A 565,391-nucleotide genomic window follows, 5' to 3' on the forward strand; every position below is an offset into this window, starting at 1 on the left:
TCACAGAGAGAGAAAGAAAGACTCCTTTTCCCTGACCAGATAAGTGATTCCTCCTCTTCAGCTTTATATTTGGGGCTTCCTGAATGTAGGCTCCCCACCTCAGGGCAATGATAGGAGCTTTCCATTTCTCTGGAAGTGGCCACTCATAGTACTGAGTTTAGTTTTTGTTTTTGGATGAGAGGGAGAACAGGAGACTTGCAATATCTTTGTGACATTTCCTTTATTTACAAATATACAAGCATGCAAGTGGAAGCAAATGGGCACTCCAACTGCAGGTAGAATATCTTTCGGAGAGCAACTGGAGCAGTTCTCCAAAATGGCTTTCCTAGATTTCAGCTCACTCCACATAAAAATCCTCAGAGCTCCCTGGAGCCATTCAGATGTAACACAAAATCATGGCTTGCTGTTACACGATGACCATGCCCTGAGTAATTTTAAGTTTGCAGTCTCTTCTCCTTCTCTCGCTTACCTATGTACAGCTATGCTTTTGATCTTTGCTGTGGCAAACCCCCTCCTCTGAAAGTGTAGTTTACATTGGGAGGAAATCCCCCATTGGTGCTAACATGGGGAGGTTTTCTCCAAATATTAGCTTTAGAGGACAGCAGCAGGGAATGAAAAAATTAAACTCCCCCTCTGTGTCTGCTGGAATCCCAATACCGTAATTTCTCCCTGCCCACCAACCAAGACTTGAAATCCTGCATTTTAAATGCAAAGGCACATTTAACATCACACCTAGTTTGGATCTAATTGCTTCGCTTACACACCCACCACCACATACATGCTTTTCAGGGTACTGGTCTAAGACCACCACCTCTCTATGTGAATTGTCTAGGAAATACCCACAGCCATCAAAACAGGAATGGAGAGCCTGCTGCCCTCCAGATGTTGTTGAACTACAAATCCCATCAGCCCCAGCCATCATGGCCGAATGGTCGAGGATGTTGGGAGTTGTAGTCTAGCAACAGCTAGAGGGCTGCAGGTTGTCTCCACCTCTTCTTTAACAAGCATTAGGATCCTTTTGTTTAAAATACCTGACTGTCATTGGGTGTCTTTATGCAAAACCATAGTAGTAGACCAGTTCACAGCCATTGAGACCAGGTAAACCTGGTTACCTTATCATTGCTAAAGGAGGCTTTTCTTTATGTCACTTCTCCTCCCATCCCCCACCCCCACTGCAAAGCCCAATTTAGCTTGCTAAGAAGTGTACCAAGTATACGGACAGTTCATCGTTGTGCTGGATGTTCCTGGTGTGGAAACGATCCACACCCGTCACGATTGATTTTGATTTGTGTGTTGCTTATTTTACCGTTTATAAATAGCTTTTCCGAGAAATGCTCAGTCTAGGCGATGTACAACAATCATAACATTTTTTTAAAAAAAGAAGTTTCAATAAACAATGAAGAACAGTAATATTCACAGCAATTTTAAAAACATTGCGACCAATATATTAGCAGATAATCACAGCACTAATTGCACGCAGAAGCCTGGTAGAGAGGCAGGGCAAGAAGAGTCGCCATGCAGAAGTATAAAGTCACATGTAGACTTTAGCTCTTAGTTGAAACCCATAAGAGAGGGATCATAATGAATGTACAGGGTTGACACCAACTAGATGTCAGAAAGAGGAATATGGCTGCCTCTCTCCCAAGCCACATCTCCCTGTTTGCTGGGGTAGGAGGGTGAAGAGGACTCTGATGATGGGGATCTAGATCTTTCTCTCCAAAGCAAGGGCACTCAACATGGTGCCCTCTGAGTGTTAGGCCCCAACTCCCACCATCCCCAGCCATTGGCCATGTTGGCTGAGGAGATGGGAGCTGATGTCTAACAACTTCTGGAAGGCCATGTGTTGGCTACCGCTGCTCCAGAAGCCAAAAGCAGAAGTGGGCCTACCTGGGGGGCAAACACTCTCAAAAGACCCATCCAAGTACTTAAGGTTAAAGCTTATACTGCTCCCCCACCCCATGTTGGCAAGTCAAATGGAATGTATTTTCCAGAGAATCTGTGAAGAAGGAACAATGGTGGCTAATTCTTACCCAATTAAACACCAGAGAGATGTGGATGGGCTAGATCATGTCAGGCTTAGATTAATGTAGTTGTGAGGGGATAGGGGCAGGTGTAACTGCCATTATCAGTCCCCCTAAGGAACAAAAAAAAGAGAGAGAGCATTGTGGTAACATCCCCATTTGTGATCCATCTGTTCATCAAACAGTGCTATGGCAGTTCATCAAGGAAAGCCTCAGCGTCCTGTTCTCTTCAGTCAAGTCACTCTTGCACCCCATCTGCAGGTTGGTGGCAATCCAAGTCTCCCTTCAGCTCCAGGCTTCCTGGCAACTTCACCCCGGTTTTCCGATCTACACACCAACATTTCCCTCGTTGCCCATCCAACGCTGGATGACACTGAAAGGGCAGAGGAATAAAGAATTGACAGTTCTTTATTAGGATTTAAAAGTACCTGATCCACCTGTGTCCACCTAGAGCCACAGGGAGGAATGTATTCTCAAGCAACATTTCTCTGATGAAAATAGTGACATCCTATTCAATAATAATAATAATAATAATAATAATAATAATAATAATAATAATAATTCTATTGTTTATCATCTACCCATCTGACTGGGTTGCCCCAGCCACTTTGGGTGGCTTCCAACATAATAAAACATTAAACATGCCTTCAGATGTCTTCTAAAGGTTGTATAGTTACTTATATCCTTGGCTCAGAGGTTGCATACCTCCATACCCTCCAACATTTCTCCGATGAAAATAGGAACGTCCTAAGGAAAAGCAAGGGACGTGAGTGGCACTGTGGGTTAAACCACAAAGCCTAGGACTTGCCGATCAGAAGGTCAGCGGTTTGAATCCCTGTGACGGGGTGAGCTCCCATTGCTCAGTCCCTGCTCCTGCCAACCTAGCAGTTTGAAAGCACGTCAAAGTGCAAGTAGATAAATAGGTGGTGGGAAGGTAAACGGTGTTTCCGTGCGCTGCTCTGGTTCGCCAGAAGCGGCTTAGTCATGCTGGCCACATGACTCGAAAGCTATATGCCAGCTCCCTCGGCCAATAAAGCGAGATGAGCGCTGCAACCCCTGAGTCGGTCACGACTGGACCTAATGGTCAGGGGTCTCTTTACCTTTAAGGAAAAGCGGGGCATTCCAAGATCAAATCAGAAACCGGGATGGCTTCTGTAAATCCAGGACTGTCCCTGGAAAATAGGGACCCTTATAGGGTCTGGCATTCTCTGTGGCAGTCCCTAAGTTGTGGAATTCTCTCCCCACAGAGGTGCATCTGATGCCTTCACTAAACAGCTTTCAGCAATTGCTGAAGATGCACTTCTATACTTTTGGCTTTGCAAGACTTGTTATGTTTTTAAGCAGGAGTTGCATACTTGGGCTCACTTAACACAGCCTGGTTATGTCTTAACTAGTAAATGCATAGCATATGCTCATGATTTATACACTAAATGATGCTGGTGAATCAAAGGGCAGACAACACAAAACTGAGGTCCACCCATCTTTCAGCCAATGCTCCAGTATTACCTGTTTGGGGTGGAAGTTCCCATTGTGGTCACAGTTGGGAATGGGGATTATGTACAGGTCCTCGTGGGTTCTGGTTTGGGAAGCTGCTAATCTCTCCAGCGCTCTGTGAAGTTCACTCTGACATGAGCCTTGGACCTGTTGGCAAAACAGTAGGAGGCACCGGAGTCAGAATGTGGACGGCAAGAAGTGGGGAAGGCGTGGGAGCCCCAAGCAGAAGCACCACTGTGCTTGCAGCCTCCTTGTTGGAAAGGATGGAAATATCTCCAGGGCTGAACTGTATTCCCCTTTTTTCCAGTATAGGACAATATATAGCTGCTATGCAGCAAAAATGCCCTGCTCTATCTTTGCAGCTCTATCTTAAACATAAACTGGGGTTGTGAATTACCGTAAATGAATCAAATGAAGGCAATTGCTTTGTGAGAGTGGCCTTGATTTGGAGAAAGGCTGGTGGGGATCTACAGAAGCAGTGATCCACAAAGCTGAACACAGCCTACCAGGCGTGTATGGTCACATATCAGTGGCTTGATAAACCCGTTTTGCTGCCTTACCTGGAATTGTAACCATGTACTGTAAACATGGTTGGTGGGCTGTGTTCTGCTTAGTAGGTCACATAAGCTGTGCTGCACATATGTAAACCAAATCACGGTGCTGTGTTGCAAAAGGCTGGAAAGCTAAGGCCGCCCAATGACATTTTTTTAATCAGCCACGTTCTCTCTTGCACAGCCTTTCTTGGATCTCTGCTACTGAATTGTTCAATGGGATATGGTGATGAAAACTTGAGATTCATAGACCTGCTTGTAGAACTACTTCCTGTTTGTGGTACAAATATGCACAAGTGACATACTCATTCTGATTTAACTTAGAATTTTCTGGGTTGACCTCTTGGCCTGCACATCCTATTTTAGCAACAGCTGTAAGAAAAACACTGGGGCCTAATTTGAATAGTAGAGTGCTTGGTATCTGGTGGGAGGGGCTTGTGTGTTCTGCTCCGGAATTGGCCCCTCCCTTCAGTGTGTGTTCCGTTAAGAATGTCAGTTAAGAGGGACTAACTGCCTCTTCTTGTTTCTTGCCTCACACTTTCCTCATGATGTTGTATTTAGTTTCTCTCAGACATTATGTTATTTTGTTACAGTTTTCTCTCAGTTTATTATTAAAGCTTGTTTACATTTACGTGAGCCACTTATTTTGTTCAAAGAAAAAGAAACTGCTGAAGAATGGTGGAATATCCTAAACTTGGGTGAATGAGGGGATATTCCTAGTTTGCCAGGAGGATTGATTTTGTAAATCACCCCACCTCCACAACAACTTGTACATTTCTACAGAACCATGCTCCTCGCTTTTAACATTAACACGTGATTTAGAAAATTCCATGGCTTTATTCAAAGCACACTGGAGTTTTCTTGGATTATTATTACTTAGAAATACACACACACACACACACACACACACACACACACACACACACACACCCTACTTGCCATACGTTCGGGTTTCCCTCAGACATTTTGCCAATTCAGCAAAAATCCACCTGGATGCCATTTTGCTGCCCGATTCCCGGATGTGTCCAAGAATACCCGAACGTTTGGCAGCCTTAGTTGAAGCAAGTTGGATGATGCCTTTATTAAAGCCACTGAGAGGAAGAAATGTTGCTTTACTTAGCTTGCTGTGAAATAAGGAACATGTGGCCCTTCAGATGCATTTGGACTACAATTCCCAACCTCCTTGACCACTGGCTATGCTGTCAGGAGCCAATGGTAGTTGGGGTGCTTCCATTTCTGTGTGGAATTCAATCATATACTGGCAAATTCAGGTTGCACAGTTGAAGTTGATTCAGAGCTCTTGCACAACAAACCCTGCACCCACCCCCAAATAGGAACTTTTTGCAATAAGGAAAGAGATGGGGAAATGTAGGACAACACTTGCTTGTGGCAACACTATATAACCTCCCCTCAAGCAAATCAGAAAAATGCTCAGTAAAGAGCCATTGCCATTTCACCTCCCCACCAAACTCTGGCCATAATCCTGATCTGAAAGCACACCAAAGTGCTCACAAAATCAGGACAAAATGTTCATAAAATGGCTCATTTGGAAGCAACCTTGGAGTCCAACATCTGGAGGGCCAAAGGTTTAAAGGAACAGCAAAGTCGGGCAACAGAAGTGGAGGTACCTAATCTGCTCAGATGGTGGCTTTTCGTTCCCCCACCCCTGAAGAGAAACCAGGACACCTCACCACTGGCCGGGTGTCCTCCCGGATGGGCAGGTTCCCACTGGTCCTCATTTTGACAACAGTGTTTATCCGCTCGCGGTTCCTTGCTTGCTGCTTCTGACGGCATTTTCTGTCTTGGATGCTGCAGGGGCTGAAGTTGATGGTGGGCGGGAGGTCAACCTCCTCGGGATCTAAATAGGAATGAAGTCACAGCGGCATGAAAATAATTGCCAGAGGGGATTTGTTTTAGGGGCTGGAGCTTGCAAAGAGCAGTCTCAACACATTTTTGAGGACACCCCCCCCAACAGTTAGCCGCCACGTTGGTTGCTTTACAGGGAATGTCAGTGTGGGGGCTTCCTGAGTTCCCAAAAGATTCTGCTCTTTCCCTGCAGTTCTCACTGTGAGGAAGCCAGGCACATTGACTACGCAGCTCATGCTGACCATTGTCGGATGTGTGGACCAGCTGGTCCTGCATGTTTGAAACAAGGCAATATGTTCAAGCAGATTGGTGCAGCTCCTAAGAAGAAATATATCTCAGGTTCAAGGCCTGTGACCGAGAAACCTTGTCCTGTTCACCTACCATTGCAAATCTGTCTGGGGCGCAAAGGAAATTATCCCTGCATGTTCCTAGCACTGAAAGCAGGTTCCATAGCTAATCCCCGGCTGAGGTTTTGCTCAAAAGCAAGCACTCCTGGAGTGGTGAGGCAGAGGCATTCTGCACATGCTCAGAGGCTAATACTTCACATATTCCAGCGATGGCAATCAAAAGAGGAGCTGGGCCTGTGTCTTGGCAGAAATCAAGTCTTAGAGAGGATGTGTGGCTAGCAAACTGGGCCACGAAAAGTATTTTTTTGCCAACCCTGCTCTAAGTTGGCCCACATACAAGCCTTTCATGGATTGCCTCAGCCTCCCTCCCCTCCATCCTTTCTCTCTTCTAAAGCCTGCCCAGTTGGCTTCATCTGAGTTTCCAAAGTATGGCTGTTCTCCCTTTAATCCCTCTTTTCCAAATGGGCCGCATCCAAGTTTCCATTCATTTATGTGCAACTTTGGATCAATTTCTCGTCAGCTAACAAACACTGGAGATGCGGCTTTGCTTGCCTGTAGAGCAAGGGGACAGGGTTTTTCCTGTAGGTAAGATCTCTGCTGTTCCCTTCCAAAAAAAACCCTTAGGAGGCAAACTTCACGAGAGGCTGAAGAAATAGGATAGAAGTCTATTTTACAAAAAGTCTCCTGTTTTCAGTTATTACACCTAACCTGTTTTGAGTGCCAACTTCGTCAGATTCAGTAGTCTCCTTATGAGGGGTTCCTCTATAGAGAACTCACATTGAACTCACATCATGTTCAATGTGAACTCACATCATGCTAAACTATGGTTTAGTCATGCTAGTTCAACACATTGAACTCACATCATGCTAAACTATGGTTTAGTCATGCTAAACTATGGTTTGGCACAGGACAGGGGACCTTTCGCCTTTCAAGTGTTGCTAAACTACATCTCCTATCTTCCCCAGCCAGCATGACAGTGGGGGTTATAGTGCAACAGCAACTGGAGGGCCAAATGTTTCCAACCCCTGGTATATCATGGCATGCAGAAGCAAGACCTTTAGCTCTTCATCTGAACCCTCTTTTGGGTGCCCCTTCTGAGGGAGGCCTGAAGGATGGTGGCAAGGGGGGAGGGCCTTTGCAGTTGTAGGTCTTTGTCTGTTGAATTCTCTCCCCAGTTAGGTCCACCTGGTGCCATCATTAACTTATTTTTGGTGCCAAGTTAAACAAAAAACTCCCTCCTCCCAGGCATTTGATAGATAATGGTGGTTTTGCTATATGAATACAGTATATGTTTTTGCTGCTGTTTTATTGGCTCCCTTCTCTGGATTATTGCATGTCTTTTATGGTAATAGATGGTTCTTTTTTTCTAATGTTATTATTATTATTTATTACCAACCCAAAGTCTCAAGTCAGGTCATAAGCATTTACAATACATTAAAAACATTTTAAAACAAATCACCATCGCAATAATAGAGTAGATCTTACAACTATACCTCTCAAGTGCCAAACGCCAGAGTAAATAAGGCTGGGCAATATCTGGTTTTCAATGTTGTGATATATCACCAGCTAAACATCACTATAGAATGGTTCCAAATGGGATCCGTTCTGGAGCTCTGGTCGGATCCCGAGGAATTCACAACCGGAGGTGCAGCTTCTGCACATGCGCACCGAAACCCAGAAAAATATTTCCAGGTTTGCCGCATACGTATCCTGAAGGATACGTTACCGGAGGTGGACGTAAGTAGAGGTACCACTGTATACCAATATATCACAATGTTTGAAATAAGGATGGACCTACATAGAGGCATTGGCTGGCTTCACGGTTTTCCCCACATTGTGCTTTTTGCATAGCGCACGCACACACACACACATCCACACACATCATGAATCATAACATATTGCCAGGTCAAAAATTATGAAACCAATATCACGATATGGACTTCAAACCAGTTTTGTTTGATATATTGTGCAGCCCTACTCTTCCACATTCACCAAAAACTGAATAGTGAAGCTGCCAGTTGCACCTCTGTGGAGAGGGAGTTCCACAGTTCTGGGGCTGCCACAGAAATGACCTCCCCCAAGCAACATTTCCCCCCAGCATCTGAGGGCGTCAGACCCCCCCCCCAAGTGGGCCCCCTCTCCTTTCTTAACACACAAGAGGCTCTGTAGGGAAGGAGGTGGTCTTTCAGATATCTGGAGCTTACCTTCAAATTTTGTAAGTCACTTAATGCCTCTTATGCAGCAAGCAACTAATAAATGTAATACTAATGTGTTCTGTTCCTGCTGTACAGCCGAGGGAAAGATCTTATGAGCTTTCTCTTCCACTTTTTTTATGTCATTGGGACCCAGAATTGCAGTTACCATCAACGGTGGTTAAATTCAACCAGTCAGCCTCAGAAACCACAGTTTGAAGTTGGCTTGTTTGAAACTAACCATAGTTAATAGAAACTGGAGATGTCCTTCCAAGTGACATAACCTATCCAAATCAAAAGCTCCTGAGCTCCTTCCTTTTGTTGCACAGGCAGAGGAAAGAGGATGAGGATGAGCCCAAGGCTTGCTGTGGCTCGTTCCTGCTTGTACACCTCCACAAAGATGCAGCTGCTATGCCCTTCCTTGTTCCCCCTCAACCTTATAACCTCCAAAGCCACTTAGTTGGGATGCATTGTATGATCCCAGCCTCCCACTGAAGACAGCCAGAGAAGGCCTGTTCAGAATCGCTATCCATCATCTACGGGGGCAAATTTGATGAGACATTCATCCTTTTTTCTAATATATGCTGAGCTTTCAAATTCTTAAAATTCTGCTGTTCAGGAGCCAGACTGCGTACGCATAACTAGCAGAAAATGCAGTGAGGTTGTTTCCTCCTGCCGTGTTTCAAATTGCATTTGCACGTGACTGCGCACATCAGTGTAGCTGAATGTGTTTCCAAGCCACCTGCTGTCTGTCCAGACCAGCGGGTGGTGATGGGGCTTGAATGTCTTTGCATGGCTTTTTGTTTTCAAATCAGATTAAAGCTGGTTTGAGAGGAAATGCATCAATACACAGTATTTCTCAAGAAACTACAGGATAGATGTGGATTGTGGCCAACTTTGCAAACCAGCAATGGGAGTGCACTGAATGCAGGGTAAATGAGAGTGTGTACACAGCCTTTATGTTGCACCAGGGAGGATAGTCATTTGTATTTGCTAAATTAACAGATACATACTTTTTAGGCACTAGGCAAAGGTGTAAGTTGAAGTGTGTGTTTTCATGAGGAAATGGGTCACATGTGTGAGTGTTTAATGAGACACGCCAACTCAGCCACCAAAGCCTCATGAAAGTTAGTTTTCTCTGCTCTCTTCTGTTGTGAGGGGCTATTATTTTGCCTCATGTTAAACAGGTATATCTAATATAACCTGAGTGAGACAGACCAGGATTAAGGGTATGAGGAGCCTAAGGCAAATAGGAATGAAGAAGCTAAGTTACACTACTTCATACATTCCCTCTTCTACAAAACTATTGAAGGTAAATTATCATTGCAAATTTGGTTACCCTTGCTCTGGGCCCTGGAGGTGCTACTTGGGTAACATTACACCAACACCAATTGAAGCACATAGCCTTTGGGGGGGGGCACAGATCCTCACGTTCTGAGTGAAATGGTTGAGGAAGTGCCATTAGCTAGAAATCAGCACCTGAGGAGCCAGTGAGGAGGAGGAGGAGGAGGAGGAGGAGGAGGAGGAGGAGGAGGAGGAGGAGAAGAAGAAGAAGAAGAAGAAGAAGAAGAAGAAGAAGAAGAAGAAGAAGAAGAATAGTAGTTTGGATTTGATATCCCACTTTATCACTACCCTAAGGAGTCTCAAAGCGGCTAACAATCTCCTTTCCTTTCCTCCCCCACAACAAACACTCTGTAAGGTGAGTTTGGATTTGGATTTGATATCCCGCCTTTCACTCCCTTTAAGGAGTCTCAAAGCGGCTAACATTCTCCTTTCCTTTCCTCCCCCACAACAAACACTCTGTGAGGTGAGTGGGGCTGAGAGACTTCAAAGAAGTGTGACTAGCCCAAGGTCACCCAGCAGATGCATGTGGAGGAGTGGGGAATTGAACCCCGTTCCCCAGATTACGAGTCCACTGCTCTTAACCACTACACCACACTGGAAAGGAGATTGTTGCCTTTCATTTTCCACTAGTGCTGGGTGCTTGCAAGTGCTTGCAAGCCCAAGCTGGCCTGGAGAGGGGATGAAAGGGGCCAGAGTAATGTGGGCATTGTAAGTGGCTTATGGGCTGTAAGTCGGCCATCTCAAATATATGCCACTAGGCTCCAATAAGCAGCAGTGGCTGCAGGTTTACTTTGGCTCCTCCCATTGCTGTTACCTGTGCTGCCATTATCTGCCCTCCTGCCCCTCTTCAACGGCACGTCCAGCTCAGTCTTCCTGACTGTAGATCTACCCACTCCCACCCCAGGCCCAAAGAGAGAAGCCGTGTTGGCTGGGATCAGACTGACAATGGAGAAAGAAAGAGTGCTGGCAGCCTGGCAGGATAGTGCACGTTTGAAATGTCTGCATGCTCAGTATCTGCTTTCTCTTACTCTCCTTGGGGCAGCCCAGCTCATTTCGCCACCTGAGGCAAAACAGGAATTGCTGCCTCCTGGCACACTCTGCCCCAGCTCTCGCCAAATCCAGCAGGAACTGGGGCACTTCTCAAAGTGTTGCTGCTGGCTTGGCTTCTCAGCTCTGCCTCTCCTCCAGCCCCTAGTGAGACCAGCATTGATTGTTATCAACCCTAAGCAAAACATGGAGGTAGGTGAGTCAGCTCTATATTAGGAATCTGTTTTACCTACCACCTGCAGGGTGGGTTAAAAAATAAATAAAGGATTTCCTTGCAACAGCAATGTACCTAGGATTATCAGCAGATAGTCCTGACAATCCCAGGCAATTTGGGACAGAGAGCAGGACTCTGCAAAGCACTATTCACGTCGATGGCGCTGGAAATAATGGTGGTGGCGACAGCAGCACCTTGAACATCTTAGCTTTTGTTGAAAAATAAGCTAGCCCATATGACTAAGGGAGAAAAACAGTTGCTGATAGGAAGTGGGTATGGGGGAGCAGGACTTTCAGTGGACATAGAATAGATTGTCACTCAACTACATAGCTTCTGGATGCTGGCTTCTCTACTAGCAGCACACCTACTGACAATCTTCAGACCACCCCACTTCCTCCGTTTCGCCCCAGTCTCCAAAATCTTTGAAAGCCTGGCTCTGGGAGCCAAAATAAATGGTACAAAGTAAGAAAACATAAACCACATGCAGAGTTTATTCTGCAGGATCTAAGCCTCTTTGGTGTAGCGCTTGACTTCCATTAGTGCCAAATGTTAGGGATCCTAAAACTGTCTCTTAGGTGATAAAGCCCAAGCTGTGTCTCTCTGGAAAGACTCAGGGTTTCCTAAGGTGCTCTGACTTTACAGCAAGGAAGCGTGTATTGATAATGCCTCTGGCTAAGATTACATGTAAACACTGTCTGTTCACGCAGAGCCCATCTTTGGTTTTCTGTTGGTGCTAGTTGCATTTAAATGCTTGTGACTGGGTGCAAGACAAGCAGGAAGGAAAGTAGGGAAGCAGCAAACCTATTTTAAAGTGGGGGGGGGGAGTGTATGGAAGTGGGCCATAATACCCCACATCAAAAACCTGATATCAGCAGTACAGTTTAACAAACAATACACTCGTTCTCAGACTGAAATAATAACTAAAATACGGTAAGTCATCCGGAAGAAAAAGAAATGTATTTTGAGCCAGTGACTGATGAAGGGCATTAATAATAAGGTTTCCGTTAAGTGAGGAGAAATAAATCTGAATCTGTCAGGAGTGCATGTATATTGCCTTCTTGGGCTGCCAGAAAAGTGGGAAATGCAACCCACAGCTCATAAAAAGGAATCAGATTCCTCCCTGTCCCCTCATTCTTCAAACCTGGCAAGTTAACCAGCATAATTATTATATCCCGTAATCCATCTACCGGTTCGGGGTAGAGGAAGTAACCACTTCCCTTACAAGCTAAATCCACTTTGACTGCCAACAAAATACTGAAAAATAGAGCTTTATGTGGAAGCAGTGGGCTCTCAGATGGCAACAAATGAAACAGAACGATGTTGGGATATTTCTCTGTTGGCCTATGTAGAATAAAGCCGCGTGTTTGTAAAATCTGTTCCCAATAAGTCTGTTTCAGTGGGTGCTCTCACCAAAAACAGTGAAAAATCTCCAACAACCCACACATTTTCCAACTACCGGTGATATAATGAAGTTGAATTAGATGCAGCTTGAAAAGTCTTGCATACCAGCAACTAATAATATTACATTCTAGGCTCCTGTTGCTATTTTATTAGTGGGATTCAAGCGGATACAGGCAAATTCAAGTTATGAAATTAAAGTGGATTTTGCACTTTTGCACAACAAACCCACTTCTTATTTTAAACAAAAATAAACAAAAAAACCACAGACTTTCTGCAATAAGGAAAGTGATGAAAAAATGCACAGGAAATTATAGGATGGCAATTGCTTGACATGACAAAACAAAACAAAACAAAACACAGAGAATACAGAGAGAAGTTTGGAGGGAAGGCGAGCTGGATCTGGAACTTGCCTTAATATTGACAGATGTCTTCTGATGAAATTTAAGTACACCAAAGTCAGGAAAAAGAACAGGAAGTAGTCCAGGAAATCGTTATTGTTTATGTGCAAAATATGATAGATATTGGTACATTAGCAGGCTTTGATTAAACACTTGCAATTAGTAGTGATGGGGATAAAATTAGAAGGGGAAAAAATAGTTAAGCATAGATGTGGAATGCATGCACGTGCAGTGAAATGCATGAATCCCGGTAAAATACTTCCGGGTATGCCGCGCGCGCATCCCGAAGTTGACGTAAACAGAGGGTTATGCAAATGGACAAAAGTACAAAGATTCACAAAATGTTTAGGGGTATGCGTACCCCTGCGTACCCCTCCCAGAAAAAAGCACTGAACTTTGATCATGTCACCTCTTCCTCGCCTTTTCCCTAAACTAAAAAGTCTCAAACATGACAGCTTTTCCTCATACGGGGAATTGCTCCACCCCCTTGATCATTTGGGTTGCCTTTTTCTGAATCTCCAGTAATCTTTTTGAGGTGAGCTGACCCAAACTGTACATAGTATTCAAAATGCAGTTGCACCATCGATTTGTATAACAGCATGATATTGGCAGTTTTATTTTCAACTCCTTTCCTAATGATCCCTAGTATGGAATTTGACTTCTCTGCAGCTGCTGCATACCAGATCCATGTCTTCACTGAGCTAACTACTATGACCTCCAGGTCTTGAACATAGATGTGAAATTAAATATATATTTTGCTATTACATGCCTAACTTCACACTTATTACATTGAATTGCATTTGTTATTTTACCACCCATTCTCTGGGTTTGGAAATGTCTTTTTGGAGTGCTTCACAATTTCTCTTTGTTTCGGTAACCCTGAACAATTTATTATCAGCAGCAAACTTGGCCACCATGCTGCTCATTCCTAACTCTAGATGGTTTATGAACAAGTTAAAAAGCACAGGTTCCAATACTGATCCTCGGGGGACTCCACTTTCTACATCTCTTCATTTGGAGAACTGTCCATTTATTCCTATACTTTACTTCCTGCAACTTAACCAATTCCTGATCCACAAGAGGACTTCTCATCTTATTCCTTGACTACTAAACATCCGATATCAACCTGTCAGGGAAGGAGGGAGAGAGCAAGCTCCAGAGGGATCCCAGAGAGCGTCCCGGGATTGGGAGAGGCAGCCCATCTTCTGGGGAAGGGAATCAGCGTAGCACCAGTGGAGAAGGGGAGCAGATGGGGGAATCGGCGAGGCGGTCCCATTACTCCTTGCCGGGGACCAGCAGGGAGAGTAAGGGTCCTCTGCTGCCTACACCCTCCTTGCGCAGAAGGCTTCCGCGCAGGGAGAGTAGGAGGAGACTGGGCGTCAAAGAGCTTCTTTGCTGGAAGAAGTTTAAGAAACGCCCACTGACGGATTCTGCCAGCGATTGAGACAGCCACGGGTGAGTGGCTGTCCGGACAGGAAAGGTTCACTCAGGCAACCCAGCCAGGTGTTGGCACAGGCTTACGCACGAGCAACCCCTAGAACCACTACACAACCCATTCGCCTTATGTGCTTCAAATTCTCAAAGAACTTTAATAAGTTTGTGAAACAGGACTTGCCCTTTCAGAAACCATGCTGGCTGTGCTTCAACAAGGCTTGTTCTTCTGTATGCTTGTGTATTTTATATTTCCACCAGTTTTCCTGGGACAAACGTTAAACTAACTCTCCTGTAATTTCCAGGATTCCCCCCCTGGATCCCTTTTTTAAAAAAATGGGTTATATTGGCTACTTTTCAATGCTCAGGGATGGAGGCTGATCTGAGGGACAAGTTACATATTTTGTTAGAAGACTATCAATTTCACATTGCAGTTCTTTGAGAAAGCTCAGGTGGATGCCATCCAGCTCTGGTGATTTGCCAGTTTTAAATTTTAGGCCTAGAACTTCATCTCTCGTCATCACTGTCTGCCTTAATTCCTCTGACTTGCCTCCTACAAAGATGAGGAGTCTTCAGGGTTCTCCTAACAACTTTCAGCAGCCTTATATAACTACAGTTCCCAGGATTCTTTGGAGGACGCCATGACTGTACAAAGTGGTATGACACTGCTTTAAATGTATAGTGCAGATGAAACCTATGGAGAGGTGGTGGAGTGACATTTTGGGAGGCCAGGCTCTGGCACCATGCCTCTTCACCTCCACACCTGGATGAACCTTCATTTCCCTCCACACCAAAGGTGGGAAACCTTTTTCAAAACAAAGACTGCATTCCTTTCTTAGGCAGCCTTTCTGGGGCAACATGCCAATGGCAGCCAGATGCAAAAGAAGGCAAAGCAATGAAGGTGAATTTTACTGTTGTATAGTAGGCTGCTTTCTGCAGGCACTCGAACCTCTCTCTTTGTCATCCAACCGGGCAAGCAAGAAGCATTATCTGAATTCAAGGACACATTTCAGGCCAGCAAAAACACTCCAGGAGGGTGGGAAGCAGGCATAGGCGCCGACTCCATGGGGCCTGAGGGGGCTCGAGCCCCCTCAAAAAATTTTTTGGGGGGGGCTCAGCCCCCCCAATAATCTCGGGCGCCCTTCCAGCAGAGCGCCGCCGCCGTCCCCGCCTCCTCCCCACCTGCTCCCTCGCCAGCCAGCCAGCCAGCCGCGCGCCCTAATCGGAGAGCCCCGGCCGTCCCCCGCAAGATTAGGGAATCCCCGGGGGCGGGGGCTCCTGCCTCGCTGCTTCGCAGCACCACCGCCACTGCCAAGGCACTGCCGGAAATCCCGCGAGAACAGGGGAATCCCGACTGGCCACACCTCCCAGCCAGCCAATCGGCTGGCTGGGGGCGTGGCTTGCCCTATTTAGGGCCGGAGCCACTTTATTTGCATATTCATGAGCTTATTTATTATTCATGAGCTTTCCCGGGCCCCCCCCCCCAATATTTTTTATAAGTCCGCGTCCCTGGAAGCAGGACCGGTGAGGGGTGATAGCCTAGGGAAAGGCACAGTGGCTGGTGAGGGTCCCAAGGGCCAGATTGAGAAGCCTGGCCACCTTGAACCCTCTGAGCTCTATCCTTGGCCATTTTAGCACAATAGTCTGTGTCTCTGTTTACACAAAACCATCTATCTTAAATTAAAGCATCATCATCTGCACTATTTCAACTAAGGATGAAAAAGCAGCCAAAGAGTTAAGATTCCCAGCAGAAGCTGAAGAGTTAACAACACAGGCGACAGGCTTTCATAAACATTATTGTTGGCTTGGTGCCCCCCCTACATCCCGCTGTTGGCGGGTGAGTCCATATGTGCTCGCGGTGGTGTCCATATGTGTTTGCGGTGGTGTCCTTCCCTCCCTGCCTGATTTCTTCCTGCCCGCTGACCCAGGGCTATGGCTACCCCCCCCCCGTCTCTCCAGACACCCTGCAATGTTTTTAAAAGGCAGCTTTTAGGGAGCTGGGGTCATGGTGGGGGGAATGAGGCGAGGCACCCGCTGAGTGGGTCTTGGCACCGTTTGAAGAGCACAGTGGGCTGGTGCTGTCAGCATCGCCCTTGAGCCAGTGCCACTAACTGGACTCATACACTTCAGCCCCGACTGGGCTAGGCGAGCTAGGTAGCACTTCCAGAGACCACCTTCTGCACAGGAACAGGTTAAAGTGCTGTGGACTCACAGCTTAGAGTTGTGAGCACCGGATTCACTCCAACAAGAAGACAGTCGTTGTACAGCAGAGTACAGCAGAGTATAGCAGAGCATAAACGACTCGGAGAGCAGCTCTGTAGAATATCTTCTTTTATTCTATCTACAACTATAATACACAACTATGTACAGAGCTAAATGAGGTCTAAGCGAAAATGCTGAACTGCACTGAGTGTCTGCAGCTGCTTATCTATACACACGATAGAGAGATCTCTTTGATGTGAGGCTGGAGCGGAATAAGTAGAGAGCAGAAACCGCCCCCTCCTCTCTGGAGAATCAGCAGAGAACATCAGCAGAACATCAGCAGATTCTTGGATATGGGAGGGGTGAAATCTCCTCAGGTGCCATGCACACACACACACACACACACACACACACACACCCTCGAGGCCGCTGGTACCAGACCATGGAATAGGTGTTCATCGAGGTGGACGTGCTGCAGGGCACCCGCTCAAGGAGTGTCGAGGATAAAGCAACATGTACACTAGAGGACCAGGAACTGATACGAATCACCTTGGGGGAAAAACACACAAATTCTTTGCTTGAGAATGGGTATGCTGCTGATCCTTGGGTCCAGAACCAGATGCAGAGGAAGCTGATGCTAAAAAGGTTCCAGCAAGAGAACCCTGGATTTGACTTCATTGGGGTATAAATTTCTGGAAGCTACAGCAAAGGAGGGCCATATATCTCTAGTCTTGGAAGACAGCTGTCTGTTTTTCAATTGTAATCCCTTGAACTCAAGCAAAAATGTTGTGGAATTGGCCAAAGAACTCACCTGTGAGAACTAGGCTTAAGAATAGTTCACTGCTTCTTCTAGACAGCTTTTAGATCACTGAACGATAATAAAAAATGGGGGGGGGAGGCAGCTTTTAATTGGCACTCATGCAATGTGGTGAAATTGCTCAAATTTAAGAGCAAAATTAAAAACGCTAAATATAGGAAGTGGTAAAAGCATTTAAGAGGGGAGGGGTAAGGAAGCAACATCCTAAAACAACTTGAGGAATGCATCAATTACACTTAGCGGCGGCTGCTTTGGACGCTTTGGGAGAAGTGGAGGCGTGGAGGGAGAGGAAACATCGTGTTAAAGCTGATTTAGGCTTAACCAGGCAGCAGGATCAGCCCAAGACATGCTTCTGCCTGGGACTAAGGACAGGGTGGCGCCCCACAAACCCACACCCCAAATTTCACACACGGAAGCCAGCTGGAGCAGCAGTTGAACCTTACTTCAACGCTGCCAGCAGGGCAACAACAGGCCTGAGAGCAACAGACTGAGCTTACGGGGCAAACACACATAACCTTGTCTTCTAAGTCATCATTGCTACTCCCTATCCCAAACGTTCCTTGACTGAGGCAGCTGCTTCACTCTGCTCAATGATGGGGTCGGCCCTGCCAACCAGTCCCTTTATTCTCATAGCCAAGAGGTACGAACACCTTTCCCAACAGGCTGTAGGTCAAGGGTGCTCAGCAGCTACCCCAGAAAAAGCTTGGTAACTGTTGTAAAAGCCATCACCCACTTCCCTCCGTCCCCTACTTCTATTTATGTGCCTCTTAAACCATAGCAATCAGAAGGCACTGTGCCAGGGAAACAGCTGCTTGAAGTTTAAAGGAGGCTGCGGTCTCCCACCAAGGCCCTGAAGAAGAGCCCTGTTGAGTGGAGATTGGCATGTGGTGCTTGCAGGCTGCCTGGGGGCATAGAAGGCTTACATCCCTGCAGTGCCACAGATTTCCTTGTGTGGATTTGGGCAGATCAGCTTAGCCTATCTGTCCCTAACCTTTCCTCTTTTTTTATTGGGTTGATTTAATTCAGATTAATTCAGAAACTGTTAAGGAACCCTGATGTCCTTTGGAAACGTTTGTCATATGAGCAGGGGCGGTGGAGAAGTTTTTCTAAAAGACACCTTGCCTGAAATTTAAGAGTTTTCCTTTATTTTGTTATTTGTTCTTCACATTTATATCCCAAGGGAGCTCAAGGTGGTGTACTCTTATCATTTATGCCCACTTATTCACTTTGATCTGCAGAACAGGCACTATTACAGGTGCCACAGAGTGCCTGTTCCATAGTCGTGGCCAGGTGGGGATCTGAACCAACAGTCTAACCACTACACCACACTGTCTCTCTCCGAGTTGAGTGGATTCTAGAGCACAGTGCTAGTCTTACAGAGGATAGATCTCTCAAGGGCTGTCTGATGTAAAATAACCCTAAGAAGAGAGAGCAGAGCTCTTGAAGTTGCCCATCAACAGTTGGCACCTAGATAGAGCTTGGTCACAGTTCCCCCTCCTCCAGCTATGTGTTGCATTTCTGTTTAAATTAGTTATTTTTCAATTTGCATTTATACATATGAATCACTGCATGCAAATTTTATGTAAATTGCTATCCTCTTTTGACTTCTTTTTTTGGTGACGCATTTCCTCTTCTGCTGCTGATGTGTATGTGGCCACCGTATGGGGCACTATTGTGACCTACTATTGCCTGATCAAGACTTTACTGAGCTGCATGTACGCCTGTCCTCTCCTTAGTGTCCTGCACTAAGCCATTAGGTGGCTTAGTATGATGACCTGTTGCATGACGCTGCAGAATCAATGTGGAAATCAATGTGGAAAATGTTTCCCGAAGGCAGAATGTTTGAAAACCACTGGTTTGATTATTCATCCTGAACGTTTAAGTAATGCAATGTAACTGGAAAGTGGCCAGAGTTAACAGCAGTCTGTTTGTTTTTTAAGCGTTTGCGGGTATTTAAAGAAATAACAGACCTGCCTGTCCACAGTAAATTTGTGGAAAGCATTACAAATAAGGCTAGAATTGTTAAACAAACAGGGAAAAAGCCATAAAAACAGAGGAGAACCTCCTTATATGGAAGCAGTATAGTTCCAATTACCAGGTGCTGGGGGGGGGAGCAGGACTCCGTGGAAAGGGAACACACAGCAGCAAATTTCAGTGACTTATCCCCCCCCCCCAAAAAAGCAGGGGCATGGCATTATCTGTGTGAACATCAGGGCAATTGATGGGCCCTCCTTACTCTGTCAAGGGAATGAGGTGATAATGGGGCTTTCAGGTCTGTTGTGGCCGGTTAGCACAGATGAAATGGGAATGAATGGATGAATCTTTATTTGTGTCAGCCATCGGCCATAGCAATAAAACAGCAATACGATATACAAAGAATAGAAATACCAATAAAAGGTTGATAATGAAATGGGAGAATGAGGATGATAATCAAGGAAAGGCAAGATACCAGTACTTCTTTCCTTTTACAGGGATCCTACTTCGCACTAGCCGTTTAAAATAGCAGCACTGCTTTGCAAGAGAGTTTGCACTTCTAATTGAAAGCTAAAGCTTGCATTCAACTGGCTGGAGACCTTTTGCCAAAGCTTGAAGTATCTTGCAGGCTGAATTTATGCAGTCAGAAGTAAACACAACAGAGTTCAGTGCAGCTTACTCCCAGGAAACTATTCACTCAGCATGGCAGTCATGCTAATCCTAATAAATTTGATTTTTTGCAATGTAAAGGTAAAGTAAAAGGGACCCCTGACCATTAGGTCCAGTTGCAGACGACTCTGGGGTTGCGGCGCCTATCTCGCTTTACAGGTCTGGGTCATGTGGCCAGCATGACTAAGCCGCTTCTGGCGAACCAGAGCACGGAAACGATGTTTACCTTCCCGCCGGAGCAGTACCTATCTATCTGCTTGCACTTTTGACATACTTTCAAGCTGCTAGGTTGGCAGAAGCTGGGACTGAGCAACGGGAGCTCACCCCGTCGCGGGGATTCGAACCACCGACCTTCTGATCGGCAGGCCCTAGACTCAGTGGTTTAGATCACAGCGCCACCCACGTCCCGCAACCCGCGTTATGCAATGTACTGCTACTTTGGGGTGAGTATATGCATGTGTGTGTACACACACACCCCAATACACACACAGGCAGAAAGACAGATGTATCTTGACCAACTCTGCTGCCTGCATTTTTTGACTGTCCTTGGGCACTGTCTCTGTGTGATTCCCGTTGTCAGATTGGTAGCTTCACTTCCCTTATATGACGTTTCTTCACCAATCAAATTTTCAGAGAGCCAGGATAGGATGTTTCCACATTCAGTAGCCAGGTTATAGATCATAGAATCATAAAGCTGGAAGGGACCATGAGGATCATCTAGTACAACCCACTGCAATGCAGAAATATTCCACCCAATGTGGGGCTTAGACCCACGGCCCTCAGATTAAGCGTCCCATGCTCTACCAACTGAGCTATCCCTCCTGTGTGCCCTGGTCTCCTGGATGGCCAGGCTGCCTGGCCATTGAAGAGATCCAGCATTGCACCACAGTCTGAACAGGTAAGCGTCAAGGAACCCCATGCTTAGCCTGGCAAGTTGCAAACTGTAGCTTGTTTGACAACATGAAAGGGGAGCTGGGTGGGAGGGGGAAAGGCCAAAAGCGAAATTCAGCCGCGTAGAGTCTTGGCAATAAGCTTTCTGGGTTAAATGTGATTCCAGCGGTGGAATAACCAGATGTTGGCAGACGGGGAGGCGAGTGTCAAGAGAGCACATCTGCTTAGTTTGACATTTCTTGAAAGGGGAAGCAAGCCCAGGATGCTGTGAAGCCAGGGCATTTAAAGCTTCATATTTTGGTACAGTAAACATTATTTCTCCCCAATGTGCGTGTGTGTGCGTGTGTGTTCTCCTTTGCTCTTCTTGCTGAACTTATCCGCAGCTGCAAGGTCGAGATGTCATGCCGCGTAGCGCACGCTCCCACGCCCGCTGCGGTCTGCATCGAATTATCGATCTCTGCGAACGAAAAGAGTTCCGTGGCGCTTTTGCTTTGAGGATGAGCAACCCTGGCAGACTGAAACAAAACTGTCTGCCAGAAGAACCCCAGGCTCTTGCCAGCTCTTTTGAATGAAACTGAACAGGGACCCCTCTGTGGAAGCCTTTGAACGTTACAGGACATGTTTTAGCACTGTCAGAGTGAGGTAGGCTAGCTCTGCAGAGGGTAGGCCTGAAATATTGCTTCTACAAGCCGTTGGAAGAAAAACACAGCTGACGACCCTCGATTATCCAGGGATGGGTATCCCATTTTGTCCTGAAGATTTCAGTGTGGAGCAAATGGAAACTGAGAAGGAAAAGAAAGATATACCAAGAACAGGGGTGTCCACAAAGGATACTGAAGGCTCCTCAGGCAACTGAGCTCTGGTTGTGCCTTGAATTTATGTTTCTTCTTATCAAATAGAAACCTTGGAAGAACAGAAGAGGCTAACTTTGGGAGAGACTGATTGTTGCCTTCTACTAAGCCGGCCAAAACTAAGTGTGGGATTCCATTCTGGGTTAAACACAATTCCAGAAGTGGGATGTAACTAGTTTATTGGTTAGGTGTGAAGTAAGCTTGGTGTCTTTCCCTGGGCACACAATCTGGCTCAGCCTAGCCTTTCCCAACCTGGTGCCCTCCAGATGTTTTGGCTGACAAGGGCTATACCGCAGTAGCAGAGCATCAGCTTTGCATGCAGAATGATCCCTGGCATCTCTGGGTGGGGCTGGGAAACCCTGGAGAGCTACTGCCTGTCAGTGTAAACAATACTGAGCTAGATGGAACAGTATAACTGTAAAGTTGTGGGTGAACATATCAGACGACACAGCAATTCTTCAAACAGCTCTTGTTTATTCACAGGCCAGAACAGAACTGAACTGAAGGGTTCAGCCAGCCTACTTATATAGAGCTCCACTACAATGCAACAGTAACCACTTTCTGTAACTATCCAATCACTGAACGTCACTTTCAATCCCTTATTTGCATATGTGGACCTGAGTGAAAACTATAGTATCCCCCTGCTGACCCAGGGTGAAAACTTCAGTACATAACAATAACCCACTATGGCCATCAGGTTGGAGAAGGCCAATCTAGCATGAAACTGTCTACACAGTCTTTCTTTCTCAGGTTAAAGACATTCTCAACTCTACTACCTCAGGCCCGGTTTTTACAGACATGAAGCAACAAGGGGAAATCCTGATTTAATGTTTAAAAAGTATGGTTTGGCGTTTGAGGACAACAATGCCATGTGGACTCTGAAACAGAAAACACTTGTGGGCATGAGCAACACAAGATTTCCTATCTGGAAACAACCCCAGTCTTGCTTGAAGCTGTGGCTTTTCTTAGAGAAGTAGTCATTGCTGAAGAGATAATGTGAGGTGAAACTGAAATGCTGGCCATGTCTGTGGTAAATTAATTTCCCTGTTCTGAGATGCACTGAAAGATGCACAGGACTGCCCTGCTGCAGCCCGCTTCCCCTCAGAGTTAAAGTCTGGTACCAGTAGCTGGTAAAATTTCTTTTGCTGTTTCCTTTCTCAGCCTGCCCTCCCCCTTCTGTTCATTGTTTCCCATGGAAAGGAATCTTCAAAAGGGCTGCCCTCCAGAATACCAGCCAAGAGGCCTGTCAAGGCCTACACTTGCAAATGTCAAATGATCTAAAGGTCCCTCCCTCCTTCTGAAACATGAAAGCTCCCTCAGTATTTTGCGGCATTTTTGGTTGGTTCTAAAAAATGCTGTTTCCTAGCTGTGGATTTTGGAGTTTTTTGGACCAGCATGGCTGCCTTTCCTTTTTATGTCCTTCTGCCTAGACACACCTGGGAATAATAGCTCCAAAAGCCAGGCTAAGGGTTTCTCAATAACTCCTCTGCTTCATGTGTATACAACTACTACCAGGGGCCTCTCAGGGAAGCCACAGTGTCCCCTGTTCTGAGGAAAAGCAGGATATTCCAGGATCAAATCAGAAACTGGGACAGCGTCTGTAAATCTGGGGCTGTCCCTGAAAAATAGGGATACTTGGAGGGTCTGCCTTAGCAGCTGAAACAACTCCAGGCCTGGTTAAATCCATGTGGTGGCTTTTGACATGCTGGAGGACAGAAGTTAGTCTTAGAAGTTAGCCTGAGTTTAGCTTGTTGCTGAACTTCTTTTACACTACAAAACTTGTCAGGCTGCAGAAATAGTGGGTAGGTTAAAAAGAGTGGCTACATACCTTGTGGGATTGTGGGATAAGCTTCAAATGCACCCCCCCCCCAAACCCCAGCCTGACCAAACTGCGTAACATGCAGAAATGTTTGCGTTTCTGGTGCCCATTGCGGAAACTGCTTGGGGCAGAGGAAGTGGTCTTGGCCTGTTCTGCAAAAATTGAAGTTTCTCCCTTTCTCTCTCGATCTCCAAGAGTGTTGAATTTAAATGGGAGCAAATAAAAACATTTTGAATGAAGCCAGATACAAACAGAACCTTTTTAAAATAAGGTCACTGGAACGTGGAAAGGAGGAGGAGGTAGGGAGGAATTGGCCACAATTGGGAAAGGAAATTTGATCACAGATGCAGATCTGGAAGGAAAAGCTGGCCCTAATTTCCTATATTGCACCATGACAAAGGCCTGATTCCCAATTTGTCAGTGTTCCTCATGCGGCAAAAGTCAGCAGTCTCACATCCCAATTCCTTAAGCAAGGTTATTTGGATTCAAGAGCAGAAATAGCAGTTTTCTGGCTTGGCGTCACAGAACCAATCTGCCTAGGTGGGATGTAGGTATGAGCTTAAAAAGAACTAGTCACTAGAGTGTGTGTGTCCCTTATTTTAATCCTCATAGACCAAAAGTATAAAGTCTAGTGGTTTCAGAAAAGTCTCCCAATGGAGTCACCAAGTTACATAGGACAATTTTTAAAAAGCCAAAATACCATATTTTTTTGCTTTATAAGACTCACTTTTTCCCTCCTAAAAAGTAAGGGGAAATGTGTGTGAGTCTTATGGAGTGAATGCAGGCTGCGCAGCTATCCCAGAAGCCAGAACAGCAAGAGGGATCGCTGCTTTCGCTGCGCAGCGATCTCTCTTGTTGTTCTGGTTTCTGAGATTCAGAATATTTTTTTTCTTGTTTTCCTCCTCCAAAAACTAGGTTCGTCCTATGGTCTGGTGCGTCTTATAGAGCAAAAAATACAGTACTTCATATTTATAACAGGGCCTTTTCCCTTCATATAAATACATATTGCATGAAGGTGGCTGACACCAAATCATGCCATATGTCTGTTAAGCCCAGTACTTTGTACTCCAGTTATCAGTGACTCGCCATATTTTTAACTGCTGTAACAGAATATACTGCTTTGCCATTTATTGTCTGAATATTTAGCGTTTCCGCCTTTTCTCCCCTCACACAGCTCTTTTCCCTTTAACAGATGGAAAATGTAAATTCACCAAATGAAATTTCTCCCGGCATGCAGATGCACTTGAGGGGGCAAAGCTGCACCAGCTAATGGTTTGCTTCTCATTACAGGCACAGAAGCCCTTGTCAGCAACAAAACAAAGTTGGCAATGCTATGAATGAGGCCTCTTCGGAATTTGCATGCTTCTTTACCAGCAAAGACAGGAGGAGGTCCGCATGAAGATGCTGCCTTTAGCATGGTTTTTCCATGCTGAGTTTCAGAAACTCAAGATTCTGCTTTCTAATAAAATACCAAAGTCATACCCTCCAACATTTCTCCAATGAAAATTGGGATGTCCTAAGGAAAAATAGGACATTCCGGGATCAAATCAGAAACTGGGACGGCTTCTCTAAATCACAGACATCCCTGGAAAACAGGGACACTTGGAGGGTCTGCAAAGTGTGGTTCCCAAGCAGGAAGCTATCTACGCTCTGCTAATTAATCTCCAGAATGTGGCAGTGTAGAGATGGCCAACTTTTCAGCAAAAGGACTCATGTATTTTAGGAGGAGGGAATTGGCAAAAACGTATTTTCAAACCCTGGCAGCATTGAGACATGTCAAACTGGCACCGCATGATATTCCCTCAACAACTATCAGATGTGCAAGATCTCAAATGGTGGGCCATTCCTGTCAGAGACATACTACTGGCAAGTGGCTCAGTTGTCTTTGCACATTCCAAAGGTGCACACTTGGCCCTTTTACAGTGTCAGCAGAAAATCTGAACGTCATACTCAAGTTTCTTCTATGACAATGCAAAAAAATCCCATGGCCAACCTCAGATGACATTTATGGCTACATTTATACAGCCACCCCACCCAGAATCATCTCCCTAAACAACTGCTGCTTGAGTAGTAGACTCCTTGCTAGTAGACTGTCCATCTGGTTTGGATGGCTAAGCACCACCAGCACACCTGCCCTTCATTAGTTATCTAGTAGTTTGTTTTTCAAAAGCCTTATTATTATCATCAATAATAATAATTCATCACATTTTGGCCTGGGCAGATTTGGCTAATATTCACTGGGGAAACAAAGGCCTCAGCCTTTGATTATGAAAGTGGAGGCAGAGTAGAGAGAAAGTCGATCCAGAACACGTCAGTAGTTGTTTCATCAAAGCCAGCAAGGGAGACCATGCCTGATTGAGGGGGAAGGACAAAGGGAAATTAAAACATATTTGGGGCTGTAGAGAGACAGTATTTGTGAAAAAGCACAGAACCAAATTGGTAATACAGGTATCCAAACCATGAAAAAGACAAAATTCAGTGCCTTCTACTACATCAAGGGTGGAAACCTGCAGCCCTCTAAGTGTTGCTGGACTACAATTCCTATCACCCCATGTCATTGACCATAATGGTTGGGGCTGAGGTAAGCATGAGTTTTATCATCTGGAGGGCCGCTAGTTCCTCAGCCCTGCATTAAAGAAGCAACCCTAATATCTGATAATACTTACAATGGTTAGTAACTACCACAAGAGGGGGACACAGTTAGCTGTAGACTGTTGCCTGGCAACTAAAATGAATGGAGCACTGCATCCTGGGGCTTCCTTTTCTTATTTTTTTACTTAGCAAACCATAAGATGGGGAGAGAAGCATTTTGGCTTTTCTGTTGCCTAGCAACCAAGTTCCCAGGTATGAGGCGAAGATTGCATTTTGTCCCATCCTTCATAATTTTCAAATGTCTTCTTCCGTCACCATCATCAATACTCATTTAAAGGCATGTTTTTAATCTTAATTGGTTGCCTTTGCTTACTGCTAAAGAAAGTGACACAAAGTACTTTTCCCTTTACATCAGACTCGGTCAGCAACAGGTAGACAAAGAACCTTCTTCCCAAAACACGGGCCTTTAAAAAAAAATTCCTAGAAAAACAACCCTCTTGCCAACTTGTGCCTTTAAACCACCTTTGCTCCTTCCCTCCCCCGGCACCCTCCTCCTTTCCTATCTCTGCCTCCTTCCTCACCACCACTGCCAAGGGCATCGATTACCCTTTGTCACCCTACAAAGGACAGAGCCAAAAATAACAATTTCAGGAGATTCTGTTCCTGGTAGTGAGGAGACACACGAGGCAAAAATGTTTACTCTCTGGGCTACACATTAACCCACTCACCCAGCAGTGTCTGCTGGGTAGAAAATACAAGCAAGAAATCAGCAGTTTGGTCCAGGAGGATTCCACTCATCCATGTAAAGTTCAGGCATGGCATTCTAGATCAGCACACTGTCTTGTGTGGCAGCCGGACATCCTAGGGATGTTCATCGCAGGAAATGTCTGCAAATCTCTCTTGTTGTTAGACTCTAGAATACAATCTTTTGGCTCTCAAAGGTAGGAGCCACCAATAGACCTATCCCCTCACATATGTATGTATCAAGGAAAGAAGGAAGGAAGGAGAGAGAGAGAAATTATGGTAGCTGCCAACCCTGTTACAATGATTTCTCCACAGAAATCTTTAGTAGAAGGCAAAAGATTTATGTGATCTAAAGAGAAACCAGGGTACCTTGGTTTCTCCTCAGATCATTACAATGATTTGAAAATAAAACTGGCATTATATCAATCTATGGTGCACCACATTTAGAATACTGTGTACAGTACTGCTCACCTCACCTCAAAATGTTTTTTAAATAAAAATAATATTATCCAGTTTGAAGATCTTAATTAGACCTTACATCTTAAGCTCGTTACATTACTCAGTTTAGAGGACAAACTGGAAGGGAAGCAAGCACACAACTTTATTTATTTAGAAAGTTTTATCATATCCTTCATCTTTCCTGAGCCTAGGGCAGATTGCAGATTATACACGCACAAATACTAATTATTGTTCCATGTTATTATTATTATTGATTTGTTATTTTAAATAATAAGATAATGATAATGCAACACTTAGCGCAAAAGAAATAGGTAAAACTGGCAGTCAAATCAGTTAAAATGAACAAAATCAAGGTTTGCTCCTAGCTCTCGTCAAGTCTTTGGCAAGAAATCACAAGTAATGATTTGCACACAATGCTAAGACAACACTGGCTTGTTTTCAGCTTAGGGAAATGAGAAGCATGGCAGGTGCACGTATGCATGAGCACAGTTGCACGTTCATGGTAAGCCACTTTGACATACCACAATGTACAGTCAAGGTCACTTCTCAATCCCAACAAGTGATGGGAAAGTTTTTCCTGTCCGCTGATGGAGGAAGCCTTTCCGCAGCCTTCATTCTCAAAAACTGGTCCTATGATGCCTCAGCTGTTTCCTGGATGCCTTGTATTCCCAGTTTCCACTGGACGCAGGGAAGCCAGTTTCCTGCTGCAATTTCCAGGGTTGTATCCTTTGGGATGCCATGATTCGAACCAAACAAAACCTTCATGATAACTCAAGTCTGAGAAGCAGCTGGGCTTCTGCTCTCTTCGAGCCAAACATCAGGAAGATATGTGCCCACACACTATCCAGCATGGGGAAAACAGTGCCATCAAGAAAAGTCATGGGGGGGGGGAGAACCAACAGAGGCCTTCACAATGCCTGCATTATAAGAAGAAAAAAATCTCCCATTCCTAGTCAGGACTTCTGCATCTTTTAAGATGAGGTGATTTCAGGTGCTAGGCCAAATTATTTGAGCTTCTGGCAAGATAGCATCTTCGACAAGGCAAACCTGTGCCAAACTGACCCTACGTTTGTGACTTGCATGAAGTGTGTTAGCTAAGCAAATGTCCGTGCATTTCTTATCCTATCATCTGGTGTAGAGCATGGCGTGGTTCTGAAGCCCCATGCCTAGACTAGCAGAAATCGCATCCAGAAACCACCCCCGTTTCTGTGATGCCACCAGGCATTGCCCACATACGTTCAAGACTCTGAGCAACTAGAAAGCCAAAAGTCGATTCTCAGGATGCCAACTTCTGCACTCTCCTGTATGTTTTCAACTCCCTGGATCCTTAATCCATGAAGACTTTTTGAAAGCCCTTGATCACACATTTCCGCACTCAAGGGTACTTAAAGGCAGCCATTTAAGTTATATATTTTTTCTCAAAGGAAGAAGTTGATTTATTGCGTTGAATGATTGGGGTTGTGTAGAAGACTTGCAGCCCTCTGGCCAGTTGCCAGTAAAGATTCAGAGGCAAACAGCACATTTCCTTTCGTGTGGTGTAATGTGTGTTAGCAAGTAAGAGGGGCTGAAGCTAGCGCAAAATGGTCATGAGGTTCCCCCCCCCCATCGTGCATCCTCAGTTCACCGGGACACACATTAAAAGCCATCCGTGGAAGCAAAAAGGAGACAACATAAATCATCAGGAGGTCACACTAATACTCCAATACAAAACTTATTAACTCAGAAGTAATTCTAATTTCAGTAGGCTTCATAAGCTTATACGTTGGTGAACATTATTTTTTTCATTTAAAAATCCCAGTTGCAGTCTCTAGGTGTGCTTTCAATGCAATGTTAGGTTTCCCCCTGTCTAGAGAACAATGCCAGGAAGCATTCTTGGTCACTCTTAAATAATTGCATGCCTTTAAGAAGACGTTTTTCCCTGATGGAAATGAAGTTATGGGAAATGTCACCTCTTGAACTCTGCTTGTCATCCTGCTCTTAAAAGATGCAGAAGTCCTGGCTAAGAATGGGGGGTTTTATTTTTTTATTAAAACAATTTAGATGCCTTAAGTAAATGAGCCAGTCAACATATTTCTGAATGGTGCTACAAGTGAAGATACATAAGGGTAACATGGAAGGTAGAAGACAGAAGAGGAGGGTTAAATATGTATTTAAAATCATGGGAAGATCCACTGATGTACAAGATCCCATCTTTTTCTTCCATCTTCAGTTAACTACCACATTAGAGAGTCACATTCCCTAGTCAGTTCTGACTGTTGAAATGTCCCATGGTGGTTAGGCCACTTCTGGATCCAGCCCTCTGGTTTAAATCTTTTAGGATCATCAGTTGCCCTGAAGAGTTTGAGGCTCTTCAGCATTTCAATCTAGAAGTAAAGGTACCACAAAAGTACGCTTAAGTGAGAGAAAGGCTCTCAAACTAGAGTTGCAATGGAGGAGACCATTGCTGGAATCCCAGCTTGCGTCTGGAATAGTATGACCTCAATGATGCCCAAGGTAAACCTACCTAATTCACACTTTGCGAAACAATATGTGAACCAAAACTCAGGAATCCTTCAAAATTCGCCCTTCTCTGAATTTTGCAGTGCAGTTCTCCAACCAAACATTGCTTGGAAAAATGTTTGTATTAGGGGAAAGTGTGGATAAAATGCATACATAGAAAATGTGTTACATAGGGGGAAAGTCCTTGCAAAAGTGTGTACCTTACTGAAAACTGCATACAAAAACCTGTTTATTAGGTGAAGTTCACACTAATACGTTGACAAATTTTCGTGATGATTTTTTTATAAATCAAAAATTGCTGCAGAAGTGTGGATAACTGAATTTAACATTGGAAAAATGAGAGAGAGAGAGAGAGAGAGAGAGAACCAAAATTGACAGATCTATCCATCCCTACATTCCACACGAGACTGGCCCTACTGTTAGGCAGAGTGGGGCAGCTGCCTTGGGTAGGAAAGGCAATGAGATGTTGAAGGAGAGCTCTCTCTGTTACACAGAGCCCCCTAAGTGAGCCTCCTTCCCTCAGGTGTGCCATCCCATCACCAGTGTTGAACTAAGAATCAATTGCTGCTCTAAGCTACTTCTCTACATGGAATGGGAGGTGCCATTTTGTCCGCCTCAGGCAGCAAGATGTCTTGAGCCAGCCCTGACTTCACCTCTCTAGGCTCAAATTAATCCAGGACCCTGATGTAGACATTTAAGTTCTTTAACTAATTACATCCAATGAAACTAAATGTTGGGAGATTCAGGACAAGCGACACCTTCTACACTGTTTAGGTCTGTGCCCGTATATATATATAAATAATATAATATATATAATTTCTGCAGGTTCAGGCTGTTGCTAGAAGCATACCAACAGGACCAGCCCTCCCATAAAGTAGAGTGAAGCAGCCACCTTGGTTGGCTGATGCTGCAGAGCAGAGTTGGCAGTGGCAAGGCTTTGGAGAAGAGAGGTGCATGCCGTGTGGCCTGCCCTTTGTCCCCTGAGGCCTATCGCCCTCAAGTGGATAGAAGATGTTGTCATGTTGCCAGTGCTGGAATTCAAATTCAAGTGGCTGGCATCTGTATAGGGAGGGTTGGTGGCACCACCTTGTCTCTTGCCTCACACAGCCAAATATCTTGGGCTGACTCTGAGGCGTAGATACACACCCCAGAAAGTGGTAACCCTCACCCTCGTATTTCACAAATGAACACAGAGCGCCTCCTGTGTATTTGTAACTAAAACTGCTGTGCACACATTGCTGGCTTAAACACAGCAAGGTGGCTCAATTCTCAATTCGGTTCGAAGCCGGTTTGAGGTGGGAATGCATCAAAAGGCGGCATTTCCTGAAGAAGTGACAGGATGGGTGTGAAGTGTGGCTAATGTGCAAAACTGTGGTTGGGAGCGTGCCAGATGCAGAGTAAAGGGTACACAGCCTCACACCAAGAATCACTGCCTGAGAGACCGCACAAATCACCAGCAGGAGAGCCAGTGTGGTGTAGTGGTTAAGAGCGGTAGTCATGTAATCTGGGAAACCGGGTTCGTGTCTCCGCTCCTCCACATGCAGCTGCTGGGTGACCTTGGGCCAGTCACACTTCTGTGAAGTCTCTCAGCCCCACTCACCTCACAGAGTGTTTGTTGTGGGGGAGGAAGGGAAAGGAGAATGTTAGCCGCTTTGAGACTCCTGAAGGGGAGTGAAAGGCGGGATATCAAATCCAAACTCTTCTTCTTCTTCTTCTTCAGTTCGGATGAAAGCCTTCCCATATGCTGTGCTATTTATTTTACCCTGAGGGTGCTTCCAAACCACCTGTTTACCGAGTATTTATCACGATCTGTTTTGCAAGGAGGGCGGTTAGATGACGTTGTGTCAAAGCAAGTGCTAGCCAAGGGCATTTCCCCATCATTTGCCTTTTGGCAAAAGTCTGATCGCTGAGGGAAATGGGTTTGCTGAGCAAGACTTCACCATCAGCTATCATGGCAGAGCCTGAATTTGTTGGTAGGTCCCACCCCCAAGAGCAAAAGCCTGGAAGCGCCCTGAATCTACAATAGCCCATTCCCTCCGAAATTCCTCAAATGAAAATAGGGACATATCTCACTCCGCAACTGACCCTCCTCAAACCGCCCCCCCCCCATTTTTTGCCGTCCCCCCACCAAGAATTTCCTGTCAGAAGAAGGGTGAATGCAATAGCACTACATCAACGGGACAGAGCACACATGCCTTCAACTGTCCTGAGGAAACCCCTTAATCCTGATTTTATTATTCGTAGATTTACCAAAAGAAAAACACACCATAAATACATTTTAGAAAGGGGTAAGATTAGACGCAAAGCATTAAAAATAATAATTCAAGATTCCTTGTGCTCCGCTCCTCTCCCCCTTTCTTCACGCCCTACTCTCTGTTTCCATCGCAGAGCTGGGCCTTGGGGGCAGCAGCCATATCTACTACGAGCTGCCCAAGGGAGGAGGCCATCAGCTGTGGCCATGGAGGGGCAATGGGATGCTCCCTTTCTGCCACTCAGGACAAGGGCCAGTTCATCCTCCTTCCTGAGCTCAATGGCGACAGCACTGGCAGGGGAAATGGCGACATTTCAGAAGCAAATCAGAAGCCCGGATGGCTTTCATAATTCTGGAACGGTCCCTGGAAAATCGGGACACTTGGAAAGGTATGATAGCCGCTGCATCTGAAGCAGTTTGTGTTAATTAGCTGGCCATAGGGGTCAAGGCTGGGGCTGGGGTTGGAGCTGTGAGAGCTTAAAGTTTAATATAATGTTCCACCCTGCCATGGATCGGATGGTACTCACCGCAGAATCAAAACACATTCAGCAACCTTAACACTCTTGGATGTGTTGGCGGAAACTAAGATAGTGTACATGTGAGCACTCTACCAGCACGTTCTTTTAAAGGTATCCCTTCCCCCAAGGCATAACAGAGAGACAGCTATTTGCCAGGGACAAGTACCAGGAAATATGGAATGATGTTGATAAAATGCAGGCAGTAGGAGCATCTAGCAACCTCCTGTTGTCAATCCCTCCCTAATCTCCTTGCATCCTGATTGATAATGGATGGCCCTTACACCAGGCAGTTCATGCTAAAGGGGAAAGTGATCTCAGTTACTTGATTCCCAGGCCACACATAGGGAATAAGTTGCATTTCCTACCCAAAGGCTCATATACAAATCTGCCTTGCAAACAAGGGCTCTTATCTTTGCCACGGTCTGCTTTTTGATTTATACTAGAATGGTAGAGTTGGGAAAGAACCACGAGGGTCATCTCCGATCTTGATTTGGTTTGGTATTTGCATTTCACTTTTCCAACAACAAGGTTGAACTCAAGGTGGTTTTCCAAGGAGCTCAAGATGTTAAATACAGGAAGGCCTCAACTTACGCACGTTTAACTTCAGCTTTATGCACTTGGCAAAATAAATAAATAAAAGGGGTTGGAAAGGAGGTGGGTGTCTGGGGTGGGGAGACTTTGGCATTCCCACCCACTGGAGTGGACAGGACATGGTGAGAACAACCCTGAAATGAATGCAATTCATTCTGTGGTATGTAAGGTGCACTGCAATTACAGCATACAGACAATTTCGTCTGATTTCCCATTAGCCTACTAAGTTTTATTATTTTTTGCTGCTTGTGTGTATGTTTCCATCAGTGGTGCACAGCCAGAGTCTAAGCTTACATACCGTCCAACATTTCTCTGATGAAAATAGGGATGGCCTCCCATTCCGTAATGATAACTTTACTATTTATACCCCACATATCTTACTGGGTTGCCCCAGCCACTCTGTGCAGCTTCCAACATATATAAAAAGACAATAAAACCTTTTTTTAAAAAGCTTCCCTATACAGGATTGCCTTCAGACGGCTCGGGGGTTGGATAACTCCATATCCTCCAACAATGCTACAAAGAAAATAGGGACATCCTAAGGCACAAAGGAGGGACGCGGGTGGCACTGTGGGTTAAACCACAGAGCCTAGGACTTGCTGATCAGAAGGTCGGCAGTTTGAATCCCCGCGATGGGGTGAGCTCCCGTTGCTTGGTCCCTGCTCCTGCCAACCTAGCGGTTCAAAAGCACGTCAAAGTGCAAGTAGATAAATAGGTACCGCTCCGGCGGGAAGGTAAATGGCGTTTCCGTGCACTGCTCTGGTTTGCCAGAAGCGGCTTAGTCATGCTGGCCACATGACCCGGAAGCTGTACGCCGGCTCCCTCGGCCAGTAAAGCGAGATGAGCACTGCAACCCCAGAGTCAGTCACGACTAGACCTAATGGTCAGAGGTCCCTTTACCATTAAGGCACAAAGTGAAACATTCAAGGATCAGATTAGAAACCGGGATGGCTTCTTTAAATCAGGAAAGGTACTGGAAAATAGAAACTCTTGGAGGATCTGAGCTTAATGGTATTTTGAGAGGAGCTAGACGGCCATGCATATTCTCCTCCATTTGCAAGGCACACAGCTGAACACTTCCTCCGCTGCCAAACTGTGCCTTATGTCCATGGCGAGTAAAAACCAAAACCAAAACTTAACTAGAGAGCCAGTTTGCCAACAGTGATTAAAAAAAAGGAGTATTCTGAGTGGGATGTATGCATTATCAATTAAACATCTAGTATGTGGCCCCTTAAAAAGAAACCGCTGTGACCCAGGAAGCCAGTTCCTGGAGAGCAGCTAACTCAGGGGTGTGGCCTGGCTGGGTTAGTTACTGCTGGGTGCAGGCTCCCAAGCCTCATCAAGAATAAAGTTTAAATTTGCATTAACTAAGCTTGTGGAGAGTTCATACAGGAGGCACATGGTGCCAGAAGTTTGGTGGACCGTGGCCTTCACACAGAGCAACACAACAAACCTACCACCTGTGATTTTCGAGACTGAAAGCACAGCAGAGAACCAGACAAGATGGAAAGAGTTAATGGATCTGGTATTTGCAGGCCCAGAGGCAGGTAGGTGGTCTGCATTCTGGCCCCCCGCCCCAGTCAAGCTTATTATTTGCTTATATGTGTTGGGCCAAAGGGATATCTGTACAGCATAGATTTCCAGCAGCCAGCTTACAGAAATTGAAGTTCAGACATTTGAGCCAACTCCTAGGGTCGAGGTCCCTTTGCCCCCCCAAAAAATATCTGAGGGGGCCAGAGACCCCCAAAGTTGATGGGAATTGCCATTCAAATAGTGTGCATGTGTGGTCTTGTGATTGGAGGGACACAGGTGGCGCTGTGGTCTAAACCACTGAGCCTCTTGGGCTTGCCATTCAGAAGGCTGGCGGTTCAAATCCCAGTGATGGGGTGAGCTCCCGTTGCTCGGTCCCAGCTCCTGCCAACCTAGCAGTTCGAAAACATGCCAGTGCAAGTAGATAAATAGGTACCGCTGCTGCGGGAAGGTAAACGGCATTTCTGTGTGCTCTGGTTTCCGTCATGGTGTTCTGTTGTGCCAGAAGTGGCTCAGTCATGCTGGCCACCTGACCTGGAAAGCTGTCTGTGGACAAACGCCGGCGCCCTCGACCTGAAAGCGAGATGAGCAGTGCATCCCATAGTCGCCTTTGACTGAACTTAACCATCCAGGGGTCCTTTACCTTTACCTTGTGATTGATTATGCAGTTTGGGGCTTACCTAGGACCCACAATATTTTATTCAAGTTGGTACCCCTGTGTTCCGACATTTTGCACGGTGATTTTTTTAATAGAAACACTGTGGGTTTTTGAAAAACACACAGAACCATAGAAGTGTAGAGTTGGGAAGGAACTAAAAGGTCATTGTTCACCCCCTGAAGGAATTACTGATGTCCATCTGCTCTCCGTTTAGAAACCTCCAATGAAGGAGAGTCCGCCACCTTCCAAGGTAGCCCATTCCACTGTCTTAACAGCTCTGTCAGAAAGTTATTCCTGGTGTTTAGTCAGACACTCCTTTCGTGTAATTTGAATCCATTGGTTTGGGTCCTACCCTCTGGGGCAGCGGAAAACAAGCTTGTGCCATCTTCCGTGCAACAGGTATTTGAAGAAAGCTGTCATATGCCTTTCAGTCTCCTCTTTCCCAGGCTAAACATACCCAACTCCCTCAACCGTTCCTCATAAGGCTTGGTTTCCACCTTGGTCCCCTCCTCTGCACACGTTCTATCTTGTCAATAGCCTTCTTAAACTGTGGTGCCCAGAACTGGACACAGGACTCCAGGGGTACACGAGATCCCTTAGTATGGTATTTCTTTGTATGTCACTGAAAATGTAGCACACTTAAAGGTACCCCTGACCGTTAGGTCCAGTCGCGGACAACTCTGGGGTTGCGGCTCTCATCTTGCTTTCCTGGCCGAAGGAGCCGGCGTACAGCTTCCGTGTCATGTGGCCAGCATGACTAAGCCGCTTCTCGCGAACCAGAACAGCGCACAAAAATGCTGTTTACCTTCCCCCCGGAGTGGTACCTATTTATCTACTTGCACTGGCATGCTTTCAAACTGCTAGGCTGGGAGAAGCTGGGACCGAGCAACGGGAGCTCACTCCGTTGTGGGGATTTGAAGCGCCGACCTTCTGATCGGCAAGCCCTAGGCTTAGGTTTAGACCACAATGCCACCCGCATACATTAAATGTCGCACATTTAAAGCCCATTAAATAATCCAAGGTTGCCAACTGACTCTCATGTCAGCCCTGTAGCTGTGCCTTTTAGCGGATGGATCAGTCGCAATTAGGAGATGATATTCTCCCTCTCTACGCTGTGGAAGTATCACTTGCCAGTGACTGCCTGTCAAGCTTCTGGCTGCTCGTAAAGGGAGAATAGCTGGCCAGGTGAATTAGGCCAGGGCACTTTTAGCCATGCATGTTCTTAGAATACCAGCCAATGGTTGCTTCCAGACAGGAGCCTTCCAGCACTAACCAGTCTCTTATTTCCCAGTATTTGCTGGATGCTGCAATCGCAATGTGCCTTGCACAGCATATAATGAATCACATCCTTTCAGTGCCTTCTCCACCCCAAACATCTCACCACTGTGCCCTGTCCACTCCTGTTGGTGGAGAGTCAGGCTTCACCTCGATTGCCTCTCCTCTCTTCCCACCCCCCTCCAAAGTGGGTTTTTTTTAACTTTCTGGGCATACGCAGACATAGGAACCAACTCATAGGAGCCGAGGGGTCTTCAACTCCCCTCTAAAATATTTGATGGGCATTGCCATTCAAATGGTGTGCATGCACCGCATCATGTGATCGATTATGAAGTGGGGCTTACTTGCACCCCCCAAAAAATATTTTATTCAACTTGGCACCCCTGTATGTAGGTGTGGGTACACCTTTCTGTACCAGTATGTGCACTGGTTATTTTTTTTCCTACAGCATGATGGCACAATAGTGAAACATTTAGATATCACTCACATTACTTCTAGGGACGCGGGTGGCGCTGTGGGTTAAACCACTGAGCCTAGGACTTGCAGATCAGAAGGTTGGCGGTTCGAATCCCCGTGACAGGGTGAGCTCCTGTTGCTCGGTCCCTGCTCCTGCCAACCTAGCAGTTCAAAGGCACGTCAAAGTGCAAGTAGATAAATAGGTACCACTCTGGCGGGAAGGTAAACGGCGTTTCCGTGCGCTGCTCTGGTTCGCCAGAAGCGGCTTAGTCATGCTGGCCACATGACCCGGAAGCTGTACACCGGCTCCCTCAGCCAATAAAGCGAGATGAGCGCCGCAACCCCAGAGTCGGTCACGACTGGACCTAATGGTCAGGGATCCCTTTACCTTTTTTACACATTACTTCTAACACCATTCTTTGTGCATCTCGAAGGTTTGTGCATTTCTTCTCAAAAAATATGGGTATGGGAGTTATGGGGTGGCAAAGAGGGAATACAAACCAAATTTCTTCACTGAAATTTCTTTCCTCCCAGTTTCAAAGGAAGAAAAAAACATCATTCGTCACTTTATCTCCAAGATCGACCTTCCATTCTCTCTCTCTTTAAGGATGTGGCTCTATGCAGCAGAAATAGGTGGTCCTGATTGACACTAGCACTCCAAGACATTCCGGGTCAGAGGCACTGAACAGTCATGGCTGAACACTATTTACATGCCCTTGACGCGTGTGGTCTGCAACTTCTTGGCACAGCCTACGCTCGAGAAAGGTTTTGTATTGGCATGTTTGCATATCGGATCAGTGCACTGAAACAGTTGTTACTGGGGCAATTAGACGTGAAGGACTTATGCTAACACTGAAGTAGAGATGTTTTGTGTGGAAATAAAAAAAACAAAAAAACCACTGGGATTTTCTTTTTTTAAAAAAAAGAAAAGAAAACCTCCCACATAGAATCATGGAACTGTAGAGTTGAAACAGGTCCCAAGAGTCATTTGGTCCAACCTGCTGCTCCAAGGCTGCAGCCTCAGTTACCCCTTATGTACTTTAGGCTGCAATCCTCTGTACATGCAAATCACCTGGGAACCTGTTCCCACTGAATTTGAGTGTGTCCGAGTTAGATGTGTGCAAGATTTCCCTGCACACCTCCCTTTCGTAGCTGAAAGGAAAAGGAAGCTGAAATCTACACAGGCGCATCTGATCTCCATTAAGAGATCTTTAGGAAACAACTTCAAATAAAGTGACAAATCACCTTCTTATCCAATACTGGAGGGAGTGGATGCACTGGCGGAGGAAGAGGAGTGGGGGGGGAGCGCACCGCCCCTGGCAGCGCGATCCCGGCCCTGCCCCCGCCTGCTCTCCGCCCCCCTGGTGCCAGAACATGAAGCTCTGCCACTGGGTGGATGGCTAGGGAGGCTGGAAAAGCCTCCTGTTAGATATTGTGGGGTTCAGTGCTCTTTGTACCCGCAAGTTTTTCCACAGTGTCTATGCGTGGCGGTCAGCATCAAAACGCCATATATATTTTCAAATACTTTTTATTAGTAAGTAATGAACACTACCTAAAAACGAACAGTGAAAAAACTAAACAAGAGAGGTGCAAGCCATTGCTTAAACAGTCATGTCTTGCTGTAGTCAAAGAATCATAGAATTATAGAGATGGAAGGGACCCTGAGGATCATCTAGTCCAACCACAAGGAATGGAGGGATCTTTTGCCCAACATGGGGCTTGAACCCAGGACCCTGAGATTAAGAGTCTCATGTTCTAATGACTGAGCTATAAGCAGACAGGCTGTATTAATATTTGTTTTTCTTTCCCCATCCCAAGTTTGACCAGCATCACGTCTATGCAGTTCACGTTTGAAGTGCGTACAATCCAGTAAGTTAAAACGAAAAGGGGGGGACCACCGCCACATGTTGCCAACACCCCATTTGCCATATCTGAAGGGCACTCGTTTGCAATAGTAAGCTCCTGTCTGGAACCGCCCTGCTTCTCCCATGTGCCAAAACCTATGCCGAGAGAGCTTTGGAGATAAACAAAAGGAACTCGAAATACCAGTTATTTTCAGCCCCATTCTATCCCCCGACTATTCACGCATAGGAAAAGGACTACGCAAGCCATGCAGCGCTAACAGTAGAACATACGAAATACATGTTCAAATCTTTCACCACAGAGCAGATGATCTCCCCACCACCACTGTCCGCACATGTGAGCACACTTCCCTTGCCACAGAGGACAATGCACTTGGAAACTGCAGCCCTTGGAAACTCGACCTGCGACAAGTATTTTTTTTTGCCACTTGTCGTTTTGAACATGCGCACAGGTTATTTTTGTGTTACAAGTTGGCAGCCAAGAAGCGTATTGTGAGCCTGACATGCAGCACAAAGCTCTCTCAAGGGTCCCAAGAGAGAGCGTGAAGTTGTTAAATCTAGCATCGGTCAAGGGTGCAGCGATGGTCAATGTGGCGTCAGTTTCCTTCCAGGTACTGGCCAATAGCTATGGTTGTGCAGGTTTTCAAAGCTGGCAACTTGAAGACTGTGAATGCAAGCCGTTACCCACAAAGGTACCCCCAGACAAATCCACCCTTCCCCACATCCAAACCATAGTTCAGCATTTCCTCTGCGCCACAACTGGAGCAGCCAGTAGACCTGCCTGCCAGACTTATGTGCCTGAGAGCCTGATGCCCCTCTTACCTGTGGACTGCATGCTCTCTTGAATTGCTTCCACTTCAGCCAGCTCCATGCAGACCCCTTGGCCGTGCATGAGTGTGTGCAGAGGCTTCTCCACTCCCTGCGGCGGGTAGCATCGCAGCCCGGAACCGCAACGCGGCGTGTAGACCCCGCAGGGCATTCCTTTGGCCAAGGCGCAAGTGGCGCAGCACCCGCAGCCGGGCTCTTGCACCAGCTCCTCGCAGCCGGTGGGCGCCCTGCAGCGCGCCAGCTTCTCCTCGGAGCATGGCGGGCACTGGATGGCGTCGAGGCTCACGGAAAAGCCCACCTGTACCAGGAGCAGCAGAGTGATGGGCGCAGTCCCCGAGTGCATGGCAGGCAGGCAGGTGTTACAGGGCAGCAAGGGAGCGGCAAGCAAGGCGATTGCAAAAGTAAAAATAAAAATAAAATAACTGTGTTGCTGGCAGAGCAGAGAATCTGATCTCCAGTAGAAAGGGGGACTCTGTACTGAAGGGGGGAGAAGCTCTTTCTTTGGACTTTATACCACTCTCTGGCCACACCTCCCTGTTGGAGGGAGAGGCAAAGGAGAACAGCAGCAGCAACCAAGGCAGCTTGCCCCACAGCTGAGAAAAGACCTCATTTGCCCTGAGGAAGGAAGCACAAAGAGCTTGCAGCTGCTGCAAAGACGGAAACCTGTGCCGGGACTGGAAAATAGCAGCAGCCCTCCAGCCATGCTTCTCCTATTACTTTGGTAAGTTACGAGTGCGCCTTGCCAGTGCCTGTTTGGTTTCTCTGTGAAAGGGAGGGTGGAGAGGCTGGGCTGGGGGGTGGGGGGGGGAGAGAGAAAGAATAATGCCACAATTATATTATGCATGCCTCGTCTGAGGTTGTGGCCACACAGGCGTTGCATTGATTAGGCTCAGAACATGAGAATGGTCACGCTGGGTCCGGTGTTGTGGTTAGGTAATTTTAGATTTTGGATTTTAATGGGACTCTGAGAAGAGGAAGGGGGCTGTAAATTTGTTCTGTTTTGCTTATTTAAAAATGTGGTGGGCCACTTCCACTGGGCTTGGGGAACCTCCCGATCATTCTGCTGAGTGGGGCCTTCAACGCCTGCCCTAAAGTCCTGTCCCAATGGCACCACTGCCTGTGTGATATGATGGATCCATCTAGTCCAGGCATAGGCAAACTCCGGCCCTCCAGATGTTTGGGACTACAGTTCCCATCATCCCTAGCTAACAGGACCAGTGGTCAGGGATGATGGGAATTGTAGTCCCAAATATCTGGAGGGCCGGAGTTTGCCTATGCCTGATCTAGTCTCTTAAGAGTAGCCAGCTCACAAGCAGGCTCTAAAAGGGACGGCCAGTTCCTGTTGTTTATTCCCATTATCCAGGAATAAGAGGTATACTGCACTTGGCTGTGGAAGTTCCATTCTTAGCAGCTGTGGTGTCTTGTGATTGATAGATGTATATTCCATGAACTTGTCTAGGCTTATATATATATATATAAACACCTCTGCTAGTGGCCATTGCCAGATATTGCAGAACATGGATTCCTGTTTTTGCAGGTTACCTGGACAAGAGAAAAAGGGAATTCACAAATAAAGTATCCATTGGTTTTCCTTGCTTCCACATGAGGCGTGTGCAGGTGGGGACCTTGTGCATCTCCTGCATTCTAGCAGAAAACGGGGAACCAGATGGGCAGATCTACTACACACGTGCTTTGCTTCCTTTGCGAGAATGTCTGAAGCCGCTCTAAGGCAATTATATATCTGTAAGGTCCTTAACCTGTCCTTCAGCATAAGGTCCCAGAGTGGGTTACAACAATGCAATACACAGTTCAAAAAAAAAACAAAAGCCCTCCCACTGGAAGAGAAGAGTCGAAATTCGGCAAAAGAGGTGGGTCCCATGGAGCAAATACAGTGGCACCTTGGTTTACAAACTTAATCCGTTCCGGAAGTCCGTTCTTAAACCAAAGCGTTCTTAAACCAAGGCATGCTTTCCCATCGCAGCGGGGGACTCAGTTTACAAATGGAGCACACTCAACAGGAAGCTAAACATGTTCTGCTTCCAAGGCAAAGTTCACAAACCAAAACACCTACTTCCGGGTTTGCAGCATTCTTAAGCTGTTCTTAAACCAAGGTACCACTGTACCTTAAGTGCCAAAGATCTGGGTAAAGAGTACATCTTCAGCATACAGAAAAAGCTATACAACAAAGACACTAGATGCACCTCTGTGGGGAGGGTGGGTGCAACATTTAGGGGCTACCACAAAGGAAGCCACAATTCCCTTCGCTTCTGAGGGTTCGCCTCTGCTGAACTTAACCCCCAAGAAGATCAATAGGGATGGAGTTGGAGGTATTTGGGAGCCAGTAAATCACTGAAGGAGGGATGCGGGTGGCGCTGTGGGTTAAACCACAGAGCCTAGGGCTTGCCGATCAGAAGGGTGGTGGTTCGAATCCCCGCGACGGGGTGAGCTCCCGTTGTTCAGTCCCAGCTCCTGCCCACCTAACAGTTCGAAAGCCCGCCAGTGCAAGTAGATAAATAGGTACCGCTCCAGCGGGAAGGTAAACGGCGTTTCTGTGCGCTGCTCTGGTTCTCCAGAAGCAGCTTAGTCATGCTGGCCACATGACCCGGAAGCTGTATGCCAGCTCCCTCGGCCAATAAAGCGAGATGAGCGCCGCAATCCCAGAGTCGGTCATGACTGGACCTAATGGTCAGGGGTCCCTTTACCTTTCAAATCACTGAAGACCATATTCCCCAAACTTGGGTCTCCAGCTGTTTGGGGACTACAGTTCCCATAAGCCCTGACCGCTGGTCTTGCTAGCTAAGGATGATGGGAGTTGTAGTCCAAAAGCAGCTGGAGACCCAAGTTTGGGAAACACTGCTTTAAACACTAAAGCAAGCACCATTTCCTTTTGTTTGTCCACTGGATCAGTGTTTTTCAACCACTGTTCCGCGGCACACTAGTGTGCCACGAGATGTTGCCTGGTGTGCCGTGGGAAAAATTGAAAAATTCGAAAGATTTTTTAAAAAGTCAAATTTTCGCCCACTAGGCGGGCGCCGGACTGTGTCCACCCTATTTTCCATCCATCCTGGGTGGGGATCAGATCGGATGGGATCGGATGAGAGCGGACCGCCTGTCCGCTCTCATCCGATTCCCCATAGAGAGCAGCGGGGCTCTGACATCTCCCTCTCCGCACACAGTGGCGGTGTGCCTCGTGATTTTTTTCATGAAACAAGTGTGCCTTTGCCCAAAAAAGGTTGAAAAACACTGCACTGGATAATTCCAGAGAAGAGAGGATATTCACTCTTTCCATCTTTTCCCTCATTGTGCAAACTTGTTGTGTGTTTGTACCTCCCATTTAGGGCAAACACACACATTTCCAAGCCACAGTAGTCCAAGGATAGGGGCCTGTGGCTGCTCAGATGTTGCTGGACCCCAACTCCCATCAGCCACAGCCATCAAAGCCAATGGTTGGGGATGATGGGAGTTGGAGTCCAATAATGTCTGGAGGCTCCCAGGTTACCTATCCCTGCTACATCTTGATGGGGTTATTTTCCAGCTTGGGACAAGAATAAAGAAAGGTGAGAAGTAGTAACGGAACAACTGAGGAATGGCTCAGTTGGTAGAGCGTGAGACTCTTAATCTCAGGCTTGTGGGTTTGAGCCCCATGCTGGGTGAAAGATTCCTCCATTGGAGGGATTTGGAGTAGACATGATCCCTTCCAACTCTACAAGTCTATCAATTCTTTTCAAGTCCACTGTTTCCCTACTCTGAACTGCACCAGCCTGTGGGGTCTTCAGACATGTTTGTGTGATTTGAACTTTAGATATATAGATAAGCTAAAAAAAAATTATCTCTCATACTGACAATACTTCATTTAGAAATAAAACGCATTGTTCCCTGGGGCTCAAACTTGCCTCAGAGTTATGTCTCTGACCTAAGTGACCTTAGTGCAATTTCAGATGCATAGAAACTGGTTGTGGGCACTTGGTGATGATCAAGGAGAGGCATGCTGCTCAAGATTCAAAAGTCAGCTGTTCTGTGTTACTACTTCACTTGTTCTGGCTTTGAAAATAAATTCCAGGACCAAAACCTGGTGAGACCTGATTTATAGACCACCGTAGGTTTCTACAGGTGTATGTGAGCTTCTGACTTTAGCAGAGCTCCTCTGTCCAGCACAGAGTTCTTTGTTCCCTTTCATATGTTTCATAAACAAGAGCAGTGTGTTGTTACACCCACCCACACAGCAACACATGCCAAGCTTACCTGCTGAACACATGACTTCCTGCCTCTGTAGTCAAATTAGGCACTCTCATTGTGGGTCCGTTCTCAGAATTTCTCTTGTTAGAATATGTGTAGCTGACTGACACTTTCCTAAGTGCAGTGAGTGTTCCACACACTTATTTGTTCCACTGTTATTTCTTTGAGTTGTCTACTGTCATTTCTCAAAAGCTAATAAACACTTTAAAAAAAATAACCAAAGCTTGCATACGCCTTTCATAACTTAAATTGATCCAACTAGGAAATGATACCATGCCCACTTTTATCAAGAGTATGTAACAGGTTGAAAACGCATAATCATAATGTTAAACAGACTGATCTCGTGCATATTTACTCAGAATATATTCAAAGGAGTTTACTCTCTGATCAAACATACATAAGAGTGTCACTGTCAAAGTTTCCTTCCTTCCTTCCTTCCTTCCTTCCTTCCTTCCTTCCTTCCTTCCTTCCTTCCTTCCACCACCCTGTTTTGTTAAACTAGACAATTTAAGACCTAGAATCACAGAGGGATAACCTGGAATTCAAATGCTTCAAAGCTGAAGGGCAGCCATTGACAGTGTCTTCATGCATAAGGCTTAAAGTAGCTTTTCCTTTGTGAACTAAATGTATATCCTGCATTGTCCAAAATGCACATTTGCATCACAAATGACTCTCCTCTACTTTACCTTCTTTAGGGACAAAGGAAGCATAATGTCAACTTCAGCCTCATATGAAAAGAACCTGTGATCGATCACCTTGCCTGCCTTTGCTGCTAAATCAGAGTTGGAATATGGAAGAAACCAGCGAGAGTTATTTAGGCTGTGTACACCTTACCGTATCCTCTGGGTCCAGTGCATTCCCACAGCTGGTATTTGAACATGGTGTTGCCCACAACCCTGTAGTTTCTTGAGAAAATACTGCTATTTGGTGCATTTCCCCTCAAACCAGCTGAAAGGAAAACCTAAGCCACACTCACTTTGCAATTGAGCTTTTACATCCTGCTTTTTCTTAAAAGACTGTTTAAGCTTTTTTTGTGAAGGGGGAGAGATTAAAGTCACTTTAAAATAACTTCTTTCCCCTCTGCCAAGTTTACATTCCTCCCCTCCTCAGTTTAATAACTTGTGGCAACCCTCCTTATGACCTTCCATTAATACAAAATATTCTCCAGTAATTTCCCTTTCTTCTTTGCTTGATCAAGCCAAATCTGATATGGTACCTCAAGCCAGCAGTCTATCCAATTGGCAGGCACAACGGGGAAGACAACTCACGCCTGGTATCTGTGTGATAACATGCTTTTCATGTATCGTGTATTTACACACTGCCAGCCTTCAAGTCTTCGTGAATGGCGCCCTCATGAGGTTTTAAAGATTACTCCTTATTTTGGGTACAGATGTGAGCAGGCCCCACTAGCTCAGCAATCTCCAGATGTGCCTGCAATTAATCAGGGTGTCCCTGATAAATTCAGAGCCTCCAAGTGTCCCTGTTTTCCAGGGACAGTCCCAGATTTACAGAAGCCATCCTGGTTTTGGATTTGATCCTGGAATGTCCCGCTATTCCTTAAGGTAAAGGTAAAGGGACCCCTGACCATTAGGTCCAGTCATGACCGACTCTGGGGTTGCGGCGCTCATCTCACTCTATGGGCCGAGGGAGCCGGCGTTTGTCCGCAGACAGCTTCCGGGTCATGTGGCCAGCATGACTAAGCCGCTTCTGGCGAACCAGAGCAGCGCACGGAAATGCCGTTTACCTTCCCGCCGGAGCGGTACCTATTTATCTACTTGCACTTTGACGTGCTTTCGAACTGCTAGGTTGGCAGGAGCTGGGACCGAGGAACGGGAGCTCACCCCGTCACAGGGATTCGAACCGCCGACCTTCTGATCGGCAAGTCCTAGGCTCTGTGGTTTAACCCACAGCGCCACCTGCGTCCCTATTCCTATTCCTTAGGACGTCCCTATTTTCATCAGAGAAATGTTGGAGGGTATGGAGTAAAGCGACCACCAAGCCAAGAAAATAAGTATCTTTATAACCTTTAGAAGGCAGCCCTGTAAAGGGAAGGTTGTTTAATAATGTTGAATGTTTCATTATGTTTTTATGTGTTGGTAGCCACCCAGAGTGGCTGGGGCAACCTAGTCAGATGAGCAGGGTATAAATAATAAAATGATAATGGTGGAATAGAGTGCCTCTATTTTAACCGGAGAAATGTTGGAGGGTATGTTCATTTCCCCATTTTTTCCTTCAAGATGAATAGTTTTGCCAGGGGTCAGCAAGGCTTACCAGCCATGGGCCGGATCACTCCCGTGGAGATTGTCCGTGGGCCGGACTGGCACAGCGCAACACCGGAAATGGCGTCTGCGCATGTCCACAGCGCCGGAAATCACTTCTGTGCATTCCCAGACGCCGGAAATCGCACCTGCGCAGAAGCGATTTTCAGCATCTGGGAATGCGCAGAAGCGATTTCTGATATCTGCGCGTGTGCAGACGTGATTTCCGGTGCCGGTCGGTAAGTCCCCGTGCCGCACTGCGCCAGTTTAGCGCAGCATGCGGGGAACTCGCTGAGTGGGTGGCTCAATTCAGGGGCGGCTCGAGGGCTGGTAAAACGGTCTTCGTGGGCCGGATCCAGCCCATGGGTCGCACGTTGCCGATGCCTGAGTTATGCAGTCCAAAAGCTTAAAAATCATAAAGCATCTCAATCCAGTAAGCCATTCATATTCCAGAGTCTGTGTTACTTAAAAGGTTTCCATTCAGTTATTCCTAATATAACGAAATGTAAGAGTCAGTGTGCTGTAGTGGTTAGTGGGTTGCACTCAGACTTGGGAGAACAGGGCTCAGATTCCCACTTGCCCATGAAGCTCAATGGGTGACCTTGGGCCAGTCACTCGCTCTCAGCCTAGCCTACCTCACTGGGTTCTTGTGAGGATAAAATGGGGAGGGGGGAGAACTATGTATGTCTCCTTGAGATACATAGATAGAACTACGTAGGACGACAAAAAGACTTCCAGTGCCTCTTGCACTGTGGCCGAAACACATCCCTCAGCATTAGAGAGAAATTATGTATTGCAATAGCCTAACATATAGAAATGTGTTAGAGAAAAATTAACAAAAGACTTTTTTGGCAGGCTGAGAATGCAGCAGGTTGACTGCAAGCTTCAGAAACGGCATCCAAATGAAAAGGAAGCCAGCCGGGCTGGGCTAACATCTGTGCACCAGAGGCATGGTGGTTTTGAATCCTGTAACCAGATAGGAAGCGAAGCTTAAAAAGAGGCTCAGATAATTGTTTTCATCCAGAGATTCCCAGAGCTGAGTCGAGCAAGCACTTTGCGCAAGCACAGAAGATTATAAAATGACCAGATGCAACAACATGCTTTAAAGGGACAACTCCCTACCACAAGGGAGTGTTAATATCATTTTCGGTCCTTCTCTGGCTACTTTAAGCAGCCAGAATGGACAAGGGTCAAGTGCACACAGATGGTCAGCTGTATACTTCTAAAGAATTCTGACCACATCTGCAGGCCTCACAAATGGAGGAAAAAATATCCACAGAAGTTGGACAAGCAGATGTGAATGATGTCTCCACTGGTGTTCCATTCAATGTAAAATCAAGGCAGGGTGCAAGCAATTTTATTTGGAAAGAGTCTCACAGTGGGCAGAGGAGGACTTCTCCAGGAGGCCAGAAGGTAACAAATGGAAACCACTCCAAACGGCAGGTGCAATGGTGGCAGTTGTCTCCACAAAATAGGTCCTAAAATGTGCTTTAGTCTGTGTTTAGTCAGATTCAGTTCTTTTCTCCGCCATCTCTCCAGCAGCATTTGCTGCCGTTTCACTTAGGTAAGCATGCTTTGGAAATCTGTGAAGCACTGCACTTATTCTAAGCGGCGATATCTAAATATGCCCCAAGATTGCTAACTCTCCTTCAAAACAAGCTATTTGTTAATACACTTCAGGGATGCTATGGACTGACAGAACAGAAGGTGAGGTCTGGGAATATCCCAGGGGCATAGCTGTCAACTTACAGATTTGAAAATAAGGGGCCAGCAGCCTTGAAAATAAGGGACCAGCATTCAAAATAAGGGACCTGCAGCCTCATCTGTTCCAGGCACACCAGTCTTCCTGTCCTCCTGCAGTCTGGTCAAACTCATGCTGGTAGATTTGAGAACACTGTCCAACCAACTTTGTAACCAGAGGTTCAACTGAATAGAATCTGAATCACATGCACCACAAGGCCTATGCAGCCTCAACTTAAGATGGCTCCCCAGCCTGGCTTTGCACTGCAAAGTTTGCAGCAGCACGTGCAACAAAATGGCGTCCAGTATTCAAAAAACCCCTCAGCTTGCATTAACTAGCCACACACAAGGCATGCAAGCTCCACCCCCCAGTCGTTCTTAGACTTCTTATTGGGTGAGCAACATAGCCAAGCAACACAGTTGGAGCCTCCCTCCTCCCTGGCCGGCAGGGAGGGAGGGAGGGAGAGGAGCTGCTTCCTTTGAAATTTAAGGGACATCATTTAAGGGACATCCATCAATAAGGGACAGCAGTGGGACATGGCGCTGGAATAAGGGACTGTCCCTTCAAATAAGGGGCACTTGACAGCTATGCCCAGGGGTGAGCTAGACCCCTCTGGGTATTGGACAAACACACTTTCTGCATTTCTGTTTCCTGCATTTTCACCGATGTCCACCTGAGGGCACCAAAGCAGAGAGGGAAAGTGAAAAGAAATGGCAGCAGTAAATCATAGAATCATAGAATCATAGAATCATAGAGTTGGAAGAGACCACAAGGGCCATCGAATCCAACCCCCTGCCAAGCAGGAAACACCATCAGAGCACTCCTGACATATGGTTGTCAAGCCTCTGCTTAAAGACCTCCAAAGTAGGAGACTCCACCACACTCCTTGGCAGCAAATTCCACTGTCGAACAGCTCTTACTGTCAGGAAGTTCTTCCTAATGTTTAGGTGGAATCTTCTTTCTTGTAGTTTGGATCCATTGCTCCGTGTCCGCTTCTCTGGAGCAGCAGAAAACAACCTTTCTCCCTCCTCTATGTGACATCCTTTTATATATTTGAACATGGCTATCATATCACCCCTTAACCTCCTCTTCTCCAGGCTAAACATGCCCAGCTCCCTTAGCCGTTCCTCATAAGGCATCGTTTCCAGGCCTTTGACCATTTTGGTTGCCCTCCTCTGGACACGTTCCAGTTTGTCAGTGTCCTTCTTGAACTGTGGTGCCCAGAACTGGACACAGTACTCCAGGTGAGGTCTGACCAGAGCAGAATACAGTGGCACTATTACTTCCCTTGATCTAGATGCTATACTCCTATTGATGCAGCCCAGAATTGCATTGGCTTTTTTAGCTGCTGCGTCACACTGTTGGCTCATGTCAAGTTTGTGGTCAACCAAGACTCCTAGATCCTTTTCACATGTACTGCTCTCAAGCCAGGTGTCACCCATCTTGTATTTGTGCCTCTCATTTTTTTTTGCCCAAGTGCAATACTTTACATTTCTCCCTGTTAAAATTCATCTTGTTTGTTTTTGCCCAGTTCTCTAATCTGTCAAGGTCGTTTTGAAGTGTGATCCTGTCCTCTGGGGTTTTAGCCACCCCTCCCAGTTTGGTGTCATCTGCAAATTTGATCAGGATGCCCTTGAGTCCATCATCCAAGTCGTTGATAAAGATGTTGAATAAGACCGGGCCCAAGACAGAACCCTGTGGCACCCCACTAGTCACTCTTCTCCAGGATGAAGAGGAACCATTGATGAGCACCCTTTGGGTTCGGTCAGTCAGCCAGTTACAAATCCACTGAGTGGTAGCATAGTCAAGACCGCATTTTACCAGCTTCTTTACAAGAATATCATGGGGCACCTTGTCAAATGCCTTGCTGAAATCAAGGTAGGCTACATCCACTGCGTTCCCTTCATCTACCAGGCTTGTAATTCTGTCAAAAAACGAGATCAGGTTAGTCTGACATGACTTATTTTTCAGAAATCCATGCTGACTATTGGTGATCACAGCATTCCTTTCTAGGTGCTCACAGACTGTTTGCTTAATGATTTGCTCCAGAATCTTCCCTGGTATTGATGTCAGACTGACTGGGCGGTAATTATTTGGGTCCTCTCTTTTCCCCTTTTTGAAAATAGGGACAACATTTGCCCTCCTCCAGTCTGCCGGGACTTCGCCTGTTCTCCAGGAATTCTCAAAAAATAGTTGTTATTGTTGATGGTATTGTTGTTCTATTTATACCCCACCCATCTGGCTGGGTTTCCCCAGCCGCTCTGGACGGCTTACAGCATATATAAAAAATTGTAACACATCAGACATTAAAAATTTCACAATACAGGGCAGCCTTCAGATGTCTTCTAAAAGTCAGATAGTCGTTTATTTCCTTGATTTGGGGAGGGGGTGCATTCCACAGGGTGGGTGCAGATCGTAGGAGTTTTCTGCTTGCCCACACTTTGTAGGCACAGATCTGGGTGGTTTTGCCTTTGCCCTGCCTCTTTGCCCCAGAAAACCTGCTCTTTAGCACTAAATCGGAATGAGCAAAGCAATCTGGAAAAACCTGATTGCCAGTTGTTCTAATTCAGCACTAAAGACTGGGTTTCTTCTGGGTTTCCTTGGCAGGGCAAACAGAGAGGTGTGGATAAGTTAATAGTGACAGACCGCAGGTCAACCAGCAAACTGCAAGGCACAACAAGTCTGCCACTCACAGCCCCCCCCCCCGACTGTTGAGGTTATTTTCTGCAGTGCAGACTGGTCCATTAGAGCATTAAAGGAAGATGAACTACCCTGCCCTCAGCCCTCCTCTGGTCAGTTGGCAGGGATCTCTTTCTCTGCAGGAAAAAGCTCCTGTTTGGGCTTCTTGACCACTCTTGCGGTTGTTTTGTGTGCTTTTGGCCTCTTTGTCTCTTCCTTCTCCTTGTTGTTGTCTTTCCTTCACTGAAACATAAGACATTTTAAAATCCCCAATGAAACGCCTGTGGGTGTGGAACTTTTCATCAGGCTGGATGTTAAGCGGTGAGTGGGAAGAGAGAAAGCTGGCTTGATGCTGAAGCCACAAAGTCTGCATTTTGCCGCACTCTTAAAAAATGGAGTGGAGGCGGGAGATAGCAGATGAGACTGGGACGAGGCTGTCGTAGGTGCTAGGCAGATTTCACATTGCACTGGGGGACATAAGCTTTCTGTGCCTTGGATTCAACCAGAGATCAGGCATGGCTCTGTCTCTCTGGCTTCCCAGCTTGCTTCCTCCTGCTTCTAGCTTTCCACTCTGGCCTTTTGTCTTTCTAACTGCCAGAAAGTTGAGGGAGAAGAGCCCACCCATGTGTTCTCTAGCACAGAGCCACTTCCTTTGTTACCTTAATGACTCATACCATGCCTGGCTATTTCCGCAGTTGAATCCCGGTTGGGTCCAGGAACTCAAGCATACAGCCTACCCCTTCCCCACCCCAAATCGCTATGTTGGCATTATGCCTCCCTTGACCTCCTTAAGATGTTTCAAGGAGATGCTAGAAAACATTGGATTTATTTTCAACTGCTAACAAATGAAGACGCATTATGCCTTACAGAAAAAAGAGATTGCCATCAAACATGTGTTTGTTGTTGTTGTTTTGTCGTTTAGTCGTGTCCGACTCTTCGTGACCCGATGGACCAGAGCACGCCAGGCACTCCTGTCTTCCACTGCCTCATGCTGGTTGCTTCAAGAACGCTGTCCAACCATCTCGTCCTCTGTCGTCCCCTTCTCCTTGTGCCCTCAATCTTTCCCAACATCAGGGTCTTTTCCAGGGAGTCTTCTCTTCTCACGAGGTGGCCAAAGTATTGGAGCCTCAGCTTCACGATCTGTCCTTCCAGTGAGCGCTCAGGGCTGATTTCCTTCAGAATGGAGAGGTTTGATCTTCTTGCAGTCCATGGGACTCTCAAGAGTCTCCTCCAGCACCATAATTCAAAAGCATCAATTCTTCGGCGATCAGCCTTCTTTATGGTCCAGCTCTCACTTCCATACATCACTACTGGGAAAACCATAGCTTTAACTATACAGACCTTTGTCAGCAAGGTGATGTCTCTGCTTTTTAAGATGCTGTCTAGGTTTGTCATTGTTTTTCTCCTAATAAGCAGGCGTATTTTAATTTCATGACTGCTGTCACCATCTGCAGTGATCATGAAACCCAAGAAAGTAAAATCTCTCACTGCCTCCATTTCTTCCCCTTCTGTTTGCCAGGAGGTGATGGGACCAGTGGCCATGATCTTAGTTTTTTTAATGTTGAGCTTCAGACCATATTTTGCGCTCTCCTCTTTCACCCTCCTTAAAAGGTTCTTTGATTCTTCCTCACTTTCTGCCATCAAGGTCATGTCATCTGCATATCTGAGGTTGTTGATATTTCTTCCGGCAATCTTAATTCCGGCTTGGGATTCCCCTGCCCCCCTCTTCCTCTGCCAGTGTTGCCATGCACTGAAGAAACTTCCACAAAAGAAATATGTTCTTCCTTAAACAGTTATTGGAGTGAACTCTTCCCCAGTTCCTCTGCCCTTCCTCTCGGAAGACAGAAGAGTTCGTCAGGCAGCCTTGAGCTGTTTGCAAAAAACCCAAACAGGCACCCTCACTGCATCAGAACTTTATCACCCACTGGCATGGTGTTTAGTCTCTAGGGTAACATGCTCATTGACAGAGGCAAAGGGCAGGGAGATGAACTTTTGGGGGACTAAATATTAGAACCATAGAAATGTAGAGTTGGAAGGGACACCAGTGGACATCTAGTCCAACCCCCTGAAATGCAGGAAACTCAGCTAAAGCATCCATGATGGATGGCCACCCCCTTCCTGGTTCTAACCTGCTATTCATCCATCACTGATACCATTCCACACTGCTTCTTTTTCTCTTGCCCCAACCCCAAATATTGCATTGCTTCTTGAACTTTTGTGAGACAGAAATCCACATCATGATTCCCACCCACCCCCCAAGCCTCAAACAGACCCTTTAATGTGAGTGACCCTTCTCTCTGTTAAATCAGCCCTTTATGAAGAACAGTGAGGACTGGAATTTTCACTCTGAATTTTCACTCCATACATGGCTTGCATGCAATAGGTCCCCAGATCATTCCGGTTCTCCAAGTAGGGTTGGAAAAGACCCTTGCCTTGCCTGAAACCCTGGAGAGCTTTCTCTCTGGGTTTCCCAAACTTTGGACTCCAATTGTTTTTGGACTACAGTTCCCAAGACTAGTGATGAGGGATGATTGGAATTGTAGTCCAAAAGCAGCTAGAGACCCCAGTTTGAGGAACCCTGATGTAGACAGTAGTGAGCTGGATGGACAATTGTTCTGACTTAGTATAAGGAAGATTCCTAGGGATGCGGGTAGCCCTGTGGTCTAAACCACTGAGCCTCTTGGGCTTGCCAATCAGAAGGTCTGCGGTTCGAATCCCCACTTTGGGGTGAGCTTCTGTTGCTCTGTCCCAGCTCCTGCCAACCTAGCTGTTCAAAAGCATGCCAGTGCAAGTAGATAAATAGGTACCACTGTGGCGGGAAGGTAAACAACGTTTCTGTGTGCTCTGGTTTCCGTCACAGTGTTCCATTGCACCAGAAGTGGTTTAGTCATGCTGGCCACATGACCCAGAAAGCTGTCTGTGGGCAAATGCCAGCTCCCTCAGCCTGAAAGCGAGATGAGCACCGCAACCCCATAGTCGCCTTTGACTGGACTTCACCATCCAGGGGTCCTTTACCTTTTTACCTACCTGGGTACCAGGGAAGCAGTTAAGGCTCCCCTTTAATTCTGTGTTTTATTAAACCCATGACTTAGAGCAGCTTGCCAAACAATGATTGATATTTCAGGGTTTTTTTAAAAAAAAATAGCAATCATGCAATGCAGCCTTCACCGTCCTGGCCTCCTCCAGATGTTGTGGACTCTTATTTATTTTATATCTGTACACCACATTCTCATAAAATATCAAGCTGGGATACAGCAATATAAGCTTTTGCTGGGTGGGGCTGCTGGGAGTTGTAGTCCAGTACATCTGGGGGGTACTGGGTTGGCAAAAGTTGATGCAATGTGTGGAAACTCATCTAACACAAATGTCCACAAAGCCTTAAGCACTGGTGGACTAGTAGGAAACGTGTGCTTTTCCGGCTTCTGGTGGACTGGTGTTTAAAGGCACATCGACCCCTGTTTATGACATCTGCCTGGATAGCTCAGTTGGTTAGAGCGTGGTGCTGATAATGCCAGGCTTGCAGGTTCGATCCCTGCAAGGGACAGCTGCATATTCCTCCTTAGCAGGGGGTTCAGCTAGATGCTTGTCAGGGTCCCTTCCAATTCTTCTATGATTCTACAGATTGTTGTAGGGATTAAATGAGGAGGGGGAGAACCATGTAGGCCACCTTAAGTCCCTGGGTGGGTGGGTGTGAGGAGAGGTGGGATATAAATGCAACACATAACTAAAACTCAAGAGCAGCAACTGAGCACAGAGCCCTCTACCCTCCTGCTATTTCCAACAACTGGTGTTCAGAACTGTTACTGCCTTTGTGGACGCAGAGCCTAGGCATCATGCTGATGGAGAGAGCTGACGTTCCCATGTTGACGTTTTGCCTGCCTTTTCCCCCAGAAAAGGAGACGGCTTTGTATCTGTGGCCACCGATTCCTCTACGCGGTGCCTTCAGCAGCACCAAGCAGTGCTGTGGTGTGAGGTGCCAGCTGATTGGCAGAGAGCGCCTGGTGGGCGGGCATCCTAAGCAGATAAGAGCTTGGATCAGAAGTGCCAAAGGTTGGTCTGGGGAGAGAGAGAGGAGAGTGTGCTTGGGTTTGGGAAGCGCTGGGAAGGACACAGACAGAATCGCAGGGTCATAGAACTGCAGAGTTGCAATGGGCGCTCTCGGGGCAGCCCCGTCTTGGCGATGGCTCTGCATCGTCCTGGTGCTTGTGGGGCTGGCTCCCCTCACTGCTGCTCAGTACTGGTGGTCTTGGGGTCGACAAGAACCCACAACTGTGATGATGCCAACAACCCCCAAAGGTAGGTGCAAAAGGCTTTCCATTGCTCTTCTATGCGGTGAAGGGGTTGGAAATGTAGGAGGCTCCAGAAAGGTTAATCTCAGATGTTTGGAGCAGAGAGGGCTTAGAGTCAGTTATTGCTGCTTGGTTGGGTTGTAAACAGAGCAAGATGGTACAGATGGAGGAAAGGGGCTAGGAGTTTGCAACGGGAGGTATTCGGACTGCAGCTATTTGAGGTTAGAGCGACCGCCATATAGCTGTGTGGCAGGCAGGATTTCAACAGGTGCTGCTTTCCCCTGTGTGGAGATGCAGTGTGATGCACAGCTTTCGCTCCCAAAAGTTGCACAGCATCTGTGCACATGGGGTCTGCCTGTTGAACTGCTGCCTTTTCTGCTGCTATGAGAGCTACAGAAGCCTTGCCAGGGGAAAGTTGGGGAGAGTGCTGTGTGGTGGATAGCACGCTAAACTCTGACAGGGGAGACTTGGGTTCAAATTTCTGCTTAGCCCTGATGCTTCAAGAGCAGTATTGGCCAGGTTGGTCTCTGGCCTGAACTACCTCACAAGGCTGTTGTCAGCCCTACCCTGAGCACAGAAGGAGGAAGAATTGCAGAAGGAGGAAGAATGTACGATGAGAAAAGTTAGGAAATATGATTTGACTGTGATGTGGTTCAATGAAATAATGATATTGGAAACCGCTACATATAACTACTAAGAAATTCAGATGCAAAGAGATTTGAGGAAGTCAAATAACATGTTTATGAAGATGGATTTTAATTAATTAATTAAGTGTTATTGTAGTGATGATTTGTTTTATTTTATGTTCCATATTCTTTTTTCTTTTTCCTATTTCTCTCTTCTTCTTTTTTAGTATTGTTAATTTTTTTCTTTTTGTTATGTTTATGTATGAAAAATAATAAATATTATTGGGGGGGGGGGAGGAGGAAGAATTGGATGTACTTACTTTTACTTACTTACTAAATTTGTACGCCGCCATATACCTGTAGGTCTCAGGGTGGTTTACAATTGGATGCAGCAATAAGAAATAAAACAAACATGGCATTTTCCTAACTTTGGCTTTTCTTTCCTGATAGCTCAGATGGTAGAGCATGATACATTTAATCTCAGAGCTATGGGTTCGAGTTCCATGTTGGGTATATTGCGGGGGGTTGGACTTAGATGATCTTTGTGATCCCTCCCAGCTCTTATGATTCCGTGATTCCGCTGCTCTGGAAAATGAGCGTCAGAAACGGAGCGGTTTCCTTTTACATTTAGGATGCTCTGATGTGGTGGTAGCCCCTAACATGGTTTTGTTTTGCCTTCCCAGCCACGGAAGCAGATGTGGAAGACCCCACTGAGAAAATGGTCCTGAGCACCCCCACCCTTTGGGACACACCGGGGACATTTACAGAGGAGGTGGCTGTCTCCTCTGAAGCAACAACACCAGACCTGGTAAGCAGTTGCTGTGGGATGGCTGGGTAAGGCCAGGGCATGCCTAGCACCCATGTTCGTGGCGAATCATCTAGCAAATTTAGCAGAACTCTAGAACTGGAGGGAGCTTTGTAGGCCATCAAACTGGTACAGCAGGCATGGGGAATCTGTGGCGCTCCAGGTGTTGCTGCACTACAACTCCCAACACCCCTGGAGATACTGGATGGGGATCCTGGGAATTGGAGTCCAACAACATCCAGGCAAGCCACAGGTTCCTTGTCCCCTGTCCCTGCACTCACTACAGCATGAGAAACCTCTGGCCCTCCAGATGTTGTCCGGCACTAGTTCAGATCAGCCTCAGTCAGTGGCTAAGAATGACAAGAGTTATGCAGTGGTTCTCAACCTGTGGGTCCCCAGATGTTGTTGGACTACAACTCCCGTCATCCCTGAGCTCTGGCCTTGCTAGCTAGGGGTGATGGGAGTTGTAGTTCAAAAACATCTGGAGACTCACAGGTTAAGAAAGGCTGCTTCCGGAGGGTCACAGGCTCCCCCCCCCCCTGATCTGGTGTAACCCTTTGCTTCATGCAAGTGAGCAGGGTTGGGGTTTTTTCATCTGAGAAGGCTCCTATGCCTTTAAGAGCAGTGTGGCAAGCAGAGAGTTGACTATACTTCTATAGCCATCACTATATTTCTATACAGAATAAAGCTTTCACCTCCTAGATTTATGGCTTCCTCACAGCTTCCTAATAAAGCAAGGGTTTGACAGTGTGACAACATGCCTGTGACGGATATGTAAAATCAATTTGAAGGGAGAGCGCAGCTGCAAAGGCATGTGTTGGTAACTGGGTGCATATTTGTTTTATTTTACTTCTATTTATTGTGTTTCTATCCCACCTTTTGTATTCCAAGGAGCTCAAGGTGCCACAAAATATTCTCCCCTCATTTAATCCCCACAACAACCCTGTGAGGTAGGTTAAGCTGAGAGGCAGTGACTAGCCCAAGGTCAACCAGAGAGCTTCATAGTCGAGTGGGGATTTTGAACACCTTAAATCACTTTACAAAATAACACTTCGCGTTTATGTAGTGTGTTCAAATCACTCATAGCATTTTGCATGATTTCCGTAATCTTTTGTTTAGTTAGCCACCACTATCACCTCCCCCCTCAGTAATATAGGTTGTCGGAAGAGGACTATGGTTATCAAGTTGTATGCTCTCTGTGCGCACACACATGGAATCCTGGGAACTGTAATTTGTTAAGGGCGCAGGCGATGCTTTTTTTCTGGGGGTACGCCGGGGTAGGCATACCCCTAAACATTTTGTGAATCTTTGTAGTTTTGTCCATTTACTGTATTTATTTTTCCCAATTTGAACTATAAAATGGTGATTTTATTGAGTCAAAATGAGAGTAAACATTTTTGTAGAGGGAAAAAAAGCCCTGGGCGCAGGGAATTGTAGCTCTGTGAGGGGTAAACGACACTTCCCAGCAGTGGCGTAGCGTGGGGGTGCGGGGGGGGCCGGCCACACAGGGCGCAACATCTGGGGGTTAGGGTTAGGGGGTGCAAATCCACGGGTTGGGGGCGCAAATCCACGGGTTAGGGGCGCAAATTACTTGCCTTGCCCCGGGTGCTGACAACCCACGCTACACCACTGCTTCCCAGGGCTTGGGGTGGGTGCGCTTTAAATGTGTGGTGTGTGTGTGTTCATGTCCGTAGCTCAATTTGAACTGAGGACTTTCAGGCCAATAGCCATGTTCTGCACTAGCCAGAGGTGATATGTCTGACTTTGCATGTGAAATAAGTTTGTTTTTGAATCTGGATGAGTGAATTCACAAGTGAGTGGGTGAGTGTGTAGCAGAAATAAGAACAAAATTGTACCCAGAGAGGTCACCCAGCGTATGTTCTGGCCTCTGGAAGGGCATAAATAAGCTTTTTCTAAAAGAACAACCCAGAATCAGGACCAACAACCCTATCTTTTTCATTTTCAAACACTTGTGTAAGAACTTGTCTAGTATCCAAAGTCTGTTTGGGGGCCTAATCCGGCCCGCCAGTCGGTTTAATCTGGCCCGTGTGGCAGTTTATTTGCTGGGGTAAAATCCCAAAAAACCCTCAACAACTTCGGCCCCCACGGCCCTTCACTTCATCAAATCTGGCCCTCTTTGCAAAAAGTTTGGACACCACGGGTCTAGTGCAATATTAAATGTTCCATAATTATGGATATGCTTCATGTTCACACTTCACGTGCAAGAATGGGAGATTATATTGGGGGTTGGAAAAAGAGAGAGAAGATTCATCCTTTTGCAACTCCTTTACTCCCTGAGCAGAAAAGGTTTTAGAAGTATATCCATGAACACTATTCAGTGATCGGTGACCAGAAAGCTGCATTCCTTTGAGTGAAGCTGCAGCTTTCAGCACATGTCGTCTCATTACTACCTGAGAAGGGGCGTATATACAAGATTGCAATCCTGTATGTAATAATTAATCTGTAGGAGCAACCACCTCCTCATTCCATTCAGTTATAAAAGGGGAGGGGAGCCCTTGGCCGTGAGCAATGAAGAAAACATGAAGGACACGCAGCAATCAAACAGTTCCTCTGTTAAGTTCACTGGCGGAACTGGCATAGAAATAAGGAACTGGAAAGTGATAACCCACTGCAGTGTAACATGGAGATTCTGCTCTCCATGTAAGACCATTGATTCATCTGGCTGAGTATTATCTCCCCCAGGGAGAGGACCTATAGTCTAACAACATCTGGAGGACCACAGGCTCCCCATCCTTGGTCTATATCTGGTGTGGGGAACCTATGACCGTCCAGATGTTGCTGACTACAACTTCCACCATTCCTGTTTGCTGAGGCTGGTGGGCATTGTCATTCATCAACATCTGGAAGGTCAGGGTTCCCCATCTTTGATCTACACTGGCAGTAACCGTCCAGGGCTTCAGAAATAAGTCTTTCACCATCTTTACCTGGAGATCACCAGCAATTGAATCAGCAATGGATAGCTCAGTTGGTTAGAGAGTAGTGCTGATAACGCCAAGGTGGCAGATTTTATCCCTGTATGGGACAGCTGCATATTCCTACTGCCGTTGGACTAGATGATGCTCAGGTCCCTTCCAACTCTAAAGTCCTATGATTCTGTGATTGAACCTGAGATCTTCTCATACAAAGCATGTGTTTTACCTCTGAGCTATGGTCTCTCTGCCCTGCCACCCGGTAGTCTGAGGAAATGGGGAATGTTTACATGCACACCTTTAAGGTAAAGGTAAAGGGACTCCTGACCATTAGGTCCAGTTGTGGCTGACTCTGGGGTTGCGGTGCTCATCTCGCTTTATTGGCCGAGGGAGCCGGTGTACAGCTTCCGGGTCATGTGGCCAGCATGACTAAGCCGCTTCTGGCAAACCAGAGCAGCGCACGGAAACGCCGTTTACCTTCCTGCCGGAGCGGTACCTACTTGCACTTTGACGTGCTTTCAAACTGCTAGGTTGGCAGGAGCAGGGAGTGAGCAACGGGAGCTCACCCCGTCACGTGGATTCGAACCGCCAACCTTCTGATCAGCAAGTCCTAGTCTCTGTGGTTTAACCCACAGCGCCACCCACGTCCCACTGCGCACCTGTAACGCAGCACATAAACAGACTGATCAGTTATCCTTTAACCACCATGTTGTACTCATAGCCAAAGTGCTTCAAGAGAGGCATCTGCCTGCAAAGAGAATGCAAGACGAGACGGACCTTTGGTCTAATCCAACAAGGCAATTCTTGTGTTCTAGGGGGTTGTGAGCGGCAGCACAGGAACATACGTGTGGCTGTGTTTCCACGCACACACCCTGTAAAGTACACCGTCCTCCTTTGCACTCCCACACCCTGCAGGTTAGGTGCACTTGCTGCCCCACAGCCTTTCAGCCTCCTTACCCCCTTGGCATCTCAGCATGAAAGGCTTATGGCAATTCAGGCCAGACGGCTGCTCATCTGAGCATGCTCCTGATGTGGGAGATGCAGACCAAAGTCCCAAGGCCAGCTCCCCCACCCTGAGACACACAATCACTTGCTTTTCTCTCTTGGTTCCTTTCTCTCCACTTTATCAGCAACCAAGGTCCTGTCAGACACAACAAATCCTTGGATTCAGTACATGTACAGGGCTTAATTGGCCAAAGGGAAATGGCTAGAAAGGGACCAGCCCAAGCAAGCGTTGTGTGTCCTGCTTTTACAGAGGAGAGTCCTCTGTTTTGAAAGGCTGTCAGGAGATGCTCCTCTGTTTGATGGTGTCTTCCATTGGAAGGTGCCCTTCCTCTTCCTAATTTTTAAACAATACTTTTGTAAGTGTAGGTTTTTGCCTTTATTTGGGCTGCTTGGTTGGGATGGCGTTGCCTGTTTGGGCAGCGACGATGACAAATGTTTCCTGCTGGGGTTTTTTAGCTCTAGATTATTTGTTTGGGGGAAGTGTGGTGCTTTGCCTGTTTTGGATGGTGGTGGTTCTGAGCATTGCCCTTTTTTATCCTGCCAAATGGGTAGTTTCTGGTGCCCCCCAAGAGTTGGTGTAGAATACAATGGCCAGACTGAGAGCTTCCACCTGAGAACATGTGACACCATTGTTAAAACAGCTGCCCTGGCTGCCCACTTGCTACTGAGAGAGGTTCGAGCTTGTTGTGTTAATTTACAAAGCCCAGGGTACCGCAGGGTACACCTTGTGTTATATCCCAGTAGAGGTTTAGGGTTTGTGTGTGTGGTTTTTTTGTAAAAGAAAAAAAATTGGAATTTTTATGAAAGTGATACAAAACAGTACCAAGAACAAGGCAAAAAAATTAAAAAAATACAGAATAATCAAACCAGATGTTCCTGATCCCAGTCACTGAGATCATCTGCAAGAGCATCGTCGGTCATTCCCTAAGTTGGTGAGGCTTGTTTGACAAGATACTGAGCCTTTAGTGTCATCTGTGATGTTTCTACGTTTTTAGAACTGGGATTTTTGTATGCTGCTACATTTGCTATAGAATTACTGTTCTATTATTGCTGCTATTATTAAATTATTCTTGCAATCTGTTGGTTTGGTGATGCCTTGCCCTGATTGTCACTTTCAGCATAATTTTGTGTGTATGTGAAAAGGTGTCATACAGATAAATCGATTGTGATTTGGATTTTTTTGCTTGCTTTGCGGTTAATATTAGTTAGGCATAAGCCCAGTTCTAGGGATGCGGGTGGCGCTGTGGGTTAAACCACAGAGCTTAGGACTTGCTGATCAGAAGGTCAGCGGTTCGAATCCCCGTGACGGGGTGAGCTCCCGTTGCTCGGTCTCTGCTCCTGCCAACCTAGCAGTTTGAAAGCACGTCAAGTGCAAGTAGATAAATAGGTAAGGTAGCGGGAAGGTAAACGGCGTTTTCGTGCGCTGCTCTGGTTTGCCAGAAGCGGCTTAGTCATGCTGGCCACATGACCCGGAAGCTGTACGCCGGCTCCCTCGGCCAATAAAGCGAGATGAGCGCCGCAACCCCAGAGTCGGCCACGACTCGACCTAATGGTCAGGGGTCCCTTTACCTTTACCTAAGCCCAGTTCTGGTGTCTCTCTCCTCTCCCAATCCCATGTTATTAACGTTGTATGAATAGGAAAGTGGGGGGAGCACTCTCACTGCCACCCCTCACTGCCTCTCATTGCCATCGCTGCTCCCACAGCCCCTCACATGCCGAGAGGACTGAACCTCTGCCACGGGGAGCCTTTTTTCTACCCCATAGGCTCTCTAGATCTTCCACTGCAGGAGTGGTTCGAGTTCAACAACAAACTTTTATTCTCAGCTATAATTGATCTCGCAGGTGAAGAATGCTTTCATTTTTATAAATCTTTATTATCTGTACAGTGAATCTTTGTATGAGTGAATGCTTTGTTATCCAGTTGTAGCTGTGCTGGGTCTTTGTACTTTTGTCCTTCCAGACCGTAAAGCTTTATAGTTTACATTTCTGGTTCTTCTTTTTCCCATCCTTTTTTGTTATGCTTACCCTTTGTTTGCTAATAAAAAATAAAATTAAAAAACAAAACAATCAGGGTGCTAGGGAACACGGCCCTTATTCCCTCTCACATGATAATTGTGGGGGGGGGGGACCTGAAGAGGACTATAGGGATTCAAAATTCATATCTATGGTCTTAACCCCTTCATGCATTAATTAGACCAGGGTTTCCCAAACTTGGGTCTCCAGCTGTTTTCGGACTACAGTTCCCATCATCCCTGACCACTGATCCTGCTAGCTAATAATAATAATAAATTTTATTTATATCCCGCCCTCCCCAGCCGAAGCCGGGCTCAGGGCGGCTAACAACAATCAAATAATCAAACAGTCAAATAGTCACACAATCTAAAAATATTTCATTATAAAAATTAATTAAATCAAATTGATGGCAACCAATTAAGCAAAATTCTGTGCAGGTTGCCAGAGGAGGGAGTCAGGCTGCGCCCTGACCAAAGGCCTGGCGGAACAACTCTGTCTTGCAGGCCCTGCGGAAAGATGTCAAGTCCTGCAGGGCCCTTGTCTCTTGTGACAGAGCATTCCACCAGTTTGGAGCCACAGCCGAGAAGGCCCTGGCTCTAGTTGAGGCCAGCCTAACCTCTCTGAGGCCTGGGACCTTGAGGATGTTATTATTTGCAGACCGTAGGTTTCTCTGTGGGGCGTACCAGGAGAGGCGGTCCCGTAGGTACGAGGGTCCTAGGCCGTATAGGGCTTTAAAGGTTAAAACCAGCACCTTAAACCTGATCCTGTACTCCACCGGGAGCCAGTGCAGCTGGTATAGTACCGGATGAATGTGATCTCGCAGCGAAGACCCCATAAGGAGCTAGAGATGATGGGGGTTGTAGTCCAAAAACAACTGGAAATCCAAGTTTGGGAAACATTGAATTAGACTGAAGCATGTTGGTTATATGAGACTTGTTATCCCACAAACATTATGTCAGGCTGTGGTGTGCCCACAAATTCAATTTTTCCCCCTCCCAGGCTACCTCTGCAGCTGACAAGGAGGAAGTGTTTCCTGGCATGGATTTTCCCTTTCAAAACATCATTGAAGGCAGCACTGAGGATGAAGATGATGAATTTTTACACAGCCTAGTAACATCACCAGGGAAGGAGGTGTCAACTGAGCTGGTACACTTCTGTTATTTTCTGTAGCAAGTGGGTTGTTGTAATCTAGATATCTTCATCTGCCCCTGAAGGCTGGCTCACACGGCAGCTGCTGCCTACCTAGTTTTAGGGCTTATCCACATCTCTGCTCTTCCCAGGCATGGTCCATGCTTTAGAAAAGCTCAGTGTTCAAGCGCCTTCCTTTTTTCTTTTTTTCTTTTGTTCCAGATGTTTCTCCATGGAAACCTGTTCTTTAAAGTTCAGTTGAAACAAATAATAATAATAATAATAATAATAATAATAATAATAATAATAATAATTTATTATGTATACCCCGCCCATCTGGCTGGGCCTCCCCAGCCACTCTGGGCGGCTTCCATAAAAACAAAAAATACAATAAAATATCACACGTTAAAAACTTCCCTGAACAGGGCTGCCTTAAGATGTCTCCTGAATGTCAGGTAGTTGTTTATCGCTTTGACATCTGCTGGAAGGGCGTTCCACAGGGCGGGCGCCACTACCTAGAAGGCCCTCTGCCTGGTTCCCTGTAGCTTTGCTTCTCGCAATGAGGGAACCGCCAGAAGGCCCTCGGCGCTGGACCTCAGCGTCCGGGCAGAATGATGGGGGTGGAGACGCTCCTTCAGGTATACTGGACCGAGGCCGTTTAGGGCTTTAAAGGTCAGCACCAACACTTTGAATTGTGCTCAGAAACGTACTGGGAGCCAATGCAGGTCTTTCAAGACCGGTGTTATATGGTCTCGGCGGCCGCTCCCAGTCACCAGTCTAGCTGCCGCATTCTGGATTAGTTGTAGTTTCCGAGTCACCTTCAAAGGTAGCCCCACGTAGAGTGCATTGCAGTAGTCCAAGCGGGAGATAACCAGAGCATGCACCACTCTGGCGAGACAGTCCGCAGGCAGATAGGGTCTCAGCCTACGTACCAGATGGAGCTGGTAAACAGCTGCCCTGGACACAGATTTGACCTGTGCCTCCATGGACAGCTGTGAGTCCAAAATGACTCCCAGGCTGCGCACCTGGTCCTTCAGGGGCACAGTTACCCCATTCAGGACCAGGGAATCCCCCACACCCGCCCGCCTCCTGTCCCCCAAAAACAGTACTTCTGTCTTGTCAGGATTCAACCTCAATCTGTTAGCCGCCATCCATCCTCCAACCGCCTCCAGACACTCACACAGGACCTTCACCGCCTTCACTGGTTCTGATTTAAAAGAGAGGTAGAGCTGGGTATCATCCGCATACTGATGAACACCCAGCCCAAACCTCCTGATGATCTCTCCCAGCGGCCGCATGTAAATGTTGAAAAGCATGGGGGAGAGGACAGAACCCTGAGGCACCCCACAAGTGAGAGCCCAGGGGTCTGAACACTCATCCCCCACCACCACTTTCTGAACACGGCCCAGGAGGAAGGAGCGGAACCACTGTATAACAGTGCCCCCAGCTCCCAGCCCCTCAAGACGGTCCAGAAGGATGCTATGGTCGATGGTATCAAACGCCGCTGAGAGATCCAGCAGAACTAGGAAACAGCTCTCACCTTTGTCCCTAGCCCGCCGGAGATCATCAACCAGTGCGACCAAGGCAGTTTCAGTCCCATGATGAGGCCTGAATCCCGACTGGAAGGGATCCAAATGGTCCGCTTCTTCCAGGCGTGTCTGGAGTTGTTCGGCAACCGCTCGCTCAATCACCTTGCCCAGGAATGGAAGATTTGAGACTGGGCGATAGTTGGCCATCGTGGCTGCATCTAAAGATGGTTTTTTAAGAAGCGGTTTAATAACCGCCTCTTTCAGCGGGTCTGGGAAGGCTCCCTCACGGAGGGAAGCATTCACCACCCCACGAAGCCCATTGCCCAGTCCTTCCCGGCTAGCTTTTATAAGCCAAGATGGGCAAGGATCCAGGAGACAGGTGGTTGGTTTCACTCGTCCAAGCAGCCTGTCCACATCCTCGGAGGTAACAGATTGGAATTGATCCCACTCAACTTGACTAGACAGAACTCTAGCACTCTCCCGCCCCGGCCCTGCTCCCACGGTGGAGTCTACTTCTTCCCGAATCTGAGCGATTTTATCTGCAAAAAACTTTGCAAAATCATTGCAGGAGAACATGTGGCCCGTACTGGGCCCCGATGTTGCAGGTGGTTCCACTAAATTGTGAACCACCTGAAAAAGTCTCCTGCTGCTGTTTTCTGCAGATGCAATAGAGGTGGTGAAGAAATTCTTCTTCGCCGTCGCTATCGCCACTTGGTAGGCTCGACGTTGAGCTCTAACCTGTGTCCGGTTCAGATTCGGAATGAGTTATCCGCCACCGGCGCTCTAGCCGTCTCAACGATTGTTTCATTGCCCTCAGATCCATGGAAAACCACGGGGCTGTCCGGGCTCCATGCAATCGGAGAGGGCGCTTCGGAGCCAAACAGTCAATAGCCCTGGTTAACTCCACATTCCAGCGGGCCACCAGGGAATCAGCTGAAAGGCCATCAACATGGGATAAAGCATCCCCTACCACTCTCTGGAAACCATTTGGATCCATTAAGTGGCGGGGGCGGACCATCCGAATTGGTCCCACCTCCCTGCAGAGGGGATGGGTCGCAGAGAAGCCCAGTTGCACCAGGAAGTGATCTGACCATGGCACTTCTTTCGTTTCGCTTTTACTTAGTGTCAGATCACCAACATCCATAGAGGTAAACACCAGGTCCAAGGCATGTCCACGGCTATGGGTTGGGCCAGACTTATTCAGGGACAGCCCCATGGAGGCCATGCTTTCCACGAAGTCCCGAGCGGCCCCTTGTAAGGTCGTGTCGGCATGGATGTTAAAATCCCCTAGGACGACCAAGCTAGGTGTCTCCAGGAGAACATCCGCCACGACCTGAAGCAGCTCGGGCAGGGAATCCTTGGTGCAGCGGGGAGGTCGGTACACCAAAAGGAATCCTGTACTGCCCCTATTGCCCAACTTCCAGAACATGCACTCAGAAAACTGGGTCTTCCCAATAGGACGCCTGGTGCAAACTAATGACTTCCTAAAAATCACTGCAACCCCCCCTCCCCGCCCACATGACCTGGGTTGCTGTGCGTAAGAGAAACCTGGTGGACAAGCAGCGGCAAGGACAGGCCCATCTGCTTCATCCAACCAAGTCTCTGTTACACATGCCAGGTCAAATCCTCCATCCATGATCAAGTCATGGATGGCAGTGGTCTTATGAATCATTGACCTGGCATTGCACAGCAGCACCTTCAGGTCATGTGGGTATCCCTTGCTGATTCTAGTATCCATCCGGTCAGGACCAGACCCGGAGGCAGGGATAGTCCTCAGACAACGACTAAACCTGCCTCCTCTGTAATGACATGGTCTGGTCTTAGCGTAACTCCTCCTCCTACCCGTGATCACCGAGATCGGTTGTCCCAGTGCATCCCCCCCTGTGGAACATGCCCCAGCCATTTTATGGGCTGGGGCCCACTCCCCGGCAGCCCTGAACCCTCCCCCTAAAAACAAAATAACACCTTAAACAAACAAACAAAACCAATAAAACAATACAAACAAAAAATGTAAAAATTACAAAAACATCAAAATAACATCAAATGGCATTCCATGGAAAAACCTCTGCAAATGACTAAGCAAAGGGAGTGAAGAAAGCAACAAATTAAAGAATCAGCTACCATTTTGAAAAACAGAGAGATGTGTGCGTTGTGTAGCTCCTGGGTCTTCCTACACCATTAGAAGATAGCAGCACTTTGCTTTTGGAGGCCTGCTCAGTGGCAGGGAGGAGGAGACTTGGCGTCTTAGTTGGCATCTTACAAAATATGATTTCCTAACTGTTATCATCTTGTCATCTCAGGAAGATGCAAAACCTTCAATGTCTTCAGTTCACCAAACCACAATCCGGGGAGATTCTGAGACTAAAGAGGTACATTTGGGATTCTGTTCTGGAAAAAAACAGTGCTACATTGAAAGAAAGGAATGTGGGGGGGGGGAGTTAAAGGGATAGTAACCAGAAGAAGCAAGTCCTTTATTCAATGGAACTTATTTCTGAGTAAACATACATTAGTTTATTGCCTTCTGGTGTGTGTGTGGGGGGGGGGGTTTGCTATAGTGAATATAGCACTAAAGCAGTGTTTCCCAACCTTTTTTGGGCAAAGGCACACTTGTTTGATGAAAAAAATCTCGAGGCACACCACCATTACAGCCCCGTGACGTCAGCGCATAGCGTCACGCCGGGAGGGACGCACGAAAGTGTAAGTTTCAATTTTTTTTTCTCCCCCTTGCCGGGGAACCTCCAAGCTTTGGGGGTGGGGGGGGAGGAGGCAGCAAAGCGAGGCAGGAAGGAGAGCGCAGCTTGGCTGGGTGAGCTTTGGCAGGGGCAGGGAATGAGAGCCGCGAGGCGGGCGCTGCGGACGGAGGCGCTGCCCGCCGAGCTTGCAGGCAGCCAGGCAGGCAGACGGCGAGAGCCCCGCGCTGGGCGGCCTCTCCTCGCCACCGCCGCCCCGCCTCTCGCCACCCGACTCGCCCGCCTCCCTCCAGGCAACATCTCGCGGCACACCAGGCAACATCTCGCGGCACACTAGTGTGCCGCGGAACAGTGGTTGGGAAACACTGCACTAAAGGGCCATGTGGAACCACCATTTTAATTCCCGCTCCCCCCCCTTTTTTTTCCTTTTTGCTGAGGTGCTGAAAATTCTCTGTTAGGTAATCCTTGCTTTGCTTCAGAGATCTACAATTCCCAAGGTTCCTTTTGGAGACAGAGTGAATTACTGTTAAGCCACTTTTAACCTGCAGTATGGATAGAATCAAAGTGGCTGGTCTTGAATAGCAACCATCATCAGAGATGCACTGTTTAGAGAATTCTCAGTTTGTTCATTTCGCCCAGTTAGAAAACACTTTTCTTTAAACCTCCCAGAATGTCTACTAATGACTCCTTTGCACACCTTTCATGCAAAGCCTGTGACTGAAAAATCTTGGTGGCCTCCGGCGAATGTTACAAAGGAGACCCCTCAGAAGGCTGAAGTGAGTCAATACAGGGTTTTGGTAGCCATGGGGTTTGGTAATCCATGCCATATTTTTGTGAGGCATCATCACCAATACAGTTAATCTCAGCCACTCCTCTGTAGGTATATTGCCCAGGACTTTTTGAAATATTTCAGGACCTCCCTGGGGATTTAGGAAGATACACTGAAAGACATTGTACTGGTTATTTGGAAGGCCCGCCCACCCACATGACACAGTCATTGACACTGAGACATTGACAGACACAGCTTTGCTCAAAAACAATATGGCGTATTTTTCAGGATTCTACGAGTGGTTAATTTCTAGAGAGTGAAATGCCAGGCTTTGACTCTCTGACCATGCTCCATGACCTCTGACTGACACTTCCCTCATCAAATCCCAGATTGATATGAATGGTTATCTTGATAGGTCTTATTACATTTTCATTACAAAGGTGCACCTTAACAATGTAAACAGGCAGGGAGGTTATCTGATTTTTGTCATTGTCTTGTGTCTCAGGAGGACCCACATGTCTCAACTCCTGATGTTCACCAAACCGTGGGCAGGGGAGACTCTGTGGCAAAAGAGGTATGTAGGGAGTTCGCTATCGAGAAGCCAATGCCACTATGGAAGAAGGGGGAAAGGGGGAAACAACTCAAGGGACAGTAACCAGGATAAGCAGAACCGTCATGTTTGCTATACCAACTTCCTGGAAAGTATATGTGTATGTTTTGCAGGTAAGGTTTACTGGTAGGTTTGGTTCACATTTTAACACAAACTCTACCTAACCTTCACTTTGCAAAGCAATACACTCAAGATGGCGGGGGTGGCAGCTTTCAGCCTGAGGGCTGCATTCCCTTCTGGGCAAACTTCTGAAGGAGTCATGGCCTCCCCAAAGAATTCCAGGGACTGTAGGAGATCCCTATTCCCCTCAGAGAGCTACCAATCCCAAAGTGGTTTAACAATCAGCCCTTCTTCCTAGGGAACTATGGGATTTCTAGCTCCATGAAGGGAACAAGTCTCCCAACAACTCTCAATACCCTTAACAAACTACAGTTCCCAGAATTCTCTGAGGGGAAGCCATGACTGTTTAAAGTGCTATAATACTGCTTTAAACGTACACTGCAGATGGAGCCTTGTTTTTGTCAGCTACTGTCCCTTCCAGATCTGCAGTTACATGGAAAGTAACAATGCACCTTAGCAATGTAAAATGGCAGGGAGGTTATTCGATTTCCTAACTGTTGTCATCTTGTATCTCAGGAGGAACCGCAACTCTTGACTCCTTCTGTTCACCAGACCATGGTCAGGGGGGACTCTGTGGCAAAAGAGGTATGTAGGCAGTTCACGATCAAGAAGTCCATGTCGCTGTGGAAGAAGAATTATGGCAGCCTGACAGAGAGGCCTGGAATGGCAGCACTATTTCTTTTAAATCAGTACACTATTGTGACATTTATATCCTACTTCTCTTCCGCAAAGTTCAAGACAGCATATGTGGTTCTCCTACTCATTTTTTTAATCCTCACAACAATCCTGTGAAGTAGGTCAGGCTGACCATGTAACTTGGCCCAAGGTCACCCAGTAAGATAAAATACTGTCAGATAAAATATTGTCCTTCCAGTTCTACAGTTACATGGAAAGAGGGAAAGAAGGAAGTTTTTTTAAAGTCTGGAATAATCAGGTGGAAATGACCCAGAAGGAAGGAACTCTGATGGGATGAAATAATAGGGTAGATTTAGAAAGGTGGGGGTGAGCGCTCTCTCTCTCTCTCTCTCTCTCTCTCTCTCTCTCTCTCTCTCACACACACACACACACACACACACAGAGAGAGAGAGAGAGAGGGGGGGGGTGGTTTAAAGTCTCTGATATGGCCATGGAGGGCCTTGAGGTATGTCTATATTAGGGTTGTCATATTTCAAGTAAAAATCTGGACACAAAAATTGGTTAAACTTTTTTAGGGCAATCACCTCATAGCATCTCCACCACTGCCAAGCCTAAACCAGAGCCTGGGTTTCCACAACCTGAGCCTGAAGCAGAACCACCCAAGCACATTTTTTTAATAAAACAAAAATCCAGGACATTTGCTTCAAAATGTAAAATTCTCCCCAGATGGGCATGTAGGACCCGCAGAAGAGGACATGTCCAGGACTTCCTGGACGTATGGCAACCCTAGATTCCTGACCTGCTGAAAAAAAGTTTTAAATGTGTAATTTATTTATTTTTTTGGCTTTTTGACAGGTGGTTACGAAAGAGGAAACCTCATCCATTTCCCCTCCCAAGACAGCCGCTGCCTCCATTATTGGGGTAAAAAAGGGGGAAGTTGATGTTTGGGACTACAATTCCCATCATCCCTGACCACTGGTCCTGTTAGCTAGGGATGATGGGAATTGTAGTCCCAAACATCTGGAGGGCCGGAGTTTGCCTATGCCTGCTCTATGGGTTATGACCTTCCTCTCTGTGTTCCATTGGTGAGAGGTGATCTATCGCTAACTACTTTTTCTGTTTTTCTTAGATGCATAATCTTTCCCAGTGTGTCTGTCCGGCAACACCAGGCCCTCGTGGTGCAAAGGTGCGCATCTAAGCTTTCTCCCCCTGGGTTGGGTTGCTATGGTAATGGCAAGTCCAGGCCAGTCTGCAGCTGAGGGTGTGTCTAGTCTACAAAAGGCAGTTTCAAACACCATCTTAAAGAACATGCATAAGGCAAATGAAAACCCATTGGGTTTCCCCAGCCATAAAGAAGGCCACATCTATACTACTATGGTTGCTAGCTGTGCAAAGAAGCTGTGCCTTTTGAGGGTGGCACAATAACCAGGCATCCAAAAGCTGCAACTGTCCCCCATCTCTGTATCTCCTTGCTGAGAAGCATTCATGCTGTTGAGCTGTACTGATCTATTGTTTTGGAGCTGTTAGTCCAGCCTTCCCTAAGGGGCATCCTGGCGCTGGGACTGATGGGAGTTGTAGTCCAAAACATCTGGAGGGCAGCACCTGGTTGGCCGAATGCTGTGTTACTATGGAGACTCTAGCTACTAGACAAATAAATCTCAAGTGGGAAGGATGCTATTGCACTTAGGTCCTGCTTGTGGGCTCCTCCTAGGCACCTGCCTGGCCACTGTGAGAAGAAGATGCTAGACTAGATGGGCCATTGACCTGGTCCAGCAGCTCTCTCCTTATGCTCTTTGCCTACAGTGAGCTGAGAAATATTTCACTCTGTATGGAAGAATCATAGAATCGCAGAGTTGGAAGGGAACCTGAGGGTCATCTAGTCCAACCCCCTGCAATGCAGGAATCTCAGCTAAAGCTTCCATGACAGATGGCCATCCAACCTCTGCTTAAATACCTCCAAGAGTCCTATGGAATCCAGTTAAGATGACTTTAAAGCCCTAAACGGCCTCGGTCCAGTATACCTGAAGGAGTGTCTCCACCCCCATCATTCTGCCCGGACACTGAGGTCCAGTGCCAAGGGCCTTCTGGCGGTTCCCTCGCTGCGAGAAGCCAAGTTACAGGGAACCAGGCAGAGGGCCTTCTCGGTAGTGGCACCTGCCCTGTGGAACGGCCTCCCACCAGATGTCAAAGAGGGGGTGGGAAACTGCCAGACTTTTAGAAGACATCTGAAGGCAGCCCTGTTCAGGGAAGCTTTTAATGTTTAATAGGTTTTTGTATTTTAATATTCTGTTGGAAGCCTCCCAGAGTAGATGAGGAAACCATTATTATTATTATTATTATTATTATTATTATTATTATTATTATTATTACTTGTCCCTAAAGGAACAATCCTGGCCCCATCTCCAGCCATACATTTAAGTTCCCCCAAAATATGTGTGCATAAGCTTCTCCCAGAAGCCATTCAAAATAAGTGTGCCCAAAAGTAGACCATGAGTTGCCTGCTGGCATTGGCTCCAGTCTGCCTGTCTAAACAAGTCCAAGACTCCAGAGGTTTCTAAGAGAGAAGGGAAGCGCTTTGCACAGCAGGAGATTGAGCACAGACCTTTGCTGTAGATATTGACTGCTGCCTGAATCCACAGCGCACGCCTCTCATCCCATGTTCTTTCCTATGGCAGGGAGACAAAGGTGACCAGGGTCCTCCAGGAGAAAGAGGACTTCCTGGGGAAAGAGGGCTAGCAGGCAACCCAGGCCAACCTGGACCTGCAGGACCCCCGGGACCCCCAGGCCAGCCCCTTCCAGGAGCTCCAGAATGTGGTGGTGCCAATGGTGGAAATGAAAAGGTGAGACTGGGCCAGCGGGAGAGAACTGAGGTCACTTCCTGATGAGTTGTTTGTTGAGCATTCATCCCGATTGGCTTCCACAAAGTTTGTGGAGAGGTTAGACAGCTCTGAGCACTCATTTTGATTTATTTGGGGGGTGGGGGTTATGACGTCACATCAAGAAGCTATCAACACACACCTTCCTGTGTGTTTCCCCATCACTTTGGTTATCACAAAAAGAAAAGACTGCTTTGTGGAGGGAGTGTGTGTGTTGTGCAACAGCACCAAGTCAACTTTAATTGGGCAACCGGAATGTGCCAATATGTGATTGATCCACAGCGGAAGATAGCAACACTTTGGAAGCACAGAGGCCAGGCGGGTTTCCAGGCTCTGTGCGTTAAAATCTTTTTCCAGCGCTTTGAAGTATCATCAACTTTATGAGCAAATGTTTTCAGGCTTTCAAGGAGGTTTCTAACACTTGGGCCCATGCTACAGTCCCAATCTGGATTGGCAGAGGCAGCACCGGTTATTTGCATGGAAAGAAAAGTTTCCATTTGTGTTAACTGAAGCTTTTCTTCCAGGCATAGGAGAGATGTCCAATCCAGATTGGGACTGCAGCAGGGGGAAAGTATTCAAGTCCTCCCTGCCAGGTTCCCAATGCCTGCCGTTTATTTATTTTTTAAAAGCCATTCATGCAGTTGCTATTTTTTGGGAACAGCTTCTCTTCTGCTTTGGCCCTAAGACACTCACACATGCATTATATCAGCACAAGGTAGACATGGAATTGCAGCCCTGTCATGTCTTGTTTATCTTTTAAACCTAGTTCTTACTGAAGCGATAAGCTTTTATCAGGACTACGGATGGTGGGTAGGAGCTTGCATGGTTGAATGCAAAGAAATTCCCTGCACACTGCGCCACTCTTCTCCCTTACATGCTAGCTTTCTGCAATTGGGGTTTTTTTGTGGAGGGAAATATTATTGCGTTGCTCCCACCTCCCATCTGAAGTGATCCAACTCAGACCCAGGTTTATACTCTCAGGAAAAACTAGATCTTAGCTTTGGTTTCCTATGAAGTCAGAAATCTTGACAAATGCATTAGCAACTTCCCAAAGACGCTGAACGATATTTTTTCTGCCTCTTAAAAGATCAACAATACACCTCGTGCCTCTTTTGTCATTTTTCCTAGGGGGTCAGCATCATGGAAGGGCCCCCTGGTCCAATGGGCTACCCAGGTCTTCCTGGACCTCCAGGATACCCTGGTCAGGAAGGACCCCAAGGGCCCCCTGGCCTTCCAGGGCACGAAGGTCAGCAAGGTACGCCAGGCCTCCCTGGCACACCCGGCCAGCCTGGCCCTCCAGGATCCACAGGGCCTGCAGGCATGCCGGGGCCAGTGGGGGCAGAGGGAATTCCCGGAGCCATGGGCCCTGAAGGGCATCCAGGACTTCCAGGCCACATGGGGCCACCAGGACCACCAGGCACCCCTGGGCAGAAGGGGCCTCCAGGACGAGAAGGGCTTCCAGGGAAGGACGGGCCAAAGGTAAGCAGTGCTGAAAGTGGGGTCATGGGTGAACTGTCAGAGGTGCAGTGGCGTAGCGTGGGGGGTGCAGGGGGGGCCAGCCACACCGGGCGCAACATCTGGGGGTTAGGGTTAGGGGGCGCAAATCCACGGGTTAGGGGGCGCAAATTACTTGCCTTGCCCCAGGTGCTGACAACCCACGCTACGCCACTGCAGAGGTGGGCGGCCTAATAGCAGGAAGGCAGGATAGAAGGGAGAGGAAAGCTAAATAAGACGGGCAGGAACAGGGTCACAAACTTGCAGGCCTCCTCCTACCTACGCCCTGTAACAATGACAGGTGTTTTGCTAGCTGGTAGATAAATGCCTGAATTTCCAAAGCAATTTGGGTGGGTCTCTGCTTGCCTTGAAGAAGAGTGGGTGGGTGGGCGTGAATCAGAGGCGAGGAACACCAAGCCTACATTTCTCTAATAATAATAATAATAGTAATGTTGGTGCAGTGGTACCTCGGTTGTCAAACGTCATCTGTTCCGGAAGACCATTCGACTTCCAAAACATTCGACAACCGAGGCGCAAAGGGCCGCCTGCAATTTCCATTGAGAAAACTGAAAAACACACCGCAGAAGCCGTTTAGCTTCTGAGGTGTGTTCGAAAACGGAAGCAATTACTCCTGAGTTTTCGGCGTTTGAAAAATGAAACATTCGGCTTCTGAGATGCTCAGAAACCGAGTTACCACTATACTTACAAACCTTGGGTTTCTGTTTTAGGACTTGTGATAATGTTTGTGGTTTATTCTTGCAGGGTGAGAAGGGTGAGGTTGGTCTACAGGGTCCTCCTGGCAATCCGGGTGTGAAAGGTGAAATGGGGCCTCAGGGTGCACCTGGGCCCATGGGTCCTCCTGGTGAGAATCAGGTGAGTGGAAATGCGCTTTGCTCTGAGCTAGCATGCTCTCTGATACCCATCTGGGATTGCTTACTTATGGCACACTAAGGCCATGTACACATTTCCGCTTACTCTGCATCCAGTGCTCTCCCACCGCTGGTTTGTGAAGACATATACACACGACACTAACCACAATCCACACCTGTCCTGTAGTGTCTTGAGGAAGGTTGCATTCTGACGTGTTTTTCTCCCACAAACCAGCTTCCATCTGATCATGAGAGCCATATGAAAGCATGAGGGTTGCCTGACCTCCAGGTCTGACCCGAAGTCCTCAGGTTTGCCTGCCCTCCATCCAGGTGGCAGGAGGAGGGTTTGAATGTCCAGGTGGATGGGAGTGCCTTTAATAGTAAAAATTATTATTATTAACAGAACTGTGCATTCAGCTTGAAGGCTCTAGCCCAGCAGGAGCTGGCTGCAAATTATAGCATAGACACTGTGGGAGATCTGCCTTCCTTCTCCTCTCTCCTCTCCCCTCTCCCAATTAACTTCCGTCTCCATGATCCACCAGGGGCCTCCCTCAGAACATCAAATAAATAAATAAAAAGGAGTATTCCATGGATGCCTAGATCCAGGTTTAGGGCAAGTACTCTTTGGCTAGAGGAACCCCAGCAGAGATTTAAAATCTCAAAATATGCAGCAAAGTAAAGAGTGGAAATATAGGCTATTAGATCTTAAAAATAATCCCTTCTAAGTTGCTTCCAAAATTCCCCTCAGTGGCAGACTTTGGGCTCTCAAATTTCAGTAGCACTATATGCAACACTAAAATTCTGCACACACCCTGCCTCTTGCACTCCATTCGAAAGCATTGTTTTAGTGCCCCCTGCAATGCGGGGCCCAGTGTGACCATACCGGTCATGCTACCCTTAAACCGCTTCTGTTCCCTCTTCCCTTAGCATAGAAAGAGACCACATGTAAGTGGTTTACTTACAATCTCTTCAACAGTCATATTCATGTGTTTTTCCATACATCGGCAAGAAAACACAGGCAGTAAAACTTAGGTTCCAAAGTGGTGAATGCTTCTAAATTATTTATATAGAAACACAAAGATAGCTTGCTTAAGCCACACAGCCTTAGCTTGAAGCATCCAACTTAGACCTCCTTACAGGTAGGGTTCACATGATAATCCTTCCACCCAAGGTAAGGAGGAGTGACCTGGCCAAGCCTGGCAAGACAGCTTGCTCTGTGGTCTTAAAGCCTTCATGCATTAATTAGACTTAAGCATGCTGGTTATATGAGGCTGCTTATCCCACAGAAGTGGGGTAAGATGGCCCCAAAGGCAAGCTAGTGTATAACTTTCATCAAAACTTTCAAGACATTATGACCACAGACACGAGCCTGCCAAAGCATAGGGTGATCCTGGTTACATTTTAGAAGCTAAATGGAACCTGGAATTGTGATAGTTACGAGGCTTCCGTTGCTTCCTATTGATCCTTGGGCCCTTGCCCCTCCATGCGGGACTGCTTTTTATTCTTCCTTGCCCCTTCCATTTCCGCCTTCCACTCCCCCAGTTGTTGCAAAAAAGAGAGGAGAAAATCCTTTTTTCCCCCCTTAAGATGAACGGACGTTGAAAATTATACATATAAATATAAATGTATAATATATAATATAAATATATAAATATAAACAGGTATGTGCAAAAATTGTTCTTAATTGGCACATAAACACCAAAGTCTGCCAAGAACACAGGTCCGAAGGATCTGTCACATGCATGGGCAGTTGTTGGGGGGGTCTTCCTTATGGGTTGCATCAATGCCCTTCTCTTCTCTCTTTGTAGTGCAACACTCGTGCAAGAGTTCCTGGGCCTCCAGGTCCTAAGGTGAGTATGAAGCCTATCAAGCAACATGGCAGAGATGGGGGGGAAGCAGTGGCCTTCCAGATGTTCTTGGGCTCCAGCTCCCTTCAGTCCCAGCCAGCAATGTCAATGGTGAGGGATGATGGGGGTTGTAACCTGACATCTGCAGGGCTGCAGGTTCCCCAGCCCTACTTGTACTGGCATGCTTTCAAACTGCTAGGTTGGCAGGAGCTGGGACAGAGCAACAGGAGCTGACCCCGTCGCGGGGATTCGAACCGCTGACCTTCCGATCAGCAAGCCCAAGAGGCTCAGTGGTTTAGACCACAGCGCCACCCTTTCCCCCATCCCTGTCATACCAGCAGGAGAAACAAGGTGGTGCAGGCAGGGCATCCAAAATCTCTGTGTGTGGGCTACCACCGCAAAGACAACGGTGTGTAGTTAGGTTGTGGACTAGAGCTGACTTTGGATACCCTGGAAATTCTTTTTCTTCCTCACTTTCACCACCCCTGCCTCCAGTTACAAGGGGAAGAGTGGAGAGATGGGTGGTGGGCTGCCTCTCCTTCCTTTCTCTTTGGGTGATGCCCCTTCTTCAGAAGGATGCAATAGGAGCCCTCGCTCACGGAGCCCACCTCAAAGTTTTCATCGTGAGCTGAAAGGATGCAAAAAGTGGAAAACCCAGAAAACCCATGATCGCGAATTCTATTCATCCTTGTTCGTATCTGTGTTTATTTTTGCTCATATCCTCTCGTGATATGTGTCTCTTCCTCCCGGGGGAAAAAAATCCTTTTGCGTGTCTCTTCAGCATTCTTGCCATCTTATCTTCTCCCTGCTTCTCTGGTCTCTGTTTTGCCTTGTATCAAAAGCAGAGCGGCTGTGAGTCAGAGTTGAGGGACTCCAAGCATACATTTTTCTTTAAAAATAAAAAATTAGTACTTACAAACTTTGGATTTCTGTCCAGCTCTCTCTCCCTTTCCCTCCACCTTCCTCTGCTTCTGCCTTGCCGCTTGCGTATGTTCGCATCAGTGCTTTAAAACACAGCAAGGTTTGCTCCAATGCAGCTGTAAAATGGGAAAGTGCCGGGACAAAAAAAAATCCCTGCTCCTACGTGGAGTTCTGAAGCACGGACCTGTGCCTGCAGAGTGCAGTGCAAAAGGATGTATAGCTAAGCCCTTAGTTTCATGCTCACAGGGGGCCTGTCTAATCAGTTAATCGTGGATTAATCCTGGAATTGTAGAGCTGGAAGGGACCCTGAGGGTCATCTAGTCCAACCCCCTGCAATGCAGGAATCTCAGCTAAAGCAGACATGCAAGGAGGCCATCCAACATCTGCTTAAAAACCTCCAAGGAAGGAGAGTTCTCTCCTTGCAAAGAGCAGTGCAAAATAGCCAATTCTAAGAACTTTTGGGTATCAGCATGAATTTGTGTGTGTGTTTGACTACAAGGCCACAGACTTCCTGAGTTCATACTTTAAAGTGCAGGGAAGTTGCCTGCAACTTTAGATCTGCTTTGCTGGGTTGTGGCAAAAGCCCATTTACTACTCCAGCCATGTATTCCCCTGCAATCTTTTCAGAAGCAAAGAGCTGCAACGAAACCTAGGGGATGAAGCAGCAGTTAATAACCCGGTTAGCCTCATCACACCCCGAACAGAATTAGCAGCGCAAGTTTGTACGCTGGGCAGGGGAAGCTGCTGTGAAAAAAGGCCTGTTTTGAACCTAGAGACTCTAAATACGGGGTGATTTAGAGTCCTCACGAACCATCAGCTTCAGGCAGTGCTGCTCACATGTTCATTGAAGTGTCCTTTGAGTTGGCGAGCCACCCTGTCTTCTTCCCGAAATTGGGTGTGTGGCGGGGGAAGGACCATCCCCAGGAATGTCATTCTCTAACTTGAGAGCTCCTGATCCTGGTTGTATCATAAGCTTATGAATAGGCTTGTCGCTGTGTCCCTGGCTGTACCTATAAGTGTGTCATGGTGATTTGACCTCCCGTTTGGTTTCTTTTCTTCCCCCTTGCAGGGTGAAAAAGGAGAACCTGGAGAACGGGTATGTAGTTGTGCAAAGAGGACCCACATCTTCAAAGCACTGTGATTCCTTCTTCTTCTTCTTCTTCTTCTTCTTCTTCTTCTTCTTCTTCAACTTGTTCTAAGGCCCTTCATTGTGTTTTCTTACCCAGGATTGCTGCAACTGCCCTGAAGCAACAAAAGCTGACTTGGACTCCTGGACATCTTTTACCTACCAAGAGGTACACTGAAATATGTTTTCCCCCACCCTGCCATTTAGGATTGGTGGTCTTAACGCTGAGTGCACGGGGCAGTGTTTCCTCCAAGGATCAGCTAAGGGGAAACTTGCGTTTGGTGTCTGCTACAAGCCTTTGTCTGTGGAGCAACAAAAAAACAAAAGCAGAAGCCAATGTAGGGCGAAAGGTATTTTAGTGGGCTTTCAGTGCAAGCCTGAATTGTCATGAGCCCGGGGTCAGCAAACTTTATCAGCAGGGGGCCGGTCCACTGTCCCTCAGACCTTGTGGGGGGCCGGACTATATTTGGGGGGGGGGGAATGAACGAATTCCTATACCCCACAAATAACCCAGAGATGCATTTTAAATAAAAGCACACATTCTACTCATGTAAAAACATGCTGATTCCCGGACCATCCGCAGGCCGGATTTAGAAGGCGATTGGGCCACATCCGGCCCCTGGGCCTTAGTTTGCCTACCCATGTCATGGGCCATATTGGAGGAGGCGTTTCCCCAGTATCTCCTCTTAGGGTGCACACAGGTTGTAGAAAAAACACCCCCAAAAATCAACCAACAATTCTTGAACGTGTCCCACTACTTCTCCTCATCCCCAAGAGTTCCATCTTATTGATACACGCATGTTCCAAAGCGATGCCAATATTAATATTTAGGAATGGCTTAGTAAAAAGAAATAATGTTGCCACCGTTCCTGGCCTATTTATTTATTTACTGTAATGGGATGATTAGCTGCTTGTGCGTAAAATCATGCTCCCTCAGAGTTTGTGCGGCTCCACAAACCTCTGTGTGTGACAGAGCTCCTCAAACATGTCTGCTCTAGTCACTCGTAGAGTCTGACAGTGGCTGTCTGCGGAAGCGCTTCCAGCAAAGAAGCTCCTTAACGGAAACGCGTCTCCTGGACTCACGGCGTGACAGTTTCCGGCGAGGCGTGGGTCTCCCTATGGGAGACTCAGATACCTCCCCACTGTTCTCGCTGGAAGCGTCTCTGAGCCCTCCCTCCTGCTCGCATTCCCTCAGAGATCCACTCCTCCCCCTGCTGGTTCCTGCTTCAGCTGTTGAGTCTCTTTCTTCCTCCCTGAGCCCCTCCACCACCTGTTGCTCCGATGGCAGTTCCCTGACATTTACTATTTCATGTCACAAGATTTATACGCCGGTTGACTGTAACAAAGCCTCAAAGCAGTTTATAAAAAGAGCCAAAACTGCAGTGTCAGGAGACTCTCCCAGCCTTTGCTAACGGTGGTTGTGTTCCAAAGGGTGCCCTGCCATGGGTGTAAACATCCTGAATTTCTGCAGTCAATAGGAAAGGAGGCAGGGGTGTGTGTGGATTATGTATTAAGTAAAAATGACATGGGTGGGCAAGATGTGCCCGTGAGCAATACCAGGACATTAAGTTGGCGTCTTTTTCTTCTCCTCCTCCTCCAGAATGGCAAAGGAGACCTTGAGATATATGGCTCGATTGCCAGCCGTGTAAGCCAGCCTTTCATCTTCTCCAACAAACCTTGGTTTGGTTTTGGTTGTTTTTTTGAAAAAATTGTATCTTGCCTTCAGAATGTGCTGTCTTCCCAATCTTGGCCTTTTCCTTTAAAAAAAAAAAAACCAGAACAGAACAGATAAAAAGAAGCACTTTTGCCTAAATTGGGAGTAGGGAACCTTTTTCAGTCTGAGGGCTGTCTTCCCTCGTGGCAGCCTTATGGGGTCCATGTGGTGGGGTGGCCAGAGGCAAAAGTAGGTGGAACAATGGATGCAACTCCTACCTTTGAATAGGAGGATACATTCCAGCCACGCAAAAGTCACAAGTTTCAGACACGCATACAAACCATCCCTCCATCCAGGCTAGCAGGCAGGGCCAGCCCAGGCACTAGAGGCAAAACACAAATTGCTGCCCTTGTCCCCTCTGCTGCATGCTTGCATGCTGCTGTTCACCCACCACACACCTGCCTGGCATGCACCCGCTGTCGCATGCACGCATGGGCATGCAGCTGAGAGTGTACGGTGGGGGGGAGAGAAGATCATGAGCGGTGTGCTCATCAGAGGCCAGATCTGCTGCCCCTCCCAGCTGTCCAGAGCTTGCTGCCCTGAGACTGCTTCATCTTGCCTCATGGGTAGGCTGGTCTTGCTAGCAGGAGGCGTAATCACAGTTCAAGGCACAGTCCAGCCAGGCGAAAGCACTCGAGAAGGGCTTGGTGATGGGATGCAGGTAGAGAGCCCCAGAGGGCTCTGCATTTGACCTCTTGACCCCAGTTTCCACCCACCACCCCAGACTAAATGAGCATTGTATGGAACCAAAGATCCCAGGCTGACTTCCTGAGAGCACTGGAGTCCACCTGAGTCTTGCACGAGAAACAGCTGTGCAAGCAGGCAAGCTATTCGCCAGCCCATTCAGACGTCAAGGTGTGAAATGTAATGGTGTTTGCAAAGTCCGGTTTCAGAATGCAGATAACACCCAGTGTCTCTGTTCCCTTCTCTGCTTCTTCTAGGGTCCTCCAGGCCCCGCAGGAAATCCTGGCATGCCCGGGCCCCCAGGCCCTCCTGGACCACCGGGAATTATTTACCTTAATGTAAGTGATCCTCATCCCCCACCCAAAAAAACCCCACCTCAATATTAGGGGAGATGGAGCAGCCACATGGTATTTAGAAGACTGACTTGTGGAAAGCTAGGGATCTGTCTCTTCAGCTGTTTTTTAAACATCACATACATGGGATTGGCTTTTTCTTGCTTTGTGGGATTTTGTATCTAATACTGAAAGCTATCCCCCTTTCCTCTTTAACCTGTATTTTTTCCTTCCCCCACCTCCCATCTGTCTATTTCCAGAGGGTGATCCCTATCCCACCCAGGAGGCATTGCAAGCAACCGGTGAGTTGGCAGGGCCAAATGGCGGCTTTTTCGCTGCTCTCTAATACGTCTTGCAAAGACAAGTAGCGCCAGGCACCACCAAAAGCATTGTTCAGCAATCCAAGCCTCTGTTGCATGAGAGGACAGGCCAAAGGAATATTTCCTGTGCGGAACAAACAGAAATGTTTGCTTCTGGTGTAGCAGCGGCCTTGGCTGAAATATTAGTAGTGGTGGTGGTGGTATTTATTACATAATTGGCAAATACATTTCATTAATTAATTCCTCTTTACAAAATAAAAAAGGTCTCAAAGCAACTTGCAATAATTTAAAATACAAAGTACCATAAGATGAACCACAACCAAAATTTACAGAAATGGTTGGGTACAACAGACGGTGTGTAAGCAGGCAGTGCTAGTCTGCAGACAAAATTAATGCTGCTGGCCCCTGAACTTGGTAGAAGCTCCCCACACATAAGACGCAGCCCTGTGGGTTAAGGGTCCCTTGCTCAGCAAGGAGACCGATTTAAAAATCTTTTGATTCCATTTTTCACTGAGTCCCACCCCAAACTGGGCATGGTGTTTTCTGCACACCCCATTCGTCTCTATAACTTGGCTAATGTGGTGCTCATCTCTGTGCTCTTTGTTTTCTTCCAGTTGAGCCAGGACCCATCTTTGGATTCAGGTGCGAGTCGTTTTCTCTCTGGCTAATAATGTGCGACTTCTCTTGTGTATCTGCTCTACTGCGGTTTGATGTGGCTTGCATATCTATCCAGCATACGGCCAATCGGCAGCCACTTTGGGAGGGCGCAAGGATATAGTCTGCAGAGGGTTTTTCTCTGACTCTGCAATCTGTTGTTCCACCCGTTCTTTGATGAATGCAGCCTGTGGATGACACAATATTAGCCCAGGACTTGCATATACACTTCTAGTAGACGTTTAGCCCTAGCCAGTCCCTTCTTCACCACCTTTACAAGGGAAGAGAAACTTGTGGAAATGCATGCAATGTGCCCTGTTTGGGTGTTTTCCCACAGTCTTCCTTGCCACCACTGGCAGTATACTGGTCTTGGAATTTGAACTGTGAGTGTGTTGCCAAGTCAGTAAGTAAGGAAGAATTGTTGTCTGCCATTAGAACCATTAATAAGCAGCGCTTCAGGATGTTGTTTACAGACTCTCCTCTTTTGGGGTGGGGAGCTTTTTCTTGTACAGTTGATGGAATATTTGCTTCCTGCCACAAAGGGATGGATGGTGGCTGGTTTGTTCATTCTGTCGTTTTTCTGCTGTGCAGATGATGGGCTGTCTTTGAAGGATTCTTCCAATGAAAACCAGTATGGGTTTAAGGTATGTCACCTTCATTCTTCTCCTTTCTGATACTCCCTCCAATAGTTAGTCCAAGGTAAAGAGCTGAACAAGTTCAAGTAGAGGGAACCAGGCAAAGGGCCTTCTCAGTGGTGGCGCCCGCCCTGTGGAATGCCCTCCCATCAGATGTCAAGGAAATAAACAACTACCTGACTTTTGGAATACATCTGAAGGCAGCCCTGTTTAGGGAAGTTTTTAATGTTTGATGTTTTATTCTGTTTTTTCTGTTGGGAGCCACCTGGAGTGGCTGGGGAAAACCAGCCAGATGGGTGGGGTATGTTGTTGTTGTTGTTGTTGTTGTTGTTGTTGTTGTTGTTGTTGTTGTTATCCTCCACCACCAGCTCCTCTACACATGAGATTTAGAAATTCACTTCAAATAATCTGGATTTCTTCACACCCTCAATGAAATCTCCTTCAGCTATCTCATTTCTCGGTTATCAGAGAAATGTTTTTCTCTGTCCTGAGACAACATGCTTCTTATATGAAAGCCAGGGGTTGCAGGTGGAACAAAAGTTATAAATTCTGTTCAAACAATACACAGCTACTAAGTCAAAATAAAAAAAGTTCCTTCCTGTAGCACCTTAAAGACCAACTAAGTTAGTTCTTGGTATAAGCTTTCGTGTGCACACGAAAGCTTATACCAAGAACTAACTTAGTTGGTCTTTAAGGTGCTACAGGAAGGAACTTTTTTTATTTTGACTATGGCAGACCAACACGGCTACCTATCTGTAACAGCTACTAAGTGTTAGGTTAGTAGCCACTAGATTCTACAATAATAATCTAAGGATCACTGAAGCGGCTCGGGAGTACCCCTTTCGTTAAGGTGAGTAGCAAAAACCAAACAAATACATTTTGCTAGTATAAACCTAAAACTTCTGTAACTTATCAAAATGACAATAGTTGAACTAAAAATGTAAAGCATGGCATAAATCATCCCCCTGATGAAGTCTAGTCTTGTGCCAAATTTCAAAATGATCCACTGAAAATTGCCAACGATACAGTAAGTTAAAAAGTGCTGAAAATTGACACATTGACCCTTTTTACTCCAGTTTTTATACAATCTTGTCATATATTTGTTTCCAATTTGAGTGGGAAGCTATGGAGTAATTCAAGCTCCTTGAAGACATGTTTTCATTGGTTTCATGACGTTCTGAGGAGCACTTCAAACGTTATTATGGTTTTATTGCCCCATTAAGGCCTATAATAGCCACTGTTGGCAAAATAATATGATGTGTGTGCCATATAAATACTGAAGCAATATTCATGGACCGTTCTTCAGTGTTTGCAGAGGGAGCCACCTAGCGAATAGGATGTGTAATGCCTGTTGTTTTAGTTGTGGGACCGACCAGGAGACACCAGCCGTGGGGCTGTGGTCACATTTGGAAGCCTGATAAGTTACTGTGGGCACTACACAGATCCCCCAAGAACATGATGTGCACATTCCACAGCCACACACACCCTAAAACACACACACATTGCTACCCCACACATCCCAGCACATACACAGAAACACGCACACCACAGACACTCCACCCAGGCATAAACAGTTTACTCACTGAAGGATTCCTGTAGCAATACAGCAAGGCTCAGGTGTTTCATAAGTCATTACAGGGCCAAAACAATGTGGAGCATCTTTGCAGGTCCAGGCACTTCACTGAGGCCTGAGAGACCAAAGAAAAATTTGCACGGATGGCAAATTTTAAGCAAGCCCAGCTTGTGATGTGGCACAACTGTTGTCGCATAATGTTTCTCAAAGCATCAGCCTTAGCATCCTATTTCCTGGCTTTGTGGACCTTGAGAGGCAGCCTAAGATAGCCTTAACTCTGGTCAGCCTTAACCGAAAGGTCTCTTGATCGCTGAATTGCAAAGCCTTCCACCAGTTGAGGATAAGTGTGCTTTTAATAAAGGCACCTGCTCTTCCTTTACTTTCCAGCACTCCACGTGGATCTTCAAGTCAAAAGAGCTGATGTTCAAATCGGCCTCCTCCATTCCTGAAGGCAGCTTGGTCTACGTCAGTGAAGGGAATGAAGCTTTCTTCCGAACCCCCAAGGGATGGAGCAGGCTTCTGGTAGGAAAACATTGGGACACTGATGTGCATGACTCTGTAGATGTGCAGCACTCAGACTCGCTCAATATCTGATACACAAGCATCTGGTTGGCCACTATATGAAACAGGAGAATGGACAGCCACTTACCAGGGATGATGTTGTAGTGGGTTTATTGCATAAGCAGGAGGTAGGACTGCTCTACGATTCCCTGGACTGTTTAGACCCTTTGCCCTGATCCAAGAGGGCTGCTCAGCTGCTCTCTTTATTTTTAAAAATCAGAATGAGATTAAGTTATGCTTTTGTGGCTTGCTTGCTTGCTTGAGCTACCTGGGCAATGCTTGCCCTGATGGCATTTTAAAAAAAACTTTTCGCGCATGAGAATGCTCGTTTTTTTACACATTTTGGTCCAGCCTTATCCCTGTTGTGTTTCTATTGTCTCTTGATCAGCTGGAGGATTCAGAGTCTTTACTGGTTGGAGATGACCCTTCAGTGTCTACAGACAGAAATCAGGTGTGGACTTCTTCCAGCTTGTAATGCTTTGCCATTGCCTGTTCAGCAGGTCTCCTGGGTTTTGCTGTGGCTTAAGTTAAAGGGCTGAAAGTGGGGAGAGCAAAGAAACCGAAAGCCCATAAAATATTACACCCATTTGGGTGGCGCACTTGCAGAAGAACATAGTTAACTGCTGGATAAAGTAATGATGAAATTAAGTGATATAAACCCCTTTGAGTAATAAATTTCATCTATTTGTAAAGCACCTCGTCTACACTCCAACAACTCCTTACTCCAGCCTCAGCAGGCCTATTTAATTCTTCTCAACAACTGCCCCACCACAGCTACGGACAGGCAGAAAACTCTTACTGGGAACAGGCTGCATGCACTGCTGCTGCTAGCGCCTTCATCACCTTCCTAGTTCTCTTGCACTCCGTGCATAGCTAGTAGGAGGGGCAGATGGTGTCTGGGGGTGGCAATATTTGCTGCAGTTTATGTGTGCATGCAGTATTTGAGTTTAAGCTGAGTCACATTAAAAAATGGTTTTGTTTCACCGTGTATCCTGTCTTCCTAGGTCCAAAACGACAAGAGCCAAGCAACCGTCCAGACTGTACCACCTAGCATCCCCCAGAGGATCCCTTCAGTAAGTTCAACAGGAGAGGAGTGTAAGGCAGTCAAGCTGCTGGCACAACAACTTGCCTTTTCTTCTTCTTTTTGAGTGTTGTCTCAGGCAAAGAATTTAGCAGCAGTGGGTGGGACACGGGTGGCGCTGTGGTCAAAACCACTGAGCCTCTTGGGCTTGCTGATCAGAAGGTCAAGAGTTCAAATACCCACTACGGGGTGAGCTCCCGTTGCTCTGTCCCAGCTCCTGCCAACCTAGCAGTTTGAAGGCATACAAGTGCAAGTACAGTGGGACCTTGGTTCTCAAACTTAATCTGTTCCGGAAGTCTGTTTGACTCCCGAAACCATTCGAAAACCAAGGCGCGGCTTCTCATTGGCTGCAGGAGCTTCCTGCACTCAATTGGAAGCCGTGTCAGACGTTTGGCTTCCGAAAAAAGTTCACAAACCGGAACACTCACTTCCAGGTTTGCAGCATTCGGGAGCTGATTTGTTTGGGGGCCAAGCCGTTTAACAGCAAGGGACCACTATAGATATATAGGTACTTCTGCAGTGGGAAGGTAAACGGCATTTCCGTGCACTCTGGTTTCCTAGTTTCTGTCATGGTGTTCCGTTGCGCCAGAAGCAGTTTAGTCATGCTGGCCACATGACCCGGAAAGCTGTCTGTGGACAAACGCCAGCTCCCTCGGCCTGAAAAGCAAGATGAGCATAGTTGCCTTTAACTGGACTTAACCATCCAGGGGTCCTTTACCTTTACCTTTTTTAATAGACCTTGCTGTACCAACCTCTTCTTTCTGGAGGCCCCCTTGAAGATAATGGTGCAAAACCTGGCAAGGCCATAACAAGAACCTGACTGGTTAATTGACACCACTCCTCTGGTTGATCTACTCCACCCTGTTGTCCTCCTTAGGTGTCAGGTGTTTAACTAAAATCCCTCAATTTTTCTAGCTCCGCCTAGTGGCCCTCAACATCCCCCTGACTGGTAACATGAATGGGATTGGTGGCGTTGACCTGCGGTGCTATCGGCAGTCACAGGAGGCGAAGCTGCGTGGAACTTTCCGGGCCTTCCTGTCATCATCCACTCAAAGCCTAGTCTCCATCGTGAAGAGAACTGACAGGAACCTGCCTATTGTCAACCTTAAGGCTAGTAGCAACATCCTGTTGAATTCTTGATTTGATGCAGACATCTTTTCTGAGGAAAGCACTGGTACCTGATGAAGAAGGCATGTGGTGCTTGCCTAGCAACTGCCCAACTAATTCTCATGATAAGTGTTGACCCTAGCAGGCACTCCTATGTTTTTGGGAAGGGCAGGATTCTTGTACCGTCCGCTGCTATGGCTGAGGCACTTGGGTTGTAGAATAATTTTGTGGGGCCTACAGCCTCTGTTGACTGTTTTCTAACTTGAAAAGCATTGTTTCTGTTGCAGGGCCAGCTGCTGGCAAAGAGTTGGAATTCCCTCTTCAGTAGTGCTGCTCGTTTCAATTCCCCAAAGTCCCCCATCTACACATTCAGTGGGCGCAATGTCATGACAGATCCTATGTGGTGAGTAACATGTGGGGAAAGAAAGCATCTGTAGGGATATGTGACCATATGGGAGGTACACGCAGAGCATCCCAAACTATATTCACCAGTTCCCCCATAAGTGGGACTGTACCTAATTGGGGAATATCTAGGTGAGGAAAATATTCAGGAGGCCCAGAAGGGGCAAATTAATGGGTAATGAGGTCCAGCATATTAGATTTCTGGGGAAGGTTTTTGAAGCACACAGGTGAGGAGTTCAGAACCTACATCTTGCCTATTGCATACCTCCCCTGCTCCACAGCTTGTCTCTCCATGTGCTTTTCTTCTCCACTTACCACGAGTAATGGAAGGAACCATGACCATGGACTCAGCTATACAGCTGCAAATAAAACGTTTTAAGTGTGCTGTAAAGTACAATACACAAATGTGACACTAGATGGCGACCATGAGCTATGGCACATTCAATATATTTTTCAAAACTTTTTTTTTTTAAAAAAAGCATTTTCACAGCGATTTTTTTTAATATGTGTGTAGATTCCACCTATCTGTGAAAAACACCTGGGCAGAGGAGCTGCTGGGAGGTGTAAATGGAATCTGCAGGAAACACTGGGCTGTGCTTCCCGTTTGCTGTTAAATTCAGATCCAACCTCTTTCTGTGCTATTGGGATGATAGTTCCACATTTAAACACATGCAGCCACAGCCACTGTGTCTAGTTTGGCCCTTGGGAATAATGGATTGAGACAAGATAGGATGGGTACTTTTTTGTGCCATGCAGTTGACTTCAGCTATCCACTTTTTGTATGTCCCTGCTGTTTGTATGTTCAGGAGACAAAAGGCAGTCTGGCATGGTGTCAAACAACTGGGAGTCCAGGCCGAAAATCAAGACTGTCAGGAGTGGCGAACAGCCTCCAGCCAGTCCAAAGGCCTTGCCTCACCTCCAGCCGGAGGCAAGTTCCTCACAGCGGACACACATAGCTGCTCAGACTTCCTGATTGTTCTGTGCGTGGAAAATGCCTTCTGAGATGAGTGCAGCTTCAGATCAGCAAGGAACAGCAGAAGGAGCCAGTTGCTACAAAGGCTGGATCAGGATGAATGAAGTAAGCCTTTGACCCTTAAGACACATGAGGTGGAAAATGCAGGTACCCATCCTTCCACCCCAGCTGGGAAAGAATGTTTGAGAGGAAAGAAAACCATGCATCGCCTGCACCTCAGCAAGCTGTCATGTGTGCTGATGTGTAGAATCAGCAGCTCACACAGGCAGGTGCAAAAGGGGCTTCTGCTTTGTTACAATGTGTGTACCTGGACTTACATGTGCACCACCAGCACTCATGTACAGTATGCTCATATACACACTGCTGAGAGGTTTAGGAACTTTTGCTGGAGTTATGACGTCTGCTTGTTATGGATGTGTGTTAACCCTTATGCCCACAAGAAGCTCTCACATGAAGAAACAAAGAAAGCTTGGTTTATTATACAAGGTGTGACCGGAATATTCGGTGAATGGTCACAGAAATCGGACAGCGAGAAATATTCAAACATACATACCTTACAGGCCTTCAAAGTAGGCCCCCTCTGATAGAATGCACCATTGACAACATTAGTAGAGTAGAACTGTTGGAAACGTCTGGAGAAGTCATCTTTTCGTACTGCTTTCGGTTCCCTTGCACCTTGGAAGTGTGAAATGTTGAAAAATCTGTGCCCTTTCAGTGCAAATTTCAGTTTTGGAAAAAGAAAGAAATCTGGTGGGACAAGATTAGGAGAATATGGAGGATGGGACAACTCAGTAACCTCAGTAATGATTTCACACAGAATATGCAATTCTTCCACCATCATTCAGACGGACAAACGCCAATCCCACATCAATAACGCACGAACTTTGTCGACATTTGCCGCCGTTCTGCTCGTTGACAATCTGCCACACCGAGGGTCATCTTCGATGGTTGGCCGCCCTTCACGGAAACACTTAAACCACTCATACACTGTCTTTCGAGTTACCGCTTCATATCCGTACACAATTGTGAGCATTTTGTGGGTTTCCGATGCTGATTTACCCAGTTTGAAACAGAATTTCATATTGACTCTCTGCTCCATTTTTAATCACAATGCACTGCACTATTAACAGCTACTAAACGCTACCACATGAACGTAAGCCTGTTAACAAATGCCGAGACATGTGCACATATGTTAGCTGAAATACGGATGAATGCCTCCCACATGTCTCCGCGAATCCAGCAGTTCCCATTATTGCAAACAGGGGTGATTCACCTTACTTTCTGGTCACACCTTGTATAAAACAGGAGCAACAGAATATATAAAAAAGCTGCTTTAGACGGCAAAGTTACAGTCTAAGCAGGTAGCAAATTACAATACATACACACTTTGATTAGAGATTCCCTAACTATTCTAAAGGCCTACAGAAGCATGGGCATGACAATTTTGTCATAAACCCACACTAGAAGGGGGGCGGGGAGGAAAGCATACCTGTCTCTAAAGCAAAGCAGATGTGTGCAGAGTCCTAAATATCTCTGGGTTAAGTGCTGTCCTGTTGGAGCTGTGAAAGCTAACAGGCCTTTGAATCTAGGTTTTTTAAATACCTTTATGCCATGATCTACGGAGATAAACCACACCATAAATTCAGATTCCCACACCCCTCTTTACAGCTTCGGCACATCTCTCAGAAGATATGTGTGTGTGCATGCATTTGTGTGCACGCACTCACAGAGATACGTGTGCGTGCACATAGATTTACCTGTTCTCTGTTTAGCAAAAAAAGGTGGCAGAAGGGATGTATTGTGCACAGGAATTTTTATGGAATGTTGTGGCTTTTTCCCCACAGTGTTCCTGCATGGGTAAACATAGATCTCACAAAGAAAAGGCAGCATCTAGGTTGCAGACACATTTACATTTTTGGAACTATTGAATTCTACAGCAGGGAGGTGTTAACATCTGTGGGACAGCTCCTGCACACTCCTGCACTAGCAAAATGACCAGCAACCAAAGCATTTCTGGCAGGTCGAGCATCCTCTTGAAAACAGCCCAAAGAACTGCAACAGCGACCTTTCTAGGCAGCTTGATCTGTTCCTATACTGTGTTTATAAGGCTGATACTACACTGTTACATATCACAAATACTAGTAAGGAAAACCCATACAGTAAGGTTGTCATACATCAAGGAAAACCTGGACATGCCAATCCAGGCAGATTTTTAAATTTTAAAGGAAATGTCTGAGTTGGGGGGGGGGGTCTCAGGCTCAGGCAGCTTGGACTCAAGCTGCTCTGCACACCACAGCCACTGCTAGCCCAAACCGGGCAAAGAGGCACACAGGGAGCAGCAGAGGCCTTGTGCACCCATGTGTCTCTTTCCCTGGCTCAGGCTGGCAGCGGCTCGGGCTGCCCTCTTTTTGGCTCTTCAATATATGGCAACCCTATCATACAGTCACCTTCACACATGACATTAGAAGTTCTTGCACTTCTTGATCTGAAATGTTGCAAGAGTGTTCTTTTAATGTCAAAATGCTGCCCCCCATGGGAGAAAGTTTGGTTGCTTGTTTCTTTTTAAAAACTGATTCCAGTTTAATAAACATGCTATTTAGCTTTCCCTAAACCTAACAAAATTGGTTGATTTGAGCATATGGAACATCAGTTATGACAATGATAAAGAAATGAATGAGAAGCTCTTTATGATCTACTGGGATCAGATAGCCCAGCTAAACCCAAAATACTCCCAAGAGTGACAAGAGGATCAATATATGTAGAAAATTCCCTAATTGCTACAAGGTTCTCATTCTAGCAATGTGGAATTCATTTGTCCTGCACTCTGAACACCACCAGTGGAATCTGGAATCATTCCATTACATCTATTAAACTTAACTGGTGAAAGGTGCCATTCATGTAACACTTTAATCCCCCCTTTGATTAGTTGCAATGCAGTTACTTATTTTATTATGAAAAACAGATCCTCATTGTCCTATAATTTCCTCCCTACAATCCTATTTCCTCTCACCTTCAACTTTTGAATCTATTCCTTGTTTCCTCGCTCCTGTATTAAGTCATTTTACTGACTGTACATTTGTTTACAATATATCAAAATAAATTAATTTATGTTAGCACAATATATTTTTCAACAAGTTTTTTTTTTTAAAGGATAGCTTAGTTGGTTAGAGGGGGTTTTAATCCCATCCATCTTTTGACATGTTTCTTCACACTGTAATAAGGCTCCATGATGGAGAAGGTCCAATGTGAAATAAAAATTGTTTGTCATTCTCTTTTGCTTCTGTGTCATGTCTTTTCAACTGTCAGCATCCAACTACTTGTGGACTTTTATAGCGCACAATAAACAAAGCTAATCAGCATAACACAACCATAAAACAGCATAAAAATACTGTTCAATGGAGTCTCACAGATGGGTCTCTCCTGGAAATTTGTGGTAGCCCAGAGATTATTGTGGGGTGTGCATACCACCAGTTTCTTATTCTTTATTTTCTATCTATTTTAGAAATTATTGGCATGAAGTAGCCATGCTTGGCAATGGGCTTGTCCACACTTTCCTTGGGAAAACCCACTCTTTACTGCTGAATCAGAGCACACATCAGTTGGGCTTTTCGTACATTGATGTATCCTCTGATTCAACGATAAAGAGTGAGTTTTCCCAGGGGAAGTGGTGGGGCAAACAGAAAACCACTTGGTCTCGTGCTTTCTAGGCGTGAGACAAGCAAAGTGTGGATAAGTCCAGTGTCTTACACCAAAAGGAAGGAAACATTGGGCAAGACACAAATCTCCTAGAGCAGTGGTCTTGAACTGGTGGGTCAGGACCACCCAATATTAGGCATGATCTAAGGTGGGTCACAACAGCAGTGTTACCATCATGCAAATATATGGCCAAAAAAAGCTGTAAGAAATGGGTCCTCAAATGCACGTTTGGCTTGAAGGGGGGTCCTGAATTCGAACAGGTTGAAGGCAACTTAGAGGACGCTTTCCTGATGCATGTGCATTTGTGATGACCCAAAGCTTAGCATACCCAGAGTTACTCATTTTTTGGTCACCACACATTAATGAGCGTTTCCAAAACGAAAACTACAGTGGTTTTGAACGGAGAGGATTCCTTCGTTGAAGTCAACAGGGCAGCTTCCCAGTCACCAAGACAAATCATACAAAGCTAATTTTGGGGTGCACCTTTAGTTTCCTACCAAGTTTAACAATGAGGCTGCTTCAAACTTTACTGGTGAATAAGGAGCTGGAAAAAACAGTAACTGACTTCAGAACGGCATGAAAACGTCCATCATGACATAAGTCATGATGATGGTGGGAATGATTTGCCTTAAGTTTATATGTATGGTGTTCAGGAAGTTAGGCCAAAAGGCAATAACAGGGGCCAGGGCCGACCCACCCATGAGGCAAGGTGAGGCGACTGCCTCAGACAGCAGGATCCACAGGGGCACCAGAGCCAGCCTCCAAGAAATGCATCACCCACTGCTGCTGTGGCGCACACATTGAAGGCCAGATTTGCTCCCCCTCCATGCCGCCTCTACAGTTCCCTTTTGATCAATAGGAGGCACTGTTCGTCTCCTCCCTCCGTTTTCCGCCTTCCCCCCTTCTTCCTTTGAGGTGGGGGGGGGGAGGGCGGTGGGCGCCATTTTGTGGTTCGCTTCAGGTAACTGTGGCCCAAGTCAGGTTCCATGTCCACTACGCCACACTGACTTTAAATGCATGAGGGAGAAAAGGGGAAAAATCGTTGCACTGTTACATGCTGAGTGCCAGCAAACATCCAACAAACGATTAACGAAGAAGAACGATAACATTTAACAAGCGCCTACAAAACAAAACGTGCAATTCAATCCCGCGCTGGCGTCGGGTTCATTGGCCCAGCACCACGCCCATCAACGCCATTCCTCACGTCTATTGGTGGAACTGAGCGGTGCGCCCGCCCTCGCTTTTAAACCTGGGAGATAACAGTTTGTGCTTTTGAAGAGCGGTGTGCTGTTTTTCGGCTTCTTTTTTTTTTGTTCATTTGTTCGAACGCTCAGACTTTCGTTCCGATTGGCTGCGCGAACTCTCCTTCCCCGCCTCCTTAACCCGTATTTCCCTGTGCCGAACGGCGATTGGCCCGGCAGCTAAAGCAGGCCGGCGGGGATTGGTCGCGGCCGTTTGAGCGGGCTGAGGCGACGCTTTTCGAAAGCGCTCTCTCTCTCTCTCTGAAGCGTTTCCTGCCGCCTTTGTCCGGCCTCATTCGCAGCCGCTTGGCTGAGGGAAGGTGGTTGGCTCTGTTCACAGCGCTCGGTGACTGCAAGTCTGAGGCACTAGGCCGCTGCTCCCCTCTCAACGGCCGCTTCCCACCCCCACAATCCCCGCTAGCTCTGTTGTTTCCTCTACACCTCTCGCTCCGACCGGGTCCACCATGGACTTAGAAGACTCCTTTTCCCCGCTCAAGGTGAGTCTCCCCCCCAAAACCCCCCCACACACCGTTATTTCACACACCCGCCTTCTTACCGTCTTCCCAGCCCCACGTAACTCAATATCGACTGAGGGGTTTTCATTCAGGACAGCGCCATTGAAATTAAACGGGCCCTAATTAGTGGCGGCCTTTAATCTCTGCCCTCGAGCGTTGGACCCTTCTAATTCATTCTTAATCCCAGCCATCTTACTACTTCTCTATCTTTAAAAAAAAAACCCACCGTCCGCATAGATGCCTCCAATTCCCTTGTTTCCTGGTTTTTTTAAAAAAAATTGTTTATTTTAGCTTAATATGTGTTACAACAATCCTATCATGACCCGCAGTTCCTTCTTATCTCTCAAAAAAAAACCCCTCAAAAAATACGTACTGGTTTGGAGGTCTATGCTACAGAGACATTACGATGGGGACAGGCTTCTCATGGGAGGGGGTGCAGAACCTCAATTCATTGAGGTTCATGGAGCTTTTCAATAATTTTTGTGGATCTAGGAGGGCAAATTCCTACCCAAATTCACAACAACGTTTGATTGTGGGTGTTTTGTAGCTTCAGTATATTGCTGATGCTGGACGTAATAGGTTTTCTTTCTAGACAGAAAATATAAACTCGTTTGAATGTGGGGATTAGCATCCCAAAACGTAAAACTGTTAATGGCTCTGCTGGATTACATCAGAGATCCATCTATTCTAGCTTCATCTTTTTAAGAGTGGCCAGCCAAATGTCGCAGGCGTGACATGGCGACAACTTCTTTGTCTAAACAGTCTGACGTTCAGAGATAGATGACTTGAATCTCAGGCTTTTGTCTGTAAAAGGCGAGCACAATCTTTTATCCCCTTTCTCATCTCAGTTTCAGGTGTATGGGATGTTAGGAGAGGGCTTGCACCTTTGGTGGGCTGGCTAAACTAGGTGAGGGGGACTTTCCCTGCATGTAGACAGGCTCAGGAGGAAGATGGTTTCTGCATGTGCTGTAGAAGGAAGTGAGGGGTAGATGGGGCTTCTCAGCGTGGGAATGAGGCCCCTCTAGGAGACGGAAAACTGATCCTAAACCTCTGCTGCCTTGCGGGATATTTTGGGGAGACAAAAAGGCTAAGGAGTAAACCCTGCACAAGTCCCCAAGGAATCTGGATGGTGCCTTGTCTGCCTCCTTCCAGCAACTCCTGCAGCCAAGCAGGTGTTTTCCTTTGGACCACATCAGCAAGACCAAGAGGGGTCTAGTCATATTTTTATGTGGAAATTGTTCGGTTTGGTTATGTAGTTTTTAATGTGTTTTATTTATTTTTATGACTACTTTGCTTTATTTGAAATTATGTAAATCTTTTCATATCGTAAGCCGCCTCGAGCATTGTTTTAACTGTGGAAAGGCAGCATACAAATAAAATGGTGATGGTGATCTGGGCAGCCCAGGACCTCCATAAACACTGACCAGATTTGCTCCCTGCAGAGGTCACTTCAGTGCTTCTAACTCAGCAGCTTGACTTCACCCCCCAAATGTGCAGTCCATTGTCTCTTGAGACAGATGCCTACAGTATCTGATGTATTCCTTCTTTCAAAACTAGCTTGGTGGTAAATTCATGTCTTGTGTGTTTTTATTTCCATCCTAGCATTGTTGTTACAGAAACCCACAAAGTTAGCTCATTTATGCAGTGACTTATGATGTTTTCATTTTGCTTCCATTCAGCCAGTAGATGCAAACCCTAAAGTGGGTAAGATCACGGATGGAGATTCAAAAAAGAGGCTATCTGTTGAAAGAATATACCAGAAGAAAAGCCAGCTGGAGCATATATTGCTTCGGCCTGATACCTACATTGGCTCTGTGGAACAAGTGACTCAGGTAAAAAGCTTTTTGTTTGGGGAGTTAAGGTAGGGATTGAATGAGAGGAAGCTTTTCTGATTCCTTTGTTTTGCTAATTGCAAATAAAGTTCTAGTATCACAAAGCAGAGCTTAGACTGTTCTAATTTGGGAAGTTGAGAGGGTGATTTTTTCCACAACTGTATTCCAAGGTCATGGCATCTTAGGACACTTCCAGTCAGGCCACATGGCTTATGGGAATCACTGGACAATGCTGACCTTGTGCTCACTGAATGAGCAGAGTAAAAGTGTCTGCTTTTTACTGAATATCTTCTTATTTTTAATTAACTTTTCAGCAAATGTGGGTGTTTGATGAAGATGTTGGACTGAACTGCAGGGATGTTACCTTCGTACCTGGCCTTTATAAAATATTTGACGAAATCCTAGGTATGGTGAGAGCAACATCTTTTAGTCCCAGTGGATTGAATTACAGAGGAATTGCAATTGATGTTAAATTGGCTTGGGGAATTTTCTGGCTTATCCACAAGCTCAGTACTTCAGCAAGTTGCTACCATAGCCATAAAATGGGAATTGCAGTACTGTAGTGAATGGCACAATGACAAATGCATTTAACTTGTGATTACTGGCACTGGTTCTTAATGCCAAGGTAAGAAATATCATTAAGTACTTCATTTTTTACTAATAAGCTTTGTTTGTGTTTTCATTTTTTTCCAGTCAATGCTGCTGATAACAAGCAGAGAGATAAGAACATGTCATGTATCAAAGTTATGATTGACCCGTAAGTCCTATTCAAAACCTTTGTAGTAAACTATTTTAAGAATTGCAGGCTTAGATTGCCCCCTGTTGTCTGTTGCTCATTTTTGCAGAATTTGTATATAAATATGACTTTCATGTCAGTTATATATGATGGGCTTAGTTTTGAATTCTGTATTTGTAAACAAACCCAATAGTGGGTTTGCAGCTGAAAATCATAAGGTGAATAAGAATCTTGTCTTTAGAGATGAGAAATTTCTGGAGCAGTGGACAGGCAGTCATTGCTTACTAACACTTGTGTAGAATAGGGAGCTAATTCCATTAACGGAGGTTTTTTTGTGTTCCTGTTTCATAAAGAGTTGGGTTTCTTTTTCTAGAGAGAATAACACAATCTCTGTGTGGAACAACGGAAAAGGGATTCCTGTTGTAGAGCACAAAGTAGAGAAAGTCTATGTGCCGGCTCTTATTTTTGGACAGCTTTTGACCTCCAGCAATTACGATGATGATGAGAAGAAAGTCACAGGTAGAGGAAAACCTTAATAGAAAATATTAACCAGCTGGGAAATTATGTCTTAAGGGACTAGCCCTTTTGAAAAACCTGTCTCTTCACTACAGCTTTGTCTCTCATTAAGTGCAGAAGAGTGGTTGAAGGGTAAAGAAGAGTTGATTTAATATGCATTATTTAAAAATATGTAACCCATGTTTTATAGTTCCCCTGTTTCCTGAAATCAGTATACTGGACAAGTTATGCTAACTTCCTACTGTTGAGCTAAAGGCAAGAGTTGAGGTATAGATGAGGGAACTGAAGTTTCAAAGTGCCTCATGGTACCAACCCTTACCGGCATAGAACAATACTGATATTACAGGGAAGGATATAGAAATGGGCCACATATGTGGGCTTTCTTGTTGGAAGATGGGAACACTCCATTTAAGGTTTGAATGCTGAGTTTTAATCCCACTTGAAACAACAAGCAAATCTTCAAGATTGCAGCCTTGTGTATACCTGCTTGGGAGTAAGCGTCTAGTGCCCTCATTGGGACTTATTTCTGAGTAAACATGCCTAGGATTGGGCTGTATACCTCCTAAACTCTGCAAAGCTTCATGGTGTGTAAGTAACTTGATTTGTTTTATACATTGTTTTAGGTGGCCGAAATGGTTATGGAGCAAAACTCTGCAACATCTTCAGTACCAAATTTACTGTGGAAACTGCATGCAGAGAATATAAGAAGCACTTTAAGCAGGTACATGGAACCTTGTAATGATAGGTATTGTGCGCTTTTAAGATCCTGGGCCCAAATGTTATTTGGGTACATACATGGACACATGCGCAAGTGCACATTGAACCAACTTCTAAATTTACTCCACATACAGTGGTACCTTGGGTTACATATGCTTCAGGTTACAGACTCCTCTAACCCAGAAATAGTACCTCGGGTTAAGAACTTTGCTTCAGGATGAGAACAGAAATCGGGCTCCGGCGGTGCAGCAGCAGGAGGCCTCATTAGCTAAAGTGGTGCTTCAGGTTAAGAACGGACCTCCGGAACGAATTAAGTCCTTAACCCGAGGTACCACTGTATTGTAAAGGTTCAGGCATCAGCTGGTCAGCATTTTTAACTGTTGTGCTTGTACATCTTCAGTACCTATCTGAAAATTGCAAAAGTGACTAAGCTAAAAGTAGAGCCCACAAAAAAATATATGCTGTTCTTTGATTAGGAACTATCAGCTGTAGCTAAAGAAATTCATCTAGTTGTTTCTGTACATAAAATTGTAAACTGTTTTCTTCCTCAGACTTGGACTAATAATATGTCTATGGCTGGAGAGATGAAATTGAAGCACTTTAATGGTGAGGACTTCACATGCATCACCTTCCAGCCCGATCTGTCAAAATTTAAAATGACCACACTGGACAAAGATATTGTGGCTCTAATGTCTCGGAGAGCTTATGATATTGCAGGATCAAGTAAAGGTGTCAAAGTTTTCTTGAATGGAAAGAATCTACTCGTGAGTGAATGACTTTCACTGTTTTTCTTCCCCTTTTTGGCAATGAGGTGTTGGATTGGGATTAAAATGTTTTAGAGTTAATTGGATGGCTATACCCATCTTCACCTAACACGTTAACAAATGAGGTAAAAGCTTTCTGCAAACATTGCAACATACCTCTCTCATTTACAGATCAATGGATTCCGCAGTTATGTAGATCTGTATATAAAGGACAAGGTGGATGAAACTGGCAATCTACTGAAAGTAGTCCATGAAGAAGTGAATGATCGGTGGGAAGTCTGTGTAACAATGAGTGAAAAGGGCTTCCAGCAAGTCAGCTTCGTCAATAGCATTGCTACAACAAAGGTAACCAGCTACAGCTCTGTAGTCTGAATATGTTTAATCTGTCTTGTTTATGGCGAAACAGTTACAGTATTGCTAAATTATAGGAAAACAAATCATCCGTTTAAGGGGGGAGAAAATCTAATATGGTAGCTATTGGATTTGGAAATGAGACCTTAAACCTAACAAGTCTCCTTGATTTATTATAGAAGCATTGTAAATGTTTTTACTGTATTACATAATACAGTAAATACATAATATTATTGGGGCCATCAGCTTACAGGCCAGATCCATTCTTGAAGCTAGTTTGGAGCTTTTATTCCTCAGCCTATCGGCCAGATCCATTCTTGAAGCTAGTTTGGAGCTTTTATTCCTCAGCCAATCTACCTCTATCTAATTAAATACTAGATATAGCAGGGGTGGAGAACCTGTGGACCAGATCCTGAGCTTCCCCCTTAGGCCATTTTGACAAGTTAACGAGGCAGTCCGCTTGTCAGTCACGTGACTGTTGCATGGCCATGAAGTCAGATGAGTGACCTTCAAAGGAAAGGATTTGGAGTATGTTCCAATCATTTCCTTCTTTTGCAGTCCAGCTTGAACTCAAGTCAGGCTGATCAACAGGAATTGGCTCCATCCAGGAGCTCTAATTTCAAAGGTGCTGAATACAAATCCTGCTTGCCAAGGCACACACTCTAAGACTCCCAAACTCATGATATGTTGTGGTAGGCTCTCCTTGAAACTTTTATTAATTCTTGGATTTTCTTTTCGTTATAGGGTGGTAGACACGTAGACTATGTTGCTGACCAGCTTATCACCAAACTCATTGATATGGTAAAGAAAAAGAACAAACTTGGAGTGTCAGTGAAGCCTTTCCAGGTATAAATCTCAGATTTCCCCGTTTAGGCTTCTTAGACCTCATTTCGAAAGTTTGCCTCTTTGTTGTCTTACAGCACCCTACAATTCTAGTTGCAGATTAGACAATAGTTTTAACAGAAAAATTCCTTAAATAAAAGCATGACTAGATGCTAAGGTAAATGGGCCTCTTATACCTTTAATTATTATATAGAAAATGGAATATTGTTATATAAAAGTTGCCTGATACCGCTTTTGTTACCTGTGCCTGAGAAGCTCAACTTGGTAAAAATGCTGCTTCCTACATGCTAGTTATTTCTGTCATGTTCTCCCATCTTGTTTGAAGGCATCTTGCTTCACACACCCCTCCCCACCATCACTTTTTAAATAAACTTGATTATCCTTCTTTTGGAAAACAATTTCCATAACCTGGGAATAGATTCTACTAAATGTCAAGTTAGTCAACTTAATTAACAACATGGGTACATATCACATTTGCAGCTGGGGAAGTTTGAGAGATGAGGTTGTCCAATAAACTAAACATTAGTAGTTTATAACACCTCTCTTTAATTCTAGGTGAAGAATCACATGTGGGTCTTTGTAAACTGCTTGATTGAAAATCCAACTTTTGACTCCCAAACAAAGGAGAACATGACCCTTCAAGCAAAGAGTTTTGGCTCAACATGCAAGTTGAGCGAAAGGTTTATCAAGGGGGTAAGTGCTGTAGGGTGCATTGTGTTGTCATTGTTTAATTGTTTTGGAGTTGTCTTGAGCTGGAACTGGGTGCAAAACAAACTGAGAAGCAAAAAAGACTCAAGCCTTATGTTCTGTATCATATTTGCTTCTACAGACAGCTTTTTCTTTCTTTCTAGGTAAGCAGTTGTGGCATAGTGGATAACATTTTGAACTGGGTCAGATTTAAAGCCCAGGCTCAGCTGAACAAGAAATGTTCTTCTGTAAAATACAGCAGAATTAAAGGGATACCTAAACTAGATGATGCCAATGATGCTGGTATGTATCGCAGTATGGTTACAAACATAAAAGCCTTTTGATACTTTTTAGAAGTTAAATACCCTTCTGTACAGGAACCCAGATTCCTGACCAGTGGTAGCAACTGGCCTGATTGATGATTAAGGACATAGAGAGAGAAAGGACTAACAGTTTTGCTTATACATAAGCTGCAGTTTGGAAAAGAGCTAAATCCTTTCTTCTGTGCATATAGAGCTTTCTTTCATCATGGGTAAAGCTGCTGTCTGTTGTCTTGCCCAATACTCTATGCTTTTGCTAATTGTGCCTGACTGAAACATGAGACAGATCTACTCTTGCAATCAGAAACTTGACAGCCAGTCCTGATTAAACAGGATGAGCATGTAGGTAAATGGAGTTGTCTGGATTAAGGTGCTCAATTTTCATTCCAGGGAGCAAGAATTCTACCAGCTGTACCCTTATTCTGACAGAAGGTGATTCAGCTAAAACTCTAGCTGTTTCTGGTCTTGGAGTTGTGGGCAGGGACAAATTTGGAGTGTTTCCTCTGCGTGGAAAGCTGCTGAATGTTCGGGAAGCCTCCCACAAACAGGTGAGTTGGCAGTACTTTGCAAACTCCATCATGGATCTTACTTGGCCTTGATTTGCTTTAGGTATTGTGTATAAAAGCTGTCAACTGTTTTCTAAATTGTAACAGGAAAGAGATTGCGTTTCCAAGCCTTGTCACAATGGAAGCTGTTGACAAGGACAACTTCTGCTCTGCTCAGTGGATACTCAATGGGCTGTGAGGTGCAAAATCTGCTTGGTTAAAGTGCTTTTAAGATGTGTTAAGCACTTTGAGGCTAATAACCCATGGCAGTCTAGACCAGGTATCTCCAACCATTTCAGACTCAGGACCCACTTTTAAACTAAACATACATTTGGGGGCCCATTTTTTAAATATTTTACTATATATTTGCCTGGTAATGGTGCTCCTATTACAACCCACTAGTGGATCCCAACTTGCCCGTTGTAGATCAGTCTTCTAGACCAGTGTTTCCCAACCGGTGTTCCGCGGCACACTACTGTGCCGTGAGACACCGGCTGGTGTGCCGTGGGAGGGAGGCGGGTGAGAGGCGGCGGCGAGAGGCGGCGGCGGCGAGGATCCGCGTCGAGCCGGGGGCGGCTCCGCGGTGGTGGTGCCGAGCGGCGGGGCAGCGCGCGCAAAAGGGAGGAGCGCGAGACAGCGGAGGAGGAGGAGGCCGGCATGTCCGGGCAGCAACAGCAGCAGCAGCAACTCCCGGCGACGGCTCCTCCTCCGCCCGCTATCGCAGCCGCCGCCGCCTCAGCTGCCCTCGCTCTGCTGCCTCCTCCCACCCCGGCAAGGGGGAGGGAAAAAACGTTCACTTTTGTGCGTCCCTCCCGGCGTGACGCTGCGCGCTGACGTCACGGGGCGGGGCTTTAATGGTGGTGTGCCGCGAGATTTTTTTCCGGTAAGCAGGTGTGCCGTTGCCCAAAAACGTTTGGGAAACACTGTTCTAGACAAAAAGGGGTTGAGCCAAGTTTAAAAGCAAGATATCAATATCTGTCTAAATAGGCAGAATCCATAAGTTGATAGTTTGTACACTGAATCTTAGGGACGTGGGTGGCGCTGTGGTCTAAATCACTGAGCCTCTTGGGCTTGCCGATCGGAAGGTCGGCAGTTCGAATCCCCGCAATGGGGTGAGCTCCTGTTGCTCGGTCCCAGCTCCTGCCAACATAGCAGTTCGAAAGCACACCAAAAAGATAAATAGGTACCACTCTGGCAGGAAGGTAAACAGTGTTTCTGTGCACTGCTCTGGCTTCGGTGTTCCGTTGCACCACAAGCGGCTTAGTCATGCTGGCCACATGACCTGGAATAACACTGAATCTTAAAGAGAAAAACTGATCATTTTCAGATAATGGAGAATGCTGAAATCAACAACATTATCAAGATAGTTGGCCTGCAATATAAGAAGAGCTATGATGATGAAGAATCACTAAAGACTCTGCGTTATGGGAGAATAATGATAATGACAGATCAGGTCAGTCTTTTTCTCATGGGCAAGTGTATCTCCTGCCAACAGTAACAGTACTGGTGGGGGACATGTCGTGCTCCTCCTGGGGTAGTTTTGTCCACCTTTGGTCCCTACCCTGCACTCAGCTTCTAAGAACCACAGGTGAAAGCTATCAGCATGGAACAGTACTTATCTTTAGTTACCACACCTCTGTATTGCTTTGTAACTCAAAATTTCTGAATAAAACAAATTTTAATTGTTAATTTTATTATGAAAATTAAAAAATGAAGCAACAATAAATGCACACTTCTAGTTACATCCCAAATGTCTGATGGAGCACCTTTAAAAGAAACCTAAAGAAAGACTGGAGGTGGGCCCTTTAAGGAAGTGTTTTGAACACCTATCAATGGAGTTGTTCCATCATGTAGCCCACCTTTTGCTATGTTGGACCTGCTATCCTTTATTTAATCATTTCCATGTACAGATCCAACTGAATATGTAAGAAGGTCCCTTGACTAAACCATAGTAAGTTAGAACTAGTCTAGGGCCAAGTGTTTGATCATACTGGTATCGTAATGAGTTGTTGGCTAGCATTGGTCACTGAAAAGATGGGTGCTGCATGCTCTTGAGTTCTACTTTCACATTGCCAGTGGCTAAAATTTGTCTTCTGAAACACTTTAGGATCAAGATGGTTCTCACATCAAAGGCTTGCTTATTAACTTCATACACCATAATTGGCCATCTCTTTTGAGACACCGTTTCCTGGAAGAGTTCATTACTCCCATTGTAAAGGTAAGCTTGCTCTTCCTCCACCCCCTTCCTGAGTGACCACTTGAGCCAGTTGAGAACATTTCCCCTTAATTCCACTGTTTAGAATCTTAGGTCTTAAAATGCTTTCCCGTTGTTACTTTTTACTTCAAACTAGGTTTCCAAAAACAAAGAGGAGATTTCTTTCTATAGCATTCCTGAATATGAAGAATGGAAAGCCGGCACTCCTAACCACAAAAACTGGAAGATCAAGTACTACAAAGGTTTGGTTAAAACTATTTTTAACACAGCTAACTTGGATCATATGAGAACTGTTGGGTGTCTGCTAGATAGTTAAGACTAGTAAACAGCCTCCGAGGAAACATTAAATATTCCATGTAAACTCTGGCAGAAAAAGCAGTTGAAGGGCTTTATCTATAACCACATTTCCAGTTTCTATGTAGAAAAGACAGAGAATGTGAAAGGGATATCTTGGAGCACTTAACTTACCCTAAGCAACCTCAAGGTCAGCTGAAAGTACTCTTGGCAATACCTTTGCTATACAGGCAGTGACCATTTTGCGAGGGGGTTCCCCCACATGTCAGCCAAGCACACATACGCCTGCCCCATTTCGCCCTCCATTTTGTCCAAAAGGACCCGCACATTGCTGGTCATGCAACAATTGGATTCATCCAAAATAGTCTCCGCCTGTAGCAACATAAACAGTTGGTGTTCTGTTTGGAACTCCCTTATCCTGGGGGTGGGGGTCTACCAGAAACCTAATATATTTTTATATATTATATGGACTGGCATTTTGATTGCCAAAGTTTCAACAAATAAGGTACTTACCTAACACTTTTGTGTCTGCTGGAGAGAGCTATGATAAGCTTGCACTAGACATACCTGAATAAGGAATCCCGCTATTGTACTTTAACCACTTTCCCTGCTGCAATTCTTTCGAAACAGCTTTCTTCTTCCTCTTTGTAGTGTTCCATATTGGGTTGATGCACTGTTTTAATATTGGACCTGGACTGCAGTTGTAGATGATACAAAGAAAATAAACTGCATAGCATGGCACCTAATAGCTATGGGATACTAACTCTGCAGCCTTTGGTTTGGTTTTTTATCTCAGGGGTGGCTAACCTGTCATCCTCCAAATGATGTTGGTTTCCCATCAACCCAAACCAGCATTGCTCAGGATGATGTGAGTTTGGAATCCAACAATATGTGCAAAAGGTTAGCCACCCCAGATTTATGTAAATGTGCTTTGCTTCAAGATATATATATATAGAGAGAGACTTGTACACGCAGTGGAGAATATCTTAAGTTGCCTAGGTTTTATTTGTGGATCTTAGTGGTGTTATCTGTCCTTAATCTCTCTAGGTCTGGGTACCAGCACAGCAAAGGAAGCGAAAGAGTACTTTGCAGAGATGACAAGGCACCGAATACCTTTCAAGTATTCTGGCCCTGAAGATGATGCTGCGATTACTCTGGTAACAAAATTGCTTCTATCCTCTGTTGCTTGGGGATTACACCTGCAAAATAGTTAGGCAGTAATCATTATCTGCTTTTAAAATGTTGAGTGATCCTACCAGAAATAAGCCTTTCTCTTTTTTAAAGTTGGAACTATCTGATATATCCATAAATGTCCCTGGACAAATGTATCAAGAATTCTGCTCAATATTGATCCAGAGCAGATTCTAACATATAGTTAGAGTAAAAAAAGACTTAGACACGTTGCAGGATTTCAAAAAGAAGAAAAAAGACGAGGGGCAATTAATATTTCATCCATCAGAGCTTTCCTGCTACTGAAGGCAAATGTGCATAATGGTCACAAATCAGATACATCTGGATTAGCACTATCCATAAGATAAGTTGCAGCAGGTTTAACTTAAACTTACTTACAATAACTTATAATAAAACTAAAACCTTAGCACTAAGCATGCTATGTAAAGAACACCACACCAGAAGAAAAGAGAAAGGGCGAAACCTGGGCTCCTTCTGGCCTATTACTATAGTCAGCATGACCTTGAGTGAATAACAGAACGAGTTTAAACCAGCTGTTCAGCTTCTCTGAAGGAATATCGCAAACATCAGGAGCCTTCTGCTTGTTTCTAGGCAGAATAGAAACTTGCATGTCAACTAGAAGAGTTCTCATGCAGAGAAGCTTGCAGAGTCAATTAGAAGAAACAACAGCACTACACTTTAAATAGCCTGGAAACAAATGTTCAGAAACTTCTGGTAGCTGAATCTGGCCATTTCCCATCATTAAACACCAGCAAAGCTTGGTGGTGCTTGACTTAACAAAGTTTGGATAATGTCTTTCTGGCATGTGATAGCCCAGCATTTGGGGGGGGGGGCAGGGGGTCGACTTCAAGATTATATGGCAGTTAAATTGACAGTGAAGTGAGGGGAAACCCCATCAATTACCACAGCTGTACATATTTGCATTATGGTTGGCTGCAATGTAGATAAGCCCTCTAACTCAACAGCCTTCCAGGGTGTCTGACTGTATTTGTCCATATTCCTGAATTCCTGATCTTGAATGTCTCTTGATTTAAGCTGGATCCAGTCATTAATTTGACTTTACTAACTTCTCTTAGTGGACTTTGGTACTGTCCAGTTCTGAGAGAGAGTTCTAGATTGGCAGCCTAAGCCTGTGGGTAATTTAGTGGAAACTGAGAAGAATTTAAACAGCTTCAGTAAGTGTCAATTTTTTTCTCACTCCATCCCAGACTAATCTGAGTTAATCATTTTTTTAATGTCCTAGGCCTTTAGCAAAAAAAAGGTTGATGACCGAAAGGAGTGGCTGACAAACTTCATGCAAGATCGAAGGGAGAGGAAGCTTCATGGCCTTCCAGACGTGAGTTCCCATTAGAGCAGCATGGGATTCTCACTACATGGTTTGGGGAAGGACTAGTTCAATGGCAAAACACATGCTTCACATGCAGAAGGTCCAGGATGAATCCCTAGCATTGGCAGGTTGCAGGAAACTTGAGAGAGATTTCTGCCTGGATCCCTGGAGAGCTGCTGCTAGTTAGAGGGAACAGACCAGATATAAGGCACCTTCTTAAAAGGCTAAGGTTTTTGACAGTCAAGCATTATTTCAGTAGTTGGCCAGGGGGTTAATGCATTGTGGGTAAAATGCAGGACAATAGAGCAGTCATTTTTCCCCCACTGCTTTGGAGCTAATGAAAGTTTGCTTCCAAACGCAAATAACAGTGGGGGGGTGATTTTCCTTAAGATTGCAGCTGGTTAAAGGGACGGAGGGTTAAATTATGTCACCATAGCCCTGATCAGATCCATCTGTGTTTTTGCTTTAAAAACTATCACATTTAACACCATGTGTTGCTTTGCCCCTCCGTGAAACGGTAAGGAGGAAGAAGCTTGTTTTATGGTGTGGTAATGGATTAGAATGAAAGTAAAGGAGGAAGAGCTAAAGTGTCACTAGCATATAACAATTGAAGTTTCCTGCAATTTCTTCCTGTGCCCTCTTGAGCTCAGAGTTTGTTGCATGCATGTTCATCACTGTACAACAACAAATACTCAGTTGCTAGGGCTAAACACAGACCAAGCTTTTCACAGCGGTTGTCATATTAAACATAAGACCTCAATGCAGGCAGTTAACATTTTCACTTGGCATTCAGCAGTGATGAGCTCAAATGATGACTGCATTTCTGGATATGCCCTTTGCTAGCAGTTCTCAGTACCTATATATGTTTGCATCAGAGTATATTGTTTCCTTTGTGCTATGATGGGGATGACACTTGAAGGATACTATAGTAGAGGCAGCAGTTTGGAAGGTTTGATAACTTAATCTTGCTTTGTCACTCGTAGGTTTACTTATATGGCAAAAGTACAAATTACCTGACCTACAATGATTTTATCAACAAAGAACTTGTCCTCTTCTCAAATTCTGACAATGAGCGATCCATCCCTTCACTAGTTGATGGTAAGTTATCTGTTATACTTCATAATCTAGATCAAGTTTCCTGTTATTTCAGACATAGTTCCCCTTATAAACATAGCTGTCATTATTTTATTAGCAGACCCAGGCAACAAGGGCAGGTTGGGCAGGTGGGGACATTATAATAACAGCAGGTGTAAAAGTATAATAATTTTATTTTGAACACTTCTGCTTGAAGCAGAATTCAGAGTACAGTATTTGAAAATGTACCGTATTTTTCGCCCTATAGGACGCACCGGCCCATAGGACGCACCTAGATTTTTTGGGGGGAGGATAAAGGGGAAAAAAATTATCCCCCCCCCCCCGGCGTGGGGCTGGGGCGGGAGAAGCCCGAGCTTCCCCTGACCCCAGCCCCCAGAACAGGAGCCAGAGTGGCTCCCGGAGCTTGCGGGGCTGGGGGTGGGGGAAGCCTGAGCTTCCCCCAGCCCCCAGAAAGGGTCCCAGAGCGATGGCGAAGGTGAGCGCACCTTTGCCATTGCTCTCGGAGCTTGCAGGGGCTGGGGGTGGTGGAAGCCCGAGCTTCCCCCGCCCCCGGAGCAGGTCCAAGAGTGCTGGCGAAGGTGAGCGCACCTTCGCCATCACTCCCAGAGCTTCCCCCGACCCCAGCCACGCAAGGTCCTGTTCGCGGGGCTGGGGTCGGGGGAAGCTCCGGCATCCCCCGACCCCAGCCGCGCAAGCTCTGGGAGTGATGGCGAAGGTGCGCTCACCTTTGCCATTGCTCCCGGAGCTTGCAGGGGCTGGGGGTGGTGGAAGCCCGAGCTTCCCCAGTCCCCAGAGCAGGTCGGAGAGCGCTGGCGAAGGTGAGCGCACCTTCGCCATCACTCCCAGAGCTTGCGGGGCCCGGGGGGGGGGAGCCGGAGTTTCCCCAGCCCCGTGAACGGGTCGGAGAGCAATGGCGAAGGTGCGCGCACCTTCGGCATCGCTCTGGGACCTTGCGCGGCTGGGGGGATAGCTTCCTGAAGCCTGGAGAGCAAGAGGGGTCGGTGCGCACCGACCCCTCTCGCTCTCCAGGCTTCAGCGAAAGCCTGCATTCGCCCCATAGGACGCACCCAGATTTCCCCTTCATTTTTGGCGGGGGAAAAGTGCGTCCTATAGGGCGAAAAATACGGTAAACTACTTTAATTATTTGCTGTGATATAAGGTGGGTGGGTGTATAGAAAACCAGTGGTAAGAGAACAAAAATAGCTTATTGCACTTCTGTTTGCACCTAAGTATTCAAAGTGATGCAGCATTGGAGGGAGTTTGGGGTTTTTTATCCTACTTTTCTACTAATTTATCCAAGCAGCCTGTACAGTAAAAAACAAAATTCATCATAGGAATAAAAACAAAATTTAAAAATATATATCAATAACCACTAAAATGTGGGAGCAGCATTTGTCTATAGGCACCAAACTATCAAGAAAGTTTCCAGGGAATCTGTTGAGTGCTGAACTGGCATCCTTGCCTTAACTGAGAGGTGCTGGTTATCGAAGGAAAGAAGCCTATTGCTTGACTTGAAGCAACCTGCTTGTCGTTCTTTTCAGGACTGAAACCAGGTCAGAGGAAAGTTCTGTTCACATGCTTCAAACGAAATGACAAGCGGGAAGTGAAGGTTGCCCAGTTGGCTGGATCAATAGCTGAGATGTCGTCTTACCACCATGGAGAGGTAGTTAAAATGTGGGTGGGGATTGGGCAAGTAATGACCATGAGCTGCCAAGGAAGCAGTACTACTGCTCAAACAGTGTTTACATAATCAAACTTGTATTTGTTGTTGCTTTATAGTTATAATGATATTGATGTTATTAAATGTCAACCCTGCTCTGTCCCAAATGGTCTGAGCAGCACAAATTCTTAAAGTGTCTGTCAGTTTCTGTTCTTCTGGCCGATGTTTGTGCCCAATGTAATCTTGCCTTTGCAGCACTATTTATTCAGTCCCAGGATGGTGGCCTTGTCCCTCTTTTAAAAGGAGATGCTTTCAGCTTCAGTTTGTTATGTTTTGGTTTCAGAACTCACTGATGATGACCATCATCAATTTGGCTCAGAATTTTGTGGGCAGCAACAATCTCAATCTGCTTCAGCCCATTGGCCAGTTTGGCACCAGGCTGCATGGTGGGAAAGATTCTGCCAGCCCTCGATACATCTTCACAATGCTCAGGTTAGCAACTCACTGTCCAACTTCTGCTTTCTTGGCTTTGGCTGGGTTGTTTTGAAACATATAATGGTGGTTTTAACATGTTCCTAAATCTAATCACTATGATAATCTTGATGTAGCATGCCCTACAGCAGGAGGTTTAGCAAGATGGTCCTCTATCCTTCCCAAGATGGCACTTTTCCTGTTTCCAGGATTCCTATCTCAGAACTGTTTTAAGCACAAGCCACTTTCTTTTCTAGCTCATTGGCACGTTTGGCTTTCCCACCAGCGGATGACAGTGTGCTGAAATTTCTGTATGATGACAACCAACGGGTTGAGCCGGAATGGTACATTCCAATCATTCCCATGGTGCTAATCAATGGTGCTGAGGGCATTGGAACTGGCTGGTCATGCAAGATTCCCAACTATGATGTCCGAGAAGTGGTGAATAACATTCGGCGCATGCTAGATGGAGATGAGCCACTTCCAATGGTAATGCAAATGTATTGATGGCTAAGTGAAATAGGACTGATCATAAGAGAAATGCTAATTGGCATGTGGGAGGGGGGGGCAAGGGCAGATTGCTGCTTTCTAGCATGATACTTCAGCACCTCAATTTGTGGGCCATGAGATTTCAGCCCTTGCAAGTTGACAGTGAATGTTTACTCCTTTTGATGAAAGTTTTAGTGACACAGTCTTGAACATTATAAAATGCATTCTGAAGACATCCCTCTTGTTCATTAAAATCCAGTGCCTGCTCTTTTCTCCCTACAGAGTGGTACCTCCAGTTGCAAACAGGATCCGTTCCGGAAGTGGCTGCATCCCAAGGAATTTGCAACTGGAGGACCGCTTCTGCACATGCGCAAGCAGCGAAACCTGGAAAAATACTTCCAGGTTTGCCGCTTTCACAACCAACCCAAGCCCGAGTGTCCACTGTACAAGTACAACCCTCCAGCAGCAATTCTGCTCTTATCTGCTTTTCCTACAACACTGCTCTTGTCTGGCCAAATTTGCAAAGGAGTTGAGCTGGTCTTGCTGAATTGGAGTCGGAGCACACTGTATAAACTGCAAAATTGAGTGCTGTTTGGCTTACTCTGTTACAATTTCCTCTCTTTTTTTAAAGCTTCCAAGTTACAAAAATTTCAAGGGGACAATAGATGCGCTGGGACAAAACCAGTACCTTGTCAACGGGGAGGTGTCTATTCTTGATTCGACCACCATTGAAATTTCTGAACTTCCTGTTCGGACATGGACCCAGGTGAGATGTTTAATTTTCTACTATGCTCCTAGAGCCTTCCTGGTGAGGTGGGGGAAAGGTACAAACAAAGTACTGACCTCTTGCTTGCTTTCCCCACCCTTAGGTATATAAAGAACAGGTTCTGGAGCCTATGCTGAATGGCACAGAGAAGACTCCCCCCCTAATAACAGACTACAAAGAGTATCACACCGATACCACAGTCAAATTCATTGTAAAAATGAGTGAGAAGAATCTGGTGGAGGCAGAGGCTGCTGGTCTACACAAGGTCTTCAAACTTCAGACTTCTCTTTCCTGCAACAACATGGTATGTGATAAGTGGGTAGGGAAGTGCAAGTATCAAAGGGGCTCCATGCAGCCTTCTGAGCCATGATCCATATAGGTTTGCAGGTTACAGACTTCTGGGTTTTTGCTATTTGCTCCAGGTACTCTTTGACCACGTTGGGTGCCTGAAGAAATATGAGACTGCAGAGGATATTCTGCGGGAATTCTATGAGCTCAGGCTGCGCTATTACGGCTTAAGGAAAGACTGGCTTGTTGGGATGTTGAGTGCAGAATCTGCAAAACTGAACAACCAGGCTCGCTTTATCCTCGAAAAAATAGAAGGCCAAATAGTGATTGGTAAGTAGGTATTGCCAGAGCTTACCATGAGCAGCTTCTTATCTTGAAGATGGTAGGGCAGCTGGTTCCTCTTCTGAGGCTGGGGCAGGCAAACGCAAATTTATTTTCACTGGAGGAAAAGGCTCTCCTTCCAGAATTCAAACCTGCTTCAGATAGAGAGGCAAGCTTCATTTTCTAAAGATGCACCTTGAAGTAAACCGTATACTAATGTTTATTTGTGGACCACCACCACCCCCCATAAAAAAATGAAATAAAACCAAATTAATCCTGAAGTGATAAAACATGAACTATGCCTTGAGAATAAGGCAGTTGAAAATGGGACAGGAGAATGAAGTTAAGTCAATTTGATTTTGATTTTCTCTACGTGGTGTGCAAATTGACCTTGCTCCTTCCTAATAGAGTGCCCAGATTGCTAAATTGATATACCCATTGATTTTTGGTTGCTTGTTCAACTGGTTTCATTCCATGTGGTGACCTGAAAATGTGTGTGTGGTTTTTTTTCTAGAGAATAAACCCAAGAAAGAATTGATACAGGTCCTTATCCAGAGGGGTTATGATTCTGATCCAGTAAAGAAATGGAAAGAGTCTCAACAGAAGGTAGTGTATCTTCAGTCTCTTCCTTTTAATTTAGCTCTTCTCCAGATTCTATGTCCTTTGAAGGGGATTCCACCAACCCTACTGCCATGGCAGGTGCTGCAGCACAAAAATAATGAGAGTATTATTAATTTTTTGCGCTGCTCTTCAGCCAAAGATCACAGGGCAGATTACAGTAAAAATCCCAAATTTACAATATTGAGTCATAAAAGGCAATATTTTATTCAGGATTTTAATATCTATTGATGTTTATAGTTATGTGTGATGTTTTTCCCCTGTTGCGTATTGCCCTGGGTGCTTTATAAATATCCGAAATAAATCTTCATCCTGAATTTCACACTGTCTTAAGAATGACTGGCCTTTTTAAGGCAGAAAGGCAGCCCTATTGCAGTAGACATGGCTGATGTAGTGGCAGGTAATTCTATCTTTGCCCGGGGGGTGGGGGCTATTGAGTTCAGGATCCCCTTCAGAGAGCAGGCAATTACTGCTGCTTTCCTCAGTCCAAAATAAAGTGTTGGGCAAGAGGTACATTGCCATGGATAGCGAGCAGTCTCAGCAAACAAATCAACTTTCTCCATTCTAGAGCAATGAAGAGATTGATGAAGAAGAGGGAGACAGTGATAAGGAAACTGCATCTGCTGCAGCCTCTGGACCAGATTTTAACTACCTTCTGAACATGCCTCTCTGGTACCTGACGAAGGAAAAAAAGGATGAGCTCTGCAAGCAAAGGGGTGACAAAGTAGGTGAAAGAGCTGTTAGGGAGAAACTTGAGAGATGACATTGTTGAAGACTCAAACACGCATTCAGCTGTTTCTCCTAAATATTTCTTCCTCCTCACTGGTTCTTATTAGGAAATGGAGCTGGAAAACCTGAAACGAAAGGCTCCTAATGACTTATGGAGAGAAGATCTTGCTGCCTTTGTTGAAGCTCTTGAAGTAAGTAACTCTGGGGGAAGAGTAGCTGGCCAGTTATTCAGTTTGCAGCCTGTTTTGATCCATCATAGCAGTAATCTCTCTTAAGGGTGGGAAGAATGTAAGCATTCAGCAGAGTTCTGCCATCTCAAAGAATCTGAAACCCCACAAGTAAGAATGTTGCTGAGGCTGACGGTGGCCAAGTGCTGCCCCAGTGGCAGTTGCCCTCTGGCCTATGCTGATATGAGCAATTTTGCTTGCTTGCTTCCTTTGGGGGGTGGACTGGGCTTTGGTTACACCAAGATTTAAAATCCCCATGCTGCCCATTCTTGCTTCTAGTTCTTTATCCCACTTTCTTTCTACCTACCTACCCCGTCTAGGAGCAAGAAAACAAGGAAAAGCAGGATGAGATGGCTGGAACTGCAGGCAAGGCCGCCAAAGGGAAAGGAGGAAGGCTGAAAGTACAGAAGCAGCAGCTGCAGGAGATTATGCCCTCTCCACATGGCAGGAGGGTCATCCCCCGTGTGACTGAGGAGATGAAAGCAGGTGCAGAGAAGAAAGTAAAAAGGAAAATCAAGGTAACATAATATTAGCCTCTGTTAAGGGGTATGTGTGTGTGCGCACACTATTAAAGTGTATTATGCATATGTATATATTCCCACTTTCTTTGATGCCTTTGTCCTGTCATCCATTGTATGTATAGTGACCAATTTCCCCCTTTGCTTACCTGTAGAGTGAAACAACTGAGCCTAATGGGATTCAAGAAGAAGATGGATCAGCATGCGATAAGGAACCATTGACTCTTAAACAAAGATTGGCAAAGAAATTTAAAACAGAACCAGGTAACACCTGCTCACAAGTGCCATTCATTTTCTTTGGTAGCTTTTCTTTAGTAGATTAAGCTTCATTTAGGTTTTAAAGATTGTTTGGATGTTTGTATTGAGCAAAAAATAATGTGCATAGGTGTAGATGCATTGTCTAAGTGCTCAATACTTTTTTCTTTTGGACAGAGCATGCATTGTCTTAAAATTTAGCCAATTTGTTTAACTTAAGGTACCAAGAAACAATCCACACTGCCATTCAAGCCAGTAAAAGAAACAAAGAAAAACTCTGGATCTGACTCGGAATCAGACAACAGTGGTGGTGGTGGTGGTGATATGGAGGTTGTGCTGTCTCCTGAAAACATGTCAAGCTGCCCAGCAAAAGGTAGGTTTATGGTTAAAAATGATGTGGAAACTTTTGCTTGCTGCTGTACTCTTGGTATAATTAAATTGCCTTTGTTAAATATCCTTGGTTTAATTGTATTTTTTTGAAAAAAGGAAAGTTTGGAGCTTTGGAAAAGCGATTAAGAATGTTGATTCTACTTGACAGCATTTTCTAAGGCTACAGTCCTACACACATTTATCTAGTAGTAAGTCCCGCCAAACTCCGCAGCATGTACTGAGCTGGCATGTGTAAGGTTGCAGCCTAATTTTCTGCCGTTTCTTTCAGCAAAAGCAAAGTGTGTGTCAGATTCAAACCTCAGTGACACTGGTGGTGACATCCAAGAATTGGTTGAGAATGCTGCATCTGATGAACAGAATACTATTTCCATGTGAGTGAAGTACACACAAATACACACAAAATGTAACTCTTGTTAAAGGTAAAGGACTCCTGACAGTTCAGTCGCGGACAACTCTGGGGTTGCACTTTACTGGCCAAGGGAGCTGATGTTTTTCTGGGTCGTGTGGCCAGCATGACTAAGCCGCTTTTGACAAAACCAGAGCAGTGCATGGAAACGCCATTTACCTGGGTTGGCAGGACCTGGGACCGAGCAACAGGAGCTCACCCTGTCGCCAGGGTTTCCAATTGGCAAGCCCTAGGTTCAGTGGTTTAGACCACAGCGCCACCCACTTCCCATCTCGTTAGGTTATAATAGAAAATATACAAAAAAGGTGGCAAGCTACTTGCACTAACCTCATGTTACTACAAAGCTCTTCATAATGGGGTGAAGCAAACAGAAATGAAAAAGTGAGAGGTGTCTGGTGTGTAGCGTTTGTTGTCACTTCAATACCAAGAACACAGTCCATGCTATTTGTCCATTCAGTCCTATATAGTCTATTTCTGTACCGTAGGGAGCAAACACATTGAAATGGGGAGAATTTGCTCCATAGTATGTATTATGTGTTCTAGGAAAGCCAAGGGACGTAAAGGCAAAGAAGCCATCAAACCACAAGGGGTACAGAGCACCATCTCCAGTAAGTACCACTCAAGTTTAACATCTATTGTTAACGCAGCCAGGCATCGGTCTTTATTAAAAAATTAATGTTCTGGTGCATAAAAGTAACAAGATCATACCATAGCTGCATGTGATTAAATCGGTGTTACCATGACTACCAGCAATATGGGACTGCCGTTAAGTGACTTTCTCATTTTTGTATCTCCACCCCCAGCTGAAAGTAGATAGTTTACTGCAGGGGTCAGCAAACTTTTTCAGCAGGGGGCTGGTCCACTGTCCCTCAGACCTTGTGGGAGGGCGGATTGTATTTTTTTTGGGGGGTGAACGAATTCCTATGCCCCACAAATAACCCAGAGATGCATTTAAAACATAAGGACACATTCTACTCATGTAAAAACATGCTGATTCCCGGACTGTCTGCGGGCTGGCTTTAGAAGGCGATTGAGCTGGATCCGGCCCCCGGGCCTTACTTTGACTACCCATGGTTTACTGTTCCTCACTTCATGCAAAAAGCATCTGCTGGCCAATTCCTGCAAGATTTTTTAAAAGCCTCAAATTGTATAGAATAAAAGTGCGGAATCACCAGAATTTGAAAAAAGCATACTTTTTATTTTTAGTTTTAATGGGATTTTGTAGTGTATGAAGCTGCCAAAATCACTGCAGTCCTAGGTTAAGAGCAGCGGTCATTATTGTAATATGACAGATTGCAAGGGCTTAAAAAATGAGAAGGAAATCCCATCTGCATACAAAAGAACTACCTAATACATTCATATTTATGTTTGTGCTGATATTTCCCTGCATGGTCCCTTTTCTTTGCAAGTTCTGTAAACAAAAGGATTTTGAAGCCTTGAGGTATATCTTGCTACATTGTTTTGGAACATTTGGTAGTTTTGCTTACTCCAGAGCTTTCCAAACTGTTTATCATGACACCTTAGTATGTTGGCTGCAGTGTGTAGGTGTGTCACACACTTGTCCTGGGGCTTGAAAGGGGTTTAATAACTTCTAGTTTGCTAGTAAGACTGAATTACTGTGTCATGAAATGAGGCATGTCTAAAAAGTGTATCACCAACATGAAAAGTTTGGAAAGCTCTGGCTTACTCCCTTGTAAGGAAGCAGTGAATATGTTCATCTACATGTTCATCTTAAATCACTCTGAGGGCTACTTTTACATTTTTATTAACTCAAGAGGACCATATTTCTGCAGAGGGGCCATTTTTGTTACCATTTTAACTGCCATTTTCTATAGTGCACCTGCTTTTAACTGCTATACTTCTAGCTGGCAGATACTTTTTTCTCTGCTTCCATCATTATATTAGCATGAGATTTTTATATTGGTGCATTGCCGTGGACTACAATATTTGTATCCAACAGTGTGGCTGTAATTGGAATTCCCTTAGGGAGGTGCAGAGATAGCAAGAGGACATGGGTCAGTCCATGGGTCTTATGCTGTGCAGGCCTGGCATTGGGATCATGTTACAATGTTTGCATTGTCTTTCCCCTTCCCTGTTTCAGAGCTAAAGAGATTCATATCCTTGCCCGTGGATGTTTGCAATCTTAAAAGTGGCTTGGTTTGTTCTCTGTGCAAAAAAATTCTATACTGAATTTTTCAGTATAGAATTCACGATGTTTAGTACATGTTAGCTTAGTGGGGACTTTCTTTATTCAAGTTCACGTGGAGGACTATGATGCAGGCAACCCAGTTGCAGCAGCCTCTTCTCTGCCTGCTACCCTTGATGTGCCAGCCAAGCCTGCTCCCAAAAAGAGAGCTCCAGCCAAGAAAACAGCAAAGGTAGCTGAAGGTAAGATTACTACTGATGGTCTGTATGTTAAAAGGTGAGTATTCAGTGACATTACTATAAGTGCCCCAAAAGGTGTTTTGTTCTGGCTTACACTACATAGGTGGAAGCAGAAACTGCATGATGGAGGTTCACAGTTTCACTGATAAGCTTAGAAATTAAGGGTTTGGAAAATAGAAAGTCAAATCAATTACTCTAGTTCTGTAGTTGGTTCTCCTGCCCACCTAGCAGTTCGAAAGCACGTCAAAGTGCAAGTAGATAAATAGGTACCACTCTGGTGGGAAGGTAAACGGCGTTTCCGTGCGCTGCTCTGGTTCGCCATGCTGGCCAGATGACCCGGAAGCTGTCTGTGGACAAACGCCAGCTCCCTTGGCCAGTAAAGCAAGATGAGCACTCAACTCCAGAGTCGTCCATAGACTGGACCTAATGGTCAAGGGTACCTTTACCTACCTTTATCTATGGTTAATTCTCATGAAATAAATGAAGTAGTAACTGTTACCTTGAAAAGGGATATTCTGAAATCCATCAAATCTCTATTGAACATTTCTTCTGCCCCTGGAAGTTAACACATCAAATGTGAACAAGCCAAGATTCCATAGGTTTTTTAGTAGAGCCTGTTCCATTGTGGAGTTGCTCACACAATTAAATAGCCGTGTTTCTTTCCTGTCGTTGAAGCACATAGTTGTTTCCAGCCTCGACTGACATTTGAAAATGGTGTTGGCAATTAACACTGTCTTAACAGTTACCGGAATGGGTTTCTGAAGCAATGGCTTGAAAACGTTGTGGTAGATCCAGGTTTTTGTGGGAAAGAAACAGCAGAGATTTCACTGATTCTTTTGCTCTTAGGCAATCAGCCTTCTATTATGGATGCTTTCTCTAAGAAGAAGGCAACCGCAAAACCCAGGAAGGCAACAGCAGCTAAGAGTTCGGAGTCCAGCACAGATGAAGCAGCCTCCCAAAAGTGTGCACCTCCCAAGTTGAAAAAAACTGCCAAAAGGAAGGTTTCTAGCTCTGACGACTCTGATTCTGACTTTGGCCCAGCTCTTAAAAAAACTACAGCAATTAAGGTTTGTTTGCCCCCATTTTTGTTCTCCATCTTTTTTGTTAAGTATAGAAGGATAGTGTCTTTAAGGCATACCTAAAGGCCAGAATTGAAAGAGCAACGGGGGTGGAGTGCCATAGTTTTAGGGCGCCACTGAGGTCGATTTTGGCATATGGGCAGATATGGGTGTTCTCCATAACCTATAACAAATTCTAAACATTCTTATCAACCATACATGGGCCTCGCACCATCTTGTTCACCTTGAAGTCCTAGCTAAAAGTGCATCTGTATATGTTGGTAACTGGTTATGAGTGCCCTAAACAAGTTAACATGGGGCAAGCCTGCAGTGCTCTGCAAGGAAACCACGCCCTTAATAAAATATGTAGCGTTTTATTTCTGGTGTGCTGTGGAATGAAGTGCCCTAGGGCCTGTGGCTGAAGTGGTTTCTCCTACATAAACCAGGAATATCACTCTATCCGTCAGAGTGCTTGTAGAGCACTTAAAAGTTTTTCTTCCCCACAACTGATGCATTAATGCATCCATGTTCCATAAGGAGGGGCTAGTTGTGGCCATTCCTGAGCCCACATAATACCTATGAGAGCTTACCAGGCCCACTTTTTTTTTTCCTTTGCAGAAATCCAAGAATGTTGATGAGTCATTTTCCCTTGAAATAAGCTCAGGTGAGGATTCACCTTTTCCAACTGTCGCACGTGAAAGGTTGGGTCGACCCAGGAAAGTTGTCCAGTACCTTGAGGAATCGGACGACGAGCTACTGTGAACTGAAAGCACCTTGTTCAAAAATGGGGTGTCTGCCTTTTGATGTTTTAACATGTCTGTCCCTGTAAATATTTGACACTGTTCACTATCATTTTCATCTTAATAAACATTTTATTTCTGTTGGAAGTCGTTACTTAGAAATTCTGCTGCTTCTGAATCACCATGTTTTTTGTGTGTGCTAAAGAAAAATACATTGTGGGGAGGTGGAGTGCACAAATTCACCGTAGCATGTTCTTGTAACACTAAGCCAGAGATGGGATCCCATGACTCTAGAATTGTTAGACTACAACTCCCATTATCCCCAGTCCAAGCAGGGATGCAGAGACTTCAGGCCAGCGACTGTATTTCCCCAGTGCAAAAGGTTCATGTATGCAAAAGTGCCCCATGTTCTAGTTTTGCCCATTTGGGTCAGGGCCTTAATGCACATTATTAAACATGAGGCAGTCACTTCTGATGGTATTTACCTAGATCCATATTAAAGCTGAACATTCTTCCCTTGGTATTTAAGGTGTATTGTGTTTTCAATAGAAATTAGGTTGTGCTGCATTCTGGCACTTCCTGCATTCCAAAAAAAAATATGGAATTTTGTTGTAGAAACTTTGTCATCCTTTGCTCCAGACCAGGGACATTTTTGAAATCCTTGTCAGGAGAGCCCTCAAATGTTACCCTAATTGTGCCAAAGAGTTTCAGGACCTCAAATGTGTCTTCTCTTGTGTCAGAAATCTCTAAGGGAGCCAAGTCTTGTCTTGGATTTTTGCAATTTAGCTTATTGCAGCCAATATTGATTCATAATAGCACATCAAGGGAAACAGATGCCTGAGCATCTCTTTCTGGAAAACTGCCACTTCAGCTTTCTAAGGTAACATTCCTTAGGACAGTGGTTTGCAATAAGCTACACTTATTGGTAGCCTGAGCTGAGCTTATTAACAAGATCCTTATCCAAGTATTTTACTCCTATTTTTCTAATGGGAAAATGATGTGGTATAGAGCAAGAATTGCGAGCGTGCTGCCCATGGGCACAATACTCTCAATATTTCCTCCTGGCACCCACTTAGCTTCTGAGCTCTCACTGCCCCTTACGGGTGACTCCGATCTAGACTATTGAATGTTCCGCTTGCCACAAAGGCTTCAATGAGGAAGCCCCTCCCTGGGGGGAAGTGACACTGTTCCTTTGTCCTGTTGTCCAAGAAAGGGGGTTCCCAGTAACTGAGGCTGCCTTGCTCCCGACTAGGAACAGAACATTGCAGGTAGGACGACAAAACTTCTCTGGCTTTTGCTTGGTGTCCTGGGAATGAGGAAGAGGAGGTGTCTGTGGCCTTGCACAATTAACCCTCCATGTCACTATGGAAGCAGGACTTTCCTGCTCCTAAGCCGAGTAGTAATGACTCAAGTTGCTTGCAGGGGTGCTCCTTGTGCAGACATAGCACTGCTGTAGGCTAATTACTTTTGGCCTAGGCCATGAGACACCCCCTGCCAAATGCCAGGTGAAGGGAGCTTAACAATCAAGCCAGGTGAAGGGAGCTTAACAATCAAACCAGGTGAAGGGAGCTCATCAATTAAGCCTCATGACTGGGGCAGACAAAAGCCATAGGGCTTAAGCAAGGGATGGGGGATCTTTGATGCAGGCCTAAACTGATGTAGGTGTTGCATAGCCTGGCCAGAATGAGGTCAACTGAGGTGCTACTGTATCCCTGGGGGTCCCAGCAGCTGGAAGAAGAAACATTTGCCAGGTATGTTCTGTCCTTGTTTAAAGAAGGGATTTTTTGCCTGGTATCCTTGTGTAAAAAGGAGGGCCTGGTATGTTAGTCTGTCCTATTCCTGTGTCCTGCTTTATTCCACTGCTTCTCAGTTGGCTAAGTACTGCAAACCCCCTGTTTTTCAAAAGCCAAACCATGGACCCCCTACTTTTGAAACCTTTGGTATCTGGTAGTTTTTATTATGTGAATGGTGCCACCAATTGACAGTGCTTTTTTATAGAAAGAAGGTGTCAGTACTCACCATGAAGGTGTTGCAGTAAGTGCCACACTTTTTAGCATTTTTTTTGGGGGGGGGGAGAACTGTGCACCCCAAGGAAAAAAGCACTGCCCACTGGGAACCACTGGTCTATTCTATTGTGTTTACTCTTGTGTAAAGGAGTGGTTCTCTATCCTTGTATATGAGAAGTCTGCTGCTGAATAAATTCCAGGCTTTTTTCACTTACTAGTGTTTCAATCCTTAACAAAGAACCCCTTTGCCTTTGTTTGGCAAAGCACTTGGCTCCAGTTCTCCAGGGTGGAAAAGGGAAGGTGTCGAGGAAGGAATACCGTACTTGTATGTTGCTTTTTCTGGTTCCTTGCAACACGGTTTGAGAGTCATTCTAGTTCTGGAATATCAGATTTTGACAATAAAATCCTGGGAGTAGCAGGGTGAACTGGCAAAATGAAAGATATACAGTAATGAAAGTGGACTCTAGGTGTGGAAGTTAATATACCTCTCCAAGTATGTATGGAAACACCTTTGGAAGATCAGCCATACTCTTTCTTCATGCATGGTAATTAAGAGAAAATGTGTCAAAATGCTTTATCAGGTGCTCTGTTAGTCCACTACTGATAAGTGTAACATAAATAAAAGTGTTTTGTTCAAACTGCTGGAAATGTCAGGCCATAAAAAGTGTTTTTTTTACTGTCTGTGGTAGAGTTGCTCGTGAGCCAACAAATACTGGAAAAAGAGATATAAAATGGAAACGTTACTGTACAATTCGACTCTAGAGATGATAGTTCTCTAACTTTTAATAGGCGTGCCAGATATGAGTGACAAATGCAAAAATCAGAGGGTGTCTCAAGGAAAAGCAATGTATTTAGAAATAATTGGACACTTTTATTTTTGTAATACCAACAAACAAGTTGAATAGCCATGTGAACAAACTTGCTTTTATTTGATCTATTGTGATGGGCAGTTAAAATTAAACCAAACAATAGTTCTCCAAATTTTCCCTCTCTGTGTGGCTGGCTGAAAATGTAAAATGTATTTGAAGTGCACGTTTCCTTACTGTTATCTGCAGTGATTTTATTAAGTATGGCATCTTCCTAGAGGTCCTAGAATAGACAGAGAAAGAGGAGTGCTTTGAATAAGGTCTTTGGTGGGAAAGATCACAGAAGAAATAGTGTGGGATACACAAAACCTGCCGCTCCAGAACTATTATCTGTAGGTGAATTCCATGCTCCACTGTCAAGCGATAGCCTTGCCATTCGCATCTACTTTAAGCAGTTGCTTCCCAAATGTCTGATAGACACGCTTCACATTTTTCGCTCTCAAAAAATTAATCCTTTGAGGGGAACGTTAGATGTTGACTTACACTGAGTCATTTGTTCCTCTGTTGTCTACACATGTCTGTCCATGACACTCCAGAACTTCACAACAATCTCACCCAGTCCTTTCTGGAGGTTCTGGCAACTGAAGCCGGGATCTTGTAGATGCAAAAACAAATGCTCTGCCACTGAGCTACAAGTCTTTCATACCTCTCATATGAAAGAGGGTTACCTGTTTGCAGAACAGTCTTTCTGCCCCTCTCCTGCCCATGTGTAAATTGCACTTGTAAGCGTGCCTCCTGATTAGAAGCAAGCTAGCTCAGAGCAGGGACACAGCAGGCAGCTCTTGATGGTACAAAGCTCTACAGTCTGCACTGGGACTGATTGATCGTACCCGACGCTAAAAATTGGCACAGTTACTACCAGTGCTTTTTTTTTCTACTCAAGGATACGCAGTACTGGCACCTATTTTTGTTATAGAATAAAACTACAGTGGTACCTCGGGTTAAGAACTTTCTTCGTTCTTCGTAATTCATTCTGGAGGTCCATTCTTAACCTGAAACCATTCTTAACCTGAGGTACCACTTTAGCTAATGGGGCCTCCCGCTGCCGCCGCACAATTTTTGTTCTCATTCTGAGGTAAAGTTCTTAACCCGAGGTACTATTTCTGGGTTAGCGGAATCTTTAACCTGAAGCGTCTGTAACCTGAGGTACCACTGTATGGGTTACTACCCACCTTCTGTGGAAGCAAGTTGGAAGGAACAAGGGCAGACCAAGGAAGTATGCAGAGACATAGTAAGGAGACTCCCTTCACATGCAAATATTAATGTACATCATTCACAGCACGTAGTAAAGGAATAATGGGGCTGGAATATGTCTCCATTGGGAATAGGGGAAGGAAAAGCTCTTGCTCTTCTCTTGTGTGGGTGCCTTTGGGGAAAGAGGAAGGGCCTGCACTTTTACTGTAGATATACTTTGATTTCTCTTTGGCTTACATGGATATTTCACCATTTTAGAGTGTGTGGCTTTAGAGTGTTGATGCTTTCTGACAAGGCCAGTTGGTGTGGCCCCCTTGCCCTCCGCCCAGCGCCAAACATCAAAATGACATTCCAGGGCCCCGTATCAGTTAGACCAAAGTGTTTATTGGAAAGCAGTCAAGTGTCGAAAGAGCTGTCAGATTTTCCACTGGGGTGGGGATGGAGATGGGGGACTCTGCACAGACTCAGCCAACACTTTATACTCTTGTGTGCTGTGCTATTTAAAGGCTGTTACTACCAAAAAAAAAAAAAAAAAAGCCTAGTGGATGAGTCTGTCTGAGCTATGAATGCAACGTACAAAACTGGAAGTTGAGAAAGTGCTCTGTGTTGTTGTCATTGTTGTTAATTTTATATACTGCCCTATACCTGCAGGCCTCATGATGGTTCGCAGCATAAAATCACAATACTGTATAGAAACACAAACTGGGTTGCCTCAGCTACTCTGGGCGGCTTCCAACAATTTATAAAACTACAGCAAAACATCAAACATTAAAGGCTTTCCTATACAGGGCGGCCTTCAGATGTATTCTAAAAGTCAGGTCGTCGTTTATTTCTTTGACTTCTGACAGGAGGGCGTTCCACAGGGCGGGTGCCACTGCCAAGAAGGTCTTATGCCTGGTTCCCCTTAGCTTTGACCTGGAGCATTTAGCTGTTCAGTTGAACTGTAAATAAATTGGGATTATTATATTGATAAATTTGAAACCTTTGTGTGTGTGTTTTAAAAAACTGGGTGTGTCAAATGACTGCAGGCCTCCCCCTTGTCCCTTACGCCTGAACCACTGCCTTTGCCCCCAGCTTCTCCTCAGAGAGCCAGTGGGATTGGGTAGGCCTCTCTCTCTCTCTCCCCTGAGCCCTGGGAGGGGGATCCTGGCACAGAAGTAGGCAGGGCAGGCCTGTCGCTTTAAAAGCTTCCCGGCTGAGCTACAGGGGGAAGCCCTGCCTCTCCCTCCCTCTGTCCCTATGCCCCTCTCCTAGGCAGAGCTGAAGCCAGCCCAGTCCAGGGAGGAGAGCAGAGCGAGGGGATGCCAGCTAAGCTGCCTTAGAAGAGCAGGAGGAGAGGTAGGCGTCATTACAGGTGGCAGGAGGAGGTGATGTCTCTGGGCCCTGCAGGAGGAGTGGGGACCCAAAATATGAGGTAGACGGCTGCAGGAGGGACAACCTGTTGAAAATGCACCTACCTAAAAGTCAGGGGTGGATTTGCATGGTGTTTATTTTTTATTTTTTATTTTAATAGTCTTTATTGAAAAAGAAAAAGTAGATAATTACAGGTGCACAGAGTAAGAGAAGACACAAAGGAGGAGGAGAAAATGCATGTTAAATTATGCCTATGCTCGGAAGAAGAGAGGGGAGCTGCGATGGAGAGTCTGTAGGCAGTGCACTACCTTGGGGTAAGGAGCATCTCTCCACCTGGACTGTGACCCTCCATGCGCTCACCTGGGCGCATAGGTGTTACTAGGCCTGTGGCCCCTTCTGCATCTTCCTCCCTGACGGAGATTATCGGAGGCACAGCTAAGGATAGCAAAGGAGACCTGGGGGGAAGGGCCATAGCTCAGGGACGGAACACCTGCCTTGCAGGTAGAAGGTCCCAAGAAGGCCAATTCCTGCATTTCCAGGAAGGGCTGCGAGAGAGTCCTGCCTGGAACCTTGGAGAGCAGCTGCTGGTCAGTGTGGGCAGAACTGAATCAGGTGGACTTGGCTGTAAGGCAGCTTGCTAGCGTCCAATCCCATTCTGCTGCCCACACAATGGATTTCGGGCAATTGTTTATTCCATGGCCTCAGGGGAGCTTCCCTTGCCCTGTTCTGCAGCCTCTGGCATTGGCAGGGTAGACAAATAAGGGACCGGGGAACTATCCAGAGGAAGGGAACATCTGGTGCTGGGGCTGGAGAGACTGGAACCCTGTGGGGAGGTTAGCTTCTAAGAGACTGAGCGCTGCATGGGGAAGGGGGCTAGCTAAATAGGAAAATAACTGCAAAATATGTGCTGTGCAAATGAGTAAGAATCAATGTGTATAATGATCACCACCTTCATATAAGTTTACACACTTAAATGAGGTTTCTGATGGAAACCTCTAATAAACAAAAACAAAACCCCGTAGCTTTTCTGTTGTTGTTTTTTGCTGTATAATTTTTTTATTACATTTTCCAAACATTTTCACAATCCTATGGAATTATTACATTGTTTCGTAAGCTGACTTCCCAACTCCACGGCATTTCTACTCAGATCTTTTCTATCCCTACCTATCTCTACCTATCACAAAAAAAGTTTCTGTTATTTTATAATTTTTTCTAACGCTGCTTTTATCTTGAACCCTGCCTGCGATTTCATTTGACTAAAGTATTTTTTTCAAATAGTCCACGAGAGGCCTCCATTCTTTGCCTTTCTGTTTTTTTATTTTAATATAAAAAAACAGTAAATATTTAATTATTCCAGAATTTCTAATAATAATGTTTTTGCCTAAGAAGATAAGGCGGTTTGTGACTTTTCATGAATGTTAATGCATGCTGTGATCTAAAGTAGCTTAGCTGTATCATGATATATCCACTAGGCCTGCCAGCTATTGTAAGATTTTAAAGCTGCAGTCAGCTGACAGTGAGTTCTGCAGAACTAAGGGAGACTTGCTTCTGCATAAGCAGTCAACTGCTAGCTGACTAATCATTTGCCTTACAGGGCAAACTGACACTTGTCTCCTTAGTGAAATAATAGTGTGGATTTGATGAAACGTACTTCCGTGTACAGGTGTGATTGCAGCCTTAATGAATCGGTAGTTAAAGTCAGATTAACTGCCCTTTTCTAGCCCCACAGAAGGGCATCCTTCATAGTATGCAATAATATGCAATTTAATGAACAAAAGAAGGAATGGTGTGTGCCTTTAATCCGTTTAAGAATCTTGGATGTGAAACATCTCCTATTAGAGCAGGCATAGGCAAACTCGGCTCTCCAGATGTTTTGGGACTACAACTCCCATCATCCCTAGCTAACAGGACCAGGGATGATGGGAATTGTAATCTCAAAACATCTGGAGGGCCGAGTTTGCCTATGCCTGTATTTGAGTAGCAAAGCAGAGCAACAGGCCTTTAAAGTTTTAGTAGGGTGAGATGCTTAAGATCAAGGTTTAAAATATATATATATGCGCACTGATTTTGGCTGACTGCCATCCCCTTTTTGCGGTCAGTGATTTTGATTGCAAGAAGGGAAACTAGTTGGTACCTAGAATCATAGAATCATAGAGTTGGAAGAGACCACAAGGGCCATCGAGTCCAACCCCCTGCCAAGCAGGAAACACCATCAGAGCACTCCTGACATATGGTTGTCAAGCCTCTGCTTAAAGACCTCCAAAGTAGGAGACTCCACCACACTCCTTGGCAGCAAATTCCACTGTCAAACAGCTCTTACTGTCAGGAAGTTCTTCCTAATGTTTAGGTGGAATCTTCTTTCTTGTAGTTTGGATCCATTGCTCCGTGTCTGCTTCTCTGGAGCAGCAGAAAACAACCTTTCTCCCTCCTCTATCTGACATCCTTTTATATATTTGAACATGGCTATCATATCAGCCCTTAACCTCCTCTTCTCCAGGCTAAACATGCCCAGCTCCCTTAGCCGTTCCTCATAAGGCATCGTTTCCAGGCCTTTGACCATTTTGGTTGCCCTCCTCTTGACACGTTCCAGTTTGTCAGTGTCCTTCTTGAATTGTGGTGCCCAGAACTGGACACAGTACTCCAGGTGAGGTACCTGCCTGCCTGCCTGATTTTACTATCCCACCTCCATGGTTCTTCCCCTTCCGGGTTTATGACCTAGTTTATCTTTGCAACAAGGATGCCAATGATAGCTCAGTCGCTAGAGCAGGGGTCAGCAACCTTTTCCAGCCATGGGCTGGTCCACCGTCCCTCAGACCATGTGGTGGGCCGGACTATATTTTGAAAATAAAAATTAAAAAATGCATGAATTCCTCTGCCCCACAAATAACCCAGAGATGCATTTTAAATAAAAGGACACATTCTACTCATGTAAAAACAGCTGATTCCCAGACCATCCACAGGCCGGATTGAGAAGGCAATTGGACTGCATCCGGCCCCTGGGACTTAGGTTGCCTACCCCTGCACTAGAGCATCTTAATCTCAGGGTTGTGGGTTCAAGACCCAGCTTGGGCAAAAAATTCTTGCATTGGAGGGGTTGGATGAGATGACACCCCCCCTCCCATGATCCCTTGCAACTCTATATAGGCTAGACTCAGACATAGTGACTTGGTCCAAGGTCCCTCAGTGAGTTTCGTGGCTAAATAGGGATTTGAATATAGGTATTGGAGCCATCTTTATAAAGTATTGGGTTGTTTGTTGTTGTAGTAGTGGGGGAGAATGATGTAAAATTGGTACTGGGAAGGGGAACAGTTTGTGCAGCCTGCGCCACTAAGTATTAGTGTCAGTGGTGGGTTTTAATCTGCAACAAGGATTTTTAATTGACTAGTACTGATTTTAAATTAGTAAAGTTGCAGCCTTGGTTCTGTAAAGTATTATGGGGTGTTTGGGGGGGAATCAAGAGAAGGAAGGTGGTAGGAATCTAGAATGCATTTCTTATTTCTATCAAGGAAGGGGAAAGAAATTTGCAAGAGAATGTTCACCTTCCCTCTCCCTTTAAAAACAAGACAACAGCTGACAATTCAACACATGGAGCTTTCTTGATCGTTGCATCTCAGTGCTGGGGAAGAGCATAGATCTGTTGAGTTTCTGCGTGTCAAATAGCTATTAAAAAACCAGCAGTGCAACCAGAAAGTGGCAACTTTCTCTTCCCCTACACACACACACACACACACACACACACACTCGCTTGCTTGCTCGCTCACATACACACTTCCCCCATCCATGCAACTATGGCATTTCCCCTATTTCCAAAACAGATTAATTAATAAAATAGATGCTGTACTGTACTTAGTCCTGTATCAGCAGTTCCCAAACGGTGTGCCAAGATCACTGTTGCATCTCTGGTGTTTGGTTTGTTAGGTGGCAGTGGATAATTTCCCTGCTTCCCTACAACAGATCATGTGCTATGCAGAGACATAGCAGAGTCACCCGCTTTCAGAGGAGGCTGCCTGTTTTATCTCTGAATGAGTTACTGTTCCCTGTATGGCTCATTCCAAACAGGTGGCATACTCACGCAGAAACACAATCTTCCAAGAGCGGTGCAATTTTTACATGGTTCTAAAAGCAAGTCATCCCAGGTCCTTAAGTTATTAGGCATTTGACAAATATTACAAGATAGTATATTCATTTTCTTTAAGGGCTGTGTCTTTCTTCCCAATCCCCAGCGGAAAGGACCTTCCCCGGCTGGTATACCAATCTGTCGCCCTAGAAGTCTGCACACTCCAGCTGGCCTGGACCAGTTTGAGCTGTCTGGTTTTATCTTCTCCCCTCTCCAGATAACTTGGCAACAGACATAAAACATCCACCAGCAAACCCCCAAGCTCTCTCGGTGTTGCCAAGGTCATACCCCTTTCACAGAATTAAAATAGCCTTGCTTTGATACATGGGGGCAGGGGGACCTCTCCAGTATAGATGCTCTGCACTTGCTGATTGAGGCTCAGTGCGCCATAGGAAGAAAAGTCACCATGGGGACAGCCTTGTGCTGAGTCAAACCACTGCTCCATCCACCATGGTAATTGTTGGACTCGAACTCCCATCGGTCCCAGAGATCATGGCCAGCAGTCAGGGGTGATGGAAGTTGTAGTCTGCCAACACCCAGAGGACCACAGCTTTGGTCTGCACAGACTGGCAGCAGCTCTCCAGGATTTCAGACAGTGGTCCGGTCTGGATATGTTCGGGATTGTGCACGGGGCTTTCTGCATGCCAAGTAGGTGCTCTGGATAGCTCAGTCAGTTGCAGTGTGGTACTGATAACACCAAGGTTGCAGGTTTGATCCTCTATCTGAAACTCTGGAGACCTGTTTGCAGTCAGCGTCAACTTTACTGAGCCAGATGGACTGATGATTTGGAGTTTTTCTAAAGAGAGGTTGAGTGGCTATCTCTCAGGGATTCTTTAGTTGTTATTTCTGCATTGCAGAGGGTTTTACTAGATGATCAAAGCTTCCAATCATTGGCCTGTCTAGCTTAGTACTGTTTCGTTGACTGCAAACAGGTTTCAGTCAGAGGGGACAGCCTTATATTATACAGAGATGTTGGGGGATGAACCTGAAACCTTTTGCATTCAAAGCAGATGTTCTACCACTGAGCTATGGACCAACCTTCCTGGTTCTTCCCCAACTTTGTTCTTTCCCTATCTTGTTCCAGCAGCTGCCCTTTGACAGCCAGGCTTCCCAATCGTCCCCCGCTTAGCGGCTGGCCTTTAAAAGTGAACGCTTTCGTCACCTCCCCAGACTCATGGAGTAGCTGCATGTGTCAACCCTTAGCAAGATCACCAGTCCCGGGAAGGCTCTCCAGTGAAGCTGACCTCTCGATTTATTTCCCTTCCTCTCCTCCCTGCTGCAGCAGCCATGGGTGAGTGGGGGTTCTTGAGCTCCCTTCTGGACGCGGTGCAGGAGCACTCTCCCATGGTGGGCCGCTTCTGGCTGGTGGTGATGCTCATCTTCCGCATCCTGATCCTGGCCACGGTGGGCAGCGACGTCTTCGACGACGAGCAGGAGGAGTTTGAGTGCAACACGCGGCAGGTTGGCTGCAAGCAGATCTGCTACGACTTGGCCTTCCCCATCTCCCACTACCGCTTCTGGGTCTTCCACATTGTGGTGCTCTCTGCCCCGGCGGTCCTCTTTGTCATCTACTCCATGCACCAGACCACGAAGATCAACCAGAAGGAGATGGAAACGGGAGAGGAGGAAGCCAGCCGGGCGGGGGGAAAGGCCCCTGCAAAATTCGGGCCTCAGCCCAGCCAGCGCAGCCAAAACATCAAGACCTTCTACATTGTCAACGTGGTGGTGAGGATCTTGGCCGAGATGGGCTTCCTGGTCGGACAGTGGATGTTGTACGGCTTCCAGGTGGGGTATCAGTACATCTGCAAGCATCACCTGTGCCCTCACCTCATCGACTGCTTTGTCTCTCGGCCAACCGAGAAGACCATCTTCATCCAGTTCTACTTCATGGTGGGGCTGGTTTCAGCCTTGCTCAGCCTGGTGGAGCTGGCCCACCTCTTGTTCAAGAACCGCTGCAGGAGGCGCCGCACGATTGCCCCGCCCACCACTGCCTCTTACGAACAGCAGGACAACTGGTCCAATCAGAAGCAAGAGAAGAAATCGCAGCACTTCCTGGCCCCGGCAGAGGGAGGCGCCAATGGGATGCCTTCTCATGGCGGGATTCCCAGTCACTATGAGCCCAAGGCTCACTTCCACCATAAGAGTTCCACGAAGAGCAGCCGGTCCTCTCGCTCTTCTTCTGCCAGAGCTGACTTGACCGTGTGAGACCAGGGAGCTCCCTCTTTCCTCTGCCTCGCTGGTTGTTCCCTGGATGAGCTGGACTCCTCCGGCTGGAATAATCGCACCCGTGAACTGTGTTTGCAGCCTGGCCCAAATTAATAGCACTGATATCGGATCATCTGGTCTAGCTTGTAAAGGAGACCTGCTGCAATCCTTGGGGATTCATGCTTTGCTTTCATGTATGTTTGGGGGAATTGGGGTGGGCTGGGCTGGCATCTTTCATTTATACAGTGGATGCTCGGGTTGTGAATGTGATCCATGCGGGAGGCACGTTCGCAACCCACAGCGCCTCATCTGCGCACACATGGGTTGCGATTTGGCGCTTCTGCGCATGCACAAAGAACGATCTAGTGCTTCTGCGCATGCGCGACTGCCGAAACCCAGAAGTAACCCATTCCGGTACTTCCAGGTTTCAGCGCGTCCATAACCCAAAAAAACGCAACCTGAACTGTCTGTTACCTGAGGTATGACTGTAGTGTGTTCCAAAGAATGCATAGGCTTGAAACCCCTAAGAAATGAGTCAGGAAGCAACATGCATCGGAAGGAGTGGAAGTGGGGAGACAATGACTTTTCCAACAATGCACAAAACTCTTGTCCAGATGAGCAACTCCTGCTTGAATGGGCTAAAGATTTGGCAGCAAACCGGCTATACAGAAGTGTGATGTCAAATGCAATTGGGAATGCTGTGATTGTTGGCAGTGGGGAAATTGCAATAAAAGGGGATTCCTTTTTCTTGTTAAGATGGTGTACCATCGAGCCACTGTGTGTTCTGAAAGAGAGAAAAGAACTTGGTTTTAGTTAGTTGAAAACAATTAGATGAACGCCAGGTACATTGATTTGGCTGGGATGCAGCTCTTGAGGCCAGGAGGGTCTGTAAACCTCTTTGTAGGAAGAATTGATCCGTTCAGGAGACTGTCCCCAGGGCATTCTGTTGAAGCAAGAGGTGGGATAGCTGGCATTTTTACGGTTGCTCACACAGGGTGGGGATAAGAAAAATTCCTTCCAGTAGCACCTTAAAGACCAACTAAGTTAGTTCTTGGTATGAGCTTTCGTGTGCATGCACACTTCTTCAGATACACTGAAACAGAAGTTGCCAGATCCTTCTATATAGTGAGAAGGTGGGGAGGGGTGTTACTCAGAAGGGTGGTGGGAATGGGAGATAGGCAGATAGCTGGGAGAGCCTAACAGGGTGGGGATGTTATGCCTTCCAGGAAAGAGGCAGTCGTCAGGTGGTGGGTCCTTTGCTGTGCCAGAGCAAAAGGTGGGATAGTCATGTAACTTAAGAACCGTACCTCCATAAGTCGTGCTTCCGTCTTCCAGGAGCTTGCCAGTGTCTTTAGCATTAAATAACTTTCCATCCCATTTGGCCAGGCAGAATGAGCTATCCCAACAGAACCAGACATCAGAAAGATAGAAAAGTGTGGTCTAAAATTGGGGGTGGGGAACCCTCCAAGTCTCTCCACCTGGCCCTTGAGTTTCTTCCCAGGCCACACCTCCTCCCCAGGCACATCCCTCATTGGCCCTGATTCACACCCTCCTTGGGTGTTTTTTTTTTTTGCCTGGCTGGAATGTGCCCTTGATCTCTGTTAATGCCTCTTGCTTGCCTGGGCAGGGGATAGAGAGGCATGGTGTACAGAAGCTATACTACTGTACAAAGGTAAAATTTACATTCATTGCTCCACCCACCCTTGCCTCTGGCCCCGCCCACCATTGACATGTGTCACCAAGAAAGCTGCCCAGAAGAGAACACGACCCTCGGCTGAAAAGGTTCTGCCCTGCTGCCCTGCAAAGTATAGTGTCAAATGGATATTTATATCCTGCTAGCAGGCTTTCCTCCTGCCAACCTAGCAGTTCGAAAGCACATCAAAGTGCAAGTAGATAAATAGGTACCACTCCGGCAGGAAGGTAAACGGCGTTTCCATGCGCTGCTCTGGTTCGCCAGAAGCAGCTTAGTCATGCTGGCCACATGACCTGGAAGCTGTACGCCGGCTCCCTCGGACATTAAAGCGAGATGAGTGCCGCAACCCCAGAGTCGGCCACGACTGGACCTAATGGTCAGGGGTCCCTTTACCTTTATCTAGCAGGCTTTCACATAAAGCATAGCTGTCAACGTTTCCCTTTTTTAAGGGAAATTCCCTTATTCCGAATAGGATTCCTCGCAAGAAAAGGGAAAAGTTGACAGCTATGACATAAAGTGTTAATGTTACCAGAAGTAAGTATGGCTCCCACCAGACAGGGAGATGTCCCTGGAGCCAAAACCCTTGGGTGTGTTGCATCAAAACCCTCTCCCTGCCCGGAAAGATTTTTATCCAGACTATTTTTAACATTTCCCATGGCAAATGCTCCTCCTCCTCCTCCTCTCTTGGGACCATATTTCCCTGTCCAATTGTTTTTGAAGTAGAGAATTCCCCCGTTATAACAGTAACTCCACCACTGGAGATTCAATATAGTTTCCTCTGTCTGAGACCCAAGTCTCAGCCTGTGCAGTCTCCAGGAACTCGGGGTCTCTGAGCACCCCAGGAACCCTCTCTGAAGCCTTTAAACTCTCAGGTGCATGAAGGCATCAAGCTTGTCTTAGAGCTTAGTTTGCTGCTGTCCTTTGGGCGAGGAATCCACTGCCTCTTTTTAAAAAAAACAAAAAAACAACAACCCACGAAATGATGTGGATGAGTGAAGGAAGAGAGGAAAATTTCAATTCAGTTCATATTTAGACCTGAATCTTGTGAACAAAACCATTACTGTGGATTTTGCCATGCAGTTCTCTAGCCAAGTAAGGTGTGCAAAACTGCATATACTAGGGTAAAGTGTGCTTAAAAATGCATATAACTGTGAAAATATCACACACAACAACACTGTATTAGTGGGGATTACTTTGCAATAATGTGTATATTGTGCACATTAGGAGAAGTTTGAATCTTCATGAGGACTTTAAAACATGCAAACCTATGTGGAAAGGTAGAGAAGTGGACACAAAACTGGGAAAATAAAGAATCGGAGAGAAACCAGAATGATAAAGATCCATCAGTTCCTAGAGGGGCTTAACCTTATCAGGATGCTTCTTGGAAAGGCATTAATAAAACAGATATCCCTCCCTCCCAAACAACCCCAGGGCGGCAAACACTTATATGACCAAAACTGCAGTTAAAAATAAATCAAAAAAGGATTTAAAACATTTTAAAACTGGAAAAAAACCACACAGCTGAAAACGTTAAAATGCTCAAAGCAAATTTAAGACCAGATGTAATCAAATGGCGTGTCCGGATGGGCTCAACTGAAACAGAAATGTTTTCATCAGGTGTCAAAACGGAGGCAGCGACGGCACCTGAGGAGAAAGTCTCTTGGGGAGCCATGTTGCACTTGCTCAGAGGCTGCAGTGTCTTACGGCCTGCTCTTGGGATGTCTGAGCCCTTGAAAATATTAAGCCCTAGCTGACTGATGAGGGGAAAGAGCTGTCTGTTGCAGGATAGCTAGGTAAAAGTAAAGGACCCCTGGACGGTTAAATCCAGTCAAAGGTGACTGTGGGGTACAGCGCTCATCTCACTTTCAGACCAAGGGAGCTGGCGTTTGTCCACAGACAGCTTTCAGGGTTGTGTGACCAGCATGACTAAACCGCTTCTGGCGCAATGGAACACCGTGACGGAAACCAGAGCGCACGGAAACGCCGTTTACCTTCCCGTCACAGCAGTACCTATTTATCTACTTGCACTGGCATGCTTTTGAACTGCTAGGTTGGCAGTGGCTGGGACAGAGCAGCGGGAGCTCACCATTGTCTTGGGGATTTGAACCGCGAACCTTCCGATTGGCAAGCGCAAGAGGCTCAGTGGTTTAGACCACAGCACCACCCGCGTCCCTTTATAGTTGCAGGATGACGTCATATGGCACCTATCACTGTTAAGTGGATTGTTTCTACCCATTAACGGGATGCGTTGCAAATGGTTGCAAAGTTGATATAGTCTCTTGGATATAAACCTTGGATCTTGTAGCTTGTTTCACTGTTTCAACAGGCAAAAGGATGAGTTGGAGAGATTGCAGACCAAGAGGTTGGGTGGCTCTCAAGCGGCAAAGGGAGCAGCTTAGTTTCTCTAGTAAGAAATAATTCCTCTTCTTTCTCTCTCTCCTTACACTTTGGGCTCTGCTCAGATGGGATCTGCCCAGGGGCTTGCAGTGGCGTCCACTCTAGTGTGGTGGGGGAGAGGCTGGTGGCCTGGGGCCAAGAATGCTTGTTATCACCTGCTTCCTGCTGCGGATGGGATGGGACCCTGGCCACAGAGGGGGCTGGAAAAAAGAGGAGAGAAAGAAAAACAAAAACAGGGAGGGACGTGGAGCCTCTTCCCATTCTCCTTCCACCTCTCCCGATTAACCCCTTCTTTCTTGCCCTCGAGGCTTTGTGTAGACACAGGGGTCTATTGGCAAATTGAGAAGCTCAGGGTACCTTCGTGAAAGTCACAGCCACGGCCCCTCACTGCCACGTCCCTTCTCAAATTATACAATCCTATAGGATAATATGGTAATCTTATAATACAGTAATAATAATCAGGGATGTATTGCAGCTATCTGTGTCCATGTGTGCCTTTCAGCTAGATCTATTTTCCATGCACATAGACGGGCAAATGATCTGGACTGCATCTTTCGTGGTTCATAGAATCATAGAAATGTAGAGTTGGAAGGGACCCTGAGGGTCATCTAGTCCAACCCCCTGCAATACAGGAATGCAGGAATCTCAGCTAAATCATCCATGACAGATGGCCATTTGGTCTCTGCTTAAAAACCTCCAAGGAAGGAGAGTCCACCACCTCCTGAAAGAGTCAAACAACTCTTACAATCAGACAGTTTCTCCTGATGTTTAGTCGCAATCTCAATTGGTGTTTACCATGAAGTTCCATTGTACTTAACAGAACTTGCCCCCGTTTTTTGGTGTGTGTTTTTTAAAACAGAAGCACCGTGTGTTTTCAGTTTTGCTAAATGCTTTGCTTTAGAGGCTGCAGTGGCTAAAAAGCTTCCCTTTTGCACTGATTGGGCAGTTCTAGGATGTGGAAGATAAGGACCTTTCTGTGGAAGGAGCAAGGCATCTTCAACCTACCCTCAACCCCAGGCCACTAAACCACTGACTATACCTTCAAGGCACATTTGAAGCACATTCTTTCCCTCACACAATTCTGGGCATTGAAGTGTGCCCCCCCCCACAGTTACCATTCTCAGAAAACCCCTAACAGGGCCCATAATTCCTTAAGGCTGGAGGGGGATGCATTTAGAATGTGCTTTAATGGTATAGCATGCACACACCCCAAGAGAAAATGTGATTTGCAGATGAAATTAGGGGTGATTTGGCACCCAGCCAGCCTGCAACCCGAGATGTGATAAGTTTCTTTATGGATTTCTGTCAGACCAATCTTCTTTCCTTTTGGGCCTACATGCTCCCTCAGTGGTCTGTTCTAGGACCTGTCTTTTTACCTCTCAATCCCATTTACTTAAACACATATCCCCGATTGCTCTGAACATAAGACTGTAAGAAGAGCTGTAAGTGTATGTTGAGGTTTCTTAATTGATGCTGCCATCACCCTTTGATCATCAGCCCATGCCATCCTAGTTCCCTGCCTCGTTGTTTTGTCTTGTTTTTTACCTGCACTACCTTCAGGTATCTGTTTCTCAGTCTATTGCCTACACCTCATCCTTCTTTCAGCCTCATTGCCTCTGAGCACTCTGTCCCTTCAACCACCACCCCGGCACTTCTTCTTGTTCCTCAGCAATCCTCTATAGGGGATCTCAACCCAACTGACACTTTCCCCTTCCCTCATAGGAAATGTGGTGATTGCCCCTCTTTTATTACTTATTGCAAATGCATGGTTTGCAGCTGGCCCTCTGCTGACACCTGGTGGCCAGAACTGAAAGTTTCTGCCTCAAAGAAAGCCTTTCCTATTACAGTACTTTGTAATACTTGCATGCACACAAATGGCAGTGTATCTTAAATGCACTTCACATGTCTGCTTCAAAAAACAACAACATGCAACTAACTTCCAATGAGTAGTGTGTGAAAGGCTAACAAGAAGGAAGCTTAGTGGTGCAAGTAGCATCTTCAAAAACGAATTGTGGTAGCAGAATGTCAAAAGACTCTGCACTTTCAACTGTGGGGAGGGCTGTAGTTTAGTGATAGAGCATCCGCTTTGCAGGCAGAAGATCCTGGGTTCAATCCCCAGGATCTCTAGGTAGGGCTGGGAATGCTGCCCCTCACCCCTCAAAAATTGGAAAGCTGCTGTCAGTCATGGTGGACAGGGTGGACAATATAAGAGCTTGCTGTGCATTGCTAGACCAGTACAGACGGACTGAAAATAAAGTGGATTCATAAGTCTTCCAGATGTTGTGGCCTGCAGCTCCCAGCAGTCCCGGCCAATGTGGCCACTGGTCAGGGGTGATATGGGGGTTGTCGTCCAAAACCTCTCCGAGTAGGAGAAGTGCGGAATGGTTTGCCCCACTACCTGGACTGGTAAGGTCAAGAAAGCCCCTCCTTCTATAGCGGACAGAAGGTTGGTGAGCTGGTGATAGGAGTTAGGGGGCAGGAGTTAGGGGACATCCACCAGCCACAATGGAAAAGGTAAAGGACCCCTGGACGGTTAAGTCCAGTAAAAGGAGATTATGGAGTGTGGCGCTCATCTCGCTTTCAGGCCGAGGGAGCCAGTGTTTGTCCACAGACAACTTTCCTGGTCATGTGGCCAGCATGACTAAACCGCTTCTGGTGCAATGGGACACAATGACAAGTGCCAGAGTGCAAAGAAACACTGTTTACCTTCTCACTGCAGCGGTACCTGTTTATCTGGTATGCTTTCGAACTGCTAGGTTGGGAGAAGCTGGGACAGAGCAACGGGAGCTCACCCCATCGCGGGGATTTGAACCGCCAACCTTCCGATCGGCAAACCCAAGAGGCTCACTGGTTTAGACCACAGCACCATCTGCGTCCCTGTTACCAGCCACAATATATATATGATAATAGTATTAGGGTGAACCACCTTGAGCAATTTGGTTGGAAAGGCAGCAGAGTTTTGTTTCTCTGTTGTTAAGCCTAGTAAATTCATAGTCAGCCAAGGTTCTGTTTGCTAAAGTCTAGCGCAGGCTTCCTCAACCTCGGCCCTCCAGATGTTTTTGGCCTGCAACTCCCATGATCCCTAGCTAGCAGGACCAGTGGTCAGGGATGATGGGAATTGTAGTCTCAAAAAAATCTGGAGGGCCGAGTTAGAGGAAGCCTGGTCTAGCGCCTCCTTTGCCAATGCATAAAGTGTAAAGTAGGTAGGAACAGGGCTTTTTTTGCAGCTGGAACTCAGTTCTGGCGCCTCTCGGGTTGCCATTATGTATTTCACACTCACTCTCAAAAGAGAGAGTTGTTTGGGACACATGTTATAGGATGCATCCTCAAACAATATAACATATAGTTAGCCACATTGGTTGCCCAATGTTCTGCTGTATGGATGCTTGCAGGCTGGTGCCAGCAAGTAAGGCATGATTTATTTATTTTTGATTGGTGGGGGGACTTCAACTTACTGGGATCATTCACTGGCTGTGCACTGGCACAGAGAATGCTTAGGCACAACACATTTGAATGCAAGAGTCAGCTAGTGTAGCTGATCCCGAGGAAGCCCTTGATTCAAATCTTGCCCCAGTCGCCACTTTCCCAGATTGCTTTGCATCTTTCATGACGTTTATGAAAATTCAGGTCACAGGTTAATGTGTTCGTCCTTTAAAGTGCCCCTGAGCTCTTCTGCTGCCTTCTGGTGAGGCTGTGAAGGGCTTCTTGATCTCTTCTCCTTACTAATGGGATAAATCTGCTCAGCATCCTTACAGCCAGATCCAATTAGCCGGGGTAAACAGTGTCAGCTCTGGTCCTCTATAACTTCATGAGCCACCTCACCTTTTCCAAGGTGAACTGTGGTGCCCAGAACAAGGTGAACCTCATCCTGTCCCCTTTCTAGACTACCTCCACCCCACAGGCTTTTCATTCCTCTCCAGTGGTGAAGACCTCTGAAGTGGCAGAGTGTCCTACTTTGAAATAGAGGACTTCTTCAAACAGATTTGGAAAGGACAAAGAACTCTTAAGAAGGGAGAGCAGGGGCTTTACCTATTTGTACCTGGGCAGCAGACTGAGCTGGCGAACAGGCCACCTGGTTGCAGTCTTCCCGGTGATGGCAAGAGTTGTATCGGACTGCCTTTCCAAGGGTGAGGAAGCTGTAGCCTTCTGTATGCCGTTGCCACATGATAACCACCCTCATCCTTGATTGTGGTCTGTGCTGGCCAAGGCTGATGGAAGCTGGAGACCAGCAACACCTAGCGGGGTGTCCAAACTTTTTTCAGAGAGGGCCAGGTTTGATGAAGTGAACATGTGTGAGGGCCGACCAAAGTTGTTGAGCTTTTTTTGTTTAGCTTTTTTTACAATTTTACCCCAAAGTTGTTGAGCTTTCTTAGAATTTATGTTTACCTCAAAGTTGTTTAGCTTTTTTAAGGATTTAATCCCCAATTCTTTTAGGATTTTACCCCAGGACATATACTGCCACCGGGGCAGGGTTAAATTGATGGGCCCCCGAAACAGACTTTGGACATGCCTGATCTAGTGCCACAGCTCTACCACCCCTGACTTATTACAATAATTATTACAAAAAATTACATCTGTACATAACAATACTCACAGACCATTTAATGCAAATCTGTGTCCTCCTTTCTTGGCAATGCATAATCAGCCACCCTCCACCCTTACTCATCCCACTTTTCCTTTTTGCCTCCCTCTAACTGGATTCGTCCCATCCAGCCCTTTTGCTCAGGCTCCTCTGCCTAGATCGGCCTCCCTCTTTCTCACCTGTCAGTCCACTTCGCCTGGAGCCATCACTGCTCTGCTCTTCCTTCTTTGCTCAATGCTCCACTTGGGGGCAGAATTCACTTTAGGCAAATGGGTGCCATTGCAGAGGAAATCTTCCATAGGATCGCAGTCAGTCAGTTTGTAATGCAACAGTGAGGAGTTGTGTCAAGGAACACTAGCCAGGGTGCTTTCAGGCTGTTATCTATTTTGGGGTGGGATTCAGTCACATATCGGCAGATTCAGGTTTCATTGTGCGCTTACTTACACATGATCTGGTGCTCTCCTGCAGCGAAATCTGCTTCTTCCCTTAAGGAGATGCACTGGAAAGCAACAATTGCTTGATGCATTGGCTAACCTCCCTGCAAAGTGATCTGCATGCTGGTTAACTAGCTGACTAACCTCCTTGCAAGCTTTGTGCAAACAACTCGGGATGAACACTCTATTAAAAACTCAGCGGGCAGTGACCCAGTGTCTAGTATTTGGGGCTGGATGTGTGTAAAGCAGAGTGGGACGTCAGCATTCCCAAGTGGACCTAATGCAATTCCCAGGGGGCTGGGACACAGAACTCAGGTTGTATGGGAGCTAAAATATTTATACCGTATTGGCCCGAATATAAGTTGCACCTTTTAAAATTCAAGGGCGGGGGGAGAGGGAAAAAAGACAATACCCGAATATAAGCCACTCCCTTAAAATTCCACAGGCACTCACACCTGTCTGTCTGTTTCAGCAGTGATATCGTGTTGTCAGGGTGTTTCTTCCAACAGCACCTTTCCCTCCACATACACAGATGGAAGGACTTGAGGCCTGTTTTCTTGAGACTGCAAAGTCTACATAATAGTAACTTCCGTTTGGCAACATACAATTTTTCTTTCGGGGGGGGGGCGGTCTCGTGCGCCCTCGGTATTTGTTAGATGGGAGCAGATGTCTAACAGCAACCTGGAGGGGTCCAGCTTCCCTAGCACACTTAATTTGTTGTTGTTGTCATCTCTTTATATATTTTCTCGTTTCCCGTCTTGCCAACATCTTTCCTGAATTGAGCTGAACCGCACACAGCATTCCAGATGTGGCCATACTAGGGATAGAACAAGGCTTTTGGAGGATGCAAAAATTGTGTTGTGGGCTCACATCAAGTTTAGTCCAGTGTTGTTTTTACAGATTCTTCTGAAAGTTCGTAAGCAAGGCCTGAAGCTTTCCACACCCCATACCCCCTGTTAATTGTCCCTGGCAGCTGTCATTCAGAGATACGCTGGTTCAGTGTATGGAGCTTCTACTGAACAACCATAATTAATTTGACGGCCTTAGCTAACCCCCACCTTTTTTATTATAAAAAAGGCCATTTAAGCATTGGCTGAGCATTACTTAATTGACTTTCAGAAAACAGCTATCTGTTTAAATAAATAAACAAAATAATTCGGTTTCTTTCTCACACACTTACCACTGCCCCCCCAACCAAATGCAGAAATTTTGGGAGGATTTAAGCTCACAGGTATCTTTTTTTATATATGAAATAACAGCTTTATATACATATCTGAGAGGTGTGCAGCACATGTCCTTTGAACTGAGGAAGGAGCACTGGGGTGTTTTCTTGCTTCAACCTTCACCCCGATTTTGTTTATGTTTGTAGATTCAAAGACACAAAAATCAATAATAATTTTGTGTGTGGGCCCTTCTTTGATCCCCCACCCAAATCCCTCATCCTTACCCCAGTACATGGAGCCAGTCACATTTTTGGTGGCGATTTGTGTTTTGAATCTACAGATAAATCGGGAGTTTTCCTTGCTGTTCGTCTTAAACTTCTTGGCCAGGATCCAGAGCAGCTTGGAACTAGTTCTACAAACCCCAAAGGTCTGAGGGCTGCCATTCTGTACCCGGTGACCTGGGTTCAAGTCCAGCTCAACCCAGTAGGACTTAATTCTGAGCAGCAGGTCACCTGTTCTTTTAGATAGCTGTCCTATACACATCTACTCAGAAATAAGTGTGACTGAGCCCAATGGGGCTCGATTCCAGGTATATAGAACAACAGCCTTACAGTACAATGCTGTGTCTACTCAAAGGTAAATCCCACCGAGTCCAATGGGAGCTAACCCTGGGCATAGCATGGCAGAATTAGGGCTGCTCTTCTTAAAAAGCAGCCCACATCCACCCTGCCTTTGCCCAGGTGTGATGGCAAGTGGTTTGTGATATGGCACAAGGGTAAAGCCGGTTTAAAAGGAGAGGGGAAAGGACCCACACTTTTCATTGGGATTGGCTCTAGAATTGGCTCGTTAAAGTCCCAACTGGCTTTTATCCCTCCTGCCCTTAAAAAAAAGGGGGGGCGGGCAAAAACTATTCTTACCAGAAAAGAACAAAGTGAAAAGAGCCCAAGGAACTGAGAGGTATTTCCTCTCACAAAACGCTTTGTGACAATACTTATAAAAGAGAGTCTTAAGATTTAAGGGGGGATTGTTGTTGGGATGGTTCTTTTTGGTTAGTGAAAACGTGAAACAGTGCACAATGCTGGGTTTGGGTTTTTTTGACACCCCTACCTCAGAGGGCTTTTGCTCAAAAGAACTTCTATCACAGCACTCATAACCCAGTCTTGTTCTCCCCCCACAAATCTTTTCAGTGCCTTCGTGAAGACACATTCTGTCCATTGATAGAAGAAGCCCATAGCCAAACAACACAAACCCAGCCAAAGTTAAGTACCTTTTATCTCACACTGATTTTAAAAGTGCTCAACTGTGGCTAGATAATACGGGTTAGCATTTTAAAAGAAAATTGTGACCCAGCCGGTAGGAGAATCTGTGTCCCAACCACCCTGATTTTCTCCTTGCCACACCCTCCTCCTAGAAATCTTCCAAATTCCAAACTTTTACAAAGTTTTCTTTTAAAATGTATTTATATATATATATTTTATATATATTTATATATATAATATTTCTTCTTTCTTAAATGAATGAATCCTTCTCTCCCTCCTCCTTTCTATGTGTAGAAGAAAAACCCTGAAGAACTAATTTTACTTCTCTCTCTCTTTCTTTTTTAATTATTTGCTGGTGTCGGATTTTTTTTTTTTTTAGGCATGTGGGGGGTGGGGTGGACAAGGAGTGGGGAAAGGCAGGGTAAAGAGAGAAAGGTTAACTTTGGGTGGTCAAGTCGAGGATGGAAACGGAGCAATAAAATAAAAAAACAGGAAACAGAAAACAAGAAAACATTACACCCTTTCTCCTGAAACATCTGAAATGCAAACTCAACCGGGAAGAAAAGAAAAAACACCACTTCATTTTCACTGCAACAAGAAGCAGGCAACTCCTTAGTGAAGGTGTATAATGTGTGCACGACAAGGGTGAGAGTGTGTGTGTCGAGGGGGGAGGGGATGCGTGCCACATAGGAGGTGAATTTTTCTGTAATCAGTTGGGTTTTCTTTTAATATATATATATATAGATATATATATGTATGTAAAGTCTCGCTCCTAGATTTTGAGCTTCTGTCCTTCAGATTGGTTCGTCGATCTTTATCCGCAGAGTCCAGAACTTCCTGGATCAGATGATCTGTGCCTCTCCAAGGGGGGGGGGGAATGTCCCGCAAATAGGGGGGTGTCTTCATTGCAAAAGTGGAACCCTGTTTTGCTGGAACCGTTGAACAAAGGGTAGCGTGCTGGCATGGAACAGTACGTGTAAGCCCACCCCCCTCGGGCCCAACAGCAGCCCACACAGTGCTGTGGAGGGGGAGGGCGGAGAGAACACTTGCAGCGGCCTGCTGTCCCATGGCTCCCTGCCCCCTTGCCCCAACCCTGCTCCTCAGACGTTTGTCCAGGCAGGCCCCAGGGAGCAAAAAGACCAAAGTGTGCAGCAGGCAGCCGGGAGGGTGGGGGTCAAGCAGCTTGTCCCGGTGGCCGCTGCGGTCACGGCGAATGTGTGGCAGGACTGCTTCTGTTGGAACTGGGGGAGAGGCTGGGGCTGCAGCTTCCCGGAGGGGGGGCGAGGCTTCCTATGCGCGACGGGGCTCCCGCCGAGGCCCCCAAAGTGTCCATGCCTTCCGAGTTCTCCAGCATCTCCTGGATCAGCGGCGGCATCGATCCAGGGATCTCCATCTTCAGCGTGATCACTCTTTCAGCACCTGCGGGGGGAGTGAGGCAGACAGGCGACTTAATGCCAAAGGTAGGTGCCAAGTCAGTAATAACTCACAAGGCGCCAGCGAAGTTAACTCTTTATTCAAAGAGCAGCTCAGCAGACTAGGCCTAGCGAGCACAGAAACTCTTCTCTGTAGGTCTTGCCCAAGGGAGGCAGTTGCGAGGACTGAAGGTCCCTGTCTTCCCACAGCTCTCTAAGACTCCTCCCCGCCCCGGGTCCTTCCCAAGCAATCTGAGATTCTGACGCCTTGTCTGTCTTTGCTCTGCTCTCTTCATACCTTTTCTGGTTGGGGAGGAGGGGAGCTGGGTACTTGCAGGAGGGGAAGACGCCCTGGCTTCTTCAGCAGCCTGTCTCCAGCCTGCTCTCTGCCACAGCCTCTTCTGCTGCCAACATCTCCTCCTCCCAGTCTGACCCCTCTTCTCCCTCTGGCTACTCATAGTCACCCCACCACCCTGGTTCTGAGCTCCTTCCTCTGGGGATTCACCTTAGGGGTTCCCCAGCTGGTGCCTCCCCATTCCTGCACTCCTCTGCATCCAGCCAGTCCATGACTGGGTGGGTGGAGAGCATAACTCACATCACCTCTTTGCTGAGCCTCCCCTCCTCGCCCTGCACTGGACAGCCCAATAATGGGATGATCCTTGGCAACAAATCCAAGCTTTGCCCCCGGGTCACATACTCTTGTCAGGGAGCTGCAAGGAATCTCAAGCAGATGCTTTTGAATACCTGCCTGCTGCATTCACGCTTGGGAGTTTTTAGGCATTTTAGGCACGTTTCAAGTCTCCAGTGCGCATCTCAAAATGAAGAGAGAGACTCCCTGTGCAGAACCCGGAGCCCCGCCCTCACCCTTTGCGCTGATGCTTCTCAGGTCCGTGATCTTCATCAGCATCTTGGGGAACATGTGGGGCTTGCTAGGCCTCCTCTTCCTCACGTAGATTTTCAGGGCTTCCAGCAGTGGCTCCTGCAACTTGTCCACGCGGTCCGGCTGCTCCAGGTCTTGCCGATCTGGGGAGAGGGAGGGGAGGGGAGGCACTTAGAAAAACAACAGGCACAAAATACATCTGCACAACACTCAGAATACAAAAAATAAGAGAAAAATGCACCTAGTAAGAGCCATTGTCTACGAACCTAACAGGGAATTTGTGTTGCATTTATTGATGCATGCATCACAATAATAATAATAATAATAATAATAATAATAATAATAATAATAATAATAATAATAAAATTATTTATACCCCGCCCATCTGGCTGAGCTTCCCCAGCCACTCTGGGCGGCCCCCAATCAAGTATTAAAAACAATACTCAATATCCAATACAACAATATCCAATACATGGATACACCCCCCCACCCATGGCCACTTCTAAGACTATGAGAGGTATTATTCCCTCCCCCTCCCAATTGCTTTGCATTTTTAAAAGATGCACAACAGGCAGATGTTGCACAGCTGCAGTTTCTTCTTTCACACCTGTGGAAAAGAAGCACACACCCCATGATCACGAGAGCATTTGTGAGCAGGTGGGAACCACTGCGTTCCAGACAAGCCTAGAAAATGTCTAGCGGATGGAATCATGCAAATGCAGAATTCACACAAGATGCTGCGTTTCGAGACCCCGGTTTCCCTTTGTTTTCAATGTCCTTCTCTTGTTCTAAGCCCCAGGCTCCACAAATGGATTTGCCTTCATTTAGGGTATGGGTTACGTCTCACACTTGTTTCCTACACCCAAATCACTTAAAAAACCCCACAACCACCCACAAAAAAACCACCACACCTGTTGCTTGCTGCATGTGATGATAGCACCATAGGTCTGTTTTGCAAAGGGCGCATCTGCTAGCGAAAGTTGTGACTTTCCAGTGCCTGCACACAGCAAGATTGCCATGGTGTGCAACTGGCGCATGCTTAAAAGCTACAGATCGCAACTGCGCATGTGGTTTTCGCACTCTTCCTTACACAGTAAAAGTCAGTGCATGTGGGTTCCATGACAGCATTGTCACCAATGTGGGGAACAAGCTTCCTCTAACCTTTCAGTCATTAGCATTGGTGTTTGAAAATATTCTGAACCTCATAGCGCATGAAGGCAACACCACCTCTACTCCCCGCTGCAGACCTTGCAAACATCTTCTCTTGTTCATCAAAAGCTTTATATATATAAAAGGGCATTGTTTCATGCCTCCCACCAAAATAACTTCCTGCCACCAGATGGTGCTGTTGGACAGGGATGTCCCCTACTGAAAAGGCCCTGGCAAAATATAAGACATGCAAGGGTTTGCGATAATTCACAGATCGTAGTCAACAAAACTGTTTCTAAAGGAACAATATGGGGTGAAGAAAGGCTCAAGAACTATCTCAAGGCAACAAGTGATCCTGTTATGGCCCTTCCCCCTCCCCTTGCTTCAGAGGTACCTTGGAAACATTATTTTTTGTTGCAAAGGCACAGGGGGTCTCAATTCTCAGCACCTTCAGAAAGTAACAATTGCTCGGACCGACCGGGGAGAAGGCAGGTCAATCCAACAAGTGGTTCAGGTTTCCAGAGCAGACATGATTGGGTTTCTGGAGTTCTTTTGGAGGGGTTTGCACCCAAATACTTTGCTCTAAAATAAATATAACATCACTCATAGACCTCCTGTGGAGGAGAGCAGGCTTACAACCATCCTCGTTCATGTGAATATAATTTTGCCTTGGGAGACTCAAAGCCCCATGGCTGAGTCTCAAGTTTAAGAGTTTTAACATTCAGGAGCTGCAAATGGCAAATGATTTCCTGGTCTTTTAACCCTACTTCAGGCTGCAATATGATGAGGGAGTTAAATACTTGAGTGCTCTCTTGGCAAAATAAAATTCAACAAAAATCCCTGCACGTGAATAAACAGCTTATCAGGGAGAGAACGAGACCAAACTCTTGACACGTTTGGTCTACGTACTAAGGAGTTACTTTGTTTTGCTTTAAAGGAAGATGGGAGATAAAGTCACAGAAATTTAGATGGAATGGTTCAGGGAAATGTTTGCTACAGGATTCCAATGACTGTTATAAACTTGCTTTTTTATTAGGTCTTCCTTAAGCGATTCTCATTTCAAGCAAACAGTTTTGGACTGCTTCCATCACTACAAATATTCACTTCTGGGAACACTCGCCCAAGGGAAACAACAAAAACCAACACTGGGGAACTGGACTTAACACTTCCGAGTGCAAGGAGAATCCTAGAATCTGAATTCTAGGAGAATCTGGCCCGTTCCCTCCCCAGGGCCCCATCGGCACTCAATGTTTCAAGCAACATCATGCCACTTCAAGGAAATGTAGTTTGTTAAGGCTGCTGAGACCATTATTTCCCTCACAGAGCTACAAATCTCATGAGTGGTTTAACAATCCATGTGTCTTCTGAGGGAACTTGGGGGGGGCACAGGTGAAGAAGCTCTGGCTTTGCAAAACTTTAGTTTTGTCTGATTTATCAGGGTTTGAGGGAAAATACACACACATACAGAGAGAGCCAGTGTGGTGTAGTGGTTAAGAGCAGTAGTCTTGCAATCTGGGGAACCGGGTTCGCTTCTCCGCTCCTCCACATGCAGCTGCTGGGTGACCTTGGGCCAGTCACACTTCTCTGAAGTCTCTCAGCCCCACTCACCTCACAGAGTGTTTGTTGTGGGGGAGGAAGGGAAAGGAGATTGTTAGCCGCTTCAAGACTCCTTAAAGGGAGTGAAAGGCGGGATATCAAATCCAAACTCTTCTTCTTCTTTTACAACATACACAGTGCAGAGCTATGATTATGACTATATGCATTCTCTGACCAAACCCTGAGAATGGAGGACTTCGGTCCTGCTCTCAGTCCCAGTAATGGTGCTTACCCCCGCATATGAGGCAGATAGCGCTGAGGAGCCCTGTCTCGGCGTCATCCATCTCGAGTGGCAGCAGCTGGTTGGCGAAGGCGAAGACCAGGTCTGTGAGGGGCCCAAAGCCTGCGTTGTGCATCTGAGTGCGGTTGAGCGTCAGGCCGTCCGAGAACGTCATGGTGTCCTGCTCCGGGGTGTAGCGCGTGCATATCCGTAGGATCTAGGAAGGAGCATGCGGGAGAGAGGCATGCATCACACACAGGCTCCCAATGCCTTCCACATTCCACAATGCTATTACTGTGGTACCTCTGGTTACGTACTTAATTCGTTCTGGAGGTCCGTTCTTAACCTGAAGCACCACTTTAGATGATGGGGCCTCCTGCTGCTGCCGCGCCGCCAGAGCATGATTTCTGTTCTCATCCTGAAGCAAAGTTCTTAACCCGGGGTACTATTTCTGGGTTAGCGGAGTCTGTAACCTGAAGCGTATGTAACCCAAGGTACCACTGTAATAGGTTACTATGAGGTGGTGGATACGGGTTCATTTGTGTGCTTTTTTTAAGAGACGAGAACCAGAGTATGGAGCAAGCTTGTTTTCTGCTGCTCCAGAGGGTAGGAGGAACCAAACCAATCAATTCAAACTACAGTGGTACCTCAGGTTACAGACGCTTCAGGTTACAGACGCTTCAGGTTACAGACTCCACTAACCCAGAAGTAGTACCTCGGGTTAAGAACTTTGCTTCAGGATGAGAACAGAAATTGCATGGCGGCGGCATGGTGGCAGCAGGAGGCCCCATTAGCTAAAGTGGTACCTCAGGTTAAGAACAGTTTCAGGTTAAGATTGGACCTCCGGAACAAATTAAGTTCTTAACGTGAGGTACCACTGTACAATCGTATCTCAGAAGTCGAATGGAATCCGTTCCAGAAGCCCATTCGACTTTCAAAATGTTCAGAAACCAAAGCGCGGCTTCCGATTGGCTGCAGGAAGCTTTTTGATGGTGAGAGCTGTTCCAAGAGTGGAATGGATTGTGGACTTTCCTTACAGAGGGGTTTTTAAGCAGTGGTTGGATAGCTTACCTGCCAAGGATTCTTCAGCTGTGATTCCTACATTGCAGCGTTGGACTAAATGACCCTTTGAAAGCACTTCCAACTCCACAATTCTCATGTGAGTACATGGCTCCCCTACCCCCTAGAGCATAGATGCTTCGACTAGTCCAGGGTTTCCCTAACTTGGGATCTCCAGCTGTTTTTGGACTACATACCCATCATCCCTGACCACTGGTCCTGCTAAGCTAGGGGTGATGGGAGTTGTAGTCAAGCAACAGCTGGAGACTCAAGTTTGGGAGACATTGCACTAATGCGTTGGGGACCCACTACTGGACCATGGGCTGATCTAGGGTGGAGAGCAATGGCAGCAGGGCCACCCTAATGATAAAAAGAAAAGGGTTCCCCAACGCATGGTCTTAGGTTCTGAAGAGGCTGAAGATGTCTGCCCTATAGGTTCAAGGATTCGAATGACTTGCCCCTGTTTGAAGGAGGGGTGGGACTCACCAGGATGTCTAGACAGGCGGCTTTCAGGAGCGTGATCTGGTCGGCGATGGTGAGTGTGGTGAAGCCCGGCAACTGCTTGGCGAATTCGACTGTCTTGATGATACACTTTGTGGACAACTCACTGAACTTGTCCCACAGGTCGATGTCGAGAGAGACCCGCTGGTCCGAACTGTTGTTCTGTAGAGCAGGGAAAAGAGACCAGAAAGTCAGCATGGAAAGACTGAGAGGAAAAGAAAAGAGGAGAGCTGAATGCATTTGAGATGGGAGCAAAAAAAAAGGGGGGGGGGTTAGATTCCAGTCCCACCCCCATACACACACACAAACACTTGAATTGGAAGATTAAGAAGAAAATGATTCTCCGGCTACACTGTCTGACCACCTTGCCTTCCCGTGAAGTACATGACTTGATCACGTTTTAAATTTTTTTTCTTTAAAAACGTTTTTATTTTAACAAACAAATAATATTCCAATATAACATATACAGAATGAACACCTCTAAACAGTGCATGACTATACAACAATGCATGAAAACATAAAATCCAGGCACAGGTGAGGAGAATAATTTATTATATTTTTGTGTTTCTCTGTCATTTGGGGGACCGTATTTTTCGCTCTATAACACGCACCCCACCATAGCACGCATGTAGTTTTTAGAGGAGGAAAATCCGTAGGCATGCCACCCGTAGGCATTTCCTCCATAACACGCACAGACATTTCCCCTTACTTTCTAGGAGGAAAAAAGTGAGTGTTATGGTGCAAAAAATACGGTATCTTTAAAAGTAACATCTTCCAACTAAGGACAGCTGTTACAAATGCGAATGAACATTTCATGACTGCCACATCTGCACATATCGGGCTGGGACTTGTGTCTCGCCATCTTTCTGAACTGCTGGCCTAACTAAGCAGCTCCTCTTGAGAGACTCCGCTTTCACCTGAGCAGTGCTGGAAGCTGCCTTGTGTAGGCACTGTAATAAAAGACGGGATGTATTTATAAAACAACACAAGCAGGTTCCTTGCCCTTGTGGCTGGATAGAGGAGCCTAAGTAATGTGGCAAGAGCCCAGGGGAAGCTCAGAAGCAAGGAGAATGGGGCTGCATAGTCCAGCTAGCGGAAGGGCCATTGCAAATATCTCAGATTCCATCCCTGGTTAAAAGGACCACGAAGGAAGTGATGCGGAAAAACCTTTTCTCTGCCTCAGATTCTGAAGAGCTGCTCCATGTGGATTGAACGGACAATTAGTCTGGACTCTGCAAAAGGCAGTTTCAGAGGGAAAGCAATGGAAAAGCAAACCAGCAAGGACCATGGTGCTCAACTAGCAAAACTGATCAAGGTTGCAGAGTTTTTGTAGCGGAATTTCAGGGAGTTGTCCAGCTCAGTCAGTAGAGCACGAGACTCTTAATCTCAGGATCATGGGTTTGAGCTCCACACTGGGCAGGTCCATCCTGCAGGGGGTTGGACTACATGAGACCCTCCCGGTCCCTTTCCAACTCTCATAGCCCCAGCTGGGGTTCCCCACCCCATACCAGCTGACTGCCTGTGGATCCCACCTTCCCGCCAACTGCACCAATCAACACGTCCAGCTCACGCTTCCTCCTTCCCTCCCACTGCCTCCCTCGGGCTGCCACTCACCGTGGTGTACTTGCCCAGCTGGCAGAGGGCAGGGAAGGTCTCCTGGTGGGCTTTGCGCACTTTCTCTATGAGGTCCTCCACCTCAGGCGTGATGATGTAGCTCTCCGAACATTCCTGCTTGGGGGCGTCTTTCTTCTTCTTGTTCCTGTCGTTCCGGACGGCTGGAGAGGAAGGCAAGCAAAGAAGAGAGGATCGCAAAAGTGAGGATAGGTGCTTTCCGAGAGAGTGAGAAATCAAGAAGAGCCCTAAAGGGAGAACCAACCCACCCTTCCTCATCTTTGGCCACGGCCATTATTTGTGATTCATTATATAACAACAACAACAACGATAAATGGAAAAAGAAAAAGAAATGCACTTAAATGGAAACCAAAGGAGATGCCTGATACTGAGTCACACCACTGGTCCATCGAGCTCAGTTACTGTCAACACAACCTCAAGGATTTAAGGCAGGCAGGGGGTATTCCCAGCCCTACCTGTGGGTGCCAGGGATTGAATCAAAGAGTTGGAAGTGACCCCCAACCCATGGCAATGCAGGAATCTCAACTAAAGCATCTAAGACAGATGGCCATTGAACCCGGGGCCTTCTACAAATGAAGGGTGCTCCCCCCCCCCGCAAGGGAGGCATCCAAGAAACAAAGCCACACAAATACAACAAAAATGCCTCGGCTGATTGTCGCCTCTCAGCATCCTTCTACTGGCTGTCCACCCTGCCCTAGCTCCACGGACAGATCAGCCTTCCCAATCCAGGCCACTGTGTGTTACACTGGAGAGCGAGAGTGCAAACTGAAAGCGGGCCCGCAGATCGAATAGCTCCTGAAGTCTCAAGAAAGTGATCACAACAGCGTTCGGAATTTGCCAGGTGCATTTGGCACCTGGCCACCGGCCACTTGCTGTGACCAAGTGAAGGTGCCTGGCTGCCAGGAGGGTGCCTGACGCCTCCACCATCTGGAGGTTCATGCCTGGGGATCCTTGGATCTTGACTGTTTCAACACACTAGCTGAACACATCCTGTAGAATTCTATCCATGATCTTTTATCTGCACAATCAGAATGGGATTTCAGGAACCAAAAAGTTGTATTGAAAAATACGACTTTCGAGCTGTCTGGACATTCCGTTTTGGTGACTGTAACCCTGGTTTAAAGAGGCATTCGGCACCTAGCTTATATAGCTGAGTTTCTAACACTGGTTGGCAACTAGATGTTGCAGGAGAGGAGGGAGACACCTCCCCTACCTGCCCCTATAGTAAACTGGATCCGTTCCCAATCTTACCTCAGTCAGTCCTGGAATGCAAGCAGAATGTATTCATTCACCAGATCATTTACTTGGTGCCACAACATGCCACAAGGCATCTTGTTCACTATGTGGCAGCTTTTCATGCCCCTGGGAAGCTAGGAAAACACAACCTGGCCTCATGACGGATGTGTGTGCATGCAATATGTGCAAAGGAGCATGTGTGTGGGCCCACATACATGTGCGTCCTTTCCAGACCTCAGTGACTGGCAGCTGCAGCAACAGAAACCATGCATTTATCCAGCTAAGTGCGGTTTTCTTTGCTCCCATAAATATTTAACCATTATATTCTTACTTCCAATCTCAGTCTGTTTGTTTAGTTCAGCACTTCTATACCTTTTTCCCCTTGGTGCAAAAAAAAGCAGCACCTGAGATCACATTCAATCATCACAGTTTTTTTAAGCCATTTCCAAAAAAATCACATAGATGCTTAGAAATAGTTATCAAAGAACAAAGAGAAAAGAGAGAAACGTGCTTAGTATAAAAATGACCAGCCACCGTTAAGAAAGAGCCTTCTTCACAATCAATGAAACTTTAACCAGCAGCTGAAATGTCAAGAAGCAAACAGTTTGAGGTGCCTGCTCTGGAGGCACATATTCCAGAGCTTGAGAATCACCACTGAGAAGGCCCTGCACATGCGTACGCATGCGCACACAAAAATCTATCTACCCATCAGAAAAGAAAGGTCCAGGCGAACATGAGATTGCAAGCATTTTCCTTCAGGGGGAGTGCAACCCCATCAAGGGAAGGGAGAACAGGCAACCCTCCAGACCTAAGCAAGCCTGCCATCCTAACCCGTGCCTTGTTTGACCTGCTCCACTTTCAGCCATTAGTTCCTGAAATGTCTTCCTTCCCTACATTAGTGATCCCAAAGACCTACCAGGGGCGTCGTCCTCATGAGGACCATCCACTCAGCAAACTAAGAGCGGAATTCTCTTCCACTGGAAACTCGCCAACATCCAAATCTCTTAAGGAAGTGTTTAAAACCTTCTCTGCGCAAGCTGTTTATAGGCACATTGGGGGGGGGGAGGGGAGAAAGCTAGCAAAGGGAGCGGAGCTCTAAACGTTTGCTGTGTTGTGCCAGGGTATCTGAAATGGGATGTTTCCTATATGTCTTCCCCGTGAGCAGCTCTCTCTCTCTCTCTCTCTCTCTCTCTCTCTCTCTCTCTCTCACCTGCCAGGAACCCTAAACATGAGAAGGGGCTAGAAATTCAAGCAGACAAAAGAAAGTCAAACCAGAGCCTCTTAACTAATTTAATTAACCTACATAGAACAAAAAACTGTTCGCAAATTACAGAACTAAGACCCAGGGGCTGCTAAACAAGACGTGGCCACATGCATCAGATTTGTGGCGTTGCCTCTGCGTGGAAGGGATTTATCAAGGCAAGCACAAAGCTTTGTGTATGTTTCTCCCCCCCCCCTCTCTCTTGTGGTATTATATCCTTGCACAGGACTCCAAAGTAGGATAATTCCTGGAGGAAGTCATGTGGGAATGCATGGTTGGTGTGTGCCCTTTTGGGGTTTAATATTTCCTTAAAAACACACTCACACACTTATATCTATATATTAATAAAATAAATACGGCAACGCCAGATGAGTCTTTCGCTCACAGTGGGCTGGTACATTTCACCGCCCTGCCTGAGGGAGGAGGTGGGGGCGGGAGGGAGGGGGATAATTCGGAAATCAGTCATGTCTGCTTGGCAAATTCAATAAAGCACAGTCCAGACAAGCAGTTGGGGCGGGGGGGAAATACTGCATCCATCATCACATAGGGGCTGGGGGGAGAAAAAGCAGCTGGCACAAGGAGAAGTGTGTATGTGTGTGTGTTGTTGGCGCATCTTAAAAGCAGATTTGGGAAAGGTGCCCCCGCATTTCTCATTTTCTGCGCCCGCTCCCTAACAAACATTTCAGTTTGGTTTGTACTTGAATTCCCTTCCTCCCTGGAAAAAAAGAGTGGCTCTACGTCTCAGGAAGACATCAGTTCCTGCCCTGCCTTAGCTCTGTACCTGAATTCAACGAGAGTCGTCCTCCCGCTAGCTATTATTTGGTCAGCAAAGTCATCTTTCTCTCCCTTAGAACATCTTCAGGGCCGACAGATGGACTGTGGTCATTAAAAAGGGACTCCAGGATTATATATTGCTACTCAGCAAAAATGGGTGGAGAGCAAGGCCGGGACTAGGCCAGAATAATGTCTGCCCCACCCCACCCCTTCCTGATTGCCCTATTTCTTCATTATCCTGTTTCTCACCTAAAAGGCAAAAGGGGTTGGGGAGGGCAGGACCGCCGATGTCCCAGATCATCCACCGATTCCCCACCCATCCAGCCCTCCCTTTCGACTGGATCAATCTGCTATTTCCCCACCCCAAGGGTTTATTAATCTCACCCTTGGAGTTGTCATGGCGAAGTGGGGTTCCCTCCGCCCCCGCCCCCATTACAGTCGGGAGCCATGACAACTAGGCACTGCAGACGCCAGGAGGGCCCTGTCTGCGTCATTTATCTCTGACATCATCAATCACCGGTTGCCCGGGAAACACCCTCAAAATTAGCACAAAGCAGAGGGGCGAGCTCCACGCACCATCTCTTTGGGGTGAAAGCTGGAAAAACCCCTCCATCTCAATGGCAGCTGTTTTGGGGGAGGTTGGAGGAGGGCAAGAGCAGTCATGGTGATCTCCCCCCTCCAAGAACCAGCAAGAATGGGGAAGCCTTCCCCTTTCCCCCAAAAATATGTGAAACTGGACGTAATGTCCTACATATCCACACAACTGCAATATCCTATATTTGCACTGGTCAATTTGACGATTGATTGATTTTTAAAATGCAAACACTGCATTATTATTATTTCCACAAGAGATGTCGTGCGGGAGGAAAGATACGGCCGAGGGGGAAGTAGAGAGCGCATTGGCAGGGAAGCCATAACCATGCCTTGAAACCTCAAGGAAGGCCTAGCGATCATGCACGGCCCAGACATTCTGGGTAGCAGCCAATGCAAACCCTGCTCAGAACAGACCCCTTAAGTTAAGGGACATGACTAACTTGGAGTCACCGATTTCGATTGAGTCTCCTCTGAGTACAACTAGCATTGGGTACAACCATCTCTTTGCTAACCCCTAGAAGTTTCACCAACACAACCATGAACTTTGAAACGTACCTCCGTAATCCTGAGGACTAGAAATCTGACTTTTGAAAACGAACATCTCTTGGCTCTCTCATCTCCCTTGCCTTTCTTTACTTTTCTTTTGCTCTCCCGCTGCTCAATGGCCCTTGTGAGTTTTGAATGTGGAAAGGTATTCAGGGTGGGGGTGAGGACCTGCTACTTTAAGACAGTGGTGGGCAAACTTGGCCCTCCAGCTGTTTTTGGACCACAACTCCCATCATCCCTAGCTAACAGGACCAGTGGTCAGGGATGATGGGAATTGTAGTCTAAAAACAGCTGGAGGGCCAAGTTTGCCCACCACTGCTTTAAGAGGATACATAGCAGCTTTTCCCTTCCTCCCCCACTTACACTCCTTGGACATGCCAACTTCGAAGCACTTCTGCAGGCGGCAGTATTGACAGCGGTTCCGCGTCACTTTGTTGATGATGCAGTTCTTGTCGCGGTGACAGGTATACACCATGTTCTTCTGGATGCTGCGGCGGAAAAAGCCCTGTAAGGGGGCGGGGGAGAAGAGGGGGAAAGCAAGGCATGAGACCAAGGCAGACCCTTCCTTCCCTCACTTTCAGCCCCCCAACTGGAGTGGGCTCTGCCAATGTTGCTGCTGTGTGAGACCGGATGGTGTGTGTGTGTCCTTCCCCACCACCACCCTGCTTCTATGTCCTGTCTTTTTATATCATAAGTCTGAAGGAAGGGGCTGTGTTATTCTTATTGATTTGTAAGGACGCTCTGGGAGCGAGCTTTCCTGGCTCAAGAGCAGGGTATGAATGCTTTCGAGTGAGTAAATAAATAAACAATGCACATGCTAAAAAAAAGTACTACAGCAGGGGTTGGAAACCTGAAGCCCTGCCCCCTCAGATGCCGCTGCCTACAACTCCCATCATCCTTGACCACTGGCTGGGGCTGATGGGACTTGCAGTCCCAACATCCTCTAGAGGGCCCCAGAGGCTCTTCCTTTTCTGCTGTCAAAATGTTAAGAGCTGCCCAGGGCACAGTAGAGGGGTAGGAGAGCTGAAGATAATGCCAATATATTTCACATCTGGCAACCAATGTGCCCCTTTGGTTTCTGATAGCACATGGGTTGACGAGTCTAAAAAGCCCAGGACACATATTTTCACGTTCCTCTAGACTAGAGGCGAATGGTGGCTCATTTACCAGAAGTAATGTATTCAGCACTTACTCTGGAAGTGTATACTTGATTCTGACCAAACTAAGCCTTCTGGTGTCTATTATATGCAACTACATCCACAGGGATGGGCCTTACAAAAAAAGGCTTTGCCTACCCTTGTACTACTGCTGCCCCCACCTCAAAAAAATCCAGGAAGCCTGATTTACACTCTCAGAACTAAGCAAATTGAATATATTTGATGTTACAATAAGTTGGGGCTTCAGAGAATGTAGGCCTTTAGTAATGACGGAAGAGTAAGAGGGAAGGGCAAACGTTGTTCTACACATGAGGGCTAGAAACCCGAGACTCTCAGGATTGCCGCCTCCTCTCTGAAACTACACTGGGGTGCAGAATATAAACAGCCCGATGTTGCACATTCTCAAGAGAACCAAATGTCAGAGGCTCTCTTAAGTGCTAAACCAAAAAGAAAAGGGCCGGCCCTGCAAGCAACTGGGACAGGCACACAGTCAGAAGTTGAGGCCCATTGCTTTGGGGGTGGCCATGGCAGAGGCCTGGCTACTCAATGGCAGAGGGGAGCGAAGACAACATTGCCACGTCCCTCTAATGAGATTAGGAGACTCCTGGCGGGGAAGGAGAAAGGCCTTTCTTCCAGGCTACCAGAGGCACAAAGGGCCTCGTGTTAATGAGCCAGAGGGAAGGGATTTGCTGCTGGGGACTGAGCACATAGCACAGCGCCTGCCCGCTCAGGCTGATCTCTGCCAGTCAGATCTACAGGGTCACACTGCCAAGCCCGGTGCAAGTGAGGGCATGTGTGTGTGTGTGCACAGGTGGAGCAACTGGAGCTCATCCTCTTAGCAGAAAGACAAGAGCAATAAACGGGAATTTTGAAAAAGAAGAGTGAACACAACTCTTGTGAATACACTAAAACATACCCTTGTGCCCACGCCAGCTATCCTCATTTTTCAAACAGAACCAGAACTATCGATAATTAGGGTTGGCATGTGTCCTCTTTTTCCAGGACATGTCCTCTTTTTCATGGGTTTGTAAAGTGAAAGTCATCCTAGCAATCCATCGTTAAAAACAGAAGTCGACTAGTGTGTCCTCTTTTTTTCACTCTCTTCAAAATATGGCAATCCTACAGGCACAACAACGGAATATCTATTCGCCAGGGGGTTGGACTAGATGACCCTGGGGGTCCCTTCAAAACACTACAATCCTATGACCTCAACTACATTGCTGGACTGTTGCTTGCTCTTACAACAATTCGCTTGTCTCAGTCTGCAAGAAGGGAAAACGCATACAGTGGAAATGGCCTTAACTATGGAATAAGGCAGAGGTTTTTAAACTGTGGTTGTCAACCTGGTGCCCAGAAATCTCCACTGCTGAAGACATGCCTCTTGATACTTCTGTATTATTTTCAGGACTCAGCTTGTTGTTGTTTTTTTGTAATTTTAAGTTGTCTTGCACTATTTTTAATATTGTGCTTTAATATCAATGAGGCTTTTAAAATTGTAAGCCACCCTGGGACCTTATTAGCAATGACAATGACATATTAGCAATGACAATGATAGTGATAATAATTCCTCCTAGTGTGGAAGGGTGCAGAGCTTGGCTTCTAAGCTCTGCGTGAACACTGCTCTGTCCCCCTAAACCCATGGGATAGGGGCAAAACCTAAACTTAGTGGCTTCATATTATTATGGGACACGGCATCACGGTACCGGCCCTAATAGCTGGGGAGCAGGTGGTAGCAACAGGGAAACGGGGTGTTTGTGTGACTTTCAATGGGGCCTAGCAACAAGGCCTCTGTGCGGGGGGAAACACGCCAGCCAGAAGGAGTGAACGTGTGGTGTGCTTCACTTTTTATCGTCCCCACTACATCGCAGTACCTCTCTCAAGAGTTCCATGTTCATGGCCCCTCTTTTGTAATTGCCTGTGGTCTGTTTTGGCGGCTAAAAAACTGTACTGCAACTCGCATACCCAACCTATTGGCACTCCCCCCCCCCATGTCTTTCCCCTGCAGTGTAGGTGTCCTCCTTTTCCAGCTGCCCTTTCCGTTCTCACCTTGCATCCTTCACAGGCGCTGACCCCATAGTGATAGCCAGAAGACTTATCCTGGCACACAAAGCAGGGCTTGTAGATTCGGGGCAGTGGGGGCGGTGAAGGGGGGCTGGGCACAATCTCTTCCGAGCTGGTACTCTGAGTTTCAATGGCTGCAGAAAAAAAGAGAAAGATAAATCAGGTGAGCTTCTCAGGGCCTATATACGCAAACAGAAGAGGCTGCATTTGGGGTGAGGGGTGGGGAGTCTGCCTAGAACCTACATGATGAAATCACCCGACCAATTCACTTTCATAATGCCACTTATGGGCCTTGTGTTCATACATCACTTGTCTCCCCTATGTTTGAGGACTGAATGCTTGGCTGGAGCTGAATGTGTGAACCGTTTCCACGGAAAAAACATTGCATGCAAGGTGATGTGAGGAGAAATGAAAGCTGTGTCCATGGCGTTTGATCTGTGACATGGTCCATTCACACATTTGATCTGTGATGGGAAATAGACGCAAGACAAGGAAGGAGCAAGGATATGTGCTCTTGAGACATTTGCACACAAAAATATCTTACTTGGTCCTGCCTACTATTAACTGCCCTAAAGAAAAAGAAAAACCCTTCCAAATTCTCTGCAGGGATACTAATGCAGGATGCAAGGAAGATTACATTCTAAAACTATTGCTGTTTGGTTATCAATTTGTATCCTTTGCACTGAATTTGGGGTTTTGTCTTGACTGAACTTAGAAAAGTGGGATGGAGTGGGCCCCCCGCAGATCATGCAACGGCTGCTAATCAGAGGCAAATCCAAGTACAGTGGTACCTCGGGTTACATACGCTTCAGGTTACAGACACTTCAGGTTACAGACTCTGCTAACCCAGAAATAGTACCTCAGGTTAAGAACTTTGCTTCAGGGTGAGAACAGAAATCGTGCTCCGGTGGTGCAACAGCAGCGGGAGGCCCCATTAGCTAAAGTGGTACTTCAGGTTAAGAACAGTTTCAGGTTAAGAACGGACCTCCAGAACAAATAAAGTTCTTAACCCGAGGTACCACTGTACAAATGTCAGCTGGCCTCCTGGGAAAACCACTCTGTGGTTTCAACAGCAGGATTGGAGCCTGAGCTGCCCCAGCGCTCTGTCCTGGAGGGATGCTGCTCAGCTGCTCATATTTTAGCAGGCAGATTCTGCAACCGTAAAGCCTTTACGTAAGATACCCTCCCCGAGAAACACTGAGAAGTGGGAACAGGACAGCCCAGTAGGGAAGAGTAACCCTAAACAGGGATGCCCGAAGGCCTGGAAGCTTTGGAAGCCGCCTCCAGCATGCTCTCTGCAAGGGTGGGATGGCACCGCAGCGATATACGATTTGACATTTTCAGGCCAGAGTAATAAGATGTGGGATTGAGCCAGACACAGCCAATCCCAGGAGCTTTACATGCTTGGCACAGAAGCTCAACAGAACAGGGCGGGGTGGTGGGGAGGGGGAAAGGGAGGCAGTGCAGTAGTGACTTGACACTGCTGGATTCCTGGATCCGGAAGGGAAAGGGTTTGCTTTCGGGAAGGAGGACGATAAAACAATCCGGACACTTGTCTTAAAATCAACAACAAAACCTGCAATTTAATGCCAGAAACACACACACAGAGACACACACACACAGAGAGAGAGAGACACATACACACACACTGTTATTGTACAGACCAAAGTGCCTCTGTGCTTTCACAGAGTGCATATATGCTTAGCAAGGGAGTTTAGCAAAATAACCGGGGTTCTTCTAGGGCAAAAGGGGTGTGAATAGTTGTTGCGTGGTTGCTCCAAGTTAATTAACACTGACTACAAGAGTGCAATCTTGTGTCTGTGATATGAGGCAGGGAATCCCCTATAAAGTATGTCACATTTCTCTATGGGTGGGGAGAGATAATGCAGTTGCGACAAACGAGACCTTCGGTGCTGGTTAGAAATGGTGCAGAAGTGTGACGGAAGGTAGAAAAGGGGTTTTAGAAGACATTTAAAATGCAATATATCCTACGGATGATCCCTAGAGGAAGAAAAGCCTGGGAATCTGGACTCCTAGCCACCGATGCAGAAGGAAGCAGGTCTAGGCTGGTTATAACAGGATGCAGCTAAAAGCCTGGATATTATTCCCATCTCAGAGAAGGAAGCAGGGGTCTGAGATGGGTTACAGCAAATGGGATGGGAAGCCAAGATTCTGAGGGGCCAACTTGCAGGATTAGTTAAGGAGGGAGCTCCCTCCTGCCAAAAAAGAGCAGAACAAGGTGAGCTTAATTTTACTGAATCAATAATCTGTTGGCATAAAAAGCACACAAGCTCTGGAGTTATACAGAGCTTTCAGCAGGCAAAATGAAAAAGGTGCCTAAAGGAAGCTGAGGACAGGAGGTGGCAAAACAATGCAAGGCGAGACAGAGGTGCTGCTGGCCAGCAGGGAAGCTGATCTAAGGGTGGGTATTTATCCTGTTCCGGATGGGATGATCCTCCTTCTCAAGAGTCTGGCACATGGTTTTGGGATTATCCTGTGCTCCTGGATGCTCAAGTGGTGGCTGTAGCCGGAAGTACTTTTGCACAGCTCGGGCAGGTGGGCCAGGCTGGTGTAGTGGATGGGTAGGCAAACTAAGGCCCGGGGTCCAGATCCAGCCCAATCACCTTCTAATCCGGCCCATGGACGGTCCGGTAATCAGTGTGTTTTTACATGAGTAGAATGTGTGCTTTTATTTAAAATGCATCTCTAGGTTATTTGTGGGGCATAGGAATTCGTTCATATTTTTTTTCCAAATTATACTCCGGCCCCCCACAAGGTCTGAGGGACAGTGGACCAGCCCCCTGCTGAAAAAGTTTGCTGACCCCTGGTATTGGTTAGAGCGCTGGACCTGGGTCACAAATCTCTACTTAGCCATGAAGCTTCCTGAGTGACAGAACAGTCAGACTCCCTCCCTCCCTCCCTCTTCTCTCCCAGTCTAATGTAAACATGCCCTAAGTTTATGGAAGTGAAGGTGGGATAAAAATGCCTCAATTAAAAAAACCACCCCAAAACAAACCAACATCACAGCCCTTCCTGAAGAAGACAGCCACTATCACTCATGCTTTGGTCACATCTAAGGTTGGTCTAGTAAGGTCTACATGGAAGTATGTCTGGAAACTACAACTGGTGCCAAGTGCTTTTTCCTGGGGTCCACCACGTGGAAGCCACTGCTTTTCTATTTTTGAACTACTCTGGCTCCCAGTTTGTTTCAAATTCCAAAGCAACTTGGACTTCTTGTTTCCAAAGGAGGTTGCTAGACCATTGAGATATTTGCAGGCTTTTTTGCTCCATGTCCTGCCATTGTACAAAGGACGATGAGCCTTCTCCATGGTGGCTCCAAGGCTGTGGAACCTCCTTCCCTTCCCTCCACTCCTCCCAATGGATGTTGAAGGCCATCTTACCATCTGGAGTTTTACGAGGACAACTTGTGTTCATTGCGCGAGGGCCCCTGATTTCATCCTGCTTCTGTTTCTCTAAGATGTTATCAGGACTCACTATTGTTTTTCCCCCTCTCTCGATAAGTCTTGTTTGTTAATTGGTGTTTTATTGTTTTATTTTGCACTTTTAACTTGCATGTGCAGCCTTGGGGCTGTCCTAGCTGGAAAGCAGCATAAAAACTAACTGTAATCCAGTGTAACATGACGGCAGGCCCTGAGATGCACCCCCATCCGATCTGTTCAACTTGTATGCCACAAAATGGAGCCGCATGGAATCTTTTAAGGAAAATCTGACCTAGCAGAGAGGTGGACTCAAGAGGGAAACCTCCCTCCAAGCTTCTAGGCTCCAGTCCCATGAAATGCTCTGTGTGTGTGTATACGCACGTGCGCGCGCGCACACACACACACACACACACACACACACAAAAGTATACTGATCTCACCTCCACCCTGGCACAATCTTGTTCAAATGTTTTGGTTCCCACGACTCCTGGATTCAAGACAGCTCACCAGAGGGGGTGTGGTGGCATGTGCAAGACATGGGGTCAAGACCAGCCATGGAAGGAAGACTGGGAACCAAATGCTGGGTTCTTTACTCTTCTTTTTTTGCCACAGTTGTCAAAAGGCAAGACAGGTCAGAGCAGCTTGTCAATAAAAACAGACGAGAAGCTGTGGCCGTGCAAATGCGCGGACTTGCATGGTCATAGTCGCAAAACAAGGGCAGCAATGAAAAGAAACACAGCCTGCACATGTGCGATGCGTTTTCCGCTCCCCCAGGCATGAAAAGGTTAAGGCGCTTGGCTGCACACCCACAGCCCCTTTCCTGTAGGATGTCTGCCGATGTTTTTCTTCAAGCCGGAGTCCGGAGTAAACCAGTCAGACAGGATATTAAAAGGCCTGGCCCTGCGCAGGGTGAGCAGGCCTTCAGATGGGAAAGGCCTCCAGGCCAGTCCCCCAAGGATGGGTTTGATTAGCTCCCCCCTTCTTAACCACTTTTTTTAAAAAATAAAAAGCCCCTTACACACACACACACACACAAACCTTGCAGGGAATAGAGCCAGGATGTGGCCTGCCAAACAAAAGGGCTGGCGCATGCCAGGAGATTAGACATGAAAGGGGTTTCGTTTGAGTGGGGCCTCTGCGCAGGAAGAGGCTCACAGCTGGGGAATGCACCCTGAGGACTTTGCACCAACTCACGGCCCATGACGTCCTCACCCTGATGGCCCCAAATGCAAGGTCTCACAAGGCCAATTCCCCCTCCCATCCTTACCCCAACATGCGCGCACACACACCCTAGTGTGGCCCAAAGCCAACCACAGGGGAGACACAGAGGCACATGGCTTTCTGAGCAACTAAGATGCTGGATTCTATTCCTAATTCTGAGAAAGGTTGAGAGCCCAGCAGGTTGGAGCCAGTGCTGAATTGCAAAAGGGAGAGACTGTCTCTCCTGGAAGCCCTTTACAGTGGACGCACGGGTTGTGAACGTGATCTGTGTGGGAAGCACATTCGCAACCTGCAGCGCCGCGCCTGCACAAACGTGGGTCGCAATTTGGCGCTTCTGCGCATGTGCAAAGCACGATTTAGCACTTCTGTGCATGCGCCGAAACCCGGAAGTAACCCTTCCAGTACTTCCGGGTTCGGCGCGGTGTGCAATCTGAAATCGTGCAACCCGAAGCGTCTGTAACCTGAGGTATGACTGTATTCATAATCCCAGATACATAGGGGACTGGTTGTGGTTAAGCCAGTGTTGAGAGAGGGGCACTCTACAGATGCTCAGAAACACCCTTTGTTATTTCATTTGTTCCACTGCTGAACAGAAAACAGGTCTGAGACGAAGCCCTGACTCAAAATTGCTCATTTATCACAATTGTCATTATAGCTAGTGTAAACTGGACTCCTGGGTTGTTTCCTCAAGTCTGCAAAGAGTCTGTTGGGTTGGGCTCATGAGTAAAACAAGGAACCAGGCAGGAAGCCAAGACGGGATTGTAACGAGGGCCAAGTACCGTATTTTTCGCTCTATAACACGCACCAGACCATAACACGCACATAGTTTTTAGAGGAAGAAAACAAGAAAAAAAATATTCTAAATGAAATAGTGGATATATGATTTTTGTGGTCCATGCTGTGGCCACAGACATGTGATCTGACAGTGAGTTTGACAGTGAGTTTGGAGTAGCCCAATGCAAAAATCCTGAGGATCCATGCTTTGTAACCACAGAGGAGGGAAGGAAGGGGAACCATGGATCCTCTGCTCACGACTGCAGCAGATTCCCCCCGCCACCCGCAGGCATTCGCTCCATAAGACGCACAGACATTTCCCCTTACTTTCTAGGAGGAAAAAACTGAGTGTTATGGTGCAAAAAATACGGTAATACATTTAGCAGAATCAAATCATCAAGCTTTTCCTGGACTGTACAACTTCAGGAGGAAGTGTGTGAGAGTGTGTGGGGTATATTAGAATGCTCACTCCCGGCACACAGAAAGGCAGCGCATCAGGGAACAGGGCAAGCTGAAACATATTTACTTCCCCTTTCATGCTTATTTTGTACATGTAAGGTTTCCAGTTTTGTTTGTTTTCTTTAGGATGCAATTACCTCATCTTCAGTCTGAAGTGGTACCGTCCAGGAAAAGATATTTACCACATGAATATGCCTGAAGGTATAAATTAGCATTCAGTTGGAAGCAGGGGTTTGGGGCCTGCTTCTGACGTTGGGAAAGGGAGCTGGTTTGCTGCGAGGAGAGGAAGGGCTCTTTTCGGAGGGCAATGGAGTCTTAAGAAGAAGGGAAAAGCAGAACATTTTGGAGCAAAGGCGTTTCTAGCTATGGAAAAATAGAGTCGAGTCTAGGAAGATACAGTGGAAGGGGAACATTTAAGCTCTGAGAGCCCTATTAATTTCTCTCCGGCTACCCAGCTCTCTTAAACCTGGAGAATAAACCCAGGAAACCTGAAGGAGACACACTGCATTCTGAGGTATTAACTGTCAGGACTGATAGCTCAGTGTGGTGCTGATAATGCCAAGGTTGCAGGTTCAATCCCCGTAAGGGTCAGCTGCACCTTCCTGCATTGCAGGGGGTTGGACTAGATGATCCAACTCTTATGATTCAAGGGTGGCAACGGTTTAGATTTATTCCGTATAGCCCTATTCAGAAATCAACCATTTCCGACCTTTAGCATTATCAGACCTCTTTGTTCTGCTTAGAAAAGTCAGCGGTGGCGCCCTGCTTGCCTCCAATTTCCTGTTCGGCCATGACACCTATTGATGTCTCCCAGCGCACGACGCCTCTACATTTAAACAAGTTTAAGCACTGCCTGCCCTCGGTGGTCTCTTATGCAACCAATATGGACTCCAACTCCCAGGATGGCCAATGGTGGTGGTGGTGGTGGGGTTGATGGGAGTTGGGAGTCCCAATGGCATCTAGAGGTCCCCGTGCTGCTTTTTGCATCCTAGACCACTGGTGGGTTGAGACCCAGAACTGGGCCTGGCCACAACAGCAGCACCACCAGCACACACTATGACAAATTAAGAAATGGGTCCCCAGATGCACACATGGGGTTAAAAGGTGCATCCATGCTCTGAACATGTTGAAGGCTACTATCTGAAGTCACCAGGAATGTCCCAACTTGAATATATATATATATACCCTTTGTTGTTGTTTAGTCGTCTGAGTCGTGTTCGACTCTCCATGACCCCATGAACCAGAACGAAAGAAATTTTATTAATTTGGTCACAGACCAGTTCCAGCCCACATACAATATCAACGAAGTCATAAAACACGATAGGGATACATTTGAATTTGCAATTAGGTATAACAGGGACAATACAGATATAGCAACAGTTTAAAAATATATAAATTAAAACTTAGTCACTAACAAATAATCTAAAATTATCATTTAAAACCTTAATCCTTATGATAGCACAGCTTGTTCCCTAAGTTTTATGGCAATCACACAGAATTTGGCTACCCTTAATGTGGTCTCAGGATCCTTGTCCTCTACCAGGGATTTTAGACATTGCCTTGGAAACAAGCTACACTTTTTCAAAGCAGGGGTCTGAATGAGGCCCCCTTTGCCTCTCCATCCCGTCCTAGGGAGTCTCCCCAGGCCACCCCCTTTACTGTGCTGAAACATCTCCTTGACCTGTGATAATAATGCCTCTTGCCTGACAGGAATGCAGCCTCCTGTACAAAGATAGAGGAGTCACATCTGTTGCCTTGAATAAGTTTCCCCACCCTTGCATTATAACATCTGCAGTTTTGCCACACATCCTGCGCCGGTGCTACCAAGATAATCGTGAAACACTTTTAGACACTGCCAAGTTTTGTTTTTTCCTGCAGCTTTGGTTTTCTTAAATGGGATAATATATGGGGTAATATATATTTATTCAAAGCAATAAAAAAAATATCCTGCAAGCTGTAATGTCCCTTCTACAGGAATGCATGATTATTCGCCTCTGTGTGAAAGACAGTGTGGTATAGTGGTTAGTGTGTCGGACCAGAGCCTGGGAGAGCGGGGTTCACATCCCCACTCAGCCATGAAGCTCACTGAGTGACCTAACCTACCTCACACGGTTGTTGTGGGGATTAAATGAGGGACGACAACGACCCATGTATGCCACCTTGGAGGAAAAGGTGGGAAATAAATGCAAATAAATAATATGCTTTTACCTCAGCACTCTCCTGTTCTACAGAATGGTCCCAAGCCCTGCAAGAGTTTCATGGAAGAGATATTCTCATTCCTAGCAACTCCCTTTTGCTATGCAAACTGACCATCATCTCACAGCCTACTATAAAGTTTCAGTCCATTTCAGGCTTTCGTAGAAAGTTTTGATGTCCTTCACTGTCAAGATATTTTGCCCCCAGTCACCCAGCTTGTCCTAAATCCCTTATTCGTCAAAATGGGGCAGTCGCCATAAGGGTTTGTGAGGGGGGTGGGACACCTCCTGCAAAGCAGGCCGAGGCCCCAGAACAGGGAATGTACAGTTCACAATGGATTGTTCCCAGCCCCCCATCGCCTGGGGCAAAGACAAAAGGGAAAGCCAGTAGCTAGAACAACGAGATGACTGTTCCCCTTGCCAACAGGACGGCTGTCGGGTCACCCAATTATGCCCACGGAGGCGCAAATTAACTGCTCTCCGACATGCCCTTGCTGGGCCAGAGCCAAGGGTGCCCACCTCCCACCCAAAGGCAGCAAACAGAGGTCGTATTCTTTGGTGAAAACTGCAGGTGCGGAGGGGAGGTCAGGGCTTCTGGAATCTCTCTCAAAAGACGGGGAGCCCTGCTGCCCCCTTCCCCTGTCACAGCCCCTGGCAACCCCTCCCAATTTAGCCAGCAGAATATTTTCTTTTTGGGGGGGATGTTTGCAAGAAAACCTGTCACAATTCCCCAGGCCACACTGCAAAAAAAGAGAGAGCTGTTACCATGTGTGCAGAGCCACTATTTTAGGGTCAGAAAAGTCTCCCCCATCTTTTCCAGCGTACTGCAGTAGGCGGGGGCCGTGGGGCAAGTAGAAGCAATTTCTTGCATGCCCTATTTATCTTGAACCCGCACAGCCCTACCCCTCTTCGTTCAGCAACATTTATTTAGCAGCACCTCCTCTCATCCTAGTCCCTGGGCCCCTTTTTAGGTACTAGTTAATAAAAGAGTGCTTCTGTGTATGTATGAAATGCCCTCTCCTCACCTCTGAAGTCTGATCCCATCTCCTTAAAGAGTTAAGGGCCAGGACTTCCTTTTAGAGCAGCTCTGCTCTAAATTAAGCAGTACCCACAACTCCCTTGAGAGAACTCAGTCCAAAATGGCTTTTGAATTTTTTAAAAGCTTAGATATTCCGCACCACTGTAAAAACTTAGGCTGGGCTTCCAGAATGTGCCAACAGATAGAGACAATGCTCTCCCCACCCACCCACCCACCCCTCACAAAATAAACCTGCCTTAGAGGTGACTTTGGGGGCAGGACAATGGGCTGACACAACCGCAAAAGGTGCAGGACTCCTACTCTATTTTCACCTGGCCACCCTCCATTGGAAGCGTAAAAAGATCAGCTCCCCATCAGCTGTGGTTTCAAAAATCCAGCTGAACCAGCATTCAGATGAGACAACACACAGCTTCCTGGATCCGTCCTGACTATATTATAGGTCTTCCGGGAAACAAAGAACTGAGGTTTAGCTGCAGCTGCTTTTCCCATTTCCTCAATGCAGAGTTTGTATTTGTAAGTCAGGCCAAGACACAAAACGTAGGGAAGGAAGGAGGAGCTGGGGCAGATGAAGAACAGCCAACTCAGAAAGTTTCTGCCGGAGCAGAACCCTGACTGCAACAGCCCGTGATAGAGTTGTACCCTCCATGAATGTCTCTCGCTCTCTAATCCTCTCGGAAAAAGCCACTTTAAGCCAGTGGACACCACATCATTCTGCCAGTTAATTATGCACTGTGTAAAGGAGGACAACTCTGGAACGTAATGGAGGGACATTCCTCCCTCTTCCCAGACGGACGGACGGTGGGGACGTGATCTCCCCTGACTTGCCCCCTGGAAAACAGCCGGGACTAGACTGTGATGAGGGAGGTGGAGGTAATCAGCAGAGCTGCCTGGAGGCCAAGAGGAGGGGAAGCGAGGCATTAAAAAGGGCACTTGACAAAAGAGGCAAGCTACCAGCCGCACAAAGGCAGCCATTGTGGGGCCAGAGAGGGCCATGGCACTCGACAATGGACACGCCAGAGGAGGGGGGTGGGTCATGGCAGAGGAGTCAAGGGGAGTGCTGGGGGGGGGGGTGCGGATCTGGCAGGACCTATTATCTCCCTGGGCCAGAAAGGCCCGATAATGCAGAAATGGGCTAGTCTCGCCCATACACTGGTACAGATCTGAACCACATACGCAGATGGCTTTGTAGCACACACCTCACAGAAAAAGAGCACAAACACACACCCAATCTGCTCCAGCATATGCATACACACACAAAATAATTTTTCAACGCACTTTCACTACAGAAATATCCAGTACAGTGGACACTCGGGTTGCGAACGTGATCCGTGCGGGATGCGTGTTCGCAACCCGCAGCGCTGCATCTGCACACTCGCAGGTTGCGATTAGGTGCATCTGTGCATGTGCAAAGCGCGATTTAGTGCTTCTGCGCATGCGCGACTGCCAAAACCCAGAAGTAACCCGTTCCGGTACTTCCGGGTTTTGGCGGTCCGCAACCCAAAAAAACGCAACCTGAAGCATCTGTAACCCGAGGTATGACTGTACAATTCTTTTTGAAGAAAAGTTGCATTTGGTTTCATGTGCTATAGGAGGGTGGTAGGATTCTGCAAGATTTTTAACAGAATGAATCTGACACACTAATATTAATGATAAGGATGATGATTTTATTATTTACATGCTACCCCATCTGACTGGGATGCCCCAGGCACTCTGGGCGGTTCCCAACAAAATACAGGGAACCAGGCAGAGGCCTTTTTGGTAGTGGCGCCCACTCTGTGGAACGCCCTCCCATCAGATGAGTAAGTGTATAACCTTTAGAAGGTATCTAGAGGCCACCCTGTATAGGGAAGCTTTTGAAAGTTTAATGCAGGCATCCCCGAACTCTGCCCTCCAGCTGTTTTGGGACTGCAACTCCCATCATCCCTAGCTAACAGGACCAGTGGTCTGGGATGATGGGAGTTGCAGTCCCAAAACAGCTGGAGGGCTGAGTTCGGGGATGCCTGGTTTAATGTTTTATTACATTTTTATATATGTTGGAAGCCGCCTAGAGTGGCTGAGGCAACCCAGTAAGATGGATGGACTACAAACAAACAACAACAACAACAACAATAATAATACCCAATAAAACATCAACCATTAAAAACTTCCCTGTACAGGGCTGCCTTCTAAAGGTCATATAGTTATTTACCAGTTTGACATCTGATATGAGGGTGTTCCATAGGGCGGGTACCACTACCGAGAAGGCCCTTTACCTGGTTCAGTGATCTAGTCCACAAGGAACACAGTACTTGTACCTGGAAGAATCCAGAGAGCGCATACCAGAGCTCTGTTTCGCTCTTCCACCCACTGTGCAAACAAAGATTGCGTGGGAATGAGAGGCTTGGGCACACCTCCCATGTCGGAGCTCATGTTTCTTGATGGAGCAGAAAGTGCCCCCTTTCCAGAATTGACCTGGCATGCTGACTGCCCATGTGCGGATACCAAGGAGGGAGAAACTAGGCTCTGCTGTGGCCACCTCTGAGCCATCCCTTCCTTGCACTGGGATGGTGCCTGTGATGGACGGAGTGCAGCCCAGCATTTTTACTTATGTCACATTCCAGCAAAACCTTCTCTAATGCATCCCTTGTTAAATTTCAACAGGACTCCCACATGATAATTTCACAGTGGTTGTACTCTTTAATATTTTAATTCCCCACCTTTTTAGACCAAGCTCAAGACAGTTTATCACAAGAATGTACTAAGATATCTCCATTAAAACACCCCTCAGAAAATCTAACACCTGTTCCAGGTCAGACTAGTTGTCTCTCTAACCCAGCGCTGTCTCTTTCCTCCTTCCTGATTCTTTCAGGGAGATGCCAGGAAATAAACCCGACATCTTCCATTTGCGAGACATGGGTTTTGCCAATGCTGTTCAAAAGCCTGTTAATGTTCCCAACATATTCTATTGGTTTGTTGGGTAATACTAGTTTTTTATCTGCTTTGCAGAAAAAAAATATAATGTATCACATTTGAGATAATTTTCTCTTCCGCTCTCTAAATCCCCAATTACAAAATATTGGAAAAACAGTAAAATACTTCATTAGCATAGGGGCTGGCGAAACATTGGTCATTGTCAGATTATCCAAAAATAAGTAAATGTCTAAAACATTTGTTTAAGGTGAATTGGTCAGAACTGGAGCGTGTTTTGAATTTCGGGCTTTTTATGGTCCTTGGCTTAAATGGCGGCTTGTTTGTAATCTCAAATGAAGACTAGAAGTAAGTGTATATAGTTGGACACAAAAAAAGGCAGATGACTCCTCTATCACATGTGTATACTACAAACATATATTTCATATACACAGTGTGGACATGATGTAATCTGCCTCATGGTACAGTATGCCATATCCTAACCCAATTTATATTTACAGCCTAATCCTAAGCATGATTTGGGGAAGGGCCGTTACTAGCACTGTTGAGTGTAATTATTTGAATGCAGAAGGTGCCTGGTTCAGTCCCCAGCATAGGACTAGGAAAAATTCCCTGCCGAACAAACCTCTGGCATGGATCAGTGGTCTGATTCAGTACAGCCATACCTCATGCTATGTTTGCTTCATGTTACGTTTTTTCGGATTGTGTCCCGCGGCGACCCGGAAATACTGGAAAGGGTTACTTCCGGGTTTCGCCACTTGCGCTAAATTGCGCATCGCCAAATCACGCCGCGCACCTGCGCAGATACGGCGCTTCAGGTTGTGGGCTTTTCACATTGTGAACGGGCCTCCGGAACGGATCCCGTTCACAACCAGAGGTACCACTGTATAAGGCAGCTTCCTATGTTCTTCTGGTTATTTGGGATCCGGCCCTCCAGAACTCATGGTACCTGATTTCCTACCATCTGTGTTTAGGACTGCAGCCTTAGCCCCACCAAACTAGTAAGCATGTCACAGAAAAACACATATTCCACAAAAACACTAACAAAATAATATGCCTACTCTGTTACCAGCACTGTGGAATGTAATTCTTCGATAACTGTAGGTTCTCTTGCATATAAAGTTTGCTTTATGGTGTGTTTCTCTGATCCATCTGCTGATACATTTTGGGGGAAACTGACTCAGAATGATGCATGACCATCCAATACATATGTGTGCACGTGCATGCACACTCCACAAATCTACGACCTGATGCCCTTTTAATGTGGAAAGGGGGGGGGTTATTGGGCTGTCTTTGTTTTTATTTTTTGAATGTATTCTGTGTTTTATGTTGTAAACTGCCCCAACATTGATGGGCATAGGGTGGCATACAAATTTAATAAATAATAATGCCCACATGGATAAATAAAAATACAGGACATAAAAAAATCCCTCTCTCCAGCTTGATACCCACAGACTAACACACACACACACACACACACACACACACACACACACACACACAGCTGACTCAAGCTGGCACAATCAAGCAAACTCCTACACAAGGGTGCCCCACCACAAGCAAATCCACAAAGCACATCTTCTTTTACACACCCCAAATCTGGACAAAGCGTTCCAGAGGGGTAGTGGTACAACTAGCTTGTTGTAACAAAAATGGTGGCACCTTAAAAGACTGACACAAGTTTACGGAAGCTAGATATTTAAGTAGGGGAGCAATGGATGTCAAGTGGAGACTCAACCATTCCCTTTCCTCTAAGCAAATACGAACCATGAGCGCAAGCGCCGTGTCCCTTTCCTTCTCAACCTCCAATACCCGCTCCCCCAATCAAAACTCAGCCCGTGCGTCTCAATATTCACCTGCATGCCTTGCTATAACAGACAGACTGAGCAAAGTGTCAACTGCGTAGATAGAAAACACAAAAGGCTACACACTTGCCAGTCAAGTCCCTCTCTTTTAAGGCAAAATCCTTCACACACCACACAACAGGCTTGTGCACACTCCCTCTTCTCCCAGCTTTAGCGCTCAATTGGAGCAAACAGCAATTTGGGTTTTCCCCCTGGATTGGCATTTGTTCCGATCTGTTGCTAAAGAGTGGGTCCTCCCTTGGAAAGCAGTGGGGGCGAGGGGAAAACTGCATGGCTCCATGCCTAGAAAGTGCAGATCAAGCAGAAAACTGCCCAGATGCATACTTTCTAGGCCACGGCACAAGCAGAAGTGTGGAGGAACCCTAAATTCCAGGGACTCACAGGAAGAAACTGGCTGGCTCAGACAGATGCTGGTGGTGTAATGGTGATCGTGCCTCTTCGAGGCATATGATGTAGGCAGGACCTGAAGTGTCTTCTTCTGAGTCAGAAACTGCTGTTCACGTTATTTTTGCTTTGGAAAAATCCTTGGTGTTTGCTGATGTTCACAAACATTTAAATTATATTCCTCTAATGTGGGAGCAAACAACTAAAGTTAATCCTGAGAGCCCTTATGTGTGCAGAAAGACTGGAAGGATAAGCAACCCCCATCCATTACTGCCCTTTCTACAAATATATTGTAATCAATCTTGTTTGGATATCCATTTGGACATACCGACTGCCTATATTAATATACATGTTCAAATTAGGATTGATGGATTTTTCTTTACTGTTTATGTGAGCTGACGTTGCTTCTATCTTTTTTCCTTCTGTTATACTTGCAATAAAGTTTTGGGGGTTTTTTTGGAAAGTCACATCACAACAGCCCTCCAAGATTAAAACCAGCTCACCTGGATTCCTCCTTGTACAATAAACAGAAGTGAACAAGAAACAAATGAACAAGAAAATGAGTTCTATGCAAGCTTCAACTTTGATGGTGGCATGTTGAAGAGAAGTCAAGGCAATAATATGACGGCATTTCCTAACTCAATATGTGCCTCTCAGATCTGCTGAGAACATCCTCTGAATTAATACATTTTCACAGCATATTTGGACAAAAAGGGCATACGGAAAGAGATCCTCAATCGCCCCCACCTCTGCCCTACAACTCTGTAACCTGGTCACCCTGTGGAGAAACACTGACTCCCAAACCCCGTTTAAGAACAATCAGAGTCTTGTGGCACCTTAAAGACCACCATTTGTATAATGTCATGGATTCAGGCGCACCTCATATGATGAAAGCTTATGCCATTATACGTTTTGCAGCCCCCTGAAGCTCTTGGTTTGCTTTTGCTGCAAGATAAAATCGCAGTTGCCCCTCTGGAAACCTTTAAAATCTTTCCCTGCTTGAATCAGCTTTCGTTGGCCATGGGTAAACCTAAGCGGCTGATTATTACTTTTTTAACAGCTTCGTTTTCAATGTGCTTTTATATGGGGTGTGGGGACACTAAAAAGCCTGATGAATAAAAGAGGTCATAGATCCTTGTTGTCATGAAGCAAAATCCACCGGCTGAGAAAGAGCAATAATGCGATGAAGGGGAGACTTTAAGGGCACCTGCCCCAGGTACAATCTAGGCAGGGCTGCAAAACATGTAATATACCGAGAGCATTCTGTAATTGCCAAGAGTGTCGGACCAGGACTGGGAAGACCTGGGCTCATATGCCCACTTATCCATGAAGCTCATTGGGGAGAATTATGCATGGCACTTTTAAGCTCCTTGAAGGAATCACAGAACTGCAGAGTTGGAAGGGACCATGAGGGTCATCTAGTCCAACCCCTTGCAATGCAGGAATCTTTTTGCCCAATGTGGGGCTCAAACCCACGACCCTGAGATTAAGGCGCCTCATGCTCTACCAACTGAGAAAGGCAGGATATAAATAGAATAAATAAAACATATGAGTAAACTAGTGAACTGTATAATCCTTTCTTTTTCACCATGGGAATAAGAATGTGTTCTAGGTGGTAGACGAAAACCATGGCTTAACATCAAGCTGTTGGGAAAGGTTTGCACATAACTATGGCTTGCTTGTGGGACGGGGGTGGCGCTGTGGGTAAAACCGCAGCGCCTAGGACTTGCCAAACACATGGTCGGCGGTTTGAATCCCCGCGGCAGGGTGCGCTCCCGTCGTTTGGTCCCAGCGCCTGCCAACCTAGCAGTTCGAAAGCACCCCCGGGTGCAAGTAGATAAATAGGGACCGCTTACCAGCAGGAAGGTAAACGGCGTTCCGTGTGCTGCGCTGGCTCGCCAGATGCAGCTTGTCACGCTGGCCACGTGACCCGGAAGTGTCTGCGGACAGCGCTGGCTCCCGGCCTATAGAGTGAGATGAGCGCACAACCCTAGAGTCTGGCAAGACTGGCCCGTACGGGCAGGGGTACCTTTACCTTTACCTTATGGCTTGCTTGCTGTCAACAAACCACAGTATGAAGCCATGGTCTGTTGTTGGTTTATGAACCTCGGCTTATGAACCTATGGCTTGGTGTGTCTTATGAACCCAGCACCCTTCCTTAGCTACGGTTTGTTTGGCCACCCCACCCCTGACACTCATCAAACTGCAAAGGCAGGAGGCAAGAGAAGATGGAAAACAAATGAAACTTTGGGGAAACCATTTGTTTGCACGTCCGGGTTCACCTGTGTTTTGTTAAACAAACCAAGACTTAAGTGTTATTGGCAAACCAGACCAGAGTGGCCCTGTCTTATAGCTCCTCACTGGCCCTAGGTCAGCAGCCTTACCTAGTTCATTGCATTCCACCACTGAATAGCTCTGGTATGGGGAAAGAAATTACACTAACACTGGACAGCAAGGGCTGGCAGGTTTTTGTTCCTGCTCAAGAGCACTAAGTAAATCTATTCTTAACTAGTCCAGGTGCCACAACATGCAATGCACCTTTAAAGCACATAACTTCTCCCAAAGAATCCTGGGAACTATAGTTTGTTCAGGTTACTGTGAATTGTAGCTCTGTTAGGAGGAAACTTGAGCTCCCAGAATTCTTTTTTTTTGGGGGGGGGGGGAGAGAGAAGGGAAGTCAAGGTGTGTTTGATGTGCTTTAATGTTGTGATGTGGACCTGCCCTAGAAACGACTAGTTACAGCACTGGTACCAAGCACCCCCAGGTGAAAATGGAAGGGAAGAAGAAGTGTTTTAACCCAGACGTACAGAACATGCTTTCCTTGCAAAAGACAGGGCTGGAAAAGTTGCTTGCCTGAAATCACCTGACTCGGTAGGTTCCTAAGTTTCTAAAGGCATTTGTTCTTCCAGGAGCTTAAATGAGAAATGCTGTCTGTTAGGGAATAACAGAAATAGAGTTTCCCAGCTCTGCCTTTTGTTTTCTTGCATACCTGCTCTCAAGTCAGATGTCCATCCCTTGCTCCCAAGTCTCTACTTTCCTTGATTTCGGGAGGGCAAAGCTCAGGCCGAAACCAGGGAGGAGGTGACTCTCCCCCCCCCCGCCTCCCCACTCTCTCCACAAAGGATCCTGGGAGGCCTCAAATAGGGCATTTTACCTTTGTGTTTATAGAGCACACCTTTGTTTGACAAAGTGAGTCAATAGGGATTCTTCCCCACAGTTGTTTGGCCACCACCTCACACTGAGGAATGAAATATAAAAATTGGTGGGAGATGGGAGGAGCTTTTTTTAAAAAAAAGAAAGAAAAAGTCAAGGCAATGAAGTGTTTTTACAGGGCAAAGCTCTCGCTTGTAGACTTAGCATATACTTGTTGGTTTTTAGGACTGTTTTCCCAAGGCGTTCAGTAGGGTCACGACGCTTTCTTTCCTCAAAGGCTCCAGGCCTCTGCTCTGCCAGTGCTCCTCAAGTGTTGTATTTGCACACACTTCAACGTTTGGCAGAGGAAAATAGGAGCTCACTCATGATACCATTGTGGCTGGGAGAAACAAATCTGCTTCTCCAAGGGCATGCCGAAAGTTTTCTGAAATATCAGAGAAGAGGCTGTCAACCGATGACAAGGAATTACTTTAGCTGATTAATAATGTGCCACTTTATAAATGAATCGATTAGATCCATTAATTAAGTGCAGTTGCATAGGACCAAAAAAAAGCATCAATGGAAGTTCCTTTGTAAGATACTGGAGGGAGTGTGGGAGAGCTTGCAATTCAACCAAAGTGGCCACCCACTGTTACACAAGGGAGAGCTGCCTTTAATATTTCTCCGTTCCCTATTACAGGCACACAGCAGACCCAAAACAGCATCCAAAGGGTGCCCTTTATTCGCAGTCCCATTAAAATTTGCTTTCATAGATCAAAACTGGCCCCCCACAACAGAAGCCTTTGTGGATTAATCTTTCAATTAGAGCCCTACTACAATACCCAGGATTCCTAATACCCAGGATTCACACGTGTGAGGCCACAGGTTTTCCTATGACTGCTGGCCATTCAGCCACTGATTCCTTTTTAACATAAGGGATACTGTGAAAAGTTATGGGAGGTGGCTGCTGTTATTCAAAAAAGATCTCTTCCTCTTCTCCTCTTAGTCATTGCTTCACATGGTCCAAGGATCAGCCACGCCTCTCGTTAGCAACTGTTGGGTGGTAACCTGATGTTCTTAATGTTAACATGTGAAAATGACCCCCAAAGGTCAACACATACTACCCCAAAGATTCAAAATGCGAGGGAGAAATAGGCATGTGAAGAGGAAAGATCTCTCCAGAGGGCAGGATATAAACCACACAAAACCAAGGGAAAAAATAATCCTCCCCTTATCTGCTGGCTCTCCCCTGCAAATGCACCCCACATGCCAGAAATAGCTCTGAAATTAAGCAGTTAAGAAATGGATATCTGGGGGGGGGGCATGTGCAAAGGATGATTGATAAAATGCAGGAAAAATAAAACACATTCCCTTCTCACCCATCGATTCTCCCCTGCAAATGTTACCAAAGCAAATACAGTGGTACCTCGGGTTACAGACGCTTCAGGTTACAGATTCCGCTAACCCAGAAATTGTACCTCGGGTTAAAAACTTTACCTCAGGATGAGAACAGAAATCGCATGGAGGCAGCGGGAGGCCCCATTAGCTAAAGTGGTACCTCAGGTTAAGAACAGTTTCAGGTTAAGAACGGACCTCCATAACGAATTAGGTTCTTAACCTGAGGTACCACTGTACAGGCTTGGAAACACACCTGCAGACAAATAGAAAAGGAGCACAAGGCACCCTCTGAACAACCAAGGTTGCCATTTCAACACAACACACCTCCAGCTACCTCTCCTGTCTGTCAGGTAAGGGGGCTGGGAAAGATCCTTCCTGAAACCCTTAAGAGTCGACTCCAAAACTCACAGGCCTTTGGGGTTGAAAATATCGGTTTGCATCCTCACATCCCAAAACTGTAGTTTTCCAGCTGTGTCCCAGGGGTTCTTCATTTGGAAACTTCATCAGGGGGTTCTCCAAGGAGAAAACTGGACAAGAGAGAGTTTCACCCAACCCCTACTGAATGCTTTAACCTGCCTTTAGCAGAGCCACCTGCCCAAATTACCAGGGGGAGGCCTATCAGGTACACAAACCATTTGGATGGCAGCTGTGCTCCCTGGATAGGGGTTGGGATGAGCCATTTTCAATGCTCAGCAAAGCCCGGCATGTAGTAGAGGCTCGCTTTGAACACCCTCCCCCTCCTCCAGCCCTGTACACTGAATAAATCACAGCTCCCATTTGAGGAAGCGGATCCATTAAAGTGACGGAGAGAGAGGTGTCAATAATTTATCGCCTCTTTTATATAATTTAAGAACTTCCTTGGCAGAGAGCAAGCACCGGCAAAGTATGGATTTGACAAGATTCTGATGCGCAGTGGCATGTCGCTGGAGGTGGGGTGAGGAGGAGGAAGGACCTTCTTCCCTCCTTTCCCCAACACACACATATTTCAAAAATTAAAAAAAATGGAACGAGCGTTTTGGTTGTATACTTAAGCGTGGCTGCTGGCAGGTAGGAGAGGGGTGCTGGGACAGCCTCTCCTGCCAAAGAGAGCAAAACAAAGAGGTTTTGCGAAACGCCACTCATCTGCAGGCCAAGTATGGTGTGCTGCGGAATGTGGGCAAGAGCTTCTTCCAGACGGGTGGCTCCTGGCGCTAATCAATCATTGCTCTCCCACCGCAAGCAAAACTGCAATCGACTTCCCACACTATAGGGGATATGGCACTTTTCCTAGAAGTTCATCCTGCTATGTTCCATCTACAGTCATGCACGTGACATAGCTGTGATCCAATTCAGTTGAGCACCCTTTTGGGGGGGGGAGAGGGAAGAATACATCCGAGTGAACCATAAAAATAACAACAGTAATAATAAACATCAAGTATTCATTTAGCACCAACCACTTATCCATTTTAGGATGATTGCTCATGATTGCCCCCAAAGTTCCATGCAGGTGTTTGCCTGAAAAATGCAAGGGTTTCAGGATCTACAGATGTCCAATTTTTATTTGTGATTATTTGTGCTCATGATGGTATCAGGGTAGTTATATGCAATCCTGCTTTCAGTATTGTTTGTGCCTGCTAAAAGTTTTGGGGAAGTCATACTGCTTTGTTTCCAATCAGTACATGTCCCGTACCTTTCTATCAAAGGTACTTTTCATACCATAAATGTTCTTGAGGGAAGGGTCTCACTTTTGTTGACTGTAGCATTAAGGATGCCCCCTCCAGATGGCAATTGTGCAGTAACACAATGCAGAACAACCAATAAAGTGGAAAGGTGTGTGGACCATCCTGTATAAATCCACCACTAATGAATCATTATTGTGTAGCAGGAACCCCCACCAATCTGGAGGGGCCATCAAAATTTGGGTGGGGGACACTGACATCAGTGGGAGTTCAGAATTGAACGTGTTTACAATGAAGAGCTGAAGGGGGTTTCGAAGCAGAGTCCATTGATAACAGACTATTGGCCATAATAACTTAATATGTCTATTTCAACATCATGTTGGCCCCACTGCTTTATTTCTTCTGTAAGCAAGTTAAATGCATTTTTGTACATCGCCTTATGATGTTTACAGGAAGGGCTGTAGAGAAATAGTTTTGATAAAGAAACCAACCAGCAAAACAAACACACTTGGGAAGCTTCCTGTAGTCAGGAACCCTGAGACGAAAAGGGTTCCCAATCCAATGCACTTGGAAAAAGGGCAATCTACAAATGCAACAAGTTAAATAAAATTGTGCATTATGTGGAAATCAGTTGTCTTGGAGGATTCTCCACATTCTCTGCTCTGCTTCAACCCACTAGCCCTCTGCTCTTTCCTCCCAACATATAAAAAAGCATGGAAAGAGAAAGCTCAGCTGCAAATCTGTTTCTGGTGCAGCTTCTAAGGGAACCTTCCCTTCCTTCTTCCAAGGGGAATGGCCACCTCACTCAGCAGCCTGGAATCCACATGGCTTTGCTTTCCTTGAGCCCTTTGCACAGGAAACCCGGTCAGACACACCCCAGACATCCCCACTGGAGGGGGGGGGGCTCCTGCTGACCTGCACTCACTCTCTCTCTCTCTCTCTCTCTCTCTCTCACACACACACACACACACACACACACACACACACAACCCCACCTCTGAGCCAGCAGGATGCCACTGAATAAATAGGAACCTTGTCCCTGCCGGAACTCCACATCTCCCAGCTGGGTCAACAGATGCCTCTCTGGGCACAGCAGTCCCTGCACAGCCCGTCTCAACTTGCCGTCCCCGCACTTAATCCATAACCCAGTGGCAGGCTTGGAGCCGAGCCAGAGAGAAAGCAAAACTGGCTTGCTTAGACCCGGTGCTTTACTTTAAATGATAGTCATTATTAATTAAGCACCTATAAATTAAGTGCTGTACAGAACAAGAAAATCCTGCCCACAGGCTTACGATCTCAAAGAACAACCCCCACCACAACCCCCCCAAAAAGATAAAGAACAAATAGCAGGATACAGAAAGGAAGGGGGACTTTTCAGGGCAGATTATATTAAGAGTTTTGTCCTTGTGCCTCCCCACCCCAAAAAAAACAAAATTTGATGAGCATTGCCATTCAAATAATTGTCTTGTGATCAATTATGCCGGGCAGGGCTTACCTGGGGCCCCCAGTATTTTGTTCAAGTGGGCACCCCTGCCATGAACCTCTGCTAATCATAGATTGATAAACATTTTCGGTTTCCAAAAGGAATCAAGGTATCACCATTCCACCCGCACCCCCCATTTCCTCTCCCAACAATTCTGTAAGACAGGACCCTGTTTACAGTGGTACCTTGGGTTACAGACGCTTCAGGTTACAGACTCTGCTAACCCAGAAATAGTACCTCGGGTGAAGAACTTTGCTTCAGGATGAGAACAGAAATCGTGCGGCGCCAGCGGGAGGCCCCATTAGCTAAAGTGGTACCTCAGGTTAAGAGAATGGACATCCAGAACGAATTAAGTTCTTAACCTGAGGTACCACTGTACATGCTTATGAGGAGAATTTGTATCTTGCTATTCAACAGAAGTCCTCGCAATAGTTCGTAAAACCAAGAAACAACAAGAAGCAGTGGATATATTAAAAGCCATCCAATTAAAAACAAAACACTGTGACTTCCATTCTGTGTTTAAAGAGCTGTGACTGAAACACGGCAGCAAAAGGTGGGACTTGGAAGATAGCTCTGTGTGTCCCATTCCCCCTGGGAACGACACTAAAATTCCTTTCCAAAGAATGCAGTAGGGAGAAGAGAGTCAGGAAAGGAAAGCCAGAGGCAGATGACCCAAGCCCTTGTGTTTTGGATCAGTCTCTAGGAAGGCAGGGCTCCCGGGGGTCTCTCTCTCTCTCTCTCTCTCTCTCTCTCTCTCTCTCTCTCTCTCTCTCTCCTCCTTTCGGGCTCCTGTCAGCTACATCTCAGGGCGTGGCTGGGAGGCAACGACTGTGTGCAGCTTCCTGAAGATAAGATCTCCAGCAGCGAAGGGCCCCTGCATGCTTTGAATTCCTTCGCTGGCTGGAAAGAGACAGAGTGCTCTCTTCGACAAACAGCAGCTAGCAGATAACACAAGCAGAGGAAAGGTCTTTGGACTCCATGCCTTTATAAGCCACCCTTCACAGGATCAAGTACCGTATTTTTCGCCCTATAGGACGCACTTTTTCCCCTCCAAAAATGAAGGGGAAATGTGTGTGCGTCCTATGGGGCGAATGCAGGCTTTCGCTGAAGCCTGGAGAGTGAGAGGGGTCGTTTTGCACCGACCCCTCTCGCTCTCCAGGCTTCAGGAAGCCATCCGCAAGCCGTGGGAGCCCGCGGGAGTTCCCCCTGGGCTCCCCCGGCTTGCGCAGAGCTGCCTCTTATCCCGAAGCCCCGGCGCGCTCAGCAGTCACGCCGGGGCTTCGGGTAGCTCTGCGCAAGCCGCGGGAGGGCTCCCACGGCTTGCGTAGAGCAGCCTGTTCTGGGGGCTGGGGTCGGAGGAAGCTCGGGCTTCCCCCACCCCAGCCTAGCGCCTTGGGGGGGGGATAATTTTTTTCCTTTATTTCCCCCCCAAAAAACTAGGTGCGTCTTATGGGCCGGTGCGCCCTATGGGGCGAAAAATACGGTACTGCCCTGGCTAGGGCTTGAGTCTTTAGCAGAAGGCTCAGCCCTGGAATTTATTTTCAGTGCTTGGTCTTCAAATTCTTGGGAGCAAGTGCCTCTGAGCAAGTACAGATGGCCCTTGCAGCTTTGGCAGGGATAACATCCAAGTCTATAGCTGGGCCTTCCAGCCAACCCACCCTCTCTTTTAATTTACGTTTTTTTAAAAATCATTTACACGCAAGACATGCAATGCCATAAAACGAGAATCAAAACAAAACAACAGCATATGCTCTCTTTTGAAAAATCAATGGATCTACCCTGTGGTAAAGGATCGTCACCAATGTCTCCGCAACTCACCCCCAACACCAGTTGTATTTATAAAAAATAATAATTTGTCTTGTTTGTTTGTATTCTTGCTTAATGAGCATGCCTGAACTGCAGCTCAAAATCCTCATTTTGAGCATTTTCATAGGGACATAGGAAGTTGGGCTTACATAGAGTCAGACCACTGGCCCACCTTGGGACAGTATATAAGCAACTCAGACCAGTTTCCAGGGTTGCAGACAGGAGTCTGTCCTATCTGGAGATGCAGAGTTCTTCCATCTTATTAGCCAACAGATGGAGAAGACTGCTCTAGATCACTGCTTTTCAGTGCTTTGGAGCACCTTGTCAACACCAACTTATCTGCCAAAGAGCTTGTGCACACATGCAAGTTGTAGAGGATTATGCTGAGTGTTCTTGAGTCCATGCACTGGCCAGGCCTATTAAGCTTCACCACTGCCCTGTACAAATAGTGTATGTGCTAGACTGAGCACACCCAGTCTAGCAGGGAAAGACAGGCAGTGGTGGGCAAGTTTAGCGCCATTACTGAAAACCCCCTGGTCAAGAGTCATAGCGGCTTTCAAGAACTTCCAGGACACAATTTAACCATCTGCCCATGATATGGGGAGAGCTGCGCATGCCCCACACTAGAAAGGCGACACCCACACCATGCACTTAAAGCACTACGATACCACTGTAAACAGCCACGGGTTTCCTCAAAGAATTATGGGAGCTATTGTTTATTAAGGGGTCAGAAGACCCCTATTCCCCTCAAAGAGCTGCAATTCCCTGTGAGGAGGGACTGACTGTTGAACCATTCTAGGAATTGTAGCTCTGTGAGGGGAATGGGGGTCTCAGCACCCTTAACAAATGACAGCTCCCAGAATTCTTTCAAGGAAGGCATGACTGTTGACAGTGGAATTTTTTTCTTTAAACCTATGGTGTGAATGTGGCCAAACCTTTGGCAGGTGCTCCATAACTATGGAACACGTTTCTGCTGCCAGGGTTTTAATTTTCCATTTGGGTGGACAGCCGAATTGGGAAGCCTTATTTAAAACGGACCTCATTTCATTTAATAGTGTTCTTAAAACAGAGGAATAGCACTACTTGATTATTTCAAGAAACAGTTATTTCATTGCACACACTGCTATTTTATAAGAAGCTCAGTCAGCGACATATGTCCTTTTCTTAAACCAATAAATTACACAAAAGATTCCCAAACAAACCAGAGATGCAGTAATGTGGGATGGAATTTCCTCCCCTGTTTCATAAGCTCATTAGTAACAGCGAACAGATGCCACTTGCTAATGCAATATTAGGCAAGTTTGGCAGTTTCAAAACTGTTAAGCTTTGTTTACTAAATACAAGTAAAGCAGACATGCTAAATTAGGTATCTCAGTCCAGGGCATCAGAATTCCCCCCCCCCCCAGTTTTTCTGATGCAAACTGCCCCATGCAAATTATTCCAATTCAAAATTTTCTGGCAAACATACTGCACTAGAAACAAGGGAGATCTAAAAATGAACACTTCCACCAAGAGAGGATAGCAGTCTAATGCCTCAAATCCTAAACTTGGGAGTCATTCCTAACTGAACTAAGTTTTGCTTTCTTCTGCATAAGCATGGCTATAACTGGGCTGAAAATGTTTTAAAAAACTAAACAAACCAGGGCAATTGGTATGAACCTGAACAGGGGAGTGGGGATTGGGGAGACCAGCGGCGGAGGAAGCCACTCGGGCGTCTGGGGTGGTGCGCCCAGGGTCGGGGGCAAGCCACCCATAGGGGCGGGGCCACCGCGAGGCTTCCGGAGTCTACCTGTCTCCTCCCACTCAGCCGCCCTACAGCGGGGGGGGGGGGGAGAGGCAGTGTGGAGCCTGTGTGCACCCAAGCCACTGCGTCTCTCCCAGAAGAGGCGCGTAGCTCCGGTGTGCTGCAGACCCCGTGGTGAGTGCCGCCCGGCATTTTGTCACCCCCCCTCAGTGGTGACACCCGGGGCAGCCCACACCCACCGCACCCCCGTTCCTCTGCCCCTGCGGGAGACAGTAAATGAGAGAGAGAGGAGGGTTCCACTATGCTACTATATGAGCAACGCAAAAGTGATTAACTCCCCACCCTCCCCAACACATGCACACTACAAGATGATAGGATTTGGGGATACCTCTAGAACTGCTTACTCTCTTAAGCTCTAAATCAGCTGTCCAACAGCTTCCAAACTGATGAAGCTTCATCACACCAGATTTCCCACCACACACCTAAGGGGGTGTGGAGGGCAGACACCAGCAACCTTATTACATCCCATCAATTTGGTGAAGCGCCTCCTCGCACTTCCCCACAGAGCCATCCAACATGCAAACAAGCTGCCTTTCTTTAATAGCCAGCCCACAGGTCCCAAAGAGAGAATTTGCTCCCTTACAAATAGCGCTTTTAATTTCCTCGTAATGAAACGGTGCGGGGACTTTTCGCCTGGTCACCATCCACCTAAAAGCATTTGAAAAACGGAGCAGTCCTCACTTTTGCATTTCAGTGCAGACAGCTGTCAAGGTGCTCACCCCAGAGAAGCATATTGCACTGGGTGGTACTCTGTCGACATGCAGAAATGAACCTGTGGATTGTGGACATTCAAAAATACTGTGTGTGTGTGTGTGTGTGTATGTGTGTGCAAATACACAGGCAATTGCTACATTTGCACATGGCAATAAGTCAAATGCTGTCCAATCACTCCCACTTTGCTTCTCCCCTTGTTAAGAGAGGCTAGCTCACTTGGTAGAGCATGAAACTATTAATCTCTGTGTTGTGGGTTCCAGTCCCATGTTGGGCAAAACATGGGTTGCTGGGAGTTGGAATAGACAGATGGCCTTCGGGGTCCCTTCCAACTTCTGTTAATCTACGAATCTATTCTATGAGTGAGATGAAAAAGCCTTGGCTTCCCATTACATTCAAACTAGGGGCTGCTGTTTGTTTCTCCTGAAGTTAAAATAGTTTCTACGGCTAGATGACGATGACAATGATAATGTTATTATTTGTACCCCGCCCATCTAACTGGGTTACACCCCCCCAGCCACTTTGGGGAGCTTCCAGCATATACAAAAACATAATAAAACAAACATTAATAACTTTCCTATACAGGGCTGCCTTCAGATGTCTTCCACAGGGAGGGTGCCACTACTGAGAAGGCCCTCTTCTGCCTAGTTCCCTGTAACTTCAATTCTCACAGTGAGGGAACCGCCAGAAGGTCCCCCTACATGTTCATACATAATTGTAGAGTAGCCCCCGCCCCCCCAAAAAAACCTAACACACATACAAGCAGCCACAACAGCTCTAGATTTCAATAGAGAAGATGGAACAACCATCCAGCTTTCACACTGGCATTTGACCAAGCAGCCATAGGTTTAAATTGTATGGGGCAAGGTGGAACAGACTTAAGGCTAAACTGTGAAGTGAAAAATATATAAGAGTAATCCAGTGCTGGAGCAAAACACTTGCAGAGGGAAGGAATGGTCAGGAGTGTTTCAGATGTAAGAAGTTCTCCAGATTTCGCAGGCAAGCTAGACAGACCCAGAAGGCCCTTCCCTTTGCAACCTGGCTGCGTTTTGCATACCAGCCTCCTACCAAAAAGAGTTCCTCTCAGAGCAACATGTGTGTTGTTTCTTTTCATCTTCACATGAACCTTGTGAACTAGTGTTTACTTCCCGAAGGCCTAGTGGAGCCATGACCCAAAAGCGGGGGGGGGGGGGGAGAGCAGGGAGGATTTGACTCTCAGCCTTTAGTTCTTACTGTGGTGATAAATCTGTGTGATCTGAATCATTTCAAGATGGCATCTGGTGGCATCTGGGGTGAATGTGTGTGGGGTGCCCACCCACAACATCCCCATGAACGCTGGCTCTGCGTCAGACTTTCCTGCTTTGAGAGTGAAGATCCGAAAGGAGATTCGAAGTGCATTTTGCTTAGTATGTGCCTGCCAGATCTTCCCCCTCAACGCAGGGAAACTCTGAAACAGACACACACAGGCGTATTGAGGACCTTTAGCACATGCGAACTCATGTAAATGCCTGAACAGGGCCAGGATTTCAGTCAGAAGGTTTCTAGCCTAGACTGACAGACTACTTTTCTACATGCGGGGAATCCTTTTCATGGAACGCTACTAGGGAATGGGAGCTCCCATACCTGAAGCCTGAAGTGGTACAACTCAAGGCCAAGCGTTACCTGTGTAATAGTTAGAACAAGGTTTTGTTTTATTACACTCTAGTCAACTGTACCCTTCCAGTCCTACCTGCCAGCACTGGTGACCACAGGATTTTTAAAAAAAAATAGGATTTATTTTTGTGGCATGAGAAGTGAAGTAAAACACTGAAATGTAGGAGCAGGCAACTTTATCACAGAAACATGAGAGCAATATGTTGCTTTAAATGTGCATTTTATATTTGACTTCACTTAGCAACGGAAAGCTGAAAATCTGGGTTCAGCTGCAGGGGACAACTGCCACCCCACACCTGGAGGGCACCCAAGTTTGCCCAGCCTTCTTGCCACCCCCACCTCTGTAGAAGCCCTCCTAACTTTGATTTTAAAACCCCATAATCTATCACACCCCTACTGACCATTTCTCACAGACCCTCCCTTTGCAAGAAAACAGCTAAAAGATCACCCACCCACCCCAAAGTCCTTAATTACTTCAAAGCTGCTGGGGAGAATTCCCTTTTGCTTCCCACACCAGTCCTCAAGTATGGTAGTTAAAACATTTCATGGAGGCGGAAGGGGTTCGAAGCACTAACCAAAGCTCACGTTCTCACCCCCAAAACTTTCTGAAGTCTTCAAGTTATTAAAACAAACCACCTTGGCCACTGATCTAATCAAACCGCAGGAGGATAAGAGCAAAAAATTAACTCCAGAGACAATGAGCTTTGTTTGTTATCAAAGTGAGGATTTGTTTTAGGTTACAGAAGATGGCCTTGAGGGATAGGATGCTGCTAGGAAGGACTTCCTGCCATTTGCAAACTTTCTACTTTCAGCCCAACGGGGACCTTTCCACGTGGATTTGCCTGCAGAGGAATTCCTATCATGGCAGAGAATTCTGGGAAAAGAGCACAAATTGCCAGAGCCAATATTCTTGGGAGCATTCTGGTGCAGTGAGATAAAGCCCAGCACTCTCCTGCAACTCTGGACTGTGATAAATGATTGTCAGTACAGTGGTACCTCGGGTTACAAACACTTCGGGTTACAGACTCCACTAACCCGGAAGTAGTATCTCGGGTTAAGAACTTTGCACCAGGATGAGAACAGAAATCGTGTGCTGGCAGTGCGGCGGTAGCGGAAGGCCCCATTAGCTAAAGTGGTACCTCAGGTTAAGAATGGTTTCAGGTTAAGAACGGACCTCCGGAACGAATTAAGTTCGTAACCAGAGGTACCACTGTATGGGAACTGCCAGACCATGTGAAAACCACTAGACGTGGAAGGGACGCTTGCCTTGCTTTTTACATAAACAACAGGGGTAGCCTATATGGTACTTTCCAGATATACTGGACTACAGCTCCCATCATCCCTGACCACATGGCCAAGCTTTCTGGCAATCTGCCATGACTGGAGGACAGGCTATTCCTAGCACAAACCATTTCTGCAAATTATGTTATTTTAGCCTGTCTTGGGTTGACTTGCAACCCAACTGTCCTGCGAAAAGCTGCACCAGGGAGCCTCCTCTATTACTAGAGTTAAGAGTGAAGACTATGGAAGGGCCTCCTTAGTCCTGTATGGTAATGTGATTTTGTCTGATGGTATAACTTTTGCAGTGGGTACCTTGCAAATCAGATGGATTCCTTTACTTGTATATGGTCTGATGCCGACTAAGATCAAGGCCCTGGATAAAAATGTCCATTCCACCTTATCCAAGGCCTTTTCTCAGCACCAGTGAAATGTAACGCAGCTTTATTGTTATTGCCATCTGTAAATAATAATGTTCAAAACCTTCTGCTATGGGCTAGTTTCCTCCCCTTCAAAAAGCCTGATTGGTTTCTATGTCTATACTTAAGATATAAATCCACTGAGCAGTTTTAACATGGACATCAACATTTTATAAAATCAACAGTGGTGTAGTGGAGCAGGAATGAGGAGGAGCACAACTCCAGTTGTTTTTTTCACATGAGGAGCAATGACATCATCTACTGGAGCAGTATTTGACAGTGCTGTAAGCTTGGGGAATTGGAGGACGGGTCTGGCCTTGCATATGATCCCATTGTTAGGTATGTGAGGCTCAGACAGTGAGTGTCCTGAGATCACCCAACTCTCCCGAGGCTGAATAATTGGACTCTCCTTAGGGGTGTAGCTATGGGAGTTGACACGATGAGTTCCTGCACTTCAAAACGTACCACTAAACCACTGTATGATATTGAGCAAGGATGTAAGTTGACGTGACTCATCTGATTAAGGTTTTCCCCCAGAATTAAGAAAAACACAAACTCTACCATATGTTCAATATCCTGTCCTTTGTAGTATATTCTGGGAAAACATCAGTTAATTGGCAGGCTAATATATTATAAATCTTTCTGCGTTATTCTGAAGTGACGCAAGATCTGGTGCCTTATTAATTTTCAACATCTTAACAGCTTCAATTGCTTCTTGTTCAGAAACTGGAAGATCCAGTTCTTGTTTATCATCTTCTCATATTTCTGGCAATTCCGTTTTACTCAAAAGTTCATCTATATCCTCAATAGAACAATTTACCTGCTGTAATAAATTATAATAACATTCTACAACTTGATGTAAAGTTTATTTGCCCAACTATATTTCTTCTTCTTTTATATCTGTGTTGGACAGCTATTTTTTAAAAAAATCTATAATAGTATCATGTTTTAATTTTTCTCAGAAATGCTCGACTTACATGGCGCCCTCTCAAATATGCTTTGGAAGTTTCCCACACTGATAAAAATCAATTAGCTGAGCTAGATTGGCTTTGAAAACAATTGCCACATGTTCAAACCTACAGTCAAAAGGCAACCATATCTGGTTTGGACAGAACAATAAGCCAGGAATTGTGGTTTGTTGATCCCACTTCCATCAGGAAAGGAGTGGGAGCAATCACTACATTCACAGCAAACCATTAACTATGGTTTACTGTGACATGTGAACTAGGTCACTCTTCGATCCCTGCATTGTAATAGCCACACAGAGCTAGTAAGGTATTATCCTGAATACATTTCTTTGTTTTTTTAAGGCTATTTATTTCCTTGGTAGTTGATCTTTAATTTTGTATTATTGTGGCTTATATTGTGCTGTTTCTAAAAAACAGGTGATAAAAAGAATTAAATAAATTATTATTATTATTATTATTATTATTATTATTAATTATTATTATTACCACTACAGTGGATCTTCTGGATACGAATTAAATTTTGCAACCCGAAAAGTCCGTAGGCAGAGACGCCGCTTCTGCGCATGCACGTGGCGTGATTGAGTGATTCCGCGAATGCGTGTGCAGCGAAACCTGGAAGTATACACTTCTGGGTTTGCCGCGTTCATAACCTGAAAGTTACATATCCAGAGTGGTACGTAACTAGAGGATCCACTGTATTATTATTATTATTATTATTAAGTCATTATGCATAAGTCAATTCTGCTGAAAGGAACAGGGTTTACTCCTATTACAATTTCCATTTGCAGTTTTTATCTTAGTCCATCTCTCACAACAATCCTATGAAGTGGTTATTTAATGCGCCCATTTTTCATGGCTGAAGGAACTGAGGCTGAGATAATTATACCTTATGAGGAATGCAAATGAAACATTTTGCCAGAACTCCATAATCTTCCCTTGAAACTCCATAGTTGTTTGACTCTGCCCAATTCTACCACTGATGATATGTCATCGCTCTCTCTTTGCTTTCATAGCTCAGCTATGATTTCAGTTCAAGACTCCTGGTCATATTGTCACAGCTCACCCAGTAAGTGCTGGCTGGAGAATCAATTGCTTGTTAGACAGACAAACTAATTCCATTTAGTCCCAACCCCTCAGTAACCACAAAAATTAACGCCCTTTGGGAAAAGATGATTATCTGACTCCCTCCTTACAGACCAAGTTACTAGCAAGAGCGCAGCAAGTCTGTATCTGAGAAAGGATTTGAACCCATATCTTCAAAATCTGAACTGTAACTGTAGTCAATGTGTTTTATTTCATCATCGAAGACATGGGCTTACTCAAAAAACACACATAAATTATAGAACCTGAGATATGGGACTAGATTTAACAACTAAATTCTAGTCCTCATGACTTTGGAAATAAGTTTGAAGATGTGCAGTAAAATTTCAGAACACAGGGCTGAAAGAATCATAGACTCAGAGTTGGAAGGGACCCTGTGATTCATCTAGTCCAACCCCCTGCAATGCAGGAATATGTAGCTGTCCCATACAGGGATCGAACCTGCAACCTTGGCGTTATCAGCACCACGCTCTAACCAACTAAGCTATCCAAGAATCTATGCTTTGGTTACCTGTGCACTTCCTTTGCCCTATTACTGACATTACAACAGCCCTATATCTCCATGCCTTCCAGCCCTATTGATGATTGGTTCATGCCTCGCAATTTCATCTCTGTAAACATTATGCCGAATCTGCTTAAAGCACAAAGCTTATTTCAGTTGTGGAATTCTGGTCTCCTTGAAGTAAGACTTGGGCTACCTTCTGGGACTGTTTTGTTCATTCTAGGCACGGTTCTGTTTCTAGGATATCCAGATCTAATTGGGGGGGGGGGGGCTTCCCACTGAGCTACGAACATGTATGAAGTGGTGGGTAGGGAGGATGGCAAAAGCTGCATGTCTGTAAACTCTGGACCATGGCCTCATCTGAACTCATCTGTACCTGTGGGGCTATGGTGTATGTGTGGTTGTGGTCTATAAAGTTATGTGGAACTGCATAAATGAATGTCTTTCCTATTCAAATGTTGGGGTGATGAACTGGTCTGGTAAAAACCCCGGAGTCTTAAACTGCCTGTACGCAGGGGGAAATGGGTGCTGTCTCTTTAAAAATCTGGCATATTTTCTAGCCCTTGGTGGACGTGCTTTTAAACATAAGGTGCCCTCTTGCAAACAAAAAAAAGGGGGGGGTGGAGAAAAGGAAAGGAAAACCAGGGCCAGCCTGGAAAACAAGTCCGCAAGGCTTCCGAAGGAGTCCGCCGCCTCTTTTGGTGGTGCAGAACGCCCTCTCCCATTTAAATCTACGCCAAAAGGATTTCCCTTGCGAGCCATACGGAATTGCCAGAGATTTCCCTTCTGCGCCACTCAAAGCTCCAGGAAAGCCAGCCTCAGCTATAAATAACCCCTTTGCAGACATCCCTGACTTCCGGTTCTGCAGCTCTCCCCTGCTGCCGATCCCATCCCCCCCCCCCTCCAGAAGGCAGGAACCAGAAAAGAAAAAGGATGAAAGCCAAGCATGCAGATTTCCAAAAGGAAGCAGCCAGCTGGGTTTTGGAGGGAGGGCTGGGGATGAAGGTATCAACACAACACACCTCGACAAGCCTGACATTCTACATGGGCACCCCTAGAACGTATTCGGACACAAACACCTTATAATACCGGAGATTCTGAAAGCTGTTTTCGTTGTATGTGGTTTCCCCCCCCCCCATTCCAAAACAAACAGCAGGCGGGGGTGCCAGGACATGGAAACAGCAAAGCAAATTATCCCCAAGAGGGGGGAAACCCTCCTGGTCCGCCAGGAGAAGGTAAGAAGGACATTACAAGCAGCGGAGAGAAGAGACTTAACAACCCAGGAAACAAACCAAAATCTGAAGAAATGTGGGGAGGAAAGAGAACTTCCCAACCAAGTGAAAGGTGGATGCACTGATTGGGGGGGGGTCCCCAAGGTGTGTGGGGGGGGGGGAGAGCAGCTACTCACAAAGTAACTCCTAAAAGCTTTAATGAGCCCCCATGAGGATTGAAGGCAAAATATTGCTCACAGGGAACACCCCAGGAAGCAACTGAGCTGCAGGAGCCCAGTGGATGTCAGGTTTGCTTGAAATACAGGTAGACCAGGTTGTGCGATGGATGTGGCCAAGTCCCTTTGGAAAACAACAGGAGGAGGGAGGGAGGGAGGGTGTGTCTTTTGAGAAAAAGGTGGGGGGCGGGAGGGGAGAGAAAAGCCAGCTAGGAATTTCAGACATTGATGGTAAGCAGCAGCCGGATATTGGCCCTTAAATTCCTCTTTCCTGCCTCTCTTCCCCCCTCCATCACCACACACACACACACAGCTATTCTGTGCATCTGCATTTTCTCTTGTCCTGTGCCCTCTGTGTTTAAAGGAAAGGGATACAGCAGTGTAGAGCTTTCGTGTGTGTGTGTGGGGGGGGGAGATGCAACATTAGCCATGTATTTACTTTGTGTTGAATCATCACGGCAGAAATGTGACTATGTTTGAGCGTGTTGGATTCTGCATTTTATTGTGGCTGCCATTCTCCGCTTAGCTGCTTTGCAAGCTGCTCGAGGGTGTGGCTTTTCAGCTATATGTTCTTATCCAGACATATGTTCCTCTGTTTGCACATTCCTCATTTTGTGTGTGTGTGTGTGTTTCTGCTCCTTGGTTTCTTTGTGTGTGTGCTCCTGTTATTCTCTTGGTGTGCATGCATGCACATTTGCTCCAGTTTGCTCTCAGCTCCAGGCGAGCCTATCCACATCGAAGTTTTGAAAATGGTGGTTGGAAATAAAAGGGACTTGGAAGCGCAGAACGGAGCCATGGAGGGCCTCCGTTTCTTCTATGGCGTGGCACCAACCTGGAATCGGAAGGATGGGCCTTTTCAAGCATGGAACTGCCCTTAAAGACAGGGCAACTACAGTGCAAGGGTTCTCAACACAAGACATGCGGACGTAGGAGCAGAGCGAAGCCACTTCCGAGATTAAACCCCCATCTTCTCAACTTTGCAGTGGGGCAGGAAACAGCGCATGGACTGATCTCTCAGTGTAAGCATGAGAGACAGTGGTTAGTCTGATGGGCTTGGTTCCTGAAGGAACCTGAGCTCAGGTTCCACCTTGGCCAAAGGCTCACCTGTATCCTTCCCTATGTTGCTGGACTATACAGTGGTACCTCGGGTTAAGTACTTAATTCGTTCTGGAGCTCTGTACTTAACCTGAAACTGTTCTTAACCTGAAGACCGCTTTAGCTAATGGGGCCTCCTGCTGCTGCCGCGCCGCCGGAACACAATTTCTGTTCTCATCCTGAAGCAAAGTTCTTAACCTGAAGCACAATTTCTGGGTTAGCGGAGTCTGTAACCTGAAGCGTATGTGACCTGAAGCGCACGTAACCCGAGGTACCACTGTAACTCCCTTTAGCCCCGAGTATTGGCCATACTGGCTGGAGTTGTTAGGGTTGGAGACCCACAAAATCTGGAGGGCTTGTGCCCCAGAGAGGAGGCACTCGACTGTCTCTCAAGACAGGCAGATGCCAAGAACAGATTCCTTGTCCCTGCATTATAGTGAAGCTGATCCTTAGCTGTGCCCCAGTTCTTCATTTATAAAACAGGAACAGAGTAAGGTAAGACTAAGATACACACACACACACACACACACACACACACACACACACACACGAAGTCTTATCTTACTCTGCACACTTGCCCTTGTGTACTTTTTATTTTTCAATCAAGAAATACAAAATATGCATAAAACAGGAACAGAGGCTTTCCTATGTGATGAAAGGGGAGGATGGCTGCAAATGTTATTTATTATCTGCATTTGTACCCTGCCCTTCCACCAAGGTCTTCTGGGTGGCTCACGGGGGATTATTCCGTTTTATCCTCATATCAACCTTGTTATGAGTCTGTGTTATCTAACACACTCAAACACAATCACATCTCCGCCTCAGTGATTCAATACAAACACAGCTCATGGCGCAAACACACAAACAGAGATAAATAGGATAGCCTAGGAGGAAGAGGGACAGTGACCTGGGCCTGCAGCTGTGCAGAGATGTGAACCCTAACCTCCCAATCCCATAATTCTGTCCACAGGCCACCAAGTCACGCTGGAAGTGGGCTCCAAACCACGTCCTCTCGCTGGAAGGAGCAATTCCCTAACTACCATTTGTCCATGGCGACGGCAGCAGCAGCAGCAACATAAAGACCATGCAAACTAAAAATACTGCACACAGTTAGCTACTGGAATATTCATCCTTATCCAATATTCATCCAATATCTCAGGGCAAGTTCAAACGATGACCGCTCTCTACACCCCCACAGCACAACACAAAAAGGCACTCTTCCCTGCGACAGCACCCTATGCAGAAACTGGTAATTTCTCCACACTCTTTTCTGCGTGCATCTACCCAGACACGGGCCACATCTGCAAGCCAGCAGCCCCCAGGAAAGTGCAGAGCTGCCCTGGGAGCTCTGCGTGTCTTTCACCAGAGTTGGCAAGAAGCTTTGTGATGTCGCTGCACGGAATATTACCGTGGGGAAGAGACCTGGCAATAAATGTTTTGAGCAGAGTCAATATTCATATGGCATGCAACATACAGGCTAGGTACATACAGACTTGCATTGGCTAACTGTGCTGAGGAGGGGCAATGGAAATCTTTGGATTTCGCTCAGGAGATTCCTTTCTTAGAGATATTAACTCAGCCACCAACAGATCTAATCAGTGTAGTTCTTTCCTGTTTCCATTGGGCCTTGTAGGATTTGCTAACCACATTGTACCCATTCAGAGAATCAAAGAATTGTAGAGTTGGAAAGGATTACAAGGGTCATCTACTCCAACCTCCTGCAACGCAGGAATCTTTTGCCCAACATAGGGCTCGAGCCCACAACTCTGAGATTAAGAGTCTCATTCTTGTTTTGCCTTGATCTGTGTTTGCAAGAACAGGTGTATAAATGCAAAACAATGTCACTAGCATTCATGTGGGTGGTTCTCTCACTGTGAGAAGTGTAGTTGCAGGGAACCAGGCAGAGGGGCCTTCTCGGTAGTGGCACCTGCCCTGTGGAATGTCCTCCCATCAGATGTCAAGGGAATATATAACCTACACAACTTTCTGAAGACATCCCTGTATCAGGAAGTTTTTTTATGTCTGGTGTTTGCTGTGTTTTTATTGGGTTGGAAGCTGCCCAAAGTAGCTGGAGAACCCAGTGAGATGGGCAAGGTATAAATAATAAAATCATTATTAGTATTTTACACCACTGTGTCCCACATCAATTGCTGGGGTTGTCCCTAGTTCAAATCTCACCTGAGCCCTGAACTCATGGGTGGCAAGCGTCTATCTCTTAGCTTTAGGCCTTGCATCTGTAAAATGGGGATAATAATGTTGGCCTGCGTTTCAGGGCTGCTGCGTATGAACTACTGGGAGCTGGTTGAAAAAGACAGCAGAATCAAGCAGCCCATGTTCCCTTGGGACTGTTCCACCACAAGCAGAGGAGGTGCATACCTGAATGATCTCCATTAGAGCACAACCAGTGGAATCCCTCTTCCCTCCCATAGTAAAAGAGCATGGCACTGAGAATGCTAAGGTAGAAGCCTTCTCTCTCTCACAAGTGGATTTTCTGTATGCAGAAAGACCCCTTCTTCCCTGCCCCCCAAGGAAGCATTAAGAAACGGAACCTCCCCCCCCCCCCTTAGCATGATTTGGCACAGGCCAGTAAAACCTTTACCTTTCCTGTTGATTGCAATCACTGATGCCAAAAGAATGTACGTAAATGCCCAAAGCTCTTATTATTTATACCTGTTGTTTATGTGCATACCACACCACACTTTTGAGGAGGAGCAAATTCTTGTCTCTGCCCAGATTGCATGAAGATGAAGGCAACTAGAGTGAGCCTGGCCCCCACCCTATTAATAATGCCCACCTAAGATCCTAGTCCTTCTTTGCTCTAACTCCTCTCCAGATAAGAGAGCAGAAGAGAAGTTAAAAGTGAGTTAAGGGTTAAATCAAAGTCACCATTTTTGCAAAAAGTGAGGGGAGTCATGAGAAAGTTTGAAAAGTTTGTCTGTTCAGGCCCAGGCAGCCATCTCTGAAGTTTGGGTTTCAAACCGACAGGACAGTATATCTAAGTAGTATGCAGTTTGGGGTTAAAAAAATAATGATAATCACTGCAAATTTCACCCTCTGCACTGTTTCCCAGATGGGAGTGCACAATGGTCCAGCCCCCTCCCCACAATTCTTTGCAACAGAAACTACAGTTTCAAAAGCAACCCTACCCTATCCTACACATAATTTTCTGGGAAATAACTAAAGGGAGAGAAATTGGAAGGGAGGAAGGGAACGCATATAACTCAAATCCAAATCACAGACAGATTAGAAACCCACACACTCCAGGAAGGGCCTGGGATAGCAATTAGAGAGAGGTTTAGGAAGAACAATAAGGTTTACTTGGACAAGAAAGAGATTTGGGGAGGGGGGGGAGAGGACACAGGGAATTGAGGATTTTTGCAGAGAATGAACTGTGGTTACAGTAACGCTTGTCCATTCTGGGGGGATGTGAAGATGGAACACTTTTTTTAAAAAAAAGGCATCACTCTGCAAAAGGTCCTGAATTATCCACGCCCCAAATTCAATCTATTTTCCATGCCACCATTCTCTCTCTCCCCCCCCCCTCTGTTCGCTCACCCACCCACTCACTCACCCACAGAGAGGCCGTTCGCATATGTATATATAGAAAGATTAAAAAGGCTTGGTGTACTATTTAGTTAATTGGATTTTGTCAGAGACCTTATCAGGAGCTGGGAACTGAACACCCAGCTGGAGGGGTGGGGTGTGGAGGGGAGGGAAGGGGAGGGAGGAGAAGGGGGGGGATTACTTGACACAGCAAACCTCTGCTGTGTTTCCTTCCACTTCAGAAACTGGCTCAAATTTACAGAAACAAAATCACAAAAACAAAAACACCCCTCCCCATCCAAATGCGATTCCCAACTGTTACCTAGAAACAGTGGCTTAACAACAGATAGAAGAAATTAAATAGGCCATGGGACTGTGTTATCCACCGCTGGGGAATATGGCGGGGGGGGGGGGGAGAAGAAAGAGAGAGAGAGAGAAGAAAGCAAGCGAAAATGTTTATGTGGAGCAGAGACAGATTAGAAGTTTTTGCCTTGTTCCGAACACGGATGACAATATTTCCGATCTGGGTGATCGAGAGTTTCCCGAAAGTAAGGGAGGAGCCCCCAACAAACGCTTGGTGGGGTGAAACCCACCAGCACTCTTTTTTTATAAAAAAAAAGTGGTGGGGGGAGTCCCCTTGCCCAAGCGCAAAACTCTCACTGTGTGGGGGGGGGATTTTTCTTATGGGCAATGACGGCTTTCCTTTCCTTTGCACAGAACCGGCACACACAATCAACCAGCCAACGTAGAGCTAGCTATATTTACCAACACCCACAGATTAAGCGGAAACCCAAAGGCGAAAACCTGAAAGCATTCAAGGGAGTACGTGGAAGGGGAAGCCCCAGGTCTTAGAAGAACCTGGCTCCCTCAAAAAACACATATTAAAAAAAAGATATCAACATGCAATGTAAAGCAGCAGCACAGCAGCACATACACATTAGACGCACACTGCAGTCCCAGCTTTTGATCCTAAAGCCCCCCCCCAATCCTCTATCACAACAGGGTGGGGGTTGACACAGTCTACAAACAAACCAAGGCTTTCAAATTTCAAAGGTGACATAGAGTCCATGTTACCCAGCTACCCACTACCACTCGCGGTATAGCTTCTGATCTTTCTTAATAAGATCAAAAGCTGACCAACAGGGGGGAGAAGGGCAATGGACGGGGGGGGGCGGTTTGTCACCCCAGCTGGTTCAGGCCCTGGAGAGATCTCGTAATACGTACAGTGGTTGGAACTGTTCCAATGCTGGTTTCGGACAGGGGTGCTGTAAGGGTTGTTTGGATTCCCGGGTCCTTTGTCCTGGATCAAGCACGCACGGTTCTGGTTGTAAAAATCCATCATGAAGAAGGGGTTAGGACTGCTGTTTAAACCAGCTACATCCACACTTTCGTACATCTTCTCCAGGCGGAAGAAGAGGGTAAGAGGGTTGGGGGCTGGTGGGGGAACGGGAAGGAGGGAAGCAAGAGGAAAAGTTTGGTTTACGAAAGACCAAAGAGCAAAATCCTACAGTGGTGATGATGATGAATCCAGAGGGATGAAGGGAGGTTTGTCTGGTTGTTTTCTGTTTTCTAATCTCTCTCTCTCTCCCTTTCTCTCTCTCTCGATCCCTAGTGGGGAGGTATTTAGGGAATCCAAAAGCGGCTGGGGAATCCGCCAAACAGGCTGAGTTGGCCACCAGTGTTTTTGCTTAAAGTTTTTTTAAAAAAAACTAAACAAAACACACGCATACACACTCACACCAAAAGATAATATTCAAGTCTTCAATCTTCTATTCCAAGCATATCCCTTGGGAAACAAGCCGGCCAATCCAGTCTGAAATGCTTCTCCCGTTTCAAGACCGAAACATATTTATAAATCCAAAAACAGAAAAGAAAAAGAAAAACGGAATTCTTACTTTCAAAAAAAGACAACAATAAAATCCAAGCCTTTCCAAAAGCAGTATTCTTTGAAGAAGTCGGTTCCCTGGTCTTAGAGAGCATTTTGGTCACAAATCCTCCTCCTGTTCAGTTCCATGATTCTCTCTCTCTCCCCCTCTCCTTCTCCAGAACTAACCAGAGGAGAAAAGGAGGGGGGGCGTTATTCTTTTGCAGCAACTCCTTCCAGAAAAAGGGTAGAAAAAGTTACACACTCGCGCGCTAGAAAAACAACCACCCAAGTAAAATAAAATAAAAATAAGACTTCCTGCTTAGGATTCAATAGCTTTTCCTGTCTGGCAAGAGGACTGAAGACAATGCACAGAAACTGTGCTCATGGGTTTTATATATATATATACATATATTAAAATTCCACCTCTGTCCTCCCGCCCCCCCCTCCACGGAAAGAGGGTGGAGGGGGAAGAAAAATAAGAAGAACTGAATTGTACAAATGTGTTGCCAGGTTCTCAATGCCTGGGGAGATTCCAGAGGCCTGGAACCCTCGAGTCTCCTCGGATGGAAGAAGATTTTTCTCCAGCTGCTTGCTCGGGCTCTTCTCTCCCCGGGAAAAAGAGAGAGAGAGAAAGAAAGAGAAAGAGAGAGGGGGGCGCCGTGTGCGTGTGCGCACGTCGCGTGGTGTGTGTGATGTACAGGACTGATAGATTAAAGGCAGCGCACAATCTTCCCTGACACGAAAAGTCGCCTCTCAGCTGGCTTAACTCTTTCCTTACCTGCCGCGGTCTGTGTCTTGCGCAGCCCCAGCCAACTGCGGAAAAGCGCAGGCTGGGGGAGGAGGGGGAGGGGGAGGGGAGGAGGAGAGAGTAAAATGAATGAATGAAATCAAGGAAGGGGGGGAGGAGGAGGAGGAGGAGAAGGGGGAGGAGGAGGAGGGATGGAAGCGGGTGGGAAATGACAGGCATAGAAAAATGCCTCTCCGGCAGCTGTCTCCAGCTACAAAGGCGCGGCGGCCACGGCATCCTCCTCGTGTGCCTTCTCCATCCCTGGAGTGGAGGGCAAGCCGGAGGAGAGCCCCCTCTTTCCCGGTTGCTGTGGCTCGGCAGCGGCCAGGGCGGCCCCTTCTGCCTGCATCACCCCTCTGCGAAAGGGAGGTTTCTGCTGCTCCTCCAGCCGCCCCTCATTTGCGTAATGTTATGCAGCTGAACTCCGCCTGAACTCTCCTTGCAAAAAAGCTTCACCTCCAAATGACCCACTCGCAGGCCTTCTCCTTCCCAGTGACATCACGGGGGCGCTCCCCTCCTCCTCCTCCTCCTCCTCTTCTCCTCCTGCCAAGGGCTGCCACCGGCATGCCGCCGCCGCCGCCGCCGCCACACCGCACAGCCAAAAGCCAGACCCACCAGCAACAAGGCAGGCGGAGATGCCCGGTTTTCCAGGGGGCTGTGGAGAAGGGGCCAGCCCAGAGAGACAGGGGAAGAAAAGCCTGCTTACATACCCATTAGAAAGGCAGGAAGAAATAAAAGGAATAAAAGATGAACACACACACCAGACCTGCCAAAGGCTGCGAGTTCAAATTCCACCTGGCCCCAGAGCACCTGCCAGCTAACTAGGCGCTGGAGAAACTAGGAGGTGCTGGGGAAATGTCGATGCTGAAAATGTTTTGAATAATGAAACAGGATAGAAAGCCGCCTCGGTCGGGCCACTCTGAGCCCTGCAAAGTGGGAAATGAAAAATAAGGGAGGGCAACAATTGCCTTTAGGTAGGCCAGCCAGGGTTTGAAATGTAGGCAGCAAGCTTTTAAGTCACACTGGTCTCTTTGCCAGGCTGGTGTTTGAGGAGAAAGGGGGGGTTAATACACTTGCAAAAAGGATTTATGTAATTGTTTTTATGTGCTCCAAACTATTTACATACAGTGACTCGCTAACAACCATTCTGTAACCTAGGCCAGAATGTTTATCCCCACAGTACAGAATAGTAGTCTGCTTTTGCCTAAGGACACCTAGTGGATTTAGAGCTGAGCAGAGATTAAAACTGGTGAATTTCCAGCTCACAGTGCATGCTTCTGACCACTATGCGACATCAGTTCACCTGTTTCATTGGCAATGGCTTCTGATTTTAGAAAGTGCAAGACTTCAAAAATGAGAACTCCCAGAATGAAAGGAAAGCGAAATAGCGAAAAGGAATTTTTAAGTCTGCATGAGAGAGAGAGCAGGGATGCAGAATGTGGCCTCTAGCATAGATTCTAGCAGCCCCTATGGAAAATCACAATCTCATTTAAAAGAAGTAGCAAGTTTCTACTCCTTGCAGCTTTGGAGTTGTATAGACATGTTTGCGACTTTGCGGGCAGAGGACAGCAAAATGTTTGCTCTCCACAGAGCAACATCACGTTCAAGAACACATGCGAGAACAGAAAACCTGCAACATTTCACTAATGCATGCACATTCATGCGATCACTTATTCTCACACCAGTGAATGCTGCCAGATCGACACACAACCATTACATATTTCCAAAAGTCCTCCTCTGCCTGCTGTATGCTATTCAATTATTTCTTAATAGCTAGGTTTCTGACACCAGGCTGGGGAATTGATGAACCGACTTTTTTCCACTGAAACAAAACTAAAACTTGAAAGCTTCCTAGAAATGTTTAATCTCACAGATCTGCTTGTGCCCCAAATAGAACTGCTACAGCTCAGACGAACCGAGCAACCTTTGGGATCTTGATAGGCAGTTACCAAGAGGGGAAGCGGTTCGCAGTAATCTGGTGTTTGGGCAACCAAGAAAGAATTTTCCCTACTGACAGCTTGGATCCGGTCGTGTGATTTTCAAAAGGGTGGTGTTCCAGAAAAGCGCAACTGTCCCCATAATGTTATCATCTGCTTGCTGCACACTCTTCCAAAAGAAGCAGCCTGCGAAATGCAGGCTGCGTTCTAGAGGAGCCATAGTGTTCGCGCACGTGCATTTATGTGCATGCACACTGAGGGCCTGACTGCTTCCCTTCTATGATCTGAGTTGATTCACTTCCAGGGCTCCCGCAAGGGTTTCCCTGGAGCCCGCAGGGTCCCCACCCCCCTACCCAAACTGGCTTGGAAGAAGCATCCTTCTGCAGTCCATAGAAAAAGTGTGAGGTGTGTGCTTGGTTTCAGCAGCCGGGGTGGGGGGGTGGGGGTAGGATGGTACCCATGCAAATATGCCCACTGGGACAAAGAAGTTGGCGACCCTTGTTCTAGGAACTGGGTGGAAGGTGTGTGTCTGTCAAAGGTTCTCTAGGGTGTATGAACTTAAATAAATACATTTGAGACAGTCCCAAAATCTTCCCCAAAGGGAAAGATGAAAACAGTGGCTTAGCTCAGGGACATAGGAAGCTGCATGATGCCAAGTCACATCACTGATGCATCTAGCTCACTATCACCATGGAATAGCTCAGTTGGTGGAGCATGAGAATCGTAATCTTAGGGTTGTGGGTTCGAGCCCCATGTTGGGCAAAATATTCCTGCATTGCAGGAGGGGTTGGACTAGATGACCCTTGTGGTCCCTTCCAACTCTACAATTCCATGATTCCATTATCTACACCAGCAGAGGCTCTCCGGGGCATTTTTCAGCTTTACCAGTGCTCTATCCCTGAGCCACAGCCTGCCCCTCTTTACAGGGGACAGACACAATAGATAGATAGATAGATAGATAGATAGATAGATAGATAGATAGATAGACAGACAGACAGACAGACAGACAGATGGCATATGAGAAGATTACAGCAGAATTTAAAGCCACAGCTATACCTATTTTGCAATTCTGCATGGGGTAGAATTTGGTACTGGTCAGGACCTGAGATTCTCCAATTTGATAAAAGCAAGAGCACACAATTCGAGAAGACTTGAAGTTCTCTAGGGTGTATGAACTTAAATAAATACATTTGAGACAGTCCCAAAATCTTTCCCAAAGGGAAAGATGAAAACAGTGGCTTAGCTCAGGGACATGGGAAGCTGCATGATGCCAAGTCACATCACTGATGCATCTAGTCCACGAGCAACGCTTGGTAGCAGTCAGCAGACAAGACATCAGTCTCATCCTGCATGCTCCTTGCTCCCACCCACGACTAGCTTAAGGAAAATAAATTATTCAAAGTAAGAAATTAAAATAATAATGTGCTTAATATGAGCAATTTAGATGGGTTGTCTAAGAATTCAAATTTGAACCACACATTATCAAACATTATCATTGTCATAGAATTCAGATATTCACAGCAAAGGGTTTTTGCAGCCCTGTGTATTTATTATTGGCATGGATTTTGAGAGAAGATTTGTCCACAGAACTAGGCACTGATCTGGTCTTCTCTAGAAAAAGAAGAATGCATATCAAGTTTGCATTCCAGGATCACAGATGAATTGTACAAACAAGAGTGGTCTGAGCAGGAGGAGAAAGCCTTCTGGAGTTAAATTAGTGCAACACTTTTGCTCTGTATATATTACACTTTCTACCCACCCAGTACTTTACTCCTCAGCTTCTACACAAATATTCACCTGTTCAGAAATGTCCCAGATACCTTAAAACACAAATTTCCTTTGCTTACTGCTTGCAAGACAGGATCTTTCACAAATCAGGTACATAATTCAGATGACACAGGAAGAGGTGTGGAACGCTCAAGCAAACACAGAAAGCAAAATAGTCCCAGGTGCCTTGAGGAAGTGAGCCAAGCACTGTGTTTTGGACAACTTTCCTCTCCCCATCAGGTTTTCTTAGCCAATATGATCCACAGAGCAACTCCTTTCCAATGCTAAATGGTATCATCAGGCCCTGAACAGAAGCTGGAACGACAGCATCCTCCCATAGAAAGTTTTCAGAGGTATATATATATCTAGGCCACCAAACATCACATATCCAATTATAGCCCCAATGTTTTCCACACAGATTCCTGCATTGCCTTGCACATATTTAAAGATGTGTTCAGAAATTCATCTCCTTCACTCTAGATTTCCATGCATATGGAGGGAACAGAACAAGATCTAAATTTGTCTCTTTTTATTCTATTGTAGTTTTGTTTTTACAGAGTAATAGAATTGCAGATTTGAATGGGACCATGAGGATCATCTAACCCAGTGGTTCCCAAACTTGGGTCTCCCAATGGTTGTTGAACTACAACTCCCATCAACCCTAGTTAGCAGGGCCAGTGGTCAAGGATGATGGGAACTGTAGTTCAGAAACAGCTGGGGAGCCAAGTATTGGGAAACACTGATCATTTTAATTTTATTATATTTTACGGTTGGCCTTAATTGTTGTCAGCTGCCGTGGGTAAGCACCAGAAGGTCAGGGTATAAATTTCCATATAAATAAAATATGCTGCTATATATATTTTTTTAAAATGCTTGCAGATTCAGAGGGACAGAGGAAGCTGTTTTATACCCAGTCAGAGTACAGCGGTACCTCAGGTTAAGTACTTAATTCGTTCCAGAGGTCCGTACTCCAGGATTCCAGACAGTTCTCTCCCAGCCTTACTTGGGAGATGCTGGGGACTGAATCTGGGACCTTCTCAATGCAAAGCAGACGCTCTCCCACTAAACAGTCCTTCCCCAAATCATGACAGGGACTAAGTCACATGATGGTACCCTGAATGGTCCACCATTATGGTAGCCCATTCAGGTTCTCAGCATGTGACTTAGTCCCTGCCATTTGGTTCATGTATATATCTAAAACGTCCCACAAATGTTTGACTATGTATCTCTGGGTAGTGCTATATGCAGGCCTTGATATGTGCCATGCTCAACAAGGCTCAGCCCTGTTTTAAATGCCAAGGTGAAACCCAGGATCATAGGAGAACAGAATAGATGAAAACGCCACTCAGCGCACGCAGAGTACACCTTCCTCAACAATAACAAGAGAACGCCCACGAATCAGGGAAACAGAGGGGTGGCTAAATTTGAGAATGGCTTTCAAGGATAGAAGCATACATTTCCCCTAGAAATTAAGCACTGGGTTTATATAGGATGATGGGCAGCTGTTAAGCCATCCTGTCAAGAACTCAGGGATTCGCATCAAGAGGCAAGCTGGATAGAAGAGGATCACACTTTCTTATCACTTTCAAATTCAAAAGAAACCCAAGTTGGATGTTTAAACAACAACAAAAACACAGCTAGAAAATAACAGCCATTCCTCATCACTGATAAGGAGACTCCCCAGGGCTTTCTGTCAAAAGCTACTTGATGCAATGTGGAAGCACTTATAAAACAGCCCTACAAATGTGCGGCAAGCGCACCCACACACAAACACAACCCCCCCCAAACTCTTTCTAATCAAACCTTCAAGGCTTGAGATCTCCCCCCCTCCAACACATTCCCCTACCCCCCAACCCCAATCTTCTTTCAAGAGAGAAGTGCTTGCATGAGATATACAACCCGGGTTTGGGGGGGGGGGTTGCTGCTGTTTATGGTAAGCACTGTTAAGAAAATGCCTGGGAAGAGGGCACTTTGGTGCTATTTTCTGTCTCTGACAGGACAATGCCATTCTGGTAAAACAGTAACAGGTAAATAAATAGGGAGCAATTCAGGCCTTTGAAAGCCCTGTCATTCCTTCTCAAAAAAGACCCTTAAAAAGGTGATAAGGTCAGGGATCAACCCCCACCCACTATAAAATACATTCAAAACCATCCCCGCCCCGCCCCAGCTCTGGCTTTCACCCCCTGGATGTTTTGAAAGGGCTCCTTACCCATATTTTTTTAGCACTGGAAACACTGAAATAAGCCTGCATTTTGAGCCCCAAATGCATCTCTACTCAAAGGAGTCTGAATGGTTCCACTGGACCTTGGACTTCCAAATCAGCACATTAATTTCAGGTTAGGGACCGAGGCCGTGTTCACTGCAAAGGGGGCGATGGTGGGATATTTCTGCTTAATAAATGCTTTAACAGCACCCCACCCCACAAAGTAAGGTGAAGGAACAGCAGGCATACAAGGTCTTCTTTGGTGTGTGGGGGGCGTATCCCCACCCCCTCACCAAAAGAACCTTCCCTTTTATATTTAAAATTACAGTGGGGGGGGGGAACATTCTAAAGAACAAAATTTTTTGCAGAATTGGAGCTCACAATATCTGTTTAAATCCAGTACCAAAAAAATGAGAGAAAGAGAGTGGGGAAAGGGGGGGGGGACTAATAAGGTTGATTACATTAATCAAATTAATGATAATATACGCAATTCTACAATATGATTTAGAAATCTATTATACTAGTATATTAAAAAAGGTTCTTAGCTGTCATAAAAAAGTCATTAGTTTAAACTCTTAATGTAGACAATTAAAATACTTCAATTTGTTCATTTCCATCACAAATTCTATTGAGCCATGGAATAATTGGCTTTTACACACACACACACACACACACACTTGATTAACATGGGGTTCTGCTTAAAGTGGAATATGCACCTGCTCTCTTTAATCGTGCATCATGGGAACGCAGAGTAAGGCCCATCCTGGCTTGTAAACCTCTAAAAATCAGAGGACAGGGAGAAAACTTACACTTGCAAGACTTAACTAAATGCAATCTCTCTCCCTCTCTCTCTCTCTCTCTCTGTATTCCTGTACTTACAGCATGTGTGAACGGAGCAACAGCAAGAGTGTTGCCCTTAAATAACCTCAATGGAAATACCCCACCAGGAATGTGTAGATGCAGCCTAAGGTCAATAATGAGCTCAGCTGGTACAGCATGTGACACTTAATCTCAGGGTCCTGGGTTTGAGCCCCACATAGACAAAAGATTCCTACATTGCAGGAGATTGGACTAGATGACCCTCGTGGTCCTTGCTAACCCTACAATTCTATGATTCTATACGGGCGCCAAGAGTGCAGATTTTTAAAGGATAAATGAATAAACCCTATCTAATATGTGCTCTTCTCTGGTCCTTCAAAATGTGTAGAGTCTGATGCGCAATTTGATGGAGACTGAAATCTTATTTTCAGAGATTGAGTTTTCAAACCTGCCTCCCACCCTGCCAGAAATTGGTGGTTTGCATGTGCATGTGTGCGCTCCATGCGCTCCAGAGAAAAAAGCTCAGTGGGGCCTGTTTAAATAATAATAGAAAGTCAGAGGCTCTGCTTAGCCAGCAGCTTTTCGAACAAAAGCCCCCAGTACTTCCTGTAGGGAACATGACAAATGTCTGTTTTGACTCATTTAGTAAGAGACTGTGATGAAAGAGAAAGGGAGGGAAAAGACAAAGAAAGAAAAAGAGCATAAGAAAGAGGGGGGAAAGATCACAAGTCAGAGAGAGAGAGAGAGAGAGATTAAATATGGGAGGAGAGCGAAGATACGCATGAGAAAAGAACAACACAGAGATATGTATGAGAAGGGGGGGGCACATAAATAAAAAAAGAGAAAGGAAGAGGAAGAGGAGAAGAGCAAAACAAGAGCAGAGAAAAGTAGATGTGAGAAGAGGAGAAATAATAGAATATACCAAAACGAAGAGGGGTGTGGGTGCTGATTATACGAAAGGAGAAGGAACAATGAGAAAAGATGAGACAACAGATAAATAGGAGAGAAAATAAATAAAACGAGCAATGCTGAGAAACCTACTAACTGCTAGCCCTGCTGTTAAAACGATGGGCAAAGTCCAGCCAAAGTTAAGCACTTTTAAGGCCCCTTGTTTACAATGGAAGAGAACTACGCTCACGCTTAAATTTCCCCACTGAAATGAGTAGGAATTCAGGGTCTTAACTACGGCTTCCAACACAGCCATCTTCCCAGGAAGGACGAATACCAAGTGCCTCGCTTGGAAGTCCATTTCAGCTACCGGTTCCCCCACCCCCAGCCCAGTGCTTCCATCCAGCACCACCTTCAAGAGCCAGCAAGACAAAGACAGCTTGCACGCAAATTGCATCCTCCCCTATGTGTGAGACTGTGAAGACATATGAATTTGTGGGTCTGTCCGTCCCGCCCCCCCCCCCGCATGCATCCAGGGACGCACTGGTAGATGCATTAAGTAATCATAACACCAACCAGCAATGAGGAGAGGATGGAGAGTGGTGCTTGACTTGGCTTCAATCTTGGACTGTGTCTAGTCTTGGCTGCCCTCGTATTAAACAGGCATGAGGACAAACGAGGAGGTACGGTACACACAAGCGAAAACACGTAGAGAGCATTCTCTTCTAATTACTATCCCTTCTGCAGTTGTCATCAGGGCAGCTAATACAGGAGTGCATCAAGGGGTGTACTTGGTCGCCTGAGCTGAGTAGCAATTGCCTCTGGTTAACTGAGCAAGCGGAGGGTAAAATTTTGGATTGGGGACAGGGAATACAGTTGTACCTTGGTTCTCAAACTTAGTCCGTTCTGGAAGTCCGTTCCAAAACCAAAGCATTCCAAAACCAAGGTGTGCTTTCGCATAGAAAGTAATGCAAAAAGAATTAATCCGTTCCAGACTTTTAAAAACAATCCCTAAAACAGCAATTTAACAAGAATTTTACTATCTAACAAAACCATTAATCCATAAAATGAAAGCAATAATCAATGTACTGTACTATAAAATAAATAAGACAGTATTGTAAATGATTAAAATTATATACTGATTATATAATTATATACTGTGTTATATACTGAAAGAAAATTACCTTAAAATGCAACATAGATGGTATTTAACACCTGAAAGAATAGCAAAAATGAATAAAAACTGTAGCGATATCTGCTGGCGATGCAACACGGGAAAAGGTACTATGATACATATATGGTGGAATTGTTTAAACATCAAACAATTTTGGGAAATAATATATAATGAAATGAAAAAAAATGTTTAGATACTCATTTAGGAAAACGCCAGAAGGTTTTCTATTGGGAATAGTACCAGGAAGCCTAAAGGAAGAAGAAAAAACCTTATATTTATACGCAACAGTAGCAGCAAGGCTATTGATTGCGAAAAACTGGAAAAGTGGTATAATACCGACAAAAACAGAGTGGCTTGCCAAATTATTGGAGTATTACAATATATCCAAAACAATGGAAGAAATTGGAAGGATTTCAAAAGAAAAGATAGATAGGGACTGGAAGGTGTTTAAAATATACTTGCAAAATCATATCGAAAAATCAGAACTCCTATTAGAATAAACAAGTTCCGTTTCAAATACTGAAATATCAAATAAGATGGAAAACAATGTGTAATAGAAAAAGAAGAAGGAAATTAGGGTAAAGGTATGTGAAAGAAAGTAATAGAAGTGGAAAGAAATTGTAATTGAGTAGATTGGAAGTCAAACACAAAGGTGGAGTGAAGGGTTGGTGGATGGTGATGGGGAAAGGAACTATTTGTGGGATTGAGTGTAAATATGTTTGAACATTTTTAAGGATTGTATGAAATGTATGTTTGTATGCTTGTATATGTGTATTAATGATGAATTTAAATTAAATAAAGAAAAAAAATAAAAAAGAAGCTTTCTCCGGTAAAAAAAAATATATATATATTTTTCTTACCTGCACTGATGATAGTCATTATTTGGATGGGAGACTTTTATCCATTTCTGCGGTCACACAATCAATCAATCAATCAATCAATCAGTAGCTGAACTAGGTTCCACACAGTCACAAAAACTAATTAATTGAAAAAGCCTCAAAAACAAAAACACAAAATAAATAGCAAAAACAAAAGCACCAAACTTAATCAGTTCCAGAAGTCCATTTGACTTCTGAAACATTCAAAAACCAAGGCACAGCTTCTGATTGGTGCAGGTGCCCCGGAAACAATAGCTGACATTGGATGTTCAGCTTCCGAAAAACATTCGAAAACCGCAACACTTACTTCTGGGTTTTCTGAGTTTGAGAACCAAAGAGTTTGAGAACCAAGGCGTTTGAGAACCAAGGTACCACTGTACTGGGTTGGAATAATAATAATAATAATAATAATAATAATAATAATAATAATAATAAATTTTATTTATATCCCGCCCTCCCGAGCCGAAGCCGGGCTCAGGGCGGCTAACAATAAAACAGTACAACAGTACAAGAGCAAGTCAGTCACTGAAATCCATGGAACAAGAGTCATGACTGACCTAAGCCTTGGCGCTTTCAGTGGAACTAGAACATGGCTAGCTTGCTCTGAATCCAGTCTACTGTATTTAGGAAATGGGTTAATGACCTGGAGCAGGCATCCCCAAACTCAGTCCTCCAGATGTTTTGGGACTACAATTCCCATCTTCCCACTGGTCCTGTCAGCTAGGGATGATGGAGGATGTGGACTTTCGCCTTGGGACCAAGGTCCGTTCCTCGAACAAAAGCTAGGAATCTGAACCATAGCAGGCAAAAGGTACTAATCTATTGGCAAAGCAAGGGCAGAAAGCCTTTATACCTGACCTGTCCAATTCAGTGGTCTCATACCACCTACCCAACTACGGGGTGGGGGGTGGGATTTTGAACAGTCTTATAAAAAAAATCATTCCTTCTGTGCATGAAGCTTGAGCATGCGCAGTTACTGGAAGCTGAACTTGGCAGAGCCTTGCAAGCGTGAAATTAGCAAAGCAGGAAGAAGGCTAGACTAGAAACACTCTCCCTGGCGTGTTAGCTTTCTACTTGCGGGGAGTTAATTATCATATGGCACTTTAGCCTTCACTGCAAGCCAAAGTGGTGCAGTTCCCTCTACTGCATCACTCTGCTACACATGTACAGCAGATCACACTCAGGTTGAGGAAAGTGGCACAATGTGGTTGCATCAGCACCGCAACATCCATATAACTCAGGTCAGCAAGACGGTTGTGACACTGCTGCAGCTGTGTCTCCTAGACAGACATGTCCCACAAATGGCTGGTTCCAACTCACTGCTCAAGGTGGGTTGAGGGGGCTCGTTGAGTAGAAGATAGAAGCCTTGGGTTTAGGACCTTGAAAAGCCCACTACAAACCCCACCTTAATTGTAAGATACATAGGGCAGCCCTATGGACAAGCAACAAACCCTTAGCCTAACCTACTGCACAGGGTGAATACAAAACTAAGAATTATATATGGAAAGGGTTATAGAAATTATGATGATGGAGTTGGACAATTATTGCAAAAGTTTCCCAAATGAGAAGGGACAACGGGACTGCTTCCACACAAGGGCTCACATTAATCTAAGGAGAGGTACTTCAAGGGCATTTTAGCGCACGACAGTGAATGGCACCTCTGAGCCTCTCTCGTGCTATTTGTGAGGATGTGTGAATATTTTTAACACCAAGTAGAAAAACGTGGGAGACAGGCATTTTCAGATCATGTGTATCTCCGAGCCAATGTGGGTATTAGTATCAACTTTATGGTTGCAGGAAATGCAAGAAGAATAATTTATTTTTTTGCAGGGTGGGGACGAAATCCTAACTCTTGTGCTGTGTTCACCAAGTGAGGAGTCCAAATGATGCCAGAGTAGAAATATCCCTATTCCTACACAGGTTCATAGGCGCCGACTCCATGGGGCTTGAGGGGGCCCGAGCCCCCTCAAAAATTCGTTTGGGGGGGCTCCGCCCCCCCAATAATCTCCGGCGCCCCTCCAGCAGAGCGCCATCGCCGCCCCTCCCCCAGCCCAAAATGCACAGGATCGGGCTGCATGCCTCCTGCCCTCCCTCCCGAGCAAAAGCTCCCCCCAATTTCCGCTCCGGAGCTGATTAATAGGCGCTATTCGCTCACGAGGAGGCGGCGCCACTTTATTTGCATATTCATGAGCTTATTTATTATTCATGAGCTTTCCCGGGCCCCCCCAATATTTTTTATAAGTCCGCGTCCGTGCACAGGTTGTTGTTGGTACACAGTTGGTACTAGAGGACAAAACCAAGAAGCAGAACCAATGAGCTACAGCAACGTCCCAGAGGCTCAGGAAGACTATGTTGCTCAAGCAAAGCTCAATGGAAAAGGGAAGCCTTTCTGCCCAATAAGATCCAATGGCCAGTGTGCAGCAGGCCAGCAGGCTGCCTCTAAGAATTCCATGATCCACCACATGGGGCAGTCACACACAGCTTCAACAGTTGCTGACCAGGAGCAGCAATCACAACCACCACCATCTTGCTATGGTAGCATGAGGGAGAGGGCTCCATGCTACCTGAGAGAAAGGGACGGTGGCCATCACCGCTCATTCACTGGGGGCACCTGCCAGAGGATATCTTGCTAAGGGTCTCCGTCAAACTTGGGAGTCAGATCTGCTCTGAGTCAAAAGAAAGGGTTGCATGCATTTATTTAAAAAAAAACTTTCCAAAAACAGTCATTCACGGTTAGCAATAGGATGTAGAGATCACAGAACTGAATTCTTGGTGCAGAATTCCTACTTGTTTATTTAAAGCAGAGAGCACAACACACATCAGTCAGGGCTTCGCCATTCCCTCAAAAAACACCTTGTCCAATACATTCAAATAGCCTGACTCCTTTTTCTTTTTTAAACAAAAAACCAAAAAACCCCTGCTCTCTGGGGGTCTCATAACACTAATCCCTCTAAAAGCATCTTTATAGGTCACATCTTAGGGAGTGAAAAATAAACTGAGCCCCCTATTATTGAGGAAAACAATATAAGGATGAAAATGGGTGGGTGGGGGGCTAAGCATGAAGAGAATACTGTGCTCTGGATAACTTTTTGATCTTGCCAATTTCAAAGCTAATTTTTTAGAGGAGAACCAAAGTCTCCTACTCACAACGGATAAAACAAACCCATGCTTAGCCAACACCAGGTGTGACTGCAGAATATTATAATTGTTTTTACAGTCAGCTAATAAATGCCAGGAAACGGATAAGTTAAAATAAAAGGGCCTGCCGCACACTGACGTTTCAGCAGGGTACCAACACCAACTTCAGCCCTTAAGATCCGAGAGCAGAGATTATATTCTCTATGCCCCAAGCCCACATCATGAGGGAGGATTAAGGAAATCAGGAGCAATTTAACAGCTTCCTATGGGGGAGGTAAGAGACTGTAGCCTCCAGCCATGCAAGTCCACCATTAGTGCTCACCTGGTCTAGGCTATGGCTATACCTGAATCCAGACACAGAAGGGATTTTCTCTGAGCCAGGATCCCCAAGATTGCTTGTTGAGAGTCTGAAGTACATCACACAGAAGGTACTGTTCTGTTGACCAAGCAAGAGGAAGCTCGGTCTTCCAGTGTTTACACCAGACTCTGCAGATCCAGAAGCCTCAAATTACCTGTTTAGCACAGAGGCAGGTGTTGCACACCTCTGTATTCTCTTTGGTGCTTGACATAGAGTCCCCCATTAGGCCAGCATCAAGCTCTAGAATCCCTGATCCAGCCATTGGGGCATTTATGAGCCACTGTGGGGGGAAAGGTGGGCAAGAGGAGACATTGCCACCCCTCATAGGTTGAGAGAGCACATGAGGGTGTGGCAGGGCCTGTGAGAAGGGGACAATACACATGGGGGTCTTTTTTTCCAGCTGGATTTCAGTTCCCGCACCTCTTGGATGGGCGCCATTGCCATTCTAATAGTACAAGGGAGACATTCATGGTGGGTTCCTTCCAGCACCTCTTTTTCTAGAAAAAACAGCACTGCCTACAGGTGTGTGTCGTTATGTGCCTACAGACCCTTCACACAGCTGCCGAAATGTGCAGACAGCAGGACGCATGTCTGGTGTGCATGTCAGCAATGGCTTGCCCCATCCTATTATGTGGTTTCAGTGTATGCAGAGGGTCATCTGATGCTTCCTAATGGAAGGCTTTATGCATGGTCACAGGTTACTGCTGGCAAGTCTTCCATGGAGATACAAGCATGGAAGGTAACCTCTTAAAGGGCTCCTGCATGAATTCCAGTCATCTGAATCCATCCGTAGAGAAAACACTCTCAGCAGCTAAGAGACTTTGATTGGGTTGGCTAAGCAGGAACGAGAAAGTCATGCAATGGGCATTGCTTTTAACTGGGTGTACTGGACCACTGGTGGCGTTGTTCAGGTCTGAGGTCTCTAGCTAGGGCATTTACGTAATAGCAAAAGATGGGCGTATTTCTCAATAGATTGTGCTAACAGAAGACTCGGGAGTTGGGATGCTTTAACCTTTCATTCCCCAGAAAAGGTGGTGGTGTCTTTAAGTCAGAGAAAGTGCCCACTTTGCGTGCTCAGGGGCACTCTCGCCCTCCAGAGAACAATGAGGGTAAAATAGGCACATTATGGAGGAATGGCTATTTCAAGACTTTAAAAGCACTGGGTCATGTGTATCTCTCCCGAGCATCTTACCCAAATACTATCCCCATCCCTTCTGGGACTAAAAATTATTCTAACTAACTTCCCGACCCCCTCCCCGACCCAAAATGAAATCAGAAAATTCATGAGTGCCTGGCTACTGGTTTGCAACTGGGGGAACTGGGGAATCCCTTCAGTTTCACTAATCTCCCATCAGCTAGATTACCACAAAACCCTGTAATGCTCAGCTAAGCCGAGCTGCAGGAGTTCAGTTCCCAGGATCTCAGCTGCCCTACATCTGCTCAGAACCCCCTTTTCATGTTGTCATTTAATCACTCTGGAATCCATATAAAGCGTCTGGAGGAATTTGTATGCTTCCTCCCCCCCAACCTATAAAGCTTGGGAACCTGAAGAGGGGAGGCAAGGGAGGGGATCTGTTCAGTCCCACCACTCTCCTCCTCTCCTTGCTGCAAAAAAACACAACACACACAAACACACCGAACAAGCCTTCAACAACTCTCCCCCCCCCACCAAAGATAAAAGTATTTCGAGCTTTCCATTTAAGATTTAAAACTAGGGCAAAGTCAAAATCCTGACCCCGGATGTGTGAAACGCAGGAGGGGAAGCTTCCCTCCAATTCGCTCTGGGCTTTTAGTCAACCAAGGTCGTTGCAGCAAAAAAATATATACAGAAAATAAAAAAGCATGAAAGGAGAGAATGGCTGGGTGGAGGCAGTTGGAGCTGGAGCAGCAGTGTGGGGTGGGGGGGAGGAAGAAGAGCATGAGAGAGAGAGAGAGAGAGAGAGAGAGAGAGAGAGAGAGAGAGAGAGGCAGGGAGATCTCTCTCTCTTTCATATAAGTGCCTAGCAATCATACAAGCTAAGCTCGTATTGCCAGTTCAGAGCCAAAGATCTCAATCTGTTGTCGGTGCTCTGTGTCCTAAAGCTCGCATGTTGGGAGGAAAGGCAGCGGCAACAGGAGCCAACAACAGATAGGCGAAATTTGTTTTCTAGAGATCAGCCGGCCAGGTGAGGGTTCCATGCTGAATGAGTGGCAATCAAGGTGCCATCGCCATGGCCTGCAAACAGTGGCGTAGCGTGGGTTGTCAGCACCCGGGGCAAGGCAAGTAATTTGCGCCCCCTAACCCATGGATTTGTGCCCCCTAACCCATGGATTGGCGCCCCCTAACCCTAACCCCCAGATGTTGCGCCCGGTGCGGCCGGCCCCCCCTGCACCCCCCACGCTACGCCACTGCCTGCAAAGCTTGGGAGACGCTGAAATCTACAGGCTGGCTCGTACACATGCATTTGTTGCTTGGTGGCTGTCAATATCAAGCAATGACCTGCACATGCATGTCTTCTGACACAGGCCTAATACGCACCAGAAAGAAGTTTGTACAGAAAGAAGTTCCATACCATCTCCAAACACAATGCTTTTCAGCCGGGTCCATTCACACATTCAGCTGTTAGTCACCAAGCGTGTGAACCCAGCTTGGGAATCCGTCAACTTTTTTTTTATAAAAAGATGCCAAATCTCTTTAGAATCAATGTCTCTCCGGCCCCCCCTCACCCCAGTGCATCTCCAAGGTATGTGTTTGATTTAGATGCCTCCAATTTAAAATCCCTTTGGAGATGGCCTCTTTCCCTCCATCTCATGAAAATGTTTCCCCAAATTGCCTAAGAAACACTCTCTTGAACAATACCATCTGTTGGGAGAGATGAGCGGTGTAGAAAAAAATTCTCTGCTGCGTCTCACTTCCCCAAATGATGGTGGGCAAATTTCGGACCCTTGTGTTAAAACTCCATTTTTTTACAGATCTGGAGCAAGCAATGGGCCTGGAAAAGAGGCAGGATACAACTCATTTGCACTCAATGTGCATGTTATCCATTAACCTTTGTGCCCACTGAGACTTACACACTACAGTGGTACCTCGGGTTAAGAACTTAATTCGTTCTGGAGGTCCGTTCTTAACCTGAAACTGTTCTTAACCTGAGGTACCAATTTAGCTAATGGGGCCTCCTGCTGCCGCGTGATTTCTGTTCTCCTCCTGAAGCAAAGTTCTTAACCCGAGGTACTATTTCTGGCTTAGCAGAGTCTGTAACCTGAAGCGTCTGTAACCTGAAGCGTCTGTAACCCGAGGTACCACTGTATTCCCAATTGAATTGTATATATAGAACTTAAAAATGCAAAAACTGCTTTTCTGTCCACCCGTCCCTGCAGTTCTGGTGGGCTACCGATACCCTGCACTCCCTCACAATCAGAGATTAGCCCACACTATCAAGACAGATACAGTGGTACCTTGGGTTACATACGCTTCAGGTTACATATGCTTCAGGTTACAGACTCCGCTAACCCAGAAATTGTGCTTCAGGTTAAGAACTTTGCTTCAGGATGAGAACAGAAATTGTGCTCTGGCGGCGCAGCAGCAGCAAGAGGCCCCATTAGCTAAAGTGGTCTTCAAGTTAAGAACAGTTTCAGGTTAAGTACGGACCTCCGGAATGAATTAAGTACTTAACCCAAGGTGCCACTGTAAATACATGCAGATGAACAAGCTGCACAAGTCCTACCCAAGCATTTACAAAGTACATCGGATCTCTTGAGTCATTGGTAGGATCACCATTCCCATTTTACACATGGAGGAACTGAAACAGAGACTTGTGGCTGCACTAAGTTAATGCTCAGGGAGAATATCGAGCACGCTCTACTTAAGAATGCAGAAATACCTAAAACAGAGGGCAGGCAGGAATTGCAATTGCTCCTTGGATACTTCCACTGGGTTTGGACGTTTCTCCAGATTCAGGGAAGGGATGCAGCTCAGTGCTAGAGCATGTGCTTTGCATGCATGCATGAGGTCTAAGGTTCAATCCCTGGCATTTCCAAGTGGGACTAAGAACGACTCCTGCCTGAAACCCTGGAGAACCACAACCAGTCCATGTAGACAGTACTGAACCAGATGGATGAACCATCCAATTCTGTATAAAACACACAGCTTCCCGTTTTTATAAAGACACTCTGGTGTGTTTTTTAATTGTTCTAAACATTGTACCACCACCAAAAATGTCTCAATAAAGCCCTCAGAGGGCCTTGAGATGTCCTGTGTCTCAGACCTGAACCTCCATCCAGCCCAGAAGAGTGGTGTTGACACCAAGGATTCCAGACACTTTCCCCCAAGGAATATTCACACCGCTCCAACGAGAGCAAAAGAAAACTCCAGTCGGCATTTATCACAACGAAAACAGCTAACTTCGCAAAAGCAAAGGCTTCAGTCACCACAATTCACCCCCGATAAGAGGCCGTTCCAATGATTTCATACACCAAGAGGGAAAATAAAGGACAGCGATTCTCTTTGTGCAGATCTAAAGGAAATGTTCCTCATCCGGATAGATCCATCCTTGCTACACACCCTGCCTGGGATAAATATTTAACTAAAAGTAGGACCTGGTCAGCAAATGCATGGTGGTACCTCTTCAAGCAATGCATTGTGGGGGCTATTGTCATGTACAATTCATCTCCTCCTCTTTCTTTTCCCTATGCATTTTTTTTTTTTAGAAGAAGAAGAAAACCCAGAATGGTCTGATGAAATATTTTGGCTTTTGTTCCAGGGACTCTCCCCTCCTGCCGCTTCCGTCAGCCTCCCCTCTCTCCCTCCCCCTTATTCCACCCCACCCCACACACAAAAAAGAGAGAAACTCATTTATCCAATTCGGCAAGCCCCCCTTTTTAAAAAGGCGAACGAATTCCAAGCTGAGAATCGCGAGGTCGTCCTGTACCACCAGCCGCTGACAGAATGATAAAAAGCTACCCTTCTATTAATGGGTATTTCCCATCCGCTCAGCAACCCAGCTGGGGAAGACCAGCTATAATTAATCTTTAACTCTGCGTCAAAAGGGAGAAAAGCAGGTGAAGGGGGGGGGTGGCAGAGGAGAAAAGGGTGGAAATCAAGAGCAGAGGGAAACCTACCACCGATTTGCACCCGCTCTAGGGGAAAGTTAAGGGAAAAAATGCGGAATGTGGTTTTGCAATACTAAGGCAGAACGACTGGGTATGTACGTGTTTTTTCCCTCAAGGTTTTTTTTTAAAGTCTATATACTTCAGTACCAATTCGCAAGCAAATTAGCTAATCAGAGGGTCTTTAAGAATAAGCCCCTATTTCAGATGGCAGAAATCCAAGGCTTAGGAATATACAAAACTAAGGCCACTTTTGTACAAGGACACACACAAAAGACAAATAAATGGCTTTTCTAACTTTCGGTGCCTACGCTGACATCGCATCACTGCAAGTGCAAATGTTAATTCTCTCTGAGAAGCGTCAACTTTTAAAGTGCCTGCAATGTTGTGCGTCATTTATCTCCCCCACCCCTGTGCAAGACGAGCGTGGACACCATATTCTTCCATGGCAAAGGTTGCCATTGTCAATGGATGATGCTCACCTTTAAGCCTGCATCGCTTCACAGAACAAGGAAAACACGCTGCCACTGAATCATTTGGATTAAAACAGCCGCTTTCCAAGAAATGAATCACCCCGCTTCAAAATGGCCATTCTCCTGAGTCATGAACCCCTTCAGCTATACTGGAATAGTTTACCTAGGGAGGCTCACTGGAGTCAGAACCTTGGAAGCTTTTTAAAAGGATCCAAGCTAAAAAGTATTTGTTGTCATTTTTACTTGGCTGACTGGCTCTAAGACTTCATGGTTCGAGGCTGCAATTTGACAAGTTAAGAATATGTTTTTACTTACTGCTAATAAGGTTTGTTATTGCTAGCATTTTTATTATTATTATGTATGAGCTTAGTTGCCTTGGATTTCAAAAGGAGCAGAGTATATAGAATTTTTAAGAGCCGGCAAATCTTGCGGATTTCAAGATAATGATCCTCACCCCTGGCTGTGTTCCGTGCAGGACTTGTAAACACAACCCCATTGCCACATATCCCAGGGGACCGTAGGTAAGATGGAAAGGGAAGCACCTGAGCATCTCCAACATTATGCAAACATTGTTTCAGGTAAGAGGACTAAACGTTGTGTTTTTAAAAAATAAGAATAAATGTCATGTTTCTGAGACCACTGAGGTCTGCCACAGACAATCATGTTCACATAACTGACTGCCAGGATTCCCAAAGAGGGTTTGGTTGTGATGACCAGTTTGAGTCATGTGTGCAACCAAGAGTCTTCTGTTCCCTCCAAGAAAGTATAAAGGTAATTGTCAGGGGCCTGGAACCCTAAAAGCCCGATCTATGCCACTCCACAGAAATGGAGAAGGACCTGGGACAGCTGGGAGGAGGTCGAGAGTGGCCGAGGGTTGCACTGGTGAAGAATCACTACATCTGGAGAGCTACGAAAGATCTAAGAGCAGGTACAGAATGCCTGCAAAACTAGTCAAGCTCTGTTGGGTTTAGCCGACTAGCAACCTTAGAGTCCGCTACACTTTCACTCTTGCTTCTTCCTTCCATTGTTGGGTTGGGGAGATAGCGGCTGGCACCACTGCAGCTTCCAGGGGATTTTGCAAGTGCTATAAGTGTGAAATGAAGAGAATGGAGGGTGTTGACAGCAAAAAAAGAAATCAGGGGTGCGGACAGAAAGCGTTAATGGACTGTGCTACAAATGACCCCCAAGGAAAAGGGGGGGGGAGTGTTGATGGGGTGGGTGGGCACAAAAGGAAAGCAGACTGCTAGAAATGTTTTATTTGCCTTCTTTTCTTCCTAGTCTTCTATTTTGGAGGGAAAAGATGTAAGGAGCCAAACAAATGCCCAGGGTTACATATGCTGTGATTCTACCATTGCATGGAATTTGTGTGCAAAAGCCAGCACACTGAGAATCTCAGCTTTCATTCCCGTGTTTTCTGTTTCTTGCTTTTCTTTCTTTTAAAAAAAGAAGCAGCTATATAGCCTTGGTGTAAATCAAGGGCTACCAGCCGTGATGAAAGCTATGGTGTACCTCCATGGATGGTGGCAGCATTGCTTCTGAATACCAGCAGCAGCTGAAAGCCAGAAGCGGAGCGAGCTCTTGCACTCGGATCCTGCTTACGGCTTTCCCACAGGCACCTAAGCTGGCCACAGTGAGAACAGGATGCTGGACTAGATGGGCCACTGGCCTGATCCAGCAGCCTCTTCTTATAAAGGTAAAGGGACCCCTGACCATTAGGTCCAGTCGTGACCGACTCTGGGGTTGCGGCGCTCATCTCGCTTTATTGGCCGAAGGAGCTGGCGTACAGCTTCCGGGTCATGTGGCCAGCATGACTAAGCCGCTTTTTTTATATATATAAAATTTTTTATTGGTTTTACAAAATTTTTAAAACAGTACAAACATATAAAAAGACATACAAACACGTATAGTTTCATAACCTTTTTTTCATAAGCCTTGTTTCTCAGACTCCCCCATATCTCCCCTTTCTGCATCCCAATGTCCAAAGTTTTTTAGCAACTTCTAGATATTTCTGTCAAGCCTCTGTCCTCTTAATCTTTCCTTCAGTCTAATCTTATATCGCTGTAACCCTTTCTTTCTCAAAACCTCGACATTCTAACATTCATCAAGTTTATAATAGTCCTTAAGATAGATTTTAAATTTCTTCCATTCTTCTTCCGCCGTCTCCTTTCCCTGATCGCGGATTCTGCCAGTCATGACTAAGCCGCTTCTGGCGAACCAGAGCAGCGCACGGAAACGCCGTTTACCTTCCCGCCAGAGCAGTACCTATTTATCTACTTGCACTTGACGTGCTTTTGAACTGCTAGGTTGGCAGGAGCAGGGACTGAGCAATGGGAGCTCACCCTGTCGCAGGGATTCGAACCGCCAACCTTCTGATTGGCAAGTCCTAGGCTCTGTGGTTTAACCCACAGCGCCACCCGCGTCCCTTATCTTCTTATGGTGTCCTCCAAATGCTTTGATACAGGCTGGGTACTTGTAGTCCAAAACATGGAGTGAGTAGCAAATTGAGGGAGGCTGTTCTAGTATTCAAAGGGAAGGGAGGAAGTGGTTCAGCATCACCTGGAGAGAATCTCAGAAGCCAGAGGCAGGGTCTGAGCTGGAGTTCTGGTGGGTCAGAGTGCAGCAGGGAATGCTTCTAGCTGCCACCATAAAACCAATATGCAGAACACGTACTAATCCTTTGAGGGGGCAAGCAGCAGCTGGCTAGCCTGCCCCACAATTTAAACCAGTGTTTTTCAACCACTGTTCCGCGGCACACTAGTGTGCCGCGAGATGTTGCCTGGTGTGCCGTGGGAAAAATTGAAAAATTCGAAAGATTTTTTTTTATTAAAAAAGTCAAATTTTCACCCACTAGGCGGGCGCTGGACTGTGTCCACCCTATTTTCCATCCATCCTGGGTGGGGATCAGATTGGATGGGATCGGATGAGAGCGGACAGGCGGTCCGCTCTCATCCGATTCCCCATAGAGAGCAGCGGGGCTCTGACATCTCCCTCTCCGCACACAGTGGTGGTGTGCCTCGTGATTTTTTTTCATGAAACAAGTGTGCCTTTGCCCAAAAAAGGTTGAAAAACACTGATTTAGACCACTAGTAAACGCACATCTCTATGGTAATGGTGTGCATGTGCCCGTACACAGGTAATAGAACCACGAGACAAAGTTTATGTTCTCACCATCTTTCCCCACAGTCTGTTCCTGCAGAAGTGGAGCATGATGCTGTAGGGTTCCTGAAAACCAGCTGCTGGGGTTCGTGAGCAGAAGAGTGCTGTGGGTTTCACAGAGGGATCCGGTTGATCGCTATGAATGCTGGACTAGCTGGGCATTTATCTGATCCAGCAGGGCTCTTATGTTCTCTCATCCCTCTCCCTCCTTTCTAGAATCAGACATCACTGTCAATAGGAGAACTGAAGATTCTGAGACCTCCACTTTCCCCCTTTTTAAGCAGGGATGTAGCCAGAAATATTGGTTTTATAAACATATGCTGGAATTTAGTCCTCTCCTTTCTCTTGGACCAGGGATGGCCAAACTTGGCCCTCCAGATGTTTTGGGACTGCAATTCCCATCACCCCTGACCGCTGGTCCTGTTAGCTGGGGATGACGGGAGTTGTAGTCCACAAACAGCTGGGGGGCCAAGTTTGGCCATCACTGTCTTGTCTGAAGTCTGAAGTCGCCAGCTGGATAGCTCAGAGCATGGTGCTGATAACGCCACGGTTGCAGGTTTGATCCCTGTGTAGGACAGCTGCATAATTCTGCATTGCAGGGGGTTGGACTAGATGATCCTCAGGGTCCCTTCCAACTCTGCAATTCTATGATTGTCAAGTGTCAAACTCCCTGGTGTTTAACCCTTGTACCTTTAATGTGGGAAGGAGAAGATGGTCAGGGACTTTGCAATAAGCGCAACACAAAACCGGACTTTGTCAGCATACGGCCGGCTACAGCCTTGCATCTAACCACTAGTTCCAGCTCCTCCACCGGTTATTTGAACAAGAGTGTGTGAAGGGAATTCTATGTACACTTCGGTTCTGCCAGGCTGCACCCAGAAGCCAGTGTGGCTCTAGAAATGCCTCCTTTGCTCCCCCTACAAGATGGTTCCACAAATGCTCCCCGTGCATCTCTCGCCCAATTCCATCCTTAATTAAGAGGCAAACATTTCCCCCCCTACCCCCTTTTCATTTCTCTTTGCCCAGCAACAATCATGCAATGCATGGGAGGTCCTGAATAATGGACGCTCAGTTCACGGCACTCTCTAAGCCATGTAAGAGAGTGAGAGAGATGAATATTTTATCGGCCACGCTTGGCTGGACCCCTTCTGCTGTGGCAAGAAAACAGCCGTGGCAGGGAACAGAGGAGGGAGGCAGGCTGGCTGGCTTGGAGGGGGGAAGGTGGGGAGAGAACTACACGTAATTCAGTTGATGGAGGAAGGCATGGTGCCCACTCACTTAGCAGAAATGGGAAGGATTTGGGGCTTGACACACCCAGGGCCGGCTCTACCGTTAAGCGGGGCCAGATGTCTTGCCTCAAGAGGCGGATCTTAAGAATGCAGAACGAGCCTTCTGGATTTGACCACAAGATCCACTTAGTCCAGGATGCAACCAGGTTTGCCTGAGACGTTGACAAAAAGGCGACAGATTTGTCAGCTATTTAAAAAGCAATATATTTTTACTGCTGGAAATGGGGAAAGGTACCCTTTGATTTTCTGCCCTGCACCCAGAATGAGGTTAGATGCAGTTAGTGTGATAGAGCAAAGGATCTGGGTAGCTCAAGAAATCCTGAATTCAAACACCAGAACTAGAAGGTGATTAGATTTCGGGGGGTGGGGGGTTATTCACTGCATGCCACCTTTCTGCCAAGGCACCCAAGATGGTTTACAACTGTAAACTTAACAAATAAATGGTATAAAATGTAGAGCAGCAGAGCCCTCTCTCAAGGTGACCAATGGTCTCCTGAAATTCTCCACTCTTTATTTCTTGGCTGAGAAGTTGGCGAAGGAAACCATTCCCCTAAATTTATCCAAGGAGAGGATAAATTCTCTGACAGCTTCTCAGGGGCAGGGCTCACCATTAGGAGTACAGTGGTACCTCGGTTCTCGAACCTAAACCATACCTGGAGTCCGTTCGACTCCCGAAACCATTTGAAAACGAAGGCGCAGCTTCCGACTGGCTGCAGGAGCTTCCTGCACTCAATCGGAAGCCGTGTTGGATGTTCAGCTTCCGAAAAACGTTCACAAACATTTACTTCCGGGTTTGTGGCATTTGGGAGCTGATTTGTTCGACAACTAAGCTGCTCTGGAACCAAGGTACCACTGTATTTGCAACGAGACTTTCTTTCCCGCCTAAGCCACACAGAGACATTCATATCAACTGGTGGCAGCAGTAACTGCGTTGAGAGCCTGGCCATCGTTTTGCCACCATTATTTTCCACTAAGGGGAAACAGAGGCTGCTGCAAAGAAGTGAGACCAGTCCACTGTTTAGTTGAGAGGCTTGAAAAGGCCTTTTCTCTCGTCTTCACCAACTTTACTTTCAAAGGGCCTAAGAAACTAATGCCAGGTCTTCAGCGGGTTCATCCAGCCAGTTGCCAGGGGGGCCTTTCAGTGGATGGGGCTTTTGCTTTTGAAAAAAATAAAGGGAGAGAAATTAAAAACAATAAAAAGTGAGTAATAAGAAGAGAGGGGAGACTGTTCCCTCCCTCCCTATAAAAGCTCAAGAACTATAAAGCAGCCAATGCTGTTGTTGTTTGCGGAGATGGGGACCGTACTACCAGGGCAATGAGAGAGGAGACTTGTGGGTGAGCCTTAGAAACTTGCCCACAGTTCAAAAGGCGCCAACCCCATCTGCCGCTTTGGCCTCTGGCCCCGCCCATGACTCACATGTGGCCCCCTGAAGGTTGCTCAGAAAGGAATTTGGCCCTCTGGCTGAATAAGTGTCCCTGGCCTAAACCGTGCGGCCCTTAGCTCACAAAAAAGGCAGGGAATGACTGCAAAGGATGGGTAGGCCTCAATTTCTGGATATCCAGCAGACTGAGGAGCAGCACATGCCGCCCCGACAGCAAGGAAGGGGGACTGCATGCCTTCTTCCATAAAATGGGCAGCTGTGGTTCCTTGCGTAGCCTTGGGATGGGCACTCTAGTTGCTATGAATACACAGACCCTCTAAAGACAACAACACATCGCCGTTCTCACTGAAATTTAAGTATTTCAAATCAAGTTACGTTAGATAACCTCAAATCTAAGCCACGTTCTCCTGCATTTAGAGGGATTTACAGTGTCGTGTTTTAAAGTTCTGGGGAGGGTGGGGTTGAGAGGCAAACCCCCCTCCCAAGATCCCTTGTCATATTTTTGCCCTCCGAAATCTCCCCACCTCCTCGCATTCCAAGCCGCTGTTTTCCACCGACTCTACCGCAGCCTGATAAGCTCTTGACCTACTTTCCCATGCCAGAGCTGCGCCACGCTCTCCCTTCCTCCCCATTGGGTGGCTGTTGTGTCGACATTCCTCTAAGCCCCCCCCCAAAAAAAAACAAACCACCTTCTTCAGGCTGGTGGAAAAAGCAGCTCTACCAAGATATCCAGAGTGATTTACGCTGGGGGGTGGGACTTCCAATCTCCGTCCACATCCCTGGCCACGCAACATAGACCCTTGTCCAGGCTTTGCTAAGGCTCATCCCTTAAAAGTAACAAGTTGCAGCAATCTCTCTCAAATCCGACCCGTCCGGTAACTTCTCAATTTTGGGAAGTGCAAAGCTGAGCTTCCAAGTCCCTTCCCTCAGCAACTGGAAACTCACAAAAGTGTGAGGAGGTGCAAATTGTGAATGGGGGGGGGGGCAAGATGGGAGCAGGCAGAAAAATCAGAGTGACTTGATATAGAATCATAGAATTCTAGGGTGGGAAGGGTACCCCCACCCTAAGGGTCATCTAGTCCAACCCCCTGCAACACAGGAATTACAGCTAATATGACTTAACATGTACATGCAGGGTAAGAATTTAGAATGACCCACGTCTCCTCTTTCCTCCCATCTCAGGGATAGGGAACCGAGGACCATATTTCCTTCTGGACAACTTTCCAGGGGCTATATGCCAATCAATACTGGGCCGGGCCAACAATTATTAATACCCTTGTACAGTAGGCTCGTTTCTGCACACATTCACACACCCCTCTCTACCCAGGCATTGTGTGAGTTCAAGGAGACATTTCAGCCACACACAAAAACACTTGAGGAGGATGCAACATAAGGCGTGTGGCTTGGGGAGAAGAACCCCAAAAGCCTGCAAGGCCACATTTGGCCCTTGCCCTGAGGTTTCCCCACCCCTGGAGTAGGTTATAAGCTCTGCGGACGAAGCATGGATCACTTGTGGAATTCCTTAACACAAGATGACAGCTAGCTTACATGGCTTAGCCACCTCCCCCCCCCCCCCGACTAGACAAATTCACAGAGAACAAGTATATAAATAGCTCTTAACTGCAATACAGGCCCTCCCTGTTCAGAGAAAGCATACGTCTGAATACCAGACAAGCAGGGGACGGCTGCTGCTTTCAAACCCCTCTTAGGAGCTTCCCCGAGACAGCTAGCAGGCTGGTTTTCAGAAGAATGCTAGACCTAATGAACCTTTTGGTCACTTCTTATGTTCTTATTCCCCCCCAGTCCCAGGCACAGCATTAATGATGCTGAGTAACTCGATGGAGGAGTAGGAATACGTTGCCCTGGGGGAGAGTCTTGTGCTCCTTCTGATCTGTCTGCATTTACCCCTCCACCCCACATGGAGAAGTGGGGAGAGGTGGCGGGGGGGGGGGGAGAGAGAGAGAGAAGAGAGATTCAGGTTGCGGGCATTTAGGAAACTCACACGCTGCCAACAGGCCAGTTTTTCTGGCTGTTGCCCAGGGGGAAGCGAGATAAAAATAGAGCCAGCTGCCAATGCCCTTCCCATCCACACATACATACTGCCGCCTGTCTGCTGCACACGCACCCCCTCCCTGCTTTTCCACCGCCCCCGCACATTCCCATACAGCCCCCACAGCCTGTCCGGCACAAGGGATTCACTAATAACGCCCCCTGAATGCAGCTGACAGCTTGGATCACGTCAGATGTTCAACTGGCGACGCTTTAAGTGTCGCTGACCTGGAAGGGCGGATGGAACCAGAGAACTAACTCAATTCTAGGCCCAGAGGGTGGAGGGGGAGACGGGACGGCAAGGGGGTGAGCTAAGAGGACGGCGGGGGTAAAGAGTAGGGCTGCAAGGATTTGCTGGCCGAGTTTTTCTCCGCTGAGTTCCTGCAAATTAAAGAGTTCCCCCGCCCAGCAAAGTCTATGGACCTAGATGGTCATGTCACCCACCCACCCACCCCCAGCCCAAACAGACAGAACGGTGACACCAGAGACCGCTGTCTCACCAGCACGGTATCTTCCCCTCAAAGCCTCATACTTCCATCACATGCACCCGCCCTTACGTCTCCCATCTAAGCCCCAAATCCCCCAGATTAGAAAGGCGCGCGCACACACACACACACACACACAAAACCTTGACCCTGTGTCTGTCAAGAGTATAACCTCAACTTTGCTCTCAAAGCCTTGTTCTCTCTGGGACAGTAACACTGCTACCCCTTCCTCACCAACTACCGAACTCATACTCACTGTCCCAACCCAAAAACCCCACAAGAGATGCATGGGGGCGAAGCCGACACAGTCACGGCAATTATTTAATAAGCCGTTTTCTGTGTGTTTCGAGTATCTTGTCTTCGTTAGGGGAATCTACAAGAGACGAACACATGCACAATAAATGTTTAGTAGCACCTTAGAAACCAACTACCATAAGTTTGTTCTTGGTATAAGCTTTTGTGGTCATGCACACTTCTTCAGATATATTTCAGATGTATATTTCATATATTTCAACTGCGTCAGACCAACACGGCTACCTACCTGAATAAATGTTTGCTCGTCTTATACCCAAGTATATCCCCAACAATTTTTTTTAATCAAATCATGAGCGGAATCAACAAACAAAGACTAAAAATGGTGCTTGTTCCTGTGTCATAGTACAATCATAGGATAGTCCTAAAAAGTCTTTAACGGTGAGAATTTTTTTATCCTGTGTGAGAATGGCTGCTGATGGGAAAGGGGTGGGCGTTCCCTGCAATTGTCTGACTTGGATCACCTGCTTGACTTGCCTGGAGACACCTAAAGTGTAAAGCAGTAAAGGTTTGCTCCTGGTTTCTGTCCATGGCGCAAGGTGGTATGGGTCTGATATCGGGGAGTGCAAGTCCTTACATTTCCTTCTGATTAGCGTGTGTGTATGTGTGTGTCCCATGCACAAACTCTCGAACACACACCACCCAGAGATACTTCACACCCAAGCACGTATCTAACCTACAAATGCATGTCTGTTTTACATCACTTTAATTGCCATGGCTTCTCCCAAAGACTCCTGGGAAATTATTGTTCATAACGTGGCTTTGCTTTTGTTTAGTTTTTTTTTAAATGTTAAACCCTAAGAATTGATACCATACAAAGTTATTTGCCTGCTGGTGACCTCTAGCTCCCTAGTTTCCAGGTTCCTCCGGGGAGAGGGAATGACTGCTAAACCAGTTTATAACTGTGATGTAGAAATGCCCTTAGAGGTCAGTCTGACACTTGGTTTTTTTCCATTGCACTGTCTACTCAAGTTTACATGTGCTGGGCAGCCACAATCAACTGAGGCTTCTCAATGTTTGTCAACACCCTTCTGCAAGGTATTCTGATGTAATGATCTGTACACATCAGTTACCACTGTGTGGATATGTCTTCCATACAGGGATTTTATAACATGTGCAGTAGCCCACAGTAGTTGTGATAGACCTGGTGATTAAAGGCTTAATCAATTAAATAGCATGCAATTATTTGATCAATTAATTACAGGTAAATGGTGAAGGCAGTTTCTCTTGCAGCTGTTTAAGACTATCAACATAGTTTTTTCTGAACCTAATACCACAAGTAGCTCATTCTTTAGATGAACTGTGTGAAACCCAGAAATGTCCATAATTTGCAAACAGGGATCTATCTTCATGTTTCCATCGTTTTTGTTTGAGAGACACAACAATCTTCATCAAGCATGATGCACATGGAATATATTAAATTACTTTTTTTTAAAAAAAGTTAAGAATCTGGGAATGTACAGAGGGCCATTCCTTCAAGTAATAGATGAAATGATAGAGTCTGAACAGGGGAAACTGAAATCAAACTCCCACTCAGCCATTTAGCTCACTAGCTGGTCTTGGGGCCAAGCCAAACTCACAGGATTCTTACAGTGATAAAATGGATAACACTCTAAGTATGATGCCTTAAGACTGAGGGAAGGGAGGCACTGAGTATGAAAATTTTTCTCTGCCCACCCACCCCATTTACAAAGATTCATTCTACACATCATGAAGAAAGTAAGTCCCACTGGCCAGGTTTGTACATAATGTTACACTAGTAAACCATGGCTTGGTATGAATGAGTCAACATGCAGGAAGAGACTGCAGCCACTTGATTTCTCTACCCATTGTTTTGCTGCTGCACTGTGCTGAGCTAATCCATGGTTTGGCTTAGTGTGTTGTCTGAACGTCAACCTATGGTTTAGCTCTCCCCACACAAAACTGTAACTGAAGTCTTTCCTACAGTTGACAGTTATTGGTTCATCTGGAGAGAGAAAAACCACAAACCTGGGTTTAGGCAATATCTAAGCCAAACCATGGCAGCTGGAGAGGACCAAAGCAGTCCTGATCTCCTTTCCAGTACGTTAGTCCACACTTTTGCCTGTTCGCGCCAAGTCATGGTTTGGCTCAGCAAATGAAGGCAAGGACTAAACTACTCACAAGTTCTATCCAACCTGATCTGTTCAAAGCATTTCTTCCGGGCTTAATTTGGAACAGGACACAGGTCCAGCATTTGTTTTCAATGTCAGAGCTCAACCCTTGAACGCAGCAAGAAAGAGTGGCTTAAAGGATCCGAGAGAAGGTCCAGAATGCATTTCCCCCCACCACAATATCTTATTTAGTCCACTTCTCCTCCTGCATTAGATTCCCTTCATTGGCTTTGGTTTCCCAATGGGATGCAGTTAAAGTAACTAGTTTTTGCCTCCCGACATCTGCACCTCTCCCTCCTTTCCACTGTTTAAACAAGAGTTTGAAAGCATACCTCTTCCCTGGAGACTGTGACCTCTACTCTTTCCTCCTCCTCCTCCTTTTCCCCTTCCCTATGTCTCCCTTCCCCCTCCATTACGGTCTTGTCTTTCTCAGACTGTATGCCTGCAGGCAGGGTTTGCTTTTTGCTCATTTAATTATTGTACAGCACCTAGTCTCTGAGGCACTTTATAAATAATAAATATTATTATCCACCGAGTCACTACAGAGGCACCTTCGCACAGCCCCTTTGCTCCTCCCATCGTGTAAATGGAGGAAGGCAATATGAAGTTGCAGTTAACCACAGTTTTGCACTATGTAAAGGTAAAGGTACCCCTGACCATTAGGTCCAGTCATGGACGACTCTGTGGTTGCAGTGCTCATCTCACTCTATAGGCCGAGTGAGCCGGCGTTTGTCCACAGACAGCTTCTGGGTCATGTGGCCAGCATGACTAAGCCACTTCTGGCGAACCAGAGCAGTGCATGGAAATGCCATTTACCTTCCTGCCGGAGCGGTACCTATTTATCTACTTGCACTTGACATGCTTTCGAACTGCTAGGTGGGCAGGAGCTGGGATCAAACAACAGGAGCTCACCCCGTTGCAGGGATTCGAACTGCTGACCTTCTGATCGGCAACCCCTAAGCTCTGTGGTTTAGACCACAGCGCCACCTGCATCCCTTTTGCACTATGTAGGCACCAGGAAACTATTGCCAATGGCTTCCAAACAAGATGGAATGTGATGCGATCGTTTAAAACAGGCTCCCAAATCCTGGCTTGTTTTGGAAGCCATTGTTTGGATGGGATACCTAGTGGTGCAGCGATAAAACTGCTAGCACATTTGCAAAGCTAAGGAGGGTCCGGTATGGTTTCAAATTGGATGTGGAACCTCATGTTGAGATTCCTGCATTGCAGGGGGTTGGACTAGATGGCCCTTGGGGTCTCTTCCAACTCTACAATTCTATGATTCTAACCAGTGTTTCCCAGTTTGCACATTAAGAGGAAGCTGTGGCTTTCCTGGTTGGCTTCCCTGCTTGGGCAAAGAGGCAGTGGGTGGGTGCACAGAGCTCATGTACATCCTGGCTTATTAAGCCAGGATTTGATAATGTGATCCAGGCCATTCCCACTCCCTGCATAACTTCTTCTCCTGTTACTGCTGGAAACCATGCAGCAGCAATCGCTACTAGGATTTTCGGCACCCACGCCCAACTACAAATCCCAGGATCCTACAGCAGCCATGCCAGTTAAAATAGAATAAAACAGATATAAATTTGTATTAGTATAGATATGCCCAAAGGCATCGTGCTTCAGAGATTTTGCACGAGGGGCGGGACTTTCAGATCAGCAGGCAGTGGTATCCCTTTGAACTACAGCAGCTGTAGCAATGGGGAGGCCTCAAGGACACTGTGGGACTCAAGAACTCCCACCAGCCCCAGCTAGCATGGCCAATGGTCAGAGATGATGGGGAGCTGTAGTCCAGAGCATCTGTAGGGTACCACACTGGCTACCTCTGACCTGCAGCATCTCTTTTTCTTGGAATGAAGGACCGCATCTCATAAGCAATTAAAAAATGAAATGAAAATTAAGCTCGATGCGGAACTGAAATAACGTGTTCCTCGCACGGAGTAAAGAAAATACAACAATAACTGCAAAGGGACGGGTGGCGGAAAAACTGATTACCAAATCCAAACGGGGCAATTGTCTTTAACGGAAAGCTCATTACAATACCAATAAAATGGGAATTAGCATTGCAGGAGAGAGTGCATGAAGGCGGCTTCCCCACCCAACCGTCACCAGGTGACAGAAAGGTAAAGCCACTCCCAGGATCTCTTTGGAAACATAGTCCCAGCACAACTAGGGAATGGGGGGTGGGGGGCAGAGGGAGGGGAAAGCCAAGGAAATGATATGGCAGTGATCCAATTCCCATCATTCAGCCAAAAGGACAAAGAGAAGCAATCTCATCAGCCCTTCAGCCCCCTGCCTCCCTGAAATACATCTCTGAAATGAAGTTTGGGGGGGGGGGTAAAAAAAGCATAGGGAGAAGGGGAAATCAAGCTTGGTTTGAGACACTCAGGATGTAAGTGGCAGCCCTGGGCTGTGTAGTTTACTTCTACAACCCAAATAAATCACGAAAAGCAAGGAGATTTGCATACATGCACGAATGCTTTGCAAAATTCATTCTGCGTCTCCTAGAGGTGGTGAGAACCTAAGCTGTACCACTGGAAATCCTGTTCAACTAGATTTCAACAGGCATTGCCCCCCCTCCCACCCACAAAAAAACACCTTCTGATTTCCAGTTCCATATTTGCAACAATATGCTGGCACAGCAACTTGTGAGCAACCTCAGGACACTTCAAGCCCCACCTATTTTTGTTCAGAAATGTTGAATGCAGCTTGCTGCACAGGCTTCAAACTCTCTGTACTCTTGTGATTCTCAGGCTGGTAGTCCCTTCTGCACTGAAAAGTCACCTGAACTGGGCATGTGTGTGACTGGTCTCTCTTAGCTGGGTTCATTGCCTTCTTTCAGATTGGATTTTTCCAATATACTGTGATTAGCTGTTCTCTAATTAGAGCTATGTGTATTATAAGCCGGGTTTCCCAAACTTGGGTCTCCAGCTGGGACTACAACTCCCACCATCCCTAGCTAGCAGGACCAGTGGTCAGGGATGATGGGAACTGTAGTCCAAAACCAACTGGAGACCCAAGTTTGGAAAACCCTGGACTATCACATTACAGAAGCTCAGTGTTCAGTGCCGGATGCGAAATTCACAGTGTCTTCGAAACCTCGATTTTTAGGGGTTTCCCCTTCCCCAAAGCCAGATTCTAGCCCTCAAGATTCTGAGATCACAGTCTTGACAGTGAATAAGGAACAGCTAATGAAACCTACTTAGGCGTGTGGGTGGGGAAAAGCCTGGGTTTCCCAGGGACAGGCTTTCAGTAACCTACACAGCTCTCGGCCCCTTGTCCATCACTAGCGGAACTAGGATGTCTTATACAAATGTGCAAAAGTTTATACCAGGCTTCCTCAACCTCGGCCCTCCAGATGTTTTGAGACTACAATTCCTATCATCCCTGACCACTGGTCCTGCTAGCTAGGGATCATGGGAGTTGTAGGCCAAAAACATCTGGAGGGCCGAGGTTGAAGAAGCCTGGTTTATACCGATCACAGAATCCAACTTCTCCTTGATGCGGAATAGGCATAACTTTACGGCTTAATTGTTGTTTGTTTGTTTTAAACATTAATTAAACATGCCCCTCCTGCCAATGCCTGGTTTCACAATACAGAATTGTTTCCCCTCACTGCTCGCTCCCCCCTCCCCCCCATGCACCGGATAAATGGAAGTGGAGGGAGAGTTTTTCAAAACCACTTGCCAAGACAAGCAGAATCAAAAAAGCAGCTGCAGTCTCATCTGGCCACAGCTGGAGTGCTTGGGGGGAGGGAGGAGGGAAGCTCATGATTGAGCGACACAAAACCAGAACAACACGTTAAGTTCTCCAAAGCAGGGAGCTGCTTATCTCAAGTGCAACCATAAACACCCCCATTTGACCAAGGAGTGGGGAAGACTTTTCTAATAATGCTTACAATTGACTTGCTGCATTTTTCTTAAATGCTCTGCACATATTGTCTCGGTAATCCTTACAATAACCCAGAAAGGTTGGCAGGTATTGTTACCTGTAATGTGGGGTAACAGGACTGGCAGAGTGGCTTGTCTAAAACTATCCTGCAAACAAGAGGAGGTTGAATCACGAGGCCGGCCAACTATAGCACATGCTCCTAACCACCAATGCTACACAGTTATTAATTCTATAATAATTTCTTTCTCAACAGTAACTAATATTCCCATAATCCGCTCCCACAAGCACTAACTAAATAAAAGCAAAAGAACATGAAAATTATCCCACAAATTTTGGACTTGCTTCAGGTTCTCTCTATCCACCTTCCTCAGATCACTCCTAAATTGTGGCAAAAAGACAGTAAGTGGTTGTGCTTTTCAACGTAAAAGACAGTGACTATGCTTTAAAGATGTATTGGAGAAAAATCGGGAATTCCAAATGAGCTAAATAATGATGAAGAATAAGAGGGGGGGAATGAATAGGCTTAGAAAATTAAATGTTTAAAAATGACTCCATGTGGGACTTATCTTTTAAAAATATAACTAAGATGGTTATAAATATAACTAAGATGGCTGCAGAATAGTTATAGTTCTTTTACTTCCTGAAATTTTCAGAAGTGGAAAGAAGCCATTATGTTCACCCCTAATCTCCCCATTCTGGTGCAAAGGACACTGCATATGCTAGGTTCTTTTAATGTGGAGAAATAGGGGCTATTTTCACATGCATTACTTTAGAAATGAGATACCTATTACCCGGGAACAGCTTCTGCTGGACCTGAGAGGCCCGAGCACGGGCTGTTTGCACTTTTATTAGTGCTCAGGTCACTACATCTCTTACAAAACCTGTGATCCTGTTCCTTAATATGGGATATGGTAATGATTCAGTTGCAGCTAACCTACACCACAGGATCTACATTGGGCTTAAAATTTATTTGGGAAGGAGATACAGGTGAGAATGTAGGTGGTGGTGTTTGGAATGCAGTATGGTCTGATTGGCCAATAAAATCTGTCTTGGCCCATACCAGGGAAACCACAGAAGCATAGGACCCACCGGTGCAAAACCACGAGTGACACCCAATATGCCTCCCACCCCTTGGTAAGACTGTGGCGCTAAGGGCAAGTACATCCACCTCTGGTGGGAGTGCCCACAGGTTAGAGATACCTTGTGGCCCCTGCTTTTCAAAGTAATAGCTGCAATTACTAAGAAGCTCTTTCAATTGTCTCCTCTTTTTGCTCTCCTGTTTCTGGACACAATAATAAGAGGGATATATTGCAAGATCTAGGAATTTTTTTCATGCATGCTTGTCCATCACATGGAAACAAAAAACATTACAGGACTTGGACTTTATGTTTTAGTACAAGAACGTTTGGAATAATGCTATTTGGGGGAAAGGTTATACTTTACCTTCAAACATTGAAAAGCACAAATACACCATTTTTTTATTTTATTTTTTGCTGCCTTCTAATTTTATTTCGTACACAAATGAGCATCACTTATAACATCGCCTGACACCGGCCGGAACTCTTGAGCTAACTTATCTTCTGCTGCAAAATATGACAATTTGCCCCTATGGCTCAGTGCTGTCTTTTGTTGTCCTCTTTTTCTTTGTGCAATACTGTTTATTTCACGTTAAAATAAATGAAGAAATACATTTTAAAAGACACAAGAGATTAAAATGCATGTTCCCAACCTTTCTAACATTTGCGTGTGCAGAGAGCGCTATGAGCGGCTTCTTGTTCATATACAATTGAGGCTGTTAAAACGAGGTGTGAGTGTGAGGAGGGGAGGGGAAAATCCCTCTGCTCCCATTTTCAAAATTGTGTTACTCCACCAGAGCAGAATTTTATTGATCCATGTTTTCTTTATTTAGATTTTTTTTTAAATGGAAGAAGCATCCAGCCTGTTCCAACCCCCCATCGAAGTTCAAGCATCCGTGAGGATTATTAAAAGGCCGTTATGTCAGCGTTGGTGTGGCAGGCACTCCATCCCAGGCTCCTATCGATAATTGAGGATCTTAATGAACGAATCTGGCGGAGAAGAGAGTTGCCGTCAGCATGGAGACAGCTGGGATCATTTGCTCACCCGTCACCACTGGTGACGATGCGGTGAAAGATTTATCCAGGCTGATTGGAATCTCTCCCCCCCTCCCCCCTAAAAAAAAACCCCACAAACCCTTCAGAAGGTATACAGCTGGGTTATAGCCACTGTCACCCACCCCAGCGTGGCCAAAGGATCTTGTTCACAAACCCAGCATTGAATATCCAGGACTCCCTAAGTGGCACATGAATATTGTATTGGCATGTGAGACTGCGCCTTGATGGAGGAACAGCTTTCAGAGTAATGAGTTTAAATAAATTAACTCCCCCACTATGTATCACTCTCCCCACCTCTAAAGAATGCCCTTTTCTGTCTCCTCATGGTTACTCTCTGAAAGAGTCCACAGTGCAAATTCCCAATGGATGGAATAAGAGCAGGGATGGGGAAACTGGGGCCCTCCAAATGTTGTCCATGCCAAATCCTTTCAGCCCCAGCCAGCATGGCCAATGATCAGGGATGATGGGATTTGTAGTCCAGCAAATATCTAGAAGGCCACAATCCCTGGGTTGGTGAAAATTTGACTTTCCAGGTTCCCAGGGATTGGACCAGACGACGCATTACTGAAATGCACTCGCTTGTTTGCAATATGGAAATAGCAACTGTGCAAAGGCCCGGATTCAAGCCAGGGACCGGCAGTGCGGGTGAGAGGAGAAAATTAATATCTCCTCCTCCACCCCTCCGCCTACAAACACCCCTATTCTTGCAGCATTGGGCGCACTTTCCAAACAAAATACTGTATCCTGAAACTTGCACACATGTGAGTAAGTGTGCACACACACTCCCCCCCCCCAATTCAGTACTGATGTCAGAACAACTAAGTCACACTATTTCCTAACTCACATCCGCTACAAATGATCCAAATTTTACAAAATGTTCTTGGGGGGAAAACAGCAGTAACACGGAAGGAAGAGATTGGGAGCTACTAAGAGATACGTGATAAAGTAGAAACCAAGAGGTACGAGGTGTGTTTACACTTGCACCCTGTCTTGTAACGCAACATCTAAAATTCACTTTAGTTCCCCCCCCCCATCCTTCAGACCTCTCACACCCACGCAGACCCATGAGGCCGACTAACTCACTTTTAGGGTTTGATGAAAAGTTCTGATTAAATATGAGATATGGGTCATGCCGTTTTCCAGACCTCCGACTCTGATCAACCAAGATAATCTCCCCACCCCATCCGCCATTACTCTTTATAGAGAGCAAACAGCAAAACTCCTAGGCACCTAGAAAACTGAAGCCGGTGCCTGGAAACTTGAAATCTCTTTCTCCCCCCCCTCGCCCCGCCTTGATACTGTGCAACTGCTTCCCCCTCCCCCAGAACACCCCAATTCAATGCGCAGCCGTTATCCAAACGACAGCTACTTCATAGATTAGCTTTGCATAATTTATTCTGCCCCCAAGGTTCAGGTTTTCAGATGATTTAGAATTCCTTTCGACAAGGACTGAGATGAGAGAGGAGAAAGGAAAGAAAGGGGAGATGACAAGTGAGGAAGAGGGGGGAACCGGACTAGGCATGCATGTAGAAAATTAGCTAGCTATGGGAAGGAGGGGGGATCTTTTCCCCAAGGGATTTTGCTCAGGCTTTGGGTCTGACCCATTCTCAGACACTTCCACATAGGTTTGATTGGCTAGTGACCCCTGTGAGGTTTGCTCCCCCCCCCAGTTTGTTTGCATTCAGTTGTCTGGGGGGAGATAGGAGGTTGCCCTCAAACATAAGCTGGCCAGCTGCATCAGGCCACCTATTCCACCATTCTGTTGCCCACAGTGGCCAGAAAGGTGCCTTAGGAAAGCCCAGAAAAAGCATGACGACAAGCAACTTCCTTTGTTGCTTGTCCTAGGTAAAGGTAAAGGGACCCCTGACCATTAGGTCCAGTCGTGGCCGACTCTGGGGTTGCGGTGCTCATCTCGCTTTATTGGCCGAGGGAGCCGGCGTACATCTTCTGGGTCATGTGGCCAGCATGACTAAGCCGCTTCTGGCGAACCAGAGCAGCGCACGGAAACAGTGTTTACCTTCCCGCCGGAGCGGTACCTATCTATCTACTTGCACTTTGACGTGCTTTCGAACTGCTAGGTTGGCAGGAACAGGGACCGAGCAATGGGAGCTCACCCCGTCATGGGGATTCGAACCGCCGACCTTCTGATCGGCAAGTCCTAGGCTCTGTGGTTTAACCCACAGCGCCACCCACGTCCCTGTTGCTTGACCTAGCACCTGGTATTTGAGAGGTGTAACTGCCTATGAGGCTCCTTCCATGTATGATGCTCATTAGCCATTGAGAAGACAAGGGCAAAGGACCACCGTTCAGCGGTAAAGCAGCCCTTCTGCATATAGAAGGCTCCAGGTTGAGTGTCCAGCATTTTCGGTCAAAAGACTCAAGTAACAGGTGATGCAGAAGACCTTTGCATGATCTCCTGGAGAGGCACTACCAGTCAGAGTAGACATTATGGGACTGGATGAGCAAACAGTCCAACCTGGCATAAGACAGCTTCCTATCTCCGCATGAATTCATCTAATCCTTTTTTCCCCACCCCAAAGGCCATCCATGGTAGCAGATCATCCCCAGACCTTCCATCAGTGTATGCCATTGGATAACTAACTAACGCAGGAACACTGTGTGAAGGAATCTACTGACAATCAGCATCCCTGAGTGATCCAGTTCAGTGTTATATTGAAGGAGGGGAGCAAATCTTACTTCCTCGCCCACCAAACACTCACTTGCTTGGGTTAGCTGGAGGCCAAACTAAATGAGATGGGTCTGCCAAACCTTATGGCAGCAGACCCATCTCATTTAAACACATGTCTACACCATCACGTAGGAAGAGGATACCCCGATTTAAAGAGAGAAAGGGGTGTGCTAACTCTGTGTCCATAACTTCCTGGCTCTCATTCTAGATACTCTTCCTTCAGCCAGGCTCTAATATCAAAAGGGAGGAGGGTGCTGCAAGGAGGGCCAAGTTCAGTGCCTTCTCTCTCTCTCTCTCTCTATATATATATATATATTAGGGTGTCCCACTGGTGTCTTAACACCAGCAGAAGATTGCTGCTGTTGACGTAAAACCAAAGTTATGATTTCCATTGTGAACGATATGCATTTTAAGAGTTCATGCATGTTTATGACTGCCAATAAAATTAAAAAAGACTGTATATTGCAAATTTCATAATTTTTTTGCTTGTTTATAGTTTATACAAAGAGTGAGCAATTTATGTTGCACACTGGGCGCAGTTATGGTTAGTTACGGCAGTGGTGTCCCGCCAGTGGTGTCCCGTTGTCGTTGTTGTTGTTGTCGTCCCTACGTACACACCCACACCCTACTGCTTTATACCTATGAGGGGCAGGCCCACATTTAAAGGGGCAGGCCTGCCGCCATCATTTCTCCTTTGCCCTGGAGCTATTTGCTCTGCAGGCACCTTTGTGCAGCAGCACATCTGCTCTCTGTTTGTGGCACACAGATACCAGCAGGGGGGCGAGGAGAAAGGAGATTTCTTTTTTTCTTTTCGCTGTGTGAGAGTGCTAGGATGGCAGAGGGGAGGGATCTTTTATCTTCCGTGTCTCCAAATGGCCAATTTACACTTGACAAGACAAGGGGGTTTGCATGAAGCAAAGAAATGGGCATAGCCAAGCAGTTGGGAAGGGACACACACACACACAACACAGAGCCACAGAACAACTCCAGGTCATCGACACATGCTCCTGAGTGTTTGGAGATGTGGGTTCCCCTTTCCATCGCCAACACGGGTATGCACACAGAAAATTAAGAACTTAATTCGCTCCGGAGGTCCGTTCTTAACCTGAAACTGTTCTTAACCTGAGGTACCACTTTAGCTAATGGGACCTGCTGCTGCCACTGTGCCGCCGCCGTGCGATTTCTGTTCTCATCCTGAAGCAAAGTTCTTAACCTGAGGTACTATTTCTGGGTTAGCGGAGTCTGTAACCTGAAGCGTCTGTAACCCGAGGTACCACTGTACATGTGAGCTGCAAACCAGCCCTCATCCGGAAGGGGCAGCCATATAGCTAAGGAACTTAACAACCCAAGTCCCTTGCTCTCTTCCACTTGGCAGCAATTGCCCCACTGACTCTTAATTTCACCCAATTTCGCCCACGTCTCCACTACACTGGAGGGCACGGAATGCCCTGCCAGATCTTACTCACCCCAATTCCCACTCTCATTTGCTCTACCCCCACCATACCCCCAGTAAAGCCAGTCTGCCAACCCCCCCGCCCCCATCCTCTGCCCTACACACACACACACACACACACACACACACACTTTGCAGACCCTTCGCGGCATGTTTGTGATTATCCCGGCCTCTCGTGATAAACGATGCTGTCAGGAATAAATTTAATCAGAAGCAGACAAGATTATTGTATTTATCACTTTTTACCGATCGGGCGGCTTCCAGGGGCCCAGAGGCAAGCAGACGCTGGAATGGGGGTGGGGGGGAGTGGTGCTAAGTGAGGGGGGAACACCATAGGTTGAACAAAAGACACCATTAATAACCACCAAAGTCCTGGGGCATCGTGGAGGGAGGGAGGGGAGCAGTGAAGGCAAAAGAGCACCACATTTTTATTTACTTATTTATTTGGGGTGGTGGTGGTGTGAGCGTGTGCTATTTTATCCATCTCTGTCATTTGTGCAGAGCGTGGAGTTTTTATCAAAGAGTTTTATCATCCCAGCGTTACTCGCTCTAGGCTAAATTTATTTTACACATTGATTTAAAGGCATAATTAAGGTCTTGGGGGTCTCCCCCTCCTTCACACACACAAGGCTCAGTGGCATTATTTCTTCTTCTTTCCCCCTAACCGGCCCCCCCTCAAGACACCCCGCCAAACTAATCTTTCAATTTAAATAAGGAAAGCAACAATGGGAAGGGAGAAAACAGTCTGTGTGGATTTTCCTCCTCCATCTCAATTGCCAGCACAGGGCAAAAAAAGAAGATGGGGAGGGGATTTTATTAAGAAATATTTTTTACCACCTTTTAGGGTTAGCACCCCCCCCAAGACATCTTCCAACATATAAATCCCCAGTAGAAAATCAATAACAACATTTACAAACATAACACCGTAAGAAAACAATGGGGGGGGGCAGAAAGCAACAACATTCAGCCCACTGAAAATAAGAAAAGCAGACAAATAATTATACACTACAACAATGTAATTTAAATCCTCATTTAAGAGAAAGCAGTAAGGTAAGTAAGTAATGGGTCTTTAGAGCCCCGTTAAAGGCCTGCGGTAATGGGGCTTTGTGTATTTCAACTGGAATAGAGTTCCACAGGTGTGAGGCTACTGCCTATATCTCATGAAATTTAGCGATATGATTTTTAAACAGAAACTGTAATACTTCCTCAGAACTTTGGGGGGGGGATGCAGGCAATAAACTGAGCTCCGAATTCAAAACATACACCGTCATTTGTATGCATCAGTATCACTTATTAGAAGCCTTTAAATTGTGCAAAATACTTTAATAAATCTTTTTTTTGCCCGTCTCACAGCAGTCGTGTAATGCATCTGATTCATGCCACAATAGCTAAGCTAGCCTTTAAGGTGCTAGAAACTTCTTGCTTTTCCTGTTAGGAATTCTGGGACGATTCCCATTTTACAGGTATGGAAAACTGTGGCCAGGCCTCACCCACAGGAGTAACTAGCCAGATCAATTTTAACCCTCGGTTTCCCACAATCAAATCTCCACAGCACACTGCAAGACTTTTCATACGTTATGGTTTCTATATGGACAGCTAGCATTTGTTTTAAGCGTATATATATGTTTGTGAAGTATGAAGAGAGGAAAAGGGTGTTTGTGGGGTGAAGTATTCAGCAGCTTTGTACAGTTCAGGGGTAGGCAACCTGAGGCCCAGGGGCTGGATGAGGCCCAATCACCTTCTCAATTCAGCCCGCAGACAGTCCGGGAATCAGCATGTTTTTACATGAGTAAAATGTGTGCTTTTATTTAAAATGCATCTCTGGGTTATTTGTGAGGCATAGGAATTCATTCATTATTATTTTTTCAAAATATAGTCCGGCCCACCACATGGTCTGAGGGACGGTGGACTGGCCCACGGCTGAAAAGGGTTGCTGACCCCTGGTATAGTTATTTGAAAACATGCATATTTCTAAATAAAAAAATTCCTTCCAGTAGCACCTTAAAGACCAACTAAGTTAGTTCTTGGTATGAGCTTTCGTGTGCATGCACACTTCTTCAGATACACTGAAACAGAAGTTGCCAGATCCTTCTATATAGTGAGAAGGTGGGGAGGGGTATTACTCAGAAGGGTGGTGGGAATGGGAGATTGGCAGATAGCTGAGATGAGCCTGTTGACGACTCTTAACGACTGTAATAGGTCTTATAGGAAAAGGCAAGGGGTGAGAAGGTGAGAAATGGCTTAGTCATGTATAATGAGATAAGATCCAATGTCTTTGTTCAGACCAGGTCTCTCCATGGTTTTAAGTTTGGTAATGAGTTGCAATTCAGCAGCTTCTCTTTCCAGTCTATTTCTGAAATTCCTTTGTAGTAAAACAGCTACTTTGAGATCTTGTATAGAATGCAGCTACTTTGAGATCTTGTATAGAATGCATATTTCTGAAAGACAACAGGGCAGGGTGAGGCTTGCTGTTAAATGTGCGCTGTGCACTCTACACAGTATTTGCACATAATGTGTGAAATGGCCCTGAGCATTCCGGTCCATCTTCAAAGTGGTAGCAACGCTTAAGTCACAACATGAAAAAGTGGGTCTCAGGGAGAAAGGCCCATGTCAGCTGTCAAGCAAGCAATCGTGGCACAGACCCCCTCAAGTGAAGAACACCACCAGAAAAACATGTCTGGCTAGGCTGGAGGAGACCAGGCACAAATCCCCACTCAGTCAAGAAGATCATGAGGTGACCTTGGCCTAGTCTCTCTCAGTTTACCTCACAGCTTAACATACTCTAATTCCCCAAACCTCTCTAAATCTCACAGGGATGTTGTGAGGATATGAGTGGCAGAGGACAAGAACCACCTATGCCACCTTTCTGAGCTGCTTGGAGGAAGGATGAGATTAAAAAGCAACAACCCATAACAGTTCTTTAGAGAGAAAAAGAACCCGACCAGACCATTTTAATAACTTTGATTTAAATGCCTCTCTATGCAAAGGTCTCGTGGTAGAAAGCTACAGGGCCAAAAAACACGACCCCGGGGCTCCTTTACATGGCATTTCCCTACATATTTGATGATGGCACACATATATTCTGCTGCATAGCACACACCAACAAAAGCTGAGGTAATATGCAGACAGTATAAGGGCTTTTTTTTAGTGGGGGGGGGGGGGCTGGCCCAGAACATATGAAGCAACAATAAAGTGCCTTTTCTATGCCCAGCCCTCCTGTCTGGAAATAAAGGGAGGCAGAACCTCCCTCAAAAATAACCCCATTTCTGGACTGTGGCATTGCAGACTGCAGGTAAGCAGGCTTGCATGGTTGAATGTTCCTAAATACAAACACACACAAAGCAAAACCTTGTGCATAGGAAACTATGGTGTCAGGAAAAGGGTTCCAGCTCACTTTTATAGGCATAGGGAATGGTTTTGTATGGAGAACATCCTACTGCACAATTAATTACTGCCTGTTACAATTAAGGAACAGATCTACCACTCCATCTTAAGTTTGTGACAATGAGGTCTGAGTCAAAAGAGCACCCACGGGCATCACACTGCCTCTGAGGTCTTCCTCTGGCACCTGTGAAAATTCGGAGTCCACCCCACACCTTGTCGTGGCAGGTATGTGTGAAGATGGTTACCTTTTTGTCCAAAAGGAAAGCAGAGTGGTATGTTTGGCACCAGCTTGGCTGCAGGAATTGCAGGAAGGAGGAGTACAAACGATTCCACTCTTGATTTGTGCAGGGTTTGTTCTCCCAAAGACGTCCCAGAGATGTTTACTCCCGACGCCTTTCTCACAAGGCAGCGGAGGTTTAGGATGAGAGTTTTCCTTCTCCCTCCCCAGGAGGACAAGCCCCATCTGCCCCTCACTTCCCTCTACAGCATGTACATAAACCGCCTTCTCGACCGTTGGACCCACTATTGGTCTCGTCTGCTCCACCCGCCGGAGTCTACCTTTGAATGAAGGGGCAAGTCCCAACTCACCAAGGGTTTGAGAACCATCGTCTACTACCCTCACCTGGTCATTGTTGCATAGTGATATCTTCTAGGGGTCACAGATGAGAACTGAGTGTAGGGTGGGGACCAGAAGGAGCACAGCGTGTCCCCCGCCAGAGGTAATACCCATCCCCTAATACCCGATACACTCCAGAAAGGTTGGCAACACCTGTTTTAAAGCAACTGAGAAACCACCTTTCTTTTCCTTTACATGCAATCCATTCCACTGACATACGCTCACAGATAGCATGTCATGTCCCACATGCTTGTACGTATTAAAGTGCTGTGTAACGACTGGCCTCTTATATAAGCTTTTTTTAAAAAAAATATTAATAAAATAAAAAGCCCACATATTGCTTATACCTCTTCTGGGTTTTGCTAATTCCCAAAGACTTTCAGTCCAAAACTCGGTTGGATTGCTAGATGCCAGATTTCTATATTGCTTTTTTTAAAAAGCGTCTCCACCCACCCCTCCCATCTTCTTTAATTCTTCTGTTGTGTGTTTCTCTGGCGTCTCTCTTTTGTTTTTGCTGGACCTTCATCACGGTCCCGACCCTGGACCTTATTTCCACTCATTTAATAAGGAAATGAAGGGAGGCCCAATCACCTTCCTATGAAAAATGGCTTTTTGCTTGCCTGAATTTGGGGGCAGGGTTCAAATTTACATTTGAAGCAATTTGAGCATGGGCAGAGGGCCTCCCTCGCACCCACTACATAGCCATGGGAAAGGGTGCAGGGCTTTCAAAACAGGCAGGAGGTGCAGCGCTCCTTCTTAGAATTTATCCAGTGTCTCCATACTGCTTGGAAGTTTTTCTTTGCCCTCATGGAGTGGGGGGGGTAGAGGGGGAAAGAGGACCCTGCGGAAAAATATATCAAGTAACAGAATGCAAGGAGGGCCCCCAGTGTTGAGGTGGGGGGTGGAGAGGGAGAGAACCAATGCATAGCTCTGGGTCATGAAGGAGACTTTAATATGGGCGGCGGCAGGGGGGTGGGGTGGCGGGTGGAAGAAAGGGGTGCTTTGGTGAAAACAGCATCGGGCTAATCACAATGCGGAGGAGGAGGAAGAAATCACTCTGAGGAATTTTTGTGAGGTGGGAGAGGAGACATCATAAAGCCCATGTGCTTTTAATCAGCTCTATGGTTCAAGCCATGACCCCAGAAGTTTGCATCAAAGGCCAAATTTGGTAGAAGCAGAGGGAGTGTATGTAAGGGAATTTGGGGGCGGGGGAGGGGAAGAGAGGGGGGCCTCGGGAACTAGACATGGCAATTTATGAGAGTGGAGGGGGGGGCGCATTTCTCTGCACACACGTGCTGCATCAGGACCCAAAGCAGTTAGAGCAAGAGAGGGTTCCCTTCTGTTGTTGTTTTTTAAGAGAAAGAGATACTACCAGGTCCAGATTCCGGCAGAGGCCTATAGGCACAAGCTCTGGGATCCGACTGTCCCTTCTCAAAGGCACCAGCCTCTAGTCTCCATCCTCTTCCTCCTCAAAACCCTATAAGTGTTGGTTTCCATTTATTCCACACACGCTCGCCCTTATCTGAAAGTCCAGCTTTCTTGGACCTCAACACAGAAAGTGCCCAGCACTGTCCTATTTGAAGAAGTGTGCATGCACATGAAAGCTCATACCAATAACTAACTTAGTTGGTCTCTAAGGTGCTACTGGAAGGAATTATTTTATTTTATTTTATTTTATTTATTTTGTTTCGACTACGGCAGACCAACGCAGCTACCTACCTGTAACTTGCACTAACCATCAGACTCTTCCCAGTACCCTGGCCTCAAAGTAAGAGGACAGAACCTAGGAAATCAAACAGAAGTCCTGGGATAGAAAGGGGCCTCATCCCCTTCCCCTAAAAACCAATGCCCTATAACAAAAACCTATTGTTTCTGAGGGAAAGGATCAGCCTCTTCCATTGCTGAACTACTTCCAAAACTAGAAATTCTTCCTTTAAACCCAGCGCTTCTTTGCCAATTCTTAGCGGCGCTGGCCTTTTGGACAAAACAGGGTGGGTGGGTGGAGAAAGCCCTATTTTCTTATCCATGTTAAATGGATAACGCGAGCCCAGTCCAATGGCAGAACATCCTCTCCACTCATAATGCAAGTCCTGAGGCAGAAGTTTGGGGAAGGGGGCTGCTGCAATTTGGTTACTAAAATGGTCAGGGCGCAGTACGTTCTATCTTCCATTCTTTCATGCAGCCAATGATGAAAATTACACAAAACCAAGTCTGCAAAACAGGGCGGAAAGCTCCCGCTTCACTTACCCAACCACATTTCGCCCTTGTGCTTGTTGTGAGGTTGCCAACTGCTTTGCCCCGGCTGGAGTCCTGCAAGGACTTCCTCCTCTGCTTACCAGAAGTGATAAACCTCTTCCACCATGCCCCACTGTCTCACAGCTTGCTAGCTGCCAGTGACCACACCCAGCTAAACCAGACTTTTTCCTCCCCCCCCCAACCACCACCCCTACCTGCTATTGTGCCTTATTCGCTGTTAATTAAAACAAGGCCTACTTCACTACATCCGTATTAACTGGATCCAGCCGGGCTGTTAATGTGGCAGAGGCATAAACACTGCAATTATCAAATAAAGGCAGTTTGGAACGGGCAAGGGGGGGGGGGGGCGCAAGGCCTGCATCAGGTGTTGCACTGAAATTACATATACTTTCCCCTACTATCTTCCACCCCACTAATAAAAAAAACCCCAAACACCTTCTTCCATGGCAAGCCATAAACACAAGTTAGGAAAAGCTACTTCCAATGTGACACAGAATGCAGCAGCTCCCTTAGATGGAAGAGAGTTTACACAATTTTTGTGTGTAAAATTGTGTGTGTGTGCAGACTGTTTTGTAAAACAGGCCGATTCCAGATTCCAAGAATGATTTGGAGGTGGGGGGGACATTAACAGGATGGGAAGAGATGTAAACAAACGAAATACTTTATTGCGGCATGAGCAGTGTTTGGATTTGCATCCCTCACCATTAGGCAGGAGAGGCCTAGGTGCGCCTGATAAAGGGTGGGGGTAGGCCTCACCTTAAGGGACGAGGGTGGCGCTGTGGGTTAAACCACAGAGCCTAGGACTTGCCGATCAGAAGGTCGGCGGTTCGAATCCCCGTGACGGGGTGAGCTCCCATTGCTCGGTCCCTGCTCCAGCCCACCTAGCAGTTCAAAAGCACATCAAAGTGCAAGTAGATAAATAGGTACCGCTCCGGCGGGAAGGTAAACGGCGTTTCCGTGCGCTGCTCTGGTTCACCAGAAGCGGCTTAGTCATGCTGGCCACGTGACCCGGAAGCTGTATGTTGGCTCCCTCGGCCAATAAAGCGAGATGAGTGCTGCAACCCCAGAGTCGATCACAACTGGACCTAATGGTCAGGGGTCCCTTTACCTTTACCTAGGTCTCACTAGGATTTCCTGCTTACTATTAGGAAGCAGGGCAGCTACCTCAAGCAACAGATGCTGGGGTTTTTTTGCGGGGGGGGGGAGCAGTGGCAGATGTCCCCTTCAACCCTTCCCCCAGCTATTTCCCTGGAAGATGCTGCCCAGTCCCCAGTGCTCATGAAAGGTCCAGATCGGCAGCTTCTGTGCATGGGTTGGGAGCAGGAGGACACATCTTGCCCTTCACCCTCAGGTGGAAAAATATTTTGGGTTGGCCCTGCTCAGGTACCCAACTATTGGGGACATGACCTAAATGAGGACAGGGACATTTTTTAAACTGACATTTTACTGCACCCGATCCTATACTGCTTTCTAAACTGTTACTTCGTCCATTTAAAGGTGGGCATCGGCATCCAAAAGAGGTTCTGGGAGGAAGCCCTGGTTTCTATTGAGGTTTGAACTGACAGCACCTCATGACTCCACCAGTGAGTCTGTGGAAGAAGACATGAGACGAAGTGGTATAGAAATTCAGGGCTCCTCAAAACTCAAATGCACACCTGTCGGCGGAAGGGAGGGAGGAAGTGAAGAGAAGAAGAAGGAGGAGGAGGAGGAGGAGGAGGAGAAGAAGAAGAAGAAGAAGAAGAAGAAGAAGAAGAGGCAGCAGAAGCAGAAGCAGCTATAAAGACCACCTGCAACCCAATTTTTAACGTCAAGGCTCTGAAACAACAACAACAGTTTGATTATTTGTACCCTGTCCATCTGACTAGGTTGCCTCAGCCATTCTGGATGGCTTCCAGCATACATAAAAACATAATAATGTATTAAACACTAAAAGCTTCCCCATACAGGACTGCCTTCAGTTGTCTTCTAAATGTTGTATAGTTACTTAACTCAACATTTTATGGGAAGGCATTCCACAGGGTAGGTGCCACTACCGAGAAGGCCCTCTGCCTCGTTCCCTGTAACCTCACTACAGTGGTACCACTGGTTGCGGACGGAATCCGTTCCGGAGGTCCGATTGGATCCCGAGGTTTCCGCAATCTGAAGACCGCTTTTGTGCATGCACGCGCAGTGAAACCCGGTCAAATATTTCCGGGTTTGCCGCTTTCGCATCCTGAAGTTTACGTAACCAGAGGGTTACAGAACCGGAGGTACTACTGTACTTGCAATGAGGGAACTGCCAGAAGGCCCTTGGAGCTGGATCTCAGTGATGATGGGTGTGGAGATGGAAAGCAGAGCCTCTGAGCACGTGCAAAGTGTCTTCATGTCACCTAGTTAAACCAGTCATTGCTATTTCCAGGGCAAAAGATGTTAATTTGTGCAACCTCTCGGTTGTGAAACTGCACATGTGAAAACACCCCCAAGTACATCTTGGGCCCCATAAGAAGTGGGCACCATGCCAGCGCAACTTGGAGCCTTGAGGCAAAAGGAACCAGTCTTGTCAGCTCTGGGAAAGCTGAGGTGGGTGAACTTTGCCCCACTGAGCAAATGCTAAGAATGTGCTAGACAGAGCAGGCAAGTAGGTGGAGAGAAGGGCAGGGAGCCAGGATTCAGAGAGAATTCCCTGACCTGAGATTCCAGGCTGGGAGGAGGGGAGTCTAATGGCATTTGCGGGGTGAAAGGGAGCAGCTAGGAAGCATGTGAATCGTGGCCTTCTGCAGCACACTGGACTTAATTTAAGAACTGTTTCCCCAAAGTTATGCACTGAATTCCTGAGGCTATTTGGTGCTTACAGGCTAATGCTGCTTCGACAGTCCTCCAGAATCTGAGCCCTTGCCTGTTGCACATTGTACTTGAGAACCAGCACTACATGAATTCTATTCAATGTGTTCTAATGAGAATATGCAAATTGAGGCACTATCCCTTTGTAAAAAAATCCCTCTCAAAATCAACCACAGCCAGGATACATCAAAGTTCAGTGCCAAGCCCTAGAACATGCAGAAGCTCATGTTCTCAAGGCGTCTGGCTGCACATAGGACGGAATAACCCCTGGGAATCAGCAGGAATCCAAGATCCAATGGCGCAAGTCCCAGGCAGTCCAACTTAGGGGTACCCACATCAGCCAATATATTTCACATCCACCCACTCTGGGCCTCCTCATTCATTGAACATGGCTCTCCCTGGGATGCAGTCCTAGAAGCTGCTTGGTAGGTCTGCAGCTTCTGCTATATAGTCCAAACTAAGGTGGGCTAGAGGGAAGCAGACAGGCAAGAGAACTGAGAAGGGACTAGCTTCCATACCTCACACCAGACCAAATGGGTGTAAGTATCAGCTGTGACCAAGAAATGGCTCTTTCCGCTTCTCCTGTGCCTAGAAAGCAGGGTCAGGGCAGCCTTCCGCTTGCCCCCTGCTTTCTAGCCATCCGCCTGAGAGGTTTTGCCTTTGCCCTGCCACCCTCCCTCTCTGGAAAACCCGTTCCTTCTTGCTAAATCAGAGGCAGGGCAAGCAGACGTGTGTGGATGAGGTTTGAAGAATGTAGCATTTCCCACAGAACGAATAGAAACCCAAATTCTAGATTCGATTACAGGGATTTAAGTGCTGGCTGCATTTCCTCAAGAACAGAATGCACATAACACATGAGGTTTTGAAAACCCACATTTATCCACACTTGACAGTCACACTTTACGTTTTCAAGTGCATGCTTAAATATCGTAGGGATGTGAATTCCCCTCTTTATTGACCATGCCAGAGGTCTTTATAGGTAGCAACCTGGAAAGCAGAGAACGACCTGCATTTAACAGGGTTTTTTTGTTGTTGTTTTTTGATAAAGCACTTTAACCAATTTTGAGATTTGGCCTTTTCGCTCCGTGTGCTTGCTGTTCCGTTAACTAAATCAATCTGGGTCTAAAGTTTGCTTTAATGTATACGGTTTGACATGGATGTTGTCCTGACGATTATTTTGCTTTTAGTTTCAACGTTTTAAACTCTATTACTGTCATCAAGGCTATTTTGTCAGTGCCTTTGTTTATTTTTCAATTGCACTTGTGCTTGAAACGAAACACTTAACCAAAAGCTGAGTTTTTAAACATACACAAAAACACAAACACGCTAATTTTCTTGGTCCCATACCTCGCCGAGCAGACCTGAAATCTTACTCCATCCGCAAACTGGACAGATTAAATTCAACATCAAAAACAGAAAAAGCACCCATGGATGAGGATAAGTGAAACCTAGGAGTCCCAGCTCCTTATCCTACTCGCCTTCCCAACTCTACATGCAAATTGCTGAAACAGAACCAAAGGATATTGACCCTCAAACAGAGGGCAACAGAGGTGAGTGATCAACACAGGCTCTCACTTGAGAGCCCCCACCAAACACCCCCTCCCAAACTGCGCCTCCTTGGCCTCAGCATATGTCAAGAGGTTTGTTTATTCCTTTTAAACCTTTGTTTCCTGTTATTCAAGTTATTTATAAAAAGGGCTCTCTTGCCTGGAAAGTGGAGAGGGGAGTAGATAGAGAAAAATAAGAGTGAATCAAAGAGAAATGTTAAAAAGGAGGTGGGGGAGGAGGAGGAAGAGAAGAGGAGGAGGAGGAGGGATGGATTCTATTCAAGCTATTCTTCCAAGGTTCTCCAAAATACAGGCTCCTCCATGCTTCCCATCCTGTAGAACAGGGAGATATGCCATTTGAGCCTCTGGCCCCACAGGGCATAGCAAAACACAACGCCAACACCAACCCAACACCAACAGGAAGGGGAGAGAAAATAAACGATCAGCAAGAGATACAGCTTCTTCATAGAACTGTAGCATTGGAAGGGATCCAGAGGGTCATCTAGTCCCACCCCCTGCAATGCGGGAATCTCAACACGAGTTTCCCCATCCAATTTGAAACCATACCGGACCCTGCTTAGCTTTGCGAATGTGTTGGCAGTTTTAATGCTGTACCACTTGCTGCCATGGATGCAGTTAATAAAGGACCCCCCAAAAAAAATCCGTAAGCAAGACATATGCCAAAACACACTTCCCTTCCTAGCTCTAAAATGAAGCGGGCCTGTGCTCCTCTGGGAAATGCAGATTTCCAGGGGCAAAAGCTGTTGGCTGGTACTATTCAGCATAGAGATGCTGATGTGCCCCTACAATAAGCACGATTAACACTGGATGTCTCCTTTTATTCTTCGTGGTGGGGTTCACAAGGAATATGTAGCCTCCCACTCCCACAATGTCCCCAAGCGCACCCTTTTATCTTTTCCTCTGACAAACATGAATGACCCACTGGGGAAGAGTAAAAGCACAGAGCTTTGGGGTGAAAACTGTGTTAGGAGCAAAAAAAAACCTAACCCCCCTACTGGGGATGCCACAAAGGGGTATGCACAAGATGGGTGGGTTTGCATGCAGAAGACATGCAGGGTTTTCTTATACATGCCCAGGATCACTGCAATATATAAGCCTCAGTCTCCAAAGCAGACAGTACGCTCCAAACACACACCAACACCACAACTGAATTCTTACCATTTATATATAGTAATTTAAACATTCAAAACACGTCAACTGAGTTAGTTAGTCAGTAAATCCTTGCAGCAACCTTATAAAGGAAGGGAAGCGTCATTCCCATATTGCAAGCAGAATATTGGCTGGACTTAAGAGTCAGCAAAGAAGGAGGCTAATTTCTACAAGGATGCTAAAATACCCTTGCAATATGTCCTGTCTAACCATATGGAATAAGCTGCGCAGACACCAAGTTGTTCCTGAGAGGTCCTCCTCCAGGTACCTCTGCTGTCTCAATTGAGGTGGAGAGCAGTGGGGGAAGAGGGATTTTGCAGTTGCAGTGGGACCCCTTATTGAACTGTCCCCCTAGGAATGTTCACCTGGCTTCTAGTCTTTAATGTCTTTAAGGCAGCAGGTTGCAGCGACTGCAGTTGCTTGCAGTTGCTTGCAAAAGATACAAGGGTTTAATCCGTAGCACCCCTGGCTAGGGCTGGGGAAGACTCCTGCCAATGTAAACAAAGCTCAAGCTAGATATAGGAAAGACCATTTCACTCCCCCCTGCTGTCAACCTCTGATGAATCTCTTATTTTGCTGACACTGTTTTACTGTTGATGGACGGTATATTGATTGATGTTCTATTGTGTCTTAGAAGATCTATTATAAACCTCCCTGGAAATTTATAATTTAATGGCAGTATTTAAAGTGCTTTAAATAAATACATACTTAAAATATTGATTAAAATAGTAGTATTTAAAAATAAGGACAACTGGCTTGCAGAGCTTGAAAGAAACAAGCGAAGTTTGCTCTGAGATTGTAGGATGCTTGGCTTGCAACAATTCTGCATTGGGTACATCCTTAAGATTCCTTTGGAGCCTGCAATCAACATTTTTACAAGAACACCAAACGTGGTCACAGTACATCCTGGCTCCCCTCCAGAGGAAATCAACCATACAAAGCTTGCCTTGAACTTTATACTGCTTAGAAAGTTGTGGTTGGGTTTTTTTAAAGCCTAGTGTCTGCAAAAACATGAAGTTTCACTCCTAATGACGACAGCTTTTTCTTTTTAAAAATAGATGTTTCTAGTCCTTAAGACTGCAAAGATAAGCTTGGAAAGGTGTAGGTGATGCCTGGTAACACGTGTTTTTTTTTGGGGGGGGGGACGGGGACGGCTGAGCAAGATTTCCATGCATCAGGAATTTGAAATTCAATATCCCACATACCGTAGTTCCTTGCTCCATCCCATAATGAGTAGCGGAGAGTATTTAAAGTAAGCAAATAAAAAAAACTTATAAAGTTTACAGGTTTCAAGATTCTGCTTTCCTTCCTGCAAAATCTGCAGTGTTTTGTAGCTAAGGTTATTCACAACCTCCCTGTATATACCCTTAGACCAGGGGTCAGCAACCTGCGGCTCCGGAGCCGCATGTGGCTCTTTTACACCTTTGCCGCCGCGAGGGGAGGAGGCGCATTGTGTGCCCCGACACTCCCCACTGGTTTAAATGTCGCAATGGTTTTGCGGCTCGCAGTTTTTTTTTCTTCGGTCCAAGTGGCTCTTTTTGTCTTAAAGGTTGCAGACCCCTGCCTTAGACTGAAAAATGGATTGTTGGGGACACAAACATCAGTCTCTCCTATAAACCTGCAGTGGCACTCAGCATGTAATCTTTCTCCATCTGTAAACTGGAACCACCACTGTCTCCTCCCATTCACAGGTTTGCTATGAGGATGAACAAGAAACAACGTAAAGCCTCGTGCTGTATAATACTTTTTTTAGTTTACTCATACTAAAAATGAGTTTGGGAGCAACAAATGTACAAGGAAAGGGGTCCAAGGACTTGGAAGGATCAGAGAAAATTTCAGAGAACCTTGTGGAGCACTAAACCCCCACCCCACCCCAAAACGCAAACAAAAATAGCTTCAGTTATTGGCTAAATATCCACACTTTTCTTCTTCAGAAACGTTTTGGATTAGAAGCATTTTCTTCATCCAAGATGCTAAGAGTAGCGATTCCCCAATCAAAGGAATTCTAGGGAACCACTGCATTGTTTGAAGCACACAACATTTGTTAGAAAAAATATGGAAGGGGATGCAAGAGTCAAGAGCAGAGCTCAGGGGCTGCCTCAAAGCATATAAAGACTGGGGGGGCTCCTTCATTGCCTCTTGATTTGCTGGCAAAGCAGCAGCTCACTCAACTCCTGTTTTTTTTTATTTCCTGCCTAGTTGCAAAATGATGTTCCTTGCCCTCCGGCTCTACAGCTTCTCCCAAGTTGCATCACCAGTTATATTGAGAGAGATGCAGCATGTGCCAAAATCTGGGGGGCTGGAAGGGGAGGTTCAGTGGGTGCACCATCATACTGAAGGGAAGAGATGTTTTGTTAGTAGTTTTCAACCCACATGCTGCGCGCAAGGATACCTCAAAGCTCAGTTATTCACAAGTCTTCATGGCAGGACCCCAAAGAAATCTATTACCTCCTATTTGGATTGGAGGGAGGGAGAGGGAGGTGCTAGTCTACTGGGCGTTCAGCCATGTTAAGAAAAACAGGTGTAGAGCTCAGGGGCACACAATATATATAATTCCCATGACACTTGCATGAGATCCAAGTTTCTAGTTCTGATGGTTATAGGGACAAGTTGGGGGGTGGGTGGGAAACGAGACAAGGAAAAACAGCAATCAGACAGAAGGAAGCAATTACACAGAGAGCAGAAATATTTTCACAGCTCCAACGTTTTTGTAGGGCTGGCTTGAGTTTTCTGTGTTCAAGGATGGCGATTTGAGGATTAAGTTGTCAGCCTTGAATTGGGCGCAAGAGCACAGAACCTGGTAGGCAACCCAACGTTAAATGAAAAGCTAAATTTTAAAGAGATCTTTTTTTATTTTAAAAAAAATAGATTGAAAAAGACACCTTTCGTTAATATTATAGAATGGTAAACGAATCTGAAGTTCAAGACTTCACTCTCAACCTCATTTCCATCTCCATTTCCCTCCACACTTTAGCTCCGCTCACCCCCAACTCCTCCTTTCCACAGCAGAGCACTATGTCTAACACACAGCAAGCAAGATGGTGCAGTCAATTGCGAGGACATAGAAAGCAAGCACATTTCGCCTGGTTGTCCCAGGGTGGGGTTGACAGCACTATCACCCCACAAAGCCAATCTAGGATAGCTCAAGCCTGCTCTGCACCCCTTTTCTGAGGTGTATTCCACAATTTTACTGCACAGGTGAGAGGCGTGGTATTGAGAGGAGCAGCTTACGTCTCCCAAGAAATTCAGAGTTAAGTTTTAAAGGCTTCAGAAGATAGGAGACAGAAACAATGCCACTTGAAATTTAAGGCACTGGAGACAGGATGAATGCATCCCTGAGCAATATTTCCAGGAGTCAGGAAAGAGGGCTTCCAAGTCTGCATGTCTTTTACTGTCTCCATGACTCTCAACAGTATGAGTTCTGCAACCAGAAAGTGAATATTTGGGGGGGGGGGGGGAGAGAGTTTCTTACCAAGCACAATATTTACTGGTCTCAGAATTGAGCTTGCCTTGGTATGGATTATCTTTGTGCAGTAGTTTGAATTTGTTGTTGTTGTTTTTAAAAGAAAAACCATATAAAAGGTAGCAGGTTTTCAGTATTCCATATGTAGCCCAGGAGCAAGCAGTATCTAAGAGTGGAGAACAACAACAACAAATTCAATTTTGGCTTTCTTTCACCTGTTTTCCCCGGGGGGAAACCATCTTGAAAGCATCTAATTTGTGCAACAGCTGACGGCGGGTCCTTTTGGACAAGCATCCCATGTAAGTCATGTGACCCGCAAGAGACCATGGCGCCCCAAAACGCACGTTTTTGGACACCACGATCTTACACATTTTGGAGCATCTCCAAAATGAGATGTCCCATATAGTTGATGGGTATGTGCCACAGAACCCCCTGGGTGGGTTATGCAGACCCCCCCCCCCGGGGTCCATGGACCACCAATTGGGAACCACTGTCTTATAGCACTGGTTTAGGTGGAGGAACCCAAGATCAAATCCTCTCTCAGCTATGAAGCTCACTTGGCGAGTCACTGACTCTCAGTCTAACCTACCTGGAAGGGTTGTTGTCAGTTCACAACATCGGTTCACATTCCTTGGAGGAAGGTGGGGTGCAAATTGTAATAAATAGATATGTAATCATGGGAGTGTTGAGATGTTTAGCAGGGCTGCCTGCCCAAATATTCATACGCATATAATACATCAATTATTGTATCTCGGTGCTGAAACTTGGATAGAAGCCCAAAGAACCTTGTTTTCAAAACTTAATGGAGTATCAAACACGCTTCACAGTCAAAATAAAAAATTCCTGAACGTGTTGGAAGAGCCTGGGCGTGTGTCAAGTCACATGACTGTGGATTTTATGGACAAGTTGGCAAAGTTTGCTGTTATTTAATTTCCGAATGTTGAAACAGCTCAACTGTTATAATCTCGATTTTTAGGTAAACATTAAAGGGGGGGTGGGGGGGAGGAGAGATTAGAACTCCAAAATGTTAAGCGTTGTCTTTTCAAATGCTAGAAAGTGCGCCAAGCTTCAAAAACTTTGCGTTATGTTTTCATGCCAAATTTAGTAGAGGCCTGGCAGCATCAAGACACAGCTTCACGGGGTCTCTGGACGAAGGGGAAGAACGCTACAACCAACCAAAAGAAATGGCCAAGAAGAGACCATTCTACGAAGAGTAAAAATAAGTGTTTAAGATAAGACACAGCACCTGCTCTGTTTTGTCACCTGCACTTTAGACTTCTGGCCTTCCAAATATAGAGAACTACAACTTCCATCAAACCCGGCCAGCATTGCCAATGATCAGGGACAATGGGAGTTGTAGTCCGCAACATCTGGAGGGTAGCACACCAGCTACCCCTGCGAAGACCAACATTCTGGTAAGTTGAATACTGGAATTGACCTTGCCTCTCTCCTAACATGCCAAGTGGGCTATCAGCTTCTTTTTAAAAAAGTTTTAAAGAAACACATGTTTCTTCCACTACAGATCTACTCTTGGTTGTCTTCCCCACATTGCACTTACCCCAGAATCATGAACAATTTTTTTAAAAAAGTAGCAAAAGTGCTCTGGAGGCCAGAAAGTGCGAAGTTTCACTGCTTTATATCAGTCAGACTATTTGCCCATCTAAGCTAGTATTGCCTACTCTGAAAGGCAGCTCTTCTCACATCACACCTGTCAATCTTGCCTGGAGATGCAGGCGACTTGAACCTGGAACCTTCTGTATGCACAGCCCATGCGTGCGCATGTTGGTGACGCAAGCGTGGCATAAGCTTACCTCGCCACCCCATCCCAAAATTAAAGCTGTCCCTCCTAGAAAACTCACAGAGCCAGCTTTTCCCCCCAAAAAACCCCCAGCAAACTAAGACAGGGAAAGAAAGGTGCATTCTGCGAAATGCAGCGTGGCAGCTTTCAAAACTGGCCCCCGCTGCTCTAAACCTGTTGCCTTTGCACCAAGTGAATCCATCTCTCTCTCACATTGCACCCACCAGCCCCTGACTCTTGACCGTAGGGTACTTACTGGCTGGTGATGGCGTGCTGTACCCGCTGACCGGCAGCTGGTGTTGCATCCCTGGCAGAGCTCCTGGAGGCGAAAGGCCCCCGATCATGTGTGGAAAGAAGAATGCATAGTGTGGGACTGGGTAGCTGTTGAGATGCCCGCTCCCCGGCGTGGAGCAGGAGCTGCTGTTGCTCGCCATGGCTGGTACACTCCGCAGGCCTGATCCTCGGGCAAAGGGATTCACATAGGGGCTGAGTAGGGAGCAATCGCCATCGAAGCCTTATTCATCCAGGACCGCCAACGATTCAATTCGGCGTCAGTGCAGCCTCCCCTTTCCAAGGGGCCAGGCAGGGGCACGCAGCACGTTCCGTCCGCGGGTTGACTGCTCAGGCAAGAAGGAGCAAGCGCCGAGGCTTCAAAGGTGATCTCCTGCAGTTCCCTCTTGAGTCAGGCCCTCCAAAGCGGGCATGTAGGGGAAGGCAAACAGGTCCACTCCCAAGTCAGAGCCGGAGCTGTAAACACAGAAGGGTGAAAAGTGAGCAAGGCACAGGCATTGCATGTATGTTCGTGTTTATTACATTTACAAACTACCTCTTCTTCCACAAGAACCTTGTGGGGTAGGCTAGGCTGAGAGATGGTGACTGGCCTAAGGTCAGCTTCATGGCCGTGTGGGGATTTGAACCCTGCTCTCCCAGATCCTAGTCCAACATTCTAACCATTGCGCCACACTGGCAGGAACCTCTGGCAATTATGAAGAAATGGTCCCCCAGACCCCCCCCCTTTTTTTGCTCCAGCTAGGGATCACCTTCTTGCTTTACTTCACAGTTAAATGCAAGGCAACCTTGCAATTCTAAGTATCTTGAATTGCATTTCCCTGTAGATCAGATTCTGGAGCCCTCTAGATATCTGCTGGACCAAAGCTCCCATCACCCAGCCTAATCACTGGCAATGCTGGTTGGGACTGATGGGAGTTGCAGTTCATCATGATTTGGAAGGTATCTGATCCAAAAACCCATCTTGGACAGCATCCTGACCCCACAGTGGCCCATCAGCCCCCAAGCAGGGCATGAGTGCTGTAGGCCCTCCCAACTGTCTTCCCCAATCCTGGAGGCACACGGCCTTCATGATTAGCCGCTCTTAAGATACTACATTGGTTCAGATGTTGTCTGGCAAACATAGTTAATCCATGCATTTTAATTAAGACAACACATGTGAATTTGTTTCTAAAAACTTTATATAGATATATATAGATATATAGAAAGAACTTGAGGCACAAACCGTAACAGAGCCTCTTCGAACTCTATGATTCTATAAAATAGACCCTATGTTACCTTACTTGTAGAAATATTTGGGGTGACACACACACACACACACACACACACACACACGGCTGTCAGTGAGGACAATATTGAGCAATTGACTGGTGTGACTCAGTAAAAGATAGCTTCTGATGTTCCTATACACACACCCCTTATGCCGCTAAGTGCAAAATAAATAAAATTTAAGGGGCCGGGGTGTTTAATCTAACTTAAGCCCCAGTGCTATTTTTGTTGATACATCAGATTTGCCCTTTTGGTATCTCTCTGCTCTGCTGTGCTTTTCCTCTGTCTTGATCCAAAATAATGACCACACACTCTCCCTCAATACACGTGCTGCCGTTGACTTTAAATGGCAGCAGCCTACCCTCACTGGATTCTATGGGACTGAGGAAGATAAGTGTTAGACAACGCGCTGTAAACTGGCACTGAGAGGAGAGCTTTCGGTGAGCAAACGTTACCCTGCCCTCCTATACTCTGCTGCTCTGCCCAGGCAGGAACTTCCCCTCTGACGTCTGCAGAAGCAAGGCCACCTCACAGACACACCAGGAGAAAGAAGACCCCTTTCATTCTGTCATTCCATCCAAGAGGGGACAGGTGGAATGGGGAGGGGGTTCAGAAGAACAACAGAACCACAGCTCTGGCCAAATCTGAGAGGGAAATCCAGACGAGGGCAGAGATCTTCGCACCCTGGTCTCGGGCACCACACACAGACAACTCTCTTCCTGCATCCCAAAGCTTGGGTGCCGTTCCTCCTTGGTCTCTGCTGCCCAGCCAGGCCCGGCTACCACCACCACCACCCAATCTCCACCCCTCCCCTCCGTGGGTAATTACCACAGGAGACCATTTATTGCTCTCCCTTGACAGGAGGTGACAGGTGGCCCAGCCCCTCCAGACAAATGAGTTGGAGGTCGGGAGGTTTGGCTACCTGCTGCCCCTGCCGAACCATAAATCACCGGGAAAAGGGGGGGGGGAGAGAGAATGGAGTGCAGACCACTAAGGGAAATGCTGATTAATGAAAAACAAAATAAAAGGTCTCCTACCTTCCCCCCCTCCCCAAGGAAGCAGATGGAGGAAGCCGATTCCTATGGAAGACTATGAATAGAAGGGGGGGGGTCCTCCCTGCCCTAGCCGTACTCTATCATGTTGCTGCACACTTAATATTTTGTTATGTATATACACACCCCATCGGGGCAGGACCACAACATTCTGGTGCCAGAGGCAGAAAATATGAAATGGCAACCACCACGAACCGGGAAAGTGATCAATTCCTTGGTTTATTTAAAGCTTGCCTTTATTTCAATCAAGACACATCATGTCAATGGGCATTTGCGGTTGCCATGTTTGTTGCAACGGGCCTTCCAACAGCGCCCGTCGTTTCCAGTGGGCATACTTGCCATTCATTTTTAGCATGCCCCGCTGGGAAGTTCTCCTTCTCGGGATCCACTGAAACGAACAGGAGATCTTGCACGGCTCCCGTTAATGTCAATGGTGCTTATGCAGGAGAAGTTCCCAACAGACTGTGGCCCCATGGATCTGGGGTTTGCCCAGTTCCCAACTCTGCTGTACCAAAAGAGCTCTGCTAGAGGCAGCCACACCTCACACCGTCTGCATGGTCCCAATTACAATCCCAACACAAATTTGCCCACTAAGGACATTTATTAATCCAGCTAAAATCTCCCTCTGGAGTGCGTACTTTAAATATTTTGAATAATTGTTATGTACATAATTAGCAGAAAGAGAATCGCAAGGCTGACTTTTTAATTCTGTTTCTCTCCTAATCTTGCTTTTTCTGTGACTTTTAACGCTAGCTCTCTGTTAACTCTATTTACATGTATGTTTTGGTTTTTGGAGATAGATATTTGGGGATAAATGAAGATACACACAGGCAGGTGAAGGGCAGAGGATGGAGAAATTTGCATGAGTGGCAGGCCAGAGGGGCTCCCTCAGGGATGGGGCTGAGGGAAGAGGGGGAAGCTCCCAGGTGAGAGCGGGAGGGTTCACTCTTCGGTGTGTGGAATAAGGGTTAATATATAATTGTGATAGAGATTTTGGCATTACCGTGGTACTCGAACAGCTTGGTTCCCAAACAAATCGGCTCCCAAACGCAGCACACCTGGAAGTAAGTGTTTGCGGTTTGCAAACGTTTTTCAGAAGCTGAATGTCTGACGCAGCTTCCGATTGAGTGCAGGAAGCTCCTGCAGCCAATCGGAAGCTGCGCCTTGGTTTTCAAACCGTTTCGGGAGTCGAACGAACTCCCGGAATGGATTAAGTTCGAGAACCAAGGTACCACTGTATATACACAGTCTCTCTGTCTTTCTCTCTTTGCTTCATTTCCTTAATTTTATTGGTTTGTTTCTTCTCTCTCTTTAGATTAGTTCAGCTTTAACTGTATCTTATGTTGAAAAATCTCAATTAAAAATTAACTAAACAAAACACAAAATTCACCCACCAAGGGACATTCCAGTCTGGGTTTTTTATTTGAGTGTCTTTTGCAACATGTCACTGACACAGCAAGAGTGCATTACAGGTGGATTAAGACTGGGTTCCACTTTCTTAATTCTTCCACGATGCTTTCTCAGTATTACCACATTATTGCCGTCTGGAGGGGCGTTCTTGCGTTACAGCGCAATAAAAGTGGGAGGGAAAAAAGAAACCGAAACACCTGTGGTATAAAAAGTTACAAGGCTTCAGCAGGAAATTACAGGACATGCACTGATTGAAAATGAAGTATCGCACCAGTCGCAAAACATGCGCAGGCACGGACCGTATTGAAAGTGAGGTCGTTTGTAAGTGTCCCAATGCCATCATAAGCTAGGGGTTGACACCTCTGCTCCCTCTATTCGCCAGCCCCACCTACCTATCTACCCCTTTGCCAACCCCTCCTCCATTTATACTTGACTCCCTTTACACTTCACCCACCCCCTTCACTTATTCCCACAGCCCCTCCGAAGTGCTTCCCCTTCTGGTGAGCAGCTTGCTTGGGCAGTCTACCCCCCTCCCCACTTGCTTGCTTGCTTGCTTACCTGCCTGCCATTCTGTTGTTGCGCTGGAGTTGGTGCGGCCCCCTATTGGCAGCCACACAAACTGCAGCATGACAACAGCCTTACACTTTTATGTCTATAAAAGGAAGGGAGAAATTAAACATTTTGCAGAAGAGTTGGTGGGAAAAAAATTAAAATCATTCGTTAGGTGAATGAAGATGTTCCAAGGGGTGTGTAGGATTGTACTCCCAGTTAAAAAGGGATGGGGTTGGATCACACATTGGAAATGACAAGAACTGTTTCCATAAGAGTAACTCTCCCCTTTCCCAGGGCGTCAAAGGTTTACATTTTGGCCTGGGGTAAGAGGGCTGCTGCAAGACAGGCTTTTCCTCCCTTTGGCCAAGCAGGAGAGTTGGCTGCAGTTTGTCTTTCGCCTGGCACTAGAAAGCGGATTGCAGGCCAATCTGGAAGAAAGGAGACACCCCAACAGGGCCCAAGTAATTGCAAAGACGCTTCGTTGGGGCACAGTGCCATAGAAGCAACCACTGGGGGAGGGGGCATATTCCCCTCTTCCCTAATCATGAATTGTCCTAAGATATTTTTACCATTCCTCTCAAAATACTGCATGCATGCATACGCCACTCCCAAACTCCTGCTCCTGGGACACACTATGAAGTTGTTGATATTGGCACGAGGCCTATGAGAAGCTGGAAATGCACAGCCCCATTCCACATGCTGGTAGCCGCTTAATTAAAAAAACTTTCCATGTGCCAGCTCAAATGGCATGGACAACCAGCCTGCGGCCTCTGCCCAAGCAGCAAGCCTGACATTGCTACTCCACCATCACTGCTCCCTTTGGCTTCCATGTGGTTGCAGGTCAGAAGCAGGCAGCCATTAGCTCTCGAGGAGCTGTTGCGACTGCAGCTCCCAGCCAGCATGGCACCATGGGTGAGAGCTGGAGCCCAATAGCTGCTGGAGGGCCACAGGTTCTCTGCCATTGTTGCACAGTGTGGCCATACTTCTGGCTGCCTGGGTGGTCAGAACTGCCACAAAGAATGCTTTAACGCATGCCAGTTCATGTGGCATGTGTCTATAGATGTTCAAGATAAATAAATATCCACACCTCACAATTCTTGAGTGAGGACGAAGACATTGTCCTAGGATCCTGGCAAAGGCACAGGTCCCCAAATAAATGCCCCCATTTCTCACCAATGCCAGGAAGGTTTACGTTACCATCAACACTGCCTTGTGGGTGGTAATCGTTTTACATATATTTAAGTCGTTGCACAGAGAAAAGAAACGCCATAGTGCATCTGCAGCAGCACAACGGGACACCTTCATCTGCCTCAGCTGCAGCAAAACATGTCTCTCCAGCATCGGTTTCTACAGCCACAGCAGGCACTGCAACCTTCCAACAGTTTGACCTCAGCCCCAAAGGTGCACTCCTCTGTTGTCCCCCAAGACAGACGGATGCCAACAATTGTCTACATTCCACTTCCCCAACCTCTCTCTTCCTCCTCTCCACCATGTGTATATGTGCCTGCCATCCCAGAATAATACTCCATTCATCTGATGAAGCAGACTCTGGTCCACAGAAGTTTATGCCATAATAAATTTGTCTTGAAGGTTCCACAAAACTCTGCAGTTTTTGCTGCAACAGACTAAAATGGGGAAACATTAAATCATATTTCCATCCCTCTGGAACTCCCAACGTTTTCACAGTTGCAACCAACTACGAGTGGTGGCTTGGTGTTGAGGCAATTCCAGCACTGCTAGTTGTACCCACAATGCATACAGGTGCCCTTGCCTACAGATTAGGGCAGGAATGCAGCAGAGGCTAACAACATTTTCTATGTTCCTCTGAAGAGGAGGAAAAATCTGCTTCCTGCCCTCTGCCCACAACCTAGATGCCAGCTGTTGGGCTCATTTTTCTGAGGTGCCAGGAGCTACTGGGTGCCTTGATTTTCACACTCCCGAGGAGTGGAGTTCTTCATTTTTACACACACTTACACACACACACCCCTACACCCCTCTCAACCCAGGAACTCCAGATTCTGCAGTTGGAATCATTTTGGCAAATGCAGTGACTCTCGTTTTTGTTTCATACTGGTGTGCAAAATATTTAAGTTGTTCTCTCCCTCCCTTCCCAAAGCACAAGACTTTGCAGAATGTCACAAAAGGGTCTATAGAGACCTCAGAGCCATCACAGGGAAGGAATGAGTCCATGAGGCTGGGGTCTGCATTACATGGCATTCTACCATGCTTTGGCTCAGACTTTTAAATAAATACTCACCTGTGAGGAGCAGGAAATGTCTCCTCCGCACAAGCTGGTGAGGAAAGCTTTGGTGAACTGGTCTGAGATGAGAGTGGGTTGTCTTTTTATCTGGCTATTCATATGCCACAAATGATGAATGGCATGGGTATGCAGGGGCAGACAGACAGGCAAGTAAGTGCGTAGTATTACCTTCAAGACAGCAGCCACTATTTGAAGACTCACATCCTTCTGATTCTAAGAATTTTACAGAAAACTGCCCACAGGTTTCCTCTGCTCTCATAAGAAATAGCAACTTGCCCATCACCAAGTGAAAGGGGATGGAATCACAGAACCAGACATTCACCCATGCTCCATTGCTGTGTATGTGGTTTCCAGGTGAGTCATACCTACGTAGTCTTTGGAAACTTCCCTTGCAGACATACTACTATGGTTTTAGAGGTGGGAGAGGGGAGTCATATGTAAAGTTTGAAGGCTTTATCAAGTACCTGTTGGCACTCTCCACACAAAAAATATGGCAGAAAGCAGCTTCGTGGCCAGGAAGCCCAGGCCCTCAGTAGGGCAGAGCAGCTGACTCATTTGCTATTGCCTAAATTGTGATCAGAATCACCTTCTCTCATACCTTGTGTGTACCTAGGGCTGTTCATGCCCCAAGTTATATCAGTCTTTCCTAGTGGGAATGATTGCTCCTGTGGTCCAAGTGTGTGCCCTTTTTTGTCAAGTTCCAATTATGCAGAATCATAGAATTGTAGAGTTGGGAGGGACCTCCCCCCCAAACAAGGGCCATCTAGTTCAACCCCCTGAAATGCAGGAATCTCAACGAAAGCACCCATGACAACCCCTGCTTGTAAAAAGAGGAAGGTCTCCAAAGGTTCAGAAATCAGATAGAAATTAGAACTTAGAAAAGCCAGCCTTGAATTCAGGGGGAACCAACATTTTGGTGAAAAATTATGGATGCAGCCCAGTGGGGAAGAGCAATTTGACACCGTTGTTTTAGGGGGTTCCCCCACCTGCTTTTATCCTCCAGACAGCAAATCTACAGGGAGCTGACAGATCTGCATGTGGAAAATCTGGTGCTTTCACAAGTATTGCTTGAAAAAAGCAACACACACACACCCTTACTGGCAATAGCTTGACTGCTTAATGCCTAGGTCTATCTGTGGAAGTCTTTTGCCACCCTGGTAATGGATGAGAGACTAGAATGGGAGCAGAGCTGCAGCCAAGCATGAAGGATGCAATAATTCACTTGTGGGGTTTGTGTATGCCCAAAGAGGAAAGAAGAAAAGAAAGAAGAAAAGGGAAGGGGGGGGGAGGAGGAGAAATCAGTGTTTTTGTTCCCAGGTGTTGGCCTAGCAAGGGGAATTAAAACACAAAGACAAAATGGTTGGTATTTACTTCCCAGTCTGGCAAATATTGGTTTCATATTGCACTCATCTCTGTTCCAAAATGTTTAAGAGTGACTTCAACAACCAGCAATTTTTAAAAATCTTTTTTCCTCAAGGGGAGACCAGCGGGGGAACCTGTGAATCCTTCTATGTTGCAGGGCTACTGGAACATGGGCACCAAATGAGGTAACTTGGTGCACATTGCCAATATTATTATTATAACCGGGGGGGGGGGGGTCCCAATAACTAGATTTCTACTATACAAAGACTCAAAGCAGCACACTTGAAATTATTAGATACTTTCAGGCTGCATGGATACCAAAGGACTCCTTCTCCATTATGCAATACCCATCAATTGGGGGCGGGGGGCATCACCCTCAAATATTTTAGGGGGGCAAAGACCCCTTGGCCCCAAAGAGTTGGTGCCTATGAAAGAGTATAAACCTCAAGTAAATAGAGTGCAGCTGGTCTGGCTGCCTGGCCCACAGTCAGATTCTATACCTGACAAGGGACAGTGGCACTTCCAAGGAGCAGGAAAGCAGACAATATGTGACTGGAGAGGCCTGCAAGGTGGGAGGAGGTTTTGAGAGGGACGATGGTGGCGACAGTGAGTTTATAATTAATCACCATGCAGAGAACTAAAAGAACAGAGATTGTAGCTCAAGCGAGGACTGACTTCCAAGAGTGTGTGTTTGTGATTCAGCTGCAAGGCTTTTAAAAATCTAAGAGGCGGATAATTTTTTTGGTTTTGTTTTTAAATCTGGCCTAAAAATATTGGGAGCATTCGTAATAACTAGGGTAAAAGCTAGACCATGTGCTCAGGAAGTGAGAGGTTCACTTCAGAACTGCAGGGGTAAATTCTAAGACACACACAACCCCTCACTGGGACATCAGAACATACCCTAGGCCCGTGAGCCCTGAAAGCAGCTGCCGGACAAACAAGCTGCCACCCTCACCCACCCTGGCACACCCCAAACACGACGCCAACCAAAGACTTCCTGTCAGGCCTGCAACCAGAGCGTGCCCACCCGCAACTTCCCCGTTGCTGATTTCGATTCCCAGCGTTGCCCAGTTTCACTTCTCCTCATAACTCGGCAGAGAGGTTGGTTCCAAGGATGACATCCACCGGATTCTGTGCTTATCAGAGGCTGATAAGATGGCCTATGGGAAGACAGAATTAACTAGCCCAGGTGAAGATAGGGTCTGGGGCAGCAGAGCAAAAATATAACCTCGAGCTGCGCAAGGCCCATCAGTCTCAACCTGAAGCCAGTTGGTTCGCTTTTTGGTACTTAAGCAGCACAGGCGCCAAGCCCCAGAACTTTTTTGGCCAATGCCAGCAGTCAGAACCCTGGATGAACTGCAATGATTACGAGAGCACATCTGACATGCAGAGAATCCGTTTCCCTCACAATATCAGCTCCTCGCTTTGTGCCACCACCACCAACAGCAGCTGCTTCCTGCTCTCTTTCTTTTGCAGGACTCGGGGGGCCTCATGCATCTGGGATTCGGAGTCACATCTGCACCACAAATCTAAAGCACGATTACACCTTTCTGACAGTCACGGAAAATCCTGGGCAGAGGCGGGCAGGGGGGCTGGGTGCCACACTGCAGGGGGCAGCGCATAACGTTGGGCCTGCAGTGCACCCAGGCCATGCGTCTCTTCTGGGAATGACACAGTGGCTCGGGCACCTGCAGGCTCTGCGCTGCCAGAAAGAGCAGTATGGGGCTTGTATCTGTCCGCCACTTCTCCCTCTGCCGCCCTACAGCTGAGGGGAGGTGGCAGTGAGGCTCCGTGCAGCGTGCCCTGCCCGCAGGCGTCACCCCGGGCACCCAAACGGCCAGCTACGACGCTAATCCTGGGAACCACTGCTTGTGATGGGTGCTGACCACACAGAGCTACAGCTCCCAGCACCCTTAACAAACTACAGTTCCCACGATTCTGCAGGGCTGTTATAACAGTGCCTTTTTACACCTGACAAGCGTGAGCCCTGGGGTCTTTCACTTTAGCAACCACCCTGGTTCCTTCTCGGTAGTGGAGCCCTCCCTGTGGAACACCCTCCCATCAGATGTCAAGGAGATAAAGAACTACACAACTTTTAGAAGATACCTGATGGCAGCTCTGTACAGGAATGTTTTTAATGTTTGATGTTTTATTATGTTCTACATGCAGAGCTTTTTTTCTTTAAAAAATGTTTAAGGGTACTCTCATTTTCCTACTCATATTGAAATATTGCCCCTCAATGAGGCCAAACTTAGATTCACAAAATGTTTAGGGGTATGCGTACCCTTGCGTCTCCCCAGAAAAAAAGCAGTGCCTATATGTGGTGGAAGCCACCCAGAGTGGCTGGGGCAACCCAATCAAATGAGTGGGGTATAAATAATAACGTTGTTGTTGATATCCTCAATCCACTTCAGCAAACTAAGATCAAGAGGTCTTCAACCCCTGTTAAATGGTGAGGTGGAAGAGATACTACTTTCTCGCACCTTGAAAACCTAACTAAGTTGATTTCCAACCAACATGCCTTTCGCATCTGCATCCAGCTGCTGTGGTAAGGCACTTTGCACTCTCCCAAAAGCACTCTCACCACTTCCTCTGTTTTACACTGGATAAATGGGTTCTGGCACTAATGCCTGTGAGTTGGAGCTGAAGAGGCCATTTGGCAAGTCAGTATTCAGTTGGCAAAAGATAAGGCAGACCTAACACCGCAATAATTATTATAAACTTGTTGCTATGACAGTGCCATCCTCTTTGCCGCCATACCCCCCCCCCTTTTCCTGGCCGCTCACTTCCCCGTTAAGTGTGAACTGGGGACAAGGCAGGAAGTATGATGAAAATCTGATGTGTGGTCGCAGTTTTGCGGTTTTCCTTCTTGCTCTTGGGGTTGGGCTCACACGCGACCGTCGCCAGTGTGTGGGGAGGGGAGAAGAGGAAGAGACACAGATCCAAGGACCCCAAGAATGAAACACACCCGTGGCTCACACACACACACCCCAAAATGTGAAAGAGTTAAAAGATGCACGGCCACAATGCCACGCGTTTATGAGTAGAGGACACCAACGCCCAAATGCAAAAACGAGTCGGTAGATCAGGAAAATGAGTTGACACTATTGCATGTGCCCCACAGTTCTGTGGCATTTTGAGCGGCAACCTTTGAGTCATAGTCATGTTCCTGAAGGGGGGGAGGGTGACCGAGAGAGAGAATAGGGCATGAATCACTCCGGATTTTCTGCCCACCCCCACCCAGCGAGGCCTCTGCACATGGCTCTCACAACTGGCTCACAGGAGGGTAAAAGGATGAGAAGGGGAACCTGGCTTTTCTGGGTACCTCAAGAGGCCAGAGGAAGTTGGCGTCTGCCTGGAAGACAGACAGACAGACAGACAGACAGACAGACAGACAGACAGACACACACACACACACACACACACACACACACGGGTGAGAAAGCTCGCTTGATTCAGTTTCCCCAGTGGGGTAAAAAAGTGAAGTCTGTAAGCCTCCCCTACTCTCGCTCCATTCAGCAGTCATACCAAGCAGATCTCTTCTTAAAAATGTTAAGCTAGGCATGAAGTAACCCAGGATGGTTGTGCCCACAGAAGGAAGTGTGTGGTTGTGTGTCTGTACAAGTGTTGTGTGTCTAAACTTGATGTTTTGGGGGGGGGAGAAGAATTAATTAATTAATCAAAAGATCCCACAAAAAGTGATGGAATGCTTTAGGATACCTGTGTGAACGGTAACACACAAGCATAAAATAAGTTATTTGAAATGTTAACTTTCAATTTCTAGTTATCACTGCCAGGACTTTATGCATTCGCTTTCTGTATCATTCAAAACCCTCCCACCCCACAGCAAAAAACAAACAAAAACCCATGTGTAAATACGGGTACACCTATAATTCAGGATCACCACTTCATACAACCGATGAAGTGGACAGCAGATAAGAGTTTAAGGTTTATGCCATAAGTGTACTGATCTTTAAGATGCCACAAAACTATCTCCCCTCCCTCTTTCAAAACTGCACTACAGAACTACTTTTCTGTTTTGCTCACCACACAGGGCTCAGTCTTGCTTTTCTTTAGGCCAGAGAGACAGAGCTATAGGAGGAATCAGTTTGTCCACTTTGACTTCCATATTCCTTAATTACTTTCGCATTCCCCACAACCAATTCTCCCCCCCAAAAAAAGGTCACATGGGTACACCTTCAGCAACTGAGGTACCTTTAATTGCAACACCTTCCTATTCTCCCCCCCCCCTTCAGTCATGCCACAATTTGATGCAAATAAACAACCATACGCCTTGTGCAAGGAAGGCACACCCCTGCAGATTTTAGGCATTCGTAGATACCAAAGCTACTAATTTATTATTCAAGTTTTACAGGGAAGTGTTAGATGTTAAAACTCAGCCTCCAGGCACAAGAATCCAGCCCACGGATCTGGAGAGAAAAGGAGCAGGAACTGCCCTGTTCGAAAACGATTGTTTAGGTGACTCTGTAAAGCGCCATGTATGACTATGATTCTGCAAAGATAAGCAGCACCCCAAAAGGAGAAACCAGGGTGCCTGCTGCTTGTGTCTTCTCCTTGCCCCACTGTAAGAAGGATGTACAAGGCATCAGGTGGGAGCCACAACTAAAAGGCAAAGTTGCAGTGAGGATGTATGGACTGGTAAAAGCACAAGACAGAAAATGAATGGAGGCAGGTGCTCTGCTTTGTCATCCTCAAATTCCCTAGGAAATTATCTTACTTTCCCAAACATGTGATAAATAATTTGGCTTCTTCTTGTTGCAGTTTTCTTGTTATTGTTATTTTTAAGTATTGGGTTTTGCTTTGTTGTTGTTTTTATATTGCTAATGAAACTTTATATTGTTCATAACTATTTAATTTTTTAAACATTTCAAATTAATTGCGTAATTAATTATTGCTGGTTAACTGCTTTACAGAATAAGCTGCACTGGGGACAAAGGAGTGAGAAAGGGAGATATAAATACTTTGAAGTAAGTGATTAAGATGTTTGCGGGTACAACCAAAATTTTCAAAATATGTATTTAAGGCCATGAAAGAAGAATATGTGTGTGTGTGTCTGTGTATGCAGTGCTTTTTTTCCTGGGAGGACGCAGGGGTATGCATAGTCCTAAACATTTTGTGAATCTAAGTTTGGCCTCATTGAGGGGCAGTATTTCAATGTGAGTAGGAAAATGGGAGTACCCCTAAACATTTTTTAAGAAAAAAAGCAGTGTGTATGTATAAAAGTCATAGTATTTGTAAGAGACATACAACAGGGAAAATGTACCCACTTTCACTGCAACTAAGGACTATTGCTTGCTGAAATGTTGTAAGACTATAAAAATGTTTTGAGAAAATAATACTAAAAATTAGAGGTGTTATCCAGTTAAATGTTACAACTCAAGTCTTACATGTTTACTCACAGAAATCCCACTCAGTTCAGTAAGACTGAATAAGTTTGCTTAAGGAATTGCAGCCTTGGTTGATTGGTTAGAAAGACATAAATCTGCATAGGAATAAAACAGCGGATGCCCACCACTCACAACAGGTCCCATCCAAGGGACACTCTGTTCCAGGTGCGAGATAAAGGCCTCTTTCCCAAGATTCCACCTGCATTTGCAGTTTTTATATTAAAAGCAAGCAAACCTTGCTGCAAAATGCCCTTCCCAGTTGAAGGTGCTTTTGCATATATTTCAAAATATATTTAAAAACCAAACAGAAATTATGTACATGTTCCCCTGCATGATTCAGACCCTTCTTGGGTCTTCTTTGAAATTATGCAGCTTATAGAAAAGCCTGCAACTCACACCATAGCTGTTGCATTTCTAGGAAACTCAGGAGAGAGAGAGAGAGAGAGAGAGAGAGAGAGAGAGAGAGAGAGAGAGAGAGAGAGGAGGGTTGGGTGCCAACATGCCACAGAAGCGGAGGCACCCCTGCTGCTCCCCACCCCTACCCTGGGGTCTTAATGTTCAGACTAAATTGCATATCTATTTCTTTCTTCTCCCCCCCCCCAAAGGATACAAGCAAGCAGGCACAGGCAGGCAGACAGACAGACAGACAGACAGACAGACAGACAGACACACACACACACACACACACACACACACACACTCCCTCTTCCCAACAACAGGCCTTTCAACGACAAAATGAAATTCCACCTGTTGGAGCAGCTCAGCCTAAGCAGCTAAAATTACCGCTAAGAATGCGCCACTCCGGTTACCCTAGAGGAGGCCCAGACGCGCCATCCTGCCCAAGCGACAGGTGGCGGGGCCCCACCCATCCTTCCATGCCTTCGGGAGGAGGGGGGAAGAAAAAGACTATGGCTATTTGGACGGATGGGGGTCATAATAGTGTACACTTAATTCGTTCCGGAGATCCGTTCTTAACCTGAAATTGTTCTTAACTAGAGGCGTGCTTTCACTAATGGGGCTTCTTGCTGCTGCTGCGCCGCCAGCACACGATTTCCGTTCTCATCCTGGGGCAAAGTTCTCAACTCGAGGTAACTCTTCCAGGTTAGCGGAGTTTGTAACCTGAGGCATTTGTAACCTGAGGCGTTTGTAACTCGAGGTACTGCTGTATCTAAAAAACAACAACCGAGCAGTACTTAATTCGTTCTGGAGGTCCGTTCTTAACCTGAAACTGTTCTTAACCTGAAGCACCACTTTAGCTAATGGGGCCTCCCGCTGCTGCTGCTGCCGTGCTGCTGCTGAGCGATTTCTGTTCTCATCCTGAAGCAAAGTTCTTAAACCGAGGTACTATTTCTGGGTTAGTGGAGTCTGTAACCTGAAGTGTCTGTAACCCGAGGTACCACCGTATAAGGGAATTTCGGCTGGTGAGGAGAAAGCAGCTTTCACTGGGGTGCGTTCTGCTGTGCTTTCTTGCTCTCTCCTACTGCTGCCTGACACCCTCCCCCCCAAAAAAAGAACCCCATAAAAAGCAAGGTTTATGGCATATTGTGCAGCTTCCGCAAGGGACAAGCCCTGTGTTAAGAGACTCGGCGTGCACTTCTGCACTCCAAGCCTGAACCAGTTTCAAACTGGCTTGGCTTTCCCGAGGGAGCCCTGGAGACTGTAATGTTGGAAGTGTGCCAGGAGTTAAAGAGATCTCGGGCCATCCCCTCTCCCTTTTAACAGAGCAGCCGTTCCCTTCTCAGAATGATGCCATGGAAGCTAAACCAGTTTATATCTGTTGTGTAGACATGCCCAAGAATGCTTGTATATATTTTTCGAGCCTCCCCAGACATCGTGGAGCAGGGAACCCAGTCAGAAATGCACAGGGATTGGGGTGGGGGGAAGGAGAGAGATTAACACGTTCAATATATAGCACTTTGCTAACCTGATGCCCTCTGAATGTCACTGGGCTACATACAACACTGGAGGTCCAACTGCATCTGGAGGGCACCAGGTTGACAAAGGCTGATGTTGTTCAAGAAATAAAAAGCAAGGGTGGACAACTTTTGGATTTTCAGGGGCAGTTTAATTTTTTAGGAACTGCAGTCTGGGTACCAGAACTCTCTATGGCCACAAAAACTGACCCTCTTGCAAATAGTCCATAACAAAAGCTGGTCCCATCTCATATCAAGGGTTCCTCCTTAGGCATTCTTTCCATATACCGTAAGTAGCACACAAGATAGATGTGTGCAGACAGGGTAAATAAAACGGGTGACCCAGCTTTTTTAAAGCTACACTCTTGATGTACACTTGCAAATAATTCTGCACAAATATACTATAACACCTGAACACACGCACACCTATTTAAGTCCTCTGTGACTTTAAAAAGCAGCAACATTTTAAAATTGACACAATTGGGATGGTTCTTACACACCAACAGGGACCCCAGCGAGTGGCTATTTACAACCCTGGACAAAACACATTTTAAATAGCAAAGCAGCTGACCCAGATAGCGTCCAGATGAAGTACTGACACTACAGCCAAGAAAAGCCAAATCTGGCCATAGCCATAAATTATGCAAAGCAATGTTGCATATGTTTTCACATTTTGCATAATTTATCCTGCTTCTCATAGTCAGGAGAAGGGCGGGAGGAGACGAAAGAGCTACACCCCACCCCCACTGAACACTGGAAATCCTCTTCAGCGCCCTCCCCCTTAAGGTAAATCACCAGGCACTGGCCACAAGCCTCTGAGCTGGTCTTCACTGGGCTAGAAATTCCAGATGTGTGCAGCACAACTATGGAAGGAAAAGACGCACTTTGCAACAAGAGGCCAAGCTGAATTGAGCAACAGGCAGGGCTGGCCTCCACCCCTAATCCAGCAGCGGGGCAGGGCCTAGGCCTCAAACCACAGAAACCTCCGTCCAAGCCTGGCTATCAGGTCCCTTGCCGACTCATACATCCTTCCTCCAAAACACACAGCCTGTGTGCAATCGCCCAACCAGCTGGCTGGCTTTGTTAAAGTGTTGGGAGGAGAGGGGGGGTTGCCCTCCACCCAAATACCCCCTTCTGAAGAGCTTCCTTTCGCCAAGATTTTTTTCTTTCTCTTGAAGAATGTGCAAAGGAGACAGGCAAGAACTTAGGCCACACAGGCGTGCAATCGCACGGGGAGAGAAAGGGACCGTGCGGGAAAACCGTAGAGGTGAACTTCTTTAAAGCACTAACCCAATCCCCTCCTCCCTTTTGCTTGGCCTGCCATACCAAGGGGGTTAATGAAGCTGTCCACTCACTGATCCCCCTGCCCCATCCACTCTGCTTGCCCCCTTTGATATTGGGAGGAAGCACCCCCCCCTTCTCCATCCCCACTAAGCCACCTCCAACGGTGGGAGGCGGATTAACCCATTTTCTTTAATAACCACATTTGTCACCATAAAAGTGATTACAGTTTGCTGCCCGTGTGGGTGCGCAGTGGCCGGTTGGGGGGGCGGGGGAAAGAGGAGAACAGGGGGGGGGGGACACAGCGGAGGAACGGACAGGTAATTACTCCTTCCCTCTCTGGGGATAGCCGTGCTGCCTACATCTTGTTAATGTGGACACTTTATTCACTCAGTTCTCATTTACTTCAAGATCACACCCAGAGAAAACACTCTGACGCCAAGGGCTGTAGCTGGGGGAATAGAAAGATGCAGCAGGATCAATTCAACTCTGCATATACAAGATTGGAGACTCGGACACAGACACACACACTAACCCCAAATTGGCAAATTTTCTAAGAGCAACTCAGTTCTATGAGATCATTTAAGAATTATAACATGCAAGCCAAAAGACCACAGGGCTACTGAGAACAAGCTTAGCTTTATTTACTACTTTAAAATGTGCATGCTTCTACTCCTTGTTGCTACAGAGAAAGGAATGCCCCCCCCCAAAAAGCAGTTTCCACTCAAGACACAAAAGTTACAAGGAAGGGAACAGATGGAAGGGTTAATTGCTTCACTCAAACTAGGTCTCTGATGACCCTCCACCCCCAAATCCTAGACCAGCCTCCTGCAGTTTCTTAGAGGGATGTTTCACAGTTTACTATAGAAAAGTGCATATTTAGGGTTCCCATACGTCCAGAATTTCCCGGACGTAGTTAGAATACAGCAGCTGGAAGCAGTGTCCAGGTGGAAATAGCTGAAATGTCCAGGAGAATCCGGGCATACGGCAACCCATGTGAGAAGTCTAGATTTTCCTTGAAAATAGCAGTTTCTTCTTTCTTTTTAGATTTTTTTTTTAAAAAAACAACTCAACAACTTTTGTGTCTGGATTTTCACTTTATGAAATACGGCAACCCTACTGTCCGTGTACTTCGGAGGGGGATTAAGCCTTGGACTTTTGACTGCGGAGTCACAAATTCAGATAACCTTAGATGCAAAGTTTAGTAGGCTAGTCACAGTTCTAAACAGATTCCATCCCTCCATCTATAAAATTGGGGGGGGGGGGAGGAAGGTTCCTATAGCATGTCTTCATGTGAGACCCAATGAGTCACTGAAAGTTTGCTGCTGGCCCCCAAACCTATCAAACAATGAAATCTTAAGGGTTTTTGTTTGTTTGTTGTTGTTTTTTAAACCATTCAAGGACAATGGGTGTGAGAGACATTTCAACATATTAGTAGATTATTTTTTTTAAGACACTGCATTTAGAAACTAGAAGTGGGGAGAGTTGCATTGGGTAATAGGAGTTTCCTATGCAACCCCAGAGTCATTTGCGACTGGACTTAACTGTCAGGGGTCCTTCACTTTACCTTTTTATGAAGGTAAATGTGTGTGATAAAGACTTGGCGTTGGAGAGAAGGAAAACACCCTGAAATGTATGGTTTTTGCTCCAACATCCGCTCAAAAAAACACCCCGAGCTATTCAGAGGGTCCGGGCTGCCAAGTCCCTTCCCCTGCTCACTGCCCCCCGCCCCACTTAAAAACCCAATTCCCCTTCTTATAGCTGGGAAAGAGAACCCAAGCGTCCTGGCGCCCGGCCACCTCTTTAAATCAGAGCCGCTGACACTTCCCCCGCCAGTTCTTCGTCGGTTGTGGGGGCGGGGGCGGCGGAGAGAAAGCAAAAGGGTAGGAATATCATATACATTTTTCTGGCTCGCTCGGCGTGGGAGGGAGCGGGAAGAAAGCCATCCCCCCTCCGTAGTAACGGGCTGGGGAGGAAGATGCCAGAAGGCTCGAGGAGAGAGGAGCGCTCCGCGGCGGCGCAATCTGCCTGGGAGCCGACCAGCGACATGGCAACAGCAGCAGCTTCCCGGTTATAAATAGAGACGTCGAGCGGCGGCGGCGGGCAGCGGGAGATAGGTCCGTAAATACCAGCGCTCGGGGCCACCTGGGAAGGCGGCGGCCGGCGCGCCGCTCCGAATCCGTGCCCTTTCCCCGGGCTGGAAGGCTCGGCGCGCAAGGCAGCACCGCCCGGCCCCGCACCCGCCAAGCCACTCGCGCCGCCGCGCGCAACTGCGCCCGCCCGCCCGCCAGCGCGGAGAGGGCGGCAGACAAATGCCATCCTCCGATGATAAGCAAAGACACCGCGCCTTCGAAATGCTCTCTCCTGCCCAACTCTCAGACAGAGTGGAGTTGCGTGAAATGCGCGCTAGAGAGAAAGCACTAATTCCTTCAGCCAGCTCCTTCCGGGCTTTGTGTTACTAACTTTTTTCCCCTCTATAGCTATGGTTTCGTTGGTGTTTTCATCGACCTATTGCACTGTCACGGTTTAAATGGTGTTTTTATCGATCTATTGCTTTGTTGTGGTTTAATTGGTGCTTTTCTTCTTTGCATCTGTATATACATATGTAAAAATGTGTGTTTGTAGTATGTAGTCTTCAGGAACAAAGGCAATTCATAAATACTTCTAATGTCTATTCTCTGCCACAGATTCACTGGAAAATGTACACCGGTAACTTGAGGAGGGGGTCAGGAGAAACCAGAGGGGGCAGAGGGAAACCAGAGGGAGCAAGGGGGAGCCCAATTTTCCCAGGCTCACTGCACCTCTTCTTCCTGATACTAGTAATATTCAGCAGAGTTCCGACTCACAGGAAAGTTTTGCACAAGTCATTGACTGCCAACCCCATGTCCCTCCTGTTCCTCATCCTTCCACTATAAAAAGGGGGAGGACGGGGCAGTCTAAGCAAGGCCAAAATTTGGCACCACCAAATGATCTTCTCAGTTTTGCGTTCCCTCTACTTGGCACCCTATGCGGGGGAACCACCCACACCATCCTTAATCCGGAGCTATTGGATGCTTTGCAGCCCCATTCCAACCCTGCATAAAAATGGAATGTTTCGTGTGTGTCAGCAACCCAAAGCAGAATGAGGCTATAGGAAAGTTGCAGGTGGGGTTGCAGAGAGATAATCAAAATGGGAAGTTTCTGGGCATGACCATTTTGATTATCATGGTGGTGTGGGGGAAGGGGGCTTGGCCAGTGAACAGGGGTGATGGGAGCCAAGGTCCAACAACACCTGGTGGTTCCCCATCGCTGTTTTAACATGTGGAACTTGCGTGGGAAAGTTGCCCAAGGACAACTCTTTGTTCCTCCTCTGCTACTGCTGGGCATGCTATGTGCCAAGGCAGCCTAAAGTCTGCTCCACAGAAGCTGAATTTTGCAGCCGATGTACAAAATTCTCAACTGATGGAGAAATTAGCATGTGTTCCCCTATTTTGCATAATGAATTCTTGCTTCCACTAACCACGGAGACCTGCACAAAACCATGCAACATGCAAACTCCGCCCCCTGACCACTGGGAAACCCCACTCTCCCCATCAAACTTCCTAGCATTCTTGGGTATTCTCCCCCTACACTTTCAAGCAGTGTTAGAAACTCAGATATATAAGCTAGGCACCAAATGGATCCTTGAATCAGGGTTACTGTCACCAAAACAGAATGCCTAGTTATCATTTGGGGGTGAGGTGGCTTGAAAGTCGTATTTTTCAATACAACCTTTTGGTTCCTGAAATTCATTCCAATGGTGCAGATAAAATATAATGGGATATAATTCTACAGGATGTGTTGTTGGTCTATGAAGACAGGCTCCCCAGGCATGTACCTCCAGATAGCCGAGACTTCAGGGGCCATTGTGGCACCTAGGCACAATGAGCCTGGCAAATTTCAAACGCTGCTTTTCATGTATCCTTGGGCACCCTTAAAGGCTGGAAACATGCTTTTGCCATAACCAAAGGCTCTCTCCAGCTGTTGTGTTCTGTGAAAAGGATCAGTTTTCTCCACACACAAAATGAGTATTTTCCAGGAATGGCAGCAGATTGAATATTGTAACTCATGCACCCGCAATGTAAGGCATCTACTGTGCTGCAGTGCTCAGTTCCAGCTTGGCACATCCTTGCCCACAACCCCCTGCCTGATTCCTTCAAAGGCTAACCTTGCTTGTTCAACACCTCCTCTTGTTGTGCTATTTGGATCGGCCAGAGGAAAGCAAAGCCTGAAGACATAGAGACATCGCTTGTTGCCAGTGGCAGGACGAAAACATTTAAGGAGAGAAGAAGAAGAAGAAGAAGAAGAAGAAGAAGAAGAAGAAGAAGAAGAAGAAGAAGAAGAAACAGCTGGGTGAAGAAACCCCCCACCCCCACCCTTCAGCCCTAACTATCATTAGGTTTAAAGACTTTATCTCAGAGCAAATCTCTCTCTCCCCACCACTACCCCAGATTGAGAGATTAACAAAGCACTGCTTGCAACCAAGTAGATGAGGTTAGGAGGCAAGGGCATGTTGGAAACGTTTGCTCTGAAGTTATGCCTAGAGAAGGCACCCAGTAAAGAATTGGGGGCGTGGGAGAAGGTTTTCAGGAAGGATTAAACACACCCCTTCCCAGTCCCATCCCCAACACCAGCCCCAATATTGCTTCACTGGTACTGTGGAAAGACCAACACTCTCTCTCTCTCTCTCTCTCTCTGATCACAGCAGAACTGAGCAGACAAGACATCCCTGTGCAAAGGACAGAGAACAGCTAACCTGAGGAAGTCTCCTTATTGGTGACATATGGTGCAAACTGGCCTTAATTATGGCAGGGGTGAAGGGAGGGTACCCCTCCCCCTTTCCAGAATGCATTTGGAAATTAGCTATGATTAATTACAGCAAACTGTTGTCCCTCTGCGCTCGCTAACACTCACTGGAAATACCTTCAGCTTCCAGAAACAGGAAAAATGTAAATAGTACCAGCCTTCAAGAGGGAAATCCCCAATACAGAGCGCTGCTTAAACGTCTGCCTATGTGGAGCTATGAATGCCATCTTTTGACTCCCCCTCTTTTGAAAGCAGTCAGATATTTTAAAACAATATTAAGAGTCAAGACACACAGCATTTTTTAAAAAGAGAACACAAATAAAATCCTTTTAAGATTTCCACAACTTTCTGCAGGAAACTTAAGAAAGCAGAATCATGTATCTAGCAATAAATAATCCCACCCAAACTGGTGGCTCCCAGATGTTCACACACACACACACACACACCATGGCATCACAAAAATGTACCAAAGTGGTTTACAACTCCCACCAACCCCAGAATAGCGGTGCTGGCTGGGAGTCCACAGTCAGTTTTGCATTCCAAACAACAATTATTGTTGCCTCAAATGCCGATTCATTTTTCTACAGAAATCCCTTTCCCCAAAGGTTCACACACCCTACACCATCGGCACCCGGGCTTGAAGGTGGGGTGGTTCTTTTTGTAGGTTAAAGCAATAAGTACAGTTGAGCGTCGTTTGTTTATCTTATCGTCTCGGTCTGGCAAGTAAGGGTTGGGGCTATTTCTGTTATCCTAGTTACTTCCTATCCGATTAGGTGTCGCTCAGCTCACTTGCACACAAGCCGCCAGGAACTATACAATCTGTTGTGTTTCCTCCCTCTGTTCACACATGCACATCCCTGCACACAGACAAGAGCTCTTTGCTTGTGACAAAACGTGACCCAGGCAGTGTGTCTTAACGTTGATGGGAGCCGACATGTGATCTTAGAAAGAGGGGTTAGACGTGATGGCCTTTGGATTCTCTGCCATCCCTTCAGGTTGCTACCAAGGTGCAAGTCAGGTATGACTCGTGCAACATTCCACATTGGCTCGGGCCTCCCCCAGGTGCGTGAGGAGCCGAGTTTTACTCCTTCCCATTTAAAGGTCACAATGGCCAAGTGATGGGAGGGAAAGGGGGGCAGGGGGAAAGAGAGCTGCTCAGCTCCATATCCATGTCAAGCTGTATTACAAGAGTGAACCTACATCCCCCTAGGTAAGAAGGAACAGCAAGGAGGGCACCTGTCTGGACTCTTGTATGCTCCTTCTCCTGTCATGCTTGGGGGCAAAGATCTGTCCAACCAGCTTGCCATGCTCACATGCTGGCACGCAACCGTTACCCCACAGGAGTAGCACAAGGCTTTAAAAGAGGATTAGGCAAGTTCGTGAAGGAGAAGGCTACTAGCCTTGACGGCTAGATTCTACATTCATTGTTGGAGGGAAGGATGTTCTGAACCCCAGTTGCTGGGAAACACAAATGGGGAGAACGTTGTAGGGCTCGGGTCCTGCATGCTGGCTACCCATAGGCATCTGGTTTACAGTGTTAGACATTCAAAATAATATAAGCTAGGCACCAAATGGCTCCTTCAACCAAGGTTACAGTCGCCAAAACAATGTCTAGTTGCCATTTTCGGGCAAGGCGGCTCTAAAGTCTTATTTCTCAAATGATGGACTGACTGTGATGATGATGAATTACCGTATTTTTTGCTCTATAACACGCACCAGACCATAACACGCACGTAGTTTTTAGAGGAGGAAAAAAAGAAAAAACATATTCGAAACGAAATAGTGGATATATGATTTTTGTGGTTCACGCTGTGGCCACAGACATGTGATCTGACAGTGAGTTTGGAGTAGCCCAATGCAAAAATCCTGAGGATCCATGTGGATCCATGCTTTGTAACCACGGAGGAGGAAAGGAAGGGGAACCATGGATCCTCTGCTCACGACTGCAGCAGATCCCCCCCCCCCGCCATCCGTAGGCATTCGCTCCATAACACGCACAGACATTTTCCCTTACTTTCTAGGAGAAAAAAAGTGAGTGTTATGGTGCAAAAAATACGGTAATTTCTATACTGCCCCATAGCCACAAGTCTCAGGGCACAGGATAATTACTGTCGTACCTTGGGTTGCGAACGTGATCCATGCGGGAGGCACATTTGCAACCTGCAGCGCCACGTCTGTGCATGCGCAAAGCACAATTTAGTGTTTCTGCGCATGCGCCAAAATTCAGAAGTAACCCATTCCAGTACTTCCAGGTTCGGCGCAGTCCGTAACCCGAAAACGCACAACCCGCAGCGTTCGCAACCCAAGGTATGACTGTACAGTGATTCCTCAGGTTACAACAGCTCAGGTTACAAACAGTGCAGTTTATGGACTCCGCTAACCCGGAAGTAGTACCTTGGGTGAAGAACTTTTACCTCAGGATGAGAACTGAAATCGTGCAGCGGGAGGCCCCATTAGCTAAAGTGGTGCCTCAGGTTAAGAACAGTTTCAGGTTAAGAATGGACCTCCAGAACGAATTAAGTTCTTAACCCGAGGTACCACTGGATATTCACAGGACGATTATCAGTTAAACATCTGGCTAGTTGAGGTTAAGAACATTGAGAACTTAAAGAAGAAAAGTCCCTTGATCCAGGGACAGTCCACATATATATATTGGCCCATGTGCCTACCTCTTTTTCTTAATGGTGACATGGACCATTCATAATGTGGGGATATTCTTCACAACTGTGAGCAGGGCAGTGGGCTGGGGTAAGTGAAGACAAGCTACAACAATTAACTATAACGTTCTTCATTGCTCCTGCTCAGGCTGCACAGAAAAATCATTTTGGTCCCTGAAATTCATTCTGATTTTGCTGATGAAATATAACGGATAGAAATCTACAGGGTGGGGTATTAAGTGTGTGAAAGCAGTCCAGATCCAATGATCCCCAGGCATGCAGCTCCAAATCGTGCAGATGTCAGTCACCATCCTGGCACCCGGGCATCTTCACTTGGTCGCAAGTGGTTGAGAGCCAAGTGCAAAATGCGCCTGGCGCCTGGCTAATTTCAAACACTGCTGATCTGCTACTGTGAGAAGAGGATGCTGGGTTAGATGAGCCATTGGCCTGATCCAGCAGGATCTTGTTATGTTCTCAAGAGACCAAGTGATCTATCATTCCTAGGGAAATAAGATGTTCCTTGTCTAAGTGCCAGTCATATCCAAAATGTTATCTCCAGAATGCCCTGGACCAAAGGGCACTTCCTTCAACAGTCATCAAGAATGATAGGATCCGTCAATGGTTTGCATGAGATACTCCTCACCAAAGCAGGACCTAGTCAAGAAATTGTGCTTCTGGTCATGAGAATCCACTGTTCAGTTCTACACCACCCTTGAGCTGAAATCCCTTTTGTTTTGCTGGGTTGACACTCGTGTAGCAATGTAGCAACCCATATGCAAGGAAGTCCCAAGAAACCATCATTTTAGAATAACAGGAAATCAGTCCAAAGGCCCTCTTGCAAAGCCATGACTTCTTTGGAGGGGAGGAGGAAAAGCTTGTGCGAAGTCACAGAATGAGGACAAATGGCCTCTTAACACCCTTTAGCCATCAGACCAATTATAATAATTTTAGGCCAAGAGTGGTAAGGAGGTAGAACCCTTTAGCTACAGATGACTACTTATGGGAGAAGGGGATATTAGAGAGGGAATACTTTAAAAGGTAAACACCAACCCAAAATTTATGTATCAAGGTACACTTCCCCTTTAACATACTTTCCCAACATTCTGGTCCTACTTTTACCCATGATATAACAAAAGAAAAAAGATGGGAGGGGTGGCCTTTTGTTTTAGATCCTGTGAGGGGAAACTTTGGTCTTCTAGATGTTGCTGAATTGCAACTTCCACCAACCCCAGCAAGCATGGCCAATGGCCAAGGATTATGGGAACTGTAGTTCATTAACATCTAGAGAGCAAAAAATTACCCACACCTGTTTTAGATGAACAGATGGGGTCACTCACACTCAGAGCAGAGCTACTGAAATTAGTGGGCATGATTAACATACGGTAGTTCTACTGTTTCTGATGGGTCTACTCTGAGTTTAACTTTTTTTTGTAACAGAAATTGCTTAACTCTTGTATTTTTGCTGCTTCTTTCGTTTATAATGGTCTTTTTAAATAGGGAAAGAAAGGAAGGAAGGAAGGAAGGAAGGAAGGAAGGAAGGAAGGAAGGAAGGAAGGAAGTCACTCTGAGCTATGCCAAATCAGGGTACAAATCTAAAAGTAAAAAAATTAATGTGCCATTAAGAGCATGAAGAAAAGGCAACGACACGTCTACCAGGGACACAGTGAAATAATGGCTACAATTAGACTGATAAGAATCCTCCCAGGTTAGACTTTTGCGCCTACAACAGCAGTTAATGAAGTGCCACAGAAATCCACAAGCAACAAAGAGCCCCAGCAACAACTATCCTCACAAAGTCCCACATCAGTCAATAATTACAAACATTTTGTCACTGAAAAACTTCTGGCGATCGTGGTTAGTTGTAGTAGCCGCTAAAGTTGCTCTCTCACTCTCCCACAAAAACACATTTCTTAACAGTGAGAAAATATTTCAAATTCCTAGAAATCAGCAACAAACCTCTAGGTAGTGGCTGTGCACAGAGAAGCAGGAAGAGATTCTGAGAGGCCCCAATTTCACCACCACCACCATATTATTATCAACATTTTGTATCTCACTTTCCCTCGCAGCGGTTCTCAACCTGTGGGTCCCCAGATTTTGTTGGACTACAACTCCCATCACCCCTAGCTAGCAAGGCCAGAGCTCAGGGATGATGGGAGTTGTAGTCCAACAACATCTGGGGACCCACAGGTTGAGAACCGCTGCTCCGAGAAGCTTAAGACAGTGGACAAGGTTCTCCATCTCTTCATTTCATCCTCTCAATACCCCTGAAATGTAGCTTAAACTGAGAGACAGTGAGTGGCCCAAGGTCTTGTGTGACATTTTCCAGCCCTGTATGTTTCTGATCCTTAAAAAATAAAAATGGCAGTGACCATCACAGCATCTAGTAGCGAAGAGTTCCACAGGTACATGGTACTTTTTCTTGTGTGTACTCACATAAGAAATAGCTCCAGGAAACCCTAACCCAATTAAATATGGCATTTTCAAAGTACAGTGGTACCTCGGGTTAAGTACTTAATTCGTTCCGGAGGTCCGTTCTTAACCTGAAACTGTTCTTAACCTGAAGCACCACTTTAGCTAATGGGGCCTCCTGCTGCCGCCGCGCCGCCGAAGCACGATTTCTGTTCTCATCCTGAAGCAAAGTTCTTAACCTGAGGTACTATTTCTGGGTTAGCGGAGTCTGTAACCTGAAGTGTATGTAACCTGAAGCGTATGTAACCCGAGGTACCACTGTAACATATACCTTTCATGTTCACCAGCCAGCCATGAGGGCAAAGCATGATACTCAGAAATGTCCCCACTACTTGTCTCACAAATATCTGATTTAATCTTTCTCTCTCTCTCTCTCTCTCTCTCTCTCTCTCTCTCTCTCACACACACACACACACACACCAACCCCAGTAACACAATTTTCCCAGGGAAACCCAAGTTCCCTTTTTAAAAGAAAGAAAGAAAGAATCGGGTGACGAGAATCAGCCGTCAGCCTTGACGCAACATTTCCTGATGTCACCCACATGGTGGTTTCATTCCACCTAAAGAGGAACAGCTATAGGAAGGCAGGCTGGGCCAGGCCAGGAGAGCAACAGAGAGAGAACAGAAACTTTAACATCACTGCCTTCTCACCCAATTTACCAACCGCAGCAGTAGGCAGATTCTCAACAAGAGGAGGTGAATACCTAACAAGAAAAGGGAAGCTGGCTGCCAACCTGCAAGTTCAAAGTTTGGGTAATAGTGTATATGGCCCCAAACAGCTCAGGACCAGGAGATCACCTTGTTCTTCTTCTTCTTTTTCTTCTTTGGGAATCACTCGTAGCCGAGTAAGATTGTCTTCCATAAACACAACTTTAACAGTGTTTCTGTAAGTGACTGTGGAGGCCAATTCTGGATCCACACGTCCTTCCACAGTGGGGACATAGGTTTCCGGGAGGGAGTTGATCACGGCGAGGGTTTGCCAAGTGTGCCTTCCTCTTAGCGCGTTTCTTCCTTGCATCCTGAGTTCAAGCATCTCCAAAACCCATGACACCTTTGGTAAAGGCTGTTCTCCATCTACAGCGCTCGCAGGCCAGTGTTTCCCAGTTGTCTGTGTTTATACTACATTTTTTTTAGATTTGCCTTGAGAGAGTCTTCCAAACTCTTTTGTTGACCACCAGCATTACGCTTTCCATTTTTAAGTTCGGAATAGAGTAGTTGCTTTGGAAGACGATCATCAGGCATCCGCACAACATGACCAGTCTAACGAAGTTGATGTTGAAAAATTATTGCTTCAACACTGGTGATCTTTGCTTCTTCCAGTACACTGGCATTAGTTCGCCTGTCTTCCCAAGTGATGCGTAAAAATTTTCAGAGACACCGTTGATGGAATCTTTCGAGGAGTTGGAGATGGTGTTCATAAGTGGTCCATGTTTCACAATCATGCAGTAAGATCACCCTATCCCTTACATACCCTGTCAACCATTGAATTCTGGAGAGTTTCTCCTTCAAGTCCCATAAATATCAGACGTAGGGTGGTTTTCACTATGGCTGTCCTTGTTCTGTGGAACAGCATCCCTATCGAGATAAGAGAGGAACCCAAGTATCTGTACTTTCTGGAAACAATTGGAGGGGGGGGGTTTGCTCCAGCAAGCTTTTCCTGCTGTGTAAAAAGCTCTTTGCCTTAGGTGTTCATTTTGTATAACTTTTAAATGCATTTTCATATGGTTTTTAGACCTGCTTTAAGACATATGGACAAAGTGACTAATAATAAATTATTACTAAAAAATAGGAATATCGGGATTGAGTGTGAGGGCTTATTAGTGACCTGATCTCACTCACTGAGTCCAGCTTCTGCCAAACAGGATTCAATTCTCATTGATGTCACTCCTCACTAATCATTAAACCGCTATCACCTCAGTGCTTACTAAAGACCCGGGCCTACTCTGAGAAACTAGTGGAAGTACTAAAAGCAAACGTATACCGAAGGCCGGGGACCCTCAGAAGTTAATGTGAAACAGAAAAATGTGAATGCAAATAAGTCTCCTGTGTTTAAAAGTTAATTATCTCAATAAAGCACACATTTTAATACAGTTGTTAAAAGTACCCGAGTGCTCGAAAATCTGCCCAGTATCTTTGCTTTCATTGGCTAGAATATGGGAAGGCGTGTTTGTGTCTTACGGCACATTTGCTGCATAAATGACCGTAAGAAAAAGAGTCTCCGGTTTTCTTACATTAGAAAAGAAATAAAAAGCTGAAAATGCAAAGAGGCCACCTGGAATAACCATGTGAAATACATGCGCATGCAGATTCCAACAGCTACTTGCACACACACACACACCAGCCTCACTTTGTTACATTGGCTATGACTGTACAGTGGTGCCCCGCAAGACGAATGCCTCGCAAGACAGAAAACTCACTAGATGAAAGAGTTTTCCGTTTTGGAGGTGCTTCGCAAAACGAATTTCCTATGGGCTTGCTTCGCAAGACGACAATGTCTTGCGAGTTCCTGCTGGTTTTTTCCCCTCCCCCCCTTTTTCTAAGCTGCTAAGCCGTTTATCAGCTGATCCGATCAGCAGATAAGCCGCTAAAAGCCGCTAATCCGCTAATCCTTCAATGGGCTTGCTTCGCAAGACGAAAAAACCGCTAGACGAAGAGAATCACAGAACGGATTCTTTTCGTCTTGCGAGGCACCACTGTATTTCCACCAGCTCCTAGTACAGTGGTACCTCGGGGTTACAAATGCTTCGGGTTACAAACGCTTCAGGTTACAGACTCCGCTAACTTGGAAGTAGTACCTCAGGTTAAGAACTTTACCTCAGGATGAGAACAGAAATCGTGCTCCGGCGGCGCAGTGACAGTGGGAGGCCCCATTAGCTAAAGTGGTACCTCAGGTTAAGAACAGTTTCAGGTTAAGAATGGATCTCCGGAACAAATTATGTTCTTAACCAGGGGTACCACTTTACCAGATGACATTCCTTGAACACTGTTTCTTAAATGCAGACTAGCTCCTTCCTTGGGCAGAGACCGGCAACTTTTCAACATTGTGTACAGCGGGTAGGCTGCATTTGAAACTTAGATACAGAAGCTAGGTGCCGAATGGCTGCTTAAACCAAGGTTATAGTTGCCCAAATGGAATGTCTTAAGTTGCCATTTTTGGGCACGAAGGCTCGGAAGCCTTGTTTTTCAAACGATGGACCAGCTGTGATTGATTCTCAGTTTAAACATCTGTATGGTATGGTTCAGATGGTAACCTTGAGCTGGGTTAAGAGCTTTGAGAACAAAGAAGAAAAGTCACTTGATCCATGGACACTCCACATATAAACTGGCCTATTCTGACCTCTTTTTCTTAATGGTGACTGCTCCTGCTGAGGCTGCACAGCAAAAGTATTTTAGTTCCAGTACTGTGGTACCTCAGGTTAAAAACTTAATTCCTTCCGGAGGTCTGTTCTTAACATGAAACTGTTCTTAACCTGAAGCACCACTTTAGCTAATGGGGCCTCCTGCTGCCGCTGCACTGCCGGAGCACGATTTCTGTTCTCATCCTGAAGCAAAGTTCTTAACCCAGGGTACTATTTCTGGGTTAGCGGAGTCCGTAACCTGAATCGTATGTAACCTGAAGCGTCTGTAACCTGAGGTACCACTGTAATTCATTCTGATTGTGCAGGTAAAATATAACTGGCAGAATTCTACAGGATGGGGCACTAGTGTGTGAAAACAGTCCAGATCCTATGGTTCCCAGGCATGCACCTCCAGACGGCAAAGCTGTCAGGCGCCATTCTGGCACCCAGGCATGTTCACTTGGTCACTAGTAGTCAAAAGCCCAGTGCAAAATGCGCCTGGCTAATTTCAAACACTGATGGTAGGGCATACTCAGTGCTGTGCATCCTCTGTGTTATGTGAAGATTTTACAGACCGCAATGCCAAATTGTTCCAAGAAAAGCTAAAATCTGTGGCATATGTGAACATGTACATTTGCTCCGATTGCACACGTTTTTCTTTCAATTTTCGATTTCACAAAAAATAGAAAAACAGAAATTAAAACAGATTGGAACAAATACAAATTTAAGGTTGATACATTCCAATTTTGTAGAGAAAATAAATTATATCTGAGTAAACAAAATCTTTTGTCTAAAGCTGCAGGCATTTTAGACACGCTGTTTAAGCGGCTTTCAGTCATCTAAAAAGAAAAAAACTCAGCTTGAATGCTGGATTTATGACAAGCAGATCACTTCACCCGAATACATGATTAAGTAAACATATCTCTTTAGTCTGAAGACTTTACTCTGATTTTTCCTAATCACGGGGAGGGGAAGTATACTATGCAAGATGCTTAAAACACAAACCCTGGGAATCTTATATGTCAAAAAGTATATATTTGCAACCGTAACAGCAAGGAACTTGCTTTCTTTTTTAAATAAACGAAATCTAAGATTCTCAGGAAATTGAAGTTTGTGTCAGATGCTACATTCCATGCTATTGCTGTGTTTCACAGAATCTCTCTCTCTCTCTCTCTCTCTCTCTCTCTCTCTCTCTCTCTCTCTCTCTCTCCCACACACACACACACACACCCTCCATTCATCTATTTGCTTAAGCTATTCCACTTACTCTAGAGGAGAAAGGTAGGTTGCAGCTCCACCCTCTGATCAATGGAAAGCTTCTGAGGTTTCGCCAGGCATTGCACCCAAAGCAAAGCCCATCTCTGCAGTCAACAGTGTTTGAAAGCAGGGATAGGGAGGACCTAGTGCTCCCATGTTGTTGGACTACAACTCCCATCATCCATTGCCACTGGTCACACAGGCTGGGGCAGATGGAAGGAGAAGTCCAGTAACATCTGGAGGACCACATCGCTGCAGTGAGGTCCTTCCTGCTCATTAAAATGGAGGCCTATACCAGGCATAGGCAAACGCAGCCCTCCAGATGTTTTGGGACTACAACTCTCATCATCCCTAGCTAACAGGTCCAGTGGGTCAGGGATGATGGGAACTGTAGTCCCAAAACATCTGGAGGGCCAAGTTTGCCTATGCCTGGCCTACACAGTCGTACCTTGGAAGTTGAATTGAATCTGTTCCGGAAGTCTGTTCTACTTCCAAAACGTTTGAAAACCAAAGTGCAGGAAGCTCCTGCAGCCAAACAGAAGCCGCGTCGGACATTTGGCTTCCCAAAGAACATTAGAAAACCAGAACAGTCACTTCTGGGTTTTGATCGTTTGGGAGCCAAAACGTTCGAGAACTAGGCTGTTCGACTTCCAAGGTGCGACTGTATATTGATACAAGACTGCAGTTTTTAGAGGTGCAAATTTAAGAGGCCTGGTCCTTGCAGAAGTTAATGTTTTGACAAGCCGTTAGGGTAGGACAGAGTTCTTCCATCTCTCTCTCTCTCTCCCATCAACTCCACCTCACACAGAACTGCTTCCCCATCAGGTCAAGCCACCACCCTGCCTGAGTTCCCTCTCCAGCCGATTCCTAGAGAGAGATCAATAGAGCTGCATACACAGTCATACAGGTGTCAGCCACAGCCCTAGCTGTGAAAGTCCCAGGGGGAAAAGACAGGGTGGGAGCTGGGAAGTAAATTACACTTGTGTATTAGTCTCCAGGCGAAATTCCTATGCCAGGGAACAGGCAGGGGTGCCACTTTCCTGAGAATCCAATAAACTGGAGGTGGAGTGGAGGGGAAGAGAGTCATTCGCAAACAGCAGCAAACCTGCACACAAACTCTCTCATGCATATTTTCCCTTCTCATTGTCTTTTCTTTTTCTTTTTTAAAAAAAGGCAGGGGAGGAGAAAAGCAGATAGAATTCGCAAGCTGATCTGGCTACTTTCCTAGATCAAGAGACACCAACATGATTTGCTCCACTCACGAGCTTTTTCCTTTCCTTTAACATGGAATATATTTGAAAACGAAATTTAAAATACAAGCAGGGGATAAAAGGAATGCATGTGCATAACAATACAACAAGATTTCTAATCAAGAAATCACTGAGTACTCAGTGATGGTTAAAAATTTAATCAGAACTTATTAGGCAGTTCACAGACCAATGAATTATCAATTTTGGGGAGCAGAGCAAGGGTTTTACTCCTCTTCCGTTTCTGTTGTTTGCTTTACACAAAGCAATACAAACAACGCTATGTATTTAAGCCGGAGTTTCTCAAGGACAAATATCTCACTCCTCCACTTGTCTAGGCACGGGAGAATACCCTTGTGTTGACATCCCGTGATGCTGATACAGGGATTTCCCAGAGTTCCCCTTTGCTCTGTATTTTCAGATGGGGGTTCCCAAACATTCCCCTCCACTGTCCACATGAACATTCCTGAGTCTCTTGGAGGACTATGTTACATTCCCCACCACCACCACCTGTTGTAGCAATTGCAATGCACTGTGCTAGGCACAGCATGAGTTCCAATTGCCTTTTTATTGCTTCTTATACAGAAAGCTTGGAACTTGGAGGTGGGGCGGGGATTAAGTTGCAGGGATTTCACCTGAAGCCAAAGTCGTGTATTGTCAAAACACATTGGGTGCAATGGCAGGTGAGATTGCTGATGTCTTTTTTTCCTAGACGTTCACCCCCTTTTCACCTTTTTAAAATAAAAAATAAAAAAAATTACCAAGCGCCTATGCACAAGTAAAATGCGTGGAAGTTGCAGGCTGAACTGTATGTTGCTGAATTACCATTTGAATCTGATAGGATTCAAAATTCTGTGTTTTTCACATGGGGACTACCCAAATGAAATTCACAGACCATAGCTGGGAACCCCCTAAACTGTTCTAGAAGTCATCTTTCCCCCTAGAACTGGGCAGCCCACACTTGAGAAGAGCGGTGGAGAATACCCTACTCCAGACTCTTGTAGCCTGGTGCCCCCCCTACATCCCTTGCCTTCCCACCCACCCCTTGACATTGACCATGCTGGCAGGGGGCTGGCAGGAGTTGTGGTCTGGAGGGCACCAGGTTGGGGAAAGCTGTCCTACTCAAACAACAAAGAAACCTGTCTAAGTCAGGAAACAAACGGCTTTTAAGAACTGTGGGATCTGGCCCTCTTAAACACAACCCTACTCTTTTGCTCATTTTCAACGAACAGCGGCCTCAATAAGATCATTAGCCCATCTTAAGCCTAGCCAGCAATCGCCAGCAGCACCAGAGGTCAGAAAATCTAGTCAACTGCCAGGAAACTTTGTTAAATGGTCCACCTGCCAGGAAGCAACGCCACCACCTTGGTTCTCACTTGGCAAGGGGACTGGCCTGAACAGAAGCATTATTAATTACCATATTTTTCCATGTATAAGACGTCCCTATGTATAAGACACCCCCTATTTTAAACCTAGTCTTATACATGGAAAAATGTGGTAATTAAATTTGTTAGCTGCTTTATCTTGCCCAGGGCAACCCAAAGCAACTCCCTCCAACTAAGCCAAGGCCTGTGCCACTGGTAATGGCCACCTCAGTCACTGTGTGGAGAGGTGGGATATAAATCTATTAAATAAATATGCTAGCCACGGAAGTTTTGCAATGGCACCAGAGTGCTCAGGGCACAATGCAACATGACCAGGCTCACACTATTGCCAGTCTTGCAGAAGGCTAAAATGCATCCACCAAGGTCTCTTGTGATGCTCTCTTGGCTTGCAATTTCTTCCACTCCACTATTAGATGTAGGGGCTTTTTAGACCATGTTGTCCAAACACCCCACCCCAAGCTGGAGACAGCGCTGTTGGCAGGGTGAATCCAGGCCGGGTCTGGTTTTCAGCACATCTCCACTAGTTTGCAGTGGTGTGCTTGAAAGTCAAATTAAGGGGCAAGGGCATACTTAAAATCAGCTTGGCCATGGGCAGAGGCGGCTAAAAGTCAGTGCGGGCTTTTTTCCTGGAAAGTGGCACATGCTGAAACAATGGCACAAAACCACTTTCACTTAAGACAGCCAAACAAAGCATTAACACTCTCCCTGTCTTGGATTGTCCAAGGAGCGGATTGACCAGAGCTATTAACAATTAACACTTCCTACACCACCACAGTCACACGGCATCCTTTCCCAACTCCCTGTTGCCATCAGGCCTGGAAGTGCCAGGCAGGTACCCAGCCAAGGGCTGGGAAAGGCCTCCGCTAAAGAGACCATGACGTCAGGACTCCGCTATTCTTAGCTCGCCCCTTGTGCAAAGAGTCGCAGACGCTGACCTTCAGTCCCAGTTCCCAGTGCCAGCCATTTTCCTTGCCTGCCTACAGACCCAGGGACCTGGAACGGCACTTTCCCCAGACTGATGGAAGAGCTGGGTGGGCTCCGCACAACTAACACAGGGAAGAGAACCCAGGAATTCTACTGCCCCGTTCAGAGAGCTCCATAACCCCACTTGAGTCAAGCCAGGGGCTTTCATCCCCTTTCCAGGCAAATTCACAGTGGCGAGGTGCCTTTTATCGGGAACAGTATTTAAGAAGGCAAAAAACCAACAGCAAAAGCTTTCCTCGCTCTCACTGTCTCATGGTTTCAAGGCAGACCACAAAACCACAAGGTGGGGATCGCCCATCATCGCCTCAACTGACCCACTGAGAACTCAACGAGTTGTGCTGGGTGCGTTGCACAGCTGGGTAGTTGACAACACCGGAGATTGTGCAAAGCACCAACCTGCTTACATGCAGCAGAGAGCGCCAAGTCGTCCTGCCCCTTCTCTTCCGCTGAGGCCCAAGGCCCATGCGCACACACACTCCCCAAGGGCACCCAACAAGTGTTCCTTTTCGTTGTTGTCGCTGTAGCCCTATCAACAGACAGCTGCAAAGGCAATAGCTGTTTTGAGTGTATTTGTGCATGTGTTTCGGTGTGAGTTTTTTTTATTTTTAAAAAGGGAAGTAACCAATTGCTTTCCCTGTTGTAATGGCTATTGTAGTTCAAAAGCAATCACCGAAGTCCCCAGTTCTGCAAAAGAAGTCAGCTTAGGGATGGAGAAACTGCAAACCTCCAGATGTTTGTAAGGCTCTGACTCAGGGGTGATGGGAGTTGAAGCAAAACAACATGGGGGGGGGGGACGACACACTCCCCATCCCTGATGTAGTGGAAGCAAGTGAGGCATTAGGCTTCCTATTTTTAAAATCCCAGAGATGGGGGAAATGAGTAAAAGCAGAATACAACTGATCTGAAAGCACGCAGAACTTTGGACTCCATTCACAGCTGCAGAGGTCCAATGCCACAAAATGGGAAGGCAGGGACCTGTCTGGGTCTTTGAAGGGGCTTGGACCAATCTGGTTATTCCCTCCCCCACCCCCTTACCGCCATAGCTCAGTCGGTAGAGCATGAGACTCAAAGGTTCCTGCACTGTAGGGGGTTGGGCTAGATGACTCTCGGGTCCCTTCCAACTCTACAATTCTATGAACCCTTGGAAGCCTTGTAAGAAGCTGCTGCTGCAGGAGAGGGAACTGTGAGCAACATCAAGGGAGGGGTTTTTCTAGGACCAAGGTGAAACTGTAAAACTCCCCTGTTGTGTTTGCTATTGGATGCTAGGTGCTGTTTATGTTATCTTGCTATATTTATAATTCTGAAATGTTGTTTTTTGGTATGCTATTATATTTGTTATTGCATTAATTTGCTGTTATTGCGAAACTGTTTTTGCACCACTTGGGTTTCGAAATGCATTCCCGTTTCCTTTGCCGTAAGCCGCTTTGAGCATATTTATTTCTGGAAAAGCAGCATACAAATAAAACGAATTAATTTCCTGCTCCTCCAAGTTTAAAAGCAGGGATGGGAAGCCTCTGGTACTGCAGGTGTTGTTGGCTCCCAATCTTCCATTGGTCCCAGCCAGCATTAAAAGCCAAGAAAGTTTTCACTGGTGCTCCTTGGCAGGTGACCCAAACTCTGAGCATTCTTTTTTGGGGGCGGGGAGTAAGTCTCTAGTCCACATGAAAAGAAAGTTATGAAGCAAAATGTGCAGGTACCTTCAAAATGAAATGAGAGTGAGAGTGGTGTGTCCACCTTGTATATATTTCCCGGTATGCAGGAATGGTACCTGTTGCTGTTATCGACAGAAACAGCATCAGGATGTCTCTGTGTGTGGTCCAAAAAGGCTGGCAACCCTTGATCTAAGCAAACAGAAGAATGGGCAACTCAGATGAAATGTAAGCTCAGCATGGACCAACCCATGCTCCGCAGAACAGAGGAGACAGCAAGAGAATCAGCTTCCAGGAGCAGCACAGAGAAGAGACCTCATTCCAACAAATCCCACAGGATGTATTGAAAAATGCACAAAAGTATACCTGGAGCTACAGGATCTAGAAGGCCTAGGGTAGTGATGGCCAAACTTGGCCCTCCAGCTGTTTTGGGACTGCAACTCCCATCATCCCTAGCTAACAGGACCAGTGGTCAGGGATGGTGGGAATTGTAGTCCCAAAACAGCTGGAGGGCCAAGTTTGGCCATCACTGCCCTAGGAGGTCACCTCTGCTAAATACTCTTTCTTGGGCTTCGAGCAAGTCATTCCACTCTTTCCACCCTCAGTCTGTAAAATGGGAACAGCTACGATCTCCCACAGGCAGGTTTCAAAGAACATAAAAGGGCTTTGAAAAATGCTATTTTTATATTTTTAAAAAATCTGCATTTAGAACTTGGTTGACACATGCTTGGGATTGTTTTGAAACAGGCTAAATTAGAACAAGAAAATGGAAACCGTGTCAAGGAGAGATGTTGTTCCATTGTACCTTTCACAAACAAACAAACAAACAAATGATGGGAGCTCAATGCTGCTCTTATGCAACTGAGCCCCTGTTACAGACACTTGTGTGATGTATTGTCTTAATATTTTTAACACAAAAGGGCATGCTGAAAGAAATGCCCTATGAATTATGGCTTCTTCTTCCTTTTTAGTTCAAATGAAGATGAAAATTGCTTGAATCAAAAATTACGACCTTATTGGACCGTGGGGCTGCCCATCATGCTTTGACCATACTCTAATCCCACCTTCCCAACCTGGTGCTCTTTGTATGTTTTGGACCAGCATGGCCAGAGGGCACCAGGCTGTTCTAATCTGTCACCTTGCCCTATTGGGATGGATCCTTCAGGCAACTCAAATTTGGTCCATGTTAACAAAACTGGGGTCACTTTTAATATGTGCATACATATATTTTTTGCACACCCACAGGGGGTTTCTCCGCTTGGGTGAGTGATGCATCATGTGACCCAGAAGCTTGCAGAACTCAGCTGGCAACCACAATGAGCTCAGCCACAGATTTCAGGGCTTCAAGAAATTGAGGAAGTTGCCACACAGCAGCTGGCTCACAAGTTCAATGCTAATGGGAAGGAGACAGTATGTGACCTGTCCCCCAAGTAGAGACCCACATAATTATGCGAACAGCGTTTCAGTGGGTCCTCATTATTCAGAACTGGCTATGGGGTGGGGATTGCTGTGAATGGTTGGATAAATTCCTCAGGTGCCAGGTGTGGTTTTGCACCTGGCAGGGTCCAACTGCGACAACGTGGAGCTCTGTTCTGTGGGTGGCAGGTTGGCAAATGGCTGGGCCCTCCAGCTTTCTTAAGCAGAAGAGCTTTACTTATTGCATTTTTATCCCACCTTTTTCTCCCAGAAAGTACAACAACACCGTGAGGTAGATTAGGAGGCTGTGGCTGGCCCAAAGTTACTCAGTGAGCTTCATGACTGCGTGGGGATTTGAACCCTGGTCTCTCAGGTCCAAGTCGGACACTCCAACCACTACACCACACTGGCTTCGTACAGTAGTTCTGCTATGGGGCAGCTATATAAATTAAGTAGGTAAATAAATATGGAGAAAGCAAAATGCCACTTAGAGAAGGATCTGAAATATTTTCCTCACAGCTTGAACTTGTTTTATTCTGGATTGTTTAATTCGATGTTTTAATGTGTTGTAAACCGCTTTGAATTTCTTTAAAATATAAAGCGGCATAGAAATGAAATTAATAATAAATATCAGGGGGGGGGGGGACAGGGCCCAGACATTCTGTTGTGGCAGGTTTAAGGTGCCCTTTGGAGAATAGCTTCTATGAGTTTCTAACACTTCACCCAGCCCTTGAAGGAGCAGGTGTCATGATGTGTTTCAGTTCAAAGATGTCTTCATTTGATTGATGCTCTTTTCCATAGAAGGAGAAGGAGGAGGAGGAGGAGGAGGAGGAGGAGAAGTAGTGGTGGCAGCCGCACCAGCCTCAGTCTGCCCTCACCCAGTCCCCTGGGTCAGCTTACTTCTGCTTCTCTGCTTCCTTCTCCTCAATCTCCATGTTGTCCTTGCAGAACTCTGCAGGGAAGAGTAAGGGGACAAAACTAGAGTTCTCTGGCTCTGCTGCACATTGGCTCTGGCTCCCCCTATTGTTGGCCTCCAGGCATTCCGCCCCAATGGGCACCAACCACCACTGGCTTCCTCATGAAGGAACACTGTGTCATGATCCCCTACACTGGCAGAATGAAGAACAACAGCCTAGGTGGCCATGTTGCCCACTCTTCACATGGCAAGGCCTTTGGTGTAAATGTGGTCCAAGTCCAAGTCCGTTTCAAAGTTAAATAGCCTGAAGAAGGGAGAGCAGGAGGGGCCTTGAAGTTACCCATCAACAGTCAGCAACCAGTGAGTAAACCGAATTGGCTCATCACGGGCTTCCCTGCTGTGGTGAGATGCCCTGCATCTGTATTTAAATTGTGGTACTTATCTCTACATTATTTGATTTAGATTCACAGCCTAGATTTAATAGACTGCAAACTTAAGGGCCGGAACCACCTTAGTGTTGATTTTTGATTAAAAGGTAAGGTATAATGACACAAACAAACAAATTTGCACCCACATTAGCATATGCAAACTCCAGGCAAATCTGTGTCCTCTTTTTTGTGTGTGTCTGTGTGTGACAAATTTCCTCTTTGTTGAGGCAGCGTTAAGTGGCCACCCTCCTAGACACGGGTTTCCTGTCTCAACGAGAACCAAGCCACAGACATTGTTTTGAGTGTGCCACTCAGACGGGCAAAGCCCCCCTCTGCCATTTTTTTTAAAAAAATTACGGCACCTTTCGCTGTATCAGATTTCAGGGTGGTGTACAAAATATTTTTAAAAAAAGCAATTCAATAAAACACATTCACCAAAGTAAAAGCAGCCAATCAAACCTTTAAAAATAAAAAACTAGTAGCAATCCGACTGAAAATATTAAAATTCCTGTGTAAATAAAAAGGGATGTCTAAAAAAATAACCATGCTAGGCAAATCTCATTAAGAAAAGTGCATTCCACAGGTGTGGGTATTTCTGTGCCCCCCCTCCCCGCAAAAAGCCTTCACTGTTCTTTGTTGTTTCTTACCTCAAATGGGAGATGGGCTTCAGCAAATAATCTTATGAAACTGGCAGGTTGGCATGGGAGTAAAGTGCCTCCTAAACCAGGAACAGGGAAGATGTTGCTGGACTCCAATTCCCATCAGCCCCAGCCAGCAGGGCCAACGGTCAAGATATGACAGGAGCTGTAGTCCAACAACATATGGACGCCACCAGGTTCTGCACCCCTGTTCTGGAACCTCCCAAAGCTAAAGAAGAATTATTTCCCCTTACACTACACCCAAGCAGATGGAAGCGCCCAGAGGAACCTCACCACAAATCCCTATTTAAAGTCAGGGAAGCCCAACACATAGCTTATTCCTCTCACGGGTCCTACCTCATAGCTCTGCTCCTTACCTCACTGTTTACACTGCCTGCTCATTCATGGGGTATCCCCTTTCAGATCTGCATATGGGAGGGAACAGAGTAGTAAAGGTCCTAAGAGACAGGGCTGTCTCTGGAACAAACTACAAACAGAGAGGAACTTAGGGGTTCAGTCCCATTGCCTCTGTAGAGGAATTGTGGCCGACAGACAGCACCACCAGAAAGAGTCAGATTTCTGAATGCAAAACAGCGTCTCCCGGGACACATGGAGTTCTGCACTGGCAGGCAGAGATAAGCAGGTGTTATTTTGTTTTGTTTCTATTGATTTATTATTACATTTATATGCCACCTTTTCTCCAAGGAGCGCAAGGTGTTGTGTACACAACAGCCCTGTGATTTAAGTTCAGCTGAGAGGCAGTGGGTGGCCCAAGGTCACCCAGTGGCCAAATGGGGATTTGAACCTTGGTCTCCCAGGTCCTAGCCAGACGCTCTAATCACTACACCACACTGCCTTTCAATTCTTAAATGCAGCAATAGCCACATCATGATATTACACACACAATTCTTAAATGCAGCAATAGCCACATCATGATATTACACACACACACACACACAGAGTGGGATGTGGCAGGAGGGAACATCTGTTCAAGCGGGATCAAATAATAACCCAGTAGTACTTCATACAATGTCACGAAGACCTCTCACATGGCAAAAACAAACTTCATACAATGTCACGAAGACCTCCCACATGACAAAAACCAACCCCCACATATGAAGGCATTAACATGGGAATCTGTAGACACTTGCCCATGGACCTTCCTTCCAAAGGAGCCCAGGGAAGCAACCACACAGACAATAAAACACTTAAAACAACCACCATTCCAATCCAGATGCAGACTGGGAGAGATCTCTACTTAAAAGCATTGTTGGGAGAGGAAGGGTTTCAGAAGATGCCGAAAAGGCAACAGAGATGGCACTCATCTAATATTGAACAGGAGCGAATTCCCAAGGGAAGGTGCCACAACGCTGAAGGCCTGACTCCTATATTGTGCGGAACAGATATAGGTGATATCCTGATAAGATGGCACCTGCAAGGAGGCCCTTCACCTGCAGAGCACAGTGATCACAAAATACGACCAGGCTATAGGTGGACTTAGAATAAGACATGGGAAATCAAAGACTCAGTTCTCCACACCATGACAACACCCACTCTGGGGGAAACCACCTCGTCTCAGCCTAACCTGCCTTGTGACAAAGATAAGAGTATCACCTTGAGCTTCATGGAGGAAGGGCAGGGTTTAAACACACACACACCAAAAATAATTCCAACAAATACAATCTTCATGGAGAAATAGCAGACATCTACAGCTGGTTTTAAACCCCACTCCAACTAGCTCATATTGTAAGACCTGGTCCCACCCCCCCTTAAGCTGGCAGGGTTGTAAGGCACAAGGAACATATTTGCATATGTGGTGGGGATGTAAATTTGTACACAAGTTCTGGAAGCAGGTTGTAACAGAGATTAGTATTATTGTTGACAAGCAGGTCACCTTGGACACTAAGTTGTGCCTCTTACCCATTTTTGACAGTGCCAATGCTGACTTTACTTCTCAATAATTAATTCTGTACCTGTTGTTTTCCGCTCGCCTAGTGATCTCTCAAGGGTGCGAGGACACATCTTGTTAGTCTATGGATCTATGGTTTCAAAAAAGTCATGTTCATTGCCATTTCTGAAAAAATCCTGACGAATAAAACATGTGCCAGCAGGGGGGTTGGCAGACCCCTCCGACTTTGCTTTTGCTTGGGGGCCCGTTTGTGATTTATATAACCAATATCACTAAATTTGAGTTTATTTGGCTACATTCGTTATTATTTGGTATGTTTGGTACAAATGTGAACCTTGTATTTCACCAGAGAATATATTTTACACCACTTATTCTTTTTCAAGCTTTGTACAATTATTATTAAATTATGATATTGTAATTTTATTCTCCCTGCTTTTATGACTTCATTATTATCTTTAGCTTGGTGTTTTTGTCTGTTTGTTTGAATAAAAATTAGAAAAAGAGGGGAGGGGATAGAGATGCTGCACCCAGGAAGCCGGTGGCACATAAACAACCCTGCGAGTTGGGAAGCATAGCTCTGTGAAGGGTAAACTATAGTTCCCAGGATTCTTTGCGGGGATGCAATGTACAGTGGTACCTCAGGTTACAACACCTCAGGTTACAGACTCCGCTAACCCAGAAGTAGTACCTTGGGTGAAGAACTTTTACCTCAGGATGAGAACAGAAATTGTGCACTGGCGGCACAGCGGCAGCAGGAGGCCCCATTAGCTAAAGTGGTACCTCAGGTTAAGAACGGTTTCAGGTTAAGAACGGACCTCCAGAACAAATTAAGTTCATAACCAGAGGTACCACTGTACTTTAAATGTTAGCCGTATACGCAGCCCTATATGATCTTCTGGCACTGGGTCTTCTGGAAAGAAGTTGTGGACCTCTCTTCCCAATAATATCCTTTACACACAATCAAACTTGTCAGACAAGCAATAGGAAGTGTTTCTTCATACAGCGTATAATTAATTAGCTGATGGATTTTATTGCCACAACATACGAAGGCCACAAACTAACACGCCTTTTAGAAAAATGAGGATTAGACAAAATCATGGAAGAAAGTGGCTTCTTCTATTTTTCTAGAGGACATTCCCAATTTGGTTTGTGTTTCTGTGCAGCCTGGGCAGGCTTGTATTTTCACACTCTACTCCTATGCCTCCCGTGAAAGCTGAAAATGGAACATCCAACTTTAGGAGCACTATTTCTCTGATTAAAAGGCATCAGGAACAAACAGGAATGGCCATCTCAGTCTTGCCTTCCTCGTGAGCTCCCTCGAGGAGTATCTGGCTATTAGCCACACCATTGGAAGCAAGAGTGCTTGACTCACTAGACGAACCTTTGATACCAGTCCACAAGGCTGTTTTGATGGCCTCATGTTCTTTGTTTGCCTTTATGGTATGAACCAAGTGCATAGCTGGCATAAATTGAGAGCATTTTACTCAAATGATCCCACAAGGTCACACAGCACAACACATAAGGAGCTGGTTTCTTTTGCAATCTCAGAAGGGATTATGAGGAAGTAAGCCCCACTGATTCGAAAGGCACTTGCTTCCCCACTGGGGTCTCGCATATTCAAGACAGCTAAATGCAGGCCCTTCCTTAGGAGCTCGGTGCCAAATATGACTCTGAAGGTTTTCGTGCAATGTGCATTACTATACTGGTACGTGTTTTATTTTAAACACCCCTTCAGCCATTTTCATTTAAAGAACGAAACACGAAAAAGCAAAATGTATTGCTGTCTGGAGCAGAGATCCCTGAAACCTGGAAGATTACTGCTTTACTCTGTTAACTACACACATGGGATAAAAAATACAGAACATATCGTTTCAAACTTTTCTGGGTCCTATCGAACTATCTGAAAAGTAATAGAAAAGAAGGCCTTCTTTTTTTTAAGAGAACGGGATGGGGGAGGAATAGAACTAGCAGAACAGCTCTCTATAAAGTAGTTTGTAGAATGTAGTGTAAAGCTACATTAGGAGGGACCTAAAGATGCAGTTTGAGTGCCACTTAGAATGTGGAAAGGAATGCCATGGACGGGGCAGAACTCGCATCCAGAACTCGCGTGGAAAAACCTCACGGGCACAAACAATAGGGTTTGGGTGTTGGCAGCAGACAATGGGAGGCCCTGAATTCCCAGCATGCACCACAGAATGGGCAAAAAAACCCATTCACACATCAACCCTGGAGCTGGCCCAGTGATTCCCAACCCAAAGAATGCCAATACGAGGGAGAGGTTAAAACTGGCATAGGCAAACTCCGGCCCTCCAGATGTTTGGGACTACAATTCCCATCATCCCTAACCACTGGTCCTGTTAGCTAGAGATGATGGGAATTGTAGTCCCAAGCAACTGGAGGGCCAGAGTTTGCCTATGTCTGAGTTGGGGGGGTTGGACTCGATGGCCCTTGTGGTCTCTTCCAACTCTATGATTCTATGAGTTAAAAGCAAAGAAAGGAAAGAAAGGAAAAGGGAGAAAATCCTCTCCAAACCCATCTCCCACCCTGGACAGAGCAAACTGGCATGCCTAATTCTTCAACCACTGGATCTGTCCCCTCTGCTCCCACCCACACCCCCCAAAAAGAAAGCCCCTCCACCTCAGGATTCTTCAGAAAGTGGTTAAGAATGCAAGGTGCCTTTGGTTCAGATCTCCAGACAGAATTTAGTAGGCAAGCTCCCGTTCTTCCTGCCTCCCATCTGCCACATAGGTACAAAACTGACTTTACGGGGCTGCTGCGAGGATCACGGAGATAATGGGTGTGAAGCACTTTGAACGCTCTAAAGCACTGCCTACGTCCTAAGCTTTATCATTATTAAGCTACGCAACGAAAGAAAGAAAAAACAAAGAAAGAGTGCGCAGGGCAAACGCAGCACGATTAGAACTTGGACTTCTCAAGGGACCAGGAGGCGTTATATAGTTGACAACCAAGTTGAGCAAAGTTCCAAGGCTGGCAGGAAAAAAAAAAAATATTTTCTTTAAAGGCACAGGCATGTCCACACACTATGCATGGCTTTTCTTTTTCCTCCCGACTTTGAAGTCCTGCCAGCTGATAACTCATCTGAATGGATGGCTGCTCCCCTTCTTAAGGGTTTACCTTTTCCTCGATGACAGCTAAGCACCCAACCAGAGTCTGGTTTCTTTCATTTCTTTAAAACAGAAAAGCAGCCAACTGGTACCAGCCTCAGGCTCACACCCTACCACGGAGCACATCAAGGAAACAAAGCACCACCCAGGCACCAAGGAAGCTATTCTTCACACCCTTTGCAAAAGCCACCTTGCGCGCTCTTTGTAGACCTGCACAATGCCACCCATCGGGCGCTAGATGCACACAAAAATTACTCCCCAACTGGCCACCAGGTCCCAAAGCAGCAGCAGCAACACCACCGCAAGACTGGATCTCCCAAGCTATGGAGACTTGGGCACAAAAATGCAAGAGCCACGGCTCCAATTTCACACCCACAAGACTGCTCAGACTTTGCAAAAACACAGACCGAGTTGGAAACGTCCTCTTGAAAGCTAAGCCACGGTCTTGTTTTTCCACCCACAGGTCGACCAACCGCTGGCAGCTTTGCAAGGCGGATGCCGCTAGCTCTGCCGTCTTTTATTTGGACACCGAGATTCCCTGCAAAGGACAGGGACTGCCATCGTGCAGTCGAGGGAGGTGGCACGACCCAAGGCATTTCTTCCGACAGTTATCTTGAAATAAAGAAAGGGGGGGCGGCGACACTGAAGTGGTGGTTGGGTTTGCTGCCACCCCCCACCCCCGCCACCCACTAATAATATAAAGCGAACTGCAAAGCTGACTTCTGAAGGCACCAGAAGCGCCAACCACACCCACACGTGGCACACAGCACATATCAGCCTTTTCTTCCAAGCTCCAGAGAGAAAGATCCACACGGCTCACAGATTTTTTTAAAAAATGAATGTGCAGCAACCAGTCCAAACACTTCTTCCCCCCTCTAAAAAAAAGAAAAAAGCAACCTTAAATGGGAGATGCTGCAAAAGCACTTAGTGATGAGAAAGTCAGGAAGAACCATCAGCCCCCTAAACCCTGGGATGCCTCTTTGACCAGAGCATGGGGTGTCCCCCCCCCTACATTTACACATGAGACGTTTCTTCCAGAAAGTAAGTCAAAGTAGGAGAGACGGAAATAGAAAATGGGTGGGGGGATAGGGGTGCGTTTCTAGAAGAACGTGGGGCTTTATAGGATCAGAGGGAAACCTCTTCACTTCCACCCTTGTCGCAGGCGGTGGCGTTGGGGAGGGGGGAGCGGACAGCCCCAGTGACAGCTGGCCAGAGCTACTGGAAGCAACAGTTGGTTTTATTAAGCAGCCTCATGGAGAGAAGGATGGGGGTGTGTGGAACTGGAATTGAAGAATTCACACACACACACCTCAAAACGGCACCCCGAAATATCAGGCCCGCAGCTTTGCTCACCAAATTATGGCAGCAATTCCGGATTTAGCAACTTGCGCCAGAAGGGTGCCCCTTAAAAATTACTTTGGGGAGCGCATCCGATTTCAGCGCAACGGCTGCAGTTCAGAGGGGTGACGCGAGGATGAGAGATGTCATTGGCGAGGAAGGGGGTGCCAGGGGACGGGGAAAGAGAGAAAGACGGGCGATCCTCTCCGAATCAAAACACAACTTTGGGAAAGGAGGAGGAGGGAGGAGGAGGAAAGCGGCTGGGGTTTTGCAGTGTAATCCTAGACTTCGATCGGAATCTAGCAGGAACCAAACAAGCCCAAAAAGAAAGAAAGAAAGAAAAGAGAGACACGGACAGACTCCCTGCCCCCTCTCGCAACTTAACGCGCATAAAAGAAATCGCAAGAAAAAAACCTCCTTTTTACGCCCACCGTCTCCCAAACACACCCCGAGCAAAGTTTGCCAAAGAAAGGGAGGCGGGTATTCACGCTGGATCTCTTACCTGGAAGCAGGTCTCCTTTTTCCCCCTCCCCTCGGTCGTCTTCTCGGCTTCTAGGACGCGCACGAAACTCTCCACCGACCCCCCTCTTTTGCGCGCGATAGACTCAGAAGCGAAGCCTTCCTTCCCGCGAAGACCAGGAAAGACAGGCAACCCTGCGCGTCCAGCTTTGCAAAGTCGCACCGAACTGCTTGCTCGAGCTGCTTGCTAGCCCTGCTCGTGCGGGGACTGGGACGGAGCAGCGGGGGGAGGAGGAAGGGGAGGAGGCAATGGAACGTTGTGCTGGCCAGGGCGCGCGCCCCGGCGCTCAGCAGCCATTAAAGCCAGTCATGTGCTTGGGTGAAACTTTACACTGGAGCGCGGGGCTGAGGGATGGGGCGGGGAGGGGAGGGGGATAGGAGACCGAGGGGGGAGGAGACCGAGGGGGCCCGGGCCACGCCTATTTCCATTTTCCCAGCCAATGGCGCTGCTGCGGGAGACGGGAGGGAGGAGAATGCGGGGGGGGGGGCAGGGCAGGGTGGAAGAGCTGCCCTTGGCGGTTCAGGAGAAGTAACCCTTTGAAGTGTCTCCGGCTTTGTTGGGAGACGGGGAGGGAGGGGGGAGCGGAACTTTCAGCCGAGACTGGCGGCGCTTACTCGGAAGCAACACTCGCGGGCTTCCGCGGAACTGGCTTCCGAAGGCTGCAATGCATGCACACAGCTGGGGCGCACGGTGCAAGCCTTGCCCGCGTCTGTTCAGCAGTCAGCCCCGCAGCGGGGCTAATTCATGTAACGTGGGTGGGTGGGGATTTGCAGAATCGCTGCCCTGATTCGCGAGGAGATATGGATAGGATCTCTCGGGGATCGCCGCAGCGCAGCCCTGTGCACTGCGCCTTTAACTCCCAGGGAAAGCGCGCAGAAGGAAGGAGTTGCAACTTCTGGAAAGGGAGCGCAACATTTCTAAAGAGGGGGGTGCCGGGGAAGGTGGCGGGCAGCTGTTAAGAGGCTGAGCTGTGAGCCAGATAACTGCCCCATTCACATCTCCCGCCTCTCTCCCAGCCTTTCTGTCCCAACATGGGGTGTGGGGTGGGAATAACAACAGCCCTGGCTTACTTTGCAGGATGAATGAGACCGTTTTTGGAAGATAAACGTGCTGTTATTATCACCAGCATGGAGGCTGCGTATGAGACACCCTCTGACCTGGGCTGTCTCCCTTAACCCAAGCTGTGATTGAACGATGGGGCGGCAAGAGTGATGGATTTGAATGTGGAGGGACTACGACCGAGTCCCATCTCTGCTATGGACTCCCTGTGTAGGCTGGAGGAAATCCCTCTTTCAGCATCCATTTCCCCTCCCTGTAAAACAAGGGGCAACTTTTCCACCCAGGAATGTTTTGAATAATTAAATTCACGTTGCTCTATTGTATGGGTAGGCAAACTAAGGCCCGCGGGCCGGATCCGGACCAGTCGCCTTTTAAATCCGGCCCGCGGATGGTCCAGGAATCAGCATGTTTTTACATGAGTAGAATGTGTCCTTTTATTTAAAACGTATCTCTGGGTTATTTGTGGGGCATAAGAATTCGTTCACCCCCCCCCAATATAGTTCAGCCCCCCACAAGGTCTGAGGGACAGTGGACCGGCCCCCTGCTGAAAACGTTTGATGACCCCTGCTCTATTACGTTAAACAAGCTATAAAAGTGAGAAATAGCCACCATGGTATATGCCCTCTGGCAAAGGTGGCTAACCTGTGCCCTTCCAGATGTTGCTGGACTCCAAACTCCCACCAGCTCCAGCCATCCTTAGCGCCTGCAGGTACAGCAGGTAAGTCACCTGTGCGGCACTAGTAATGAGGAAGTGCACATGCTCTCTGCACTTTTTGCGCTGCTTCTGCATGTTCTGATACTGACAGCAAAATCCTATACATGCCTACATGAAAAGGAAGCCCCATGGAGCTCAACTGGTCTTATTCCATGAGGACAGGACTTCAGCCTGAGGGTGGCTTTTCTTTAAAAAGGAAAATTGTAAGGTTCCACAGCAGAGCCTTGCTTTGGATTAGGCTGCAAATGGAACCATAGAGTTGGAAGGGATTCCAAAGGTCATCTAGTCTAACCCAAGAATCTTTTGTCAAACATGGGACTCGAACACACAACCCTGAGATTAAAGAGTCTCAGGCTCTACCAAGTGAGCTATATGCAATCCTGGAAAGCGAGGTACCTGTGAATGGCATGTGTATGAGCTGTTCGAGGAGAAGCACAGATAATGCATTTGTAGAAGAAGAAGAAAAAAATCAAATTGCCAAACAAAAGAGTGGTTAGGGTGTTGGGCTGGGGCCTGGGAGACCAGGGTTCAAATCCCCCACTCAGCCATGAAGCTTTCTGGGTGACCTTGGGGCAGCCACAATCTCTCAGCCCAACCTACCTTGAAGGATAAAAAGGAGTGACTCTGTATGCCACCTTTAATTCCTTTGGAGGAAAGGTGGGGCATAATAATAATAATAATAATAATAATAATAATAATAATAATGGCATGGGAAAAATCAAATCCAGCAGTAAAAATAACCAAAACATTACTCCAACAAAGTGCACACAAGCTTTAAATAAAAGATCCAACTATATTGGTTATTTTGTCCAAGGTAGTAATTGAAGGGAAGGCTGAACTTTGAAATGAGTTTCTGTTAAAGGAACAATGAATCTAAAAGCCCAGCTCTACTAAAGCCACATGTCTGCAGAGCAGGTACCTGTTCTCTATCCCCCGTTCACTGGGTAACAGCTGTGGGCTCGCAATCGTGCAGGGACATCAAAATGAATTCAATTAAGTCCAGTTGAGGTCATGGTGCCCAGGCTTCAAATCCACGTGGCGTCTTTTTCTCAGAACTCCAACAGTTTATTTTAAGCATTCATTTCTCTGCAGCCCAAGAAGTTAAGGCTCTTACACTAGAGATGGCAGACTTCAGTCTTAGGTGGTCCACATGCTTTGTTTCTTTAAAAATAAAATCCCCAAGATTGGTCTTTAATTTACAAAGCAAGAGTGCATCCTCAGAATCTCTTCACACTTTAAGACATAATTAATTTGTGTTAACACGATCCTGAATTATGCACACATTTAAGAAAAAGTGTCTTGCAGACGAAAATCCACTCAGCCCAGCGTAGTGTGGGGTTTTTTGACAGAATCCCAAACAACCAGCAAGTCCCTAGGTATCTACCAGAAACTTGTCAGAGATGCCCATCTCTGCTTACCCAAAATTCCTAACCTGTATGTCAAGGGATGCTGCTGTGCCGTGAGGAACTGCCAGTATGCCACAAGTTGATTAATCAATTAATTGCAAGCTTCTGTGAACTGAAACATTCATCCCAGAGTTGTGGGTTCCAGTCCCACGTTGGACAAAAGATTCCTGCATTGGACCAAATGGCCCTCGTAGTCCCTTCCAACTCTACATTTCTATGATTCCATGATACACAGAGGATGTTGCCTGGTGCATCTGCATCATTTATTGCTCTAGTGTTGACTCCATCCAATCAGCTTCCACTTGAGAGCAAGAAATTCTGCCACATCTCTCTGCACTATATTGATCAGTTCGGTCATTTGCAATGAGTAGACGGAGCCAGACTCCCTGAGCTCACAGAACGCTGCCCATTGGACATCTGTATCAAGTCATTGATATGGCCAAAAAAGGGGTCCTCACCACTCCTCTAAAAACGAAATTTTATCAGATATAGGAGAGAACCATACCTAGCTCTCAAAGTTGTGGAAATGCTTACATTATTGAGATTGCCAGGTCACCTGATGCTCAGACTCTCTTGGGACAGAGCCTGGGAGAAAAGCAGTTGAAGAAGAAGAGTTTGGATTTGATATCCCACTTTATCACTACCCAAAGGAGTCTCAAAGCGGCTAACATTCTCCTTTCCCTTCCTCCCCCACAACAAACACTCTGTGAGGTGAGTGGGGCTGAGAGACTTCAGAGAAGTGTGACTAGCCCAAGGTCACCCAGCAGCCGCATGTGGAGGAGTGGGGAAGCGAACCCAGTTCACCAGATTACGAGTCCACCGCTCTGAACCACTACACTACACTGGCTCTCTAGTCACAGTGTCACAGAACAGAGGCTTATGGGGACAGAGGATGATCAGCGCTGGATTTCGGGCGGTTCCCCCCATACAGGATTCAGCCCCTGAGGGAGCCTGAGGATCCCTACCGCTGGGGTAGAGCCTAGCTTTGCCTAATGACCCAGTGTTGGGCCTGATAAACACGGGAGCAGAATGAACAGCAGAATCTCTTGAACCAGGCAGAAAATAGGACTTGCTCTCAAAGGTAGTCTCTTTTTTTTCTCCTCCAGCACAATGTTCCAGGAATGAGCACTGACGCAACTAAGCTCAAAATTATATCCTCATTTTTTAAAAAAGTTTAGATACCAACCTTTTGGGGCCTAAAGGTAACCTAATTAGGATCCCGCAAAATGGGAATAATCCCAGGATCAGAACCAATAGCATTGTTTTTCCTTTTTTTTAAAAAAAGAACTGTATGTATGGGAAATCAATTTTGTTGGGTCTTTAGCTCTGAAGCTATCCCAAAGCCAAGACTTAGCTTGCACTAAGGGGTGGGTCTGGCTGTCCTTGCCAGAAGCAGAAGAAAACTGTCTGCACAAGGAGCAACTCCCCCTCCCAATCAAAACTCCAGTTATACATACACACACACACACACACACACACACACACACACACACACACACACACTATGGCAAAGGCTGCATTTTCCTTTGCCAAGCTCCTTGCTGTCCATTTATATTAATTGCCAGAAAGGGACCGGAAACGGATCTGAGGGGGAGGAGAAGCAGGAGGGGGAAGTCTCTCCCCCCCCCCCTTCAGTCCAGGCCTGATTTATGGCCTGGAGTCCCAGGCGGGAGTTTCTGGGCGTCAAGATGGGGAGGGTGGGGAGAGAGAGAGAGAGAGGAAACAGAGATGAGATGGTCTGAAATGGACATCTTGCATCTTGATGAGGAACAGCAATGCTTTTCCAGGATTGGGGAGGGGAGCGTTTTGCTAGATCCATTTGGCTCCTGTGGCCAGCAAACCGGAGTGGGTCTGCCTGCATTACAGGGATGGGGTCTGGGAGCTAGGATTCCTAGGTTTTATTTCCCCCTGCTCCCCCTCCCCAGTTCTGGGAAGGAATTCAGGTCTAGCGTAATGGTTTTTCGGAGCACACAACAGGAGTCGCTAGGGAGGCACAGATCTTTGCCAGGAAAGGCGCAAGACCCTTGCCAAGGTGTGTCTTGATCCAACTAGGAGGCAGCGACAACCCATATATCCCTATGTGTTCAAGGGCAAGACAGATGGGGTGGGGGGCTGGGCCCTCCAACCTCTGTGCTATGTGTTAGTGCTGGGTAGCTAATGGGGGAACCCCTCTATTCCCCTTTATAAGACTTGTTTACTCTACAAAGACCCTTCAAAGCAAACTGTACGTTCATGCAACCCTACTCTTTCCTCTTCCCCTTGGATGAACACACAGCTGTGCCCTCCTTTACCTCTCATGCCCCACTAAGGCAGGAACAAGAAGAACGCTACGCAACCGCCATGATTCTTGCAGCTGGCTGCTTTTCCTTCCTCTGGTTGCAGCTAATACACTATCTGAATTGCCTTTCCATATACTTTGCTCTAGGTTTCTGGCCAAATTCAGCTCAAGGGGTGGCACGCAAGAGCCTTGGACAGTGACAGTATTCGTTGACCAGCAAAGTTCACCATGGCAAATTGTGACAACTCTGGGCACTAGGAAGGCTTGAGCAGCGCATGGCTAAGAAGCAGGACTTACTTGTCCACTTGGCCCTCTGACACTGACTTAGTGTGAGTTCCTCAAAATCTATTCCCCCTTTGAGATATTGATCAGAGTATATTTAAAATGAGGGGTGGGAAGGGAAGGAATGGTGGGTCATTTGCTAAGGAATGGTCATGTGTTAAAACCCAAAGGCAACCTTTTTTAAAAAAAAAAAACCTCTTGCCCATCCTCTTGCTATTAAAGATACAGCATTCATATATTCTGAATATTATTTTTGCAATCTAGGATGAGCGCTTAAGTTCAGATCTCCAGTTCCAAAGGGACCAGGCGCTTATCAGACCAACATGTGCTTTCTCTCAAACCATGCAAAGTGTGCTTTCACATGACCTAACTCACCATGCTTGCAGAACCTGAAATTATTATTGTAAAGAAGCAGTGGTGTAACAGGGGGAAAACTTTTTGTGTGTGGCGGTGCAGGGTGGCGGGAGCACACAGACAAGGAAACACGGTATGTAGCCACACGGGTCTCAATATGTCTGATTCCCCTTTGAGAGCAAACGCGTCTCTATAAGCATGAGATCAGGACTGCGGTTCCACTTTTCTGCAGGTGAAATTCTGAAGTCTGCACACCCTAGAACAGACTTCAGATTTGGCACAAAACTCTCCAAACCCAGAAATCGCAGCAAACAGGTTCAAATGGCTTCAGCGGCCACTGCAATAGCCATGCTCTCAAATTATGGATCTCTCACTGCTCAAAGGCAGATGCACCAGCTTATCTAACAGAGGGGCATGGGCCATTTTAATCTAGCCTTTTAAATGTATTTTAATCATCCTCTTAGCAACCCTCCAAATCCTTCTAGGATCGTATCCAGTATTAAGACTGTAGAGTACAATTTCTGAATCTACTCCTCCCTGAAGGCATAGTGTCCCTATTGTTAATTTAACCCCCCTGGTGCATACTTACTGCACCCAATACTGATCTGCCCCGCTTCAACTTCTTCCCTCTTGCTTGGTTTCGCCATCCTTTTCTCGCCCCACAAGCAACTGGATCCCAGCAGAATGGTCCACTCTTCCCTCAGCCAATTCAAAGACCCTGCTAACCCACCCCACCCCACCCCTACAAGCTGGGTTGTCAGTCTTGATGGAGCCCAGCCTTCAAGTTCCTTCCCCAACGAAGCCAGGGGAGAGTGGCAGATTTATCTTTTCCTACAAAGCAAGGGGCCTCCGGGACCCTTTGAAGCCAGCAGAGGGGCCCAGGCAGAGGGCAGCTGGCTGGAGAGCAGAGCCTGCTGGAACACACACACCACCACCCCACACTGACGACGACGCCCCCCCCCACCACACGCCCTCCCCATCCAGATCGCAAAGAATTCCTGCCTTCAAAAAGCCCTTGTTTTATATTCAAGTAACTACCACCCCGACCCCCTGCCGAAAACAATAAGAATGAAAAATATTTTTTTGAAGAACAACCACAGTAAGAACGGCTTGTCTTCTTCTTCTTCTTCATGCGCCCACAAGAGGGAAAAGAGCCGTCTTGGAGCAGAAGAGGACTCTTGGCTCACCATCAGCCTCTGGAAAGGCGAATGCTGATGCCCATCAGCACCATACCTTTAACACACTATGCTGTCCTCTGCTGCAAAAGCACTTCATTCCTGGCTCTCGCTCCTCCTAAGCCTTCATACTGAAGCTCTCACTTAGCATGTCCCTTGCCTCTTCCACCCTGTAATTGCTCTCCTACTCCCAATCAGTCTGGTCAAGAAGCAAGGTAAGAGGGTTGATCTGCTGTTGCGAATGTTTACAGCAGTTCTGCAAATAAGGCCACGGACTTTACTAGCCCAAGATGGACTTTACTTGCAAATAAGTCCATAAACTTTACTGGCCCAGCCCACAAACCTTACCAGCCTACTACGCGATCTTCCTGGAAGAAGAATTGAACCAAATCTCTTCCACTCTAGAAAAGATTTCCTGCCCGGTCACCTCCTTTTGCACTAGGCTTTTACTCTGGAATATTCACTCTTCATTTACTCACACTTTTTACAACCTGTACCAGTCAATTTAAAAAAGAATGGAATGGTAGCCTGACACCTGCCTGACATTTATTTATGTAAATAAACTGAGCGCTACTCTCCATTTTTTTGTTTTTGCTTTAAACCTTTTCTCACATGTGCAGTGACATTTTGTGTGATTGAGCCTATAGCCACTTCAGGAAATGGTTAAGTACTTTTTAAGTAGTGTTTTAAATCTCTCTTAATTTGCACTAAAATGCTTTTTCACCTACATTAAAGATATCGTAAGGTGTTTTTGCAATAGCACACTTGAATTAATAGCATTTTAGTGCAAATTTTAAAGCAGATAGCCTGATAAACTAACATGATTGCATTGCTATTTGCTTCCCACAAACAGGTATCTCATACTTGGTAGTTTGGATGGAACATAGTGGCAGGTTTTCACACAAATATACCATGTATCCCCTAGGTATGGAAGCGCACTTGCAATTCCAGATGTAAGTACAGAGGAATGACCTGGTAGCACTAAAAGTAACCAGTCCTGAGTAGCATCCCTATATGAGAACCTTACTCGGCAATAGGTGATCAGGCAAGTGGCTATTTACAAGGCTTAATTGTGGATTTTTGTGCATCCCAACTCTGTTACTGATTGCAAACAGAGAGTCAAAATGCGTTGGCTATTCTGAACTGATTAACATTTGCTTAACAATATGATCTTAGGTATGTGACAAACTTAGCTTCCATTTTGTGATTGGTGCCAGTGGAAAGAGTAAAGGAATGCAGAGCACTGTCTTCTCCCTTTGTAGCAAAAATTGGCACAGAGTTCTGTTTCCTTCTAAGAGCCCAGAAGCCTTACTTACCAGGACAGAGTGCTTTAGTACATCTTAAGAGACTGAAACAAATATACAGAAAAGACCCCACTGCCTCAGAGACTGTACCCTCCATATTCTTGCACTGGGTTCCCAAGATGAGAAACAGCTGGGGGGGAGGGGAAATGGGGCTTATTCCCAGGAAGCAGGGAAAGAGATCCCAAATGAACAAGCAGAGACAGACAGATACACTATATCCCCTTCTGCAATGCAAGCCCCCTCTCCCCAGGCCCATCCATCCATCAACACCATGTGCTCAGCATCTAGGAATGGTCCAAATGTTTGCCAGATGTGTGTGCTGCTGCCCCTTCCCAACCCTGCCAGCAATAATTCCAGGGCAAGCACATCCCTGTGATCTAGGAGATATTGGACAGAGGCAGAGGTGAGGGGTTTAAATTAGGGTGTGTTTTGTTTTTTTAAAGGTCTTTCCTCAGAAAACATCAGTTGTAATACAAAGGGTTGCACACAGCAACCAGTTTTCTCCAAATGGACCAAGATGACTCTCACCAAACTATACGTTACTTGCTTGGGGATCACTGTAAGCAGACAGTTAATAGATCCCAATCAGAGTCTCTCTCATTCTCTCTCTCACACACACACAATTCTTCCACCAGCAGCAGAAAAAAATCCCAAATCCTGGGCAGGGAAAAGAGAGGGTTGTTGGGGCCCAAGCCTCTTTGAAAGCCATTCCCTCCTGCATGAAGGCCCTTTCTCCTAACCTCAACCATGTAGGCTGTGAATACTTAACTGCACTCTGCACATGCTCAGAGGCCCTTCTTCCCCCTTACAATTATTTCTCATACCCTGGGGGTAACCCCCTGACACTCACAAAAGTTCCCCGACTCTGCTCCCTCTCAAATTAAGGGCTGGGATCACATGGCTGACACAATTAGCCCAGAATATAGTAGTGATCCCCCCTTAGAGAGCTGAAATTATCTGATTGGCCGCAGCAGCTCATCCTCTCTTCTAGCTTCCTGATGGGAACTTGAGACCAACCCAAAGCTAGCAGGGGAGGCTCCTTGGAGGGGGTACAGGACTGCATCAGCCCCGAACGTTATCTGTCAAGTCTCCTGCAGCCAGCCAGCCAGGGAACACAGCCTGCCGACTTCCGCCAGCAACTGGCAACTCCTGGTTCCATCTGGAGTCCAAACACGATTCAACCAGCTGGAATAGATTTGGAGGGACAAGGAGCGAACACAAAAGTGTGGGGGGAGGAGCGGGGGGCCTCAGTAGTCCTCCCCGCCCACCGGCTGCCCCTTTTGCAGCATGGGGGCCCGTGGCCCAGCTGGGAGCAATATGGGGAGAGATACCGACCTGCTCCTGCTACCGTCCTGTGAAGTCATGAGTGACGGCTCTAAAAGCAGCCACCCATCAGATTTGGCGGCAGCAGGAGAAGTCGGTAGTTTGAAAGCACTCACATCCTTCTAAACACCCCCTGTTCCTATCCTATGGGCCTGCCCTAATCCCCCACACCCCAAATCTGGGTACAATGGTACCTCAGGTTACATACACTTCAGGTTACATACACTTCAGGTTACAGACTCTGCTAACCCAGAAATAATACCTTGGGTTAAGAACTTTGCTTCAGGATGAGAACAGAAATCGCGCAGCAGCAGCAGGAGGCCCCATTAGCTAAAGTGGTACCTCAGGTTAAGAACAGTTTCAGGTTAAGAACGGACCTCCAGAACGAATTAAGTACTTAACCAGAGGTACCACTGTATATCGCAATATCGCAGGAAGGAAAGAAGCACACATTGCTTTAGCACACATACAAGTACCACCGCAGCCCCAGGAACCGACTCCTCACTGGAGAACGGCAAGGGGTGGGAGCTAGATTCTCCTTTGTTGAAGGGGGTTACTCGGGGTCCCCATCCCCCACCGCCGCTCCTCCAGCAGCAGCACAAGCCCAGCCGTGTGGAAAACGCTTGCTGTCAGAAGAAATCTGGGCCAAGCCGGTGACATCGCCACGTGCAGCTTATGTAAGGGGAGGGCAGGGGAGGACAGGATGGAGAGGAAGAGGCTGGCAAAGGCGCTGAGAAACGAGGGGACACTCTTGGAAACTGCGAGGTGGTTTGTTGGGTGGGGGGGAGACGCGGGGATTCCTCCCCCACGAGGCAGATGGGCCAGAGCTCTTCACACCACCCGAAACAACCCTCGCCACGTTCACAGGGAACGCGATGAGGCTGGGCGCAGGTTGGCGTGACACAGATGCCATCGCGGCGGCTGGAGTTGGGAGCCCGGGTCCAGATAAGGGATTTGTGGAGGCTGTAGGGAGATCAGAGAAAGAGAGAGAGACCGAGATAAGCCACGGTTAGAGGTAGAAAGGAAAGCATTGCTGTGTCTGGCCTAGCAACCCAGAAGGACAGTGGGCCACAGCTGTCTTGTGGGGGCACAGCGAGGGCCGTTCCAAGGGAAATAGGGTACCATAGCTTGCTGTTTATAAAGTACTGTGAAACAGAGGCATCACCATGTTTCTCTGTCCAGGTGAGTAGCCACCATTAGAGGGGGACAGAGGACCATGATCCTCGTGTGGGTCTACCAACCAGTTGTAGAGGGGAAGGGAGAGGCACAACTTCAGTGTTGCCTAGCAACAGCTAGAGGGCTCTCCCGACAGATAGCGTTGTTTTTGCTAGGCTGAAGCCCCAGAAGTGGGCAGGGAGTCACAGTTCTGCATGACGTAGCCCAGAGGTACTTGGATTTGGGGGCAACTGTGCCACAAATCAAAACCAGAATACGGAATATTGGTAGTCTGGTGTACAATACAGCACATTCTCTGTGGTTGCACTTGATTCTTGCCCACTTAATCGGGGACCAAACAGCCCAGAAGAGGCAGGCTGAAGTTCAGGCTCGTAGGCTCCTCAATCCTTGCTAGAGGCAACAGTGTGCCTTGCAAACATCACAAGAAAGGAGCAGAACAGCAGAACCCCTAGCCCTGACTTCGGTCTAGTACAACAGCCAAACGTTCTCGTCTTTCCCAGTGCTTTTCCACACAAAGTACTCCTTGCTATTTGACATGTGCTGCTCACTGAGGACCCTTTCTAATGATGCTTTGAATCAATCGGTCCTACAATTGAGCTGTTTGAAGTCTCTTAAGATCATTTCCATAACATATTTTCAATGCACTGTGATGATACCATTGCAAACAGTCATGGCCTTCCCCCAAAGAATTCTGGGAGTTGCAGTTCGCCATGGGTGCGGAGTGGGGGGGGGTTGCAGCTGGAACTCACTGGAACTCAGTTCCGGCACCTCTCAGGTAGGTGCCATTGCCATTCTAAGAGAACAAGGGAGGCATTCACAGGGAACTCTGGAAATTTTAGCTCTGAGAGGGGAGAATAGGGACATCCTAACAACTCTCAACACCCTTAATGAACTACAGGTCCCAGAATTCTTTGGGACTGTTTAGAGTGGTCTCATAGCGCTTTTAATATATGGTGTGAATGCGGCCTGTCTGTCTCTACCACCGTGGTTTGGATATTGGTCCAGATATCCATCAATTTCACCACAGGGACACACACATGACATCCCAATTGCCCAAGCACTGCTCCCCCACTTAGGCTTGTGCCTCATAGACCAAACCAGCCAGCCCCCATTTCTCTCTTGATCCATACACAAATTTGTGGGGCAAGGCAGGGTGTCTTTTCTCCACAGCCTCCTCCCCCTCCCATCTGCAACCCCAGCCCCCAACATATTCCCCCTCCAGGGAACAGTTGTTTATGAGCTTCTGGTGAGGGAATTGATTAACGGTTCCCGTGGGAAGGGGGGAGTGGGGTGGGAGGGCTTTGCCGCCGGCGGGAGTGAATCAATTTGCGCCATCGATTTTTCACGCACTGCGGCAGAAACGGGAGCCGAGGGGATGGCGGGAAGATGAATTCCCCTGCGGTCAGCCAGCTTGCACCAGGCTTGGCCACAAAGAGAACCCCCTACACAACACAACACACACCCTTCCACCATATACACACTAGGGCTGTGCGTGTATCAGATATTCTAGGTCCCTCTCCACCGCCGCCACAATTTGGAGGGCTTTGGTGGGCTATGCTGATGGAGAGAGTCTGTATGAAATACTAATGGGGAAGTTTTAAAGCGGGGGTGTGGGGGGGAAGGACTGGGTAAATTAAAACTAAATGCTAACGCTGCTGGAGCTCTGAGGAGAATGGGGTAGACACAGTAATAACTGCAAGGCAAGGTTGTAGAGTGTTATCATCAACTAGAATGGGATCTAAAGTTCAGGAGAGGAGGCTAGGGCTAGGGGCAGGGTCTAGGTACCTAGGCCCACCTACTTGTAAAGGTAAAGGTAAAGGTACCCCTGCCCGTATGGGCCAGTTGTGACTGACTCTGGGGTTGGGTGCTAATCTCGCTTAAGAGGCCAGGAGCCAGCGCTGTCCGAGACACTTCCGGGTCACGTGGCCAGCGTGACGAAGCTGCTCTGGCGAGCCAGCACCAGCGCAGCGCACGGAAACGCCATTTACCTTCCCGCTAGGAAGCGGTACCTATTTATCTACTTGCACTTAGGGGTGCTTTCGAACTGCTAGGTGGGCAGGAGCTGGGACCGAACGATGGGAGCTCACCCCGCCGCGGGGATTCGAACCGCCGACCATACGATCGGCAAGTCCTAGGCACTGAGGTTTTACCCACAGCGCCACCCGCGTCCCCAACCACCTACTTGAGGTTCAGTTTAATTCATTAATCAATTTTAAATTTACAGCCTGCTATCTCCCAAGAGCTTGGGTTTTGGAGCGAGCGAGCCTGCCTGAAAAAAGACTTGGAGTAATTTCCTAGGCCCCCTCAGGCCCTGTCTAGACATAGGAAGGTGGCAGGAATATTGGAGGGGTCTGAACTTGAATTTTGTTGTTGTTGTTGTTGCAATCAGTGTTGGGAATTATTGGGGGGGGTGGGGAGTGAAGACATTCCTAATTTGGAACAAATACATGGATCGGTCAGCCTTGGCCACCATGGAAGAAGATTAGTTGGGAGAACCAAACAGAGAATTGAGGACGGAGGCAGATGGAGTGGGGGAAAGTGGACATGAGGTAGTGTGCTGTAATAATATTGGGTAAGTCAGATGGAACTGAGAATCTGCACTAAAAAACAAACAAACCCCAAAACCCCATCCTCCTCTGCTATGGATCCTCAGGATCGCCTTGCACACAGACCGCTACTTCCGAGCCACTTTCCCACTTTTCTTTAAAATAGAAAATAACAATCCACCTCAAGGGGCACAGCAGCTGCAAGGAAAAGCAAGACGGGAGAACAAGATTGAAGAGCACTCCACAATAACAAAGAAAGACATGCTCTCCTAATACAGCAAGCTCTGGGGGTACAGCAATTGCGCAGAACAGGCAGAGGGGCTGGCTGAAAGCAAAGTAGTGAAGACAGCATGGTAGGAAGGCATAGGGACTGGGGTGGGGTGGGGGCCAAGTGAAGCTCTCTAGGCCAGTGTTTTTCAACCTTTTTTGGGCAAAGGCACACTTGTTTCATGAAAAAAATCACGAGGCACACCACCACTGTGTGCGGAGAGGGAGATGTCAGAGCCCCGCTGCTCTCTATGGGGAATCGGATGAGAGCGGACCGCCTGTCTGCTCTCATCCGATCCCATCCGATCTGATCCCCACCCAGGACAGATGGAAAATAGGGTGGACACAGTCCGGCGCCCGCCTAGTGGGCGAAAATTTGACTTTTTTTTAAAAAAAAAAATCTTTCGAATTTTCCCCACGGCACACCAGGCAACATCTCGCGGCACACTAGTGTGCCGCGGAACAGTGGTTGAAAAACACTGCTCTAGGCCTCTTTACCTGGGCCACATTCCTCACCAGCCCTGCTTTGCAACCCCCTTGAGCGTTTTGTTTCTTTGGATTCTGATAATACTTCTCACTTGCAGGGACGGAGGATAGAGAGGGATGTGTGAATGAATTAACGTTGGTTGCGCCACCCATTTTTGCTTCTGGCACTGGGCATGTGGCCCCTGAAAAGTTACCTTGGAATGAATGCGGCCCTGGTATTCTCCCCACCCGCAATATAGTCTGGAAATGCGAACAAAGTGAAGGAGAGCCTCACAGGGTCAGAAGCTTGGCTGCAGTAGTAGTAACTCTGAGGATGGCACTAATTCATGGCTCCATTTTGTTTTCTTATACATAAGCAGCCCTGGTTATTACTTATTTATTTAAAATATTCACACCTCACCTTTCCACTAGTTCTCCCCAAAGGGCAGTTCAAAATAAACAACAGCTAACCCAAATACATATTTGAAAGAACGATCAAGAACAATTGAAGTCTAACACAAGTCTAGCAGCAAAGAAAAAAAAAACCAGTATGTCAAATTTTACATTTATTTATTTATTTATTATCCCATTCATACCCCTACCTTTCCTCCAATTAGCCCAAGGTGGCATATATGGTTCTTCCCTTCCTCATCTTATCCACACAACAACCCTGTGAGGTAGGGTTAGGCTGAGAAAAAGTGTCTGGCCCAAGGTCACCCAGTAAGCTTCATGGCTAAGGGAGGATTTGAACCCTGATCTTCCAGGTCGTAGTCCAGCATTCTTAACCACTACATACCAGAATGGCTATCAAAGGCTTGAGGGAATAAAACAGATTTGATCTGGTACCTAAAGGAGAAAAGAATAAGCCGCAAGCAAATGTTTCTTGAGAAGGAGTTCCACAATCAAGAAGGTGTTCCACCATCTACATCAGGGCCTCTAATGACCAGCAGGCAGGCAGATTCAAGATAGAAGATGGTCCTTAAGATACCCTTGTCCTACTCCGTTTTGGATTACCATTTTCCAGTTTGCACCCGTAACCATGCTGGTTGCTAAGTTAGGGTAATTACGTAGTGGCAAAATATATTCAGTCTATCTAACCACCCCAAGTTTGACCACCAGATGCTGAACCAACTGATGTTTCTGAATCCATGTACAAAACCTTGTGGTAATGTGACCTGGGCCTTTCCAATGTGTGCAATTGTAGCAAGATCCCCCCTCTACTCCCAAGTAGTGTTGTTTTTAGGATGGCTTGATGTGAGTTGGAACTATCAGGTTATGACAACACCAGAAAACCTGTCCTTTTGGGTCAACATTGCATTTGGAAACAAGTGGAACGAGAAAAACCCTTGGTTCGCGTAATCCAGTGGCGTCTACTTTTTGCAGTGGTCTAAGCGAAAGGGGATCTTAAGAAATCCCTGCTACCCAAGATCCTTGTTTGACAAGAGATGCCAGGGGCTAAACCTGGATTCTTGTGCACTGAAACTATGCGCTCTGCCACTGAGTTTCCCCACCCACCCACCCCTTAAACCTGTTGGCTAAAAGCAGGAAGTGAGATGGGAAAATGTTCTTTAATCTCGCCCCCCCCCCCACCAGAGAATGCTACAGTTTGCTTCCCTTTCTCCCAGCACTGCTAAAGCTGCTTTGGTTCTGAAACAATCATTTCCCCATCTTGCCACTGCACTTTCGGGTTCGACTCCCTTCGCCAGCCCTCGGTACCCCTGCCTACTCAGTGTAAAGCTGTTATTCCAAAGAAAAAGGCTGCTATCTATGGAATCTATAGATTTATCTACGTACCCCTAAGGTACAGTGGTGGCTGTTGCCCAATGGTACGGGAGCAGGCAGAGAGGCCAGCAGTAGGCCGGAGCCACAGCCAACTCATTCCAGTTCTTTTCCCCATCCCATTCCTTCCTGCTCAGTTTCACAGGAGGCAACCCTGATGCTTAAAAGCTGCCAAGCAGTGCCACCCCCTGGACTAGATGTAAGCAAGAATGTCAGGAAGGAAGAGGGCATCTGGGGCGGACCGAGGGTGGTGAGGAAGGGCCCCTTTCGCCCTAACTAGTGGCCACTGTCAACACACCTCAGGAACATCGTCTCACTAAGGATGTCTTGGAGGAAAGGAAGTGTGTGTTCGGCGCCCCCTACTCCAGTCCACTGTCTCTCCCCCCCCCACCTCTATTTTCACCCCACAAGAGGCACTGCGCTGCCCGGGGACTCCCCAGGGCAGAGCCAGTCTCCATAGCAACGAGATGGAGGATTGGAGGATGTGCCAAGCAGCTGGCACACAAGCCATGCTCCCTGAAGAGGCCAGAATCCTGATCTGAACCTGGCGCGCATTTCCCTCCCTCCGTGGCCGCCTCTTATGCTGCCGAGCACGTACCACACACACACTAGGGACCGTAGACTATAAATAGCCACTGGGGGGTGTTATCTGCTTAGTCGTGGAGGGTGTGGAGGGAACGCGCGCAGCTCATCTGGGGAGGGAAGAAGCAGCCAGGACTCCTCCTGGGTTCTCCCGGCAGCTCTGGGAGAGAAGCGGAATAATGGGTTACAGCGAGGCATGCAGGAGCTGGGATTTGGGAGTGCTCTGGAGTAGGTAGAATCGGTAAGAGCAAAGGACTCTGGGAGCAAAGTCACCTTTGGGACCTTTGGAAATACCTGTCCAGGGGGACAGAGCGAAGGATCCTGGGGGCATTACTTCTGCTTCCCCTGAGGATGTGGAGTTGTAGAAACAGATCTGGATAACTGGAACTTCATGATCCTGGGGGAATCTAAATAGAGGGGGTTTTTCCCGAATCCCCTGGAAAGCAAATGTGATCTATTGGGCTAGAGCAAGGGCTGGCTTTTTTTTAGGGAGGGAGCAAGTGACTCAAGGCAAACTATTCTGAAAACCCAGGAAATTTTGGGGACTTCTGATGGGTAAAAGAGAAAGCCTCACATTCCTGGAAAGAGGGGCTATACCGGATTGTCATATTTGAAAAAAGGGCTCCCCCTCCCCCGCCTGGACAGCCATTAGTTAATCCTTGGCTAGGAAATCTCCCCAGTGCCCCCGCTCCAATCAGGCTCCAAGCCACAACCTTTGCTCATTGCCAAGTTGGCGAAAGGTCAGCGAGACATCAGCTGTTTGCCAGCGGGAAGGGGCGGGGTGGCCCTGGTACATGAAGCAAGGGGAGCCAGGCCTGGGTTTCAGTCCACTGTGACCTGAGGAGGCCATGGAACCCCAAACAACACTCTCGAGATGCATAGCAATGGTACCCCAGATCAGATGCCAGCTCAGGGGGCTTGAGGGAAAAGCTGAGGGGGTGAGGAGGTGTGCTCTTTAAGAACTGGACATTGCACCACATGTTGGGTAGTTGGTAGGTGCTGGGTGTGTCCAGCACACTCTGCGCTCTCACCCATGTCCATACCCAGGGTGTCTACCCCAAAACAGTTCTCTCTTATACTGAGTAATAGCGACACCCAGTGGCAACTCTGCTTTATCACAGCACCAGCCCACTTTCTCCCACACCTTCAGATATTGCAGCCCTTTCGTTTTTATGTTCTTTTATTACTAGGTTTAGTGTGCCGGGGCTAAATCCCGCTATCAAGTTCAATTCCCTAAAATCAGCAAGTCAAGTCTAGCTCCCCCAAATATCCAAGTGGTTGGTGTTCCAATTCAACAGAAGAACACTCTATATATGCTCAGAGACAACGCTTTTGCGTATTTCTAGCTTAATTTAAAAGACAGCCTCAGTTGGCAAGGCTCACAATTTTGAAGCTCGGCATATGGATAGACCTTACTTCCCCAGTCAGTTCACTAGAAAGGCCCGGGAATAATTAAGCCATGATTTGATTATTCTTCTAGCTACACAAGCAAACAGAGGTAGTAGACAACTATATTCCTCTGGGTCTTGGAGGGGAAATAAATAACCTGTGTATTTATGCACAACAAAAGAAGACACCTCGGAAATCATCTCTAGCAGGCAGTAGGACGAACCAATGCAAAATGTTTTGTGAAATTTCCCAAATAACACCACTGAAATGGATGAAGCGCGTGTGCATGTGTGTATGCAGGGGGAACCAGGTGTTGACTTTGGCGTGAAAAGACTGAGCACTCTACTCTGTCCCGATATTCAGAACAAGTCCATGGGCTCAGAATGTGTTGTTTCTAAATGGATTTATTCTCCAACAAGCACTAGTTGGTGGATCTTGGTGCTCTAGTAAAAAAATAGTAGATCCTACAAGCCTGAAGTTTTCCCACCTCTGGGTGACGGCAAATTAAATGATATAAAAGATACTGATAAGCAAGAAAAAGCCTGTTTCTTGCAAAGTGTCAAATTGCTATATTTCTTTGCCACTACAGTTCCCAGGATGCTTTGAGGGAAGCCATGAACTTTAAATGTATGGTATGGAGGTGACCTGAATGCAGGAGAGGAGGGGGGCCTTCCACGCCAGCCTCTTTGTTCCTCAACTCTCTGCTTACTGCCCGACCTGCCTTCCTACACCAGCTGCCCAGCATCCATTCCACCTGAGAGGGGATGCTTCTCTTGTAAACCACTGGAACTCACCGCTGCAGGAAGCAGTGGTACCTGGGCTCAGAAACAGCGCAGGGCCTTGCCTTGCAAGTATCCAAACCCAATTTCCTCTCCTTCAAACTTCCAGCGCCTAAAGGTACCATAGACTCTATAGCATTCTATAACCAGGGAAGTCAGGGAAAGCACCCCCCCTTTAAGATCGGTCTGCACACAAAACATACATTTCCTTTCATGCCATGCCTCCCACCCCGCCCGTTCCCCACTCTCTCTGTCAATTTCTGGCCTTAAAAGCCAACATAGTATTTTCTCAGCTGTCAGATCTGATTAGCTCACACAGACATTCAATTGGTCGGCTGAAACCACAGGGACACAGAAGCGGGCAGCCGAGCAGGATGGGGGGGGGAGGACAGGATAACCGGCATCTCATCCCTCCCCACTTCACATTCTTTCTATCACAAGAAGATGCAGAGCTTTGACCTTCCAAGGAAGGGAGTTTGGCACCCAAGAGGACACCCTCTACGCAGCCTCCACTTAGCACTAGTGGCGAGAGGAGGATTGCCCCACATGAAGGGAGGAGGGGGTGGTGGAAAGAGCCAAGACTTTGCAAGCCCTTTCCCCTCCAAAACACTCTCAGGCCCAGAAAAGAGGGGAAAGTGGGTCATGGAAGGGGGAAAGGAGAGCTGCAAAAATAAAAAAGGGCCACCACCCAGCTCCCATTAGCTCAGCCCCACTCCCCTCCCTGCTTTGGACCACTCTCTGAGATCTGATCATCAGCAGTGGCTGCTGCTGTTTGGGGATGTTGGGGCAGAAGGCAGGGAGACAGGCAGGCCAGAGCAGAAGAGCCAATAACAACACAGAGCCTGAGCTAATGAGAACAAGACACAAACAATTCTACTTTTCGTCCCCATCCTCATCTTCCTGCCTGTTGAGTTCCACAGCAACGAAATCGAGACTAAGGAGGGGGGAAGCTGGCAGCCAGGACCACCTTTTGGACTTGCTGGAAGTATGAAGATAGGTGGGCTTGGAGGAATCAAGCGTGAGGTGGGTGGGGCAGGGCCCCCTTTGCTTCAACGGATCAGCCCCCGCTGCAGCCGTACACACCCCTTCGTTGCTACAGCATCGCCTAGCAAGTTTCATGCCCGAATAAGCCACGGAAAAGCAAGGACCGCAGCTGGGATTTTCCTCGCTGCCTCGGACAGAACGCCTTTTCAACGGAGCCTGGTCAGGCACGCTCAAGCTGAGGGTTACAGCCAGAACCAGGATTCAGTTCTGAAACGTGTGAAATCGTGAGCACACAACTTCAGAGTGTGGCCCCAACAGGAACCTCAGCTTATTCCACTCAGGGCACACATACCACCATGGCTGCGGCCACTGAAGCACAGCTGGAGGTTACTGGAGAAGGGTTTCAAGACAGAAGACTCTCTTTCACAATCAACTTTGTCTTACTTTCTGGCGGAAACTATTGCTAATGCTTTATTGACTTGCTTTTCTCAGAGACAGGCAGCGCAACAGAAAAAGATTCATTCGGTTTTGAAAACCAGCAGCAGAAGAAAGCTCCATTAAGAGTTTCAACTATAGAGTTCAGATGTTCTGGACTACAACTCCCATCCCTCTCAGTCAGCTCAGGCTGCTGTGATCCATAGTCCAAAAGAAAGCCTGGAGGGGACCAGGATGGGGAATGCTGACCTATAAGCCTTTCTGGGGAATATGCTTGTGAAACCGCACATCCCACACTCCATGCAACGCAACCAGATAGTAATACACACACATACCGATTGTGAGCTGGCATGCAGCCATCCTTCAGTCTTCCTGATGCCGAAGGGAGGAACATCCCTGGGGCTCCTGCAGAGTCCAGAGCCCTGAGAGGTGTCTTCCTCTTCAGAGCTGGGAAGACTGAAAGATGGACTCTGCCAGCTCAGAAACTAGTACCTTGTGTTTACCAGCGGTGGACCCCAGTGATGCTTAGGAGCGGCAATGTGGGAGAGGCCACCTCTGAGTCAGCCGCTGCTGGTGAACCAGGTGCAGAGGGGATGGGGGTTCTGTCCTATGGAAACAGGAATACAGTGGTAGCTTGGGTTAAGAACTTAATTCGTTCTGGAGGTCCATTCTTAAGCTGAAACTGTTCTTAACCTGAGGTACCACTTTAGCTAGTGAGGCCTCCCGCTGCTGCTGCGCGATTTCTGTTCTCATTCTGAAGCAAAGTTATTAACCTGAGGTGCTATTTCTGGCTTAGTGGAGTCTGTAACCTGAAGAGTCTGTAACCTGAGGTACCACTGTATACAGAAGAGCTAAGAGTCTGGGGAACCTGCTGACATGGCGCCTGGTACCTGTGTACTTCCTATCGACAGCGCTGAGGGCTTTCGCTTTTCAGCGCTTGTGGATGGCACAGAGGCAGAAGTGGGCAGACTGCCCTTGTACAACAGTAGGCTAGTTGCTGCACACAGTCACATACTCCCCTCTGTCCAGGCAAGCAAGATACATTTTGGGTGTTCTAGGACATATTCCAGCTAGGCAAAAGCACTCAGGAAAAGTGGGAAGGAGGGCTAGCAAGAGGGGAGTTCTGGGGGGAGTCCCAAGGGGCCCCCAGGCATATGACAGGACACGTCAGGGGAAGCGGTGGGTAGATTTTAATTCACTTAGGGCAGAATAAACACACACACACACACTGAGGGTAACCCTGGCTGCATTCTGTGCCCAATGGCAGCACAAGGCCAACGTACAACTGGCCAACTGCATCAGGCCAATGTCATTTATTTATTTTTTTAATCCGTAAGCCTACCCTCTGCCAAAAGGTCCCCAGGACAGGTTACAAAAAAACAACAACTCCACCCCCAATTAAAACAAGTTCAAATTATATTGAAATCAAAGAATGAAACTACAAAACAAAGCAATAACCAAAACAAACAAAACAGTAGCAGAGAACAGCAATGCAAGAGGAGGGAATGTGGCCACTCAGTCTAAGACCTTGCTAAAAGAGGTCAAGTTATCCTAACCTGGATGCTTTGCACTGACTTGCATACCTGCCTACTGGAGTTTTAAGAAAGGTGGTGTAAAATTAATGTGCACGTAGACATGCGAAGGAGAGGTATTTGGATGGTTGACAATGGTTTGGAGTTAAAAAATAATAATCACTGTGGCTGTCTCCCTGCATGTTCTTGGTGCAGGCAAAGGTGGAAAGAAATAGGCTTCAAAGAGGTTCTTGAACTCAGGTCTTAGAGAAAGATGACCCCGACCATAAATCTCACAAATGACTGCAGGTTTTGGGGGGCAGTCAAAGACCCCCTTATTTGGCAAGTGCAGTGGATCCCTGGGACTGCGGGAGCTGCTAAATACAGTGGTACCTCAGGTTACATACGCTTCAGGTTACATACGCTTCAGGATACAGACTCCGCTAACCCAGAAATAGTGCTTCAGGTTAAGAACTTTGCTTCAGGATGAGAACAGAAATCGTGCTCCGGCGGCGCAACAGGAGGCCCCATAAGCTAAAGTGGTGCTTCAGGTTAAGAACAGTTTCAGGTTAAGAACGGACCTCCGGAACGAATTAAGTACTTAACCAGAGGTACCACCGTAACATAAAACATGTACAAAAAGCCCTGCGGAGTCAGGCCAAAGGCCTCTCTAGTCCAGGGTCCTGTTCTCACAGTGGTCTACTAGATGCCTACGGGAGGCTCTCACGCAGAACCTAACTGCAACTGCGCTTTCCTAGCAACTGGCATTCAGAGATATGCTGCCTCTGAAAGTGGAGTTAGGACCAAGCCATCATCGCTACTAGCCAATGAGAGCCTTGTCATCGAGGAACTCGTTCCAATCCCCTTTTAAACCCATCCAATTTACATCGTCCCATAGGAGCGAATGCCATGGTTTTAAGTTTGCACAGTGGGGGAAAAGAAGTACTTTCCTTTGTCTTTTCTGAGTCTTCCAACAGGTGGTTACGGATGCCATAAAAGTTGAATTCTTTGAATTCTTCATCAGCCAATTAGTTCAACACTCATGCGATGTTCCAGAGTATTTTTCATTCTCATGTATATTATATCTATTCAAAAAAAGACTGGTTAATGAAGAAATTACATATCTTTCTACTTACGAGTGTTGAACTAATTGGCAGATGAAGAAGTCAACGAAACAGTAGTTGTTATCCGGAAACACTGTTCAGCAGATTTCAGAGTTGGACATCAGAACTGGACATTTGCTGATTATACAAAGCTTCACAGCTTGTTCTCCACTGGGTAAAGCCTGGCACTGTGATTCATTTAAGGACTTTCAGTTTGTTAGTTTTGATGTTTTGAATTATTCCATAAAGTTTTTCATATTGTAATTGTTTCTGGCCATCGTGTTGCTTTTGATATTGCCGACTCATATTTTGCAGCACAGGGGTTTGTTTAAATTACAGCTCAAGGCAGCCCTATTCAGAATCTCCAACGGTCAGGGATGATGGGAGTTGTAGTCCACAACATGTGGACGGCCACAGGTCCGCTGCCTCTATGAGAACAGCTGCCCTTCCAGGCTCCCCACTCTCAGCCATCCCTATCGCTTATGTTTTCTCTATATTCCACTGACAAAAGCAGCCGGGCCTCTTTGCTTCCCCCCATCTTCATGACCCAGATTTGCCGCTAGCAGCTTGTGGCTTCGCAGGATGATGATGACAACACGGAGGAGAAGGAGGAGTAAGAGAGGAAGCTTCTGCTGCTGTCAGCAGAGGGATAAATAAATGCACAGGAGCACCTTCCCAGCCCGCTGAGGCAGGACACAGACACCATCGCACTGTCAAGGGAGAATTCTACGTAGCACAAAAAGCTTGCAAACACACACAGACTTAGTTTTTGCCCATTAACAGCCATTTACACGAGCCGCTGGACCTTGTGTTGTTGTCATCATTATTTACCTGCCTTTCACTCTAAAGTCCAAAGGAAAGTTACAACAATTTAAACACAATATTCAAAACAGTGTAAAGCAACTTTACAATCACATAAATAAGGTGGGCTCCAAAAATATACACTTTGAGGGTCATAAAGCCAGGGTGAAAGAGGTGCATCTTCAGCACTTGCCAAAAGCTGCACGGTGAAGGTGCCAGACACACTGATGTGGAGAGGAAGTCCCACAATTAAAGAGGCTGCCACAGAGAATGCCATAGATTTCATAGGCCACTGGGCAACACCTATCCACAAAACAACAGTTTGGAGCTGGCTGTAGCTAGTCCACTTTGCAAAGGTGGAGGGATTGGGGGGGTGCACAGGTAAGGCCCTCCATGCGCACATGCGGCTGTTAGAATTCCTGCTCCATGATTGCAGTCATGGGATTGTTGTCTATCACATGACAGTATATGTTTTGACTCCACAGAGTGGGAAGTGACGGAGACAGGATGTTTGTGTTACTGTGTTCCATGAAGTGGAACTATTGTCCTTTGTTCTTTTTCTCTTTGCTGTCTGATGATAGAGACGGAGCCACGTTGCAGTGCTCCGTGTGTGTTTATATGTAAATAAAGTAGATTAGCCAAAATACTGAGTTGCTGAGGTCTGTCACACAAGCTGTGAAGATTCTGTGGATCCCTAAGTGTACCGATGTCTGTTGGCATCGGTCGCTGTGATGTTCGGGCTGAAGAAAGCTTTTGAAGCTCCCAGACGATCCCAGTCAGGCATGTCTCTCTACCAGGGTCCTACTCGAGTGTAGGATGAGCTCCTGACAGCAGCAGCCACCACAATACAAATATGCTGGGAAGCGGTAACACAAACTTGCTGTTTGTATAAGCTGATGAAGCCACAGGTCATTTGGCAGAATGAAAAAACAGGGTCAAAAGAGGCCACCACTCACAGTTCTGGCTTTCTGTAGAGTGCCTTCACAAACACACAGACAACTGTGATTAGTCAAGCATCAAATACTTAAAAAAAACCCACAACCTATATCCCGCCTCCTTTCCAGGGAATTCAAGATGGCTGGCAAGTCAAAGCACCAAAAACAATATTTCAAATGTGAAGCAATTTACAAGTGACACCCAGTTATATTAAAAATCAAAATCATCCACACTAATAATTCAAACACAACCAAGCACACACACAAAAAAATAATAATTGAAAGGTCTTTTCCAGCAAACATGTCTTCACCAGCCACCCAAAACCACATAGTGACGAAGCCCGACACACCTTGCTTGGCAAGGCAAAGCTATGAGAAATCCAGTGATTTTTCATGTAGAAGTGAATCAGTGCGCTTCCAGGTTGCTACTTCCAGGTCGGATTCCAGCAAATTCGGGTTGAGCAATTAAAGCTGATTTGGCATCCTTGCGCAACAAGCCCACTCTCACTCCCCCGCAAAGAAATCCCCAACCTTCCTTTTTCTGCAATATGTCAAATGATGGGAAAACTGCACTGGAAAGTGTGAGATAACAATTGCTTAACCGCCCCGGAGGTTCAATAAATAGCCAATGCTGTCTAGCCTTCCCGCCAAACTTTATGCAAACGAACCGGGTTGACTGCTCAATAAACAGATCGCCTAGAAGTGACCTATGTTTAAAGAGTGGAAGTTGGAGGAGCTGCGATTCGTAGTTTCTCCCCACCTCTCTAAGCAGCCATTACCATCTCCCCCATCCCCACAACCAAGACACCAAATACGATAGAAGCAGGGGGTAAGAAAAAGATGGAGGCTTTCAATCATAACAATTTAGGGAAAAGACACACACCAGATGTTCTGATCAGAACCACAAGCTCATGTCACTATTCCAGGTTTATCTACACGTCACAGAGGCAGAGCATCATAACACAGACTTCAGCAGACATTGCAAAAAATTATGGAAAGATAGGTGAAGCCAAGAGCCAACCCTCAACATCCCAGTTCAACCAACACCCCCCACCCCAAACAGCTGAAGTTTTTCAGTAATGTATTCTCAGCTACTGACTTTCTTCCTTCCCCCAAAAAAACTATCTGCCCTTAACATCTAGGCATGATGTTCCTGCACATGGAATCTCCATTTAGCTGCCATAGCAAATAGCCACTGATACAATTTTATATTATCCTTTAGAAAGGGCATCTTAAGCAGGGGCCTTCACCATCTCTCATGGTAGTTGTTGATAAGAATATAAGTTACAGAAAGAAAAACTTCACTTTAGCAATACTGGGGGGGAAACAACAGCTTCATTGGGTGACCTTGAATTCTTGAATTACGAGGGAGAGAAAATTGATCCATTTACTATAATTTGCATACACTTACCCAATAACACTGCTTTCTGTATAGCTCACAAACCTAGAAGTATAAAATACTATGGAAATACATAGTAAAATAACCATATCATAAAATTGCTCGCAGAATTTAAAATAAATAAATTCAGAAGAGAGAATAAAACCAGGTCAAAGAAAATTCTACACAGCACATAAACAGTGGTTCAAAACAGTAAAATCATAGCTGACTGTGTTTGATTAAGTAAGACCTGGGAGAATAAAGGGCGGGGGGAGTCTGGCACCAGAATGAACATAAAGAAGGCACCAGATATGCCTCTGTGGGGAGGAGCCAACATTCTGTGTTTTGATATTTTACATAACAGCAAACTACAAAATATTACAATCATGGACTTTGGTTTATAGTAGCTGTTATAAACCACAAATGTCAGATGACATTTCCTAGAGAACGCAAGATCTGAATTGAAGGAGGATTCACATTACTACATTTTTGTAATATTTTCAAAGCCAGAGAAGAGGTGCCACCACAGAAAAGGCCCTTTCTCCTTTGTAGCCACCCATCTCATTTTACTTACTGAAGGACCCAGTGCAAGGCCTCTCCCTCTTTCTTTCTTTTTCTTTCTTTCTTTCTTTTTTCTCTCTCCCTCATATTCCATCTTGTTCTCCCTTTATATTATTTGCTGTTGCCTCTCCCTAACCCCAGAACTCCAAAAGTCCCAAATTATTTATTCATTCCTGGATAGAAAGGACTGACAAAACCCGGGACCAGGAGGAAGAGACGTTGGATGAAGATTGGAAGAAAGTTTTAAAAAATTTTTATTTAGGATTGTTTTGTAAAATTAATGAGTATTAGAAAAATGTTGGAACGAAATTATTTGGCTTTAGCAGAAATGTTAAAAAGAACTATGCAAGAATATAAAAAAATTCCTTCCAGTAGCACCTTAAAGACCAACTAAGTTAGTTCTTGGTATGAGCTTTCGTGTGCATGCACAATTCTTCAGATACCTTAAAACAGATTAAGGTAATTTAATGACAGAATATTATGAAAAATGGGAAGGATTTGCTGTGATAATTAATAACTAGAATACAAAAAAGGGAGGTGTGAGGAGGTCGATGAAATAAGGTAATGACAATCAAGGATTTGAGAATATTGGATCTGTTTTTAAATTTTTGTGGTTTACTTTTGTTTTTTGATTTTGATGTATTATGTGTTTTGGTTTTGCTTTTTGCTTTTGATTTTTATCGATTTGTATTGTTTGGTTGTTGTTTGTTTTTCCCTTGTTTTTTCTTCTTCTTTGTCTTTTTGTTTTTTCTGTAATTTTAAAATGCTTAATAAATATCATTAAAAAAAAACAAATTATTTAGTCATTCCTATAGCAGCCTGGTTCCTTCTAGATGCATTAGAATACAATTTCCATCAACCCCAACCAGCACTACCAGAGAATAACCGCTATGGTGTTCTTTTATTTTGCTGAAAGCCGCCCAGTGTGGCTGGGGCAACCCAGATGGGTGGAATAACAATAATAACAACAATTCTCTACAAGCTTTTATTGACTCCTGGGGATTGTTTTGATTTTTCTTTCCTGCTAGGAAGACCCTAGTACAAATTTGTGAGTTTGTCTGAGAAACATCACAAATAAGGCGGCGCTAGTTTTTTTTTGGGGGGGTGTATGTGGGGGGCAGAGTATGAAGCCAGGGTGTGTGGATGGAAATTGGAGTACACTGAGCACAAACCAGGCCATTGTATAAGTCAGCACTTCTTGCAGACGTTGTGTGTCTCGCCTCCCCATCTCACGAGGCTGAGTCATCTACACAAATCACTTTTATTGTGCAATGTGCTTAAGCACCTCTATCTTGGGTCGCCTTGCAAAATCCCTACAAAGAGTGGGGCATAACTAATCGGGCATTTCGCAGATGAGGTAACTGGAGCCAAGCCATTTTGCTGCCTGAGGCAAAGGTAAAGGTGGCAGCACCACTCCCCCCCCCCTACATATCTATATACAGAAGCCAACTCAACTAGCAGCTGAATCTTCTAACACTGGCAATGGGGACCACCCGTAAGGGAAGCAGGCTAGTTTAGCGGGGTGCGGCACAATAGCGCTTTCCTACAACCCCTCGGTGCTGCTCTCTGCCCCCACAATATCTGCCACCTGAGCCAGCTACCTCATTCTGTCTAATGGCAGGGCTGGCCCCGACTGAGACCAGCAGAGGGGACTTGCCCAATGGCATCAGCAATCTATGATGAGAAATGGATTTGAACCCACACATCTGTTCAACACAGCCAAGAAAAATACGCAGGCCTCCATCTGTACTACACATTTAAAGCAGCGTGATACAATTTTAAGCAGTCATGGATCTTCTCCAGCCCCCCCACCCCCCCAAAAAAAGAATATTGGGAACTGTAGTTTGTTAAGCTATCTGAAAGATGAAAGGAGACTGTTGTTCCCCTGACAGAACAACAGTTTCCAAAGTGGTTTTAATAGCCAATCCCTCTTCCCAGGGAACTCTGGGAATTGTAGCTCCTTGAGGGAAATAGGGGTCTCCTAACCACTCTCAGCTCCCTTACGTTTCTCTGGGAGAAGATCCACAACTGTTTAAATTGGTATGATACTGTTTTAAAACATATATGGCAAATGGGGCCCGAGCATAGCTGTCAACTTTTCCCTTTTCTTGCGAGGAATCCTATTCGGAATAAGGGAAATTCCCTTAAAAAAAGGAAAACGTTGACAGCTATGGGCCCGAGGGAGGCCTAAGCAGCTAAGGAGTTGATCATGGGAGCTTGATCAACAGCTACTAACTTGCCGTGTGGGACACTGGCCTCAAGCTCCCCATCTGAAATGGGGCAACTAATCTGTCACCCTACAGACATGGTTGAACTGCAACTGCCATCAACCCTGGCCATGCTAGCTAGGACTCATGGGAGCTGTAGTTCAGCAACACCTAGATGGCTACAGGCTAGCCACTCGTATGTTTTTTTTTTAATGTACATCTTTTCCAGTGTTAGAAATTTGAGATATGAAAGCTTGGAGCTAAATTGCACCTTAAACCTGGGTTATGGGAGCAACAACAGAATGTCTAGGCACGCTTTTTTAATAGCAAGAATACAAAGCTGAAAATGAATGAACCAAAACAACAACAAACCTATGGTTACATGAAACATACTCAATAAACACACAAGACGTAACCGGTTGTACTTTTGAATAAATAAGGTATACTGTTCATTGTATCAAATTGTAGATTTCAACGGAAATCTCATAAAGTTCAACGAAAAAAGCAGAAGACCCAGTGGATCAGTTCATTCTCTAGTCAGTTCATGCATAAGGTCCATAAATGTATAAGTGTCTATTCCACCTGTCTGTTAATAAGATCCACTATCCTGTAATATTACAGGATAGTGGATCTTATTGCATAGTAGTGGTTGCAATATTACATATGAGCCTGTTCTACTGATGAAGCCTAGGATGGCAAAACAAGGCTAATATTCCGGAAATCCTTGTCTTAGACTCTGTGAAAGGATTCTGTGGAACTGTAATAACCCTTCATGTGGATTATTGGACTCTATGAACAGACAGGTGGAATAGACACTTATACATGTATGGACCTTATGCATGAACTGACTAGAGAATGAACTGATCCACTGGGTTTTCTGCTTTTTTCGTTGAACTTTATGAGACTTCCGTTGAAATCTACAATTTGATACAATGAATAGTATACCTTATTTATTCAAAAGTACAGCCGGTTACATTACTGAAAATGAATGAACTGCAGCTAAAATATGATGTTCATTTTTCACACAGTCTAGTCCTTCCCCTGCCCACCCCCCTAATATTCTTAAGAGGGCCTCTTCTCCAATCTTCAGAGAGTAGCTGGAAGTGGGGAGGCAGAAAAAGGTCCTCCTTTCCTTCCATTCTGCAGTTTTAATCTGAAATTTTAGGTGCAAGACTGCGCCCAGAGCTCAGAAACTGCTTGCGCTAATGAAATTCCACGTCGCAAAATGCGTCTGAACAATGGGAGTTCCGAACACCGATCTTGCCATATCTCTCAAGTGTGCGCATGAGGTTACTACCCCCAGTCTGTTGAAAGACCCTGAGCTGCCCCAAGGCACCATGAATGGACGAGCGGCATTTGAACCCAGCTCTAAGGTCAACTCTCCACCATAACGCCACCAGCCTAGACACTTGTTTTTCTCAGCACCAACCGTAGGACAAACTATAGATGCTAAGCAAAGTTCTCAACACCAAACACACCTGAGTTCCCAGGAGGGGAATCCCCCCCAAAAATTATCCCAACTAAACCGAGGATGATCTGGATTCCCCGCTGAAAGGGGATTCCATGGCTGAATTTAAAGGGGAGCACTTTGCGAGCTGGGGGGGGGGAGGAGGAGGAAGAGAGGGAATTGGTGCCAAAGTGGAGCAGTCACAGATTCAGCTACTCACCTCCCGTGCACAACTTTTAAGTGGGAAGAGGTCTCTGCATGGCCAGCATCTGCGGACTGGGGGGCTGTGGAATCTAATATCAGACAAGAGGAAGAAAAGGGGGAAGCAAGGTTTAAAACATTTTATTTTTAAATGGCAAAGCATTCTCTTTGTACCTTTAACGCAGCGAGGGATATATTCTTTTAGCGGGGCGGGTTGGCATGTGAGGGAAGCGAGGGACAGAGAGCTGAGCTTTCTTTTTACCTTGTCCAGGTCCAGGGGGGCTGCCGAGGGAGCCGGGTCTCCTCAGGTCCTGGGGGAAGCCCTCCTTCGGTGGCGGGCAGGATTCCCCCTCCGTCTCGCTCAGCGCATGGACTGTCTGCACACGCTGCAAGGCGAAGTCCGCTCCCACTGGGTCCTAACACCCTCCTTTCCCCTCGTCCAGGCCCCTCTGCGCTCCCCACAGCTGCTGCGACGACGAGGCGGCGAAACGACGCCGCGCCGGGTTTGTTTGGAAACTTCCAATTCGGCGCCAAAGGTCGCTCGGGAAGAGACGCGGCGGGGCAGGGCGAGGGCGAGTCCAAAGTTCGCTGCCACAAGCCGGAGTCGGAAATCGATAGGAGGTGCTGCTGCTGCAGCTGCAACCGATTTTGCAGGCTTTGCTTAGGAGGCAAGCGGCGTTTCCTCTGGGCGGGATCCACCTCGGAAGGGCCGCCGCTGCTGCTCCGCGCATTATTCGCCCCTCGGAGCTAATCCGAAGGCTTACTTGCTTATTCAGTTGCGTGTGGACGCCGCCTTTCCTCCAGGGGGCTCGAGGCGGCGCACATAGTTCTTCTGCTCCCCATTTTACCCGCACAACAACCCCCGTGAAATAAGTTAGGCTGAGAGTTGAGTGGCCGCCCCCAAGGTCGCTTCATTGGCTGAGTGGGGATTTGAACCCAGATCTCACAGGTGGAGTAACGGGGGGGGGGGGGGCGGAGCTCACACAAATTCGAAGCAAAGCACTATTTCAGCATTTATTGGTTGTCTCCAATGGTTTAAAAACTTTTTAAAAATGAAATTCATATTGGCATGATGGTTATAATAAAAAACCCCAACAACAATAGCAATATATTTGTACCCTGCCCATCTACCCGGGTCGTCCTAGCCACTCTGTGCAGCTTCCAGCATACATAAAAACAGAATTAAACATTAAAAGCTTCCCTAAACAGGGCTGCCTTCAGGTGTCTTCTGAAGGTTGTATAGTTACTTATCTCTTTGGCACCTGATGGGAGGGCGCTCTATAGGGTGGGCACCACCACCAAGAAGGCCCTCTGTCTGGTTTCCTGTAGTATATTGGTACCTCACGTTAAGTACTTAATTCGTTCCGGAGGTCCGTACTTAACCTGAAACTGTTCTTAACATGAAATACCACTTTAGCTAATGGGGCCTCCTGCTGCCGCCGCACCGCAGGAGCACAATTTCTGTTCTTATCCTGAAGCAAAGTTCTTAACCCAAGGTACTATTTCTGGGTTAGCGGAGTCTGTAACCTGAAGCATCTGTAACCCGAGGTACCACTGTAGTAGTAATAATAGTAATAGTAATAATAATAATAATAAATATTTAAATTTAGCACTGTCAGTGGAAAGCTATTGCAAATGGGGCCCTGCCCCACCATTATAGTCTAATATGGCAAATGGGTCACTGCTCCACAGGCCTCAGCCAGCCTTCGCCTGCCTGCCTTCTGATTTTCAGGGCTTGGTTTTGCCTGCCAGCTTCCTCCCAGTTTTGCTCTCAGAGGAAAATGGAGGAGAAAATTATCGGGAGAGAATGGAGGCAGAAGCATACTTAGTGGGCTGCCCTTGGCTCTGGCTCCATGCCCTTGGCCCTGCAAGTCTCAATGAGTGCCAGCCCTCCACTGCCCCATACCCATTTAAAACATATGGATTAGTCAATGTGAGATTTAACCGAAATTTGATAAATTTACATACAAGGAAGAACAGCAGTTTTGAAGAAAACACACACTTTCTTTGCCCTAAGGTGCATGCAGGAGTCACTGGGGCCATCATCTTAAGCCGTGTACACACTTTTATCTCCAAAGCACATTCTCCTCAAAAGAATTTGGGGCACTGTAGTTTGTTAGGGGTTGCTGGGATTTCTAATTGGCCCCGTCTGCAGAGCAGAGCACCTGAAGCAGTCGTGACTTTTCCCCCAGGTGCTGAGATTTGTTCGGAGACTCCTTGTCACAGGAGCATCAGTAATCACACAGTTCAAAGGAGGAGTTTACTCTTTTATTAGGGGGGGAAATCATTCTCTGGAGGGTTGGTTGAGTGTCAGGCCTAATAAGCAGAGAAGCTCATTCCTGGTGGTCTTCCTCCGTGAAAATCACTTGCTGAACTTGCCAGTCCCCACCTCCTCACCAGGGCTTTCCCCAAGCAATTGGAGAATGGACCTGCGTACAGCCAACCTCTCCTTCGCCCTCCTTCACCCTGGGAGACAAGGGTAAAGGGGAGCTTGTCGCAGCAGGAGAGACACACCCAAGATATTTCACCAGCCTGACTCTTGGTCTCCCTCATCCCACTCTTCTGCCACAAACTCTCCCCTCTCATTAAGCCCGGTCACCTCCTCAGCTTCTGACACTTCCTCCTCTTCTCCCTCTGACCGCCCCATCATTGTTCCACCCCAGCTCCCTGGACTCTGAGCCCCTTCTTCCCTTGGTGGTTCCCCAACTGGTTCCTCCCACCATTCCTCTGTGTCCAGGCAGTCCATGACACAGACCTACAGTTCCCAGAATTCCCTGGGAAGAGGTACTGAGTGTGAATCGCCACAACATCTACAGTGGCACCTTGGGTTACATACGCTTCAGGTTACAGACTCCGCTAACCCAGAAATAGTACCTCGGGTTAAGAACTTTACCTCAGAATAAGAACAGAAATCGTGCTCCGGCAGCGCAGTGGCTGCAGGAGGCCCCATTAACTAAAGTGGTACCTCAGGTTAAGAACAGTTTCAGGTTAAGAACGGACCTCCAGAACGAATTAAGCTCTTAACCCAAGGTACCACTGTATAAACATTATTTGGGAACGCCAAAATCAAGAGCAGAAGCAGTTAAGTGCAGTGGTGCCCGGTGCCCATTGGGACTGGAAGATGGGTAGCTCGGGCAATAGGTGGAGCCCAAGCTAACAGCAGGCAGAGCGAACTCGTTCCAGTTTCGCCCCTGCTGAATTCTACACTGAAACAGAGGAGGAGGAAGCCGACAGGATCACCCCTTTGGACTGGTCTTAATTAAGAATCCTGTCCCACCTTGTGTTGCCTGGGGGGGCAGTTTGTCCCCTTTTCTAGCACCCCTGTTCACCGGTGGTGGGGAAATTGGGGGGCCACGCTGAAGGAAAATCACAATTCATCTTTTTCTAAGCAAGCGGGAAGGGCTGTGTTGGAGAACACCTGCTTGGCATGCAGAAGGGCTCAGCTTCAATCTCCAGGTACGGCGGGAATGTCCCTTGCCTGAAACCCCAGCCTTCTGCCGCCTGTTTGTGTAGGTAATATTAAGCTAGCTGGACCAAAGGTCTGACACGGTATAAGGCAACTTCCTACATCTCTAAGTTCAAACTAGAAAACAATTGTTTTAAGTGCTTCTTTACCAGAGTTCACTGCAGCCCTATTCGTATTTCGCGAGCTGGTAGCTTGAGCTACGGGGGCTGGTTCTGCACACTTCTGCATTTTAACTTAGCACATAACTTAGAACTGGTTCACACATGCATGTATATCATTCAGTTACAGTTAACAATATATTGAGGTTTACACAAGTCCGTGTCCAATTTGTCTTTTCGTAATATACTCTTTTTTAAAAACCCTGCAATATTGGTCAGCTTTACCGTCCTATTTCACATGGAGTGGGGGCCTAAGAAAGAGCACAAGTTGCCTAAGGCAAACTGGTGTTTTATGCTGTTGTCAGTTTTATTGCATTTTAAAGTAGCTTTTGTTCTACTTTTTCTGTGTTTACATGAGACAGTTGGGAGGGGCATGTGACGGTTTTTAGGGCTGCAAAGCAGCAGAGAAATAATGTTACAAACAAAGGGAGTTTATCAGTGCATCTGAAGAAGTGTGCATGCACACGAAAGCTCATGCCAATAACAAACTTAGTTGGTCCCTAAGGTGCTACTGGAAGGAATTTTTTATTATTATTTTGTTTTGACTACGGCAGACCAACACGGCTACCTACCTGTAAAAGGAGTTTATGACAGAGATTTAAGTAAGGGGGGGGGGGGCTGTTTAGGAGAAAAAACACACAAGCTCTTGGTTGCTTAGTCACTACACAAAATCCCAGCAACTTGGACTACTTGCCCCTTAATTAATTAATACCGGCCTCGGCTCAGTATACCTGAAGGAGCATCTCCACCCCATCGTTCAGCCCCGAGGGCCTTCTCTCACTACAAGAAGCGAAGTTACAGGGAACCAGGCAGAGGGCCTTCTCAGTAGTGGCGCCCGCCCTGTGGAACGCCCTCCCATCGGATGTCAAAGAAATAGAAAACTACCTGACGTTTAGAAGACATCTGAAGACAGCCCTCTTTAGGGAAGTTTTAATGACTGATGTTTTAATGTATTTTTAACCTTTTTTTGGAAGCCACCCAGAGTGGCTGGGGAAACCCAGCCAGATGGGCAGGGTATACATAAAATTATTATTATTATTATTAACAACACCCTTTGGGTGAGAAATGCTGCATTCACTGCAATATGGAAGTTCCCTCTGGGACAGCTCCTTTTGCCCATGGGGTTCCCACTTCTTGCTGCAGACGTCAAGCAACAAAGGTGCACATGGGAAAATACTCTTTTGTCTACCCTCTTTTGCGAAACGGATGAAGCGTGAGATGATGGTTGTCTATTAAAGCTCCAACTGTAGAACTTTCTGCATTTTGCGCCTTGTCCTTTCCGGCATCGGCATCTTCAGTGCATCAACTTTCCATTGTATCTTGTTCTATGCACAGCTCCACCTATATTATTAGATTAGCCCTCTAGGACTGTTGCAAATTCCATAGTTGCTCAGCACATTCTTCATCGGGCAAAACAGGGGCTTAATTATGAATCACTTTATGCAGGGCTCCATTGATTATTGAGAATCCTGGGGCTTTCCCTCCCAAGTTTCATTCTGCATATGATCTCACAGCAGTGGCTTTCCTACTGTATTCCAGTGAAACCTGAGAGTTCCTCTGAAACTCCTCAACGAGAAAAATCTCGGTTACTTTAGGAACATAGGAATCTCTCTTGTTCTAAGTCAGTCCATTAGTCCATTCAGCTTAGTACTGACAACACAAACTGGTAGCAAGTCTCCAGGGTATTTGCTGTTGTTGTTTCAGTCAAGAGACCCTCGGAGCCCTACCTGGAGATACCAGGGATCAAACCTGGGACTCTCTGCATGCAAAGTTGATGCTCTACGGCTGAGCTACAACCCTTCCCCAACTCATCTCTGGCTCCAGTTCACAGTCATAGAAGTGGGGCTTGCTCTAGAGGCGGTTGCTTGCTTCATGTGAGACAATGAGGAGACCAAATGAGCCTGAACTATGCTTCATCCGAGTTGATGCTGTGTCTGTCCTCTGCATGCATCCAGAATCTTTGCAATATGCAGATTCCTCCGCAGCAGGTGCAGGAAGCTTGAAGCTAGATCCATGCAAACCTGGTTTTCTCCCCTCTGGATAGATTTCCCCAGGGAATTAAAATAGCTGGTACAGCTTATGTCGAACCAACCCAGGATATATTCTCATGCAGGGCAAATGCAACAATTATCCAAATTTTTTGTTAACGGGGCAGTTGAAATTATTAGGAAGGCCGGGCACTTTCCCAGTTAAGATCTAGGATTCAGAGAAATATTACTGGGGTGAGACAGGAAGGCAGAGGTTTACATCAGTGAAATGATGCACAGAAGATAATACTGGTGCAGTGGTTGGAGCGCAGGACTAGGACCTGGGTAACCAGGGCTCAAATCAGCACTCCCAGGGTGAGCTTGGGACCAGTCACTCATCTCTCAGCCTAACCTACCTCACAGGGTTGTTGTAGGGATAAAATGGGGGGGGCGACCATGTGTGCTACCTTGAGCTCTGGAGGAAAGGAAGGCTATATGTGTAGAAATAATGGAAGTGGGTGGGTTATGGGGGGGGGGCTATCTCTCACTACCAAAATGCGTGTGACAATTTACTGAAATGTATTGGTAGCAAGTTCAGGAATTAACTTTTGGAATTTACTGCCACAGGATATAATTCTATGTCTAAAGGAAAATATTATGAAAATGATCTACAGGTGGTACATGACCCCAGTCAAGCTAGCAAAAATCTATCATTTGCCTGACAATAAGTGTTGGAAGTGTAAAGAAATTGAAGGTACCTTTTATCACCTTTGGTGGACGTGCCCGAAGATTAAGGCTTTCTGGGAAATGATATATAATGAAATGAAAAAGGTACTTAAATGTACTTTCCCTAAGAAACCAGAGGCCTTTCTCTTGGGCATTGTCGGCCAATTGGTGTCAAAGAAAGATAGAATTTTCTTTATGTATGTTACGACAGCAGCAAGAATACTCATCGCAAAGTATTGGAAGACACAAGATCTACCCACCGTGGAAGAGTGGCAGATGAAAGTGATGGACTATATGACACTGGCTGAGATGACTGGCAGAATCCGTGATCAGAGGAAAGAGACGGCGGAAGAGGACTGGAAGAAATTTAAAATTTACCTTAAGAACTATTATAAAATTGATGAATGTTAAAATGCCGAGGTGTGGAGACAAAAAGGGATACAGTGACATAAGATTAAGTCAAAGAAAGGACTAAGAGGACATATATCTGATAAAAATTGCTTAGAAGCTGCTGAAATAATTCAGTAAATTGGGATGCAGAAAGGGGAGGTATGGGGGAGTCCGAGAAATGAGGGTTATGAAAAAAAGGCTATGAAACTATACATGTTTGTTTGTCTTTTTATTTGTTTGTATTGTTTAAAAAATGTTGTAAAACCAATAAAAAATTATATATATATATAAAAAAGGATATAATTCTATGTCTATGAATATCCCTTCAACTAGTTTGGTACAGTGGGTTGATATGAAAATATTCCAGTTGTGGAAGAGTCCTCTCTATCCGTTTTCTCTTCCTTTCCTCCATTCTTTCTCCTTCCTTTCATCTCTCTCCCAGCCCAAACTGGAGTGCAAGCTCCATGAAACGGGACCATTTTCATTTCCCCCTTTCGTTTATTGTGCAAAGCAACGCATGCAACCATGTTGGCAACGTTATAGAAAAGAATACCAAGACGAGAAAAGTTCCTTCAGGGTCAGAACTTCACATCAACGTACCTCTGGTCAAGCTGTCGGGGGGGCCTCGTGTATCACGCTCCGATCTCCGCACGATTGCGCTGAAGGTCCAGCGTGGATCCAGTTCAGGGACTGAAGGTCTTGCAGCAATTGGACACAGATGCAAGAAAAAACAACCACCAAGAGCCCTGTGCAACCACACCCTCGGCGCTTCTTGTTAAAGGAAGGATTCAGCCCGTTCTCCCCCTCTGGGCTTTTAGTAATCAGAATCAGCTCCTTTCTTTTTTTAATGTCTGGCAGATGGAAGGATTATTTTTTCTAAAAAAGGTTGTTTTTTTCGCGTTTGAACTCTGACTTGAAATGAGGTGAGAGTTTGAGTTTGGTATCTCTGGGGGGGAAAGATTACATTGCTCCTCTCCCTTAATGCACACCCCCCCCCCGAGGTATTCCTGACATCTCCCTTATGTTGGCTCAGAATTAACTTCTGGATTAAATTCATCATGCGGGATTTCAACCGGCAAGTTTTAATTAGCAACAACAACAACAACAACAACAATAATAATAATAATAATAATAATAATAAAGGAGAGAGTGGTAGGGCCCCCAGTTTGTGCAGAAGCCACCTTCTGAATCCCAGGTGTGTGAGGAGAGCTCTGGGCACCGCAGTGAGAGAAAGGCTAGGTGACAGAGCAACCTGAACCTTGGCAGGAGGCGGAAGGATGGGTGAAGCTGACATCATCCCATCCAATTTCTACCGCTTCTCTTTGCCTGCCCACCTCAGCTCTTCTCCTGCCTGTAATAGCTGGAATTAAGGCATCCCTAAATCCTCTTCCCTCTCCCACCAGGGCACATAGTGATAAAAGAGAAAGAGACAGTAGTCAAGGGACGTTCTGTGTCCAACTAGGAGTGCAATAATCTGGAGACAAATAAAATGCATGGGACCAGCAGCTCTTAAAATAGGCACACATTACTCCGCAACCCCTGCTCCCATCAGGCACAGTGACCAATACGCCATGCTCACTTGCCCAGACTCTCATCCCAGGTTTCCTCAAATGATACCTCCGGTGCCACACCCAGGGGAGAAACAAGGCTGATCAGTCTCTCACCCTATAATAATAATTTATTATTTGTACCCCGCCCACCTGGCTGGGTTTCCCCAGCTACTCTGGGCGGCTTCCAACAAAGATTAAAAATACCCTAGATTTCCTTTCCTGCTCGTCTCTTACCCTGGAGCCATTACTCTCACCCTCTTATAAATAGGCGGCTTACAAATCCCAGAATAAAAACAGCACACGCCTTTTGCCAGCAGCAGAGTGTAAGACTCTATAGTGCAGGGGTAACCAATACACTGTCCTCCAGATGTTCCTGAACTCCAATTCCCACCAGCCCCTGACCAACATGGGAGTTGCAGTCCCAACTACAACAGGAAGGCACCAAGTTGGCCATCACAGATGATATAAAGCAAGCCTTAAGATACAGAACACCCCCCAAAAAAAATCAGTGGATTCAAAATTACAGGCAACACCCTCCCCCATTTACGAGTGCTCAATATGTGCGTGATTGCACACACGTGCATCGCACCAAACACGGAAGTGACCCCAAAACATCATGGAACAGGGCAGAACCAGGTGTTTGCAGGCTTTTCCAATAGTGTTTTTCGAATATACACAATTTCACTGACGTGCATGTTACCTAGGAATGTAACTCTCGCTTAAGTGGGAAGGTTGCCTGTGCAAAATTTGTAAGTCGTGGGCAGGTGGAGGAAGGGGGAAAGGTATTCACTGGGTGCTAAAAAGACTACAAATGTAATGCCTAGCACGTCTCTCTTTGGGGAGCGTGCACCACAGACTTGTCAAACCTTGGCTCCACCAGCTGTTTTGACCTACAACTCCCATCAGTCTAGCTAGTCTAGCCCATAGCCTGGGCTGAAGGGATTTGCAGTGCAATATTGGGAAGGCACCAGGCTGGGGAAGGCTGGCTAACCATAACCAGGGTGCCACCACTGAGAAGGACCTTTCCTCGGGAGACCTCACATGGTGGAGATGGAAGGGCCACTGATTTCAGGGTCCGAGTATATACAAGAGGGAAGTGATGCTTCAGGTAACCTGTTTTCAAACTCTCTAGTACACTGGAGACCGAGACCAACACTTTGAATCAGGAGTGGAAGCCAACGCAGATGCTAATGGCCTAATATGATCAAATCACCCAGAGCCCATTAAACAGTCTTGCTATTCTGGACAAACAGCAGCTTTCAAAGGCAGCCTGACACATTGCAGTCAAGTGACCCAAGCAGGGCTGTATCCAGCAGGTACAATTCATCAGCGACTCCAATATATCCCGTAATGGTGAACACCTAAAGCACTGATTAGCTGCCCTTTAACCTCCTTGTCCTACTCACAGGAAGGGTAATAAATGATAAGGCAGCATCTCTCCCTTCTTCCAAATCTCCACGCATGCCTTTTGAGTAGGCTGCAGAATCTCATGTAAATTATTGAGTTGGGAGCAAATAATTGGGCGATGGGCATTTATTCTGGATTAAGGCAGAGCAGGAGGGCTTGACCTCACATGAACAACGCAGCGCACACCAGCAGCAGCTGTAAACCAAGGTAGGAGGAATTCAGAGCAACCTCATTTCTGTCTGCTACCTTCCGACAAGGGGGACACGGAGTCGCTCCAAACTTTACACTTGGATTGCCGAGGCTACGGCCAGAGGCATGTCTGAGCCCCGGATTTCTTTTTCGCTGCTTCATTACCGGGGAAGACGGGCCTGAGAAGACCAACGGCCCGCTCATTAGAAACTGCTGATGAGGCTGTTCTTGAGGCTGTGTGGGAACCGGCTGAGAGATCAAAGCAAGCTGATGTGATTCAGAACCCAATTAAGGGCTTTGGATGCGGGGAGTGGGGGGGGGAGGAGAGGGGGGGAGAGAGAGAGAGAGAGAGAGAGAGAGAGAGAGAGAGAGAGAGAGAGAGAGAGAGAGAGAGAGATGAAGATCCCACTTGCTACCTTGTTCCCAGAAAACAAGCAGAAAGTGGACAGAAGCAAAACCACCCCGTCCAGGGTTTGTGGGGAAGACCTGCTTAGGTTTCTACTGCAATTAATTTTCCAGGGAGATTTCTGTCCCTTGATGTGGGCAGACACGCTGCAACAGAGTTGGGAGTTTCAATGTTTTCCATGAAAAGTTAATCAAACGTATGGTGAATTTATGCAAATACCTTGAGAGTAAAAAGCCAAGCACAAAAGAATTTCAGATTCTCCTCTAAGTGACATTTTTCTTTCCCCATATTTATTTGCCTAATTAATTGATATAGCTGCTCCATAGCAGAAGTACTTAGGAAGCCAGTGCGGTATAGTGGTGAGTGTCAGACTAGGACCTGGGAGATCAGGGTTCAAATCCCCACTCAAGTCATGAAGCTCACTGGTTGACCTTGGGCCAATCACTGCCTCTTAGCTTAACCTCAAAGGGTCATTGTAAGATTAACTGAGGAGGGTATGTGTGTGTGAACCATGCATTCTTTGGAGAAAAAGGTGGGATATAAATGCAATGAAGAAGCTCCCCTGCTTACCTGCTTAAAAATGCTGAAGAGGCTAGCCAGATGGAGATGTCAGTCGCCAGCCTGGCAACCAGAGGCGGTCACAGTTGGACCCGCACCAGTTGCAAAATGAGCCTGGCTAATTTCAAACACTGGCCATGTGTTAAAGTATCTTGCAGAAAAACACTCCCCCACCCCCCGCCCCATAGCATAAACATTTGAACATGTCCTGAGAAGTCACTAGAAAATTAAGTCTCTCCCAGAAAGTGGGCCTTCACTGTACCTATGTGCTCCTCTCCCCTAGCTAACACTCCCTGCTAACATTTATTCAAGTCTGTGGGGGCACTTTTCATCTATCTTTTCCCTATCCACTCCCAACCCCATAGACTGAAAACATGAATTCCAGATGGAGAAAACATCACGTTGTTTATCTGCCGACTCTCCCCACCCCGCTTTCTTTTCACTCAAAATACATACAGCCCTGGGGTGGAGAATAGATGCCCATGCTGTACGAAGCGCTGTCTCGCTTTCAAGGTCCTGGTAGCTAGCAAAATATGATTTAAAATGCAGCTGCCCATCTGCTCTCAATCCTTCCCAAAGCCTGCTTTCTATTAGCCGTGAATGCTCTAGGCCTTTAACTCTTTGAAAGCTGGCTCGCCGTGGTGCACGGCCTTGCTTTACTAACAATGTTAGGAGCCCAAAGTCTCGGTGTGGTTCTCTAGGCCCTATGGATGACAGCACAGCTATTAAAACTGGAGGGGGAAGAAAATTGGGGATCTTGCAGGTTAGCAATACTGAACTTTGGTGGTGATGGGCCTGAGCAATTTATTCCAGAGGGTATTGCAAAGGGTTAACCACCTAAGGGTTCGACTAGGAGACAGAGCCACAAAATCCCACTCGCCCCCCCTTTTTATTACTGGGCTGGTTTCTCTTAACACTGTCACGGATTTTTAACACCCGATGCCATTGTGGTTTACAGGAGCCAGCCATCAGGGCTGCAGATGGGTCAAGTCAACCCACTCTGCTGTGTTTGAACAAGCAAGTTGCCAAAGCCACTCTGACTTGCCAAAAAAATACAAAAAATGCATGTAGTAAGTCTCCCAGCTTCTGCCACTCAGCTGTAAACAAAGTTCCACAAACTATGGTACTGGGCAGCATGGAAACTTAGGGGACAATATGGATAAAATTGAAGGTCCTTGGCAGTTCAATCATAGCTGGGCTAACTAGAATATTTGCAAAGGGGTGAATGCTCCTAATATTTTGTCACACACAAAAGTCAGACAGAACCAACTGCAACAGATGCTGAATGGAAGCACAAATCTGGAAGAAGACAAGGGCAGCATACGGAATGCGTAAAAGCACTATTTGCAAGTATATTGTGACGTGACATTCAAGGCGACACATGACAAAGAGTCTAGTGAGCACTAAACCACAATCCGCAGGGCTTGTTGCATTTCTAGATGAATGCCAATGTAGAATTAACACCCCCAAACGTGCACCCTTGTGTATAGGAAATCCTGAGCAGTTGCTGCTTGAAGATACTTGAAACACGATTGCAGCCCTGCTCTAACGGACAAGAGATTAACACTGGGTGCTCCCTCACTTACGAAGCTGCCACTGGGGAAAGCAACGCACCACACGACACGAAGGATGCAGCTTAGGAATCCTATGCAAGGGAATCTGCGCCACCTCGTTGCCTTAAAGGAACCAGCACACAAAGTTGTGAATCTGAGCCCCAACTAAACAAAACGCACACGCCACACACCAAAACCATAATCAGGACTGTTTTAATCTATAAAAATTTTTAAAAAGCAATGCAAATATACTCCATCTGTTGTTTTTTAAAAAAACAAACATCTGGCTGTAAATACGCATTTCAGTACATCTCAAATACTATAAACTCATGGGGTGGGGTGGGAAAAAGATGTTCTGAAATTTCCCTCACCAGGGCTGCAAGCCACTCAAAGAGGGAGGGGCGCAGTGTGGAAACCCAAGGCAGCATTTCATGGTAACTATAAGAATTTTGAGTTCCACACAAAGGCATCAGACTAAGCAGCCGGCAGTTCGCAGAAGTGGCTCAGAAACGAAACAGACCAGCTCTTTGCCCCAGGCCGCAACCAGTTCCAGCTCCAAGGCTGCATCCACAGTTCATAAACGTTAAGACGCTTGGAGACTTCAGGTTTGTGTGCCTCGCTCTCTCTCGCTAAGCCCCACTGCAGCTCCTGAGATGCTAAGCCTCAGCATGACTGACATCTGCTTCGCGGAAACAGCCTTGACTTCAAAGGAGCCTGCGAGAGAAGCTGCTGCCTCCTTATTTCCTCCTGTGACGTTAATGGTTTTTGTTTCTGGCAAATGGGCTCTCTTGCTGACAGCCTTCATCCTCTTTCATCTTGGGTGCTTAAGACAGGCAGACGCCCCAGGAGTGACACAAGCAGCCCCAGTATGTGTGCAGGTGGAGGGCGGGCAGGGGGGGAGAGATGTTAACACCGTTGGCGTGTGTTTCTCCCTCTGGGATTCATAAAAAGAAAACGGGAAGTGTAGGAAAGGGGAGATACCTAGGCGAAGGGTGGAAGTCCAGCTCCTAAAAATTAACTGAGTCAGCTCCATTCCACCCATTGCTTAGGATACCTTGCAGTTTAAAAAACACCCATTGGAAAAATAGACAGGGCATCTTTATAACACTGATGCTGCTGGGGCCAGCGGGGGTAGGGGGAGGAGTAGGGATAATCATAATCGTCCACCCACTGATATGCCTCATGAAATGTTTCCGGCGAGAAGTTACGGTCCATTAGTTAGGAACATTCTGTGCAAGAAGGGAGGTGAGAGCACGAACTCTTAAATCCCCTCGGCCAAGATGCTTCCAACCAAAACTCCATCCTTGAGGGCATGTTCCACGTCCTTCTCTTCTATCTTCAGGAAGACCTGGGAAGAAAAGGATTTGTCAGGCTGGAAACTGGTAGTCAGCATCCATCGTTGCAAAAAAGCACGGTCTCTACAGGAGGCCACTCCTTGTAGGACGCTGGAAATCACTAGGCCTCCGTAATGGGAAGATGGGGAGAGAGAATACAGGCACACCTGCTATACACAATGCCATCCAAACAGCTCCGCTTCCACCCAGTGCCCAAAGCCCGCATTGCAACGGTAGCTAAATCGTATGGTGACTCTTGCAGAATTTCACAACCTGTCATGGGATTCCCCCACTGCCAATTCCCAAGGTTGTAGACTCATAGGATTTGGGACACCTGAGGGGCCATCTGGTCCAAACCCCTGCAAGACAAGAATCTCAACACTGAGTCTGCCATCCAATCTGAAAGCATACCAGGCCCTGCATAGCTTTGCAAATGTGCTAGCAGTTTTATTGCTGCGCTACTAGATGGAAGGTGGAACATTTGTGGGCAGAGGGAGGAGGCCCAAAACCATCAGGTACAGTGGGTGTCTTGTATCTTTATACTTCCTTCATCCAGCACTTGCTTTCTTCCTCAAGCTGCAGAACCAACCAATTTTGGCCATCAAACAAAATTCAACCATCACGGCTTCTTCTCTTGACAGCTCCTCGCTCCACAGAAGGATTCCCATTGTTTGCATAGATAAAATGCCATCCTGCGGCAGGCATTCTCCACCTTTTCAAAACTTACTTAGCTCAGGGCTAAGGTTTTGGGGGGACAGGATAGCAGGGGGACCTCCATTATCTCTGTGCAGCAGAGCCAATGGCGCCATGGCGGCCCCAAAGTGCCCTGTGATGCTCCTGAGACTTTTCACAGCTGCACTGGTGGTGGCAGATCTTACACAGGCAGATCAACTGATGTCAGGGACTGGTTGGACGCAGAGGAGTGGTGGGAGGAACCCATCTGGGGAACCCCCAAGGGAAGAGAAGGTTTCAGAAGGTGAAGAGGTAACAGGTCTTAGTGAGCTGGGAGAGTTGGTGGCAGAGAGCAGTCCAGAATCAGAGGCAGAAGCTGAAGCAGGAGAGGAGGGAGGCCAAGAGGTAGAGGTGGGTCAGGCTTGTGAAGAGGCATGGGTGTCTTCAGTTCCTGCTGCAACAAGCACCCCTCCCCATTGGCCTTCCAGAACCAGGAGAGGCATGAAGTGGGGAGTCTCTGATTGCTTGGAAAAAAACTCTGGAGAAGAGGAGACACTGCTGGCTGTGGGGAGGCAGGGACCTTTAGTCTTGGCATCTGCTTCATGGGGGCAGTTGTTGTGATCATTAGGCCTGACACTCCTGTGCAGATTCTGTCTTGCTAATAAAGTTATCTCCAGCTTACTCGGTGCGAATTTCTGCTGGCTTGCTCCTGTCAACTGACCTGGCAAGGAACCTCTGGGTTTTACACTTCTGCTCCCTTTTGGGCACACCTATGTGCAAGAATGCTGACATTTAATTCTCCATTATTTCTACACTTCTCCCTCCTATAGAAGGGTGCAGCCTCTTTCATCAGACTGACAGGAGGGGCTGTGCACTGTGGCTCTCCCACAGAGCTAAAACAAAGGAGAACAAGAAAGATGCAGCAGTTCTCCCACCAACACAGCTAAGGCAGGCTGAGGAGGGAGACAGATGCATTTAAGGAAGCCAGCAGGGAATTTTCAGGCATCAAAGCAGCCTGGCACCCAAAGTTTTCCAGAGGAGGCTGGGACCATGAACCACTGGGGCAAATCATCACTGCTCAGTGTTATTTCTTCCACTATACTGGAGTGGTGGAATCAACATGTTTCCAGTGACTGTGCTGAGGACCAATGAAATAAGGAAACGCTGCACACTGAGTCCTTAGGGGGAGAGTATATTCTTAATCTAAATCTGTGTTTCCCAAACTTGGGTCTCCAGCTGTTTTTGGACTACAGTTCCTATCATCCCCGACCACTGGTCCTGCTAGATAGGGATGATGGGAATTGTAGTCCAAAAGCAAGCTGGGGACCCAGGTTTGGGAAACACAGATCTAAATAAATGTAAAACCACTTTAAAAGGCAGGGGGCTAATTCCAATGCCATGCATTTCCACGGCAAAGCACACACCCCTTTCTCAAAGGCTTATTGTAATTTGCTGAGGGACACAAAATTTTTCGCATCTCAGCACACAATTTAGTTCTGATGTTTACTAGCAAACTGCCCCATCAAATATATTCAGCAGCCCCATATATAGAGTGGGACTATTGGGTTCATCTACCACAGCACAATCCTTTCTGAGTGGTGGCGGCTCTCTCCTTGCATTGGGATTCTTTTAGTTAGAGATGCTGAGAGTGAACATGGGTCCTTCAGCATGCAGAGCACGTGTCCCACCACCAGATCATGGCCCTTTCTGAGAGGTGAAGGGTACCCTGGATACTGCCCTCCCCACCCCTGCTGGAGTCCAGGCCATAGCAAAAGTAGGTCTGCAGTAGTACCTTAGTCAGACGCGCTTCTTTAGTCTTCTTCAAGCCCACAATGCCTCTGGATTCCAGGAGAGCCGAAAGCGACAGGCATTCTGATTGGCCAACAGCTCCTACTTTCTGCTTGCGGCAAACCTTGCTGTAGGCCTCATGCAGCTAGGAGGAAATGCCATTGAAAAAACACAGCGTTTTTGAGTAGAGGAAACAGAAAAGTGTGCATAATGCAACTTGCTCTCTATGGCTTCCTCCAAGTGTCCCAGGCTAGCTAGTTCCCTCTTTGTGGCTTCTAACTGAATAAGAGGTCTCCTGCCCATGTCCCGCATAGCCCAGCCAAAGCTGCTGGCAAAGCAACACACAAGTGCTGCTCCACACCTCTGGCATATGAGCACTGCTACTAGTCCAACCCCCCTGAAATGCAGGGATATGCAGCTGTCCCGTACAGGTATCAAACCTGCAACCATGGCGTTATCAGCACCATGCTTTAACCAAGTGAGCTATCCAGGCTGACTTGATAGTGGAGAGACACAAAACCCTTCCACTCCACAGTAGTTTAGGATGGGTAGAATAATACTCAAAGACAAGACAGAGGTTTTTAGGGTGCAATGCATGTAGCCTATGCTGCACCAAACACTACTAAAAGACATTACAAGCCATCATCTTCCACTCCGTTCCTACATAAAACTTACTTCTGTAAGCAAACAGTTCTCATTAACTCCCATGGCCTTTAAAAAACAAAAAACAAAAAAAAAAAGAAGGACGGGAGACGTAAGAGGAGAGGAAGAGAGAGGCAGATGGAGCCAATTCCCTTGAAGGGTTTTTGGGGACTCTAGTTCTTTGTGTACTGCACGTCCCGCATAAACAGCCAAACATTTTTAAGTGGGTCCATGGTAGGACTCAGAGAAACTCCTTGTGCACTTCTTCCTTTGTGCTCCCGAGGACTCTGGTTTTAAGAGACGAACCCTTGTGCTGCAAAGCAAAGCTCCTTGCCATGTAAGAGTGGTATAATACACTAGCAGTGGCAATTTGAAGAGGTTGGGGGGCAGAGAGAATCTGCACACTCACCTTTCCCAGCGTCACCTCTTTGGTTTTCTGTTGCCTGGTTAAGAGCAGCAAAGAACAGACCAAGATTTTCTGCTGCAAGGGAAAGGTATTGGCATCGTCACGGCCTGCACCTGAGGCCAAACGGTCACCGTACACATCAGAGATCACCCGGGATACGTGGGCCAGTCCCACCCGCTGGGGTACTGCTGAGTCTGTGGCTGGCTTAGAAGAGGATTTGCCTGAGGACGGGAGAAGTCAGAAAGAAGACTGTGAGCAGCTGAATGGAGAGTAAGGCAGTGCAGGTAGAGCTCAATAGGAAGGTCCTGGCATGGGTTGTATCTTCAAAAGGCAAAGCTTCATTCCCATATGATTGTTGCACAGTGGTACCTCGGGTTACATACGCTTCAGGTTGCAGACTCCACTAACCCAAAAATATTACCTTGGGTTAAGAACTTTGCTTCAGGATGAGGACAGAAATCGTGCTCCGGCGACGCGGCAGCAGCAGGAGGCCCCATTAGCTAAAGTGGTGCTTCGGGTTAAGAACAGTTTCAGGTTAAGATCGGACCTCCGGAACGAATTAAGTACTTAGCCCGAGGTACCACTGTAATGTATACACTCTTCTTGTGTTTATATGCTGCCTTTGGGCCAAAGAGCTCAAAGTGGCATAGCTAGAGTTCCCAGGCAGTCTCATATTCAGGCAATGACCAGACCCAGACCAACTTGCCTAACACAGACTTAAAACGGTGTATCTGCTCTCCATCCTGCCCATTCTGAAGCAGAAGTAACAGATGTCCGCACCATTTATACATTACAGCAAATGAGAAAAAGATGAGGCATGGTGGACCCAAAGCTATTGCAACACTACACATTCAGAGTACAATGTCCCTAAGCTGCACAGATTTTCAGTTCACTTTGGGAGATGCTTTGAAAACCGAAATCGCTTGTTTTCATGCTCCCTGGACGTAGTAGTAGCTTCACACCTGCATTTGCACTGCTCAAGTTACACTTAAAGCCAGTGCAGGAAAGACAAGGAGCAGGTGTTCACCTCCCTCTGCAGGGCTGACTGCTGGAAGGGAGAACATTTTTCCCGTACCAGCCAGCTGCACGTTCCTCTCTGTCTCCCTTCACCACTGCCCCCCACATCCCTCAGCAAGGCCTGAACAAGTCCCTGGGAAGGAACGCTACCAACTAGGGTCAGGAAAGCATTTAATGAAACATGACAGCACTGCACAGCAGCCTAGGACCTGCTCAGGGGGAAGAGCGGGGAGGAAAGCTACTTACAGGCAGGCAGCAGTTTAAGCACAGTTTGACTCTTCACATCTGACTCCACAATTTCAATGGCCCTCCTAAGGACAAGAGTAACATTTCAGACAAAGGCGTTAGTTCCCTGCTAATGCTTTTTATCAATCCCCAACACAGGGCTACTCCAGATTTTCTCATTAAGTTGTCCACTGAAAGACCAGTTCCATTGGGCTATCCATCCTTCAATTCTCATCTAGTCCCCTTGAATTGATGGATGGAAGACAGGGTAACTCGCAACATAGGAACGGAGCACAATTCCGAGCACAATTCAAAGTGCTGGTGTTGACCTTTAAAGCCCTAAACGGCCTCGGCCCAGTATACCTGAAGGAGCGTCTCCACCTCCACCGTTCTGCCCGGACGCTGAGGTCCAGCGCCGAGGGCCTTCTGGCAGTTCCCTCATTGCGAGAAGCAAAGCTACAGGGAACCAGGCAGAGGGCCTTCTCAGTAGTGGCGCCTGCCCTGTGGAACGCCCTCCCATCAGATGTCAAAGCGATGAATTAGAAGACATTTAGAAGACATCTTAAGGCAGCCCTGTTCAGGGAAGCTTTTAATCTGTGATATTTTACTGTATTTTTTGTTTCTATGGAAGCCGCCCAGAGTGGCTGGGGAAACCCAGCCAGATGGGCGGGGAACAAATAAATTTATTATTATTATTATTATTATTATTATTATTATTATTATTATTATTATTATTATTATAGACACAGGTTTGTTTGGACAAATATATTGATATTTGGAATGAGGTTATACAGAATATAGTTGGTACAATATTGAATATATATGATATTGCACTTTCCCCCACTTTATTTTGTACAACTGGGGGGGGGGGAAAACACCTTTAAATATTATTAATAATAGTAAGAGTAATGATAGCAAGTCATCATCATCTCCCATCTGGCAACAGATATTACAGCAGGCTGCAACAGTGGGTGACATGGAAAGCAGGGTCATTTCCAGGAGCAGCTTAACCTGTAGTCCTCCAGAGGTTGCTGAACACTATACCACCCATCATCCCTGACCACTGGCCATGCTGGCAAGGGTTTCTGGGAGTTGGAGTTCCATGACAGGTGCAGCATATGCCAAACCAACCTCCCCTGGCCCATTCCAGCAGCTCCATTAGGCTCCTCCCATTTCCATTTTGGCGGCTCATTTGTAAGCAACTAGCATTTTAAGGACTGGCGCTTGAGTTTCCTTATTTTGTCCCGCTTCCCCATCCCTTTACGGCTATGGAGGTAGGGAGCATATGGTTCGATTAAGCTTATCTTCATAAGCAGTCGCCCAAAAAGATTGAGAGAGAGAAGAAGGGAGGAGACTGTGCCTGGATGTAACCGGTTATGGGACCTGACCCATCAACGAAAATCAGCAGTCCAGAAGGACTGTGTTTCTAGGCTTTTGTCTGTTGTCATAATAAGGTACCTAACCAGCCCGTAATTTTATCATACCATGTGGCTGTTCTGTCTTTCTCACCCCAATCCTGCTCTCAAAGCAGTGTTGAAAAGTCACAAGAGGGAAAACTATGCAAGCAAAAACCCCCACCCCACCCATAGGAGACCTGGAGTGGCACATGCATGGCCCATTAATGGGAGCTCATTACAATCTTGCCTCTTAATGAGACTAACGCTCTATTTGTTGTAGTGGAAGCGATGCTGGAGGCAGTTCTCAACCCGAAGCCCCAGTGCCAACCACTGTCTAATTTGGGCACCCCACGGGGGGTGCGGAGCACGGCTAAATCTCTGTTTAAGTTGACAAATACTCCAATCAGACTAAGCTAAAACAAAACTAAGCCAAAACTAAAGATGTTTGGACATATACCCTAACTAGGGTTGCCATATTCCCAACATTTTTTTAAGGTCGAACTTGCTGAACTTTTTTGGGACATCTTTTTGTTGATTTTTTTTTAAGTGTACCCGCTTTGCCATACGTCAAAGGGAAGGGGGGGAAAATTAAACTCTTCTAGTTTTCATTTATTTTAGGGAAAGAGAATATACTTAATGCTCCCATTAAATTCAATGGGCTCTTAACATTGGCTAAATGCTCCCCTAGAATCTGTTGTTTGATAGGTTTTGTATCAACTTTAACGAATTCATGTATTTCTCCTACTGGTTTTCAGTATTTTATGAGATTATTCAGGGGCAAATTTTATTTTGATTTTTTAAAAAGAAATGTAATTTATTTTAGGAAGTTTGTACATACAAACTACTTTGTGTTGATAGTTATGACCTATGGTCAAGTCAAAATGAAATTAAAATCTGCCGGAGACAAAGCTTTTATGAGAACCCCATCAATAAAAACAACAGACCAAATTATAAATGTGTGGAAGGATAATCTGCGTCTTACAAGAATGCAAAGGTGGGGCTCTAACAGGCCTAGCTGGAGGGTGTTGGGAGAAGAGCATAATGAACAACAACAACTTATACCTTGCCCATCTGACTGGGTTGCCCCAGCCACTCTGGGTGGCTTCCAACAGAATATAAAAAACGTAATGAAACATCAGACATTAAAAACTTCCCGATACAGGGCTACCTTCAGATGTCTTCAGAAAGTTGTATAATTGTTTATCTCCTTGACATCTGATAGGAGGACATTCCACAGGGAGGGTGCCACTACCGAAAAGACCCCCAGCCTGGTTCCCTGTAACTTTACTTCTTGCAGGGCGGGAACCGCTGGACGGCCCTGGGAGCTGGACCTCATTGACTGGGCAGAACGATGGGGGTGCAGACGCTCCCTCAGGTATACAGGACCGAGGCCATTTAGGGCTTTAAAGGTCAGCACCAGCACTTTGAATTGTGCTTGGAAATGTACTGGGAGTCATGTACTTCTTTTAGGACTGCTGTTATATGGTCCTGGCAGCCGCTCCCAGTCGCTGGTTTGCCAGCCACATTCTGGATTAGTTGGTAGTTGTCAACAAATGGGGGAAAAGGGGAGCACCATAAAGTGAAACACACACACAGGCAGCCACAAAGCCTCAACCATGCTCAGAATATAGAAATATTCTATCTTCTGAGCACGGTTCAGGCAAGCAGTGGCTTCCCCTTATGTTCCTTGGTTGGTATTTCTCTCTCTCTCTCTCTCTCTCTCTCTCTCTCTCTCTCTCTCTCTCACACACACACACACACACACACACACACACACACACACAGACGTTTGCTCTGCTGTAGATGCTAAGGAAACTGCTGCGTGCAAAATTGACAGGTCCATTTTGATATGACAGAGACAGCAAGAGCAAGTGGTATGTAATGGCTGCCTATTGAGTTCCTGGCCACGATGGTATGTGGTCCCTGACCCTTTTCTTCCAAGAGAATTTCGCACTTGGGGAGGAGGGCTACAATCCAAGAATCGGGAGTCCACTCCCAATTCTTCTATCTCTTAACCATTGCTTGTAAGTTTCAAGTTGCAAACTTGATGTTTCCTGCACTGGACATCATATACATTGGGCCCAAGAAAGACGGCCGCTGTTTCCTCCCAAATGGGCTGATGAGCCAACCTCTGAGGTCTGGCAGGGAGGTTCCTACCACGGTCTCGTTTCCTTTCCAAACCTATGAGCAGCTAAACCCTATTTCACACACACACACGCGAGAAAGATTTGTGCCAACATCCCTGAAAAGTAACAGCCGTGCCCTTCCTTCTGCCAAGGGGTCACGTCTATCATCAGCCTGTGCTGAAGTACATGTTTTTACCCCCAAAAAAATTGTTGAGTCAAACAGAGGAAGAGGCAGCCCCCAAGCAAATGCCTGGGCAAGGTCAAGGAAGGCAGAAAGCAACTCCCCGTAAAGCCAACTTGCAAGGGAAAAGGAAGTACTTCTAAGCACCATAAAGATGTCTGCTTGAGAACTGTTAATGAGAGCCTTTTGCAATCCAAATGTAATTAACCAATCTATAATCGCAGCAGGGAGGACCAATTCCTCTCACCCTTCATAGGTAATGGGCTGTGAACGTTTCCAGACATTAACACAGTCAGGAACAGGAAGCACCCTCCCCTCTTACCACAAAGGCATGAGGGCTCTCCCCCGCTCTCTCTCTCTCCCTCCACCTCCCAGGCAGGGGGACCAAACAGCATAATGAAGCTTTAAATCACATCCCACATGCGCTGTAATTAGCTCGGGTTTTTAAGAGTGCTATATATTCTTCACCTGCAGATGTCCAGAGCTTTGCGCGCATCCCCAGAGACAGCAGAGACTTTCCGAGCACAGAACTGGATGGCGGCGTGGTCCAGCACCTGCTCCCCTGACACCTAAGGGACAGGGAGAAGAAAACAGGAGCTGCAAGAGAAATCTTGGAAGCTGTGCTGCGTGACATTTTCCTGGATTCAGTAAAAAAAAAAAACAACCAAAAGGGTTTTGGGGGGCATGTGTAAAGGCAGCGCATTTGTAACAGCCCAAGAACTCTTTGTTTTGTCCAACTTACAGTCTTTAATCCCCACCCCCCCGACTTCCGACCTTATTTGTTGCCACCAGGAAGTGGCATAGAGCAGTGTTTCCCAACCGGTGTTCCGCGGCACACTACTGTGCCGTGAGACATCGGCTGGTGTGCCGTGGGAGGGAGGCGGGCGAGTCGGGCGGCGAGAGGCGGCGGCGGCGAGGATCCGCGTCGAGCCGGGGGCGGCTCCGCGGTGGTGGTGCCGAGCGGCGGGGCAGCGCGCGCAAAAGGGAGGAGCGCGAGACAGCGGAGGAGGAGGAGGCCGGCATGTCCGGGCAGCAGCAGCAACAGCAACTCCCGCTGCCGCCCCCTCCTCCGCCCGCTATCGCCGCCACCACCACAACAGCCGCCGCCGCCTCAGCTGCCGCCGTCCCTCAGTCCCTCGCTCTGCTGCCTCCTCCCACCCCGGCAAGGGGGAGGGAAAAAACTTTCACTTTTGTGCGTCCCTCCCGGCGTGACGCTGCGCGCTGACGTCACGGGGCGGGGCTTTAATGGTGGTGTGCCGCGAGATTTTTTTCCGGTAAACAGGTGTGCCGTTGCCCAAAAACGTTTGGGAAACACTGGCATAGAGACATGGAGAGCAAAGGGCTTAGCAAGCAACAAGACAGGCTAGGACTGATTTATCAGTAAATACAATGTCAGCATGCTGCTGCCAAGAGGGCTGCGTGGAGCTCCTGGATGTGTATGTACTGCACCAAAACGGAGCGAATTTAATTGACTGGTGATCTGCTACCAGGCCACGTTCAAGGTCATCATCCATCAGTTGGTTTCAGATGTCTTGTAAATACATTGTCCCTTTTTGCCCAAGCTTTCCCTGATCCACAGGTTTGGACCCTCTTATTACTGAATTGCCATTTTTATCTTTAAAAAAAAAAACAAAAACACACCACTGTTTCACTCTTTTATATGCTGTAACTCTGTTTATGGCATAGCAGCATCTCATTTCCCCCAGATTACTAGCATTCTGTGCCTTCCTTCACTTTACAAAGTAGCCACTGCTCTCGCAAGAGAAAGTGGGCTGGTTCTCAAACACAGGGAACCTGGAAAGCACCCCTAGTGCCAAGGCACAAGGGAGGTATATATTTTGCATGTTAAGATAATAACAAATTTAGCAGGGTTCCAGAGCAGAAGTGATTGTGCCTTCTGCAGGTCATTTAGGTGTATTCTGTATTCTCATTTTGTATTTTTCTGTTGCAAACCGCCCTGGGATCTTTGGATGAAAGGCAGAATACAAATTTTACAACAATAACAACAGCAACAACAACAGGACAGGAATTTTGGAACTCGGCTTCTGAGATCTTACCTGCTTAAGGCGTTCCTGGAGGATGGAGGCAAGCTGGTCTTTGTTGTACGGGGGAAAGTTTAGCAGCTGTGGCCTGCACTTGGGACGGGCTTGCAGGCGGGGCAGGATGCGATCTGTGAGGTCCAGAGCATTGGCTATCCCTACCAATGAGAAGAGATACTTAGAGGCCTTGGAGACACCCAATTTCTATCCTTCTATACCTTTCTATCCTTCTTACCCCATAGCTTCCCACTCATATAGCTTGCCTCAGAAATGAAGGGACCGCATTCTTAAAATAGGAGACCACACAACAAAAACAAGAATTCACATACAGCTTGAAGTGTTCACCTAGAATGCTGACCTTGCACCTGCTGTCTGAAATACAGCTCCACATACCTTCACACTGCATTTGAGGGACCACACAGACCCACAAAATAAGTTCACGAAAAGACCTTATATTCCATCAACGCCTAGCCAATGAATATGACGGAGAAGTGTAGACCTCATATAGAAGCTTAAGAATTAGCAACTTTCTTGTGGCATGCTGCGATAAACTTGCATGTTCCATTAAGCCACCTGGAGCTCCAGGGTTTCAGGCAATTGCTCAGCCTTTGGTCTGTATCCCATAGGCTGGTCAGTGGAAGGCTGGTGGGTGAGTGGTCCTGCAGTTTGTACAGGGAACTCGCCCAGGTGGCTTTCCCGTCTCCCTTCAGATGTTCTATTTCTGTCAAAGGATGCACTGAACCGATTTACGAATAACTCATTCCTCCACCAAAGGGAGTGAGGTGGGCAGTGGCGTACAATCCTACTGGAACAAGTGCCTGATCTGGTTTGGGGAGGCCTTAAAGCCAAATGTCCTCGGCAGGTCCACGCACTCCTCACTGCCTCCTGTTGTTCCTCCTCCCTCTGCCTTCACTGGCCTTGTTGCCTTCGCCATGCCATATTCATGTAGCAAAATTGGGCCCAGTCTGCATAATATCCTTGCCTCCAACTAGTGGGTTCAGACAGGTGACTAGGAAGGTGGTGGCTTGCTCCTGTTTTCCAGACACTTGTGTCTTCTGGGCCACAGAGAGAGGACAGGCGTACAAGCAGTGAACGGGAGGGACGGTGGCAGGAGCGAGGGCCCTGTGGCTGGCAGTGTGTGGGTGCTTGAAGATTTCCAACTGTGCCACCCACCGCACAATGCCAGTCCTGAAGTCTGAAGTTCCTCTCTCCTGAAACATAGGATTGGGCGTCATTAACTCTTGACACTCACCGATGAGAACGAGCCGGGAGTTGGGGAGGGAAGGCCACTCAAACATCGTGTACAGCACATCCTGCCCTTTGCTGTCCAGCTGATCCATCTCATCTAACACAACCAAACTGTGAAGATGAAAGACAAGAGCATGTGATGTGCTACGGTAAGAACATCCTTTCTGCCACTGTCACAGCATCCAAACACCCATCAAATGCAGGCAGCCCCATGGCATCCTTGGCACAGGACTGAAACTGCACCTCTCCTGCCAGATACCCTATGCTATTTAGGCAGGGTAGAATAAAATATTTCAAATTATAATCACTAGCTTCTTTAAAAAAAAGAAATAGTAGTAAATGTTTCTAGCCCTGCACAAGACTGAATTGATCTCTCAAATTCTTAGGTCCAGAATCAAATTTACCATTATCCAAAAGACTAAGTGTCCACACCCCGCCCCCAGTCTGTTATCAAAATATGGGCATTTAGATTGATACTGCTAAACTCTCTCTGACAGCAATGTTTACGGCTCAGCCACATATACTGCACCAAATGCACAGCAAAGAGAAAGTGCCCAGTATAATAGGCCTTAGATATTATAGCTGTTGAAGACCTTTCAGACTAAACCCATATTTCTCTAAACCTCATTAAGAGACTTTTATGAAAGGTTTATAGCACAAAATGTGCCTTGCCACTCAAAACACAACAGTGACGTGAGGATGCCTGTCCAACAGAGGTTATGGCTATCCTGTGGCAGACCTGCTCAAAACTGGCTAGTTTTAAGAATGTCCCCCTCCTACCACAAAGGGCTTGTACTTACACCATGGGTGCACTTTCTGATGTCAACCGTTTCACCAGCCTTCTGATCACATCACCCCTGGCTGCTTTGTCTGCTCCAGCCTGGCCCAATTGTACAGCCATTGCTGGGAACACAGCCTGGGAGCTTCTCAGAGCCATGCAGTTCAGGACTATGGTCTGACACCCAGCGAGCTCCGCCTGGCAGGGAGACAAAGGAGTGTTTTAGAGTAGATCAAACTTTGCAATAGAGTACAAGTAGTGCAATAAAGAGACAGCGATTCCACAGACCATCACTGAGCAGAAGTACCTGCAAGGAAACTGTGGAGGACAGGAAATTACAGGAGGCCACTTTCTTGTGCCTGGGGGACCAATAATCCAGCATGAGGGATGATCAAATATACTCTCTTAAGCAAAACTGCCAAGCTGCCCCCACCAGGCACAAATTATAAGCATACCGACCTGGAAAGGCAGGTCCTTGAAATCCATAGAATAGCCATGTGTTCACATATATCTTGTAGGGGCAACATATTTTCAATTCAGGCAGCACACCAAAGCATGGTCTGTGTCAACCATAGCTTAAAACTCTTATCAGTTTGAGCATCCAAATGTTCAGCTAAGCTATGCTTTAGAGTTGTTTGTCTGCTTTCATTTCCCCACTTCTTCAGCACTTCCTAAGTTCACTCCTACTTTTGGAAACAAAGCAGTGGTTGTCCCTATGGTTTGTCAATTCGGATACCACACCAAACTTTAGTTAGCACAAAACCAAGGTTCCTATACCCATCTTAAATTAGAGATATGATTTGCTGGCCAAATACAAAACACAGTAAAGCTTCCTTAACCTTGTTTTGGAATATTAAAAGTGTAAGATATACAGGCAAAAAGTATTTTATGGGCATTGGAGTGATTGCAGGAAAAGGTTCTCACTGGGCTCTGAATTCACATAGTTCTACCACACCTAATGGCATATGGGAGAATTCTGAAAGAAGAGTAGACCCAAAGCTGTATCATATAATGTTAAATGCCATTTATCAGAGCTGGGCAATGGTTCTTCCGGCATTACCGTCTTTTTCGCTCTATAGGACGCATTTTTTCCCCTCCAAAAATTAAGGGGAAATGTATGTGCATCCTATAGAGCAAATACAGGCTGCGCGGCTAAGCCCAAAGCCAAAACAGGGAGACGGAGCGCTGCGGAGCGCTCCGTCTCGCTCTTCTAGCTTGGGGTTAGCTGTGCAAAGCCTCTGCAGGGCAGCAGGGTGCCTTCACCCCGCTGCCCTGCAGATGCTAAAAAGGCTGTCCCCGAAGCCAGAACTGTTCTGTTCTAGCTTGGGGATGGCTGCGCAAAGCCTCCACAGGGCAGCGGGGTGCCTGCAGAGGCTCCAAAGGCTGTCCCCGAAGCCTGAAAGGCGCTGCAAAGGCTTCAGGGATCTTTGAGGCTGGCAGTGGGGGAAAGCAGCGCTTCCCCCCTGCCAGCCAAAAAGAGCAGGTTGAAAGGAACCTGAAGCCTCCGGAGCCCAGAGGGAACTCCTGCCGCACTCCAGAGGCTTCGGGTTGCCTTCACTGAAGCCTGAAGAGCGAGAGGGGTCAGTGCGCACTGACTCCTCTCGCTCTCCAGGCTTCCAAGGTAGCCGCCTGAAGCCTCCAGAGTGCAGTGAGAACTCCCGCTGTGCTCCAGAGGCTTTGGGTGAATGCACCTTGAACGCACCTAGTTTTAGAGGGGGAGAACAAGAAAAAAAAAATTCCCCCTGTTCTCCCCCCCCTATGGTCCGGTGCGTCCTATAGAGCGAAAAATACGGTATGCTTCATAGCAAAAGTCTGAAAGAGGACCAGCGTCTAAATTCAAATCCAGCAGTTTTACCTTTAAGTCCATCAGGGCCCTGTTGAGGCAGGCAGTTTTCCCAGTGCCTGGAGCTCCAGAGATATAAAGGCTTCCTGGGATCTCCCTAGAGACATGCTCTCTCAGGAATCTATGAAGAACACCTGTCTCTTTCTCCCTTGCATGCAGCTGGTCCGGAAGAGCCGTGTGTAGGAGACTCTTTGCCTGCTGGTAACAAGTGCCTGTATAAACAAAATGAAGACAGGTTTAGAACAAATAAAACACCTCAATATACCTAACAAAAAACTATACAAATAGTAATTGTACAACTCTCTTCTAACAGAGACAACAGTAGACAAAAAACAGCAATTCGGCTGTGATAAAAATGAATGTATTGCCGAGAATGTTGTTTTTATTTCAGACATTGCAAATTGTGGACAAGATGGATTGTTTTAAGAGGTGGCAGAGAGATATCTCTAGATTTGTCTGGCAGGGCAAGAAGCCCAGAATAAAATTTAAGATACTGACAGATGCAAAGGAAAGGGGTAGATTTGCCCTGCCAGACCTTAAACTTTACTATGAATCAGCAGCATTTTGCTGGTTGAAAGAATGGCTACTTCTTGAAAACACAGACATTTTGGATTTAGAAGGTTTTAACAATGTATTTGGTTGGCATGCATATTTATGGTATGATAAGGTCAAAGCTCATAAAGCATTTAAAAATCATATTGTCAGGAAAGCTTTGTTTAATGTTTGGATAAGATATAAGGATTTGTTGGAAAATAAAACCCCAAGGTGGCTGTCACCAATGGAAGCAAAAGCTTTGAAAAAGCTCAATATGGAGGCCAAATGGCCGACATACTGGGAAATTTTGGAACAAGACGGAGATAGATTGAAATTGCAGAGTTTTGAGAAATTAAAAAACAAAGTGAGAGACTGGCTTCATTATTATCAGATAATGGAGACATATAATTTGGATAAGAAAATTGGCTTCCAGGTGGAAAAGTCAAAATTAGAAACAGAACTGTTAGAACCCAAAACTAAGAATTTGTCAAGAATGGGCAGAAATGACTGGCAGAATCCGAGACCAGGGAGAAGAGTCGGTGAAAGAAGACTGGAAGAAATTCAAAGACTACTTACAGAAACATTGTAAAATTAATGAATGTTAGAAGGATGTTGGATAGAAACTAAGCGGTTTCCAGCTGTAATGCTTTAAGAGATATGAAAAAAAGAGGTTTTACAAATGGGTAAAAGTTTAATGGTAAGGATTTGCTGAACTAACAAATCGAACTGGAATACAAAGAAGGGAGGTATGAGGAGGTCCGAGGAAATAAGTGTATGGAAGTTATGTTATTGAAAATTAATGTGTGTTTTTAACTGTTTTTTTATTTTGTATGTTTATTTTTCTTTTTTCTTGTTATATCTTAAAAACTTTTAATAAATATCTTTTAAAAAAAACAAAAAACAAAAAAACCCACTGGAGTTAGGAAGAGATTTATTACAATAAATGAAAGATTACTTTTGCTGTCTCTTTTTAAAAGTTCCTTTTATTGAGCTGTTCTATCGTTGAAGCTAGCAGCAGCTGAAAGCAGATTGCTAGACTAAATAGACCCTTGCCTATTCAAACGTGTCTTGTACTGCTCTGTTTAATACTACTGATGTATTGCCTTGCTTTTTTGAACACTGCCTGTAGTTGTTAAGATTGCCGACATAAGAATCAAATAAGAATGTTCAAGAAGGGACGCCATTCTAACATTAACGTTGCTAATAAAAATTACTTGCAATATTTTGACCAGCAATAAATGACCAAAGATGAAAGGCAGTATGTCAAGCCCCTCTGTGATCACAGCTAAACCACAAATTTCAATGGTTTTTATTCCTTGGCTTCCCTCAAAGCATCCTAGGAACTGTAATTTTATGAGGTTGCTGAGAATGGTGAGAAATATTCCAACCCCTTCCATGGAACCACAGCAGGTCTTGCCTGCGGGTAATGTAACAATTGAAAAAGTCTGAAAATCATTTTGAATTTATGACACAGCCATGCCTTAAGTTTTCTCATTTTGTGGGAATAACAGTGAACTAGCCTTGGATTCTGAGGACTTAAGAGACTGAATTCTTTATAAACCCATTTTTAAAAATCCAAGCAACCGCAGAAGATGTAGTACCCAGTTCTTCCACCATACACAATGCTATTACATACCTTCTTGCTTAAAGAGACGAGTACACACCAGTTCTTTCCTTGGGTGGCGATGCTGCGGTGAAGCGTTAGGGGTTTCTTGACCACCACGAAAGGGAGAGGGAACCAAACTGCTGCCCTTAGTTGGAGATTTGGGGGTTGAACGCTCGCTGAAGAGTAAAGCCCGGCCCTTGGGAGAAGTGGGTGGAAAGCTATTCTCTTTTTTACCCTGCTTACTCGGGGAGCAAGGCAGCAACTGGGTGACATTGCAAAGATTGTCATCTCCTGTGGGAAACAAAGACACACCATGGCAAGTTTAGAAGAAAGCAGCAGCAGAAGAAAATGAATATGAAATACAGACAAGAACTCAGATGTAAAAGACAAGTTTGTCTGCCCTCTATTTTACCAGAGTTCATGTCTGCCATACAACATGATGTCTTTAAGATGCCTTTTGTTATTTCATTTAAAGTTTCAGAGCTCTTATTATCATAGGCATCATTTAGGAAAAGCACAAGCACAGGGCCTGTCAAATGCTCCCTTATTCAGAGAAGTGTTGCTGTGCTCTGCCTGTTCCTTCCCTCTGGACCCTTTGCAATGTACACTTACTGCATCAACCCTACTTGTTCTGACTTGCTACTGCAAAAACTCCAAATGCTGGGTTTAGAATACAAATAACCACTTCAATCTTTGTAGATAAGCCTGTCTGTAGGAATACTATTGAACAGAGCAATTATTTCAAGCACAGACTCTTCAGCAGTACACAAATAGGCCTACCTATGAATTACTTTTTATCTTTCGAGTTAGCCTTCATGGGAAATAGACCAGATGCTTTGCAAGAAAAAAATTGTCCCAATTCCACTCACTAACTCCAGGTAGGACCCGTCCAAAACCCTGCAGCCACTACCAGTCAGTGTTGACAATACTGAGATGCATGGCCTGAAGCTGTATAAGGCAGCTTTTCCTGTGTTCTTAACTCTGGTGTTCAATCTGAGAAAATCTTGGCATCACTTAGCAAAGTCCCATTCAATAATAATAATAATAATAATAATAATAATAATAATAATAATAATAATAAAAAATTTTTGTTTATACCCCGCCCTCCCTGGCCAGGGCCAGGCTCAGGGCAGCTAACACCAAATATAAAGTATAGTAAAACATAATAGGAAAACAACAACAGTTAATTAAAATACAGCTGGTTTAGTGCCAAGCAGAATGGCTGAGCAGGCTTTCTATATTAGAACGTGTTAGGATATTTTTGTTGGATGAAGAGAAAGGCAACTCACCAAGCCGTTTACGGGGGCTGAGAGGCAAGACCTGCTTCTGGGGTGACAGTGGGCTTGTGTCCAGTTTTGAAGCCTCCTCATTCTCTAGAGGTTTGTGACATCTCCTAATCGATTTCCGCTTTGGGAATTTGATGGTGCTCTGGCTTTCAGACTGAGATCTGGTACAAGGCATGATGGACACTGGAGCCCAAAGAGAGCAAATGAAAGACATTTAAGTTAAGTGTGCATGTGTGCGCGCGCACACACTTTTAAATTTCACAAATAGTTACAACTATCCTGTCCCCCAGCGATGCCTTTCCTCCCGCTAGGTGAACAACAAAATAAAGACCTGATTGGAACTGAGTATTTTCCCCTCCTTATTCACCAAAAACAGCTGAAGTCTTACATTTGGGCTTAAGGGGCTAGGCTCCCATACAGGTCTATGAACCCACACCTCTCTTTTTAGCAAGTTATTCACTATCCCCAGACGTCCTTGCCCCTGATGATTAATCATGCTCACCCCAGCACAAGCTCTTTATTTCCCATCCTTTGTTCACAACATGCCCCTCTCACCCATTCCTATATCTTGAAGGTAAGCTCAAGGTTAAACATTGACGACTGTCAAGGTGATAAACCTACCCACCACCTAACATAAAAATTGTTGGCTGAAATAGTTCGAAACCCAAATTCCTGCTGGATCATCACTCTCTGTTCCAGGAGCAGAGGCATACTGTGTTAAAAATACTCACCCCAACCTGCCTCATTTTGCTCATTTTGTGGCATCACTGTTGTTCTCTTTTCTTTTTATAGTGATAATTAAAAACAACCACCCTAAGACTTATTTTGCTTTACCTGTTTTAAGTACAGTAGCCAATGTTTTTAAATGATTATTATTGAAATACTTTATTGTCACTTGTACAATTTGTATACAGTGAGATTACACGAGCACCCCCCACTCAGCTCTCTTAGTCTTAATCCCTCTCGTTTACCGAAGCACACTCACCAAACCTGAAAGTCAGTTCCCCTGTTATCTAAGAAAAGCCCTTAGTATCCATTCCTTAAAAGGGCCTGGCAGTAAATTCTGATGCCAGAGTTGCCTGTTTTTCTCTACACTCTCCTGCCTTCCTTCCAGAATTACATAGGGGGGAGGTTTCCACTTGCTGATTTCAAAGATAAGACTGTTGGAAATATATATATATATATATATATATATATATATATATATATATATATATATATATGCAGGTTTTGGTGTCTTCGGGTGTCTTCCCGTGTAAGAGTTGGGGTGTCTAGGCGACGTTTCGACGAGGTCTCACTCGTCATCTTCAGGCTGGTGCTTTCGGCTTCTTGTTACTGGAACAGAGCAGGATCTCAGTGTTTGAGTTCCTATAAATACTGTTGAGGGGGTGTGGTGTATAGCCTCCAACGTTCTGGGCAGAGAGGAAGTTCCCAGGTTAGTGTGCCTTTTCTTCTTTTGTTCATTAATTACTTGAGGGATATCTTGAGTGATTTCTTGAGTGATATTCTGAGTACCACTTAGGAGGGTCATTAGGTGTGGATTAGTTGCTAAAGCTTTCGTGTCTTGACCTCTTGAGCTTGTGAAGAGTTTTTCTGAGAAGATGGCTGTACTGCAAATAGTTGTGCTCTGGCTTGGCTTCGTGTATAGGGGCGAGCTGTGGTTTTGTGCCCTGTGCCAGCCAGATCTGTGTAGGGATTGCAGGGGGGTGCAGCATCCGGAGGTGCCACTATGGTTTGGCTACTGGATGGTGTCTGTAATTTATCTGTGGAGAGGGTCTGGGTTTGGGTCTGGTGTGGTTGATTGGAGATGGCGTTCTGTGTGCCTCTGGTTCTGGTGTCGGTTTTTGTGGGGAGGGCTAATTTCCAGATGTCTGGCAGGCGGGACGTGTCGTCACGCTTGTTCATGTTGTGAGGGTGTTTCTCTATCTCGATGGCTTCCATGATTATTCTCTTGTGGTGATGTTCCATGTTAAAGAGCAATTTGGAATCTGCAAAATTAATTTCGTGTCCTGTTTCTTTCATGTGTTGGTAAAGAGAGGAAGTTTTTTCTTCTTTTTTGACGGCATTCTTGTGTTCTGCGATACGTGCATTTATTCGTCTGTTTGTTTGTCCAATGTACGTGGCTGGGCAGACTTTGCAGGGTATTTCATAGACCCCTTGGTTTTCTAGCTGGATTTTATCTTTGGGGTTTCTGAGGATATTGGCTATTTTTTGGTTGGTGCAAAAGGCTGTTTTGATATTGTGTTTATGGAGGATTTTGCTAATTTTATCTGTAGTGCCCTTGATATAAGGAAGGAGGGCCATGCCATTGTTTTCTTCTGTGTCTTGGTTTTTGGGGGGTGTTTCTTTTTGGATTAGCTTCGTAACCCTGTTTTGCTGGTATCCGTTGGCGATTAACACATTTGAGAGATTCTGTAACTCAGTTGTCAAGTGGTCTTTGTCAGCCAGGCGTTTGGTTCTGGAGATGAGAGTCTTGGCTACGGAGTTTATTTGTGCAGGGTGGTGGTGTGATTGTGCATGTAAGTAGCGGTTGGTGTGTGTTTTTTTCCGGTAGATAGTGTGTCCTAGGGAGCCATCAGGTTTTTTGTAGATTAGGACGTCAAGGAAGGGAAGTTGGTTGTTGGCTTCTATTTCCATAGTGAATTGTATTTTGGGGTGTAGGCTGTTGAGATGTGTGAGGAAGCTATCTAGTTTTTCCTTCCCGTGTGGCCAAATTACAAAGGTGTCGTCAACATATCTGAGCCAAAGTTTGGGTTTGTGTTCTGACTTGTCTAAAGCATTGGTTTCAAAGTGTTCCATGTACAGATTTGCGATGACCGGAGAGAGGGGTGATCCCATAGGTGCTCCTTCTATCTGTTTGTATCTTTGTCCATTGTGGATGAAGTACGTGTTGGTTAGGCAGTGGTTGGTCAGGTCCAGGATGTATTCGGGGGGATTGTATTTGTTTTGAATGGCTGTCAAGGCTTCATTAATGGGCACTTGTGTGAAGAGAGATACAACATCGAAGCTCACAAGTAGGTCATCGGGATGTAGGTTTTGCTTCTTTATTGTTTCTATGAACTGGAAGGAGTTTGTAACGTGTGAAGCGATAGATTCTGCATAGGGCTGAAGTTGCTTAGCGAGAAATTTAGCGAGATTTTGTAGAGGTGAGCCTATGGAGCTGACTATTGGTCTGAGTGGTGTTCCTTCTTTGTGTATCTTGGGGAGACCGTAGAGTTTGGGGCATCTGGATGATTTTTCTCTGGGGATGATTCTTAGCTGGATTTCTTCACTGATAGGAGAGGCTTTTATTTTGGATTTGGTGGTTTTTTCCAGATAGGTGGTGGGATCTGTTTTTATAGGTTGGTAGGTAGGGTCTTGGAGTAGATTTGATAGTTTTGCTTGGTAGTCCGATGTGTTCATCACAACAGTGGCATTACCTTTGTCTGCTGGGAGAATGATTATGTTGTTGTCTTTCCTCAGGTTGGTGAGTGCTTTCCGTTCTTCTTTGTGTAAATTGCTTCTGGGTGGTTTGCTGGAGCAGAGGATGTTGGTGACTTCAAGTCTGATTTTATTGGCTTCATCTGGGTTGATTTTGGTTAGGCTAGCTTCGACTCCGCATATGATGTTTTCCGTGGGGATGCGTCTCGGGGCGACTGCAAAGTTGAAACCTTTGGAGAGTACTTTGGTTTCAGTTGAGGTGAGGATCCTGTCTGATATGTTATGTACTGTTTGTTTCATGGGTTGTTGTGGAGGGTGGCTGGGCTTCTGGCGTTTCTCTAGTTTGTGGAGTTTGTTGGTGTGTGTGTCTGTCTTGTGAGAGGACTCAGTTTCAGCTCTCCAAACGGCTAGTTGTTTGCATTTGTCCCAGAGTGCAGGGTGGATTTTGTTACAGAGTTTGAGGTGAAGAGTGAGCAGATCTTTGTTGGTTTGGTTTAGTAGGTATCTTTTCTTATGTAGTTCGTTTCTGATTAGGGATAGTTCAGTTCGTTTCAGGATCCTTTCGGTAGCTGGGGTTTTAGAGTGGAATTTAAGTTGGAAGCATGTGGGAATTAAGTTGTTGTCTCGGCAGTTGCGTAGGAACAAGAGATCACATAAGATGGTGGCTCTTCGGATTTCTAGTTTCTCGTAGGTTCTTGTCAGCTGGAAGGTTTCAGTAACAAGAAGCCGAAAGCACCAGCCTGAAGATGACGAGTGAGACCTCGTCGAAACGTCGCCTAGACACCCCAACTCTTACACGGGAAGACACCCGAAGACACCAAAACCTGCATTCCTGTACCCGTGAAAATCTACGAAAGCATATATATATATATATATATATATATATATATATATATATATATATATTATACACACACACACACACACATTACACACACACACACACACACACACACACACACACAGTATTAAAACTGGAAGAAAAGAAATGCAATTTCAAATTCCCGCCCCCCAGCCATTAAAAAAAAAACCTCTTCAGTAACTTTAGGCCAGTCTCCAAAAGCCACACTGAAGGACGAGGTGGCCCATGAGATATGTGATCAGATCTCCCAACTTTTTATTACGGCGGGGGGGGGGGCGCAGAGGGCTTTTAGTTTGAATGGGAGTGGATTCAGGGGAGATGTTTTAATATCCCCACTCGCACTTTACCGCTCTAAATGACTCTTCCCCAAAGCGAAAAGTGAGCCAGTTGGGTCTCACGCCCCTCAGAAGCACATTGAGCGGATCTTGCTCCTTGGCGAGCGTGTCCTTAGGGCCAAAGCGCCCAAAAAGCCTTTGCAGCGAGACGTCTCACAGACGAACCCCCCTTTTTCCTGCCCTTTCCCTTTTTTCAAAATTTCTTAATTCACTGATAACAGCAGCAATAACCACTTCGCCTCCCCTCAGCCCCCCGCGCAACCCACGAACCCCCTCTCTGCTCCAAGCGCCTCCTTACAGCCAGAGCCTCTTTCGCGCGCCAACATGCGCACCTACCGTCAACCCGAACCTGCGGAGCCCAAGGGGCGCGAAGCTTCTTCCCGCAACCAACCCGCTTGACTAAATGAAGCGACTCCGCCTGCCCGCGCGTGGCCAACCGGCCCCGGTCCGCCCATTGGTTCCCCGGAGCGCGCGCGCCGGACCCGCCCAGCCAATCGCCGCTCTCCGCGCCAAACCTGAAACCTTCCGTCTGCCCAACTACATCCTGCCGCAACCGCGCTGGGCGTTCCAGCCAATCGGCTTCTTTCCCGTATCGCTCGGGCTCCTCCTATAAGGACCTGGTGTTGTTTTTTCCCTCCCTTTCTCTTTCCGAGGGGCGAAGCAGCGCACAGGGGACCCAACTTCCGGTTTGATTTTGGAACGTTCATCCCGCGCTCTGGGCGGGGCTTCGAAAGCCGCGAAGTTCCACAGATAAGACTCAGGCGGCTTCTTCTGATAAAGCCTTTTCTCTCCCCCCCTCCCATCAGTGGACTACAATCCCCAGAAAGCATTGCTGCAAAATAGATGCGAGATGTTGGGAGGAGCACGCTGGAATATGTAGTCCGGAAATGCGGTTTTTTCTTCCCCCAGGCTAGGAAAGCAGACGCACACTTCCGAGGCTTTCCGTGGCTGCGACTTTCTTGAATTCCACGGCTTATGGAAGAACAAAGGAACTAATACACTTTTAAAGATAGACTACTAAGCCCTCTTCTGTGGCCGGTGAGGCACATGAAAGGTTTTCCTCAAATGAGAGATAGGAATACATTTCTGTGTGCTGCATAGCACTGACTAGAATACACTAAAGGTGGAGTAACAGTTGCTTTGTATTTCAATTGCAGTAGCATATTTGAGGGCCACCTAAGAAGCGGAGCAGAAGGAATTAAGACAGGCACCGTCACCCTGGTTCCATCTCCTTACTGAGCTGCTTCGAATCCCTTCTCATAGTAGCCCTTTAAAACCAACTGAACAGTCAGGAAAGCAGCTTAGTGAATGAGCCCTAAACAATCTTGCACCGCAGCTTCAATCTGGACTTACTCCTTTCCTCTTAAATAACTTTTATAGAAAGAAAGGGTGCAGTCCAGGTATTGCAGAGGCACACCTGGGATCCCTTGTGCCCTTAGCAAGGAGTTGTATCGGCAACCCACCCCACAAAATTACCACTATAGCCACATTAGAATTTACTACATTTTACGTGACCCAAGTACTCAAAGCTTCTGGAGGTTGAGAAGGGTGAAAAGTTTGCACAACTTTGGGCCACGGTGTGAGGATGGGAAGTGTCTCCCGTGTTTGATCTCAGTCATGATAGAGCCGTTGTTGCCACACACGTATACATAATAAATACCAGAGTCTGATAGATCATTTTTACGCCCTCAGCATGGCCGGTTTCATCAACTCCTAGGTACGCTTTTGAGGCCTTGGGGTATTTCTGTTCAGAGTCTCACGTTTCAAGCGTGTGTGTGTGTGTGTGTGTGTGTGAGAGAGAGAGAGAGAGAGAGAGAGAGAGAGAGAGAGAGAGAGAATATGGAACTAGAATGAGGTGTACCGTGTAAGAAATATGTGTATTTTTGTTATTTATATCTGGTCACTAACCGTATTAAAGATATTTGTTATTTGTTTGTTATTTATATCTGCCTTTACTCCAGGGAGCTCAAGGTGGTGTATAAGGTTCTCATCCCTCTCTATTTTATCCTCACAGCAACCCTGTGAGGTAGGATAGCCTGAGAGACTAGGTCACTGAGTGGGAATCAGAACACTGGGCCTGTGGGAGAAAAGGGCTAGGTGGCAGTGAATGGGAAGAAGTATTTTTGTTACCCTTCATTTGCTTCTTTCAAGGCACCCATATCTAACATAGTGCTTGGAAATTCTGAAGGGTTTTAGTCAGATATTTGTGAAATTTCAAGTAGCCTTGAGTCCACACAACAGAGAAAGATATCAATATTAAAAAATAAAGCTTCATTGTGCTTACCCATGCTCTACACGTTCAATTAGCAATATTCATCTTGAAGGCAGAGAACAAATTATGCAAACCACTGTTTGTATTTGATTAATTTATTAGATCATGGACACAGACTCAATTCTGCATCAGCAGACGCAGTTACAATTTTAGTAAAGACAGCACCACTTACTGTGGGTCAGGTACAGTGTCTTGCAAAGTATTGAAATAGTAAAAGAGAAGGAGGCACTATCAAACATAGTAGGTTGGGAGCAAGAGTAAAATCCCTCCACCCTCTCTTCAATCGGCCTCTCAAGAGGCTTCAGCAGATGCTACCTTCATGTGTTAAACCCTCATCTCTATGGAAATGACGAAGACTAGTCATTTCCCCATTAAAAACAAAGATAGGATTACTGTATGATGAATGATATGGATTTAGGAGGGAGAGGAGCTGGCCTCGAAAACAAACATGCTCTGCAGAGTGGGCAGGATACTGTGCTGTACTGGAAGTCTTGGGGTATGTCTTGTAGCACAGTTATTCACTAACCCTTCTCACAAGCCCTCTACCAGCAGTTTTGTGAAACAGGGGCATACAGCTGCTGCTGCTGCTGCTAACTCAAATCTTAAACTACTGCCCTCTGCAAATAAGCCTTAGAGGAAACTGGCAGGAATTGCTCTTTGGAGCTCCCATTAGGAAATAAATTCAGGAAGAGGGATACTTAGTATAAAAACTGATCACATACTCCATTCATACGGGAATACCCAAACCGTCTGTGCTTATTGTGATAGCTCACAGTTCATGGAATTTAAGACTCTCTCAAAGCATTCTGACCATTTTAACGGCAAAAAAACAAACACCAAACCGAAGGTTTTAAAAAACACCAAGGGTTTCTCCAAATGCCACATCAAGAACATCTTAAGAGTTCTCACAGTTGCTTATCTTGTAATGGGATAAGCAAATTGTGTAAGAATGTTATAACCCTCACAGAGAAAGATGCCTCACATGATTCTGCTCACAGCAAACGACTCAAGAATCCTGGGATTCTTCACTTGCAGGCAGTCTAGAGGAAGCTTTTTGAAACCTTTACAAAAGCAAAGCAAAGGTGATGGGGCAAACGAAAGGACAGCTTTATCTTAAAGGCAAAGGGTAAACTTGAAACAAAGTAACAGTGCAAGACACCAAAATTCTAGTTCTTGAAACCACAAGAAGTGGCTCTCAGTAGTGTTTCTTCACTTAACAGTAATGATACTGTTAAACCCAAAGCTTAACATAGGATACAGAGTGCATATCAGCTTGCAAGAGACGAAAGGTTGACCAATATCCCACACACACAAACCCCCAATGGGAGCCACCTGAGGATAAGGCACAGTGAGTGAAACTCTGAAAACTTGCTATTCAACAGTGGGCGTGTTGCACCCTCCACAACAGCCTCTGCCCTGGCACACTCATGCAGTTTCACACTTCAGTTAAAATGGAAGACTAGTAAGAGAAGGGCTGGGTGCGCACACAAGAACCGAGCCAAGATAACTCAAATCCTATACCAAGAAATGTGGAATTCTACAACCTATTATACAAATTTAGCCAATCTGCATGATTCTGTTTCTGCCCCATTTTCTATTTCTAATGCTGCTAGCCATGCGTTCGTGTCAATGAACCACACAAAACAATGAAGGCGTCTCTTTCCCTTGACCACCAGTAAGCTTATCCAGCTGTTCCACTGGTTAATACTCCACCAGGCACTGCCCACACGTTTTCAAGCACCTCTTGTTGGCTACAAAGGACTAGAACCATTTTTGACGCCCCCAAAATGGTCCAGGTCCATTCTCAGAAAACAGAGTTCTGCACCAGGACACGTGAGCATCTGCTGCACTTCCATGGAATAATGGCATACACCGTACTACTGATTCAGAGCTGTAGGCAGCCAGTCCTCTGAATCTGCATCTCCAATATCGTGCAGTTATTCTTGGCAGCATGTGCGTCTTTCACAGCTTCACAACATAGAGGCCCCTGCATGTCTGCATTGTGCTGCTATGTTCTATCAACCCAGCATCCAAATCTGTAAGGCAACCGTTTCAGGAAACCAGGCAGATGAGGCCCAAAAGCTGCAACCTGCATTACACTCTTAAGATTGGTCTTGTCCATATTTTCCATATTAAGCCATAGTTAAAATTACGGTTTAAAATGATGGCTTAGTGTTCTGTCTGAACCTACCCCGCAAGCGGTAAGCCAGGAACAAACCTTGATTACCAATCATTGGTGGTTTGGAGTAAAATAAATCAAGGTTGTGGGTTTCGACATAATGGTAAGCCATAGCAACACCAGGAGTGCAGGAGCAAACCACCCGCAACTTCAGCAGCGCCTAGTAGCACACTGCATGTTCACATTAAACTACAGTTTATTTTAACTATGGTTTAATATGATGTGCGAATCAGGCCACTATGCATTTTCTTGCAGCTAATCCTGGAAAAAAACACATATCAATAGGGACAGCTGTGGAAATGAAATAAAAACTGGTATCTTGATCACCATTCCTGAATCTTTGTTCAGAGAAGGAAATATTTGAAACAAAAAAACTTATCCTGGATGTATACAGAAAGACACATGCTTCAGTCCTCTATCTGAAAACAAAAACAAACAAACAAAAAACCCATGCCAGAAGATGACCAGGCTGAGCATGATTTTTAATATACATAAACTTTTTCTAGAAGAAATTGTATTCAAATATGTGATTCCTTCATCTGCAGCCTGAAATGGTACAGCCCAGGGGGAAGAAACTTCATTGCTTGATTTTGCTAAAAACAAAACTAACTGCTAAGAGTCTCCAGGCATAAAGTACGTCTGCCACCTTCAGCAAAACTCAAATACCTTTTGGCAGAGTCAATGAGTTGGGAGAGCAAATTTGAGGTTTTCATTTTGGTAGTGGGTGATGCGAGTTTCACATTTGTGGTTTTTAAAATGCTATATAAACCTGGTCTGAGGTCTTAGGACAGGATGAAATAGGAAAATGTCTCTTTGTGTGCCAGTTTCCCCTTGTACAAACACACCTGGTCAATAAGGAAATGCAAAGCCACCCCAACCCCAACCCATTCCCCCCCCAGGCAATAAGAACAGACCTAATATGGGGGAAAAGGAAGGAGGAAGAAAGCAGTGCTTTGGCCCAGAACGTGCAAGTATAACACAGGTGCCTCATTTAAGAAGTTTTAATTCCACTGCCATTTTGAACTTAGGAACCCCCTTCACAGTTGCTTCACAAAGGGTTTATCTACGGGAAGCTAACATTATAGGGAACATAATCTTTAATAAAAATTAAACACACACATCAAAAATGCACAGTGCATTTAACTTCTCTTCCCAGCAAGCTATGCTGGGTAAGACTTAATTTTCCTCCAGAAGAAAAAAAGGAATTCCTCCAACCAAACATTAGCCCTCAACATGAGGGACTGCCTGGTCATTAACATAAAAGTGGATGAATTTCCATCATCATTAAAAAAAAAAAAAAAAGATTAAGTAGAAGGTGAGGGAGCTTTTGTAGTGTATGGCCATCAAGCCTACCTTGATCCTATATTACAAACTTTTTACAACATACAAAATAGATCAATATTTATGATTATAACACGTATTTCCCAACCCGCAAGTTATTCAAGAGTAAATATACACAATAATTATAACAAATCTGGTACCAATCACATGACAGAAGTACTGTGTAAGGCAAAAAAAAAAAATCAACCAACCAGCTAGCTAGCTAGGTCTGATGTTATAACAATCTGCATCAAGTATAAACAAGTGCAGGGGCCAAGAAGATGACAGCAATTCTGCTTCTGTTTCAGGATCAATAGTGTTCAGCGCAGAACGGGATGCATCTACTTCTGGGAAGCAGTGTAGTAGTGATTTCTGAGCAGGCCACCACGCATGGAGACAAAGCCACACCAAGAACATGTGCAATCTACAACTGGAGTGTATTTCTTGCTTACTGGTAAAAAGGCAAATGAGAATGCCGCTGCTCTGACCTCAAGCCCCAAAACAAGCACTATGAGATCTCCCTCTGATGGCCGGCCAGGTTTTCTGTGCTACAACCAAGACACCTAGATTGCACAGGCGACACTTCCACAGGGGGAGCAACAAGCACCCCAACGCTCACGTGCACAGATGGCAACTCTCCTCCTCCTCCTCGTGTGCAAGAAGCACTGAGAACATGATCATCTGTGTACAAAATATATTGCATGGAGGGGGCTCTCTAGTCACCCCCAACCTTAGCAGCTACTTTGCTGGAGTGGGATATTAACCGTCACAACGATCAACTCCGAGTTAGGAGTGATCAATTTACCGTTTAACCGTTTGCATTTGCACACACCGGCTGGGGGCTGCTGCTTGGAATAGGACACCACTCATAACCAGAGCTGAATGCTTCCCTATCTGACTTCCTTCCGGTGCCTCAGGGTGGGCAGGCAGCCGGGACCCACTCAACCCTCAGCACAATGGTAAGCCCCCAAAACACGCCTGCTGCCAGAGGGCATTAATACATAGGACAACTCCTTCTCAAAGCTACCCACGGCTGGAGGAGACAAGATGGGGCCGTGACTTCATTCGTGGAAACAGTAGGAAGTGATCTTTCTGAAGAGGCAAGACAGCCAATGTCACAGTCTGAACAACAACTACAACTTGGGGCCTAAAGTGCACTCTGCCCTGCATGGCCGCAAGATTTGCGCCCATGGCAATGCCACACATGTGGCAGTAGCGACTGACAAGATTATAATCGGCATGATTAGGAGTCACAGGGATTTGTACTGGAATGCTAGCAGCCGACACTCAAGGGAAAGATGACAGCTTCAGATCTGCAGGACAAGGAGCGCTGCAGCGATGGAGTGTAAATGTGCACCCTGAATTTCACTTGTGCTACCATGGATGCTGCTACATTTGTATAGCTTTCTCCATTTAGAATTCGCTGCAAGCGATGCTGTTTATACTAATTTTCTCCCCTCCTCCCTTCAAGTTAACCACAATTTTAACATGTTAGTATGTAGTGTCTGCATTCAAAAACAGAATAGCTATTTCAGTCCTCCTAATGCTCACCTCTTAAAAAGAAAAAAAACAGAATTCCCCACTTCGCAGGCATTTCTCTGCCCTACGCTAGGCAAAGATCAGTTGCTTCAACCTGGCCCAGAGATCCAAAACAGTCCTGTTTGGCTTGCGTTTCTGGAAAATATTCACTGGACCCTTGATCTTGAGCAGTAGTTGTTTATGAACTGGGGTGGCTCTTCCCTCCATGACACGAATGGCAAGGGAAATGAGAAAGCCACACAGATCTGCAGAAAAGGGTTCTCACCCAGCTGTGCCAAGAGACGTCCTTTTAAGTCCAGGTGTGAAATGCATAGATGGAAGTGAGTAATGGTAGGTTTGTCCGGGTTCTTGAAACAGTTTGGGGGTTGGGGGAATCAACAGCAGGAATGTATTTTTCATGCAGGTTTCTGAGGGATGGGAAGGGAGGGGGAAATCTGAGAACACAGGTCCATTTGTTTTGGTGCTGTGGAACCATGCCCAGCTGCTGTTTTTCACCTTGGGATGGGAGGCAGAGGAGGGGCCCCACGAGTAGCTGAAAAAGAAATAGATTGTTAATGCCACAGATGCATCACCATAGGAAGTTAGGCTCTACAAAGATGCTGATCACAAAGCAAAAGAGATAATATTAATATTAATAGTAGTAGTAGTAGTAGTAGTAGTAGTAGTAGTAGTAAGTATACCACCCTTCATCCAAAGATCCCAGGATAAGAACAAGGATAGTTCACAATAGAAAATCAGATACAAAATACAAAACAAAACAAAATCAATAACCTCCCAATAATCAATACATTGCTACCACTATCCCTAGGTAGTCATTTTGCCAGGGCTAATGAGGTGCAGATCTCATTAGGCACACCAGGCCTCCCTGTTTGGCCCAGGAGGCTATTTTTGCCAAGCTACATCCACCTGCCCTACACCTGACATCAAGTGCAGGGCACGTAATAACCTAGCTCAGCTGAAGGGGGCTTTGCAGGCACTGCTGATCAGCTGGGACTGCAAAGCCCCGTACCAAGTGCTCAGCAAGGCCAGGCTATCAGCTAACAGTAAAGTGTTTTTAAATCCCTTGTAAAGTGCTATGCAAGACCTGTTGGGTGAAAAAAGGATGACCTTGCACCACTGTGACATCAGGTGACTTACAGGTGGGTGGATCTGTCTACCTATAAAACTTGGTCCATGTGGGATGGGGGAAGATAATAATTTGCCACACTAGCCAAATTCAGTTCCCCACCATTGCACGATGCAGATTTGAGTTACGCAAAAAAATTAAAATAAAATAAAACTGAATCATATTGAATCATAGAATTGTAGAGTTGGAAGGGACCCCAAAGGACATCTAGTCCAACCCCCTGCAGTGAAGGAATCCTGCCCATAGCCATCCCTGGGTGGGCTCAAACCACCAACCTTCTGATTAACAGCCAGACACGCTAACCCACTGTGCCACTTCAAACTTGCACATCGTTCTCATGTTTTCCAGCTTCTGCATCTTGTTCAGCCCATTCCAGCACATCCTTTGCCATGAAGAGCAGTGAGTCATCACGTTCCCACCCCCGGGGCTCCCCAGTCAGTCTGCTTCTGCAGCTGCTCCTGTAACTCCTGCATTCCCTCTTCCTCACAAAGGCACAATGAACTTGGACAAGTCTAAATCAGAACCAGCATTAAATTTATGCAAGACTGCACAGTTTGCATAATTTGAAAAGGCCTGGAAACAGAATGAAGGAATTGTTGATGATTTTAAATAAAATCATCTCATTCGTAATGCTGGCAAGCCATATTCTCAGTCCCACAGAATTAAATTCCTTATCACAACTTGCCAAATTTTCAAGCATGGGGCTGAAAATAGCTTGATTTACGAACTATCAGCCAGATACCTGGGAGACCAATAAGCAGATGTGAGCCAAATCAGTGCTCACCTCTATTCGTTTTGCTGGGATAAATCTTCTGGAAGTGCTTGAACTCTTCTGGTGCTGGGAAATCTTCCACTGGATGAAAGGAGTATTTAGATTCAAAGTCATCTGCAGAAAAGGAGGAAAATAAGGCCTGAAAACCATTTCTGGTCTGAAGGATTCCCACTGCCCTACTTTTCACATCCATAAAACCCTGAGTCTGGAATGGTGGCTAAAATGGCAAAACTTGAAGCAGCCCCATCCTGAAAGTAAGACATGGGGCCGCTCTCTCCAGGTGCCAAATTTTGGTCACCATTATATGCAGATGCCAGACTGGGGGCAGAATCCACCAGGAAATCACGAGTCGCCTGGTAATAAGAGCTTTGTGCAGAGTGTCAGAATGGGCATGAGTCAGCATTTCAACATTCCTATAGATATACTTATCTATATATATAGTTTGTGTCACTGCTTCTACAAGTAGCTGTTTGGGCATTCTGTACAAAATGAAATGTACCTAAAATAAACTGGTACCGACTATAAATAAAAACATCCAGCGAATATATAATTCAAAGCATCAGATGCTTAACAAGCTGTCAACACCAAAAGGGAGATAGCGGTTCCATCTGTACACATGCTAAGCCAAACCCAACGAAGGATAATGAGGAAGTTCCCAGAGAACTTTGCACCTCCTTTTCAGGGTTGCTAGAAGTGAAGCCACAGTTTGGCTTAGCTTCAGATATTTGGTCTATTTTGCTTCAGACCAACCATGAGATGTTGGCAATGTTTGTTCTGCAGCTGGACACAATGAGTTTGTCCGGAGCAAGAAAAGCCATGAACCCGAATTTGGACATAGTGTTAGGGGAAACCATGGCTTAGTTCACAGCAGTGCAGCATCAGCAGGATGAAAGGAGGAGCAAAACTGCAGCAATCTTCTCTCTGGGAACCCACAGGGTCACTCATTCATGTCATGTTCACGCTAACACGTCTATGCCAGTGTCTTTCGTTTTAGAGCTGCTTCCTAAGCTTGTATGAATGAAGTTTCATCCCCAACACACAGACTTCTTCCTGGCCGATCACAGTATTTTTTATAGCCACTGTAGTTAACCGATACCAGCCAAACCAGCAGAAGTATCGTAATTCTGGGCAGGCTGGTTTTCCTTTGAATCCAGCGCATGTCTCAAAGCCAACTTAAATGCACCTGACACCTATAATTTAAGGTAACAGCAGATTCTTTCTACTCACCTCCTAAGAAAGACCTGACAGTGGAAATAGAGTCCCGGTGTCCATTTCTCATGGGTGGGGGAGGGGGAGGAGGTCCAACTGGCGTTCTGGTGGGCGGGGGTGGGGGTTTCCCACGGCTTGTAGGGTCTGACATCCCGTGCATTCTGTAGGGCGGGGGAGGCGGAGGCGCATCTCTACCGCCATTTCGGATCATGGGTGGTGGCGGTGGAGGGGCTGCAATGGAAATTTCCCAAGTCAGGATTTCATGAGCTAACTTAGTAGCCAAAATGAAAGGGATAAGCAGAGTTCCCTAGGTAGCCAAGCAACTGAAACATCATTGGCTCTGCAGGTCCTTGACAGCCTTGTCTTTTCCTTGCACCTGCTATATAGGGTTCCAGGTTTCTTTCCCTGACCTCCCAACTCCGTTAAGGAATTTTCTTACTTATTGAAGAGGCTAATTCACCTATGTGACCCTTAGCATGATGAGTTGTAGGCTACCAAGTCCTTGGCGAGCATTGTGCGCAGGCTGAAGTGACTGATCGCGACGTACCTGCACCAACTATCCTCTCTGCTTCTTTTTGGAGGGTTTGCAGCTGCATGGGAAGTCACGATCTGAGCACAAAATAGGCTGATCAGATGATCGTGCTCCACAGTAACAAACACCCCACACTAAACAGGTTGGCTTATTTGTAGGGCAAGAATGTAATACCTGCTTTTTGTTGTTGTTGTTCCGAAAAGCACGAGGGTCTACTAATTAATGACCAGCTTTTTAATAACTATGAAGTTGTGGGGTCCTTAGGAGGGCAAAGCATACCCTTCTGCACAACATAGAAAACTAAATTCGATTCCACATGTCTTGGTTGCAAAGACTCTCCCCATGCAACGTGAATTTATATTCCAGTCTTCCAAGCATCACTAACATGCTATGGTGGCAGTACCCTTTGTGCACAATGCCTGGGATGGGGAAGCTGGCCCTTCGGGTGCTGAGTTGAACTCAAAACTCCCACAAGCCGCAGCCAGCATGGCTTACGGTCAAAAATTGGCCGCAACTTAAAACGGTGGAAACTGCATATCCACACCATTATCCTTGTCTTTGGACAGCTCTTTCAAGCCTTCAAATGTTTCACCTGCAGATTTAAGAGGAGTGACAACTCTTTGTTGGCATCCACCTGCCTTGGGAGACAATGGAAGAAGAGCGTGCCTTTGGGAACAACTGAGACTGTGAATTTGTGGCTTGGCCAGGTGATACCTAGCAAGTTTGTGGCAAAGGTATAGTCCAACTAAAAACTTCCTAATTCACAGTTCACTCGTAGTTGCTATGCTACAGAGCATGAAGCCAGGCCATTCCTAACCTTCTTAAACCCACCGCATACACATCCTGGCACCAAGATTGGAGACTACGGGACAAGAAGGCATTTTTTCCCCTTGAGAGATTAACGAGAGGCTGTCAACGCCAAGACCACTTCCAGTTTTTCACAAACAAGGGCTAGGAGATGCTCTTACCTGCGCCCCGGCTTGGAGGGTCACGGGCAGGAGGTGGGGGCCGACTGCTCTGTAAAGAAGGGGAGGCTGAAGGGGGCGGGGGAGGAGCCATACCCCTCACAGGCCCTGGTGTCTTTCGGTGCAAGGAATTGTGTCTCTGCGGAAGCTCGGGAGCAGACTCGTTGGTGGGGCTGGCAGGGCCGTTGGGTACACCGGGGGGTTGGCGGTAAGGTGGAGGAGGGGGTGCCAGAGACTGGCCCTGACTGCTTGGTCCCGTTCGGATATTCACTGGGGAAGGGGGCGGCTTGATAGGGGGAGGAGCCGGCGGTCCATCCCGAGTCCCTGGGAGCCGCTGTCCTGGCGTTGGTGGCAAGGGCTTTTCGCGGTTGTAGGAAGGTGCTTTGCTGCTGTGCATGGGAGGAGGGGCAGGGGGTGCGTTGGCTCGGCGTCCTGGGGGTGGAGGCGGCGGAGCCGATGAGCTGTGTTTCATGCCGGTGCCGCTGGCGGTATTTGGCCGCGAGAGATCTGGCAAGGAAGGTCTCTGCATGCGCGGAAGTTCCGGAGGGGAAGCCCGGCTGTTGTCAGCGTCATCTTGGGGCCGGTTGCTGGTTGCAGACACCGGGGGCCGCGGAGCTGCTGATCTGGACCCAGGGACCTGGAGGCACTGCTTCCCAGAGGGACTTTCTGAAACCAAGGAAAGCCAGCACAGAGTTCCTTATTAGAGAAGCGAAACATCTCCTTCCAATATAAAGCAACTCCTTTTGGCAAAAACCACCATCCAATTAAGTGGAAACTGACAACGTTTGTCCTTGTACTGAGACCACAGCCAGTGATATACTGTTCATGCAGAGCCTATATTCTAAATGACTGGGAGGTTTTCAGATGTCTGGACACAAATGTTTCCCACACAGCAGAAGGGATGAACGATTCAAGTCAAATTTTAATTGCTGCACATAGAAGGGACATTAGGGGAAAGAAAAGGGCGACTTCTTGATTGCCAATGTAATCCTGGCAGGCAGCTAAAGCTTTGGACAATTCACTCACTTAGGGGTGCAAAATTCTGTTATTCCGTCCATTAACTTCCTATAGCTACAGCTTCCTGAACAAGGGTCCTCTGATTCCCTTGCCTGTTCAACCCACTTGGCCTTCCTGGCATTAACAGCACACCACCTCTCATCTCCAAGCACTGAGAAAGTCCTCACTTCCAGCACTTTATCCTTGGCCAACCCTACGTCCATGTGCAGCTCCTTCTGAGCCCACTGCCTCCTACTTTCCAGTGCAACTTTTCCTCACTGGATTCTCAGCTTTCAAGCTCCTTGTTGCCCCTTAACTTCTCTCTTCTCCTCCATGTTTCAGAAGCCCAATTGACTTCAACAAGTCAGGTATTAAGTGTTGATGGTCCCTTGCTGTGGAATGCTCTTCCAGCAGAGATTCGGCAGGACTCCTTGCTGGTAATTTGCTATCATCTCTCCCAGACCCTATTCACTTGCTTATACTTTTCTCCATCAAGTCAGTTTTTAAAAATTAGTTTCCATTTTTAAAATACTATTTTATATTGATCAAGGTGTCTCCCCTGCCAGGTAAGTATGACAGGGAGATGGATTACATATGAGAATTTGATAATTAAAGAAGGTAACAAATTGAAATTGAGACCATATGAAGAAGTTAAAGAAAATGTTAATGATTGGTTGCACTATTTTCAGTTGAATGCAATGTTTAAAAAAGAGTTGTCAGAGAGAGGTTTTCAGAAAAAGAAATCTAGGTTTCATCAAGAAATCCTAGACAGTGATGTAAAATTTTATCAAAATGTACAAACTACTACTTGAGTGGCATACAAAGGATGAGGAAGTTAAATCAGTTATGATTCAGTGGGCAAAGATTTCGATTATAACATACAATTTGATGAGTGGATAAAATTGTGGAAAGAAGGAATGAAATTCACTGCATGTACTACAATTAAAGAAAATGTTATGAAAATGATATATAGATGGTACGTAACACCAGTGAAACTTGGTAAGATGTATAAAGTCAGTAATAAATGTTGGAAATGTCAGGAAAAAGAAGGAACATTTTACCACATGTGGTGGGAGTGTAAGAAAGTGAAAAGCTTCTGGGAAATGATTTATAATGAAATGAAGAAAATGTTGAAATATACTTTTGTTAAGAAACCAGAAGCATTCTTATTAGGAATATTAGGGAATGAAATTAAAAAGAAGGATGTGAAATTATTTAGGTATGCAGTGACAGCTGCTAGAATTTTGATGGCCCAGAAATGGAAACAGGAAGAAATGCCGACGAGAGAAGAATGGAGAATGAAATTGATGGAATATGCAGAAATGGACAAATTAACATGGAAAATTCGGAACCAACGTGATCAGAGATTCACCGAGGACTGGAATAAATTTACAGAGTATATAAAAAATGTATGTGAGAAGCAAATAACGCTTGTTGGCTTTCAAGAAGCTCTGTGAGAATGAAGGATAGAAATGTTGCTTAAAAGACATAAGATTAAGATTGTTAAAGCGCAATACAAATTTAAGAAATGTGAGTAATTGTGATTATATGGAAATTGTCAGATAGGCTGAGGGAAGTCTAAAAGATGTATATGTTAGAAGTAGATGTTAAATTTGGACGGAATGCATATTGGAAACTGAATAAAAATTATATATAAAAAATAAAATAAAATACTATTTTATATTGTACTGTACTTAATGCATTTTGTTGTAAACTGCCTTAATGTAGTCATATGAAGGGGAGGTCAACAATATGTGTGTGTGTGTACACACACACACACACACACACACACACACACACATAGACATAGACATAGACATATACAGCAGCTGAATGACAGTGTTCAACCCCAAGGGATTTTCACAGCAGCCAACAAGTTAAATAATCAAGTCAAACAATGATCGATATTAAAATTCAGAACAGAAACTTATCAGAGGTAATGTAAACACACATGTCTCTTTGGGGAAGGTATTCCATAAACAGGGTGCGCTTCACCCCTACCATCAAAAACCCTCTCTTGGCCACCACCAGCTTCACCTTAGATGGCCAGAGTATCCAAAGGGGGATCTCAGAAGAAGATCTAGAGGTCCAAGTAAGTTCACGTAGAAGCAAGCAGTGTTGTAATACACCAGTAATACACAGGCAGACAGGTGGGGGAGGAGACATGGTTATTATGGTTGATATTGAGCCTGACTAGTCTCAGCTCCACAGGCATTAAGTGCCACTACAAGCCAACATAAATTTTCCTGGTTGTTTCAATAAGGCATGGACTTGCTCTCAAAACCAAGTTGCAATCACTCTTCTTCAAGAGCTAGGATCACTCAAATACAAGGTTCAATGTTTGGTATTTCACAAATCATGATTTAAACCACTTTTATTCAGTCTAGTCCAGTCCACATTCTGTGGTCCTCACCTGAACTGTCCTTTACTCCCACAGGTCGAAGCTTGGGGACACCACCCTGGAAGAGGCCGCCCTTTGGTGGCAGAGGGGATGCGCCGGAGTTGTAGCCGCCACTGCCCTTAGATTCTGGAAGAAAAAGGCCCCTGGGTTATTTATTTAGTTTCTAAACACAATTTTTTAAATACCACCTCAGGAACATAGGGAACTACCTTCATCTGAGACAGAACGTAGATCCAAGCTGCTCAGTTCTGTCTATGCTTTTCTCCAGGGTTTCAGGCAGGAATTTCCCCCAGCTCTAACTGGAGGTGCCAGGGATTGACCCTGAGGCTTTCCAATTACAGTGGAACCTATACTTACCACCATAATTCGTTCTGGCAGCCCGTCTTTTAGGCGAAACGGGTCGCTGGCACCGTTGTGTGCATGTGCAGATGGTAGCAGCCGCTTCTGTGCCTGTGCAAACAGCGGAAGCTGTTTCTGTGCGTGCGCAAATTGCGGCAAACCCGGTATTTACTTCTGGGTTTGCCATGGTCGCGACTTGGATCGGGCCCAAGTAAAGGTAGTTGTAAGTAGAGGTTCTACTATACACGAGAGAAGCTCTAAAGAGACGCTCTGCTCTACTCTACACTGAGCTATGGTTCCTCTCTTCTGGGCTTTACATAGGCAGCCTCCACCATATTCTTTTACTCAAGATGCTGCTTCTCAGCATGTGGACAAGGAAAAGACCCAGTGGCATTGGAGTCATCTCCTCCTGAAGTGGCAGTATGAAAGCAGAGAAGGTAATAACTTTACTGCTCAAGATCACATGGGTATCAGACAGCGGCTGCTGCCTGAAGAGCTAAGCACAAATACATCATAGGCTGTACATTTACCTTCCCACCAGGATTTAGAGACACCTGTTTCCGAGGATTTAAGTGTGCAGCTGCCAGTTCTATTTTACTGCTAACTGCAAAACTTTATTTCAAGCATTTGCACCACTGGGACCTGTGCAGTTTAGGAGGTAGTTTTCTGCCTTCCTTCAGAGAACAAAGAGAACATTTTTTTGCAACTACAAACGCAGACAGGAGAGTGCTGCTTGTGAGCTTCCCAGAGGCATCTGACTGACCATGGTGGGAATGTTGGTTTAGCTAGACCTTTGGTCTGATCCAGCAAGGCTCTTACGCTGGCATACAGAGGGGGACTGTGCAAGAACTCACGCTGCCAAACAAGGAGGCTGCTATGCTTTACGCTGTCAGAGGGAATGATGGCCTCAGTCACAAAACAAAGGGACTGACTGCAGAGCCTTCCCCCCAACAGATCAAGGGAGAGAGTTATTGACAGCTCAGTCCGTAGAGCCTGAGACCCTTCATCTCAGGGTTGTGGGTTTGAGTCCCACATGGGGCATTGCAGGGGGTTGGACTAGATGACTCTCGTCATCATTTCCAATTCTATGATTCCACGAAGGGATGCAATCCAGACCACCAAGTTCCACAAGCTATGAGTGAGTTCAACACAGAAGGTGCCCTCTGAGAAGTGACCCAAGCAGTGCAGTCAGTAATTGCTACTCCTGCAAGGTTCTGCTCAGGAGTAAAGTGGGGGAATGGGGTGGCAGGTTGAGAATGACTTGTGGCGTATGCCAGCAAATGACTCCAGGTAACTCAAGTGAGTGAACCCAGCCACATGCTGCAGTGCACAGGGGAGAAGAGTCCTCCCCTTCCGGCCCTTTTGTCTTTCCCCAACTGCTTGATACGGCACAAAGCCAGATCAAGCACACAGTGTATCAAACAGTCAAATGTAAGCAAAAGCCTCACCCCAAGGCAATTTTATGGGCCACAGCCCTGTCCCTCCCCACCTGCCTCACCTGATGCCTCTGTTTGTAGAGATTCTAGGCCATTTCCTCCCATAACTGCTGCTGAATTATTTTAAGCTCAACAGAAGGGCTGAGCACCATCTGGATTTTTTTTTTTGGGGGGGGGGTATCACCGAGAGCTTTCCCAATTAGATAGCAAAGATCTTATTGCAACTGCCCCAGACCCCATGCTTACTCTCAATGACGGGTGCACTCCGGTCATTGACTTGGGTCACCTTTTTCAACTTGGCCCCTTTACAGATGTCTTGCAGCAAGGCTCCCCTCCCTCGCTGCTCATCCCTGCTCAGTTTTGGAGGGTCTGTGTTAGCCTGAAAGGAGAAGATCGGCAACCAGGTTAAGTGGAGAAAGGTAAGCACAGGAGTAGTTCTTGGGTGCCCCTGTGAATGCTTCTCAGCAGGGCTCTTTGCATGTGGACAGCAGGGACAGGAGGAGGATCACCTACCTGATTGAAAGTTGGGGGTGGGGGTGGTCCAGGGGGTGGGGGAGGAGGTATTGGCATCTTTGCCCCACTCCCTGCCGACTCAGCGTAAAAAGAACTTTTGGTCACTCATAAACCTGCAATGACAGGGGTGAAAGAGAGAACTGTTACAAAGGAGAAAGAACAGCAAATGAAATAGCAGGAGGCAGTGACGGAACCTGGTGGGCATTGCTGCAGTTTCATACCCACTTCACTAGCTGTCACGAGAGAATGCCATTGAGATAAGTATTTTATTCAGCTGATTAAAAAAGAGTATTTCATACAAGGTGACTGCAAGGCAGTTAAGAAAATAAACACAATAGAAGCAGGAGCACCACTGCATAATAAACAACACACCAGGATAAGAACTAAAATGCTTTAAAGGCGAGGGGAAACGAAGTTGGCTGCAAGTAAGCTTTGAAGCTGCAGACCCAGGAGACACACATGCAATATAGACCATATTCAAGACAACATTGGGGCACACATGGAGGACAACAGGTAAATCAAAATTATCTGCCTTAACTGAAAAGGTGAAATGCAGTTTAAAGATTAAAATGACAACTCAAGTATTCCACCCTCCACCCTCCCCCCCGCAAAAAAGCCACCCCACTTTTTACTGGATTATCAACAGAAATTTTATTATTTATTATTATTATTATTATTATTATTATTATTATTATTATTATTATTATTTATATACTGCCTTATTAGTGGTGTGAGGTGAGAATATTCTCTGTTAGAAAATTCTCCGGAGAATATTCTCCACAAACTGTAAATTCTAATGTAAGAACTAGTTTTACAACCCACATTTAAAAAATCTAGTAAATAATAAGTCAAGCTGTGATATTGTCAGTGTAAGTAGTGTAAATTAGTGGCAGGCTTAGTGATTAACGTGAGTCATTCACGTTGAATTTTCAATTTAAAGTTTGGTGCAAAAAAAATCAAAGAATGTGAATTCAGTGCATTGCCCCACTGTATAAAAGTATCTGTACAGTTTTTGGTTGCCATCTAAACAAGTTTACCCATGAATAAACATGCATATTAACCAATTATATCATTTTCAATGCATTAAAATGAATGTTCTCTCCTATTTTAAATGAAAATTCTCTAATATTCTCATTAATCGAGAATATTCTCGAGAACTTAACATCACTACACCCTATACCCAGAGGTCTCAGGGCAGTTCACAAAATAAGATTAAGGAAGGGCCTTTTTATATTGTGCTATCATTTAACATTGCTGGCATTCTGAGCTGCTCTCTACCATCTTTTGCATAAGCCACGGAACTAGCCAACAAAATGGAAGGATAAAGGAAAAGAGTGACTTTTTCTATTCCTTTTTCCTTTAATACTGAGAAGCTTTGGTCTGGGTCTTATCTTTTTGTCATCTGTACATTGCTTAGAAAATGTTATGTTCTTTATTAGCTGCTAATAATAATAATAATAATAATAATAATAATAATAATAATAATAATACAGTCGTACCTTGGAAGACTTTTCTGTGTATAAGACTATATTTTTTTCTTGAAAAATCATGCTAAAAAATTGGGGACGTCTTATACATGGATAGTGAATAGGGTGGACATTTGATTGGTTGCTGCTGCGTCTATTAGTGGCTATTGTGTGTGTGTGTGATTGGTTGCTGCGTCAATTGGTGGTGTCGATTGGCTGACACTGTGGCAATTGGGCGGGCAATCAGCAGCTTCTGCTGGCGAGGGGACAGACGGGAGGCAGATTTTGTGACACGTGCGGGTGAGCGATTTATGGCAATTCCCCCCAAAAAGCTCTACAACCCTGTGTAATCTCCCCCCATTTTCTAAAATTTGAGTATCCAAAAATACGGGGCGTCTTATCCATGGGGGCATCTTATAGACGGAAAAGTACAGTAAACAGCCTCCTAACAAGTGACACTCTGAACATAGGTATACCACAAATTTAATCATGTTTGAAAGAAACTCATTTAACTGCCACGGTTCCCAACCAAGGAACCACCCAGACAACTATAGTCTTGTGAAGAGACCGAAGATCTCTTAACAACATACTCAACACTCTCCCAAATCGACCGTTCCAACAGTTCTCCGAAGGAAGCAGTGACAATTTAAGTGATATAAAACTAGTTTTGATTTGTAGAGCAGATTGACTCATAATGAAAACCGCCCCCCAGTGAATATATTTCGTGAACACAACTATAATAAGTGAGCCTGGAAAATTCCCAGGATCGAAAGCACTTGAAGTCCGGGGGGGGGGGGTGTCAAAGAATTTGACATGTTCATATCCCATAACTGGGAATAAGAATGTGCAAAGATGCTTCTGACACTTCTAAGTGCAGGCCAACCTATACCCTGGAAAAGTGAACAGGAGTTCAGTTTTAATACAGCACTGTGTTAGCTGGTAGTGCTATAGCAGGCTCTGCATAACCTGATTGACAGGCAGAAACACACACCACCACGTCAGCACAGAAGTACTTCGGATGAAGCAGATACAGGAAGAAGTGGTGTGATTCACCCTAGATACACAATGCCGATACCTGTCAGAAGCACAAGCCCAATGACATCAAATTACCAGTCGGAACTATTACAGACAAGCCAGTCTAATGCTAGTGGAATGCACCCGGTTTCAGCACCTGCCTGTCCAAGGAAGGGAGTTGCAGCAGCTCGAGGCAAAGCAGTGGAATGGAGTTCTGATGAACTCCAACCAAGGAGGAGCTGCCAAGAAAGCTGACTCCCCAGAAGCCCTCATGCAAGGCAACCCATAATAGTACTTAAGAGACCGGATACCTTTGCCAAACCCCAGCTCTGCCAGAGGAGGTGTGAAGCTTTTTAAAATACTGGCTAAAAGGCAAGTCAGATACTGAATGAAAAAAGCTTGTGAGTCCGCAACTCCAGGCATCTCCACCACCCCCCTAAGAGCAGGCAAAAGTAGGCATTTCCCAGCCGAAAGGCACGATCCACCAAGAACGTTTCCCATACGTGAAATTAACAGAAGCTGCAAGAACACACATCTATTCTGGATATGCTCTAGGGCACCTGCAGTTTCCAAACCTGAAAAAAACTTTGTTTTTAAAGAAATGCTTCTAACCTTCGTGGATACAGAGATGTGAAAGAGGATGCTTGCATCAGCTATTTCCCCTAAAACATAGATTAGCAAAGCAGTGCCCTCCAGGTGTTGCTGGACGACAACTCTCAGCCATGCTGGCAGAGGTTGATAGGAGCTACAGTCCACTGTCACATCTGGAGGGACCCACCTTGCCTATCTCTGGCCTCAAATATCCAGGGAACAGAAAATATTAGGTACCACCAATTTCAACTTTCACAAAAGAGGCTATGTGGCAGGCAGGAGCATTTCCTCTCAAATACAGTGGTACCTCAGGATGCGAACGGGATCCGTTCCGGAGCCCCGTTTGCATCCTGAAGCTAACGCAACCCGCGACTGTGTGTCTGCGCAGGTCGTGATTCACCACTTCTGTGCATGCACGTGACGTCATTTTGACCGCCTATGCATGCGCAAGTGGTGAAACCCGGAAGTAACGTGTTCCGTTACTTCCGGGTCGCCATGGAGCACAACCCGAAAGCGCTCAACCTGAAGCGTATTCAACCCGAGGTATGACTGTAATCATTTTGCTGTCCTTTCCCTAAGTACTGCAATGACAAACAAAGGACTGTAGAGGAACAGAGAATTAAATGCACGGGGGGGGGGGGAGAGCACAATGCAACATAGCACCTCGCAGCAAACAATCCAAGTTTGCAAAGACGGTTTCACAAGCTACCCTTAAACAGCACTTGCAAGTAAAGTCATTAAAATCACCAGCCCATTGGATGTTTTGCAAGCCTGTTTGCCTCCACACACCCTGGGCTAGTCACTTGTGGTCCCCCCCCCCAAAAAAAAGAAGGGGGGGGAGAAGTGTTTCATTCAAGTTTTCCTACTTGGTCTTCTAAGGAAGACTCCTGCTTGCTACAGACAATCTGTCTAGTGGTTACCTGCCAACCTTCCTTAAACTGCGACAGGCTGCCTAGAAGTCATCACTGGAAATCTTAGCTCTGCCTGGTAAGACAGCAGCAGTTGACAAGAGATGGCACAGCCAAGCATCCAAAAACTCTGGCAAAGTGACTGAGCCTTCAAAGAGATCAACCTGGAGAAGTGCTGCCACCATGTTTCACACCATTAATGAAATGGAAACACTCTCCCTATTGTCAGGTAAATCCTTTTTTCCTTTTTTCTTTGGACCAGTGATATTTTGTTTGACCTATAAGTCGGTCTCCCTTAAAGCTGGCTGGACGATACTCAACAAGAATATACATGCTTCTATTCCACTGCTTATTTTCCTTCTTCCCGTCCCTACTTGTTTGCAAATCGGGCGCCTCTACCTTTTATTGTTTAGAACAGGCTAGATATTAGAACTGCAACCCGATTAAACAAATGCCAATTCATTGTCAGACGTCTTTGCCCCAACCAGCTGTTGTTGAAAGTATTTCATGCTACCAGGATCTATGCATCCTCTGCCTCGTTTCTTGTGGTCAACGTTTACAAGCTTAATGGTGCCCAAAGGACAGGCAGTCTAACCTAACCTGCAGCTGTCCTCAGAGAGCTTCTTTTCTCTGCCTGGAATATCAGGTCCCCTTATTTACTCAGCTCTCCAATTTAGGAATAAAAATGCTAGATACTAACATATTCAGTATGAAAGCAATCAAATCAGAGAAATGTACACCCAAGGCTAGATATTTGCCACCACTCAGTCATGCCTTTTTTTAAAAAAAAAGTTCATAGCATTGTACAATGGAAGTACTAAAAGATCTTCACAACTACTTGAAAAGGAATAAAATTGGATGGAAAATAAAACATACCCAAGATAGGAGCTTTCAATCAAGAAGTCAGAGAACACAATTTAGTTTGTTTCCTCTACTGAAGCTCTGCCTCTCCGATTCCATTCCTGTTCCGACTCTCATCCCAGTGTGCAGTCACACACTTGGGTTTACAAGCATGCGAAGACGCAACGCCCATGATGTGACTACAATGTTATGGGGGCGGTGTGATAGTTTCAAAGCATGGTCACCTGAGGAGGATGGGAAGTGACTGGTCGAAAGGCAGCAAGCACTCAATTAATCACGCAGTCTCTGGGAATGCATGTGCTGCAAGACATGTAAGCTGGCAAAGATAGCCGAAGCTATGCCTAGCATGAAAAACCCTTGATTGACTGATGGAGTTTGTCCCATTGGTTCACTTGCTGTATGTAGTAGAACACTGACTTTTTTCTAAGCAAAACACTGAATCAAGCAACTGTGGAGCAACTTGCCTGAGTCTCCTCTGCTTTTGGCTCATGAAAATTTGGGGATTAAATTGTGCACATGATTACTGGGGTGGAGGGGAAGGATCTGAATTTAGAGGGGAAGGCTTTAGAATTTACAAAAAGCACCGAGTGAAGTTGTGTATATTTGAAACACCATTGAAAAGGTATACAAACACTCCATTCTGCCCCTTTTGTGACATTTTCATGTCACTTCTGGGTTTGGTGTGATGCGCATGTGCGCAATTGCGCACATAATGAACATGCGTAAATGCCTGTATCACAATGTGCTGGTCAGCCTTGAAGGTGCCAAAGATGACCCCCAAGGTACTATGCCACCATTTTGAAGCTTACTAGTGACTTGTGTTGGACTTTTTATTTTTTATTTTAATTTTGCTGTAGTACTGCTACTGTGGGAATAGAAGTGATTTAATCATAACAGATGCCCTGGCTCATTAACTTCCCAGAAACACAGCGAGCCAGATATAATCGCCCTCATTATTGCAAAAACAAGATGCTGTTTTCTCTCTGCCCAGCATTTACGATATTGACAATTCCTTTCCTAACGATGGTCGCCTTTTGCGTGCCTCATATGCCCTAAACGGAACCAAGCAAACATGTTTACTCCCACAATGCAACTTTCTGTGAATGGCAGCAGCGAGAGTGAGTGATAAACGCAGCAAAACTGTACAGTATTGGTGAAACGCCTCCTCTCTCTTTTAGCTATCAACAGCTATTTAATAGCTAGTAGCAAAATGGCAAAAGTGATCTCTCAGACATGGGGAGCAGGCTTTAACCCAGGGGTCGGGAAGGTTAACCTCGCCTAGGCCGGATCACGCGCAGCCACGATTTCCGGCATTTGCATCTGTGCAGACACAATTTCTGGCATCTGCGTCTGTGCAGACGTGATTTTCAGCATCTGAGCATGCACAGACGCAATTTCCAGCACTGCGGAAGCGAGTCCCCGTGCTGCGCTAGTTTAGTGCAGCGTGCGGGGACTTGCCGAGTGGATGGCTCGGTTCAGGGGCGGCTCAGGAGCTGGTTAAATGACCCCCGTGGGCTGCTTGTTTGCCCATGGACCTTAGGTTGCCTACCCTTGCTTTAACCTCTTCCTAGTGCTCGCTATTCGCCCAAGCACTCCCAATTCCCCAAACTGCTAACACCTCTTAACAATGCTAACTGTGGTCTGAAAGCACAGGGTGAGACTTCCCATAAAGGCACCCAGCTAAGGGACTGGGCCAGCAGATTATGCCTTTCCTATACCTTACCAAGATCAGCCAAGAGTATCCTCTGAATGTCACTTAAAACAACACATTTGGACATCGATGACATGCCAAGAGCCATCCCACTGACAGTCCTCAATGACAGAACCTCCCCCCTCAGGAGCTGGTGTTGCATGGGGACTAAGGGACTAAACTATGTGCCATGATGACCCCCAACAAAATTCTACATCTACCATGAGCTCATCAAGTCCTTTCTCTCTGCCTCAGTCACCAGGCAGCAAAACGGCAACGGCAACAGAAATTTTGCTTTAATCCCAGCTGCATACCCTCTCGCAGCCTATATTTGAAGTGACTTATAAAAACTCCAGGTATTAGCATGGAACAGTTACAAATATATTGTACTGTGTCATTTGTGAAACTCATCTCTGTATTCCACAAAGAGACAATAGCTTTGATGGAAGCACCAGTCATGAAGCTTACAATATTCAGAAGTTTGGGTAACCAAGAACCTAAAGAAACTATTTCTGGCCAACTTCACCCTGATGGTAGAAAAAAATTAAAAGTGATTTTAGAAGGTGGACCTCCTTTAATCTTTCCATACTGCGAAAAAGTGCTTCCATAAAAAAATATGTCTTGTCTGCCTAAGTTATTATCTCTTTTCAATTTTTCAGCCCAAATTTTGGCCACTGAAATATTTGGATCTAAAGAGGCTTGGGTGAATAAATCTAATCTGTATGCAACAGGCAAAACAGGTGTTTGGGGAACACCAAAAATTAACCTGTATTATGAAGCCAATGAGTTAAGGCAGGCTACATCCCTAATAACTAGCAATACATGAAAGGCATGGGTTCAAATGGAAGAAACGCACAATATGGAAATTTCAATAGATGCTATTCTTTCAATGGGCATGCAAATACAGGATGAAAATGTCCCCCCACCCTTTTAATAAGAACAGGCTTCAGTATTGTTATGGCTGGAGTAGGGGAAAGGTTTATATCATTTAAATGAATTTTACTTGAAACTCTGAGCCACTTGGAGGAAGGGTGTTGCAGGAGAAACTTGGAACCCTGGGATGTAATTGGCTGGTGTTGAAACAAACCACCTCTTTTATATCACAACAAGAAATAAAGGCTCAAGCTGCCCTCACTCTCAAAGATTTTGAACAGCTTGTACTTTCAAGTGTTGTTTGTTAACATGAGAGGATGGACATCTAAATGATACAGAACATTTGTGTCTCATGACCTAAAAGAGTGTTGGGAAAGTGACCTAGGAGATGCCGCAAATGACTCTGATTGCAGGGGGAATTTGCAATAATTCTGTAAGGGCTGAAAGAACTATGCTCAAAATAGTATTTGGGGGGGCATTATGTCAACGTAAGATTACCTCATATTAAAAACATCATCTGCAAAATGTTGGCAATGTGGTCAGCATAATGGAATGTATTTCTACCTTTGGTGAGAATGTCCTCAGGCAGCCTCCTTTGGGGAATTAACCAAACTGCTCCACACTAGGTACAAACACAGGTACCCCAGAGAGGAAGACCGCATCCTGATGAATCACACGCCCCTCCTGAGCCCTCCAGTCTGTCCAGCTTGTCTATCCATGCCTTGGTAATTCATGCCAGGATCAAGTGCTAGATAGAAGCAGGCATGCCCTGGGCTCTACTCCTGGCCAGGGAACAGAAGCCACTGGAGATTTCATATGCCCCCATCTCCTGGACCAAGCTGATCCCATATATAAACTCCATTGCTTTATTTTTTTCCTTCTATTCCTTTTTCCTTTAACACTGAGAAGCTTTGGTCTGGGTCTTATCTTTTTGTCATCTGTACATTGCTTAGAAAATGTTATGTTCTTTATTAGCTGCTGCTGATAATAAATAATAATAATAATAATAATAATAATACAGCCGTACCTTGGAAGTCGAACAGCCTAGTTCTTGAACATTTTGGCTCCCGAATGATCGAAACCCAGAAGTGACTGTTCTGGTTTTCGAACCTTCTTTTGGAAGCCGAACATCCAACGGGCCTCCGCGGCTTCTGACTGGCTGCAGGAACTTCCTGCAGCCAATCAGAAGCCGTGCTTTGGTTTTCAAATGTTTTGGAAGTCGAATGGACTTCCGGAACAGATTCCGTTCAACTTCCAAGGTACGACTGTAATGATGTTGATGTTGATGACTAACCTGGGATTTAACAGCAACATCTGTTGATAGGGTAACTCAAGAGGGCGGGGGAGGCAATGGAAAGCGGGGCAACTTTTATGTCTCTGATCTCCCTTTCTCTGGAATGGCTTGTCTGCCCCCCACTGCCATATCTGTTCCTGGCGTACCTCAAATATTTGAACAGGGTACACATCCCTCCTCCCCAGGAGGAGTCCAGGCACATGCTAACCATTCTTTTAAGAACACTGCAGCTACAACAAGGCCAGAAAACAGTGATAGCAATGTGATTAGTGCATATGCAAACCAGTAAAAGGAGCAGCATTAATAAGCTGAAGTACAATTATCAAAATCAACACACATTATAGTACTTTAACATATCACTGACCTTCTCCCCCAAAGCCTGTGGTATGGAGAGTGTTAAGAATGCTATCTGAATGGGCAGTTAGGGCAAATTTATTACAACTGCATAATAAGAGGAGCCAAAACACTTATAAGACATGAATAGGTCATAGCAGTCTTCCCATTAACCTCTTGCCCAGGGCAAGTAACTGACTGGATCCTTACCTGAAACTGCCTTGTAACATCTAGGGACAAATGTGGGGGCCATCTGGCATTTCTTAAAAACACAAAATCTTACTTTATTTTTTGAAAGGCTGACCTACAGACCTGGAATGCTAGAAACACGTGGGAGATGGGCCTTCCAAGCTGGAAGACAAAACCAGCCCATGATGGAAGTGCTGTAGGAGACAAGCTAAGGTGGCAGGGCCCAAGAGAAAGCTCTCACATTGATCTGAACACGCCAAGTAGGGCACCGCCGTGGCTTTAATTGAATCAGCTTGCGACACAAAGGGATGATTGGATTGGCAACATTGCCACTGGCTGGCAGAGGTGCCGCATGAACAGACACAGCTTCTCAAGCATGGCCTCAGAAAGGTTAAATGGGGACTTTGGGATGCAGGTGCCAAAACCCACAGCATCTTGCAAGGAACACCCTAAACCAAATATTGAGGGGAAAGGGGGAACACTTCAAGGAAGTAGCACCTGCTTCCTCCACCCACTCCAATTTTAGTGCTATTTGTTGCCTCGTCTCCTTTTACACAAAACGTTAGGGCAGCGACAAAACGGAGCAAACAAGCTGGCTCGTTCACTTCTAATATTTTTGCTCAATCACACCGTCCCCGTATTTTACATTAAGACCCTTTCCAAGATCTACAAGGAATCTGCAGAATAGGACAGACTTTTCCAACATTAGTTATACACGGCATTTCCCACACTACCTTTGGCAGGAATATAAACGGTGCTAGATACTTCTGCATGGATTACGATGTGCACAGAATTTCTGCTTAAGCATTCTTTATACGCAGGAATGTATTCCTCACAAGGCTGCTTGTGTTCAGTCCAGCAAGGCCTTCCCTCCATTTGGTTTTCTGAAGAAGACACTATCACTCTATGGTGGACCCTGAAAAGGGGCAGAGCACTTATCTTTTTATACTCTGACAATATTTAAATAACTGTTCCAAGGTACAAGGACATGTTCTTCAAACAGCAATCCATGCTCCCACTTCCCTCCTTTATTCATTCAGTAGAATGGACAACAGGTATCTTGTTTGAGGTGTATGGGCGTGCATCACATATTTTATGCTCTCCTATGGGAAAAGATCCCTGAAAATATAAAAACAAAATAGCAAGCAAAGAGCTAGGCTAGAAAATTTGCTTGCTTTCTATTTCCAGGGAGTGGGTGTTGTTTCACACAGGGGGAAGCATTAAAAAAATGTTATCCCCACCAACATTCTGAAGTGGAAAAGTCCACCTTATTCTGCCATATTTGTTGACCCAATCTCAGAAAGCACACTTTGCAGATTGTATATTTCAGAACGTAAGGAGAGGAGAAAAGGTTGAATACTCGCTCATAAAAGCTCCACACCTGTGAAAAGCCAGCACACAAAGGAGAAGGCATCCAACCTTAAGTGTGAAGGCACATACTTTTTGATGTCAGAGAATAAAAATGCAGTCCCTGGCAGCATTCCCAAGTCCTAGGATAAGTATATAGTGGGTTTTTCCCTGAAATGAACAGGAATTAAACTACACTAGCAGTTGTTAAACTGAAATAATTCAAATAATGACGCCTTCTCCCACAATTACAGAACAGGGAAGAAATGCAACCAGTCAGTGCTGTTCATACTTGTTATTATAAGAACTAAATCTATCCTTACAATAAGGATGCTAGCCAGATGTACACACTTCAGTGGATCAATTTACTCAATTTATTCTGATGTCATCATTATATATTCAAACACAGGGGAAAATGCAACATCCACTTCATATTCCTCAAGAAGGAGATTGATTAAAACTTGAGAAAGCGCCAAAGGAATCAAAATGCTCTAAATAACATTAACCTATCAAGCCACACAATTTACTCGAGCAGAGCACTTATATGGCTTTGTGGCCCATCCTTCCACCCTAAACCTGACATATCATAGGTGTGTGGTGACCTTGAGTCACTCTATCACAACCTGTGAATTCATTTCCCTCGCACACAGCTACTCAGTGATCCAAACCCATCAACATAATCCCAGACTAGACTGTTACATAGACTGCCCTCAGTCTCAGGCATGAGCCCAAAATTACCATCGCTCTTAAGGATTTTGTCTACCAATACGAGGCAGCACTATGATTACAACTCCACAAAAAACCCTATGACACTTTTTGTCTGGTACCAAAAATTCATAGGCCAGGGGTTGCGAAAATCAGTGCCATAAAGGAGGGTAACATTCGGAAATTCCTAAGAAGAACCATATCGACCATCATACATACTGAATCATGACATGCCTAGATGGCCACGTGGATGGATTTCAGGCAATCATGATCATTCCACACAGAACAGCTCATACCACCACGGAACTGTTGTGCTTAATCCTCATGCACAGCTACCATTACATTCGTGGATAAATGAGCACAAACATCACTACACCATGCAAACTTGTTACGGGTGACATACAACAGTGCTTCCTGAAAAGTTACCATCCGCCTCACCTAATACACCTCAATAATGACTTATTTCTAATTTAGATTCATGGTAAGGAGGTGCTCCAGAGGTTTCATCAGGATTTTCACCTTCTCCAGCTGCACCGTTTACTTGAGCTTTACCTAACAGCAACATATTATTTTCTAGGCACCACAGCTATTTTAAAAGAAAGCCACCTAGAAATCACCTTATACTGTAAGCCGACTGTTCCCTATGCATACCTTTACATAAATGACTATTATCCACAATGCAGAAAGCCTCTTCTATATCCAATGATGTAGGCTCTAGCGCATGAAACATTATGTAGTAAGAGATGGAAAGTACTACAGGAGTCTTATTTGAGGGCTAGTTTTTTGTTGGTATAATCAATGCTAGTTCTGGCTCAATGTAGTAGTTAGCAAGCTTTCTACCTCTCTGTAAATCATTTCCACACTGCCCTGTCTCCCACCATTCCCTCAAGAAACCTTGCACATTGCAGAGGATTGAAAGATGTCCAAGGCAGATCCTCAGTCCACGAAAGCGCTTCCCAGGCTTGTCGGACTTCATTCTAGGAGAGCGCCTGGAACACACCCAACACTCACCTGCAGATGTGTATTAAGGGACAATCAGCAGTGGTTGGTAAGCTGCCTTTCGGGGAAGCCTGTCTGCTAATCTTGATTTACTCTTTGAGGAATCTCTGCTATAAGCTTCCAAGGAAACCCAGGGCTCCCCAGAACATAATATGAAAGCCACTGGTTTAGTGAGAATATTGTTTTGTTGGTTTCACCTGATTTCGTGTCAAGTACTGTTATCCGCCCTGAGCCATTACAAGGGGGAAGGTGTACAGCAAGCTGTACAATTTGAAGAGGTAGATTGGTGTAATATTTTACAGGTACCTCATGCAAAGCTAACATCCCTCAGGCATTCATAAGTTACAGTTCTGCTGTATGCACACTTAATACAGCAAACAACCCAAGCTTATTTAATGCACTACTTTGGGGTGGATAATTCCATGGAAACAGCTATGTTTTTCCACAGATTTTTTTTCTAAAAATGAACTATTTTATAAATCCAATTAGCAACATATTGAATGGATAAAATGAGTTGTATTCAACTAAGTTCTGGGTGAGATTAGGCCCATTAAAATTAACGAACCAGTCACATACATTAACTTCAATGGGTCTACTCTGAGTAGCACTAGCACTGAATATCATCCAATACCAGCCAAAATGGTATTTAATAAACTTTTTCTCCAGAAAGCACATTTTTATGTGTTATATGCCTATATAATTTAGCTATCTCCAAAAACATCATCAATATTCCCATATTGCATATAGGGGAAGCAGACTTATACAGGGCAACGGATGGCGCTGTGGTCTAAACCACTGAGCCTCTTGGGCTTGCTGATCAGAAGGTTGGCAGTTCGAATCCACACAACAGAGTGAGCTCCCATTGCTCTGTCCCAGCTTTTGCCAACCTACCTAGCAGTTTGAAAGCACGACAGTGCAAGTAGATAAACAGGTACTGCTGTGGCAGGAAGGTAAACAGTGTTTCCGTGTGCTCTGGTTTTTGTCACAGTGTTCCATTGCACCAAAAGTGGTTTAGTCATGCTGGCCAGATGACCCAGAAAACTGTCTGTGGACAAATGCCGGCTCCCTCAGCCTGAAAGCAAGATGAGCACTGCAACCCCATAGTCACCTTTGACTGGACTTAACCATCCAGGTGTCCTTTACCTTTACCTTATCATAGGGGAAACAGAGACTGTGAGTGGCATGGCAAATGTAATCAAGTCAGGGGTCCTTAAAACCGGGGTGGGGGAACCTGTGGCCTTCCAGATGTTGCTGCACTACAACTCCCATCATCCCTGGTCGCTGACCATACTATAAGGTGAACAGCATCTAGAAGGCCACAAATTTATTGACCCCTACTTTAAAAATTACTGGAGCCAACCTACCTTTCCATAAATAAAGTAATGTATCAATGAAGTAATGTTGAAATGACCCTATCCAATTGATCCTTCCCACAGTATTTCTTCTTATTATTATCCTGCCTTTTCCCCAGGTGCCTTACATATAAAACAGGATAAAACATAGAAAATAGGGGCACTGAAAGTAATTAAACACTTACAGAATTGAAACACTACAAAAAGATATATTTGGAAATATAGCTAACAAGAAGAAGAGGAAGAAAACAAAACATCACAGCATGAGCCCTTTTTCCAGTCAGTTCCTAAAGACCTGTTGGGATAATTGGTCTCCCTTCTCAGTGTTGTACCAATTACACTGGCCAGAACCCCACAATCAAGTTTAATCACCTTGAGGCCTGTCTCTTGCTCCACTCTTCCGCCTACTATAATCAGAAACAAGGAGGACTAGCATCTCTATATAACAACAGATTTTGGAAGATGGGAAATGGAAAGGCCAAGACTACAGGCAGAGAAAGCAGCATGTAGAAAGAAGATATTGTAGTTACTGCTCAGAAAAGAAACACATGCATCATTCCAGAACTGGCACCAATATTTATTTTATTTATTGGATTTACATCCCAGGACAGCTGGCACAGTAATGGCAAAACATATTTTTAAAATCTAAAAGCAGTTTAAAAACATTCTTTAAAAGTTAAAAACATTCACAATCAGTGATCAGGGTTGTCAGCAACAGTTTCCTTCTGTCATCAAATGCTTTGGTAAACAGAATTTTTTTAAAATTTCTCGTGAACATCAATAATGAGAGAGAACACACCGCACTAAGGAGGGCATTCCAGGGTCTGAAAAGGCCCTGTCACTGATCAGGCCAGCACAAGAACAAACAGCAATACTCTGTCAGGCGGGTACTAGAATCAAACCCAGAATTGGGACCAAACTAGATTATCCAGGTGGGCAGAAAAGGGAACATGGAGCCTTCCTGATGCTTTTCATGACTACAGCTCCCATCCTCCCCAACTACAGACCACGTTGACTGGGGCTAATGGGAATTAGAGAGTCCAACAACGTCTAGAAAGCACTGGATTCCCCATCTCTGCAGTAGAGCCTTCTCATGTTTACAGGGTATCCTGTACCAAAAAGAATCCCTGACAGATAACTGTGCAATCTGTCTTGTTTTATAAAACTTCAAAGAAGGTTCCACACATTTTGGAATGAGAGTTACCCATCACAGGCATGCAAATAGCAACACATTTAAGAGGGCAAGACATGCAAACCAGGAGTGCCATGCAATGTTGACCGCAACAGGAACAAGTTACATTGCAGTCTTAAAATGCACAATGCTTTGCAACGCCAAGGACCATATCCAATTTAGAATATAGGGAAGCTGAAAAATTATAAATTGTCCAAATCCATCATTTTACTCCAGCAGGCCATCATAGAACCGAAGCAGAACATGAGCAAAGACTGCAATGAAGGAGGAATCTAATGGAAAGAGAAAGCTCTATGGGGAAAAGGTATATGCAAACAACTGTTCAGAGAGAAAGCTGTATGTCAGCACGCTGTCTTAATACATAATCCCACCCCACCTAACTTGCAGGTATTTCTGCACTCTCCACTTCCAAGTATGTTGAGAGTTTTGAGAACCACACATTTAGTGAACAAATACTACAGTTAGACAAGCACTGATAACATTCTAAGAAAAGCGACTGAGGAAGGCAACTCCACCTGCAGAAAGGTGAGTGCACAGTTCCTTGAACTAAAGTTATTCACTGACTGACGACACATACCTCTGAAGGAGGAACGAAAAGGTGACCACACCCAGCATATCCCCAAAAGGCCATTTACAGCAAAGGGAAAGACAACATATAATCCGGAAGAGGCCCTGGTTTGGAAGAGAGCAAAAAGGAATAGAGGACTTTGGGAATGAAGGAGATGCAGTTTGCCTGTAAGCATGTCAGATCCCAAGCACATTCAGCTCATATTCAGAGGACATACTAAAACTCCCTCAATCTTTGTGAGCATCTAAGTTTTGAGTACCTCATTTGGAGCTTAAGAACAAAATATTATGGGTGACACCCCAAAGAAACTCATATCCTCGTCACTTGTTATTGTTGTGTCTGACCCTCAACTTCCAGCAACTTAGAAGAATAAGGAAGAAAAAGGGCAGTTTCCTCAATGCCACACCCTCACTCACCCTATAAATAACCTAGCCCCCTTCCACAGATACTTCGCCATGCCACCATTTCAGCAGCAAAGTATATAATGTATATAGCCCTCACAAAATTCACAGCAGCTTATGTAAACCTCCCTCCCTCCTGACAGTTTGTTACCTGCTCCCATTTTATTCACCCTCAATGTATCACCCAGATACATAAGCCACCACATATTTATCTGCTTCACCTGTTCAGCTTATGTCTAAATCCTCAACCACCCGCAAACAAAAACCTCTGGCGCTGCAACACACCCCTTCCCCGGAAAGCACCTGCTCAATACCAACTACAGTATTTCAAACCGGGCTAACCAAGCCCCGCAATGCTCTTGACCCACCTCTCCCCATAAATTCTCGCAGGCGTAACCCTCCCAATATCCCCAGCCTGTACACACACCAAGGGTCTCTCCCCCCCCCCAACTCCTCTTTCCCAACCCCTGGCTTGAAATAACCCCAGTACCTAAACAAGCGGTGACACTGGGGAAAAATAAAATCTAAATACAATTTTCCAATCTCTCCTCCTCCTCTTTCCAGGCCCCTTTCTTTATACTAAATTTCTCCTGGTCAACGAATCAAAGTATCCTCTCACCTTTGCTCACCCCAGAAACCCCTCTTCTTCCCCCTCACCTCCCCCAGCGCCCAGGGGCTCCTACCAAATCGCCCACCCCCTTCAACAACAGGCCAATGGGGCCCACCCCTCTTCTCCCCCCTGTTCCCAGTCCCTCCTGCTGTGCTCCCTCCTCCCGCCATCCCTTTGGCCCCTCACCGCCGAGCCCTCTCTCTCCACCCCGCCCCTGCTCGCCCACTCCCCAGCCCCGTGACCTCCGCAGGAACACGGGTCAAATGTCAAAGCGCACCCCGCCCACCCACCCAACCACTCAGCCAAAGGGTTCTCAAGGAGGCCACGTATCCCACACCCAACCAGCCGCCCCTCGTTGTGGATTTCGCAGCCCTCTTCGCTTACCCACAAACTCTTCTGCCTCTCTGGTCTTCTCTCTCTCTTTCTCTCTCTGCTCCGGGGCCTGCAACCCGGAAACAGCCGTGTGCCCGCCCGGCGGCCACGCAAAATGGCGTCGAAGAGCACTCCCAGGGGCCAACGCGCACGCGCAACGTGGCTCCGCCTTTTCCCGTTTGGAGTAGGTGGGAGGAAGTGAGGCTGGGGGGGGGGTGGATCGCCATATTAAGAAGGTCCAAGAGGCCTGAGCAGAATCGGTGCCGAGCTCGGCCATGTTGGGAAGGACACTGGGAACACGAAATCACAAGACTCGCAACTTTCAGACTCGTAATTCCAGCGCCCGTGAAGGGGATTTCTCTCCCCCACCCCAATATCTCTTCAGGCTCAGCAAAGGAGGATAGCGGCAGGTTTAGGCTGAGGATAACTTGTGAGTTTGCAAGAGCTGTGCAATGCACGACGCAGCCCACCGTTTTAAACTGTAAGGGGATGGATGTTGGACGGGGCTTTGCGGCAATTCTGGATTGTTTTCCACTTTGCAGGTTGAAAGCCCTTGCAGGATTAGGCAGGGAAGGTGGCTCACGACAACCCTGCAATGTAGTCCGGAGGCGTTGTGTAAATTAGAAACATCTAACCACATCGAAGTAGCCACGCCGATGAACAACAAGAATCATGAAATCATAGGGATCTCAAAGATCGCCCGATAACGTCCCCGAAAAGCGGCTATGCAGCCCCTAAAAGGTGCCTTATATTTTGTATAATACAGCGGGTGTTATACTGCCCATTACTTTGTGCCTAGAGACTTTCTGAAGTCTTCATCTGTAGCCTGTAAATTACAGTAAATTTCGACTGCATATGGGATGTGTGTGTGTGTTTTGCCGCCCTCCAGTGCATATCTGCTGAATGAAGCCTCTTTTTTCCCCACTTAGTAGCAGCTGGGCTGGCTCAGTCGGCGGAACATGAAACTCTTGATCTCAAGGCTTGTGGGTTGGGCAAAATATTCCTGCATTGCTGGGGGCTGGACTAAATGACCCTCAAGCCCCCTACCAACTCCACAATTCTATGCATTTGTCTATGCAATCTGTTGATAACAGATTGTAGAATAAGCATCATCATGATTACTGAAACAATGAAAGACGGGCTGTTGAATGAATGAATGCAGCAGACTAGTCTTGGTATGAGAATAGGAGTGTTGCTAGCATGCCCCGTTTGCATCTGTGAAATGCTGGAGGACAGAGGCCTTGATTAAAAGCCCATAGTTGCAAGCAGGAGGATTCCCTGTTGTGCTGGGGTTGTTCTCACACTGAGGGGCTTTGTGCTCTTAGAAGCACAGCAGTGATACCTAGGTATAGTTCCTTTTCTGGGTTAAAACCAGAAGCTAGTTTCACTCTCCAATTCAAACAGATTTATTTATACGAAAGATGCTCTATTATCAACACGGGTTGCTTCCACGTTAGAAGTTTACCTGTCTGAAATTGCCATCGTTCACTCACATTTCATATGAATATTGCACAATATTGCTGCCAGCTCACTGCATTCCACTGAATTTTGCATTTTAAACTACTCATTTTTATTGTATCTGTTTTTTTAGATTGTATGCCTTGTGTGCAGAGCCACATACATTGATGGCACTATATAAAAGAATTTTACCTAATAATCTGTATAAAAGCCGACCACTGATTGTATTTTTCACAATTATTTATTTCCACCATTGGCTTCTTACCCAAGTGCTGCAGTTCCAAAACAATAACAACAATAATTATTAATAATAATAATATCAACAACAGCCAGACCTCCCCCCAAAAAACCCTAAGCTTCCCCAGAACAACACAATACATCTTACATTCCACCTCGCGGAAGCTTGTAGGGTTATATGTGTAGGCAAGCGATCCCCTCATTCCAACAGTAGAAAATTCACTGTACAATTGCCCAATGATACAAGGCTCTTCTTTAAAAAATAAATGTACAATTCAAGAGTGTCTTGTTAAAAATATATATAAATATATACACATCCTCGCATTAGGACCTGAAACTCTCACCGGGAGAGAGAAAAAGAAATATAGACAAAAGCGAGAGACCCTGAAATGCAAAGTCCCTGAACAGAAAGCCACTAGATCAGGTATGGGGAACCTGGTGTCTTCCTGATGTTGCTGGAACCCCATCAGCCCCAGCCAACATGGCCAGCAACAATGATATATAGGAGATGAAGCTCAGAAACATCCGGATTGCCACAGGTTCCTCACCCCTGCAAAAGAGGCAACCCCCCCCAAAGACACACAAATAAAAACAACCCTTATCAAAGAGAAAGGGAGGAGGTCAGCAAAGAGAAAAGCCATTTTTTTAAAAAACGAGAGAAATTCTTTACAACACCTGCGCTTTGATATCAATTTTTGAATAATATTAAAGCTGTTAGAAACATGGTAGGGAAAGCAGTTCATTTCTAAAAAGAGAAGCAGGCACCTTTTCTCTCTTGACCTGAAATCCCTGCCCCCTAATGCAGAAATGTGTGGGAATGGGCTGTGGTTATTCAGTAGTGTGGACAATGCACTCTGGACTGGCTCAGAGGCATTCTTATTATTACTTCACATTTCCAGGATTAGATCATGGCACTGGAAACAAATTCCAGGGGGAACACACAGCTTTTGGGACGTAGCCCTGAGATATGATTCTTCCATGCAGAAGTTATAGGGCAAGACCCAGAGTTTTTACTTGGTATCACAGGGGTTCCCTAAGCTCAAAGCAACTTTTTAGTTGCTTTGCTCCAAGTATAACGAAGATAAATAATTTACCTGTGTTTCTTGAAAGATGCTAGGAGGTTCAGTACTTTTGCAAGATAGCAGGACTATCCCACTGCAACCCACTGCTGACCCTCATAATCAACTGTAGGGTGGATTACAAATTCTCTGTGGGGGAAGGGCTGGGCTATATGTGTGTTTGGCAATCTGTGTCACAGAAAGTTGGTTAAAACCTATTGGGAGGGTCCACTAAATTCTATCCAGTTGTCCCAGATTAAATAATCCAAAATAAATAGTATCTCTGGTTCTGATCTCACAATTACCAGCATGGATTAAATTCAACACTTTTGAGAACTGAAGTCTTTCTTTGAGGTCACTTGACCTTATTCGTACAGTACACTTCAAATCAACTTTTTGTTCACACAATTGGAGGGGAAGTACAGAAAAAGATCATCCCTCTTCCAACATGCTGTTTCCATAAAAGTTTATGGAAATCTTCCCCAGTCTTGTATCAATCTCAATAGTTTATTCCAGATTAACGTGAAGATAGATTGAAATCAACACATTGCATCCTTTAAAGGCACTTTGGAGAAGTGAGAACAAAAATTGTTTTATCACTGTGTAACCATCAAAACTGTGTGAATAACAAGGGACAATATAGTTAAGTGTTATTGTGAATGTCCCTGTGGTAATATAGAGAGGGGAAACCCCACTATCCTATCCTGAGATGGAAATCTCTCTGCCCCTCCGAGGCTCTTCGAAGTTGCTGAAGGACACATCCCAGGACTCAAGAGTGACCTATATCTAGAGCCCAGTTCAAGAGGAAGAGACAATTGGTTTCTTGCCAACACCCATCCCCAAAAATAACCTACCTAAAAATAAATTTATTCAACACAAAGAGATGTAAAAAACATTTGGACAGCAGCCAAAACCAGAAACTGTATATCTAGACTACGATTAAAACTGTCATGGCTTCCCACAAAGAATCCTGGGAATTGTAGTTTGGTGAAAGTGACGAGGATTCTTTGTTAAGGCAAATCTTTAGCCCTAAGTCCCCGTCAGAGAACTGCAGTACTGTGGGGGCCTGAAATGACTTTTAGGCCAGTTAAGTTTGTAGCGAGCTCAAGGTGTTGGTTCTCCCCTCCCCATTTTATCCTCACAACAAACAGCCCTGTGAGGTAGGTTAGGCTGAGAGACAGTAACTGACCCAAAGTCACTGAGTGAGCCTGAGTGGAAATTCGAACCCTGGCCTCCCACACTCTAACCACTGTACCGCACTGGCTCTGCCCCAATAAGGAACTACGACAGCCTTATAATTTTGGTGTTTTAAATTCCTGTAGCTTAGATCCCAAAGAATGGAAATCGTTGAATACTGTCTTATCCGTCACAGCCAATCAAAACTGAATTTTAAGAACACCAGGGGAAAACATTTTCCCACTTCAGTTTACCTGGACCAGCTTTTTAAAAACAAAGCAACATTCTGTGAGAACAAAACCAAAAAAATACTTTTGAGAGTCTCCTGTGAATTATTCTTAATAATAATAATAATGTTTCCACATCAAACCTTTCTAATACATAAATAAAAATGCCCACTGATAAAGAGTAGTGTAATAGGAGAAATGAAAGGTAGCAAACTGACATTTCTTGACGTTTCTGCACACACTGCCTCTGGCAACTGTACTATGTCCGACTCATGAGACCGGAAGCTTATTTTTCTGATTCAGAAACTGTTCGTTTTCAAGGACTTGTTCGATTACGGTTATAGTGGGGCATTGGCCACTAGTGTGAGTTGCCCCACAAGCAAGTCAAGATGTCCTGCTTTGTCTTGACCTCCTCCACAAAACACTGTTCCATCTGCTCGGGCCATTTTGGGTTCAGTCCTCCAAACTTCTCTACACTCTGCCGTGAAGCAAAGTGAGATAGTCACCTCAGGCAACCGATTTGGAGCGCCGTTCCAGGTGGCGGAGAGGGAAACCGACAGATGGAGGATAAGGGGCCCCAATACTCCCTGGGAGATTCTTCTGCGCAAGTCCCACTCACGGGATGCTCTGGCGGAGTCTCCCTTCCCTTAAATGAAGCTCACACAGGAGACCAAGAGAGCTCTGCCAATGGGCAAAGGCAGTAGATTTGGGGGGCACGGTTAAAAGAGCAGCACATTTTTCGGTTACTTAAATAGTTGTTTGCTTTTTTACTGCTGGGGGAGGGACGAGGGGACAGGAAGGTGCTAGTTAGATTTTCAATCTCTGGCATCAAAATTATCTCGGGGCCAGCCCTGGCAGGAGAACTCTGTGGCGAATTGTGTCCCAAGCTCAAACCGTAGGAAGGCGAGGTGCCGTTTTGATTTTGCACCTCAGTCACCAGGATTTCTTGGACGGGACACCCCGACCAAGCTTGGCCATCCCTGCCATTTGGCGACTCCGTGCTCTCCTCTCCCAACAGGGTCAGACCCTAAGGAGGAACCCCTGTACATCCAAAAAGTGCTCGAGTATTGCGCAGAGTAAACATTCTTTGCTAGTGACACCTGCCCTGTGGGCAGCTGCCTCATTGGCTGTTTGACTCCAGCTTGTGAGAGAGCTCAAAGAGCAGGTTCTGATTGTCAATAACTTGGAACTGCCGGACGTAAGCTTTTGTCTGCAGCTGTTGGGGAGATGACTCCATTTCCAGGCCTGGGGGAAGAAGGAGAAGACAGTCATTTGGGAAGAGACACCATTCTAAAGCTAAACACAACAATCATGCCTAGCATAAGCAGATACTCTAAAGCAGGAATGGGGAACTGATAGTCCGCTAGATATTATTGCATTCAATTTCCCATCATTCTCACACAATATGGTCAACAGCCAGGGACCTTAAGAGCTGCAGTCCAATATACAGAGGGCCACAGATTCCCCATCTGTTCCTTAAGGAGTCCAGGATTAGCCCCACCTGATAAGATCTTGCTGTCCTGAATTGTTTCATATTGAAGGCAGGGGAATGAATGTGTGCCCCACGTAAAATTCCCCTCCACACCCAAGACCTGTGGATCCAAAGACTCATGTCTGACTCTCTCTGACATGATAGTTTTGTAAGATGAAATGAGAATATGATGGGTGAGAGCATTTGCACACGATTCCCATGCCTGAAGAATAAAACAGTACCACCCAACAATAGATACCTCAGATATGGACTTCTGCACATTTGTTTGACGCTCGTATCCTGAGGATTTTGACACTCAAATATGGCTGGCCAGACAAACCCAGGATGGTGTGTATTTTGCAAATCTACAGCATTGCTCAAGTATGGAAATGAGTGTGAGATGCAGAATCTTAAGGAAATCTACAACTCATATTTAAAGTGAAAACAAGTTTCTTCAAAGTTGCAAAGATAGACTTAAAATGTGATATATGGGCATTAATGCCGAATGAAATCTCATGACAACTTGGCCAACCCCCCCCCCCGAATCTCCTCATCTCTGTTGCTGTTTGTAAGCACCTGGGATAATTCAGTTGGTAGAACATGAGAGTCTTAATCTCAGGGTTGTGGGTTCGAGTCCCAAATTGGGCTAAAAGATTCCTGCACTGCAGGGGGTTGGACTAGATGATCCTCATGGGTCCCTTCCAACTCTACAATTCTGTGATTCTGCAACTCTGCTTTATGTAGACTGTAAGCTCTCTGGAGAAAAGACCATGCTTCTTCCATGTTCTCTACAGCAGCATTTTCCAACTTGTGGCTTGTGACCCGCAAATGGGTCACAAAGCCTGTGTGAGTGGGAGCTTCATAAGTAAACCCTAAGTAATTATTGTTTTTGATTTTTAACAGGTATGATGAATACCTTGTGCAATTTTTTGTTTCGTTGCCTTATTACAATACTGTGTTGATGCTTGTAACTGAACATCAGAAAGGCTTAAATTTTACACCTTAACACTTGGGAACTCCTCACTGGCAGCTGGTGGCAGAGCCAATGACAGTTTACAGGGAGCTGTTTTGAGTGACTATTACAACTCACCTTTGATGCCATTTGAGTAATAATAACTACTCAAAGCAACTCCCTCTATGAGGACTTTATGGTGAGCTATCCACAGATCTGCTGCCAAGGTTAGTTAATAGTCAAGCCAAGTGTGATTTGAGATTTGGTTAGCAAAAATAAGAAATACAGTCGTACCTTGGTTTTTGAGCAGCTTACTTCTTGAACGTTTTGGCTCCCGAACGCTGCAAACCCAGAAGTGACTGTTCCAGTTTGCAAACAATTTTTAGAAGCCAAATGTCCGATGGGGCTTCCGTGGCTTCCGATTGGCTGCAGGAGCTTCCTGCAGCCAATCAGAAGCTGTGCTTTGGTTTCCAAACGTTTTGGAAGTCAAACGGACTTCCGGAACGGATTCCATTCGACTTCCAAGGTACGACTGTGACACCTTTACCCTTTGTGTCCATAATGATCTGGGATGATGTCTGAGAACCAACAGAGCTACTCAGTGGCAAAAGGCAAGCTCAGCACCCCACCCCCACAACAGTTGCTAAAATGGGTTTTATCATGAAGAAAACTATCACAAATATCCATAGTTGGTTATATCTAATACGGCTCGTGCAACTGTATGTTTTTAGAATAATTTTTTATAGCTTACAAAGCATGATCCTGCAATCTGATGGCTGGTGTTCTTATTCCCATAAACATAACTGAGAATAACTTTTTAAGTACTGCACATATTTCAACAGTTTCCACATTGATTATTATTTTTGCTTAGATGCCTCAAGTAAGGGTTATGAAACAGGCAAACTCGCAGTTATAGTGCAGAAAACTGACAGCTGCTGGAGACCTGTTCACGTGACAATAAAACAATGGGTCACCATACCAAGTGAATTTGGTTTTGTGGGTTGCCATACCAAAAAGGCAGGCAAGCACCACTCTGCAGCACCTGGTACTGAGCACCTGTCAAAAAAGAGTAGCAGTGAAGTAATTGCATTGGCTTCCCTTTGCATCCTTGGTGGGGGCATGGATACTCACAGAGGGGCCGGCTCCGGCACTTCCTGATTGTCCGAACTTTCTCTGCTACTGAGTGCTGCATAAGAGAGGAGGAGAGAGAGATGCTTCATTGTTCTAGGGTACCAGACCTTCAAATCTACAGCTGGGAATCCCATTCTGCAAGAACCTTGGTGTTACTGTAGCTAAGATCTAAAACAGAGAGCAGCAGTGTTGTGCAGTGGCTAGAGTGTTGGGACTAGGAGCTGGGAGACCAGAGTTCAGTTCCCCGCTCAGTGGGTGACCTTGGGCCAGTCATCTCAGCCTAACCTACCTCGCAGGGTGGTTGTGAGGATGAAAGGGGAAGGGGAAGAACCATGTTCACATACCACCTTGAGCTAAACATAAATGTCATAAATGAACAAATGATCTGGCACTGCTTTACATCTTCCATCAATATTTACCAACTGTTCAGTAACACCACAGAGAAAATGCTAGATTTCACAGCCACAGAAACACCTAGTACGTGAGTTGGACAGGAGACAAAGATGAATGCGTCCAAATGGTCCATTATAAAAATGTAAGAAGACCCTGCTGAGGAGGCTGATTAAAACTTCTACTTGTCAAGAGTTGGGATTTAGGGGACTGGATAGCTCTGGGCCACTTTGCATGGCTAGCAAAACCAGAGTTATGCAGAATAATAAAGGTGGGAAAGCTGAATAGATTCTGCAAATTAAAAAAATGCACATCTTTTGCTCTGATTTGCAGAATTTATAAAGGTCACAGAGTTTCGCTTTCCCGGGTGAAATGTAAAACATAATATTCATGGAGTACACAGGATTACCGGTAACTCTCAGTAGGGGAGAGTTAATATAATAAGGAAATTGCTTTTTTAAAATATACTGAAGGATATATAATTTCAATTATTCGTTTGCATTAATTGGCCTGTAGTTTCCAGTGTGAATAGGACAGGGATTTCAGTGAATGAAATAAATCACACTTTATTATTAATATCGTTAACTGCCTCAAAATTATACTGTGCTAGAGGTCAGCAATTAGAGGCCCGAAGGGCAGATCTGCCCCCCTGAATAGTAGCAGCAGAACTGCTGCCAACCCAGAAGCAAAGAGAGGAGAAAGAGGTGGTTCTGGAAAAAAAAACCTGTTGGCAGTCTACTTTTGAGGATGGACTATGCTTTCCTCAAAGCACAGCTGTTGTAAAATTAGTTGCTGACCAGAAAACTTGGATATCTGCACAGTTATTGTTACATGCATAAGGGCCTTGAGAGACGAAGGCTTTTCAGCAGACTAAATAAAATGCCTTTATAGTTCTGTACCAGTAGAGGGAGCCTAACACCACCCCATTTAAGTAGTTAGGAAAAACAGTCTCCACTGGCAGAGCTTTTATGCCGATATTATTTTCCATCAAGCTATTTGAAATTGTGCCTGCTGGACATATTGCTCCCTTTGCCACCAGATTCCAAGGAGTAAATTTAATAAGTCTGACTTTTACACTTTTTTTAAAAAAAGAAGACACTCCTAACTTGTTGTTAAGAGTGGGGGAAGACGGGGAGAAACCTTTCAAACCTTTTAAAAGGTGGGGGAAGGTGAGAAAAACCAAGACACTCTCTTAGGCCTCACTCATTGCACCACTTCAGGGGTACAGAAGATGTAGCCCTCCAGGTGTTTCCAGACTACAACACCCATGACTACTGGCCATGCTACCTGGGGCTGATGGGAGTTGTAGTTCAACAACATCTGCAGGGCCACAGGTTCCCCACCCCACCCCAGTGTGTGTGAAGAAAACCAAAAACATTTTAAATGGGGAGGGGCGTGAACCACATTTTACTTTTGAATTCTGAAGCCGATTCACTTAGTTGCCGTGATTTTCTACAACACCCAGTGGTTAAAGTAGTGATTTGTTGTTTTTTTAAAACCTCTCTTGCAACGGGGTCCTCAGAAGCTGGTCAAGGGGTTCCTCAATGGGGAGATCAGTGGACAAGCTTCGCTGAAAGACTGTCTCACTCACCTACCCCAAGCAATCCCTACAATGTGCAGAAGAGAATTGGATGGTGCCCTCAGAGTTCTTGAGGGAGGCGGGCGTGGAGATGCCTCACCACCAAATAAAGAAAACCAATTAATGCCAAAATGGGCTTCTAAGCTATTTACGAAGTACAAAAACCAGTTAGACGTGCATAATTAAAACACACAATAAAACAATCCCATTAAAACAACACATTAATTAAAGCAGGAGGATTGGGTAAAGAGATCAAGAAAATGCCTATGTAAACAGGCATCGTCTAAACCCCACCTGATCCCGGCCTCTTCTCCCTCTGCTGCTTCTCCTGCCAGGTGAGAGTCAGCACCTGGCTTGCTGTAAAAAGATAGTGCTGTTGTGCGTTGCTTCTGACCTGTACGAATGGCTGCTTTGTGTAGAACTTTGCAATCAGCAAGTTTCTGCTCCCGGCAGCTGAGAGCATTATTCACGGAGGACAGCTAATGTTGTCATAGCTGATCTCCTTATAGAAATATGTAACTCGTCCCAAAGATCAGCCTCGCTACACAGGGACTGGAAAACAGGCCAATCCTTTTGAAAAACACATTGAGCAGGAATCTGGGAAGTTACAGGCCTGCCAGCCTAATGTCTGCTCCAGGAAAACTGCTGGAAAATATCATTAATGATGCATATCTACTTATTACAACTGTAAGAGAAGTTAGGAGAGGGAAATGAGGACTGCATTTCCCCTGCAACAAATATGACTATTTATGGCTGGTAAAATATTGTTTTTCTCCTGAGAGATGCCTTCCTCAGTGCACACGCATATATATTGCTGGGATTAACTGGCCATGCTTCCATGTTTCAGCTGCTAAAATATACTGAGGAGGGTAGGTTTGGCTGTGATCCCTCCAGTACTGAAAAGGGCATAAGGTGTTTGCATACACACAAAGTCAGCCTTCTATATTTCTGCATCACATATTTTACAGGTTGAGCCTTGGTACAGAAAATCAGGTTCCCAACTAAACTCCAGTGAAACCCAGATTTAAATAAAGCCCCACTTCTGGCTATCAAATGCTGCGGATTAACTGGGAGTGGGTATGGTCTGTTAACAGTCTAAAGGCACAAGTTTGGCTCAGTTAGTTGTTTGAAGACAGAATGCTGTGCTTAGGGGAATTACTGGGGTGCCACAGCCAAAGTAATTATAATTACCGTATTTTTCGCTCTATAACACGCACCCGACCATAACACGCACGTAGTTTTTAGAGGAGGAAAATCCGTAGGCATGCCACCCGTAGGCATTCCCTCCATAACACGCACAGACATTTCCCCTTACTTTTTAGGAGGAAAAAAGTGAGTGTTATGGTGCAAAAAATACGGTATGTTCTTAACGATTCCCCAGCAAAAAGAATTCCTGGAAGCTCTCCAACACATATTTTGAACTACCGAGGACCTACAATTTTATGATTTACACATCAGGTTTCTAGTTCTCATTGCTCAAGCTATCAGCAAAGCGCCTCTAGCACTCTAAGGATGGAGAGCCGTTGCCTTGCATGACTCCCTTATTTCTTTTTTTTAATCCCTTATCCTCCCACATAGCCTCTCCGGTCCTTCTTCCTAAATAATTCCTTGCTGCTATTTACTATCCAGTTTCTTCCCCCTACCAGAGAAACCCCTCCTATTTAAAACACACACACACACACACAAAACCAGGTTCAAAGAAGAAGTAGACAAATCGTCACATTTTGTAAAATAAGCACTTTTGTAGAAATACCCTTGTTTGGAATACATTAATAATTATACGACTTTTTTATAATTGGAGGATATGAATGTTCAGCACAGGAATAATTCTGTGTTCTGCACAGTGTGGGGTTGGGAAGGAAATTAGAGCTCAGCTGACAGTGACGTAGCTTCATTCCTCTCCCCCCTCCCCACCATCCCCTCCTCCCTAGAGGCCAGGAAAATCTGGGCCAACTCCAGCATTGATCTCACATACCGCACACACACGCACAGACGCACACTCGTCTCTTGACAAGGAGAGCTGGAGGAGCTTCTGTGAAGCCATCGCCATGGCAACCCGACTGTCCCACTGGGCTAGAAACCATACAGAGGACCAACCAACCGCTAGTTAATCCCCACAACCACCACCGCAGGGGGAGGGAGATGGCAGTGGGGGTGGGGTGAGAGAGACCACCTGAGCGCTCGTAGATCCTCGCAAGGTCATGCTGCATTTGCCGAGCAGAGCTCAATGCTCAAGACTGCCAGGCCATCTCTCCTCTTCCCCAGATATGCAGCAGGGACAAAATTTATGCCAAAGATCCTTTGCTGCCTCTTTCTAAAGCCACTCTGGGGGAGCAGTTTGAGAAGGAAAGGGGAGGCGAATGGGTGAAAGGGGCAACAGGAGGAGGAGGGCCACAGTCTCCTACAAATCACATCAGTTTCCCCTGAAGGATGGGGAGGGAGAGGAAGGCCTCCGGACACACAGCTAAAACACAAAAGTCTCCTCCAGATTGATTTGGGTTTTTTTAAAAAAAAATTCTGCAACATGTCATTGGTGCAAGCACAGTGCATGAGGGGTGCATTCATTCTGGGCTGTCTGCAAATTGCTCCATTTCCCAAGCAGCTCTGCATTGCTTCTCCAATGCCGTCACACAGAGGGGCGCCTCTGCACTATAAGCGTGGCAAAAGCGGAGCCAAACACATACGCCAGAGCCCAGCAGGAAATCTGGCACCAACTCAGAACTAAAGGAGGTAGCATATAAATGCAACTTACTAGAACCTAGGAAGATGACCTATATTGGTCCATCTGCACTGACTGCCAGCGGCCCTTCAGAATCTCAGGTGGGGTTATCTCCCAGCCCTTCCTGAATTTGCTGGGTATTGAACCTGGAACCTCTCTCTGTATGCAAGGCAAGGTGTTCTGCTACGGAGAGGCCGTCTCTCCCTGCTACCATTAAAACAAGGGTGGGGAAAGCTTTCCAGTCTAAAGGCCACATTCCTCCATGGGCAACCATGCCAGTCATGGTGGGTGGGGCTCCATGGCTAAAGGGGGTGGAGCCACAGACGGAACTCTTAGCTTTGTAGAGTCGGCAACATTCCAGCTGTGCAAAAGCCAGAGGTTTCTGGTTTCTACGCAGACACACACACACCTTCGTCTTGCCAAGCCAACAACATTATCACAGCTCAAGGACTCATATCAGGAGGGCATGAGGCAGGAAAAGGGAGGGGTGTGGCCTTGGGGGAGAGGAGGGAGGCTAAGGGAAAACCCCAGAGGTAAGGTAAAAAAGGCTAGGTGGGGGGTCAAATCTGACCCCTGAGCCTGAGGCCCAGGCAGTATTATTGGCAGTATTATTCGACACTATCACCAGGGAGATGAAAGGGTCTCTGCAAGACAGACAGACAATTCTTTACAGCACCTCCTATCTTCGATTGCCTTCAGTTTCTGTATTCCCCCCATATCTGAAAATAAACATCTGCAGCTGCCCTCAGGAGTGTCTCTGTGGATGAACGTCTCATTTCTGCAACAGGTGGTCAGCCCTGTTCCTGCTTATTTCCGTCCAAAATGTCTGCAATCGTTGCAGTGCTTTTAAAAACTGCCCGATCCTTTATCACACGGATAACTGCTTTTATTTAACTTCACAGCCTCCCACTTTGGGGTACAGATTTGTCTCATGCAACAGGTTGGAATAGATAGCTTTTGGATTCCTCCCAGTTCTCTGGTTATTATTCCCATTGTGGAGTTTAAGTAATTGGGCTCGGCACTGAAGACAGAAGAACATGCAGGGGCAAAAGACTTGGAAGGGAGGGATGTTCTTACCAGCTTCTCTACATTGACTAGTCCGTCCACCAAGGTTTTGCTAGCCTCATGCAAAAATGTCAGATCTGAGTGTTAGAAGGGGAAAAAAGAAGAGGAAAAGTTTATGAGAGGAGAGAGGAGGAGTGGTAGCCTGGCAACAGTTAAATTCTATTTTTTTAAAAGGTGCCTGGTGTTTGTAACTATGGCCTGGAAATGCTTCCCTCCAAGCCCAGGCGCCCAGGATGGTTTGTGGCAATTAAATGATGAGAGAAAGGGGAACTCTGCACATGCTCTTACGATGACAGCGGCTGTATACAGTGTAGGGAGGGCTTATAAACTGCAAGGACTCAGGTGACAGGGGAGGTGAAGTGTTTGAAACACACTGTGTGTGCACTTGCACACACTCACGATCCCATCCAGTGATGGCTGGTTAAAAACTCATCAAAACACAGACCCCCAAGTCTATCTTTCCCATAGGAGTGAACAGAAAACATTCATGTATAGGGAGGAAAGACAGCATGTACTCACAGTCACCTCTGCAATGTGAGTCAGACATGGTCACCCCTTTCATTGGGAATCGAGCCTGGCCCTATTTTGCATAGCCCCGCCCTTTCTGGTTCAGGGTTCTCTTTCTTGGTCACACTTCAGTGTGACAGGACACTGCAAGCGAGCTTTTCCTCCAGAGGTATGTTATTTTTTCAAGTGCCCCTAGTTCAAATTAAGCCCCGACCAGGATAGCCAAGACAAAGCTTTCTACACACCCCAGTTCAAAAACAGCAACCCCCGCTCCAGCGGGTGTGACTCACCTTTTAGGATGAGGGGCACGAAGGGGATAATGGGGGGCTTCATTCTCGAGAGGACTTCTCTGTAGCTTTTATGATTCCTGCAGGGGTCCTGCAAGGCGAAAGAGAGAGAAAAAGATGCTGTTGTTTCTCGGCTGGAGGAAGATGCAGAAAAACAACTGCTGCCAAAGTACAGCTGGGGCCATAATACCAAAAAGTTAACACTGTTAAGTGCAGATAGCTGAGCATGCAGGTGCATCTGGAGATGGGACTTCTTAAAATATTATTTTTAAAATATGAAGAAAGTCTGGACTAGAAACAAGGGGCTTTTAAAAAAAAGGAAGGTGAGAAAAGGAAACTGAGGGGGAAAAGAGAAGGGAATGGTCACAATCTTTCTTTTATCTGTGACCTCCTGACGATGAAAACCCATCTCCTTGACTAATTAATTTATCAAGGTAGTGATTTCAAATCTCCCTACCAGCAGAGAATTCCTTTCCCACTAACTTGCATGATGTGGAGCCAATACATGGTTGCAGAGCATGCAAGGTCATGTTTGGGGGACACTCACTTCAGTTGCGCTAGGCCTCTTGGGCTTCACTCACTGCCCTACCTCAGAGATGAGGAAGCTGGACTCACACTAGGCAACTCTCCACTGGCCATGATGGTTGAAGCTGATGGGAGTTTTAGTTCAACAACATCTGAAGAGCCACAGGTTCCCTGCTCTTGTTGCATCTATACTGAGAGTGTAACCTAGAACAAAACCTACAAATCTTCCACAGCTGCATGTTGTGCAGGAGGTCAGAAGTAGTGGGCCTATCTTTCAGGGAATCTCTCTACTGTCCCCAAACTTCTCCATAAGGAGTTCCAATGAGCTTCCAAAGAGCCCCAGGGTTCTCTGCGGCACAGTCTGGAAACTGTTGCATTAAGGAAGTAAAAAAGTTATTTTCTGCTAGAGGACAGCAGTAGGGGTATTTCACCCTACAGATCTGAGATCATCGAAGGGCAAAAGAGCCATGCCATATCCTGATTGTTGGGGATGGAATAGCTATACAACTTTGTATTTACATAGTATATTTCCTAACTGGATCAAAAATGCTAGAGATATCTCAGTGATCGTTATCACAACCCTGAAATTTAAATATTATTTAAATTAGGCATCTTTATTTAGCATTTGCTTGCACAAAGCTTACAAGGTGGTTAGACTATGTCTAATCTTGATTCAACATTCTTTCTGATTTGTTTATAGGGTAGTTAAATAGGGTTGCCCTCCGTCTGGAATTTCCTGGACATAGCTGGGATTCAGCCATCAGAAACAGTGTCTGGGAAAATCTGGACATGTGGCAACCCATGTCGGAAGTGTATATTTTGGTGAATTTCCATAAAAATGGCCCAAAATTTCAATTTGGCACAAGTTTTGTGTCTGGATTTTAACTTTTTGAAATATGGAAACCCTAAGTTACATGACAGTGATCATTCATCCTGCATCCATGCTCAATTGGTTGTGGGATATTTACAGGTCTCCACTCTAATTATTGGTTCATCTCACACTTTTCAATGCATTTCTACATCACTTTCCGAACAGCAAAAGTCTGTTGTTATTTTTTAAAAATTGGATTTGTGGAGCTTTTGGAACAGCAAACTTTAATCCACTTCAACTGCACAAACCTAAAGTTCTGGTCCACGCGTGACTCAAAACAGTGACAGTCAGGAGGCACCATAAGAGGAGTGATAAGGGTTTGCTTAAGGCTAGACAGAAGACAGTTAAAGCAGAGAATAGAGTGCGGGCCTCTACTCTAGCTCTAAACAGAGGAAGTGCAAAAGGGCTCACCGTTAGGTTCTCAAATTTCCGGAACAGGTTTTTAAATTTCCCTGGAAGCTTCTGGAAAAAAGCAAATGAAAAAAACTCAGTTCAAAACAGTGGCTCGATAGGTCTTATTTATTTATCACATTGATAATACTATCTTTTCCTCCAATGAGCTAACAGGGGAGCGCAACATCGCGGCAGGCCATATGAAGGTCCTGAGCTGGGCTAGCTGCAGCGCAGGCTTCAACTCTGGGTCTGGGCTCATGTCCAAAATGCCAGTTCCAGAATGGGGCTGGAAAACCTGCGTTCCATGGATCTGGATTTGGGGTAAATAACAAGTCTGTAGCCTCAATGGTGCAGTTATAATGCATACCTCCAAGGCTATATGAATAGACCTGGTATTAAGAGCAGTCAGACATGTATGTGATGGATTTACACAGAGGGTACGGCTTATCAATGCCCACTGTAGTCATTGTGGCTATATACTGCCTTCAGTATTAGTCAAGGCACACTAGCAGCAGATGGCTAATTTGCACCTCACTGGCCACTGTGAAAGCAGGATGCAGGACCAGATAGGCTTTTGGTCTGATCCTGCAAGGCTCATCTTAGGTTCTTATGGAAGACCCGTCTCCCGTTTGTCTCACGGTAACCTCGTTGCATATTTTGGGGAGTAGATGAACCAACCCGGGGAAATGTGCCAAACATGATTTGTCTCATGCAATGAGTCAGCCTAGGTGTTGGTGCTGAACTAACCCTGATGGGCAGCATGTCTGGGAGTGCACATGCAATGTGCACATGCAATGTGCAGCGACTTGCCCGGCACAAGGCACTGCCCTCAGCCCTCAAGGGTGTGGCAGGCTCAGTTTAGGAGAAAGGAAACCCAAGACTCCCCAGCACCAAAACATGTTTTGAACTATTGTGAAATATTTTTTTTCCAAACCTTTTAACATTTTCCATACTGTATTTCCACTTTAAAAAGCCATCCAAGGGTATACATACATACATACATACATACATACATACATACATTTTTAAGCAACATAATCATCTGTAGGGGCACTGTCCCCCATGTTATAGAGACCTCAGCCAGAAGCCAGGCATTTAGCGACACTGGTCCCATGTTATGGAACACACTTCCAGCAGAGATGCGACAGGCACCCTCGCTTTTGACTTCCAAGCATCTCTTGTAGACTTTTCTTATGTCAACAGGCCTTTGCAGCTAACGTCTCTTTCTTCTTATTAGCCAGTCACTTTAATGATTATCTGCATTGTTTTGAATAGTTCCTTATGTTTTAACGTTGTATATAATGATAATACTTTATGATACTGAGGTACGGAAATGCTTTTATACATAAATACGATTAAGTAAGCAACAAGCAAACATGAACATAATCCAGAAAAACCTAAGAACCGCCTTTGTGAATCGGATGGTTTTGATGACGTTTGATGATACCTTGGGTTTAATATGCCAATATATGACAGAGCCCTTATGAATGGGTCTTTCGCCTATATAGCCCCTTTCCGCCTCCCTCCCCTCCCTGCAAGTGAGCAAAGACACCACAAACTTCCCTTAACTACAGTTTCACATTTCACTGAAGCCTGAAAACAGCTTTGGAACAATCCAAGATATTAAGTCTACTTCAAGCCATGGTTTAGGATCCTCCAAAGCTGCTGCTGCTGCTGCTATTTGTTTATTTGCAATATTTATGTTTCACCTGTTAATGGAAGTTCACTGGGTGGCTCACAGAGTTTGGGCAAAACGGGAAGCTAAAATCAGTGGGGAAATTATTGATTTGTTTGCTGGCTCGTGTAAAAGGAAAGAGAGCAAAAGGGGATGCATGTATAGGCAAAAGCACTTGCCTGAGGGAGAAAATAGCATCCTGCCCCAGTTCTGTGTGCAGACGCCAACCAGACTGATAGCTGGATTATATTGCAACACTGGTGACGGGGCAGAGTCCTCCAGCACAGGGCAGAAGGCTCACTTTTACAGGGCGCAAGGCAGGCTGTGTGGCACACCTCACTGCTCCTGCCTACCCTCTACCCCCAGCAGTTGCCACCAGATGCAGCCAGCTCATTCTGCCTAATGACAGGGCCGGCCCTGAGCCAAAAGCTCATTCATACCTCAACTTATTATGCTAAAATATGGTAATCCATCCTCTCCCACTGAGTCCAGTGTTGTGCTTCTAACAGCAGCCTGCTAGCCTGATGCCTCTTGGAGCTCCCAACCAAGCTCTGCAAACGACGTTCCAGAATCACCTAGTATTCCGAAGCATTCTGCCCCTATACACAGAGCTCGTGTGACATTCATTTGTCACAGCTATCAGCCTCCGAGTGAACCCTTAAGCTGTTTTGAGTCTCATTGATTTTCATCAGAAAGCAGTTGCCTAACTCTCTCCGACAGAAATCAACGAGACTTAAAATGTTCTTAGATTTGTCTGGGGTTGTGCCCTCAAAGTGGTATGGTAAATACAGATATTATCCTACAAGCCATCTTAAGCGCTGGCTTTGGCAGTGCAACAGCTAAAGACTTAGCCAAACAAGAATATATTCACTTGACACCCAAGCTTAGAAAGCATATAATATGGTGACGGGGCCAATTCAACACATTTTCCCCATCTGAGGTGAAGGAGAAAATTGTCCCTTCCCCATTCCATACACAGAAGTTGATTGGAGCGGCCGCTGAATCTTACTTCCACGGGCTTGTCCACATTTGAGGCAATATAATACTTTGTGTTACATAATTCACTCAGAGAGGCAGCGGTGGCCACCAATTTGGATAGCTTTGAAAGAGGATTAGACAAATTCATGGAAGATAACACTATCAATGGCTACTAGCCTTGAAGGCTATGACCTGCCTCCACAGCTGGAGGCAGCAATGCTTCTTGAATGCCCAGCTATGTTTAGCCGGGATCAGGACCATTTCCCACAGGGGAGGATCCTGTTGCTTCCAGAAGACTTATGGCTCCTTGTTTATCTCCCTCCTCCGGGATGATGACCCAGTTTGATAGCAAAGATTATGTGTGAATTCTTAGGGAGGAGCACAAGAAAGGAAAGGAGGGAGAAACCCTTTCATAAAAGTACATGCACCCACAACTCCTGGCAAACAGGAAAGACTGCAATTGCAAAAGGGCTGGAAATACAGAGAGGAGGAAGGAGTGTGGGTGGATATAAAAGAGAAAGTGTGTGTGTGTGTGTGTGTGTGTGTGTGTGTGTGTGTGTGTGTTAGAGAGAGAGAGAGAGAGAGAAGGGGTTCTGGAAAACTGAACGAAACCCACACATACCAAACTGAGAGCTGTGAGTGTTGCCTTGTTATGATCCACCTTGGCTTCACCTTGGGTGTTAACATAAAGTGTTGCATTTATTCACTTTTAATTATTTTTTCTAAAGTATACACAAGAGCATAGCTGCTTCCACAATTAGATCCTTTTAGTGTCTCTGAAGCCTTGGTTTTCTTGCTGGTTCATCTCAAGTTCCCTGGTTCTGCAGAAGTGCTTTTGGTTTTCCAGCATTTCTGCATTGTTTCTAAGCTGCTTTTTATATTACACGTGTTTTACGTTTGTTCATTGCCACAAGGGCCTACTCTTGGCTGAACTTTTAGGATATAAGGCTACAACCACCCCGCCCCAGCAGCGGCCAGTGGGGAGAGGGCAAACGACGCTGGGGTGGGGCAGGACAGAGTATGTACTGCCCTGACCTTACCAGGGCCCAGCCTCACCCCAACTCTGCCTAGGTAAGCTACAATGACAGCCGTGTCAAGAGGACAGCTCCGCCCCACCAAACCAGCTGCTGCTGTTTTAAATAGCCAACGAACCAATGTGTAGATTTTGGGGTTTTGACTGTAGAAGAGGAACTGCTTAGTTGCAGAATCTGGATGGGGTTGGGCGGGATTACACATAGCCGTGCCACCCCCACCCCACCCCCACATACATATGTGAACAAATCAGGCTCCCTGGTTCTTCTTACCTCCCAGGTGAGACGCAAACGGCTGACAGGTGCGTTGTTGAGCCCTATAACCACGGCATAGAACGTCAACATGTCCTGGTTCTGTTTACATCTGTGGGGAGGGGGGAAAAGGGGGCAGGTAAGAAGTCAGACACTGATAAAGCTCAAGCTTACAAAAGCCTCTGCTGGGATAACCATTGTAAGCTCTCTAGAACAGCAGCCACTTTGCTCCTACATTCAGTATCCATCACCTAGCATCCTCTGGACAGAAAGCAAATGCAAATCAATAGTAACTGAATTATGTAGGGGCCGGAGTGGTTCCCCTTAAGGAAACCCACAAGCCCCAACCCAAAGCTCCCACCACTTGTAGCAAATGGGGGCCACTGCAAAAAAATAAAAACCAGGAGGCCACAGGCCCTCTCTACAATCCAAGCACTTATGATTCATAGTATTCAAGACCAGAAAGCCTAACCAAACCCGCTTCCAAGTACATGGCTCTGCTCAGCTCCTCACTCCAGCCTCCAGCCTTTCTGGCCTCCTTTCCCCACTCCTCAATGCAGAAAGCAAGCTGAGAAGGAAGCCGAAGCAATAATACAGCTGTCGTGGGCTGTTAGAGTCACTCTGGGTGATGGTGTCAAGGTTGTGACTTCAGCAGCCACTAGCGCCCAGGGAGGCGGAAGGCAGCCTGAACATGCGGGGAAAAGGCAGACAGGGATTCCCAGCAGCAGCTGAACACAACAAGACCAGAGCAAAGATGGGAAGGCAGGGGAAAGCAGCAGCAATTTTGTAGTGTAAAGGCACAGACTTTGGGCATCTGCAGACATGAATATTTCAGGGTGAATTCACAGAATTGGAAGATGACCAAAAGCTGACTACATAGAACCACACGGGAAGGTGGTCGCCTGTAGTCTCCACTCACGAAGCCCCACACTATCTCTTCCCTGCATCTGCAGACCATTGGCTTCACCGCCTCATCATTTCTCCCCCATACTAAACTCTTAACCCACCCCCTTTCCCCAACATCTTCTTTCAGTCTCCCTCTCTCTTTCGTCTTCCTTTCCTTCCTTTCGGTGGGAAAGAGTGACTAGGAAACGGCTACCCATAAGGGTTCATACATAACAAAAAGCCACAGTGTGCTTAGCTGAAGTATGGCTTGTCCAAATGTTTGAAGTCAATCCAGCAGCCTAACTATGGCTTGTATTTCTGGCTACAAGCCATAATGTGAAGCCATGGTTTGTGGTTGGCCTACAAACCATGATGTCATTACCATGGTTTGGCATGTCTGACCCCTAACAAACTATGCTTAACTATGGTTTGTTTGGCTACTCCCCCCACCCACCCAATACACTCACCAAGCTACAAAGGCACAAGGCAAAAGCAACTGGGAAGCAAGCCAAGCTTTAGAGAAGCAAGGCATGGCTTGTTAGCTTATCTGTGAAATCTGTGGTTTGTTGAACAAGTCATGGGGAAGCAAACCATAGATTAGTGTTCTGTGGTAGTGCAGCCAAAGTGTTTTCAAAACACTTGGGACAGAGCATCCTGCACTGGAATACAGTTAGAAGAAGAGTCTTGAGATTTATTTATTTATTAATCGCCAAATGCCACCATGCTCAGATCTCTGTTTTGACAGGCACCACTCTGAGGAGGTGCGGGTGCACTTTGGGACGCGGGTGGCACTGTGGTCTAAACCACAGAGCCTAGGGCTTGCCGATCAGAAGGTTGATGGTTTGAATCCCCGCGACAGGGTGAGCTCCCGTTGTTCGGTCCCAGCTCCTGCCAACCTAGCAGTTTGAAAGCACATCAAAGTGCAAGTAGATAAATAGGTACCACCCTGGTGGGAAGGTAAATGGCATTTCTGTGTGCTGCTCTGGTTCGCCAGAAGTGGCTGAGTCATGCTGGCCACATGACCCGGAAGCTGTACGCCGGCTCCCTTGGCCAGTAAAGCGAGATGAGCGCCGCAACCCCAGTGTCGTTTGCAACTGGACTTAATGGTCAGGGGTCCCTTTACCTTTACCTTTACCCTGAGGAGGTACGGTACACTTTTAGCATGGCTGGGGCCATGTGCACTTTGTGCAGAGCAAACAAACAAAAATTAAAATTCTGAATTCTACAACATGTAAAAATTACATAAATTAAGTACATTTGCACAACTTATTCTGCAATTCCCCTCTATTATGCAGGGCACTGAAGCCCCACCCCAATCTTCATCCAGTGAAATTCTTGTTCAGCCCTGTCTCCCACGGATTTCTGGCACTGCACTCTGGTAGTCTGACTCAGAATAAGGAAGCTCCTTATAGCCTCTTTGCAAACAATTGCACATCTTAATAAAACATTTCCTTCTCCATGGATTTATTTTCCTCAAAGGTTTCAGATTACAACTTCGCAAACCAAGCCTATGCAAATGAACTTTATGCTTCATTATCAATTCCAAACACAAATTTTGCCCAGCCCTAGTTATAAGCAGTTTGACAGACAAGGGACTTGAGTAATGCTGAGGCATTACTTTTCTGCAATCGCCTGGCAACAGAATAAAAATGGAGGTTCAATAGGCTGCTTAATATAACAGGACAAAGCCAGACCCCCCAGATTAATATATTTCTATACCATTTACTCAGAAGTTAAATCCTGTTCAGCAAAAACACCCTACAGCTTTAATTAGAAGCTTCCTTTGTGCAGTTTCTGCTTCGTTTGCTTTCTCTTGAGTGCAGCCAAGCTATTACTGATTAATTCCCCTTTATCAATCTGTTCCTATGCATATCTGCTGATAAATAGGTTAATTACAGTCATATTTTCATGGCCATCATTTGCTTTGTTACAAAAGGTAAGAGAAACTCAGGAATTAAACCACCCACATGAGGAACAGGACTGACTGTGGGGAAATGAAGGGGCAATTCACCAGTGTGCTAAGCAGGAAGTAGTGAGGCAAAGGAAGCTATTGTGTCCAGGTGCTAATCAAAGCAGGGGTGGCTAACCTTTTCAACCCAAGGATTGCACTGACAGCTCCCTAACTTTCTGAGGGCCATGTCCAAGCGGTGGGCATGGCTACCACACATACAGACACATGCACCACAAATGAAGTACATGCATAACACATCCTCCCCATATAGACACATCCACACTCACCACACAGACACAGTGGCCCTGAGCAAGCCGCCACTACTGCAGTTATGGTCGGTTGGATGGCAAGTTCTGCAGCAAAGCTGAGAAAAGCCACCACCATGGCTGGCTGGTGGGAACACCCTGAAAGCAGGAAGGGCCACTCTGATCCTCTCCAGTGTTTCAGCAGCCCTTGGGAAACATTGGAGAGATTGGAGTGCCTCTCTGCATTCCCAGAGCACTCCAACCTGCTCTCAATGTTGGCCGCTTGCTTACTCACTGCTGCTGCCAAAACCACCTCAGTCATTCGATGCCGCTGCCACTAACAAAACTACGGTGATGACTTGGAAGCAGTGGGTAGATGATTGTGGGTTCAGATAGCTCCAATTCTTCTGAGTAGGATTTGACACCTTTTTCTTGGTAGGGCTCCAATGCTTTGAGCAGCAGTGGAATAGGCAGGAATTCGTCAAGTGAATTTCCCCCCACTGTTGCCTCTCTGTGTTTGGAAATTCCCTCTGTGATGGCTCTCTGCCTATCATGCAGCCCTTAAGGATACAGGAGCCTCAGAAAGAAAAAGAGGTGGCAAACAGAATTTGAAGGCTACTTGGAAGGTAACTTACTCTACTGGTGTGTGGGGCACTTTTGCTCAATAAAACATGATCGTCCATTCTTAGGGGAAAGATTTAAGCTGGTAAACCCAACTACATTTAGCCCAAATTACTGCACAGGCAGTGGCACCCATAGGGATTGGTGAGGAGGAAGACAGTAGGCAGACAGAGCCAACTAATTCTAGCGTTGTCCCCACCCTCCTCCCTGCTGAGTTCTACAAGGGCAACACTGGGACTAAGGAAGAAGCGGCCAAGCAGTATCACACACTGGACTGGTTCTAAGGAAGAAGGTAGGGAAGGCAGGGATTGGTTTAAAGCAGACTGAGGTTGATGACACAGTGCCCCTTTTGCCCTATCAGAACAGCCTCCACTTTGGACAGAACTGAAACTGGCACCCCATGCAAGTAAGGAACACAATCTCAGAGAGGGGATTCAAATTAATACATGCTATGTAGCGGCCACTTAAGAGACTTCTCAAATTGTGTCTCTTAGTGCATGGAGAGCCAGTTACATGTCCAAGCGGCGACAAAGCAAATTTCACCAAAACCATTGCAACCCTGTTTTCTCAGATATTGGAGTAGCTGTTGGACAGAGGCGACTACTTTGTAAACTTGAAGCTGGGTGTGCGATGTGATTCTGTAGGAGTGCAGAAAAAGCGCAGCAGGTGCAGAATCTCAGCTTTCAGATTTAGTAAAGTTCCTAGTCCTTGTGATGCTGGAAAATGTGTGGACAGCTCCTGCTCAAATCTCAGAAAGCCAAAGGTGCACCTGAGCAACATTTCTAAGATGCAGAGCTTCTTACGCAACTCCGTAACTTAATGACACTGTTGTCAATTGGGGAAACCAGGGGGAAAAGATTTCAGAATGCATTGTGGGAAAGAAGAGAAGCTGTTCAGGTTGTTCAAAGTCTTCAAACAGTCGCCAAAGGCTTGATCTTTGCATGTCTCTACCCTGGCCCCAGACAGAAAAGGGTTAAGATGCGGCACTCACACGGCTGCCACCTTGATGAACTTCTTGAGCAGGTGGGCCCGCTTTCCGAGCGACTCGCACAGGAGCACCTCCGTGGCCACCCAGTGCTGAACTTCACTGCAGCGCTGCAGCAGCAGCTCTAGGTTGGCTGTCTCCCGCCGACCACGTTCCCCATGGAACACGTAGTCCACGAATTCCAGCTACAAACAAGGATGCCAGAGCAGAAGTTAATAGCCTGCGTGCCTGTAGCCCTCCCCTGGCCTGCAGTGAAGGGAAAGGACGCCTCACTCCACACAGTGGGGTAGCCAATGTGGTTACCCCCCAAATATGTATGTGTGTGTGTGTGTGTGTGTGTGTGTGTATATATATATATATATTTGCTTTCGTAGATTTTCACGGGTACAGGAATGCAGGTTTTGGTGTCTTCGGGTGTCTTCCCGTGTAAGAGTTGGGGTGTCTAGGCGACGTTTCGACGAGGTCTCACTCGTCATCTTCAGGCTGGTGCTTTCGGCTTCTTGTTACTGGAACAGAGCAGGATCTCAGTGTTTGAGTTCCTATAACAGCCATCTTCTCAGAAAAAACTCTTCACAAGCTCAAGAGGTCAAGACACGAAAGCTTTAGCAACTAATCCTCACCTAATGACCCTCCTAAGTGGTACTCAGAATATCACTCAAGAAATCACTCAAGATATCCCTCAAGTAATTAATGAACAAAAGAAGAAAAGACACACTAACCTGGGAACTTCCTCTCTGCCCAGAACGTTGGAGGCTATACACCACACCCCCTCAACAGTATTTATAGGAACTCAAACACTGAGATCCTGCTCTGTTCCAGTAACAAGAAGCCAAAAGCACCAGCCTGAAGATGACGAGTGAGACCTCGTCGAAACGTCGCCTAGACACCCCAACTCTTACACGGGAAGACACCCGAAGACACCAAAACCTGCATATATATATATATATATATATATATATATATATATATATATATATATATATATATATATTACTGGGCTACAATTTGCATCAGTTTCAGCCAGCACTGCCAGTAGTCAAAGGAGGTCGCAGGAATTGTAGTTCAGCCCCACTGGGCGGGGGGACACATTGAGTGCCCCTGCCTTACAACCACAACACCAGCTATCCAGTTAAAAGGAGTGTCTTCATCCTTCAGTCCTTTTTATATAGATCAAGGATGGAGAAGAGGCAGAGGAGAGACTACACAGAGGGAACATAAGAATAATAGAATTGAGGACCTAGTTCTCATTGAGATGATCAAACCATGTCTCTGGGCTGCACCACTTCAGAGGGGAGAGGGGCTCCCATGACTGAATGCTCCTTGGGATGGGGCAATGGTGGAATCCCCTCCACAAAGAAAGCTAGCTGCCAAGGAGACACCTATCCCTTTCCCTGACATGCTAATTGTCTCCTGAATCATGCACTTGAGGGCAAACCATGCGATTAACATCCCATGCAGTTTGATCCTTCATCTGTGGCTGCTCTGAATGTGAAGGCACCACCCTATTAGGGCAGGGATAGGGAACCCAGGGGCTGAAGGCCTCTCTATCTGGCCCCTAGGACTCTTCCCCAAGCCACACCCATCACCAGCCCTGCTCTGCACTTTCCTCAAGTCCCTTTGCCTTGTGCGTGGCTCTTTTGCTGAACCAAAGTAAGGCTCACAACTGTTGCTCCACCCATTTTGGCCTCTGCCCTGCCCACCATTGTCATGTGACTGCCCATCCCCACCGCTCAAAGGTTGCCCATGAAGGAATGTGGCCCTCACGCTGAAACAAACTCTTCACCCCCTGAATTAGGGCATCCAGCCTGTAATATTGGCACCTAACCTAGCTGCCAATCACTTCTGAAGGCCATGCACATCCTTCTTAAGTTGGAACATTTTCAGACTTCCAATCCAACTCCCTCACCCAGTTTCCTCCGTGCTCACCAGCTCTGGGGGCACATTTGTTTTTGTTACCTCATGGACACAGCGGAACAATTCCCAGTGGAAGGCTGTGAGGTGATTCGCCACGTCCTCAGCTTCAACCCGGTGGATCTCCGTGTCACCTGGCGACACCTGGATTTCCTCAGGGAGAGGGACCTGGAGGAAAGGCCAAGTTTGTGGAGAGCAGGGAGAGAGATTCCAATGTGTGTGTCAGAACCAAGAAGAAAACCTGGGTGTTTTTAGAGCACAAGAGGGGGAAAGTCTTTCTGGCAACTGCAGCTCCCTGATCCCACAGAGGCACAGAAGCTCACAGTGGGGCAGGGGCTGGGAACCTTTTTCAGTGCAAGAGAGACGATGTCATCTACCAGACCCCACCAGGGTGATTGAGGGGCCCTCCTTGTTCTGGAAAGTGAATGAGGTGATAACAAGGGCTTTCAGGTTTTACTAGTGAAGGTTTAGGACAGAGGAAGTGCAGATAAATAATCAAGCAGAGATTGAACACTTTTCCCCCTTTTCCTTGATAGGGTTCCTACTTCACACTGGCAATTTAATGGTAACACTTCTTTGCTGGGTTGTTTGCACTGCTAATTAGAATCTAAAGGCTGCATTTCAGCTGGCTGAAGGCCTTTCATTAAAGCTCAATGTGTTCTACAAGCCAAATCTATGCAATTAGAAGTACACGGCCCTGAGTTCAATGGCGCTTACTCTCAGGGTAATTATGCATAGGACGTAGTCATGCCAACTGGCTGATCAGGGATGTCAACCCAGGTCTCCTCGGCCAAATTCCAACATACTATCAATACACCACCCTTTGCTAGCTAACATAAGGTAAAAGACCCCTGGACAGTTAAGTCCAGTCAAAGGCGACTATGGGGTTGCGGTGCTCATCTCGCTTTCAGGCCAGCGGAGCCGGCATTTGTCCACAGACAGCTTTCTGGGTCATGTTGCCAGCATGACTAAACCGCTTCTGGCAAAATGGAACACTGTGACAGAAACCAGAGTGCACGGAAATGCCGTTCACCTTCCCGCAAAGTGGTACCTATTTATCTATTTGCACTGATGTGCTTTCAAACTGCTAGGTTGGCAGGAGCTGGGACAGAGCAACAGAGCTCACCCCATCGTGAGGATTCAAACCACCGACCTTCTGACTGGCAAGCCCAAGAGGCTCAGTGGTTTTGACCAAAGCGCCACCTGCATACCTAACATGCTCTATGGCTGTCAGCTGAGCCTGATAAATTGGGTATTAATAATAATAATAATAATAATAATAATAATAATAATAATAATAATAATAATAATAAATTTTATTTATATCCCGCCCTCCCCAGCCGAAGCCAGGCTCAGGGCGGCTAACAACAATAAAACAGTACAAAAGTATAACATAAACAACATTCTAAAATCATTCATTATAAAAATTAATTAATTCAAGCCACTAGCAACCATTGGGCCAGAGCTCTGCGAAGTTTGCCGAGGGAGGGAGTCAGGCTGTGCCCTGGCCAAAGGCCTGGCGGAACAACTCTGTCTTGCAGGCCCTGCGGAAGGATGTCAAGTCCCGCAGGGCCCTGGTCTCTTCTGACAGAGTGTTCCACCAGATCGGAGCCACAGCCGAAAAAGCTCTGGCTCTAGTTGAGGCCAGCCTAACTTCTCTGTGGCCTGGGACCTTCAAGATGTTTTTATTTGAAGACCGAAGGTTTCTCTGTGGGGCATACCAGGAGAGGCGGTCCCGTAGGTACGAGGGTCCTAGGCCATATAGGGCTTTAAAGGTTAAGACCAGCACCTTAAACCTGATCCTGTACTCCACCGGGAGCCAGTGCAGCTGGTATAGCACCGGGTGAATGTGATCTCGCAGCGAAGACCTCGTAAGGAGTCTCGCTGCAGCATTCTGCACCCGCTGGAGTTTCTGGGTCAGTCTCAAGGGCAGCCCCACGTAGAGCGAGTTACAATAATCCAGTCTGGAGGTGACCGTCGCATGGATCACAGTGGCTAGGTCAGGGCGAGAGAGGTAAGGAGCCAACTGCTTAGCTTGGCGGAGATGGAAAAATGCCGCCTTTGTTATAGCTGCAATCTGCGCCTCCATGGAAAGGGAGGTGTCGAAGATTACACCCAAACTCTTAACGGACGGTGCTGGCACTAATTGCGCCCCCGCAAGAGATGGGAGTTGCCCCCCCAATCCCATATCGCCCCGTCCCAGCCACAGGACCTCTGTCTTCGAAGGATTTAGCTTCAACCGGCTCCCACGTAACCATCCAGCCACAGCTTCCAAACATCTGGTCAGTGTGTCTGGGGCCGAGTCAGGATGGCCATCCATCAACAGATAGAGTTGGGTGTCATCGGCATACTGATGACAACCCAATATACACAATATACTGCTATAGCAGCTGTCATGAAGAGCTCCTGCACACCAAAATTTACCTCTACACTACTGCTTACACCAAGAAACGTATCACAGAGCCCGCATGACAAAAAGTCCCTGCCAGCCGAGGGAGGAGCAGAGCGGAAGAAAGGAGCTCACTCACCAGCGATGGGAAACTCTCCTTAGTGCAGGCAAAGAGATGGCTGTTTATCCCCAGGGTAGTGAAAACACACTCTTCATTGGGCTGTAGCACAGATTTCTCTGGCAAAAAGCAAGGAAAGAAAGAGTTCCTGAACAATCTGGAGCAACAGCAGGAACATATCTCAAAACAGCCGCATATTATTGTTTGTATTGTGGAAATGTTATTTATATATATATATTTGTTTATGTTCAGGGTCTGGTAGGGTTTTTCCTCAGGTTCAAACTGGACAGGGACTCTTGCTCCCCCACCCCCCGAAACACCCCTTCTGTATGTAGATCACTTCTTTGAGGCATATGGAAATAGGGCACTTGCTCACAGTGCAATGTGGCCAGGATTCTATTAGGGCAGAGGGGCAGAAACCCATGGCCCCTTCAGATATTATTGGACTATAGCCACATTCACACATACGTTTAAAAGCATTATGATACCGCTTTAAACAACCATAGCTCCTCCTAAAAAAATTGGGAAGCTATAGGTTGTTAAGAATGTGGAGGGTTGTTAGGAGACCCGTATTCCCTTCCCAGAGCTACAATTCCCAGAGTTCCCTGGGAAGAGGGACTGATTGTTAAATCGCTCTGGGAATTGTCACTCTGCCATTGTTGCCTTGTCCCCCACCCCAGCTCTCGGGAGAGTTACCTCCTGAGGACGCTACTGCCACCAGGATGAGAGCCTCCTCCCGGGTGGGCTGCTCATCCGAGTACTGGAGCTTCTCAGTCACCGAGGCGAGGATGTCCTGCACGGAGGCCGAGAGGCGGCTGCGGATGGTGACATATGAGTGGTCTGGCATGTAAACACGGCAGAAGACTAGAAAGAAACAGAGCCAAGAGGCTGGAGGTTGGAATCCTTAGCCAGCAAAGGACAGCCATGGTGAACAAATACACTCAGTCTGGGAAAAACTAAAAATAACAATCATCCTGCAATAAGGAAGGGATTCGGCCTACTGTCGCTGTGGGATTCAATCCCCTTTGTCGACTCATCCTCACAACCTTGAGGGGCTTCCCAGAGGCTCTTCTCCAGCCCCTTCCTCTGAGGGACACTTGGAGGGTGATGTCAGAGGGAGCATTCCCAGCTGCGGCTCCTAGTCTGTGGAAGGCTCTCCGCAGTGAGGTCCGCCTGGTGCTTTAAGCACCAGGTAAAGGTTTACCTTTTCACTCAAGCTTTTGAAGTGATTTTGTTCTATTATTTGTGTGCTGCCAAAGCTTTCTATGGTTGTAATTTGATGAGGAGGATTTATGGGTGGAATTGCAGAACCATGTTCAAATATATAAAAGGATGCCACATAGAGGAGGGAGAAAGGTTGTTTTCTGCTGCTCCAGAGAAGCGGACACGGAGCAATGGATTCAAACTACAAGAAAGAAGATTCCACCTAAACATTAGGAAGAACTTCCTGACAGTAAGAGCTGTTCGACAGTGGAATTTGCTGCCAAGGAGTGTGGTGGAGTCTCCTTCTTTGGAGGTCTTTAAGCAGAGGCTTGACAACCATATGTCAGGAGTGCTCTGATGGTGTTTCCTGCTTGGCAGGGGGTTGGACTCGATGGCCCTTGTGGTCTCTTCCAACTCTATGATTCTATGATTCTATGATTCTATGTCTGCAGCTGCACTCATCAGCCCTTTTAAAGACAATCCAAGCGGGAACCCCAACACGGCCGTCACCAACGCCCTCATCTCCTTTAATACTCACTTTCATCTGAGCCACGGAAAGCGACCCGTGTCTGGAGGCAGGAATCTATGCGCCGGAAATGCCTGAAAAGAGGTTTGACTTGCTTGCTGGGGGGATGGCTTTCTTCAGTCACCCTGCAGCCAAGAAGGCAAGATTTAGAAGCTAGAAAAGGGGCAAGCAACATGGGCGACAATGTGGGAAATTTTCAGAGGAGCAGGGCATCCGTGCCATTCTGTGAGGGGTTAAGGAGTCTGAATTTCTGAATGCAGTTTCTAAGGAGCGTTCAGGGCAGAGGCAGGGAGCCAGGGGTCCTGCAGATGTGGCTTGACTCCCATCATCCCCAACCACTGGGCCATGCTGGCTAAGGCTGATAGGAGCTGGGAGTCCCACAACATCTGAAGGGCCACAGGTTCCCCAATCATGATTTAGGGATTTCAGAGGCAGTTTGGCCAGGGAGATTGTTGTGAGAGTAGGTTGCTGCTTGTAACAACCCACCATTAGACAGCTGGCCACTATTAGAAGAGTCTAAACATTTACCCCAAGAGTTGTCTCCTGGACCTGGAAAGCACAGGGCGAAAGGTAAATATGGAAAAACCCTAAGCTTTCTATGTTCTTATATACATCAGTACCATGTAAGGTATAAGTAAGTTGTTTGGGTTGCAAAGTAACAAGGATCGCGGTGACCTCAGCTTTATGAAAGCTTCCACTATTCAGAACTAGGTATAGCATAGTGGTTAAGAGCATGGTCCTCCTTGATTTCTAGTTCCAAGGAGATGACCTCTTAGTTTGCAACCTTTGGGGAAGTTCATATCATCCCCTCTAAGCAAAGAAAGTGTGTAGGTGTGTGTGTCGCAGGACTGCACAGGAGGGATCTGGCCCTGCACACCACTAAACACCATGTTCAAATGTTCTACTTGGGTGCCACTGTATGCATGTAGCTCCTCCATATGGAGAGGGATTGTGAGTGCATGAGGAGAACAACTACTGACACAGAAGTTTGAATTCCTGGAGTCCTGGGGCTTATTTAACCTGGGCTATCTTGTTGAAACTTTGCCCAGCAAATGCACAAATGAAAAACAGTGGTCTGCCCAGGAAGATGTGGTGACAGAGGAACATGGCAACTGTGGAAAGCGGCAAAGTTTGTGCAGGCGAACCTCCACAACAATTGTTTTGCCAAGATGTGGAGGAGGTTATATGAAACCCGTTCTTGTGAATGCAGTACCTGCAACATAATGCACTTAGGAAAAGCAGCCTGAGAGGTTTCCCCATGCAGGAGAAATTCTGCATTCCATATTCCAACTCCCCCTGTCCCCTTACTTGAGTTCAACTGTCTCCACAAGCTGATGAAGCTTCAAAATTTCATCTTCCAGTTTGTGATAGAGGGAGGAGTCCTTCATAATGAGCAGATACAGGTCCTAGGAGAAAAGAGAAAGTGGCCTGATCCATCATGCTCTGATATAAAAGGAAGGGGTACCTTCTATTTTGGCCCCCCTGGATCTATGGCTATTTGCCACCAAGTAAGGCAAAAGGACATTGGGACGAGGGACTGTGGCTGGACTAATACTTTGCAATCTGTTGCTATTCTTCTTTTCTTAAAAAGTTTCTCGTTGTAATGAGAGTAGGGTTAGGGGTGTCATGGTGTACCTTGATAACTTTGCCTGCTTTCTCCTCCTCCTGCAAGATCCCCTTGTACGTCTCGAGGAACTGAAGCAAAATAACCAAAACTGCTCGCTTTCGGTGCATGGCTTCGCCTTCCTTCCAACATGGCGGTGATGGGATTGTCGACGCTGTCATGAAGGTGACCACATGGAAGTCAAGGGAAAATATCGGGGCTGCGGCCACAGAAGGGAGTGGTTGGAAGAAAGGAGAACAGCCGAAGTGATGAGGTTTGGAATGGGGTGGGTTGATTCTGGGTCCAGATAGCAAGATGGCAAGTACGGATCACAGAAACTGCAAAGATCACTAACAGGCCAACAACCCCATTCTCCATTAATGGATATAGTTTGCATATCCCTCAGCCATCCAGGAGGCTGTGGACTTTAGTATCTTTTGGTGCAGAATTCAGAATATGGAGAATCTCGATTTATGTCAGTGGTGTGGGGGTTCACATTTCAAACGTGAACCAGGAGACCTGCGTTCAGATCCCCACCCAAGACATCCAGCTCACCACCTGACCCTGGGCCTAGTCACTTTCCATTAGCCTAACCTACCTCAGAGGGTTGTTGTGAGGAAAGACAAAAATGGGAACTAGCGCCATGTAAACTATCTGAGCTCTTTGGAAGAAGGAGAGAGAAATGCAAATGAAAGCAACAATGGCTGTCCCTGCAAGCTATGTAGCCTGAAAATCCCAGTTTATTTAAGTTCAACTGTCTCCACGAGGGGGGAAAAGAAAGCAAGTTTTGAGATTTTGTGGTTGCAGAGATGAGATGGGAAACAAATAGGGGTAACTGAGATGGCTGATAAGAGTAGACAAAATGTCATGTACAATTCGCTCCTAAGGAAATGCAAAAAACCAGGGCTGATTTTTTAATGCAGTGTTATATGTTTGTGTGTATGTCATCACCAGAAACTCACAGAACCAGAGAAGGTCACATTCCGCACACCCACATCCACACCCCCTTCAGTCTATCAATACCAGAATTTGTGATGGTGGTGGGAGCTGTTAACAGGGAGGAGCAGCTTAATTGCTACCTGTTGGCTGAAATTAACAAAGTCCACCCAGGTTGTTTATTTTTTCAGAGCTGTGTAATGTTATCTTATTCTCTCGAGAGCCCTGTGTGTCAAGAGAAGTTGACAGATGAGGCTAAAGGAGAGAGATTAAGGCTGCAATCCTATACACCCTAAGGAAGAGGAACTTAGTTCTGAGTAAACATGCGGAAGATTGATCGGCAGACCCCAAAATGCAACACACTAGAGGCTGAGATTTAATCTGCCTGGCAAATGATGTGGGATTGAGCAGATTTCTTCATAAGGTTATTATTAGGTGTATGGTTCCCATCACCATGACCACCAAAACTCCAAAAAGTTCAAGGACACATACATGGGAAAATAAACTAGGACTGTATCATCTAATGTTATCCTCATAGCAATACTGTTAAGACTGCTTAGGGTAAGACCCAAAGCGCAGGTGAGTGGGGACTGGTGGGCATCATCAACGCACATCTCCCCATGTGATGTCATTATGCTAGTATTTCCTTGCTTCCTTCAAGCAGCGGCCAATAAAGTGAAGCAGGAAGTGAAGAGATGCTGTGACATCATATATTTTCTTTCTACTACATATTACCAAGAACACAGTGGAAAACACGTGGATCAGCGGTTCCCCCACACGTCTTGCTATAACATGCTGCTTGGAACCGAAAGGGTGATTTTGCACAACAACAATAAGAATTCACACTCTCAAGAGGTTAAATTTGTTCTCCAAAGCCAAATTTCTGCATTAGCACATTCTGCCCACTCCCTCCCATTAGAAAACTGGCAGGCACCATCACTGTTACATTGCAGATGGTTTCATTTCAGAAGGCCTTTGCGCTATATAACATTGCTCTGTTTTCTATTTTTTTGATGTAAAAATCTGTGCTGTACATTTTGCACGTTTTGTTTCTTCTTCTGCAAGCTGCTTTGAGACACACAGTGAAATGCGAGGTATGAACCTTTCTTAAATAAGAAAACTAATAAATAAAACCTGTGGAACTGCAGAAGCCACAGGGTTCTATGCAACAAGAACGAGAAATATGAGGTGACCCGAACAGAGTTTCTCCTGCAGGAAAATGTGTCAGAATGGCATGCATTCCTCCCCCACCCCCAGTTCTTCCCCCAACCCTTCGACCATTATGGGACGTTCCAAAACATCACGCAGAAAGGATATTGCTGGTGCAGCTGGTGCAGGAACTGCTCTGTGGGCAGGAACAGTGAGTGGGTGAGGACGATGTCGTCTAGCAGCAGGTCTGAGAAAAGACAAGGAAGGAAGAAAAGAGAGGGATTATACTGCTGTCCCGCCCAGAGAGTGCAAGGCGACAGAACTGACAAGGAATTCAGTCCACCCTTCCTTTTCAGTGGTGTAAAGGGATAGGGCACGTAGGCAGATAAGCATGGTCACAAGGAGTTTATAACAAGGCCCAATCCAACTGGTTACAATGGACCCGCCTCCTGTATCCCAGCACTGGGGACAGAGAAGGCTTTCAGGGTAGGTCGTGTTGCAAAACCTTCATCTCAAATACGGAGGAGGGAAATGGAATCTCTTCCCGCTTTCCTGTTAGCTCTTTCTTCACGCCGTCGGAAAAGTGGTGCGTTGTGGTGTGACCCAGACCTAGAAACTATTCCTAATGTCCCGTCTCACACCTGGAACAGGTTGTCTCTGAACATGTGGCAAAATTGTGTCTATGTAAGGCAGCGTGGAACAAACCAGAATCAGCTCCTGTGTATTTCACGTGAGGGTATCAAAGAGCGCAACTTTTAGGGCAGGTGTGGGGAACCTTTTGGCTCCAGGTGTTGATGAAGATTAGTAATGTCCACACTGCCTTGCAGTGGCTTCCTAGGGTTTCTGACATTGGTCTCTCCCAACCCTACCCAGAGATGCCAGGGAATAAGTGAACCAGGGACCTTTGACAAGGAACAAGTCTGCAAATCAATCCGCCAAAGACCATAAGACCTCCCTAACCATCCATTCCTAAAATTCTTTTGTTAATATTAAGTCTACATATCCCTCCCACAAGGAGACTAAAAATCAAAGCTCCTCCACCTATAAAATAACTACCCCTCACCTCCACCTATAACCAACTGATTTTTGTTGTAAAACAGAAAAGTAATAAGGCCTCCTAAGCTGCCTCCTCTTTAAAATGCCTGAGGGGGAAAGATCTGATAACAATTAAGCAGCAGAGTTCTCTTAACAATTGTTCAGCTTCTTCCCAGAACATTTGCTCCACTAATTTTGAAAGCTATTATCTTACAGCTTGGCTAATGTATCAGCAAGATGCTAATCAGAACCAAAGCATCTAGCCGTTGAGCCTGAAAAGAGTCAGATTCCTCATGTTTTCCTCAGTCTGTTTCTCTCCCCTCTATCAGAAACCGTCCTGAGTCTTCTCTCACTGCCCATATAACCAAAACGTTAGAAAACCGTATGCAAGCTTGTGAGCTCTCCAGAATTCTTCATCCAGCTAGATGCATGATGAAACTGAAAGTGGGAAGGTAGGTTTTTTTGGCTTGTGTTCAAACCATCCATGTTTGCGTCTCCTAAGAGACTGAAGATGGAGTGTAGGAGGTAACAGACATTCAAACGAGGTCCTTTTTAGGTTAAAAAAACGAAAACATAGTTTTACCAGGGGCTGGAGAGAATGTTCCCTCAGAGAACAAAGTTCCTAAAGCCTAGATGAGGTTTAGGTAACATCACACCTTTTGCATGCCCCCCCCCAAAGTGTACCTATTTTCCTGGGACAGTCCCGGATTTATAGAAGCCATCCTTGTTTCTGATTTGATCCCGGAATGTCCCTCTTTTCCTTAGGACGTCCCTATTTTCATCAGAGAAATGTTGAAGGGTATGGTGTTATGCGATGGACAAGCCAAGGAGATAAGTGACTATACAGTGGTACCTTGGGTTAAGTACTTAATTCATTCCGGAGGTCCGTTCTTAACCTGAAACTGTTCTTAACCTGAAGCACCACTTTAGCTAATGGGGCCTCCTGCTGCTGCCGCGTCGCCGAAGCACGATTTCTGTTCTCATCCTGAAGCAAAGTTCTTAACCTGAAGCACTCTTTCAGGGTTAGCGGAGTCTGTAACCTGAAGCGTATGTAACCCGAGGTACCACTGTACAACGTTTAGAAGACATCTGAAGGTAGCCCTGTATAGGGAAGACTTTTGTAATGCTTTATGTTTTATTATGTTTTTATATATGTTGGAAGCTGCCCAGAGTGGCTGGGGCAACCCAATCAGATGGGCGGGGTATAAGTAATAAAATCATGATGACGATGAAGTAAGGCGTCCTAGTTTTCATTGGAGAAATGTTGGAGGGTATGCTTTTTGTTTCTCTACACCAGAGGTGGAGAACCTCAGGCCCAGGGACCAAATGCAGCCTCTAAGCCTCTCTATCCGATCCTCAGGACACACCTTCTCACTGGCACAGCTTTGCACCCTTAAGTGCTTCTGCTTGGCTGGAATGTGACTTCACACTATGATATTATCTCTTGCTTGTCTCGATGGAAAGACTGGTGTAGGTGTGCAGACACCTCTGGCTTGTGCCTGGCTGCTAGAATACACAGGTAAGAGTTGCATCTGTTGCTCCACCCATTTTTTGCCTCTGGCCAAGGCCACATGTGGAGGGTTACCCATGAGGGAACGCAGCCCTCAAGCTGAAAATGTTTCCCCACCACTGCCCTATATATTCCCACGGAAGAGAAGAGGAATAGACACCAGTGTATAACCTTTCTATCCCTTTTGTGTTGTCCCCCGAGATGTTTCTCAGCTCTCCTACTGGAGATTTTGTATGTGTGTACATGCGGTGTCAAGTTATATGCAAAACATATTCCCTACCATTAAACTATGGGTTGCTTAAAGAAATTGCGTAAATAGAAAGAAGAGGTTCCAGTCCGAGACACCTGGGATGTTTGCTCTTGTGCATCTTTCTCCCAACACCACCTGATTGTGGCTACTGCTTGGGTTAAGCATGTGTTTTAATTTGACCGTATCTTTACCTCCTCTGCACAGCACCACACACACACACACAAGGGGAAAGGGAGTAGTGTGAACTTATTGCTTTCTGGCAAATTTAGCATAGCCCTCGTGAGCAAGAAAATCCTATTGGATTCACTTCAGTATATTGGGGGCAGGGAAGAGACAGAGAAAGGAGGCCAGCATGTTAATCCCTTGCATCAGCCAGACATCAAAAGACAGCGGGATCTTCAGAGCTAGGCTCCCAGACAATCAAAACTGTCTGACTAGGAGAGAGGGAGAGGAAGAAGAAGAGGAAGTTAATTAGCCACCTTTGTGCTGTGCCTTTGCTAGCGACAGGGTTCTAATCCGAGGCTGACACCCCCTAAATAAACCGTTAAAACGTACACAAGCTTCTATATCAGGAGCAGAATGCCTCAGGGTGGGCTGGATTAATCACTGTGCTAAGTAAGGATGTATTCAGACTAGGAGGTTATTGTGCTAGCATGCCTGCTTCTAATCTGTCACAGTTTCTAACGCTGCATTTACACTGCGGTACCGGTTGCATTATGGAACTGTGCCTTTTTATATATCTATCTACTGCCACGTCACACTAAATTTCACTCAAACCAGGCATGACATAGCAGCAGGCGTCGCTGGGCATTTCACCACCCTTCATGCACATGAGTGCTTCTGTTCCCCCAGGATTCACCCATGTCAGGAAAGAACTGTACACTAGGATATCGCCCCAAATTTTATCGTCCAAATTTTGTGATCCGTGTAAATGGCGGGAAAATCATAACACAAAATCCCCACGGATTTTCCAGGCTAACAGGGTTTGAAATGGATTTTGTTTTTGTTTTTTTCTGGAAGTGATTAACAAAGAAAGAAAGTGCTAAACCTCCACCAAATTCCGCTAGATTTCCAGACATCATCAGGTAAGGAAACTTCAGAATCGAAATTCTGCCTGAATGCACCCTAAATCACAAAACAGGGTGCTAGCCTTCTTCCCTGCCATACTGTGGTCTATCTATCTACAGAGTTGACTCACCTTTTGGCCCTGTTTGGGGCTCTTCAAAATGTCCAGACATCCAGAATTTCACTGACAGCTCCTCTTCAACAAGTAAAGGTAAAGGTAAAGGTACCCCTGACCATTAGGTCCAGTTGCGGACGACTCTGGGCTTGTGGCGCTCATCTTGCTTTATTGGCTGAGGTAGCCGGCGTACAGCTTCCGGGTCACGTGGCCAGCATGACTAAGCCGCTTCTAGCGAACCAGAGCAGCGCACGGAAACACCATTAACCTTCCCGCCAGATCGGTACCTGTTTATCTACTTGCACTTCGTGCTTTCAAACTGCTAGGTTGGCAGGAGCAGGGATTGAGCAATGGAAGCTCACCCCGTTGCGGGGGTTAGAACCGTCAACCTTCTGATCGGCAAGCCCTAGGCTCTGTGGTTTAACCCACAGAGCCACCCATGTCCCTTCTTCAATAAGTAAAGGTAAAGGGACCCCTGACCATTAGGTCCAGTCGTGGCCGACTCTGGGGTTGCAGCACTCATCTCACTTTATTGGCTGAGGGAGCCAGCGTACAGTTTCTGGGTTATGTGGCCAGCATGACTAAGCCGCTTCTGGCAAACCAGAGCAGTGCATGGAAACGCCGTTTACCTTCCCGCCGGAGCAGTAGCTATTTATCTACTTGCACTTTGACATGCTTTTGAACTGCTACGTTTTCTATTAGTGAAAAATATTGTACTGTTCTAGCGGGTGTGCATTTCCTTTTTTTTCAGATGATCTTTATTTTTCAGATGATCTTATATTACCAGTGGGGAAAAGTCATGAGAACATAAGGGCCTGCTGGATCAGGCCAGAGGCCCACCAGATGGCTATGGGATGCCCACAAGCAGGAATCGAGCAGGCGAGTACTCTGCCCTTTTGTGATTTCCAGCAACTGGTATTTAGAAGCAGGCATACCAACTCTATGGGGCTGAGGCCTCTACAACTCCCCCATGTCCACTGGGATGGGGCTAACCCACCTACCGCAATCTTGAAGGGGGCAGAGGAGGCCTGGTGGGATGTTGTCCCAGGCCAACCAGCACAGCCTGGCGTGTGAATGTTGTATAGGGAGGAAGCCTGGTCAGCCAATGCAACAGTCATCATGCACACACGCAATGTGCATGATGCCGTGCACACACACACCCAATATTGGGCGCATCAAATGCAGCACCCAGTTAGCTCAGGGAAGATTTTGCAAGCACTACAGCTATGCACATTGTCAGCGCACACAGAAATCTATGTCCACCTGGCCACAATATAATTGCTTTCTGAACTTGCCATTGACATGTGTTTATACTGTGTGTGTGGCAATCACCTGGTGTGCAACTCAGGAGATAATATAAGGTATTCTTAATAATTTAGATTTCTGCTATTAATATTCCTTCTGCAGCAGAGGTTGTCAGAGGTTACATGCACACGCGCGCACACACACACACGTTAAGAAATAGAATATATTAAATAACACTTTCAGTAGGCTGAGAAACACTACAAAAACGAATTATGGCAATTATGTCACCCATGCTGCCGCTAATTAACTCCTGCCAAGAGAGCTTGAGGACATCTTCTAAAGAGTTGATTCTGTAAGTGATCATAAGGATAGAGATTCTTCATGGGGTTGGGGGCAATGCATAGTTACCGCAGTTTAATAAAAAGGAGATATTGTGAACCAGCACCCCACTGCTACAGTGCACACAAGGGCTGGAGACATAGTCATCACACCACTAAAAGGTGTTTTCAGTTTTGCTCATCAGTGTGGAGAGGGGTCCAGCATCTTCCCCAGGAGGTCTCAGGCAAGCGCTGGCCACGGCTAAACACCATTCATTCAGCAGAGCTGATTTCAAACTCTGCAATCCAGTGGGCTTGCCAAGCTGGCTCACTGCCTGCTACTGAGCTAAGCCTTAATTAATTGGAAAGGGAGAAACAGTCCATGGAGAGTGACGCTGGGAAAGAGATCCCTGCCTCCACTGCACCAGACAGTATCCCAGAAAGGATGATAAAAGCCTGAGCGAGGCAAGAATCCAGGCCAAACTGGCCAGGGTGCAGATTAGCAACAGAGAAGGGAATGCCCCATCGCTGATGCCCACTTCAGCCTAGTCAGCTCCAGCTAAGCACCAATGTAGCAGCCAAACTGACTTGTTGCTGGGAGAGGAATTTGATTCAGTTTTTGTGTTTAAAGGTGAATCCACCCGGTTTGCTCTTTCCAAAACTAGACACAAACCAAAACACAGCGGTTCTTTGAAAATCTTGCTTCTCCAAATTTTGCAAGGCGTAGGTAACATGCACAACGATGCACGCATTAGTGAAAATAACATAGAGAAATGGATTGCATTTGGGGAAACTGCTTTGCAAAAAAACGTGCATGTAAGGCCAAATTGCATACAAAAATTAGTATGTCAGGAGAAATTCACACTGCTAATGAAATTTCATGAGGACTTAAAAAATATTGCATAGTGATGTGGAAATGTGGAGAACTGAACTTGACTTGAAAAAATTAAAAACTAGGAGAAACTGATATTGTCACATTTGCTCATTCTTACTAGTTGCTGGGAAGGAAGAAGTCAGACTCGCAGATAGCCAAGTGTATCATCTCCCAAACTGAAAACTAAGGCTTAATTCATTTCTGAATTATAATTGGAGGCACTCTTCTCTACTGTACCCTTACTGTCAGGTGGTGAGAAAGTAGTAAGAACAACCAGCCCTTAGAAAAGTCTTCTGTGTGAGTTGGTTGAATGATCTGACCACACCTGACAGGCCCAAGAATCTTGCTGTTTGAGGGTGGGGAGGGGAGAGCAAATGCTGTTTGTGTCCCCACCTCCATGTTAGGGTACATAATACTGAAGGCCAGCCAAGTTATTTTGGAAACTGAGGCAGAAAATTCCACAAGGACCTCTCCCTCTCATTGGCAGTAAAAACAAAATAATAAGACATTATTATTGGTAAAGTACATTGCGGTCCTTTCATGACACTCAAACCAAGTTGCCTCAATCTGGCCAACAGCAGAGCCGGCCCCATACATGATGCAGAGATGGGGCAGAATATTAACAACTTACAGCAGAGGATGGTTGGAAATAATTGAGACCAGAGCAGCAAATCATGCAGTGATACAGCAGCAGGTGTGGGTGAGGGTGAGACATACACACACACACACACAGAGAGAGAGAGAGAGAGAGAGAGAGAGAGAGAGAGAGAGAGAGAGATGGAGATGGAGATCAAACCTTTCATTTTTCTTGCCTTTTCATGATACAGTCACTGTTATCTTGCAGCACAGTGTTTGGGAATAACTCACCTAGTGTTAGGTATACGCTTTTGGAAAGAGGCAGCCAGTGCTCTCAAATGGACATGCACTTTACCCTGTATGAACATACCCAGATGGGATCTTTCTAGTGGTTACCAGTTGTCACTTTCCCACTACTGTATTGGCCCAAATATAAGCCACACATTAAAAAGTCATGGGGGGGGGGGAGAGAAAAAGACAATAACCAAATATAAGCCGCTCCCTTCCTCGCTTTCTCCCTTCCTGGCCTTGGGGGAGAGGATGGGGGACTACGCGCAGGGCAAGCGCCAGTTCGTCACGCACCTGGCACTGTTTGCCCCACGCTCCTGGCTGCATACTGGATAATTTTTGCATTAAAACCAGCACAGGACAGGCTATTGTAAATTAACAAAGCAAGTGAGGTGAGGGGGAGTGTGAGGAATGAGGACTGCAGACTCACACAGTGAGCCACGGTGTGAGAGTCAGGAATGACGCAAGCAGACTTGTCCTGATTTCCATCTGTGAAATGATGGAGGAAATTATCGCCCAAAAGGTTCGCCCAGCGTCTTCATTTTATTTTCATATTGCGCCCAAGGACATGTGATTTGATCTGATTCCGTAAATCAGACTGAAAGAGCCATCTAAGTCTAGCAATCAACGCATACCCAAATCATCTGAGGACCTTCACAAGCATGACAGCATGGTGGGAGCAAGCCATTGTCTGTGTCTGCCTCCAGTATATGTTAGTTAGAGGAATCTGGGCTCTGAACACGAGAACCAATGTGGTATGGTTGTTAAATACTGGATGAGAAGAAGAGACAACCAATTTCAAATCCCCATTTAGTCTTGGGGCTCACTGGGTGACTCTAGCTAAATACATTCAAGCACAATTCCCACCACCCACCCAAAATAATTCTGGGAATGTTAGTGTAAATGCTCCTGCAATCTGTAGCCCAAATGTTTTATAGATCGGGCCCCACTGGCGACTAAGTCCAGAGGTCCTTTGGGCTTCAGCCTGTGACACAGCTGGGAGCTTTAAATTTTAACCACCAGAGCAAAACAAGAGATACCACCATACAACCTGTTGCTGGAACGGTCTGTGCAAATGGGCACAATATGACAAAGGAGTACTGTTAATAACACTTAGCATTTTTAAAAGTGCTTTGAAGTGGTCAGCCCTGTAGAGCAGGCCAGTATTATTATCCTTAGACAGCAGATAGGTGAGATCAGCCTAAGAAAGTGAACTGCCAAGAGAAGGAAGGTACAGTGGTACCTCGGGTTACATACGCTTCAGGTTACATACGCTTCAGGTTGCAGTCTCCGCTAAGCCAGAAATATTACCTCGGGTTAAGAACTTTGCTTCAGGATGAGAACAGAAAACACACGCTTGGCAGCACAGTGGCAGCAGGAGGCCCCATTAGCTAAAGTGGTGCTTCAGGTTAAGAACAGTTTCAGGTTAAGAACAGACCTCCAGAACGAATTAAGTTCTTAACCCGAGGTACCACTGTATTCCTAACTTACAGCTCAGTCTCTTAGTTACTGTGTCACATGGGCTGTACAAAGCAGTGCAATCCAGCGGTGAGTTTTCCCCATGTTTTACCGCATTTTGGAACTATTTATCCCCGTGACAGAATTCAGGGTTCCAGGTCAGCAGAATCTGATGGTCTGGGATGGTTTATGTGTAAAATCCCAGGCAAGAAGGATGGCCGGTCAGATGAAGCAGGAGGAGCGACGTGAGGTTGGGACAGTGATTCGCCAAGTGCAACAGCAAGCCTGACAGCAAATCATAGAAAGGGGCGACAGCCCTGGATATTGGCTTTCTTAGCTCAGCAATGCCAGCCCAGTGTGATTAATAAGCAAAAGGACACCGAAATGGCCAGCCAACTCTGGCAGAGAAACTACTCAGAGATTGGAGAGCAAGCCAACAAGCTCTCGAGACTGCTCTACAGGGGAGGGATTAGCAGGCAAGAATAAGTGTCACAGAGTCACCCCCTTCACTGCAAGGAACAGCATGCTGCCAGCTGCCTCCAGGGCACAGAAGCCTAGAGACCAATGCTGAGCATTAGGCAGGGTCCAAGAAGGAGTAGGAAAAGATGAAGACAGACAGCAGTGGCTGGATTAGGGATAGGTGAACCTGTCAGTTTCAGTTTCTCTTGCATTTCTGCATTTTCCCAGTTTTAAATTCAGCTTGGCCCATTTCTGCCTCAGGTTGCAAACATATTTTTTTTAAAGTCTGCACGAAAATTTGTATGCATTTCTGTATGTACTTCAACTAATATACACCTTTCTGCATTTTGCACATTTTTTCATTAACAGATACATTTTTGTGCACGTTTTCCCCCAATATATCCTTGTTTTTTTAAATACATTTTGCTGGAGGGGTGTGTGTTGGCGGTGGCTGGAGTACTGCATCACAAAATTCAGGGAGGTGCAAATTTCAGTTTGTGCATTGGTTTGAGAGCTGTGAATCGGGTAGTTTCGCATTAAAACGCAAACTGAATTAATTTCTCCCCCATCCATAGACTGGATAACAGTCAGAGAGCAATCGCACGCACACACCCCTTTTTTGTTACTCCTGAATAGTTGCATAGCCCCAACAGAGTGCCAGAGGGCTTGCAATCTATGGCTGTGTGCACGTTACAATTTACTCTTATACTCCACTGCGCTCCCACTGCTGGTGCTTGAAGCCATGTACCCATGACATTAGCCATAATCCATACCTATCATGTAGTTTCTTGAGAAATACTGCCGCTTGGTGCATTTCCCCCTCAAACCAGCTTCCGCCTGATTTGAAAATTCAAGCCACGTTCGCTTTGCTGTTAAACTGAGGTGTGTACATCTGAGACAGTCACTGCTTGTGTGCAGATGACAGTTCATGCCCGGGTGACCACTTCATGAATAAGAGCGCAGGGGGTGGAGGTTGCAGGCGTGGGGAAACCAAACAAATAACGCACATGGGGTGAAGACATTCCCTGCCCCCTCTCTGGTGTGCACAGCAACATGCAAATGTGACTTGAAAAGCTACGGGGAATAAACGACCTCACTGCAGTTTAAACCATTAATGTGTGCACAGCCTATATACGAGTCTGATTGCAGGGTAGGGAGAGGAGCAGTCACAGACGGTCAAATAAGCAGCAAGCATGAGATCAGGGAGAGTCAAGTGACTGTGTAGGTAAGATGCGGATAAAGTGGTTCAGCAAAGCTTCTGCTGGAGAAAAGGATCTCAAGGAAAGACCTCCAAAAGAAGAGAAGGAAACAGGTCAATGAATGGAAAGGCTATCCTGGGTATAATGAACAGACAGACTGGGGGGAAAGGGGGCAAAGAGAGGAGGTGGATTATGAGTTCGTAGGAGAGCTGGAAGGGGAATATGGCAGGCATGTTAACAGTCATCCTGCCGGGAGGCCCCTAACAACGGAGAATTGCCTCCAGAAACTTTACCAAAGCTGGGCTTTTGTCCACAGACAGACAGGCATGTTTGGACAGGCAAACTAATCTAGATTTTTAGGACCAAGTCACTTGGGCAGGCTTAACAGGCAAGGCTAGGTGGTTTCTGATGCTGATGAAGGAAGAGGTACATGCAAGAGGCGGAGAGGGGAGAGCTTGGGGAATGAGAAATGGATGCTTATGCCACAGAGGGAGAGGGAGACAGCGAGAGAGGGCAGGAAGCCAGGGCAGTCTTAGAAGGAAAGTGGTGAGGAATGGATGCCCCAAGGCCAATTGTCTCCCATCAGACCATGGGGAGGGGGGTAAATCAACTATCTCCATCATGCCCTGCTTCTGAGCATCCCAAGGACCTTAGCTGACCAGGGTGCAGTTGGACCAGATGCATCCCTGGCCTGATCCAGCAAAAAGATTGTCGCTTGCCTTCTCTGGCTCAAATGGGCAAAGCTGCCACCCTTCTTTCACCGGTGATGTGGGTTGTGAGCCACCGGGAGGGAAAGAAGTGGTGAGGCATGGGAAATCCTCCTGGCTCCAGCAGAGAGGCACAGGCCTGGATGTCAAGCTCAGATCAAAGCGATTCTGGGCTGCTTTGCGGAGAGGGAATCTTGGACAAGTGACGGCAGCGGCGGAGGCAGTGCAGTGAGGAGAGGATTAAGGAAATCCTTGGCACAATGGGGAGCCATGCTCTGCGGCTGGGGTGGTCCTGCAATTAGCAAGGATGCGCAACAATAAAGGAAGGAAAAAGCAAGCCTCCTGTTTTTTTCTTTCTTTTCCCAGGCGAGGCAGGCCTGTGCAAACATTTCAGCCAGCCCTCAGAAGCCTACAGGCCTTGCCTTTCTTTTTGAGAGGGAGAGAGAAAGGGCATATAATTATATCCTAAGGGGGAACAACATAAAAGGAGGTTGTGTCTCCAGTGGTTAGAGTGGGAAGCTGGGAGCAAGGACGACTGGAGACTAATAAATTAACAAGAGGTCTTGGAGCCAAGAGTTCTGGGTTGCACTCCACACCCTCTGCCAGAGGAGGAGAAGGGGTGCCCACAGCAATGGGTGGGGGAGGAAGGGAAGAAAGGGGAGAATCTTTGTGGTGGCGGGGAGGGGGGGAGGATGCAATTAGGCTTCTGAAAGGAGCGCTTCTGAGGCACAATCCTCTCTGAAAGCTACCCACCATGACCTGGAAGCCCCCACTTCCTCCTAATCCAAAATGCATAGGAGGAGCAGACTGTGGTTAGCCAGCAAAGACTGGAAAAGAACTCTGCACAGGCTCAGAGAAATTCTGCTCCCCTCCCCCATTGCAATTATGATCACTGTTGCCGGGTGTATCCATTTCTCCCTTGTTCACCACGCCATTTTTTCTCTGAACATGTGCTGAACTTTTTTGGTCAGAACTTGCTGATTTGCAGGAATATCAAACAGTACAGACTCCTGTCCTTAGGAGTCTACCGTTTTAGGGTGAATTTATGCATTTTGTACTCTGCCTTGCAAATGCTTTAAAACTGAGCATGGAACCCTTAATTCCTTTCATCCAGCTATTCATGGGAGCCAAGTTTGCCTTACTGGAGGTCTATTTTCATCTCCCAGCAGTTCTAGTTAAAGGGCCCTGGTTAGGACTGGGAAAGAAATTCTGCCCACTGGCCTGCAAAACTGGGTTTTGGATAGGCTACCAGCAGTTCCACTGAAGAGCTAGACAACCCACTGGTCTGAGTCAATGTATAAAGTTGCTTCTTATACCCACAATTACCACAATTTGAGAGCCCTGGGCTAGGGTGGAGGGTTTGCGCTGTTTTCCACTGTATTCAGCCCTGAAGATCAATGCTCTAGTTAATTAACAGCCTCCCCACAAGGCAAAAAAAAGCTGTCTTCCCACCCTCCTTTCCATCACACAGTATTGCAGAATCTCAGATTTTGTTGTAATTATTGCTACAGTATTTTTAAAAGCAAGTTTCTAGATCTCATTAAGGCTGAGCAAATGTTTTAAAAACAAGCTCTATCCCTTGAATGCTCAGAGAGACATCTTCAAATAATTCTGCCTCTTTTTGTGGAACTCTAATCCCTGGCTTTCCTTACACGCACAATCGAGGGGCATCCATGTGTTAGTTTTGAAAGGAGGTGGATATATGCATAGTAAACCAAAGAGTCCTCTCAGCCCCCAAGCTTCAGTCCTCTTTAATTTCTACCTGTCTCCACCAAGGCAGGAGGTGGAACGCAGCCAGCAAAACACACACACACACACACACACACACTTTTATTGCTAGCTTAGGGGCTGCTGTTTGAATTTGAGGGGAACTGACACTGCTTTAAAAACCAATGCTGCCTGCCCACTCTCAAGCTGTGAATGTGTCATGTCAAGGTCAGGCTGGGGCTGCGAACGACCCAGGAGAGAGCAGTGTCTAAGGCCGAGCTGCGTCTACAGCTCAGGGCAGTTGCTGGATCAACCTGAGCAATAAAAGGCACCATTACTGGTGTTGGAAGCCAGAGTAGAGGTTTTAGCTCACAGGACAATCCGAGGTCTGGGTGGAAGAGGAACGAGGCAAGTGGCAGAAAGGAGCGAGAATAAAGAAGGCCAGAAAGGGGGAAGGTCATCGTCACCTGCTAAGGTGTATATTGCACAGACATACACATTTTGAATTTGTCAATGGCAGCATCAAGATAGGCATGTGTGAAGGAGCCAGCACGGATTAACGGCCAGAGAGAGAATTTTCATAGCATTCAAGACAAACTGAAACGAAATACTTTTTGAGGGATGCACTTCACACATTCAGCTGAGTCACTGGGTACTGTGGAACTGCGTGGTGGCTGGGTGGGTTTGCAGTACAAATCCGCCACAGCACTCCTGTCCTTAAACTGAGGTAGCTTTTGCTTAGGTAGCATCAATGTGCCATGAAGCAATTCATCTTTAATAGACTGGTGGCCACCAGAAAGCGAAAAGAGTGTATGAGCTGAGAACAGTGTTCCTCCTTTTTTTTTTTTTTTTTTTTTTGGCTAGAAAGAAAGCATTTGGGTGCTGGTCTATATAGTCAGAGCAGAAAGCAGAAGCCTGGTTGGGTAGGATATAGTGGCGCTCCCTTGCTCTAGCATTCAACTTCTCTCTAGTAACCTCACAAGGAAACTCCCCATGTAAAAGCTCTCCTGAAATTGCCCACATCTCTGATACAAGTTGGGAACAGGAAACTATTTCAATATCGTTCCACTCCACCTGGTGTGCCTAACTCCACCCAGAAGATAATGCAATACGATCAAAGTCTGCAGCAGCAATTATTCCATATGTAGGAGGAGTCTGAAGTACACAATACAGCTCTCACTTTCACTTCCTGAGTGTGTTCTTTTTGTTTTAACCTTTGTACCATCAAGATTCCTGCAGTCCTCTGCTTAAAATACCACATAAGTCAAGAAAGAAATAATATACATCTTCCAAAGCTCTCCAATGAGCACTGGGAAAGGACATAAGCCAAGCGCTGCTGCAACCTAAAAAATAATAATCCACCAACAGGTAGAAAATGAACACCTGAAAGGGGCCTCTGTTTAATGAGCATCCTTTCCCAGACAGAGCATAGGCCGTTTCTGCCTTTTCCTTCTCATACTAGCTAACCTTAGCATTGGAGTGGTGTTAAAGATTAACAGAGAGGTTCAGGGACTTGCGGCCTATGATATCTGTGTTACATACGACACAAGACTTGAAACCAAAGTCCACTCCAAGTCATCTGGCTTGATACAGTTTGTGCCCACCTGATCTTTTATTGTGCCCAAATAGTAACTGAAGGAAGTATGCATGTAGCCAGCCACTCCAGGCAACTTTGATTTCCTCTGCCCCAACGGTCCATTTAAATCGCTGCCGACTGCAAATTTCCGCTTAAGATCTGAAATATTCACCACCCAGAGGCCAATCTCTAGGATATCTCAAGCTTGTCTGGAATTATTGTTTTTTATATATAATATTTTTTATTAAGTTTTCAATTGTACCTTTCAAAATAAATATTTTACAAACTTTAAAATATCGAATGACTTCCCTTCTTATCCTTCCATGCTTCATTTTACATGTCATACATTCCTGCACATTTTACTATAACCATTCAAATCAGTTTTCCACTTCTACATCAATCGAATATTATTTACACCACTGAATTTATCTTAATGCTGCCAGCGTTTTCAGCTGTATACAGCAATTTTCCATGTATTCAATAAATGTTTTCCACTCTTCTTCTAATATATGTTCTTCTTGCTCTCTTATTCTATGTGTTAAATCTACAAGTTCTGCAGATTCTGTCAACTTAAGTTGCCAGTCCTCTTTAGTTGGGACCTTGCTCACTTTCAATTTTGGGGCTAACAAAACACAGGCCGCAGTGGTTGCATACATAAATAACCTTTTCTGACACCTAGCAATTTCTGTCTATGTTATTCCCAATAAAAATGACTCTTTGGGGGGGGGGGTAAAGTAATTTTAAGCATTTTTCTCCAATTCATTATAGATCATATCCCAATACAGTGGTAGCCTGGTTATCAAACGTCTTGGTACTCAAACACCTTGGTTCTCAAACGCCAAAAACCCGGAAGTAAGCTGAACATCCAATGCGGCTGTCGGCTATTGTTTCTGGGGCGCCTGCACCTATCAGAAGCTGCACTTTGGTTTTTGAACATTTTGGAAGTCAAACGGACTTCCAGAATGGATTAAGTTTGGCTCTTTTGTTTTCGTTATTTATTTTGCATTTTTGTTTTTGAGGCTTTTTTGGTTAATTTGTTTTTATGACTGTGTGGAACCCAGTTCAGCTACTGATTGATTAATTGATTGATTGATTGATTGATTGTGTGACTGCAGAAATGGATAAAAGCCCCCATCCAAACAATGACTATCATCAGTGCAGGTAAGAATTTTATTTTTTTGTATCATCTACAATACTGTCTTGTTTATTTTATAGCACAGTACATTGATTATTGCTTTCATTTTATGGATCAATAGTCTCGTTAGATAGTAAAATTCATGTTAAATTGCTGTTTTAGAACGGACTTCCGGAATGGATTAAGTTTGAGAACCAAGGTACCACTGTATACTTTTACCTTTTTACATTTCCACCCTTGCCTGGAAATTTTGTGCCTTCTGACCTGGAAGCTCTTCCTTCTAGTCTCAGATGTATAGTCAATCACACAACCCAAACACACTTTGCACATGCCCAGAAAGAATTTGTATATTTATTATTTTCTTGCCTTCAACAATTGTTCTGAGCTTAAGTAACTAGGCATGAAAAATCCAGCCAGAAAAATTATCTCACTGCTAAAATTAATACACTCCTAATTTTTAAAAAACAGTGAGTAGAAAGTCCGGCTCTCCTCAACAAAAAAAGGAGAATTGTTCCCAGTATCCTGGAGGATACTTTCATTAGGGAGCTGGTGTAGTGTGCTATAGTCCAACTACTTCTGTTTACCAAAGGCAGTCCTTATTTCCTACTGCCTTGGAGACACTTCTAAGGGCCTTTAAGCTAAGTATGCTAAAAGCATGAAGTGAGAGTTCGAGGCCTCCCATCTCCCAAGTCCTGTGCATGTGCCAGAGACTTTGGGGCAAAGGGACCACAAGTAGCAAACACAAATAATGGCTGGATACCAAGAATGCTTACTCTGCAGCTGAATGTCAAAATTGTTACACAACACACACACACATGTACTGACAATACTTAACTTTTTGTTACCTTACAGACAAGTAAGGAAGATGGTAGCATTTTAATGCATGGCTCATGTACAGCCATATATATATATATATATATGCTTTCGTAGATTTTCACGGGTACAGGAATGCAGGTTTTGGTGTCTTCGGGTGTCTTCCCGTGTAAGAGTTGGGGTGTCTAGGCGACGTTTCGACGAGGTCTCACTCGTCATCTTCAGGCTGGTGCTTTCGGCTTCTTGTTACTAGAACAGAGCAGGGTCTCAGTGTTTGAGTTCCTATAAATACTGTTGAGGGGGTGTGGTGTATAGCCTCCAACGTTCTGGGCAGAGAGGAAGTTCCCAGGTTAATGTGCCTTTTCTTCTTTTGTTCATTAATTACTTGAGGGATATCTTGAGTGATTACTTGAGTGATATTCTGAGTACCACTTAGGAGGGTCATTAGGTGTGGATTAGTTGCTAAAGCTTTCGTGTCTTGACCTCTTGAGCTTGTGAAGAGTTTTTCTGAGAAGATGGCTGTACTGCACTTAGTTGTGCTCTGGCTTGGCTTCGTGTATAGGGGCGAGCTGTGGTTTTGTGCCCTGTGCCAGCCAGATCTGTGTAGGGATTGCCAGACATCTGGAAATTAGCCCTCCCCACAAATTAGTAGCTTTAGCAACTAATCCACACCTAATTAGTAGCTTTAGCAACTAATCCACACCTAATGACCCTCCTAAGTGGTACTCAGAATATCACTCAAGTAATCACTCAAGATATCCCTCAAGTAATTAATGAACAAAAGAAGAAAAGGCACATTAACCTGGGAACTTCCTCTCTGCCCAGAACGTTGGAGGCTATACACCACACCCCCTCAACAGTATTTATAGGAACTCAAACACTGAGACCCTGCTCTGTTCTAGTAACAAGAAGCCGAAAGCACCAGCCTGAAGATGACGAGTGAGACCTCGTCGAAACGTCGCCTAGACACCCCAACTCTTACACGGGAAGACACCCGAAGACACCAAAACCTGCATATATATATATATATATATATATATATATATATATATATATATATGCTTTCGTAGATTTTCACGGGTACAGGAATGTAGGTTTTGGTGTCTTCGGGTGTCTTCCCGTGTAAGAGTTGGGGTGTCTAGGCGACGTTTCGACGAGGTCTCACTCGTCATCTTCAGGCTGGTGCTTTCGGCTTCTTGTTACTAGAACAGAGCAGGATCTCAGTGTTTGAGTTCCTATAAATACTGTTGAGGGGGTGTGGTGTATAGCCTCCAACGTTCTGGGCAGAGAGGAAGTTCCTAGGTTAATGTGCCTTTTCTTCTTTTGTTCATTAATTACTTGAGGGATATCTTGAGTGATTACTTGAGTGATATTCTGAGTACCACTTAGGAGGGTCATTAGGTGTGGATTAGTTGCTAAAGCTTTCGTGTCTTGACCTCTTGACCTTGTAAAGAGTTTTTCTGAGAAGATGGCTGTACTGCACTTAGTTGTGCTCTGGCTTGGCTTCGTGTATAGGGGCGAGCTGTGGTTTTGTGCCCTGTGCCAGCCAGATCTGTGTAGGGATTGCAGGGGGGTGCAGCATCCGGAGGTGCCACTATGGTTTGGCTACTGGATGGAAGCCATCGAGATAGAGAAACACCCTCACAACATGAACAAGCGTGACGACACGTCCCGCCTGCCAGACATCTGGAAATTAGCCCTCCCCACAAAAACCGACACCAGAACCAGAGGCACACAGAACGCCATCTCCAATCAACCACACCAGACCCAAACCCAGACCCTCTCCACAGATAAATTACAGACACCATCCAGTAGCCAAACCATAGTGGCACCTCCGGATGCTGCACCCCCTGCAATCCCTACACAGATCTGGCTGGCACAGGGCACAAAACCACAGCTCGCCCCTATACACGAAGCCAAGCCAGAGCACAACTAAGTGCAGTACAGCCATCTTCTCAGAAAAACTCTTTACAAGGTCAAGAGGTCAAGACACGAAAGCTTTAGCAACTAATCCACACCTAATGACCCTCCTAAGTGGTACTCAGAATATCACTCAAGTAATCACTCAAGATATCCCTCAAGTAATTAATGAACAAAAGAAGAAAAGGCACATTAACCTAGGAACTTCCTCTCTGCCCAGAACGTTGGAGGCTATACACCACACCCCCTCAACAGTATTTATAGGAACTCAAACACTGAGATCCTGCTCTGTTCTAGTAACAAGAAGCCGAAAGCACCAGCCTGAAGATGACGAGTGAGACCTCGTCGAAACGTCGCCTAGACACCCCAACTCTTACACGGGAAGACACCCGAAGACACCAAAACCTACATATATATATATATATATATATATATATATATATATATATATATATATATATCTTTGAACAGAACACATCAATTTTTTAAAACTATTTCTCTTTAATTTTCATCACCAGAGTTTCACATCAGTGAATATAATTCTAGGTTTGATTTTCCAAACACTGAAGATAAGCCCTACACACACAGATAGCTATTTCTTTTTTAATGCATTCTCATCAAAATTTGTGGTGTGTATCTGGCTATGGCTTGACGTGAACAAACAAATGTACGGGCGCCCAAAGTAAAAAATGTGGCGGCTTTACTCCTCCTTCAATCCAACTGCTGCCATGCTACCTAGACTCAAGCCATGGTTTAGCACAGCGTTCCACCAGTCTGGGAAGACAAACCATGAACCCATGTTCAGACTTGATGCTAAACCAAACCACGGCTTAGCTCTGCATAGTGCAGCAGAAATAAGGCTGAGGAAGAAGCAAAGTGGCCATGATTTTTCTCTGAGTACCCACATGCTTGCTTGTTCACAGTTAGCCATGGTTTGCCTTAGCATTATGTGCAAATTGTGCCAATGTCCCAATGCCACTTCAAATCTATCTCTCCAATATTCATCACCTGAGGGCTGCAGCATCCAGCAATGACTACAGTCCATGTGTGGATGAACCATCATGGATCTAATGCAATGGAAAGAACTTGGCTATTACTTTGCATCACCTCAAACGCAATGCTTTGCAATGGAGCCAGTTCACACGTTCAGCTGCCAGTGGTGATGTGCATGCAAGTGTGAACAAGCCTGAGTTCAAATGCCTGCTCAGAAATTGACTCCTTCTCTCAACCTTGTTTCTTCATGTGCAAAACAAGGATAAAACAGCCTTGCAACTCAGATCACAAAGATTACAAGTCCACATTTCAAATTAGTTCTATTATTAGTCATTCAGTGGTCTGAAAGGGGGGGGGAGGCTTCTCTCTCTCATCTCTACAAACACATTCTTTTCTGATCACTTAGAATTGTTTCTTACTCACCACAGGTGACTTGTCAAGCAGTTATTTACAAGCCTGCAGTAAAAGTCAACCTCTCTCACGAGGCAGGACAGATGTGAGAATAATCGCTGTACTGTAATACTTTTTGTACTTAAAAAAACCACAAAAACTTAATTACAGAGAAATTAATCATTACAAAATATTTAGAAGTTATATAGCACTTTTTGCCAAAGGGTTCAAAACCCTACATACTGTATCCTCATTCACTAACTTTACAACAACACAGCAAAGGAGACCAGAGATTATTATCCCTATTCCCATAGAAGTGGGGGCTGAAGCTAAGAGTTGCTTGATGCGAGTCAATGATTCCAGGATTGAACAGACCTGGCACTTTCTAGCTGCGAGCTCAGCCTCTTAAAACCCCACTAGCTCCAGTACTAAGCTCTGGAGAAGCCACCCACCTTCTTTACCCATTCCTAGATGTCTTTTCTCTTTGACCCCAGACCTTCTCCCCAAAACTTCTACCATAAAACTAGCTGTGAGCCATCCAAAGTGGCTGGGGAAACCCAGCAAGATGGACAGGGTATAAATGTTGTTGTTGTTGTTGTTGTTGTTGTTGTTGTTGTTGTTGTTGTTGTTGTTATAACTTTCACTGGAAACTTCACCTTGTGGCAGAAGCTCTTTTGCATCCACTTTCACCTTTAAGCCCCCCCCCCAAGTTTGATCTTGCCACATGTCTCCACTGAACTCCTCTAGGCAACCCCAGGAGCAGGCAACCCTTCAACATCATAACCCCAGTCACAAGTACCCCTTACACCAGGGATCTGGAGCCCTTTAGGGAATGTTGAACTCCTCCTCCCATCAGCCCCAGCTGGCACAGTCCATGGTCAGGGATGATGGGAGTTGTGGTCCATCAACATGTTGAGGGCCACAGGCTCTCCACCTCTGCCCCAACACAAATGCTCCATCTGCAGCATTCCTGCCAGCAGAGAGTGCACTCAGCACTCTGTCTGCTCTTCCTATGTTTGCCATCATCCCTTAGACAGGTGCAATCACCAGGCTGAAGGAGAGGGAAGCCCCCCCCCTTTAACTTTGTTACTGCCTCCCCACTCCTTCACTGCCCCACCCCCCATAAAAATTCTTCCTCCATGCTGGGCCTATTTCTCCAGATCAAAGATCCCAAAAGGAGATGATACCAGCTGATTATGATGGAAAGGTGAGAGAGTCTGATCATTCCGAGACCATATCCTGCTACCTGATTCTGTTCCCTAAAAATGAGGCCCTGCAGACCCTCTCAAACACAGGGTAACATGTTTGCTTGGAAATCGCACCTGGAAGCTTGGTGCTTAGTTTGGATTCTGGAGAAGCGGGAGGGAGACAGGATTCAGTTACTGAGGAAAGGGCACTTTGCACATGCTCAGAGACACACTTCAGTATTATGCCACATGTTCTGGGACTGATTCACAATATCATAGAATTTTAGAGTTGGAAGGGACCCTGAGGATCATCTAGTCCAACCCCCTGTAATGTAGGAATATGCAGCAGTCCCAATACAGGGATCGAACCTACAACCTTGGCGTTATCAGCACCATGCTGAGCTATGCAGGCTAGATAAATTGGTTCCAACTTCCAGGGCCCAAGTAAAGGCATGTCCATCTGACCCTACCCTTGCCAGTCCCTACATCGACCTGTATTCTGTGCAAAAATGATGCTGCCTTTCCCTTTGGCACTATCAGCCCCTGATATTTGAGCTGTGAATTTTCCTTTCCTTAGCTTGGCACCTCCCACTCTCATTCCAGGGTCCCACACTCGTCCCCTACCTGCACCGCAGCCATGCCCATGGGGGGCTGTCGGGTCGCCTCCCAGCCTCTCCAGAAGCCTCCCCAGCAGTCGATCGGGGCTCTCGGGTTCTGCCAGCGGTGCCCAGCAGCAGGTGGGTACAGACTCTGGGCTGAGCTGGGTTTCGCCTCCTCCGCCACCGCCTGGGGACAGCTCCTCGGAGGAGAAGGACGTTGGGGAGCGCAGAGAGGAATCGGGGGGCCGCAGCTCCAGCCATCGCCCATCGCCAGCAGTGTCCGTGCCTCCTTCGGGGGGCTCCTCGGGGGGCTCCTTGAGGAATCCGGGCAGCAGGATCTTGGAGACGCTTTGCCTGCGAGGCAGCTGCCCACCAGCCCCGGGGCCAGCCCGGGCAGCCAAGTGAGACCCCTGCTTCTTCAGAAATTTCTCCAAAGGCTTCATCCCGCCGACGGCAGTGGGGGCACCCAGGGGCTCAGCTGGGCCCCAGGACGAGGGGTGATCCAATGTGCCCTTTTCAACTTAGGCCAAAATTGGGGATCAGGGGCGGCGCACTCTGCGTGCCTGCGGCGGGGGTGGAGAGACGTGCGATCAGAGAGTCATGGCTATGCCAGATGTTGGAGGCGGGCGAAGATCTGGCCAAGAAGGTGGCAGGGAGCTGCCTCTTTGGAGAAGGGAAGCGTGCCCGGCGTTGGGGGGGTGGGGAGCGTGGGCGCTGCTCTGGCCAACCTTACCGAGCGTGGAAAGGCTTTAGGGGGCGGGGTGTGCGGGGTCCTGCTCGACTCTCCCTGCAGGGGGAGTGACCAGAGGCGCCTCCGGTGGCTTCGCGTCCTGACGCCCTCCTGAAGTGGTAGGCGGTGAGAGGCAGACAGGTGGATTGCCGTCTAGTTCAGTCTTCTCTTCGGCTGCGCCAGAAACGTGGCGAGCGTAAATCCCCTTTGGAGTGGGGAGGGGGGGAGATTCTTCCCTCTCCACCTCTGCGCCCAGCAAAGCGAGCCGCAGGGCTTTCCCGAAGCCGACGAAGCGTCCCGGCTTGCTTGCAATCTAAATCTCTCCTGTTCCTCCGCCAGCCCGCAGCCTCTGCCTCGTCTCCTTCGCCTTCGCCACTCCGTGCGCCCTGCGCGCGCGCGCCCTATTCGCCAGGCTGCTGCTGCCGCTGCAAGCGGGATCCTCCTTTATGGATGCTCATGACAGCGGGGGAGGCAGCTACTGGCAGCAGGAGCGGGGGCTGAAGCCTGCCTGCCTGGCGGGGAGTTTGCATGGGGGAGGCTCTCTGCTTGACCGCCCCCGCCCCCTCCTGCAGGAACCCCCCTCCTCCTTCTTCGTGCCTCCTGGCCTGGAAAGAAGCAGGCGGAGTCGCCAGTCGGCAGGCTTCTCTCGCAAAGCAGCAGCCAGCCAGTCTCTTTCCCTCGCCGCCTCTCCTCCGGAGGGGAGCAAGCCCAGCCCCGCCCCGCCTCCTCCGGCCCCTCCCCCGCCTTTGCACCGGTTCCTCGCCCACCCGCTAATTTTGCCTGCACTTGTTACGCGGGGGCAAGGAAGCCAAAAATCCACACCTTAATCTTGGACTATAACTGGGGGGTGGGGGAACCCAACTAAAAACAACAAGCGTGATGGTGAGAAATCAGGCTGGTTGGGCAATGTTGCAAGATTAATCGGGGCTTTATTTGCATCTTGATGCAAAACATTGCCCTCAGCTTGCTTGGAGTGAAAGTCAGATGATTCATTTTGGGTCGTTGACGCCGGCTGAATTGTTAAAGATTTTTATTCTATTGCACACTCAATTTCATATTAGTGTGTGTGTGTGTGTGTGTGTGTGTGTGTGTGTGTGTGTTTAATGGGTTCAAGTGGAAACTGCACGCACAGACACCAACAAAGTATAAACTTTTGAATTCCGGGATGCTTTTTAAAGGGTGGGAGAGGGAAATCTTATATCTTCAAGAAAACTTCAGGCACTCCTTGCCGACCATAATGGCTCATGGCACAAGAAATGTATGTAGTCTTTAAGGCAGGCATAGGCAAACTCTGGTCCTCTAGATGTTTGGGACTACAATTCCCATCATCCCTAGCTAACAGGACCAGTGGTCATGGATGATGGGAATTGTAGTCCCAAACATCTGGAGGGCCGGAGTTTGCCTATGCCTGCTTTAAGGGCTCACAAGTGTCTTGGTTATTTCTGATACATTCAAACTCTTTTCTTTGCCCTGGTGGATAAATATTGGTTACACTAAATAATTTCACAGCAGTGGTTTCTTCTTCTTTTTTAAAGAGTTCTAAATCACCTTTATTCAACAGTGTGTGTGACCCTGAATGTCTGCCTTTTTCCTACTTGGGTATATACGCATCTGAATGTCACTACAGCTGGCATCCCCCATTACTACACACACACACACACCCTATTCAGTTTATTTATGTCTATATTTATAGGGCTCCTTTCTGAATACGTAAGAGAAAGGGCACCCTTCAGGGAGGAAGGGCAAGATATAAATTGAATTCATCAATACACAAATGAATACACATATGAAGCTCAGCTGCCTTATAGGAAGGAATACGGGAAGGTGCCATGCAATCCCACCACTGGTCCACCTAGCTCTCTGCTGTCTACACTGGCTGGCAGTGGCTCTCCAAGGTTTCAGGCAGTAGCTCTACCCTGGAGATGCTGGGGATTGAACCGTTTGCATGCAAAGCAGATGCTCTAGCACTGAGCTACGTGCCCTTTCTCATTGGTCTATCTATTCTAGCCCAGTGTTGTCTACTCTCTGGCACTGACATCATCTCTCCATGGTGTCAGGCACCATGTGCAGATCTTGTACAGCCCTGCTGCCAGCAGCAATCCTTTTAGTGAAAGATGCTGAGAACTGAACCAGAGATAATGTGTGCACAAAATGTGTGATCTGCCACTGGATAATATCTAAACAGGTGGACTCAACAAGGAGCCCTCCTTTCCTTTAAAAAATGCTTAGCATGGACTGGTGCTCCCACCAAATGTCAACACTGGACTCCTGAGTTTGTTTGTTAATAGGTGTTATCTTGTATGGGTTTTTGGGGCGGAATACATCTAAAGTACGTAATTTGCTTTCAAATGCTTAGCATGCAGTACAAGTTAAGTCATATTGTCACAAAGCAAAAAGAAAACCACATTAATAATAAGCTCCACATATAAAATAATAACAATGCTGTTGAATTCTGTTCTAATCTGTTAAAGTGGTTCTGGTGTCTTTTTTTTAAGGTTTTACCGTAATTGGTAATAATTGCACGTTGCTTTATGGAAGGTTTTCTCCACCCCCGATTTGAATGTTACAATTTTAACTGCATATTATTTTTGAAATAATGTAAGGACCCTGCGGGACCAAAAGGTAGGATATTATTTATTTATTGTATGTTATTTCAGTTCTAGACTGCCCTTCTCCCTGTGGGAGCTGAGGGCAGTGAACAACGGAGGAAATGCAAGCTGTACAATAATTACAACATAGAAAAACGCACCTCTAAAACCAAAACGTATGCAAAAAAAAAAGAACACCAGCTGCTGAAATGCCAATCAATATTCATGCTTCAAAAGCCCAAGCAAACAGATATGTCTTCTTCAATTGGCACCTGAAGGCCATCAGTGTTGGGAATGGATGCACTCCTGGGGAGGGAGTGCCATGAAAGAGGCCATGCCATGGGGAAAAGCCCACCATGAGTTTCTGCCCCACGGGCCATACTCGATCAGCACCATCCCACAGATCTCAAAACACAGGCCAGTAGATATTAGATGGAGGTGTTCCTTTAAGTACTGGGGCCCTGAGCTGCTCAGGCCTTTGTACAACAGGACCAAAACCATGAATTGGGCCCGGAGCTCACAGGCAACCAGTGCAGTGTTTTCAGGATTGCTGACATGCTTCATCCTGCTGCTCTGCTTAACAGACCCATTCTGCATCAGCTGCAGCTTCCGTACAGTCTTCAAGGGAAGCCCCATATAAAATATATTACAGTTACTAGAGCATGGACTACCACAGCTAAGCTATCCCAGTCGACGAATGGCCATAGCTGATGAACCAGCCAGAGCTCGTCATAGGACTCCAGTGAAGCCACCTGGGCCTCAGGTGAGCTTTAGATCACTCCTGAGCTACACACCTGCTCCTTCAGGGGAAGTGCAACCCCATCCAGAACAGCTTGTCTCTCTAAATTCCTGAGCATGAGAAAGGCCTCACCACAGCACCATCGTCTTAACAGGAGTCTGCCTCAATCCGTCACTGGAAACACAGGCAGGCTTTCCTGATGCAGAGGGAACAGAGTAAAAAAGCTGAATTTCATCCACATGCTGATGACACTGCGCTCCAAAATCCTGGATGGCAGCTCCCAACAGCTTCCTCTTAAATGGAATAAATACGATGGTTATACACGTACATGCACAAACACCAGTGAAAAGAGCACAAAAGTTGCGTAATTATCCCTCAAAGCCTGATGGAAGGCCTATGTTTTCAGCAGTCTTCTAAAGCTTAGGATGGTGTTGCACAGAGGGCTTTGCAAGGCAGAACAGTCCACAACTGTGGGACCACCACCAAAGGAGGGGCACCACTTCAGAAAGGCACAGTGGAGTGGGGCTTTTTTGGAGAGGAGATACTCGTCAAAGTCTAAAGGCTTTCACCAAGATATATTCAAATTTAAATTGCAAAAAAAGTATGTTTGCGTGTGTGTAGTATGAGTATTTATTTTCCTTTACACCTTAACGATTGTGAGGTTACCTTCACAAATGAAACTGGCAAGAGATCTGTGCCTTTGGCATCCATACCCAATTCACCTGCTGCTTCCTAGGGATGGGTCAGTCCTGTCCCCTGCGCCCCACCGCCATGGCTGAATAACAGCTTCCAGAAGGGTTGCTGTGACTCTGTGGCAGCAAAAGGCAACAAAGAGTATTTTCACATGCATTAAAGTGTCTATGAGAGTTTATGCCTTAATAAATGTATTAAAGGTGCCACAAGACTCTTTGTTGTTTTTATTGCTAATACTGTTAGGTAAACGTAAAGGGACCCCTGACCATTAGGTCCAGTCGTGACCGACTCTGGGGTTGCGGCACTCATCTCACTTTATTGGCTGAGGGAGCCGGCGTACAGCTTCTGGGTCATGTGGCCAGCATGACTAAGCCACTTCTGGCAAACCAGAGCAGTGCACGAAAATGCCGTTTACCTTCCCACTGGAGTGGTACCTATTTATCTACTTGCACTTTAACGTGCTTTCGAACTGCTAGGTTGGCAGGATCAGGGACCGAGCAACGGGGGCTCACCCCATCACGGGGATTCGAACCACCAACCTTCTATTCGGCAAGTCCTAGGCTCTGTGGTTTAACCCACAGCGCCACCCGCGTCCCATACTGTTACTGATACTGTTTTATCTAATATAGTTTGATTTTTAACTGGATATTTTCTGTGCCTGTTTTCAACATACCTGACTACTCAGGGGCATGATGAATAAATGCTATTTGTGTGTGGGGGGGATGTTCAGTGACATAGATACATCTTAAGATGTTCAAACTAGTATTTCAATTGGAGGCATAATACCTGACATTTTTATCTGCCCTACTTAGGGCAGCCTTGATAAAGCCCTGCTTATCATTATTCTATTAAAACATTTTAATTAGAACATGTTCCCTTCTGGAAAGTGTTTGTGCCCTCATATAGCAGGAGCCACAGAGGAATCTGCACATCAAATTTGTTAAATTGGTTTTAACACATTTAACAAATATGTGAATAATGCTGCATTCCTAACCCTTCTTACCTATGAGGAAGCACTATTGAATTCAATTACTTCGGAATTGCTGCCAGCCAGTGTGGAAAATACTGAACTAGGTGAACCAGTAGGTCCAACTCAGTACTGTATAAATCAGCTTTCTGAGTTCCTTTTTACTGCATTTTCCTTCCAAAAGCTCGTAGCAAGAGCAGTTGCTTACACAGAGCCAGGGCCTCAGAGGTTAGGAGAGTACAAATTTTGCACTACGCTCAGAAAAATGGTCCTGAGGTCGTGACCTGGTTGTGGGTCATGAGCCACTAGCAGACAAACAACAGCCAAGGGTACAGTGAGTTCTCTACTGTTTGCCTTTGTTATGAAGCAATACTTAAATGGCCACAGACATCACCATGGACCAGTCTGAGAAGCCTGGAGCTATTTCTTTGCATTATGCTGCTCACACGGGTTAGGTTCCCAAAGAAAAAGAAAGGAAAAGAAGAGGTGTGGGGATTGGGAGAAATCAAACATTAGAAGCTGGTGATCTCTGAGGAGTAGGTCCTTCCTTCCTTCCTTGCAATATAAAAGTGCACTCAATTAAAAGGAGTGGCAGCAAAATAACCAGCCAGCTGAACCTGAGGAACTGCCTGCAACAGGATGTGGGGAAAACCATGAATACATTGTGATTTAAAGAGAGATAGGGCATCCCTAATGGTGATAAGAAGTACAGTATTCTAAGATGGCAGACTGAGGGCAGCCAAATGTCTGGAATGCATCCTGGAAAGCAACAAAAGTGGGCCCCAAAATGAACAGGAATGTGTGCCCCCCCATGTCCTTTTTATTATGCGATCATTATTATTTGCACTCATGATGGTGTTCTGGGGTGCTTGTCGTGCTGTAATGCAAGAGTTCCTCCCCCCCCCCCCTCCAGTGGCAATAATGTGGTAAGATTGGGGATAGCATCGTGGAGCAACTAATAAGGCCGTATGATGTGGGGTCGGTCCAGTATAAATCCACCACTAATGTACTATTGCTGTGTCAATGCCATGTTGCAGAACACACCTGCAAAAAACAACAACAACAAAAACCTCCACCAATCTTGGGTTGGGCACTTTTGTGGTATATAAAAAGTTTGAGGATTTCAGCAGGAAGTTACAAGACACACACATTGACCGGAAACAAAGCAGTATGTCTGCCCAGGAACTTCTGGAGGCACAAACATTATTGGAAGCAGGATCACATATAACTGCCCCAGTGCCATCATGAGCACACACCATCAAATTAGCTACTGAGCTGTTCAAGGTGCTGCTTCTAGGGTATAGCCCTATATAGCTTGGGACAAAGATACCTAAAAATAATAATTTAAAAATACCATCTTGTTCATTATATACCAAATCAAACACTGTACTCTGCAAGAGAGGGCCTCTTGCAGATACCAGGAGGTCTGTTCTGCACAAGGAATTGGGCATTCATTATGGACAGCCCACTGAACCTACACCAGACACTTTCACTCACGGAGACCTGGGGTGGCCCTGTCTAGGTTGCAGGCATCGCAGCTGTGAAGCAACACCCTCCATCAGTGTGGTGCAATCCGACAATCAACCAAGATAATCAACCAAGATTAAGAATTAATAAGATGAAAACTAATAATGTTGATGAAAAACACACCCTGGTTGGGCCAATGCACCAGAAATGCCATGAAATGTACACTCAGCCAGGAAAACCACCTCCAATCGTATAATGCATGTGTTCACACACACTTGTTCAGCACATTTACACGTTGCAATTTTAGCCTTTCCCTTAAAACCTTTTAGATATATATACCTAAAAATATACAGTGCTGCAATCCTCCTGCAAGTTATCCTTGCACAACCTTTGCTGAAATTATTTACTGCATGGTTGTGCAACACATAGCTCCTATGTATTCCAAAGTAGCTGTCCCAAGAGAACTTCTGGGTCGGTTGCATGTGTGGCCTCAGTGTAACGTGATCACAGTGTTCATTAATACAATAAAAGACCATTACTGTTTGCAATGTCAGCAACACCATGAGATGCTTTTCCCTTTTTGCTTCTGTAAGGCTAAATATTTTCCAAATGGCATCCATTAAAAAAAAGGAAACCTAAAATCTGAATCACACCAAAACTACAGACAGACAGAAACACACAGAGACAGGGGATGGGGAAATGTACTTATCCACCCCTAAAATCCTTCCTGATTTTTGAACATGTTAACAAAGGACATGTTTTTACAACTTGCCCATACCTGTAAAGAGAACAGGGTGCACACGCCCAGTTTTGAAATTCATGATAAACCTTAGGTAGTCTGAAAAGCACCATGAATGGCACCTTCCTCAGTCTTACCCACAGGATACAATAAGAGTCAGGGTGCAATGCACACCTGAGTGTCATACTAAGACATCTTTTACTGCAGTAGCATGTCCTAGCAGTGCCACAGTGTGGAAACTACTGTTTCAAAAGACCCTTCTGCAACCTGGTGCCATCCACAGCTTACAACAACACAACATCCATCTTCCCTGACCATTGGCTGTGCTGGCTCCAATCCCTATTGGCATTTGGAAGCCACCAGGTTGAGGAAGGTTGCTTGAGAGCATATATAGTCTTGGGCAAAGAACTTATCCATCCGCCTGCCTGTCCATCCATCCTGCCATCCAAGGCCCCTTTTCCAGCGTTCTGTCACACTCCAGCAAGCATGACCAAGAAACAGCATCCATGGTGGGTTTATGCGGCTAAATTGGCTATGGTCAATAGCCATAGGGAAGGATTTTAGCACTCACATACATTCGTATAGAGGTTAACCTGGGAGGAATGCTGCAAGGAGTGCAAAACCTACACATCACAGGATAGCATCCGACTGCTGTATCCTGTAGCTTACAGAGAGGCACACCTCCCCACAAGAATACTTGCAAACATACAAGTCATCTTAAGTAGGGTTTTTTGAGCAGTAATGCGCGGGAACTGAGTTCCCTTACCTTTTTAAAATTAAATAATTAAATTCTTTTTGTCAGGAGGGGGCAGTTGGAACAGCTATACACCCAATGCCTGAGCCAAAAAATCCACCTATATCTGTAATCAATAAAGTTGTGGCCATTTCGAATCCAGATTATTGTCTGCTTGATTTATTAATCACATCTTCCATTTAGCCACGGCCCGGCACTGCAACTGGGGCTGCAATAAACAAACTTCGTGTTGAGTTCCCCACTTCTTCCAGAAAAAAAGAACTGATTTTAACTCACACACTGTTCAACTTAAGGATGATTCTGCTAATCTGTATCTGTGGCCATCCAGATATATTTGGACTACAGCTCCCAGCATTCGCCGCCCATTGGCCAGGGTAGCTGGGCCTGATGGGAGTTGGCATCCAACAATGTCCAGAAGGCTAGGCGTTCCCCATCCCTGGCTGACGTCATCATCTCACCATTATAATTCTCACTACATTCAATAGTGAACTATATGGAAGTGCCTGGTTCTTCAGATTGGATGGTCAAAATACCCCCAGCGTGTAGGTCACCAAAATTATCTTAATGTATAGTAGGCCTTGCCAGGTGCCCAGTGGTGCTGGTCCCCTAGCTGCTTGGTAGTTCTGCACCTAAGCAGCCTACTTGTGAGTTTCCCCAAGTACATGCAGGTGTGGAATAATTTAAATAAAAGAAAAGAAAAACTCTAAAGCATCCTTATGGAGACTGAGGATGCTCACCGTCTCATGGTAGACAGTAAAAAAAAAAGGAAAACAAACAAAAGCAAAGTCAAGTGTGCCTGACTGAACCTCTAATAACCTACAGTATCTTGGAGGAGGCGGGTGGCATTAGGGTCTTTCCCTCTGATCCTAAATTAATTCCCCTCTGAACTCTTATGTTTGAAGAGGTCGGAGCCCTTAAGAGCTTACAGCTGCTGACCCTGGTTCACCTTCCCTCCCATTCCAGGTGGTATAAGCTCTTAAGGGTCATTCCCCCACCCTTATCAGGAATTTATGGGTTAAGGTTTCCAGTTCACAGGGTAGGAGTTTGAGGTATGCTTTAGACATCGCACCCCCCCCCCCGCAACTCCCTGCATAAATTAACCACTGTCAGGGGAATTTAGAGCCACATGGGTTGGAGAGTCATCACTTTCTAGAGCATTATGTGCTGGTTTGCCCTAACAGCTCGCCCCACACAAATATGATCTTACTGGTACTGTATTTCGGAGTCAGATTTATTGAGTACTACCTAGCCATCAGAGCTCCCAAAGCCAGTCACAGAACACGGTTCAGACAAGAGAACTCAAATTCACAAACACTTAGCAGCAGCAATAGCAACCATAGTTTTCAGAAAGCCTCGCAGACTGAAAAAAACCTCTTTAAGGGTTTCTTAATGGTCATAATGGAGTGCGCACAGCAAACATCTCAGTGAGGAAGCTCCACTTTGTGGGGCACCACTGTTGACAAAGCTCACTTTCTCATCTTTGGGATCCTTTCTGCTCTGACAAAGAGAAAAGATGTGCTTGAGCTGGATAATCCCTTCCATTTGCCAGCTCTCCTCCCCCTGTTACTGTTTCTCTGGCCGTTCCACGGCATCTCCCAACCAAGAGCAGGTTCAGGCAGCTCCTGTCCCTGCCTCAGCCTCCTTTGTTGGCTTCTGGGCTTTCCTCTCCTTCAAGGTGAACGGAGCCAAGCAGAACAGGTGGTTGCGTGCCCCCATGAGGCAAGGGCGTGGGGGAACCGGAATGTCAAGGTGGATGAGCAACAGGGCCAGCAAGCCCCAGCAAGCAGTGCAAGCGAGATGTGCCAGGGCAACCTAGTGGCAACAGCAGCTGTGCCAAGCAGAGGCAGAGCGGAGCAGAGAAGGTACTGGTGGGAAGAAAAAGTAGGGCCCACACAAGCCCCTAGGTGGTACAATGCGATGGGAGGCAAAATGCAGCAGGTGTCACTTCTGCATTGGATTCACTATGCCACCTTCAGCAATCCTCCCTCCCTCCATATATATCTATAGCACACATATTTATGGTGTAATTTCAGCTGAGAACTACCCTTGGAGAACTGCAGTTCCCTGGAGTGATGCAATGACTCTTAGACATGTATATCAGTAGAGCAGAAACATGGCCAGAATATGTATCAGCACATATAGAGTAGATATGGCTTCGCTATAGCCCATCTGTAAAATAGGTATAATGGTAACTTAGCCAATGCTTAAGCTCAAGACTTAGGGAGAACCTCCCTGTTGTAAATTCTCCCTGTGCAGGAGCTATAGAACAGAGCAGGGTCTTTTCTCCTGTGGCCCCAGTGTTCTTTATTATTGTTGGCAGAATCCCTGTTCAGCATACCTGTGTAGATTTGAAACACAGTGAAAGCACTACATGGAAGGCTAATCAAGGTCCGAGCATTTCACAGTTGTGTTATTTATGGTTTGTGCTTACAGATTATTTTCAGTCTTTATAATGCTTGATTTTATCAGTTGATAGCCATCTTGAATTTACAGACACATAGTCAGCAGGTGGTTTTTTTGTTTAAATCGCGTAGCCAAGCTAGTGCGTTGGACTCAGACTAGAGAGAGAGAGAGATCCAGATTAAAAACCATACTCATCTATGAAGGCCACTCAGTGAAGGTCACCTTGGGCCAATCACCGTCTCCCAGCCTAACCTACCTCACAGGGTTGTTGTGAGGATAAAACAGACTATCTATTACAATTGGGAGAAAATGAGAATACCAACTTTGGAAGAATTGATTATTGAAACATGGGGCATTGCATGTAAGGGCAAGTTGACTAATAGGGTAAGAGTTGGAGAAGGTTGACAACTTGATAGCCTTTTGGTGGAGACGTTGAATGTTTTTGGGTGTAATAATTTATAAGATAATGCAGACCTATATATACTCCTGCGAACTTTATGACATCTGTATGGTCTATCTGACTATATAATGAAAGTGTAATGATTCTTTCTATACCCACTTATTTGTTTTATGTATATTCAAACTTGTTTACTTGTGTGTGTTTTTAATGTGGAAGTATATCTACCACCTCCAGAAACTTGGAGGGCTATAAATGTGGTAAGCACGTTACTAAATATTTTTGACTGTTTACATCAAAAGGCACCCAATTGCAAAAAAGAAAGAAAAAGGAATCTATTCAAAGCTTACAAAATACTAAGACAGAGGAAGGGGGCAGTTTCTGTTAGGCTGCTTACAGAACTCAGATTTCCATTTCTAACTTCTGATAAACCACAACTTCTAAGTGCTAAACTGCCCCAGGTCAAGGCTGGAAAGCCTCTGTATGTCATCAGAGTAAGGTAAGCCAATGGCAGCCATAAGAATTGTGAAAAACACCTTGGCTGGGATCTCTGACATCAGAATCAATTAGCCAATAAGAGAAAGGTAAAGAGTGCATCAAGAGGCAGAGATCCAAATGGTTTAGTGAATGCATGTTCATCAACACTCAGTGCCTGTTGTATTGATAGCCCATTAGTAAATCAATAAATCACATAATGTATTGTTGGATGAGCATGAGGTAACGCTGCCTGAGCTGCCTGCAAGTCAAAGCTAGGTGGTACCTAAGACTGGTCAAATTATTTTGGCATCTGAGACAGAAAACCTCACAAACACCTTTCCCTCTCCCCAACAGTAAAAATACAACAATATTGTGAACAACTCACACTTTATGTGTTTGTCTGTTTTTTAAAATATACTCAGCTCTGCCTAATGGTAGAGCTGGGGCCTTTTGGCTTTGAAGATATGCTTACAAGTGTGTGTACACTGGACAGCGCCTGTTGAAACCTCAAGATCCAGATCAAATGGTTAAATGCCATTTCCAAAGATTGGAGCTGGGCCTTCAGTGTCCTGAAAAGCTCCTACCACCAGCAAGACCAGAATCAAATATGCAAAAAGAAGAGAAATTATGCAAATCTGCATATATTATTTACAAGGTCCCATATTTCAGCTGAATTTTAATCTTTCAACACAAAGTTTAAACAGACCACTTGGAGGCAGGTAACTAGCACAAGTTGCTCCTCTTTAAAGCCTTAAAAACAAACCTGAAACTGCTGTGCTTTCATCTACCCTAATCAATACTATCAGAAAGAGTAAAAACAATGTTTTAAGCAAAATCAAGTACAAAAAAGTTGGAAGCCAACATCATTTTATACTCACCTAATTACTGCACAGCTATTTTTGGTGCTCCTCTCTTTTTTTGCCACCACAAGAGCTGTAGAAGTATCTTTTGTAAAACTGTTGAAAAAAGACAAAAGTGAAGTTTAAAAAAATAATTAAAGTTTTCTGGGGAGAAATTGTTTTGACACTTTTCATCACTTGTGTTTCTGCAATGTGTTTCTACGACATGCGGCTGGCCAACCACATCCCCCCCCCCATGTGCTGCAGCCATGGAAACTAAACGTCTGTTTCAGTTTTTAGCCAAAAGTGTTCCATACAAGCTGAACTAAATCAAAAGCCCTTGAACAGCAGAGCACACTCTGCAATGTTTTGTCAGATAAAAATACACTTCGAACAATGTATACTGCTAATGCTGCACAGACCGTACATATGTGCTTGATATTGTGTTCACATGAACGAAAGCAAACTCTTCTTAGGTATTCTGATTATGGGTAGGGTTGCCATATTTCAAAAAGTAAAAACCAGAACTGAAACACCAAAATCCAGGACAAAGCACCGCCTTTGGGAAATTCTCCCCCCGGAAGTCAATTCCACCCTTGAAATCCCAATAATGACCAGGAAAATCCAGACACATGGCAGCCCTAATTATGGGTTCTATGCAAGAAGGTATCTATTTTCTCACAAATGGTGGATGACGTGGCACTTCAGGTGGGGGCCTACATTACTGTTTCTCCATATCCAGCTGAGAGAGAGAGTATCCCTTTCATATATAAATGTCAAGGATAATTGTTCTATCCTAGTGTGAGGACTGGAGTCAGACACAGGTCAGCAATAAAAGCAGCAGACCTCTGTTGTTGATGAAGTTAACGCTTTATTCAAGGAAACATACAACTCAGCCTAGTGGTATCAGCAACCCTTCCCAGTAGGCCTTGCCCCTATGGAGCAGTTGCCAGGACTAATCCCTGACCTCCATCCTCTCTATGGCTCCCCCTCTCCCGGATGTTTCCCAAGCAGTTTCAAACAGTGTCTGCGCACCTCTGGCCTCTGTTACACTAGTCTCATTACTCAGCAAGTTATTAAAGATCAGGCAGGAGGAGAGTTGCAGCAGGAGACTCCCTGGGTTATTCAACAGCATATTGGCCCCCCTCATCTGCTTCAGCCTCAGAGTCTGAACTGCTCCCTGTCACTGGCTCTTCTTGCTCACTAAACCCTGCTGCCAATTCAACATCCAACTCCTCCTCCCAATCTTCTCGCTCTGACCTCTCCTCAGGGTCCCAACTCCAACCTCCTGGCTCTGAGCCTTCCTCCTCTGGGTTTTCCCTTGCGGGTTCCCCAGCTTGTGCCTCCCACCACTCCTCTTCATCCAGCCAGCTCCTGACTCCTAGGTTTATCCCTGTTATTCCCAATTTCCATCTACAGCAGGAGTAGTAAACATGATATCCTCCAAATATTGTTGGGCTACAACTTTCTTCTTTGGAGGAAGGGTTGGGCAGAAATTAAAAAAATAATAATTCATTCCTGACCTTTGGCTATGCTGGCTACGTCTGATGGGAGTTGGAGTTGAACAATATCTGGAGGGCGCCATCTTGGTTACTGAAGAATGGAATTTTGCTGTAGAATGCAATATTTTTATTATATACTGGTGCAATAAGGTACATGAAACTATAAATACATATGCATTGATGAGAATACTTGGAGACTATATCTTTTACTTAATTTTTTAAAAATAAAGAATTAAATAAGTTAGAATTTAGTGAAAAGAATCAGATGTTGTAAATATCTTTCCACTTGTCACTACAGCTGTTTGTTAATGCAACATGTATTTTTATTCTCTTTCTCTCTCTTCACTTGTTTGCTGTGACTTAGAACTCTAATTTGTAGTATTATGACTGCAAAATACTGTACTTACATGCTTAATAAATAATACCAATTATTATTATTTTTTATTATTATTATTATTATTATTATTATTATTATTATTATTATTATTATTATTATTTCTCTAAACACTCAAAACATGCTGGAAATAAACAAAGCTCATTTTAAACTCTAGATCACAGTAAATGCATGCTAATCTACTTGAATTGCTGCACCCACCTCATCAGATCACCCAAAGTAGCTCTTCTTATGAAAAGCTTTGTTCAGATGGATTATTCTATTTTTATTTATCTATTTTGAGGGTGGGTGGGTAGGTTGGTGGGTGCAGAAATGTCCTGCCTTCTGACCCCAGATGAGTCAGGGGGCAACTATTGTACCCAAAGGAAATGCACCATTCACCTACTACAAGGGTAGACAACATAGCACCCACCAGACACTGAACGGCAACTCCATCATCCCTGCCCATTGGTCACACTGGCTGGGGCTGATGGGAACTAAAGTCCAGAAATATCTGGAGGGCAATGCACTGGCTATTCCTGCTCTAGTGTTTCCCAGACTGAGCCTTGACACTGGAAAAAGGTTTTGAGGCTGAGCCTCTCTCTATGCCATGATAACAAAACAAGTGTGGCCCTTTTTGTGGTCAGATGTTATTAAGACACAGGGATGGGACGGTGCTTGAGGAATCTGCAGTCTCAGTTGCTGTCTATCAAGAGGCACTGTTTAGGCAGGAGTGATTTCTCAGGGGCGTGCAGAGCAACAGGGTTTACATCAGTTAATTTAAGACTGTCCATAGCCCAAGCATTGGCTGCCTGCCTCATAAAATCTCCCTCTGCATGGCTGAGCAGGAGAAAGCATCCATGCAGATGAAAAGAGCTGCCAGTGGAGAGAGGGAGGGAGGGAGAGGGAGAGGCAGGAATGGTGTCACACACACACACAAAAACACAGGTGACTGACAAGCAAATGGCCTTGAATTACCAGTGTGCACACACACACGGGAGACGGCTGGAACAGGACTCCTAGGTAAGATTCTCTAGGAGAAGAGAGAGTTCAATTGTTATAAACTGAATGACAAAGCTACCACTAGCTGAGCAGAAATTTGAACCAAGCACCAATATTCCATCTTGGGCAATGTATCTACTACATGTCATAGCAGCCTCCAGCAGAGCCCTGTGTGAGACCCTAAGGGTCTTAAGTGTGGCTGCCAGATTATTCAGTCCGAGTAGCCAAAAAGCAAGTGCACAGGGCAATTGTGGTATCACGGCTAGCAGAGGTGAAGCAGATAGGTCAGGAAAGGATCTAGCCTCCAATGCTCAAAAAGAAGTTGAACTTTACTGCACTTCACATCCTTTCACTTCTAAACTCCCTATAACTCATCTCCTGACCCTCTTTTTTAAAAAATTATTATTTGCTTCCACAAGCTGCCCGGAGAGAAAAGTATGGTACCTCTGAACATGGGCAGAGTGACCTACTATACCTAAGAACACAACTCCCCAGTGTGGCAGCCTCAAATTTGCCTAGGGTCAAAAGGACAGGGAATTTCAAACCTATCACCACCACCACCACCCCTCTGTTTTAAAAATTAAATATTGAGCAAAGAACAAGCCTGCCTTTTTCCTCAGCTCTGGGAGGCAGAGAGTTAAAAGCCCCCACCCCTCCAGATCTGCCTCATGGGTGTCTGACAGCAGGTGACCTTCCCTTGAACAGCTGAGCTTCAGTCTACAGCTCCAGAATCCTACAAGCCAGCAAATTAGGGACAAAGCAAAAGGCGAGACTCATAAATAACATCTCGCTTATCTTTTAAGACATTGGTTTTAGTCCCCTTTTATTATTATTTTTTTGCATGCCTGCTGTACATTAAACCCTGTTGCTTTTAAGCATCATTTTTTGGACATAGAAAATGAGCTTTCCTTGAGGCTTTTGTTTAATGAATAGCTAGAAATGCTTCTGCCATGGGCATTAATAGCAAGATGATGTTTGGTCAATAACTTCTGAGGGTTTGTGGCCACTTGTCCCATCCCACCTGTTCTGCTGGCTGGTGGAAGGATGCTTAGAGAAGCGGTGTGGCAGAATTTAGTCACCGAAAGGGAGGCTTGCTGAGGATTGTAGGCAATTCTGAATTATTATTGGGGCGGGGGGAGGCTCCAAGCATATACTGTTCGCTTTTGAGCAGCTGGTGCTGTTTCAGTTGTGTAGGTGCTAACACACTTAGCTGCTCTCTCATACTCAGTTTGAAAATGTGCAAACTGATATTACCGTATTCTCCTCACAAGGAAACTGAACATGTAGAACAGATGCAACAACCCTGCCCTTCTCCCCAATAAAAGGAAATCTGCCAGATGGGTGGGGTATAAATAATAAATTATTATTAATTTATTAAAAAGCTTTATAATATATGGGTACCGATAAACAACACAAACATTCATTTACCGTATAGTATTTTCTGAATAATTTCGGACCATAGAAATCTACCTTTTACTAAATTATACTAGTGCTGGATTAAATCCTGTGGAGGCCCCTAGGCAGTTGAAATCTCGCAAATTATCTTCTAATACGTTGTTTTATTTGATCTTTCATATATAAGGCTTAGGACCTGCATGCAAAGCAGATGTTCTGCCATTGAACCCGGGCCCTTCACTGGGGTATTTCAAGGTACTGCTGCTTTGACTTTGCGTTGAAACTACTCCTTCTGTTTCACTGAAAGCAGTATAAAAATATGAGGTGAGGAAACCTCTTTTGTCCTTTTTTCTTGGAGGGGGAGGGAAGAGGAATATAACAAGCATGTAAACTTGATAAAACTCTTCACGGATTTAAGCGTGTTGTGAAAACGCAGATAGGAACTGCCTCTTCTGGCTTTTTGCTCAGTTATGTCCGCTGGAGCTTCGTTTCGAACAAGTGGAAGGGCTGAGGGGTGGAGAGGAATCCTCTCTGAGGTGGGAACAGAATGTGCGTTGACATGTAGAGATGGAGGATGGGGCCTACATCAGCTCCTGCCGCCTTTATGTGTGTTGCCATGTTAAAGCCGGTTGCCTGGCAACCGGTTCTCAGGGTAAAATTTGGGAAGTGACTGCGGGAAGAAAACAAGATCTTGCCATTGCTCTTGCTTCACTCAATTGTGTTTAAAAAGAAAAAGAAAAAAAACCCCTCCCATCTTGCATTCACACCGCAACTGGCGTGGGTCGTCACTGCTGCAAATGAAAATTTAGACTTCGGGAAGCATATAGTTTTAAATGTTGTCCCCTGGGGCAGCGGAGAATCAGCTCGAGACGCTGTCACCCACACCACCCTGCTTCACCCACTTATTGGAAGTGTATGTGGGGGCAAGCAGGGGAGAGAGTGGGGTCACAGGAGTCAGTCACGGCACCCATTTTGGCGGCCTGCTCCATCTCTGCCATTCACTACCTCTTCTGTCTCTCAGATGCCCTGTTTCAAACCACCTCCAAGTAAACCCACAGCCAAACCTGCATTTGGCCTCTGGCACAGCAGAATATGTTTTCACGGTGGTGCAACAGGAACTCCAGTTCCCAAAGAGCAATGTTGCCTTCATCAAGCTAGAACAGGGGAAAACACTACAGGAGCGCAACCAGGCCCAAAATCACCAGCTTAAAATATTAGCACAAACAGCAAGGCCCCTGCCCTTTTGGAGCCAGGTTCCACTTCCAGGCTTTTTTTGGGGACTGGGCTCTCTATGGAGGTGTAGGGAGTTGCTAGGCAACACATATAGGCCTCAGCTCACCCACCCAGAATCCCCTTCGAGTTCTAAGATGGAGGCTGAGAACTCCTCTCTGTACCTGCATAGAGGTTCTCTCAGTGCAAATCCAAAAAGGGGCCCAGAGCTCTTAGTAAGCTCTGACTCAGATTATGCCCTTACAGCAGGGACAGTTATGGATGTACTGTGACAGGTCTGCAAAGAATACCATGGACTGCAGTTACAGGGGGCTGTTACCAAGACACACCCTTAGTAGGGCAGAAACTAGATGTCACAAGGAAAACACCCAGTTCCCTATCACATGCTTCTCTCCCAGTGCTAATGGTGGAATGAGACACTTAACAAGGGAGAATTGGTGTCAAATGACCAGAATAAAGCAAACTTGGCTGTGTGTTTAGGTGGGGTGGGGGGTTTAGGGGGGTGGGGGGAGATCTTCAGGTCAGGTGTATGCACAAGACAAAATATACAACAGCATCCTGTTCTCACTGAGGCAGTCAGATACCTATTGGAAGCCCACAAGCAACTGGAATTCAGGAGCATTTTGCCTCTGCTAGTGAATTAAATATTTTGCAGGTAGAGTAATATTTTAATAATACTTTCAGTCATCAACCACACACAGACGTGGAAAACGTTTTGAATCTTTTAAGTACCTTCTCTGCAATGCCTGGTTTTGTTTACACACTGGTGAGGGTTAAAGGTCTTCCTAGTACTCAAAAATATATTCTTCATAATAGCACTTATATCATCACATTGAGCATTTCACAATGCTTCCCATATATTATCTTTGTAAACCTAACAATGACCCTATAAAGAAGGGTAGTATTATCCTCTCAGTATTGACAATTTGGTAGCAGGCGTTGAGGATGAGAGATAATGGGTTGCCTCACGAGTTCATGGCTAATGTGGAATTTGAATCAGAAATCTCCTGGTTCACAGCTCACACTCTTTAGCTTCAGGACTGACCATGGGCACAGGGAAAAACAGTTTTCGGGGCTAAATGCAGGCTCAGATTAAGCCACACCTAACTGCCTCCAAGATCTGCCTATCTATTAGGACTATATGAGCCATACACAATTACGGCAGGCCATCCCATGGGCGCCACCCTATAATCTCTTGTCCAGATGGCTTGGCACAAAAAGAGATGAAACCACATGGCTGGGCAGCAGCAGAAAGTGCTTTGGAGTGGGGAGGACGCCTGGGGGAGCCAGCATCTTGCAGAGCCCTGCTTGTGACAATCTACCTTTTGTTCTCATTGCGCCTCCGCAGCCAAATTCCCTTGGCCTTTTGAGAGCCAGATGGGGCAGCGCTGGGAAGATTGGCTGGGCAGGTCTGTATTTACTTATTAACAATAATTAACACCATTGCAATAGGCTGGATTTGCCTGTATTCGGAATTTGGCCCCATCCGGACCCTTCACTTCCAATAACCAAATAGGCAGGACCTGCGGGTTCAGGAGGCAAAGGAAAACAAGCACATATTAAGGGCAACTCACTTAGTCTTTCTCACGCAGCTTCCTCAATAAGCTTCACAGTCTTGTAGAACAGAAGGGAAGATGACGAAGAAACCCATGTGATTTTCCTAATGGGAAGATTCCAAAGAGATGACCGCTTATTGGGATCTCTCAGGAAGGAGCAGAAGCAGTCAATAGTCGTGATATTAACATATTGCGATCCAAATCTGAAAAGCAATAATGTGTGCTAATACCTTTTTAAGGTTGTTGGGTATATGTACAATTATTATTATTATTATTATTAGTAGTAGTAGTAGTAGTAGTAGTAGTAGTAGTAGTAGAACCCCACCCATCTGGTTTGCCCCAGCCACTCTGGGCAGCTTCCAGTATATATAAAAACACAGTAAAACATTAAACCTTAAAAAGCTTCCCTATACAGAGCTGCCTTCAGATGGCTCCTAAAATATATATAATTACTCTTCTGCTTGACATCTGATGGGAGGGCATTCCACAGGGTGGGTGCCACTACTGAGAAGGCCCTCTGCCTGGTTCCCTGTAGCTTCACTTCTCGCAGTGTGTGAACCACCAGAAGGCCCTTGGTGCTGGATCTGTGTCCCGAATGAACGATGTGGGTGGAGAATGCTGGCAGAAGGATAACAAAAGATAGAGCCAATCTTACCTCTCTTGGGAGCGAATTCCACAAAATGGGAGCAGCCATAGAAAAGGCTCTCTGCTGCATCACCACCAACTATGCTTCTCATATTGATGGGACCCAGGCAGGTTTGTATAGGGAGAAGAGCTCTTTCAAGTAACCATATATATGTATGTATGTATGTATGTATGTATGTATGTATGTATGTATGTATATGGTTTTATAGGTCATAACCAGCACTTTGAATTGTGCCCAAAATCAGATAAGTACCCAGTGAAGTTGTTTCAACAAGGGAGTTCCCTGTAACCAACCCCAGTCAGCCATCTGGCAGCAGCACCCTGGACCAACTGAAGCTTCTGAATACTTTTCAAAGGCAACCCTGTGTAGAGCATGCAACTAAGGTGTGCATCCCTGTGGCCAGATCAGACATTGGAAGGAACAGACACAAGCTAGTTCCGGAGCCATAATTGTGCAAGTGAACTCCAGGCAATCACCAAAACCTGGGCATCCAGGTTCAGGGCAGAATTCAGGAGCACAACCAAACTGAGGCATTAAGGGTAGTGTAATCCTCATCCACCTTCCAACTGACCAGAAGCACCTCTGTCTTGTCCTGAACTTGTTCACCCTCATCCAGCCCATTACTGCAATAAATCACTGATTTAGAACAGTGGTAGTTTTTTAAGGGTTTTGATGGAAAGGAAAGACAGAGTTGTGCGTCATCAGCATACTGATAGCATTGTATGCCAGAACTCCAGACGACCTCTCCCAGCAGTTCCGTGTATGTTTTAAATAGCAAGGGGGACAAGATGGAACCCAAGGGACCCCCTTGGGCACAGGAGTATCCCACAGCACCACCTTCTGAACTTGCTCTTCCAAGGAGGATTGGAGCTACTGTAAAACTGTGCCTCCAAGTCCCATCCTAGACAGGTGGTGCAGAAGGATGCAATGGTATCAAAAGTCACTGAGTGGTCCAGCAGAACGAACAGGGACACACGTGCTCTGTCCATTTTGCAACGTAGATCATCCACCAAGGCAACCAAAGCAGTCTCCGTTACACACAATATTATTTGAACGTAATACTGAAGGAACTTTTACAAGGTGCAGTTCCATTCTACTCAATGCTCTGTCTCCGACACTCCAGAGGAAGGAAAGGGAAAGTATATAGGCAAGGGTTGTGGGGCAAGAGACTACTAAGATGTAGGAATCTGGTAGGTTTCACATATTTCCTCCCCTGGCAGGACATGTCATGTGCTAGTTGACAGCACACAAGCAGAAACTTAGCAATTTCTTCCTTCCCCATCACATTTTCTGCATTAACCAAGGCTGGTCCTGTTGAATTTCTGCCTACCATCCAGTCTTTTAAGAAGAGGAGTTCTGTCTGGAAAATGGTGGCAAATCTATATGCAGGAGGAGATGAGAAGATACATTTCTCGAAATAGGTGTTGCAAGAAATGCATAATAAATTTTCCAACTCTGTCTTGACCCCAGTTAGCAACATTAAAGAAAATGGCAAGATCTCTCCCCTCTCTGGATTTGGGGGACAGATGGAAGGGAGGATCTAGGGAGATACTTTACTGTCCTTGACTGTGGTGGTAGGAAAAGGACCAAGTCTTCAAGAAATAAATAACTCTTGTATTCATGCCTGCAGATTGCAAGCAGTTGGGACCTAAGTGACAGCTTGGCAGGCAGATGGTACAAAGGAGGATGGGAAGAGTTCCCAGTCCCGCTCTAGTCTAGTGGGAACCAGATTTGTAAGAACCTCCCTCTCTGTCTTGTACCCAAGAGAAGAGAAATATTACACTTACACATAGCTATCAATCTCACTCTGTGTGTGGCAGGGAAAAGGAGTCAAGCCTCGGTGCTTGGGCAGAAGACGAAACTGGCCTGGCTGACCCTATAAATGCCCCTCAACCCCAATATAAAAACAACAACATGCATTTTGAAGTGCAATCACACTCTTCATTTAGTGACAATAGTATCCAGTGATAATAAAACCCCAGTACAGAAATAACCCCTAAAAACCAGCAACTATATATGAAAAACCACACAATCTACATAATTGTTAAATATTAACTCTTTCTGTTGTCATGACATTTAATTTGTGCAGATCTTTCCAATTCTTTAAAAATTATTTTTACTGTTACAACATTACGGTGATGCATTCAAGGTCACTATTATTCCCGCTTTGTAAGTGAAGAGGGTGACTTGATGGCCACGCAATGACCCGTGCCTAAGCGTGAGAATGTGAGCTTCCAGAGAGATTGCGACTGCTGCCCTCCTGCTGCTGTGCCACGATCAGCTAAGCCACGAGTCATCTGAACCTGGACTCATGGTTTGTCTCGCTTTCAACAAACCACAAGCTGTAACCATGGTTTCTTCGGTTTACATAACATCACTTTCTACTCAGTATCAGAAACTAAAGGAAGGGTGTTCCCATGGATCAAAGTTGGAATTTATCCTCCCCTAAATTGCTAGTTAGTAGGCCAACTTCTTGGGGTGCCCCAGATCAAATACTTCTGGAAATTGACATCCAGTGTTTAATTGTCCCTTGTGTGATTCTAAGGATCAGGTCCTTCTGGAAGTCACTACCTCCAAGGTTGAATCATTGCATCCTATCCAGTGTCAAGAGTTGTTTGGTGGTGACAGAAGAACAGCTTTAACTGCACATGCTCAGACACATTGTGTTACTGTTTCACAAGTTGTTGGCTCAGACCTTAAGCTTTTTAGATATCTCGGCTTCAGAGGGCCCCAGGTAACAGAAAATTAATATAAACCCATTGTCCTTTCCCATGATAGAGGAGGCAATTCCAAAACCCCACTTATTTGTAAATATCTATCAAACCCTAAGATTGCAGTAACATTTTTTTAGCTCTTGTGAAATATCTACCTTGCAAGACAGATTTAGGCCCACTGGATACTTAATACTTGACCACAGTTAAATGTAATGTCTAAAAACTCTAAACCATGGTTAAGGATTTATTGCAAACTAGGAGGCGAGCGCATGGTTTGTGTGTGTGCAATTACAGCTTGCATCAACCACACTTAAATATTACTTTTGTACAAAGCAAACCCTGGTGGTGAAAGCAGTTGCCTAGACCTCTCCCCAGCCTATCAGCTTGTACAATGACAAGCAGGGGAGAGGAGGAAGAATTAAAAGGACCCTTTTCAGACCTAGTGCATATTGAATAGATTTACTGAACAAGTACCCTGAGAGTTCTCTTTCCTCTCCCATTTCATTTCTATTTTATTAGAAAGGCATTTTCAGCTCTTCTTCTGCCAGCTCCGGCAGCCGGGTGCCACGTGTGAAACCTTGGCGACGTCGTTGCCAAACAGACCATGCGTGGGAGTGACAAATTACATGGCATTTGGAGAAGAGCAATTCTTCTCCCGACCCCCCCACCACCACCACCACAAACACTCAAACACACAGAGTGCCTGTGTGTCTCTGCTTGTGAATGAATATTAACCTATGTCCATACCAGAACCTCATATGCTCCGATTCCCATTTGCCAGGGATCGCCCTGACTTTGTGCTAGATTACCGTTAGTGTGAATTACTGGAGTCGTCATTAGGTTTGTCAAATACATAGATGTTAAATCTTTCAGCTGCCATGTTGCTTTTGGATGGGGGGGGGAGAGACATAGGATGGCAGATCTCTGGGTAATTTCCAGTAGGCTAGGAAGAATTTCTGGCTCCTAATTATTTAACTAATGGAAACAACAAAATGACTACCCACAGACCACTCCTGAATTTATGCTGCTCAAGTCAAGAAAGCAGTGTGTGTGTGTTGACGGACTGTGAGCTTTGCACCGTTCTGGTTCTCAAACACACATTTATGGGCTTAGCATTGTCTTGGTGTGTGGCTTTTGCACCAGGCTCCAATTGGTGATTCTCAGGATTTGAAGCCAAAGTTGATGCTGCAAGCCTGAAGACTGGCCAATTCTGCTTTAGGGCACCTGCGTGCAAACGTTCACGCACAAATACTATGATATATTACAGTTTGCTATTTTACATACACCATGAGGTTCATGGCAGCAACAAATTATAGGGGTAATTATGCATCCCTAGTAGATCTTTTAAGTAAACAGAAGTGCCTCTGTGCTTTTAAATCGCGTATTGTTGCAGAATAAATGAATATAGCGCACACAGGTGGAGAAGAGCCCGCAGCAGTGTTTAATGGTGAGGGTGAGAGCGCGCACACATGTGCTCAAACAGCAATCCTTAGGTGTGAGAATATGGGTGTTAAAAGTACATATTTGCATCTGTGAAATGCTGAAAGGTATGATAAAATGGGGAGGGGGGTGAAGGAGAGAAGAAAATTATGGGCCTTCTAGGTAGGTGCTAGACTTAAGGAATAAAAGAAGAGGTACTGAGATTCAAACCTGTGTAAGACGCCAAATGCTATGACAGGGCAACCCTGCCTCCACATCTGGACAAGTGGAGGGTTACATCAGTTTTCCAGTGTTAGAGGAATGCTACCCTGCATATGCTCAGGGACACTATTACACAGTGTCATAGACTGGCTGGCTGCAGAGGAGTGGTGGGAGGCACTAGCTGGGGACACCCCCCCCCAAGTGAACCACCAGGGGAAGAAGGCTCAGAGCCAGGGGAGTGGCAAAGGGAGAAGACTGGGGCGAGGTGGTGTCAGAAGCTGGAGGGGCAACAGGGTTTAGTGAGCAGTTAGAGTCGGTGGCAGAGTGCAGTTCAGACTCCAGGGCTGGAGAGGAAGGGGTCAAGAGGTGGCTGAAGAATCCAGGGAGCCTTCCCCTCCTGCTGCGTCCCGGTCCCCTCCCCTCTACTCTCCAAGAGCGTGCAGAGAAATGAAAAGAGCAGAATAGAGATTAGTTGTGGACATACAGTTTGAGACTGTGTGGGGAAAACACTGGAGAGGAGGGGTGGGAAGGCAGGGACGCTCAGTCCTTGCAAATGTGTCATGGGCAAGACCTACCGGGAAGGGTTGCTGAGACCACTAGACCTGAGCTGTGTTTTGATTTACTTGAAAAAGGCGTTAACTTCACTGGCATCAGTGACTTACTACTTTAGTGCTGAACCGCATCTCACTCCAACCCTGACAATGTACTGTAGCTCAAGTTCAGCCCTGATCAGCATAGCCCTCCTATTGTTGATGGACTCCTATTCCCCAGCTACTGGCCATGCTGGCTGAGGCTGATGTGAAATGGAACCCACCAACACGCGGGCAGCCAAAAGCCTCCAGCTCCTGCACTAGATGAATCTCCTATGAGCTTCCATAAGAATCAGAGTGAATAGGAAGGGGACACTAGAGTCAAGGTGAAGTTTGGCAAAGCCCTGGTGAGTTTCATGCTCTGGCAGAATAGACTTGGAAGCTCTGCCTTATAGCCAGGCTGAAGGGCAGCTGCACTACAAAAATCTCACAAGGGTAGGCTTCATGTGTGGTCAGGACTGGGTAAGGAATACTGTTTTATAGATAGATAGATAGATAGATAGATAGATAGATAGATAGATAGATGATAGATAGATATAGATATATAGAGATATAGATATATATAGCTATGTCTTAGGCAAGGAACCAACCCAGCTTGGGTGGCTGTGTCTAAGCCACTTGCCAGGCTAGGAGGAAATGCTAGTGTGGTAACCAGGCTGCTGTTCTGAGGGTCCGTTTGGTGCACAGCTGCCAAGAGTTAAAAGGCGGGGGGGGGGGGCGTTTAAGCATAGAGATTTGGGCAAGCATCACAAGGCAGCGAGGGAAGAGGCAACACCCACGTCTCTCCCTCCAAATCCATTGCACATGGCGCAGGGACACTTCAAATGCGTCGTGCAGAGCAGCCTCAGCAACTCCCAAAGGTGCAATGGTTTCTTAGCCAAATAGCAAGTTATCTTTCCCTATGAGCAACAAGAGGTGCTTGGACAGGGTAAACTTATTATGTGGCTCTAACTAGGTCAATCAGGATTCCTAGTGCCCCTGCCCAGTCACTGCTACAGACTTCAGTAACTGCATTTATTCCTTGCCCTCATGGTGGAGCCAGGTTGTATAGGGATACCCCCCCCCATTTTGTAGGGTGCAGACTGCAGCATTAATATTGGCCATATATCATGAAATAAATATCTAAACAGATGGATTCGTGAACTCCACCCTAAATGAAAAGGGGACATTTGCACCACGTGTAATTTTCAGGGCGATTCTTTTTAAAAGAGGCCCTGTGGAACATGTGTACTCTGTATCCATGGGGTCTCTTTTAAAGGACTCACCCTGTATGTACTACTCTTCAAAGACAATATTAGGTCTGCTCGACAAACTGGCAACTGAGGTGGAAGGACGGGCTTTGTGCAGGCATGGCCCTCTAGATAGTGCTGGCCTGCATCTCCCATCATCCCTCAACACTGCAAGGCGGGGGCTGATGGGGGTTGGGTGTCTCACAACATCTGGAGATTTCCCCATCCTGGCATTAGAAAACCTGTATAGGAGGGGAGGTTAACCTTCTATACCAGAGACCTAATCATGATTTGTGCACCTGGCTCTCAGGTTTTGAAGGACCACACGCTAACAGGCCCATAAACACAAAAGGATTTTATGTGAATTATACTGCTCCCTGCTGGCTTGGTGCAAAATGGCTTGGTGGCTTTATATAGTGTGCATATTCACTACATCTCTTAGCACGTGGATGGGCCACGTCAATAGACTGTAATGTGCCAATTCGACTGTTTTATTTATTTTGGGAGGTGGATGAGCAGAGGCTTTTGAGAGCACAGAGTAGAGCACTGGACTTACTGTGAAGTTCCTTTTCTCCAGTGAATGGAGAGTGTCTTCCTCCAATGGGGTGCTGCTCCCACTCGTTCCAACAGACAGGGCTGTGTAAATTGGACTTGACTTCAACCGTCCTGTGGGGCACAGAGCCATCCCCGGTTTGGGGATGTAACATAGAAACAAGCAATGACCTTGGAAATCCTCAAACTCTCCCCGCTAGCAACCTTGAACAGCAGAAGTAACAGGCAAGAGGCAAGAAAGAGAACAGGTTCCCAGATCCGAATAGCATAGGTCTGAAACTGTGAGAGCTGGAGACACCCCCTTGCCTCAAGTCTTCCCAGTAGCAATAAATGAAACCTTCAGGTTAAGCAGGGTACTCATCTATCTGCTGTAAAAAAGGAACTTAGAATGCTGGACTTACATTTCCCTACAGTGGAGGAGGATATCCTCATATGGTATGTTTCAAACCTGTATCCATCCTTCTTTGAAACTATCTCCCAGGGTGAGCTACACGACTGAAGCACTAAAGGCAGCTTTAGAAGAAGCAAAGGCACTCAGCTCATCGCAATGCGTAACACCAATGCTGATGGCTTCCCTGCAAATGTCTAGTAGTGGATTATTGCTACTGAACGCAGCTGAGGTAGCAGCGCTCCTGGTGAACTTCCCTATCCCCCCAACACAGCAGAAGCAGGTGCTTCTTAAAACAGATAAATGCAGACTCTGATCCACCTCAGCAGTGTAGATCTAGAAACTTTCTTCCCCACAAAGAGTGTCCTTCTAAAGAGTTGAAAGCACATCTATACTGCTATCTTAGCGGCCTGGCTCAGAGGTTGTCAATTTGTTTGGACTAGTGGACATTTTGGTTTTTGAAAAGGCTCAGTGGGTGCCAGTCACACCCCACCGTGGGGTGGGTGCCTTGGCATAATATAGAGTACAGTCATAACTGTTTCCTTCCACACCTATTCCAGACACCCTAAATTGTGCTGTGGGAAGCCACCTCTGTCCTGCTGGTTCTGATTGTGGAGATCACACAATATTGTTTATTAAGGAAATATGGACTCTCGAGGGAGGAAATGGTCTGTAATTTTACTAGCATCAAAATAAAACCTTAACTGGTGAATTGTATCCCATAATTATGAATTTGGGCAAGAAACAAGGCACATCAGTGAGAAAATGGACAAGAGTTGACCATGTTACAGATACTAAAAATTAAAAGACATTTCAACAATAATTTCAATATATCTATTTTTAATGATTGCCATCTGTTTCATGCCTGTCAGAAGGTCATGCCACTGCTTCAGTTTTGCAAGATCCTATAAATGTGCTAGGTGTTTTTTGGATGAAGTTTTCAGCTGGAGGCAGAAGCTAGACTACCTTTCTGGAGATCATGCTGTCAAGGAGGACAGTGTGAGGGACCCCTCTTATTATTTTGAACTATTCCAGAAGTAAACCTATGGTTGTCCATCCCCATTCCCACATTCTTCCTGCTAATCCCCAGCCCCCCTCTTATCCCTATCACTCCTAATCGTGTATCTCCCTTCCTTTCATGATGCTCCTAGCTCACAACCATAAAGTACAGCACACAAGGAAGAACAACCATTTATGCTCCCAGCAGGTAGAGATAAGTTTGCATAAAGCTTCTTAGCTTATTTTTTTCTGCAGTACTGTCAGGATAGATATAAAATTTGCCACCCAAGGGTTGACAAAATGTGCATATATTGATAAATAATGTAAGGCATGTGCATGCTTAAGAAAAATATCAACTATGTAGTCGAGTTGTGCATGTTGTAGCAAATGAATGTGAGTTAAGGGTTGCTTTATTAAACAGTGGAATTCTACATACATTTACCCAAAAGTAAGTCTCACTATCTTCAGTGGGGCTTACGCTCAAGAAACAGATTGCATCCTTGGACGTCTTACAGTATATAATGGCTTCTATTTAGCTCTGAGTTAAATATGTACTTTTCTAAGTATCATATATGCAATCTGAGGTGGGGAAGAGGCAGCATTAATTTCATAGGCCATAACCTGGTTTCCATAATTAAGAGACAATTTGCATAGTATGGAAATTAGATTGCCTTGATCCCTACCTGGCAGGGGAGAAGGGGATGGTAGTGGGGCTGCACCTAAGGAAAGCCAGGTATCTGTTGTACCATTCTGGGGTCTGATGCTACTTGACCTCCACTTACCTCTTCCTTGCCTGGATGCTCCATAATCCCCAGACAAGGTGGCTGTGTGTCTGTCTGCTTGTGATGACAGCCCTGCTCTGCTGAGGCACACCATCCTTCAGGCATCTCTCCCTGGGCTTGGCCTTGAGACAGCTGCACTGCTGAAAAACTTTGTTCCCTGGGCTCTAGTTCCCATGTAGGTTCCTGCTTGCCCCTTTTGGAGGGTTCCTGTAAAACGTCTACTGAGAATGCCAGGGTGGAAAACGTAATAGCGGCAGTAGTTTGTGGTCTGTTTAAATGGACTCAGCAACTTTTTTAAAACCACCTTTCTTTCCACCCTACCTCTCCAAATGGGAAATGAAGGAGGTAGAGAACAGAAATAGAAAATTTTAAAACTTCAGAGGGGCTCTCCCTTGGAGCTAGGCTGGGCTAGAACTAGAGAAGGCTCTCACGTGCTAGCAGCTGTTAAGTCTGATTTCCACGGGGTGAGTGGAAGCAGTAACCCTTTCAAAGATATCCCATCCCCTCCACTGTAATAACTGTGTTCCTAAATGCTGAACACTCCATTTTTTTTATGCAAGACATCAAGGATCTCTCCTTGAGCTTTAGAGAATAGTGTGCAGATAGGCAAGTAGCCCATGGAGCAGAAGGCTCAGAAAGCAGTTAGGCGGGTTTTTCAAATAGTGAGAGAAAAGCTTCCAAGTCCAGGACATCACAAAGTTATAAACAACTCCTCCCCAAAGTAATCACTTAACCATAGCTAAATCTCTATTTCCTCTTTGCCAACCCTGGCTGTTACTGGATTCTTAGAAGAGCTGAACTTTGGAAGCTGAATTACAACAAACAGAATACGTGAATATATATTTTCATTTATTCAGTTTCAGGTCATACGGTGGTATATGGAAATCTGGTTTTAAAATACACAAAGTAAAAGACAACAACCGAGTTAAGTTACCACCACAGGATCATAGGAAGTTGTTTTATACAGAATCAAGACCACTGATCCATCTAACTCAGTACTGTCTATACTGATTGGCAGGGTCTGAGACCGTGTACGTTCCCAGCCCCCTACCTAGAGATGCCGGGGATTGAATCTGAAATCTCCTAAATGCAAAGCAGATGCTCTGCCACCGAGCTGTGGCCTCTCCCCCCCCCCATGTGTTGTACTGCCATCAAATAGCTACAAAACAATTTGCAAAAAAAAAAAAAAAAAAAAAAGAATGCCAGGAACAGGAACAAAACAAATTTATTAACAAAAAATAGCTATCACAGTGTCATTAGGTCTAATATTTCAAAACCGATATGTTAAACGGATACATTTCAAACCTTAAGGCAGAGGAAAAGCAAATACACTTAGAACATACAGGGATTTTCCTTCAAATGCCAGCTGTACTTGTTGAAAATTAAATTAGATGGGTTATCAAATTAAAAAGAAACACAGACCCTGATATTTCAAGTAGGAAGCTACACATGCATGAAAAAGCAGACCGGCTGGGGATGGCTCACTGTGCCAGGGTCCAGCTAGTACTGGGCATCTTGCTCCAGCACAAGTGGCTACAGGCTGACCACTTAAGCTTTGTCCTCCTAGTGCAGTTTTGCAAGTGAATTAGAAATATGTAGGAAATGCAGGGCGTTTGGTGAAAGCCATGCAGCCCGGCAGGCAAAATCTAAGCTGCAATGTACGGGCAAACAGGGTGAAAGCCTGCAGGCCGTCACTTCAAGAGCTCCAAAGGAGGTTCAGTGTTGTTTCAGGAGGCGGACGAAGGCCTCTTGCACCTTCTGAAGGACACATGAGGTCGGGTCAAATAATGGTGTTTACAGGCTACCAACCACACATATAGGCCTGGTTACCCTCGTCCACTTGGGGGTACATTATATTTCCTGGCACTGTGGGGGTCAGAACAGCTCACGATTAAATGATCGGCAGACAAATGCTCACTGGGGCTCATTCTAAATTAAAGTCTTTCTCCTAAAAAAAAAAAAGTGGCAACAGAAAAGACAACTACTGCTTTCAGACAAGGCAACCCTTTTCCAGGTTCCTCTATAATTTTAATCCAAGAAAATAACAAGAGTTTGCACAACTATTATGACTTATTTTTTAAATCATATTATTGGAAAAAGTCAGCCAAGGAGAAGATAAGCCACACAACTCAAGTAACGTTAACAAGACCAATTAAACAGAATAGAAATAAAGTAAGTCAGGTTCTTCAAATTAACGTTAAGAAAGAGTTGGGTAGTTTTAGTTTTGACACCTAAAAACATTCAAACGAGGAAGGGAAAAGAATGTGGAGAACGGTTTTGCTCTCAGTGAGCAGAGAAATCTTACATCCAACAATGTTTGTACAGTCTCTTTGTCCCAAGATGGGAGAGAGAGACTGTAAAGATATGTGGTTTCACTGATGCCCTCCTGGTGGGCAATCTGGCCCCTGATCAAGATACTGGCATGGTATGGCACAGCAGAAGGGCCTGCATCCATGTACATCACCTATTACCAATGGAAAGGAGAGGAAAAGCTCACACAAAGGAGCCATCTTCTGCCTGCCACAGGTGCCAGCTCTGTTACTCTACTGAAACCAGCAAAGTGCAGCGTCCTTAAGTGTTGTTCCTTTCTTTGGATTTCTCATTTCTGCTGTCCTAGACAGAAACAAGAGGGGGAAAGAAAGCAGAGACCTGGCATTAACATGGCTTAGGAACTGGCATTGCCATGCCTGAACAATTCTACCCCAGGCCAAGAAAGATCATTAACCCCACCCTTATGCCTGTTCCATCTGGCTCTAGTTTTCCCTTTTATACCATGAGATTGCTTCTTTCATATGGAAACTAAAACCATTGACTGGGTTCTAAACTATGGTTAGTGTAGGCCATGGTTTACTGTGGTATCAGTGTCTTGCTCACTCCCCAGAACATCTCCTTCTGCCCAAACAGTTCCATTTCCAATGGCTACCCACAAGTCTTCTCACTATTTACACAAACTTGTTGTTTGTTGTACCTTATAACGGCATGACTTTTTACCAACACACCAGGAGATTAAAATTACTTGGGAGTGGCTAGAAGGTCAGGCAGGATCAACTGTCAGATTTCTGGGTGATTCTATGTTTCTTTGGCCTTTTTTACTCCCAACTGTTTAACGATACCAATTAAATTGCAGAAATGAAGAAAGCAGAGAGGGGTACCAAGAGTGCATTACTGTGTTGAGGGACTGTAAACTCTGTTCAGTTTTGGTATTCAGAACAAATTCCTGAGTTCAAAATTATTTTAAGTATATGTCTTGTGCATCAGGCTCCAATTTGCGGGTCTCGCGTTCTATTAAAGAACTAAGTAAACTGGGCAAGCCTGAAATCTGCCCACCCCTGAACCAGACAGCCAAGGGGATTCTCTCTAGAATAGTTATTTAAAGGAAAACACTCTCACTGTCAAAAGTTCCCCTTCGGGGGTCATTCATTCAGGAAGATTATCCTGAGACTAAGCAGCTTTAGGATGTGTATGATTTGAATTAGCCATATTCCCTTGCTGACACTCTTTTAACTGTTCTCACTGCGCCTGACCTGAGCTATACCATTTCAGATTGCGGGTGGTGCAGCTGACAAGGTGGAATGCTCTTCAATATGGGGAAAAAAATACTCCTCCATAACTAGAATGACCGGGGAGAAGGGTGCTGCTCAGGCTTTCCCTTGGCATACTGGTTGTATATCTGGCGAATGGTTTTGTATGAAAACGCACTGCACCATGTGAACCCCATCCGCAGTCTGAAGTGGTACCACCCAGTCGCAGGCTTATTTTGCTCAAGGGAGAGTGAGGCCTGTACAGTTAATTTCACCAGCCAGAAGTTAACTGGCTACTGATAACACACACATTTCCCTCAACATTTTCAAAAGTGGGAGGTCCATCACTTGGCTTTTGAAAAACAGGGGGTCTGCAGTACTTAGCTAACTGGGAACCACTGCTCTAGATCAGTATTTCCTAAAAGAGCGAGGGACACAATGTCTCTCCCACTTGGTACTTTTTTTATGTACTTGACATTTGCACTTTAATTATTTTTACAGCTATTTGTTAATTTTTCCAGCATAGGTTTTTTGTGGTGGAGGAGTGATACCAACAGCCTTTTCACTGACCCAGAAACAAAGAGGCAACCAAAAGGGGTTATTTTAAATCAAGTAAATAATGGTGCATTCCCCCGCCCCCTTATCACACGAAAAATGAAACCAGCTTTATTGTGAAGTAACTTCTCATATAGTAAAGCTGCCATTAAAAAGATGGAATTTTTAGTTTGGGTTTATCAGCGGGAATGTTTATTTTTGTTAAACAGGGTCCCAATGACACCTTGATCTTAACATCTAAGCTCACCTTCAATAGCGTTTAGAAATGTTAACTGGAGCCCTGTTTACAACCTGCAACGAGAATCTAGAGTTTGCAACATATCAGAACAACACAAAAGCAGAGATCCCCCACTTTCACAAACCACTCTTGTGGATCAAGGAGGGTCTTATGAATGGCGAACTCCCTCTCTAGGGATCACAAATGATCACACAGAGTGAATCAGGGGAGGGTAAGTGATACCTCAGGAGGTGGCGGCTTGATAGTGACAGGCTGCGAAGTTCTTCGGGGTGGTGAAGGTTTGGGCTGCACTTGCTGCTGGACTGTGTTATAATAGGTGACCCCTCCATACACCTGAGACTGGGCCTACAAACCAAGATAAAATGAAACCATTGGGTTAGTCTAAAGCAGACTTCCTCAACCTCGGCCCTCCAGATGTTTTTGGCCTACAACTCCCATGATCCCTAGCTAGCAGGACCAGTGGTCAGGGATGATGGGAACTGCAGTCTCAAGACATCTGGAGGGCCGAGGTTGAGGAAGCATGGTCTAAAGTGCTTGATAATATTACATATTATATTGTTATAACACCCACAGTATTGTTTACACATCATAGCTGCATGCGCGCACACACACACACACTAATTTAAATACAAAGTACACACACATAAATCAATCAATCACAGAAACACATCTGAAAGAGTTAAAAAGAAACATTGTTTGTCCAATTATAGGAAGCCGACATTTAAGGAAAAAAGGAAAAGAAAAAGAAGCCCCCCCCCCCCTTCATCCAAGCTTGATCTCTGGGCAAGGTACAGTAAATAAAGAAAAACCACAGCATCAACCAACTATAAAACAGATTGCCTAGTGAGCTTCATGACTGAGAGGGGATCTGAACCCTGAACTCCTAGGTCCTAGTCTGACATTTAACCACTGCACCATGCTGGCTTCCTAGAGTACTTCTGCTATGGGGCAGCTCTACAAATTAAGTAGGTAAATAAATATGGAGAAAGCCAAGAGTCACTTAGAGAAGGATCTTTTCCCTGAAACTTGAATTCGTTTTATTCTGGGTTGTTTTATTTGATGTGTTGTGTGTAAACCACTTTGAAATTTTTTTCTTTAAAATATAAAGTGGTATAGAAATAAATGAAATAAATGAAATAAATAAATAAATAAATAAAAATAATACTCACTGCAAAGAAAGTTGCCTAGACATTCCGCTATGGCGACTGTAATCTAGGTTTAAGGTGCCATTTGAAGATTAGCTTATATATCTGAGTTTCTAACACTGGGTGGGGAGGGTTGTTCTTATTATGTATTGTGTACCTTGTATGCTTGTGTTGTGAACCACCCTTAGATCTACTGATGAAGAGCAGTATATAAATTTAATAGATAAATAGGTAAGTTACAAATACCCAGACTTTTAGGCCAATGCCAAAGGAAACACGGAAAGGGAACGTCATGTTCCATGGCTATTAGACTTGTTTGGTCTTGCCTCCACAGCATGAAATCTCTTCTATCAAAGATACTTTCGAATTTGCTTGGCTTAGCTGCCTCTGACAACGCAATTACTAGCAAGAGGAATACCCAGAAGTACCCAGTGTGCATCTGCTACAACAGTGAGCAGCAGTCAGTGTACCACGTGCTGCATACACTTCTCGCTTTGCCTGAGCCCTAAAGACAGGACAAAAGCCTGCTCAGCTAGGAGGGGAGCCTGTGCCTAGCGATGCTTTGTCTCTCTGCCACCTGCCGCTTTAGATCTCGGTGTTTAAAGACTTAAAGCCCAGACGAGAACAAACTTACTTGAGCGTTGGAATACAGATGGGGAGGTGGTGGCGGCGGAAGTGGTCCTGGAGGGTAGGGGTAACTGGGATTGCCAAAATTCATCACTCCAGGGGGAGGGGAGAAGTAGGTCGGTGCTAGCAGTTGTTGCGGTGGGGGAGGCGGCGGCTGCTGTCCCGGCGACATGGAGACAGGAGGAGGATATAAACCAGGGTTGGTCAAAGGTGCTGGTGTCTGGTGTGGATGTAACCCTGGCAGAGAAAGAAGAGAAGAAGAGTCAGGCAGTTGCTTCTAAAATCAAAAACGCAACAGGGAAAGGGTGCTGAAGCGGATTACAATCTGCTCCATTAAGTGAAACGTTTTGCTGGAAGGATTCATGTGCCCATCCGATGGCACGAACAAGTCCTCTGCAGCATCTCTGTGCAATGCCCCAGCGCTGTGCTTGTGAGGATTGATCCTGGAGGGTAAAATCCCTGTGATTTGCAGATGGTCAGAGAATCCCTCCTTTTAAATCCAATTAAGCTCAAATGTTCTCTCCTTCATTTTGTTTTTCCTACCCAGAAGAAAATGGCAGCCGTGGGAAGAGAAAAAGGAAGGATTCAAATAATTATGCCAGCTGTGAGAAGAGACTTGTGGAAGAAACCTTCTCTCTTGCCTAAGACAGGATATGAAGTGGGCAAGGCTTCCCCCACAGCAGCAAGAAGTAAAAAAAAGCATCGTCTCCAGAATCTGATGGGAACAAGTACCTGATTCAGAATGCCCTCCTCTTCTAAAAAGTGAATCAGTAATCTTCTAAAATAATGTCTTAGCTCTTTTGAGTATAGATATGGCTGTAACAAATCTGTGGCAAATCTGTATGCTATTAAAACACGATGAGGCAGGTCTGTTTTTTGGACCCCTGATAATGGCAGGAGGGGAGGCGCCAGACCATCCCTGGAGGATCCACCCCTAACTCCCAATACGCAGAAGCTCATTATGATCCAAGAGTTCTGGGTGGGGTGTGGAGATTTTAAAAAATCACTGGGCTGACATGAATGCTTTTGGGGCTATGGAGGGGGAGTGCTAGCATGGAGCTTTTCTTTTATCTGTTGGTTAGTGGGTAGGAGCATTGTTTTGTTCGTTGTTAGTGTGCTGCCAATATTTTCTATCACAGGGGACTGGTTTTCTGTTTCTTTCCCCAATACAGTATGTTGTATGGAAAAAATATTATACGATCCTCCCCCCCCCAATGGCATAATGTGTTTATGTATTTCTTTCCCAATGTAAATCACTTGAAGACGCTTTGGGTGACAAGTAATAAGTTTATGACATCTGCCCACCTGCCCCCCATCATATCTGCCCAGAAGGATCAGCAAAACAATCTCTCCATCCCATCACTGCATTAGCTAAACCTAATTTAGATTTTTGTCTTCTGACACACATCTGCAACAGGGTTTCAAATGCAGCAGAATGGCACAGATGGAATCCAAAGCTTCAGCGTGGTGCCAATTTTTTTCACGGAACAGAGAAGGCTTTGTACCAAGGATGCCATTTGGTACTATAAAGCAACGAGCGAGGGGGAGAGAAGGGGGAAACGGTTTTGATCCAATATTCCTGGTTTTAGGCTTAAGGTAACCATCAACCCTATATGATTGCCCCATTATCTTTTCTCCCCATTTCTGTCTCACAGAGCTCACACCGGTTTGCGTTGGAGAGAAATGCCTGGACAGGAGGAGATGCGAGAAGCAATTCCCTACCTGGATGGGAGAGATGCATTTCTGGCTGAACAATCACCCCTTGGGGAGGCAGCGGGGCAGGATTCTCGCTGTGAGTGTAGATCGGTCCCTGGAACTGTACTGTAATGATAAACCACCAAATACGACCTTTATTCCATACACATTGGTAGCTTAACAGTAAACACACTGGGATCCCAGTAAAAAGAAGCCAGTTTCCATGAAGGCAGGGGGAAGAACATGTGAAATCATGCAAAGAACTGTTTAGCCACATCAGCTTTTAGAGATGGTTCAGGGGTGAATAAGGAGATGCTCCTTATTAACGGAAGTGGTGTCTGAACAAAAGTAAAATGGAAATTTCCTCTTTTTTTGGACTGGGGAGACTCAGCTTCAGATTCCCCTCACCCAGGAATTTAAAAAGGGCTTTGTTATTTTCATGCTGTTTAATTAGCAATTCGTATTTCCGTGTTATTCTGGTACAAATTAATCCACTTTTACTTGAGGGAGCACTTACAACACTGTTGGTGGAAGGCTGAATAAATCATCTGTAGCCCACTCAAGTTTTATAGTAGTACAAAACACAGGCAACCCAGAGATTTTTAAGCAGCAGCATGCACTCACGTGTGTCATAGTAGTGCCCTTCCATTATGCTTATGTGCACAGGCGGAGCAGGCTCTGGGACAGGCCTCTGACGCTGCGATGAGTAACGCTTTGCACGGCCTGCCTGAACACCCTGAAAAAGCACAAGAGTAGTCACAGTTCATATAAGAATGTCACAATGAAACACCCTGCTCCTGCCCATGCAAATTGGGATGTTCCCATTTTTAAGGCCTGTTCAGAACTTAAAGAGTAACTTGTTCAGAAACCTGAGAATCAAAGCTCACTTTAGGCTTCTAGTCATCAGAGTTAAATGAAAAGCAGCAGCTAACCGGGTACTTTATCACTTACATCTTACTCTGCCAATTCCTAGAGGTACTGGGTGGTGCTCAACACCTTTTCTGCTTTTGGCCCTTTCCCTTTATGGCAACAGCCTACCCCCCATTTCTCTGTAAACAACATCCAATCAGTTCAAATTCAACCCACTACAAGGGCTCAGCCAGACTCAAGTTATGTAACTTCCCCCAAATGCTGCAGGGACACTCTACAGAGAATTCTAGGGCCTCCGCCTATCCTCTGGTAGCCAGTCAGACCCACCACTTGAAAAGCAGGAAAAAGGCACAGGACTTTACCATCTCCTCCATCCTGTTGAACTGAGGGGGTGGGGCTGCTCCAATGTGCATCTGGTTAGGAATACCTATTGGGAAGGGAGTAAAAGGAAAAACAGCAACAAAGCTGATTACTATTTTACACTTAACATTAGAAAGAAACCAGGAAGAGGCAGCAGGTTAAGGAGGATCCTGAGGAAAGATGAAAATGAGAACAGATAATACTTGCTAAGATGCAGAGAGAGCAGGAAGATGTGCATGCAACTTATTGTCTCTAATACTGTAGGTCAGGAGGCAACATCATGTACCTACAGATTTCACTCACAACACCAGTACTGTCACATCCTGCAAACCTCAGCTTCCTTTATAACAGAGAATAAGCCTTCATGACAGAAAACAAGTTTTAAAAATATGTAACAGTACCTGCAGATAGTCTTCCTGTCTTGCAATCTATTCCCCTAGCTTATTCTCCCGCACCCCACTCTGAAGTCAAGGCGGGCCCTTTCGCTCCTCCAAGCAGAATTCACAGGAGATGAGTTAAGACTTGAGATAAGACTGTTCATAATCACTGCAGATAATTACAAAACTTGTATGTTTCTGTAAACCAACACTGCACTTCATTGGTTCCAGTCTGATATTATTTGCTGCAAGTGTTTTGATAGCTTTTGTGGTTTTTCTAGTTTATTGCACTATTTAGAATCCTTATAATACAAGTGTGATAGGAATGAACATTAAAGAGAGATTCAGCTGTAATGCCTGAGTAGACTAAGATCATGCCTGTGCTAGTCAATTTTGAGGAAGTGTGCATGGAGCAGCTGTGTACAGGCAACCTGCTCAGGTAATCTGTTTTACTCTGAGCATTCCAAGGTACATTAAATAAGAAAAAGGAGTGCTAGAAAGAACTCAAATGAAATCTGGCATGATAATATTTGGATAGACAAAAGCATGTCTAGACCTATTCAAAATCTGCCCTACAGAAACCCACGAATCCCCACAAAGAATGACCAAATTCTGCAGATAAAGTAAATATTTCTATTTTCAAGGACAAGCTCTTGTGCATGCTCTCTCATCACCTGACTCTTTGATGAATTCATGAACTAAATATTACATTTGAAGTGGCATTAAGTGACATGAAAATTATATTTGTGTAAGTTGGTATACAAGTCAGAAAGTGGCAAGTACCCACGTGTGAGCAGGGCTGGTTGCCACGTTTTCCAGTGGGTGCGGGAAGGAGGAGAGGGAAGAGGGAGAGAGAAAAACGTGGCAGAGGGAAGGTCCGAAGAGCACAAAATTTCAGCATGTGTAAGGTCAATATGTCACCTATGACTCATTACGGCCGCAGATCTAGAAGACTTCACGGCTTGACTGCACTGCAAAGCGGAATAACCAATGCAGTCAGCTCCTAAGACTCTAACCTTTCGTACTAATAATGAAAAAGATTTATTTGATACCAAATAATGTCAGAGGAATGTTCAGATGTGCAATAAGGTCCATAATGAAATGGAAGTTCAGGTGCCGTTTTTGATAAAAGAAGGGATGGCCAAGTGGCAGGCCTATATGTCTCTTCAAATGAACTGTATCTGCTCCCTCGTAACCATACTACAAATCTTTGAATGAAGTATATTTGGGGCTACGTTACAGAACACAAGGGCTCATAACAGGATGTCCACATTGGTAGATGGCACCAACTGCTGCAGAACCTACCCCCTCTGCCTCAACGAGAAGTTTATTTTCTTACACTTATATCCCACTTTTCTTCTGCCATGGAACCCAAGGTGATGTACACGCATTTCCCAGGTGGTCATGCCTTTGAGCACTGGTCAGAGACCTCCTTAGTTCCATCCAACCTCATGTGCTATCACAGCGGACTGGGTTGAGTTGGCTGAGCCTACAGTGGGTACTTCCCTGTGAACCCCAGCTTTTTTTCTTTTCTATTCAACAGTGCATTAAAGAGCACTTCACATACAACGGAGCTGTACAGAGTCCCTCATGGCTGCTCATTTACTTCTCTCCTCATCAAGGCAATGCAGAGTCTGATGGAAAACTATCTCTGTGTGTTTAAAAGCAACATTTGCAGCCTTCATAGTTAAAAAAAAGTTGAATTTTGAAAGCGTGGGCAGTGTTCAGCAACGGCAAGCATGATGTTTAAACACTGGAGGAGGTTTGACATACGAGGTCCTCACCAGTCTGAACCCTACAGAACTGTGAAACTGCTTTTTCTTCTTTATCTTAATGTGATTTCTCAGAATAACTGAAGGATATTATCTCTAAGAGAAATCAGCACAGAAAGAGGAGCTTTCACAGAATAGCGTTTTCAGTCACGGAACTCCTGTGTCCTCTCAGTTTAGGCAAATACTTAGTGGCTAAAAATTAACAATTGGGATTTTAGTACTGTATGTTTGAATTTTTTTAATGATGTTGGGACTTCTGCCAGTGAGTGGATATGTCCCAATGTCACAGAGATGCAATAAGAGCTTTTGGTTATTGCTGATCTTTGATCCTAAAAGACTCTGGTTACCATAGATTGAGCTGCTCAGATCCTAAAGAAAAGCAGGGCAGCAAAAACATCTAGACAAATAGTGGTGGACAGAAGCAACTTGGACTTAGGAAAACAAGAGCCAGGGCCTTAAGAAGATGGGAAGCAAGGAAGGGGAACATAATTAGAAAGTGAAGACTGGGGCTTAAGAAGGTGAGGTTTAGGAGGAGGACAAAGGAAAATGTCGCGGCAGGGCAGGGAAGAAAACAAAATTCTAGGAAATAAAGAGCACAGCTAAGGAATCACATAGCAGTTTGAAATAACCACATACATATTTGGCTAGAGTGATTTTTAACTGTTTGATGATGAGTCAGAACTTAGATTTACTGTTGTTTCTAAACTGCTCTATGGGGGTGGATTATAAATAAAGCTAGTCCCCCTCTGCTTCAGTTCATCAGCCAGCCACTTACCCTGAGGTTGTATGAACTGGGGCTGCCCTGGGCTCCAGTTCTGTTCTGTCATATTTAACTGGGTCATGTCTTGCTCGAGCCCATCTAGGCTGGCTTCAACAGGCACCTCCCAGTTACCAGTCTTTGCTGGCGAGGGAGATGGTATAACCTCAGTAGTTTTCAGCGGTGCAGGAGTCAACCCCAATGGAAGCGGGACTTCCTCGGCCAACTTCCCCGTCTCGCCTGCTTTGGTCCGAGTCCTCCTTGCCCGGGAGTACGACTTCTTCTCCACTGGCCTATCTGGTGGCGGCTGCAGAACATCTGCGGGAGCTGCTGGGCTTTCCGAAACCACCTCTTCCTTTTTAACAGGGGTATTGCGAATGTGTGGAATCTCTACTTCAGGAGAAGGCTCTCGTGGCGGGAGGGGCTCCAAACGCCTGGAACGGTAATTGCTCTCATGCTTTGACTGCTCACTGAAGCGAGGCGTGTGCTGGCTGTTCACATCCACAGCACGGTAGCATGGACGGGTCTCTTTGTAGCCACCGGGTCTTGGGAAAGTCCTCGGTGGGGGCATCCGTCCGGTCCCTGCAGAGTTCCTGTTGATGAATGTCCTGGGTGGCACGGGAGTACTTTCTAGGCTCTGGTGCCGTGGCGGCTTACTAGGCCGTTCATTGGCCCAATCTGGCTCTCTCTGTGGTGGACTCCCAAATCTGAATGGAGATAAGATGCTACAGGTCAGAAGCACATTCCTCAAGCTATTCAGGGCACAGAACTGAGTTCCACATCATTAATGTTCCTGCACCACCACACCATCCCCTCCCACTCCCCGGTCCAATACTATAATACAACAAGTCATACTCTTGTCTTTGTTACCTCACCTTGGTTTGCGCACTCTCCTGGGCTTGATGTCATCAGGGTTGTGTGTCGAGCGGATATCATACCCATAAAGAGCAATCAGCTCCTGCCTTGTTTTCGGTGCCTGCTCGTCTTCCCGGAACTTGTCATGCTCCCACTGTCCCTCATCTTTCCACAGCTTGCGCTGGCGGCCCTTAGGCCTTGCGTGACAAAAGGGAAAGAACCAGTGAGGCTTTAATGTTTATATTTTTAGAAAGCGGCTCTATCCCATCTTTCTAGCAACACAGGACCTCAGAAGGGGTTCAATACAATAGATTTAAAAATGTACTGCAACAGATGTTGAGATCTAATTTATGTTCCTATTCCTACTTTTGTTGCCAGGTTTGAAATTGAATTATCTTTGTATTATTGTATTGGCTTGTTGGAGAATGCATTTGTTATGGTCTTTGGTAGAAACAAGAAAACGTACTGATCTTAATACAGTGGAATACAAATAAAAACTAAAACCAGAGTCATATAAACGCACCGAGTGCAAGGAAAAAACTCAAATCAGGCAAAAATCTGACAAAACATAAAGGTCTTCATTTAGCCAAAAAGCCACTAAAATAAAAGTCAACTGGGCCTCAAGAGAGGGAATACTAAAACCAGGGTACCCCAATAAATAAAGCCTGTCCCAGGAGAAATATGAGACTCAGAGGAAACAGTCAAATGACTATGTAAAGCAAGTAATGTTTCCTGAGGGTTTATGCGCCAGTGGATGGCTGCTCAAAGCCACTCAAGGTTCTTGTAACTGCAACATTAAGAAATGGTCCCACATTGGCGATAGCACAGAGTTTAAAAAAAACACCAGTTTCCTGTATTAGCTTGTATTATTTTCTCTATGAGCAGCCATTCTTTCAACTTTCTAACCCTTCCTGACCAAGAGACCCCTTGCTCTGCAAACCCACCTCGCTTCACTCACTGCCCACATCACCTACCGGACTTCCTCTTCCTGAGTTTGCCCACGAAGGTCATGCTCAAAGAAAAGACCTTTGCGAGGTATGTATGCAGGGTTCTTCCGGTCCTCGTCATCATCCAGGTGCTTAGGAAGCTTTTTGCCAACCTTGTTCTCAATTGGTTCAGTGCTTTCCTACAAGAAAAAGGAAAGCAAGCGCCTCTTGGTCTTCTGCCTACATAGAAACCCACCAGAAGTGTTCCAGAACCCATCCTCGTCATACAATGTTTCGATCAAATGCTATCACAGAAGATAAAATTGCTAACAAATATACAACAGCTGTCTGAGAATAAAGATAGTATTCCCCATAAGACACTGTCCAAAAATCATGCAAGTACTCAGGAAAAAACAACTTGACGGAAAAGAAACCTCTCTTATCTAACTGATAAAGCAAAACCAGTAAATAAGAAAATGTTCTTCAAAGTGCTGAGTGGGATTCAACTAACAAGCCCTGCTGGCCGAAGCCTGTGGTTTCCACTAGCACAGCATGACTTCCTCCCCTCCCTGTGCTGCAGATTAGGCAAACAGAAGTGCCTGCATGGACAGCAATCCGCTTAGCACGATGCTGAGAAGTGTGGACAAGTGCATTTATGGTGAAGTAGACTCAACATTTGGAGTATACACTTATACACTGAGTATACACCTATACACTTAGAGAGAGACTTTTCAGCAACACTTTTTCTTTGTGTATGAATATTAAGAGAGAATTGTTGCAAGATTCTGTTCCCTTAATTGCAAGAAAAGTAAGAATTGTATGTTGAACTGCTGAAAATGTGAGAGAATATTTCTATCATTTGCAATGAAATTGTTTGACAGCTGAAAAATGTTGGGAAAAGATTAAAAAAATATATAATGGAGAAAATTTCAGGATATAAAGTACAACTAGATCCGCTGCTATTTCTCCTAAGTGATGTCACTATTGGAATACTGAAAAAAAGAAAGAAAAAAGAAAAAGGACAATGTCCAATGTTAGCTATATTCAGAACAGACCTAATGAAGACTTTAGTTAAGTCATTTGTTTCAATGGGTCTACTGACTCCAGGTATGAGTCAGTCGGGTATCATTATGTATGTACTGATTTGTTATATGTTAGAAATATCAGCTGTACAGAACACTAAAAAATTATGACAACACCAATGGCTAGAGACTGTGTAGAAAGAATGTAGGAACGTGTTCCAGTGGTGAAAATAACTAACTGCATTTGTGTAAGTGGAAAAAAGGCAAAGCAGTTTAAAATTTGATGCCTTTATTGATTTCCCTAACACTAGCCTATTACACAAAAATGCAGGAAGCTTCTTTTAGAACGTTATGAAACTAAGTATTTATTTCTTGAAAAGTAAATACAAAGGGCACCTTTTAGTTTAATTGTTTAGTACCTATACTCAGAATTTAGTAAGACTTACCTGGCCATCTCCACTCTGCCTCTCGCCTGCCACAGTGCCTTTTGATTCTGGTTTTTCATCCCCTTTGTCTGATTTTCTTGTCAGCTCATTAGTTTCATTACTCTCCCGCTTCAGGTCCACTTTGGATGTTTCCTCCTCACTGTATTCCCCCTCTTCAGCCTGAAACAAACATCCAATGTGATTCAATTGGTGCAGGTGCCTAGCAATTTAAAGATTATTATTTTTTACGAAAAATCTTTTCCTCCAGGACACAGTTTTGTCTGAACAGGCTTATACAAACTGTTTTGCTCTACAAGTCAATCTATTAGCAAACACAATCTAGGGTTTAATGTGAAAAGTTCTCACAGCATTCCTTCCCTGCTTCTGCTAAAGTGGCAGGAAACAAGCCAAATTCCATCTTGTTGTGATGTCTGAACCTGGGCTCGTGGCTTGTTTAAAAAGAAATGAACCACGAGGAAGAGCCAACATTTGTTGTTGGCTTACTGCTCATAGTTTGTTTGGGAGAAATAAACCACAAACCCAAGTTCAGTTGCCATGACAAAGCCAGACTTTGGCTTGTTTCCAGCAGTTCAGAAGTAGGGGAGGAGCACAATAAGAACTTTTCAGTTCTGTGTTCCTCACGCTCACACAAAACCAGTTTATTTATAATTATGGTTTAATGTAAGTGAACCACCATTTGGAACCTGATGGGTTCCCCAACACCTGCAGAAGATAAACAGGCATCCAAGGCACGTGTTTCTAGGTCTACTATCCCCCAAGGTATGCTTTGAATACAGAGGATAGATAACATGTAATAAATTTCAAAACGCAGAAGTTGGACTGCTTTTCCATGGCAAAGGAGATAAAAATTACACATCCCAAATTCATCCAAGGGCCCAGATTCCTGAAGGTTCCTTTTCTAAATAAAAGTTCATTGGCATGTTAATACTGTACACCAGAAAAATGGCAACAGACATATTTGAAATTGCCAGTAAAAATGTAACTCACCTCTGAGTCGTCAGCACTTTCATAGTCAGAAAGAACAGCTAAATATAAAGAAGAGTTGTTTGCGGTTAGACAAACCCTTTAAAATTTGTTCTCATATACTCTCTCAATCCATTGACAAAGTCATCATCCACACAACTTAACAGACACAACACTTGTTTTATCTTTGATGCACACTCATTTTTCTTTTCTTTTTTTTTACACATTCCATTCACCAACAAGACATACTGCTTCTCTATCTAAAACACTATAAATACACTGGTCATGCTTCTCTGCCCTCTTGGTAAAAAGCTCTGGTTCACATTCAAGCCATTTCTCATAACTACTGCAACCATCTCCTCTGTAGCAGTCCAATGTCACTTCATCCCTCTTGCCTAAATTCAGAATTCTGCACCAAAATTATTCAACACTTACATGACATGTAAGCCTTTCCTTAATCCCTACAATGTTTTCTCAACTGTTCTGGCTGTTCCCTTGAAAGTCCACTATGGCCTTGCCCCACCTAATCCTTCTGCCACCACCACCACCACATCCTCCTACCTTTGTTCTTAGCTCCTCAAAATCCACCACCCTCAATCATCTGTTGGCCTTATGCTTCCGTAAAATATTCACTTTTTTGCTTTGCTGCTTCTTATGTTTCCAGCTTCTTCTGAACACTTACATAATGCTGAAATTCCCATCTTCAAATCCCTCCTCAAAACTCAGCTTTCCGTTGAAGCTTCTAGGACAGTGCATCCTAATGAAGTGCATATATATATGGCTCCTTCACACTGCCACAGAGCCTGTGTCCAGTGAAGCAGGGGAAGTTTCACTGTCCACTCATGTTCACAAAGTGATGGTGGATATGGGAACCCTTGAGCTGTTCTTTAATAAGGCAGTTCTGGCCACATTCTATAAGCTTGGTGTGTAGAGGAAATTGAATGCCCTCCTCAGTCAATAACAAATGTCATAGATTACAAATACAGAAAACCATTTTATCAAGTGGTAAATGTGGGGAAGTCTTACCACTTGATAAGATATCCAAGCCATTAGAATGTATAGCAGAAAAAACATCACACTGTGTTTTCATTAAAACAAACAGCCAAACAAAACTCTGGTAGAAAACCTTACCACCCATTCATCTATGATGAGGTCCATTTCTTACAAAAAATGTCTGAATTTACCTACAGGCCAAAGTACCATAAGCATAAGGGCTTGTGTCTAGAACATCTTCCTTGTAGAATTACAACTTGATTTTTTTTAAAAGAAAATGTATATTGTGCTTGGTTGTTTTAAAAAATGCTATTACAATAAACATTAATTCTAAGAATATTCCCTGACCAAATCTACACTACGCCTCACCATTCACAATCATTCAAACTAAAAGAGAGAACATCACTTACCATCTCCTTCTATGCCATCTTCACTTTCCTGTTTTAAGAGAAAGAAATATTACCATACAGAGTAATGAGTGTAGATTCAGAAGAAAAACAGCATAACCCTCAATAAGAACACAAATGAAAATGCTTATTGCAATACACATATGTTAAGAAATCTATGTGATGAGGGAACACAAAACTGAATATTTTAATGAAACTGCAACATTCTCTATCATATAAGCAGACAGCAGCAACAATATTGTTCAGTTATTTTACGTGGGTCTTGCCAGGTGGGGGATGTAGCTAGTAGCCAAGATCCAGTACACTTAAATACATTACATTTATGCAGCCTCAGAAAATTTTGTTTCTCTTGGCCCAATTCTATTTTTCTTTTTGCTTTAATCCACCTCTTTTCCTTTTATTGCTTGTGTTAACAATAACAGCTGCATAGGGTTCTTTAGGATGTATTTTCTTCAGATGTTGTCTGGAAAAAGCTAGTGCTTTACACACCAAATCTCTGAAGGAGTCACTTATTTAGTCAGATTTGGCTATGGGAATGTGATTTTCTCATTTAAAGGGGGACTCACTTCTTATGGATGTACTGCACGGTCTCAAAACACACTGACTGCAGGATGGCTCAGTTTAGCAACAAGCCGGAACCCTGCCTACCAACCGATCTCATAAATAAAAAATTGGGTTTGTGTCTCAACTGGACAGGCAAGAGAAATAGCTCTTCCGCTGCAGCTTATGCATGCAGATGATGCACCTGCTGAGAAGAAGAGCAGGGCATTCTCCAGAGGCAGAAAGGTGCCCTTTCCCTACTCTGCTGGGAAAAGAATTGCCTGGTGTGAGCACACCTTTAGAAAGCAAGGACAAGCCTACAGTGGTACCTTAGTTCTCAAACTTAATCCGTTCCGGTAGTCCATTTGACTCCTGAAACCATTCGAAAACCAAGGCACGGCTTCTGATTGGCTGCAGGACCTTCCTGCGCTCAAATGGAAGTCGCTTCAGACGTTCGGCTTCCGAAAAACGTTTGCAAACCGAAACACATACTTCCGGGTTTGCGGCATTTGGGAGCTGATTTGTTTGACAAGGTACCACTGTATTACAGACAACAGACTGTCAACAACTTCCTTTGCAAAGAGAAAGAGCCCCAAGGAAGGGCTGTTAATGTGGGGAACATGTTGGGACCTACAATTTCTGCTTACTAAGCCTACTTCCTTTACTCATTCATGTTTTCAGGCTTGATCATGTTACATGACGCTACCCTCTTTCTATTTTTCTTTATTTCTTGTGTCTCCCCGCACAACCATTTAGGTCTTCTTACAGAGGTGGTCTGCTTCAAACTTTGAAAGCCATACCTTCAAAAGAACAAGGGAGTCAGGAAAGCAAACGAAAAACATGGCAGCTGCTAAATGCTATCCAGAAGGATGTGCAATTCCCACCCAACCACAGTAGATGTGTCCCAACTGGCAATCTAAACCAGGTATTCCAAGCTTGGAATCACTGTACAACATTTTAGCACACTGGATACATACTATTTCATTGCACTATGACAACAAGACTGCAGCTGTTAGCTGTTGATTCCACCTTAATTCAGGGGAAAACTGAATCAGAACTGAGAACCAATCTGGTATTTCAGTACGAACAAAATAATTAGTCAAAGACCTGGTGGATCTATCAAACAAGCAGCCAATGCAATAAAACCAAGTGCATGCCATCTGTAAATCCTAATGTGGCCATCCAGCAAAGGGTGTGTCTTAATTCCTAAAAGCTCTCTTTCAAATGCTGTCTGCTTCAAACTCTTCAGTTTTATCTCCATTTGGACACCACCACCAACCCCACCATTACTTTGCAAATGGACCAATAACCTTAGCAGCTTCAATGACCATATTGTTGTTTTTATAGCTTTCAAAACATCACAGCAAAGTTTGCTTACCAAGACTATTGGAGCTTGTTAGCTAAAAACCTCAAATGTCACACTTAACATTAATGTTACTCCAAGAAACGAAAGTGGTTGATGACACCCTGGTCTTTGAAAAGCCTAGCGGGGGAGAAGAGGTTCTAAAAATACTCAGGTTCTAAAAATATGACTATAGACCGAGGGAATACAGTGCACATTTCCATCTCATAGACACAACTAACAGTTTTAAGTTCCCAGATGGAAAACCACAAAGATAACCGGGACTAAGGCTTGACTGATAAGCACATCCTTTGGCCTCCAAATTCTTGAATCCTGGCCAAAGATACCCAAGAACTAGCTTGCTGAGGAAAAATCCGACTAAATGTGCTCGGAAACACTTTTGTAACTAAGGGAGGCATTAAAAACAATCTTTACGTAACAATTTTAAAAAACAACAACCCCGAAACAGAGAACGAGATACTAAGGCTTTCCCAAACACTACACCGTTTGAGCGTAGGATAACCGGATACAAGCTACGGCTACTCAACGGCAAGCGTTGAGATTTTAAAAAAAACCAACAACCAAGGGCTGCTCTGTGCATTCGCAAGTACACTGCCGTTTTTGCTTTAATGTCGCCGATAGTTCCGGGGTCGAGGCCCGCGGTGAAAGCGGGCCCCGACAAGAGCCGGGTGCAGCCAGAGGAGAAAGTCCAAGCAGCTCCCCCCCCCCCCGCTTTCCTCTTCCCCACCAGGCTCCCTTCCACACTCACACACTCCGAGTCGGCCGGGCTGCCTCCCACCGTCACCGGCGCCTCCGCGATCACGGCGTCAACAGCAGCGCCGCTGCCGCCGCCCCCTCCCGCGACGGCCAGGCCAGAGCGGTGGGCGCCCCGCGGGGAAGGGGCCGCGCTGCCGGGCGGCGAGTCGGACTCCTCGTCCTCGCTGCTGTCCTGGGAGGCGCGCTGCCTCCGACGGTCCGCCATCTTAACAGTAGCCGAGAAAGAAATAAGAAGCGAAACGTTTATGAGGGGGAAGTAGGCGGCGGCAGCAGCGGCGCAAAGGGAATGACGGGAAAGCGAGGAGGGGAGGCGCGAGGCCGCGGAAGGACTGCGGCTCCCGACATGCAGAGCGACATGCTCGCGCTGCTCTGCGCTCCCCCCCCCCGAGCTACCCAGGCTCCTTTGCGGTCGAAGCGGCGGCGGGAAAGGAACCAAAAAAAAAAGAGAGGAAGGGGTTTTAAGAGGGGAAGAAAATTCGCGCCCAATGAAGGGGCCGCGGAAGGCGACGTCACCAGCAGGCGGCTCTCCAGTGGCGGGCGGAGAGGACAGCCCAGCAACAGCATCACGTGCTCCATGCCCTCGCGGGCTGCTGCATTAAAAAAAAAGAGGGGGGTCGTAATCCGCCAGAAACGGCGCTTCTTCTGCCATTACGTTTTCCCATTGCGACGGTGACGTCATCCCTTTCTCCCTGCAGTGGTAAAGCGGTTGTGGCAAGGCGTATAGCAGGGTGGGGTGGTGAGGGGAATGATGCAAGACCAGTTAAGGCAAGGTTAGGGTGGGCTCGGAAAGAAGGTGCAAGACCCAGAAACAAGCTTCGAAACAATCCGCAGTGTTTTGCTTTTTTTTGTACTTCAGAAAAAATAAAATCTTCACCACCTGGCACATTGTGTAGCAACTGCCCTGATGAAAGGTTCTGGAGAACGCGAAAGCTTGTCACACTTACTTGCACTTTTGGTTGCCCTAATAAAATATAGCCGCCGACTACGGATTCTGGCGTTCTGCCGCCCCCCCCCCCCCATTACAAGGCAAACTAAACTAGCCATAACAGCAATGGAAGCTCAGCCCCCTCCATATCCTCCACCAATACTAGCATTGCCCTAGGTAAACAGCAGAAGGGGCAAACAGGTCAGTATTTACACAAGGAAGTTGGGGGAGACAATTCTGACATTTAACATTGACAACATACGAAAATCGACCTAAGAATATTGAAGCTATGCATCCATTAATGTCATCCATTTTGAGGTACTGTATCTACAAGAGGTTTTTCTTTTTAAATGATTTCCTCAGAGAGACTAGCTTAAAGCCAACTCTCGTGTTTTCTGGCACCAGATTTGTTTTTTGTTTTTAACAGGCCTTTTGATCTTTATTTTCACTTTTGTTATGTTTGATTTGATTTTAATTGTTTCCATGCTTTGTTAGCCACCCTGGGAGCAGTCTTGCTGATGGGTGGGGTAGCAGTTGCCCAAATAAAAACAAACATTACATTCCCCAAGGAACTGCATCTGATCTCAAAAAATAATCATACTTCCAACATAGACTTCAGAAAAGAGCACACCCATATAAAGCAGTTTAGGGCATCCCCACTGACATATACAAAAAAAAGCTGCACTTTTCCCATTTTGGGAAATTACTGTCCTGCTCATAAGTGTTAAAATGTGCTGGGCATATATTATTATTATTATTATTATTATTATTATTATTATTATTATTAAAATGTGTTAGTTGCTTTATAATGCCCAGGGCAACCCAAAGCTACTTAAAACAGTATAGTATTGTAAGAATACAGCACTGCCCCCAGGAGCTACTTTTGTGTATACTTTGACTCTATATGAGAGTGTGACAGGCCTACTGCTATGCCTTGCATTTGTTGCCCTTTCATCCCACTGTTCAACCATCTTTCTACCCAATACCTGCCAGTTTAGGATACAGTCTGCATACACCTAACAGCGAACTGTACGTCTGAAGTTGGTTTACAGCAAATCAAATTGCTCCAACTAGCTCATGGAAGTGCAAGTTCTTCTTCTATCAAGGGTCACCTAGTCAAGCATCCTGTTTTCACAGTGGCCAACCCAAGGGAAAGCTGAGCATACAGCACTCTTCCCAACTGTCCTTCCTAAACAACTGACATTCAGTTTCTCCTACGGTGGAGGCAGAACATAGCCTTATCATCCATTAAGTTGTCTAATCCTCGTTAAAAGCCATCACTGCACCTTCTGGGCACAAATTCCATAGTACTCTCTTTTCTTTTCTGAATCACCCACCATTCAACTTCACTGGATGGCTCTAGTATTATGAGGAAGAAAAATTTCCTTGACACCACACATCATGTTATACATCTCTCTCATATATTCCCTTACTCACCTTTTTTTCCTATACTAAAAGCCCAAATGCTGTAACTTTTTCCTCATAGGGGAGTTGCTCCATCTCCTTGATCATTTGGGTCATCTTTTTCTGAACATTCTCCAGCTCTACAATATCCATTTTGAGGCGAGGCAACCAGAACTGTACCCAGTTATTCCAAGTGAGATCTTACAAGAGATTTGTATAACAGCATTAACAGCATTGGCATGTTTTATCTCTAATCCCTTTCTCAGTAATACAGAATTCACCTTTTTCACAGCAGCTGCACACTGGACTGAGCTGGCACTGACCAAGAAAGGGCTGAAGTCTCATGCACACTCACTTGGGAGTATGTCTTACTGCAGTCAGTGAGATGTATTTCCAAGTAAATGTGCATAAGACTGGGCTATAAGGCATGTATTTCCCTTTCTGCTTCTAGTATATAACAGAATATGACCATAAAGGCAGATTCTGACGCTCAAAAGTTTTACCCAATCCATTAAACAATGCATAATGCATGACAAAAGCATCAATATTCTTTCCATTTTATTGTAAAAAAAAAAATGATTTGTTTCAATTTTGTTTAAACATACAAGCAGAATTTCTCTTAATACTCCCTGTTAACACTGTTAAACCTAAATGAACTGAAGCAAAAAGTTTTTTAAAAACAAAAACCCCAAACATTAACAGCCACAAATTTGGTATTTACAAACTTTTTTTTCCTTTATAAGATATTTACAAGACAACTGATTTTACATATTTAAAATGGTATCAAAAAGGATGCATTTGCAGACAACCACATGTCAAAGGGCAGAAAACAAAGGAAGGGATTACAGACACTTTTTTTTTTTTGAACTACCATAAGCTTGGTTAAAAGTAATGTTTTGTCCTAAACCAAGTATCAGATCTAATTTGCAAGGGCAAATACAAATTTCACAGTGCTGTATCCCCTATAGGGAAGGCTATTCCCTCCATTCCCAACTAACATCCACTGCAAATGCTTTGTACAACCCTTACCTACTTCCACACACCTACCCATCCTCTTAGATCTAAACTGCATGTGTTATTATATAAGTGGGATTCTTCTTGTAAACCAGCACACTATTGACTAGGGAATATTTTGCTGTTGTATTTCAGAAACACACACTGTGGCACTTCTGATAATAGATGTTTTCTGGGCTAAGCAAAAGCAGTTATCCCCTCCCCCAATGGGATATAGGCCAAAGACACAATCTTGCAAACTGCTTGTGCTTACTTGAGAGCAGAAAGTAGGCCCAAGTGTTGGCAGGATCAAGTCTGAAATCAGTGCCTTCAAGAAGCCTATACTTGAGGCTTTTTTTTTTTAAACATCCAGGCTTGTAACTGCAGGGTGCAAAAAAGAAATAAAAATAAGGATGCATGCTGGCATGCTAAAAGAGAGCAAAAGATTCAAATACAGCCTTATTTAAAATAAAATTAGGCAAGCATTGTGCACTACCTCAACTACACGGATTACTTGGCAAAAGACAGGATCTGTTTTTCTCATTTTGAAGTTTAAGCCACACTCATGACCTCTTTAACTATGTTTACATTGAGCGTGCTACTCTGGGCGGGGGGAGGTATCCTTCTGAATTCCCGGGGAACGTAACCCAGAAGTGGAACAGCAACTACTAGAAGTATTTGAAAGATGTGATAGAAAAACGAATGTGTTAGATAAGCATTTACCCTTCAATGATGTCCTTAGTGTGCAAAAGCATTGGACATCATCCTGCACTGGGATCTGCAACAAGCAATGAAACTGAGACCCAGAGCTTGCTTTCTATTTATACAGAAGTTTCATTCAATGCAAAGAAGTAAAAGGTAGCTTCACTGCTCATCTAAGCATGTGTGCACATCACACATACCCAGGCAGCTTCCTGCAATTGCATGGATCAGGCAGATGAGAATGTGGAATTATAAAGGAATTCCCTGTTCTCTGGAGAGGATGAATGTTTCATCTTCAGGAGCTGGAATCTTACTTAAAAGATGCTAAACAAGCTTCAAAGAGACACAAGGGTTCAGCTGTTACTTTGATTTAACTCAATGTAAACAAATGGGAGTTGCTGTAGTGAAGAATACAGGGCACAACCACTTATCTAACAGACTTTAACCTTCCCTAAGATACATATAAACTTATGTTGCAATGGACTTCAGGCAGGGGGAGGAAACCATCGTTTTCAAGAGATATTGGGGGGATTAATCACTTTATGTATGGCAAGAGGATAAAATCCTTTTGCCTCTCTCATTGTTGCCCTTCCCTCCAGTAGCAGTTGCTTTGCCAGATCTGGGGATGGAAGTACATGGTGGCTGCTAAGCAGCAAAGTCCTTCCATCATATACCAGGTAAGAGGCAAAGTCTGGGATTTTTGGTGAAGCTGGGGTGGACTATTTTTGAGATGCCGTTTGTGCTGCTTGGCAGTGCCACGGGTCAGTATCTACTCAATTCTCCATGCCTCATTTATTAGCAAATCTGGCAGAACTGCCAATGAGAATTTCCAATAAGAAACTAGAATTGTGCAAAATTTTGTTTCTTTTATATATAAAAATAGCCTATAATTTAGCAACACTGTATATAACAGAAGAAAACTAAGAAATAAAGAGCCTGCTGGTAAAACAAACCAGGAAAAGTCTGGAGACAATCTGACATTGCACTGTCAACCCTGGTTTATACCTAACTGTTCCAACAGAACTAACAGTGTGACATAGTTGTCAAGGTATGGAGCCCTTTACTATAAGTAATAAAATGTCAAGTTTAATAACCTGCTGTCCTGTAATCAGAAGCAGAAGGCATGAACAAGGGTTGTTTATATCCATTGAAAATATATTAACTAGCCATATCATAACAGTAGAACATGAAAAATCAAACGAGGTGGGAGGAAATGTATAGAACCATATGCGGAGCCTTTTTAGAACAGCAATTACAAGCACCAGGACAAGAAGAAACATCAATGTTTGTCCAATATATCTTAATGGGTAATGTGTCTCCCACCCACACAAATGTTCAAGGTCGTTAACCAGCAGGCTAAATATTTCAAAAGGCTTTATTAGTTTGTAAAAGCAGGGGTGGGCTTTGCATGCTCGAGAACTTACAAATGAGAAGAGTTTCATTGTATTTTTTTAATGCTTGTCCACCTTTCAGTTTTTAAATGGCTGTTAATTATCCAATAGAGATAAACTGAAGTGCATTGTAAGCTGCCAACCTTGCTGTCCCAACACAAGCCTCCAGTACTTTCTGCCAGACAAAGGAAAAAATGGAAAACCAGTGAAGAAGTTTATGGGGGTGGGGTGGGGGAGAAAATAAAACTATATGTGAGCGTAAAAATTATTTATAGTAAACAAGAATATACATCACGGGGAAAGAGTGACATGACAGAACATATAGGTTCTCTGCCATTTGCTGCAAATAGCACAAGCCTACCATCAAGGCAGAGTTTTCTCCTAGTTGGACATGCCTATTTTCTGCATGTCCGGTGAGGAGTCTGTTTCTTCTGCATCTCCAGCCGGCAACGGCTTCGCTCATCCAGCCACGGCAGTTCAAAATTCCTGTGGAACAAAGTGGCCCATGGAAAACAGTTAATTATGGTGAACGGAAAGATCTGGCAGCTCAAGTTTCTAGTCCTATGTGAGGAGCTGGCAATAAGCACATGTCAGTCATTTATAGACACACTGGAAATAAGTGTAAGCCACAGAGTAGCCAATCTGCACATATTTTGCATGGTATTGTAAAGAATATAAAAGACTGAACAACAGTTCCTGAAATGTTGTTCTTCATGTGTAGCATTCTTTTTAAATTATTACTACGAAACATGTCAAGAAGTGATAAAGCCTTGAGTTGAACTTGCAAATGGAATTAGAAAGCAGGACATTTGAAAGAATACCATGAAAATCAAGTTTCTATCAGCCATCCAGTGAAATAATTGTCACATTTTATCAACTGTTTTCAGTACCTGACTTCTGCAGTCTTAGGGGATAGAATATTACAAAGCCATGGTTCTAAAGATTTCAGCAAGAATGCACAGAACCAAGAAGTATGACCAGTAAAATCATTTTTAGCCTAAAAGCTGGTAAGACCCAGCATAAAATTTAAGAGTAGAAGTGTTAAAGAGGCATACCCACACCATTTTGTGGTCTTCCCCCTTTTAGATGTAGCAGCCATTTTGTGTGATGCCATGCCCTGGCAGCCATTTTGTGACTGGCACCCTGGATGAGTTTCTGGGTCTGAAAATAGGCAACCCTGCTGGAGTGTGTTTAACATGTTCCATCAATACCATAAACCTCACAATAAGCAGATTGCAAATCATAGTCCTTTTAGTGCTCACTCAATTGCAAAACTGTGAAATCACTTTGAAATCAAAGTTTGTCTATAAATAGCGAAACACTCTCACGTTAGGCAGAAACAAGATCACCCCCTCAGACAAGAAGCCCACAATTTAAGTCCACCCATTTCCATAAAATATTTTCTCCTTTAATGTAAGGATATGGGTATACTTACTGTGGGTTTAATTTTGGTAACGGTCGGCCAAATGCTACAACAGGCAAGTAAGGGGTGATCAGCAAGCTTTCAACTAGGATGAAAAGAGAAGAGAAGGTAAACTATCTAATTGCAATAGCCACTCACATTTTGGATTTCTATTTTTACAACAGGGTTCTGCCAATCCTTCTCAATCAAGCTTTTGCAGGTGGGAGAAAAGGACACCTGCAATAACGTATTTAAAGCCACTCACCATCATCTGACTCTGGGAAAAATGAGGTAACTTCAGGCTCAGATTCCTGAATTCCTTTCTTTTTATACATTCTGAGTTGTAGTCGCTGCAAAATTCTTTGCTCCCGGATACGCTGAATATCCCACCTAGGGAAGGGAGAAGAGAAAGGAGAAAAACAAGGTGTTTTAAACTTGTACTTGAAGACGTTTTGATTATGGATAGCAGCAAACTATCTTCCACTATTCTAATCTTTTTTTTCTTTTTCTTTTTTAAAGCAAACTGGCAGAATATCCTGTGGCCTGGAGTTCCATAGGCTAACTACAACTAGTGTGGAAAGGTGCTTTGTGCTCAAACTGACTGCCTACACATTTCAATGAGTTATGTCAATTCCTTGTATTTAGAGGATTTTATTCTGCTCTCTGGCAAAAAAAGGGGGGGGAGGGGGCTTCCAGAGCAGTTTACATACAATCAAAAACAAGACAGTCCCTACCCATTGGCTGACAGTCTAAAAAACACAACACTCAAGAGAAAAGGGACAGGGAGGGGAGAGGAAAATCAAAATCAACAATCAGGCACCAATTTCTAAGCAGCTGTTCCTGTATTAGCCAGCTGGCACAGTTCAAGGGCAGGTGTCTGATGGAGCTAGGCCTCCAGCAAGCTGATGAAAGGAACATTGCTTCCTATCTCTCCCACTAAGGCAGTCGGATGGAATAGCCGCCCCCAGATGACAGCTGAGGGGGGAGAAGGCCAAACAGTGCTATTACAACAAGAGAATCAACAAATCTCTTACTGCACACCCCTTCCACGACATAACTGTTATCTCCCATCCCAAAAGCCCTCAAAATGCAGTGTAAAGACTACAAGCGAAACCAGGCGATTCAGATATTGTAATGGGCTGGTTTTATTGTACATTTTAACTATGCATGTTTATTTCATTGTGGATGTTTTGAGGAAATTGTTTTGTTGTGTTTATATCTTTTGTAATTGGTTTTATACTTGCAAACTACTTAGAAATTAACCTTGGAAATTAAGCACTAAATAAACTAGTAAATGATATTCTCTCTCACCTTTTCCTCCTCTTCTCATCCAATTCCAACTTTGCATGCCGTTTGGAGAAGACGTTGTCATCCAAGTTCTGTGAAGGGTTTAATAAATGGAAAAATTAACACACACATACAGAGAGAGAGAGAGAGAGCGCGCGCATTAACGTTATCTGCTGTGCCTTTTCAGGGACACTGATTCTCAATCAGCTGTTGAAGGTCCTCTTTCTTTTCATTTCCTGGATGAAAGCATTTAAACCAGCCATGATACTGGTTGCTTCCCCATGGTGAAGAGACCTATTTGCCCGTTTTTCTTCCCCAGTATACAAGCTAAATGCAATACCCATGCTGCCTTGTGGCAAAAACCCTGCAAATTACCAGGATGCAAAAGTTGGATATGTCAGCTAATTTCAAAAATGCCTTTCCTCCTAGTTGTAGGGGACAGTTGGTCAGCTTCCGGAGAAGCTCGTAGGTGGCTGGTAACGCTATTTATTCAGCAACATACCTCTAAAAGTTCTGAAGTATTCAGGTCTCTCAGAGGCTCTACCATGTGGTCCCTCCAGGATGGAACTAGAAAGGGAGGAGAAGTGTCAAAACAGCTGATTTTAAAGAAATGTTTCTGTGGAGAGATGAACATCTGTGACAACATTAACCTCACTGCTACGAAGTTAAACAGAGTTTAGCATCAGCTAGCTTTCGTTTAGCCTCACCAATTAATTCCACAGAAGTTACTAACCCATAAAATATCACACATTGATATGTTAGTCATCATTTTAGTATATCTGTGGCCTGAAAGAACAGAATTAGCTCTCCTCAAGTCTACAAAAGCTTCCTAGAGCTGGTTATTTGCCACAAGTGACAGGACAAGCGACTATTTCAAGAGCTTGCTTTCATCTGCTCTCTTAAACCAACACCATATCTTCCACCAAACTTGCAAAGTTGAATGGCAGCTCTCAGGAAGTCTTTCAGACTAGCATCCTGAAGGCAGCCTACTTTCAAGGCTGCACTGCTGACTGTTCATCAAAGCCACTCAAGCCTATGGCTGAGTAAAAACACAGGTCTCCCATGCCTAGTCCACTGAAACAAGCTCTTTAATTGGAGTTTAAAACAGCCCTAGCTCTACTTGGAGGATCACTGAGAAGCATCTAAGCCCTGCTGAAGGATGTTGCACAGGAGAGATGGCTGTAAAAATAATTTAGATTCATGAAGGACAAAAGGTTACCACTGATAACCAAGAATGAAGCCTATATTATACTTGAGGTTACTGGAGGCATGTAATAGGGGCACTATTTTCATAATACCTGGCTGGTAAGTTTCTCAGTAGCAACAGGCTGGCTGCAGTTGGAGACAAGTTGCTGGACCAGGTGGACTTTTGAACCAAACTAGCAGAACAAGTCTTATGATTTTAGGCACTTATCTTAATAAAGGCTGGTCCTATAAGAAGCATTCTCCAAATCCCTCTATACTACAAGACAGCAATAACAGGTCAAACATGCAACTCTAAGGCATAAGAAGGTGTGGAAAGCTAGTTAGACCTTGAGGCTCTTCTTATTTATTCTGCAGAAGCCACTTGGATTTTAGTAAGCAGCAGCTGAGAAGAAGAATGTGTTTCTGCAATCTGCTGTGAGGGGAAAAAATATCTTTCAACCTTCTGAAGGAAATGGCTTCACAGCTTCTCTGAGAAATGTACCTTGTTTGTTTGTAACATAAAAATACAAGAAAAACAGAACAGCAAGATAGCTCGGTTCAGCCCAGGCTCAAGCTGGTAAAACGGGGGGAATTGGCATCAGAAAACTGACCTCAGACCAAGAGGTCTTGCAAGTCTTTGGTTTTATGTATGCTGTAAGCTGCCCAAGGCTGGGGAAACCCAGTCAGATGGTAGGGTATAAGCAATAAAATAAAAAATAATTGTTATTGGGAGGAACTGGGAATCTTTATAGCTAGGCTTGGGGAGCTTCAAGAAGAGTCATACCCCATCACCCCAGACAAGAATCATGGTGAAGAGGAAGTAAGGTGCAAGAAAGTTTGTTTTCCCTATTTGAAAGAGCCCTGCCTGGTAAAAGAGCTTGTAAAAAAACTGGCCGCTTGCTGAGAAAAATGAAGAAAACAAAGCCTCAGATGTGAGACCTTGCCTTTTGTAGTATCTGTAAAATACACGTTGACCAGGACCCCACTCAAAAGAGTTAGATAAAAATGGGCAAATTTCCTGTGCAAAGAAACCTCCAAGTCTGACAACAAATGAATTCCAGAATGTGATCTGAAAGCACATAAAGCCTCCATCTTGCTAAACCTAACCAGCATCTGGGCCTGGTCAGCGTCTGGGTGGCTGACCCCCGGGAACCACATGGACACCACCTTGGGTTCTACAATTGAAGGTGGGATGTGAATCTAAGAAGAAAATAAATATTGTGCAACCGTCTGAGATGGAGGAGACTGCTTGGGGTAGCCTATTATTTTCTGTTAACAGTTATCTTGCTCAGAGAAACTCATCCACCAAAGAAAAATGCTAGAGCAAAATGGCTACTCTGGAAGAAAGTGAGTAGAGAACACAGCCTGTGCATTTATCCTTTTGCCACAGGCGTTCTTCACAATCACTTCATGGCACATGAGGAAGAAGAGCTGTATGTTTAAGAAGTGACTGAATAAAGACTATCCTCAAGCATGTTTGCCTTTATTCTTTCCTCCATCTAAATCTCAGAAGTAGCAAACCATATGGAGGGCTGATTATGGAAAGAATCGGCAATTTGCTGAGGAGAATGTAACACATCAGGAAATTATCTAACAATTACTGTTTGCACACCCAACATACATACACCAGCCCAAGGTCAAAAGATTCTTGCCATCTGCTACTCTGGTGGTAGGGAAGTGCAGGGGCGAAGGATTAAGTCCCGTCTCTTGAAATGGGGACGTGCCCAGTAAGATACTACAGTGGTGCCTCGCAAGACAAAAAGAATCCGTTCTGTGATTCTCTTTGTCTAGCGGTTTTTTCGTCTTGCGAAGCAAGCCCATTGACGGATTAGCGCTATTAGCGTCTTATCGGATCAGCTGATAAGCGGCTTAGCAGCTTAGAAAAAGGGGGGGGAGGGGAAAAAACCCGCAGGAACTCGCAAGACATTTTCGTCTTGCGAAGCAAGCCCATAGGAGATTCGTTTTGCGAAGCACCTCCAAAATGGAAAACTCTTTCGTCTAGCGAGTTTTCCGTCTTGCGAGGCATTAGTCTTGCGGGGCACCACTGTATTCTGGAGTCATTTCACCCACTGTTCCAGGCTAACTACTGAGAGCCTGTTGTAGCCCTCATGGTTAAATAGCAGCAAGTTTAAAACCTCAGACACCAAATAAGGTTTTTCAGTTGGCTGCACTATAAAGGTAAACCAGCTTAACCGCCATGGCTTCCCTCTAGGAAACCTGGGAACTGCAACTGTCTTAGGAGTTTAGAGGCTTCTAACTCAAGAAATTCCAGCACTTTCACAAATATGGAATCTCCAAAGTCTGTTAACACTGAAGCACTCCCTTTTCTTTTGATCCTTCCTCTACTGCCCCGCTCCCCTGCAAGGTTTTTCTGGCCCATGACCTTGTCAACCACATGCCTCTCCTAAACAGTTCTGCAACTTACACAAACAAATATATAAAAGCCTATAAATAAACAGATGCAAGTCAACATTCACTACACATTGGATTCCAAGCACCAAACTCAGGATAGAGATGGAGGTCTTATTTTATTGATGCAGCATCTACACACAGGGTTGGGTAGCTTGCTGTCCTTCTGTACTTGCAGGATTTTGACTGGAACAAGGAAGAATCTGAAAACTAGGGAAGGTGTTGAGATGGTAGAGCTTGTGCACCTGGGTCTTGGCAGATCACTTATGACTAAATACCTGTTCTTCATGGCCTCCTGTCACATAGGCAACGCTCATCACTTACCTATTCCTCTTCCACCACAGCACTGCTCTTCATAAAAAGTGTACAAACCTCTAATTTATATTGACGCTTATAAGTAGTGATGTTTCAAGGAAATACAAGAACATTTGCATAACTGATTCAGAGCGCAGAACTTAAGTTCTGTTTCAATGCAAAAATAAAGACACTTGGCTGACTCATGCCCTCTACTAGACATACAGCATTTACTTTAGAATGTGACTTTTTAGTAAAAATGGCATTAAACAAACATCGTGTGGCTTCTTAGCATACCGTTAGTGCATAAACATGGCAATTCATCTTCTAAATTCATTAAACATTTTGATTGCAATCCAGAAGACTAGCAAATACCCCCATAAGTAAACTATACATGCAAGTCTATTTGCCTTTGCCCATTTGATGATGTAACTTTACAGGCCCAATCTTTTGATCCAACCTGTAAAGTGATGCCATTTTTTTGCATTTCAATCATATGCGTAACTGTCCTTTCTTTCATCGTTCTCTCATTTCTACTCACCCCACCTCCCCCACCCTTTTTTATGGTGATTACTGCTAGTTGTAGACTAGGCATGCTGATTTAAAAACTGAACAGCAGTTTTCCTCATAGACTCTGGCTGCTGCAGCAGCAAGAACTACCACAAAATCAGCAGGTTTATATGTGGACCTTTAACTGTGTATAAAAGGGATCCTTTGAAACATAGCCCAAAATGTATATAAGCCATGCAACGGAAACAAAGACAGAATGAGGTCCAAATTATTATTTTGGAGCACTCCAGCCATACCAGATATCTTGGGTCACTCCAGCAACTGCGTATCTCCTGGCCCAGAACCATCTTGTGTCAGTTTATCTAGTCTTCATCAGACAACAAGTTGACTGATACACTTCCTATCATTTCTACACAGACCGCTCCCCATTACAGAAGACATGAAACGGAGCAGCTTGCTGGCAAAAGCAGGTGGTTACAGCATTCACTATGAGCACAGGTAAGCCACAAATTTCATGGTTTTCCAGAAATGTCACCACAGGTCATTAGACAGGGTGGTTGATCTTCTTCACACATTGCCCACACCTGTTCTAGATCGATGTGGGCTTCAAAAGCTTCTGTACTCCAACCAGAGGTTCAGAACCTAAAACAGCATCACTCAGAAATGGAGTGCCACAACCTGGCTATCTTCGAGGGTTCAAAAGACTCTTAAACAAAACCCCAAATGAATGAGTTCCACGCCCCCTCCAACCCACATCAGGCCAACCACCACAAAGGCACAAGCAAGCCTCTTACTTGCTACAATCTCCTCCTTCTTGGGAGAAGTCTCTCGCAACGGTGAAGGAGGTGGCTGGTGCCACCGGCATAAGTACATTTCAGTGGTGGAAAGGTACGGCAAGTCTTCTGTTTCACTGGAGGAACCCTTGTCTTTTGAATGGCACCCGGATCCTCTCAAAGGGGCCAATGATTTCAGTGGAGTGTCCGCTAATGACCGGGTTTTCTCAGGAGTCTCCTGACTTCGCAGCTCACGTCTGCTAATTGATTCAGTTAATGAACTGCTGGGTTCCTCTTTCAATGGGGAAGCCTTTGGCGTTTTACACTTGACTTTTGAGAATTCGGCCACCAGCTTCTTCACTGGAGTTTTCCTCTCGGCACTTCCAAAAGCAGACTTCCTGCAAAAATAACAGGGGACAGGTTTAGCAAAGAAAATACTGAAAATGTTGCAGAGGAACCACCAGCTCCTATTGACAACCAGTTTAGCATACAGAAATCATTTCAAATATGTTTATACTGTTTAATTTATAAACCCACTCTTCATCATACCAATTTCGGGGGGGGGGGTGTTGCAACAAAATACCAACATAAATACAAAGCATGTCAGACATGGAGTATCAATGATTCCCAATGTCTCTGCTTTATTTTTATTTTATTCTAAAAATAGATTGATAAATGGACTCAAGACAAGCTTCCAAGCTGTATCACAGAGCAAATTATGCATGACCATCAAGGCACCACCGCTTGGGATCATGACAAATGGGGTGAGTGCTATTCTATGATTTCTGCCAGGCTGCAGATATGATGGCATCACACTAAAGAATTGCATAAACAAGAAACAGAGATTGCAAGCCAACAGCCAGTACTATTCTGCCTATATGGAAAACCACTAAGAAAAATGCTACTTAAGAGATAGTGGTAACTGAGAGCATTATGTGTTACAAATGTTAATAGGTTTGAAACCTGGTTTAATTATTGCAGCTTCCCCAGGTAACACTGGAAATTGTACCTTTGCAGGATGTTGAAACTTCTGTTAAACATCCTTAGTCTCTTCACAGAATTACAGTGCCTAAAATTCTGTGAGTGAGAACCACTTGAACAGGATTGAAGCTAGTCTAAAATCTAGGCTCAATTGGCACAAGTGGAAATACAGATGTATATAAGTACAGAAGCAGTGAATGCAATTATGTCAGTGATGGCCTTTTATTATCTCAGTGGCGGCATTTTAAGGTGAAGCGGGCTACGGTGTGCGCACACTGGTAATCTAGGAAAACATACAGCAACAGCAACTCTGATTTACCGTTTGTGACCCTTCCCATTCCTCCCATATGGAAAATGCTTCAAAGGCAGTGGTTGTGATGTCTCCAGAAGTTCTGGTGGTTGGCATTCTATGGGCAACTTCTCTGGTACTTCAGACTCAACCTTCTCCTCTGTCTCGTACCCTTGAAGTATCTTGTGTTTCTCGCGCTCATTGTCCTTCTTCACCAGCTGCATCCTCCTTTCCATACGCTCAATTCGAGCAAAGAGCTGAAAATGCAACAGTGCAATATGGATGTTAAAGGTAGCAGTCCATCAGCTGAACATATTTCCGATCACTAAACCTCACCCTTACTTTAGCATATGATGGGAACAAACTGATCGGGACAGTTCTATGCAAGTTCCAGTATTCGTTTAATCTTGCAATGCTTACCATTGAGTGCTGATCTTTAATTCCAAACACAACAGTCTTGGAACCTATTTGGACATGTTTATTGCCCATGATACTGTTTTCTAAAGTGAGGGTTGCCAAACACATCCAACCCTTTTTCAATTAAAGACAACTGAGGGTACTCTGTTTTACTGACAGATATGCAGAACTGTTGCATGGCAATTCTATACCTCTTTGTTAGGCTGCATCTGTTGACCACAGGGAAAATAGCTACTTCCTCATTATGACAGAACTCTATGGTAGCTGCTTCCACTACATGGACAAAGAGGATTTACACTGGGAACACAGAACACCAGAAAATTTTGAGGTACCCACTCCAGATCACTTAAAGGATGAGTTGGAGGTGAAATGAGTGCTCCTGTAAAGGTGAGGGTGACAGTAGAGTCTTTTTTAAAATCTCCACTTGCTGGTATGTATTGTTGTTTTACTACAGTCTTTAAGTTTTCTAATGTATTTTATTTTATCAAGTTTGTTTTTATGTATGTATGCCACCCTGGATTTTCTTTAAGAGGAAAGGTGGGGCAATAATGAAATAAATAAATCTGAATTGTCCTTGCAAGTACAGCTTACGTTATTTCCCTTTGTTAACATGAACACAACCTGCACGCACATTCTACCTTGAGAAATATGCACATGTTGGGATATTAATAGTTTCAGAGCTGTGGAGCAGCAGTCTCTCCAAGTATATTTTAGACTCCCATAGGTATAGTGTGCCACTTGCCTATGCCATACAGTATGCATATCCTTGAGAACCACACTGCCTTGCTAAAAATACAAAGTAATGTTTACTACTTCTTCCTAGCTCACATTCATTAAACTGGGAGCAGATCATGTCCCCATGGTTCTCAAGCCACTTACTATGAACAAATCTCAAAGGGTTGCAATTAACATATATCTCAAGCTCTGAAGCCAACAAGGATTGGATAATTCCTAAAGCAGTTGCACAAAAATATGGCAGAATGCTGTTATTCATGATAGGAGCATTGCTGCTTGAAGACTTTGATACAAACTCAGCTCAGCCATGGATTCAGCATGAAGCTTTTGGTAAGCCACCCTCCTTAGCCTCCGCTCCCTATCTGAGGAGGGCTACAAAGTACATCCTCTTCAGCTCTTTCTATCATAGCCCCACTTCTCAGTTTTCCTTTGTACCCTTTCCGGTACACAGACATCCACATCATTTAATTCTCTGTACCACTTAGCTCAGCGTCAACACTAAGTACAACTTTTGTAGTAAGAGTTATGTGAGGGTAGCTTTGTACTAGGATTTTGTTTTTTGTTTAAATGTAAATAGAAAGAACACATCAAAAACCCACAATGAATTCTTAACAGGAGCACTGAGTGATTCAGAGTCTCTCAATTTTAAAGTAAGACTTATAAAAGCCTCCATTTTAGATATTAATGCTGCACATAGCATATAAGAAACTAAAATCACTCTGGATGGTAAAAAGCAAAGAGCATTCATATAGTTTGTATATGTGAAACCAAAATACTGAACTGACACTCTTAGGGGTTCTGGCATTACTCCTTAAGAGGGAAGGGGGGGCTGGTAGGGGTGAGGGAGAGAACCACTGCAGGTACTTTGTAAATCTGCAGTCAGCAGATGCAACAACAACCGACCCAAGCAGTTTTGGTATCAGCTTGACTCACAAGCTTTGCATTTATCTGTTTTGTGTGTGTTCTAGCTCTTCAGGGCGTTTGTTATGTGAGGGCTTGATTTCTTTTTTTAAGCCTTTGCAGGAGCATGCAAAGTACTCTGTCTGCCATCATCACATTCTTTGACGGCAAGAAGGCAGCCAGCACCTCCATATTGGTTAACTTAGCACAGGCCTGATGGGAGATGGGGTTTTTTTTTAACGCTATCTGTGTTGGATCACATCTTTCTGTTACAGACAGTAAAACTGCCGCCACTTCCTGCAACCAGAAACAACGCTACACGCATACATTTTATACGCAGACTCTGACGATCATGCCTAAAAGTGGAGGGGGGGTACTTTCCTTCACAATAATGGTTGCAGCAGCAGCTGCAGGAACCAGGAAGAGGGGGCTATTTTTAGGCTGCAGACGTGCCATGCATACAGGCCAGGATTACAAGACCTTTGTGGCAATGTGAGGATGGGGAAAGAAAACACACTGAACAGCTTCTGGGACTACAGTTTAGAAATGAACATTATGCACTAAACTGCTTTTGCTACAGATAGTTGACATAAAAAAGCCACTCAACTAACCTTCATTTGCAGCTGATCCAGAGGGTCTCCCCCAATCTTCAAACTATGCCTCATTCAGCTCTTATGGCATAGACAGATAAGGGGGCTATACAGCATCACCTCCCCTCATGCTCGCATTGAATATCCCCTCCCTTACAGATGTGATCTCTACATGAGCAACACTCTCCGTAAGAGCAGCTCTCGTTGCAAGGGTCAAGGACTCTCAACAGTAAGGTTTGGCACAACCTTGTCAGATATGGGATACCCTGGCTAGGGGGGCACAATGGCAGGGCAAGGGTGGAAAGAAGCACCTTGCAGGAGTACAACACAATAAACATTTTGCAGTAATCATAATAAAAAGTGGGCTGGTGCTTCTGTGAAAGAAGACGGGGTTGACAACATTTTTAGATGAACCGAGATGGGATGCTAAACCCAAACCTGAAATATTCCTTTAAAAACACACCAGTTAGAGACCTCCCCCCACCTTACTGTCCACATGGTACACACTGCAGCTGATTGTTTTGCTTAAGCTGCTTTCCTCTTCCCCCAAATATGGCAGCCACAGCCCCAAGCTAGGGCCCCTTTAAATTAACCCTATTTGTAGCACACAGCACATGCCTGATGCTTTGAGTTAACCCTGCTGTTGCCACAGCACTCTTCCAGTCTTGGGGCCCCATGAGCCACATACTCTCTAGTCTAACCTGATTAACTCATTGAAAACTGCAACATTCCTAAATCTACTCCCACCTTGTGCCAGTGCCCTTAACTCCACCTGTAAGCTAACCAAGCTACCAAGCAGACCTTTCAGCTTAACCCCTAGGTTGTCAACCCCTTCCTGGTTCTTGACTCTCATGGTGCCAAGACCTTAGTACTTTGGCTGCTGCACACTACTTTTTAGTACCATTAATTGTGAAGGGCCTTCAACTGTCCTTGAATATTAACTCTAAAGAGTTAATCACACCTTCTATTGGCCTTCCAGTACTACAGTTCTACTATTGGCCTATATACATTTACACCCCACACTTTAAGTGTGTACTAAACCTTTGTTTGGTTTCCACCTTTAACCCCTACCATTTTAGACCCGGTTCCAATAGCATTAGAAAATCATTTGATTTCTTGCACCCATTAACCCTCAATATGCAAGCACCCAGTCACTTCAGGATCATTCCTTTCCACATTAACCCTTACATGGGCCACGTTTCACCAGGCCCACTTCTGGAGAGAAATGATCACTGAGGAGTGTTGCTGCATAGGGACTGGACTGCAGGGCCTTTTGATCACCTCCAGTTAATTAAGCCTAACTCCTCGTTGTTATTTTTCTTGATTCATCTCCTCCTACTGAACGTATCTACTGTACTGCACACATCTACATGAAATCCTTCTCAGATCAGGTTTCAAAGTCATACACACACCGATTTCTCCTGAAACTGCTAGCGACAGTTAAGCCTACCCCATCACACTCACTCCCACTGAGCACCTGCATCCCTTCGATTAGCCCCCATATGCCTCTGCGAAATTTGCATTGACCCCTCCCACTGTTAACAACACTCTCAACCATGCATGCGCTCCCCATTAACCCTTAGAAAACCAGCGAACACCCAACCCATCGCTTACCTATTAACCCCTGAAGCGCCGCATCGTTCGTCAGATCCCTGCTGCCTCCCGCGCTCCCTCCAACCTGATGAACGTTAACCCCTTCTGTCCCGGCCCCCAACTCACTGTGTCCTTCTCGGCCTTGAGTTCCTCGATCTCCTTTTCCTTGGCCTGCAACTGTTGCTGCTGCTGCTCGATAAGGTCCAGTTGGAGAAGCAGGATCTGCTTGAGGCAGGCCGTCTGGCAGGAGGCACCCCCGCCGGCCCCCATGGGGCTCTTCCAAAGGCTGCTTCCCCCACCGCCGCTCCCGGTGCTGCTGCAGCCGCTGCTTTTCCACTTGCCGCCGGGCTCGGAAGAGGCCGGAGATCCTCCCGCCGCCGCCGCCGGTACTGCTGTTGGGGCTGGAGGAGGCTGTCCAGGCTCGGCCGTGGCGGAAACCGGCGGCGGCGGTGGTAGCGGCGGCGGCGTAGGAGAGGGAGAAAGTGACGCCGGAGCCCCTCCAGGCCCGGCGTGAGGGCCGCCGCCGCCTCGCTTGCAGTCCTTGGCGGCGGCGCTGGTGGCGGCGGCAGCAGCAGCGGTGTGTCCGGGCAGCACCGCCTGGTACTTGGAGGGGCGGGAGCTGCCGGCGGCATCGCCCACGCCCGCCTGCCGTGTGCTACCGACCGGGCACGGCGAGGGGACCAGGCCACCCCAGCAGCAGCCCCCGCCGCCTTCCTGCTGCTGCTGTCCCGGGGCCGCGGCCGCCGCCGGAACGATGGCCCGGCCCTTGGGGCCCGCCGCTGCTGCCGCCGCTGGGGCCGGCACGGGGATCTGGTTCTGCGGGGGAGGCGGAGGCTGGCGGAGATGAGGCGGTGGCGGCGGCTCCTCCTCTTCCTCCGGGCCAGGCTCCAGCAAACCCGGCCCCGTCGTTGTCGTTGCTGCCGCCGCGGTGGCTTTGTACACGGTGGATCTCATAGCGACGAGGGGCGCCTTCAGGCTCCGGGTTCTGCCGCGGCGGCAGCGGCGGCGCCTCCTCCCTCCTCTTCTTCTTCCCCTCTCCGGCCCGGATCCCCCACCTGGACCCCTCGGGGGGCGCCGCCGTCGCCCGCCCCACCGAGACCCATCGCCCCCTTTTCTTGCTGCACCACTTTCCCCCTGCCGGTCTCACTGACTCACCGACCCTTCTCCTCTCGCCGCCGAAGCTGCTGCAAGGATCATCTCGGTTCTTCTCTTCTCCTCCCCAAGTCCCAAAACTCTGGGGTGGGGGAAGCGGGAAACTGGGCGCCACTCCCTGCTATACAGGGAAAGGGAGAAACGGGGCCCTCTCTCCTCCACCTTGCTAACAGGTTCAGTTACTGAATCCCCCGCCGCCGGTATCGTGGGGGTGCGGAAAAGCCACTCCCCCCCCAACAAAGGGCCCTTGGGTGCAAAGCGACTTGTTTTCTGCCTAGGCCGCCGATGATTTAACCTGCAAGTGACAGGGGTGCTTCGGGGGTCCCCGGCTATGATTATTTGGAGTAACAGCTCCCGCTCTCCCTGGATAAAAAAGGGACACGTGGACGGGCTATGCTTCAGATCCTTCCGATGGACTCTATTAGGGTTACTGGACAGACTGGCAACCTTGAGGGGGGTTCCCCTCAAACAAGACATTCATGGGGGGGATTCTATCCCCCACACGCGAAGTCTCCCAGCAATAATTATAAAACCAAGGGGGAGGCTTTTCTATGGCCTGTCTAACCCAGCTCTCAACTATGAGGCCCCCAAAGAGGAATAGGGCCCCCCTACGCGCGCTCTCTATCCCGAAAAGGCTTCCTAGTCCTCTGTGCCAGAGTTGAGGGGAGCCCAAAACAAGCCGGTGAGGGCTGCGTCTCCGCCACCGCTCAGTACATCCTGGGGCTTTTCCTATACAGTAGCTGGGAGCCAACTGGGTTTCCTCCGAAACCTCTCGGCTTGTGTTTTCCTCAGTACCCTCTGGGGCAAGAGAGAGGTGGGTCCCCTCTTTAGCGGATATGGGGAGGGAGAGCTCTGGGCTCCCTCCACCCCAGCCCTGGCTGCAGGGGGCTAAAATCAATGGGAACGGGGACGGCGCGGATTATGGGGACGGCGCCCCCCTCTGACTTGATTGGAACTTCCCTCGGCGCTAAATCAGAGAAGAGGGATAGCATACAGTGGCGGGTGGAAGGTTCCTTTCAGAAGGCGGGTGGGGGTGGCGGGCGCGTGATTTGGCTCCCCCCGCTTCTATCTAGGGAGTCTTTCCTCGCGTCCCTCCAAATTATGGTGGTGGCGGCGGTGGGAGGGGGGAATGTGGGGCCTCGGAGCTCACAAGGGGAGGTGGCGGGAATTCTAGGCCTTCCCCCCGCCCTTCCGCCTCCTCCCGTCAGGCCTGAATCTTGAGTCTCGTCACACTTTGGTATGGCGACGGGGCTCGGTAGAGGGAGGGAGAGGGACCTCTCGGCGCAAAAACCCGCCGCTCCGGTTCTGGCTCAATCGGTTACCTTTAAACGGCCGCCATGGCCTGGGCCGCCTCCCGTCAAGTGCGCATGCGCCAACCGCCATCGGGAGGGGATGGAAGGCGAGGGAGAGGCGCCTCTGGAGGGGGAAGGGCGAGTTGCCCGCCTGCTAGGAAGGGCGCGTGAAGTGGAGGATGCGGGCGGGGTGGGGGGGACACAAGGAGTTTTTTTTTTTAAAAAGGGGACGTTTTCAGCATAAAAAAATAAAACACCCGTACACCAATTCATCTGTAGGCGCTCTTAGAAAATAGTATATGTTGATTGGTGAGAAGGCAAGCAGGGAACACTGGGTAATTCGCGCTCAAAACATATAGTGAAACCTCAGTTAACCTTATATAAGGTGTTTGCAGTAAAGGCTATGTTCTGAATTATTACTAAATATGCAATATCACGAAACGTAAACAAGAGTCCCGAGACACCTTTAGACTAGCAAATTCAACATTGGTCTCCATTCGTTGGCTTAGACTGGCACATCCAACACATTAAAAGCACCCATTACTTTCCCTGACAAATCATGGGCACTGCACTTTGTTAAGTGTGCTGGGAGTTGTAGCACTGTGAGGAAGAAACTATAATACCCAGGATTCTTTGGAGGAAGCCATGCGTTAATGCATGACTGTGTGGATTTTGTTTGGTTTTGTTTTCACTTGAAAAATGTGCCAGGGAGAGGAGCTGGTGAGAGCAAGGGGGCAACTGCAGTAGTTCAGAACAGGGGGAGGTATGGTGTGGGAGGTGGGGCAAGCTGGGTAAGGGGCACATGGCACAGGCAATTGGTGCTGTGTGCCAGCCTTCCTCCTCCAACCTGGGTAATTGTGGTTGTCCTGTCAGCCAGCCCTTGGATCTGCACATGGCTGTTGCTGAATGCCAGGTCAGCTTGGAATAAGATCTCCCTCATCCATGACTGGATTGTGGGCGAGGAAGCCAATGTGGTCTGTATCACTGAGACGTGTGGGTGAGCAGGGTGAAGTTTCTCTCAGCCAGCTGTGCCCACCTGGGTACTCAGGGCAGACTTGAGGGGCAAGGAGGGTTTTCTGTGTGCCTAGTATTGGACAATCAGGATTAGGGATTCTGCTGGCTTCCCACCCACCTTGCTGCCCAACAGTCTCCCCGCCTGGACCTTGTTTCCTTGACTGAGCAGTTAGAGGGTAATCTGAAATTGGGGGATATTGACACCAGTCCACTGTCATGGTTAGATCACTTCCTGTTGAAATTTAGGCTTTCAGCACTTTCCCCTCTCTGCAGAGGCAGGGAACCTATTAGGATGGTCCGCCCTCGGAGGTTGATGAATCCAGTGAGTTTCCAGACAGCTCAGAGGGATTTCTTGGCACTCCTGTCAAAGCCCAGTCTGACCTCTGGAACAACCATTGCTCTTGAGCGCCATCTCCTGCTTTGTGGCGCTCATTTGGCTCCCTGGTATACTCCAGAGCTTGTTCTTTTGCAATGAGTCTGGTCTGTTTATCTTACGTAGAATGAAGAAGGGCATTTCTGGCAGCTGATCACATTGAACAGGTGAATTGACCCCCTGATGTTTGTGGATGACATAATTAGGTCCTGTAATAAGTGTTGCCAGAGTAGGAACAGGGACAAAAAGAATATTAACAGTTTATCATTCTGTTAAGTAATGAAGTCCTAAATGAATCCCCTAAAATTATTCGAATTATATCCTCAGTTATAAATCCAGGCCCCAGTGTTTAACTGGCTGCTAGATTGGATGCAGCATGTAACTCAACATTAAAGCTGTCCAAAGACTCTGAATGAGCTGTAGGTGTTCCATTTTCTACATGGGGGCTGGTCAACTAATACCAGTTTCGAAATAATTCTTCCATTATGAGATTTAAACATCATCATTACCGTATAGCAGTATTGAGATAGCTGGAAACAATAGAAAACTACAAAAGGGTTATATCAGCTGTCTCAGCTTAGGCCGCAGGGCATCACAATGGTTACTCCCCTCTCCCCTCTAAAAAAAACACCCTTACCAGGTGACGACACAAATCTACACCATAAACTTAAAAGGTAAAGGGACCCCTGACCATTAGGTCCAGTCGTGACCGACTCTGGGGTTGCTGCGCTCATCTCGCTTTATTGGCCGAGGGAGCCGGTGTACAGCTTCTGGGTCATGTGGCCAGCATGACTAAGCCACTTCTGGCGAACAAGAGCAGCACACGGAAACGCCGTAAGGTGTCATGCTTTCGAACTGCTAGGTTGGCAGGAGCAGGGACCGAGCAACAGGAGCTCACCCTGTCAAGGGGAACTGCCGACCTTCTGATCGGCAAGTCCTAGGCTCTGTGGTTTAACCCACAGCGCCACCCGCGTCCCACACCATAAACTTACAACCTCTTTTTTTAAAATAATATTTATTAGAGGTTTAAGGATTACAGAAAAAAGAAGAAAGAAACAATGAAAAGTTAAACAAAACAAAACAATACTTTGCAATACATCAGAGAAGAAAAGAAAAAACAAAAAAAATACAGCAAAACAACAAGAAAAACAAAAACATTTAAAAACACATCCAATGTTTCCGTATCTTTATCTTTCAATTACTTGTTTCATCGACCTCCTCACACCTCCCTTTTTTGTATTCTAGTTAAATTAGCTATTTCAGCAAATCCTTTCCATCTCTCTCAATTTTTGTTCTATAATCTTAACACAATCTAACCTTAAATTTTCCACTTTGGCCCATTAACAATCTATTTTTACTTAATTCTTTATAACATTTCTGCTAAAGCCATATAACTTCATTCCAGCATCCTTCTAACATTCATTAATTTTGCAATATTTCTGTAAATACACTTTAATTTTTTCCCAATCTTCTTCCACCGACTCTTCTCCCTGGTCTCGGATTCTGCCAGTCATTTCCGCCAATTCCATGTAGTCCATCAGCTTCATCTGCCATTCTTCCCGGGTGGGTAGATCTTGTGTCTTCCAATGCTTTGCGATAAGTATTCTTGCTGCTGTTGTAGCATACATAAAGAAAGTTCTATCCTTCTTTGGCACCAATTGGCCGACCATGCCCAGGAGAAAGGCCTCTGGTTTCTTCAGGAAGGTATATTTAAATACCTTTTTCATTTCATTATAAATCATCTCCCAGAAATTCTTAATCCTTGGGCATGTCCACCAAAGGTGAAAGAATGTACCTTCAGTCTCATTACATTTCCAGCATTTATTATCGGGCAAATGATAGATTTTTGCAAGCTTGACTGGTGTTATGTACCACCTGTAGATCATTTTCATTAGATTCTCTTTTAAGGCATTACATGCCGTAAACTTCATACCTGTGGTCCATAACTGTTCCTAGTCAGCCATCATAATGTTATGTCCAACATCTTGTGCCCATTTAATCATAGCAGATTTCACTGTTTCATCCTGAGTATTCCATTTCAACAGCAAGTTATACATTCTTGACAGATTCTTAACTTTGGGGTCTAACAATTCTGTTTCCAATTTTGATTTTTCCACCTGGAAGCCTAGTTTTTTGTCCAAATTATATGCCTCCATTATTTGATAATAATGGAGCCAGTCTCGCACTCTGTTTTTTAATTTTTCAAAACTCTGCAGTTTTAATCTGTCTCCCTCTTGTTCCAGAATTCCCCAATACTTTGGCCATTTGGCCTCCATATTGAGTTTTTTCTGAGCCTTTGCTTCCATTGGTGACAGCCATCTTGGGGTTTTATTTTCTAGCAAGTCCTTATATCTTATCCAGACATTAAACAGTGCTTTTCTGACAATATGGTTTTTAAACGCTTTGTGTGCTTTAACCTTATCATACCACAGATATGCATGCCAACCAAATACATTGTTGAAACCTTCCAAATCCAACACATCAGTGTTTTCAAGAAGCAGCCATTCTCTCAGCCAACAAAAGGTGGTTGATTCATAATAAAGTTTAAGGTCTGGCAGGGCAAATCCACCTCTTTCTTTAGCATCAGTTAATATCTTAAATTTTATTCGAGGCTTCTTGCCCTGCCAGACAAATCTAGAGATATCTCTTTGCCACTTCTTGAAACAGTCCATTTTGTCCAAAATTTGCAATGTTTGAAACAGAAACAGCATCCTTGGCAATACGTTCATTTTTATCACAGCAATTCGGCCTAACAGTGATAACTTCAAGTTTGACCATATTTCTAAGTCCTTTTTCACTTCAGTCCAACATTTTTCATAGTTATCCTTAAATAAATTCACATTCTTAGCAGTCATGTTAACCCCTAAATATTTCACTTTCTTAACCAGTGTTAATCCTGTCCCCTTCTGAAACTTATCTCTCTCAATCACAGTTAGATTTTTCTCTAAAACCTTAGTTTGCATCTTGTTCAACTTAAAGCCTGCTACCTGACCAAATTCTTGAATCAATTCCAGTACTCTTTTAGTGCTAGATTCTGGCTCCTGTAAAGTCAATACCAAATCATCAGCAAATGCTTTCAGTTTGTACTGTTTAGCTTCCACTTGTATACCTTTAACCAATTGGTCCCTTCTAATCATATTTAGCAAAACCTCCAGGACCGATATAAAAAGCAATGGAGAGACTGGGCAACCTTGTCATGTTCCTTTCTCAATCTTAAATTCTTCCGTCACTACATTATTCACAATTAATTTAGCCTTTTGTTCTGAATAAATTGCACCTATACCATTTCCAAAACCTTGACCAACCCCCATCCCCTGTAAATTCTTCATAAAACTCCAAGAAATATTGTCAAAGGCTTTCTCCGCGTCCACAAATATCAAAACTGCTTTAGTATTAATCTTCACTTGTAGTTTTTCTAGGATATTAATTATGTTCCTCGTATTGTCAGACAAATGTCTGCCCTGGATAAAACCCGCTTGATCTTTATGAATTTCTTCTGCTAACACCTTTTTTAACCTTTTAGCCAAAATATCTGCAAAAAATTTATAATCCACATTAAGCAGTGATATGGGGCGGTAGTTCTTGAGCTGTGTCTTTTCAGTCTCTGTTTTCGGTATAAGTGTAATATAAGCTTCCTTCCATGACTCTGGTGCCATTTTCCCATCCAGTATTTCATTACAGACTTCCTTTAAAGGTTGTATTAACCATTCTTTCAGAGATCTGTAGTATCTTGAAGTCAATCCATCTGGTCCTGGGGATTTACCTAGTTGCATGTTCTGAATGGCCCCTTCTACTTCTTGCTCCGTTATTTTATAATTCAGCATTAACTTATTTTCCTGAGAGATTTTTTGTAGTCCATTATTTTCCAAAAATCTATCAATGTCCATTTCTTTCTGCGTCTCCTGTGTATATAGTTGTTTAATATACCTCTGGAAGCACTTTCTAATTTCCACTGGATTCTGTATATTCTTTCCTTCCACTTCCAAATTCGTAATGGTATTAAGTTTTTGTCTTTTTTTCATTTGCCAAGCCAACAGTTTTCTGCACTTATTTGCCGATTCAAATGTCTTTTGTCTCATCTGTTTAATCTTCCATTCTATTTCCTGATTCGTCATTTTCGTATATTGTACTTGATATAACTTTATCTCTTTCAAAATCTCCTGCGACTTTGGTTTCAGTCTGTTTCTTCTCTCCTTCCTTTATTTTTCCTAGGATTTTATCTTTTTTCTCATTTTGAATTCTCTTCTTAATTGCATTCTGTTGTATCAGAAATCCTCTCATAACCGCTTTGCTTGCGTCCCAGATTACTCTTTTTTCCACAGTAGTGTTCATATTTATCTCAAAATAGTCTCTCAAAGTTTTTTGGGCCTTCTTAGTCACTTCTTCATTCCTAAACAAAGTATCATTCATCCCCCATCTAAAGGAACCAATTGGCGTCAGTTTCATTTCCATCTTCACAGCATTATGGTCAGAGCAAGTTTTGGGGCAGATTTCCGCTTTACTAGTCTTCGGAGCCAGTCCTCTAGTTACCCAAATTTGGTCAATTCTTGTCCATGTCATTTTAGCCTCAGAGAAGAAAGTTCCCTCTCTTCCCAGGGGGTTCTTCGTTCTCCAAATGTCAACTAAATCCATATTTTCAGTCATGTCAAAAAGGGGCATAAACTTACAACCTCTTAAACCACTTTGATAGTCATGGCTTCTCCTGGAAAATCCTAGGAACTGTTGTTTGTTAGGGTTGCTGGAAATTGTAGCTCTGTGGGGAGTCTCCTAACAACTCTCAGCATCCAGTTCCCAGAATTCTTTGGGGGAAGCCATGACTATTAAAAGTGATATAAGAGGTCTTTAAATATATGGTGTGACACTTTTTAATAGCTAAGTGCTAGCTGAGGCTCCAGCCTGCCTTACACTATCCTCCTTTTCCCCAAATGCCTCTCAGCTATCACTTAGCTCTGCAGTGCACCTAGCCAACCTGTTTCTAAAAATAAATTAAATTAAAACCACCTCATCTCTGCAAGGTGGAAAGACAAAGAGGTGGGGACAGAGGTGGATTTAGGGGAGCATGACTGGTTCAGTTGCACTGGGCGTGGAGCCTCAGGGGCACAACAGGGGACACCACAACTATGATTTAGAATGGAGTGCGAGAGGCAGGAGGCACCGAATTTTGGCATAGCACATGACACCACTGAAATTTGAGACACCAAGGTCTGCCACTGGTGGGGAACAGAGAGCCTTTTGGTGCCACAGAGCAATTTCCTAATAGAATGTTTTGTTTTGTTTTGTTATCCAACACAGTGGTGAATCAAACATCCAGCTCCCCAAGAGTCTGGTGGTAATACTCCTGTAGCAGAAAGGTCAGGTTTTATTTTTAATACAGCTGTTTTGTGTAAGAGCAGTTGTGCACAAAAAGTTGTTTTTAAAATTAAAATACAATTCCGTTATTATTATTATACCTCACCTTTTTCCTTGAAAGAGACTCAGGGTAGCTTACAGATAAAATAAGAACAGCTAAAATGGGGGGGACCAATAATTTTATTAAAATTAAACACACACACATATATGAAACCCCCCGTTTACATGGGGGTTACGTTCCAAGACACCACATGCATCAGTGAAATCGCATATATTTGAAACGCTATTGAAAAATCCTGCAAACACTCTGTTCCACCTCTGCCCCATTTTTGGGGTCACTTCTGGGTTCAGCACGATGCACGTGCGCAGAGTCACATGCATATTGAAATCGTGCAAATGCGGGGGTGGGTGCCTGTATATTCAAGAACCATCAAGAAAAATCAGGCTCTATCTTTTCCTTTGTGCTGGTGGGAACAAAATGGAGGCAGGTGGTCTGGTGACAGACAAAACCCAGTGAAATGTCCTCACACAATTAAAGAAACCACCACCACCCGCACATTGGGCTTCTGGTACGTCCACAGCAACATGCAATTTTATATTGGAGTTTCTTCCCATATCAGATTATGCACTGATTGGTAAAATCTGAATTTAGGCTGGGGAAAGTGTGGGCTGCCACTTAGATGAGGAGGATGTCATGTGGACTACACACACACACACACAGAGAGAGAGAGAGAGAGAGAGAGAGAGAGAGAGAGAAATACTGTACAATCAGTTTCAAACCCAGCTTTAACTCCACTGTGACTTAGGAGCAGGGTGATGTGATAGTTTTGCTTCCATTTTCAGGGTCCATACAGAAAGTAGCTTTGGGGAATTCTTGCTTGGACCCATGGCACGTGTGCTATCAGGTCCTACTGAGGCATTCACTGACCACTGTCCTCACCCACCCAGACTGTTTCTGACTACAATGCACTTGACACATGATACTCTGACTACTTAATAAGCCAGGAAGGGCAAGGGTCAAGCGTACAGCTGGTTGACCTCACACTTCCAAGAATCTCATCCTCTTTCACACACTATTTAGGGTTTAGGAGCAGGTGACAACAAGAAATGTAAAATTTTGCTATGTTCTGCCTCTGCCCACCTGTTCTGAAGATTCTGTTAATGTTAATAGATTCCAAACCATTGTCAGATTCGCCTTCCCTTCTATCTCAAGGCATGAAGGCCCATAAACCACCCTGAAGTGTAGCTGCAATTCCAGTTTAACTGTAATGGCTTCCCCTCCAAAGAAATGTTGGGAACTGACATCTTGTGGTACCAAGGGTGTTTGCCAGGAGAGCTACTAGTGCTCTGTATTCCGAAGCAGGCAGGCAAGCAAGAAGATTTTACACCTTGTAGAACACAAGATATGAGGCAAAACGCGCAGGCACATTTGCCGATTTGTTTTGTGAGAAACTTAGCAATGACTGACGTTTAGGAAAGCAGATCTAGCCAATCAGATGAAGAGATGACTAGAATGAAACACCCACTGTCTTTAGAAGGAACTTCTGGGTTCTTTTTTTTTTTAGTCCTTTTTTCCTTTCTTGTCTTCCTTGGTGGAGTAATAATAGCTGCCCAGCAGAAAACAATTCAGGTAGCCAGGATTTAGTGTAGCTGTGTACTGGACAAAAGGTACCCAAAAACAAAAGGTAGCAATGAAGATGGGAATGCATAATATTTCTAACACAGGTCTTATTTCTTCAGCACCCCCACCCCCAAAAAAGTCCCCCTGCCTCCCAGCTGGTAAACATTTTTTAAAAATACAGTCATAGCCAATGCAAATAACTCTTACACCCATATTGCAAAGAACAGGACTGGATGATGGTGATGTATTGAATTTATATTCAGTACCGCCCTATACCTGTGGGTCTCAGGGCACTTCACAGAATAAAAGCAAGATATAAAACCACAAAATACCTAATAAAAATAAAAACAGCAACTCAATACCCCCCCCCCCACAAAAAACACACACATTTTAAAAGGCCAAGGATGTAAATCGGATTAACCAAAGTCCAGGTTAAAAAGGAACATTTTTGCCTGGCGCCTAAAGGTATATAATGAAGGTGCAAGGCAAACAACCCTGGGGAAAGCATTCCACAGACAGGGAGCCACTGCAGAAAAGGCCCCGTTCTTGTGTTTCTACCCTCCAAACTTCTCGAGGAGGGGGCACACAAAGGAGGGCCTCAGAAGATAGCAGGGTCCAAGTAGGTTCATATGGAAAGAGCTGAGAGAGCATGGGTTATGCCCACCTTACAGAGTAACCCAGAACAAACCCAAGACTGCATTGCAGTGTTGTCTCTGCCTCTTGTGCATTTTGAAATAGTAAGGGAGCTGTGAAGTTGATGGCAGCAGCAGTGCAATTCATTAAAAGCTAGAGACAGCCAAGGAAAGAACAGAGGGCTTCATTTGTGGGTGGAAGGCCAGCACCTAGAGGCCAGCTCTATGCACAGATTGAACAGAAGGCCTTACCAGTTGAGAAACTGGAGCAGGTAGCTTCTGAAAGGTAAGGCCACCAAGGTCTTCCCACTGCTCAGTCACCAAATCTACCAGAAACGGTTGACCAGTTCTCCAGTGCAGTTTATACTTCTTTGTCCACTTATTGGGAAAATTCCTGTGTTCACCCATGTATGAAGGCTGAAAAGTCTATGTGAAACCCCCAGCTCTCTCCTACAGCCACAGCTCCCAGCATTCCTTGGGTTAAATCTATAACTAAGAAGCGTCTTTAAATCTTAACCTTTTCTTACCTAGCCTCGAAACTGGTTGGGTCCTCTGCCTTCCCTCACCCATTTACTTCAACCTAGGTTTGTCAAAGTGCAAGTAGATGAATAGGTACCACTCCGGTGGGAAGGTAAATGGTGTTTCCGTGTGTTGCTCTGGTTTTGACAGAAGTGGCTTAGTCATGCTGGCCACATGACCGAGAAAAACTGTGGACAAACGCCGGCTCCCTCGGCCAGTAAAGCGAGATGAGCGCCGCAACCCCAGAGTCGTGTGCAACTGGACTTAATTGTCAGGGGTCCTTTACCTTTTGTTTGTTTGTTTGTTGTAGTACATTAGGCGACACTATTGAAGTGCTATCCCCAGCCTTCTCCCCACCTCCCTAGCGTTGTCACATACACAACCCTGGAGACAAAAAGGAATCTTGGAGTACCTTAAAGTCAAACCTTATCTATTTGTGGCATAAGGCGGGACAGCACAGTTGGTAAAGCGTAAGACTCTTAATCTCAGGGTCGTGGGTTCGAGTCCCGCATTGTGCAAAAGATTCCTGTATTGCAAGGGGTTGGATTAGATGACCCTCGTGGTCCCTTCCAGCTCTACTATTCTGTGATTCTAAGGTCTCATGGAATACTCAGCCCAGAAAAGCTTACGCCACAATGAATCGGTTGGGCTTTAGGATGCCTTTTGTGCTTTGCTGTGAAAGTCCTTTGGAATTTGCCACGAGGCGACAAGGAACTCTGTTCTACAGTAATTATTTGTTCACAGGACATTCGCAATTTTCAAAACGCTTTTATGGCTTTTTATATTTACAGTGGTACTTCGGGTTACAGATGCTTCAGGTTACAGACTCTGCTAACACAGAAATAGTACCTCGGGTTAAGAACTTTGCTTCAGGATGAGAACAGAAATCATGCAGCAGCGGCGCAGTGGGAGGCCCCATTAGCTAAAGTGGTACCTCAGGTTAAGAACGGTTTCAGGTTAAGAACGGGCCTCCGGAACGAATTAAGTTCTTAACCTGAGGTACCACTGTATTTGCCAGTTTACAGCATCATCACAGCATGCCACACAGACATTACGACCTCTGGCCACTAGGTGGCTCCTGGAGTCAGCTTGGTGCAGCTGCGGTCGCTCTCCCTTTGCATGCCTGTATGCACCTATGTCACCTCCATTTTTGTCCCAAGGTGAGCTGTGCATCAGACACTGCTGCCACCCTGCTGCACTGTTGTCCATGCAATGTGTTTCACTTGGTGCCCTCACCACCATTTTTATTTGTTAGGAAATAATGGTTCATTAATTCAATGGAGGGACGCAGGTGGACCTGTGGTCTAAACCAGAGCCTAGGGCCTGCCGATCACAAGGTCGGCGATTCGAATCCCCGCGATGGGGTGAGCTCCCGTTGCTCGGTCCCTGCTCCTGCCAACCTAGCAGTTCGAAAGCACGTCAAAGTGCAAGTACATAAATAAATAGGTACCACTCTGGCGGGAAGGTAAACGGCGTTTCTGTGCGCTGCTCTGGTTCACCAGAAGCGGCTTAGTCATGCTGGCCACATGACCCAGAAGCTGTCTGAGGACAAACGCCGGCTCCCTTGGCCTACAGAGCGAGATAAGCGTGCAACCCCAGAGTCATGCGCGACTGGACCAACGGTCAGGGGTACCTTTACCTTTACCTAATTCAATGGAAAAGGACTCGGTAGCAGAAGCAGAACTCTTCTCTAATAATAGCAATACTTAAGGTAGCCCTGCACTGCACCAATGGTAACAGGTGTCGCTTCAGATGCTGTTAAACCACAACTTCTCTCATCCTTGGTCATTGGCCATGTTGGTTTGGGGCATATGGAGCTTGGAATATAACAGTATCTTCTGTCCACAGGTTAGCTGCTGCCCCGGACTTATTTACAGGTTCTGTTTTATAATTTGTTATTACCCTCAACTCCACTGCATGCAACAGAGCCGAAATCTTAAATGAATCAGTTTCTGTACTGACCACCAATTAAATTCTAAATAATTGCGTGAGTAGCGGTAGTGCAACATAATGTAAATGGCAATGGTAGTAAAATGATCAGAAACCAAATATTAATTTGATTTCTCAGCCATCAATGGAAGCAACTTTATATATATTCCTTCCATCCAGTGAATTAATTTCAGATTGGACTAAATCCACCTAAAAACATTGGTTCACTTGACAAATTTAAGCCCGTTCCCCTAAATTGCAGGTAATGCATGAGCATTACGGTATGCAGGAATTTATGATTGCTCTTCACTTCCTCTTTCAAACAGTTATACCCAGTTCTGCTCCAGCCCTATGGAAACGACTTTGCTTCTTATTTGTCTGCACACCGGTATTATTCCCCCTTTGCCACAATTAAGATACTTTATGTTTGGCTCTGTTATGCCTGACCCATATCATATAGCATAAAGCATAAGCCCTTCTGATGCCTGGGGCATTTCCAAGCAGAATTCCAGAAATAAATGCTTATGCAAACACAAAATGACCTTCTCTTAAAGTACACTTTTGCTCATAAAGCTGAGTATTTTAGATTAATGAGCAATGATGACATCTGAGTTCTGGTGGCTATTAGCTGTTGGGCATTTCATCTACAGTGGTACCTCAGGTTAAGAACCTTAATTCGTTCTGGAGGTCCGTTCTTAACCCGAAACTGTTCTTAACCTGAGGTACCACTTTAGCTAATGGGGCTTCCCGCTGCCGCTGCACGATTTCTGTTCTCATCCTGAAGCAAAGTTCTTAACCCAAGGTACTATTTCTGGGTTAGAGGAGTCTGTAACCTGAAGCGTGTGTAACCTGAAGCATCTGTAACCCGAGGTACCACCGTACTTGGAAGAGGGCTGAAGGGAACAGCTTGGTGGTTTTGATTGTAGCCAATGAGAAAGGGGGGATCTGATTTCCCCCCCAGTAGTTTGCAAGAGGATATGCTTTGCTTTGGGGAAATCGATGCTGCTTTAAAGACTTGCCCTTTCTGTCTGGGTGTCTGCCCACTCCCCTCTGCTCAACATGTGCATTTGAAGATGAGCATAAACATAACTCAGAGAGAATGAGCCCTGTAAAGGGCTGCCTGTGGAGTTTCCTATCTCTTGGGGAAAGGGAAAGCACGAGAAAATAATTTTTGCTTTCGAAGGCTTCTCCAGGTCAAAGGAGTTAACCTTCATCAGAATAGGCTGCCTTCTGCATTCCGAGCATAGAGCTCCACTGGAATGCCGGAACTGACATGTGGGAATTCTCTGACATATATCAGCCCCAGAGGGCATTTTTTCCTCTATCGCTTGTGTGAATGAACACTGAAGTGATTTATTAATCTTGTTATTTCCTGTGTGGTTTTCCTGTGTGTAGTGATTCTGTAACAACTTGTCTGCTCCAACTTCGTACAGCATGCGCAGTTGTCTTCTTGGGTCCAGAAAATAAGACAAGACAGATAAAGGTTACATAGCAACAGGACAGGCTTCTGCTAAGCCTGGGGACATGTAGCCTTTTCAGATGCACTTGGTTGGGCTTGTGGATGTCAAAAGCTGACAGCGGCCCAATCTGGCTCTGCAAAAGGTAATGGTATCGCCAGCCACTTGTGCACTTCTATACTGTTGATTGCCAAGAATAAAAGTTTGCAAATTTGCTTGCCAGCAGCCACTGGTTGCAAAATCAACAACTTCCGAATAAAATAAAAAGCCATCCCGGCTAAATCAGAACTGGGGTTGGAATGATGTGACTCAGACCCCTATATTTGACACAGGCTAAAACAGTCCACAGATGACGTTGGAAAACCGGTGATGGGCTGAACATTGATTCTTGGTATAACAGAGTATGGTCAATAGCATTGGCTGAGAAACTAACATGCCAGGTGGGAGTGGCAAAGGGCAAACACAATCCATATTCCTTTTATAACATATGGCAAATGTTTATTTGAATACATAAATGGTTCAGATTGTGGCAGGAATCCACCCAGCACTCAAGGGAAAGTGTGACGTGATCTCTTAGAGTAATCAAATGAAACTTTAACACATGGCATGATAAAAGTCTGTACTATAATTTTATCGGGACAAGTTACTTGTTGTTTACTGTTGTAACAATTGTTTTCTCAAAAATTTATCTTCTGTACCATGAAAATAAATAACAACAGTATATTATTATTATTATTATTATTATTATTATTATTATTATTATTATTAAAAAACCAGTTCACAGATATAGGGTTAAAATACTATGCTCAGAAACTGAAAACTCCCCCCTCCCCTTCAAAACCAATTGAATCTGCAAAGCCTTGCTCTGTGACTTGAAAGCTTGCACTTTGCCTTTTAATCTCTTTGGTCCAAATGAACATTTCACTTTACATGTTCTGTGTACGGCAAGGAACAACGCCCGCCTTCTCCTCCCCCCCTCCCGGTGCATTTTGTTGCTTATTTCACGGAGAAAGGGCGTTGAAAACCGCTGCAGATGTAAACACACCCCACATTTGGCTGTGCTGCAGTTTCCTCTGCATTGAGGGCTCCCCCTCCCCAAACTCCCACCTCCCCTTCCCCTTTAATATCTGCTAAGGGATTAGTGACATATTCGCAAAACCCAAACAAACAGATCTCTTGGTCTAGGGTGGCTGTTTTTGTCCCTCCTCCTCCTCCTCCTCACACTATGGTTCATTGAGCCTGCCCTTTTTCTTTTTTTAAAAAAAGAAATCCCTCCTTGCTCTCTCAGCCTGCAAAATAAAACATGCCTTGCTTTGTAACAGGAATTTCCTGTAGCCAGAAAACTACACACACACACCCAGCTCACGGCTCAGATCCTGCTCATACACGTGTCGTGTCTCCTCCCCTCCTGGGCTCTGCACATGTCACTGCAGCAGAGCTGTCTAGTGAAGAAGTTGTTGTGGCTAAAAATGGAATGCGCCTCACATGGGCGGCACATGTGACCGAGAGAGGCAAGGCTTTCTAAACAAACAGCCCTTCTCAGATGGATACGGCTTTTGAAAACACAAGGAGCAGAAGAGAGCAACTCACATGGGATGGTGGGAGAAAGGCAGGCCTCCTGCTGGCTGGAGACAACACCCTGGAAAGGCACATGGCAGGTGGCTTTGCCAGGCAGGGTGGACCCTGTTTGACTTTGCCCTGATCCAATAAAGCAGACTCTGAAAATAAAAACAACACGATCTTGAAAACAATGGCCAGATCTGCCTCCTTAAAGGGAAAGCTAAACTAAAAGGGATCAAAACAACTGGTCTCGAGTGTCCCAGCCGGCCTGTAATTTTCAAGCTTTGAAGATTTCATGGGAACATCCCTCAAATGAGGGGTGTTCCATGTCCCACTGGGTGTACCCCTCCTCCTATGTGCTCTGGGGTCTTGCTGTAGCCAAGTGGGGCACTCTAAAGTGCTTTGCCCAAAGCTCTCTGTTTTGTACCGTTCGAAAGAACTGGAGAAGCTTAAAACATGAACTCAGCAGCTCCTGAGCAGAGGAGGGTTCAACCAGGCTTTGTGCTGTGTTGCCAGCATGTTCCCTTTCGGAAACTGTGTGGTGGTGAAGGAGATCCCCTTCCCTGCAGACGCCTGAAGTCAACTTTTGACAGGGTGTGGTGGGATCGCACATCTAGCAATCACCTAGCAGACATCATCATGACACCAGGTAATTGACGAGTGGGGCTCCCAGACCCACCCGTAAAAGTGGACCCAGGATGGGGTGTAAGACAAAGATCTGGCCTGCCAGGCCAAAAATATTCCCCACCCCTGCACTAGGGAGATGCTCACAAAGGGAGAGGACGTGTATGTGGACATGCTATTCATGGTGTGGCTGAAAGGGCCAGTGCCACCCGCAACTCGTCTATTCCTAGCTGGCTCTGCCTGGCTTTATTTTCCCACGGCTTCTGCAAACTCTACCTCTCTTGACTCCTTGGCTTCTGCTTATTGCTTCATCTACCACCTTTCCTAAGGCTTCTGTGGCCACTGTCTCTTTCCTTGGTCCCTGCATCATCATCTTTTCCTATGCTCCCAACCTGGTCTTGAAACAGCTCCCATAACCATCGATTCCCTTCTCCTGGCTGGTACACTTCCTTTCCTAAGTCTCCTGCCTTTCATAATACAGTCGCATTTCACTTTCTGGGCAAACTGGGGCACCATCACAAGGTGTATTTTGGGGATTTTTTGTTTTTTTTTAATGGAGCTTGCAAAACTCTTCTCCTAATGTTAAGTGTTGCTGGGCAGGTGTCTCTCTTACAACCACAGGCTGTCCGTTTGCTCTTGGGTGGTTACACTGAAGTCCAGCCATTCGTTTGCCATTTAGTGTTAAATCTAGGAACTTGATCCTGCCATTAGGCTGCATCCTTGCCTTTCCCACCGCACCCTGTGGGAGCCAGTGTAACAGGTGGGTGGCGCTACCTTGCCTGTCAATCATTTGGCATCACTATGATACCAGGTCATAGTTTTGGCTGTGTGGGTGTTCAGGTGCTATGCAAACCCCAATGGCAATTAAATTAAGTCATGGTATGGTGATTCTGGTTTTTGTTGAACTGTGGACAATGGTGGTCATATTATGTGACAGCAGCCTCAGGCAGCAAGCGGGCTTTTGGTGCCATTAAGGAAGATGGGTGTGAGTGACAGTCTAGACCCACAAAGCACAATCCGGCAGGGAGTCCAACTGAAATGAATGGGAATTGCATAACAGCATAATGTTGTTGGATTTTGCACCTCTGGCCCCAAGATGTCTTGGGGTGGCCTTAGCATGAGATAGCCCCTTCTAGCATGAGATGTGAGGAGGCAGAAATAAGGTAATGGAAGTGTAGTAGTTACCATTGGAGTTTGACCATAAGGATGTACAATGACTCCTCCTGGATGATTTCAGAGACCCATCTACAGTAGTCTAACATCCTGTTCTCATGGTGCCTGGTATGTTTGGAACTGCCTTCCAGGAACCCTGCATGATATCACCTCTGTTCCTTCCTTTAAACCTCTCATTTAAGCCCAGCTTTTTCAGAAAACATTTGGCTCAACCCCTGAGTTTTCATCCCCTGCTGTTAACTCAAGATTGTATTAAAGACTACTGAAGCACATGCAACCAAAACAACTGCATATTGCTTTCCTCTTTACTCCTGCCTCTTCTGTTTCCCTTGCGTGCTGAAATTTTAGAATGTAAGTAAGCTCCTTGGGGCAGGGACCTGCCCTATTGTACTGATAGTTATTTATAAAATAAATGAATAGAGAGTTGCCAACGGACCAGGGGAAAATGCCTGAGCTGCTCTTGTGCACTTAGCAACAGTTTGGTGTGCAGCAAAAATCATGGCAAACTCATTACTGCATGGGGATAAACACCACTGTCAGCTAACATCTGTGTACCAAGCCTCTGTTGAAGACGCAGCTATAGCAGTTGGTTGAGAAGCTGGCATCCTAGAGATGTTGAACTAAACATAGCCATCCCAAACCTGGTGCCTTCCTGACGTTTTGGACTACAAATATTGGCCACGCTGCCTACGACCAACAGGAGTTGTAGTCCAAAACAAGTGCAGGGCACTGGGTTGGGGAAGGCTGAACTAAAATATACTGGTGAATCATCTACTCAACCCAGTTCCAGAGCCAATTGCTCATAGGTTATTAATCAACTGCCAAGCAAGTTCCTTCAAGCCAGCATGCCTGTGGGCAAGGAAACCACGAGCCGCAGTGCACACTGATAACTGTGTCCAAACATTTTGCTACACGTGCAAGTTTATCTTAATTACCCAAGTGAGAGCAGCGGACTGCAGCACGAATCGGCCAGGGTCAAAAAGACAAATTGCCCTAACGCAGCTGCTGGCACATGAGATGACCTTGGTTTTTGTATAAACTTCCTTGGGGATTACGTATTTTTCTTTAAAAAAAAAACAAAAAAACCCCAAACAACATCAAAGGGCTTCACTGTAAAATAGCTGAAATGTGGAATGCTGCCCAAGTTAGGTGAATTCTAGGTTAGGAGGAGCAGCTAGCAAAACTCACGCCGACCTACAAAGCTCGCCTCTCTCAAAAACTTCTGCAGTGCCTCTGTGCCAAAAAAAGAAAAAGAAAACCAGGCAAAGAGGGTGAGCGAATGCTTAGACACCTTGATTGGTGTTTTGTATTCTGCAGCTGTTCTGTGCCTACGTGTGACTGCATTTGCAAACCAATCTGACTGCACCAAAAAATAGCATGGGGGTGGACGGTGGAGGGAGCAATCCCTTAGCTTTCTCCGGAAAGAAGGGTAATAAATCTCTCTGCAGGGAAAACTGCAGTGCTGTGCATAGGCTATATATATATATATATATATATATATATATATATATATATATATATATATGCTGTTGGAATATAACCTTGTTGTTTTATTTAAAGAGACTGCCCTACATTCCAGGCTACCTCAGTTTCACAAACACCTACAATAATACCACACCACACCCCATACAGTTCTACCTTCCAAACAAGCACCGGAAAACTTGTGTACAAGCATGCACAACCACCCACCACTACCTTGGCTCTGAAGAACCTCACAGAAGGGTCACAACTGCCTCCACATAAACCCCGCTTTCTCCCAAACTCCCATTTAAGAGGAACAAATATTCCTGAACTCCACAGTCTCCAAAACCTCTCCAGTACTCTATGGGAGGCTCCTTTTCTCCCCAGCTCCCAATTTCAGTGCGCTCTTTAATGCAGCACCACCACCACCGCACCTCCTCTCAGCTGCATTCAGCCAACTCACCAGTATGGAGTAATGACACCTCTCTCCTTTTTTTTGCTGCCCATGGCAGCCATTTTGTGCTGGCACCCACCACAATATAAGAGTACCGGCACTTCCATTTTTTATCATAAAATGACCACCTGACCCCCCCTCCCCAGTCTAGTTTAACTCTTCCCCCCCCATAAAATAAACACAGAGCAGTTTACAAAGTTCGCAGAACTCAGCAAACGAAGCATTTCAAATTAATTTCAGCAGATTGCCTGAAACTTAAACGTTGGCACACACAAATATCCCTCTCCTTTTAGAACAGGGTTGGGAAGCTTCCTGGCATTGTCAGGACTCCCATCATCCATGACCTTTGGCTATGGAATATAGGAAACTGCCTTATACAGAGGCCACAGTCACACCATAAAATTTAATGCACTATGACACCGCTTTAAACGGTCATGTCTTATCCAAAGGATTCTGGGAGCTGTGGTTTGTTAAAGCTGCTGAGAGTTGCTAGAGTACCTCTACTCCTCTCAGCAAGGTACAATTCCCAGAGTGGTTTAACAATCAATCCCTCTTCAAAGCCAACTCTTGACAACTGTAGTTGCAATCATCATCTGAGGCCCTTCTTGGGACATTTTTCCACATGTGGTGGGATTGTAAAATTGTAAAGAAATATTGGGAAATGATTTGTAATGAAATGAAGAAGATGTTTAAAACAACTTTTGTTAAAAAACTAGAAGCTTTCCTACTAGGTATTACTGGAGTGGATTTACTAAGATCACCAAAGAACTTATTTATGTATGCAACTACAGCCGCACGAATATTATTAGCACAACATTGGAAAGAAGAAGGTGTCCCAGCTAAAGAAGATTGGCAAGTTAAATTAATGGAATATGCTGAAATGGCAAAATTGACAATGAAACTAAGAGGAAAAGACGATTACGAATTTAAGGAAGATTGGAAGGAGTTTATTGAAGGGTTTTAATACTACTTGTAATTTAATTTTGAATGGGTAAGTAATACAATGGTTTATAACTTTACAACGGACAAGCAGTATGTTGATAAACAATGGAACCAAGGAAGGGGCTAGGGGGAAGTCAATTTATTTTGATTTGATATTGTTACTGGTTTTTGTTTTTTGTTTTGGAAAATTAATAAAATGTTATTTATAAAAATCAGAGGCCCTTCTTTGCGTGCCTTCTCCGTAAGAGGCCCGGAGGGTGGCAACATGAGAATGGGCCTTTTCAATGGTGGCTCCCCACTTGTTGACTGCTCTCCCAAGAAAGAACATCCCCTGGCACCATCAATACATATCTTTAGGCATCAGGCGAAAACGTTCCTCTTTCTCAGGCCTTTGGCTAACTGAACAATCTATGGCCTTTTAAACTGTGTGTTCTTGTTTGGTTGCTATGTTATGTCTTTTTGTGGTTTTGTATTGTAAACTGCCCTATGATCCTCAGATGAAGGGCAGTATAGAAATTAAATGAATTGATAAAATGTTTTTCTACTCTACAATGACTGGGGGTGACTCTCCAGGGTTTCAAAGCAAGGGTCTCCCCAAGCCCTACCTGCAGATCCCATTGACTGAACTTGGGATCGTCTGCATTCTTTACTACTGAACTGCAGCCATTCCCCACACTGGCTAGAACGGATGTCCGGAAATATCTGGAAGGCCCGTGTTTCCCAATTCCATCTTTAGCACAGAAGTGTATCTCCTGTTCTGAAAGTCCATAAAAAGAGATCATTTCCCCTTTGCTCCATATTGCACCGTGGGAGAATCACCCCTAGAGAAAGTTCCACAGATCTGAGCTCTTGCAGAATCTCTCCTCCCCCAGGTTATTCCTGGCTCAATATGCAAACAGTGGCACGGGAAGTAGATGTGTGTTGCAAACCAGTGGGAAAGTGACTGTGCAAAACTCAGTGGCTAAATGACGCAACAACGTCAGTCTGTCCCAGTTAAGTCGGTGAGATTTCAGAGTGGTTCACTTTGGCCGGATCATTACCTAATTTAATCCTATGGCCAAACCAGGCATTGATGTTTGGTACATGGCTTGGACTCTAGTGGCTGACTTTTTAAATTCATAATTGATGGCCACATTCACACCATACATTTGGAACACAATTATACCACTTTAAATAGTCATGGCTTCCTCCAAGGAATCCTGGGAACTGCACGTTTGTTTAGGGTGGTGCTACAACTCCTAGAGTTCCCTATGAATAGGGATTGACTGTTAACACTAATCATTGTTAATTGTAGCTCTGTGTAGTTAATCGGGAACACCTAACACCCTTAACAAACCACAGCTCCCAGAATTATTTGGGGGAAGCTATGGACATAGCCAGGATTTTTTTTGGGGGGGGGGCAGGACTTTTGTGAAGACTTTTGTTAGGGGGGGTAGAACCCACATGATTGGTCAGTTAGTTATTTCTATTGTTTTACTTGATCTGGGGGGCAGCTGGCCCCCTGCCCCCCCCATTACACCCATGGAGGAAGCCATGACCATTTAAAGCGGTATAATGCTTTAAATGTGTGGTGTGAATGTTACCTTAGATTTGATCATACAATTTAAACTTATGCTTGGCTTCCGAAATAAATCATTAAACTGAAACTGAATTTAAAACTATGAAAATATATTAACATTCTACACAGGTTCTTCAGAACCATCTGAACATTTTTTACAAAACCAACATGCAAAAAACCGTAAAACACTTTACAAAACCTTACAATAAACACACACAAAAGCAAGGCACCCCATGTTTGCAAATGATTAAAATCCACATTCAAGAATCTGATTGATAATCTTCTGATTCAAAGGAAACAGGTTCTATTTTATCATTCCAAAATGTCTTAAAGGGCTTCTATTCCTATTCTAATTTACTCACCTTTCCTCGCATTGTAAATAGCAGGTGCCATTTTTGATCAGTCCTTTCTCTGGGTCAGAGTTAATAACATCCCCCAATAAACTATTTGGGTTTTTTTTAAAAAAAACACAACAACACACACACAATCCAACAAGGCCAAGCCACTTGACAAACAATCTAGTTGGGCCCCTAGCTCCCTTCCCTTTGCAGGGGTAGCCCTACAAAGCAGTTCTAACACTTACTGTAGGCCATGGCTCATATGATTGCTCCTCCGTTCAAAACAAAGGAAAATCTTTGCATACAGTATAGGGAACTTGCATACCAGTGTACAGGGCACCCAATATTCAAGCGTGAGAACCACACACAGAGAAACACAACCAGAAGCGCCACTTCTAGCAACATGGGTGACTTGTGTACACACTGTACCTCCAAAGCACATGCTTTCCCACAAGAATTCTGGGTGTCAATAGTTTTGTTAAGGATAACTGGGAATTGCAGCTCTGTAAGGGGGAAACTAGGATTCTTTTGAGGTAAAAAAAGAAAAAGGTGCTCTGAATGTCCCTTTGAGGTATAGTGCAGACCAGGTGTGCATTGAATAAAGATGGGGGGGACACAACAAACAAGCCCACTTAATCGATCACAAGGCATGGGACGTACACACCATTTGAACTGCAATGCCTGTTAATTTCTTTTTTTGGGGGGGTTATGTTTTATTTTATGGGAGTGGGCTTTATATCGGGGGGGGGCAGAATCAAGTTATCTGTGACACAGTTGGTCAGTGAGTTAAGCATTTTCATTATTTACTTGATTTAGGGGGGGCAGCTGTCCGTCCCCCCCGCAGGGCCAGATTTAGGTTTGATGAGGCCCTAGCTACTGAAGGTCATAGGGCCCTTTATATGTCCAGCTGTCCTTTGTCAACAACAAATTGTCACTGTTTTTTGTGTTGAATATATGCTCTATGACAATTTATGGACCTAATAGGTATCTAAAGCCATTCACACCTAACAAATAGGAGCCTACACAACACAAAACACTGTTGCTGTATGGAGGTTTTATTTTATTTGTTTTTTATCTTATATTTTGGAAATGTATATCCATGGTGTTTTTTCCTTTAATTTTTTTTTGGGGGCCCCCAAGAGTGTGGAGGCCTAAGCTACAGCTTGTTTAGCTTTCAGATGAATCCGGCACTGCCCCACCCCCGCTATGCCCACGGCTGGACCCCCTCAAATATTTTGTTCTGAGGGGGAGCGAAGGGACCATGGCCCCTAGGAGTTGGAATGCCCCTATGGTGCATATACACAGCCCAAGCCAACCACAAAACAGCTAGCCCTCTGGAAGCAGGCGACAGCGGCGGGTTTACTTCGGGGATGCGTTTGTTTGCTTTGCTTTCGTTCCACTGATATAGCCCACATTTCCCCCAAAAAGCTCCAGGCGGAGGAGCGCGCAAGCTTCCCCCTCGCCTCCCTTCTACCCTCCCCAGCAACCGTGGGGAGCAAGTCAGGCGCAGAGGCTGTGACTTGTGGCCAAGGTCACCCAGGCAGCGTCCCCGCCTGCCTGTTGCCCTCGAGTCCAGGTCAGGCCACCCTCTGGTCTCTCTCTCTCGGTGCTGTCCCGGCCTTCATTGCCTTCCCTCCCTCCTTCCCAGGCGAGCGCGGCGGAGCTCCTCTGGCATCCTGCCCGCCTTGTTTATGCAAGCAGCGGCCGCAGGCGGGAAAGCGGCGCGGCTTCTTCGCACGCGGCTGGGCCAGCTCCTCGCCCTTCGCCGGGCTTGGCCGGGTCTCACGCGGGGCAGCTGCGAGCTGCAGGCGCCGCCTGCCTGGAGCCCAGCCCCGGGGAAGGAGGGCGGGCGAGGGAGGAGCGCCGTGTCTCCCTCCTTTACTCTCTCCTTCCCCGCCGCCTCCCTCTGCGCTCTGCAATCGGGAAGCAGAACTGACTCGGGGAGGAATCGGCGGCGCCCATGTTCCCCGGTTCCCCCCGCCACGTATGCGGCGGCGGTGATCGTGGCTTCCCCCGGGCAAAAGGAGCTCACTTTGGCAGCGACCGTCCCTCGATTCCCCGGCGATGCTTCCCAAACCACCCGCAACTTTTTTTGTGCTGTATTGGCACGCGCAAGAGGCTCCTTTCACACGAGTAGCGAAGCCCACTAGATGGCGGGGGGGGGGGAGAGAAAGCGTTGGGGGAGCCGAGACAACCCATGTCCAGAAAAACTTCGTATACATCAGCCTCCCAAAATACCCGGTAGAAGGTTAAATTATTTGAAGGGGCAGCCTTAGGAGCGGACCGTGTGCGAGACGCAGTAGTTACTCGCAGTAGACGCGGACACTGCGGTTGGGGGTGGGATCTTGCTCCGGATTTTAACTACTGCATTGCAGAGGGCGGGGGGAGTTGGTAAGGATTTTGGCACTGCACTGCGAGAAGCACGTTATTGCTTTAATTTAATTTCGGAGCAGTAATTGATCATGAAAAAAAAATTAAAAAGCTTTGCTCTGGTTTGGGGTAGTATATCACAGAAACACGTCGATTACTATTTCTTGCTCTAACAGTCACTGCACTGCAGAAATTTCTGCAAGAGGTATACGTATGATTTAAATGCAAGATTTTTCTGTGCTGTGCTAGGAAGCATTGTGGAAAGCAAAGGTTCAGATTTAACTTCGTAATGTAGAGTAACTGGTTTTGGTTTTAGATTAGGGGATTTTAAAAAAATTGCTGCAGGATGTTGCATTCTTTAAATTGAGGTAATGGTATATACTTCGTCAGCATGTTACATTTGTGGATGGGGCATCACGCTGTAAAAGCTAGTGCTGCAGTTCAGATACTATCTTGTTAGAAACATTAGCTCCTTTGGGGGCACTATATTGCAGAAAAAAATAAAACAAGTGATCGCTGTTGACTTGCGACTGAGTCAGTGTGTTTTGAATTTAACTATGTTCAAAATTGTTTTAGTTTTACTAAGTGAAAGTGCAAGCCATACTTAGATCAACTGCATAAAATAAAATTCTAGCATTACAGTAAATAACTGTGGTGGTAAAAAGTAGAAAAAGTTGTTAGTAGCCTTTCCTCCACGATGCCTGCTATTCTGTAGTTCTAAAGAAAAACATTTTAGTAATATTTTGGTTATTTTTCAATTGAATATGCCAAACTATAACACCTACTTATGTGCTCGCAAGTCCAAGGAATATGCAGTTTGGGCCTCACATGGTCTTGCAAGTGGCGTCCAACATCCTTCACTCACAGAAAGAATTCTTACATTAGACAGGGAATTTATTCTTGCAAGCTACTTTCCATGATAATAGCCACTCAGGGTGAAATATGGACACCACTATAAAGCCATGAACGTGAAGAGTACACTGATTTTTATTTGGTAAAGAAAACAAAGTATCACTGGATTAAGGATATGGGCCATACCTTTCTACCCTTCCAAAAGATGTACTCTGCCAGGATATCATCAGAAAGAGGAAAATAAGGTAGAAAATAACTTGTCAATTAACCTTGCACCTTTTCCCTTGAAGTAAAATAATAATAATCTACACATTTTAAGCATTTCCCTGAACAAAGGAACCCCGCCAACGACAAACAACGTTATTTTCCAAGACAGTATTTTCTCTGTATATTATTTCCAAAAGTCTGCTTTAAATCCCACCCCACTACCCCTTCCACTGCTGAGGAACCTTGTTGTCCCAGGACTTGCTTAACCAGCGGTGAAATTAGATACTTCCTCCTGTTACTGCAATCCTGTGGTTAGTCCATGCATCCATAGAAACTTGCTGGCTTCGCCCTTCTCCCCTCCCAGACCATTTGTCTTAGTTAAGAGGGTGAGACTTGGCCCTAAGTGACCTGGTCCCAAGTCAATGACTCACTATGTGGCCTTCACCAACGTGTACTTCTGAATTGCAACAATCTAGTCTGTGAAATGTAAAAACCACACAGAGTGACTACAAAATAAAGACTTAATAATAATAATGACTCCAAATTTGTTGAAAAGTTTGCTGTGGAGGTTTTCGTTTTGTTTTGTTTTTGCTAGCTTATATTTCTGACTGCTTCACCCAAATAATTTCAACTAATGCTACTTTTAAATTTGCAGTACATCAGTAAAACCAGGAGAGGAAAAAGCTGAAAACTCAAATTACCCTGGACCAGTTCCAACACCTGGCATCCAAAACTAGGCCAAACAGGAAGGTCTGAGGGTGCTGAGGGTCAAACTGTGGTCAGCCTCCACCAGGCAGTTTTCTGTAGATGTGCTACTGAGAACCCCTCTGTGCATTGGCAGGAGGCCTTTTGTCAGCAGTACATTTTGCCAAAGAGCCAATGGAGAGAGGGAGTGGGAAGCAAAACCCATCCACAACCTCCAAATTGGTCTGTTGACATTTCTACAGCTTCTGCTACATCTGTTACTTTACAGCACCTCTTGCCTCGTGGCAAGGGGCGGTTCAGATGGCAATAGTTTGACCCATCGTTTGTTTCATTTATGTCGTACCCTTCCTATAAGCGTCTCAGTGGAGGATCATTTTCCCCCTTGTATCTGCATAACCTTGCAGGTGGGTTATTAGACTGAGAGTGACTGACCCAAGGTTACCTGCTTAGCTTCGTTGCCGAGCTAGCATATGAACACAAGTTATCACCAGGCCTCGCTCGACGCTATTGAGTTGTGCTTGGAATATGACTGCTGGTGCTCGTGTGGAGTGTTCCCGATGACGACTCCCAATTTTTAAGTTCTTAAATTGCTGCAACAGCCTGTAACCGATCCGCTAGTTGCTGTTTCATTTTATTTGCAATCAAAGAGGTGTTAAAATGTTTTGTCACTATATAGGAAGTCACGCAAGTGTCTGCCCAATTCATAGCTCAAAATAGTCCTGGAAAACATTTATGTACTTGAGGGGGGGGGGGTGATCCATGAACATTTGATCTTAATATCCCTTTGGAGCCTCAAACTCTAAGAAAGCATTGCACATTCCTGCGTATGAATTCTGGACTAAGAGATGCAATACATCATTCCACCAACTGGATTCACAGCATTTCATCCATTCCTACAAAAGCAGAGTAAAGTGGGGAGTCCCCCTACACACACTAGTTTCTTCAGAAACCTAGATGCAATGCAAAATTAGATATGGAGTTCTGCCCTCCTGACTATGCTTCAGAGCCTATTTAAATCCTCTCTGTTAACTAGGTGCTACATGAAGGGCTCAAGGTGACAGCATCAGGAAAGCAGGTTGTTCCAGATTAGGCAGTTTCCTGCCCCTACTAAGGCCATCCCAGTGCACTAGGATTGGCTTCACTTGCTAGACTTGTCATGTGCTTGAGCCCAGGCCACGTGCCACTGAAGCCACAGATATGCCACAGATAGGTGCATTTTTCCGTGTCTGGGAACTTCTTGGCTCCCCCCTCCCCCACAATGCCATTTGTAACATCCAGCCTCATAAAGGGGTTTGGGAGAATTCAAAAGTTTGCTTTCTATTTTGTGACATTTTGGTTGGGCCTAATAAAGGTTTGCCTCATCATAGCTTTTGGAGGTTGTAGTTTTTTACTGGTCAACCAATTCAGGTGGTCCATTGCTGGAAGGCTTATAGAATCATAGAAGTGTAGAGTTGGAAGGGTCCACAAGGGACAAATAGTCCAACCCCCTGCAATGCAGGAATCTTCTGCCCAATGTGGGGCTTGAATCCTGAGATTAAGAGTCTTGTGCTCTACTGACTGAGTTATCCCTCTAAAGACAGCTATCCCTCTTCTGCACATCCAAGTACAGCAGTCTACCTGCAAGGTGTTTGCTGGATTGAGACACAAAACACTCAGATCCGTGTGCATTCTTCCATTAAATGGATGCACTAAACTCTAGCCAGCTGCAGAAGATCTCTCCCTTATTCATTGCTGCATTCAATCTAATTAATCTAATCCACTTTCCTAATCCTTTAAAAAAAAAAAATTATTGGTTTTTCACATTTTATAAAGACATAACACACACAAAAAAGACAAAGACAAAACATGTATAATTTCAAAAATCTTACTTTCTTAACCTTGTTCCTTGACTTCCCCCCACCCCCCTTCATACATCCCAATTCCCATAATTATGTCAGCAAGTTATTATTTCTCCTTCTTACCATATTAATATTACATCTTTTATGAAAAATTAAGTTCTTTCCTAAGTTGGACTCAAGTTCCCTTCCATCGATTACCCATTTTATATTAAATATAAATCATACTAACTAAACCCAAAAGTCATGAGTGTTTTTGAAATTCTGTTTTCCCCTCCCTCCCATCCCCGATTTCCGTCCCTTCCCAAATACGTGTCACCATAACAGTTCTTAGCCTGGATTCCTCACATCCGAGGCCTTCAAGTCTCTTTCAGTCCCTCTCCGCCGGTTTTGTTGGTAGTCCTTTATGTTGGTCTTCGAATCTCGAAGGAGTTCTGCCCCAATCAAACCAGGTTTTCTTCCCACAAGAATACTTAAAAACAACTGCTGCAAAAGTTCCACCAACCCTTCATATTCAAAGTGGAGGCCCCAATCATATTTCATAGAATCATAGAGTTGGAAGAGACCACCAGGGCCATCGAGTCCAGCCCTTCTTTGTTTTAAGTTCCTGTATTCCATATACTCCAGGGGCCTCCTCCTTCATCTTTCGCAGATTTGTAATCCATGTAATCCAAGGGTCTTCTTGCTTATAATCCACTAGTATAGGCTTCTGGTTGGTACTTTCCATCTGTACTTTCTCCTTTCCTTGTTTAGTCTCCTTCAGTTCTTGAGATATCTCTTCCAGTTCAGCTGCAGATTCTTTCTCATTCAAGTCCTCAGTACATTCAGCAGAGCTGCTTATCCCAGAGGTCAAGGTCGTAAGTTGTTTGTTCATAGCCAGACTCTGCTCTTGTAAAATTCCCACAAGGTAAAACATTCTTTCTATCTCAGCTAGTAAATTTCCATCCGCAGCCATTGTAATGTCTCAGAATTCCCCCTAGAGGGAATCTGGTTACTTAGTAATCTTTTTCCAACAGTCCTTTGCCACTTTGTTTGTTTCTTTGTTTCCAACAACTTTAATTCAATTGTAACACATTTAGTCCAGAGAGATCTTAAATAACAAGTTTTTTAACTTTAAACTGCCCGTTTGACAGCTGTCAAACTCCTTATTCTTCTTCAACAGACTCAGACTCAGGACGCTCCCGAGCCCGGGAGGGGGGGTTGCACACAACAAAAAGAAAACTTCTAAAGTTCCACTCTTACGCTCCAGCTCAAAACTTCTTTTGTCAAATCGTGGAAGTTAATATCTTTTTAACTCACACCACAAAGGGTAGGCTCTCCAACTTAGTTCTCCTGTTATTGCTTTAGATCGTCTGCAGGAGGGGGGGTGCGGACTTCCCTTTAACACATCCCCCGGTCGTACCGAATTCAAGGATAAATATTTTAAAGTCCGAATTCCGTTCTACTCACGGGTTGTTTCTTTTTGGGTCCGAATTCAGGGAAAAAAGTCAGCGCTCCTCAGCCATGGCACACGGCTTCGCTCCACTGGGGTAGCGGTCTACTCCCAGCACCACGCCGCTCTCCGTACCCTCTCCGCAGCCTTTAAAAAGGCTCTTCGTGGGTCAGAGGGGGCGCTTAAGGTGCCCACCGAGTCACCAAGTCCGCAGGCATCCGCGCCTGCGGTTTCTAAGGGTCTCCGCGTCGCCGTCGCGGCAAGACCCGTCTCCAGCGGAGCAGATTCCCTCCGGAGCTCGGAGGGAATCCGCCATTAGCTGATCGCGCCAACCCGGAAGTCCCACTTTCCTAATCCTACTGCTCATGTAAACCAAAAGGTTGCACACCTTTTTAGTGTTGTACAGTGGTACCTTGGGTTACAGACGCTTCAGGTTACAGACACTTCAGGTTACAGACTCCGCTAACTCAGAAATACTACCTCGGGTTAAGAACTTTGCTTCAGGATGAGAACAGAAATTGCGTGGCAGCGCAGCGGTGGCAGGGGGAAGCCCCATTAGCTAAAGTGGTGCTTCAGGTTAAAAACAGTTTCAGGTTAAGAACGGACCTCCGGAACTAATTAAGTTCTTAACCAGAGGCACCACTGTAATATAGTCCAAGCTACGCCCCTCATGCGAACAATCACAGAAATCAACTTGGGGGAAAGCACTTTTTGAAGCCGGTGGGCAAGGGATTCTTTACCTTTTCCCTGTCTACCACTTTTCTGCTGTAACTACTTCACAAACCTCTCTCCTACCCACATCTAGAGATGGGATTGCATTTACAGAGGCTTGTGGAAATAAACTTGGGGGGGGGGCAGGAATCAACGGGAGGCAACTATATTTTCCTTTTCATAATGAAAAAGGAAACCAATGGGATTTTAAGACGCTTTCACAACATTGCTGACTATGGAACTCACTACAACAATATGTACAGTGGTACCTCGGGTTACAGACGCTTCGGGTTACAGTCGCTTCAGGTTACAGACTCCGCTAACCCAGAAATAGTACCTTGGGTTAAGAACTTTGCTTCAGGATGACAACAAAAATCACATGACGGCGGTACGGCGGCAGCGGGAGGCCCCATTAGCTAAAGTGGTACCTCAGGTTAAAAACAGTTTCAGGTTAAGAACAGACTTCCAGAACGAATTAAGTTCTTAACCCGAGGTATCACTGTACTGATAGCCAATAGGTTTGTTTGGGTTTTTTAATAGCATTTGAAAATCTACAGAATGCACACAGCATCAGCAGCTATTTTAATCATGGCAAGCACATCCCTCATTTTGCCAAGAGGGTGTCCCCAGAGTATAACCAGCTGGAAGCTAATGGCTCAACCCATTATTGCCCTTGTTTCCTGTGCTCTACATGGCAAATTGCTCTGACTCAGCAAGATTGTGTTCACATGACTCAGGGTTTTCAATGATTCAGCAAATGCCGGTTTACAACCATTCCGGTCTGGTGTGAACTGGCAAATCAGCACCCACACCTTAATTGTTTATTTGTTCAGCATTGCTTGTTTATTTAGCAATTCCTATACCACATTTTTTGCTGCCAGAGCTGTCCTTCAAGATCCGTAAGCTTGATAATGTTTACAGGATTCCTCAACGGTTTGGGGGCTTTAGAAACAGACAAGCTGTGATCTTATGGAACACGGAAAGAAAGATAAAGAATAGTTGAAGCAACTTACTATATTGAGTCAACCCATTTAAAAATGAAGCAATATGTCAAACTATGTATACGATATTTCTCCTTCTGGCCTTAGTCTGTATCTGGAAGTCTGAAATCTTGCAGCTTATATAGCTAGTCAGAGCCAGTTCAGACATGCAGAATCTGAGCTGGTTCAGCTGTCTACGTGAAACCAAGGTCAATATACAGGAAGAACCTTAACATATGTCCCGGGCTGTGAATGCAGGCACAGCCTCCCACTGACTACTTGCACAATTTTGGAAACATACAGTATTTTTCAGCTGCTGCAGTTACGGGAATCATCTGCATGAAGCACACCTACCTGCATTTATTTATAAATACACCTAGAAGCCTTAATTTCAGTGTGTGACTCCACTGAGAAAGAAAGCATTGGATTATATCCAACGTAACTTATCTGTACTTGGCACTAAGATCCAATTCAGTCTGGATTCAATGCATTCTTATTTTTGGTATGAGAGTTCTCCGTTATGGTCCATTCACACATACGAGCCATTGCATGACAAACATGAATGTGTGTATCTTTCAGGCACCAAAGTCACTCACTGAGGAGATATTGGCATAGCCATAGAATAATAGCCTCTGACCAGCAGACTATTTTGAACATCTGAATCAGCCCAAAGTAGGGATGATTTTCTATACTCAAAAAAGGTGATTGGATTATGCATTATTTCTGCTGGCCCAGTTTCCAAAACTAGAACAACCATGCTGCTGGTCCTATAGGTAAAGGTAAATGTACCCCTGCCTGTACGGGCCAGTCGTGTCCGACTCTAGGGTTGCATGCTCATCTCGCTCTAGAGGCCGTGAGCCGGCGCCGTCCGAAGACACTTCCAGGTCACGTGGCCAGCGTGATGAAGCTGCTCTGGCAAGCCAGCATCAGCGCAGCGCTCGGAAACGCCGTTTACCTTCCCGCTATAAAGCGGTCCCTATTTATCTACTTGCACTTAAGAGTGCTTTCGAACTGCTAGGTGGGCAGGAGCTGGGACCAAACGACGGGAGCTCACCCTGTCGCGGGGATTCGAGCCGTCGACCTTCTGATCGGCAGGTCCTAGGCCCTGTGGTTTAACCCACAGCGCCACCCGCGTCCCCGTTGGTCCTATAGCTTTATTAATACTTTTGTCAATAGAATTGCAGGTCTTTATTTTCCAGGGGCGTCCCTGATTTAGAGAAGCCGTCCCAGTTTCTGATTTGTTCCCAGAATGTCTCACTTTACCTTAGGGTGTCGTTATTTTCACTGGAGAAATGTTGGGAGGTATGGAGCTATCCGACCCCCGAGCCGTCTGAGGGCAAACCTGTATAGGGAAGTTTTTAAATGTTTAATGTTTTATTATGTTTTTATATATGTTGGAAGCTACCCAGAGCAGCTGGGGCAACCCAGTAAGATATGTGAGGTATAAATAGTAAAATTATCATTATGGAATGGGACATCCTATTTTCATCAGATAAATGTTGGAAGGTATGGAATTGTAAGAAGTCCCACATAAAAAGGAACCTTTTGCCTCTCTGTTCCACTGAAGCTACAGTTGGCAAACTCTTTAATCCTGAGTATTTGGATTTGTGGTTGTATAACCCCGTTTGATTCACTCAGGCTGGCTCCCCCCACCAAAAATATTCATACCAGCATATGTATTTACATTACTGAGCTTCTGCAACATCCCAGCCCAGCAATTTAAGGCAGGTAGCATATTGGTAGAAATACAGTACTAGACGTCACAAAGGAGGGGGGAAAAAATAAAAATGCACACGCACAAATGCCACAAGGCCTTTAACAATCCTCCATGACCACAGCAAATAGTTTAACAAGGGGGGAGAGACTTTTGCCTATGCCCCTAATCCAATTCTGAAACATACACAAAAAACCCTGTCAGTCTCTCCTTCCAGATTCTTCTGTCAGCTCTCCAAACTAAGCAAATAACAATTTCCTGTTCTACCTCACCCACATACTCCTGAGTAGGCCTCAACTCATGCCAGGGACGCGGACTTATAAAAAATATTGGGGGGGCCCAGGAAAGCTCATGAATAATAAATAAGCTCATGAATATGCAAATAAAGTGGCGCCGCCTCCTCGTGAGCGAATAGGGGAGAGCGTGCTGCGCCTATTAATCAGCTCCGGAACAGCTGATATGCGGGAAACGTGGGGCTGGCCGGAGAAGAGAGGGCGAGCCCCCTCCGCTCCGGCCCTAAATAGGGCAAGCCACACACCCCCAGCCAGCCGATTGGTACCCGGTCGTTCTCGCGGGGGCTGAAACCGCCAGGAGGAAGGAAATTCCCCCCGGCAGTGCCTTGGCAGTGGCGGTGGTGCTGCGAGGCAGGAGCCCCCACCCCCGGGGATTCCCTAATCTCGCGGGGGACGGCCGGGGCTCTCCGACTAGGGCGCGCGGCTGGCTGGCTGGCTGGCGAGGGAGCAGGTGGGGAGGAGGCGGGGGACGGCGGCGGCGCTCTGCTGGAAGGGCGCCCGAGATTATTGGGGGGGCTGAGCCCCCCCAAAAAAATTTTTGAGGGGGCTCGAGCCCCCTCAGGCCCCATGGAGTCGGCGCCTATGACTCATGCCCAGAGAGAAGGATGTTTCAGGTCACAAAACATATCCACAACCATCCCCTTAAAGTGCATTTAATATCACTTCAACAGTTGTGGCTTCCCTTCTCACAGAGGTACAATTCCCAGCACCCTAAACAAATACTGTTGTTGTAAGCAGTGTCCAGGCAGAAATCGGTAAATAAAAATAAATTTAAAAATGTCAAGGGAAATCCAGACATATGGCAGCAGTTTTTTCGGGGGGGGGGGGAGCTCAACAACTTCTTTATCACTTTTTGAAATATGGCACCCCTAGGAAATAGGTCATTGGCTGAGGCAGCATCAAGTTTGGGCTTCAGCCTAGACCTGTGGGAATTCTCCATGGGAAGGGGTTTCCCTAAGTGCCTGAGAAGTTTAAGTAACAATCACTTGGTCAATTTGTGCCTGTCATGTTGCCAGAATGTTCTTGCAATTATATAGTTATGACACCATAATCAATGCTAATAGTGTGTCACCTGTGTCTTGATATGTATAAACGTGCTAATAGTTGTGCAGAGCTTAGTAAGTGTGAGATCTCTGGTCTTAATTTATAGGTTCTGTTGTAAACAAAATCTTCCCTTCTTCCCTTATGGGGTATCCAAGAGCCCGTATAGAGTCCTTAAGTAGGTTCCCTATCGTAGGAGAAAATAACAGAGGCCAACCAGAGAATATTGAGAAGCAAAGCAGCTAGTAAGCCTGATCTTTATTAAAGCTGTTGCAACAGGGGGCTCCCCTCACACGCAGGAGGACAGAGGAGGACCCAGAACAAAGGTGTGCCCACCCTTATACAGTGGTACCTCGGGTTACAGACGCTTCAGGTTACATACGCTTCAGGTTACAGACTCCGCTAACCTTGGGTGAAGAACTTTTACCTCAGGATGAGAACAGATATCATGCCCTGGCGGCGCGGTGGCAGCGGGAGGCCCCATTAGCTAAAGTGGTGCTTCAGGTTAAGAACAGTTTCAGGTTAAGAACGGACCTCTGGAACGAACTAAGTACTTAACCCAAGGTACCACTGTATCTTGTACAGGCAACTCCCCATTTACATGCATGCAAGCACGCATCACTGAGAACCCAGAAGTGGAACAAAAAGAGGCAAAAACAGCGCTAAAAGAGCCCAGGAATGGCAAAAATGGGGAATCGCTTATATTTTTATGCTGTGACATCTACAAATGTAATAACTAAATAAATATATACAAGCAATATTCGAACTGAACTATATAAATCTCACGAGGATGTGAATTGTGTTACCTTCCACAAGTCACACTTTTCCAGGCAGGTGGCATTTGAAACACCCCTTAGGATATGGATAGCTAGTTTAACTGGTTTGTGTCTAAAGGAATCCAGAGCATGAAGAAATCAGAAAGCCGCCAGCTTCCTGTGCCGTGGATGTCATGTCACAGCCTTAGCTGTATCCACAGCAGGCGGAGCTTAGCATGCTAACCACAATCAGTGACTTGTTCTCCAGCGGCTGGCTTCTCTTACTCAGCAACTGCCCCAGACTGTCCCACCGAGGTGAGCAACATCTCTCCAGGAAGAGCCATCCACACTACGTGACCTAAATATGAGTCGCAGCAGCCCAGCCTACTGTGTGTTGCTACAGACGGCACATGGGAAATAATGCAACTATTGGAAAAGACATGTGCAACTTCACGATCGCAGGCCAGAGGTTACAAAAAGCCGTACTGTCTCCCTCAGAGTGACCAAAAAAAAAAAAAGGTTAAGGGCAGGGAATAGAAATAATAGATATAAAAGCCTTTGCTGAAATATCACACTTGATCTAAATTTCAAGCTTTTTAAAATTTGTTGTGGACAAATTTAACAATATTTGGAATTCATTTTTATAAATGCCCTGTTAGGTCAAGGTCTGGTTAACTACAATAATAATTCCACCCCCT

The 565,391-nt window shown here is 45.8% G+C and overlaps 11 protein-coding genes and 6 long non-coding RNA genes across 30 annotated transcripts; 8 read left to right on the forward strand and 9 right to left on the reverse strand.

Annotated features, from left to right (window-relative positions):
• Nucleotides 1–201: 201 nt before the first annotated feature.
• Nucleotides 202–40,291, reverse strand: IGFBP4 (insulin like growth factor binding protein 4). The gene is made up of 4 exons (XM_081166863.1): nucleotides 39,787–40,291; nucleotides 5,758–5,924; nucleotides 3,528–3,662; nucleotides 202–2,394 (listed from the first exon to the last, which is right to left on the reverse strand). Exons 1-4 carry the CDS (start codon nucleotides 40,133–40,135, stop codon nucleotides 2,260–2,262), a joined length of 786 nt encoding a protein of 261 aa, XP_081022989.1. The 5' UTR covers nucleotides 40,136–40,291; the 3' UTR covers nucleotides 202–2,259.
• On the forward strand, nucleotides 31,958–38,376 carry LOC308571415. Its single transcript, XR_014001404.1, has 3 exons — nucleotides 31,958–32,463; nucleotides 34,556–34,730; nucleotides 37,637–38,376. It is a non-coding gene; the product is annotated as an uncharacterized lncRNA (long non-coding RNA).
• Nucleotides 40,292–40,373: 82 nt separating the features above from the next.
• Nucleotides 40,374–48,748, forward strand: LOC308571385. Its single transcript, XR_014001361.1, has 4 exons — nucleotides 40,374–40,513; nucleotides 41,330–41,479; nucleotides 44,724–46,039; nucleotides 47,142–48,748. It is a non-coding gene; the product is annotated as an uncharacterized lncRNA (long non-coding RNA).
• Nucleotides 48,749–51,855: 3,107 nt separating this feature from the next.
• LOC308571666 (uncharacterized protein) lies at nucleotides 51,856–68,402 on the forward strand (the record flags this gene model as incomplete). The annotated part of the gene is made up of 5 exons (XM_081167312.1): nucleotides 51,856–55,002; nucleotides 56,305–56,429; nucleotides 63,374–63,520; nucleotides 67,332–67,400; nucleotides 68,391–68,402. The coding sequence occupies exons 1-5, from the start codon at nucleotides 54,855–54,857 to the stop codon at nucleotides 68,400–68,402; spliced, it is 501 nt and encodes a 166-aa protein (XP_081023438.1). The 5' UTR covers nucleotides 51,856–54,854.
• Nucleotides 68,241–92,297, forward strand: LOC308571057 (uncharacterized protein). 2 transcript variants are annotated; one of them, XM_081166351.1, is made up of 22 exons: nucleotides 68,241–68,497; nucleotides 68,996–69,064; nucleotides 69,737–69,805; nucleotides 70,712–70,777; nucleotides 70,986–71,042; nucleotides 72,532–72,696; nucleotides 73,861–74,211; nucleotides 74,989–75,099; nucleotides 76,904–76,945; nucleotides 78,933–78,959; nucleotides 79,090–79,158; nucleotides 80,590–80,634; nucleotides 81,645–81,725; nucleotides 81,980–82,021; nucleotides 82,654–82,681; nucleotides 83,285–83,337; nucleotides 85,289–85,423; nucleotides 85,851–85,913; nucleotides 86,467–86,535; nucleotides 87,459–87,653; nucleotides 87,938–88,053; nucleotides 88,859–92,297. In XM_081166351.1, the coding sequence occupies exons 1-22, from the start codon at nucleotides 68,402–68,404 to the stop codon at nucleotides 89,052–89,054; spliced, it is 2,145 nt and encodes a 714-aa protein (XP_081022477.1). In that variant the 5' UTR covers nucleotides 68,241–68,401; the 3' UTR covers nucleotides 89,055–92,297. The 2 variants fall into 2 exon arrangements, with proteins under 2 accessions (XP_081022477.1, XP_081022478.1); XM_081166352.1 differs by lacking the exon at nucleotides 80,590–80,634.
• Nucleotides 92,298–94,178: 1,881 nt separating this feature from the next.
• TOP2A (DNA topoisomerase II alpha) lies at nucleotides 94,179–119,378 on the forward strand. The gene is made up of 35 exons (XM_081166063.1): nucleotides 94,179–94,459; nucleotides 96,157–96,309; nucleotides 96,624–96,714; nucleotides 97,003–97,066; nucleotides 97,419–97,564; nucleotides 98,185–98,282; nucleotides 98,830–99,042; nucleotides 99,214–99,387; nucleotides 100,138–100,239; nucleotides 100,792–100,929; nucleotides 101,088–101,226; nucleotides 101,634–101,791; nucleotides 103,116–103,241; nucleotides 103,896–104,006; nucleotides 104,140–104,245; nucleotides 105,345–105,454; nucleotides 106,732–106,824; nucleotides 107,799–107,913; nucleotides 109,452–109,573; nucleotides 109,914–110,062; nucleotides 110,299–110,530; nucleotides 111,162–111,296; nucleotides 111,400–111,600; nucleotides 111,719–111,914; nucleotides 112,420–112,511; nucleotides 113,092–113,247; nucleotides 113,360–113,443; nucleotides 113,800–113,997; nucleotides 114,153–114,261; nucleotides 114,473–114,625; nucleotides 114,911–115,013; nucleotides 115,592–115,656; nucleotides 117,305–117,436; nucleotides 118,280–118,500; nucleotides 119,110–119,378. The coding sequence occupies exons 1-35, from the start codon at nucleotides 94,427–94,429 to the stop codon at nucleotides 119,251–119,253; spliced, it is 4,662 nt and encodes a 1,553-aa protein (XP_081022189.1). The 5' UTR covers nucleotides 94,179–94,426; the 3' UTR covers nucleotides 119,254–119,378.
• A 5,122-nt stretch (nucleotides 119,379–124,500) lies between these two features.
• GJD3 (gap junction protein delta 3) lies at nucleotides 124,501–131,969 on the forward strand. 2 transcript variants are annotated; one of them, XM_081166789.1, is made up of 2 exons: nucleotides 124,501–124,635; nucleotides 130,050–131,969. In XM_081166789.1, exon 2 carries the CDS (start codon nucleotides 130,055–130,057, stop codon nucleotides 130,970–130,972), a length of 918 nt encoding a protein of 305 aa, XP_081022915.1. In that variant the 5' UTR covers nucleotides 124,501–124,635; nucleotides 130,050–130,054; the 3' UTR covers nucleotides 130,973–131,969. The 2 variants fall into 2 exon arrangements, with proteins under 2 accessions (XP_081022915.1, XP_081022916.1); XM_081166790.1 differs by having other exon boundaries at nucleotides 124,505–124,635; nucleotides 130,053–131,969.
• Nucleotides 131,970–142,495: 10,526 nt separating this feature from the next.
• RARA (retinoic acid receptor alpha) lies at nucleotides 142,496–334,025 on the reverse strand. Of its 4 annotated transcripts, XM_081168685.1 has the most exons (10): nucleotides 333,858–334,025; nucleotides 333,615–333,687; nucleotides 256,515–257,005; nucleotides 158,564–158,712; nucleotides 155,724–155,865; nucleotides 150,932–151,092; nucleotides 149,303–149,479; nucleotides 147,770–147,974; nucleotides 144,777–144,935; nucleotides 142,496–143,919 (listed from the first exon to the last, which is right to left on the reverse strand). In XM_081168685.1, exons 3-10 carry the CDS (start codon nucleotides 256,690–256,692, stop codon nucleotides 143,705–143,707), a joined length of 1,386 nt encoding a protein of 461 aa, XP_081024811.1. In that variant the 5' UTR covers nucleotides 256,693–257,005; nucleotides 333,615–333,687; nucleotides 333,858–334,025; the 3' UTR covers nucleotides 142,496–143,704. The 4 variants fall into 4 exon arrangements, with proteins under 4 accessions (XP_081024811.1, XP_081024810.1, XP_081024809.1 ...); XM_081168684.1 differs by lacking the exons at nucleotides 333,615–333,687; nucleotides 333,858–334,025 and adding an exon at nucleotides 303,136–303,379; XM_081168683.1 differs by lacking the exons at nucleotides 256,515–257,005; nucleotides 333,615–333,687; nucleotides 333,858–334,025 and adding exons at nucleotides 198,085–198,181; nucleotides 199,506–200,016.
• On the forward strand, nucleotides 241,639–249,885 carry LOC308572556. The gene is made up of 3 exons (XR_014001806.1): nucleotides 241,639–241,938; nucleotides 242,674–242,813; nucleotides 246,958–249,885. It is a non-coding gene; the product is annotated as an uncharacterized lncRNA (long non-coding RNA).
• Nucleotides 296,104–297,417, reverse strand: LOC308572770. The gene is made up of 3 exons (XR_014001862.1): nucleotides 297,347–297,417; nucleotides 297,218–297,303; nucleotides 296,104–297,169 (listed from the first exon to the last, which is right to left on the reverse strand). It is a non-coding gene; the product is annotated as an uncharacterized lncRNA (long non-coding RNA).
• Nucleotides 334,026–346,163: 12,138 nt separating the features above from the next.
• On the reverse strand, nucleotides 346,164–370,164 carry CDC6 (cell division cycle 6). 2 transcript variants are annotated; one of them, XM_081168674.1, is made up of 12 exons: nucleotides 370,041–370,164; nucleotides 365,091–365,270; nucleotides 363,832–364,092; nucleotides 361,674–361,873; nucleotides 359,841–360,016; nucleotides 359,045–359,151; nucleotides 357,811–357,950; nucleotides 356,222–356,322; nucleotides 352,071–352,135; nucleotides 350,811–351,028; nucleotides 349,764–349,904; nucleotides 346,164–347,313 (listed from the first exon to the last, which is right to left on the reverse strand). In XM_081168674.1, exons 2-12 carry the CDS (start codon nucleotides 365,260–365,262, stop codon nucleotides 347,227–347,229), a joined length of 1,668 nt encoding a protein of 555 aa, XP_081024800.1. In that variant the 5' UTR covers nucleotides 365,263–365,270; nucleotides 370,041–370,164; the 3' UTR covers nucleotides 346,164–347,226. The 2 variants fall into 2 exon arrangements, with proteins under 2 accessions (XP_081024800.1, XP_081024799.1); XM_081168673.1 differs by having other exon boundaries at nucleotides 370,003–370,096.
• Nucleotides 370,165–377,405: 7,241 nt separating this feature from the next.
• On the reverse strand, nucleotides 377,406–404,206 carry WIPF2 (WAS/WASL interacting protein family member 2). 4 transcript variants are annotated; one of them, XM_081168697.1, is made up of 8 exons: nucleotides 404,081–404,206; nucleotides 387,304–387,416; nucleotides 387,037–387,169; nucleotides 385,028–385,141; nucleotides 381,622–382,284; nucleotides 380,140–380,352; nucleotides 378,925–379,026; nucleotides 377,406–377,546 (listed from the first exon to the last, which is right to left on the reverse strand). In XM_081168697.1, the coding sequence occupies exons 2-8, from the start codon at nucleotides 387,358–387,360 to the stop codon at nucleotides 377,506–377,508; spliced, it is 1,323 nt and encodes a 440-aa protein (XP_081024823.1). In that variant the 5' UTR covers nucleotides 387,361–387,416; nucleotides 404,081–404,206; the 3' UTR covers nucleotides 377,406–377,505. The 4 variants fall into 4 exon arrangements, with proteins under 4 accessions (XP_081024823.1, XP_081024825.1, XP_081024826.1 ...); XM_081168699.1 differs by lacking the exon at nucleotides 404,081–404,206 and adding an exon at nucleotides 397,257–398,069; XM_081168700.1 differs by lacking the exon at nucleotides 404,081–404,206 and adding an exon at nucleotides 396,365–397,181.
• Nucleotides 404,207–404,284: 78 nt separating this feature from the next.
• LOC308572553 lies at nucleotides 404,285–406,406 on the forward strand. The gene is made up of 2 exons (XR_014001800.1): nucleotides 404,285–404,498; nucleotides 404,611–406,406. It is a non-coding gene; the product is annotated as an uncharacterized lncRNA (long non-coding RNA).
• On the reverse strand, nucleotides 405,749–461,418 carry RAPGEFL1 (Rap guanine nucleotide exchange factor like 1). The gene is made up of 15 exons (XM_081168670.1): nucleotides 460,016–461,418; nucleotides 438,741–438,819; nucleotides 436,520–436,673; nucleotides 436,193–436,290; nucleotides 434,897–435,009; nucleotides 433,852–434,019; nucleotides 433,177–433,274; nucleotides 430,694–430,816; nucleotides 428,744–428,922; nucleotides 424,072–424,162; nucleotides 420,133–420,183; nucleotides 418,329–418,416; nucleotides 417,544–417,608; nucleotides 411,779–411,833; nucleotides 405,749–409,469 (listed from the first exon to the last, which is right to left on the reverse strand). Exons 1-15 carry the CDS (start codon nucleotides 460,431–460,433, stop codon nucleotides 409,345–409,347), a joined length of 1,905 nt encoding a protein of 634 aa, XP_081024796.1. The 5' UTR covers nucleotides 460,434–461,418; the 3' UTR covers nucleotides 405,749–409,344.
• A 29,171-nt stretch (nucleotides 461,419–490,589) lies between these two features.
• On the reverse strand, nucleotides 490,590–509,936 carry CASC3 (CASC3 exon junction complex subunit). Of its 3 annotated transcripts, none has more exons than XM_081168659.1 (14): nucleotides 509,563–509,936; nucleotides 506,915–506,942; nucleotides 505,536–505,573; nucleotides 504,549–504,707; nucleotides 503,129–503,280; nucleotides 502,175–502,351; nucleotides 501,318–502,006; nucleotides 498,396–498,460; nucleotides 497,788–497,899; nucleotides 497,191–497,289; nucleotides 495,476–495,705; nucleotides 493,919–494,041; nucleotides 493,706–493,762; nucleotides 490,590–491,995 (listed from the first exon to the last, which is right to left on the reverse strand). In XM_081168659.1, the coding sequence occupies exons 1-13, from the start codon at nucleotides 509,773–509,775 to the stop codon at nucleotides 493,727–493,729; spliced, it is 2,121 nt and encodes a 706-aa protein (XP_081024785.1). In that variant the 5' UTR covers nucleotides 509,776–509,936; the 3' UTR covers nucleotides 490,590–491,995; nucleotides 493,706–493,726. The 3 variants fall into 3 exon arrangements, with proteins under 3 accessions (XP_081024785.1, XP_081024783.1, XP_081024784.1); XM_081168657.1 differs by having other exon boundaries at nucleotides 493,706–493,749; nucleotides 509,563–509,935; XM_081168658.1 differs by lacking the exon at nucleotides 493,706–493,762.
• On the reverse strand, nucleotides 504,652–530,883 carry MSL1 (MSL complex subunit 1). Of its 3 annotated transcripts, XR_014001798.1 has the most exons (11): nucleotides 528,477–530,883; nucleotides 524,146–524,372; nucleotides 522,867–523,243; nucleotides 518,177–518,241; nucleotides 517,699–517,766; nucleotides 516,653–516,777; nucleotides 516,421–516,493; nucleotides 515,347–515,471; nucleotides 506,915–506,942; nucleotides 505,536–505,573; nucleotides 504,652–504,707 (listed from the first exon to the last, which is right to left on the reverse strand). XR_014001798.1 is itself a non-coding variant. In XM_081168672.1 (9 exons), the coding sequence occupies exons 1-8, from the start codon at nucleotides 529,302–529,304 to the stop codon at nucleotides 515,381–515,383; spliced, it is 1,854 nt and encodes a 617-aa protein (XP_081024798.1). In that variant the 5' UTR covers nucleotides 529,305–530,883; the 3' UTR covers nucleotides 512,443–515,160; nucleotides 515,347–515,380. The 3 variants fall into 3 exon arrangements, 2 of the variants coding, with proteins under 2 accessions (XP_081024798.1, XP_081024797.1); XM_081168672.1 differs by lacking the exons at nucleotides 504,652–504,707; nucleotides 505,536–505,573; nucleotides 506,915–506,942 and adding an exon at nucleotides 512,443–515,160; XM_081168671.1 differs by lacking the exons at nucleotides 504,652–504,707; nucleotides 505,536–505,573; nucleotides 506,915–506,942 and having other exon boundaries at nucleotides 515,239–515,471.
• On the reverse strand, nucleotides 519,579–520,591 carry LOC308572557. The gene is made up of 2 exons (XR_014001807.1): nucleotides 519,841–520,591; nucleotides 519,579–519,784 (listed from the first exon to the last, which is right to left on the reverse strand). It is a non-coding gene; the product is annotated as an uncharacterized lncRNA (long non-coding RNA).
• Nucleotides 530,884–565,391: the final 34,508 nt, after the last annotated feature.

The sequence above is a fragment of the Podarcis bocagei genome, assembly GCF_964188305.1.
Source record: "Podarcis bocagei genome assembly, chromosome: 13".
Taxonomy (NCBI): Eukaryota; Metazoa; Chordata; class Lepidosauria; order Squamata; family Lacertidae; genus Podarcis; species Podarcis bocagei.

Coding starts and splice junctions, on each gene's coding strand:
- LOC308571057 (XM_081166351.1), top strand. CDS start 68,402: ATGACTCCTTTGCACACCTTTCATGCAAAGCCTGTGACTGAAAAATCT. Junction 70,778..70,985: donor CCGCTGCCTCCATTATTGGG/GTAAAAAAGGGG, acceptor TGTTTTTCTTAG/ATGCATAATCTTTCCCAGTG. Junction 72,697..73,860: donor CCAATGGTGGAAATGAAAAG/GTGAGACTGGGC, acceptor CATTTTTCCTAG/GGGGTCAGCATCATGGAAGG.
- IGFBP4 (XM_081166863.1), bottom strand. CDS start 40,135: ATGCACTCGGGGACTGCGCCCATCACTCTGCTGCTCCTGGTACAGGTG. Junction 5,925..39,786: donor AGAGAGCATGCAGTCCACAG/GTAAGAGGGGCA, acceptor ATTCCTATTTAG/ATCCCGAGGAGGTTGACCTC. Junction 3,663..5,757: donor GGGAGGACACCCGGCCAGTG/GTGAGGTGTCCT, acceptor TTTTGCCAACAG/GTCCAAGGCTCATGTCAGAG.
- RARA (XM_081168683.1), bottom strand. CDS start 199,751: ATGCCGTGGCCGCCGCGCCTTTGTAGCTGGAGACAGCTGCCGGAGAGG. Junction 151,093..155,723: donor AGTTGGCATGTCCAAGGAGT/GTAAGTGGGGGA, acceptor CTTCCTCTCCAG/CCGTCCGGAACGACAGGAAC. Junction 147,975..149,302: donor CCGCCTGTCTAGACATCCTG/GTGAGTCCCACC, acceptor GCTCCTTCCTAG/ATCCTACGGATATGCACGCG.
- CASC3 (XM_081168658.1), bottom strand. CDS start 509,775: ATGGCGGACCGTCGGAGGCAGCGCGCCTCCCAGGACAGCAGCGAGGAC. Junction 503,281..504,548: donor GGCAGAGTGGAGATGGCCAG/GTAAGTCTTACT, acceptor TTTTTCTTGTAG/GAAAGCACTGAACCAATTGA. Junction 502,007..502,174: donor AGGAGAGTGCGCAAACCAAG/GTGAGGTAACAA, acceptor ATCTCCATTCAG/ATTTGGGAGTCCACCACAGA.
- GJD3 (XM_081166789.1), top strand. CDS start 130,055: ATGGGTGAGTGGGGGTTCTTGAGCTCCCTTCTGGACGCGGTGCAGGAG.
- RAPGEFL1 (XM_081168670.1), bottom strand. CDS start 460,433: ATGAAGCCTTTGGAGAAATTTCTGAAGAAGCAGGGGTCTCACTTGGCT. Junction 436,291..436,519: donor AAGCAGGCAAAGTTATCAAG/GTACACCATGAC, acceptor CTTTTCTCCTAG/GACCTGTATCTGCTCATTAT. Junction 420,184..424,071: donor GTTTGCGTCTCACCTGGGAG/GTAAGAAGAACC, acceptor GCTTTTTTCCAG/AAGCTTCCAGGGAAATTTAA.
- CDC6 (XM_081168673.1), bottom strand. CDS start 370,030: ATGTTGGCGCGCGAAAGAGGCTCTGGCT. Junction 357,951..359,044: donor CTCCCGGCTCGTTCTCATCG/GTGAGTGTCAAG, acceptor TCTCATTGGTAG/GGATAGCCAATGCTCTGGAC. Junction 352,136..356,221: donor AAAGCTCTGGACATCTGCAG/GTGAAGAATATA, acceptor TCTTGTCCTTAG/GAGGGCCATTGAAATTGTGG.
- WIPF2 (XM_081168697.1), bottom strand. CDS start 387,360: ATGCCAATACCTCCTCCCCCACCCCCTGGACCACCCCCACCCCCAACT. Junction 387,170..387,303: donor CACCCCCAACTTTCAATCAG/GTAGGTGATCCT, acceptor TTCTCCTTTCAG/GCTAACACAGACCCTCCAAA. Junction 382,285..385,027: donor GGGAGTAAAGGACAGTTCAG/GTGAGGACCACA, acceptor CCTTGGTTTCAG/AAAGTCCCTCTGGGAAGCAG.
- TOP2A (XM_081166063.1), top strand. CDS start 94,427: ATGGACTTAGAAGACTCCTTTTCCCCGCTCAAG. Junction 100,930..101,087: donor GCGAAAGGTTTATCAAGGGG/GTAAGTGCTGTA, acceptor CTTTCTTTCTAG/GTAAGCAGTTGTGGCATAGT. Junction 114,626..114,910: donor GTCAAGCTGCCCAGCAAAAG/GTAGGTTTATGG, acceptor CGTTTCTTTCAG/CAAAAGCAAAGTGTGTGTCA.
- MSL1 (XM_081168672.1), bottom strand. CDS start 529,304: ATGAGATCCACCGTGTACAAAGCCACCGCGGCGGCAGCAACGACAACG. Junction 518,242..522,866: donor GAAGGAGGAGATTGTAGCAA/GTAAGAGGCTTG, acceptor CTCCCTTTCTAG/TTCCATCCTGGAGGGACCAC. Junction 516,778..517,698: donor GATGAGAAGAGGAGGAAAAG/GTGAGAGAGAAT, acceptor TCCCTTCCCTAG/GTGGGATATTCAGCGTATCC.